The sequence below is a fragment of the Bombus bifarius genome, unplaced genomic scaffold, assembly GCF_011952205.1.
Source record: "Bombus bifarius isolate JDL3187 unplaced genomic scaffold, Bbif_JDL3187 scf7180000009200, whole genome shotgun sequence".
NCBI classification, from domain to species: Eukaryota; Metazoa; Arthropoda; class Insecta; order Hymenoptera; family Apidae; genus Bombus; species Bombus bifarius.
The window spans coordinates 4065722-4523148 of NW_022884965.1; the positions used below are offsets into that span (position 1 = coordinate 4065722).

At 35.9% G+C, this 457427-nt stretch overlaps 24 protein-coding genes, 3 long non-coding RNA genes and 1 other non-coding gene across 43 annotated transcripts; 15 read left to right on the top strand and 13 right to left on the bottom strand.

The window, feature by feature from the left end:
* Positions 1-10282: 10282 nt before the first annotated feature.
* Positions 10283-28289, bottom strand: LOC117214196 (ras-related protein Rab-3). Of its 3 annotated transcripts, none has more exons than XM_033460080.1 (4): positions 28061-28289; positions 17822-18043; positions 14837-15127; positions 10283-12488 (listed from the first exon to the last, which is right to left on the bottom strand). In XM_033460080.1, exons 2-4 carry the CDS (start codon positions 18041-18043, stop codon positions 12333-12335), a joined length of 669 nt encoding a protein of 222 aa, XP_033315971.1. In that variant the 5' UTR covers positions 28061-28289; the 3' UTR covers positions 10283-12332. The 3 variants fall into 3 exon arrangements, with proteins under 3 accessions (XP_033315971.1, XP_033315969.1, XP_033315970.1); XM_033460078.1 differs by lacking the exon at positions 28061-28289 and adding an exon at positions 19697-19937; XM_033460079.1 differs by lacking the exon at positions 28061-28289 and adding an exon at positions 19472-19662.
* A 451-nt stretch (positions 28290-28740) lies between these two features.
* Positions 28741-29465, top strand: LOC117214428. The gene is made up of 2 exons (XM_033460537.1): positions 28741-28928; positions 29005-29465. The coding sequence occupies exons 1-2, from the start codon at positions 28741-28743 to the stop codon at positions 29291-29293; spliced, it is 477 nt and encodes a 158-aa protein (XP_033316428.1). The 3' UTR covers positions 29294-29465.
* Positions 29466-29557: 92 nt separating this feature from the next.
* On the bottom strand, positions 29558-43200 carry LOC117214425 (facilitated trehalose transporter Tret1-like). Its single transcript, XM_033460534.1, has 5 exons — positions 43065-43200; positions 32302-32522; positions 31526-31939; positions 30688-31253; positions 29558-30419 (listed from the first exon to the last, which is right to left on the bottom strand). The coding sequence occupies exons 1-5, from the start codon at positions 43094-43096 to the stop codon at positions 30096-30098; spliced, it is 1557 nt and encodes a 518-aa protein (XP_033316425.1). The 5' UTR covers positions 43097-43200; the 3' UTR covers positions 29558-30095.
* Positions 41024-47643, top strand: LOC117214429. Its single transcript, XR_004488865.1, has 6 exons — positions 41024-41352; positions 41910-42205; positions 42299-42552; positions 42698-45380; positions 45917-46131; positions 47007-47643. It is a non-coding gene; the product is annotated as an uncharacterized LOC117214429 (long non-coding RNA).
* On the bottom strand, positions 47223-55940 carry LOC117214422 (sterol regulatory element-binding protein cleavage-activating protein). 3 transcript variants are annotated; one of them, XM_033460532.1, is made up of 13 exons: positions 55239-55940; positions 54481-54663; positions 54170-54403; positions 53922-54102; positions 53691-53836; positions 52526-53618; positions 52155-52428; positions 51015-52081; positions 50773-50932; positions 50531-50714; positions 50317-50456; positions 50031-50242; positions 47223-49890 (listed from the first exon to the last, which is right to left on the bottom strand). In XM_033460532.1, exons 2-13 carry the CDS (start codon positions 54594-54596, stop codon positions 49711-49713), a joined length of 3987 nt encoding a protein of 1328 aa, XP_033316423.1. In that variant the 5' UTR covers positions 54597-54663; positions 55239-55940; the 3' UTR covers positions 47223-49710. The 3 variants fall into 3 exon arrangements, with proteins under 3 accessions (XP_033316423.1, XP_033316421.1, XP_033316422.1); XM_033460530.1 differs by having other exon boundaries at positions 55229-55940; XM_033460531.1 differs by having other exon boundaries at positions 54978-55940.
* An 867-nt stretch (positions 55941-56807) lies between these two features.
* On the top strand, positions 56808-59986 carry LOC117214430. The gene is made up of 3 exons (XR_004488866.1): positions 56808-57046; positions 57197-57351; positions 59500-59986. It is a non-coding gene; the product is annotated as an uncharacterized LOC117214430 (long non-coding RNA).
* A 24699-nt stretch (positions 59987-84685) lies between these two features.
* On the top strand, positions 84686-247394 carry LOC117214423 (probable G-protein coupled receptor 158). The gene is made up of 14 exons (XM_033460533.1): positions 84686-86623; positions 127480-127663; positions 164296-164419; positions 164585-164728; positions 180646-180846; positions 212265-212333; positions 214046-214155; positions 221199-221413; positions 228572-228710; positions 232008-232113; positions 234390-234551; positions 241075-241315; positions 241758-242441; positions 247383-247394. Exons 1-13 carry the CDS (start codon positions 85240-85242, stop codon positions 242078-242080), a joined length of 3402 nt encoding a protein of 1133 aa, XP_033316424.1. The 5' UTR covers positions 84686-85239; the 3' UTR covers positions 242081-242441; positions 247383-247394.
* LOC117214427 lies at positions 132009-133787 on the bottom strand. The gene is made up of 2 exons (XM_033460536.1): positions 133618-133787; positions 132009-132446 (listed from the first exon to the last, which is right to left on the bottom strand). The coding sequence occupies exons 1-2, from the start codon at positions 133752-133754 to the stop codon at positions 132044-132046; spliced, it is 540 nt and encodes a 179-aa protein (XP_033316427.1). The 5' UTR covers positions 133755-133787; the 3' UTR covers positions 132009-132043.
* Positions 139845-141406, bottom strand: LOC117214426 (101 kDa malaria antigen-like). The gene is made up of 2 exons (XM_033460535.1): positions 141215-141406; positions 139845-140208 (listed from the first exon to the last, which is right to left on the bottom strand). The coding sequence occupies exon 2, from the start codon at positions 140201-140203 to the stop codon at positions 139895-139897; it is 309 nt and encodes a 102-aa protein (XP_033316426.1). The 5' UTR covers positions 140204-140208; positions 141215-141406; the 3' UTR covers positions 139845-139894.
* Positions 247395-274482: 27088 nt separating the features above from the next.
* Positions 274483-277172, bottom strand: LOC117214289. Its single transcript, XM_033460269.1, has 3 exons — positions 277083-277172; positions 276091-276225; positions 274483-274859 (listed from the first exon to the last, which is right to left on the bottom strand). Exons 1-3 carry the CDS (start codon positions 277086-277088, stop codon positions 274692-274694), a joined length of 309 nt encoding a protein of 102 aa, XP_033316160.1. The 5' UTR covers positions 277089-277172; the 3' UTR covers positions 274483-274691.
* Positions 277173-280741: 3569 nt separating this feature from the next.
* On the bottom strand, positions 280742-288279 carry LOC117214285. The gene is made up of 3 exons (XM_033460266.1): positions 288058-288279; positions 285093-285245; positions 280742-281228 (listed from the first exon to the last, which is right to left on the bottom strand). Exons 1-3 carry the CDS (start codon positions 288070-288072, stop codon positions 280893-280895), a joined length of 504 nt encoding a protein of 167 aa, XP_033316157.1. The 5' UTR covers positions 288073-288279; the 3' UTR covers positions 280742-280892.
* Positions 288280-295942: 7663 nt separating this feature from the next.
* On the bottom strand, positions 295943-297168 carry LOC117214351 (putative uncharacterized protein DDB_G0294196). Its single transcript, XM_033460404.1, has 2 exons — positions 296344-297168; positions 295943-296065 (listed from the first exon to the last, which is right to left on the bottom strand). The coding sequence occupies exons 1-2, from the start codon at positions 297151-297153 to the stop codon at positions 296060-296062; spliced, it is 816 nt and encodes a 271-aa protein (XP_033316295.1). The 5' UTR covers positions 297154-297168; the 3' UTR covers positions 295943-296059.
* Positions 297169-300477: 3309 nt separating this feature from the next.
* Positions 300478-303540, bottom strand: LOC117214321. Its single transcript, XM_033460321.1, has 2 exons — positions 303228-303540; positions 300478-302908 (listed from the first exon to the last, which is right to left on the bottom strand). Exons 1-2 carry the CDS (start codon positions 303392-303394, stop codon positions 300898-300900), a joined length of 2178 nt encoding a protein of 725 aa, XP_033316212.1. The 5' UTR covers positions 303395-303540; the 3' UTR covers positions 300478-300897.
* Positions 303541-304569: 1029 nt separating this feature from the next.
* On the top strand, positions 304570-309847 carry LOC117214352. Its single transcript, XM_033460406.1, has 5 exons — positions 304570-304724; positions 305390-305587; positions 307497-307705; positions 308610-308750; positions 309621-309847. Exons 1-5 carry the CDS (start codon positions 304607-304609, stop codon positions 309636-309638), a joined length of 684 nt encoding a protein of 227 aa, XP_033316297.1. The 5' UTR covers positions 304570-304606; the 3' UTR covers positions 309639-309847.
* A 9801-nt stretch (positions 309848-319648) lies between these two features.
* LOC117214308 (protein maelstrom) lies at positions 319649-323555 on the top strand. Its single transcript, XM_033460300.1, has 10 exons — positions 319649-320088; positions 320464-320665; positions 320756-321139; positions 321220-321383; positions 321462-321710; positions 321825-321953; positions 322056-322098; positions 322169-322237; positions 323306-323362; positions 323449-323555. The coding sequence occupies exons 1-10, from the start codon at positions 319819-319821 to the stop codon at positions 323463-323465; spliced, it is 1584 nt and encodes a 527-aa protein (XP_033316191.1). The 5' UTR covers positions 319649-319818; the 3' UTR covers positions 323466-323555.
* On the top strand, positions 322814-323005 carry LOC117214515. Its single transcript, XR_004488894.1, has one exon. It is a non-coding gene; the product is annotated as a U2 spliceosomal RNA (small nuclear RNA).
* Positions 323556-328596: 5041 nt separating the features above from the next.
* Positions 328597-334623, top strand: LOC117214411 (protein phosphatase 1D). Of its 3 annotated transcripts, none has more exons than XM_033460506.1 (7): positions 328597-329072; positions 329442-329792; positions 329874-330094; positions 330166-330312; positions 330443-331827; positions 331955-332328; positions 333996-334623. In XM_033460506.1, exons 1-6 carry the CDS (start codon positions 328769-328771, stop codon positions 332325-332327), a joined length of 2781 nt encoding a protein of 926 aa, XP_033316397.1. In that variant the 5' UTR covers positions 328597-328768; the 3' UTR covers position 332328; positions 333996-334623. The 3 variants fall into 3 exon arrangements, with proteins under 3 accessions (XP_033316397.1, XP_033316398.1, XP_033316396.1); XM_033460507.1 differs by having other exon boundaries at positions 334542-334619; XM_033460505.1 differs by lacking the exon at positions 333996-334623 and having other exon boundaries at positions 331955-333040.
* A 6332-nt stretch (positions 334624-340955) lies between these two features.
* LOC117214412 (beta-1,4-glucuronyltransferase 1) lies at positions 340956-399224 on the bottom strand. The gene is made up of 6 exons (XM_033460509.1): positions 398667-399224; positions 353146-353692; positions 348888-349265; positions 345464-345799; positions 343355-343597; positions 340956-342720 (listed from the first exon to the last, which is right to left on the bottom strand). The coding sequence occupies exons 2-6, from the start codon at positions 353509-353511 to the stop codon at positions 342523-342525; spliced, it is 1521 nt and encodes a 506-aa protein (XP_033316400.1). The 5' UTR covers positions 353512-353692; positions 398667-399224; the 3' UTR covers positions 340956-342522.
* Positions 399225-401327: 2103 nt separating this feature from the next.
* On the top strand, positions 401328-405986 carry LOC117214244 (carbohydrate sulfotransferase 4-like). 3 transcript variants are annotated; one of them, XM_033460156.1, is made up of 9 exons: positions 401329-401558; positions 402264-402391; positions 403076-403123; positions 403491-403624; positions 403694-403929; positions 404002-404200; positions 404274-404453; positions 404558-404892; positions 404968-405986. In XM_033460156.1, the coding sequence occupies exons 2-8, from the start codon at positions 402272-402274 to the stop codon at positions 404877-404879; spliced, it is 1239 nt and encodes a 412-aa protein (XP_033316047.1). In that variant the 5' UTR covers positions 401329-401558; positions 402264-402271; the 3' UTR covers positions 404880-404892; positions 404968-405986. The 3 variants fall into 3 exon arrangements, with proteins under 3 accessions (XP_033316048.1, XP_033316047.1, XP_033316046.1); XM_033460155.1 differs by having other exon boundaries at positions 401330-401558; positions 404558-405986; XM_033460157.1 differs by lacking the exon at positions 403076-403123 and having other exon boundaries at positions 401328-401558; positions 404558-405986.
* Positions 405987-406314: 328 nt separating this feature from the next.
* On the bottom strand, positions 406315-409148 carry LOC117214246. The gene is made up of 9 exons (XR_004488823.1): positions 409053-409148; positions 408647-408738; positions 408229-408287; positions 407866-408013; positions 407609-407669; positions 407375-407423; positions 407139-407195; positions 406722-406961; positions 406315-406638 (listed from the first exon to the last, which is right to left on the bottom strand). It is a non-coding gene; the product is annotated as an uncharacterized LOC117214246 (long non-coding RNA).
* A 449-nt stretch (positions 409149-409597) lies between these two features.
* On the top strand, positions 409598-413397 carry LOC117214180 (DNA repair protein complementing XP-C cells homolog). Of its 2 annotated transcripts, XM_033460041.1 has the most exons (6): positions 409598-411546; positions 411618-411823; positions 411893-412157; positions 412241-412409; positions 412536-412930; positions 412961-413397. In XM_033460041.1, exons 1-5 carry the CDS (start codon positions 409855-409857, stop codon positions 412886-412888), a joined length of 2685 nt encoding a protein of 894 aa, XP_033315932.1. In that variant the 5' UTR covers positions 409598-409854; the 3' UTR covers positions 412889-412930; positions 412961-413397. The 2 variants fall into 2 exon arrangements, with proteins under 2 accessions (XP_033315932.1, XP_033315931.1); XM_033460040.1 differs by having other exon boundaries at positions 412536-413397.
* A 149-nt stretch (positions 413398-413546) lies between these two features.
* LOC117214181 (Golgi resident protein GCP60-like) lies at positions 413547-416183 on the top strand. The gene is made up of 4 exons (XM_033460042.1): positions 413547-414334; positions 414428-415091; positions 415162-415292; positions 415373-416183. Exons 1-4 carry the CDS (start codon positions 414300-414302, stop codon positions 415836-415838), a joined length of 1296 nt encoding a protein of 431 aa, XP_033315933.1. The 5' UTR covers positions 413547-414299; the 3' UTR covers positions 415839-416183.
* On the bottom strand, positions 416161-426607 carry LOC117214179 (THO complex subunit 2). Of its 3 annotated transcripts, none has more exons than XM_033460037.1 (28): positions 426424-426607; positions 426240-426283; positions 425562-425653; positions 425352-425465; positions 425139-425254; positions 424918-425048; positions 424461-424840; positions 424219-424397; positions 423520-424112; positions 423205-423439; positions 420441-420558; positions 420197-420359; positions 419928-420109; positions 419512-419793; positions 419318-419430; positions 419040-419235; positions 418829-418957; positions 418637-418765; positions 418317-418574; positions 418097-418248; positions 417890-418019; positions 417709-417814; positions 417483-417517; positions 417301-417411; positions 417175-417235; positions 417037-417098; positions 416428-416492; positions 416161-416309 (listed from the first exon to the last, which is right to left on the bottom strand). In XM_033460037.1, exons 1-28 carry the CDS (start codon positions 426486-426488, stop codon positions 416279-416281), a joined length of 4272 nt encoding a protein of 1423 aa, XP_033315928.1. In that variant the 5' UTR covers positions 426489-426607; the 3' UTR covers positions 416161-416278. The 3 variants fall into 3 exon arrangements, with proteins under 3 accessions (XP_033315928.1, XP_033315929.1, XP_033315927.1); XM_033460038.1 differs by having other exon boundaries at positions 418329-418574; positions 419509-419793; XM_033460036.1 differs by having other exon boundaries at positions 419509-419793.
* A 1111-nt stretch (positions 426608-427718) lies between these two features.
* Positions 427719-428730, top strand: LOC117214175 (60S ribosomal protein L31). The gene is made up of 3 exons (XM_033460033.1): positions 427719-427826; positions 428206-428432; positions 428546-428730. The coding sequence occupies exons 2-3, from the start codon at positions 428212-428214 to the stop codon at positions 428694-428696; spliced, it is 372 nt and encodes a 123-aa protein (XP_033315924.1). The 5' UTR covers positions 427719-427826; positions 428206-428211; the 3' UTR covers positions 428697-428730.
* A 419-nt stretch (positions 428731-429149) lies between these two features.
* LOC117214174 (protein phosphatase 1 regulatory subunit 14B) lies at positions 429150-434338 on the top strand. 2 transcript variants are annotated; one of them, XM_033460032.1, is made up of 5 exons: positions 429150-429252; positions 430366-430581; positions 430662-430751; positions 430837-430878; positions 431936-434338. In XM_033460032.1, the coding sequence occupies exons 2-5, from the start codon at positions 430375-430377 to the stop codon at positions 431954-431956; spliced, it is 360 nt and encodes a 119-aa protein (XP_033315923.1). In that variant the 5' UTR covers positions 429150-429252; positions 430366-430374; the 3' UTR covers positions 431957-434338. The 2 variants fall into 2 exon arrangements, with proteins under 2 accessions (XP_033315923.1, XP_033315922.1); XM_033460031.1 differs by having other exon boundaries at positions 431114-434181.
* Positions 434339-434620: 282 nt separating this feature from the next.
* LOC117214171 (brahma-associated protein of 60 kDa) lies at positions 434621-438572 on the bottom strand. 4 transcript variants are annotated; one of them, XM_033460028.1, is made up of 7 exons: positions 438461-438572; positions 437732-437863; positions 437484-437659; positions 436797-437127; positions 436514-436711; positions 436056-436314; positions 434621-435759 (listed from the first exon to the last, which is right to left on the bottom strand). In XM_033460028.1, exons 2-7 carry the CDS (start codon positions 437843-437845, stop codon positions 435353-435355), a joined length of 1485 nt encoding a protein of 494 aa, XP_033315919.1. In that variant the 5' UTR covers positions 437846-437863; positions 438461-438572; the 3' UTR covers positions 434621-435352. The 4 variants fall into 4 exon arrangements, with proteins under 4 accessions (XP_033315919.1, XP_033315915.1, XP_033315916.1 ...); XM_033460024.1 differs by having other exon boundaries at positions 436797-437142; XM_033460025.1 differs by having other exon boundaries at positions 436797-437142; positions 437732-437866; positions 438461-438559.
* A 1840-nt stretch (positions 438573-440412) lies between these two features.
* On the top strand, positions 440413-441433 carry LOC117214173. The gene is made up of 2 exons (XM_033460030.1): positions 440413-441145; positions 441209-441433. Exons 1-2 carry the CDS (start codon positions 440873-440875, stop codon positions 441401-441403), a joined length of 468 nt encoding a protein of 155 aa, XP_033315921.1. The 5' UTR covers positions 440413-440872; the 3' UTR covers positions 441404-441433.
* Positions 441434-441484: 51 nt separating this feature from the next.
* On the top strand, positions 441485-443508 carry LOC117214172 (muscle-specific protein 20). The gene is made up of 4 exons (XM_033460029.1): positions 441485-441678; positions 442333-442544; positions 442808-442928; positions 443178-443508. The coding sequence occupies exons 1-4, from the start codon at positions 441649-441651 to the stop codon at positions 443367-443369; spliced, it is 555 nt and encodes a 184-aa protein (XP_033315920.1). The 5' UTR covers positions 441485-441648; the 3' UTR covers positions 443370-443508.
* Positions 443509-457427: the final 13919 nt, after the last annotated feature.

Below are 457427 nucleotides of genomic sequence, written 5' to 3' on the forward strand. Positions count from 1 at the left end.
TATTCATCAGCTTAGTGTCCGATTATAAGTAGACCGCGGATTTTTACCAATTTAGTGGAAATTTAAAATTTCAAAAATGCACAAAATGCACGCAATATTGAAAAACGTACGAAATATCCAAAGTATTGTATCATTATAATAATAATCAGCGGATGAAATAAATTTTTACATAGGTTGAGGTTAGGTTGGGATTAGGGTGAGGTTAGGTTGGCTCATCAGTGTATGAAATAAAGTTCTACACAGTTTCCATTTGTTTAATGCTATAATTACCAACAAATCCAAAGCTTGTGCAAAAGAAAGGAAAATGAAACACGTGCAGGAAGATACGTATCGATTGAAATCTAAAAACTTATTATGAAAAATCGCAAATTGGCCATTTTGTCCGCTCTGTTGCTTCCAGTGGCAATTAAGTTGGTGAAAACAGCAATTTGAATAAAAACTCCGCAGTTCACTCATCGTCAATTTTGAATCTTTTTCACTGATCATTAGACCACGAATTTTTATGCATTTACACAAAATCGAAAAAGGCAAAATTTCGCCGAAATATCAAATATCCAAAGGTTTCCGTGAAACTCGAAAGGTAAAATATAATTTTCTACCGAGTCTGTGCTTTTTCCCCCACGTCACATTGTCAAAGATTCGAATTTGCATGACACTCCGCAGTCCACCCATCACCGACGTATACGCAAAAGTACAGGCCTTCTGTCTCTTAACCTTCTTTTGGCTCGCAATTATTTTGAGGCGAGGAACGTGTGGCGCGATCGATAAAACCGCCGGGACACGTGTATGACGATCCAGTACGAATAATGCATGAACTGTTTCGCGAGATTGCAACGTAACCGGAATCGAAAGGTGCCATGGTTACCTTTGAACGTTGTTACCGATACGATTTCCAGGTAACACAAGCACGGTCTGCATTTAACGACGCAACCTTTCTATTAGGTAGATCTTCAGGAATAACGAGGTTCGTGTTGCTCCGTGATTTACACTTTGGAATTAAAGCAAATCCGATGGATCGATACAACGTTTCCTCCGGATGTGTGTCACAGCTTCGAAGTGTTTCGACGCGTGTACACGCGCGGTGTGCGCTGTATTTAGCTTTTTCCGAAACTCGAGCGGATGGAACGATTCGGTGCTCGATAAGCAGAGTACCAGTCGGAGGTTTCAGATGACTGAAAATATTTACAGTTTATGAAGGAACTAATTGCGTGGGAGAAATAAATAACGTAGCGCAGTCCAGTTCTGGTTCTTGTTAGATGCCAGCTACGAGCTTGAATGGTCATATTCGGTTGTCCGGAAAGTTTCTTTCGTTTCATGAGGTGATAATAGATGAACAACAATTTCTGTTTTATATTGTTTTATTGAATTAGGTATGATCCATTTCGTTATATTTCTATTGTTATGTTCGTGCATAGTTCAATAAACTGATATAAAACGAGAAACACTGTGCGTCTATTATTTTCTTATAAAACGAAAGAAACATTTCGGACAACCTAGTAGTTTGTGGGAAATATTCGAACAGCGATCGAAAATGGAATCACTGAGGAATGTTTATAATTTATGAAAGAGAACTAAACGAATAGTAGATAATGTAGCACGTATGCTGCTATATTGGTTCTTATTAGAGTTGGGCTGTCCATTTAAACGGCCACAATCTGGACGAACACGTTTGTGGGTGATATTTAAATAACGAACGTTTGGAACCACTGAAGGTAAATGTTCATAATTAATGAAACAGCTAGGTGAAGAGTAAACGATTGAAAATGTTCATAATCAATGAAACAACTGACTAAACGTGGTTGGTCTAGTTTTGGATTTTGTTGGATTCCGCTGTATTGTAGCGTTGAGCTGTTCCGTTTAATTGACCATAGTCTGGAATGATGGTGTTTGTGGGAAATATGCAAATTGTTTCTGAAAAATCATTTATGAAAGAGAACTAAATGAAGAATAACTGACATGGTATAGTTTAATTGTGGTTTTTATTGCGTTTGACTGCGTTACAATAGAATATTGTCCACCTAAATGGCCATAGTCAGGAATGATGGTGTTTGTGGGACATATGCAAATAGTTTCTAAAAAAAATCATTTATGGAAGAGAACTAGATAAAGAATAAATGACATGGTGTAATCTAGTTGTGATTTTCATCGCATTTAGCTGCATTATAGTAGAATATTGCCCACCTAAATGGTCACAATTTGGACCAAGCATATTCATGGAGAAGGTCCAATATAATATAGCAGCGATCAAAAAGTTTCTGATTGCTATATATTCTGTATATATTTAGAATTCATGGAAGAAAAGGAAATTGACGAAAAAGGCGTGCTACAGCCTAATTATGGCCTTTACCAGTACTGTTTTAGTACAGCGCTGCTCGCTTAAAAGGCCACAAATAATCCCAAACTTCCGGACGACGATGTAGCTTGTGCTACCTCTGTTCTAAAAAAAAAAAAAAAAAAAAAAAAGAAAGAACTAACAAGAAGAAAGTTGAAACTTTTTTCCATAAATAATTTGAAACTGTGTACCATTATCTTGTGCCATTATTTATAAATTTCTGGCAGATACGGAGGAGACCTTTTCGATGCACGGAGCTACATTTCCACGAAGTCGAGAAGTATCATGTGGAAAAAGGCTAACAAATATTGACACGCACCAGGGAATTCTTTTTCTAGCTGCGATTCCTCATTCTGCTCTTTATACGGAGAAAAGACATCCAAGCCAGATGTCAGTTTGCTTGGCCGTGTTTCCAGCTATGCAGACTACCTCCTCGTCCCAGACGATCCGAATCGATCGAATTATCCTCCTCGAACATACCGAACTTCCCATACAATTTCTCGTAACTCGCAGAAGAATAAATACACGTTGTATCAGAAAAATAGCCGAATATCTGCTTCGTTGAATGTTGTTTCAAGCAGTATTTTTAGCTAGTGATAGAAATATTGAATAGATATAGCGGTAGTTTATGTGCTTACACGTCGCATAAATTATTACAGTCGGTGTAAACGAGAGATTTCTTCTTCCAGCATTTTTTCGCTTTTCGCAAATCGTATCTTATATTATCTGTCGATTCCTATTAAATAATCGCATAAATATTATGATTCTGATATTTTTCGCATAATTATTCCTATCATTTGGTATACATTGTTATCGTATTACAGGCGATCAATTACAAGAAACAAACGTTAGAAACTTGATAAATGATATTTGGTCAAATTCGGGTCATCTACGATATTTTTGCCTTCTCCTTACCCAAAACTCACATAAAAGATTTGATCGATATTCAGATCCTAATGTACCTCATAAATTTTATTCACATTCCATACGTCAAATTCTTCTTCTTCTTCTTCTTTTTCTTCTTTGCCGCAGCGTCCTATGGCTATCGAATCCTTTCTCAACTTTAAGTTCACATAAAATATTCAGGAGTATTTTACTTTGAATGTTACTGTTATAGATTTTATCAAAAACCATTCTTCGCTGTAGTCGACAAGAACGAACAATAATACAAACTTAATGGGCGACGTTCGCTGAAATTTATATCTTCCGCAACTTCCTTAGCCTATTCTCAGTCTACAACTCGTATAGAAGATTCATGATTCTCACTTCAGTGATATTATTCAATTTTATTGAAGCCCATATAGCACGTGTATTACATTGAATTCGTCTTTGCTGTAGCTGATGAAGCTCCATAGTAATTGAATAATTCAATTAAGAACTTGAAGAGCAATGCTCACCCAAATTCATATCTTCCACGACTCCTTCCTCCTATTTGCAGCCTGGTACTTGCATAGCTAAAAGATTCACGTCACTTCTAATATTCCTGCTGACAAGAATAAAGAACAATACAAACTTGATGAGTCGTGTTCACCCAAATTCATATCTTCCACGACTCCTTCGTCCTATTTGCAGCCTGGAACTCGCATAGGATTCGCATAGGACACCACGCCATTAGGTGGTAATGACAAAATCCGCAACCTCTTAGTTGCCAACCTAATACGTCAAATTTGTCCTCGTAGCTGACAAGAATGAAGAACAATACACACTTGATGAGTCGTGTTCACCCAAATTCATATCTTCCACGACTCCTTCACCCTATTTGCAACCTGGCACTCGCATACCTAAAAGATTCAGGTTACTTCTAATATTCCCCTCACATAGGTTACTGACATTTTCGAATTTTGTCGATGCCCATGTACACGAGTATTGCATCAAATTTGTGCTTCTTATAGTTGACAAGAATGAAGAACAATACACACTTGATGAGTCGTGTTCAGCCAAATTCATATCTTCCATAAGTTGGTCCTACTTCTATTGTAGAACTCGCTTGAAAGATTCGAACGAGTATCTAACTTGTAACATCCTTCGCATAAATTTGATCGACGCTTCTAAGCTTTATTCGAGCGCATGTGCACGTGTATCATATTAAACATCTTACGCGACATAATTGATGGTAACCGTATTAGCCACGGAGCTCTAATGAAGAAGAGGACTATAAAGCTGTCAGCGCGCTCTATAAGCTTCAGGCAAACGAATTCCAATCGTCAAAGCGACTCGAAGAAGAAATAATCAGGCAAACGGTGCTTAAATAAAAATATTAAACGAGCACAAGTGTCGGGCGTCTTTTAATAGTTCGCCTAACCCAGTTTCTTGCTGAAACCAACGGTGCCATATTTTCGCGTCCCATCTCGTTGAGACTCGTCATTTCCAACCGGTTCATTAACGTTCCGACCCTCCAAATACAAAAATCCTCGAATCTGTTGGTTTCTCGTTTAACGAAGCCAGACCAATGCCCATTTTAAATTCATTTCTTGTTCAGTTGTACTGTACAGTGTTGGCGAGTGTTAGGACACTCGATGGTTCTGTGTCAGAGACGAGCATGACGATTGGTGCAGAGTTTCGAAGAATTTCTGCAATTGTAAAGATTTGGTTATTTGTTTTGTAAGAAGAATTGCGAAATTTGTACCATGTCGCTGCGAAATATCGTTCATTATTTCTCGCGAAGGCATCTGAATACTTGTGAGCAGGGGCGCTGGCAAATGTCACACCTCCTTGCGCCAAAAATATGAACCCTTCGTTATGGAACAATCAGGAATTAATTGAGCCGTGCAACTTAACGAGTTCCAACCTGGAGAATCGAGATATCGATCGATAAAGTTCGTTTGTACGTTTCTGATCTTGCAATGGTAATTGCTCGCGTCTTCAAAATTCAGTTTTAATGACTTCAGGCTGGCGACTTAATAATGACAATACGGTAACAGCCGAGGTTTGATATTTTTGATTAGGCGTATAATTACATCCGCGATGTAAATAACTTTCCTCGAAAAATCGAACTGGAAACAAAGTTTTAACTCGCTGCGATTAGAAGGATTCTAACGAACAGTTCGAAAGTTCCTCAAAGTGGGGATTCATCGATTTATCATCGCTTGGCTATCAGATGTCGTTGCACGCAAATGCATTATTAATTGAGAAATCCAAGAACTGGAAAATTCGTACGTTAAAATGTCCAACGATTGAAAAACCGCGGAACTGGATGGAAAATTGAAATATTCTAAAACTGGAAAATCTGGGAATCGGAAAATTCGAACGTTGAAAAATACAGGAATCGAATAATGTGTCGGAATAATGCGAAAAATGACAAATACGAGAATGGGAAAATTGGAGGGTCGAGAAGTCCGATAGTTGAGAAAATCCAAAATTGGCGAGATTCAAAAATGCATAGATCTAGATATTGAAGGTTCGAGAAATTAAAAAATCCACATACTGTTCTTATTTCCTGATATTTTGCCATTATTAGCTTGCCCATTTCACCGATATTCACATAATAAAAAAATATTCTAACCACTATCGATCCACTGTCAAACGAACGGGGATGAACGTATCTTCCAACGTAATACGTATATGACGTGGAAAATTTCAGCTCGACTGTACTCACTGCAGAGATTGTAGGCGCTTGTTCTTCAAAGTCAGCAAAACGGTCTAAAAGCCTGGCAGGGAGCACTCAACAGGAAACGATGTCGGCCTTGTTATTAGAAGAAGATCATGACAGTGAGCGTGTTGAAAGCCTTTTAGCGATCACTTTGTGTCGGCGGTTTTGAATTTGCGGCCCTGCAATCCGATCAGGAGCTTCTTAGGGGGTCAGACATTTTAGTAGGATACTAGATAGGCTCTTGAATGTATGGAGTAACGTTGAGATATATGGCTACCGATCAGAATCGTGCCTGACCATAAATCCATAGAGCTGACTTTCTGAGAATTAGCCCACATTATCTGATTCTCGGTCGTTTTGCTGTGCGTGCATTAAAGGTAAGTGTGAGGAAGTAGACAGTGCGAATGAGACAGAATAGGCAGAGTGTAATAAGATACTGGTAGAGTCAGGTCATTTCACACTCCTAATCACATATTACACTAATGTCCGAATATATGAGCAACGATCGGCAGCGTGTTTAGCCATATACTCAGAAAAGCGATATATAGCCATATATTCGGAGAATTCTGACAAATAGGCCAAATTATCTGACTCTTGCTCACTCAGCCGTGCGAGCATGAAGGGTCAGAGTGAGACGCAGGCAGAGCGAGTAAAGTGGAACAAACTAGAGTGTAATAAGAGACTATAGGGTCAGGGCATTTCTTATTCCTAATCACGTATTACGTATTTCTTTAGTTTAGTTGAAAATTGTTGGTCAAATATAGTCATGCTTAGTATCATTTTGATCGTACGAATCTCAGTAATCCGACTACGGCCATCTCGTAATAATATAATAATAAATGAAGAAACGTTATATTCTTTGTTTTCCGGTAATTCGATACCGGATTGAATTACATCGATGCGAACCATAGATAACACCGAGGCTTGCAGTTCCAGGAATTGGTAGGGATAACTGGTGGCCATATAAGCGGACAGAGTCATGATCAAAGCAATTGATGAAATTCTTCGATAATATTGAATTTCAAGAACAAGGAGGTTGGAGACATGGAGAGGAAGAAAACAGGTGGAGAAAGAGAGACACGTGATTCCGTCGATCATAACACCACCACGTTAACAGCACAATTTTATTTTTCTCCGATCTGATCGATACAATCGTACAATTCTTCGATCGATAGATTTTTTTCTCCTGTTTTTTCTCAATTTTTTTTCTCTTTTTACCCCTTTTTTTCTTTGTATAGTTTTCTTTAATTCTCGATTACACGATGGCGCAGGCTGCATTTTCTCCGCGACTTTTTCTTGAGTCGTATCTTGAGTTGACACGAATAAGTAACGCTTACAGTACAGTTCATTACAGATTCAATAATATATATATATTTATATATATTTATATATATAATATATAATAGGTATTTTTTTTTATATATATATTTCTTTATGTACAGAGGGCAGCTTGCCTAGTAGGTTTGTAAACGCCGAGCAACGACTGAAGTAATCGATTGGACGCTATTTTCTTTTTTTTTTATTATTATTATTTTCTTTATGCTTTTTTTTATTTTATTATGATAATTGACGCCAAATATCGATGCGCTTGTTTGCGTTGCTCCTCTATCGATTCGTGGTCAATTATATTTTATGTAAGGCTTAAAAAATCCTAAAACAATTATTATTTGGAATGTACATGTACAGTGACGACGACAATTTTATTCATTGGCACAGACAACGTTGTTTTATAATATTCTGCCTGATTTTTTTTTTTTTTTATTTAGTTTCTTAGGGAAGTTTCAAATCTTTTTTGGAGAGAAATAGCCAGATTTTAATAAAATATTCAACGTTTATAGATTCTTGTGAAAACAATATTAATTGAACTAGAATTTAGCGAATTCGATGAATTTGTCCATAATACAATATGTTGGTCCAATTTCGATATTCGATTTTCATGTATTGATTTTTCACTAATTGGAATTTGGAACAAGTCATCGGTATGCTTTTATCATTTATTCTCATCGTGCAACTGCTTAATGATAATAAATTATTATATTAATTATTATTTATGCTTTAGATTCCAAAGTTCGGATATACAGATTTAAACTTCCCGCCGTAAGTATCAAGGCACTTACTAATACCTAGTATACTTACATATCGAATTTTATTTTCCATTTAGTTCATTATAAATTTCTTATTTGATCGTGATGCAAAATTAAGAACGCTAAAAATATTTGTTAAAATTTCTCAATAAACCTGACCAAGTAAGTGCCCTAATACTTACACAGAATTTTATAGGAAAATCTGGTCTGTGCCAATATCTTTGTTCTTCAAAGTAAATCAATCTTCGTTCGACGAAGAAAATTAACGAATGCCCCGTTATGAATTCATTGAGAAACATTTACTCTGATGTATCGACGTTTGCTCAAGTAATACAAATACGACACTGTATAGATAGTTGTTCCTCGAAGTAAATCGGGTCGTTTTTAATCCCTCCAATCTGACCTGTCTCACGCTCGAATACTATGCCGATAAAAAATACTCGAAACCGTTTTAAGGACAGTATCGAATCTCTTATATCACTTTCAAAAATCGTTTCGAAAATTGGGGCATCGACGGACACGTACCTCCAATCAAAATGGCCGACATGCTTCACCAAATGGAGCCTCTGCTCCGGATTGATCCGCACTTTTCCTCCGTTTATTGTCACGCAATCTTAGGAAGCAACAGAATTTTACATTTTCTAATTCTTTGTTTGAACATAAATTAACGCGTTCTTGGAGATATTTTTGGACAATTATCTCATAGTTTCGTAATCTTTTAATTATTAGGGGATCTTGAATTGTTAGGTTAAACTTTCCAATGATTAATGAACTTTAAAGTGTTACATAATTTTTTAATTGTTGATAAATCTTCAAATATTTAATAAATCTCCAATTATTAACAATCTTTCAACATAAATAATTTTTTAGAGCTCTATAAACATTCAATTATTAAGTAATACCCAATTATTCAATAGTCTTTCACTTATCCAATAATTGTCCGATTTTTTAAGAATTTCCCAATTATCGAACAATTGCCCTAATGTTGATAAATTTCCAATTGTGCACTAATTTTTAAGTTACTAATTTCCCAATTATTCAATCATTCTCTAATTATTAACAAATTTTCAGTCACTACACAGCCCTCCAATTGTTGCTCGAATTCTGCTATTTCTCGGAAACTCTTCACCTCAATGTCTTTATCCAAACTGCACGATCTTGTTAGAGAACGAACGTTTTCTCACAACGTGAGAAATTCTCGAATTTTCCTACTTCTTGCACCGACACACACGAATTTATGAAAATTTCCCACCTCAATGGGCAAACTTGTAGCTTCGAGAAAAACGAAAGCCTCCCAATGGAAGACGAGACTTTTACGAATTTTTCTCGAAGAAATTCTTTCAAAAGAAAAACAAAGAAAAAGAAGAAAAATATTCACGATGCACAAGTGTGTCGAGCGTCCACGTCACCGTACTTCAGCCGTCGCAACAATTCTATTAACATCGTCTCAGGTGCCCGAGCTTCGATCGAGCCTTCGAGGATCAAAGTTTTGAAAGTTGTGCATCAGATCGACGTCGTCGAGAATAATAGGTTCGAGGGAGAACAGCCTCCAGAAAAAATCGAGTTCCTCTATAAGAAGAAAGGAAACGCCATTGAGAATACAACACATACAGATATATTTCAACTCTTATTTTTTTTTTTTTTTTTTTGCAAATTCTATTCACCAGAGCTGCAACTTTTTGTTCGACGATTTGCGCCATGGCGAATTCAGAAGTGTTTATTAACACATTCGCTGCTATTTATTAACCCTTTTACGATCCGAATGTTTCATGGACTGTGTAAAAATGAATTGAGAAATATTCTTCGATTGTTGTTGGTAAGAATATATTTTTTCCTGATTTTCGATAATTGGGAAAAGATGCGAAAATTGAGAATTTTATGAAATATAATTATTAAATGAAAAGAACATTAGTATCGAAATTGATAACAAAAATGAGTACAATTGCATTAATTAAACAAAAATGATTTTAGTATAAAATTTTCAAGAATTAAAATCAATATCCTGTTCGCTATCTTGTATTTTTGTAATTATAATATAATAGTCTTCTAAAATCGAAGATATCTGAATTGACGCACCGTATGCGTCAATAGCAACGAATGTGTTAAGCCCCATTCACGCCTGAAAAAAATAATTTTAACCATAAATCGGTTAAATTATGTTATCCTATCCCAAACGCAACAAAATTCAATCTGACTCACATTCAATAGATATGTCATAACTTCATTTTCAACATTTTACATTTTTCAAGTGTGAAAGGGACTTAAGGCGCTTCTTCGTTGAAAATTCTTGGTTATCGAGGCAGCTGCGCATGAAATCGTCAAAGATCATCGTTATCTAATAATTCATGCTCCGTCGAAACGAATTACAGTGATCTTCAGAGAAACAAACTGATCCGTGAAAAGAAGATTGGAAAAATGGCGGGTGAGATCAGTTTGTCCCTGAGAAATATCTCTAAGAAACATGGCTGCTTGTTCGAACGACCCGCCATTGGAATGTCTCATTTGCAGTGAAACCGAGTCTTAGGATGAATTGTTTCGATCAATTTGGGTTCGATGCACTCACGTTCCGTTTCACTTCAAATGGCTCGCTCTTTCGTTATTGTCCTACTCACGTCGATGAATCGAGCAGAATTTTCTGTCTAATCAAAACAATTTTTGAAACCAAAGGAAGTAATATTTCTCCTTTTTCAATTTACGAGTATCAATTTTGTATAAATTTTTCATTCAGCGAATTCGTATTCCAATGAGAAAGATGGAAATGAACAGCGTGACAAGAACGTATCCCCACCTTGAGCCGCTGGGAATGGCGCTAAATTTAAATCTGTTAGGGGTACAAAATCGTAGAGATACGAAATATAAATTTCCTCGTCATATAGGTCAGATATATCGCGGTTCCGCTCTTTGCTCGAGCTTTTGACGATGTCTGACCCTTTCTTACAATTTCCCCGTCGAACCCAAGAAAAATACTGCAACGTCTGCTCGTAATCGGACTCGGATTAGCTCGATGGCACCTCCGCGTAATCAGGCTACAACCATCATACATATTTATATATGTATACAGGGCGAATCGCGTGACTAATCGCTCCTACAGTCGTCGGTGAATCGATCATCAAGCTTCTGATCGAATATCTAAGAAGAAACGAGGGAAAATGTTGGATCTTTTAGTGTAGGAGGTGTGGGGTCTATAATACGTGGGAAGGATAGCAGCGTCTCTTACGGTAAGAAGTGGAACTATCCTTAACACAGTGGGGGTCAAATCTTCTTTCTACTTTGTTCTGGGATAAAAAGTACCATTAAAAGTGATTCGTTACTAATAAACAATTTATGAATCAGAAACGAAACATTAAAATATACAAAATATTGTTGAAACTATTAAATATCATAAAGCTATAATTCTCAAGTAATTAGATTCCCAAATTGAGCTAATGGCAAAAGATAGGTTAGAAACTAAAACATAGATATTGAAATTATTGTGAAGGGCAACTTTGCACGTTGAAAATTTCAAGTTTGGGTGATCCTCAAATATCGAAATTCCCAAATTTGATTAATGACAGAAAGATGAGTGAAGAGCTTAAAAGGAAGGAATTCAAAGTTATTATCCAGTACGATATTCAAAATTAAACAAATCTACGAAAATTAATTTCCAATAGTTTTAATTGTCAAATTGTTGTAATAACAAAGGATAAATTAGAGACAAGACCAAAGCGACTGATCCAAATTATCCCAAAGAACAGTATGCCCAAATCGGTGCAATGATAAAAGATAGGTTAGGTCTCAACGACTCGGCGTTTATCTAATTCGAAATTTGCCAAATTTCTGCTTCGGATTCTCAACGATCGTTTTATCAACACGGGACGCAATCTTCGTCAAATGGAGTAGCACGGTTCGCCCTGTGCATATACATTATTTATGTGCACATATATAAATATATCGATCGAGAAAGGAGGAAAGAAAAAGAGCAGAACGAAGAACGGCCGGAAACATAGGTCAAAGGAACGATGAACAAAGTGAACTAGAGCCAGCGTTTATCACTCGACCTTCCTCCTCCTCTCTTTCTCTCTCTCTCACTTGCTCTTTTCCCGCATAGCTACACACTCGCACGCATAGCTACACACTCGCCATACACACAAGACCACGTGCACAAACGTTCACACATACATATACAGACATACACTCGTTTTTCTTCTAATATTTCTTCATCTTTTCCCTTCTTCATCTTCATCTTCATCTTCATCTTCATCTTCATCTCCTTCTTCTTGTTTTTCTTCTTACTCATTCCTATCCTTCTTATTATGCTTGCAAAGCAATTAGATGGGCGTCCATGTTCTTAGCAATTACAATTGTCGTCCGTTGGATTGGTCGGCTGATCGGTGAGTCGTTGACCCTTCGCCTGACCCATTCCACCCGCCAGCAAGGTCGGATCGTTGTCCAAGGACTCGCTCATCTTGTCGCATATTATGTCCACCAGCTGCTCGAATACCGTCTGTAAAATGGAATTTGCTTGGGTTTAATTGCCTTAATATTTGAGGAACATAGGAGGGAAAAAGATTCCGAGTAATTGAGCTGCACTAATTGACGTGATCGTGTGATTAATGATCCACTAGCGGAGATTGGTTCACACCCTCTTTTCAAACAAGGACACATTTGTAGGTCTAACTTCTCGTAGAGTCGCATAGTTAATCTGGATACAGTCTAATTTTACGTCCTAATATCAATTTTCCTTACGTTGTTTCTAAAAGAGCCTAACCTAACCTGATCTAACCTAACCTAATATTGGCTTACTCTGAACCTCACGTACACAGACTTGGCCTGTTCGAATCTCAATTTTGTTTAACACTTGTACCGTCAGTCAGTTGGTCGTCGTCAGGTTTACACGACTTTTCAATGATTCAGTGAAAGTGAATGGTCAGAAGAAGGTTATAATCCCAATTTCTGTAACTCTATGGATGTAACAATCGACAAGTAAATAAACAAATTCGTATAACGCATGGACGTACAAAATAGATTAGGATAACAAGATAAAAATTCAATCATGACGATGGATTCGAGGGAATTTTCTCAAGAGGTGAAAAGTAGGTTACAGCAATCAGCGAGTGACAGTAAGATCTACGTCGAAATATGCGGCCATCGAAGTGTTAAGTTACTTCTAAAAAATTTAATGTAGCCTCTGTGTAGTGTAATGTAGATATTGACTTGATCTAAGTCTAAAATAGATATATAGCTCGTCTTCTTCTACTTTTGCTATAGAAATAATTCGTGGTCAATCGACAATTGAAAACAGCTCAACAATGTCTCTACTCTGTGGCCCTAACTCTTCTCGCAGACTTTACACGTTTACTCAAACAGTAGACATCTGATAAGTTTCATATTTTGGCTCAATATTCCTTATAGGATCACTCATATTTACAATATAACATGCGATTTTCTGGATACTTCAATTTGCTCAATATCTATAAACTTTCAAAATCGGTTCCTTCATACGTATTGAATGTTTGACGTTGTTTGATATTGTCTCATGTCGCCTGACATTTTCTAACGTCCTTTTCTCACATTGTTTAATGTTACTCGACCTCGTATAATATCTTTTATCGTTGTTTGACATTGTTTGACGTTGTTTGACGTTGTTTGACGTTGTTTGAACAGCACTTTCAGTAACGAAAACACTAGAAATCATCGTTAATCCTCTACAAATTGCTTGCCTTGCTATCGCTTTATGGTACCAAGGTGTTTTCCAATAGAAAAGCTGAAATCTCATGTACGTCACGCGGTCTAAAGGTGGACGCGGATAACCGTGGGCAGAAAAATCGATCGAATGGACGTCGATATGCCAGTGCCAATAGGTTTGACCCGTCGTGTTGGGATGATTAATGGGTGTAGATGAGCGGTAATTGAGGATGCCTGGTCGAAGGTAATGGCATACTGTTTACACACACCATCGCGGATGGAAATAAATGTAGAAACGTGACGCGATAACCTTCTCAACCGCGTGATAGTTATGTATTGGGTAGGATAATGGGCTGGTTAAACAGTCGAAGAAAAATGAAAATTGACGTGGTGTTTAACTATTGGTAGTTATACTTTGTACAACTTCCACGAAGAAAGTATAATAGATCTCTGGAACCAATTTTAAAGAAGCTAATTTTTTGAGCTTAACCCAAATCCTAATGCAATTTTGGCTTCTATTAAAATTTGGCTTTAGCTCATAAACTAATAAAAAACATTCCTGATTCTTGTGCCTCCAAATGGTAATCAATTTGAAGCCGTGTTCTAATGAAACGAGCAATGGTCATTTTGAATTCTATTAAAATTTTGCTTTAGCTCATAAACGAATAAAAAGCATTCCTGATTCTTGTGTATCCAAGTGATAACGAAGCTAAAGCTGAGTTCTAATGAATCAAGGTTCGCTGAATAAAGAGTCGTCTAAGATTCTGATGTCTCCAAAGGGCAATTAAGCTAAAGCCAAGTTTCATTAGGATAAAAAATTGATCTATTGGAACTTGGCTTTAGTTTGACACTAACCTTACCAGGCCAAATGAACGGTTTCAAAATTTAATTAAAAATCCTACGCTCCTTGTTATTTCATTCGTTCGTCTAACTTTATGTAAATTTGTATATTGACAAAAACTGAGAAATTCGTTAGTCAGACAATGTTTTTTATTAATTTATATGCCAATATGAAATTCTAACTTAGTCTTTGCTAATATTATGATATTATAATCTTAAAAGTATTTTCATCAAAATATTTATTAAAATATGAATTTTTATAAGAATCCACAATGTGATTATAAATTAATTATAAACAAATGAAGATGGTCCAGATTCTGTACTCACCTTGATGTTGATGTTTTCTTTAGCCGATGTCTCAAAAAATTGGACGCCTAATTGGTCCGCCAATTGCTTGCCCCTTTCAGTAGTTATCACCCTTTCGTCTTCCATGTCGCACTTGTTGCCAACCAGGATAACCTGAGCGTTGTCACACGAATAAGTTTTGATCTGTGTGACCCAGTCCTGCACCGAATTGAACGACTCCTCGTTTGTGATGTCGTACATTAGGATGAAGCCCATCGCGCCTCTGTAGTAGGCCGTCGTTATCGTCCTGTATCTTTCCTGACCCGCGGTATCCTGCAATAAAACAGATCCACGGATTAAAATTAGCCTTTTGTGACTTTCAAGGTTATTAAATAGTAACTAAAAATATGCCGATTGATGGGACTAATAAGTCTTTTTGCGTGAATTAGAAAATCCATTGAAACAAATAAATAAATAAAATCAATTCAATTATAATTAATTAAAATGAATAGTAATATTTTTTAAAGTACAATAATTCTGACAGGAATAATAAAATTATGAGAAGCTTTTCTGTGAATTTTAAAATTCAGTGATAATTAATCGATGAGTTTTCTCCGAGCATTTTAATATACAGGGTGGTTGGTAACTGGTGGTACAAGCGGAAAGGGGGTGATTCTACGCGAAAAAAGAAGTCGAAAATATAGAATAAAAATTTTTCGTTCGAGGCTTTGTTTTCGAGAAAATCGACTTTGAATTTTGGCTCGGTACGCGTGCGGTACGTTATAACGGATCTCACTGTAGATCGTTGTCTCGATTCGACTTCTTTTTTCGCGTAGAATCACCCCCTTTCCGCTTGTACCATCAGTTACCAACCACCCTGTATTTAATTTGAGAAATAAATAAAATAAATTCCCTTAATATTCAAGGAAATGAACGGTATTATTCTCTGCAATAATTAACATGGATAATAGAAGCAACAAATTTCCAGAATTTTCAAAAGTTAAAAAACAATTATCAGTGTACTGAAATAATTGGCACACCATTTGTGAAATTGGTAAATTTCTCTCTAAAAGAAAATTAAAAGAAGTTATTAAAAGAACAATAGTAATATCTTGAACCATCTTATTGATGAAAAATATTGTTTAAATGATTATTGTTTGAAAACGATGAAATAAATTACGATTACTACGAGTGTCTTGAACAGGGAAGCGATAACGTTCGATTCGGTTGATAAATGAAGCCACGTGCGATACGCTGTGCTTGTGGATGAACGTTACAATTTATTGACAAAATATTTTCAACGTATTCTTTCTGCTTCTCTTTTTAATTCCTTGTTTTCAATTTATTCCAGTTATTTTCTTTTTCCTATCTGTCGATCGAATTTACATTTGCCCTTCGGCTTTATTTCACGTGTATAACTGTAAATCGATCTATCGCTCAAAAATATACTTCTTTCTCTACCAGTATTTCTGTCCTTTGAAGCTTTTTAATATTTCAAAACAAATCGAAGAAAGAACATGCCGCCTATAGCTGTTCTCTATTAATTTCTCTTTGTAAATTCGATCGACAGATAGGAAAAAAAAACAACTGGAATAAATTGAAAACAACGAATTATAAAGAGAAGCAGAAAGAGTACGTTGAAAATATTTTGCAATAAATGAAAAATATGGACAATTAGTTGGGAACACCGAGCCAGAGGAAACAGTGAAATATTTGTGTTCCAATAAATTGAAACATATGGAAAAAGCAATATTATACCGAATATTCATATCGTACATTATTTATGTAATCTATTATTATTATTATTATTGCGTTATTATTACTTTTGTTCGTATTATTGGTCGGCAACTAAGTGGGTGCGGATTTTGTCATTAGGTGGTATTGACAAAATCCGCAATCACTTAGTTGCCAACCTAAAAGATGTACGTCATCGGACTGAAACAAAATTCGAGTGAATTTTCAGTTCTTTGATCTCCCACATTTCAGAAACGAATTGTCAGCTTGAAAATTCGTTGTGATTCGTGTCTTGTGATAAGACACGATTCCTGTTATCAGAAAATTCAATTACAAAATCGTGGGACCGGAAATGGCTGGAAGAAGCCGCCATTTTTGTTCACCTGAAATTTGTTTATTGGAAAAAGTACGTCTTCTTGCTGAGAAACTTTCATCTAACTCGTATAAAGTTCTTGCCATTGTGTACTGACCTTTATGAAATATCAGTTATTCTACGATGTACGTGATAATACGTTCAAGTCACGGTCCAACTTTCGGTGCTTTCAGTTTAAGGTTAAGTGTTACTAGGGTTAGGTTGGGGTTAGGTTGTTAGGGTTATCGTCTTAAAGTTTTATGTTTCGCGAGTTTTGACACACACACACACTCAACAGAGGCTTCACACATGTATCGTATCTCCTCGAAGCAATCTAATCCTACGTAATCTGTACCAGGTATCATCTAGCAAACAAATTATGACGAAGTTTGGCATAATTTAATAGATACCGTTTAAATGAATATTCGTGGGTCGTCAGACCAATTCACCTGATGACGTTGAAGATACTACACTTGGAGTCGTGAATGAAAATAAAGAAAAAAAAAATAGCAGCTAAAAAATACAAAATGGATAAAATGATATAATTAAGATACATAAATAAATATAACAAGTATCAATCTTCTCATAGACAGGCAGGTTTCAGGCATTTTACACTTTGTCTAAAATGACATTTTTGCAACATGTTGCTCGTTTAAGTTTAACAAATTTGATGGAAATTTTTGTTCAAAAATATAACGTTGAATCAAAGTGAACAAAAGAATTATTAAAATATTATTCAGTTTCGTTGATAAGGTTCTTTCTCTTCAAAAAGTATCGACCCTACTCTGTCACCTAATATATTGTCTATGATAAAACTCGTTTCATCTCTTTCAACATTTTTCAATTTTTAAAATATTCTCGCCATAAATTGTAAGAAGAAAGAAATAACATAACAGAGATAGTGGAAAAGCAAGGGGAAAAACGTACGGGGTAATACTGACCCAGATCTGTAGCTTGACCCTTTTGTCGTGTCTGAAGACCGTTTTCACCTTAAAATCGATGCCCACGGTCGATACGAAGGCCGAGGTGAAGGAATCGTCCGCGTAGCGGAACAAAAAGGACGTTTTGCCGACGGACGAGTTGCCGATGATCAGCAACTTGAACATGTAGTCGAAGTTCTGGTCCGCGGCCTCCTTCTGAAACTTTGGATCCTGGCCGGCCATCTAAAAACAGTTCCACATTACGTAAATAATTTTTATTTCGCCTCTTTTCGTAGTTACGTCTCGCCTAGTTCACATTAGACACAATCTTGTTCATTTGCTGCAACAACTCGAAGTTCATCGTTCTCGAGTTATTGGCATTTCATTTAATTAACAAGCTATTGGTAGAGAAAACAGTGTTCTGTTAAGTGCGTTGAGCGAAGTTGGGAAATTGGTCGCGCGAGGGCAACAGCGTCGCTGTTGCATCATCACGAAACTGTAAGAACATTTCAACTCGTAACCTTTTTTAGGTTATGTCACTGTTGCAGCAAATGAACGATTCGTAATCTCACGCTGCATAACCACAATCTCATTCAGCCGTAACATAGACTCGTATTGTCATATTTGGTCGATAGGTTTGTGAGTATACAACTAAAATTTACAGACAAATGGAATGCACTTCGAGGCTTAACTCGATGAATTGTTCGTGGTATCATACATTATCGAGCATATGCGATTGTTATCCAACAAGATCTATCGGGTGTCTTTTTTTGAGTCTACATTTGATGTACGTGCAGTAGCGTGCACCAGTGTGCAGCAGCCTGTTACCGTTTTGCTAATGTGATTGTCCATTCGACTCGTATGTTTTCAGCCACGTTTTTGTACTTCGCTAATGACAGCGTCAATTTATGTTAAATATGACAACGTAATTTACATACGCTCCTTTCGTATCATAATCTTATGTGCAATATTTGCATGTATTACGTCCATATGCAAATTAATATTTCGATAATATCTTGCGATTATTTTTCTCAAACTTCGCTTGACTTTTGGGACACTCTGTATGTTCATTCGTATCGTATAACTTATTACGTCGCTATTTAAAAATTTATTAGAAAAATTGCCTGTGAATATGTTGTATCGTATGTTACGCCAACTATGTTGCAAACAGATCGAAAACAAAATATGACGAAACTTTGTTAGTACACTTAGCGTTATTTATAAACGCGTGGCATATGTTTATCGAGTTTGGAAGAAATTTAACACGCAAATATGCTCAGATACTATATGTATTTTAAAAGTTTATTATTATAACAGGTAATGGTACAATTTGTTGCAATTTCTGCTACTTGTGTTATACCTGTGACTACGTTCAAATGTATTTTTGCAACATTTCCAAGCAAACAATTTGTCGCGAAATTCATAAGAAAAAGAAGCATGTATCAAGACACAACCTGACTCTGGTTTTAATAATTTTAATAATTTCCAACAACAAACAGCAAAGGCAACAATTTTTCATCGAGCAATTTTCCAGATAATATCAAATACCAAATAATAGATGCAAAATAACAGATTCTTATTTTAACATTTTTCGATATATTTTGTATAACACGTGGTATACTCAGGAAACAATTTTCTAATAAATTTGCAACATTGTCTCGAAGTTCCTACCCTCCTAAAGGCCCACATTTCTAGAAAAAACCGACAAGAAGAGGCTAATTCAATTTTCTAGCGTATCTCTGTTAGCATTCTGCGACTCTGTCTAACGCTTTCACCGGCTGTTCACTGTCGATTAAGCCACTATGAATTTTCCACGACGCGTTCGCCACCTTCGATCGAGCAACACTGCAACATAGCAATTAGCGTTATCGCGACGAAACAAACGCATGTCGGTACCGGAAGTTTGCTGTGCGGGGTAATATCGACGATGGACATCAGTCGAGTCATCCTCGTCCTCAGTTCCAACACCGAGTCCTTGACAGGTGGCCTGCTATTTTTCGTCGATTTCTCTGTTTGACTCTTCGACCCTTCGTCTGCCATTTTCCAGCAACCAATTTTTCCAGAATTTAATTTTTCCCGGTAGTACGTTCGATAGCCTGGATCCGATTACTTTGAAATTCCAAAATTATGGAAAACGTGGAAATTTTGTCCAATTTCCCTTGACAGAAAATATACGAACTGCCACTTTTTTCGATAATGTTCGATAATTTTTCTCAGAATAACGAGAAAACACAGGTGCAACTATTTTTCATAATTTTGCCAACCTCTGATTCGAAAATAAATGGCAAATATTCTGTCGGAATTAAAACGAGCCACACAATGGCACCTGGACACAATTTTTTACCAAATCGACAACCCGTGAATATTTTTAAGACGATTCCACTAAACGAAAACTTCCTACGGACTTGGAAGCGTTACACTGTTTTTCGTCATTTTTATTCGACACTTTCTACGACGATCTGGCACAAAGGCACAATAGGCGTGACAAGAGCAACGAGGTTCCAATTAGTTGGGAAATGGCTAACTGATAGACGAATGGCCAACGTGGCTATGTTTGTCGTTTCTTTCGTTTTTGCCCGTTTCTTGTCATTGTTCTTTCCACGATATCGCGGTTTCCTGATACGTGTGAACACGCCCACGCAGGGCTGGAAGAAGAATGTCACACGTGCGGTGCCATTGTCTGCTTCGTCTATTGCGTTTGCCTATCAATTAATGTCAATTGTAAATTATTCTTTGCTCGATGCTATCAACGTTATAACGTCTCTACAATTGCAGAATGCAAATGTCTGATGTACAGGATGATTTACAAAATTGCATCGGCCTAGCATCGTTTGACGCAGGCATCTCCACTTCGATCTACGTCCAACGCGTTCACATTCTAATCTACCTAGTTTTTGCTATATCGTTATTTATCGTCGTTATCTTGTCACTTGCGAGTTATTTTTCCAAACGTTGTTTCGCAATCTTATTGACGCGATTGAAAGACCGCGAAGGGTACAACACGTCTGAATCATCCTGTAGAAATCAAGCTGCTGGTGTGAAACATAGCAAAAATTTGTTCTTACATTTGGAAACAGTTCTTTCTGATTCTATATGCGATTACGTGTTGCACGTGTAAAAAAGAATACAAATATCGTTTAATTACTGAAATAGTTTCAATTGTGAATTATTATTAATAATATGGAACATAGTTTTGTCAATATGTTCGTATGAAATATGTTCCAATTTGTTCGCAAGCAGTGGAGGTCGGTTCTTTTTGTACACCGTGTACATTACTGAATGCAATTGGCGGCACATCTGTAGCCATGACCGACCACATGATCGATAATCCCACAATGGGGACAGTCAAACCCGATAACCTCCAACTACAGGTCCGTACAAAAAGCACGTGGGCTCGGCCGAGCCATCACTCATCGATCACCAAATATTTCAATTATTCGAAGCAGTAAGGGCGACCTGATACGATAGGTCGAAGAAGAAGCTTCATTGTAATTTTAGTCGTACGATTTTCTTGTATCAGTTAACTAACAATAATGTAGGCTTATAATTTATATATAATCATATTATATTGATATTAGTATTAGTTATATACATATTTTTTAATACTAAAAACATATATTATTTTTAATAAATTTATAATATAGTAATATATCATGTTCGATAAATAACATATATTTAATATTAAAAAATGTATATATTTTATAATACATAATAGTATTATATTGTGCTTTATATATATATATTTAGTATTAAAAATATATGCATATCATAATATATAACTTTTATTATAATACATTACATTATGACACATATATGTATGTGTGTATATATTTAATATTATATTTGCATGCGTATGTATATTTAATATATTTAATATTAAATATATATATACGTATAACTAATAGTCGTATAACTATGATTATATTTATATTATTACATTGAATATAACTAATACTCATATAATTGTGAAATATATATATATATATATTATAATATATAATGGTATTATATAGTGTAATGTATTACAATCAGGTTTATAATAGTAGTTAGCTATTAACAGCTAAACAATATATATTTAAAAAATAATATATTCTTTTAATATTAAAAAAGAACATATATATTTTACAATATATAATAGTATTATATTGTATTTCATATATGTATATTTAATATTAGATATATTATTATCAAATATTATATTATTTAATATTATTATATTAAATAAATATATATATATGCATATAACTAATACTCATATAACTATAATTATAGTAATAATATATTCATTGAATATATTATTAAATTATTATTAAATTATTTCATTGAATATAAGTAACACTCACATAATTGCAAAATATATAACGATATTATATTATGTATAATAGTATAACAATCAGATTTATAATAACAGTTAGCTAACTCCTTAAGAATTTATTAGCAACATCAGTAAATTAACAATAACGATAACTTCTCCTAAAAATCAAATGCCAAATACGAATATTCCTCGACCGTGAATTGGATCGAGTTGTTCCGTAGAAGTGGCAGCGAATCGGTGGTTGGCAATCGTCAGTTGCTTCCTAAGTCGATAGGAAGACAACGAGTTCCGCGTCCGTGACTTTTTCCGGGTGCCAGGTGCGGCTATACATATCGTCGACCCACGTGCATTGCATCCAGCAAATGTATCCAAACAAAAGCCCTTAAATATCTGTTTCTACAAGTTCGTGATCCGACTTAATGCTTCCTAGACAGACATTGGCTCTTACTATGCTGCATATATAATAGGAATGACACGTACCATTCCATAATTCCAAATGGTGTCATTGCTATTCGTATGGAATTTCCAGTTCTACGATATGAACTACAAATACCACATAAATCGAGCCTTCCAACTGCCCTGACTCTGCTACAGCAACATCGATAACGTAAAAACTGTCATTTGCTTCCATTGTCACCAACAATGAAGAGAAAGAAAGATCTGCCAACGTTTACGATTCTCTTCTTCCGCAGGAAGAAATCTGCCATTTTAAAAAACAAAAGACCACCGAACCTCCTACGATTCGATCAAAAATTGATCTACCAAAACGATTTGCAAACGCTTATGATCCTGTTCTTCGCTGAAAAGAGACCTTCGGTTAAAAAAAAAAAACGAAAAAATATTTTGGAGTTGTTGGTTGACCAACTTGATCAAATGAATCGATCAAAAAAAAAAAAAAAAAGAAGAAAAAAGAAAAGAACGTAAAGTGATCCAGTTTTGAAAATGCAAGGAACGAACGTCGCAACGAGAAAAGGCGAATTCTTCTGAAAAAGAAAAAGTTCGACCTTCGATCGAGTCAGCGATTACAAGGTCTGAGAGCGAAATGTAGCGCTGAACGAAGGATCAGCTGCGATTTCGTGTGCAGTTATTCCGTAAAATAAATTTAAAAAGAGGAGAGTCTATAAATAAACTGGACGCGGAGGCAGAGAAACAGAGAGACAGACAGAGAGAGAGAGATTTTTACTTCGGGGTGGGAGGCTCTTATCGATTTTCTTGGCCGAGCCACACAGCCATAGCTACCAGATTTCCCTCGGATTTCAAGTCCTATCGTTTCCGCCTCGCTTCATTCTACGATGCTCGTCCAACTAAAAACTACTACCATCCCTTCGATAAAAGAGCATGCAGACGCTCGCCAGACTTCTAGCAAATAACGCAAGAAGAATTGCTCGATAACCAACCTCTTATCTTCCCCTCTAACCATATCGCACTGACGATGAAACTCGAAGAAATCTACTAACGTCATAGTGGAAGCTAGCTATGGATGTGGCACCACTCGAAATCGTCTTTTGTATTTTTTAAATAAATTACAAAAATTAATCAATTGAAAGAATAAAGAAAATAACGGAAGTAAATTAAAAAATTAATATACTGAAAGAACAAATAAAATAAAAGAAGCAAATTAAGCGAAGCAAAAGTTAAGTGAAATGAAGAAACGTGATCTCTTCAATCTATTTCGATCTACTGAAACATTTATTCACAGCTACGTGATCTCTTCAATTTCCCCATTTTTGTAAATGGGATATTATGTGCGTCATAAACGTGCGCGATGACAATCATAAATCAAAGAAAAAAGTAAAATAATTTCTCACGAAAGACCCATTTCTTCGCATCTCTTCGGACCACCGTTAAGCGTCAAACTGAAGAGTCAAAGTTCATGCGCTTGGAGGATTGAAACAAGCGACCCGGGACAGTTTTCAAGGCGTAGGAAATCACGAACATCCGACAACTTTCATAAGATTAACGATACAGACTCGAATATCTTCGTAAGGTCAATTATGACCCATTGATTTTGGGTCTATCTCGTCACACGACTCAGGACTCTCTCGAGATTCTCACGCGAGGCTACCTCGGACGTCACGTTCTCTGTTCGCATTCCGCAGGCAGCCGCTTCCACAGATTGCACAATTCTGGAATAGCGAAATGATATCGCAATATCTTTTCACGTGCGAAGGACATTGCAATTGGTGTAACAGTTGCAACTCTGCGCATTTAAGAGCCAAGGAAGATTGTTGTTAACGAAATATGGTCAGCTAGTCTGTACAGGATTTTCTTCCCTTTCTTCGTCCCTCAGGTGGACGAAAGATCGACGTGTACCTGGTGTTCTTCTTCTACTTGATCAACCGTTTGAGTCCCAAGGGTGTTTGAAAGAACAGGGTCGAAAAATCGCAAACAACGTGGCAACGCTTGTCTTCGTCGATTGCGAAGAGAACTAAGATAGCGCTCGTCATATTTGTAATTTGTACGAAGTACATCGATCTTATTATACAGGGTGGTTGGTAACTGGTGGTACAAGCGGAAAGGGGGTGATTCTACGCGAAAAAATAAGTCGAAAATATAGAATAAACATTTTTTTTTTTACATTTTTCCATCGAGACAACGATCTACAGTGAGATCCGTTATAACGTACCGCACGCGTACCGACCCAAAGTTCAAAGTTGATTTTCTCGAAAACAAAGCCTCGAACGAAAAATTGTTATTCTATATTTTCGACTTCTTTTTTCGCGTAGAATCACCCCCTTTCCGCTTGTACCACCAGTTACCAACCACCCTGTATATGCACACTATTAGTTTACAAATATTCCAAGTTTTCTTCAATAAAAATTATTGAGAAGATAGGAATGAAATATTGGGTTACCATTACCATCTAATGACAAAATCCGCAATCACTTAGTTGCCAACCCAATGCAAAATACCGTGAGTCGTCCGTAGCGTTCAAATGTAGTGGCACTTTTCCACGCCGAATCTGAACAGCGCGATCGCGCTGCTTGCCACTCAAACAACTAAACACTGACACGAGGAACTTACAATTCCTGGCCATTCGTGACAAGGCGAGTCTCGTCATAGGTGGAATATCACAAAATGCTGAAGATTCAACGAAGAAGACGCAACGTTAGAAACGAACAGCGAGCGTTTTCGGGGACCAAAATGAGAAGATTCCGATCGAAGGTGATAGCGAATGCCGCGAGTCTACACGCGAAAATGTCGCTTACTTTATGGTAAGAAGAAATAAGCTCGAGGATGGACGCGAAGAAGATTGGAGGAGCAAAGTGGCAAGCTTTCGACGCAAGATGATAATGCAGCAAGTTCGACAGACTATTCAGCAATATGGAAACTCTGGAGAAAAATTTCAGCCACCTACGCGTGTTGCTCCAAGTGGGTGGCGAAGAAAGTAGGACAAGGTTCGCGATAATCGTATCGCGACATGTTAACACCGAGGTGGTGCGCACGAATGCATGCAGAGCGACGCGATAACGCGTTGCACGAGCTTTGCTAACGTAATATCGCGAGGAAGAGAAACGAGCGTCGCGTGAATCTATGAAACTAGCTTTCTTCGGCGGCACGATACAGTTTTAACTTGATAGAATCGTGTATAGTTAACGTCAGGTTGAGTTCGGTGACCTGCTGTACCATGACCTTGAAATCTTGCGCAATTCTTGGGCATAAGTAACGCGGAAAAATAATCTACCGATTGAAATTTCTACAAAATAAAATTCGTCTTTTCGTACGCGATCTATTTGCCGAACGATTTCGACGACGCGAAAATTCGTCGTCCGATCGATAAGCCAGTGCGTGCCGATCTAAATAGAAAAATAACGAAAAAATAAGTCGAAAATATAGAATGAAGTTTGTTCGTAAGACGCACCATTTTCGATTAAATCGCATTTGAAAATATGTCGGCTATGTGCCAACTTGCATTTTTAGGTTAGGGATATTTTAAGGTTAGGGAAGATATTCTGCGATCGGTTGACGGATACGAAGTAAGATGGGAGAAATTATTCGCGATCTATCGTTAAACAGACCTGAAAGAGGGCGGAAGAGATTGTTCGTGAAGGAACCGATGAATAAAAAATTCATTGGGAAGTTGAAGTACCAAGAAATCAGTTCACAGTATCGATGAATCGGTGAAGCGAGTTTCAATGGTGAAATCTTTCAAGCACTCGGCCCCTTTCCGCAGTTAATGCTCTTCAGCGACTGACACACGGGTCTTTGTGCTCCAAGAGCCTCTCAACCCTTGACTAGATTCAATTCCTCCGACTGAAGATACTAAAACATTCAAATGCAACGACTTGTGTACTATTTTGTTAGCCTCTTTCCTGTGCGAAAAATCTCCTAACGTTTCTTTATCGGTTGAGCAGATCGTCCAGTGGTTTCGTCGAAAAATAGTTTATTCAAAGAATCGGAGATCCGAGAAGATGATGGGCGGAGCTTGGAAGAATCTTCTGCCTCTTGAGAAATATTTCGCGATAAAAATTAGGCTAGGCAGAAGAGTTGCTTCGAACTTAATTTACAGATGAAACTGTGCTCAAAGGGTTTGCAACCAGTGGAATAAATTTGAGAAGCTAAGATGGAAGATTCCTGGAACGAAATTTGAAAATACAGTAGTCGCGAAGGCAACGAAATTTTGTAAATAAACGATGTTGAAACAGCGACAAATGAACTTAATTTACAGATTTTCCATGCAATTTTTTTTAAATAGCAACGAAAAATTAGAAGCTCGAGCTTTCGAGTAACTAAATTCTGAGGTCTGAAAAATCGGATCGATTAAACTCGCCTCAAATCTAACCAAAGACACAGACCATCCAAGAAAAGAAATCAATTACAAACACGATATCCATACGGTTTCAAACAGACGGAATATGCCTTTGAATTTTTCCAATTTCCTAACCCTGTCCCTCTACGGATCACAATCAGAGTCCTGCATTTAATCGTAAGAGATTCAACCGGCGAGTCAGGTTATGAAATATGTCTTAAAATGGCGGAAATATTAGGAGAACGAATAGATCGAGCACTATTACATAGCGCCGTGGAATGATGGCAACGGTGGTGGCGAGTGGCTAGCAACAGAGCAAATATTTTTGGAAGATCGATTCCCAACCCCTGGCCACCCACGCCGCCCGTTACACAGTTTCGATTTCAGCGGCTGGCAGAATGAACGTAGTCGGAAGATGGAGCCTCCGTATACGTACTCGTGACGCTCGAATCTGGATCCCGAAAACGCGTGCGGATCGATACGTTGGATTCTTCGATATCGGCGATGCCCGGCCGATAACGTTGCCAACTCGGTCGCCTGTCTACCCCTGATCGTTAATAATTCCTGGTTATGTTGCATGCGATGGCATGGCATAGCTGCTTTTTAATGTCGACGTGATCACACAGCTGACATGTCTGTCGTCCCTTTGAAGGCTAAAGAGAGGGAGGTAACAGGAGAGCAAGAGAGAGGGAAGAAGGTCACACAGATTGGATCGTCACTGATGATTAGTGGAACTTGCCATAGAACCAACCATCGTATTTAGCAACCTTCCAACTAGGTCCATAATCTCAACATCGCAGGAGCAACGGATAGCTCCTGAGATGAGCCTCAGACCAGGGCCAGCAAAATTGGAGGAGTTTCTGGATTTAACAATTTAAGTTAACCGAGAAAAGAAGCGAGGCAGAGACGACGAGAAAGCAGGAATAGGCTGTCAGCGAGGATCATGCAAGCGCAGAGCGCGTGAAAAGTCGACTCGACGACCACAGTTTCTAGCGTGAGAGAGGAAACCGCGAGAGTGGGAGAGAGACAGAGGGAGACAGAGAGAAATCAATAAACGGTCTATCGACGAACTGTGGCTGGTCGGGCAGAAATGTATCGAGCTTAAAGTCTAGTTAGCGAGATTCTTCTCGAGGACATGGACACTGACGATTCTCTGTCGTTTCCCGTCCAACGAGTCGTTTCTCCGATCATGTACCTCCTGAAAATGTTGATCCTGTCACTGTTGATCGCTGAATAGTAGGGTTGCACGCCACGCGTTCCACTCGAATCCTGCACCTCGCTTCGATGATGAAATGACTCCGAAACGCGAGTCCGGAGGTTCCCGACACACGACTTAACACACGGTAGCACAACGGGGGGTTGTTTCGCGACGATTTTAAAGAGACTGGACTGGCCTCGGTAAAGCCTCGCGCCACTGTAGCCCGCTATAGTTAAAATATCGACCATTTCGTGGACCCCCGCCCGTCCTCGGACCAATCCCGAGAAAGGCCGCGCCTGCGCCACAGGCAACCCGACTGACATCTCGAAACCGGAGACAGAACCCCGTTTCACGGGGGAGGGACACTTGTTGATTTCCTGGTTCGTCGGCGCCTACGACAATGCGCATGAATCTCACTAATTCTTTTGTAGATGTTTCCTTTATCGATCGTAAGTAACTTACCTACTGTAACTTGCCTATTCCATTTCTGCGAACTCTTTCTATCGGTTCCTGTAATACGGACAACGAATTGCTCGTCGACAGGCGCTGTGAGATAATTTCAGCAATTTGCAAGTGTGCCAGTATTATTGCAGAGAAATTAGCAACATAGCAACCACGATTGTTTGTTTGATAGAAATTTGACTTACTTCTCTCGTTGATTATTCGTGTAAATTCTGATGAATGTTATTTTCTTCGTTATTTGCAAAATCGTTTTGAACATGTCTCACAAATCCTGGAACTCGGGTAGCAGTCAGGCGAAAGAGAAAATCGTGTTGGAGCCGGAAGTAAGCTGCGAAGATCAAGTAGTAAAACGATCACATTCCGGACGTGAGCTGGACGAAGCGAAGCTCAGGCAAATCTCAACGTAAAATTCATTTGTGTTGTTCGACGAAAACATAAAAAAAAAAAATGGAAAATGTTTGAAAAATGTTTATTCGTAGCTTGAGGAAATGCCGAAGCGTGGATGGGACTTCGAAAAGACCAAAAATTAGCCACGTTCGCAGACTAAAGACTCAGAATTTAAAAGTGCCACAGATCTCCGAGAAAATTGTTGATATCGTCAACATTCTGCAACACGAAAATTTTCTGGATGTGGTCGATCGGTTCTTCAAACCGAAATCCAACAAACAACCACGTACCAAAAAGCCACAATCCAAAAAATCCAAAGTGAGCAAGAATCTTGACTGCAAAACTAAAGTGCTCGTGTCCACTGATAATAACACTGTGTAATTTGTCAAAAATAAATAATTTTAATCTGCGAACTGGGTCGTTTCTTAATTAAGGTCTTAATGACTAAACTCGTAATGACAATTTTGCAAATAACATTTCTTTTCAACAAATAAAATAAAATGAACTTTCACTTCTCCGATTAATAGATCAATAGATTAAAATTGTGATTTAAAGTGAAAATATTTTTGCAATACGTGCCATTTTATTGCACATCTAGCTTGAAATTAGGCATGAACACAATCTTGTGAACCACATACATCACGATATTAAAAATATTTCTCAACGCTTTATTTACAATAAAACTGTCTTCGATCGATAAAATTCGATAAAGTGTGCATCGTCTGGCGTTGCCTCGCTAGCTGTCGCTGCAGCCCTCGTAGAGTGCAGGAACATAAAGCCAACTATAATTCGACTATTCTCTCATTTGTAATTCTACGCACCAAGGCAGTAAGAAATATTAAAGAATTAGATTTTTAAACTGTCCAGTTTCCAGACTGTCCAATTTTTGAAAAATCCGTCGACTAATTCATTGACCTAACTTAGTCAGCTAACAGTGTATATAAAATTTGATTACTTATAACTCGATAAATAAGCTTCAAGTGACGTTTCAACGCGTTAACTTTCTTCATTGCTTTCATGTTTACAGTCACTCACAATATCGTCCACTCTTTTTGAACACAGTGTCAAATAAACAAGGAACTCGCTATAAAATCTTTACACTTCGAGTCCCTGTTAGCATTGCACCATTCAGGCGTTCAGCTTCAGGGAGACAATACTAATCACCACTTTTGTTTCCACAAAATCAAAGCTTGCTTTCGGTGTCGTCGTAGATTATTGCGGGGTTCGAGGCAGCCCATTTCTCCTTGAAAGCTAGTTCCTCCTTCTTAGGCCTGGTCTTCAAACTTTGGATACCAGCATAGTGTTCCTCGATCTCTTTCAGAGATCTGCCTTCTGTTTCTGGAAGGATGAAGTAAAGGAGTGCTCCGCCAGCGAAGTTAATTAAAGTGTAGAAGAGGAAGGTTCCTGGAAGAGACATCCCGTTGACCATGTACAGGTACACTTTGTTGGCGATGGAATTGAAGATGTAGCCTATGGATCCAGCCATTCCTGTTGCGCTACTTCGTACCTGGGTCAAAATCGGAACATTGTCAGAAGATTAGTTTCTCACAACTTCCTGACTCGTTAGTTAGATAATTTTGTTTACCTTAGGTTTGCGTTAATAAAATAGACATACTTTCACGAGGGAATCCTTAGGTTAAGTTAGGACGATGTTCAGGAAACGATGGGCCGATTTCCATGCAGGAGATTTTGGTTCGAGTTGTGTTTGGATTACGTTTATGCAAAATTGTGCTCACGATTGACTGAAATTTGCATTTGAGAGATGGCAAACCTACCTTTACGGGAAAGACTTCACCAGCCAGGACCCATGGAAGCAGCCTGATTCCAGCGTGAGATAGAAAGGCAGCTCCAATCAGCAAAGTCATTGGAATCCAAGAAATACTCTCCGTATTGATCATATCAGCCTGAGTCAAATAGCCATAGACAGCCACCAAACAGAAACACATGCCGGTACCACCGACTGAAAGGAATGTCAGCAACCGCTTGCCGGTGAAATGAATGGCACACACAGAGAGCAGTGTCCCTACCAATTCTGCTAGGCCAAGAAATACAGCAGCCGTGTATTTGTCTAGAGGCGCGTCTAAACTGTCAAAGATCAATACAGCGTACGTCTGAAGAGTACTGGTTCCTCCAAAAGCGCCAATGCAGAAGGCACTACTGACCAAGAGGAAAGGCACGTAGAAGGTTCTCTTGCCGAAGGATTTCCATATCTTTTCTTTGGATTCTGCTGGCTTCTGTACATCTTGGCAGATGATTCGAAGCTCCGACTGTACGTGGATTGGACTGACCCAACCGCGAAGCCAACAGAGAGCTCGCTCGGCTTCCCTTTGGCGGCCTTTTGCTGAAAAATCGTTTCACGACACTTAAATCGGTGACTAATTTAGGCTGCTAATTCATACAACAGCAACAGCGTAGTTGTAATGTAACTTGGCGACTCTGACCCTAACTATAGGCAAGTTATGAACTGAACCGCGGAGACTATGAGTCTAACTTGAACTGAACTACAAGGTCCATGAGATTAAACGCTAGAAACACCAGTCAAAGTCGTCATACTACATATTTTGCGGACCAAACGTAAAATCATTTGCATCGTAAGGAAGAAAGAGGATTTACCAACAAGCCAATAAGGACTCTCAGGCACCAGGCAGAGGGCAACTAAGCAAATAAGTGGATAGATGAGATTGATCATGGTGACAATCCTCCAGTTGCCTAATTTGCCACCCAACATTTGCGTGAAAATGCCCAGGATCACAGCCATGGTGGAAGTGGCGGATAGCATGCCACGCAAATGGGGCTGCGTCACTTCTGCCACATAGGTCATCACAGGTGCTTCTAGGAGACCACCAGTTAGACCAGTCATGGCCAGTGCTATAAACAACATCTCAGCTGTCGTCGCATAGTAAAAGATGATCCACGCTGCTATAAATGGAATGGTGGTCAGCATCATGGTCCTCTTTCGTCCTAGGAACTGCGATACTGGCCCACTAGCGAAGCAACCGATTGGGACCAGGAACAGATTCAGGCTACCTGTATTGGTATAAGGAGAATGTTTCATGAATTCTAGGCTTTTATGACCTTCTACGAGTTTATGTAGTCGATAGACATGAGAAGCTGGCCAGATATAAGACAGAAGTGAAAGGAATTTCACTGTGGAAGCCTAATTACGAGCCAGACGTCTAAATTGATGCTTTTAGTCACACTCTAAAGTCAGATTTCCTTTCAAATCAGTTTTAAATCTGGTCTCCCAGTCAGTTGGACTTTGATGCTCTGAGATCAGCCTAGTTTTGACATTTCAAGCCGGATATTAATTCGAGTCCTGCTGACTTTGGTGCACCATATTCAGCTGCCAAGTCGATCTAAGTTTCAAGGCAAGCAAACAACATGCTCACTTATCCACGTCAACTCCTCCATAGTGACCGGGATCTCAGAGTTCTTCTTTTGTAGTTCTGGGATTAGGACCGTGGAAAATCCCAATGTTGAACCAAAGGTGAGCATGAGCAGGTTCTTCGCGCTCACGGCACAGAACTGTGGAAATGCCTGGCGTAGCCTCGACGTTGTCAGACCCTCAGAGATGCCATTTAGCTCAGCAGGTGACGTTTTCTCGTCATTGCTAAAACGCAAAACAGAATGACGAAACTAGTAAAAGTGCTTCAATGAAAGGGCATGCCAAACCCAAGGGACCTTGTCTGTCAGCTAAAGAAAAAATAGCGTATTTGATATTTGGCACCAAACGTTCTTCAATAAATTTCGTCAAAAATGATCCCACCTAGCGTTGTCGAACAAAATTCTGTGTTCTATTTTTGGAACGAAAGATACTTCGATAAATTTTTGCAAGTTATCCAGATTCTATGTGTACATCTAACGATGCAGACAGGTGGATCAACGACAGATGGGGTCCAAATGAGCGTAGTTGGATCAACACCGAGTTGCAGGTCTAATTCCATTAAACGTGATTTTCTTTCTTCAACGAAACTGGGTTAACAACGATTGCGCAATGGTTATCCAATCGCCCAATTAAGTTCCACCCGGTCGGGTTCCATACATTAAATGGGTAATTTAAAACCCGTAATCCAAAACCTGCCCTTGCTGACTCCGACAAATTTTCCAACGCGTCGTAATTATTGGGTTGGCAACTAAGTGATTGCGGATTATGTCATTAGCACCTAATGACAAGACCCGCAATCACTTAGTTGCCAACCCAATAGAATCGCAATTGAGGAAGTGTGGTATCTGTGGAATAAAATTATTGCAAAATTCTTGAAATATTCTTCCGAATGTATAAACCTTGACGAAATTGTAGCCGGAAAAATTATGCTACAGAAAGATGGTACAATTTCAAAAATTGATAAAATATGATGAAATTGAATAAAGTAAAAAATTGAAAAATATGATAAAAAATTGTACAATTTCGTATGAGAAATTATTATCTGAAAATTCTACAATTTTTAATAATAATAATATACTGTTTTACTTGTATTTGTATTAATAGATTATTTTACTATTTTCATAGGCTTTTTCTTATTTTTCTAAAAATACAATTTCCAGATTTGTCTGTAATTTACAGTAACGTTTTTGCTAAAAAGGGAAAAATTCACGTTGCAAGAAGATTCACGCTCGTCGTTCACCTGTGCCTAGCATCATCAGTGGCTGGCTTTTTCGTCATTGACATAGTTCTCTTTTTGCGTGAAAGGAACCGGAGGCTCTCGACTATTGCGGTTGCATAAGCGATGCTACAAGTGCGTTCTCTCAGTGTTTTGTGAAATTTCAAATGACCGGTTTGCCAGGTCAATTAAAGAAATAAATACACCGACTTGCTCACATTTATCATCTTGCTGTAAATGTCGACAATTGTACAATTCTATTTGTTTTGAATTAAAAAATTACAAATGTTACATTTACCGGTGCTGAAACGTAGAAACATCGACCAGATGAAATCTGAACTTAACTTTTATCGTAGAACGTGTCAACATAAACGATACTTGAAGAAAAATAATCGATCATCTTTGTTATCGAGAATTTGGCAAACAATTTCTGGCACTCTGAATTATCCTCTATCAATCAATAAATTCACTATTTTTTATATTTTTGGAAATTTTGTCACTAATGTGGATAAGTTGAAACATGACATAAAAAAATGACATAAAATGAGACGAAGATTATTTTATCAGTATAACACGGAGAATACATATTTGGTGAAAATATCTCATATTTTACGAGCGAATAATAAATCTCTATAATAAATATTTTTTATATTCACTGTGATTATAAATAAATTGTTTATTGTACTTTTAATATGAAATGTAATTACCCTCTGCAAATTATGGGATTAAAATTTGGATTGTTTCTAAAATTTAGTAATTAAAAAAAATATATATATATAAAATAGACAAAATTGTTGCCAAAATAATCTGATAAATTGATACAAAAAGGAGAGGAAGTATGAGGCAGACCTGTTTCGTCTACTACAAAACTTAGAAAAGGAGATTCACAGCAGACGAAGTGAAAATCATAACTTGCATTGAAACGAGTTCTGTGTTGATTAGATCGCCTGAGGGATCCGGTTATGCAGTCATACAGGTGGCTGCACGTGAAAGGAAAAGTGGCATGTAGAAAAGTATAGTACACTTCCATCAGTATTATTAAATATCGTGACTAGACTGCGAATGCCTGTTATTTTTATATTTCATTTACACGTCAAAAGGAAGCTTTGTTCTAACATCGATATTGTTAACTACTAGTATACCAAGTGTATTAAATATATTAGTAGTTAACAATATCAGTGCTAAAACAAAGCTTCCTTTTGACATGTGAAAGATGTACTTAATATACTACTAATATAATAAGTATATTAAATATATTTATATACTAGTAGTATATTAAGTATATTAGTAGTTAAGCATATTAATTATATTAAATATACTATAAATATTAGTAAGCAATATGACGTATATGTATTTAATTGTAATATCATTATTATATTATTATTATCAATTATAATTTAATATTGTGTATCAATTTAATATTACAAGTATACATAATAAGTATATTAAATATACTTAGTGTACTTAACTACTAGTATACTTAATATACTTAACTACTAGTATAGTTAGTATACTTAACTATTAATATACTTAACACACTTAACTAGTAATATAGTAACGCTAACATTGTTAGCTACTAACGCACTAATGTTAATATTTCTGATCGTAATCATCAGAGTTCAATTTTGTTAATTCTGACGCAATTCCAATTCGATGACTCGAGTAAGCAAGTGTTCGCACACTTTTCAGCAATAGCGTATTGAATGTTCGTTGGGTCAGATTTGACCCGAGCGCCGAACACAGCGCACGAATGGAATCGAAGGAGGCGTCTGTAGCGTATCAAAAGATTAGCGAAAATAACTCGTTACGAGCTTATTATGTTCTTACGCCTATGCGATATATATTTCTGGCGCGATAAGCATAATTCCATGATAATATTTACGATCCTTATTATCCTTGTCCTACACGCTCATTTTATTCTAATCGCGTTTTATATGGTTTTATCAATGCGATCTCGGGTCTACGATGAGATTTTAGGAATCTGAGAATTAGGAATTTGAGGAATTTGAGAATTAGGAATTGCTGCGTCATTTCGATTCACATCGTCGAGTGAAATTGTGAAAATAATGCTCCCTCGATTAGTTACAACGTGATTACACGATGTTTCCATGTATCTTTTACGATAGCTACGCGACGATGTTTAATTAGCTGGATGATTGTTTAGGATATCTTGGTTTCCTCTCTTCAAAGAAACGCTGTTGTCTTTGGATTGTTCTTTGTGGAAATGCTCGGTCAACGCAACATTGGCTCTTAAGAACGACGTTTTAACAAGCAGCGTGTAAACTGATGCTTTCACATCGTCATAAAGCTTATCGACATTCCTATGGCATTCGAGGAGCACGCGTTTCTCTTATCATGGATTAAGAACACAATTTCTGATATAGCTAAAGTAATAATAATCTTGGCTAAGATTTCTAAAGATTCGCCCCGCCACCGATTGTAGCACGATACTATCTACTGAGATTTATTTTATTTGTAGATGCCACGTTAAAATGAAGTTTCATATATTACGTGTATCGCGTGTGTACGAACGATTTGAAAACCAGCAATAAATCATATTAAAGACAGCTACTAATAACGTGAGAACGAGACTTTTATAATTATAAACGATAACGCCTTTTAATTTTTTCTTCTTATCTGAATCGCAATTTTATTCTTCGTTCAGGTTATGACTCGTGGTGCGACACTAGCGCCACACGTGCCGATTACTAGTCCGCGATATGCATATTTATCTATATAAATAATTGCTACTGTATCCTTTGAATTACTTATCGCTTTTCCCTTATTTATTGTCTATTTTTCAAACATACCTGCGACTATTGAATCCACTTATAAATATAATAAAAATGATATTTTACAAATTTGCAGTTTACGCGAAAGTTTCGTCTCAGCGTTGAGATATAATCTTGCTGCGGTAATCGAATGTATATGTTTTGTTTGCTTAGATAAATAGAGGATTGTAGTGATATCTTGATCCTGTTCGTACTTCCTAAGAAGCACCTAATCCAGGAATTAGTTTTATCTCGAGAAATATCGATCGATTTAAAAGTAATCGCCTTTATATTTCGCCGTTACCCAACGACGTATCGTAAAACTACAAAAATCCTGATTATTTTCAAAGAATCGTAAGACTGCTGGCTTTTTAGTCCAACTGAACAATCTCTTTCGTAACGAAAAATAATATGAAAGATAATAAACGACAATAAGGAAGCTAATTTAAAAAAAGTATAAAAGTAGATGTGCAATATACTGTTATAATATTCAGTCTGCCATATTCTACAGGCATTTTCTTATCTCTTTTACAATTTGCAACTTGTTTTAGAATTGGCATTAAGTATGCTTTGTAGCCATTTATCGCAACAGATTGCTACGTTCATTATGATTATATTTATGTTGATTGCAATTATGTATATCTACTATACATTTGTAAGCTCCTTACTCCTACGTTCCACTTTGTTTAAACGAAACTTAAATCAAGCAATCTTCGTCATGAAGAATCATCGACCAGAACTGAGATAACAAAGCAATCTGAAATTTGTAAGAAAGTAAATTTACATTATCCATTTTGACCATTTACAGTTATCGTAATCGGTATTTGTACGTGACGCCATGTTGATACGACCTTCATGGTGTCCAGTTACCGTCATAACGCGTCATCGTTGAGGAAAGAGCCTTGAACGAATCGAGTTTCGTGAAAAATTCATGGACCTTGATTTAAAGAATCTCAGGAGAAAAATGAAGAAAAATCTGACTTAAAAGCGGATTCAACATTTCGATTCGAACTGGTCGATTCTCGAAGTTGTACTTCAAGAAAATTATTTTTCAGTTTAATTGAATTTTGTTAGCTCCCGAGCCGATAATTTTGAGAAACTTCAAAAACTGATCGATTTGAGAGAAATTTTTTAATCTTGATATTCGACAATAGCAATATTTCTATATTTGAGAATTTGCCAATTTACAGCAAATCTGTGGACCTGACCGATTTTTCGCGTTTTCATCTGCATTAAATCTTTTCTTAATTTTGAACAAAAATTCCAGATGGAGGATTTTAAGGATTTTAAAAATTGACCAATTTGAAATTGCCAATTATCAATTTTCTAAAATACGTCTTTCTATTCTTCTACGGAAGTGATTCACGCGTATTAGAGCAGCAGTTATCGTCGCTTATCTTCACTTTATCAGTTCGTTAATCCAACTTTCCACAAAATTCGGCTGCGTACGAGTTCGTTTGATGCCACGCGCGTGCTCCGCGTTTTTCATTCTACCGCGATTTCTTCGAACTATTACGAACGGATTATTCGGCTTAGGGAAAACGACAGGTAAATTTATCTTCCGATTTCCCTTCCCCGTTTCTCCGCCGATGATAATTTTTAATGGCATCGATGAAGTCTCATCTGCATCTTACAGTTTATTTTTACCCCAATCAACGTGCGCACGCGAAGAAGGAAATGATCGCGTAATTGCTCGACCAAGGACGCACCTGAAGAAGTTCCAGTCACTTTTTCTCGCTTTTTATGAAACGATATTTCGCTTTAAGATTCATGCACGTTTAAATAATTTCCAGTCTAAAATAATGCATCTAAGTCCTCAGACGTACGAACGAAATTTTGTCGTTTGATAACATTGCATAAATCGTATTTCAGGTCTACGAGTATTAAAAAAATCGCAGGTACAATGTCCAGGTAGAAATAAAGTTACATTCGTTGTTTGTAGAATAACTATATATGGGAGATCACACGTGTATGCAAATTTTTCACAAATTTCATCTTTTAGTTGATCGTTTGTCCAACACAGAGGAAAGGACATTATTCTATTTGCATTCTGTTAGCAATGCTCCACGGTTTACCTCATAATCACAGAAAAATAACCACATAATCGTGCTACAATGTTCATTGAGGAAGGGAACCTAACCTAACCTCAACCTAACCCCCATCTAACCCTAACCTATTCGTATAGTTTGCTTAGCGATGCATATTCTAATAGCCTGCAGATGAAGGATGCTTTTATGCAATTTTGTACGACTCAAAGCATTAATCATGCATCGATAATCAATTAAACGACACGCCAAATGACGATAGTCTTTATACGATTTCAAATTCTAGAGAAGTACGTGCCATTTGGATTGCCATTTTGCTGGCTAGTCACTCGTGGCCTCAACTCGGACTTCTCAAAAATATCGCTCGAGTCCTTCTAATCCTTCGATGTCGGCAGAATCCTTTTGATCCTCTTAATCCATCGAATCTTTCCCAAGTCTGCCTCGAACAAAGAGAACAGAAACCAATGAAACTATTGGGTTGGCAACTAAGTGATTGCGGGTTTTGTCATTACAACCTAATGACAATATCCGCAATCACTTAGTTGCCAACCCAATAATAAGCCAATTGGCCGGTTGCGTCTCATTTAAAAAAATGCTTCCCCATGAAAGACAGCAATCGTCACCTGTCATTTTTGATTCCACGTCCGAACAACGGTCGGTTGCGTCAAAGACGAGTAAAACAGATGTTAAGCAATCATTTCGCAACGACGATCGACGATACCAAGGCGAGGATCGCGTTCCGAGGAGCTCATTTGCTACGGATGGTCGTACAACGTTTCGATTATTGTCGCGAGATTTTCTTGTTTGGTGCGAAACGTAGGACAAACAGCAGCACGCGCGCTGTTAGGAAACGCTGCGACAGTTAGCTCGTTCGATAGTTTCCAGGAATATTAATTCTCTTCAAGCGGGGAAACACCGCTCGATCTTTCTGTTGGCTTTGAAAATTAAGCGTTCGTCGCGTCATATCTGAGCCAGTAGCACGTTGCAACGTTAGAAAATATTTCACGTTGCGGCAACGTACGAGAAAAGCTTCGTCAGTACGCGCGACTCTTTGCCCCGATCCTTCACAAAGTGTGTTTCGTTGTCGAAACCAGAACAACGTCGAAGTGTTACAATTTTTAGTGGAATTAACATTTTATCATTTACTGATTAATAATAGGCTGTTGGCGGAATAAGAAAATTATCGAAATACAAAAATAGCTTTAATTTTGAAAGTTCGAAATCAGGTGGGACACAGGTTAGTTAGGTTGGCAACTAAGTGATTGCGGATTTTGTCATTAGGTGGCATTGACAAAATCCGCAATCACTTAGTTGCCAAGTTTTCTCGTTGCTTTCGTGTCTTGCGTTTCCTGGCTACACCGATGCGAGTCCCGTATGTCGTGACACACCTTGTATATAGCACAGAGAAGATTCACTGAGATCAACGAAGAGACCATCGTGGTTCTAGCAACAGTATCCCAGGCTAATTAGCCTTTTGACGGATTGGCTATCTCATTTGAACGATGAGAGCTCAATAATAATCCTGATCGATCACCGATAAAGTGTTAAACGAATATGAATGAACTTATGTTTCGTACGATACGCAGCAGTTGATGCCAGAAGAAGATAACAAGTAATTGTTCTGGTCTTAACCTGCGATTAATTGGGCTAAATTATCTAAGAAGCTAGCAAGCTTTAATCATCTGAAATTCAGTAGATTTAGTTGGAAGATTTTCATTTAGAAGGGAAAAGTAGCTTTATTTCTTATTTCCTGTATTTTCTATCTTCTTCTTCTTTTACAATATTTTTCAATCGCTTATTTCATGATATAACTGCTAATTCTTGTTTTCTACTATAATTGACGATGCATGTTCTCTGTAAAATAATTACAAGCCTGATACGAATCTACAACTTGCTATTATAATATATAACTTAATGACCATACATTGATTTTTGTACAATTGATAATTATGCAACGTAAGAGTCGTTCTGCGGGTTGATATTTTTTTGCAAAATAAAAATCACACGATCACGACTGTGTGTTTAATTAATTTTTCCTCACCATGGAGGGTTGACCAAATATCCAATTGAATGGCACGGACATAACAGAAACAAAGCAATTTAAATACCTAGGACTCCACTTAGACACACAATTTACATGGAAACAACATACTAAATCAATTACAGAGAAAATACGGATAAAAAGAAGACAGATGTACTGATAATAAAACCAATTTGGACGCAGGGAATACCACTATGGGGGACAGCAGTAATCAGCCACATAAATAAACTAGAGGCGCTACAATCGAAGATACACAAAGGAGGATATACACAAAGACTTAAAAATACCAACAGTCGAAGAAGAAATCGCCAGGTACGCAGAAAAATACAAGGAAAGAACGGCAACACATCCAAACCAGCCGGCTGCCGAAGCGAGTAAAACTCCCATAAAGAGAAGACCAAAAAGAAAACACCTCACTGACCTCACTAAAGAAATAAAATAGTCAAACTCGAAGATGGTATCCCGTTGCCATCCACGTGTTATTTAACAATAAAATTGGAAAAATTTACTAAACGTCCAGCTGGATAAATTGTAAAATACAAATTAAATAATAATAAAAAAAAAAAAAAAAGAATAGAGGGTTGTAACTATGAATAGGTTTCTCTTGAGCAACTTGGCTCAATTCACGTATCGACATGATATTCGTGTGTTATTATAAATCGGCCAAAGTATCCACACATAAGCACTCGTTGATTTACGCGATATCGTAATCCGATACAACAGCGCACTCGAATGGAACGCTTTGTTATTATTAATGTTGGAAGCTTGTTTCATGTTCGATGACTATTTATCGAGTATTGCTCATCTTGATTACACGTAACTGTACGAAAGAATGTATAACAGTCAGAAGCATAAACTAAAGCGACACGAGAAGAATTACACGATGCTCGATGCGTGATAGAATCCGTTTAAAGTGAAAGTAACTGTTTGTTATGCGATGCAAAGAATTTCTCCAATGTTACACGTATCACATGGCTAACAAGTATCGAATTTTCTTCGTCTTTTTGAAACACTTTTCGCGTATTTCGAAATTTCAGTGCGTTTGCAAGTTCTAGCTTGCCAAAGATTGCACGTTTTATAGGTTAAGGTTGGCAACTAAGTGATTGCGGATTTCCTCAATACCACCTAATGACAAGGTATTGACAAAATCCGCAATCACTTAGTTGCCAACCCAATTGCTTTAACTAAAAAGGTCGAATCTTCGAACGCATTTCGACATATTTCTTACAGACTTCTGAAATTTTGTGTAACTGAAGATTTTAATAATAAAAGTTTAAGAAATTTGCGATTTAGCACAAAGTCTGACATCTTTTCTCCAACGTTTAGAAATGTGAAAAACCTTCGAAATCTTTTGAATATTTAACTTTCAATTGTTCAGACGTTTGGAAGTTCAAGTATTCGAAGCGCGAAGTTTCGAGATCTTAGAAATTTGACAAAATTAAAACAAAATTAAAAATTCTTCCTCCACAGCATTCAAAGTCCTCGTTCCTGATAATTTGCGATTTCCAAATCTATTGGCAAACTGAAAATACTTTACAGGACACTAAAGTGCAGCATTCACGTGACCAAAGCTATGGAATACTATCGCGTTACGTAACAACCTGCAATAATGTTACCGGTGCTATGAGAAAAAAAAGAGCTGGAAGAATTGCCTTTTGTTCCTACAATGAGAATTTTCGTCTGGTTATCCGTGATTTTTTTTTGAGAGAAAAAAAGAGGAACGAATAATTATTCGTAAAAAAAAGCAGCAGTGTTTTCCATAGAAAACAGTAGTTTTTCCATTAAAAAAAAAAAAAAACAGCAGTATACAATCAAGATAGGATCATCGAATAAAAGTAAGTGTGTTTATCAAACGTTGAGCGCAGTATAAAATAATAATAATTCAATTTTCTCTCTAATTTGGAATTTTTTTAATATTATTCTCTTAGCAAGTTGCTAGCTTTTTGCTTTCACAACGACAGCGAAGAATAAGATAAAAAAACATGCTAAAATGATATGAATTGCTTGTTGAAACTCGCACTTCCTAGCGAGAGGAATATTATTAACATATAGCAATAATATATCGATATTAACAATATCGAAAAGCCCAGCATTAAATTCAAACAAATATCAGAGAACGAAAGAAGCGATTGTTAAATGAAAATCCTCATAGAAATTGTCCAATTTGGAACTTTAGAAAAAGGTATTTAACAACGGTATTATTTAAATAGTGATATTATATAATAAACGTTACATACTATCGTGAGTAGCATTGAAATTATTATTAAATATTTTGAAGAAAATATCGGTAAACTGAAATTCTTATCGGAAAAATTTATTCGTTTCAGGACCTGTAAGCAGCGATTTGAAAGAACATTTGTCGAATAATATCATCAGGAAATTCAGCATTTTTCTTTAAAAATTAAATACAAGGCGCCTGAATTATTCGTCCTTCGAATGGCAAGGCGTTTTTCTGATAAAGTTATCAGCCAATGTATAATATATTGGATTATGAATATAAGAGCGGTCGATAGTTTGTTTGAATTTTACTTACGTATTTACAAGATACCGTATAAATAACCGTTAAACAGAATTATCTAAGCGAGGAAGGCAATTATTTCTGAAGATTAACGAGTTCGTTAGATAAATTTATTCTCCTCGTTGCGAATCGCACAGACGTTCAATGTTAGTAGAAAACTTGAAGAATTTACAGACCTGGTGGTATCGTTGTTTCCTGGCTGCGCCATTCTAAATCGATAGTGTACACCGTAAATTACTGTTCTTGAGCTGTTTTCAAAATTCTTTCACAAGCGCATTCTTTGTTTCGCGCGTTCTGCACCAGCTACTATGCCGCCAAGCTTCTTCTTTCTGCTTGCAAATAACGTTCGAAGAATTCGGGTAATCTCATGAGATCCTGTCAGGATTTTCTTCCTCTCAGATCTTGTCAAGATTGTCCTCACAAAAAATAATTCAACTTGCTCTTCCTCTGGGGGAAAAAAAAAATCGAAGACGATTTCACGAATGACCAGCTTCGATAAAGAGAATTTATGTTTCACTCGTCTTCTTAATCCTCGCCGATTCGCATTCTTCTCATGCCTTCGTCTTTCACATCTTTTACAATCACGAGAATCGTGCTGTCGTGTAAAATAAGACGTTAGAAAATCTTGCAAGAGCTTCTGTTTGCTATTTTGTTTTGCTATTCTTCTTATTCCAACATCGCGCGGATCTCTTCTAATCGCAAAGAGTCCAAGAGTTCTACTTTCGTTGACAGACGACAGAGAGATATTTGAAAAGTTGCTTTCCTCCGATATTTTCTGTAACGATGATTTTTACTGTGTCAGCTGGTTGGCTTTGATCAGAACCGTAGAATTTACGAGTACGAGCCGAATATCCCAGGTACTTTCACTTCTCTCCTTCACCTTGTGACTTCCCTTGCTCGGAAATCCTAGCGTTGCAACTGAAATCCGCGTCTATGCGCCAGCCTTGCGTTCAAATGTTTCCCAAAGCCTCGTCGATCGTTCGCTCGCGTGCCTCGCTCGTGACTAAAATTCCGACGTTGACAAGTTGCAGTCGAGAAAAGCCACTGGAGGCAGGTCAAACGACCAGATCGCCTTGCCAAGCGTCGATCGCGTCCAACGTCGAAGAAAACGGCGATAATAAGGTCTTATGGACAGTGCGGAATGCAAACACGAGGCCTGGTTATCTTCTTTCTCGTATTTACGTGGAAACGCGATTTCCCGAGCTGCAGCCAGTCGTCTGGTCTCTTCGGCCAGGCCCGAGTCTCACGGGGCAACAACGAGCGTTTGCACGACCACTTCCGCTTGCAAGCCGAGAGCACAGCCAGCTAGTCCTTCGCCCGACTCTTGTCTGACACACTAAACTGTTAATGAAAGCGAACAGCTCGAATGCACCTTCCGATTCCTCCTCCACCAAACACGTTCGCTTTCATCAACGAGCACATGTGACGGGTCAGCCTCAGTCAGGCGAATATCAGTCTGTCGCACCTCCAGCTTGCCGCATAGTCTTCGCGCTAATGAGGAGGCCGGTGTTTTCTAATCCTCTTTGCAAATTGATCAGATCAACGCGGGGAGAGACGAGTAGCAGTGGAAGGCAGCAACGTTGAATTTAGAGTTTGGGACAAAGTGGATGACTCGGAGGCTCCTGGTGGCTCTACTGATAAGCTGGTAGCGATAGTTGGTCAGCTGGAGTAGACGTCTTGACTTGAAATATTAGAGTAGCAAGAGTAGGTTTTGGGTTTTGTTCGATTATACGCATTCTCTTCAATATTGCACTGAGTAGCGATATTTGATGTCATGTTTCGCTCAAATTGGATGCTGTGAAGTATTGGGAGTAGCATTGTTAGTGTTAGGAATAAAGTATATTAGTACGTGGCTTGGGGAGTGAATTCATATCACACTGAATATTTATGTGTTAAGATGACTCAAACTGAGCCATGCAAAGTGTTAGAAATTGTTCTTTCTACTAGAAATTCTTGGTATTCTAAAGATCACTGATACAGCTTGTGGAAATCAGTGGGCCACAATATCAAACTGTATGTTTGTCTGGTGTTGTATGTAGTTCAATCTATTGGAAATCACATCTTGTATCCTCTTTGTTGATATCCTGAAATTCACTCAAGTGGCTTGAGACTTTGTTGCATTGAATATTTAGAATGCAAGCTTGAACTGGTTCACAGGAAATTTGTTTGGTAAAAGGGTTCTTACTGCTATCTTAAAGATCATTGAAAAATATTGGAAAAATTCAAATACTATAATGTCATACAGGTAGGTATCTTCATTGAACTAGATTTTCTTCTATCAGGAAAAGTGTCCTCTTTAGTATCTTAGAATTTATTGAGTTACTTTAGAAACTTGAGTCTTACTTTGGAAGTTGAATGTTGATACAAAAGGCATGATACATGCTTTGCAACAACTATTTATCTTTGAGTACTTCATTGTCTTGATAATCAATTAACACAATCTGACCATCATTGGATTACTTGAGCAATCTACATGTATAAGTAATGACAATGTAAGTACACAGTATAATAAGCAAATGCTTATTAATTAATTAGTGTATTAAAACAATCGTTCTGCTAAGTTCAAACTTAATATATTGAGAATTCTTCATGCTAACTGAGACAGCTCTCAATATGCTAATTATCCTTAACACCTGTTGTTTATTGCCACTGACACTATGGAAAACTTTTTATCTTTATTTTCAGCCAGTTAATCTTATAAATGCCTGGATTAAATTACAGATAGCAATATTTCAAAATAAATTACATTAATCTAATATCGTATTCCCAAACTTATTAACATACAAAAGTTATCCAACCGTTTTGAATTTACTTATATGAAGATTCAGAGATTTAGATCTAGATCTAGATCCATTGCAATTTTATATTGATATTGAATTCTTTGAAATTTTCTTTATGTAATAAGTTTCACAGTAGTCTATGAAATTTATTGATCTTTAGAATAAAAGAAAAATATATTAGCAAAATTCACTATAATTTATATTCCTGTGTCATTAATTAATCATCAAACTTGCTACCTTTGTTACAGAGAATTTAAGTACACTATGTATCACAGAAAGAGGAATATATCTTTCAAGCATGATTTAGATAAAATCGACTGCGCTAATTGGGCATGCCGTCTATTACAAATGAGCTACTTATGTGCTCTTGCCAGTCCAATATGATCAATTACTCTCGTCTACGCTATGTTTATCAATTGTAACAGGCAATTAGCTTCCAACTGTTCGTGCATGGCCAACTTGTGTAAGTCTTTGTTGTAAGAACGATAATTCCAATTGTTTTTTCCTCCAGAAAATTATACTCTTATAATCTTGAAATATTTGAAAGACGACTATTCAAATTTCAAAAATGTCTCAAATTTCTCATCTTGTTACATCGAATAATGTTGAATGGTATAACGAATGAAAAAATTTCAATTCACTTGAAATAACTTATTGGAAGATAAGGTTGTCTTGTTTGACAAATAAATTACTTTCAGGTAATTTATTTGCCAAATATTTGGTCATTTCAAATAAGGAAAGAAATAAAATAAAAGCCTTATTTTAATAATTATCCGAATAGAAGCTCATAACTTTGTATGACGCGCGAATTTAAGAGCCTGTTAATGATACGAGAATCTGTCATTTATTTCCTATTGAATATTCATTGCCCCTAATACCGATAAAACCAGTTTGCTACTTGAGATTTCGGTTGGCAACTAAGTGATTGCGGATTTTATCATTACCACCTAATGATAAAATCCGCAATCACTTAGTTGCCAAACCAATATTTCTATGTCTTATTATCAAGAATATTAATTACAAAATATGGTGTTGTGCATAATATGTCATTGAACGATATTACGCACGTAGTCTGATCATGGAATTATACTACACTTGTACTATCACCTATTGATCTGCCAAGAAACTTAATTACACACTACAATAGTATAATTCTTATCTGGAGGAAAGCTCCATCATACGTGGAATTTTTGGTATTATAATGACTCCCAATTGCACGTTCATTTCAATTTTCTAGACGTATCCTCCTCATAAATGATAGTAAAAATTTCCCTTCTCAAAAAAAAAAAGAAAAAGGAAAAATCTCCATAAACTGCATTAATAATTTATCTGTTTTAGTGAGGAGAAAAAGAAAGGATAGAGGAAATTGATCAACAGACTGTGAATTTTGAAGCGTTTATGAGAAACTTGCAGTTTCTAATGAAATATTCAATGTAACGTATTTGTTATAATATTCAGATAGGATGAGGAAAAACTGAATCTGTATAATCATTCATAGTTTATTGATCAATCATGCGACGAGTTCATTTAGGATACTAGAGGTAACTCGAGGTGTAGTAAATGTGAGAATTTATTAAGAACTGTATATCTGGTGTACGACATATTTGCACATGTTAAATTAATTAAATAAATATAAAAATCACGCGAAATCCTAAATGAAACGTTAGCCAGCCAACTGTGTCATTAAAAGCATCTTCTTCATTTTTTTTTTCAATTATTTTATCCTTGCTTTTTTTTTTATTCCTTTCGCGTAACGACTTCTATGAATATGAACGTGTCATGATCTCTGATATGATTTATAACTTTGGTTAAGAAAAATATATATCTCTATTTTTAATAGACGCATGACCCAACGCTAATTGCCTCGAACTTGTATCAGAAAAATAAAACGAAATTTGTTGACACGTACCGCCACACAATTCAGTCTAAAGACATATAGATCGCTATCTTTAACATTCATTTCATAACACACATGCCAAACTTCGAAACCTAACCAAAGAGTCCCCTGACAATTAACTGGAAATGTTCGAATAAAAGTGTGGAAGTTGTTGTATATGTTTTAAAAATATGATCGCATCTTTCTGATAAATTATTCAGAGTTTCATTATACAAGTGGAAGTCCAAGTAACAACTACGTATCGCTAGACTTCAAAGTTCTATGCTTCTATTAAAATTTAAAGTAATTAGAATTAACTATAAATAGATTAAGAAAGATATTACATATAAAACATCTAAAGCATATTATTTGTTATAATATGTAGTAAGTGGAATGAATCTCTGTTTGAGTTCCATTTCTTTAATTCTTGGCCGTAACAATAAAAGTTTGCATACAATCTGCAGTCTGTATATCACATAATTTGCGAGCAATAAAAACATCATATTTTTAAATCTAAAATAAACTTCTGCAATTTTCCTTCAAACGTATATGCAGCTAATGGCCGGGAACCCTTTTTGTAACATTAAAAGATCTCTTCAACAATAATTTTCTATATTTCAAACTTTACACTTGGACTTGATTCGAACGCTTTTGTACAACTTCCTCTCAGAAGAATAAAACATTGGCGACACTCTGCATCGTTATGTGTCCCAAAATATACATATTCTTCCCTTTGAACCTTAGCGAATCGCGAAGCGGAGAAGACAATTTACATATTAAATCTTCTATGGTGATACATATGTATATTATATATGTATGCAAAATAGGACCCATTTTCGTTCGTTCGAAAGTAAATGATTCTTATTATAAAAATAGATCGCTAAAACTAAATGAGACTACATGATTTAATACATAGGATGTTAAATATTCAATTCTTCCAGCCTAAGAGCTCGGTTCTTGAAAATAAAATTCAACAATTCCGAAAGACTCTTGGCAGGAGAAATTAAATTACATATTTTTCTGTCAATGCTCTAAATGAATCAACATTCAATGTACGATTCTAGATAATTGTAAATTTGCAAGCCTCCATTGACGTCATGTCGACGGGGCCAAGCGTCAGAAGATTGTGATCTGTTTTATTCATTTCCACAGCCCCTTACGAAGATACGTTTATATTTAATTAGATTAAATAAAGACTGAATAAAGGCACTCTTAGACCGTGTAACAAAATTGCATAGAGACAGAATGAAATTTCGTCGTACGCTAGACATTTGTTATGCAATACATTGATTCTTAAAACTCATGGAGTTGAAAGATCCTCTATAATAAACCGATAAGTGTACTGCTTATGAACTAACTAATCGTTATTTCTAGACTGCAGATATTTATGCAAATTCATACTTTTATGAATATAATTAATAATTAATAGAACCTATATAATAGAAAAATCTACATAGTAAATTTGGATATTTTATACATCTTCGCCAAGCATTATTGCCCTCAAATTTCTCATAAGAGTATAAATATCCGCAGTCTAGATGCTTGCATAATACAGAAGTGAAATTCCAGCACATATCTGTATTTAACAACTCCGATTTAACAATCAAAAATATCAGTTCCGCATATGGATCTACTCCCAAGTTGTTTAAATAGGAAGGAAAATAACAAACGACGCTTATGAAAATGCTCATAAATCGCGCTGTGAAAGAAATTAGATGCCTCGAAATATAGCACAGCCATATTTTTTATTTGTTATTTAGGCAACGAACGGAGATATCAAAAGTTATTCGATTCTCTGTTTAGTTATCTAAAAATATGATCTCTATCGTGTATCATTGCCTTTAGCGATATATTCAAATGTACATGAACCATCTCGAGAATCGTTGAAGATTTTTCGTAGCGGTTCATAGAAAGGGTTAAGTATACTTATATACTCTACACGTTTCTCTTTACCTGTCACGATAGGGTACAAATGTATTAAGGCGACGATCATGACGGGTGTAGTCTGGTGTAAAAAATTCATATTAAAAGTGTGTGTCTAATTTTCAAATGTAAAATGTACGTCGTGTAAAAATCTATATCTCCATAGATGGTATAACGCTGTTCAAATATTAAAATTAAATAAGAAACGAAACAGAGCTATGTACAATGGTGCATATACAGATCTTAATCTAGTTTATCAGAGACCAATGGGAACCTGACTATTCGCAATTGTCGACCAAAATCGCACACTACGCTATCTCTTAACGCTAACATTTGTTTTACGAAAATACAACTATCTGTGTGACCCAGTCTCACTTCGCGCACAGGCTCTCCCGTCCTCACGTCCCAAACTACTAGTGATCCCTGAAATCGTACAAATTGCAAACATATCTCATATTTTCATGAACCTTACCCACACGATATTTACGTGGCAAAAGGGTTGCTACGAAAGCTGCTAAACTAATAAAAATTTCATCTCATTAGAATAGAATATATGCACATACCTGACTGCTGGTTATGAGTAAATGATGTGTTAACATGACTAACTGTAAACTGTACGCTGATCTGTGTGCTGGAAGAGCATGTAGTAAGTGTCCCTGAAATCGTTCCCATACGCATAACCTCTCATCAGTGCCAATGCTTATCACGTACGACACGGAACACGTAATAGCGGCTATAGCACCATCGTGAGCTTGTATACTGTACATACACGTTCCTATGAACAAAAAATAAAAACATGATTTTGTTATAAAAAGTTATGATTTGTTATCTAGGATATAATATAAATACCAGTTAAGAGATCCCAGACACACAAAAGGCCATCTTGAGACCCACTGCCGGACGTCATAGGGCTCACCCTATCAATGAATAGACAGGATATGGGGCCACAATGACCATGGAGGGTATACAATGGCAACTGGTCCTCCAGCCTGAAATTGAATTTGAAATTAAGTAAGCGTAATTAGCGGACGTTTCAGAGAAATCATGAAACAAAGATACATACCTATATACTTTAAGAGTGTGGTCCTGACTACCAGTTAAAACTCGACCACCCTCGCTGTCAAGCACCGTTATTGCCTGCTGGTGTGCTTTATGAGAGCTAATTTTCATGCAACGAAGGTCTTCTTCGGATTGCATGATGTTATTTATATCCATAGGTGAGCCAGCACTTCCTGTTCTGACGTGAGCTAAAAAAAAGTAACAGTGCAAAGAGCAGCATATTTAAATAGTAACAAATGAACTTACTTCTTCTATAGGAGGTGAAGCCCCAGTCAATTTGTTGACCTTCACTGTAACTTTCTAATTGTAAAAAGTCAATGGAACCGTTTAATTTAGCGGCCACCACTCTACTGCCGATGAATTTTACGACGGATATTCCGAGCCCTGATCCGTCATCGAACAAACACTAAAGTATTTCATTAATTTTTACTTTGTTATTTTCTAAAATATTAATATTGCTATTGATATTGATTTTTTGTAATATTCACCTTAAATTTACCTGTAGTACCTTCCCAAAATTCTAAACTGCCGTTTGCACAACCCACGACTATAAGGTTCTCCTGATAGTCCATACACCAAATAGGAGACACTGCATGCGAGATTTGCATAGTTTTATCTATATTCACAAAAGTCACATTGTCCACTACACCGGGCGAGTTTAACTGTACACTAGGAATGCACAATTGTTCTAAACTCCCTGAATTCTGCAGCTCGTCTATAGACCTATTATGTTCCTCAAAAAGATGTTTATATTGGTCACCAAAATCGAATCCTTGCTCGCGATATTGCTGTGCTCGGAATTGTTTCATCGATGTAAACTTGATATTTATCGCTGATTTTAAGTCTGGAAGATCGTAAGCGTTGTCCAAACTTTTACGACCACTTTTCTTCTTCTCCAAGTTGAATTCATTGATTTGATAATCATAATCCAGTGTGTTTCCCATTGAATGCCTTTTTCTATTATCATTTTGTCCTCTGTGCATATTATATAATCCAGGAGAGGATTTTCTGCAGTTGACAGTCGACGCTGGCCAGTAGTACGATCCAAACGGATTAGTGTTCTCCATCTCCCCTCTCGAAGGTGGCGAACCACTTTCGTAATCCGACATTAACTCATCCACGTCCGGTGTTGTATGGTTCAAGTTTTTATTAGGACTACTAAAGAACTGTTTTCTATCTATGTGAATTAACTGTTCACCCGATGTTGCATCCCACACTTTGATGTGTCCAGCTAAACAGGTACTGGCTATGGTGTTGCCGTCTGTAGCGATGCATTCTACTTCTTGAGCGTGACCTTCAAGAACTAGGGGTAATGCCTCCAAAACCAATTGTGTTGCTGAATCGTGTGCCTTTTCTGTCTGATACCAACTTGCTCGCCATTCGGCGTAATTTCTCGAGCAAATACATCTATAGAGGACAACCATGGTATACGCGACGACAATAATACTAATGAGACATAGCACTGTCGCTAAAAATATTTCCATCGGACTGGAGGGAATGAAAGGAGCATCCGCGTTAAATCCTCGACTTTCTGACCTTGTTGGTAATTCCATATCTGTAATAAATTTTTAACTGAATGACTGTGTCGCTAATTGTATTGATGATTCTTTTATGTTATATATACTTACCTGAGAAATCTAACGGGTCGAAGGCGACAGTCGCAAAACTCTGCCATTGAAAATGCTGCACATCATTTGGATTACTAATTTGTTTCACTAATTGCGGACTGACAGCATGAGACAGTTTCATAGTAGGTAATACAATTATACGTCCACCGGCGGCAGAGATGTTGTACATTGAAAGGATCGAAGACCAGTGATAAAGTGATAAACGACTCCAAGGTGGGAATTCCACTGGTCTTAATTTATTCAATTCATCGGTAATATTATTTGTTAAATCATCCTAACGTACAAAAAAACGCGGTAAATTAAAATTTATGTTCTGGAAATTCCATACGTTTAGCGTTTAAAATAAAATAAACAGATGGTCTCTAAATTACCTGTTTGTTCAAATGATCTGGAGCAATGGTTTCAGAAGCAATTGACACTGATTTCATGGTATTTAATTCGACGTAATTGCTTGAAGACTGAGACCTATCTACTGTGTATCCATCAATATCTGATTCTGATTTTAATGTTTCACTTAGATGTATAACATGTTCAACAATGCCAGAATTGTAAATGATCATGCTGATCCAGACAACCATCCATACCATAAAGGCACGCTGAAATATTCGAGTTCTTGCCCAGAAATGTACTAGACGTAAACGTTTTGGAATTTTGCCAAATGTATGAGTGTTTTGTGTATTTGGAGCTATGACATTCGTCGGGCCACTAGATAAACCATTTAATCTCGGATGAGATTTTGATCGGAAAATATTTGGTTTTCTATTCGTTATGGTCGTCGTAAATTGCTTACGCGTAGTTGGTATGTTGGGCAAGTGAAACTTCGACGTTTCATTAGACAACTCAGTCCGTCGAATATCGATAGCGAGGATTGTTGAAAAGAACATCATTTGCAGGAAGAAATCATTGACTAATCCCACAATGGCAAATATACAAAATTCTTGTATGGCTGGCACAAAAGTAAACAATCCAATTGTCAGGATTGTCACTTCTGTAAGCAAATTTTTGGTAATGGACCAACCTTCTTTGGAGAGGGCTTGAGCAACGCGTATTTTCACATCCAAATGTGCTGGAGTACTCACTACACTTTTGGTTAATACCAACACATTTTCTAGCCCAACGATAATCACCAAATATGGGAACACTTCTTTTCCACTTAAACTCAATGTTAAGCCAAAAAAAAAGCAAATACCCACAGTCATAGACAAAGAACCTATCACTGTTACTGTTGCACTAAAAGCTATTCCAATCTTTGATTTCACTAACTCTATTTTACGCACAGAGAAATAAACATAGAAAAACAAAGCAAAAAATGTCATCATTAGGGGGAAAAAGTCACTATAGTTAAATTCACCAGGATAAAGAATATGTAATGTTTCATCCATTGGAATGTAAGTAGCATTATCATTTTGTATCTGATGAAGATGATAGTAACTTTTCAATCTATGTTGTAATCCTTTTATAAACCTGAAAATACAAACAACCAAGTAATATGAAAAGTAATTGTCAACTAATTATACTTGTCAATTAATTACTTACTCAGGGTCATAGTCCTTTAAGTAAATAGTTACTGCATATTGTAAAATCCGTTGTCTAAGTCGAATTGGATATCTTTTAATTCCAGTTTCTTTTAAATTCATTCCAAACATTACTTCGGCTAAACTAATTTTACCTTTTTGTAGATTCTGTAAAACATAATTTTATAATTACAGCAAATCTTTGTTGATATTTTATTATTTCTGGACTTTATTCAATCTACTGTTGTCATACCTGGTACGAATATATAGTATTTATAAGATTTGTATCTTGTGCATACAGTTCAATACTTCGTTGCCATAGATTTGCAGGTGAAAGAACCAAACAATTGTATTCTGGCAAAACTTCTGACTTTTTGCCATTTCTTTTTTTAACTGCCTCAATATGTAAGCAGACTTGACCTAGTGTCTTTAGTCTAGAAGAAATAATAACAATAAAGACATAACACAACTCAAAGAGTCAATTAAAAGCAAACAACTTACGTTTTTGGATGCTGATAATTCTGTATGATTTCTAAAAGATTAAAAACTTCATACAGTGGACCTCTGAAAGCATCCATCAGTGTTAACTCCTCTGTCCATGGTATAACTCCAACCCTTAATACCACTTGTTGCACATAAAACACAGAGTTCTCTGTATTATTTTCAGGTACAATAGTATGGTTAATTATTGTCCTTGGCACATTGCCAGGCATTGGTACATTAACCAAAGGAGAGCTATAGAAAAAAAAATGGCAATTATTTTTTAATTCCTGTTATTTGTTGTAGGATACAAATGAAGCAGTATTACTAACCAGCATAGTAATACAATCGAGATTGCCAATGAAATGATTGCAATGGGATGAGATGAACAAAACAGGCCATGGGCATAATACAGCCCTGCCACCCTATCTGGTAAACTACGAAACATTTCACTTTAAGGCTGCCTCACTAACATGTCTCACATCATGTAGATATACATATTATTAGCATATGACCTGAGAACATTTGAAAAAAAGATATGATAGGTACAGTAGTGCATAATATGCATGCGCAAGAAAAGACATTCATAATAATACTTGCTAAAAAGAAATTCACAATAAATTAAATACAGTAGAGATCATAGATTTATTGGAGCACAAGAAAGGACATTCATAATACTTGTTAAAAGGAAATTCGCAATAATTTAAATACAATGTATCATGGACTTATTGAAGCACAAGAAAGGATATTCATAATAATATAGAGATATAATAATAATCGCAATAATTTGAATATATCTAATCAAATATACGTGTATGTAAACATTTACAGGGAATGATTTCAGAAAAGAAAAAGAAAACGTCCAACGTATTTTTCTTCACGTTATCAACGACATTACGCAATTGACGTATTATTCAATTCACATTTTTAGAGGAACGAAAGGTTCAATGATGCACAGCGTGCAAGGTTGCGACGAGCAAATACGTTTTCGTCCAACCAAATCCATGACGCAATAAGCGGCACGAATAAAACGATGATTGGACACGACGAGAAAACAAGTCGACGTTACACATCACTTACGTATGCGTACCACACTAATTATATCATTTCTCTCAGATCGGTCTCTTCATTTCAATTTACATTGTCGGACGAATAATCGACACAGTAACAAGTGAAAACGAGACTCTTTTTCCACACAAAATAAATCCACTATAAAATGTACATTATCACTCTTCTAGCACCATGCCAAAGAAGATTCTTCAAGTTGCACTCCACGCGAACAATTTATACGCATGAAAAAAAACACTACTACTGCGATGAAAAATATTCTTTATCATACTTTATTTTCAGTAAAATCGGACAGATAATCCAGTAGGAAGTGTAGTTTTATGAAGATACAGATACGAGCTCGAACGATTTTGAGGTTAGGTTCGCTCGTCGTGGTTGCGCGTATATGTGTAGATGATAGTCGGAATTGATCTTGTAACGCGAAACGCGACGTAAAATGCGCAAGAATCAGTCACACGTGCTTTGAATCGTGCGTCACTTCTCGAATAAAGGAGAGCAGAAGCGAGTACGAGCACGACGATGCTCGAGAAACGACTTCGTAAACGAGATGAGTGTAACCAGAGAACCCGAACACGGCCGGCGTAAATTTCCTGAGTGCACTGGCCGGTTTCAATTTAACCCGCAACGACACTGCACAGAGTGGTAATTTATTTTTAAACGGTCCGGTCGAGCCTCCGACTGGCGACCAATCGCAGGTGCATTAATGTTATGCAGCCCAGCTGAGCCCCTCTCGCGCCTTTTGCCACGCACGTGACAAAAAATTTGATAAATCTGTGGAATGAGACCGTCGACAAACTGAACCAATTCTCTTGGCTTCACGTTCGCTTTTCTCCACCCTCTTCAACCCATCAAGGACTAACGTTGCGTCAAGGCAGCGTTTCATTTGCAATTTATCTAATCAATTTTCATTATCGAATTCTATTTTTCTTTTTTAATACTGTGTCCTAGGACCTATTTAATATTTTTTCATCACTATTTTTTCCATCATTATTTTTTCCATCACTATCTTATCTTTTCCACCTTGATCTCACAATTTTATAAAGTTTAAAAAAATTGAAGTATTTATAACATTATGAAAAAGTTTTGTGAACACATAATTTTGAAATGACATCGTTAATAAGCAATTCTCGCATTTCAAATATTATTATTAATATTAATAGATTGGGTAGATTAACATTTTACACTGTACTTGCTTATTATTACATACAACAGAAAATGCACTAATTCTCCGGTTTGGCATAACGTGAAAAAGAATGAATAAATTTCTGATTTTATTACTATTTTTGCATTGAATGATTTATGTGGTAGCTGTGTATATATTCAATATATAATATTATTAAAACGGTGATATTTGAATCTAAAGAACAGTAAAATGATTTATTTAATTAAACGATAATTGTGTAGATTATTAGTATATTAAAAATAACTTACAAAACATACTTGTCTATTCTTTAAACTTCCAAATATAGATTGGGCTAGATATATTTCTATACTTTATTATAAATTCTATTCATATTATTATACATTCTGTTATATAAATTTTATAGCCAAAAGTACGTAAATTAAATTGTATTGTGTTTATAATGTTTTATTATACAAATTTTCATATAAAAGAAATAAAGAGTAATGTATAAAAAGAGAATAGTATGATATATAGTACCTATTTCGAATTTAAATTCTATTTAGAGAAGAGAACGCAAGTGGCGCTAGTAGTTTCCGCGTTTTCCGCGTCGGTCAGTTTGAATTCGCGTTTTGTTGCATGAAATTGTGAAAATTATATAGGAAAGTGACTTCAATTACCATAAATCTTTCTCAAAGAGTGATTAAACGGTATACTATTGTATAAAATGTTATAATTTCGCGAACGATATCGATAATTTATTTCGTTTCAATGTTTGTTACTTCGTATGAGAACATTACTGACGCTTTGCACCTTCAATTTATTTTCCACATCTGACGCTGTAAATTCGCCTGTTCTAGGTTTAATTCAACTACTGGAGCAATGTAACAGGAATAAATTTAAGTGGAGTGAAGTAGGAAAGAAGTAGGAAGAGTGAAGTAGGAAAGAAGTAGGAAGAGTAAAGCAGCCGTTAATTTAACAAAATGGAAAGCATTGTCGTAGGACCAAGTAATTGGTGAGTCTAATTGAATTTTTTTTATGTGTGAGTACAAATGTATGCGTGCGCAGTAATGGAGATATTATAACGTTGCAATATTTCTAAAATAATGAAGCTATATAAATATGTATAATATCCCAATATTTAAACAAAATGTTTATTTCTCTATGTATTTTTTGATACGTATTTAATACCTTAATTATAAAAAGAAAGATTATTGCGCCAATAGAAACCTTTCCGCCAATTACAAAAGGTCATTCAGCCATATTTGCTTCTTTATTATGTTTATTCTATCTTGTCTCGGCAATATTTTATAGTTAATTGCGATTATGAAATTCGGTACGCAACATTAGCTTTTGATGCAAATTAATTTCTTTTAGATAGAATAAAAAATAAAGTGATGGAAAAATAAGATTTTAATCAGTGCAAAAGAATTAATCATTTGCCAGGATTGTGCAAGAAGAATGTTGTACTTGAATCTTTGATCTTGAATCTGAGTCCAAATGCTAGTTTAAACTTGTATATTTTTTTGGAAAGTTATAAAGATATTGAAAGATATAAATTCTTATCGTTACAGTAAAATTCAATTTTTCCCATGGACTAAAGGTACCTTTATTATTTAAATTTGATCATTAATTATGTTTATTATTTTATTTTGATCTTGCAATTCCCAAATGACAATACAGTTGAAAACGATTTTTTAACATAGAAGATACACGTAATTCTTTAATTCTTTAAATAAATGGTTTTCGCAATTTTTAGATTAATAAAAAAAGACAAAATTTTAATTACGTTTAATACATTATTAAAAAGGGAAAAGATAACAAATAATTAAGAAACGCCATCACATTCAGCACGGAATAGTCGCATTTTAAAGTGATTTGCACTTTGAACGAGAATACGCTGGATCAAGCTGTACAGAATATTCTGGACACTCGACGCTTTAACTTGACGCTCAGTCCAAGTAAAGGAATCGATCCTCACCGCAGATTTTTTAAAAATAAAAATTCCCCCATAGTCATGCAAACTATATTACGTTCGTAAAATAATCCAAATATTTGATTTTGCTTTTCGTCTTCAGTAGAAAAATGATTGAAAGGAAAGTATCTATCTTTCAACAGTAAGTGCCAGATCCAGCTTTCACGTAAAGAGCCGAATTTTTTAGAAAATTGCCCATTATTATTGGTCTTGTCTCTTTCTTTCAAAAGATAAAATTGTCCCTCTTCCTCGATAATTCGAAATTTTTCAAAATTTGTTAGGATTCTAGTATAAATAAAAATTCTAATTTTTACAAAATTCGATTAATTCAATTTTAATTTTATTATTTATTTGATTTCACGGTATTAAAATTTCTAAACGAGTATTATATTTTGAACGCTTCCTTTTCCTAATAAAAAATCTCCCAAAGGCTCTAACTGAATTCCAAAAATTCTCACTGACCTTGAAACTAATTAAAGCCTCAAGATAGATTTCTAGTTTTATCCGACAATTTTTTTTTACCAATTTTGAACCAATCGGGTCAAAAGTTACGTGACCAACACGTGCTGCACAGTTTTGAGCCAGACTGCTCAGCCTACGGGAGCTTTGAGCTTTTTGGACAGCCTTCCGACTGTGATCATCTAATTTCGTAGCCGCTTAGTTATTTTTGCGAGCTCATCCACCCAATATCGTCGCTTAAAACAGAAATACAACAGCCCGCGTGTATTCTATGCTATTTTAGAAGATTTATGTATAATTTTGTATAATTTTTATGTAAATGTTTAGATATTTAGAACTATTTTGTCAACATTTTTAAAACAATTTATAATAGGATATTTTGTCTCTTAATAGTTCAGGTTTTACATGATTCCTAGATAGAGAAGTCTCAACATTTTTATAGTGCACTTAACTCTAGAAGTTTGGAAGATTCTTTCAGATCTAGACCAAGTCTAGACTCTTTCAGTTCTAAGGCTTTTACTATTTTCTCAATTTTAGATTCTCCAAATATATCTTCAGTGAAATTTTTCATTTCAACATTTCAGAATCATTTCTACGCTACATTATTTAATATTTAATATCTCAGGAAGAAAAGTTTAAGAGACTTGCCTTTCTTCTTTTTCTTTTTACCTCTTAGTTATTAAGATTTTATAGAGGGAAATAAGTTTTTAACTACTGATTCAATTCTAGATTTCTCAAAGATGCTCTGAATGAAACTTCCCACTGAAGGAGCCTCCAATGATCTTCCACTCTTGAGTTCTTTGTTCTCTGCTTGAGAAGATTTATTATTATCACCTAGACAGTGTCTAGACACAGAACAAGTGTGTCATAGAATCTTCTTCAAAGAGATCTTCAAAATTGTTTTACTTTTACATTCTAAAAAGCTCTTCACTGCACCTGTTTTATGAAATTTGTGATTATGGATTTTCCTTTGTCCCCTACTTAAGAAGGATCACTATTATCATCAAAATACTTTGCAGTATCCTACAGTTATGCTTATGACACAGTTCCTGATGCTGGTAGATTCAGCTAACAAACAATTTTGGATATTTGCTGTCATTAACAATAATGGAAAATTTCTGATTGCGAGAGTCTTCATGGGCATAAGTTTGAAGTGTCAAGGTTATCTGCTACTCTTCATGGCTGACAGATATGAATTTCGTGTCACGCGTGTACCTCATGATTTAGCTGTTCTAAATTTTTGGACACTGACTTCTGTGTCCCCTCTTTGGAATAAATTTCTCTTCCTAGTTGAATGCTGGAATATTCCATTTTAGCAAATCTTACTTCAGAATCTCTCTTATAATAAGAATAAAAAAGCCACAGTGTGTTACAACTTGTTTCTCCCTACCACAGTATTCTCTCTATCAAAATAATGTAATTTACTAATTACGTAATCGTGATAAAATCGTACACATGTTCATTTCAATGTGGCAATAAAGTAGTTAAAGTTCTATACTTCTCAGGCTTGCCTTTTAACCCATACTATATCACATTGTTGAACTTGCATACAAAATCATCATAATTGGCTTCGATATGCATGACTGACCTTCTTCAACAAATCTTTGTTAACAAATCTTTTACATTATCTCTCCACTATCTATTTCATTAAATAAAATCCATAGTTCACTTGTACTTCATTCAAAGCCAACATGATTTCTCATTACTGATATCCCATGCATTCCTGGGAAGTAAAAATTTCCCTATTAATCTATCTTCACAAAATGTTTACTTCTCAGTTGTCTATCTTCGGAAAAGTGGAAACATGTTTGCGAATTGATTACATTTGAGGCCTTCGCAGTAAAAATAGATCATGGCATATCTTTCCTGAACGTGAATTTATTATTTTAATTTATTCCAACAAGTTGCATGAATCGTAACAAAAATGCTGAAATGCGTATTTTCTAAATGGGATCAGTTATCGTATAGAATATATATTTATAGATATAACGTTGTTATAACAATATACAGGGTGGTTGGTAACTGATGGTACAAGTGGAAAGGGGGTGATTCTACGCGAAAAAAGAAGTCGAAAATATAGAATAAAAATTTTTTTTTTTTTTAATTTTTCCATCGAGACAACGATCTACAGTGAGATCCGTTATAACGTACCGCACGCGTACCGAGCGAAAATTCAAAGTCGATTTTCTCGAAAACAAAGCCTCGGACGAAAAATTGTTATTCTATATTTTCGACTTCTTTTTTCGCATAGAATCACCCCTTTCCGCTTGTACCACCAATTACCAACCACCCTGTATATATATATATACAACATATTATTCAACATATACGTTAGCTAAGGAATTATTTGTTTCACCAAATGTTAGAATTGAATTTTCCTTTAAATACCATTTTACATTTTAATGCTTCAAATTATATATTTTATTACATAGTACTGCTTCAACTATTATTATATTTAAGTTACAATATTATAAATTTAATAATCGTTCTCGTGTCCCATAAGACACCAAGATTCGATGCTTTGTAGAAACCGTGCAATCTGTATGAGGAAGCCCATTTACTGAACTTGTTCGAGGTGCAGTCTGATCTTCGAGCAACATTTCTGCTTTTCAACACTCATATTGACGTACATCCACGTAATATTTACCGTGAATATTTATGAGAAGCCGCTGGATGGAATTACCGATGCAAAGCAGCGCCTTTTTTTATCTGCTTTCCTCATGTTATAAATTGCCATGAACTACGGGTGAACAGTTTTATGTATGTTCGATTATTCGATTATACAGTGCATAATGTTGCACGAAAATTTGCCTTTTCCACACGCGCGCCGGTTCTTTGGATCTGACTGTTTTTTTTTTTTTTTTTTTTTTTTGTACTCGATATACAATGTATTCATTTCTTACAAACGAGCTTTTTCCATGTTAAATCACGTCAGAATATTTCTGTGTTCCTACTTCCTGATACCCGCTATGTTTATTCATTTCATTCTTTTTCTAGACTAACATTTTGTATTGCTTATGTCGAAGATCTTCTGCTGAAAGGCTGATGATTTAGATACTGCATCCTGACTCGACAGTTTTCTTGAAAAATGTTCGATTTTTTAAAAACTCAAGATTTTCTTAGATTGGTAAAATCTTAAAATTTTCTAACAATATATATATTTCTGAGAAATTTCGAGATATTTTTTATGGCAAATAAAGTTATAAAATATCATATCACATATAATCAAAATTTGCAAATATTCCAACATGCTTGTTTCTAATAAATTCTGAGAATGTCTATTCAAATATTAATTAATGTATAATCTCTGTTTCGAAATTTTACGATCGTTTATTTTTTTTTTTTTTTGAAATTGCATAATTACGGAATTTAGAATTTCTTTTCGAAAGACGAATGTGATAGTGTGTTTGAAATTGAGAGTGACGTGGAATAGAATGTACACGATCCCAGAATCATTGTATAAAGCAGGCGACGAAATTCTCGATTCTGAATTTTAATATCCGTTGAGGTCATACTTGTTAATTATTATTTATGTAATTCCTTTTTGTTGATACACGTTCCGGGTGAGTGGTTGGAGACGAGGCGAATTATGGAAATACGATGAAATAATGCTTCACTTACGTACGAATTGTCGTCGATGTAATTATCGAATAATATTATATAAAGATTAAGAATATATTCTATACCATGTATCGACGATAATTTTTACCACGCAATCGCGTTTTTGTTCAATGTTTAATGCCTCGTCATCTCTCCAATTGCACGATTTTATTATTAGGCCATTCGAAATATTAAACTAAAAGATAGAAATAAAAATTTCTCCTCTACAGAAGAATTATTCCAAATCTTCTATTAACGATAGTAAAATGTAAGAAGAAGAGATACTAATTTATTCTAGCGAAAGGTATTAAAATTAAAGTTTCCTTTTCGTAATAGGATTATTCCAAAACCCACTAGTTACTAGCAATCATTTATTAATTGAAACGCTTGTCGGTTGCTGATGCTAATAAAACGATAATAAGAAAATTTATCTACAGCACATCTTTTCTACAGCAGATTTACTTCCTCTGTTTCTTCTTTATTTATCTGACCCATATATTTTAACACTAATGACACGAGAAACGAAAAAGAAAAACGTTAGAATACTTTATCGAAAGCGGAAATAAACATCTCTTCTCGAAAGTAGAACTATTCCATATTCACTAACGACCAACCTACAAGAAATAAAGAAATAAAAAATTATCGTATTTCGAACAAATATCAGTAATTCAAAATCCGGCTGCTTCGTATCAGTTCTTATAATTCTCAAGGCAATCTCAAGCTACGTAATCCATCATTAGAAAATTTCCTTGACACCTAACCTTTGCTGCACAACAGTATGGAATTATTGGACACTGGGTATAGCTGGGTCTGCTATCCATTCAACGCAAGACGAAAGCATGTTTTCATCGCTGGCGAGCGTTTGAAGTCGGATTAACTCCGCATTGTTAGCCGGTATCCATCTCGACCATTCCATTATCCCGCTGATTGACGTACCTAATTGCATCAATTGCGTAACAAATGGAAATTGGGCTGCTGTGAAATGGTCAATGCCGCGTGCTGGAGGCGAGCGTCTACGCCAATACACGCGGCGCGAAAACGCGCCTCAAAAACACTTCCTTCGCTTATTTTTGCTGTTTTAGGAGAAAGTAAGAAATTGGTTATGCAGGTTAGATTTGCGTTACGAGCGAAGGACCACCGGCTGCACTCTGGCGGTCGATTTGACAAATTACGGTAAATAACCTGTTATGGTGACGTTGACCCATGAGCGACAGATTGCGAGCTGCCATCACTGATACACGTCATATTATTATGTATATGAATGGATGCCATAGGAGGTGATCGAGAGACGATTTCGATGCAACGACGAATGATGAGTTAATTGGGAATTAGGATTTTTAGTGTCAGGCTGACGTTTTTGGTGCGGAAATTTTCTTTTAATAGGATTGCACGATGAGTCCACGGGAGACAGGGGGAACATCGATTTTAACAAAAATTCCTGAGAATGTGGAGTTTAATATTTCGTCGTATTCTCGTACGTATGCTCTTTATCGCTGCATACGTCGCGTTAATTGAAATATAAATTTTCCACCTGTACGACGTATTTCTTATTATGTACGGTTAAATGTGTTGTACTGTTACGAAGTATAGGTAAATTTACGCAGAATAAACCGAATAATAAAATGTTCCACTGTGTGTAACGTCTACGAGAAGATACAAAGTTGTGAAATTATGTATTGAGTAATAAATATTCGCTTTCTGGGAAATATGATAAATATTTCTAACAAATATAATAACTTCATACACGTATGTATGAGGTTAGGAAACTAATTCTTAATATGGTGTAAATAAATGTGGAAATTATAGTTCTAGACGGAAATTGAAATTTTCTCTGATGAATCAAACTTCTAGCTTTCTAGATATTTTAAATAAATACAAGTTATCCTAAAATTTCGAAAATTCTCATTTCTTTGAATGAAGTGTTAACTGTAGGTTTCTAGGTACGAAGGTAGTTTGAAAAAATAAATACGATAATAATAATAAATAATTATAAGTAATAAATAAAATAAATAAATAGCCTGCAATAAGAAAGACTCGAAAGAGAAAAAGATCATGAAAACAATAAATAAAATTCTTAATGTTTTTTCAGTATTTATTTACACAGAAAAGACCGAAAGTATTTAGACTACTCGAAGGATGTTTCGCAATCTATTAAGCGCGTCAAAATAACAAAGTAAATATTTTATTACGACACTAAAGAAACCGAGTTCGATGATATAAATTGATATGAAAAAATTGCAAACGTAAATGTGTATTATTGCTTCATAAGTAATCTAATCGGCCATTATCAACAATAATTCGTCATCAGCATAAAATAATTAACAAAACTGGTAAATTCGTAATTATGAATCTATCTAATTAGAATATATAATTTCCAAGAATTCTCTACATTATAGCACCGTATTGCAATCATGCAACTTCGATTGGTATTGATTGATGATAAAATGAACTTTTTCACCGCTTTTACCCAATGATCCGATTTGTTGATTTTAGATTTCACAAAAGTGCAGGTTTTTGGTATAACTTCGGTTCAATCCGCTATCTAATCTCTTAAAATGTTATTTGATCGTCGATAATAGTTAATTCAGGCGAAATGAGTTTATACACAGTGGAAAATAGCACGAACATCGATTCCTTCGATCGATAAGCCCAACTTGATTCACTGCCATAGTTTCTCCATACCAAACGTTACCATAAAAGAAAGAATTTAACGCGGCAATTAAATAAAAGAAATGTTCCTATCATATTAAAATTCCTCTCATACGAACAAGATTTTCCCTTACAATTTTTACCAATTTCGAACTTAGTACGCTGATTTTTCTCAAGAAACGCGCAACTAAGAGATTGCGGATTTTGTCAATAGATGGTAACGATAAGATTCGCGATCACTTGGTTGCCAACCCAATACTTACGCAAGGATTCGAACATCGAGATTCAGATAATTTCCGAGAGCGCCGGTTAACTATCAATTTTTCTTTCAAACGTTTAAAACAAGCTTTACGACGTTCAAAAAGTTTAACGATCGTTTAACACGTTTGAGTAACACGTTGAGAAATCGCTATGTAAATAGTTTTTTTCTACAAATATTTCCTTTGCCTGACGGGAATATTAAATTATTCAGGTTAAATACATTGCTATAATCGCAGGACTGTAATAGAAACGATCTCTGTCTAATTATAAATTGTCAAAACTATTCTTTTTTTTAATATGTATATAATGCAGTATATCTGACCATGACGTGCTTTTGCTATTGTTACGCGCAAGCAGAGACGAGCATTCGTCTTTCGCATAAGCACAGATGACGTACGTACGTACATCCGTACCTGTTCTGTGGCATAAGTTCGCAATTTTATTTCGCATCGTCGATAAACTCGCGACTGATAACGTCAGATTCTTTCGTCATGAGAACTTGGAGTTGAAATTGGTTTTCGCAGGTGGCGCCAGTTATCGACGCTTTGGTATTACCACTGACTAGTCGTCTGCGGTATTATCTATTATACTAGTTCGTGATTGGTTTCCGATAAATCATTGTCGACGTTGTTATTAAATCACAGACGAGGCACAAGATAGACGCGACATGCGAAACTTTTGCGCATCCCGTGTCTTGCGGATTACAGGGTCCCCTTACCATTTTCGTTTCGCGTGCTACGTTATCGATTCGGTATGTTACTGGTACCGACGAGATGGACACGGCTTTGAATTAAAAATACGAAACTGAGGCTCGAAGATAACTACGCGGCTGAAAATTGAGATTTAAAAGCGAGGCTTGAAACTAAATCTTGAAATAAAGATTGAGTCGCTTGTAACCCCCGTCGTCTTTCTTCGTCCAAGAACGAGACTTAAAATTCAGTCAAACTATTGGGTCGGCAACTAAGTGATTGCGGCTTCTGTCATTATCACCTAATGACAAAAGCCGCAATCACTTAGTTGCCAACATTACTAAAAGACTACGACAAGAACTTTGCATGATCTAGATTGGACTGCATCGTGCGTGGTTCTCAACTTGTTTTTCCGAAGATAGTTAATCGATTAACAAGAATATAATATAAAAGTTAATCTTTGTGAAAGAATGGCAATTATCAGGTCTCAGCACGAGACCTACCCATGAATTAGTCAACGTTACACAGAAATCTCGACATCGAAGCTATTAGCAAGAATTCCGTCGCTAATTGCTCATGGGCGACAAATGAGAGATAAATATATGATAGATAAATGATAAATGGAGATATATATTTCGCAAACTAAGCTGCCAAACATCTATCTGCCACACAGCGATTACATCGATCGTCGGTAATTCGGAACATTGTGCGGTAATCCGCAACGCTATTGGCAACATTTGTATAGTTTGAAAGGAAGGAAATGAAACGAAGCTACTGACACTCTATGCATAATTCCGTGTCCAGCAAAGGGAAATTCGAATCGTTCTACTAAACTCTAACATTCCATTTTTTGCCACTTTAATATGACTCGGCTGAGCTTTCTTTAAACACGAGATCGGAGAACAAGACCGGGATCAATTAGAGAACAAAATAAGATTCTATAAGATTCTATTCATTTTCTAATATTTACGCTAATATTTCGAGATACTGATATTTGAAAACCGATACAAATTACCTGGACCCACCACCACGACCAGGTGACCATGCCCGGATCCCATTATACAGGGTGTTTGGCTAGGTGTAAGGAAATTTAAGGGGTGATTGTCGAAGCCGAAATAAGTCAAAGATCAAGAATACAAAAATCGCGTTTTCGGCTTTGTTTCTTAGTTATCGATAATGAAAAATCGGCTGAATTGTGCCTGCACGCGAGCAATCCGCCTTACACGAGCGAAAGACGGTTAGCCTACGCAACGGGGCGTGCAGTGATTCTCAAATCGAACGACAAAATAAGATGCAAAAGAAATGGTAGATTGAACATTAAGCCCGTCTACTCATCGAAACCCATAAGAGGTTTAGATGGAGTAAAATACTGCATTCTTATTTATACTATACTGAGTACCAAAAGTACTTATTATTAGTCTGAATCATATTTCACTAATTTAATGTACCATAGATGCATCGATAAGAGTACCTAGTCAGGGTCGCAGCCAATTAGCTCATATTACTTGCCATATAATTAATAATTGTATCAGTTATACAGTTAATTGCTTGGCTGTATAGTGATACAATTAGTAATTGTATATCAAATAATACTGATTGCCCGGATCTCACCACGTGGAGGTGCTGCGAGTGGAGACCCACCCTAACCGCGACCCATCCACCCTCCATTTACGCAAAAAAGTCTGAAATGTATTTATCGTCAAATAAATGCTCCTTTTGCTGTGCGTTTCTACAATGTTCGAAACAAACAGCAAAAGGAGCTTCGAGATGAAAAACCGACGCGAGAACTAAACCTGACTAGGACCCGTGCATCTAAAAATCTAATCTACCCAACCATAAATCACAGCTACGTAAAAGTCTAAACATCTACTTAACCTGTCTACGTAATAATCTGAATGTAACAAAGGGAAAGGGAGGGGATAACGTCAGAAGTATGAGAGACCTTTTCGCAAGAGATTCGATAGCACAAAAAAGGAGCTTCACGAGAACTGGATTCTATAAAAGACTCCGAAAGAAATTCAATCTGCGAAAGATTAGTAAAATTCTATAAAATATGTATAATTATCGAAGACACTACGTGATATTCAATCTGAGACAAACTCGTTTGCTGGATTAGTACTTGGAAAGAGAAACTCAGACAGTCTTGAGATGAGAATGTTTTATAAAAAAGTGAAAAATAAAGTAATAATTGTCAATTAGAATAAATTGGTGTTGAGAAATTTTTGGAAAAAAAAAATAGCGAATTGTTTGTATCTTTTTAGTCGAAACTAGGAAATTTGAAAGCGAGTATTTTAAGTAATCGAGTTTCAAGTAATTGAATTTGGACTGAATTAAAAATTGAAAATCCGATTTGAATACAAAGATGAGAGAAAAATCGATTAATATAAAATCGTTTGCGTTTGCCTTTTCAATTTTAATGTCTGTTATTTCTATCTGTTTTCTTGTTATTTATATTATTATTATATTGTTATTTACTGCTATATTATTCTTATTTAGTACAGTTAACAAACCGAAAGATGTGCACATAAATCATTTTGTGCAAAATTGTTGTTACAAACTAACGGTGATCGCGAATGAACTTCTGTTTCACGCAAATGAAATTCGAATATTTATAAAATTCTACGTGTCAAAAAAGATCGACAATATCGCAGCCGAAAAGATCATAAAATTTATGATTCTAAGAACGAACGATCGCCAGCATTAATTCTAATAGCAATGTTCATGCTGACAAGGCAATATGTCTTGTAGCAGTATTTTCTGTATTAAACGTAGTAATAAGGGGCTCATTAATAAGGGGCACGTTAATAAGGGGCACGTTAATAAGGGGCACGTTAATAAGGGGCACGTTAATAAGGGCATTGATAAGGAGGATATTAAGGGAGATGCATTAATAAAGGAGACATTAAGGGATGCATTAATAAAGGGGACATTAAGGGATGCATTAATAAAGGGGACATTAAGGGGCGCGTTAATAAGGGGGACATTAAGGGGCGCGTTAATAAGGGGGACATTAAGGGGCGCGTTAATAAGGGGGACATTAAGGGGCGCGTTAATAAGGGGGACATTAAGGGATGCATCAACAAGGGGGACATTGAGTAGCGCGTTAATAAGGGGGACATTAAGGGGCGCTGAAAAAGAAACAAAGCAGTAGCCAGAAGGGCTAGTAAAATTCGATCGCCTTCCACTCTATATAAACCCGATCAATAAACCGTGAGTGGAAGGGAATATTCTTATTTCGCAACGCTAATTTACTATTAATATTTCTGAAGCAGAAAATTCTCAAAATCAAACGCGACGAGTGCTTCGTTTTATATCTGCAATATCAATTAATCTACCATCAAAAAAAAAAAAAAATTCTGAAAATTCGCGAAATTTGATACGCAACGCTAATAAATATAAATCTACGCACTCGTATTTAAGCAATACGCAACACTACTAATAGCGAGTGATCGTAGTGCAACCATTTAGAAGATTGCCGAACAACGATCACATTTGTACAGCTTTTGCAGCTGTACGTGTGATCCAGTGTCCGACAAATGCAGTCGGAGGGTTTGGGCATTTCGTAAACGCAACTCTATTTAAAAAACGCGATCTTTCGTTATCGCAACGCTAATTCTTAAAGTGAATTCAATGAAAATTACTATTTACTGTATGAAAAAGCTACTTTGAATATTCTGGTATTGCTATTTGCAATACTATAAAATTAATTAAAAATCAACATTTTTATAATCTAATTTTAAACAATAGAAAACAAGATAAATTCTGACACGTATAATTCTCTAAGAGATTCTAAAAATTTATAATAAAAATTGCAAAAGACAATCGCGATATGGTAATTCGCAACTCTAAGGCAAACGCGATTATCATTTTATCGCAACACTAATTCAAACCGTGATCATTTTCTCGCCACGCTAATTAAAAGCCGCGATGTTATTTCGCAACTCTAATTCAACCCGTAATTAATCTGTCGCCACACTAATAAGAAAAATCGCGATTTGCCCAATGGGACGATGGACCGATATACATCGGCCAAAAACTACTACTACTACTACTACTACAAACACTAAAAGCGAGCATAGTGACAAAGTAGTAACGATAATGACTTCCCATGCTCTGGATGACCCAGAGGATGTTGCCCATTGGTAGTTGCCCTCTTGAGTGGCAGTTTGCCGGGCCTCTTCGGCTTATAGCCTCTTCTTTCTTCGAGCGCAATGCCCGCTGAAACTTAAATCTAAGCTCGAGACTTCTAAATCGCAAAGAAAAAAAAAACTTATAAAGGTGAAATAAAAATATAAACCGCGGAAGCTGATTGAAGTGCGCATGGACTGGCCAACGATCACGGCCGTGATCGTTGCCCACTCGCATGTGCGTGCTCGAGCGATAAACGTTCGTTTCGACCCATTCGCGACCGCGACCGCGAAATTCGAAAAATCGATAGGCAAAACCAGAGACGAGAGCATGCTCTGCTCGTGCCAGTTTCACCGTCGATTTTTCAAATAAATTTCCAGAAACAGGTTGGTCACGCGAAAACGCGCCTACCCGACCAGAGACTGTGCCAACCTGCCCGGCCCTACCTACTTATAATTATAACAGACACACCAGAAAGTATACTACCTATCCTACCTAGCCCTATATTTAAAAAATGGCAAAACGGGCACACCAACACACACGCTCCACGGTTCTCACGCAAACGCTCGGGCGCAAAGGTCCTACACTAGAGAGGACGTCCCGGGACGCCTCCGACACCCGAGCTTAACACACACCATGCACACTCTAAGGTACGTACCGTTTTCCTGAAATCGACTGACGAAGGCTAGCGACCATTGCGTGAAACGTGATAAAGCACGCGCGAGGGAATTATATTTTGAAAATAAATATAAGCAAAGTTGGAATTATAATTGCAATTGATAGCAATATCAAGAGTCTGATTACACTTAATCGCGTGGGTGATATTATGAGAAATTGTGACGTAATTGAATCGATATGTGTCTCGACGTTTTTAATATTTGAAGTTGTAAGAAATGGGAAAAAGCGACGCAATTCCACGGCCTAACCACACACACACACTCATAATGTGGAAAATACGTCGTGCACGATATACTAACGCATCGTCAGTCGCTGACAAATTATTACATTACTTAATTCTAGATCATCGTGCCCAATGTCTTTCTCCCATTCAAGTAGCACCCGGGCACGTGAATGGGATCCTGACAATGGGCACGGAAAGGGTTAAACCTGAAAATCCTGATCTAAAAAGATGATTAGTTCGTGTAATTTTTATTTAACGGACTAACTTTCTTTGATTTTATGTTTTACTACTTCGTTTCTTATTAACTCTACTCTATTCATTTAATAGCAAGCAAGTAACCCTAATTTATTAATTTAATAAATCAGAAGAAAATTGTAATATCGCAAAAAAAGATTTTTAATTGAAAAAAGACTGAGACTCGTTTAATTAATAAATTAAATTAATTAAATTAATAAATTTGAACAAAGAGTGTTACTACTCACGGGTATAAAAAATACCCGCGGTCACTATGCTCGCAAACAATTCTACGTAATACAACCAGTCACCCGTGTCGATTCGGACCTTTCATCCTACGACATGATTAGGTGACCGGAGGAACAGAAACGCATGCGACTCACTGTTCGAAGCGAAGAAACAGAGGGCGTACCATGGCTGTTGCGCCACTCCAGCGAATATCATCATGGAGATTAACATTAGACAGGAACCGTGGGAGGTCCAGTGGTGAACTAAATAAAACACAGAATAAAACATGATGAGTGATTGGAGATTGTTTGAAAAGTTGGAGATAATGAGAAATGGAAGTTTATTAAATTTGCATCTTTGGTAATAATAAAGGTTGGAATTCTAATAAACTTTGATAAGTATAAGAAGTGAAACTTTAATATGAAAGTTAAAAATGTAAAAATGAAGAATCTAATGATTTGTGAAATGTGTTGGTCATTTGTTTCATAATTTGTTATTAAGACTTTAACGCTTATTTTATTGTAACGAAAGAATAAACTGAGAAGATTCTAAACTGGTAAATTATCGATCAAATTGTATCTCTTAAATGATGGCGATGACAGAAAAATATACAGAATAGACATAATGTAAAAGTACTTACATTTTTGGCTTTTCAGCCACTGTTAGGACACTCCCAAAGAAGATAAAGAAGTTGAAGCAGCGATATGTCTATAACAAAACATAAGATATCATTAATATTGTTAATACGTAATACAAACTTGGAACTTTAGCAATAATAAAGACTAAAATTTTAATAAACTCTAATAAGTAATGTAAATTGAAATTCTAATATAAATGTTTGAAATGAAAAAATTGAGAATTCAGTGATTTTTGATGCACATCAGAGACAATTATTGTATTTTACTGTTAAGACTTGAAGACTTTATTTCAATTAAAAAGGACATTTACAGCTTTCTAAATAATCGATCATTTTTATTTTATAATTAACAATATTTCAAACAAAATATAATAAATAGAACAAATTGAAATACATTATACAAAACTACTTACATTTTTGAGCTTCTGGAGAGGCTTTATCTATCCTCTTGACGGAGGCACTGACTCTAATACCGAAAACGAATATTCAAAAAAATAAAAAAAAAAAAAAAATAAAAGACTACGTTACCGCGACCGGTAAAATTATAATCGGCGAACAAGTACTCTAATATCGCATGACAAATTTCTTTGATAAAATTGTATTACTTTCGCGAGTAATTATTCGATCGAATTTAATCAAAACTATTAAAATAGTGAAAAGAAACTATCGCGTAGCAAACACTGACTCTACAACCGCATTGCGCGCGGTTACAAATATTCCTTGAAAAAAAAGCTGTTTAATGGCGGGTTGGGTGTGGGGGTGGGGTAGGGTGGGCGGTGGGACAGAAGGGAAACATCGTTTCGACAATTTTCTTTTTTTCCCTATCGAACGTTTATTTAGAAAATACTGCTATTTGTTTACGCTTAAAAGATTATTATTAAGAAATTGGTACGAGTATGAAAAATATTCGTTGAAAATTCGTTTGCCAGAATTATACTGTTCGTTATTAGAATACATACTGTGAATTTTCGTTATTAGAATACGAAATATACATTCCACTAATATGCTATAGTCGTGTGTTATAAATATTGGAAAATATTTGCAAGAATTCAAAAGTTCGCCACTTAAATATACTTAAAGAATACTGCACAAACGCGCGCGAAACCTTGTTTCGAGGTATTTGAATCCAACTGTTACTAAGTTGCAAGTTTATGACGTTATAACTCAATTTGAAACAATAAGATAATTCGTCAAAAATTGGCTTGAAATAAGAGAATGATTTCATACATCGGGATCTTTCAGAAGAATCAATGGACTCGCGCGACGCACTCCTGTGCACAAAATAACCGCAAGATTCAGTGGAAAAAAAGAATAGATTTTTATATCTCGTTCCAAGTCAGATAAGTATCATTGTACAGAATGGGCTCAGAATGGATTCGACATAGCCAAGACATATCCCACGGTGTTCCACGGTGTCCCACGGTGCAGTCCAGTCTAGATCATCCAAAATTCTCTTAGAGGCTTTTGGTGATCCAAACTGGACTGTTGCGTAGTTCTTGGCTTGGTATCGTTTTCCAAAGATTAATCAATCAACTGATTAATTTTTGGAAAGCGATGCCAATTACCAGGTCTCACCACGAGGAGGTGACTACGCACGAGACCCGCCCATGAGTTATTTAACATTATGCATCGGTCTCGACATTCAACCTATTGGCAAGAATGTCGAGTTCTGACTCTACTTGATCATGGGCCTGCGTAAAGAGATAGTTGTTTCGTAGCGTAACTGCGAAACACATATCTCGAACGCAGCGCTTACATGAATCTTTACAAAGGTAAAACAACATACATAACACACCATCTATCTCCCACACAACGATTACATCGATCAGTACAAATATCGTACAATAATTCGCATCCCTACTGGCATCATTCGGTATCAAACACACATTTATCTAACTTGGAATGAAAGGAAGAAAATGTAGCTACTGACACTGTATATACCATTTCGTGTCTCGCAGAAGACACATACGAGTCGCTGTACTAAACTAGTTATCGTTCTATTTTTTTGCGACACTGTAAGATATTGAAGATACTGAAAAGTTATAAACTCTAACGTATTCTCAATAAGTATCCCTTAAAAATGGGAAAACAAGAAAATGCCCGATGAATCAGATGATAAAGGAAAAAAAAAATCGCGCCGCGCCCGAAACGAACGAGATCGCGATCTCTCGAAAGAACTAACAAACCTACGCGACGTACCCCCGTACACGAGATAACCCTGAGGTTCGGCGGAAAGCCCAAGAATTGACCGTAACTCGATTCCTGTTTCGCCGTTCGAAACTTACACGAGTCGCGGTCGATGGCGCCGACCGATGATGCAAGTGATCCACGGGTAATTCAGCCGTGGATCCGGCACATAGGCCAGCAACTTAACACACTCCAACTGAACATGTGGAACCCGGGGATGGACCGCTGATCAGGATTACGAAGGCAAGAGGCCTCAACTGAACAGTGGGGTCCACTCACGGGGAGGGACCGCTGATCAGGATTACGAAGGCATTGACCTCAACTGAACAGTGGGGTCCACTCCCGCGGGCCCGAACAGAATTACGGAGGACGTGAAATTGCAGGTCCCTGACCGAGTACCAAAGTACCAATCGGACAGGACTGCAGATCCACGACTGAATCCCCAACAGATTCGCTAGCATCACCGGCGCGACGACAACTCCCGCGATCCGATGCGAACGTCGAGCAGTCGTCGAGCAGTCACCGAGACAGAGGTGTCCTTGGGGCGACTTACGAATCCAAAGAGTTGTCCAGTGCACGTTGACCCGCACGTACGTGGAATACGCGCGAGCGAGTACGTCACGCTACGGTTTGAAAGAACTGAGTGATCGCGAACCGATAAATCGCGAGTACAAGAAGTACTGTGTGGTAAGCGAGTGAAGGGAGACGAGATCTTTCTTTTTTTCGTTCTAAGGTGGATAAATGTCGTTGTACAGAATGAGCTCACAATGCACTTAACATAGGTATCTACCTTACGATTAATTAAGACTAAGACGCACGCATCCCGCGATGTCCCACGGTGTCCCACGATGTCCAACGGTGTCCAACGGTGTCCAACGTTGTCCAACGATGTCCAACGATGTCCAACGGTGTCCAACGGTGTCCAACGGTGTCCAACGGTGTCCAACGGTGTCCAACGTTGTCCAACGGTGTCCAACGTTGTCCAACGATGTCCAACGGTGTCCAACGGTGTCCAACGTTGTTGTCCAACGTCCAACGGTGTCCAACGTCCAACGTTGTCCAACGTCCAACGTTGTCCAACGGTGTCCAACGGTGTCCAACGGTGTCCAACGGTGTCCAACGTTGTCCAACGGTGTGTCCAACGTTGTCCAACGACGTCCAACGGCGTCCCACGGTGTCCAACGGTCCAACGGTCCAACGTCCAACGATGTCCAACGTGTCCAACGCCAACGTGTCCAGTCCAACGACGTTAGATGTACGTCCCAAGAATTTCTGTTGGAGGCTTTTGGAGACCCAAACTGGACCGACGGTATCCCTCGGCGTCCCACGTTGCAGTCCAGTGTAGATCATCCAAAATTCTTTTCGCGGCATTTGGTGACCCACACTGGACCGACGATGTCCCACGTTGCAGTCCAGTGTAGATCATCCAAAATTCTTTTCGCGGCATTTGGTGACCCACACTGGACCGACGATGTCCCACGTTGCAGTCCAGTGTAGATCATCCAAAATTCTTTTCGCGGCATTTGGTGACCCACACTGGACCGACGACGTCCCACGGTGTCCAACGATGTCCCACGATGCAGTCCAGTCTAGATCATCCAAAATTCTGTTGGAGGCTTTTGGAGACCCAAACTGGACCGACGGTATCCTACGGTGTCCCACGTTGCAGTCCAGTGTAGATCATCCAAAATTCTTTTCGCGGCATTTGGTGACCCACACTGGACCGACGATGTCCCACGTTGCAGTCCAGTGTAGATCATCCAAAATTCTTTTCGCGGCATTTGGTGACCCACACTGGACCGACGACGTCCCACGGTGTCCAACGATGTCCCACGGTGCAGTCCAGTCTAGATCATCCAAAATTCTCTTAGAGGCTTTTGGTGATCCAAACTGGACTGTTGCGTAGTTCTTGGCTTGGTATCGTTTTCCAAAGATTAATCAATCAACTGATTAATTTTTGGAAAGCGATGCCAATTACCAGGTCTCACCACGAGGAGGTGACTACGCACGAGACCCGCCCATGAGTTATTTAACATTATGCATCGGTCTCGACATTCAACCTATTGGCAAGAATGTCGAGTTCTGACTCTACTTGATCATGGGCCTGCGTAAAGAGATAGTTGTTTCGTAGCGTAACTGCGAAACACATATCTCGAACGCAGCGCTTACATGAATCTTTACAAAGGTAAAACAACATACATAACACACCATCTATCTCCCACACAACGATTACATCGATCAGTACAATAATTCGCAACCCTACTGGCCGCATTCGGTATCAAAGACACATTTGTCTAACTTGGAGCGAAAGAAACAATATGAGGCTACTACGGAAAAGGAGCCCCAACAATCAGACGATGAAAGAAAAATCACGGCGCGCCCGGAACGAACGAAATCACGATCTCTCGAAAGAACTAACAAACCTACGTAACGTACCCCCGTGCACCGGATAACCCTAAGGTTCAGCGGAAAGCCCAAGCATTGACCTTCGCCCGATTCCTGTCACGTCGTCTGAATCTTATCACGGTCGATGGCACCAACCGATGATACTAGCGATCAAGCAATTAGGCCTGCGATTTAACACACTCCAACTGAACAAATGAAGGCCCGGGGAGGGACCGCTGAACAGGATTACAAAGGCAAGGCCCCAACTGAACAGTGGGGTCCACCCCCGCGGGTTCGTCACTTGAACAGGATTACGGAGGACGTGAAATGCAGGTCTCTGCCCGAGTACCGAAGTACCAATCGGACAGTATTGCGAATCGCAGGCATCACCAGTGCGATGACAACTCCCGTGATTCGAGACAAACGACGAGCAGTCGTCGAGTAGTCATCAAGACAGAGGTGTGCTTGGGGCGACTTACGAATCCAAAGAGTTGGCCAGTGCACGTTGACCCGCACGTACCCGGAATACGCGCGAGCGAGTACGTCACGCTACGGTTTGAAAGAACTGAGCGACCGTGAACCGATAAATCGTGGGAACAATTTTTCCAATGTGGTAAGCGAGGGCATCACGAGAGACGAGATTTTTATTTTTCGTTCCAAGATAGATAAGTATCTTTGTACAGAATGAGCTTACAATGCACATAACATAGGTATCTATCTTAAGATTAATTAAGTCTAAAACGCTCGCATCCCACGGTGTCCCGCGATGTCCCACGATGTCCCACGGTGCCCCCGCGGGGGTGTCTTAGTCCGGTCTAGATCACCAAAACTATTTTGGATGATCAAGACCAGACTATATTGAAGTAGTTTTTAGCTTGATATCGTTTCTCAAATAATAATACTAATATTCAAAATAGTACTTGGTGTATTATTATTTGGGAAACGATACCAATTACCGGGACCCACCACGAGGAGGTAACTACGCTCGGGTCCCATTTATATAAACAGTTTTTAAGCATTGGAAGCAGAGATGTAAAATTATTTTATAATAAAGAAGTAGCATATAGTAGTGATAGTATAATAGCAGTATATAGAAGTAGTAGTGCATTGAAATTTATTAATTAGAATAGCTGTAGTACGTGGATACGCATAATCATACTTGAATATTGAACTTATCATCGAAGAAACGAAACCATGCGAGGTACCAATTGTAACGCGTATGGATGAATGATAAGATGTCGTTGCCTTCGGTTAAATTGCACTTGCTTCCTTGATTCCATGAATATGGTGTTGTGTCCTTGGTTTTGAGCAGACATGGAAAATTACATCTTAAAATTACACTCTGTGTTACCAGAGGTTTTATACGAAATAGTGAAATGAGAAATTAAATGCTGTATTTAAAATTAAAAAATAATGCTATATAGAAATAAAATAGCACTCCAGGGACTTGAAAGGTTTCGTTAATAAAATAAAACAAAATAAATCATTAATTCACTCACTACGAATTGATGGTATTGATTTAAATCAATGAATGTAGAGTTGCTTCCGATTAATGGTACAACTGCTATAAATTAAGAGCATAATTACTTTGAATTAATGGGAGAATATGATTATAAATTAATGGCTTAAATGCATAAAATGACAGTTTAAATATTGTAAATTAATGGCTTAGATGTTGTAAATTAATAGCTTAAATGTTATAAATTAATAGTTTAAATGTTAGAAATTAATGGCTTAAATGTATAAAATAACAGTTTGATTGTTATAAATTAATTGCTTAAATGTTATAAATTAATAGCTTAAATGTTATAAATTAATTGCTTAAATGTTATAAATTAATAGTTTAAATGTTATAAATTAATGGCTTAGATGCATAAAATAACAGTTTAAATATTGTAAATTAGTGGCTTAGATGTTGTAAATTAATAGCTTAAATGTTATAAATTAATTGCTTAAATGTTATAAATTAATGGCTTAAATGCATAAAATAACAGTTTAAATATTGTAAATTAGTGGCTTAGATGTTGTAAATTAATAGCTTAAATGTTATAAATTAATTGCTTAAATGTTATAAATTAATAGTTCAAGTGTTATAAATTAATTGCTTAAATGTTATAAATTAATAGCGTAAGTGTTGTAAATTAATGGTTTAGACGTTAGAAATTACTGGTTGCAATGTTGTTATTTGATTTTTTTTTTATTTACCTTATATTTATGTTCTTCTTCGATGTTCACTCTCCGGAATTTCAGGCACAAAAGAGCTCGCGCGCGACTTCCGTGTTCCTTATATACCTTGACAAAGTGACGAGATGCCATTCAAACGGTAACGATCTTTTGACATTGCAATCGACGGTTTTCCTATTATAACAAAATCATATTGAACAATTTCTTAATTTTTATCGTAAATTGGCATTCTTTTACCATTCAATACGATATCCATTTTTATCATTTTAATAGTTTCTACAAACTAAGATTAAATTCGCACGTCTTTGATACTAGTTTTCGACTATCAGTTAGTTTGACCAAAAAGGGAAAAAAAGCCTAACGGCAGTCGATGACGTTACTGTGAAATAAGTTAAGGTATTCAATAATCAGACAAATAAAATTCATATTTTGCATTATATTATATTATCCATATTCGTTCATTTACTCGTGCTAATTACAAAATAAAATGTTCTTTTTTCTTGAATAACACCTACGTCACTGTCTGCGATATTTAAAATTCTTATTTAATGCTTACTTAAAAGTCAGGTACCTTTTTAATTCCTGTCAAGTTAAACGAGTAAATTTACTCGTTGTAATTGTAACATAAAATGGTTTATTTCTTCAATACCGCCTGCATCGCTGTACATGATACAGATATTAATTATGTAGCGAATAATATGAACTAATTGGCTGTAATCGCGGTTAGAAATTAATGTTTTAAATGTTATAGAGTAATAGTTATGAATCGATAATTTAATTCGTAAAAGTTCGTTTACGATCTTCACCGTCCGGCTGTTTACACAAAAAAAAAACTCGCGCCCGAGTTGTGCATTCCTTATATACCTGACGACATGCACGTAAACAAAGTGTCGGACAGTTTATGACAAAAACAATTCTACTATAATATCCAAATATTGAAATTGACCAGCGGTCAAATACTTTATATCCTTGTTATATATGATTTCTCGTTTATATAATAGCAGCTCACGTTCAGATAAAAGAATTCTATACAAGATAAACGAAACTAACGATACCATCAAATAACAACATCAGATTATTTCAATTTTTGTTCACTGCATTCCGCACTGTGCAACGTTACAACTTATACTTGTAGATTGAAATTCATATGTCACAACTATATTTATTTTATATAATTGCAAAAAATTGCCCGACAAAATTATACGAAGGAGGTTCGATAAAACGTATAATTTTTTAACGATTCTTTCTCACGAAACTGTCATAACGAAGCACTATTATTTTTATAACAGTCATATATATATTATAAATTACCATTGTTTCCAAATTCGAAGCTTCCAATTCTGTTCTTTAAATTCTTCCAGTTTATAGAGCACGTAATAACAATTCCAAATATCCGGCCAATAATATACATTCCCAAATGGACGTTGTAACTGCAGAAAATAACTTTGCGTTTGATCGATTTTAAGATCTTTTTTTACGTCGCCACTCGTATTATACGATACGTCCATGCGAGGATTGGTCATTTTCCAAAGAAACGGTCGATCGCTATCGCCATCAAGAACCATGCGCCAGCAACAAGTGTCTGAAGAAGCCTTTCATCGCCAGCAGCGATACCGGCGTGGTCAGATCGCATTAGAATTACTCGAATCGGCCCGTCGCTGCACCTGAACGTGTAAATTGATCGTTCTCATCAAATTTCCTTTTAGGATCAACCGCTACCGGCTCTCTCGTAATAGAATGGTTAAGTTCTTTTTATCACCTTTGATACCATTTTATCAGCTCTTGGACACTATTCACCCCTCCTATTACAGTGTTAGCATATTATATGCAGTTTTAGTCGCTTTTTACCATTTCCTCGAGATATATTATTGAACAAATTATTATATTTATTAAGTTATTATACATACTATTGAATTATTAGTATTATACATATTATCGAACATATTCTGCAATTATATCGTTATTATTATATTATTACATATAATTATAGGTTATTTCATCTTATTCCAGAACGTGTGAAATCTGGGCAGATTTTATTTTATATTTTTAAGTCGTTGCATTCTTTTTCTGTAGAATCGTATCCTTTCTGCTTGTATTATATGTTCATTTATATAATATATATATATATGTGAGGTGATGTTAGGTGTAATGCGTTAAATAATCACTCGATGTTTAGGCCAACAATATATTTATTAACAAGAGTCTTGTTTCGCGTCGCGTATCGCTCTCGGTTTCGCTAGACAATCTCACTACCCGGTTACAACTCGACTTTATCGCTTCTTAGTTCGAACCTAACTGTCGATCGCATTCGTTTCTTTTCTTTTTCTCGCCCCTCAATATCCCCGCTATCCACACGTTTGTTAGGCGTCCGCGACCGTTGCTATGCAGCCATCTTCTCGAACATTCGGTGGAAGGACCGGTGGGATATTGATGACTCATTAGGCACTTCGCTTCGGCCATGTATTGGCATTGTTGCCAAATGTCGCTACATATATCTTATTAATATATATATATATATATATTTAACAAGCATAACGTAAACACTTCATAAGCTTTGCACGTTAGAAATTTCGCAAGCGACAGACAGAAATCAAAATGCACAACACGTAAAAAAATATAAACAGAATGATAGATTGTTAGAAGAAAGAATTAGAGGCAGGAAAAAAATTGAAGTGCAGGAAATTTGAAAGGAGAAACTCGCGTCGTTATGAAATTTCTCTTTAATTCAACAACGAAATCTCTTGAACTACCAATTCGTGAACGTAATATTAAACAGGCAGAATTTAAAGCTTCTGAAACAGTCATTGGACAATTTATCTCACGAACCCTTTACACAGAAATCTGCTCAATTTTTCGATATAAAATACTTGCAAGCGATAGGCAGATTATTTCTCCTTCTCGTTTCCCTTGGTATTTCCTGCAGTTCGTGCAAAAGTAACAGCTGTTTATTCAAACAAGACGATGTAAGATCTGGCAAGACGGTGTCATATTTCCTAGAAATTTCCTCCGCCATGTTCCCCCGCGGCTTACATAGAACCGAATTCACGAAACTCTTCAGCGAGAACTGTATCTTATTCGAGTTGCCACGCCTTTGAGGGTTTCGTTGCCGGATCGTTGTCGAGTTATCGTTATCTCTCGTTAAATTTCTCGCTGAACTTTTCTCCGCGGAACGCCTCTTCCGAGCAAAGACAGGTCGTCGAGGATTTTCCTTTTATCTCGAAGAAATTTCAGCTCGCGTAAACTTTTCGTCAAGACAAATTGTCTTCTTCGTTCTGGCTCTGTTTCCAGAAAAAAGTATCCGCCAGGTAAATAGCTAATTTTATGTTAACGTAGCCTTAACACTGGAACCATCGATGATTAACACGAAGCTGTTTCTACCAAAACCAATCAAAATCACTGGTCTTTAAAAAATACGTAATAATAGAATATTTTTATATTTATTGATTTATTACTTTCTTACAGAAGCAATTCCACGTTATGTAGTACATTTGTCGTATTATCAATCCATTTGCCACCATAATCGCTAAACAGGGGTTGGCATATTTATAAAATCGTAGAACCACTGTGGTATTTTTAGTGTTAGCAGCTAGCGATCTTGCGATCGATTGGGAATTTTCCTGATAACCGATATCCTCGTATTGAATGATACGTAGTAAAAATTTGAAAAACGTGTTGCAGAAAATAATTTGATATAATAAGATAAAATAAACTAAAATAATTTAATATAACGTAATAAATTAATTGGGGTTCGATAAACAAATTGCAGGACCCTTTTACGCTTCCACAAGTACCGGTCATTTTGACTGCTATTTAAAAATAAAATTCATTATATTATTCTTTTATAAACTATATTTATAAAATATAACACGAAGTAGGAATTTTAAAATGAAATTGTAAAACCAGTGAATTTGACCGGTGTGGTAGCTCCAGTGTTAAAATTCTTCCAAATCGGGTTTCGTTTAAAGTCGTAACTCAATACCTTAATGTCTCAAGTGTAACTTAATACCATCGTTATCGCGCGACTTTTTAGTGTTACCAGGCAAATGGTAGTTCTGTTCGAAAAAATTCTGCCCTGCGACTGGCATTCTCGAAATCTGCACTTCTACCACATATTTTCTTCGCGTGTTTGCGATAGAAATACCTCTGTTCCAGCACATTGTATCTTATCTTTATTTTCGTCTCTGCGGATCGTTTCGTTTGGCGACTGAGTTGCCCAGTTATTTCTATCGGCTTGGCAACTAAGTGACTGCGGATTTTGTCCATACAAGTTAATGACAAAACCCGCAGTCACTTAGTTGCCAAGCCAATATATCCTACGAAATACCAGCAACTCTGGATTTTCTAAAACATCGGATCGTTGTTGTCCACGTGCTGCTTCCCTTGTTCCCGCTTTGCATCCACTTGGTTTGAACAAGTTTGTAGAAGTTTGGTATACCGGTCGATTAGAAATTGAAATTTCAGTTGCATTTAAATTGGATCGTTCGATAAATTCTAACGAAAAGATAGCCGCGGTGAAATGGTGATTTATTCAATGGGTGGGAAAGAAAAATAGCTGAGTATTCGTTTTATATTCAGAGGTGGCCATTTGTTTCCATAGTGTGCCATAACATTTTTCTCCGGCTTGGAAAACTTCGCGTTGCTACGCATTTTCCGCTGCATTAGGTATCGACGCGTTGCTCGTTCGCCAATACGTCTACACGTTACATAATAAATTGTCATATTGTGCAATAAATTGTCCGATACGTCGTAACGAATAAATGTTGTCGTTTAATCATTATCGTCTGGCTAACATTCTATCGCTTGAAAGTTCAATTGAGCATTACATTGCTCTTTCTTTTATATCCGACACAATATAACGAGATACTTACGTGCGGAGTGAGACACCCTTTATAGATTGAACAACGAAACAATATGGAAAATAATAATATACGTAATGAGGACGTAGAATAAAATACGACAGAGCTGTTTCCAACGTTGTGCAAGATCAATTGTTTATTAGAATAATATGTTCAGTATAACTGCAAAGATTGAAAAATAATAATTAATCTCAATTTGAGTCTCTTCCTCGCCTTTTTAACTCGTCTTAGCCAAAGTGTAATAAATAGTTATGATGGTTTTGACAAGAGCAATTTATTTGAAATAATTAAATTATTAAAAATATACAGGATGGTTGGTAACTGGTGGTACAAGCGGAAAGGGGGTGATTCTACGCGAAAAAAGAAGTCGAAAATATAGAATAACAATTTTTTTTTAATTTTTCCATCGAGACAACGATCTACAGTGAGATCCGTTAGAACGAGACGTGATAAAGTGCGCGCGTACCGAGCGCAAATTCAAAGTCGATTTTCTCGAAAGCAAAGCCTCGAACGAAAAATTTTTATTCTATATTTCCGACTTCTTTTTTCGCGTAGAATCATCCCCTTGCCGCTTGTACCACCAGTTACCGATGACTCTGTATAGAATCGAGTTGTTGATCAAATTGTCGTACGAATTTTAATTGCTTTAACAGCTGACATTTTCAAGAGAAATAAAAATTCAGAAACTTGAAGAACACGTAAATTTTCTTACGTCTCGAATGGTTAAGAACGTTAAGGGTTGATCATTTTCATCGTACCAGTAATTCTATCTATACTTGTATTATGCTTATTGCAATATGCTGTAAAAAAAGAAAAACGAAGAACGCTGTCGAGTTGCTCGTTAACGATTACCCTGTTTTACACGGATCCGTGCCACGTATCCGAAGAAAACACAGATGCAATTTGATTCTAACGAAATCATCCAGGTGAGGCATGCGCGTTGTAACCGCGTCGTAGCACGGGGGTTGGTTCGTTTCAACCCTCAGTCTGGCGCCGCGTGCGAGCGCGAGTGGATCTTGGCGCTCCCTCGCTCGAAAACGCTGTCATCCTCTCGGTTCGGCGTCGCTCGAAGCGATGACTCACGACACAACCGATATTTACTGTTCAAATTCCGATGACCCAACCTGAAACAGCCCCTCGAACGTTACTAAACTCTCTAAAACTCGATTTCGATTATTCCCTATAATTTGTCTTGGAAAAGAAGATGAACATTTTCAGCGAGAAACCGTGGTCCCTGTTCCAAGAAACTCGAAAGTCTCTTAGAACAGTGCCGAAATCGTGGCTGCACAGTGCAAATCGTCGATCATCGGATGGTCGATCGTGACTCGGTGAATCTATCGCGAGAAACATGCGACAGACAAACGTGGCAGTTAATTTCGGATCGGTAGAAGCCTAGTGGAACGTAGTGGTGCGAACACGTGACGGAAATGACGGTAGCCGCGTTGCAATCTCGGCTCCTGTCCGGATGACGTGACTGGGCCGGGATCTGTACAGCTCGTTGCCCTTGATGGCCGTGAATTCTCATCTAAGATGAGTATCCTATGCGGCTGGTACGCGCTCGTCCTGCTCACGTGCACGCTTTGGACTGGGCTGGCCGGCTACGCTGACCAAGAGGCTCAGATCGAGAGGCCCAAGGAACTGCTGCGGCACCAGCAGAACCATCGACCTTCCTTCATCGAACGAAAGCTGGTCGACAAACTGGAGATGCACGAAAGCGTGACGGAGCCTTCGATGGAGCTAGAAGATCAGGAGGACACGCTACCGGACGAGGATGACAATCAGCAGGAGCCTGAGAATCGGTTGGTCTCCTTTAGATCTAAATTGGAAACTAACATAGAAAGACCAGTCACCCAAATCAGACACAGTAGATCCAGAAGTCATTTCGCGAGACAGGTGAAGCTAGATGATACCGAGTCCTCGTACGTGTTTAGTGGATCCAGTAGAAGAGCTGAGCAGATAGACAATGAATCTCAAAGCGAGGATATTTCGATTTCAGACCGGTCTAGGAGCAAGAGTGAAAGCTCTAACACGATCTCAGGCCAGGATCTGAGATCGTCGGGCACGATCGACGAACGATCTACAGTAGAATTGGACAAGCTGCTCACCAGACTATCGGAAGCTGGGTCTGACAAGAGAAAGGAAGGGAGAGTGCGCCACAGAAACGATTCTTTATACAAGTGGAAGAAAACGTTCAGCAGAAACAAGTTTAAAGTCTTTAAAATCTCTAACAGAACTGCCGGCAATGGGACCGAAAGCTATGGGAACATCGTGCATGGAATATCGTTTGGTGACAGGAAAGACCTGGACGACGAGGACATCGTCCTATCGGGAGATGTTTACGACTATGGCATGATCGGAGACAGGAACAATTCGGAAAATGAAGATTACGAGGAATACGAGAAGATCGGAGACCAAGGGAAGTCGAGCAAGGAACCTGTCCACGTGGACATCGTCACGAGGTTCCTTCGTATCATCGAGAATCAGCATATTCTCGGTGAGAACTGCACCGCTGGGACAGATTTGAACCTGGGCGAGGGAATCGTGGACCAATATGCTCAGGAAAGGTTCAAATTGGAAGCTAATCTCGCGGTGAACAGGGCCAACATGCTGACCAGACTGTGGAAATACGCGCCAGACGTAATGCTCTCCTCGGAGTACCTGTTACACGCTAGCGTCTTGTCGATGGTCGAGTTTGACGAGGATATATTCGCCGCTGGGAATTGCTATGACAAGCTGCAGTACGGAGATCACTGGCTTTACTGTCCCTTTGCTCATCGACTTCAGGACCAAGATGGAATTCTGGTGAAAGACCTGGCGATCGAGTACAAGTATCTGAGCAACAGTAGCGAGTGGTTTTACATCGCCAGGAAGAACGCGGAGCGCGTGATCGCGAATAATGATCAGTTCAGTCGCGGTGAGTCACCTGAAATTCATTTGGTTCTTTCAGGCGGATCAGATTTTTCTCTTTCTTCGTGATATTTCTCGAGGTTCTATATTATTATCAGCAGTGCATGGTTTGAACCATTATCCGCAATTTTGTTGAGTAGATGAAGAGTAGAAGTCTAAGAATAGTCGACTGTCTTTCTTACTGTGCTTCTTACTGTGCTTGACCAACAATTTTTAAAGACACTTGGATAGAAAACAAAGAGTATCGAGTAAAATGACATTTTTATACTAACTTACTTAGACATTTTTTATACTAACTATAGTGAAATATTAATAGGTACGTGTAATTACATTTCATTGGACAAGAATTACCATAAATATATGGTAATGACATGGTTGTTCGTGGTGGGGCTTTAAAGAGAATTTGCTTGCCTGTTCGATGCTTCTGTGAGATCACATCACTGAGGCTTTGTCGATCAAAGATAAAAGGCAACTAAAAGTTCCTAAAATCTAGAATTTCTTGGAAGCTTCCCGTCTGCAATGGTCACTCTACGAAGAATGCCCATTCTGTGGCAGACACACAGCAGTCAATTTCCCTTGGTCCACGACACAGTATCGATAGAATGTTTAAATAAAACCGCTCATCCAGGTACCTGTTGTCTTCTCTTCCTAGTTTGAAAAGCCAAACAAGAAATCCCAGTTGTTGAAGTTTTACGTTCCATTGCAGTTCTCAGCATTCATTATACCATAGAACAAAAGCCTTTGTTGCTTGTTAATTGGACCAGTTTTTAGACGTTCGTATTTGATTTAGAATTTCATGTTTGCATATCTACAGGATATCGTACAGGAACTTTGTGAACTATAATTGCTGCTTATCTGACCGAGATTTTGCTATGATATAAATAATATCAGTAACACCAATTATTGGAAATGGTTCTCCGTAGTAACGCTCCCGATCAGTTGATTTATCGAAGAACAGAAGAATCTGAGATTTTCTACAAGTCTACTTTTCTTCGTTGTTGGATAGACGTGCTTCTAAATCACGATCCATTAATGTGACACTATAACACATCGCACAGGAAATATATGGTGTGAGCGTGATACAGCTGTGGTTCGTGACAGGAAAGACGGCAGAAGGTGGTGAAACAACACGAGACAATGGATGACAGACTTCTAGATGACCAATAACGGAAACACACGTGTTCTATCTTTAACATCGTGCTAGGGAAAGATAATTTATTACGCTATAAACCACCTAGACATCTGACCAAACGCGAACAGCAAACGAATCCAAATATTAGCTTGGCAACTAAGTGATTGCGGATTTTATCATCAGGTTGTAACGACAAAATCCGCAATCACTTAGTTGCCAACCCAATAGATAGGTCGGTAGTGCAGGATTGAAATTATGGTGTGACATAAGGTTCGTGTTATGGTATAGCACAGGATTCAAATTATGGCGTAGTGCAAAGTCCAAGTTATGATACAGGGTAGAGCTCAAATTACAGTCTAATATAGGGCTCAGATAAGAGATGAAATGTAGCGAAGCGTGGAGTTCAAACATCGTCAAACATTCTGAACATTTCTTTGCTATTGTAAATATTTTCAAATGGGTCAATTTCGTTAAAAAATGTAGCAACTTTATCGAGTGGCAGAACTGTGAATTAAACATTGGAATGGTTGTCGTAACGGTGACAGGGACATCTGACGGAACTTATCGCGCAGTTTTTTCGTTCTCTACAACTTAATTTCGCACCTAGGGAAACCATTGCCTGTCGCGGATATTGGAAACGTCGATTCGCCGGAACGAAGCAAAGAGTTCTGACCCAGATTTTAATGGAAGGCCGGTCCTCAGATTACTTCCGCTTCCCGTATGGACTACTTCATTGTCTGTCGAAATTGAATGATCGAACGGCAAAGAGGGAAAGAAATATACGCGATGGCGATTCCTTTTTGTTGGATGGTCTTTCCACTACGATTTCCGGCCCTCGTGGAAAATCTGATCGCCTCTTCGAGCGGGCACCAAGTTTCCTGGATTCCTTCTAACTTCGTTTTTACGGTTGTTACCCTCGGTTTGTCCACCTTAGATCACGAAGAACAATCTTTAACAATTTTTTCTTTCCACGACCTATGCAATCGAAGACACTGTAACATCTTTCGAAGTTTAGAGGTTAGGTTACGCGTAATCTCGGATTCTAGATAACTTCATTGTTACGATCGTTGGTGTCGGTACTTCTGCGTAAGATTGTACGGAATTCTTCACTTTTCCATTTTTATCATTTACGCAATCAAAAATTTTGCGTTGTTCTTTCAAATTTTGGCGACCACGTTAATTAACAGATTCTATGCCATACGTGTTTCAGGATGTTCACGAATTTTTTTAATTACCTCTGACTTACGATAAATCGATCCAATCATATTCGACAGCGAGGACTTCACTATGCTATAGTATGCTGTACGAATTTACTAACATTATTCGTGTTAAAACTATTATCAACAACCTTATTGATAATTAATAAATAATTAATAAAATGAAGTAGAGTCATATATATTAAATATGTATAACAATAATTATTAATATATATTTACCAAACTAAATTACATTTACTAAATTTAAAAAAAGAGATTGAGAACCTTCAAAGATGAAGATATAACCTATCCGATATAATGTGTCATTCCAGACACAGGAAAGATGAGAGGCGTTCACGACCGGTGTTGAAATCAAGGCGTGAAACTTGTTATAAACTCGTCGCAACGCTGTAGTCATTATATCGGCCCGACGAATTAACGGTTAAATGTTTAATTGCATCGTCTGCTGGCGTGCTAATTGCACGCGTATCGTTGCCGTATTAGCCGCAACTTTTCCACCTTCTCGGCTTAATAATCGGTTTTTCGCATCGCGTGTACATATAACGTCGTTGAAATTGCCGGATATACGGCTTGGGTCTCGTTCATTTATCCTAAGACATTAATCATAAACGAAACTATATATTAATAACTATATATTATTGAAACTATAATTTGTAATTATTGAAAAGCTTTACAGCAATATAGCGTTCGTTACACGTATAAGCAATGTTCATATTTAGACGAACATTTGAAAAAATAATATAATATAAAATTGAAATTGAAATATAACATGAAAATAATAGGAAAATGATAGAAGCAGCATATAGGGAAATAATAATATTTGTTTCGATCGACTGTTTGTATAATTTAGTTGGAGCATTCTTTTGTTATAGAAAATACTTAATAATATACAACATTGCGTTATTTATTGAGTATCGCGATCAATTTACCAACAATCCCCCGGAACATCAAGAAATGTAAATAAATTGCTGAAAATCAGTATATTTACATATAGCTAAATTAAAAATGCTCTGCTTGGAAAAACCATGCAGATGCTTTTCAGGTCAAGCATCACTCACTAAGGTTTAAGGACAGCTTCCTTTTCACATAGAATTCAAATTCATAAGACTATCGTTCATTTCATAAAACTCTCGGATTTCTGCGAGTGCTAGAATATTTAAACGTCAAAGCTGCTCTAGTATTAAGCTGGGGACCCGCTCGAGAACTAAGCCAGCCTATATTATGGCACACTAGCTTCAGAAATATTTACTTCCATGCATATATGCGGAACCGTTTTCACTGAAAGCGAAGCTATACTGGTGGAAATGGTAGCCTATAAATATATCGCAGCAAATATTTTCAAACCTACCACAGCATAGCAGAACATAACCTAACTTTCCGATAGATCCCCAGCTTTCGTGTCGTGTCACCAGACAATGAGCAAAAACTAGACTGAACTACACTAAAATCTAGCTTCTAGCTTGGACGATTCCCTAGAAATATATCGCGGTAAATATTTTCAAACCTACCACAGCATAGCAGAACATAACCTAACTTTCCGATAGATCCCCAGCTTTCGTGTCGTGTCACCAGACAATGAGCAAAAGCTAGACTGAACTACGCTAAGATCTAGCTTCTAGCTTGGAGGATTCCCTAAAAATATATTGCGGTAAATATTTTTAAACCTACCACAGCATAGCAGAACATAATCTAACTTTCCGATAGATCCCCAGCTTTCGTGTCGTGTCACCAGACAATGAGCAAAAGCTAGACTGAACTACACTAAGATCTAGCTTCTAGCTTGGAGGATTCCCTAAAAATATATCGCAGTAAATATTTTCAAACCTACCACAGCATAGCAGAACATAACCTAACTTTCCGATAGATCCCCAGCTTTCGTGTCGTGTCACCAGACAATGAGCAAAAGCTAGACTGAACTACACTAAGATCTAGCTTCTAGCTTGGACGATTCTCTAAAAATATATTGCGGTAAATATTTTTAAACCTACCACAGCATAGCAGAACATAATCTAACTTTCCGATAGATCCCCAGCTTTCGTGTCGTATCATCAGGCAATTAGCAAAAGCTGAGTTGAGCTATACTAGGATCTAGCTTTTAGCGGAGACGGTTGCCTAGAAAGATATGGCAGTAAATATTTTTAAGCTTACAGCAGCACGGTATAACATAGCCTACCTCCCCGGTAGATCTGCAGCTTTTGTCGTATAATCCTTTGGTCACAAGTATCTGACACGAACAACGGCGTCCATCTTGTGGTTAGTTTGCGGCCAACTAGCGGTCACTTCTTCTAAAATCGTTCCTGACTGCTGTGGACGTGTGCTGGCTTCTGGCTTTCAAGTAGTTCCGTGGACAGTGTCCTCCATCCACCTGGATCAATAGTTGGGAAATAATCTGTTATCCTAAGGACTTCCTGGGGTACACTCTACGGTGATGAAATTGGAAGTTGGAAAAACTTTCACATTTGGGGAGAACAATCCTGTCACGGGGAAGATTGCTGGGATAATACCTAACGATAAAGGAAATCGACTTTTGTAGAGGGGGAAGGCACACGGGGAAAAAAACGATATGAGGATATGAAAAAAGAAATTTGTAGTTATAAGGAGAACGATGCAAGGATTTGAGAGGAAAGGAATTTCACTGATAAAGGGGACAAACGTATATAATAGTAAAAACAGGAACGTTGTAGCGATAAGAGGAGCGATGTAAAGACTTCAGAAAGGAATTTTAACTCTCTGACAATAAAAAAAAAAAAAAAAATAAATGGCGATACATACAAACACGTGTAAAAAGAGTGAGAAAAAAAGGAGAGCCGAAAAAGAGTTTCAGCGATGAGAAGAATTTGCAACAAGGAATACTCAGCAATAAAGAGGTTAACGCACACATACACCCAAAAAGAGGAATTCAAGAAATGCTGGGAACCCTTGCAACACCCTATAGGTCGTGCACATTATAGAACATAACTTTCATCATGTGATCGTTAATAATAATCTAGATTTGCATTGTCGAAGAACAAAGTCGCCGACCAGTGTCTGACCAATAATCTCGATAATTTCCTTGAAATACTCACGACTTAGTATACTTAGTATACTTAGACTTTAATATATTATATCGCATTTGCTTGACTTTATCAATTTTTCAAATAGGAAAAAGTTAACTAGATTGTAATTTATAGTATTGATATGTTGGTAATACCTGACATCTCGACGATAACTGTTAACGACTAAACTCGAGTTAATTCTAGGGAAATTTTTATCCGAAGAGATTTTTGCACCTGTTTACACTAAAATCGATTTTACTCTCTCTTCAACGAAATTGCTTACGATTTACTGCTGGACGTATATTCAACGTTTCCGTGGCGTGCTAGCTGCAATTTCGAGATTCGTACTTAACATATTGTAACCGAACGGCCTCGTTTCCCGGAAAACTGGTAATGGCCGTGGAATGAAAAGCGAGTCGTTATACCAAGGAAATGGAATACATTTGTAACACAGGCTCGCACTCTGAATCGTATTTCCTCCATCTGTCAGAAATTCCTCGAGTAACCAAATTTCTGTCATTCTTTCAAAGAATTCTCCTCTTACAGCGGTTTTAGGTTACGTTTTATTAAGACAGATTGTCTTTCATAAATTTTTGAAGTTTCCAAACGTGCTGTTTTAAGGTATCTTTGACTTGAACCTAGTTTATATGGAGCTTGCCTTGCGAATTACTGCCATATTTAAACCTATATCAGTTTCGTAAGTTAAATTTGTTTTAGGTTATATTTTATTGCCACAGACTGTCTTTCATCTATCTAGCAAAAATTCAGGAATATATATGTAAGTTATAACATTTCTTTAAGCAGTTTTTCATTCAAAGTTTTAGTACAACAAATTATATTTTCCTTGATCCAAACTAAATCCAATTCGATTTAAGTTAAATTGCGTTTGAATCCATCATGATTTCACCTATTTTTCCCTATTTTCTTCGTCGTATCAGAGTATCTCTCCAACAATAATCGATAACAACATTAAAAGTTATGCTTAAATTCACTACCATTTGCCCAAATATTCCCTTTTCTCCTTCTTTTTACGAAAGGTTTCCAAACCCTTGAACGCCACTGTACCGAAGATTTTAACGTAACCTAACCTACCAACTCGAAGAAGTCATTATGGGAAACAATACACGGTGTTCAGGTTTCTGATGTGCCAAATATAATTTTAGCATCGCTGAAGTTTCCAATCTTTGGGGAAGACAACACCATAACAATACCATAAGAACGTTCTCGGTGTAAGGGTTAACTTCGACAAAGAACCGAATTTAACCTCAACGAATCATCGGACAAGTAAGACCACGCGATGTACGTGACAGGGAACGCGTTAAGCCGGATTCTTCCGAACAATTCCAGCAAGAACGTTATCCTTTTGCGTCGTCACGCAAAGCAAACGGAAACAGCCGGGTCAGGTAAACAGCGGTTTGCTCGTTTGCCGAGCGCCCTCTGCTTCCTGTTTTCTCTCTTGTCCCCATATGATGCAGTACTCGACTTATGGCCTCGAGGAGAACCAGACGTGCTTTCTGTTCTTTCTCTCTGTCGTCATTGTTGGACGTTTCGCCGTTGTACACGGGAGAACGAATTCGTGTTTGTTGCCTGGTGTTTGTCGAAACGACGACGTTTGCCGAACTCGAACTCGTTTCATCATGGAGTCTCGCTGCGGAGCTGCTGGCTGCAACTTCAGATTGATGTTGCGTGCAAGCAAGTTCCGTTCAACGAGAGGAAACGTTCTCCCAGAAGAAGCTTTCCCCATATGGAAATTCGATTTGATGTCAGGGGAACGGTTCCTTCCCAAGTTTCGGTCAACGGGATTAGATCTTTTTGCACGTCTTGCGGAATGGCAGGTACTGGAAATTCTGGAAGATTTTGCAGGAAATTTAAGGCCCTGACGAGGTTATTTATTGCAACGACCGAATAACAGTGCTTATGGAAACGAAAGCGAAACGTTTTGTGAACTTCTTGCAATATCGTGACAAAGAGTTTTTCGTCTTTCGCCAGAGTGGAGCGAACAGTAGGATCGGATTAAGTTTCACGGATCACGACTATAGTTGGACTTAGCAACGAAACGGCTAATTACCGTCGCTATCATCGACCCGCATCGTCGATACGGTATCGCGTATCACAGTCGGTACGAAACGACTGCCACTTGCGTTCCCACAGTCTCGTGTCAAATATCCAAATTTCTCCTTGTGCCGTTGAATCGTTTCCCGTGATACTCTGGTGCACCAAAGGATTCCGACCATTTTATCAGAAAATCTTGCCACGAATATATTAGGCGCGTTGTACGAAAGTTTTTGAGATTTCGTTGCCACCGTAACGGGACACGATCTTTGCGATTACGCTTGAAGTTTCCTAACCGAGAGCTCAGCTTGTTCAGAACTCTCAAACGTATCGTTCAAGCGACTCTGTCGAACGCATCGATTAAGCGTTTTCGAGGAAATATGATACGTCTCACGTTACGTCGCCCTTGAAATCGTTCAGATTCTACCCGAAACATTTGTCAATACGGTGGAAAAGAACAAGCGAGAAATTTCAGGCGACGAAGTTACAACAGTTCGGAGAACTGTCCATCTAAAAATGTTCTAAACACGTTCGGATAATTTCGCGAGTAGATCTGTGGCGGCACTCGATAGCGCAAATACCGCCACTCGACACGAACAACCAACGGACGACGGTAGCGCAGTGGTTAGCGCGTTAGGTTACGAACGTTCGGAACGCGGGATCGAATCCCGGCGACCGAAGTTCGATTTTTTCTTCCTCGATTCTAAAATAGGAAGAAAATATAGCTGTATCTATGACATCTACAGCCACCAATCACAATCATCACGGACAACGACACATATTCACCTCAGATCTTTGCTACTATCGCTTCGCAATACTCTGCAACGTGTTGTACCGTTATTACCTTCAGGAATAACAATATTCGCGGTTTCGCCTGGTGTTTGGGAGATACATTCGCGAGTCGCTGTAATTTCCTCGGTTTACTACGTGGTTGAATAAAACGAGGCTGTGCCACGGAATCGATTGGGGGTTAGCTTTTTCGATTGGACATATTAAACAGGCCGGTTTAATGCGGTTAAACTGCGATACAATGGTTCGTTTAAACTCTTCAGACCCTCGATCCACTCGAGCTGCTCCGCTTTCGACACTTCTGACGTTACGGTTCGTTCGAAGCCGATATTACGCGGTCTACCGCTTTCCCCTACTTGCCAACTAATTGCTAATACATTCATTGAAAGTGCCTGCTCTAGCTCATTTCTCTATATACTTTCTGCTCCTAAACTCTCGGCGGTGAATAGCGAGCAGCAAACAATCGGCGAAACATTTCACGAAAATTGCTTTTGCTGGAACGTGTAGCCTCTTGGAACGCGTATAACGGCATTCTATGGAACATGCGCTGCGAAACTAGCGGCTAGCCTGCCCTATTTCCATTGTTTTAATTCTCAGTCGGTACAGTCGGGTCGCGTGCACGAGTAATAAAAAACTTTCACACCAACGTACGCTTCGACAATTTCGGATTATCCGTTCGGCGAGAAGATTCTTTTACCGGTAACAAGAGTTCTTGCGTACTACGATGATCAAAGGGAAGTTGACGATTGCCATTCTATGAGTTTCCATAATCTTGTTACGTCGTATTCTTTAATATTGGGTTGGCAACTAAGTGATTGCGGATTTTGTCATTGCCACCTAATGACAAAATCCGCAATCACTTAGTTGCCAACCTAATATTTGGCGAGAAGGGAAACTGAATTTTTTTTTGATAAACCAACATGTTCGAGATTTTTATGCAAACCAATTCAGTTGACCAAGTCGGTGAACTGTAAAATAAAAAATAAGGACGACATTATTTTTGAAATTTATTAAAATGCAGACATTTTGAGAAGAAAGTGGTGGCTCCTGAGCAACTCGTATTACGTCATCACGTATCGGATATCACAGCGAATATGAAACAGCGTCTATCGAGTATTATGTTTTGTTCATCGTATTTTCCTGCAATATATTCGATGTTTGAATTATTAACGAATAATTAGTATTACACGTGATATTGTTTAATATATGTGATATTCAATTCAGCATTACAAATTGTAAGCTATAAATGCGTTAATCCGAACGCGTGTATCGCCCAGACGATGAAGCATCGGTTTGAATTTCATCCGATGAAACGAAAACAAACAAGTTCCCGTGTGTTTATCGTCCCGCGTTTATTCTGCACTTGGCGTGCTACTGCAGAAGAATTCTGCCGGATAAAAAAATAAGATCTGAGAAATGAAGCGAATGTCGATGGGACGCTAATGCCTTAATAAAAAAAAAAAAAAAAAAAAGAAAAAAGGAAAACATGATCCGAGAAAATTGAGTGGTAGACTATTTTCCTACCGATATCTGCCTATTAGATTGGTTATTTGTGCAACTTTCCAAGGCCAATAAAGCCAACATGGCGTAAAGAAAGGTTGGCGAAGCTTCGACCTTCTAAGCCATTGAATTTTCACCCCTTGAAAATATAATGCTGCCTTTTAGGCTACCACCGTCCTATGGAGCTTCTTGCGTGTTTGCATTTTTACGGGAACACGGGGAAAATAATGGAAATCATAAGGAGAAATAAATACTTTTGATATATTTCACGCGTGGATGTAAAAAGTTGGAAGGAATGTTGGCACACTCGATGAAAAACATAAATTTAGCATTTGCAGAAGATTATGTAAATCTGCAAGCCGGTTCTCGTTGGTTCGTGAAAATTCGCAGCTGGTAATTTTTCGTTAAAGAATGGGCTAAGAGGAGAGCTGGAAAATTCCATGGACGTTTTAAGAGATATTACTGAAAATAATCCACGACAAACGAGAAGTATAATCCATGAAAGTATAATAATCCATTCTACCGTTATTCGTCGCTTGGCTCGGACAGAAAAAAAATGAAGAAAGTTAACGAATGGCTTCTTCGCGCCAGTTAAACGACATACAGAAGCTTAGTCGGTTTGTTATTTCAAACAAAAAAAAAAAAAAAAAAAAATACAAAACTTAACGTTTTAACGACTTAAACGAAACGTTTTATAAAACTGTTATCATTAACCGCGGAAATTACTTCGATGTTTCCAGAAAGACTCATTTATCCGTTTTATTTCCCCTTCTGAATCATTTACAATTTACTCGACCGATTGGAAATCAAGTTCTTGTTCAATTTAAACAAAGCTTTTTCCGGATCCAAATTGTTTGACTCGCGTCTTTCGAACATAATTATGTAAGTAGGTTTTCAGAAATGATAGAAAAATGTTTCGCTCGAATATATAATATTAATCCGTAATTAATTCAATTTCAAGGTATAAATTCAACGTCGATATTTAGTAAACGCCATATTTAATCACATTTAGCCTGTTAGCTAGAAAAATTTACCGAACGTCCAGTTGGACAAATTGTAAAGCACAAATTAAATAAGAAAACAAAATTTAACCTGTCGCAGTTGATGACTTCTTAACGTCGCGCGGTTTCTTCGACGACTGACGAACGTATATCGAGAAACGGTAGGTGGAGGGGGAAGTAGGCGCGCGAGGCATCGTAGTACAGTGGGCAGCACTAGCTCCAGGCTTACGTACCACACGCTGCCTTAGATACTGGGAGAGGGAGGCCGTTAGGAAATCTTATTTGCAAAGTTTCGCACGTCATAGACCTCTGGAGGCTGAGGGAAGAATATACGTTGCCTAACCCTTACCGACGAGTCCTGTAGCAAGCCCTGGACCAAACATTCTCCTCGCCTTCCCTTCTTCCTTCTCTCTCGCTCCTACGTCGAACCCCAAATATCATTCAACATACGTCTTGCCTTCCTACACGAATTTCAGGTGCCTCGCGCAGTCGTCGAAAGACACGTGCTCACACGTCTTTTGAGATTCTATTTAAAACGCGCGTACACCTTCTTCCCAAGCGTTTCTATCGAGTTGGCAATTAAGCGATCGTGGATTTTGTCATTAACAGCTGGTCGCCAACCCAATACATCGTCAGAAGGCTGTTCCTTCGCTACCATTCAGGATTTCCAGATGATTTCCTTGATTGTATCTTGAGTGCCGCTATCACAGCCTACGGCAATATCATCTTATTTATATGTGTGACTTTTCGATCAATACGCGAGCTTATCTTTATGGTTGTATCGAATATGAGGGTTGGGGAGGCTTTTACTCGCTTCAGGGATTCCTGTAGAAACCCTGCTGCCATTTTCAGTTTAGGGAACAGGAAGAAGCGAGCAGAAGCCAAATCCGGGCAGTAGGCTGGGTCCCAGGGAACCCATCAACCAAGCGTGCAACAATGGCCGCGACCCAGGAGATGTCAGACGCAAAGCGAGGGTCACGAAGTCGCAAGTGAAAACAACGTTGATCGTATGTTTTTTTTTTTTTTTATCCAAGGCGATTGTCACGGTGAAATGAAATAGTTGCACGATCGCCTTCGCTCGAAAGATAAATCCAAGGGACCATGCGTCTATCAACTAATTTCACTATTCTAAACCAATTTAATTAGATTAAATTGGCTACTGGAATACGCGTACTTCTTTGTTGCAAATTTCTTCGATAACGACGAATGACGCACACGTATGCGTCCTCAGGTGTCGAATTCGAGATGCTCGTGACGCACGCGTTGCGTCATTATTTACGAACATGTTAAATATATCGCTCTATGTTTTTTGTATTTTTAAACGAATTTCTATGAAAAATTCGCGTGTATGCCAATGGTCGAAGAATATATATATAAAAAATAAAAATATAATGATCGTACAATAGATTTTTATTTTCTTGCTCGCGCGTTGACTATGAAGCACATTTTTATTAGTTACGTGCACTACACTTTGTTTACACGGTCCTGCTTCTATGCGAGGTTGCAGCATATGAAATAGTCGTATTTTATTTTGTAGTTCCCCGTATTTTATCCCGTTTTTTTTCTAACGTATCAGATTTCACCGAGCCCTAAAAAATATACGTTTACACGATATGCCCTGTTTAGCTGGGAACGTTGAAATATCTGGAAAAATACGAACGATGCGATAAAATATTTTGGACGAGAGTCGTGCGGTATCGAGACGCTACAACATTCTGTGCTTTCATCTATTTCATCTCGCGACGACTTTGAAGCGTCCTGCAAATGCGACAGTCAAATTTTTAAACTGATACCTCCAGCTTTTATTACGTATTCTTGTAGCTGACATTCGAACGTCTTCGAGACGCTACAAACTCGTGTCGTCTGCACCAGCCGCCATGGGGAAAAATTAAAGAAAGATAAAATCGTAAGTGTAAAAGAAAATCGTCCAATATCCTAACATCTAGCATCCAAGAAACCATGAAATATTTCATTTCTCAACGATTCACAAAACCCAGTTATAAAAATCTGTATATTTAAAAAAGGTACTATTAGGTTGGCAACCCACTTACTTTTCTCTGCCATTTTGTATGTATAGAAGAGACAACGTACATGTAAAAAGCGCGTATAAATACATACAGAACATGCATAAGTAACAAAGAAATAGAATTTGTATGTAGAGTAAATAATAACAAGAATAATAGGAATATCAGAAGTAGCACAATTTGGCCCGCTGTTATCGTCACTTCGTGTCTAATTTTTAGCGAAGATTTCGTGGGAAATGGCAGTAATAATAAAAGTTAGCGTAAACTGCATAGACAGGTACGGAGTTGGGCGGAAATTAGGGAAATAACCGATACAACAGAGCCCGGTAGTTAATTGAATTCTCCGCTTTAACAACGTTTCCAGTTCGCCAGGAACACGGCACATCGAAATCAGCTGACGTCGGCATGCGCGTTGCTATACTTAGCCGCCAATAATTATCGAAATTGATTTCCTTGACACGTTAATGAGTCGAAGAAAATGGTATCTAGGTACTTTGAAGGTTGTTCGAGATTTGCCGAAGAAAACGTGACTCATTAAATGTCAGGGCGCCTATTCATAGCCAAGCACTTGGGGCTTATCTTTACGAAAGCGACGAGGGGATCGCGATAGCGACAAACAACGTTCCACGAATTTTATCGATTTGACGAGATCTCGCCACGGGAACAGCTTAATTTAACACCTGTTTGCGTCGAGTTTTATTTCAGACACCCTTTTGTCCATCGAATTTTTCAAGCTTCCCTGCCGTTTCGTCAGATATTCGCTGTCCTGTTTCGACAGTTTGAATTTTCCCGCCGAATCGTCGATCTAAATTTGATCGACTTCGGCGCAATAGCAATTTACCACGTGTTTAACACTATTTTAGCGATATTCTCGATCGAGGGTTTTCTCGATCGATCTTTGGAATAATTGACATTTTACGTGTAGATTTTTTGAATTTCCGCGCCCAGTTGCCGAACCGTCTTTCGTAGATTTTCACGAATCGCGTTAATTTAGCACCCGTTCGCTTCCAATTCCGTTTGCAACATCTTGCACAAATAAATCTGATGTACCTTTGCTTCGTTTTGCGCAATATCCAGTATCTCGTATTTCGGTCGTTTAAATTTTCGCGCCAAGATGGCCGCCATCGTGCTAACAAAACTTCGTTTTCAAGAGGTTGAACCATCTTCCAGCTACACGACGAGTATTAGCATTAACTTTAGTCAATGTTAATTCCTGCGGAAAGATTTCCAGTTCGATAGGCAAAGGAATGTCAGGTATTCTCGTTTTCAGGTGAATCTTTCGGCACTCGAACGATTTCCTGTATGTCGGATTTTCTGGGAAAGTTCGCCAATTAAAAATTTGCTCGCATTAAACACGAGCAAGAGAGATTCTTCTGGCGAAAGTTTTCCACTCTGGCCCCTTGGAATTCCTCTTGAGCGTTTGAAACGCGGCTAGGGGCGATAAAAAAATAAAAAGGAAAAGAAAAGAAAAGAAAGGAAAAGAAGAAGAGATACCAAGGTGATCGTGGCGGTCGTAAAAGGGTATTTATCGTCGAACAAATTCCTTGCGCTAACTTTCGTCATTAATATTACTCGTCGATGTCTATCGTCCGCTCAACATCTTCTTTTCGCTTCTTATCTTATTCATTGCTGCATTTTCTTACGCCATTCTCGTCCAATCCCAGCAAACCGTTATAATTGATGGCCCATTTAATCATATTAATGATAATCTTCAGGTCTTCGAGGACAGGATCTTCTGCACGAGCCCTACCGTTTTCTTCGAGTGCTTTTCTTTTAGGTTAGGTTTCGCTTTCTTACGGATTTCTTACGAGTGTTTAAAGCGTTTAACGAACGAACATCTATTTGGGATATTTTCTGTTGATACTTTTCTAATCTTCAGACGTTTCGTATTAACCTTCTGCACCATGAAATAAATCGTTGAAATCGAAATTTTGCCATTGTTCCAAGCAATCGTGATCTATGGGATAGGTTAGGAAGGTCAGAGTAAGGTTAGGTTGGAAACAGCACTTAGAAGCGTAGAAATTTGCGCAGCGATAAAAATTCGAAAAACTTCTTTGGCAGTGACGAACAAATAGCTGGAACACAGTGGCGTGTCCTGTTCGCCCGTTTCCCCAGTCGGTTGGCCAATCTCCCTCTCGAGTCTGCTCACATTTTACCAGACAGAACCGTTCGACCTTCGATCCGGCCGCCCTTTCGAAAAGAAGAAAAACTTGCTGAAGTATCGATTCTGCCGGCCATTGAAAAAGCAGGCCCGCCTGGGCTGCAACGAGAGACCGAGTTAGGTTGCATCGATAACGCGCGTTTTTTCTAACAATAGAATCGTCGGACACACGCAACGCCAGAAAATCTGCGCGCGGACATTTCCATCGCGGACTTTTTAATTCTTCGTAACCGAAGAAATAAGTCACCCATCGACAAGTTCAACGTGCGTTGAATGCACGAATCTGCGATAAAACAAATTCATCCTTGTTTTCAGACGTACGAGAGAATAGAGCACTGTTCGTTAATACTTCAAGTTATTATGTTATACATAAAATAGTTATTCTGTTCTAATAAATTTTCGATTTGATAAAACAGTATTATATAGTATCGCTTTAACGGTGCCGGCGTTATTATAAAAACCTCGAATGTAACTCCGATTGACGATTACAAATAACGGCGATAATGTTTTGTCCGCAGTTTGTTTACCTTTGAAGCTAGCAAACCAAAACAACGCTGGTATTGAGGTGATTTTGGCGTGGGACGTGTAGAGTGCGAAAGAAATACCCGGCGGTGTTTACTCTTTACGTACAACTCCCGATTCCAACAGCTGTTCTCTTCGTCTGATTCGTTTGTTTCCGTCGCCCCTCCATATCCCCACTACGCACGCGTTCGTTAGGCGTCCACGTTGCCACATCTCCTTCCAAATATTTGGCCAAAGGATCGTAGAGATATCGATGGCACATTACGCTTCGGTGATATACTTTGTACCGACGAAACCGTTGAAAAGCTTTGTTGTCGAGTACAGTATCCGACTACAGCGTTGCCGCTACAGTGTCCCAAGGCACGGTAATACGAGTCTCTGCCGATTCACATGTTCCGTTGACTCGTGTGCCGCTACACGCGTAATAACCGCGATATACTTACGAACTTGTACGAGCTGCGAAGCGTAACAGCGTGTCGTACAGTGTGTCACGTAAACTTAAAGGTTGGCTGATGAAATAAAATAGCTGAGTCGTAACACTATTAATTTTGTTTTAATTTAACTTTATTACGAATTCGGCAATCACAATGTAACACACGCTGAATTAACATAAATCACAATTCACTCCAACCACGTTATGCGAGACTTAGCTACAACGATACGTTAAGTACGCGACTGTTACAAGGGCAGAGACCGGTATAGATATGTTGACTGTTCTAAGGATACAGAATAAGTGAGTCTTTCTGGCGATACCATGTCTGAGGAGGGCTAGGGGTGGGTGTGTCTAAGGACACGGGACTATCGGATTTGTCGATGACAATTTTGGTTAAGGAAGCGAGGGCAGTAGACACCGTCTCCGATTGGATAATAAGACGGTTGGTAGACCAGGAAGGGTTTTAGCCGCCTTCGCGAGAAAGTTGCCAACGGAACGTACCGGATGTGAAGGAAACCAACTTTCTAAGCTAACACGTGGTAAACAATAAACGTAAAGGGAAATCTAAGACAGGAAATACTCGCTTGGTGCGAAGGACCTTAACTATGAAAATGCCAAGACCCCTGGTGGGTACTTAAGACTATCGAGGGTACCGAGAATCTGCAGACATCCGGGTGCCATCCTGTCCGCGGTGTGTGGCCTGGTCTCTGATGTGAATTGACGTTACAAGTGCGTGCATCTACCGTTCGTACCTTATCGTTGGACGTTCACATAAGGCATAAGCGGATTGATGCTCGTCGGTGGTTACAAGCATATAATAAGAGCGTAGCTAAGGTTCAATTCGAACGTGCAGTTAGGTCAGTTGCAGCAATTTCTCGGAACGTTGGCGAGCGACTATTACCACACGAAACAAGCTGTTGCTGGAAAATAAGGTCGCGTCTGGCGTATGTTTGTAAATGTAAACGTAGGACTCTGTTTACCGAATTTATCGAATTTTTTCGGGGACGAACAGTTTACGTAATTGCAGTTCGTACACGAGCTCGTCAACTACTTTCCTCGTTATTATTTTTCGTTCGCACGATAGTTCGATTCAGTCGAAGCAGCGGAAGTTGGGTCACCGGGACCCTCGCTCGTCTCTCGTGTGGATTCTATAAAAAAATGATTAATTTTATAGAAAATTATGTTAATCTAGCGTTTCTAGGACAATTGTTATGAAACTTTCTCCTTCACGCGTGAACGAAATCCGTTAGCTTGGAAGGAGAATTAGCGCGAGTGCAGGTGAACGATAAAGAGGAAAATTAATTATTTGCTGTTACATTTCGCAGATGTTTCGTTTAAATTCGACACACGAGGGACGTATCGAGTCGCGGGAACGGGTTACGTGACATTTCGTTGGAATACACGCAGTTGCACCGTGATACGATATAAACGTTTTTTTGTATAATACTCTTTAATATTTTTCTCCAATGTAAATATTTTTGCAACTGGAATTTTTCCGACTCTCGTATCGTAGCGCGCACGATATTTTCATAAACGCTTTACGTAATCGCGAATATCAATTTTATGATCGCGATTAACGTTAATCGACAAAAAGCAGACTCGAACGAGCTACTAATTAACTCTGCACGTACCAATCCTTGGAAATCCAAGGGAAGAACCGCTATCAGCTGGAAATCCGAGAGGAAAAACTCCCCTTTTAATTTCACCCTACTGTTCGTTTTGCGTTGCGCTTGTCATCACGAAGAATAGAAAGAATTTCTCGGAGAATCTCTACTCGCTGATCTTTCGCGCCAATTTACATTTAGATCATTTTGAAGTTCACCTTACGCACGAAAATACTTGTTATTGTTCAACGCATATATATATATATATCTGAAATAAATTTAATTTCTATTATTAATAGAAAAATTCAGTTGCTTTCCAAGCTCTGGTATTTCCTAACATATAACAACAGACGTATCATAGTTGCGTTCTTATTGGATTGGGTTGGGTTGCCGTTAGGCTAAAAGAGACTGAGAGCTTTCACCGGGTGATCGTTACCTGGCAGTTGTTATCTGGAGAGTCGTGAGTGGAGAGTCGAGTAGTCGTGAGTTGACAGTCGAGTGGTGGGGAGTCGAGTTGTGAGCAGTCAAGTCGTGAGTTGAGGGTCGAGTTGGGAAGAGTCGGGTTGTGAGGAATCGAGAGTTGAGTTGCCGAGTTGTTATGAGTTGTAAACTATTAACTGTCACGTTCAATAACCATCGTTTCCTGTTTAATCCATTGTAGATAGATCTATCGGTCTAGACTAATATATAATATAATATAATATAATATAATATAACATATAATAAACTTATCATATAGGATAGAAATCATTAGAAAGCCTAATTTCTAACATTTCTAAATAAATCAAAAAATCCTATAACGCTTATACTTATTTCAATATATTTTTCAATTACAAATTCATCCACACGTTCCTCTATCAGTCAATCTCAACACATCAGAATTGGAATTCGAAGATGAATCAAAAAACGTTCTAGCTCGCGCAAACGCCGAATAAAGTTTCAAATATGATTTTCCGGGAAACGAATGGTCAAACGTTGTTCCACGTGGCGCGTGGAATTTCCCTTGCTTGTTAATAGTATCATGATTTTTGTAACATGCCGTATAAAATACGTTTCACGAACAGCGTGTGCGAGCTTTAACGAATCTCAGCCTTTTGGCCTGACCTAAATTGATAATCATGTCACCGGTCACAAAGATTATTGTCGTATAGTAAATTAGAATTAACAGGCGCGTTGTTCAAGTTGCTTCTTGCTGCTTCATGCAACGATAATGGGACCGTAAACACTGATAATGGTCCGGAAGTTACTGACTGTTTTATGGTTAACGAGCTTCTCAAACACTTGAACCAGGAAACTCGTTTCTCGACGCGAAGCTTCCGGTCTTCCTCGACTTTCTTCCAACGATGCTCTTTGTTCCCTGCCTTTCTTTACGCTCAACCACAACGTGTTTTCTTCCCTTGCTCTTTCTTTTCTTTTTTCTTTGTTTCGATCCAAAATTGTAAATTCCACTAGCGCCACAGCGCCTAAGAGAACGCTCGTACGTCTCCGATACAAGTTAACGAAGTTGAAAGTTACCAGGTTACTTTCGATTCGAGTTTCTTACCTCGAGTCTCGATTCTACTTTTAACATGTTCCCTGGTTTTTTTTAATTACTAGGAGAATTATTGAAATATGCGTAATTTTGTGTGCTACAGTAGATTATGTTCGGCTGGACAAATTGTAAAGTACAAATTAGATAATAAAAAAGAAAAAAACACTAGATTAGCCGCGTAGTAGTGACACACATATATAACTATGAGTATGTGGAAGTATGTGCGTGCACAGCGTCTCGTAAAACAAAAGAACGCGACTGTTCAGTTGGTAAAGAAGTGTAGTAAAGAAGATGGTGAGACAAAGAGAGTGCTGAGACGCGTGCAGATGTGTATCCACGAATATCTTGTACATCCCATATCAAATAAATCTGAAACTATTTTGATATCAATTCTAAGTGTAATCCAAGTATTCCTATACATTTATTTCGGCGATTAACATTCACAATTCTCAACAAGAATAATAAATTACTTTGAGTAATTAGCACTCGGGTTTGCACTTTCGATTTACGTGGCCTCGGGTTATAGTCGGTCGAATTACCTCGGCTGAATTTGGAAAATTTCCACCAAAATCCTCCGACGTTATACGATACGTACGGCCATCAGTTAAATCGCTATTTATTATTTTTCTAATTTTTATCGATGATTCTGAAACGCGTAGGAAAGCGTGTAAAAGTGAACAGAAGAATCTTTGGTCGTTACGTACGATTCTTCAACCAGTGGTTGAATAAACCGAGCTCCTCAGCAGACAGACACGCGTTGTACAGGGAAGTAATCGCACTTCCTGAAAGTCTCTCGAATAATATGCAGCCTCGAGGGGCGCGATGCAAATTTCGTGGATCACAGGCTTTTTCTCGGTTGCTCGGCGAGCTTCGAGTTTTCGCAGATGGAAACAAACGAAACGTGGAAATAAACCAAGTGCTTGGCAGCAAATGCAAACGGATCGTTCATTCGATGTGTTAACTCATCGTTCGCCACGATGTTTCATATTTCGATGAAATCTCTGCCTAGTTAGTTCCCATCATCTTCCTTATTTTCACATTTCCACGAAGATACGAATTTGCATAAACGTCGGCCCCCTGGTCGTTGCTGGAGCTCGTCATAGCTTTTGCCGAGCTAACTCGCTGAAACCTCGTCAAACCTGTAACAAAACAGCCGCGAATACCTTCAGAGAGAAAAATATTGGCCAAACAAAAGCGGATGGCCGGTATTTAATGTGAAACGAGCCCAGTCCCCGGGCGAAATAAAACGAAACGCATGTAAAAGGGGCACATTTATCGCGACGATCGGACGTTACTAAACAAATTTGCCTCGGCTGTTAAACGTTCGCTGCGTCAGTGTGTGACCATTTTGCGATCGCCAACTGTTTCTGCTCTGACCAGTCAATATTTCGTCGTTCAGCAACCAGTGCCTTTGGCATTTTCGATTCGAGTAATCCGAAGCCATCGAGGGCCTGCAAAACCATCGACCGATCCACGCTGATTATTCGCCTTGTCCTAAATTCGTTGCGAGTGCGGAGGATTTCCAGGACCGGCAAGATCGGCCGACGATTGCCACAGTAGATTTCAGGCTGTTTTCGGGGATTAAGAACCATTTAACGTAACCTTTGGTCCACTTCAGCTGGTCTGGTCAACGTTGGACGAAAGCAACTAACCTGCCAGAAGTGGATTTCTTCGTGGCTGATATTTTTTTTTTTTTTTTTTAATTTGTATTTTACAATTTGTCCAGCTGGACGTTTGGTAAATTTTTCTAACTTAATTGCTAAATAACACGTGGATGGCTACGGGATACCATCTTCGAGTTTGACTATTTCGTTTCTCTAGTGGGGTCAGTGGGGTGGGAGAAATACGAAGATGGAAGCGCGCAGTGGTTAATTACAAGCTGAAGGCTGTTTCTTGATTTTTCGCGAAATAAAAATCCACAAGGTGGTTTATAGAATTGTTGCAATAGGAAAGAAAGATACGACGTGGAATAATTGTCTTCTCGCGCAGTTTGGCAAAAATTCAATTGCCCCTTGTACTTTTGTTCCCAGCTCTGAAGAAATGTAAAGCGAACGTAGATTCGTTCTCACCTTTTCATTCCATATGATTTGAACATCAAATCCTTCAAATATAAATAAAAATTTCTCGCCCGGTCAATTTTTCTAAAAAATTGCCTGCTATCCAAAATAAACGGTCCGCATATTCCACGAACCACAAACTTCAGTATCCCTCGCATGGTAGTACGATTACTGCGTCGGTAATTAGGAAAACAAATGATACGTAAACACACATCGTCAACGAGTGGCTTGGGATCCACGACAAAAGAAGCTAATCCTTTGTTTTCCCGGCTTAACGAAACCCGGAATGCATCGATATCATCACGTGTCCATATCGAACGTTTCTCGTCTGATTTCCCACGTTTCCATCTCTTTACGTGGCTTTCCACCCTCTCTGCCTTTCGTGTTTTCCTCGTGTTCTGCCATTCCTGTGATAGTTTGCCGGAGGCTACGATTATTGGCTGCTATATTTGTACGCTGGAACATAAATTATTACCTCGGCGAGCGACTAGGGGCTCCCTCTGGTCACCGACAAACCACTTCGACTAGTATCCTCTCGTGCGAACCTTCTTTCGTTCAGTGAGAGACAGTGAGAGACAGAGAGAGAGAGGAGGAAAAAAGCGAAACTCGTCCCATGGCGGTTTTATCTCTGCTAGAAGGCTAATCGTACGGTCTGGTAAGGAAAAGGGAGACGGTGGTCCCTTCGCGAGTCCGAAAAACACCGATGAACCATGAGATTCTGAGCTTGACAGGGGCTGTATTCACGTCGATGGCCATTCTGCGCGCCTCGTTTCTCGTCCTTGGAGAGAACTCCTTTTTGCTGCGTGTATCGTATTTATCATCAGGGCGGTTCTTTATTTCGGAGCTTGTTCAGCGAATGTCACGATTTAGTTGATTTAGTTTAGTTGATTGGAGAGCCAGGCTCCAGTTGGGCTTCTTTGCCCATGCAATCATATTTGACAGATGAGTGTATATCGCGTGTATCGTATATACGGTGATACGTGTTCTGTGTTAGTACGCGTTAATACACTGTGCTGATATGTCCTTACGATGCATTAATACGTCGTATTACTAGAACAAATTAGCTTAATGGACTATCATCACAATGCATTACTATTACCTGTTATTAGAACAAATTAGTGTAATCGATCGTTACGATACGTTACCATAACGCGTTATTAGAAAAAATTAGTACAGTGGACTATTCTAGTGCATTGCTATAACGTGTTATTAGAACAAATTAGTACAATGGACTATTATAGTGCATTAGTGTAACATATTGTTAGAACAAATTAGTGCAATGAACTATTATAGTGCATTACTGTAACATGCTATTAGAATAAATTAGTACAGGGACTATTATATTGCATTACTATAACGTGTTGTTAGAACAAGTTAGTATAATGGATTATTATAATACATTACTATAAGGCGTTATCAGAACAAATTAGTACAATGGACTATTATAGTGCATTAGTGTAACATATTGTTAGAACAAATTAGTGCAATGGACTATTATAGTGCATTACTGTAACATGCTATTAGAACAAATTAGTACAGGGACTATTATATTGCATTACTATAACGTGTTGTTAGAACAAGTTAGTATAATGGATTATTATAATACATTACTATAACGTGTTATTAGAACAAATTAGTAGAATGGACTATTACAGTTATAACATGTTATTAGAATAAATTATTACAGTGGACCATTCTAGTGCATAACAAGTTATTAGAACAAATTAGTATAATGGATTGCTATAAGGTGTTATTAGAACAATCATAATATACCATTATTACATATGTGGCGGCACTCAACAGCAAATACCACCACTCGACACTAATTAGTGTCGGAGGAAGGCAGCGCAGTGGTTAGCGCCTTAGGTTGCGAACGTTCGGAACCCGGGTTCGAATCCCGGCGACCCGGAGTCCGATTTTTCTTCCACGATACAAAAAATGAGAAGAAAATCAGCATTATCCCAGCATCTACAACTATCACGGAGACAATACTTACACCTCACATATATTTATAAAATATGCTAAATATTAGTATGACAGATAATTAAAACACAATTAGTGTCGGACAGTTTTCGAAAAGTGTATTTCGATGGAACACAGTAATAAAAAAGTTCAATGTAATTAAAGAAAAGATTGCTCGGAAAATTGGCTTGCTCGCTAAATATTACGAGTGCTGTACTTCGCACATTTTTCGTGTCTTTTAAAGATTTTCATTTAAACTCGGATCTAGCTATCACGTTTACAACTGTTCCATTTCTTCCCCAATTAACACGTCGAACTTTCGTAAAATACGATGGCGAAAGGGAAACGAAGCCAGCAGAGACGACGGCACTTAAAACTATTCGAGCGACAGTGAAAACAGCGATTGGCGTAAAATAAACGGATTATCAAACGATCAGAACGTTACTGGATAAATTGGCGCGGCAATTACGAACTCGATTAATCCCCATTCACTATGATTGAAACGTTTTTAATTAAATCCTACGACCAATTATAACCTAGATATTTCATCGTCCCATTGTATTTTCCTTTCTTCAATTTCCACGCAAATCGTCGATCCCATCTCACTGCGTTTAATTCCGAGTTTCCGAATTAAAATGCCGCGGGATATCGATCGAACGTACTATAATTTTTAATCGGTCGGAGCAAACGTCGCAGAAAATCTCAAGATCTAAAGCGACACGCTCGCGGCGAAAAGTTTACGCCAGTTGATCGTTGACTCGGAAAATCCTATGGGTTCGAGTGTGGAAGCGACAGGTTCGATCGATTCCATAGGTCGTAAGAATTGATACCCGTAATTCTGCCATCTTAGAAGCACGCTCTGGTCGAAATCGCGATCGCTACATCCTCGTAAATCGATCGTCAAAACAACGATACAACGACGCGTTGGAAGAGGCGTGTCCCTGTTCGAACGACAACCTGCTGCTAAAACGAAACTACCAACAATTCGTACGAATTAACGTTCTCTGTTATCGATCGAGTTTATCCAACTCGTACGAACATCAGACCAGCCAAATATGGAAGATCATTCTGTTTTTCGAACGTCATGCCTGCACAGAATCAATCGGAACGAATAAACAATTTTTATGTTTATGTTTGCAGACCTATGTTTTTAACGTTACGAACAATTTCCAATATCGAATTGACGTTATTAAAGGAACGTAAATTAAATGAAAGAAAAAGAGGAAAAATATTAAAGGAACCTAAATAACATGGGATAGGTAGCCAAATATGGAACACCGACGCTGGCTACGATATTTACATAAAAGAACGAACAGAAAATATTTGCATTCCTCTTATCGATTAAATTACTTTGTACAATTACGTTTTGAAAAAGTTCAGTGGAAAAATAGCTATTTGCTATTTTTAGCTAATCACGTGCCCAGTCGTCAAAGTCTGTATACCAACGCGTCCGTCACGTGCTCATAGTCCTCCCGTCTATATTTCTCCATCAGACCATCGCGAAAAAAGTGCTTTGGCAAAATAAACACGCTGAAAGCGAGTGAGCGACGCGGCCAAATACAGTAACCGCGCGACAAACACAGTTGACCCTCGAACAGCGCGCACACGAACAATAGGAATTTTTTTCTCGCTGGATATCGCAGGAGTTTCCGCTAACAGACACGTACCGTGTACATAGACCGTGTAATATACCGTGACTTTGCAACCAACTAGACGTTTAACGAAAAGAAAGACGACGAATCGCCGTTGCTGAAACGCGATCTGCCAGACGATGGCCGTATTATCGGTGCTGGTCGTGAGATCGGTAGGGACGGCCGGTAAAATTACTAACAGTGATTCGTCACAGTGATTTATCGCAGTGATGACAGAATCACGATCACGATCTTCACTTAGCTTCGTCCGCTATCGCGATGCTGATGTTTTTTTCCTCGGTAAATATGCCTCACCGCGATCGTAATTCTTCATCTTCATCGAATTATTTATCAGACGACACTTTGATGTACATAGCTTGCTACGAAGGTATCTGCACGTGACGTGCATTTGAAATTACGTTATATTTCCCGAGTATAGCGCAAATTCATTTGATTTCATATTAAAAGTGAGAAATAATTCAATCTTCTCTTCTTTATCATATGTCGGTATTTTAAACAGCAAAATATTAAATCTTCGTATCGGTGTGCAGATCGTAATATTCGGTCGATATCGTTAGCATAAAGTATACGGATTGTGTGATGCGTACGAAGAATATTTATGCTTTGCACTAGTCAGAGAACACACAGATCACTGTAAAGAATCACCGTGGCACTGGGCGATATCTCTAGAGATCAGTCGTGTGCCTATATAGTCACTTGCTCACTGTATAAACGTAGCATATGTGTAAATATATATATTTTTGTTTCATTATATTGTATTATTACATTATATTATATAGTATTTATTATATTATACTATATTTACTCTTACTGTTGCTCTCTACTCATTTTAACTACAGTAACAACGTATATCTGTATATATGCAGAATTGTCGTAGTGGGATCCACTTCAAGGAAAACTTCACATCTTTTTTAAAGTTTAGTTTTCTTAGTCCTCGAAGCCGTTCACTATTGTTTAGTACTAAATCAATTTCAAGGGCCTCTGAGACTCATAGTTTTCTAAGAACATACTTAGCACAGATGATACAGTGGGCTACAGACAGGCCAGTTTTCTGTAACTGTATAAATACCCATAGACCCATGGTGATTTCTGTAGGTTTTCGTAGATGATGACTTACAGTCGCCTTTCGAGTGCAAAGAGTTAAAAACACCACTATCCATATCACATATATATATATACTAACCCATATTAATTCACTTTTCTCGAAACAATCTACAAGACCATATATTAGGTTGGCAAGTAAGTAATTGCGAATTTTATCGTTAGGTGGCATTGACAAAATCCGCTATCATCTAGTTGCCAACCTAATATAAACCACTGAAGCTCCATAAACCACGTGACACGTGCCTCGTGTGCCACGATTACGTCGACGTGGTAACTCGTAATCCGCTCGCCGGTTGATTAATTAGAAATAAAAGGTTCTCGTTTAAAACTTATCCGGTAGATTAAACGAGCTTTCCGGACCCTCTATACACGGACTAGAAACGAGCCGAAGTAATGGGCACCGGAGACGGATTCGTCGATTTCTCATCAAAGAAATCCTGCTGTCGTAGCTTCTCTGTTCACGGTCCAATAACAAACATCGAGCGAAGCAAAGAGCTAGCCGACTACGAAATAAGATTAAAGAAACTGGTCGCCGCTCCTGTTCACTGTTCCGAAAACGCGGGACAAGTGGACAGGGTAAAAGGTTAGTCGTATTGACAGAGGCCGACGCGGAATGGCGCCGAGTCTCGCTATTTCGAGGTGGCGAAATGGAACGGTAAAAACGAATACAATGAAAACACCGAAAGCCATTTGCCCGCGACGATGAACGATCAACGTGCCGGCAGATTTTTACGCCCTCTGTTTTCCTAGAACGATACACGAATTTTCAGTAACTGTTGTTTCTTCCTTGTGGCAGGTTTATGGTCGAATCGTATTCGACGTATTGTCAACTAAGTGATTGCGGATTTTGTCATTACGTGGCATTGACAAAATCCGCAATCACTTAGTTGCCAACCTAATGTGATTGGTTTCGTGGCGGAAATTGTGATTCCGAGTAGACTGAATTTCTATCTGCGATATGTTTTTATGGGAAAGTTGGAGACGCGGAAACGCAGAGAAATGTTATGAAATATTCCTACATTTGATAAACAGCACATTCGTCAGGTGGACAGGTTCTTTTTTTTTTTTTTTTGTTACGTTCGTAAGGAGACGACTTCGCGTGTAACGTAAAAAGCCAAAGGTTTCTTGGAAACACGATATATTTACATTCTCAGGGCCGGTGCAAGGCAGGTTGAGCGCGTTCGCCGGAACCCGGCCCCACGTTTTGAAGCGCCCCGTAGTCTACGAAAATTATCCAATTAAAAAACACCGATTTTGATTAAATTTTTACAGAATGATGATACCATTAACAGATAAAAGACATTTTTCTGGTAGCGATGATTCAGTTTAAAGGAGTGACAAAAATCATCAAAGTTCAGTGTAAATCCATAAAGTCCTCAAACCACTTTAGATAAAAAATCCAGGCGCTTTCAGGGAAATGTACTTTTTAGAGAAATTAAATTACATCAATAGCTTTTTTGAAAAAGTCACACACGATTACGGATTTTGTACTTTTATTGAATCTTTTGCCTCTTGGAAGCGAATTATAGATACTAAAAAATATTACTTGGATTTGTTTTAAAAACTGCCTATAAAAAGTATATAACATGTAACAGTATTTGTAAATAAATAATTTCTCGTTGTAAAATTTAAGTGCAGAATTCAGGCCCTGGAATATTTTTGAACCTGGCCCCCGCAAAAGGTCACGCCGGTCCTGTACATTTTCATACGACTATCGCGCCATCTGTCGTGTTCGTATTTATTTACGCTACATTTCATAATGCGCGTTATCCTGTCTTCTATATGTGTATCTGTGGAGGTATTGTCATCAAGAGTTATTACCACTTGGCATTCTATTCATAAGTACTTTGCGAGTTCGCGAACAAACAAAATGATAAACGACACGCTATTGTAAAATTGAAATGGCTGCTTCATAGACACGCTGAGCAACGCCGGGATAGGGATATTTCAATCTCGAGTAGCTCTACGTTTCGCTGCTGCAAAATTAGAAACGCGATTTTACCTCGAATTTTATTTGAAAGTAACGTTTAACGTTAATTAACGTAGCAAAGATTCAGCATTTTTGCTTCTTTGTATCGCCATCATTTATATTTCTTTCAGCAGGATGAACAGTTCTGTTTCATATGGTTCGTCGAATCGATACGATACAGTTGCCTCGATACTGTTTCTAACGCACAGAATTATAATCCAACATTCATCGTACGTTTTTTTGATTTTATATTTGTCGAACAAAAAGCAACGATGATCGTAAGTATTGGCTTGGCAACTAAGTGATTGCGGATTTTCTCAATACCACCTAATGACAGAATCCGCCATCACTTAGTTGCCAACCCGATGGATAATTCAAGGGAATAATTATTAGGTAATAAGCGGATACGTAACAGGCAAATGAAAGAAACACGTAGCCGCACGAAAGAGTAAGATAAGAAGCGAAGAACGTAAAACAGATAGAAATATGTGTATGTGCAGGTTAGAATGTAGCTTGAGAGTGAAATGGTATCACGCTAGATTGACCCCGTTATCCTGAAAAGAGACGATCATTTAGAAGTCATGAGGATCGGATAAAAGACCTTTACAAATCCCAGGAAAATTCAAATTCGAATCGCAGCTGATAGATGGAACATTCAGGTTGATCCTGCGAGTATTCCAGATCGACGAGTTCCCTATGAAACCGTGTGTGCCTCTATTTATCCGCACGAAAGCCCGGAACACTCATCTTCCATTCATAGCCAGCCACCTTTTTCCTCTCAGCCTATTCAGCCCCTGCACGTATGCAACCACACTCGATCGTACTGCGATCCGTATCGGTCCGAGCGGCCAACCAATTGTCGATTAGACAAGAGACTTTTCCCAGGGCGCGCAGGTCATCGATACGCCACTGTCGATACTGTTCTTTGTTACTGTGGCGGCATCTGAAATCGCGATTATCGGAATTAAAAATTGTGCAACTTGATAAGTTGGCGGAATCATGGAATTTCATATTTATCTATGCTATTTGATATTTATCTATGCTCGGAGATTTTGTCGAGGGAAATTTGAAACCAGCGATCAATTTACAGACTGTGGATTCGCTTGTGAATTTTTTCGGAAATTTAAGATCCCAAAATTTCATTTGGAGACAAATTTCTGTTCTAATATAAAACTCTGGTATAAAAAAATAATCTTCTGTCCGATTGTACTACAAAGGCATCCGCCACGCCCTCTACGACCTTTACGTATTAAGATCTAAAATCTCTCGAATCGATGTTTCCAACTGGATGAGCTGATGCAGTTACGAGCTGGTCGTAAGACGAATTACGAAAAGGATGGGGCTCTTGGGTCACCAAGAACGTCTACCTCTGTGGTTTCGTGTTTTCAGGTCGTTGGATCTGTAACTGGACGAGAAAGGAAATGTCAGGATTATTTATAAGTTGATATTTAAAGGCGAATCCTCTTTTCCTCGATGAATACGAGGCTGATGCCTATGATAGCAAGACGCTCGATTCGTATTCTAAACCGAGACTGTCGGAATTGTCCAAGTTATTTGGGTGCGAAATTGGCATTGCCAGAATTTGGCATAGTCGAGATGATACCGTGTCACATTACGATTGATAGAACGTCAAGTTTCCTGCAATTTGCCACTGGTATCTGAAATTTTCAAACCCCGGCACTCGAATCCTCTTGGACTAAATTTTTAGCACCTGGACTTCGATCGATTGTGCCTCGCTGTTACGGTATTTCGACATGAAGTTTCAGGCTTCGAGAGTATCGCAGAATTTCCACCAAATTCCAGTGTAATATTCAGAAACTTTCTCAAAGAATATTGAAAATTAACAATCATAAGTTTACGAACAACTCGAGGACACAGTCTGCTAGCTTCACTTAGTTTCCAGTAGCGCGATGTCAACCTAACCTAACTTCACGGTGGAGTCACTCGACTTTTAAAGGTTACAGCATTGCACAATCGGCCTCTCTTATCCACCAATGTCGTGTTACGTTAATTTATAACGGTGACAGTACATGGACGTTCTTCCATCACTCCCACCGGTACAGTTTCTATCGGATGAGCCTGGAACGATTAGAAAAGGAGGCCTCGGTCAGCACCTCGGGACCAGCGTTTATTCGATTATCCCCCAGCTGAAAAGTTAACCTGACTGGTGAACGACAGACTGGCCGTGGTAGAAAATATGTTTAGCCCCGTTTGCCGATACCTAGCGGTGTCTGGTCGCACGATCCAGGTCGGGCGAAAATCTAATCGCCACTCTTGTAGCAAAGGGCCGTTGAAATCTGACAAGAAACTTGGATGGCTGATGCGAAAGGTCAGTGTAGTCCAGCATAATAAGCACGGCCTTGTAGCTGATCGATGCAAGTGGAAATAGTATTGACCAATGGTCGGATCGATTCCTAGCTAGACCTGTCTTATGGAACCCAGTATTTTTATACTTCTTGTGCTTCTTCCATCTAGGGGCTGAATATCCAGGCCATTTCTTCGTTTAATTCACTACCAAGATTTCATTTAGCCTTTGATTAATTTCCCATGGAGTAAGAAGTCTCGTCAATGGGAACGTTCTTATTGGACTGGACCATTCGAAAACAATCTTTCAAATTACCTGCAAGGCAATATCTAGGCAGTTTGATTAATTTTCGTCCGATCGAGTAATTTCGTTCTTGTCGGTGGAAGCTTATTCGATCTTGGTTAAAACATCGTTTAAAAAATAATTTTACCATTTAGAAGCTTCAATGTAGAGTGTTTACGTTGTTCAATTAATTTTAATGGCACAAAAAGATTTCGTCAGTGGAAGCTTATTCGATCCTCGTTAGGTTAGGTAATTTGAAGCTAATTTAGTCTTTGACAAAGTTTGATTCGATTAAAAGATCTCATTGTTTCATTCGCCTGCTTCCATTGCTTATGAAAGTACAAATGCATTGATCAATATTCCGGCGAATTTCAAGTTGAGAATATGAAATATTCTTTTAAATTATCCAGCTTGAATTGGATCCGTGCTAGAAATACATGTCACCAATCCCAAGTCAGGTGCCTTGGAACACGATAAATGTTTCATCGTTCGCTCGACCGAGAATAAAGCTATTTCGACCGGGATCTTTGTTCCTCTTTCCAATTCTGATCAATAATCTAACGTGATCCTGCTCTGGAAATACATCAGACCACCTCTGTCAAGAATGTCTCTGCAAACATGGCCGTAGGTCCAACAGGGATATACTGGGAATTGTTCACTAGTTCATAGTGATTTTCAGGTTGAAAATGGCTTTGTAATTGAAAGCAGCTGTATTAATACAGACACCCAATTGTATAGTTTTAGTACAGGTACTAAGTCGAGCGTAAACTTCGCTTAGTTCTACTTTCAAATAACTCGAGATTCATCGACTTGACAAATGGAAGCAGATGGAAGAATTTTAATAGGTTGGCAGTGGCGAAGTGATTATATGGTCGAATTTAACCCAGACCCGGTCTAATTTTATTTCCAGCAAGGAAGAAGCAATGGAACAAAATTTTATAGGAAAATTGGAATTTATCCTGTTTCTGTATTTATTTTTATATTCGTTATATACTTTCTGTTTTCTTTATTTACTTTCTGAATTTCTGTATTCGACGAGTACGTATAATAAAATGTTATTCAACTGCTTGGCTACAATATAATAATATATACTATAAATATATACAATTGTTTTTATTAATTTGAACATTTCGCCAAAATTGATTTGACAAAGATTTTTCTCAAATGCCAATCGCAAAGTATTAAGTCCCTAGAATCCAGATAACCTGGCTAACTAACCTAAAAATTGACGTTTCAAACCGATCGAATATTTTCTCCAGCACTCAGCTCTTTTCATCCATAAATGGCCCTTTCAAGTTTGGAATCTGGAGCAGGACGATTATCCCCGGGCACGTTCTCTTTTTAATTAATTCGCATTAACCACGGCCCAGTCTGGTATTTGATAATGAAAGCCACCGTTTCGAAGGCTGGTCGTCGTAAAACGAGCTGCGTATCTCAATCACGTGATCACGAGGGCAAATCCTGTTTAAGCTGGATACAACACCGCCGCTAATATCGTTTCGTTATCGGCTGGAAGTGTCGTAGCCCGACGATATATCCAGATTTCTCCACGATTCAGCCAATATTCACACGACCTTCTATTCCTCTGTTCTCGTACTTTGCAATAAACCTGCTATCCTCTTTCTCTTTCTTTTCTCAGGAATAATCTAACTAGGATACAAAAACCTTATTGGAATCTGTCTGATCTGGACTGAATTCACCTATCGAACGACGAACGGTTATTTATCGTCTACTATGTTAGGAAGAAAGCAGAAGCCATCTTGCTCCCTTCGTCTACATACGCGTCTCTGTAAAGTTAGGTTAGGATCTGAAGGTTTTATCTCGTTTGAAGTTTCAGGTGGCAGGCTTGTATGGGGAATATAGGGAATATCTAGTTCCATTTTTTCATATAATATAGGTGAAATTATGGAGTTAATTAGATCTTATTAGACTTATTAGATCTTATTAGGTGTTTTATTCATAGGTCCATTGTTCCGACCCAAGCAATCTTAATTCTCCTGGTCGAAAACCTATCACCACAGCAATATTAATATTAATGAAACGAAAGGAAATAGGAACACACGAAATTGAACTAATTTCTAAGAATAAGCTTTGCTAGATTTCCATTGGAAAGGTTCGTTTGTAATCAAATACTCGTTTGGAAATTGTTTCTTAACTCTGTTTCATTTTCACGCTACCATCGCTTCGGACAAAAGGGCGAAAGCTGAATTCACTTAAGAAGTTTCCATTTGGCAACTTTAAAAACCGTTTTCCAATTAAAAGCCTGCGCGAATTCGGCCGGAAGTGAATCAGCATCACTCGGTGGAGCAAAGTCGAGCGCCGTCTCTGTAGCTTTTCTAAGAGCTGCAGCTGCAGCGATCCGCTCGAGGAACGAGTTCGAACGACGTAAAAAAACAACAACAGCGGCCCGATTGTCCGGCGCTGCGTAAAATCTTAGTGGTTGATAAATAACGAGGCAGGAAAAATACTGCTGGTGTTCCACTCTGTGTCTATTAACGGCGACTTAAATTATTGTGGCATTCCTGTTTTAAAAGACACGGAAAGAGCATCGTAAAAGCAAAGGTACGAAAGAAACGACAGAGGAAGGAACTGGCCCTTTGGGAAATCCTTTGATAACATCTGGGGAAACCCCAGATTATTCTGTGAAATTGCGGCGCGAGATGTGTCTGGTAGACTACTAATTTGTAGGGAATTTATGTAAAGTCTTAAAGTTTAGTATGTTCACTATGATGTGTTTAAAGACGACAATAATATACATATATTATATTGGTTTAATAAAATTAATATAATACCTGAACTTTATTAGTCAAATTGGTCAACTTTGTTTCTTGAGAATTTCTCTATTTCGTTTGTATCAGTCGACGATTAACGTCATATTCTGAACAAGCTTCCATAATTCTGACTTATTCCCATAAAGATACCTAAGAATATTAAGCATGACACCTAAATATGCCAAGTATATTTAGATATATTGCTTAAGTACATTACTGGATTAAAACTTCTAGAATTACGAAACTTTGTTACAAAACCTTCTACATAAATTCTTCATGTAATCTAATCAACAATTCACGGGCTAGGTTAGGTTATCCTAGTATAGGTTAGAATTCGTGCAATATTTACTCGAACCGGCTGTTACGTTACTTTGCGTAACTGGATGATAACTGTCAAAGTGCCGGAGTTAATTAGCACAGGTGAAAATATTAATTACCAACTAAGGCGTGAGGTTATACTGCGATCTATCTAGTGTTCGAGATTAAACCAGCTCAATCTTAAGAACAACGTTAACGTGGGTTTCTTAATTTTGCACCCTATGTCCGTGCCGTGGGGTTGGCATTGCTAGCAATTCGCATCTGCGAGATGTTTTCTCCAGTAACTTAATACCATGGTGCCCTCTGAGTATTCCTAAGGGAATTTTTGGGTCAACGTATATTTTCAGTGTTTATAGTTCCTTTCTCGTAGCGATGGTCCAAGGAATTTGCAATTTAATGATAACCACCCGAAGCCACGTTGGATATCGTGTTTTATGAATAAGTGGCTTGTATCAATGTGAACGGTCTGTACAAAAGTCTTTGAGTCATTGACAATATGAAATCGCATCTTACTTCAATTCGAAACTATTGACATTCTTTTTCGATTCTATCCGGCGTCTCGTCGAATAGTTTTTCAACAAGTTTCATTCCTCGATGAGATGCGAATTATTTAAAAAGTTTGTCTCGGAAAATGTCGATTCGGAGCAATAGAATCGTCCTTCGAGGAGTATTTCTACATCAAGGACGCGGAAGATCCAATTCTATTTCGCATGACCGTTATTTATTCCGCTTAATCCTAACCTCCATCATCGCGCTTTATACACCCACGACTGAGGCCTGTTTCACCTACTTCCTCTCGCCAGCTTCTGTCCTCTTTAAATCTTCCCCGCAAGCCGAATCCCAGATTCAGCTGCTGGTTTATTCGCTAGTGAGAGCTAGGAATAGTTCCAAATGAACATGGATGCTCGGAAATATGGTTTCACGGAGATTTAAGACGAAGACGAGATAAGGTCTTGAGAAAAGCATTTTCACACGGATAGAATTCAAAAGTGTGACATTTTGTTCAGTCGAATAATCAGCGCAGGAGTTAGGTTAGGAGTGAGGTTATGCGGTAGGAGGGACTTGCTGAGATATTTCACTTCACGATGTCTCATTGCGTCCTTATAACAGTGGGAAATCTTTCCATAAAATATTCAAAATGGTCACAAGTTGATTGCTTGATAAATTACAGTATATCAGCAGTCACTGTTATTAAGTATATCCAAATTGATCTATATTGTGTCATACCTGTTATCTATACTTGTATTATATATTGTCTATTATCTATAATAGAATCCAATTCTGAATAGTAATTAGCACAATGGTAGCCCTGGTAGCATGATGATGGTAACACTGTTTGTCTTTAAATGTAGCATGTGTATATATGTAGAGAGGATTAGTGTGCTTATGAAACAGAATTAGGTTATTTCTTGCTGGTATAACGGGCTGTCCTTGGTTAATTATCTCGAATTCGTTTTCTGTAGCTGATCTGTTAATTATCAGTTAAGTCAATAAAGCGGATAGTCTATTTCACTGACTATTGATTAAGCTTATACACGTTTGAGGATGCAAATGAATGGGTTTTTTCCTGAAATGTAATTGGGTCATTTCTAGGTTTGGGTTAATTTAATTGAAATTTTGGAAAGTCTCTTGCATTATAATTAATCCGATCCAAATTCATAAGTGGATATCCCGTATGTTTCTCTGTATTATTACACGTCGTGAACATTTTTGTAAAATCTGTAAATTTGAATTTCCCACGAATGCATAAAAAATGTGTTTCCCCGATCTACCAATTTCTACTACCAGGACTGGCAGCGTATTGTCACTCAATGAAAAAGAAACTCCGAACAAAGCACCGAGGGAATTGCGGTATATATTCAGCTCATCCATAGAAATGAGGCTGTATTCCAGCAACCAGATACATGTAAGTATCTGCAGTAAAGTACATCGGTAATTCTTAAAATCTGTGAATTTTCTAAATATTGCAATATTTGTAAATTTTGTAAATGTCATTAAATTTGTAAACTTTCTAAGTATTGTCAAATTTGTACATAAGGCTGCCCAGCCTAACCGATATCTATCGTCGATAATGGCACAAAACATTGTTAACTAACAAAGGACATGCCGAACAAAGCACGAAGAAAATCGCGTTATCTTCAGTCGATTCGTAGAAACAAAATCGTGTCCCACCAACCGGATGTAAGGTAGCTACAATAAAGCGCAGTGATCGTAGTTAGTCCATGGAGCGAGTATAGGTTAGAATCGCGCGATGTAAAGTTATCGTGGAATAAAGCGGGTTGAACGAATGGAGACAATGCTGTCAGGATTCCAGTGCAAATAACGTTTCTCGCATTCCCCAGGCCGGAAGTAGGGTGAGACCGATAAAGCCCGAGCAATTTCGTCCGGAACGGAAGCTTACGGCAAATAAGAGCGTTATCGATAGACAGAGGAGGAAACGAAAGCGGCTAAGGAAACAACGGCTTCGACGAAACGCTATTTCCGTCATCTGCTCGACCCTTCGCGGTAATTTCCTTCTCTGTTTGTGTTTTTCAACGGACCTTTTACTGGCTATTCTTTTCTCCCTCTCTCTCTCTCTCTCTCTCTCTCTCACTCTTTCTTTCTCTCACTACCTTATTTCACTTTAACTGCAGTTTGGTATACATGGTGAGTGTATACAAGTATAAAAGAAAGTTTAAAATCAACACAGTATGAATTTTTGTAACGGGTGTCCTATACTAATATCGTAGGATATTGGTAGCGAGCAGAAGGTATTTCATAAAGTAAACAGTACAAAAGACACCATAATTTTACTACACGATTATACTACGGGATAGATGACTGTTACCAACATGGTAAAAAATGTCAAGTCTAGTTAAAAGTAACCAAAATTCATATGCACCGATTTTTAGACTTCTTTCTATCCGTCATTGTCTTCTGTAGCGTACGTTACATTTATTCGTTGATCTTATTAAATATAGAAGCATCTTGTAGAATTATGGTATGCACCTTTATACTTCCTATTTTATAAACTTTCTCTTCTCACTGTACCTTGCCGTGTAAATTATAATTATCCGCTCGTTATTGAGGTTAGGTTGATTTTGAAGAGGAAATTTTAGGTGTTAGGAGTGAAAATTATAGTGTAGTATGGGGTTGGAGAATATTGTGAGGAGACAGTTCTCGGTTTTAGGAGGCGATGAAGCTTTTAGGCAAGGTTAAGTTAGGTTATTTAGAGTAATAGCGCGGGAAGTGGTTTCGTATCGCCGTGCATCGAAAGTACTCTAGGTGAAGTATTTAGGAATTAATAGTCGTCTCGCGGGAAGACAATGATAGTGATCGAGATTAAAAAAAAAAATTGAATTTTGAAGAAAAAAGATTGGGGGAAATAGAAATGAGAAATAAAGAAATTATAGAAATTTATACAAAAGTGAAATATTAATAAATCATAAAAATTTCCATTTTAACCATCAAAACTGAAATATTTAAATATGTGAAATTTGGGTACATAGCTGTTAGCCTTAATTCAATAAAAATTTCTTTTTCTGAATTTGTTAACGTTCTCTCTTTTCCAAATTCTTCTTTATTCTTCATACTTTTTTTAAATTCGTTGAGATTGAAATATATCAGTAAATCGGAAGATGATCCGTCAGTAGAATTCGCTTGCGACAGCTGTACAAAATATTAGTCGATATAACAGTGGGCCACACTATCTCGTGCAACAATAAAACAGTCACCAGATTAAAAAGTTTATGGAAAACAGGGGCAATAAATCAAACTTTATCTTGGCTTGCAACTTTTTTGATACAAATTTCCCATTTCCCGCGAAGGCATTCTAAATCTACGATTCCAAACGCTTAACCAATTTAACAATGTATAGCATTACATCGGGGAAAATATGAGATAAAAAAAATGCTGTAAAACCAGCAGCACAAATTGATTACTTTTTTCCTGCTTTTCTTTTTAGTTTATAATACCATAAAATATATCAATTGACAAACTCTTCCATTCTTTAAAGATAATATTTCATTATACGAGGCACATTCGATGTAAACCGAACATAACCTTAACTTTACCTGATTTAACTAAAACCTAACCTATACTTGGCGAAACCTTCACCCTTCATGATCGTATAATGTACATTTCATTTAAAGTTCGAATATTATGGAAAGCCTGGGGGATAGAAGATTTTAGTTAAGTATGAGTAAAGGTATTACGATTTCAAAATCGATTTCGCGTGATCGAAGTTCATCGGAGAGTCGAAGAGTGGGGTGGGCCAAGGGGAAATGTTAAACTTCATCCAGAATTCGTAATCTCGAACAAAATTCTTCTGTTGCCTCTTCTGTCGATGAACGAAGTCGAGATACGAGGGGAACCACCACCCCTTTTCCACCCTTCATGCTAGATTTCTTTTAAGAGCCCGAAGCTGTAGCCTGTCGAATCGACGATCAGAAATGTATGGAAGTTGAATTTCTCACCTAACGCGTCTCGTATATTTTGCACGGCTTCCGGATTCGAATATCGCTTCAAATCTTATGATCCAAATGTAAGAAACGGAAAAATCGTCGATACCGTTTCGTTCTTGGAGAATCTCCACGTTCCATGAAAAATGGGATCCCGGGTTTTAGAAGTGCTCACTTATAGAAATCAAAAAGAGAATTCACTTTCCTGCTTTTTATATGTTACAGTTTTTTACAGATTTGTATAAGTGCAAATGATAAATTTTGTTACTTACGTAGATCGTAGATCTCCAAAATTTCAGTCTTCGAGATCTTTTATTTATATATTTAGATTATATGTAGGAATTATTTGTGCAAACTTTCATATAATTATTTATGCAAATTATTGAAACAAATTTTCAGAGAAAATTTCCATTTTGTTAATTAAACTATTAATTACAGAAAGTCAGAAATTCAATGCTTGTATTGAAATGAACATTTAATATTTATATCGTATCATTATCGCCTTTAATATTTCATGTTTCGAATAATTAAAATGAAAATATTATAAAATTACGTAATATAATGTAATACCGAATAAATAAGAAATTTATATTATTATCGTTCTCCTTATGTTTGTATCATTATTAAAATATTCGCATTAAATGCGAATTTATATTTTCTATTTCCGTAAAATAACATTTTCCATAAAAGATCAATATTCTTGTAATTCTTATTAACATAACTTTTCCCTTATGTATATGTAATTATAGTAATATGCACGTTACATTATTTAATAAAATACAGTGCAAAAACTACCGCGCGGGACAGGTTGGACGTAACTTTTTATCGAAGATTCCCTATATACGCGAGTTAGTATCCATGAACAGAATGAAAAACGAAATCGACAGGCTGACCATTGTTTCCCAACGAGAGAAGATGCGAGAAAATCTGCTTCGAGTTGTTAATTAATTCTTCCGCTATTGATCATGCTCGATAATATCTCATCATTTTATATCACGCAGTCTCCTCAGGTTCACTCGATATTTTCTTCGTTGGCGAATGAAAATCGTGAACGTATAATCTCCCAATAGACACCAGAAACAAAGGGAAACGAAATCGTCAGACGTGCCAGTGAAATGTATTTAGCAAAATACAAATACGAATAACGATACGAAAATATCCGATATGTCCATTGAAAAAACCCCGCTTTGTGTTTTTCATTTGAAAAATCCTCTGTTTGTTGCAGATATATTTGAATAATATGTCGGATCAAAATATAAAATATACTGTGTTTTTGTAAAAATTTCCCTTGTCCATTGCACGATACGATCATTGAAACCGTGAACATTCAGTAAAATTGATATGTTGTTAGAGGTTAATATTTGATAGATCAGCATAGGTTATTCTCTTTTTCTCATTTCAATAAATTATATTAAATTTATTTACGTTAGATGTATCAAACAAGTTCCTTGTTCGATCATACGTAATTATTAGGCTGTGGATTTTTATGCAAATTAATCGAACAAATGGAATTTAAGTAGAAATTTATTTCATCCGTTGAATATTAAAATAAATACTGTACTTTGAATATGTCGTATATTTCTGCATATTTTCCAATTTTTAATCTCCTATAAATGCGTAAAAATCCGCAATCTAATTATAATCTGGCTTAATGTCGACATTAATATTAATATATAATTATACATACTATTGGATTACAGATGACTAAGAATTTCCACATCTGTGCAGCTGTTTTGTTTTGTTACATTCAAACGCTTATGGAACGAATAACGGATGATGTATACACTCAGTTCATGTATTATTTTCCTTATATTATGACCTAACGTTCAATCGGCGCTAGCGTTCCGCGTTCCACAATTTCAATCAGTTCGATTTGGGTAAACATCGGGGACGGTACGAGTGATGTCGGTCGTACCGTTCTACGTTAGTATTAAGTAATGTGTATAAAAGTTTCGCGATTTAGAAATTTCTCTATTCTTTTCTTCACAGTGTCGATCGAATTAATTAGTTTTAGAATACTTAACTTCTTTGTGCGGTTCTGGTGATAAATTTCGTTAGTGGTAAGTGATAAATTTCAATATATTTAATCTAGAAACGATCTAACCTAAGCTGGTCCATCGAAGTATTGCGAATTTTTATCATAGACATATCGTGTAAGCGTCAGTAGTAAATTTTAATGCTAAACGATGACAATAAAGTTAACCCTTAACCTGTAAATGTGAATATTTGTATATTTCGACCGGGTTAAGAGTTTCTCTCAACGTAACGCGTAGAAAACTTTTCTTTTGTCGCCTAGAAACAGTTATTCGACAAAAGTTTTACGATAACCTTAATTTAGAACGTTTGATAGCGTTATATGAATGTTTTTGGATCTCTTTTAACAAGCACCGCCTGTTGAAAAATGCATAGGTTATAAAAGACTCAGATTCACAGCTTTTTGGTTACCGTCAAAATGTATTATGGTTTAAGGATTAAAAATACGCAGTTTAGTATTCATGAATGTAACCTAGACTATTCTTAATTAAACCCGACTGTTATAATACCCGTTTAAGTATTATAGATTGCCAATATAAGCGTGATACACGCCATATGTCCGTTTTAAACGTCCACGCGTGATTATTTCTATAAATATGAGAAATACGAAACAATGTTTCGGATGAAAGTTGTTCGACGTATGTATGTGTGTTGTATGCAAGACAAAAGGGAACAACGCGATGTTTTCATATTTACGTTTCCTTTGTCTTTCATACGATATGTTTTACAAGACCAGAGGCAAACTATCTTTCAAACTATTCATTTATCGACTCGAGCGCCTCGATACCTTTTTGCAGAGAATTACAAACTGCGCCATAGAAGCATAGTTTCATTTAGAAAAGTTACATCACTATTGAAGTATCTTATTTATGGTCTATGTTCTATACATGTAATCTTAAATTAATAAAATAAAAATACACTTGCTGTCATGTAAAGTTTATTGAAATCCATTGTTATTTCGTTGTCCAGGTTTCCACACGTATACACTGAACGAAACGACGCATACGGAACGCGAGGAAGACGAAATTCTGACGGTGAAATACGAGGATGGTAGATGGTCGAAACCCTACTACGATTGCGGCGGTGGAAATATTTGGATGTTGACCTACACTGTTCCCTTTTTCGGATACGTCAACGACACCTACTTTTTCAAGTAAGTCGTTTACATTCTATGAATTTCGAAATTGCAGTGGTAAATGCTGCAAATGCCAAAACCGGCGATTTTCAATGTAGACAGGAAACGTGTATATGGTTTCTTTAGTTCTAGGCTTATTTCGTGTATCTATGGAATTTTATGGATGTTAGGAAAGGAAGATTTGTTCGATAAATTTCTTAATCGTGTAGACTTTTCTTTTAAATAATTTTTTTTAATAAATAATTTTATTTTATAATATTCCTTTTTTACAATTTTCCATGTACAATTTTCTGATCTAATTCCATGTATAATTGTATATTTCATTATCATCTCTTTCATTGTCCAATTAACCAATTGGTAGTATGTTAATCTACAAGTAGCAATTTCTTTTCTTTTTCTTTTTTCTTTTATTTAATTTGTACTTTACAATTTGTCCAGCTGGACATTCAGTAAATTTGTCTAGCTAAATAGCAATTTGAAACTATTTTTAGTCTGTCCCCTTGCATATTTCCATGTATAATTTTATAATCTTCGTGCATGTATAATATTCTGTTTTATTAATCTATTAACTAATTGGCAAGCAAAAATTTTCTTTAGTCCATCCATTTGCATATTTCCATGTATAATTTCATAATCTATTTTCGCATGTAATTCTATGCTTTGTTTTCATACGTAATTTCATAATTTATTTTCATGTACAATATTCCCTTTCGCTAATCTGTTAACCAAATTGGTAATTTACAAGTTACATTAATTTACAAGTAGCAATTTTAAACTTCTTTTATATATATATATATTTAAAATTTAATATAGGAGGTTAAATTATATACATATATTATAATTTAATCTCCACGTTTGATCTATTTTCTTGTACATAATGTACATGCAATATTGCGTGAAAGCAAATAGCATAGAACTAACAGAACTAGACGCACATGGTTGGAATAAACAAATAATAGAATATTTACTAAATACGGGATTCAAACAAAACACACAACTGTGTAGAGAAACCTCGATATCGAATAATATAGAAGCTTCACATATGTTATATCTTATATCTATAATATATGTTATGTACTATATCTCGACAAATTTCAGCTTTTTCATTCATCCACACTGTCCCTTTCACGTATATCACCGTGTGCCCTAGGCAATTAATTTCCAACATAATTAGCTACACGAATCATATTTGTTCAAATTGTAATAATATATGTTTCCATTTTAACATAAATATTATTCGATTAGATTTGAAAGTTTTGTAACGTTTCTTTTTTATTATGTTAATCTATGTGAATTTCTTTTCTATGTTTCGTCGACTATTTTACTTCATCATATTCCACATTCGTGAGAATTTTTAGAATAGTTAGAATTGAAAAAACTTTGTAGTTCAGCTGTTGTACTTTCTTCATTTGTAAATCCGTTTGGTATAATCTATGCATTGTAAAATTATTACGTTGAATAGGAAACTTCTTCAGGCGTTAAATCAGGTTTTACAGGAAGCTTCACGCCAATTTTCCCAAATATCAGTTCACACGAGAAAATCACAGGAATATTCAAATTATAAATTAACACACTCTAACGAGGTTCCATAGTTTCATTGTAAATTCTACATTCTGGTATACACGTTTTATAGTAAATTTCTTCTTTATTAACGCGATTCAGTGGCATTCGATAAGAGGTAAAATTCAAATTCAAATTTCAAAAAAGGGTATTCCGTATACATCGACTTGAATGCGTGCAAAGTTTCCATATCGTTTCAACACTATCAAATTTCAATACAAACAAATCCTCCAAGCAACTCGGCTCTTGCATTTACTATACAGTGTCAATTACAAAACACGTACTTGGCGAGGATCATCAAAATATTTAAACACTCGACAATTAATCCTTCATTAAATTAATAAAGCGTAATGTTTAGTGGGATCGTCTTCAGCATCAATTGGATATTCAATATATTGCGTTGGCAACTAAGTGATGGCGGATTTTGCCAATGCCACCTATTGACAAAATCAGTAATCACTTCGTTGCCAAACTAATACTACTATTCATGCTGTATACTAATTTTTCGCTTAACGTACGTTTGCAACAAACATGTTACAGCTTTTATACATATTTCCAGACTAGTTTCAAATTTTACTGTTACAACCGCGATACTCGTGTTTCGATGCCGCAAAATATGAGAAAAGTCACACGTAGTGCACGTAATACGTTCGTAGCAATTTTCTGCGCTATGCGTTGAAATATCTTCATCGGCCACTGCATACAACGAAAATACTTTTACTTCGGAACATGTGGCAAAGCTGAGAACAATTTCCTATCGTTTATGGGCCAATCTGTTTAAGCGTGAAAGGTTAGGCGTGAAAGTAATAGCGCATTATTTACCTGTGCTTATCTGTAGGATCAACTAGCTCGATGACATGGCAGGGTCGCGTGAACCAACCGAAATTCTAATCCGCCCAATTGTTTCTAATTTATTGGACGAACGCACGCGAACAACCGTGCGGATCCATGCGACAGCGATTTAATTCGATGTTTCGGCGCTGAAAATTGCAATCGGGTGAAGAAGCAACGACAAACAAGATTTATCCGTTTTAATAACCACGCGAACAGACAGCCATAGGTAATTGAATAGAAACTATGCGCCTCTCCTCTGTCTTCCATCTGAAACTCTTCAAATCGTTTGGATTTTACGTTTGCGCATTTTCATCTGTGCGTTCTGTTCGTTTCTATTTGGGTTGGCATCTAAGTGATTGCGGATTTTGTCATTAGATGGTAATGTAGGTCACATAGTTGCCAACCTAATATCTATCGGCTAATAGAACGATTTGCAAGACAGATTCACGATATTGTTCTCTGGAAATTATTTGATCGCGATGTTTGAGTTATAGGAGCCTAAAAGTAATTATTACAGTATCTCCGCGTGCTGATGCAGTGCCATGTAATAGGATGCAAATGAAGATATAGTATAGTAATATATGAAAACGTAGTACATTTGATACGGTTAAACGTAATGGCGGATTGAAATGCATTCGAATATTTCAAATATTTTAGTGGTTTCGACTACACTGGGATACTAGAATATAGCCAAGTATATTACGTATATTCGATATATACTACATGTTGTATCAAGTATAACAACATTGAATACGCGATAAAGCGTATTGAATGTATTTGATATATCTCTGTGTTCATTACACAGTATGTTAGATTGTATATCAAGTTGCATGGATATATTGGGTTGGCAACTAAGTGATTACGGATTTTGCCACTAGGTGGTATTGACAAAATCCGCAATCACATAGTTGTCAACCCAGTACAGTCAGAGTGTAATTATATTTCTATGTTTAAGTATATTATTTTATATTGGAACGTATCAAATTAGTATAATGCGTATAATTTACCTCAGCATATTGTAGGTTTAACGTACTTGAAGCATTTAATATTATTGTGACATTCTGAAAATTACATTTGCATGCGTTATACCACATAATATGGTAATGTAACAATAAAATGGTGTAACAAGAGGACAGTGTATATGTGTTGTGTAAAAAATGATTAAAAAACCGAAGTGTGTTGTCGATTATAGTCGATTGATGGGAACTGTGTAGCGAATCGCGATACCAGTGGTAGATTTGAAATTTTTGGTTAATTTGGTATTTCGAAAAATACCACACGCAATATCATTATTAAAAGCTATTAGTATCATACAATTGTATTATATTATTATATTCTGTAATGTTTTGTTTCCAAATTGTAATTAAAAGTGAGCGTGTTAAGAAGTTATAAATACTCTGTTTTGAGGAAGGTTTTTATCTTCGGTAAACACCGTCGCAGCAGCTCGGTTTGCAGTGAAGCGTAAACGTGACCGCTGACGATCTTTCTCGCGCACCGTGCACTGTTTTGACGCGGCGGCTCGTTCAGCGCGAGTGACGCGTCGGACAAGTTGGCCGTAACGAAAGCGTTAAAGAATAATTGTACTGATATGTTGAAACGTACTATTAATATAGAAATATATCGATTTAATCTGATCATTAAGAAAATAACGAAGTATTTAATACACTTTACTATATTCCAATGTATCAACACGATATTGGAATGGCAACTAAGTGATTGCGGATTTTGCCAATACCACCTAATGACAAAATCCGCAATCACTTAGTTGCCAACCTATTAGTGCTTCACAGTTATATTTTATTTCATTACCACGTATTGAAGAGTGATTGTATTAACATGCTGAACCAGGTTCTTGCTATAGAAGTGTATCAATTTGGTATAGTATAATCCAAAAAATTAAATTAAAAACTAGTCGTATATTTTGCAATATTAGTACTTTCTTGCTTATATTTGTGAGCAGCTCGTTAAAATAGTGGAAATCCTAACGCAGAAAAAAAAGTAAATTTAATAATAAGAAAGAAAAAGCAAACTAAACGCAGAAAAATATGAAACACGAGCATACTGATTGGGAAAGAGGATGAAAGGATGAGACTGTGTTACGATCGTAGACCCTATCGATTGCTGCAAATGCTCGAGTTCGTAGCACGAGCCCTGATTATGATTATGAACGGCTAAAGTCACGGCAAAATACAACCGGCTATCCGGAGATTTAGCGTTTCTGGGTTTACTGGGATTTCCATCGACGTCACGGCTTTTACTCGCCAACAATGTGTGCCGAATTTCATCGCGCATTTCCACATACGTATACAGTGTGTCTGTTCGCCTCTGGCTAACCCCACCATCAATCAATAGAAACACATGGAAGGAATATGCGCGTAGAAAAAGATGATATTCCTTCTCGTTCCACCTGTTCGTCAGATTAAAATTCTACCCTCTCTTTTAATCGATCGAAGTTTGTGGCTGAGAATGTCAGCGACGATTTTGAAATTTCCTTTGAGCAGATTTTTAAAGATTTAAAATTTTCAAAGATTTTTTATGTACAGAGTGTCCATGAAATCCCTAACCTCCAAATTAAAAAAATTATGAAGGTTTCGATTATATGTATATTTTTTTACGTAAATATTTTTGCTGTTCAAATTCATTCCTAGGGGGTTAAAATTGACCCTTACGGATTCGGCAATTTTTATAGCTTGTGACGCGCGATCTATACGAAACTGAACGAGAATGTTTAGACGAAAGTTACTTGCTTCAATTAGGACTACTATTTGATCACAATCGATCGAAATTTGGCGGCTGAGAATGTCAGTGACGATTTTGAGCGATTTCAAAATTTCCTTTGAGCGGATTTTTAAAGATTTAAAATTTTCAAAGATTTTTTATGTACAGAGTGTCCATGAAATCCCTAACCTCCAAATTAAAAAAATTATGAAGGTTTCGATTATATGTATATTTTTTTACGTAAATATTTTTGCTGTTCAAATTCATTCCTAGGGGGTTAAAATTGACCCTTACGGATTCGGCAATTTTTATAGCTTGTGACGCGCGATCTATACGAAACTGAACGAGAATGTTTAGACGAAAGTTACTTGCTTCAATTAGGACTACTATTTGATCACAATCGATCGAAATTTGGCGGCTGAGAATGTCAGTGACGATTTTGAGCGATTTCAAAATTTCCTTTGAGCGGATTTTTAAAGATTTAAAATTTTCAAAGATTTTTTATGTACAGAGTGTCCATGAAATCCCTAACCTCCAAATTAAAAAAATTATGAAGGTTTCGATTATATGTATATTTTTTTACGTAAATATTTTTGCTGTTCAAATTCATTCCTAGGGGGTTAAAATTGACCCTTACGGATTCGGCAATTTTTATAGCTTGCGACGCGCGATCTATACGAAACTGAACGAGAATGTTTCGACGAAAGTTACTTGCTTCAATTAGGACTATTATTTGATAAAAAATTTCTGAAACTTTTAGCCAGTTGTAAAATGTAAAATCGGAAAATACCCGGATTTTCACGGGTCAATCTGATCTCTTCAGAGGGAGTTTGGACAGGAAAAAAATGCCCGATACATGCCCACATATCCTCCACGTATCGCCAAAGTTTCCTAATTTTTCGAATTTGCGGGTTGAGGATGTGCCCCTGTCGCTGGTAATTCTGCTACAACAGGCAAAGAGGGAATTGTACGTGAAAAAGCAAATCGAATTATACATTGTAAAATTTCGACAAATATTGTACAAATTCTACAATACAATGAAACGAATTATATTTATTCGATATAAATAATAAATTAAAAACATAAGAATTATAAATGTAGAAGAATAAATAATTTAATAAGAAATTATAATATTGTAAGAATATTATCCACTAATATCCTGATTTGATAATAAAATATTTTATCTCCATACGATATCGATATCAATTTTATGAATATTCTTGCTAGGAAAATTGGTTGAACTTTCCATTGAGCTATAGCCGTTGCTAGATACATTTTAGAACATGGAATGAATTCGATGAACCATCCAGGTAGATGGAACGAACGTAGTCTTGCCAGTTATGAGAAACGGGCAATATTTTCATATTTCACCACACGTCGACCGGCTATTCGACGGCTTTACCAGCTTTCATCCCCCTTCTGAATATAAATAATCTTGCACTCGTGTCAAGATCTGCTCGAATTTTCTAGACTCGAGGGTCCAGGGATTTACGCTGATTGCACACATTTATCTCTACCATTTTCTCCATTCTACCACTTTTTTCTCTCTCTCTCTCTCTCTCTCTTCTTTTTTTATTTATTATCTCTCGTCGTATCATCTGGAAAGTTGTCAATGATAACAATTACGTGTATTCTGTAAATGTATACATATTTAAATAATAGTGTATTTGCACGCTTGATTTCCTACAGTGACCCTAATCAGCGCTACTAATTGGCAAATAATTAGTAAACAATTAGTGAGATAGGTTGACGAATTAGTTATATTGGGGTTGACAACTAAGTGATTGCGGAGTTTGTCATTAGGTGGTGAAGTGGTATATGTATTGTCCGTGATATTTGTATCGCTGGCTGTAGATGTCGCTGATGGGGTACTGCTATTTTTCTTCTAATTTTAGATGCGCGGAAGAAAAATCGGAACTACGGCGACCGGGATTCGAACTCGGGTCCCGAACGTTCGTAACCTAAGGCGCTAACCACTGCGCTGCCGTCGTCCGGTGCTAATTAGTGTCGAGTGGCGGTATTTGTTGTCGAGTGCCGTCACAGTGGTAATGACAAAATCTGCAATCACTTAGTTGCCAACACAATAGTTCTGTATACATTTCTTTTTTTCACAACATGTCTTGTTCGATATTTCGTGATCTTTTTTTATCACTCGCCGTCTCCTATCAGATTTTCTATCAGATGTCAATCCTCGATAGGATAATTGAAAAGTTCGTCTCGTTTTCACGACCAAATTGCCAGTTGAAGACACGCGTTTCCTATCATAAAATGCTAAAACGAAGAAGGGTCGTAAAACGAAAATTCCGACTGCTTTTTTTTTTTTTTAATAGGAAATTTCTTCATCGGTATTTTTAGAATATGCAATATCGGTAGCTTCGGCGTCCAAAATACCGCGTGTTATAACGAAGTTGTAACGCGTTACGCGAAGTTGCTGTTCTGTCTATTTCTGAATTGTTTGCAGCGTGCGCGCGTAAAAAGTACAGACAGCCAAGAAATTTCTTCGCAGGAAGAAGAGGCGCGAAAAACGTGGCTTACGAGCCTCGGCTCGTGTTTTACTTCCGGAGGATACTGTCACGATACAAATATGTTAAGGCAGGTCTTATTGGGTTGGCAACTAAGTGACTGCGGATTTTTACATTACCACCTAATGACAAAATCCGCAGTCACTTAGTTGCCAAGCCAATATGTAAACCTTGAAATTTATGACTATTTCAGATTTTTCAATAAATTGTTATCACTATATTTCTAACGAAGTTTACTGGACGTTGTAACATTTTTCAAACGAACTTGTGTTCCCGGTATTTTTGTTTTTAACAATACGTTCCGCTCTATAATTTGCACTGAATAAAATACTCGGAATTGCTATGACGTAGGTCAGCCCTGCTGCATCGATCAACCGCACTAAGCAATTGAACTTTTTATCCTCATATCCTGATTATTTCTATTAACCTGCAACGTTCTAAAATAAATATAAATTCCTCCATAGCACCATGTCAACTTTATACTTGTCGTTTACCAAGGGACTTCAATTTGGCTGACATAGCTGGCCAGGACCTACCTTAAGAAGACGTAAGTTTCCAATGAAATCCAATCTTATCTCGTCGATATTTGATCTAATCGAGTTGATCAGCTCGATAATTCGTGCGTAAAGACCCAACTGTCATGCTTCAGTAACTTTACCAACGGCACTTCCCGTTTCGATATTTTATGAGTGGATGATACACGACAGTTTATCTCTGGGAATAGCGCATTAGTCATTGTCAGTGGGGATTATCATCGAAACGCCAGCGCCGATAAAAAGGAAACTTAGTGACGGAACATTAATAAAATCGATTCGTTTCGAGAATTTCAAACCGAGTATTAACATCGCTTCTCCCCTCCCCTGCCCTCCTCCTAGTTTCTTTTTTTTTCGCTATAGAATACGAGTACATCGATCGTACGTAATTAATCATCCCGGGGCGAAAAACGAATCGTTATTCTAGAAATTCTGACACGCGAATCGTGTCGTTCGATTGAAATAACCGACGACGCCGATTCTAATGTTGATTTATGACGATTTTTATTAGCATATCAGCTGTCCAACAGTTGTTTTGTCATAGTTCACCGCATAGTTCAACATTTGATTTATCGTTTTGTGTTATACCATTAAGCGCACGAATGAATAATTCAAATCTTTTTTTTTTTTTTTTTTTTTTTTTTTGAGCTTTAAGAAGTTCGATCATAAAACGAAATGATTTGCCCGCTCCTCTCTGTGATTACTCTGTGGCTTGCACGTTGCCATTGGAAACGACATTTCGTTTAGCGAGGTTGCAACATAACCTCAAAAATATAATCGATTTATAAACGTCAATAATGGCAAGAGGCAATGTGCATGTCTGACATTGTGTTATTTATGAATTCGAACGATGAAGAAACGCTAAAGTAACGCATTCAGATCGATTTGTGTATAGAATATATAATTCATAACCTATATCGTATGCGAAATGTTTACTACAAGTTTATTAAAGGTATCCTTATTCGAAGGAGGAATAATTAGTGTATTAGCGTCAGTATTTTATTATAATTAAATTGCAATTTATAATTTGCGTGAAATACCAAAATTTTCTTAAAAATGGGAGGACGAAATTAGTACTAGTATTTTATTAAACCCATACGTACAATTCAAAATTCGTAATCTACACCAGATGTATGTCATTAGTGTATTAGTATCAGTGTTTTTTATTTAATGCGATTGAGAATTCATAATCTATGGGAAAAAGCAAATTTTTATTCAAATTAGGAAGATAAGTTTGCCTGTAAAACAGCTGATATGAAATTATAGAACAGCATTACGTGTTCAATCGCTACTAATATATTTTCCTTTCTTCTCAATCACACAGTCGTATTTCCTCACATTTTGTATCTGTTTTATTTTCAAACAACATTCCAATAAACCTTAGTTCAGTGAAAAATACAGATCCGTACTAAACTACACGTTTTTTTCGCTATTTTCATAGAAGATACATTATTTCTTGAACATCCTGTAGAAAAACAAATCAAAGTCGATGCGAATTTTGGAAATTCGCTGGGACGGGTAGTTCGCCAGTTTCCTGTGTTTTTTCGCGATCCATTCGTCAACCAAACCGTGAAAGTGGTCTCGTTTTCCGGAAGTCACGTTCCAAGCGGTCGCCCGACGCGAAATCCCCAGATAGAGGGCAGCACGATAGCTATAGAATCGAATTTACCTATGAAACTGAAACTGTGGAACGTGTAATTACGGAGAAACCGTGATGCAGAAAATTGGATCAATAATAATAATAACAATAGTAATGCAACGACGGCAATAACGACAATAATAGTAACAACAATTAGAGCCGGATTTATTAAATTCATTTTGTGCACCACTATTACGTGGTTATTTCTCATTTCATTGTTTGATTAATTTGTATCTCAGCTATTATGATCATCAGTGTCAATGCAAATTTCTATCGAAATTTTGGCTTATTGCATAAACGACTCACAGGGTTATTTGTTCCACTAGTCTTTTGACGATTTTTACAATCGTTTACATGGTAATTAATTAATTTCAAAAAAAAAGAGAAAAATAGTGCGTCGTTAATTATTTTATTTATCGTTTGATTTTTTATCTAGTAACTTTATCATTTCACTGAATTTGCAGCTGTCGATAAAAAGATTTGAAAAAAGCAACGAAACGGGTAACAGTGTACTGTTGTTTGAGAAACATTGATAATGTTACGAAAATGTTTGCGATGAAAAATTATGCGAGAGACATAGCTGTACTTTCTCTTTTTAATAGAAGAATAATCATAGTCATTCGTTTAGAAAATTACAAGAATTATAACAATCGGTTTCTTTGTTCTTCGAATGGAAATAATTTACAGATTCAACGTGTTTCTAACTCTGAAATGAATTTATTTGGCATATTTTTCTATACAAGTAAAAGCCATGAATTTTCTTTATTTTTACATGAAAATAATTAATTGGTCTGCTTTAATTGCTGTTAAGAAAAAACATGTCCGTTTGTTAGTTCGTGGAAAATTTATTTAAATGGTCGCATCGTTGGTGAAAAATAGTTATTTTCGTATTTCATGCGGCTTGATTTGAAGTCTAGTGGAAGACGTCGCATTGTGGTTAAAATTCCAGCGACGTTCGCGCTATCTGGCGTCGGGGAATCCATTTCCGGTCTTCAAAGGAGCAGGGAAAGATTAAAAGTCAATTGTGATTTCTTCTTCTCAGGGAATTCTTTTACGGACAGTGAAACGAAGCTGAAACGACGTTGAAAATTCATGAATCAGAAATTATACTTTTTATGAAGTCGTGTTTTCTTCAGATCCAGAAAAATGATGTAATTACTTCTTTTCACGGACCAATCCAATCTGCAATTTCCTTATCGTTTCGCAGCTTTGTCTTCTTCAAATTGGGAAATTAACTGGAAAATTGGAAGATTTCAACTTTTTTTTAATTTAGTTGAAAATATCAAAATGGTTGAGAATCTTTCAATTTTTAAGATTGCACAATTCCAAATTTCCGAAATTTTGCAATTTCAAGTATTTCAAACTCAAACGGTTCGTACCTTCTCACAACTTTTCGATTGCACGGAATTTAGAAATTACATAATTCGGGGAACTCGCCTCTCACAGATCTCGAGTCTTCGAAGCTACAAAATGTTAATCTTCCAACAGTTGGAAAATTCCCACCATATTTTGCAAATCCGAGAAACTAAAAATTCCAAAATTCCCCGGGAGCCTGATATGTCGAAAAATCCCCAGAAACGTAACGTTACAAAATTTCCCAGCAACCGTGTCTCGCAAGGTCTAGTAACTTGAAGCTCATTTCTCACGTTTTACCGAACAGTCATAAATCGCTGTGAGAAGAAATTGCCAAAGGAGCAAAAGGCCATGAATCAAGCGAAACGTCGAATAATTTCGGTAGGACAAATCTGCATTGTAGATCGGCTGTTTAATAATTCGAGGCAAGTGTTTGGTAATAAGGTTTGGCTGGTGTTGGGAATGGCGCTACATTCATGACGGTGCAAGGCTGTAGCCCCAGGGGATCCCCCGTGAGCCGTGGCCCGTGGAATGTGGCTAAACACGTCTTGGCTCACGGCCAATCTCGTTTCATCCCCTGCAGCTGTCGCTGCCACTTATCATTTCTTATCTTCGCCAGGTCAAAAGTCACTCGGTACAATGAGATCTTGAAGTTGAAACGCATTTTCACACGATTTAAGAATGATCTACCTTACTATTTAAAGGTCACACTATATTTGAAATTAGGCAGTCACGAAAACTACCGTAACACGATTTTTCTACCGATTCGAAGAATTACGAGGTTAGAAATTTTCGAATTTATGGAATTTCGAATGGATTAAATTAGAAAAGTAGTCGATAGGATTTGACTGTTTTAATTTAGTGTTATTCCAATCTATTTCTGCACTGTACAAATTTGTCTTTTTAAATCGCAAGGTTTTAACATCGACGATCTACAGTTGCGAAACTTTAGGTTTGCGAATGTTTAAGATTGTACGACTTGAAATGAATAATAATTCAAAAAGTTTGTTAATATATTTAAATTGAAACTATGTGTTATATATTTTATTGTAATTTATTTGGTTGATCGATTCGGTGGATATAAAGAAATTTATCTAAAATTTTTCTGTGGTATACGGAAGGGCTTCCTAAGCTTTCCTTTGTGATCATAGTACATCGGCGTTTTTCGCGGTGGGTCGATTATGGTCCTTTTGCTCCGGCGCCCCCGCCGTTCTCCGTTCTCGTTTTCTTCGACATTAGAAAATTCGTCATCAGGACATTCTTTATCGTTAGAATCCACTTCGTCGTTAGAATCCACTTCGTCAACTGAACATTCCTTGTCGTTAACACACTCTTCGTCATTATCACATTTCTTATCGTCAGCACATTCTTCGAACACTTCGTTCTTGTTATCCGCCATCGTAGCTGTAATAATTTGTATTGTAAATATTTCTTTGTCATGTACAGATATAATAAATTTGAAAAAAAAAAAAAAATGAAAGAAAAAGGAAAAGGCTGAATGTTTCAAAGTGAATTACATATTCACAGTTATATTTTTCTTGCTTGCAAGTGCAAAAATGCATGTGTATTTTCTTAATAAAAAATTCCTTTCTTCCCCCTTTCTCTTTGCATACATCGAATTCTATGGAATATGGTAGTATTGGTGTATCACGATCGAAAATTGATTAAAAATAGCATAGAAAATAGCAGAATTTTCTTTTTTATGTTTCGGTTTCAGTAAAGTCCCAGTTAAATTGAAGTTATACTCGTATCTCGTTAAGCAAATACTTATCAGAGTATCGTCGAACTAAATAAATTATGCGTGTATTTAGGTTAGGTTTGGGTTAGGTTGAGGTTAGTTTGGTTATACGTTAACAAGCCGTACATAGAAATAACAGGCTCAAAGGTTCGAATATACACGCAGAACTGTCCACTTAATAAATATTCCCAGTCTACGACTGGAATTAATTAAACCCATAGCGAAATTCTAACCTCCTGGAACTTTTCCTGATCTCGTAAATGCTGTTCCTTTTGCGACTCCTTCTCCTAACCTCATTAACGAACGGGCAATAAAATAAATGAAAATTGCATGTGAAAAATTGAGGAATTTTAATATGAAATTATTGCATCGAAAGCGTAGAATTGAATCACATTAATTTTAAAAAAAAAAAAAAAGTTTTCGATTTTATAATAATACAATGGTTTAGGAATGATGATAAAATTGTTTCACAATTTCGTACAATTTTAATTGTATGGAAGAAAAAGTTTCTTAAAATGTTAAGCAGCAGAATTCAATCGTGTAAACTGGTTAGAAAAAGAAAAGAAGAAAATAAAAGAAAAAGGAAGAGAAAGAAAGGAAATGAAGAGAATTCGCGAATGAAATATGAAGTATTTGCAAAACGTTGGCTTTTAATAGTTTAATTAAACTCACCGAAACTCGTAACTTTTCTACCACTCTTTGCGGTTCGCTTTCACAAGATTCCTACTTTGTGACGCTCTTCCGTTCGCAACGTCTTCTTCAGTACTAGCCGAAGAACGCGCGTTTTTCGCCGTATGTATCTTTTCATCTATCTTTATCTCTCTCGTCTCCTTTTCCTCGCGCTCTTAATCGGACTGACGTGGTCCAAACATTTTTCCCATGTAAACATTGTACTAACAACCAATATTAGGTACATCCAAACACTGTAATACATACATTTAGATACATTCAGATATAAATCGTAACATATGTACTTTCTGGAATGTTGATATGAAAGATATAAAAGATACGGGCAAGATATGAATATAAAAATAAACATAAACATAAAAATAAAAGATAGGGACAAATATATAGAAATATACAAAAACAGAAATACAAATACACGAAGGTATACATTCGACGGTCAAACTATTAGATGGAAAATGTTAAATTGTTTAATTTACGTTTCTTACAATATTAAATTATTTTTTGTCTAAAGTTTGCAGACTAATTGATCGGAATTGAGAATTTAAGTTTGCGACGGATTTCCTGCAATATTAGTAACATTTCATTAAACTTCAAACATCTTCCGTTTGCTAGCGTACATTTGGAAAATATACAGTGGATGAGTAAATATATAATGGGCGAGGAAATGTACAGTGCGAATGATCGTTCGTCTGAAATTTGAGAAAGAACGAAAATGAACATTTTGGTGGAAATGGAAAGTTGCGTTTGAGTTTTCCGAACCTTTGATAAATCGTAGTTCGTCAAATTATCGCCAATGCAAGAACGAATTTACAAAATATAACGCGAGCGATGAAAATGTAAGCTGAAGTCTGAAGGGGAATGAAATTGTGAATTTATTAAATCGCCACGCGAGTAGAAATTTAAAAAACACACAGTGTCTGATTAAATTATCGTGAGAGTCATTTTGGAATTATTTTTTGCTCAAAGTAGGAAGAAGCTCGTTACAACCGAATATCATTATCTGTGATCCACGATATTAAAATTCTACTTACTTACTTACTTACTTACTTACTTACTTACTTAACTCATGATCCAATATAAAAACGAATATTCCGTAGTATTCTCTGAATTAATTTAAATACAAATATTTTTGTTTGTGAATGTAATCGACGATTTAATCTTTTCCATGGGATTCACCGGTTCTTTTCTTGAAATCCACTTCTCGTTCTTCGTGTTTAAACTTTAAACTCTGAATCCAGTTTTCTTTCTGGGAAAGGCGAGCCACTTGCTCGATCAGACTGTTGTTCCGCGTGAATTAGGTTTCTCGAAAGTCGTTTCCTGGTATTGAATTGCAAAGTAATTCGACACGAACCAGGATCGCTGGAAATAAAGTGATTCTCAAATCTTTTTTGCTCGTCGAAAGATTCAGGTTTGCCCGTTTCATCGTGTCGACAGGTACGGTTTATTTCGAGCATCTCCGTCATAGCTTCTTCTTATCGCGTTTTGATAACACAATTTTTCTTTATCTTTACACGTACATTAGTTCCTACGCGGTAAAACATGGTAGAATCGTTAGGTTATCGATTATGGGATGACCGTGTTCGTGAAAACGGAAAGGACAAAATTCGTAAAAGTGTCAGAAAATTAACTCACCTCACAGTTTCGAAATTTCATGTTTTAATGTGATCGAAGAGATGAAATTTGAGAACGAGAGAAGAATATCATTTCTAATCATAATTTTTGCTTTGCTATGGTTTTTTTTTTGGTGGAGGTTGGAAGGGGAAATAATGGTCATCTTTGGAGGATCCGGCACGAGAATATTTATACAGATTCACTATTATTATTATTATTATTATTATTTTCTCGCTAGTATTTTGCATTATATATTATTTTATAAACAGTATATTTTATACAATAAAATATACAAATCATTATATTATTTTAATGCTGTAAATCTGTAAAAAATTCCCTCCTCCAATCAATGATCGATCTATTCTATCGAAATTTTATCAATTTTCCGACAATACTTACATCGTCACAAGATTTTTTGGAAGCTTCTAAGAATATCGTCCATCATATTGTAAGCGTATCTTTTTTTCGACAGCACAGATATCAACTGATTTCTGCCACAGACTGATCGATCGTTATGGGACGGGCCGGTTTATCAGCGAGCCAACGAGTACGTCGAATTCCTATGACATCACGACATGTCTTTCGACACGCGTTGACCTTAATGATGCTGAAAATCGGATTTTAAATATGCCGTTTTTACGTCTGATCCCATTCACTGATCGTCCTAATTTCCAACCTCGTTTCCTTATCGAAATGACGTATATCAAATTTTCTGAACTTTCCGCTCACCGATGCACGTACTTTCGACAAAATTAATTTACATCTATATTACGTGTTATTCGTATACCAGGTAGAATATTTCTGCAATTTTATATTTCTGTAAACGCAACCAAACGAATAAAAGCTAAATCAAAATTTGATTATGCAACGAGAGATATTTCAATATTTTTCGATAAATCTTGTCACTTCTGAATTATCCATAAATACATTTACGTTCTCATTTTAATAACAATTACTTGTAGGAAATGTTACGGCTGAAGATATTTCGATTGCTGATATTATTCACACACATTGGTCTCTCGTTCGACGAATATAAATAAATTCCGCGTGTATAAATGTGAAGTAGCAACCGGTATTAAACAATTTATACGCTATGAGTCTAAAATATTTCGTTTCCCACGGCCGATATCGGTTTCGGATTAACCTGTTAATTGAAACGACAAAGCTTCCGGTGAGTTCGTATTCATGCGATCGTTTCCATTGATTACACCGGAATCATTGATGAAAGAAAGACGAAAAGAAAAGGAATACGTACAGATCCGTGAAATAAAATGTAATAAAATATACAGCGTATGAGAATGGAAAAATCAATGTTTCAATAGTCTTCCAACTTTTTTCATCTATTATTGTTAAAAATCTGTAACATGCACTGTGTATTATTTTGCAACAGCCAATGAATATGATGTATGCAACGGAGTATAACGAACGTGGAGCGTTACTTTTTAATTAAATTTGCGAATCATTGCGATTAAATTTGTGCTTTGGAAATAAAATACGAACGAACGTTATAATTTAATCGGCAAAAAAGGTTGGACATATTTTTCGTAATGGAATGTCCGAGGAAACAATTGTTTTTGATAACTAAACGACGTGATAAACGATAGAAGTTGAATATTAGAAAAAATCGCGCAAGACGAGAAGAAATATCGCAGGGGAGAATTGTTTATTTCGAAAGAGCAAATATTATGCGAGGGACGTCTTTTTTAGTTGATGGGGAAAAAGTCTCCGTTTTCGATAATATTTATCATATCGTATTTACCTTCGTAACAAATAACTTTTTCATGTTCACATTACCAAACCTCGAATGGCAAAAATCACAAACTTTCAAATATCTCAAAATTACAGAATCACGTGGCACAAATAAATATTTTCATCTACTATCCGACAATCTTCTATTTTTTATCTACAATCGTAGCTTAAACTCAACTAAATGGCCATACAATTTAGATAAAGGACGAAAAGTGGTTAATTCATAAATAGTAATTGAAATAATTTAAATATAAATATTTCTATCAGCGAATCCGATCGTCGATTGGAATTCACGGAATTAAAATTTTATTCCTCAGAATATCTCAGAATAACGCAATGGGTGCATTTAACTCAGCTTCGAAGACCTTTTGCCAGATTACAGATCGTATCGAGCCATTTCCATCCGGACGATAACTCGTTTAACGACTTGAACCGTCTGTCTCTCTTCTTTCTTACTCTGAAAACAGGAAAGAAAAATCGTGTTTGTATCGTAATTAGATTTTCCAGCGATGCCTGATACGCCTATCATCCTATGAGGGACCATGTACCTACGTGCGTTTAGCTGCTATTTTTCTCCTCGATTTCGTGTTTCCGTCGTTGTTAGCTTCGCGTTACGGCTCGAATTTCACATCTTCGCTCGAATTACGTTTGGCGAGTAGAAATTGAGAGCAACTTTCAATTGCAGAACAAACTTGGTTGATTAAGAGCCAGTTGCGTAGGTTCCGTGAACTATATTTGGTGGAGAAAGGTCGGGTGTTCTGTGAACGATGGTGCAATAGAGATGGAGATAACGTTGGAGAAAGAAACCAGTTGAAAACGTACATTACAGATTTTTACACGAAGCTTTGTTCTTGAGAGAATCAGAAATTTACTTTAAATCTCTACGATACGCGCGTTGCGTAAAGTGGAACGTAATGGGAGAGACAGCGATTCCATAAGAAGAGACGAGTTGGAACTGTTGAGAATTGTGGATCTTAATCGCCGAAATAAACGTAAAGAAACACCAAGGTTACGCTTAGAATTCATATTAAAATAGTTTTAGATTTATTTAATAAAGGATGTCCAGGATCTTCGTCGATTACATTTGTACGCGTCTCAGCACTTTCTTTGTCTCTCCATCTTCCATACCACATTCCCAACGGAACGGTTACATTCATCTGTTTTTCGAGACGCCGCGCACACACATACTATTGAGATATGTATAATTTTATGCGCTAGACTGGGTTAGATGTGTAGTAGAAATACTTGTATGTGAGTATCAGTGCGTGGAACAGATAAACGTAAACTGTTCAGTCGGTTGACAGTCGCAATGGAAGAAAGTGGTGAGACGCGTGCAAGTGTGTATCGATGAATATCTTAGAAATCGCTCATCGAATAAATATATAATTATTCTAATATTAATTCCAAGTGTAAATTTAGTGTTCCTATACCCGTGTCCCTATAATTTCATTCTGTATTTTCAATGTATTTCCCCATAGCAATTACTGACCTGCTCGTGTAAGCAGCCTACCGAACACGTAACATTGTTTCAACGTTAATCCGCATTTAACAATTAACAACCGTAACACGATATACGAAACAATTTTAACAATTAATTATAAGTCCATATTACGATAATTAGCTCTTGCAAAGACGGCATTTTCGACGAGATATGAACTCGACGTTAGCTGGTGTTTGGGAACAAATTTGAATACCAAGCAAACACGGAATAAGGCGTTTGCAACAGAAAATAATTCTACGTGTAAATCGAATACATAAATATTTGGCACGGAAAATTTTTGGCAAGTGTAGCTCGTGTGGTACGTTGCTCGCCAAATTGAAACGTGTTTGTGCGTTTCTTCTGGTTGGAATTCAAGGTTTTTCGTTTAATTTTCACCCCTAATTTTATGCAGGACGCGATAAAAGCTTCGAGCCATCCGGTAATTTCAGCGTTTCCGCATGATGACTTGAGAGTCTGGATTCCTTCCTCTGGTTCATGCTTTCCCTCCGCTGATTATGCGCATAATATAGGGCGATATCTCAAACACGTTATTCCCATGTTTACGAAGCTGCAACACTAATAAATCCACGCGATTAGCTTCGCAGCTTTCTCCGAGGAGAATTATTCGCGTCGAATCCGCTTCTCCATATTTATTTACACTGTGGCTTTATGAGGTCCACAATCTGTGGATCCACAATCAAAATCTTATTTTGTCCGTTTCTGGATTTGGTGTCAGAATTTGAGAAGTCATATGGTTATACGTAGAAAATTACTTGTTGGATCAGATCTACTAAGAAGCGAAGGAATTCGAATGAGTAAATACAACGACCAGAGGTTCACAGAATGACATAACACAGTAATTTTACATATAAAAAGATAGCGAGCTCGAGTGACCATTTAAATGGAATACTTGCTTGTGCTCCAAAGAAAACTTTTAAAGCTTTGGTCATGTGACTTTTCTTGCTGCTCGATTTAATGCGATACCTTGCATGTAGGTTAATCAAATGGATCGTATTCAGTTGCACGCTGTAGGAAAGTGACGCAGAATAAGGGTTTTCGTGGACCAAATTAGTGGAATATACTAATTCTAGTCAGCCATGATAGTATAGAAGTCACGCGGAGGCAACGTAAGCAAAACAGCGCTTGCCAAAGTAGTATTGGTATTGACCGGCTAAAGTAATATTGGCCAGACACGTAGAAAAGGATCGTCGCTAGTTAGACAAGTGGAAGGAGTCCTTTAATGCACCGACAAGTGAAGTCGATTTCGTTATTGACCAAATCGGAACAAAAGTTTTAGTAGTCGGGCCTATAGAAGAAGACTGGCCAGACAGGAAGTTGCCTGCAGCCAGATAAGTAGAAGAAGGTTGTCGCTAGTTAGACAACTGAAAAAGATGGTCACAATTGAGTCAAGTCGAGTGGGACTTTTTGTGACAAGATAAGTCAGAAAGGGGCATTGAGACGAAGTAATTGTCAATATCGCAAGTTAAATGGAATCTCTGACCAAACATACGACCGAGGAGAACATATTTGGTTCAGTAAACAGAAATCGTACAATTCCCAACTAGTTTCTCGCTGTAAGATTATTAGCCAGGATGAGCTGAATGTGGGTTCGTGTCTAGCTAGGAAAGTGGAACAGAACAATCCCTAATTGGACAAATAATATGTGCAAGGACGTTCCCAATTGGGCAAAATCCGGACGAATAATTTCTTATCAAATTTGAAGGGTAGAAATTCAGATTGGACAAGTGAAACAAGATTGTGCCTCGTCAGGCGAGTGGAACAGGCAAGCGCTGTATCAGGAAAGTAGATTAGGGAGCAAACATGGTCAGGCAAGTGGAATATGGATAGCATGTGTTTAGGCAAGTGGAATAAGAGACATATTTAGTTAGACAAATGAAACAGTATTGTCTGTGCTGAATCAAGTAGTATAAGATGTTCAGTTTGCGTAAGTAGAATAGATCAATTAGAATGAAACAAGTGAAGCATTCTAGGCTTTGCTCAACCAAATCCTACAACATACATCTTCCGCTCAGGCAAGTGGATCAGGGTTCTCCGACTCGGTTAATAGTTCAATGAGATAATTAATAATGCACTAATATTTATAACAAAAGAAACCACGTTTCATTTTCATTAAGTTAAAGTTGAATGTAAATCATTAGAATATACAGCTGTCATGTTACAGTTTTAAATTCGTTATTTCCTATCAGCCAGATTATACTACATTGATCAATTTTCTAATTATCTACAACTATCTTCTAATTGTTTTATAATGCAAAATATTTACTGTAGCAGTCTCTTAAATTAACAATTATTCTTCATCAGTATATATGTATCTATTTCTATACTACTTTATTTCCTATTAGATAGATTCCTAATTTAATTTAAACAAATTTGTAATCATCCTACATAACTTTTAGTGTGTTAACTTCTGAAATTTTGCTTATTTTTAATTAGCATATACGCATTTATTTTTTTATAATGCCTGAACTATATAATGGGTCCAACCCAATATCAAGTGGATTGTATCATTTTAGTCGGACAAAGTGCACGTTGAAAGTCTGTCTCAGCACGTCGATTCTTCGAATTAAGAATTTTTCTCAACTAACGTTTACCATTAGCTGCGTAAACGGAGGAAATCGTCGATAAGAAGTTGTTTTCACAAAGAGGCGGAAAATTTCGCTTTGCTCGAGCTACTTTTTTTAACAGACTGATCCGTTGTTGCTCGTTCGATGGTAATCTCAGGAATCAGGTTGCCTCTTAACCAACCGACTTAAACTTGTTAATTAAGCAACCAGAGCGTTTACTTAGAAGCCAGAAAACGAAAGTACAGGCACTAATTACGCGTAGGAAGTTTTCTTCGTAGTCTCGCGAGAGGATTTTTTCCAAATTATCCAACGAGACTAGACTTTTAACTTTAACTTTTACTCGCGTTTTCTTTTTTGGTAATTCAAATCTCCCACGAAGATTTTACTTTTGGCGATTCTTTGGACAATGACGTTAATTTACGTCGACTTGAGATAGGATTTACCCAAAGTTTCGACAGACACGCGAGATAATTCGATTACCAAGATCCTCCAGGTTTCAGATTATTTCCATGAAAACTACCATTAAGGGCTAATGTTTCGTTAATACAATAATTCATCTTCTCGATTCTATCCTTGAGCCAATTTATGCTATCGAATTTTCTTTTTCGATGGCAGTTATTGCACGTACACTGGCCGTGTTTCCATAAAAATTTGAAACCACTCTGATCGAAATTTAACAAATAAATAACCCACGTAATCCAGTAAGAAATTTTTCAGTCAAGTAAGCCAGATTTGACCAGGTTGCAAAATAATCAGCCTAAGCTAAAATTTGACACAGTGGAAAAATTTGTTGCAGGAATATAATTAATTTTTAGAAGCTGTAAACAAGATTTGGCTAAGATACTAAATGAGCCGAATTGAAAATTTGCTACACGTTTGAAAGTTCAGTCTGAGCAACGGTTTCAGATAAATCCAACTAAATGTCAATTGATGATTATTTAGGCAAAAGATGTTTAACGTTCTGATTCAAATTTAGGTAAAATATGAAATAATGCAACATCGTATTATTATCGATGCACGTAACACTCTGGAAATGGCAGCTGATTTAAAATTCCGTTTCGGTCATGTTCCTCCATTTTAGTAGCGGTATAATACGACTTCTAATGTGAAATTTACATCGGTATCAAATTTTCATCACTTCCAAGCTACCGTTTCTTCCGGCTGGCGGAATCAAAGCGAATGTGCACGTCGAAACGACGCGACAATAAATCCTCTACATCCGCCATACCATTTCCACGATGCACCATATAGCCTTTGTTACCGTTAACCTACTTAGGATCAGGAACGTGAAGTAATTCGTAAAAATTGCGTGTAAAAGCAATACGATTGAAACATCGAAGCAAGATAATTTATAATTGAACGATATATGGAAATTCGATTTTTTCAAATTTCATAGAATTCCAACGTCCGAGTGATAGATACTGAGATATTTATAAACGCAGCCCACGCTCTTTTTACACTCTTTGAAATATCCAAATTGTCTTTTAAGGGGATGTCCTGAGTTAGAATGCAGTCTAAAACAGCGTGTTTTTGTGATTTTTTTTAGAAGGGAAAGAAAGAAACGAAGTTATTGAATTTTGAGCTATGGTTTTATATAGATTTAACGAATACAAAAAAATTTTTTTTGAAGTAAAAAAAAAATTATAGCAGATTTCTAAGCCTAAGTTTTCAATCGGCGGGAAAGATCCACCTCGTAATTCTTGACCGAAACAGAAGACCGAAAAAGGATTAAATTATTATATATTTTTCTTCTCGGTGAACTGAAAAAGTTCGTCAAAAAGTTTATTTAGTACATAGATAGTTTATAAGCACATAGATGGTGGCAAAAGACGATAATTCAGTATCGGAAAATTAATGGAAATGGAAGCTTATCCTCCTGTCTACCGGTCTCTTTCGTCAACCGATTTTCTCAACCGATTCTCAGGTTGCGATTGGCCTAAGTTGGCGTGCACGACGTTCGCAAGTGATAAAGTCATAAAGCACGCAGGTCTCGGAAACATGCCAATTTCTAAAAAATATTTCCTGCAACTTTTTAGTCATTTGGGTCGCAGCTGCGGAAGGCAGCTGTTGGCCACTTGACATTTTTCCAAGGAATTTGGCAGACTCGTTGCTTCTATGATCCTAATGCTCCACCGGGTGCCATTGAAATTACTGACACAGTTTTCATCGATATCGGTTCACCGACATCTGATGCGACCAACACCAGACTTGGCCGAGACCCGGCTTCGTCGATACTGGACTTGATCGACGTATATAATACGATGGTATTAACCGATATCAACAGTGATCGACATCGAGTTCAAGCAATAGTTCGCGGCAAACTCGAGCAAGGCAGAAGTTTGGCTCGGAATATCGTATCAGTCTGCGTTCTAACTTTGCTCGCGCGTCCCTGACGCGTGTCATTGTATTAGTCAGCGAAGAAGCCGTGTTCACAGGCGATGGCATTTTTATACTATGATTATCGCTTTCTTGTTAACCCGTTGCCGTACTTTTACGAGTTTCAGTCGTGATGAGAATTTCAGCCAAACCTGAATATCACGAGTCAGACTCGTGGTCTAATCTCACGTCTAACTTGAATATTCCGACAAGTTCCGACACTTTGTCTTCGTCGCTTTGGTACCTTTCCTGACAATTCGGGTGCAACGTTTGGGCTCGGATTCCTCCGAGTTGACACGTCGAATGCCACGCCAGTTTACAAGATTTGGCCACGGCGCCACGGTGAATTTTACATTATGCGGTGCATATAATGTTGAAATATTACCTCCAATCTTACTGTGTATGTAGAATCATCGTTAATGAAATTATCTCACTGAGGTCACCGGTGACCCCCGCGGCCAAGATGACTGCCGGTCACCGGTGACCCCCACGACGCCGCGGCCTAGTTTAGTGCCGGTCACCGGTGACCCCCGCGGCCAAATTGTCTGCCGGTCACCGGTGACCCCCACGACGCCACGGCCTAGTTTAGTGCCGGTCACCGGTGACCCCCACGGCCAACTTGAGTGCCGGTCACCGGTGACCCCCATGGCATTCAACCTGTTAAATGGTACGGCAAGGGATTGGCACGATCACACACGCGACAGACGTACGGACAAAGTTAGAACGCACACTGGTGCAATACTTGGGAGCAATCTCGTACTCTGGTGGAGTTTGCTGCGAACAATTGGTTACACTCTGCGTCGATCGTCGATGTTATCGATCGATACCATCGTCGGTTAAAGCTGCTGTCGTGAATCAGGTCTGGCGTCGGTGAATCGCTGTCGGTGAAAACGGCGTGGGTGATTTGAATGGGACCCATCGCTCCGCGGCAAATACATTATCAGTGGAACGTGCAATATGCTACGTCCAACTGTAAATTATTTGCCATCCAAGTCAGCAATAACTCGAGCAATCGCAGTACTCCAAACCATTAAGAATCGAAATTCCCTTTCATAATGGATCTCGTCGATCTGTCGTCGATAAAGAGGCCGGGTCGCAGCTTCCGCTGAAATTATGAGAGTTATGACGGAATCATCCTTGGCCAGGGAACTTTTTAATTAAACGTTCGCTCTGTGTATGTGTGTGTGTGTGTGTGTGTGAGAGAGAGAGAGAGAGAGAGAGGGAGAAAGAGAAAGGTAGAACTATCCTCGGCCAGCAGAGAAGTTACAAGAGAAAATTTGAGCTGGCCAATTGCTTGTACAACATGCGACCACTTACTCGTCGCGAAATATTTTGCCCTCGTTCCACCAGTTTTCTTGTGTATTCGCGAATACCACCGACATTTCGAAACTTCCGCAGCCTCCGTCTGCAACTTTTTAATCGCCGCTAGAAGCTCCAGTTCCTCGCGAACAGCATGTCCTCGCGATACCACGTTGTACTTTGTTGCTCGAATGTTCGTGGACGCTTGGTTACTTTTGACAGAAACGCGTCTCGACGTTACGAATGGGACCAGCCAGGATCGTTCATCGTTGTAACACGATCAAATTTGTTTTTAAAGGGTAATGGACATTAAGAGAAATTAGCATCTGTAAGTGTCAGACACTGTGGAATTGTTTCGTTGTTTTAAAAGCTCGACCGAGTGTCAAATATGTAGACACGACAGAGAAGATTTTTCCAAACGAACGAAGGGACTGTCGTGGTTCTAGCGACAGTGCGTAAAATTAGCTAGAAGTTCGTCGAATTGCTTATTTTAACATATCATCGATAAGATGTTAAATAAACGATTCGTTTCACACGTATTGTTATTGTAAATCGACCAAGATGTGTCCACCTGCTTATAGATAAGCGGCAATGTGTAACTCGTTTAGGATTTTATTCCCAGCGAATTTTTGTATCAGAGTTCTTGTGTCATTTATGACAGCAGTCCCTTCGACGGTCATCAACGTATCGAACGGAGAAATTTTTCGAAGCTCGCATTTTCCCTATGTATATTGCTGCAACTGGCTTGTTGGCTGGCTGTTTGCTTTTCAATTCCATCCAGGTTACTCTGAATGTTTATCGACAAGCATTTGTGTGCTTTGAAAAAGCTATGTACTGGATATTGTACAACGTTGTGAGTGGTTATGGTGACGAGCGTGTAGGTTGCTGTCCCAGGGGACGTCGAAATAAAAATATTGTATTGTTTTGACAGTGACTATATTATAAGAGTTTCGTGTTGCGAAATTTTCCTTAAGTGCAGCTTTACCGAAATGTCGTAGGATATTTTCTATTTTTAACGAATCTTTGGTGTTTCATGTAGATCGTCAATTTTAAGTCGCATGAATTTTTTAAACTGTTTATTTGCCATACAAAGCAACAAAGAAAAATACTTCTTCGTCTCTCGTAACAGCTGTTTTAAATTTCCCATTTTGTTTTCTTTTATTGTCACGAACGAACAGCTAATAAATTCTTCCGCTTCTTTAGAATCTACAAAATTCGATGAAACGGTTAAATTTATAGTACAAAGCGTCCATCTAGTGCGTAAAAATACTTCCCGAAATCTAGTTTACAAATAAACAACGTATAGCCGTAGACAAACAAATATTTTCAATTCTCTGCCTTTAAAAATCTATGAAATTTTCTGGAAAAATGACGAACCCCATCTAAGTTATCTTTATTAGTCATACGTTTTTCCCTGAGTCAAGTTTCCAATAGAAGGACGTGCGGTTCTATCGAAATTGATAATACAGAATTTTCTGCTTCTTCCAAGAGCTAAATTAACAAAATTCCCTAAAAAAAAAAAAAAAAAAAATGAAGATTTAAGCGAACTGTTGTGCCAGCCACTACACTTTTCCTTAAGTTTCTAATACAACGACTTAAACCTATTATAAATAATAGGAATTTTCTGCGTGTTGGAAAACGTAAGAAGATCGGTTGGAAAAATTGCAAAGGCCCGTCTATGTCAACTTCACTAGGCACAGGCTTTTTCTTAAGTCAAATTTCCAGCAAAAGGTCGTATAGTCAGAACGAGACGAGTAAAAGAGATTTCCCGTGTCTCTTAAAATCTACAAGACTCGCTGGAAACATTATGAAGCAAGCCGTACTTTAAGTCGACTGTACTGCACATAAGTGTCTCTTTAGGTCAAGTTTTCAATAAGGAGTGTGACGAACAAAGCCTAGAGGGGAGGAGTCCGAGGTGGAGGGTCTGCTGGTATCGATTTCACGGGCCGATTATGTAGCAGCAGTTGCCGATTTTCCCACGGCTTTGCCTGGAATCGTGTAAGCCAACTGAAGTAATCGTATCGCTACGATAAAAAGCTACGATAAAGGAATTGGCGTGAGCCTTTCGTGAGAATCGTCGGAAATCTGTCGCGAATGTTCAGCTCCCCCCACTCCCTCCGCGCTTCCCCCTCCCCGTTGCCGCCCAGACGAAATCCGTCGAGACTTTAGTTTCCGCTTTGCTACCTCGCGCCTCTCTCTCTCTCTCTCTCTCTCTCTCTCTCTCTCTCTTCGAGCTTGTAGAACACTTTTTATTCGCGTTCGTGCGCCACGCCAAATTCCAGCCGCCTGTTTATCTCGGCCGTGGAACGTCGTTGGAACCCAGTCACAGGAAATTAACATTCGTTATGATAAACCAGACATTTTACTCTTTTTGGCCAGATGCTGCACGAACGATAACGAATTTAAATGAAAAATATTTTTGTTACTCTTCGTTTGTTTTCGATACATTCCTTTCGCCGTTTCTCGATGGTTTGGACACGTTTTCCAGTTTTTAATAAATAAATCGTCGTCCGTTAGGATGAAACAGCTCTTTCGTTCTATTTTTGGTAGAATGTTGTTGAAAAAGTAATAATAATTTGGATAATGTTTCTGGAACAATTAATTGGGTGTAAATATTGGGTTGGCAACTAAGTGATTGCGGAATCCTAACCTCAAATAGTAATTTAAATTTAACTGGAAGATATTCTTTTGTTATTTTTCTTTCTTTTCTTCTTTTTTTTTTTTTTTTGATTACAGGCTTCGTTATTTTTTGATTTTTTATGCTTTTTCCTCTCGTAGTTACGTTTTAATAAAGAAATTAACATTCGTTGAGATAAGTCAACTCTTTTGTTCTGCCTTCGGTGAAGAGTTGCCGAAGAAAGGAACGAATTTAAAGGGACAATATTTTTTAATTATGAATTCTCTTTTCTTTTTAATTATACGTGCTTTGTCATCTTTGTTTGATGCTCCCTTTTTCATCGTTGTTAGTCTTTCATAAACAGATATACTGCATTAGCATGTCGATAATAACAGCAAAAGAATTGTTCTCTTTCCTGTTATAACAATAGAAAGGCACATCGAATTGAAATCTGAACATTTCTTTCCCTGTTCCTATTTTTATTCTCAGTCTCTACGTGTTTTTTTCAAACACATTTTTTTTGTCATTTTTACCTGTCCTCTTTCATTATCAGAATTTTTTTCATGACGATATTAAATGGTTGTGCGAATGACAATGATGAGAGAACTCTTCTCGGCGCCAGTGTCGTTGGAAAAGCGATAACATATTTTCCATGGAACAAAATTCAGGTACATGTACCTCCATATTCTCTGAACAATTTTCCCAACATTCCTCAAAATGTTACAAAATATATTGAGAAAAAAAAGAAAAACGATTGAACCGAGTTGCATAAACATGCGATTAAAGGAAAAGCAAAATTTTTCCTGTCCATCTTATCACGTCCATTCGATCGTTTGAAATTACCAATTGCCAACGAAAGACAAACATTTCTGCCGCATCTTACGTTGTCCTATCAATCGGCTGAAATTTTCAACCGCATTCAGCAACGTGGAAAATCCTGTTCAGAATTCGCTTCCGTTGAATTTCGTGGAAATTACAAGGGGATATTACAAGGCAGACACGCCTCCATTTCCCAGGTTTCCATGTGAAAACAATCGAATGCCTCATTAGGACGCACCATCCTCCCCGTTTAATTCCTTGTTCCCAGGCAATTCTGCCCGATTAATGCACCACTTCGACCATTCTCTATTAATGTACCGACCACACAGTCTCATCTACCTAACTCCATTTCCATCAAAAAACCATTATCTTTCGAAAAAAAAAAAAGAAAAAAGCAAACGTCGTGAAATTTTCCCGGGCACTTTTCATTCGACAAAGATTCGCGAAAAAAGAAGAGAAAAGAAGAGATGGAGGAAGTAACAGGAAATAAGAGGAAGGAAAGTTCGAACGTTTCAATCAGAGACTTTTAACGAACGGAAAGAAATGTAAACGCGATGTGCCATTTGCAGAGGGAAGTTTGTTTCATGCAAATGTCGTTGGGGAGTGGTGCAACGAAAAGAGAATTTCATTTCACCCTTCTTTAGCTGCTTGTTATCTCCAGCTCTGCGCTAATTTACACTCTGATCGCCATATAATTGGCCAGCTACTCTTAACTTCGCCCCCTTCCCAATCGGCCTGGATCGCAAGAAGTAGACGAGTCGAGATTTTCGAGTTAAACGGATAAAAGGAATCCTTCTCTTGCGGATAAAAAGGGGCGAGAAATCGGCTGAAGTGCGATTCAAGTGGTGGACGTGGAAGATGGTTTGAGCAAGTTTAATTAAATTTCGATGGTAGCTGGAACCAGCAAGTTCGTCGTAGCTCGCTGCGTCATCACACTCTTTGATATTGTATCATTTTCGTTTCATTCATAGCGGCGTGTTCGGTGTCAGAGACTGGTCAGAATTATTTTCGCTTCATTTTAACAAACTGCTTTCTACGATTTTGCAAATAAATAATAATAATAATAATAATATAAATCGTTATGAAGGAATTATTGGGTTGGCAACTAAGTGGTTGCGGATTTTGTCATTAGGTGGAATTGACAAAATCCGCAATCACTTAGTTGCCAACCCAATAAATGTATAATATTGATAATATAATTATACATCATAATATAATAATTATATACAGGCTGGTTGGTAACCGGGTGGTACAAGCGGAAAGGGGGTGATTCTACGCGAAAAAAGAAGTTGAAAATATAGAATAAACATTTTTTTTTTTTAATTTTTCCATCGAGACAACGATCTACAGTGAGATCCGTTATAACGAGACGCGATAAAGTGGACGCGTACCGAACCAAAGTTCAAAGTCGATTTTTTCAAAAACAAAGCCTCGAACGAAAAATTTTTATTCTATATTTTCGACTTCTTTTTTCGTCTAGAATCACCCCCTTTCCGCCTGTACCACCAGTTACCAACCACTCTGTACATATGTTTATAGAATAAAATAATTATATATTAATGATACTAGTAATAAAATAATTATGTATTAATGATACTAGTTTCTTCATGCACACACGCACACACATATATAATCTAAATACGTATGTTTGAAAATCATGTTCGAACGCGTGATGCGATCCTGTCATGTTGGTCGTTTTCGATTAGCAATATTTTAAGCGCGACAATGAGAACCGTCGTGGTCGTAAATCGGGTTGGTACCAGTCGAGGACACCGTTCGTCTCCCATTTCCATGACAATATAAATCAAAGGTCGGAAGATTTACGATCAGTACCGTTGCCACGTAAACACCGCTTTTCTTTCCCCCTTCTACTGTCACAGTCTTTGCTGCGACTTCCGGTCCACAGATGCGAGAAGCTGTAGCGACGTGGCTTATGAAAAATGCGACCGTTAACGCCGCATTAACCGTGTTACGTCGAACTCTTTAACGTCGAAAATTCTCTTAGAGATCGTGTTACTATTTAACAAAAAAAAAAAAAAAAAAAAAAAAATTTCGAAAGAAACATGAATATATATAATAAATTCGCAATAAGACTTATAAAAAAAAAAGATCATCTAAATCGAGAAAAATTAGTAATGCAAGTAGTACAACTGTTAAATTATCGTATTGAAGAGATACATTAAGGGTAGATAGTTTTTGAGGAAATTGGATGAAAATGAGGCTGAGAAGGAACGTAAACGGCGTCAAATTCCGTTGCTCGCATTTCACTTACACGTAAGTGCCAGCAAGGCCATTATCAGTGGAAGTTTAACGGTTCGTACACCGATTGGCGGTTTGCCTGGACGGCGCGAATTAACATACTCGATGCTCGGCTCCCTGTAACCCCTGGTTTACCGTGTTCACCGCAGTTGCACGATTTTCCTTCGATCCCTCGTTTCGCGGGAATTACGGCCATCGTCCCTGCTCATCTCTCCCATTTTCCACGCTGTAATTCCGACCGGTAACGGATACCAAACCAGCCAGCGAACTACCATTTATCAAAAATAAAATAATGAAAAAAATCTACGGGAAGACAGATGAAATAATTTTACCATGAAATTCGTTCAGTGGCCCAAGGAAATTTGAAACTGAAATTGGCAAGTGGGAAATGACGATCTTGTCAAATTGGTGGCAGCCGTCGGTTTTTAAAGATATTTTGTCATTGATAAGGTCTGGTAGTCTGAGCAAGCTCGAGGAAAATTTATCATTTATCAGCGGATAATTTAGTATGAATTCTTTAACGTTATTTAATTCATAGGTTGTTATTATTAAAGATTGCCCTCTTAGCGGAAAATTATTTATGAGAAGATATTTTGTTTTGGTACTCCTATCTGTGTGGCATATTTTATGGTAATACAAATCATTCCATTATACTGTAATATGTAAAGTAATATATGTTTAAAATGTAATATCAAATATATACAGTACAATACAACAGATAAAACAGACTATGCTATGATTAGCATTAAAAAAGTGTATCGAAATTTTGAAGCCTGTTACACAACTGAATAATGTGCAGAAATAGAAACTGATCGATTTGGCTATTGAACGAAATTGTATTCTTATTCATTGAAAGAAGAGTTTGAACTGGTAACTTCAAAGACATAAAGTTAATTCGAGCTGTAAGGCCACTAAGTTCCAGCTGATATCCACGCAACTGTCTAAGAAGTAGAATAGGTCAATTATTGAATAGACGAGTAGAATAACTCAGGTGGTTGTCGGTCAAGGGAAGTGGTAACGTTAGTGGTCAGACAGGTGACATGGGTCGGTTACCAGTAGATAAGGAATATAAGTAAGTCATTGGCTAGTCAGGTGGAAGAGGTCATTGGTTAGTCGGATTAGCGAAATAGGCTGGTTATTAATCAGGCAGGTGAACAGTATCTGTTACTTGTCGGTCAAGGAGAGTAAGTAAATTATTAGTTAGACAGGTGACGTGACCTCTCTTAGTAATCAAATTAGAAGAATAAATCAGTCATTGATTGAGACGAGGGAATATTTCAGTTACTAGCCACAATATCTGATTCTGGCTTGTGTTTGTCATTTTGTGGTCAAGGAGAATGTGTCAATCTTTAATCAGCCGATAGGAATCAATTCTTATGGTTAACCAGACAAGGAGAATAGGTTAGTTACTGGACAGATAAAGCAGATGGGTCAGTTACTAGTGAAGCCAGTGGAATAAGTCAGTTACGTATCGGCCGTAATAACGAAATTTCGTCGGAAAATAGTTATGAAGACGGTAGTTCAACAAGTTTCTAACAAATATTAATCCGAATAACGTCGTTTCTTCGCGAAAAAAGTGGAGTAGATCTATTATTAATCAGCCGAGCTCGATAAAACTGTACAACAAGCAGTACAAACAAACTTTTTATTTAATTTACTAATCAGAAACTAGGTTAGTAACCAAGCCTCATTTGAAAAATATTACGGAAGCAGTAGTATGGCATATATAAATTTTCTAATGAATATTAATATAAATATTAATATTAGAACGTATCATTTATTCAGGAATAAGTAGAGCAGATCTACTGTTAATCAGCCAAGCCCAATAACACAATACGACAGTAGAAGGAACGATCTTTTTGTTTAATTGAACAATAGAGAATTAATATAATAAGGAAGTTTTGTTCGAAAGAAATGATTAAAACGGAGGCACAACGTATAATAGCACTTCATAATAGCGTGAAACGTCCCATGTCCGCTTCTCTCGCCGTATAGCGAAGGCATCGCGTGGCTGGTTATTATTTTTCCGCAGTCTAGCAGAAGGTCCACGATTTCAAAACGGAAGCATAGTCATGCATCTTCACTGCTGGTATTCACGTTTTTATAATCCTTTGCCTTGCGGCGAATATTTTACTGTCAGACGCTTCGCGAACAATTCCCTTTTGTTATTTTCTTGGTCCAGTGGGAGCGTTCCTCGAACACGGTGAATTTAACTTCACTGAACGCAACTCGAGGAACGAAGGATTAGACGCTTTCGTTGAATGAAGCTAAAGAGCAATGGGATGCTTGATTAATTGTTAATTGCAGCCGGACGACCAAGTTGTCTCTCCTCGTGTTTAGCAAATACCCAGATTACGTACATTCGTTCCTTTTGCTGTTTAACCTTTCCTTCGTTTAATTAAAATTACAGTACGGATTTTTATACAATTCTTTATGGACCTAATTAAACAAATAGCGCTCAAGCAGAGGTTTCCTACGCTTGCTAAATATTCTAACGAGTATCGTGCCAGTGATTTATGAAAGAAAATTTATAGAATAAGAAATATAAAATAGCAATATAGTAAGGAAAATAAGATAACAATATGATAATTTGATAAATTTTGCAAGATGAATTTGTATTTAAATATGATGAATAAATATAATATGTAGCAATAGATGACAGCTATCGAGTGGTATAGTATCTGTATAGTAGAAAAGTTAGTAAAATCCATAGTTTGTCAATTTCGAATTTTCTTTTATCGCTTGGACATGTGACAGGTCTTCGTATAGTACGTGCATTCTATGCATTTTGGCAACCTTGAATTTTTTATAAATATTTACAATGCTTACATACATACTAATTATTATTCACATTCTTTAATCTAGTTTCGACAAAGAAAATATGTCTGAAATATGTAAGATTCTTCGTGATTTCAAATCACTTTCTGTCTAGTGAAGTCAGACTAGCGAGATCAGACAGATAGTGTTCAGACTAGTGAGATCAGGCAAGTAGTGTTCAGACTAGCGAGATCAGACTAGTGAGATCAGATAGGTAATGTTCAGACTAGCGAGATCAGACTAGTAAGATCAGGTAGGTAATATTCAGACTAGCGATATCAGACTAGTGAGATCAGATAGTGTTCAGACTAGTGAGATCAGGCAGATAGTGTTCAGACTTTTGATATATAGATATATTAAAATAAAATAAAATATGGTTAGTTTTTGGTTCAGTACATTCAGACATAAGTTAAATACAGTGAAAGTTATTTTAAATTAAATTTATATTAAGTGCAGTTAAGTATAATTAAATGAGGTTTTGAGTTAGGCCAGCTAAGTACGGTTAATTTCACGCAAATTTGGTGGTTTTGCAACGTTTGCAACTTGACTAAAACTAACCTTCAAACAAGAGAAAATGAAGCACGGCTAGGTCCAAGCTGCATTCCAGTTAGACGGACTGAACTAATTCCACCGCTATCATAGAACTGAGAGAACCGACACGCACGACCAACAAATAACTTTTCAACGTTACTGCGATAATAGAGCTAATAGCATACAACACCTAAAACATAACCTAAAACGAGCATATTCAAATTCTAGAAAACTGAAGATCAGATATTCCCTTTATTCGATGCCATTGCATTATTTCCAGTCGCATTATTCCGGGATAATTACCCGTTTGGAGTTGGAATTTTACGCGTAAGCTTAATTATCTCTTCTATTTCGATTTGTGAATCGACTGGACTAATTTCGATAATTGGCTCTGAAGTCGACGCATGTGTGCATAAACGAATCGAAATTTCACGATCAAGCAAGAAAATGCCTGACGCGTTGCAGGCTCGTGTCGCGTTCAGAATAAACGAACAAATCGAATTTGACTATCGTTCTGCAAGCAGACTGGAAAATTCTGCATTAGTTTTATCCTTCGAATCGAGGAAGTCAGAGTTTACAGAGAAAATGCACAGGTTCGTAATAATTGAATTAATTCGTAACTGGCCGTGAATACATGGAGTCTCGTTTCCACAGATTAGGTTAATTAGGGGAAATTGAGGTTAATTGGAAATCACGCTAAAAGAAGGTCTTTTCAGGATTCGCAAACTTCCACATTGAAAGACGATGGGATATTTTCCATGGAAAGGGATCGTTTTACCTGTTAAACGTTTGCAAAATAAAATTCATTTTCCGCATAAGGAAATTCTTCAGAAGAAACGCTACTGTGTTTTTCTTTGATTATTCGATATTTGCCAATTCCATTAATTAATTAAGTTTACATTGCACGGCCTGTAAGTAAATGACACGGTCGATACTCAATTAAGATCAAATTACGTGATGTGAAATTGAAAAATTGGTTTGGTTAATTAAAATTTATTCAAACAGCCAATAAGAGATCTCGAGAAGAACGTTTCAAACTGTGGAAAAATGTCAAATGTCCCCCTAACGATATCCAAAGCTTCTTCAAACGACAAGACAGTGATATACGCTTGGCAACTAACTCATTGCGTATTTTGTCATTAAGTGGTATTGACAAAACCCGCAATCACTTAGTTGCCAACCAGATTACAGACAATACCATCCTTTTTCACTCGTGTCTTATTTATTTGTCGAGAAATCACGTTCCAAAATCAAGACTGTCATCCACCTATTTATTATTCTACCTTCTGGTGTACTCGTCATCGCTAAGCGATTAATGAAGCCGCGATGAAAAATGAAAAATTAAATTTATACAGCAAAGTTTGCTCTGTCAGTGGCTACTGTCACCACGACTGATAACGCTCTTGACAAACTCGTGTCTGTTCTGTTACTACTGTAATGAATATTGCTGGTCCCGTTGCATACACTGGTTAGAACTCGCGTCTTGTCATTAGCGATACGGAGCACGTGCTTCACAGAGGCGAAGTAAATTGATCAACGCCCACGTTCCGTGGTCCATGTCGCGCTATAACAGGTATTTTATTTGAACAGGTGCATCGTGTCTGTCACAGCTACACGACACGAGAGCCAGTCAGGCTTTTTTAATGCGCGTGCATGAACGTTTGCAAAGTATACTGTTATGCGTTTCTGTGATCGTAAAAGTGCACATAAAAGGGGAGTTCAGAGTGAAGGAAATTAACAAGTGAAAAACAGCATTGAGAAATGGAAGAGGGAAATGGAAGAAGCGAGGGAAAGATGGAACAGCCTGAAGGAAAATAAAAGAAAACGAAAGGAAGGGAAATTTAGGAAAAGCGATGGAAAATTAGTAGGCAAGGGAAGGAAAATTGAAAATGAAGGGGAGGGAAATTTAAAGCTAACAGAAGGGAAATCGATCAATGGGAAATTTAAAGAAGAGGAAAGGGAAACAAAGGAAAATTGTGAGTTAGGAAAAACTAAGGAAAAGTAAGAGAGATAAAAGAAAATTAAGGGAAATCCGGTGGCAGGGAAACTGAAAGAAAATGAAAAAACACAGAAGATTTGAAGGAAAAGAGAAGAAAATAAAGGAAAATTCAAACGAAAAGAAAGGGAAATAATGGAAAATGAAAAGCTAACAATTCCTGAAACGTTGTAGATCTTTTTCCTTTTTCAAAATGAAATCTACATGAAAGTATTAAAATCCAAAGATCATAGTAAAATCAATAGATTCTATTACGAATCAGGCAATTTGTTCGTATAATTAGTTCATGTTATATATTCGACTCACGTTTACCAATTATACTGTTCAATCAGTCCAATTAATATATCCAAGCTTGTTTGAGTTATCATTTTTCTATACTCAATATATATTCATATATATAATCTTATTGAGTATAGAAAAACGATAACTCAAACAGATGACGTGAAAACATGTTAACTGAACCTTTCTATTTTCTTAACTCAATGCCGATATCCACTCTGAAAAATTAGCCTTACTTAAGTCTAGAATATCGTGTTTCAGGCAAGGGGATCCTCACTTTCAGAATAGACGTTAACTATGCTTTATTGTACAATAAAGCGATGCAACGATCAATAGCTTTACGCGTGGCATGCTTGGTCGTTTGACACTGCCGTCCATTATGCCGGTCACAAGCATGAATTTCGATAGGAATAACCTTGTCCTCTCTCCACTATGACTTTCAGTCAATTACCACTACCCTTTGGTTCAACCTGTCACAGCGAATAACCATTGCCACTTTGACTCTATCTACGTCCTGTCTACTTAGCAATTTATCTTCCTTCTTATTTTATATGAATACATTTTGTTAATTGTTCTTGAAAGATGGTTATGTGAAAAATATGTGTAGACAATCGTACGAATAATTTCATATTTTTTCTCTTTTTTCAGAGGGACAAGTGGAATAGACATTGATCTGCGCAGACTTGACATAGATCAGTGCCCTCTGCCACCAGGATCCACTCAATTGAACATCTTTGCAGCCAGTGACAAATGCAAGAAACGCACCACCGAGGTTAGTAGATTTATCAATAAAAATTGCTAGCTTGTATTATTGGTAAAATGTTAATATTTTAGTCGCCAAATTTTTGTTTCCTTTTTTTTTTCTTGTGTATCAGGTATTTAATATTTTATTTGGCATTGGACGAAGTTCACGTCTAATTGTAATTTTCAATTGCAGTGCATCGCCATCCCTGGACTTGGATTCCGTCGTGGAAGCTACCGATGCATCTGCAAACGTGGCTTTTATTACCCGGACACCAAGTCTATCAACCGGTACTACAATGGCACCGTGATCGAGGAAGAGTACGAGAAATTGATGATGGTAAGTTTTTCAAGCAAAAAGAAGTACTTGAAAATTATGTTATATTTTGTCCTTCATGCATTCAGTTGATAAGAATTGTTTATAAGATTCAGAAAGCACAGTTTGTGGATTCTACAACTATTCTAAACTGCTCTCACCCAAAAGTATCAAAAGGTTGCTTTACACTATATTTCAAATCATTATATTTTAGACTATCTTTAAAGTCCTGACAAATCCTCAACAATTCTTCTCTTGGACTATTCTTAAAAGTCTGAAAATATTCCCAACCATCCCCAGAAATTCCTTTCTTAAACTATTCCTAAAAGTTCAATAAAATGTTAATAAAAAAGCCTCGAATCGCTTAAAATTATCCTGGACAAGCTTGAGAAAAGAAGTATTCCAAATACCTTGACAAACTATGGCCATTCTTCAATCCGCTCTTAAAACCATAATGAATCTCCCTTAAAAACTGCTCTGCTTAAAACTATTTTTAGGAAAGTAAAAGAGGCGTTAAGAAATTCTCAGACTATTTTGAATCATCCAGAGAAACCGCCAAAAAAGAACTATTAATAATTTTCTCCAACTACTTTGAATTCTTCTGGACCTGCAAAGGAATCTCAGACAAATTACAAGACTGCTTCTTTACTGACAATTTATCAGTGTCTCGTGGCTCTGACTAAAAATCATGTACAAGGGTGAGCAGCCGGTTAATTCCAGGTCACAGAATATTCTTTCCTGCGAGGATCTTCAAAAGCAGCTCCGCTGTAAATCGGCTTGCCGGTTGCTCGAGGGTTCTTAGCCTGGTTAAACACCTCTGAATCCCTCCTTGTGTCTTGTTCCTCTGTTGATCAAAAACTTGGAAAAACTTCAGGATTGTGGTCTCTTGCTCAAAAGATGAAGAGAAGGAAAAATGGGAGGGAATGAGATAGCACGTTGCTTTTGGCATCCGGAGTTGCCTCTTTCTTCCAAGATCCAACTTCTCCACCTCTTCAGGTGTCTCTCAATGTTGAGTCAGGAATTTCGTGGATAGCTCTTGCACAGTTCTGAAGAGGCAGCGAAATCCACTACCAAGGAAAAAGAAACGCTTCAATACCCAATTAGAGCGTAGACACTGCCATTGTTCAAGTGGCTCCAGGTCGGTTTACGAGTAACATTTTTGAGTAAATGTTTGCAATAAAACATGCAGGCTAGCGAGAAGAAGAAATTGGTAGGGACGGTATTGTTGTAGAATAGACATTTTGTCAAATGGAATTACCAATTGGACATTTTGACAGTCATCGTGCTGAACCCACGTTGAGATTCTTCCAAGTACATAGAGAGTTATAGTTTGCTAATTATTATTGACTGCCTTCAGGAATCTCACAAATTACTCCTATAAATCTCTAATGGTAAATTATCAACTGGTAATTTTAATTGCTCTTAAATTTCTTCTAAATATTGGGTTTCACTCAGTTGCCAATCTAATATATAAGAATCTGTGCTCTTCGTCATCTTCTCTTCAGCCAATTTAGAAACTCTCAAATCACATATTAATGTACATCAGATATGAATAAAAATGTTTATTGGGCGTAGAGTTTTAAGGGCTTTAAATCAGGTCTCGCAGAGACTAGCGATTGCTAGTCAAGTTCCCCTAAGTCCACAAAAATGGACTCAACATTCTAGCAGTTCTAAGCTATCCGCAGTCTGGTTGCCGCGTTTCTCACTTGTCGCCATCAAATAGAACCCAAGGACTTTATATCGCCTACGACCAAGACCGGTGATTCCCTTTTGTCCCCAACGAAATACAGAACACGTTGCTGATTCGTCGATTCCTTTGAAGTATTCGACTAATCTCTGCTGAAACGAAAGTGCTGCACACGATCCACGGACCTGAAACAATTCCGGCACCTAGTTCCAACGTGGACGACCATACTATGTCGGTGTTAGGCGAACGTTACAGACCACTGAGTCGCCGAATTAGGCGACTGAAATGGGACAGTTGGTGATTGGTAGACAGACTGGGATCATGAGCTAACCTGCAGTTAATTTATTGCGGACGTAACTCAAAGGTAACATAGAATAATTTGGTCAGCTGGTTTCATCGTTGGCTTCTTTCAAGGTGGTTTCAATTAGGTTGGTTGTTAGACGTGTATGGGATTTATAGCTTGGTCTATGGATCTGAAGGGTTCCTCGATCGACTGATGGAGATGTAAGAAGGTGGTAAGTGGTAGAACATGAATTTTTATGTATTTAGTAGAAATTGAACAGTCAGACTATCACGATTGGCCATATCTCATAGAAATTTGGGTGATTTTAGATGCCCATGGATCAGACAAGACAATTCAGACGATGGTGGTTTCGTTTAATCACCAATTTTACATAATTGTGAACCTGCAAGCTCTCTCGTTGATGTTGCATCACTGGGACACCACGTGTCAGAAGACTGAAGTCTCTTTGATTCATTTGCACAGTCCTTTACTGAAACACACTTATATCTAATTAAATCAACCGAATGGAAATGGACTTTTAGACGTTGATTCGTACAAGGAATTTGCATACAGACAAAGAAAAATCTTACTGTATGTCAAACGCTTCGTTCACACTACGTTGATCCTTTTTAGCCAGGCAGTTGGCATAGAACTTCAAACATTGACATATTGTACTTTACCTATGTGGCGTTGATTTGTTGTTGATAGGTCGTTTGTAATTGTTGATAAATGACCAGGGATCGAGCGTTTCCATGAAAGGCTAATGCCTGAGAGTAATTAATGTGCTGAGAGGAAAAGGGCCAAATCTGTTGATTTTACGGTTAGTGTGAAAGGACAACCGCATTCGAGGCTGAAGGAGAAGTCGCTATTTTAATGAGCTCCATGCAAAGATGAACATAAATGCACATACTGTGAAGAGCAATATGAGAGAATAGTGGGATTTCTACTTGCTTTCGCTTAAGTACCATGAGAAATTATTGTGTAGGACTGCAGATGCTACGTTTATGGTTATGCACGTTTTAAACAATGAAGCTTGACGATCTTTTGGAAATGGCTAGGATTTAGGCTATCGGTTGGGAATTTTGCATATTTCGTGTTTCCAGTTCTTGCACGGTGAAATGTTTTTGGAATATCGTTGGCATTACACACAGTATGTTCATAATATTCTGAGAATAATTAAGTTTCTGAGTATTCGTTTCTTCATTTTTAGCTCAGATTGCGTTGTGTTCTTCTTAAATTTCTTGTGTTTCTGAAACAATGAAATTTTGTAATATTAATTCATCAAAAATTCTTCATGTTGTACACTATATATAGTATAATGAAATATTCTTGAAAAATTTACTACAAATCATTGTCTGATCAGATTTAAAGAATTGTTTAAAGAAACAGTATTTAAAAATTCACTCAAACTGTTACCACAAACGTTAATATTTCTCCACTATCAGCTACATATTTTTGAAAATTACTTTTTAACTAATTCTCTACAAGTTGACAAGCCTGATAACAAAATGCACCGTTTTGCAGTAATTTCAGGCTAATAATAGCGGCCTTGCCATGCATTAAAAGCCTCGACGACGCAATTTATTTTTACATCGCATCTTTCTCAACGACTTGCCACAAAGAAGAGGAAGAAGAAGAAGAAGAAGGAAAAAACACAAATTTCAAGGAGAAACCTCGCAACCATTTTTAGTGAAAGATCCATATCGTTGTTTAAATTATACGAAGGCAATCGGTCAGGATGGAGCCCTTGCAACACCGTGAAAGGAGAAATCACGCGAACTATGAAAATTACTTTATAGCAAACGCGATACAAAACTCGGCCTGGTTCTGTTCGTTCTCATATTTTCCATTAACCCGTCACGTAATCCAGAACTGCACGTCACAGACGACGTGAGCAGGGAGGGGAAAAAATGACCCAATTCTTCGTCTCAAACTTTACATTTTTTGAACGGCCATCTAATCGAGGGAACGTCAAACTCGCGTTAAACTTGAAACAATCGTTTCCTTTCTGTCAAAACCAAATAGCCGTGCCAATTTTACTCTATCCCGTATATAATCACACGTGTCTGCGTATTTTTCCGATATTTCTGTTAAAAAGGAAAATAAATAAACGCATGTCGCATGTACGACGGAAATGTAGCGAAAGAAATAAAACGAGAAACTTTCAATAATCCCTGGGGATCGATTGAAAGTGGAGATGGATAAGTTTTACTAGTTATTTAATAAATAAACATTTGTCAAATATTTTATGTCATAGAAATGGTATTTCCATAGGTTGAGCAATATTTTTCTCTAATATCATATAATATGTTCATATAATCACATTTTATATAAGAAAATTTAATATTTTATTTAATATTTCCATAACTTGGCAAAGTTATCCAACTATGGACAAATCTTGCTTTTAATTTAACAAACATTCATTTTCCAAGTATTTTACTTTGATATAATAGTTTCTTAAATATAATTTAATTAATATTTTACTTAATACAATATTTCTATAACTATAGCAATGTAACGATGAATAAGTTCCGGTGCTGGCCTAGTAAACGATTGTTTCTCAGATATTTTATTTAAATAATATTCGCGTGACTATAATTGAACAAGAAAAATGATTGTTTCAATTAACTGATAAAGAGTGGCAAGATAGTAGCGGAAAAAGGAAAAATTGAGAAGACTTTCGCCAGACGTGTAGAGCTTTCAAATTGTTGAGTCTATGATTAGACAAGGTGTCCCATAGAATTGCCACGTGCCTTTCCCGAATTAAAAAAAAAAATAAAAAGAAAAAAGACCGAGATAAAAATCTAAAAATAAAAGGAGCTTAAATGAGACTATTTTTTTCGCGAGTACAGCTATGTATAGGCTTTTTACAGATGCATTATTTTTTGGATCATAAATTTTGCGTATAAAGGTATTGCAGTGAGATGATGGGAAAGTGAGATATTTTGAGTCTCTAAATGCTTGATAATTTTTTTGAATCGAAAAGAGACTGATTACATAGCTTTTATTTGTTAGGTCATTATTTATTTAAACTACTGAAAATCTGTTCAAATTTCTTCTAAACCAGTTGCATGAACTTTGTTGAATAAACGTAAATAACATAAGTGGTCATACTAATCAGACACGCAAAAAGGAGTTCTATAATTTAAAAAATTACAAAAATTATATTGTAAATTAGTATAATATAAAGAAATCAAATGTATAATACGCACACCAAAAAAAAAAGAAGAAAATAAAACTACCTAGCAACGAGCTAACAATAACAACTGATATAGGGACACTGCAGGCTCCTGAATCATCGTAACGATCGTACGACTGCATTAAAAATTGGAGCAAGCCTTGCAACTTTACCCAAGAATCTCTCCATTCCGAAGAACAAGAAAGGAAAGAAACAAAAAAGGAAAAAACAAAACAAAAAGAAGAAGAAATTATCGTGTTGGAAAGCAATAGAAATTATTTCATTTATACAGCTCTACAGAGGCTAAATTAATCCCTGGAGAGTAGTAAAGGTAGGAAAAAAGTGAAGGGAAAAAATGCTTACGAAAGTATAATTTTTTCTCGTTGAATGAAAATGTGCGGAATTCCGTGGCAACGTGCCAGAGGAACAACTATCGTGCCCTCCATAGGGCCGTTTGCATGAAGCTGTGCTGTTAAGTACACGACACTAACGCTGGATATCGAGTTTCAGGTGATTCTTCGCTTGTTTTTCCGTGGCTCGTTTCTCAGAAACTTTTTCACGAAAACAACGGATACGAGTTTTGGAACGAAATCGTAGTTAGCAGCAGAATTCATTACCGAATCGCTATCCACGTTCAATCGTCCGTGACGAAAGTGAATTAAACTTGTGGATTGGAACCACGGATTATCGAGAACCCGTCATCTTAATCGACAGAAAATTATTCGAGCGCCCAAGAACCAGAATGCTTATCGTCCTCTTCGTCCGAGTGGTAAAACGAAAAACTTACTAGATTCCTTCGTAACTTCCGATAATATTCCCTAGACGCACGTATGCTGCCCTTTGGGCGCAGAAATTCCTTCGAGAACTTGAACGCGACGCAGCAGAATATTCCGTGGTTATTTGTGCTTGGTCGTGGTAAATAACTTGGCGTGACACGTGACTAGTTGGAAATCTATTCCAAGGATTCTGTGAACCTCATTACGCTTAACCCATTAAGAACCCATGACGCGTTAACGCAGCAGTTCATTTCTAATTTATTCCTGATTTATGTAGTTGCTAAATTCCAACGAATTTATATTGCACTAATGGAAAGCGATTACGAGAATTTATCCAATGTCTTTCCACAGTGAAAATTTCAAAGGTTAACATGTAAATCTCCATTACTAAAAAAAATTTAATCTTTTTCCCATAGAGAAACGCCTCAGGATGTCAGGGTCAGTTACGACCGACATTCGCCAAAGGTTAGATAGAAGAAAATGTAAAGATTATGGTCTTAATTTTTGGCGCTATAATAGTAAAACTACGACCGCGTATAAACATCTGATTAAAGGAAACTGGTAATTTTTGAATGGCTGACACGAGAAACAAAATTCCAAAGGTTAGGATTTATTGTGTTGGCAACTAAATGATTGCGGATTTTCTCATTAACCCGGAGGAACATTCCGATCTCTTTTCCATGAACAACACCTCAACATCTGTCACAAATCATTTGTGCAGCGATAGTTACGGCCAAGGTTCTCCATTTTGTGGCTGCTATTCGGTCAAACGCTATTTTTCACGAGCACCCTATACGGCCAGCGCATAGAAGCTTGGACAGTCTGTCGATTCGTTCGTTCCTTCGCGCGAAAATGGATATCGACAGCAGCCACGCTGTCATCCGCACTGTCATCCGGAGTTATGTGCCCGGTTTGACGAGCGCACCTGCGCCGGACGGCGAAACGATTTCCCATTGGCGTTTCAGCGAAACGTTATTAATTCGTCGACCCGTCGCATCGAATGGTTAGTGTGACGTATGAAATGAGATCTTTTCATCGACGACTCAGTCGGTAAGGCAGGTTCCTATCGTTCGGTCAATTGAACTCTAGGGATTTTCAAGATCGATCGATTTTGAATCGGCTGTATTCTTTTTTATAGATGCGCTTTCTTCGATTACCTTTCTAAGCACTGATATTTACTATGAGACCAGAATTCGGACATTGTACCATCGGTCAAGAGCATTTCCATCGTAAATGAGAAATTAACGATGACAAGAGAAATGATGGAATTTCACATTGAGATCCGGATCGTGTATAACCTAGATTTGTATTTAGGTTTCGTGATAAATTTAAAAAGAAACGAGGACCTACATGGTCTAGATCGCGCACAGTCTACATTTAGGTTAGTTTGGATTTTGTCAGATTAGACGGAAAGTTCGTTGCAAATACACAAAAAATGAAGAACAGTTTGTTCTGGTTTCTTCGGTACAATTTGAAACGAAGCTTCACACTCATTGCAAAACCTCTGGCAAAAATATAAAACCACATGTACTGATGATTCTATCCGTCACAAACATGTGTTAAACCAGGTCGCCATGTTCTCAAGAAAAAGCAATGTGTCATCGCACGCTAATAGCAACAGTTCCCATGTTTGGGAAAAGATGGTAAAAACAGAGCAGCTCTCTTGAGAGAAAAAGAAATTTCGAGAAGTATGCGATGCAAGACCATTCGATGCAGCCCCTCAATTACCGTCGTTGCGAGCTCTTCAGTTTCCTCTGCATAGACTTTTCCCTTTTTCCCCACCTTGTTTTGTTCCGGCGAAATAATACCTGAACAATAAACAGAACGATAAAACCAGTTGATTCGGCTTTGCTTTCGTCCATTTTCCTAGTTAGTGGACGTTGCCAGTGAAACGGGTCGCATAGACGTCACCAAAGGTATCGTTGAAAAGAATCATTGTCATTTGTTCGTTAATGTTCCCCACTATGTTTCTCGTCTTTATGATCCTCGTTTCTGTTTGTTTCTGGTGACTTTTTCTCGCTTTTGTTGTTCCCTCGTTTCGCTTGTTTCATCCAATTGGAAAGCTGCTATTTTCAGGCCTGACCTTTAGGCCAGAATGGGTAAATTGTGGGTAGATTGTGGGCTATTGTTGATTGACAATGGTTCCAGTGGAAGTTCGTTCTCTATTCTCTCACGCGGTTCTACCGTGAAAATTAAAACATGTATCCAAAATATATTCATCCGATTGAAGAATTTCATTCCACTTTACGTGATCTCAGCTTTCTTATAAAATTTGCTAACATCGAAGTATTCCAATGTTTACAGTAAGTTGCCAACTATTCGGAAATTGTGTTTGAATCGACCTTATAAAATTCTACTTTAGCTTCTATCCGTTCTTCAGCCGACAAGCATCAAGTTGTTTCATTCCTCGTTTCACTTAGAATTTCACTTATTTTATTTCACTTGGAATATTAAATCGTCCATATTAATCCTTTACTCCATACGTTAGATTCCCGGGCCAAATTCGCTCCTTGACCTGGAACCTTTAAACATAAATGGGATCTAATCCAAATCTGACTCAAGCCTTCCTTTATTCCCCACAACTTCGCTACAATCGAGATTGAAACTTCCAAAGAACCAGAATTCTGTACGGTATTAAGACTACACAGCTTTCTGGGGTCCACCCTATAATTGGGTTCTTATTCACTTCTTAACCGGAATTTATAATAACTCAAAGCCCATTCAGATTCTTCCTTGTTTCACGTGACTGCTCACTGTAGTTGTAAAATCTCTGAGAATCGGAACAACGAAGGGTGAAAGGTTCGCTTGCCCCTTTTAAAATTGTTACAGGACTAATGACACAGAAATCTGGCCTGAGCCTATTCTCATGAACCTTCTTCCCAACTTCCTATCCAATTCAGCTTATTCTCTGGAAATCGGAAGTTAATTCCTACATGCGAGAATATTCACGATTCCATTTACCATATCGACTGGTAATTCCTATTGGTCGGTGCAATTCACCAAAATCAATTGTCAATTCGTCGACGTCTCCTCGACAGTCAGGCTCTCACAGAAGTCTCTTCATCGCGCGATGCTTCGAGCTTCAGCGCTACGACTACGTACAGATCAGAGTTGGCCAAAATTTGTAACTCGTAATTGTTCCTAGAAATGTTGCAGATTTCGTGGATTCTTGTAAACTCGAATGATTTATTTGCAAAATACGTGGATAAAGATCTGAGATGTTGGACGATCCTAAAATTGTAATTAATCTTGCGAAAGTCGAGAAAATCACTGTGTCAGTTCTAGCCTTCATCCTCCACTGTTATCATTCGGTCGAGGATGAGCTTTGGTCAAAAATTCCAAACTATTTAATTTATATTTCATAAAAATGACTAACAATTGTTGCTCCGTAGGATACAAAGTACAATGTAAAAGGAGATACTGAAGAATTCAGTGAGACACTCAAGAATCCGGTGACCTAATCGAAAATCCTCAGTGACCCATTGATATCAATTAAGAGCTGATGGAAGCTGCGATGTCTAATTTCTGAGAGATTAATGGGACGATAGGACGAAGGTATCTGATCGTCGACGATCCATCGCTAAAACCTCCCCGTAGGTTAGATATCTAGCTAGTTAGAGTGGAGACCGCGGTGGCCAGGCCTCTCGTCATCGTCGACAAGCGAATTCCAATCAGAAAGCAATCAGCGGTAGCGCAGGGTATGCGTCGGTTTGCGTTAAACTTCAGTCAGAATGCCTGGGACGTAATCAGAAATGACACGCTGTCATAGTGAACAGACACACTAAGCTTGCAATATCGAACGATCACCGACCAGCCAGGGCCACCGTTCGATTCCCGTGTCACCTCTGTCTCCAATCCACCGTGTCTTTCTGACGTGCAATCTCATCGGCTGACGAGTACCTATGACAAGCGAACCATTGCTACGAGAATTTGCTATCCATCTAAGCGAGACTCGTGGATCAATCTTGTCAGATTGAAACTGTTCAAGACCCCATACGATGCACACAGTCTTACCAATATTTGTCTACCAGTGTAGCTGTAGATATTTTTCTCATCATCGAACGTGTTCTTGGTGGAAAAATAATGTAATGAGTATGCGTTTATCGATTGGATGATTTTAATGGACGTTTTTCACTGAATAATATAAAATAAAATGAACTATGGAAGGAGGTAAAGATCGGAAGGATTTGTTAAGACTGAAGATGGATAGTTGATGAAGAAGTGAAATTGATAGGACACAGATAACAGTGTTAATATTGTGATAAGTAATAGTTTTATAATTACAGAGAGGGTGAGCAAATAATTAAGCACAAACAATTTTGTTAATGTGATTAACTGACAGTTTTAAACTTGGAAACTGCTGCTATCTGAAAGATGAGAAACTTGTCATATTCTTCCTCTGTAGTCTTCTATTTGATAAAGTATACTTATTTTGGAATACCATCCAAGGAAAATATATTTCTTAGCTTGTTACTTGTTCCTAACTATTATTAGCATATTCTGATTCGTGGAGAATCACAGAAATCATTTTTGTAAAATTTCAATTATAATATTATTCCTTTATATTCTTCACTCATTGTAGTATAAAAATAATATTGTGTGTTAAAATCTACTTAAATCCCTGCATGGGGTGTAAAGATACTCGGTTCTATCATTTTTCTTTCCTGTTCCATGAAAGGTAACCACTGTTTGACCATAAACTGCTTGTTCCACTGACGTGGCCACCTGTCGACCGAAGGGGCGAGCTGTTCTACTGATTGATCCACTTGTCCGACCATACGCGACCCTATTCTACTAATCCCCGTCACTTGTCCGATTCTAATCGATTTTTTCCCCTTGTACCGGCCAGGAACATCACTGTGGATTATCAATTAATCGACCAAACGAACCAGAAAACCATTTAAACCGCGCTTCGTTGAATTCTAATCACTTTTGCCAACTTCCCAAAGCATTGTCGTCCTAATGTTATTTGAATTATCATTATTCATGGCATTGCGGAGTCAACGGTTCGGATTCTATACGTAAGTGTATTGTTAACGTAAATTATTTCGTCGTTTCGGCTTGTCACAGATGTTTACAACGCGTTGAGCGCGAAGGTCGCACGAGTGATTGACCCATTTCACTGGTGAATGCGAAAGTTGCCACCTCTCGTCGATTTCCATTAGGTGACTTACGCTGTCCGCTTCTGCTCCGCCTGTTTGCACCTCCCAATGCTTTTTAGCAGCTGCTTTTATTCTTTTCTTCGCGTTTCGACCAGCTCGAAATTTTCCTGACAATTTTTTATTCGAAATTTTTGTGAAATTTATTGTTATCCGTTATTGTTATTGCTGCTATGTATGGTTTTGCATCGACAGGATAGCGTTACAATTTTGGTTCGTGAATTTTAATAAAATTTCAGAGAACACAATATTATTTTTATTATTGTCACGTGACTCTGATTGCGTTTAGGCAAATTCGTATTTCCATGAACACGACTAAATAAAGAGAGTTTAATTGGGTCCGGATGAAGGGAACAATCGTCCAGATTAACATTTAGCTAAAATTTGTCTTCTTTCTGCCTGATGGACAAATTAAAATTAATAATATTTGTGAGAAATAAACTTTATATAAACTAATTATTTTTTGCACGAAAAAATTCCCAGATATTTTCCATACAATTCTATATATGACAGGCAAATTTTAGACCAAAATCTCTTGCACTTTTTCCAAAAGAAAATCCCAGATTTTCCAACTGTTCGAAATGCCACGTGGAACGATTTCTGCTCGATCGAACAGCCTCCAATTTAATAAACTTTCACAATTTCTCCGTAGAACAATAATTAATCACCGGTCCAATTCTATTTTCCGCCTGATAAACTAATTCTACCCTTTAATAGTTTCAGATAGAGAATTGGGTGTCTGACTGGCGTTTTATACATCTCACAGCTATTTTCCACTCTATTATCCCTCTTTGGAATTCTATCCGCTTAAAAAAACAAGCTCTTAATTAACTTGGCTACACGGTTTCGAAATGTTACACCAGTTCAATTAAGAGTAAATTTCGTTCCGTTCGCGGACGTGTTAATAATCTGGCTAACGAACTCGACACGATCCGAGGGATTAAAATTGCAACAAAGCTCGCGTTCAAGTGCTCGTAGTCTTATTACAGCGTTGAACGGAAACAGGCGGCGAACGCAGACAGACAAGTGAAAGTGTCATACACCAACGTGGATAGTAATATCTGTTTATTGAAAGAATAATTAAAAACATTGTCCAAGAAGAAAAATTAATTTCTTTCATGAAATACTTTCGCTTGAATATAAAGATCAGCGAAGAGAAATATAGCGAATTATAATAAATTGTTTCTTGCAGTGGAATAATTTTCGTATTTGATGCTCTGATAAATAATTTTACATTGTTCAAAGTATCTTCTTATTTCTTTTTTTTTTTTAATATTAGAAGTTTTTATAGAAACCTAATTTATTTTTTACTTTTTTTAAGAACATCCTGTCTTTAAATTTGCAAGAATATTTTTTCTTTTATTTATTTATTTTTTTGTAGTGGAATAATTTTCATATTTGATGCTCTGATAAATAATTTTACATTGTTCAAAGTATCTTCTTATTTCTTTTTTTTTTAATATTAGAAGTTTTTATAGAAACTTAATTTATTTTTTACTTTTTTTAAGAACATCCTGTCTTTAAATTTGCAAGAATATTTCTTCTTTCATTTTTCTCTTTTCTTTCGTATGCATACATTGTTATCTAAATATCGTACAATTAAATATGGAGAACTTCGTAACAATTTGCATTGTTTATCGTGTGTAATAATCAACAGTAAACATGGCAACAACTTCATGAAATTCTACTCTCTGTAATTCCAAACAACTTAGACAAGGTTTCGCCTGTATACTCGAACAATTATGCTAGGAAGCAGTTGGAATTCATGACAGACGTACGGTATGCCACTTCGTAGACTAATTTAATTATTAGCTTGGCAAATATGAGACGTGTCTCTGGAGTTTGAATTTGTCTGGCTAATGCCACACATGAAATTTCATTCTGCTAATAAATTATTATCATCTGCATTAACATGAGCTACGAGATATAAATGTGCAAGATATTCTTTTTCAAAATTTGTTTTATAGAAAAAGTACTCTTTTTTCGAACGTGCAATTTTTCGAAGTTGGAGTTGCTGAAATTTGGAATTGAAAATTTCTGCAATATGGCACTTGGAATTTTTGAAATTGCGAATCATAGAATTTCTGAAATATGAAACCTATACTTGCTGGAATTTGAAGCTTCAAACCCTTGGAATCTGTAATTTGGAATTTAGAATGATGGAAATTTGAAATTTACAGCTTAAAGTCGTCGCCTTTCGAATGGTCTTCTCTTCAGAAAAGCTAAGTTAACGAAAACTTTCAGTGAAAATTTGGAAGCTTCGAAAATTTAGAATTTTCATCGAAAATAAAATTTTAGAAAATTTTAGAGAATTTCTCTTTTCGCAATTCCTAGGAGCCGAAGGTTTTCATTCTGTGGAAATTCCAAATTCCAGAGGATTTTCATTTAAGAGGAAAATTCGAAATTTTCTTTGGCAGGGATATTTCCCTTAAAGAAAAATTTGAATCAAGAACCATTGATAGTTTCAAATTGCAAAATCATTGAAACGATTCGTGCCACTAAATCAGTAGATCAGTAAAAAATGTAAGTAGCAAATAAATTTCCTATGAAAACAAATATCGTAACACGTGAAATAGAATCTTGTCTTAGCATAAACATGTTATTCTGCAATGAGACGCGCCATAAGGTTCCATTCACGACGCATGGAAATGGCAACTGGGCGTAGTTAGCTTGACCCTAACATCCTAAACCATAATGGCATCGCCGTTGATTTGTGATATCGATAAATTCTCCTGAACTTAAGTCACGAACGTGAATACGATTTACCACGTTATGATTTGTAGCCATACGGATTTACGCGGAAGTAATCATGCATATTTGGTCGCTTATGGCTGAAGAAATTTGTTCCGATGGCGTGACACACATTTGTTTCCATGACACCGATTTTGACATTGGCCGCTAATGAACCGTCCGGTTGGTTGGCTCGTTGAATTACGGGCTATCGATGGGATTAAGAATGTGGCGAATAGCCGTCGAATGTTAATCGATTCGATTGCCGTATGGCCGCTTACAGCAGCATTTATGTGATTTACGACCTGTACGATTCCACTGAAACCTTCCTCCATGGAATACGAATCTCTCCTTTAGAAATACAGGTGTTGTTCGAGAAGTTTGGAAGAAACGTGTGTAGCAAAATGGCACTAAAATAACTTTTTGTTAAACAGTGCGTATTTCGAAGTTAGAAGAAATTAATTTATCGAGATACCATCAAATATTTCTCATGTGTGGAAAATGTTTTTATACAGTGTTTTATGGAAAGGTATTTTTTTAATATTCCTCTGATGGCGTTTAAGTGTTTCTTAATATCGAATATCCCCATATTTATCCATAAACCAGCAATAAATTTGTTAACAAGTTCGCTATTTTTGTATGTTCTTCTATATTTAACTTGTTCGCTTTAAACGATATCCAGATATTTAGAAAAATAACGTAACCGCAATGAGAGGAGCAGAAAATACAATAAGATGTACGGAAAAATAAGAGCCACGAAATCAGAAGAATTGTCAATTTTTCACTCTTGAAAGACAGCATAAATCACGCTCTTTCAAACCCATTTTGTTTCACGTCGATACGTCGCTCCGTTTTCGAGATATCCAGCTTTAAAGTTTACCATTGATGTGCCGCTAAAATCCCTGAAAGTAAGCTTCACCTTCCACTCCTTCCGGGAAGTGCGTACGCGCGACCTACTGTATAGTAAAAAAACCCGCTGGCTCAGCGCCCTTCAATGGCAACCAGTTGGAGGAGCTTTAGGTCAGTGATGCGGCTGAGTGAGACAGCGCTAGTGCGCAAAAGAGAGGTCAGTGACGCACGCGAGTGAGACAGACGTTGCAGTGCGTGCGAGTGAGACAGACGTTGGAGCGCGTGCGAGTGAGACAGACATTGGAGCGCGTGCGAGTGAGACAGACGTTGCAGTGCGTGCGAGTGAGACAGACATTGGGGCGCGTGCAAGTGAGACGGACGTTTGAGCGCGTGGACAGAGGTTGAAGCGCGTGGAAGAGAGATAACGCTAGCGCTCACCAAAGTGGAAATTCGAAACAAAAAATTGTAATAAAATACAAATTATAAAAAATATAATATATTTCTGACGTAAAATTCCGAATTGCTCATAATTTTGACCAATATGAAATTGTTATTTGAATAATAATAATTGTGCTTGGAATTGGAAAAATATATTTATCGTATAATATGACACCAATGGGCAAAATAGAAATGCAAAATAGAATTTTTAGTAAACTCTTAATAAAACGATGGTAGACATTTTTGGATTAAAATATTATTTTTCATATTTCTTGATACTGTACTTTTTGTATTTTTTAAATATTTTCTCCCAGTACTTTTCTCGTGTCCTTTTCCACAGCGGATTATTCGAACACTATATTCGTTGGCTTCCATGAAAACGTGTATTCTATGGTATTTTAAATGTAGAATTTTAAATTGCACACAGTATTTAATCCATTTTTAGCAATGTGAAAATGGAGGAGATCGTGTAATTAGAACCCTGATTATAATACAATGTAATTTCTCATGTTACATATATGAATATGTAGATAATACTAGTACGTGTAAAATATAAATCTATAATTTTTTATACTTTTGACATTTTTTAACATATCATTCAAAATCCATTTCTACCTAATTTTTCTAAAAATATTATATTCCACGTACAATATTTCTGACATATAATTCCAAATATAATAATTAATTCTTTTTTTTTTAATTTTCCATTTCTACCTTCTATTTCAAATATAATCATCCTTTTTTTTCTAGTTTTCTATCTTCTTTCAGTCTCTATTTTGCATTCCAAGTGTACCATGACAATCGATTTTTCTAATTTTCTATTTGGATGTCTTATTTCTAGGGTGAAGAGAATCAGTACGACGTGAATGGCGTGTTCGAGTGTCTCCCCTGTGCTGAGGGTTGCGAGTCCTGTGAGGATGATTCACCGTGTGTGGTATCCTTGAACTGGTTGATGAGAACTGCTATCCTCATCCTGGAATGCTGCGTCATCGCCTGTCTGCCCGCTGTCGCCCTTTTCACTTGGAAGTATGGCAAAGTGAAGGTAAGGAGCCTAAATGCTTTTCCACGATCCAAATCCTTTCTTACGCTTTGAATATTTTACAGAGGCACTTTTCTACAGTCAGCGAAGGCCGGATAATGAAATTCTATAATATCGTTGAAATTTTGATCACATATTGATTCCAAGTTCTTATCGATGCAATAAGTATTCAAAGGAAGACTGTATCTGAGAAACGATATGGTACTAAAAGCATATATTCTATTATCAGCACTTTCCATTATAAATAGGCTCTAAACTTTTATTTCAATAAGGACGTTAAAAGAGATTGAGGAAATTTTTCATGGAAACTAAAATTAAATTATTGTAATATTATAATGAAATTTCAATAGGAACATTTGTGCTTTTAAAATGGAAATTCATAACTGAAAGTTCTTCAGGCGGATAACTGTTAATGGAAAGTTCTAAATTTCAAACTTTAAATGCATTTTATAAAATGTTCGGTTAAAATACATTTCCATTGTTTGAAACAGGCGATTGGTAACAAAATTCTCTGCATAAAACATAATTTACACAAAAGGGTGCATGCTTTTAAAATGTATCCGAAAATTTAGGTAACAAGGAAGCTAATAAATGTAACGACAGACAGAAATCTTATCATTTGGAAAAACAGATGCATCTATTGCTAATGGAAAATGCACAGAAACATATAAAATTTTCCAAATTCAGTATTCTCTGCTATTCTGAATAAGTGAAGCAATCTTTCACCTATGTTGCATTTTTCAAATTAATTTTACACAGATATCACTAAATCCCAAGATTACTATAATACTTTCAACCTACAGCTAAAACAGTTAGTCTTCAGTTTCAGATTCTAGCGTATCTTCTTTTTTTGCTGCCAAGATTCGAACTGCTTCTAAATTCTCTCTGATTAACAACTTCTGAGCACCAACTATAGATTTAAAATAATCTAGAATCCCCTTTGATGTCAGCTCCACCTTCTTTCTGCAAGGTCTTTGAAATGGTCTGGGGAGAATCCCATTGGGAGGGCCTGTCCACCATCAAAAGGTCCTTTAATCCAAGCCAACTAACTGCCCTAAACGCAGTTGAGGCAACTTCTGTCGAAAGAATCAACTACCAAAGGCTAACCTACCTCCGCTTCGAAATTAATTAACTCAGGTCCAAGCTGCCTTTTCAACGCGATTATCTCAATGCGGCTGACTCGTGAATCGATCCTTTATCTGTTCTCAAATGCAGATTACATCTCTGCATTGCAAAGTTGCGGTGCAGTTCACCGTATAAGCCGGCATTGTTCCCTGGTTTGTCTACATTCCCTTATGGTTGTGTCGTGCACTTTAATATATACTTTTAATTTGATGTTTTGTATAAACAATATGTGAAACTGTTAAACGAAATCATTACCGCAAAATATAATTCACCCCTTAAGTAATTTTTACGCTTCTTTGTTTTGTAAGTAGTGAACATTAGTCCCCGAACTTGGAAAAATGCATGGTGGACAGCGTATAGGTTGCTTGGCTAAGTGTTAATCGAAGAAGGTTCGTGTCTTTTGACAGCTAAGCAAAGAGACGTTTCACTGTTTCATCCTTATCTATGGCCCAAGATTCTATTGCCCAAGATTCCAATATCCCAAGATTCTATGGCTCAAGATGGCCCAAGATGGCCCAAGATGGCCCAAGATGGCCCAAGATGGCCCAAGATGGCCCAAGATGGCCCAAGATGGCCCAAGATGGCCCAAGATTCTATAGCGCAAGATTCTATAGTCCAAGATTCTATGGCCCAAGATGGCCCAAAATTCTATGGCTCAAGATTCTATGGTCCAAGATTCTATGGATCAAGAATCTATGTCCCAAGATTCTATGGTCCAAGATTCTATGGTCCGAGATTCTGTGGTCCAAGATTCTATGGCCCAATATGGCTTGAGATTCTATGGCCCAAGATTCTATGGCCTAAGGTTCCTATGTCCCAAGATTCTATGTCCTAAGATTCTTATGTCCCAAGATTCTATGGCTCAAGATTCTTTGGTTCAAGATTCTGTGATCCAAAATTCCTCTATCCCAAGATTCTATGGCCCAAGATGGCTCAAGATTCTATGGCCTAAGATTCCTATGTGCCAAGATTCTATGGCCCAAGATGGCCCAAGATTCTATGGCCTAAGATGTGGCCCAAGATTCTATGGCCCAAGATGGCTCAAGATTCTATGGCCTAAGGTTCTATGACCTAAGATTCCTATGTCCCAATATTCTATGGCTTAAGATTCCTATGTCCCAAGATTCTATGGCTCAAGATTCTGTGGCCTAAGGTTCCATGATTTAAGATTCCTATGTACCAAGATTCTATGACTGCCTAAGATTGCTTGACACGTTCTCTTGTCTTCTTTCATTCTCATACTTGTGCTAACTAATTAGTATCCCGTGTATAATGTCCCGCGATAATTCTATAAATTTTACTCAAGTGTCATTTTTGAACCTTTTTTCGTCGATTTTTTCTACCTTTTGCTAACCGATTTAGGAAATTATTTGGCAAATAATTGGCAAGATCCTGACCTAGATCAGAAGAGCTTGGCACAAGGATTTCAGGTAGCACGATTTTGAGGAACAGTTAAGACGGATTTTTCCATATGGAGATGAAAAACAGATGGGGGCAATAATCGCGTTGAAATGTCCAACTTTGGCCGCTTTTCCATTCCTGTCTCGATAATCGAATCCTGGCTAACGAATCCTGTTCTGTTCAATTACCCAGCGTAATTAAAGGGAGAAAAAGGTGAATCTGTAGGACGAACTGTAAATCGCTGCTACGTTTTTCCAATGGCGTGTCCTTGCAACTATCGTGTACCCTCGATGATTGTTCGTTTGGCGTTCATATTTTCGGAAAATAACGCGTTACCAGACAAGGCAACGTGTTCCCGCTGCCGGAAATTAAAAGCCTGATCTAACCAACGAAAAATAGATCGCCTTTGTTTTTGGTTTGGCTAGGATTTTTCAGATGTGGGGACAGGGTTGGAAAAATATTTGTTTGTAAACATGCGTGTGATGGAACTGTTTGTTCGAAAGCCGTTTCGTGGCATTTGTTATAAAAAAAAAAAGAAGAAGAATAAAAATAGAGTGGAATAAGAGAAAAGTGGAAGAACAATTCCATGAACGTACACTCTGTACATTCTACAGATATTTCCAGCGAAATATCCCAACTCTTCAAGGTGTCTGGATTTTCTTAACGAATTCTATCGATAATTCCGTAAATTCTAAAAGCTTCAGATTCGTGTCAGGATGTTTATCCGTCAATTTGAACGAGAATAACAGCGTTGCTTTGCAATCACGTATCGAGGTTGAGCCATCGCAGGGCTAATAAATTCCCTTTAATTAACCGGAGACGGGCCGAAACCTAAACTACGAACTCACTTCCGGCAACTATCGCCTCCAGTTGTTACGGAAATTTATTACACGAATAGCCCAAAGACAGGATTGTTTCCGTCGGTTTCACCAGTTCCTACGTCAAGTCACTGCTGATAAGATTTGCTCGAAGAGATTATGGATCCTGCTAACATCCAACCGATTTTGTCTAACCGATAACGCTATTATCCCTACTATTACACTAAACCAACTATTTCTTTTTTTCTCTTTTCAGACCATTTCGTAGATCCTTGAAGACTAGTCTCAATACTTTTCATATTTTTTCCTTTTTTTTTTTTATAGCCAAAAGTATTGGGTTGGCAACTAAGTGATTGCGGATTTTGTCATTAAGTAGTATTGACAAAATCCGCAATCACTTAGTTGCCAACTCATAATACGATCTCTGCGATGAGATCAACTGGAACTCTAAATATTTTTTCATAAAGTCAATGGACGACGAATTGTTTGAGGTGGAGGTTTCTACAGACTTGCCGCGTATATTCCATAGATATTTTTCCATCTTTCAATTTCCCATGGATACATAAATATCCGTGGTTCTAGTAATCACGAGAAACTCAGCAGCATTTCATAAGGAAAACCTGTACGATGTACAGTATGTGGATGAAATTCATTGGCCGTGCGTTTGCTCATTGAAAATTTTCATTCCATTCGAGTTGGAGAGAAAAAGGACAATTCGTCGCTAATAAAAATACGACTGGATTCGAACGAAGGTTAATTCGTTCCTGCTGGCTGGAATTTACGAGTCGTTGCTCGTTTTAGATCCGTCACGCTGCTATGCAATATTCACCGGCCCTTTTTATTCTGTTATACGCGTCCGTTTGTGGCGGCAGTTGAGCCATTTGCCAGATTGCTTAATCAACATGAAACTCGACGCATCGCTGAAGAATTTTTCATTTCCGCGCACGCAGAACAAATAATTTCCTTCTTTCTCTTTTTTTTTTTTACACACCTCGTTTCTGGAACAGGAACGCGTCCATTGGACGATGCACGCGTATGTATTTTATACAATTTTCTACGTGTCCCTCGTAGTTTTCCATTCTGCAAATTTATCCTGTCTCCCGTTGCATGAAACAAGTATTTTTTATTCAGCTGTTTCGTGTTGCTCCGGTGCAAGTTTTTTAAGTTCAAAAATATATTTCGGATTTGGGAATTTAGGAAAAATTTCATAGCTTTTGGTTGGAGATTTTTATCAGTTACTCTGTCTTGAAATTATATCGTTTATTTCAGGGAACTATGTCAAAGCTCGTAAATGAAAAAGGATTATGTTGCTTGCCGATGAATTAAATTGGAGAAAATATTTTGCGTAGATAGTGTAGTGTCGTGGACAAATGGCCTAAGAAATATCGCGTGAACCATAAACAATATTGCGAGAAAGCCTAAGCGCCGTTAGGCCAAAAGGGCCTGGTAGTTTTTACCGGGTGGTCGTTACCTGGCAGTCGTTATCTGGAGAGTCGTGAGTGGAGAGTCGAGTTGAGTAGTCGTGAGTTGACAGCCGAGTGGTGGGGAGTCGAGTTGTGGTAGTCGTGAGTGGAGAGTCGAGTTGAGCAGTCGTGAGTTGACAGCCGAGTGGTGGGGAGTCGAGTTGTGGTAGTCGTGAGTGGAGAGTCGAGTTGAGCAGTCGTGAGTTGACAGCCGAGTGGTGGGGAGTCGAGTTGTGGTAGTCGTGAGTGGAGAGTCGAGTTGAGCAGTCGTGAGTTGACAGTCGAGTGGTGGGGAGTCGAGTTGTGGTAGTCGTGAGTGGAGAGTCGAGTTGAGCAGTCGTGAGTTGACAGCCAAGTGGTGGGGAGTCGAGTTGTGGTAGTCGTGAGTGGAGAGTCGAGTTGAGCAGTCGTGAGTTGACAGTCGAGTGGTGGGGAGTCGAGTTGTGGTAGTCGTGAGTGGAGAGTCGAGTTGAGCAGTCGTGAGTTGACAGTCGAGTGGTGGGGAGTCGAGTATTGACAGTCGTGAGTGGAGAGTCGAGTTGAAAGTCGAGTTGTGAGGAATCAAGTCATGAGTTGAGAGTAGAGTTGGGGAGAGTCGAGTTGTGAGGAGTCGAGAGTTGACTTGACGAGTTGTTATGAGTTGTAAACTATTAGTTGTCAGTTGCGAATTAACTATTTAGTTGTTCTTAGTTATAGCACATTACTGTATTTAGTTCACACTAAATAACCATCGTTTCCATCCATGTTTAATCCATTGTCAATAGATCTATCAATCAATAAACTTATCACTAGGATAGAAATCATTGGAAACCTTAATTTCTAATGTCTCTAAATAAATTAAAAAATTCTATAATAGTAACTCGAAGAAAATATATAAGAAATAATATCAAATATAAAGAGATAGTCGAAGAGTGACTTTGGAAGTTGTCTATTGAGAAAACGTTTTGTAAGCAGACAGTTACAAAGGTAGCAATTTTTTTCACAAGAAAAGCGTTCTTCTTATTATACAACTTTTCTTTCATACATTTTGCTCTGTCATTATAAACAAGGAAGTAATTAAAAGTGGCAGGATTAGGCGGAATATCGTGTGTGTTTTTGAACAAGAATTGGGCGTCTGATAAGAGATTATTGATAAATTTAATTCTAGCAAACCTGAGAAAGATATTTAATCAAATTTTTTCTAGCTACTATATAAATAACATTAAGCGTATTGATGTTTTGTGTGAAATTTGTATTGAAAAGAAATTAGATGATGACAGGAGAAAAAGTAAAAGAGAAATTCAATCGAACCTTTTACCATCTTCTTTCCTGCATTGTGTATTAAGATTGAAAAATGGTATTTTATTTTAAAATCTCATTTGGAACAAAAGCTTAACCGAAAGCGACTACAAACCTTATCTTCTGTACCATCTCTTTTCAAGCATATTAAAATTGAAATATGATAAATCTCTAAAAATTTCATTCAAAAATTGTTATAGTAAAATTTCATTTCGAAAAAAGATTGAAACAAATTGAAAGTATTATTTTTTAAACCCTTTGAAAATTTCAATGAAATTATCCATTTTTTCAAATTTGTTCGTTCAATAAAGATTACTTTTAAAAAATGATTAACATATTATCGAAATAATTCTGGTTCAAAGTTCCTCTTTTTTTTTAACTGACTCCCATTATATCGTACAATGTAAAATTCAAACAGTTGGCTCGTGCGTTTTTACGAGCATCGAAAACAATTCAATCTAAATACTATGTAACCTCCCATGAGTTTTCATAGCAAATATTATTATTGAAAAATAAATATACAGAGGAATATTTATCTAGAGAAAGGGACGTTTTATTACTGTTTTTTTTTTTTGTTAACAAAAATATTATACACGTTGGGGTATATATACAAATATCCTTTGGAATAAAAACATTTTATTATATAACAATTCACACACATTTATCATGTATTTTATTCAATGACAATGATAAAATTTTATTATGAGAAACACGTTATCGAACGATAAATATATATTTTATATATAATAATAAAATTATATATATAATATTATATACAATATATAATATTTAATATTACAGAGAGATATTTGTCTGGAGATGAAAACATTTTATTACAATTTGATAATTTTTAGTGTTTCTCTATTAAACAGAGACATTACACATATAGAAACACACGCGAGTATTATTTGCCATGGAAACATTTTATTACAACAATGCAATTGAAATATTCATTACGAGCCGTTGTTTGTACAGTCGCATTCATTTCTCGTCGACTCTGATTATTCTGTTTAAGCTTTTCAATAATTTTGTAACCACATCAACACGCCGTGTAATGTTTGCTCGAATCAGTAGCAACGTTTATTCGCAATAAATTTAATTACTTTTGCCAATCAATAATTAAACATGTAAATAAATTAATAATTAACAACGTAACAACCGGTGGAACAAGCAGTGGCCACTTTCCACTGTTTTCAACGATTTCGTAATTTCTCATTAACATTTACATACAGCTTGTAAATGTATAGGTGCACGTGCTTGTTTGCTATTCAGTCAAAATTTTCGCTCGATGGTTAAATGTCTAAAATAATTGAAAATAATTTGTTGTATTATTCGTTTGCGGAAAGCTTGTGGAGAAAAGTTGTGTTGTCCGTGTTCCGTGAAATTATCTTTGTCCGAGTAAACATTTGGTGAAAAACAGAGACATAAAATGTATAAATATTTCAAATATTTTTCATCTGTTAAATATTTATAAAGACATATATGCGTGTATACGAATAAGGGAAATTTGCATATCAAATTCGAGGTAATTCAGCGTGGAATTATTGCTGGAAATAAACATCGTTGCTGGCTACAAATAGAAGAAACAGATTTTTACATTTTCGAAGAAATTGTCGCAATGTCGAATTTATTATGAAATTAAATTTAAAATTGTCAACGTTTCTAGTGAAACCATGCGCATGTTAATGTGAATATTTTATGCTATAATTTTATATATTTTACCAGGAAAATTGAGGATAATATCAGAGAGAAAATTCCAGCGAAGAGAAATATTGTCTGTTTCACGATCTCAGCACACTCACGATGAGTCTTCTGTCAAAAGTTTAACCGAAGAACTTACGTTCATCCATCGAGAAGAATAAGATTTGAAATATTTCTAGAAAAAAGATTTCACGTAGACGAACTTTTGCAATATTCGATTTTATCTTCAATGAAATAAAATAAATTTCGTTTGAAACATAAGTTCGATAAAGTCAATAGACAAGGAATTGTTGCAGGTGCAGGTTTCTACTGACTCAGCGTGTATTTTTAAATCGGTTTATAAAATTGTCGATATTTTCAGTAAAATTCTCTTCGTAATAGTTTCGTTCTATTGGAAAAGAAAGAAAAAACAAGAAAATGGGTTAATAAAATTAGTTGAATTATCGAGACATATTTATAGCGAAAATTAATTACGATAAATCGTTAATTGGTTTCGTTGTTGTATATGATTACTGTCGCCACAGTGGCAGACGATACCGTTTGACAAATCGAAATATCGTTGCGAAATGATATTTCGAGAGCAGATTTCCTGTCGCATCTGCAACGTTGTTTACGAGTTGGCGGAATGCAACAAGTTGCAGAATTCCGGAGTTAAACTGACAACCATGTGCGTTCGTCCGTATAAATGCAATCCTCTCTTCGAACCAATTTCCCATATTAATCAAATTCGAAAATTCAACAGATGTACAGAGTTCATCTGCAGAAAGCGTTCAAACATTTGTGCACGTCTTTTGTTAACATCTCGCGTGTTTTGTTAAAGCTAAATTTAATTTAATGTTTTGAAATTTGGAAAAATTTGAATGCTTTTAGTCATTTTGTCTAGAAAGAAAAAAAATTGATTTCTATAATTTTGTGGATATTTATACATAGCAGAATCGTGACGTACAAGAACAAATTTTCTATGAGATAGTATAAATAGCATAATTAACTATAGACAGATAATAATTGTAACGTAATGCAGATGGTGTTTGTAATTTAATGGCTCATTTCAGATCCATCGATTTCTCCAGAAATTAATACATACAAATAACAGTATAAAAGCACTAATATTATTTGCATTAATACGTAGCATTATTATGCTTAGTATTGTAAAATTGTAATGACGTACTTTCTTAAAATCTACCAGTTTCTTAGATAATTATTAGGTTAGGTCATTAGATGGTAATGTCTCGTCAAGTGACAATTTGAGGTTAGGTTGGGCTTGGCAATTATGTGACTGCGGATTTTGTCATTACCATCTAGTGACAAAACCCGCAATCACTTAGTTGCCAACCTAATATTATAATTATCAGTTTGACGCCTTTCTGCCTAGTCAAGTGACAGTTTGAGGTTAGGTTGGACTTGGCAACTAAGTGATTGCAGATTTTGTCATTATCATCTAAAGACAATACCCGCAATCACTTAGTTGCCAACCCAATACTATAATTATGAGTTTAATGCCTTTCTGCCTAGTCAAGTGACAGTTTGAGGTTAGGTTGGGCTTGGCAATTATGTGACTGCGGATTTTGTCATTACCATCTAGTGACAAAACCCGCAATCACTTAGTTGCCAACCTAATATTATAATTATCAGTTTGACGCCTTTCTGCCTAGTCAAGTGACAGTTTGAGGTTAGGTTGGACTTGGCAACTAAGTGATTGCAGATTTTGTCATTATCATCTAAAGACAATACCCGCAATCACTTAGTTGCCAACCCAATACTATAATTATGAGTTTAATGCCTTTCTGCCTAGTCAAGTGACAGTTTGAGGTTAGGTTGGGCTTGGCAATTATGTGACTGCGGATTTTGTCATTACCATCTAGTGACAAAACCCGCAATCACTTAGTTGCCAACCTAATATTATAATTATCAGTTTGACGCCTTTCTGCCTAGTCAAGTGACAATTTGAGGTTAGGTTGGGCTTAGTTTCCAATCTAATAACAAAACGCAAAAGAAGAAGAAGAAGATAAGATAAAATCATTGATATCATTTGCATTAATGTAATAACAAAAAGAATTGCGTGAGTGAAGTTCTTAGTTCATATCGGAAATTGATTACTTGAACGAGGAAAATCGTATTCATCGATTAAAAATACAATTTCCTGGTGCTTCATAGAATCGTATAAAGGAATAAAGTACCCAGAGGGTCGAGTAATTGTGACAAATAGAAAAAGGCAGGGAGACGCGCGATAAATTTCGTTTCAAATCGACGTAAAAATTACTGCTCGGCAGGAATTATGTTTACGAGTTCGCACGGACGATTCTTCTATTTCCCATAAAAAAAACGAGATGTGCTGGAAATATTGTGCGAGAGAAGATGTAGTCTTATCGACGAAAAAGATGTCACTTCATGTTGGAACGAAAGGAAGAAAACAGATGTGGGAGAAAATTTAATGAAATTATTTGCATATAATAAACGCCAATTAAAAGTTCGTTTAATTGGCTAGCAAACACCAAACTTTTAATTAAACGAGAGATTTCTTCGTTATTTGAGCAATTATTGAAATACAAGTTAGAAAAAAAAAAGCTTGAGAAATTGAGAGAAACGTGAGCGAGGAATACCAGCAATAAAAAAGGAAAAATCATGGATAGTAGCAAGAAAAATTCCAGTAATAAAAAGGAAAATCGTAAGATCGTCGAAAATATTCCACTAATAAAAAACGATAGTCCAGGGCACTAAGAAAAAAAGAAAGTAGAAATAGAAAGAAGGAATAGGGTAGGTCCGCTAGCAGAATGAAAAAGCACAAGGCAAAGATGTCATACTGTATGCCAGTGCGATAAAAAGAAAAAATATGGTGGAAAAGAAGTCGTAGTAGTAAAAGAAAAAAGCCGTGAGACGTGAAGAGAAAATAGCCGAGCAATAAGAACAGTAGTTGAAGACTTAACCACAGCTAGGTTGGTACGCTTGACGCGTCCCGACTCTGAACTTTCATATCTTTTCAACCTTCTGTCAATTCTCTCGGACACGTACATAAGCTTCGACGCCTCTCCAATTTTACGACCTCCGATATACTGTCAAGGCTACTGTACCCAATGGAACCAGCCAACGTTGCCAACAGTTCAGTAAGAAGCCTGTTACCTGTATATGTTATTGTCTGGTAGCGGACAAAAGAAAGTTTAGAAAATAAGAAATGTACAGAGACACCATAATTTTACAAAGTGAATTTGTATTTAGTAGGTGTAAGAAATGAATATAATATATATCACAGAGTATCAGTAGATGCTAGTATTACAATAGTGTGGTGATACTCAGAGTATTAGTAGTAGCAGTAGGTGTAGTATAGTATTACAATATCACTGTAGTATAGCAGTGGTAACTAAAATAATAAAATAATAGTAAGACTTCATTTCTTTGGTTAAAATAGTAAGACACAAAATAGTAGTAAAACCCCATTTTTGAAAGTCTTATTATTTTAGCAAAAAAATGAAGCCTTACTGCTACTAAGCCTTACCATTATTTGGTTATTTTATTGTTACTTTTCTACTATACTGCTATTGTAATGTCGTACTAAAAAATGTCACTTTATTGTATATCTAATTTTTAGAAAAGTACAAAGCATTGAATAGAAGCGTGGGTATCACAGCATCTGTAGGTTGCTTTAGTTGATGCTGTAATGTAAGGCTCCTCTATCATGCTGCTACGTGTCATACCGTTCCGCTCTTCCGCTTAGTGAGTCGCGTACAGATCCTCGAACTGGTAATCGATTTTCCTCTGTTGGATCTATCGCGATTCATCCACGCGAGAATTCACCGCCCTCATGGGACTCGTTCGAGCAAACTTCCTATACAGGCGTTCTAGCTAACCCGATTGCGTTTTCGTTGCGTTGCGATGGGATAAACCAGCTTTAGCGAACATTGGCCAACGTAACGGATCCTGAGAAACGGTGGTTGCTCGTCTAGTCTGCAGGATTTTCTGCTGTTTGTCCGCCAACTACATCGTTGATACTTGTTAACTAGTGTTTTGGGATTTATTTCACGGGGATCCTATTCCGTGTGGATGCAGTGTTTAGATTGCACGAGGACGGATTAGAAGGTCTTCAGGTATACCAAAGTGGTTTAATGTGCACAATTTTTTCAGAATTTATCGAACCACCTGTTGACATTTATTAACAATTCCAAATATAATTTATGAGGAATTTTTTACTAGTGCAGAATGTTAGGAATTTTTGAGTAATAATTCGCTTCAGGAAACTGACTTTAGGAACTTTTATTTAGGAAGCAAAAATGTAGAGGACAGAGAACCTAGTGTATGGAAGCTAGGATTTGAGAATTCGATATTAAAAATTGGAATTTGAAGACTATGATTTGAAGATTATGGTCGGTGATCAACATCTTCAGAACGTATGAATATGTTAGAAGAGTTTAGAAACTTGAAATTGAGTTACTAAAATGTTTCAGATACTGGTCCATTTATACCGGCAGAAAAATATATCAAGTTGTCAAATGAAAATTGCTGTGCTGAACTTTGACCCTCTATCAAGTTTCTGACTTCTAGTGGCTGGTATCAAAAGACTAAGAACTCGGGTATAACAATCCCAGTTTACTCGCAATATTTCAAAGGTTTATACGACACTGGTCCCTTATTGCCACGGTATATTATGCTGAAAGTGGAAGAAGAGACTTTGAAGTGGAATACAACATAGAAACAAGTTGGTCGGTCGAACATGGCGAAAAGAAGAGCGGCAAGCAGAGTTATTTTTCGACAGCGTGAATGCTGTTTGTCGCAATGATACCTAGTGGCTTTCTCTCGTAGCAGCCTTTGTGCATCCGGTTGAATGTGCCCCTTACAGTACTACTGTAAGGAGAAATATAGGAGACTTAGGTCAGGATACAATAAAGGTCTGCCACGACTGATCCATCTTCCTGAGACCTGTTTATTGTAACGTGGAATAGCTACGTATCTCGGTGAAATAGTGTCCCATACCGACGTGAATATACCTGAACCGCTGACGCAGAAAATAGCTTTCTCGGCCCGGTGGAAGTTCAAAGTCACGTAAGCAAACACGTGGGTTACTTATTTTATCATATTGCCTGTTTCTAAAACTCACTTTCCCATCCAGTTGCCAGACTTTCCATTTTACATTGCCACTTATATAGCTAGATTTGTAGACCAGATTTAGGTCTCAATCCTGAGACTTGAGTACTCAGTACTTTGGTACTTGAATTCTCATTTCCAGATTCTAGTCACTGACTATCGTGGGCTTCTCGTGGATTTTCAGCGTAACCAAATTATCAGCAAGGTGCCAGTGTCCTAAACACTCGATAATGTTTACTGAGGATAAACTTGAGACATATGCTGAGACATATATTGACCAATAGCACTGTGTATCATCAGTGACTATACTTGCAGATTTTAGTCAGATGATTGTTTTACCTTGCAATTGATTAATTCATTGAACTTCAATAAGATGGAGGAGATCATGTGAGGAGCCAAACAGTCGTTGAGATGACAATTTGTTTCTCTTAAGTTATCAAACTGATTGTATTATACTATGGACCAAACGTAGAATGCACACAATCCTGAATCTTCAACAGCGACTGTACCATTCGAGGATTACCTGGCTCTCGAAGATCGCCAAGCAAGCGTCATAATCGTCAGAAGACTTTGGAGCGCGAACGCAATTCGGTTGGCCTCGCAGCTTTAATGAGTTTCTTTGATGTTGTAACTGGGCTGGTTGAAGAAGGCTGGCCGCATTAAACTAGTTTACGAGCAACGCGTGTAATATGCACGTTCACGTTTACGAGCATCGTGTAGCGCAATATGCGCGTCTTATATGATGCTTTAACGAGCGAGATGCGATACCACGCGTTATACCGCTGCGTCGGATAGATTAACCTTTTTGCAAACGCATCAGATTGCTGATGATCGCGGAAGGTTAATTTAACGACACGACCGGTTCTAAAGGGCTGCCAAGACAAGTTTATTTTCGTGGCACCTGATGCATTTCAATGCGCTTGGCTCGCTGTGACAAGCTCTCGTTTTACTATCATCTCTTTGATACATCCTGGATATAACACGTTCTGTGACGCGAATTTCCGTGGTAACTTGATATAAAATCTGTTAAGGTAGGTCTGCTAGCTTTCTTCCAACCACAGAATACATAAATCATAGACAAAAATCGATAGAAACCACTTTACACGCTGATTTGTGCTATTGTATCATCCGTCTGACTTACATGAGACTGTACTACTGAAATGGAAGATTGCTTACGGATACGAAGACTCAGACTGAATTTATCTCGTGATTTCCAAATGTCCACTTCATTTGCTATATTGGAAATCATATTTCGTAGTTTCATTAACACACACGCACATACATCTTTCCTTTTATTTTTCTTTCGTCAAACTAAAAGTAACCAATTAATTGGCGAGTTTAAAATCAATTAAAATGGACCTGCTAACCTACATAAATCCCATATACAACTCGGAAACCATCACTGGGAATTCTTATTTCTTGTGTTTTGTTTCCTGGCTGACTTATACGAGCGTCTACCACTGAAATCGAAAGTCTGTCGATGATATGAAGGTTCAGGCCAAAGTTTCGCTATAATTTCCGACTGATTACTTGATTCGCCATATCGACCATCATATTTCACGCTACAATTAGCATTCTTCTCGTCAGAAGACTAACGATCCTGTCGCTCAGGAAGCACCACGAATGGACAATTAAACGTGGAGTTTAATGGAACAGCATCGCTGAAACTGACCCTCGGTTGACGATCAAAGTGGTAATGAGACCGCACATGCGACGTGCCCGTGGCCCATTAGCGTTACAAGTCGCCATAGTTGCAACGGTTACTGTCCCGGAAATTATTACACGACGACCGAATCACGTAGACGATTGTGCGAATCCCCGGCCATCTGCGAATTGCGAACGCCTGCCAAACCAGCTGGAATTTGCTCTTGAAAATTCTGACTCACCGTGTCGCGTCAGCAAACCTGCACGCTGCTTCTGTGGCCAATGGATACAACGTTGTTGCATGTATTATTCATTGGCCACCTGGTACGTGGCTCGTTATTTAACAGCTTGGTACTGCGCCCATGTTAAAGTGAATAAAAGATGGTTAATTGATGACTGGGTCTGAGAATCCGCTGTCTTGAAATATAAACTGCGATGTTCCAGTTTGGTCTGGTATTGTAATGGTAGTAAAACGTTGGTTCAATTTTTATACTTTTCTTCTTGTTATTTCTTGCAGGCTGGTATTTGTACTGAAGAGATGATCAAAATGACCAATTTACTGTTTTTTGTAGCAATTTTGTAGAGTTACAATTTTTTATTATGGTAAATTCACTGTAAGATTTGTTCGTTGGGTTATTGTTTAGTTAACGACTGTTTCAGATGCGGAATTTTCTCGTTAATTGGGGCCACTTTTCAACGAAAACTCTTCCTTCCACAGAATTTGTAATTTCGCTATATGTAAGATTCTCCGATTCAGATAATAAATTAAGAAACAAATTTTAGATTTGAAGGTAGCAAATTTGACTTAGCCACTTTTCATCGCGATAATCAACTGTGATCTTATCATAATAAATTTGTGATGCTATTATGTTACACAGAAATGCAGAAGATCCTTGAGAAAATAAATTTTTCATCTAAAAATACATTAACTTCACACTTTAGTCTCCAGTTATCATATTAAACAATGAATTAATTTGAAACGCTTTTGCCACCTTTGTGCTAATTAAAATTTCATTTTTTAAGAGATATACACAATGCAGATATTGTCAATCGATAATGAAATTACAATAAAAATTCCTTCAGCAACTGTTGACATAGAAATTTCATGCAGAAAGGTAGAAGTGGTATGTTACTACATTGATCAGACCTACTTTCTAAGGGACATTGATACAACCACGTTCGTGGCTATTATTTCCGATTTCCAAACTAAGATAAGTAAATAAATGATAAATACGAACTTTAAAGAAGTGTATCGTAAACGAAAACTTCGTGGTATTTCTCAAAGGAAATAGGAGCATGATGAAAGAAATGGAATTACTTGGCGAACGGACCTATTTAATTTGTAAAAATTAAAATATATCTATATGTGAGAATTGGGCCAGTGTCTCGCTGATCATCAGGCTGCTACATTTTATTTAGCATTCAGGCTCGTATTGTACAGGCCGATTGAATGTTAACGAAGGTAATTTTTACAGCTCCGAGGAAGTTAAGTGAAAATCAACGTCGAGAGACCCGACGAATTTGTTCATTTGCAGTCAGCCAGTCCCCGTCTTTCTTCAAGCGTTTAATCTAATTACAGAATACGGAGTAAGATAAATGCAAATCCACCGTCGGCCTGCAAAAACGTAATCTCGCGAGCTCTCAGTGAACCCGTTTCTTCGTTACGCACGTATTTCTTCGCCGAGAGGTAAATTACGAAGGAAATTAGTCTGCCAGAGACATGGTTTCAAGTTGCTATTATTGGTTGCAATTGTTTCTACAGTTTAATCAAAGACCTGCCTGCATCGATATTAATCGATACTACTCGCAATTAAGTAAAATTATTCTTGCATTTTAGGAAGCCATTTTTCTTTTTTTTTTTTTTTTTACGCTCGTAAACACTGAGGGAAGTCACGTGCCTGTACAGATATTGACCCTAACTACTGCAAATTAATTAGGGATACTCGCAAGTTTGCATTGGTTGTCTGTACATTGACTCTGATATTACTATTTGTCATTTCTAATTTCACGAGTATTGAAAATTAATTAAAGACGTGCTGGATCATGTTGAATAGTATCGATTAATTGTGTTTCCATTAACTCTTTCACCATATCGGCTGGTACTGTCGATAGTCGAGAAGAATTGTTTTTACAGTTATGGAGAATTAATTTCAATTGGAAATAACCCGGCGAATACAGTGATCAATACTACTTGGAGACAATTCAAATATCGTGCTGCTTGTCTGTATATGTATCTATGATCGATATTACTACTTATAGTAATACCAATATATGTTACTTATGGTAATACTACCAAGTTATTTATATGCAATCCGAATGTGAATGTACGAGAATATATCGATCTGAATCACTGCGAATCGCTAAGAATAACGTTCCTACGTTTTAGCCACCAGATATTTGTTCAATCTTCGTTAAATAATGTTTTTTTTTTTAAGTTAAGAATCCCAGAGAAAAGTTGGTTATCTTCGACTATTTTTTTAATAGACCAGCTACTCAAGAATCCTGTCAGAAATGATTTCTAATTTTTTGATTCTCCGTTGACTTGTTCGACGAGTGCAACGGCTCGATTTATGAGGAAGGAAAATTTATTGCACGCTGCGAAGTTCACCAGATTCCTATTTATGAGGGAAAAGTTTTCGGCAGTTTGGGAAAATTGTCGTATAGCTCGGAGCTAGTGGTATAGGACGATATATGGTTAGACGATTCTGTGATCGAAAACACGAAATACAGCATACATACAGTCTGTTGGATAGAACAGTAATAGTTTCCGATTCAAAACCTACACGCGATTGAAATCTACCTGAAATACGTAGTTTCCAGTGACTAACAGTAGTATTGGTCGATCTATTTCCCAACAAATAATTTTTCAGCTTGACAGTAGTTTGCAACGATCAACGTTCTGATTAATTTCCAATAGAATGCACAATTTTCAATAATCTTCGATACGTATTGTCGATGAATGCGAAAAACCAATGGCTGATTAAAATTTGAAAAGTGAGGTAAATTATTTAGAAACTTTTTAACAAGTTTTCAATATTAAGTAGCGATATTGGTCGGATACATTGTCAGATACGTGTCTGATTACAATGTAAAAGTAGTTCTTAATGGCTGGCAGTAGTATAGATCAATGTATTGACAGACGCACAACACAAAAACTTGGATATTATTATCAGTATATTTTATCTCCTCTCCATGCAAATTTTAAAGTCTTCTGCACCCAAGAAACATAGAATTAAAATTTGAAAATCGTATTTCACTGTAAATGTTGCAAAACCCTGATGTTATTTGAGAATACAAAAATTTCCTGATGAACACAAGTTTCAGAATTTACCACTCTTTTTATTTTTACAGCAATTATTAGACTGTAAAATCTGTTCACGTTCATAATTGAATTAAAAGTCCAATAATATCGGCTGGTATACACATAAACAGATATGTGATCCAAGAAATGATCGTCGATGGCAGGAAATATAATGGACACGCGATAGATGCCTGACAAAAATTAGGTCATGCTCCTAATTAATTTTGAATTAATTCTTGGTCAATGTACGTATGAACAGACGGTTCAGTTATTGTCAGTAGTGTGGGTTAATAGGTTCAGGACAGGTGGCTGACTAAAACCGGGCGATACTCCTTACTGGCAGTCAAGTGTTAGGTCCTGGACAAACTTAAATAAGTTTATGATGCTTTTGGCTTTATCGTTTCTAGTTAAGATTTCTTCTTTTGTAAAAAATTATATTTCGTGAAAGTTTTAGAAATCTAAAAAATGGACAACTTTGTAATAGAACATATTAAAGTTTCGAAACTTCATGTTATTAGAAATACTAGGAAATATGTAAATTGGAGGGTTTCGTTTAAAACTATCCAAGTCGCTGAAGGATAGAAAAGTTTGGAAATTGCATAAAAGTTTCAAGTATCTCCAGTAATAAAAATTCAAATATTTTATTTCATTAGGAACGATCGAGAATTTTTGTTTTATGAAACTGCCCAAAACTATTCCAAAATATACATTGAAATCTGGAAATTCTATTTTACCAGACGTACATATTTCAAAGGATGCAAATAAGCCAAGATTAAGAAAAGTTCACGGAGGTGGTGAAAAATTTCCAAGAACTACACTTTAAGGAACAAGCTTCGTGTCTGGAAAAGTTTTAACCCGAAACCAGTTCATTTTTAATGAATTCGTGGAACATTTTTGCAATATGGCAGCAGCATTAGAGCGCGAAATCGTTAAAAATTAATGCAATTTAATCTACTCTCTCGGATCTACTGGCTGGAAAATTAAGAGAAGCGTCCTTTTAACGCAAGTTAGCAACAGGGGGCAACTCATTGGCCAAAGGCGAGCCATTGTCGACCGGCTGAACTCTGACTGTTCTCCTTCGACTTTGTCATCGCCAACAAACCTCCCGTCGTTTCTTCGTTTTATGGGGCTGGCAACTAAGTGATTGCGGGTTTTCCCATTGCCACCTAATGACAAAATCCGCAATCATTTAGTTACCAACACAACACTGCAGGAATTCTGAGATTTTAATTTTCCAATTTTTAAATTTTTACAATTTTTAAAATTTTTAAATTTTAAAATTTTTTAAATTTCAAATTTAAAAGTTTAAAAGGCGGTATTGACAAAATCCGCAATCACTTAGTTGCCAATACTTCTACTTCTTCTTCCACCACTTTCCATTTTGTAATTTCATTTCGTCTCAACCTTAAAAAATCCAAATTGTAATAATTACAAAAATAGCAAAATCCTGAGAACAGATGGAGAAGATAGATTTGCTCGGTGGAGAATACTCAGGACATGCAAGTATTCGCCTGGTCGTTAGTGGTAGAGAAAAAAGGTGGTGGGTCGATAAGAAAAGGGAAAAAAGCGGTGAAATATGCGCGGCCATGTCCATTTGCCTTTCTCTCTTTTTTCGTTTCTCGCGGCCAGCCATAACGAAACAACGTTTTGCTCGACACGGCCAGACCACTGGGGGAAATTAAGAGCCGAATGGAAACGAGTTACGCGAACTCGCGACTGGCTAGACAAAAAGGCAGCTGTTTCGTCGAATATATTAGGTTGGTGCAGGTGAAATATCGTTGAATTTCGTCGTTTGCTCATTAAATTTTATTGTATCGTCGGCCACGATATATCAACTACGTCGACAAAGAAAAGTTTGCTTGTAGCAATTTGCTAATAATTTATGAGAAATATTTTTATAACGTGTGACGTTTATCGACTGATTCAGGAGAATTTCTTTTATTTGCCTGTGTTTCTTGATAATGCATTTGTTCGAGTATAATGTGTTTCAGTATTTCGTGGAGAAATATTTTCATATTGAATTTCTTTGAGAAATATTTGAACATTTTTGCAGCAACAAATTTCGTGCAGACCAAAGTAGAATAAGTCTGTTACTTTTGTTCGAACGTTCTATAAAATTTCCGTCATCTTCGTGATGGAAAACGACGTTTGTAATATCCGGTTGATGGCTTTCAAATAAAACTTCAATCACGGTTGCTCTTTCTTCGAAATATCGTGCGTTTGATTAAAATAATATCCATCTTGTTTCGTGCAGTCCTTTAATGCTTTTATGTAATTTCGTTTTAAATTCATAAGGATCGATTTAATAGAATTTTAATTGAAGTCATAAACGATATTGGTTTTCGATTAAGTTTTCAATGTTTTTCCCATTTATTGGACGAATGAATGGCTTCATAGGAAAAATTTCCTATTCTTTAATAATAGACCTTTCATCGTTTTGCTGCCAGCTATTTTTCCTCCACTTTGTTGCCTCAAATTTACAAAAATCTTTCTAGTGAGGTGTTTTGCAATTTTATAGAAATTTATCAAGCCATTTTAAATCATTATTTTCTGAATTATGCTGCTACCAATGTTAAAAAGTGACACGAAAACTGATAACATCCACTTGTAATCGCAGATGATAATAAATCTTGAAAATGGATTTTGTTTGTTCGTTGGAAGCGACAGGAAATCCATTTATCCATTCTCTTTACTTTTCCTATTTGAACGAAACGACCGACAACAGTAGATTGGCTTACTTTCGCACGAAACGCTGGTTCCCCATTGTCGTCAATTATTTGCAGTAATAATTCTTAATTACGGTAATATATCTTTAAAAGTTATCTTCTTCGATGGCAATTCTGCCCTTTCTCCCTTTCTCATTTTTCAAATGATGCATTCGTATATATAATATTTTTTTTACTACCCTTATTCAAGTCTAAGCTCATGAGTATTCTGATTTTTCAAACTAGTCTCAACTTTCACGAATCGGTCTCAAATTTCAAGAACCGATCTCGACTTTCAGGAATTGGTCTCAAGTTTCACGAACCAGTCTCAAATTTCACGAACCGGTTTCAACTTTCACGAATTGGTCTCAAATTTCACGAACCGGTTTCAAGTTTCGCGAACCGATCTCAAGTTTCACGAACCGGTCTCAAATTTCACGAATCGGTTTCAAGTTTCACGAACCAATCTCAGCTTTCACGAACCGGTTTCAACTTTCACGAACTGGTTTCAGCTTTCACGAATCAATTTCGACTTTCACGAACCGATGTCAGCTTTCACGAGCCGGTTTCAACTTTCACGAAACGATTTCAAATTGCTCGAATTATTATAGTTCATCCGTGTAAACATTAACATAACTTCCTTCACAAATAATGGCTTCATACATTGAATATCTTTTACGACACTTATCCTCAAGATTACACGGATTTTGTGACTCATCGAACTTTTTGTAGCTTTTTTTTTTTTTTATCGTTTCCGCTTCTCAAAAAATTCCTTCGTATTACGTTCGAATTCCGACGTTCGTGCCGCTTGTCCGATTTCGCAATTTCGGCGAATAATTTCAATTTTCCGACGAATTTCTCAAATATTATTTTCGAATTCCAACGTTCGTTCCTGTTTCCAAATTTTTGGAATTTCCTCCGGCTATATTAATTCTTCAAAGAATTTTCTCAGATTATTTTCAAATTCTAATCCTAGTGCTAATGAAATTTCGTATGTATCGCAAGTACACTGTTTCCATTTTTATGGAGATTTATATTTTTGAGAATATCATTAAAAAAGTAAAATCTCGGTAAAAAAACAATTCTTTTGCATAACACATATTTCAATTTACATACACATCGATGCCATGAAAATAAAGAAAGTATGAAAATTGCCAAAATATCTGAAATTTAAAATAATTCAGAAATTTGCTGCAAGTGCTGGTACATTCGATAAAATGTCAATTCTATGAAAAGTACGTTTCCTTTGAATCTTTCTCCGACTTCGCCACGAATTTTACAAATAACCCAATAACATAATCTCGCGTGGCCTTTCTTCGTACAAAGAACAGAATTGAAAAGTGGCAAAGGAGAATGACCTTGACCCTAAAGAGTGTTTCATTCTCTCTCAACAGTTTGATCTACGATGCATCGTGTACGGTATAGCAACTAAATCGAAGAAATTGAATTCGACCATGAATCATCGTGAAACTATAAATCTTTCATGAAATCGAACCGTGTTCCTTCGTTCGAATCAATTAAAAGAAGCACACGAGCTTCGAGCAAGTAGCAATTTAACTGATATCGATCTCATCCTCGAAATAATTAAAAAGAAGTATACAGGTGTGCCAGATACATCCATCTATCTGAAAGCGAATTGATTCTTTGTTACATTGCGGCAGTAATGGAATTTTGTTGACAGAATGAAGAATGCTTGGCAACAATAGAGCAGTAACTCCATCTCAATTATAAGCGAATTTTTTAATTCACTTTGTATTATAAATGTACAATGGTTGGCGTGTTCACGATGATTTAACAAAACACTTGTTTTTATGAACGAATTTTTGTTTCACCAGCTTTGTGAATTTCATGAATTTCCCGAATTCTTTTCTAAATTTTTTGTTTCGTTTTATCGGTTTTACGAACCTTCTAAACTTGATGAATTTTCCACCTATGAAAATATTTCATTAATTGAACATTTTATATCTAATTTTTATGTATATTATAATTGATAAAGTCATAAGTTAATTTTGTCTTTCCACTGTGGTACTTAGAAGAAAATTTGAAACGTATCTGTAAATACTATAAAAATGTTTAAAGGACTACAATCGTTCTACAATTTCTTTGCGAATTTCTGGGAAAGACATCGTGTCGTCAACCTGAAGCTTTCGTGCTTTTTCAAAAATATGTTTCAGTGAAATTGTTCGTACCAGTATTGTGAAATCTTTTGCCAGTTAAAAAAATGTTTTACAGCGAATGAAACAAGTAGTAGTATCTTGGGGGACTATCTGGAGAATATACAGGGTGTCAATAAAATTTCCCAAGCAAATATTTACGCAGTGTTTCTTGCACGTTCTGTGTCTTTGTGTATGGAAAAAAGCTGGAAATTGTAGAATGAAATTTGAATGAATTGAAATGTATTTCCACAGCATTTGCACAATATATTTCCAATTTTTCTCTATATACCACAATAAAAAATGAACTTCTGCGATGACCTAATCATTGTAAATTATATTTATAATACAAGCAATATATTCGTATATCATTACATATTATTGCTATATATCACATAATTATCATCACGTTTCGTTTACGCGTTATCATATTTATAACATTCCACACATTTATAAAATCTTTTAATAAAATCGAACGATACATTTGTACGTACAAGAACATTTTTTTTTTCGCGTCTGGAATTGCACATTACAAATATTTTTCTCTGACATTTCGCGTATTAAATCTGCCGGAGCTACGAATTGATGGAACAGGCGGACGAGAAGAAAAATTGAGAAACGACGAAGCGAAGTTGATTGCAGCAACACCCTCGTGCACCACAGGACAGTAAACAGCGAGGAATAAAAATTAAAATGGCTGTAGGACGGAAACGATACGCGTTATCGCTAATGAAATAGAAAATCCAGCTCTCAGAAAGCAAGCAGCGCAGTTCAGTCTGTATTAACAGCCCTCCGCTCTTATTTCCCCGGAGGTTCGTTACAAAGGAGAACCTCCACGATGCTGCTATATCCTCCCAATAAACGCAGCTACTCCATGCTCCTTAGCGAACGAGATTCCTTTTCCTTTTTTACCTCGTCGCCAATGAGAGACATCCAACGTTTATCGATAAGTTGATCGAACTGTTCGAAGAATATTTTCAAAATAAACGACGGGTATTCGCGATTTATAAAATCATTCGATTTTATTTCTTCGAATTAAATTTCAATTCATTAATATTTCTTCGAATTAAATTTCAATTCATTAATATTTCTTCATATTGAAAATTATTGGCGAAGTGTGTGACACGACGACGAAGACTTGACGTTAGCGAGGTAGAGACTTACGTATCGGGGCAGGAGACTTACGTATAGGAGGAGGAGACTTACGTAAGGGGCGCTTCCACCAGTAACAAAATTTCAGAGCTGGAAATTTGTTCGTAACTTTAAATGCCAACTTTGATTCCGCAAAATATAGCAAAACAGTTTGGAACTGTCACTTGACGAGGCAGAAAGCCATCAAACTGATAATTGCAATATTGGGTTGGCAACTAAGTGATTGCGGGTTTTGTCATAAAGTGGTAATGGCACAATTCGCAATCACATAGTTGCCAAGCCCAACCTAACCTCAAACTGTCACTTGACTAGGCAGAAAGGCATCAAACTGATAATTATAATATTAGGTTGGCAACTAAGTGATTGCGGGCTTTGTCATAAAGTGGTAATGGCACAATCCGCAATCACATAGTTGCCAAGCCTAACCTAACCTCAAACTGTCACTTGACGAGGCAGAAAGGCATCAAACTGATAATTGCAATATTGGGTTGGCAACTAAGTGATTGCGGGCTTTGTCATAAAGTGGTAATGACACAATCCGCAATCACATAGTTGCCAAGCCTAACCTAACCTCAAACTGTCACTTGACGAGGCAGAAAGGCATCAAACTGATAATTATAATATTAGGTTGGCAACTAAGTGATTGCGGGCTTTGTCATAAAGTGGTAATGGCACAATCCGCAATCACATAGTTGCCAAGCCTAACCTAACCTCAAACTGTCACTTGACGAGGCAGAAAGGCATCAAACTGATAATTGCAATATTGGGTTGGCAACTAAGTGATTACGGGTTTTGTCATTAGGCGGTAATGGCAAAATCCGCAATCGCTTAGTTGCCAACCTAAAATATTGTGATAACAATGTTGTACCTTACAATTGATACTATACTATCTTTAATATTATTATCAATAAAGAACAAAGCGTAGGTTGATTATCTACATCGAAAGAACGGTGTCATTAATATTTTCAAATTTATTAATTTTTTCGCTTTTCAAAAAGCAATATTTTTCCATTATATGCGGGTACAATTATAACTCAGCTGACGAACAGCCTGTTCCATAATGCGATAATTATCCAGGGTTCTATTTATTTGTACAACGTAATGAAATGGAAATAATAAATGGCATGATATTAGTTCATTCTCTTTACGTCTCCTATATGAGCCAAGAGGAACAACTATGGAATGGCTTATTTCTATTCGAGATGTTATTTCTCCTGCTATTTGCCATGGATTGTTTCCAGTGATATCTCTGAAAACATCATTGTCGACAGCATTCCCTGATCTTTCCTCTTGCTTCATTTCCTAATGGTCCATGAATTTCGGAAAACGCGAATTTACGCTGCTCGATTTCTAAAAATTGTCAATTTCAACATACGAAAATTGTTGAGATTTGATTGTTACACACTAATGTATCGATGAATTGTTTAAATAGAACAGACAATGTCTTGGAATATTTCCTAAATGCTAAATTTATATTTTCATCGCATTCTTTTCAGATTTCAATTTAAATTTTCTTCGAAGATTTTCGCAAATTCAAATTTTCTTCTAAATACCACAGTAGAAAGACAAAATTAACTTATGACTTTATCCAACATAATATATTATAAATATACAGAATATATGATATTTATAAAATATTTTCGAAACATAAAGTTAATCAAATTGCACAAGGTGTCCAAACGTTCGGATAAAAGAACGAAGGAGAAACGTTTCTCTGGCTACATAGAAATAAATAAACGCTGAAAGGCTGGCAATAAAATATTCAATAAAAATAATCGCGATCAGAAATATCCAGGACGACCCTTTTAAGGGTCGCGACCCTTCCCAGCCAACTTTCTTCCAGCTTCGACGAACGAAGGTTTCTGTCATCGTTCCAGGGATCAGTAAAAGCCTTTCCATCGCGTGTATCATCTCCCAAGAGACCTCTACTCAGATTACAACCATGATTCTTTGAAATGAAACCCAAAGAAACTTGCACGAATGTACTTTCGTTACTTTTGCCAGTGGACCACGTACACGCTTTCTTCGAATGACAAATTCGCTATAAAAATGAAAAATTGCGGTGCTTGTTTCTTAGCGAGCGTGTTTGTCCGATGGAAGGAACATCGACGAGCGATTGTACGCGTGAAATAAAAATAACTCGGCAGGACGTCGGAACACAAAACGCGTAAAAGCTGCGACCATCTTCCATTTACCAATATTCGATTTCCGCGTCTCTATAATAGTCAGCAATCTTCAATCGTAGCGACTTTATAGTCAGCAATGTTCTATTTCTCTGGTTTTGTAATCGCCAGATTTTTGCTGCGACTTCATAGTCATCAATTTCCAATTGTCGCAGCTTCGTAGTCACCAATTTTCAATTTTCGCGCACCTACAGTCAGCAATTTTTAATTGCTACATCTTTACAGTTATTAATCCTGCATCTCTGTAGCTTTGTAGTCGCCAGTTTTTAATTGGTGGGATTTCACAGTTACAGTTATACAGTTAAATAGATTCACAGCTTCCAGTTTTCAATTTCCACGTTTCTTATAGTCGTTGACTATTAATCGCTGCGCCAATTTTTCACCACGATAGCTTTAGGATCATCAATATCCGCGCGTCTACAGTCGCTGATCCTTGCAATCTTATAGTCTCCAATCTTCAATTTCTATAACTTTGTAGCTATCAGCGTTTCATTAACTGCGACTTTATAGTCACCAATTTTCGATCGTCACGGCCTCGTAATCGTCGATGTTGGATTGGCGAACGAAATTTCGAATCCAGAAATGAAATTCTACTAATGAAATCATCATAAGCATCTGATATCGTCGATCAAAACGTATCAGTGACAAAATTTCGACCACTGTGTCTTTATAGTCACCATCTGCCGTCGAAGAACACGTTCGCCATTCGTCTGCAAACAGTCTGTCTCGCAGCCATAATCATAAACCTGGGAGATTCGAGTGCACATTGTCGCGATATTTTCCCATTTTAAGCACGAGCAGCGTGTTCAACGCTGGATTAAATTACATTTTTTATGTGGGCTCCCGCGGGACGATTCCGCACTGATTGTAAAAACGTCCCGATGGTTTATACTTTTCTCTGCTTTTACCGCAGTCGTCACATGCGTTACTGCAAAACTAACGTTGCATTTCTCAAGTTATAAATTTACATAAAAAAAAATTTTTTTTAAAATCACGAATAAAATAATACTACTCACTTTCACGGCTCTCGAAGAACAATCGTTCATGGAATACTTTACATACAATATAGAAAATGTTCATAGAAAATTGTACGGACCTGCCTACTTGTATAAAATTTAGAATATTCGTATATTTGTAATACGTAAAATACATGACGCGTATGTTTATAATATGTTTATAAGTGTGTCTTGTTGGACACTGGCGTGGAGGCAAAAGGGGTGCTGCTACCCCATAAGATACGATCGTTAGGGGAAATAGGTTAAATAAAGAGTGGAAACGGCAGAAGCGCATTTAAACGACATATAATGAGAAAATGGGTTTCGAGCGGGACGCGAACAGGGCGGAAACGCATTTAATCAGCGAGATAGTGGCGACGTAGAGGGTAAAAGGAGTTACTTTAATGAAATTTAAGATCGCAAGACGTGGCGAAATATTTTTGTGAAAAGTCACCGTGGATGGTGAAATGAGAAAAAGGAGCCGTCGGAAAAGCCACTCGAAGGAAATGTTCAAAGGGAAAGAAAGTGCTTGCCCCGAGTGAAAGAAGGGGGAGAAAGCATCGTGCAACGTGTCAAGAGAAGAATACCATAAAAGACGCCACACTAAAGGGAAACTAATGCATTTAAACGAGACATTTTGTGGATAAGATGCTTCCAAGGAATTATTTAACCCAGTATTATTCTCTAGGTTCGTTGGCTACAGCAATTTAGTGCTGTACCTTTGCATTTATCGTATGTATAAAATAATTGAAATAATTAGCACATTTAATCAGATATATCAGAAAAAAGAAAAAAACGAAGAGAGGATGCTGTACGTTCAGAATTAAACATTAGGAAGATTCATTTGCACTCGCATTATTCAATTCACTGTTTCAATCGACAATTATTCCGTCGTTTACAATTTTCCATATTTATCAATTCGTCGATCTCGCCAATTCACATTTGTTAAAATACACGCACACCATTGAAGCAAAATCATTCAGCAAAAATTAGAAGAAATTTCCTAACTGAGCGTTTAACTTAATTCTGTTATGTAAGTAATTTTTAATATCGTACAAAGCATTTGTAATATTGTGCGAATAAAGATGGAAGAGCAATGGCTTATGGGTTGAGCTTCGCAGTAATTGTTTGAACTTAGTTGTAAGGGAAATATTGGACAAGTGACTGATACGCCTGGGATATTTCACGGCTGCTCTACTCGCAACGTCTGACTACTGACAGACCTATGCTACTGAAACCTACCGGACTTCACATGTCGACGTGAAGGCGCAACTAATTTTTTTCCCTTATCTCTGTCAGTTGATTTCATCCGTGGCAAAGCACGTTATCAAGGTTATCGAACAAGCTACGATATTTCGAAACCACCAGGCTATTTTCATATGTTGGCAACTAAGTGATTGCGGGTTTTGTCATTAGGTGATATTGAAAAAACCCGCAATCATTTAGTTGCCAACCTAATAGAAACGGAGGAAGAAGTCTGACTCGATGGAGGCCGATGCGTAGCCAGGCTGGCCAATATTATTCCGTGCGAATTCCAAGCGAAACGTTGCAGGGATGCTGTTCAAACGAATGCACGTCCAGCTGCAAATGTTTTGCTCGATGGCAAATATTTAAACACGACTGTGCATATTGTACATGTTCGTGCAATCGACGCGAATTATAGGACCATTCGTCGAGTTTCTCGTAACCATAACCAGATATATAATAGCAGCTATCGTCGATCGATTATAATATTGCAGCGGATCGTTAAGAGAATTTTTTATAAATTATTCCCATAATTTCTACAATTTATTCTTGTAATCTAGCAATTAATATTTCTATATTATTAATGTAACAAATTGATATGTGTAAAGATGTAGAATATAAAAAGGTGATAAGTCTCTATCTTCTTTTATTTAATTTCAATTATTTTCGTCGATTCTTCGATTTCTGTGTCACTTGACCAGAGATCGTGGAAACCTAAAGTGACGAATATTGCGCTGAATCGTTGAGGAATAATGTTAGGTTGCTATATGTGAAGACTATAATATAAGAAAAATTTATTTTTATTTCATTAATTAATTTCTAATTAATAGAACGAACGAACAATCTCTGAGCAAAATCTCTTTAATCGCATCCACAAAAAGATGAATTTGCTATTTAAATATTAATCTAACATTTATAATTTCCGATATTCTCCAATTATTCTATTATCATTAAATATTTATAACGTCCAATATATACATAATTAGAAGTTACAATATTTAATAATTAATAATTAACAAAAATTACAATATTTAACAGGTGAAACAAATATCTGCTTATTTATTTCCATTTCTATTGCAACTAACTCACTTAGTTGCCAACCATATAATAGTCTACGAAGATACAAATCTACGTAAAAATGCACAATGTACACGTAAACATCTTCCACAGAAACCACCCCAATATTCACATAATTTGCTGTATCTGAAGATGTCGTACAGCGCTTCTTGCCCCCTCCCCTCCCCTCCACCTACGCTTGACTTGAGCAAAACTCATCGTGGGAAAATCGAGAAAAGAATAAAATGGCAGAAAGAATTAAAAAAACTGTCGGACAGAGTTAAAGTAAATGGGACGATATTAAGCTAAGAAGGAAGAGTCGCTTATCGACGCAACTCAAAGAGGTAAAGGGGTTGGAGCCACGAAATCTTGTCGGATTAAGAAACTAAAAGCATTCTGTGAAAGGCACCGGTTCCCATTGTGTCTGGCAAGTTCAGCACTGACTGCAGTTATTTCTCGTCCAATGCAATTCGCCAACTTCCGATTTCCTATTTTAATGGACTCAACCCCCGCAGTTTCGATAATGTGTCTGTTTCTTGCGTAAACTGTGTCACGGACGAAAGGGGTGAAAGAGGGTGGAAGGCAGCGAGTAGTTGATAGAAACTCTTGGACAATTAAAAATCCGTCGGCCCACCCCTTCTTCATCGAGCTTTGTCTCTAGTTGCCAGAGTAAATCGTTTCTTCGTCAGTGGTTCTCAAGTGGCTGTCGTCCAATTTCTTCAGATTGCCGAAATATTTTTTCTGCGCCATTTGTTGAACATTGAGAAATATTTTCTACTCGTATGTTCCTGTATATCGATGGGTTTGCATGGAATTATTTTAATTCCTACGTTAAGTATCATCGTGTCGATTGTAGTTTTGCGTTTAAATAATTTTATGCGGTTGGCAACTAAGTGATCGCGGATCTTGCCATTACCACCTAATGACAAAGTCCGCAATCACTTAGTTGCCAACCTAATATTATAATTATCAGTTTGATGCCTTTCTACCTCGTCAAGCGACAGTTTGAGGTTAGGTTGGGCTTGGCAACTAAGTGATCGCGGATTTTGCCATTACCACGTAATGACAAAGTCCGCAATCACTTAGTTGCCAACCTAATATTATAATTATCAGTTTGATGCCTTTCTACCTCGTCAAGTGACAGTTTGAGGTTAGGTTGGGCTTGGCAACTAAGTGATTGCGGACTTTGTCATTACGTGGTAATGGCAAAAGCCGCAATCACTTAGTTGCCAACCCAATAGATGCTTAATTTATGTTGTGAATGATGAACGTTCGAAGTTTAGGCGAACGAAACGCGTTGAATTAACTCCAACGTAGCTTGATTCGTATTTTCCTTTATAAATCATTACGTATGCTTTGATTTTCATGTCAGATATTTTCGGCCTTGGGATAATTTCAATTTGTCTCGGATCGGTGTGGTGGAATTTCGTAAATTAGTTTTAATATAATTTTTCCCTAAAATTTTAAGATGACAATTTTATCTTCTGAAATAATTTTACGTCTTTTAATACAAAATATAACGTGAATCATTCTACTGACCTATGACCTATGATGTGGGTATTGAAAGTTAAAACCGTGCACAGCAAAGCGAAACGGAAAATCTTCCAATTTCCGATAATGTTCAATAGTCTGCAATCGATGGAAAAAAGCGATATCATTGGAATTTTTACTGTTACCAATATTCTATTCTTCATTCGGGAATTCCTTGTTTGTTTTTTAATTGGCTGTGTATTTGACAAACGAATTAATTAACGATATGAAATTGGCCATTTTTCGGTAGATTAACCTTCTTGAACCAGTAACAAAACAATGTTTTTACTGTCAATAATTATTGATTAAGCAAATTATTTACAAATAATTATAAATCGACAAAAGTCAGCTTTTATATCGTTGAATACTCTCTATAAATACAATTAATTACGTAAATAATAAAATATATCGCTTATTTCGTGTATTTTATATATTGCTACGCTCTCATTCTAAAGAGAATCAACAGCTTTGATGATGGACAATAAAACAGACAATTATAATGAATATAAAAAATATAATAAATTATTATTTTAATGATATAGTCGTAAAAATGCTTGAAGCTGGTATTTTATTTTCTGGTGATTTTCTCTTGTTGCAGGTGGTAAGAGCTGCAAGCCCTGTTCTTCTACGCGTTATTGTACTAGGTGCATTTTTCATATACTGCACGGTAAGTAGCATACACTACCTACATTTTCACGAAATTTTATTTTAAACGTGGGTTATAAAAATAATAATTCTATTTCTTCTTCTTAAAAAAATACAGAAAAATTAATGTAAACACTTTATGTGTGCTACATACTGAAACAAAAAGGAACTATATAAGACACGTATGAAACTATTCTCATGTAACATGCAGTTTTCAATATAAAATAAGAGAGAAAACCGGTATGATGACATTTTTTTTCTAAAAAATGATCAGAGGAGAACCACGATAATGTCACTTCGTCCTAAAATATTATTCAGAAGAAAAAAGCTATAGTGCTATTTCCCCCTAAAAGCACATTCAGTATATCCAAAGAAACTTTCGATTAAAACATTTATCTAATCTAATTTAAACTTAACTTACGAATCAGAATTTAATCTGAACCTAATCTTGTTCAAATATAACATAGATTCGACTAAACTCTGTCCCAAAACAGATCTGAAGCGAGCCTAAACTACGTCTAACCAAAATCAGTGAGTCAAATCAAATTAACCTGTATCCTGAAGCAAATTGAAATCTAACCTCAAAATAGGAAATGAACCTAACCTAAAATTAAGATGAACCTAATCAAGATAGGAAATGAACCTAACATAAACCCATCACAAAGTCAGTGAATCAAGCTAAATTGAACTCTATCTCAAGAGAGACCTAAGCGAACCTAACCTAAACCTAGCCAAAATCAGTGAATCAGACCAAATTAAGCTCTATCCCGAAGCAAATTGCAACCTAACCTCAAAATAGAAGATGAAGAGCTAAAATAGTCGACAAACACTAAAGCTCACGGCGGTTATAAAGAATAATAACAAAGTTAATCGATGCCTTTAATACGAATTGCTGTGGTGGACCGTGTAATTTGAGAGCCGCTTAAACAGCCATTCAACGTGGGCTGTTCTTGTATAAAATGCAATTGATAAGTTCATTCGGAAGTCTTTATCCGGCAATCGAGCACACTTGCCTCTTGTTTGACCGTGAAACCGACGATCTGTCGACACGAAAATGGCGGAGCAAAGGCGATACTAGCGCCGCTCAAACGAAAATTAACCTAATCGTAGAGCGTGACGCGGCACGCGAGCTCGCGTTCTTCCATGAAAAACATTCTTTCGATATCAGCAATTATCCTCATGCGATGCACCCGTAAAACAAGAAAGAAATTTTCCTGTCGAGAGGAAAGAATGTGAAGAATCGAGAGAACTTCTCGTTCGTTTAATTTCTCGAAACATTAGATTATAAGACTAATTGCATCGTAGGGATTTTATATCGTCTGTTTAACGGTGCTTGTGTCGTAGGAATTTTCTTTCCCGCGTTTAATAACTGGATTTTTATACATTTATGAGAGGTTGCTATAAATTATCGTAATTTTAACTGTTGTTACATCCAAACTATTTTCAATTTTTGTCATTTTTATTCTTTTCACGGTTACTTTTATATTTTTCGTGATAAATATTGTGAAATCATAATGGCGCGCTGTAAAGGAAAAATCTAAGAAGTACGATTTTGTCAATACTATCTGCCTTTGTTAAATGGAATATTTTCGGTTCTAAGTCCCTTGTGATGCCAAGAAAAATTCAATTTATAAGAATTCATAAAAAAAGAAGAAACTCAAATTTCTCAGTAAATCTAACTTTTCTCCGCAGACGTTGAATTATGGTAAATGGAAATCAACTTCTTTGTTTCAGACGATAGTAATGTATCCACGTCCGAACGTCATAACCTGTACAGTGCGTGTGTGGCTGAGGGAGATTGGGTTCTCTCTCACCTATGGAGCTCTCATGTTAAAGACTTGGCGGTGAGTACAAATAGCGTTGTTGGAAATGTTTAATTCCATGTGCCATACTAAGATCCGACGAACGATGTTTGCTCTGCAAATGGGAATCCACTTCACTCAAATTACAGTTCCAATTTGCACACTGACACGCGTGCGGAAAATTACGCGGTTGTACGTTTTAATTTCCTTACAGAATTCCTAAACAACCAACAGTTCTGACGAGTTTCGAATACTATATTTCATATTATATAATTGTATAATTTTCTGAGGAATAGTTTTATTATTAATAGAATAGTTAGGAAAAGTTTTAGTAGCATTGTAATGTTTGCTTTATATTTGAGGTGAATCTCATTGGAAATGGAAATCCACGAATTTTGATTTTAAACTTCATATGAGCCAAAAGTTAAATCGATTTAAACCTAATCTGAATAAAACGATTATTTTAACTTAGTGAAAATGACATTCCGTAAGTCAGAATAATTTTCCTCTACTTCAAACGATTTTCCATGAGTCAATCATGTTTCTCCGCGACTCGAAATAATTTCCCATGACCCGTCAAAGCAATTTATACAGATTTCACACTCTTACTATTACATTACATTACATCGAAATAGTTTTCTTATTCACAATGAATTTTCCTGAACACCAAATTATTTTCCATGGTTCAGAGTGATTTGTACTGATTTAGAATAACTTTCCTTTGAATACTAATAGCTCTTATACTTAAATAGAAAAATCCTTCTCTGTGCTAAGAAATTTTCTTTAACTTTAAACGATTTCCCATAAACCTGAGTAATTTTCTATGGATCAAAATGAGTTTTTATGACTCACAATCATTTTCCATGACTCACCGATACTTGAGACACATGTTAAGCTGTCAATATCTTCTTCCAAAAGTTACACCACCTCCTTCCAATCCCACCAAACTTCGCATAGGTCATTCAGTTTTCCCATAACTAAAAGGAAACATCCTTTTCCTCAACCAGATTTTCCTTTTCCAATCTCTTCCATCACACGTCAGAAAAATTTCGTCTGTCGCAATTCTCCAATTTACAGTGTTCAGCCAATTTTTCTCGATCTCGAGAGAATCTAGTCGATGAAACAGTGGCACTTTTCGCACTTCATCCCCTAGTTGGAAAGAATCGGAAGAATCGTTTCCCACGGTTAGAAGTGCACCGCCCTGTCTCCATTCTCTTCCTTTCGTCCCCGACTTCTCGCGTTCGATAGATTTCCACCGATCAACCCTCTGACTCAGTTGCTCCGAAGGGTTGAAACGTGAAAAAAAAGAAGGTCAGTAGTTTCTAGCGGTGGCTTCGTCGACCAACGAGTAATGTATCGTTCCTTTCGTTTTCTTCTTCTTTTTTGCGAAGATTTTTCTCACGAGATCGCTGGTTTCAAGAGCAGCTGCAGGATTTCCGTCGGGCACGGAGATTCCGGGACAAAGATTGCCTCTACTTTCATGCCCCAGCCCATTTCGCTTGCGAAGAAGAGAAATAAAAGTACGCTCTCGTGGCTCGCCCCTGGAATTCGTAAGCCATTCGGACTGCACCTCGTTTTCGATGAACAAAGCTCGGCCAAGTGAGCACGATTCTGTCCTTTTACTGTATTCTTCGCCAGTCGAGTGATAAACCACTCTTTCATCGTGAAACATTGATCTATTTTAAAGGGTTGAGGGATGGATGACGATTTCCGCGGACGGCACGTTCCGATTTCTTTCTTTCGATAATGACAGAAGTTAGTGAGATGGAAAGCATAGAAACTTGAAAGAAGCTTGGAAAGTTAGCGAAAATAATCGTGATTGAAGGAGAGTCTTATTTAAGTTACGGAAAAATTTATTGAACTCATGGAAATGTTACTTGAGTCATAGTAAAATGTATTCCAGTCGTGGAAATGTTATTTGAGTCAGAGGAAAATTTATTGGAGTTATAGGAATTCTGTTTGAGTCGCGAAAAAATTTATTAAAGTCGTGGAAATGTTACTTGAGTCAGAGGAAAATTTATCGATGACATGGAAATGTTGCAAGAAAATCTATTGAGGCCTAATTGAAATTTAATTTGATTCGTGGGAAAATTTATTTAAATAGTTTGAGTCATAGAAAATTCACTAAAGTCACATGATATTTTTTCAAATCATGTAGGAACTATTAATATTCACTAACGCCGTATTAATGTAATCTAAACTGCCATTTGAAGCAAAACTGACCCTTGAACCGGCAAGTTGCTGTAATATCCTGTGGACGATGTACTTTTCTTCGTTGTCGAAGCTAACACAATTAACCAAGGCCCTGAAACTTGCTGTTAAACTTGCTACACTGGGTCCACTGTTAAACTTTCTCTTTCTTCGTCTACTAGTACGCTCGCCATTACACCCAGTCCTTGTTTCCGGCATTCTAATGTTATTTAGCCGAAGTTGCCGCTTAATCGACGCGACGTGCAACTTTGTCAGAAGCTGCAAGTTATAATTAACGGAAGTCGACTCAGCCAGCTAATGCACAGGCTTGACTTACACGAGAAATCGACACACATAATTAGAAATTCCGGCTGGAAACTCAAAATTGCCTCTCTGATCACGTCTCTGTTTCCTTTTGTCTTGCTTAACCGATTGTTCCACGAAATTTGAGAAGTTTCATGATATCATCTATTAATTAACTCCCGCCCACGTGGTATCATGTCATTTGAGAACTCGATCGCTACCTGAAACCGAGAGATGTATTTTTCTATATTGTTAGATTTCAAAGGGGAGAAACGTGAAAATAATAAGATTTCGGTTTCCCAATTTTTCATATTGCGGCGTTTCAAAGGGGAAAAGGTTTGGCAATAGGAAATTCGGTTTTATAATTTCTATTATCTAATTTCCAAATTGTGACATTCCAAAGAGGAAAGGATATGTTTCATTGTTTTATGCGCATCTGAGTGACCGTAAACCAAATGTTACAATCACAAAAATAGTAATCCTTTTTTTTGCAAATAAAAGTTAATTTTGTGCAAATACTCTGTATCTTCACTGATCGAAAAGCCAATAATCTGATATCCACAATTTTGAAGAATCTGTGTGTTCTAATATTTCAAAACTTAGGTATGTTATGTTTAATATTATAAAATTAAAATTTAATATGCAAACTAATATAATAAATATTCTAACACTCTGGAATTAAAATAGTAATAAAAGCTAAATATATGGGAAAAATTATTCATTATCGAACTAATTATCGTCATAAGAATTTCCCAGGATTTAAAACCCTAAATTCGAAGCTCTTCAAGCTTTTGCTCGCTTTTAAAGAATTTCATGACGCGCGTCAGCTTATAATTTTAAACGAAACTTTCGAGATACGCGGTCTAAATTTCCCCAAACTTATCACCACTCAGATCAAACCCGGTAAAGCTGCCTGCTGATTAAAAATAATCCAATTCCGATAAAAACTCTGCGCCTGCGATCCAAAAGTTCTCGCCTGTCTCTCCCGTTTGAATTTTCAATATTTTCCAAACTCGTAATTTACTTGCCACGGGACGAGCCGTTGTACTTTGTTTGTATCGGTGACGAAAAGTGGCAAACTCGCGCGGAATATTAACTTAACCGACGACACAGAAATAAAACTGAATAATTCGTGGCCCTCTGCCTTCAGACTGGATTAATCCTGAGCCCCTGGGTTCTTTGACGAAAGTTGAAAGTGAGGAAAGTTCGCCTGAATGACGCCAGGAAAATTATTTTCGTCCGTCTGATAATCAAAGCTCCATTAATCATCGTTGATACACCCTTAGGCATATCTTCCTTTGATACTCGAAAACTTGCGGTAATTACACTAAATAAACCGACCATCCAAACGCTAATGTGCAGAAGTACTGTATTGGCAACTAAGTGACTGCGGATTTTGTTAATAGGTGGCATTGACAAAACCCGCAGTCACTTAGTTGCCAACCCAATATGTGCACAGTTGCTTACCTTTGGCAGAAATATTTTGTTACTGAATTCTGAATTTCCAAGATTCATTTACAATATATGAGCGTACTCTATCGTCTCTCGATTAGTATTAATTAATTAATAGAAATTAGCAACGTTACAAGGAATAGGATAAGAGCCATTGCTGTAAATGTCGAATATTTCAATCTATTTGAATTTTTTTCAAAACGTAGTCGATAAACGCAGGAAATTCCTTTATAAAAAAAAACAGCTTGAGAAGCCTTTGTATTTGGAGAGTATTTCAATGTTCTCCAAATTTTTATTCAAAAGCAATTTTTTTACCAAACCTTGTAACACGGGTTTAGAATCCTTGGTACAAAATAAAATCTTCCTTCCGCATTTCTAAACCCAATTTGACCATATCCACGATCAAACAAGGATTAAACAAGTCTTCGTCATCTTAATAATTAATATTAACAATAATGAATTAATACGATGAAATGAGTTTAGAATAATGTTAACAATACTGTAAAGTAAATTGATAATGTTCAAATGTAGAATAGGAGAAGTTTCCATCGTCGACCAGGATTTAGCAGCTGCAATTTTCCACTTAGCCGCTTCAAGATTCACCGATTCACCTGTTACCTGTGTTTAGCACCAAGGACACATTGATTTTGCTCAAGACCTGGCCGATTCCCTAGAGCAATGGCGAAACTTTTCCCTCAGACTGGGTAGCTTGCTGTCAGAGGTTCTTATTCGCCTCGAGGATCGCTTCCAGTGGTCACGACAACTGGGTCAACCAAGGTGTACAAGTAATTAAACGGATTCCTTAGGCAAACGAAACGATCGTATAGCAGAACGTAGTGCATTGTAATCGTCTACGTTTCTACGTTCTACGTTCCGTTTCCTCGACCAAGATCGCGTTTCACTGCGAATGGAAACTCGGACTGTTGAATCTTAGACCGAGCCAGTGGATGTACTTAATCTACATCTTGTTGAATAGGTAGCGCTCTCGCGGGAAAACTCGACAGTTTGATCAAGGTTGAGACTGGTGTTTGAAGCAGTCTGAGAACGTCGTCGACTGCTTGTCGGAGGGATCGATGAGCGAGAGTTTTAAGGCTTTTGGGACTCGGATTGTCCCACGCAACATCGATACATTTAGCACTTTTGTGGTCAGCTACTGACGTTGCGAATTCTCAACTAAATGGAGATCGGTCAGGTTCAACTGATCGGTTGATATAACCTTGAACCTGGTATATCCAGTATTGGCATGGTTTGGTAATTTATTTGCACTTTTAGTATACACAAAGAGTTTGACGATCTGATGAAGACTGTGGTAGGATGTTGCTGCTACTCTCGCCAGAATCTTCGTATCGTCGTTACATACTAACTTTCCAGCCCCGGGTTTTCCATGGTTTATTATCTTCTGGTGGGCGCATATCCTTTGGTATTGCCAGCTGTTCACCTTCGCCTTGACTGATCGGGCACTTAAACTGTTGTTTAGCCTCTTAATGAGGTCAGCATCGTAAGGTCTACAGCCTGGACAGGTAGGCAATTCGGACCTTGCCGAAAAATGATGTGAAGGATGTGTTGTCCAAGTCATAAACTGACAGCCACTCCAAATCCAGAACAACTGACACAGTTTTCAGTGTAGCCCATCTCAAAGGATGATGCTAAACTGGCTGGTCTTGAACATTCTCACTGAACAGTGTTACACTTAGTACTGTTATGGTTAACATTGCTTGGAATTTGCTGTGGTTATACTGGTAATCATAGTAATTATGGTAACACCGTTTGATGCTTCCGACTATAAGCGGTATCCAAGTGGAGAAGGATTCCAACGCTTAGTTAACTGCAATAGACAAGAAAGCTTCTCCTGTTGGAGGTGGTCTGACCTAAGAATGGAAATTGGCGAGTTAGAAAAGAGACTTTCCTCGGGGTTTCAAAGGTCCCCTTCAGTTGGGAGAATCTTGAGATTGATTAAAATCTGCGAAAACGAATCTGGGACTTTAAATTGTATTAAATCATCAGCCTGTTTCATGGCGTAAATTCTGTAGTACGATACTCTTGCTAATAGATGTATCGTCGAATGAACCTCTGAGACGATTATCAAAGGTCAAGCCCACTTAGGTGGATTCTCCTTCGTTCCACCAGCGAAAACAGCTTTTTTCCAGTCTTTCTTGTGTCGCTGCCTTTATCGCCACAAGTGCACTCCTCGGAACAGATTTCATCCTTGAGGTCGCATCCTTTGAACACGCTCTATTGGTCAGGAAAACGGCCACGCTACTAAATCTCGAGCATCCTTGCATCCTGCCGATAGCGATGTTCTACTTGCTCCACTATTTTAAGGGCCAGAGTTTAAGGAGCATTTAAGAGACTTTCTGTTCAGCTTCGGAAAAAATTAGAAGATCTTGAACATTTAGTACAAGTGTCCTTTTCGTGAAAGCGTTTAGGAAGTTATTTAATAGCCTGAGAGTCATCTAGGCGGCACCTGGACATAGGATAGAGAATCATTGTGGTCCACAGTAATTCTTGGTCCATTTGCATAGTGATTTGAGGAGTTTGAGCATTTTATAAACTAGGACAGAGATGGCAAGAATTCTCCCAGCAATTTAGCTACTAATCTAAAAATGAAATAGGTGACGACTAATCAATAAGAATTCTTGGTCCACTCGATAAGTAATAATCAAAAGAATAAAAATAAAATACACCATTGTAAGTCTTCCATGTTTCTATAATTTTGACCACCATGGTAGGTAGCCCCAGCGTTAACCCAAAATATCAGGAGGGTGCCATGCAACGAGAGAGCTACCAATCTTCATAAAAGACCATAAAAATCCCAAAATAATGCATCGTTGCAAATCTTCAAAATACCTTGATATCTAAAAATCAAGAAATCCCTAGAATCTAAGAATTATAGAGTGAATATAAAAACATATACCATATAGTAACTATAAGAGCCATAATAGCAGAGACTAGTACACAAACCTTGTCATTGTCTATCGGCTGAAACCTGGCTATTGAAGATTTCACGTTTGCTCATTGAGAAAACTGTCCGAATCTGGCAATAAACAGCGTTCCCTTAATCCCTATTGAACATTGGCTTATTCCCAAAATCCTGGGTTAACAATAGACGATAACCAGATGTTGGCGGATTTTGTTTGCAGAATATCGGTGATATTCCGGGTGAAATCGGCGAAAGCGGTGAAGATAACGGATGGAAGTCTGCTGAAGCGACTGGGCGTCATCGTGATGACATTCAGCGTGTTCCTGAGCATCCGCACGCTGGTTGCACCGCCTGTAGTTATAGTGGCACGAACAGCGGACGACCTGAAGGCTTATCTCTGCCGGACTGACTGGTGGGATCACAGTTTCATCATACGTGAGTGCTTTAACTCTCGACCAATCGCCTAATGCATGGCTTCTCCTCTATCATCTCTCGTCTCACTGTGTAATAGGCACTACGTAGAACACTATCAGTTGCACTGTGTTTTGATAGAACGATTTGAATCAATGGCCTCTATCGAGTAGGAAAGTTTGAAGAGGACTGTTGATGAAGTGCGATTATGTGCACATGCACTTTGCGGCCATTTTGAAATTTGATATTATGAAATTATGGACTTCTGTTAAGGTTATTTTTGGTGTACAGATTGCAGCGATAGGTTAGGTAATACCGATATGACATTGTTAGTATGGAAGTATATTAAAAGATGGTATTTTAAATAATATAAAAGATAGTACATTGAAGAATGTATGTTTGTGCTTTGATAGTAAGTCAGAATATAATTGAAAGTACTTGACAGTATCTGAAATTAGTTTAAATTGTCCAGCACGATTCAGAAATAACAATTTCTTGGAAATCCAAACTGAAAGGTAGCAGCTAAAAATATTTGATAGCATCTGAATGGTCGTTGTAGTATTTCAGGATATTTGAGAATATTTGAAAGCATCAGGTATCTTAAACTACTACTGAGAATTATCTGAGACAATTTTCAAATAATTTTAAACAATTTTATAATTCTAATTACCAATAGTAATTTTATGATTTTGACCAATTGGCAAATTTGTAACGAGTTTGCTGGCAATGATGAAAGAATTGAAGATTGGAAAATTTTAATAAAGGATATAATTGAAAATTACTGAAAAAAATGTATTATATCTAAGACAAATTGCGTGGTCGGTGCAGATACCAATTTTCTACAAAACTTTTACTGCGAGACATAAATTTTAAGCCACTTAACGTCATCCTATGGTATCCTGCAACGTAAAACTTTGCGGGTTCCATCTCTCGATTGATTTATAAAGCGATTTTAATTGGTTTAAACACGACCATAGGGAGTTTTCATAGGAGATATTGCCTTGGTAAGGACAGTTATTAAGCTTCCGCAAGAGATATCAGCCCATTCGGCGGACGTCTAACTCATTGGTTCGTCGATAACCATTCGTCACCGTACTTTTCTTGCAGTCTCGTAGATATGGAAATTTTCTTCGAAGAAATCGCCCGTTAAATTCATTGAACAAAGGTTAGGATGCTATCTGGCAATTGTGCCAACGTTTTAACAAATAAAAACTGTCGGTATCGCCATCTAGTCCAACTAAAGTCCAGCGGAAAATATTTCCAGCACTACAATCGTTCAAATAAAATAATGTAACTGCTATGTTAATAGCTTTCTAGGGAATTTATGTATCTCACTATAAAGCGTGTTTGCTTCCTGAAATTATCACCAGGTAGTGAGAATGTGCAGAGGTTCGAATTTTAGACATTTTATTTATTGGGGAATTTGTATTGTAGAAGTTCGTGTAGAATTAAGAACTGGTACGGTGGAAATTATCGGAGGATTTAGATATTGGAAATTTTGATTATTGGAGAATTTGTATGTTGGAGATTTTAATTACTAAGGAAATGGGGATTGTGAAAGGTTCGTCGATTGAGAAATATAAATTTTCGAAGTTTCGATATATACATATATTCTTAGATAATATTTCATGAATAAATACGAGATAAATTCTTTACTGGAAAATGAAATGATAAAAAGGAGAAAAAATAAATCAACGTTTATTTGCTGTAGGCAAAGTTTCAGGATGGATCAGCGCTCAAATAAATTTCGTGGCAAATTCAAACATACCCCTTCGCAAATAAAATGTGAAACAGGTGTGGAAAAGTATAAGAAACGATGTTCGATATTATCGTGAAATGAAGAGTAATGGCTATGGTTACAGTTTTTTCACTCCGCTCCTGATTTTACACGGTTAAAGCAAACAATTCAACAAATTCCATGCTTTTTAATCAAATCTATAGCTCTTCATAATTTTCGGTAAAAATCTAAATCGTAAGGGTGGAATTTTTTATAATGAGATTGATATAATTTTAGTAATATAAGCTTAAGCATCAAAAAAAGTAAAAATAAAGAACAGTGTAACATTTGTGCAAAAGCAAATTTTTAAACGTTTTTAACATTTCCATGAAAAATCGATGGCAGAAAATTGGAAGGCTTTGTGGTAAAAATTTAAAAACATATTGTTTTTCAAAATATTACGAATCTTCGTATCAAATATTTTTTCATCCATTTATTTATAATTTTAATATGTAAATAATAAGTCGGAGAATTTATATTTAAAATGAATACAAAAAATCCTATTCTCAGAAGCAGGAATCTCATATTCACCAAGAATTACAATTTCTGTTAGGGAATTAAAATTTTCTCGTTCACAAATTTCCGAAAATTCCAATTTTCCGATAACCAAAATTTCTAGAACTCTAACTTGCCAACACGTGCCATTTGTATATGTTGAAAACCTCTAATATCCAGATTTGAAATACTCGAAATCTCAACGATACTAACTATTAACAAATTGTTAATCACTGTAGACAAAATCTCAAAAATTTCATCTTTTCTGTATACAAATTTCCTTCTCTTTCGAGTTGAAATCTACTCTCCTTCGCCGCCACTTTTGTGTCTCTTTTAATGAAACGTTTACATTGAAAAGACGAATATTATCGACCGAGTACAGCTCCGTTGATCTCAATGAGTCTCTGCAGTGTTCCGGTATCTCTGGAATTCGTTTCGATGCGCACCGTATCGCGAGATCTGAATTTCGAAATGTAAATCAAGAAGATCGTCGCATGAAAGCGGTTCTACCGATCGGATAACATTCACGCAAAGACGAATTTAGCCATTTGAAAAGGCAGAATAGAGTCGAAGTATCGGAGATAATGGCTGGTGATATAAAACAGCGGTCATTAGGAACTTAAAACCTCCTCTAGGTGACTAGATGTCGCGTGGAGAGCTGCTAGTTCCTTTTCTTTTGGCTTTATCACTTACCTTTCTAATAGTGTAACCAATTTTGTCACTATATTGTAATATCGAATGAAAATGTTGATATTTTGAAAAATTTGACGATTTAAATGACGAAAACTAAATCGTACGAATAAATAGCAAATAAAAGAAATGAATTAACAGATAATATTAATCACGATCATTTTATAATTACTATACTTTTAACTTTTATTACGACTGATGTGAATATCTATACCATTTTTTATCGTTTGAATTTTTTCATTTGTTTCACATTTATTTTCCTAACAATGAAAACAATTTTTCGACTATTATAATTGTATTACTTAATTTAAATTGATTGACAAACGATATTATTTTAAGTATTTTATAGTTATCGTATTAAATACGACGGCTACTTTATAACCTTCGAAAATTTTGACAACAATTTATTCCGATATCGAGGATTGAATTATTTTTAATGCTCTTTCATATATCATTGATTATCAGGCTATTATTTTGTTAATAAATTACGTCATTCCATATTAAAAATTGATAGCTGACGTTGTTATGAACGCACATAATAAAAAGGAATCAATTTTTGGTATTACGATCGTATATCACGCGTTTTGTTCAATTGAGATAAAAGAAAGGTGAGTTTCTACTTTGATAAATTGTCTTATTGTATTTTCAATTGTAGATGTCCAATGCAGGCCACGGTATTCCGGTAATTCCCGTGAGAATTTCTATCGACATTAAAACCCACTGGCTGACAGAAATCAATCATTCACTTCATAAAATCCCACCCGAAATTCCATGAACGTCCCATCAATTAACCGAATGATTAAGCGTCACCAGGTGTTGTCATCTGAGAACGTTGATCAATTTTATTCCGCTAACACAGTCAACATTTTCTACTAAACAAAATTTAATTTAACTCTCCACTCAGCATATTTATTTTCTCAAAATTAAAAAGCACCTTTTGGTTGTTTTACTTTTTTTATTTAATCGTATGATCTTTATGGATTGGATTAATTTTTTCAATTTCAACTATTTTTCTAATTATTATCCTTCATTTAATCGTTATTTTAATTGGGACAATTTAATTGCGTAAAATAGAGGTAAAACCAAAATGGGCAGAATCAAATGTGTGCCCTAACCTCCTTAACTAGTTTCAGAAAATTGAGGTTAGTTAAACTCGACAGATTAAAAAAATTAATTAATTACGAATAGCGTCTATTTGGACGGTAGAAAATGGGAAAATAATAAATTCGTGCAAAGTTTGAAAATCTAGGAAATGTTGAAGAAATGTAACGATCGAAGATTTATCATTCTTAACCTCAAAATGTTTAAGAGTTTCTTGAAAATGAATAATAGGTACTTGCGTTAAGAACGTATATGATTTTTCATTTCTAACCTTAAAATGTTAAACGTTAAGAATTGTCTGAAAATAACCGAAATTTATTTATACATCAAAAATAATGTACCGGAGAATTTTACAAAGCTCGGGTAACGAGAGAAAATTAAAGAAACGTAACATAATATACAACCAGAACTTACTGAATAGCGCGAAAATGATAGGTAATTTTCCTTTCTCATTCCCTCTTGTATACAAACGTATATTTTAACGTTTTCTCCGCGACAAAAATTCGTTGAAACTAAACTTTCCACTCTTGCGAGAGAAGCGAAATGACTCAGGTGTTTAAAATTCTGATGAATTTTTCACAAATTTCCCCTTTGATGCGCGGTAATGATTTGAAAACTCGGCTTAATTTGATGTCCTTAATTGCAACGCATGAAAAGTTCTATACATGTATATGTTTCCTAGAAATAACGCTGTCTGTTTCCGTGTTTAGTCAGGCTAGGAACTGTTGAGCTTTTTCGTCGTTCCAGACCAGTGCATATTCCACGAGCGCATTAGGGCGAGAGCTTTCTTGACGAGGAAAAACAACCTTTTCTAAAACGGTTTCTACCTCTGTTGTACTCCGTCTCCTCTTCATTCGTAACCCTCTTTATTCTTTTGTTTTTTTGGGTTAAACGTGCCTGGACTGTTAATGACGCTTAGCAGACGCTGCAACGCTCTAGGGAATTTTTCAGTGGGAAAGTTACTAGATATATGTACAAGCCTAGGATTCACTAAATTTAGAATACTCTGTTACAGGGTTTCGTCGCTGTACTAAAAATCTTCTTCTTCAAAACTTTGGTGAACTTGTCGAAAGACCAATCCCTCGTCAATTTCGATGATTTTCGAATTTCGCAAAAAGTTACCGCTACTGTCCACACCGAATCCTGCCCATATGTGTGTGCATGTGTGACTCAGTCGCAAGCAAAACCGACACGTTCGCTGCTTGCATCGACCGTCGATCTCTTTCCCTTCGGACCGTACTTTACGAATCCAAATAAACAGTACAATGAAAAAATGTAGGAAAATTGTAAAAATGGAAAAATTCCAACTTAATATTTAACAAAAATATTTAACAAAATATTTAAAAAAGTAAAATATTTAACAAAAGTAGACGTTACCTTTATCAAATAATTACCAAGAGTCGTTCGATAAATTAACTAAAGGGTAATATCGTTCAGTCTTATTTGAAGGGAAAATTATCTAAGAAAAAGGCACTGAACGAGGAACTTATTTCAGGGGAAATTTATCGAAAGAAAGGTCGCTAGAGGAGAGACTAGTTTATCTCTTTTATTGCAAAATTATGCATAAAGGAATATAAGATACGTACGACCTCGAATTAAAATATGATGAGGAGGTCAAATGAAAAATTGCAATGAGATCACCGTAAACGGACCGTTTTATGAAACGGTAAATACGATTTCAAATTGATTTGTACAAACGTCAAGGCGGTTCGTTCGAATTGCAATTTTTATGCGACAAGGCAATGTGTATCGTTTTGTTGGAATTTAATGGACCTGGGAAATCCAAACGAGGGGATATACTGTATGATCATAAATGGAATCGCAGTTATGGACGAGTTGGAACAGTCGCGACTGAATGGAAGATCCCTTTGAATTGGATAGTTTCGTTTAATGAAGTTTATTCAACGATACTTTTATATATATCATGCGACTGTAATTCGGAAAATATAACAAATAAAATAATGGATTAGAGAAACGAAAATATTGGGTTAACACCTAATGACAAAATCCGCTATCATTTAGTTGCCAAGCCAATATACAGTTGAAAAGCAACTCGTAGAATTGTTCTGTTATCATATTTCTGGCGAGCCATTTTAAACGTTAAACAAGAAATTGGGAAATTTCAAGCTCCGCAGAAATTTCCAAAGTAATTCGATAACAATTACCAAAGAATTTAAGGAACGAAGGTCTGTAGATACGATACGTAAGCTAAACGGCGATTAAATCATATTGCTAGGCAGATGTTGCTGATAAGCACATCAAAGATAAGGCGGTCTATCTTTGATGTGCTGTTCCTGCTAAAATTCTGCATCAAACTAGCAGGAAATTCCACGTTGGCAAATTGGCCGTAGAATGCAGCGGTTATACGCCAATTCCTTCATCCGACAGACGACACGATATTATGGCTATGCCACGAGAATCCTCGAGAGTACAATTTAATAAGAACCACTGTAATAGGACAATTTCTTCCACGGGAAGAAAATCACGGCAATTTTCTTCCTTCTTTTCCCTTCTCTATTGTGTCTTCTTATATTATTCCGACCGCAGTGTGAGTTTCAGGCTTCTGGGTAATTTCAAATTCGAGTAACACTGTCGTCGTCGTCGTGAGTTTCTTAACACTTAGCCAACCGAACAGGAAGGTCTCCCCTCTGCGAGGAACATCGCTGCGCGACCGAGCGCGGAGATCTTCCTTTTTGACTTTAGTAACGCATTTTCTTTTTTGTTGTTGTTATTATTAGTAATTGTTTACCTGGAACTGTCGCCAATTAATTGCGCCACTTTTTCTGCTTTTATGAAGTACAGTGTATAATGAAATACAGCAATTTGTTGGTGTTAAAATTCATTCGAAAGTTACACTATCGGTAAACTGTAAAAAAGCACACTGTAAAAAAATATTAAAATGCATTATGAATTTTTAATTTCACCTTCAAGTCGTGTCATTTATTTTTAGTAATCTTTCGTGTTTTTGATTTTACCTGCAACTTTTTATACTTTTAATTTGATGTTTTGTATAAACAATATGTGAAAATATAATTGACCACTTAAATAAACACGTAAACGCAACTTAGTCAGGTTCATGTCGCCGACAGTAAAAGAAGAAATGCTTTACTTTGTTCCAGTTGAGGTTATATTTCTTATATGGGGAATCAGGCTGTGCATCGTGGTGAGAAGAACACCGTCAGAGTTCAACGAGAGTCGATTCATCTCGATGGCAATTTACAACGAATTTATACTGTCAGTCTTCCTAAACGTATCTATGTAAGTACATGAACATTGATAATAATACAGAACACACGTTAGAGACTTCCATTCACCGTTCTTTTTCTTTTTTTTCACGTTTATTCGCGTGAACGTCTAAAAACACTAATTTTCTTGAAACTAAACAAACATTCCTTTTTACTTACTTTAGACTTCATAAATCCCCGTGAAAAATATTGCACGTTCAGGGCGTTTAAAAAACAAGAAGGAAAAAGAAATAAAATAGAATTTAACGATGCTCCTCTTTTGATGATATTATGAGAGAGGAAATCCTTTGTTTAAAAATTCTTTTCCATAGGTACAGCGTATTCCACCAATTTATCTGAAAAGTCAACAAAATACATTCAAAAGCTCGTGCTGTACCGTAGTTGAAAGCGACAGGTTAAAAGTGTACTCAGAGATCCGTGGTTAACGCTAAGTCTAACAAACGACTACAGGATTCTTTGCTGTGCTGAAAAAACCGTGCGATTGTGCGAGGCGAAACGGTGTCGTTGTGAGCAACTCAGGCCATGAGAATTATTTGCCTCCGTATATCCCCTTTGTACTTAACCTCAAAACAAGAACGCCAAAATGTTACTGTATAGGAATGAAATCTCTCCTGGTAATTCTGGGTATTATTTAAATAATATGCCTGACAAATTGTTAATTTCCACTAGTTGTTCTCCAATGATACAACAATATTAATATTATTTATTTTATAATCGTTAAATAGTTAATTATGTTATACCGTCGTTTTACAATTATTTGTGTGCAACATCGAAATAAACTAAAAGAAACTTATATACTCGCAAACGTTCATAATTAACAAAAGAATAATGTTTACCGAAATTGTTGAAAATGTCAAGGTGAGTTCGTGCTCGCCATCCATATGCAGATGCGTTAGTTATAAGAAATAGTAACTAGGAGATAATCCTAGTTACAATCGATAGATTTAATCGATGCGTTTTTTGTTTTTATCCCTAGTTTTATACCAATAAAAGGTTTCGTTTTTACTCAGAACGGTGTGATAGATTTATCCATTCAATAAAATAATAACTATCGTGATCCTACCTCTGAGTATAGAAATAACAACGGAGATATATGCGAAATACGATATTTGAGATTCTCTTGTCTATTATCTTACTCGGAAATTTCAATCAAAGTGGCAATCGTTTGTTTCGTTCTAATAGAAATCGTTCGTTTCGAATGAGACACCAAAATACATTTCTTAAATATGGAATACAGTGCAAGTATGTAAATACACCATACAGTACCATTACGTTTTCCAACTAATTTTTACACGCATATTTTCACGCATATTTTCACGAAATTTTAACGCAATCGTACCTTTATATTTACATATATGAAAAACCCGCCACGCGTAATCCAAATAATTTTCCATCAAACCGGTTGATGGCTGGCGGTGTGAATGGATAGGCAGAGGCACGCCATCGCGCAACATTGAATTTAACACGCCGAACGAATCCGTGAAACCCTGCAAATATTGGGCCGTCCGCGAATCGTTAATTTTAATAATGCATTCCACTGATACTCGGTCGTGTTCAACACGAACTAGAGCAGAACACCGGAAACTATTATGCTTCGTGCAACTGCACGTGTTCTGCATTAATAATGTTACCGGAGAAGCTTCTCACTGACGGTCTTCTTAAAATCGTATCGAATCAATCTGAATATTTCACTTATCGTAATGTCTTCTTCAATTTTCAACCGCTATTTGTTTTTCTCTATCTTACTATATGTTCAGTAATTTTTATCGGTAAATGGTGGCATTACTTATCTAGTAACTTTTCGTATCGAAAGAATCGCCATTTTCCTTTTTCTCTGCTCTCTACTCCAGTTTAGCTGAGAATTGAGCAAATCTGCGTACACATTGCGAATCTCGTCTTATTTTAAGGCATAGAATTTCCTTAGCACCGTTTTCACCGCGAATCACGGACGACCATCTTATATAACGATAGTAATAGGGTGATCGAAATCTAAAAGTAACTTCTGATAAAGATCCAAGCTCTGTTTATCAATCTACTAATTCTATCGTTATCTGCTTGTCGCTTAGGCCCCTAATTCTATTGAAAACATGATTAAGACGATCAATTAAGGTTGGCCTCGGACTTCTGAATAATCTACACTGGCATCTACACGCATACAGTATAGATCGGTTTCCTTATTTGGCTAGGTGCATGAATATAGAATATTAACAAGGGAATTCCAACTAATGAAGGTGATACCTTCAGTCAATTAATCATACTATCCTTCCTGTCCTCTCTAAATTGAGCTTAGATTATGAGGTTAAACTACAGAATCTAATCTGTGAGATCAAAGAGAAGTTCAAGTTGGTAAGTGAAAATGGCCACTTTAATATCCGCTCCATGGTGGCGCCATCTGAGAAGGTAGTGACTATTAATATTTAGAAAGCAATTTTTAGAGAGGTCTAGGCTGGTTTATTGCTTTTCAACGAGTTGCTTGCCGCAATATACGGAAGCTGGCTGCAACTCTTATTGTTATTATCTGACAGTTTACCGACCGCCATACGGGTTTTCTCTGGCGAAGAACCAGAGTTTACCTTTCTCCTTCCAAAAGTGTGCGCGATGTACCAATTTCTCCAACTACTTGCGGTTCGTTAAACTACACTTTCCACTCGCGGTTATATTACTTTGGCGAAGCTTTGCTCCGAGTTTACAGCTTCGCGTGTCTTGCCATAATTATGCGCATAATTAAGAACTAAACGAAAACACCTCAAATGGCAGAAGCGTCTATACTTCGTCGGCATTTTCGCAGGGAAAACGCTTTCAAGCAAGGGACAAAAGCTATTTTACAAAGCCAGAATAGTTAAGATAGGTCAAAAAAGACAAGCTAAATTAAGGTTAGGTCGCTAATGAGATTTTTTTATACGTCTGCTTGTTCGTTAAAACAGCTTGGAATATAACGACGAAATGGAATTGAGATTTTTAGGTTTGTTCGGATTACCGTGACTGTCTGGGGAGAATTCGATATGTTTAGTGGAATTTTTCAATTATTCAGTGGTTCCACGGTCGCTTGGATATTTCTGCTATTCGCACGATTATTTATAGTACAATTTATGGTACTAGATCTATTTAGAAGGTTGGCATTATCGATATGAAAAATTTCTAGATAAATAAAGGTACTGGAATTAACTGCGATACAACTGCAGTCCTACGAACATCTAAGCAACATAAATCAAGATTTAATAGGATTTTATAACTAAAGAAGAAAATGTCACTAGCACTTAATAAAAAGACACGATCGTTCTTTTAAAGGGCACAATCTCTCTGGTTGCAGGTTGTTCATGCAGTCGCCAGCCAATCCGGATTTACTCTACTTAATATTTTTCTGTCACACCCAGTTAACGGTGACGCCGCTGCTGTGCTTGATATTCGGCAGCAAGGTAAGACTAAATCGATTCTTGTATTTTCAACGCGTTCATGCGGTCCGCGCGCCTGACAAATGGCGCCGGCTGGATCGCGAATTCTAAAGGCTGCGACCAACCCATTGAAATTTATTTATCTCACGGCGTGCATATTGATCATTTGAAAGCAACGGCTGGCGCTTGTGGAACTTGTAAAATAGTTGTGTACGAACAGCCGTGGTCTAATTTATTTCCGGCCGTGTGGTCTGGATGAAAAATCGCGCCCCTTTTTGGCCCACCCCTTTTCCCGCGCTTAAATTGAAAGTTGTTCGACGTCGAAACTTGAATATAAAACACCTCATTTCTTTCCAATTCGATAACTCTGCCAGACCAATCCTATCAAATTCATCGTGTACCAAAATAATAATCTTAAATTATACACATACGTAGAATAATTTAAAAAATTTTTTACTTCATTTGTATCACAAGGGGATGAATAGAGATGTTTGTTCCTAGCGATGTTTAGTGACAATTGGAATTATAAAATAAGATTTGAAAGTTGGTGTAACTAGCCAATGATCCAAAAAGATTTTATGTTACTATGATGAGTATTACCAATGATATGATAGAAGAAAACTAGGGAATATTCATTTTATTTTGTTGGTAACAATTGAAATTCTAGAACTGCAAAGTTGCAGAACGTTGCAAGTGAATATATGTACATATGAAATGAAGTTTAAGAGGTTATGTATAAGTAAAAAGTATGCATATGAAACAAAGCGTGGTATAACCAGTTACAAACAAGAAATATCCACTCTCCGGTGGAATAAAGCAACGAGTGTCACTGTTCTTTCTACTTCCACTATTTCATATTCGTTTAGAATAATAAAGCTTCGTGCACAACATACGAGCAGGAAACTAAATGTCTGAATTAGTAAGAACAAAAATAACTGGATATACGTCAAATCATTTGTTTCCGTCCTAATTAAGAAAATGTTTTACTGGTTCATTAAAATACTAAAATCTGATTTTCTAACTAGAATACTTTAATGCTATTCCTTGTTTTTACATGCTAGATTATACGATAGAGTTGAGTATCCCAGAGAAAAATTTCACATCCATGGTACTTCTTGCTCGTTAGAGGTTATGTACCTCGTTCGTTTCTTATTAATCGTGTCAGCGGAACTAATTAGCCGAGTAACGAACGACAGTATTCCTTGTGCCGGGTACGACGATTGTAAACCTGAGCAAATACCTTAACACAGGATAAAAGCACGGTTTCTCATCGTTCCCTTTCTTCCCTCTTAACCTAATATTCTTGGCCGCCATTGATTCGACGGATGAATGCGTTAGAGACAAGACTATGGAGTTATGCAACATCGAGAGTACGTCCAGGCAAATTCAATATTCATGTCGTTTAGCGACATTCCCGTCCATAGTGTAGTCCTTCGGTGTTCGTACAACGTACCTGTCTGTACTTCCATTACAGTGAGCGCCATTTTATTTAACCAGCGAGCAGTAGATAAATAAAAATGAACGCTTTATTCAAGAATGTTTTTACATCTTGATTTACCATTCTTTGTTAATTTAAGTGCAGATTTCGAAAGGCAACTGTTCCGGTATTCTTTCGAATATTAATTCGACTTAACCTCACTACGTTATTACTGTTGCAAAAAGGAAGCTACTTCAGTGGCATAGATTAGAAACGCTGTATTAAACGGAAATCCACTAGAAACTAGTTAAAGAGAGAGATAACACTCAGTTTCGTAATCCTACTGCTTTTAATGGATGTCTCTAGAATGTCACTAGATAATTCAAAGTAAATTACTAGATTACACGCACATTTTACTCTGTGATTTTCTTTCAGCTGCGAAAGAGACTCGAGAAAGGAAATTACACTAATAGAAAGCAGATTAGAAATCGTGTTAATTTGAACGTTGATCGAAGCTAACCTCGCTAAGATTGTTAAGAATAAATGAGAACAACTGGTAAGAATAAATAAGAAATTTGTAAAAGCATTGTAAAGTAAATTAAGTCGAGTGAAATTGTATTATTTATTTGTAAACGTATATTAAAGCTTCGCTTTCGTTCGGAAAAGCTATACCAAATTCTAACGCATTATTCCCACCATAAAGAGACTCGTTTTCCCATAAAGATACGTGCTCCTCTATAGAGTGGTCGCATTAGACTCGTCATCCATCCAAGATCGCGCCACTATAGACGAAAATTTCACCATCCGGGTGGATAAAAATTTCTCAAAAAAGAAAAAGAAGGTCGAGGCGTGGAAACATTGAAACTTGCCTGTTTTAATGTAGGTCTACATGGTGTTCCGCAGCGGAGGCAAGGAAGACTCGAAACACTCCGGGGCCACAGGTAAATTTCTGGGGAAAAGCAGTCGCCCGACGGGTACTAGCAACCAGACAAACTCCATATCCCTTCAGCATGGAAACTTCACAGACGAAAGCGACGGGGCGACGGTAAGAGCACTTTGATCTATCCAATCCCACAACTTTCGTCCCTGGTTCTAGACCCTTTTCTGAGGATCAGAAGTGCCCAGATTTCGCTGCGAACCATATGGATAATATATTGCTCTAGGTGGAAACAATATAGTAGCGTTTTAAACTTTGTAATGTCGTGCACAAATTTTCCAAGTTTTGAGGTTACATCCAAAAATGTAAGTTGAGATATTTTTGAGGTTATGAAGACCTCGAGCTAAATAAAAATAAAATAAAATAGGGCATCTGTTTTAAACACTTAAGTTAAAAAGACAAAATGATCGGTTGTTGCATAATATTTAAAGCAATTGATCAACAGCTGAGACTGAATATTCTTTGTCGAAAAATGTTCACTCTCTTACACATGTCACGTGTCAAGTCGATTGAGCGTGAAATATGAGACTGTGAAATAGAAGAGGGAGACACGTGTGCTGTCCCACAATTTCGACGGATTGTGCACCGAGGGGAGCACCAGGGTCTGATTTAAATTCCCACGGCGACTCGAACCAGCGACGAAATATGTCTTTAATGGCACGTTCGCGTGATTCTGTGCATGTATGTTTCCTTAGATATCAGCTGCTCTTTTCTTTCCTCTAGTTCGTTCCACGTTACATAAATTCTCGCCGGAGTTTCGTGACTGGGTAACGGTAATTTTGTCACAATACTATACAGGGCAATGCAAAAATGTGGCTTATAATTTATTCAAAAGTAAATCGGCTAAATAAATGGTTATACGTTTTCTAAAAATTACTAGCCAATCGTGAAAATGTCTAAATGGAAAAATTAGTCGCTCTTTTGATACAATTATAACATACTGAAGTTTAGTATGATACAATTACATAATTACAATATGATTATAATATCTGGGACATATAATATGAAAATTATGATGGATTGTTTTCGGTGTGTTGGCAACACTGCACCGTGGCTGACACAGCCTGAGTCAATACGAAGCGATTATTAATCAATTAATCAAAATTCCATATTGAAACGCGTCAGCTTTCTACGTCGCTCGTTGATAACAAATATTTTCATAATTATAATATTCAACAGATCGTCCATAATCGAGATGAACGTACAATGTACAATTTGTTTGTCATTTACGATTCCGTGAGCTGTTAATTTTGTCCATAATCGAGTGAAATCACGTGGCCTCTAAATCCACCAAGCCACACCATTAACGTCGACCATTCCCGCCTACTGATCGAAGCACAGGATTTCGTAAAAGTGCTGATTCTAACCGAAAAGAGGGACAGGTAGGGGGAAAAAATGGCTACGTGACCTAACCTAACCTAAAAGAACTCGAAACTCGAACAAAACGTCGCGAAGGCATCAGATGCTGGAGTAACGAGAAAACTTGCTGACAAATGTGTCCTGTTGAAAGGGACGATAAATCTAAGGAACTGTAGACTGCCACGAATATAGGAAAAGTGGTCCATTTAAATGAGGAAAGTATTTCTGCTTGAATTACACTGACCACGTAACCTAACCACATTCGTCAATTTATGCAAAAATAAGAAAAAAAAATGGGAAGATTTTACGAATGAAATATTGGTTGTATTTTTGTGGCAGTTTTATTTTAGAGCTTTGGAAAAATCTAGGATTCTTTCGAGAGTTGTTGTTGGTGTTCTATCATTAAGCGTAGGCATACTGGGTTAAATTTTATAATTTTCTCTGAATAATGTGGAGGGAAAATACATAGGCCAACTCGGTTCCTTGGAGTGCAAAATGGCGTCCAACAAAAAACATGTCCCTTCCACCGCCAACATTCTAAAGAGTAGTCAACGGAAGTTGACGTCTAATTTCTCATGAATTCTCAACGATGATATCAACGGATAAGACAAAATGGCCCGCACTGAATTCAGTCCTTTAATAAGCTTATAGAGTATTAGGGTGGGTTTACCAGTATAACTTTCATAGTCTCCTTAACCATCTCTTGGAAACTTAATTAGACGGATCTGCTTGTTAAGCGGATTTCCTTTAAGATTGCCCTTTACGGGACTCATGAAATCAAACGATTGTTTTTAATGGTGATCGCTATCAAGGACTTGGATGAGTTTCCTATGAATTATGACAATCTTGTAAAACAAAGCGGAATTGGGATTAGGAAAAGATCTGTTGAGCACGTGTATCGTGGTCCTGACTCAAAACATAGAATAGCAACTTCACGGTTGAAGCCAAACATTTAAGAAAAGAAAAGTTACGTTAAGATTCCATTATGTTAGAAAATGTTGTGTTCGAGAAGTCTGTCGAAGTAAAGAATATCTCACTTATAGAATCTTTACATAACCCATTGTTATGTTATTTATACAGAGTTTTCATTGGCCCCGTTAAAATGATATAACCCAGAAGAAGACATATGTACATAACCTATATTTGGTTTAGTCAACCTTTTGCATATAAATTGCACATGAAAATATTTTTGCATTATTACTTTTAGATACATAATAAATAAAACATAACCATTTATATATCCACATACGTATAATTCCATATTTGTCCAAATATCCAAGATATCGAAATTTTCAAATTTCTAAATTTAAATTCATGTTATCTTCTCATATGGTTTATAGGAACTTAGATATCATTTATATCTGGCCTGTGTACTTATAATCTTCATATAAGCCATAGAAAGCCACGCATCACCTATAAGTGACCCGTGCAAAATTGGAAAAGAATTCGTATATATATATATCGAACATAACCTACATAAGAGTACCCAAGGCATGTCGAGTTTATAGTTTTACAGTTAAAGAGAACGTTACTGTGGAAGCGAGATCAGCCAAGTGGAAATCACGACTCGCTGATTTCAGAGAATCTCTGACCCACACCCTAGGTTACGTTGACCTAGACAGGAGGGATCGCGCGAAAAAGGCCGTTTGCAATGACAAATGTCATTCTTGGGAACTTTTTCCAAGATTGCTAGGCCTTTGGCAAAAAGCCGAGAAAATTACGTCGACCTGAAAGACACGGTCGGTGAAACGTGGCTGCTTTGACATTTGACTACTGATTATAGCCTGTCGTTTGACGCGATCGTTGAAGACTCGTTTCGCTGCTTTTATCACAGACGCGCTGGTTTGTCTCGTGTTTCTTGTTACGTTCACAACGCTGTATAAAGAAAGTAAGAAAAAATTTTCGATTGATTTTGTAAGTTTAGAAACGCTTCTCTTTTATTCTTCCTTGCTAAAAAAAGGACCCTAGTTCTTTTTTGTCTATCAGGAGGGTTCTCAATCTAGGGATTCCTAGATCTTCATCTTCAGAAAAACGTCTGCTCCGTATCTCTACTAAAATGTTGGTAATTCTGTATTTGTAAAAAATTCCTAGTTGCTTAATATGGCAAGAATGTTTTTAGTTCTTTATCCCTAGAAGACAGTTTCTGCATCTTCATTTTTAAAAACTACCTATAATTCCTTGCTAGGAAAAATCCCTATTTATAATATTCATCTTTGCAAGAGTATTTCTAGTTCTATGTATATTGTACAACATTGTTTAGAAGATATGAAAAGAATATATAGTTCGATTCACAAGGAGAATGTATACATTGCTGGCAAGCAGAAACGTAAAATGCATCGTGTAAACTTTACACCCTGTCTGTTTGCAACGGTAGAACGCTTTAGTGACTTCCTTTGGTCGAAGGGGTGCCGAGGTGAAAGCCTATTGAGCCTGCTACCACTTGATCCTCTATTAATTGCAGCTCCGCTTTCACAGGACCACTAATATGCCGTTATCGAACTCTAGAGCTCGAGGGGATACACTTCCCCTTTCAAACCTTAGTATACACGACACTAAGTCCCTGCTTTTAGCCAGCCTGCATGCTCATTACTGCCAATCTGATACAAGTCTGCCAACTTCTGGTGTATAGATTGGGATAATAAATGTCAAAACAATTCTCTTCTAAACTTCAAACAATTGTCCAAATATTATAATGTTGAAGTATGTAAATGATTGATTTGTAAAAATATTTAATTTCATATTATTATATATTATTTAAATACCTGTAATGAACTAGCGTGTTTTATTTAAAGTAATTAATATTTTCTGTGATTTCTTGCTGTTTCCTTGCCAGCAGCAGCAGTTCCTTCAGAAACCCTGGCAAGCTATTTCTTAATAAACTCTCCATTCAGAAGCTTGATTTCTATTCCCGAGCTCCGTTCCTTTCCTTTGACTTCTTTCAAATAATTTCTTAAGTCTTAAATAATCTTCAGTTCAACCCTCTATTAATTGGAGCACTTTTTTCATAGCCAAGAAGTAAGCAACACTATTAATGAAATACTTAAAAACAGAATAATTATACAGAATAATATATGAAAATGTTTTCTAAAGATATACTTTCAGTTGTCACTGCAGTTCACTATAGTACACTAAAGTCATATTTGTTTTATATTTGTTTATCGTGAGTTTTTCATTTTTAATCGTTAATTTTTATTATATTTTATGGAAACGAAGAAAAATATTTATTCCAATCAAAATACTCTAAGGTATTAATATCTTTATCTTATCTTTTGATACACAACAAATATTTTAAATTGTAATCATTGATTACCAATTTCTGTTATAAGAAATGAAGGAACAATCTAAAGTTAAATAAACATTAAATCCCATTTCCAAGACCTTATGATTCCCTAGAGCTAGAGAATTTATTTAAGTTGGTATACACCTACCTTGTATACTGAAATACCATACGTATATACTCACCATAAAGGTAAATACCGATTAATAGGCATAGAACTGTCGAGCACTATTGTGCGAAAAGCCGATTAATAGGCCACCATGTCACGTTAATTACGATATCGACATTGGAGAATCCGATTTAGCTGGTGCGGCTAAACTCGGGAATAATGTCCCTGTGGGCACTCTAAAAGAGAAACAAACAGTCTCCATAAAGTTAGAAATGACGAACGACGAGGCCATTACGGGATGACAAAAACAGAATGTCTAGTATTTCATTTTAATACGCCTGTACATGACAAATAGAGGATTTTAAGGGGCCATTTATTAAAAGATCAAATATCGATGATACACAGCGTGTTTCTGAAATCGTAGTACAACCGGGAAAAGGTAGTTCTTCGTGTAAACGAAAGTTAAAAGTAAAATACAGTAAAATTTGTTTATGTCCTATATCCACATTTAACATCTGATATCCACTATCCTATATCCGTCACGTATACTCCATAACTAATATCCTCAAACTATATGTTTCATCTTACTTTTGACATTTCACTTCTTCGTTCCATATTCCATATTCCTTCTCTCGTGTTTTATATCCCACATCCAGTACCTTTAAGAAATACTTTTTATCTTTACTTTCGCAGCACACAATTCACTTTACATATCATATTTCATATTTCCATATCCTTCATCCTTTAACACATTTTCTATATGCCGTTTCCCATATTTCACGCCACGTATTTATTAAACCACGTCGCACATCCTTGCATATATATGTATCCTTCTCTGCATTCCATATTTTGTACTTGTCCACGCCAAACTACCATTTTCCCCTAAACCCTATATTTTTCAAATTATATATTCACTACAAAAATCTAGTTTCAAGCAAAAACTACACTTTCCCCACGAAATGTAAAATGGAGCCCACAAACAAAGATCACAATCTCACAAAGTGAAATTTGTTTTCCTACAAAATACAATTCGTTTTCGCACGAGATCCACAAGGACCACTTCCCACAACCGAGATGCGTTGTCAGAATTTCAGCTGTAGTCTAACATGATTGAGGAAACGAATCTCACTTTGTGGGATATGGAATTTCTTTCGTGAGGGGTGTCTCTATTGCTTGTGGGTTTTGTGGGAAATTTGTGGGCAACGAATTACATTTTGTGCGATATCGATTTTCGGCTGTACGAACGCTAACTCTTTGTGGGTATTGTGGGGACCTTGTGGGTATTGTGTGGACCTTGTGGGCAACGAATTTCATTTTGTGGAATAGCGATTTCGTTTGTGGTAAGTGTCGCTTTCCTGTAAGAAATTTGTAGGCCGTATTTTAGGTTTTGTGGGAAAAATGTTTTTTATCGTACGTTGTATAAGATTTCTCTTACATCCAAATGGGGAGAGCGAAATTATCGAACTGGGATGTGGAAAGCGGGCTGCCAGATACTGGATATGGGATGCGGAATGTAAGAAATGAAATGGCCACATAGGACTGGGAATATTGGATGTGAGATATTAGTATTGGATTGTGTATATTACATATGGGTATGCATATGAGAAATGCAATAAGGAATGAAGTAATGATATGGGGTAGGGAATGTTGGATATCAGTATTGGTTTACGTATATCAGATATGAAATAAGGAATACAAGATTTAGAAAATGAAATAAGTAACGGTGGTATGGGATAGGTAAATGATAGGTGTGGAATGTTAATATTGGATTGTGGATATGAAAGAAGGAATATGAAATGTAGAGATGTGAGAATAAAAATATTATCTATAGTTCACAGGATGTAAGACACGGAATAAAAAGTCTTTATTGCTGTTAAATGTTTCAGGAGGAATTCCGTCGGTTCATGATTCAGTTAGAAGTTCTAAAGGAAAAAAACGTCCTACTTGGTAATCATCACTTGGTGAACAAACTCGCAGCCATGCAGGAAGCTGCGAATCGCGTTGAAACACAGGTGTCGACCATCCAGGTCATCTCCTGCGGCATGAGACTGAACGATCTTAACGGATCTACGACAATCGCCGAAACGGATGTTGGAGGATCCTTTAAAAGTGACGTCGATCAGAAAGGTAAGAAAATTAAGCTATCAGAAATTGCTACTAATCATCCACTAACACCTGTTACATTACACCATGAGCTGCTATCCACTATGAGCACTAAATAACTGTCATTCCCATCTGACATATCCATTACCAATTATAAATTAATTCCCGAACGAATCAGTGAACCTAGCCTAACGAAACTGTGCTGCGTATCAACCATTAACATTTCTTACATTATACTATAAGCGAAGGTGACTTTCATTTCCATTTGACATTTCTATTGTCAATTACCAATTCATTTCCAACCCCCTTAACCAATCTAACCTCACTGTCGACAAATTATCCACTACACACCGTCAAAAGTCCTCACGTTCTTTATTCACAAAGAAGAATCTGCACATGCATCTCAATCTCATACAAAAGCAACAAATAAACCACGTGACACATGTGCGAACGAACGTGTGCCCAGGTGGAGAGGTTAGGGAGGAAAAGAAGTGTCAGGCCTGCGTGGAGAAAAATGGGATTAGAAGCAAGGACCAGGGTTCTTCCAAGGAGGTTGTAGTCCTAGCTTCTGTGGAGACGAAGAAATCAACGGCGACCAACGATGTGGCGGTCTCTACTTCCGGTAAACCGGCTACAGAGGACATTGGAACGGAAACGAAGCACGAGGACAAAGAAAGTGAGGTTAGGGAGCGCGACAAGAGTAAGAGCAAATCCGGCCACGCGAGGACGCACGCTATAGTCATCAATCTGGACGATAAAAGCAGATTCTCTGAAGAAGTCACCGTGTAAAAATGCAACTAAATTTGGCTCTGTGAAAACTGAATTAAAGTTTCGAATCAAAGTCTTCTAGTTATTCTAGAATTCACTGTGAAACTAACTAATCGAGTGACTAGAGACATATGTTCGAGGAAGTGTAAAGCTAGGGAATTTGGTGCTGATTTCTTTTGTTATGACGTAATGGTGACATTTCTCTCATTGATGTTCGATTTCAACTTTCGTGTTCTTTTGTCTGTAATTAATTGTAGATCGAAAGTGAAATGAACGATCTGATTAAGTAACCAGTGTGGTGCCGGCGTGAGAAAAATTCCCTAGAATCGGTTCTCATTTTTTAATTTGAGCTGAAATTTTTAAATAAATTTTAGTTCTTCGAGTATTATTATTAAATGTTTCTAGATTAATTTAACTGTGTGATAGGTTTTACTTTTTCCTCTTTTCTTTTTCTCCCTCGATGCTTTAACCGTTCTTTCGAGAAACTTCGGGGCTAACTTTCTTACAGCGGTTCTGTTTGTAAGATTCAACCAAAGACATGCTAATCGGCCCTGGATTCCCCCGTTAGCCTTTATTAAATTTGTTTCTAACAGTGCAGTCTGCAAATGTTTCTTGAAAACTTCTCGTCCCCTTTCCTTTCTTCCTCTTAATTTTTTAATTAGACGCACAAGATAAGGAAATTTCAACTGCAAACGGACCCTTCTCTTCTATAACCCGTTTCTACGGTAATTGACAGAACAATTGTCACTAAACTTCAGCTCGACTCTGTTAAACTTATTTTCATCTTATTTATTCATTTATATTCATTTGTTTTCGTTAAATTCTCAAGGTTTATTTAAATTTTTTTAATTTCACTAAACCAGCAAATTTCACTTTCAATTAGTGGTGGATCTGTTTTTCAGTTCAATCGATTTTCATGAAATTTATCTAAAATCTCAAAAATGTTAAAATTTCCATTTCGAACATAAACACTGCCTGCTTTTTCAGATAAAATAAACAGTAACTTTCGGTTGGAATTTTATCTGTTCGACATAAGATATTAGATTAAACGTAGTTTCCTTATTCCGAGTAAATTATGTTCACTTTAAATTTCGCTAATTTGATTAGATAAAAGTTTCTCGCACAGTTGTTTTCGAGCGCGGCGATTTTGTACGATTAAATAAAGGTTTAACAAACCTTGCTGTGTAAATATAAGTTAACGAACAGCTAGGCACGAAACGTTTTTTCGTGAATGTTTTCATCGTTTTAGTGGTATAAGGAAACTTGTGATATCACGGTGACGAGTCTTATAAATCGAAAAGAAACAGAGAACTATATACGAAACTTTAATTAGTAAATCGAACTAGTTTAAACAAGTGGATAAACAAAAAATAAATGATAAAATCTCGGTTTTATCAAGAACTTCGAAGCTCTCAACGAGGGAAGAAAGAAGAAAATGGTTAAAGGAACGACAAAATTGTTTTAGGGGAATTCCCTAGATACGACTTTACTTTCCCGCCATTTCCAACGCGAAGCGCGGGAAACGTTCAGTTTTTAAAAGCTTGAAATCATAAATAGTGCTTCTTAGACGTTTACTGTACGAAAGTTCTCGGTTTTATCGGAGATTCTCGATGGAGAAACAATGAAATGAAGTTTTTACAAAGTCTGGAAAAGAACCGAAAGGAATAAGTACGAAGAAACTCGCGTGATTTCTGGAGAATGTACCTTCTTCTTCAAACAGCCATTGATAATCCAATACTGGATAGAAAAAGTTTCATTTCTAAGATTTGGGACACTTTGGGATCGAAGATTATTTGAGCTTTTTGAATGTCTCTCGTTTGAAATTATTTTATTCTTATTTCTGCAAATTTTGTTATCCATTTTTTGTTAGCAATTTTTTATTATTGTTATTATTTATATTATAAAAAATTGTTTATTAAGAATTATTCCTTCATTATTTTTATTTCTTAATTTTATTTACCCAGATTTCATTCTATTATTTTTATTTTATAATAATATGAAATATCGGAATATAGAAGATCAGGAATCACAAGGAAACTTAACCTTATCGAATAATTTTTTCTTATTCTATTTTTCCCATGAAGAAAATTTCCAAAATTTTGGTGAAACTCATTCTGAGTGAATGCACACGCATTTCTATCTAGGAACACGTTCGTCAACATTGATCGGTCGAACCTCGCGAGCCAGCTTTCTGTAAATATCGTCGTAGCCGCTTGTCTGAAGTCTTCTGCCATAATATTAAGTCGATTTGTAAATAAAATTACTAAGAAACAAAGGGAATTAATTAAGACAAGTACACGAAACCGTTCGAAGCGTACGAACGATGCATTACGATACCGATTAAAGGTTTGGAAGCATGAAGGTCTTTTTACGCAATTTTTCATTTTATTGTTATTATATAAATTACACGAAATAATGAAGAAAACTGCAAAACTAAAGTTTCAAGAATTACAAATTTACTTCACTAATTTACGTAAAATGGATCAGAAATTTTTTTTTCAAATTATTTCCATATTCAGAAATATAAAAGCTTTTATTTATAAAATAAATGTCTCATAATATCATTGACATAACCTCTTTCATTTTTAATATACCAAGATTAGCGAAAATTCTCCATAGTAGCCTGAGATAGACAACCTAACCTATTCACGTAAAGAATCGCACTGCTTCCAAACTTAGTGTCGGCTAGCTCTTGGAGCTAAAAAAAAAAACCGAAGAACGATCCGTCGTTCTATTTCTCGTTCTCTTTTTCTCATATCAGCCTGAACAACTTGTAAATACGTTTGTAAATATACGCGCCAAGACGAGTTTGCCATTAGATTAAAAAGACGATCAGTTCCATCGTTAGGAGGTCGCACGTTTTAACTGATCACCAACGTCGTTAGTAATCACGTGATGATGGACATTTTTCATCGCACGACGTTCCCTATGGGCGGGCTGAACCTCGAATCAGAGATGGTGAGGCAGGAGCAGATTTATTGATCCGAGTTCAACAGTTCATGAAAATCGTTTGTTTTCCAACTTCCACCCTTTTGAAGAAAATGACTGAAATCTTCAAAATTTGTCATCAGTCTGAGGAACTTTCTCCTTCTGTCTTCTTTTGCTGCGTTTTGTTATCAGCAAAAATTGAATTTGGCGCCATATAGTTATACTTGGCACATGAGAGGTTTCAAAGTCTTGATTTTTATATATAATAGATATAAGTATGTATATTGTTTTTATTTTTTAATCACCTATATTTATTTGTTTGTTTGTTTGTTTATTTATTTATTTATTCTTGGTGTCTTTCTAGTAAATTACTCTTCATAGATCTAGGAATTTTTTTTTATGAATTGATTATCAGCAAAAGTATAATTTGGTGTCATATAGTTATATCTGACTCGTGAGAGTTTTCATCTTGCTTTATGTTATTAATTTTGTTGCTTAATTCTACAGATTGAAATATAGAAAGTGGCAATTCTACGTGGATTATAGATCATTGAATTATAAATTATTAGACTGCACATATTTGTGTACTAAAGACATATCAAAATATACTAGCACAATGTTGAAAATCTTTCTTATCACTTTCATTTAAATTCCCTACGTTGCTAAACGCACTTAACCGATTTACGTTAACGTAATTAACGATAAAATTCGTTGAAAATTCGACATACATTTATCAGACGATGTGATGATTTAAATACATTACATTGCATATAATCTGGCTTCCCGATAACTTCAGCTTTCGATATTTCATTGATACATAATGAAATCGGGATTTCTCTTCAAAGCTACATTTCATATCGACATATATTAATTCTTTTCTCCAACTCTACTCATCGTTAGATCTAAAATTAAAAATTCTTTTCTTAATGTTATCTCTAAAATATCAAATAAGTAATGCTGCCTGTAAACGTAGAAACAAAAATTTAATCTATCGATCCATTAAAATTACCTAGATATTTTACCAAAAACATATTCACCAAAGAACGCTATCAAAATAAAAAAAAAATATTGATAAGAAACTTCAACACAAAACGTCTAATTACTTGATAGCGAAACCAATCAATTTCTAATAATACACGATCCTAATAGCTGGAAACGGTAATGCGGTTTACGAATTACACCTGACTTGATACCGTGCATTAATGAAACTCTGATCCTCTGCAGGATAACAGTAATTTAATTGATTCACTATCTTCGTGCACTATACATTAATTTGCTCTAACCATATCGATTAGAAGTCATTCTAATTCATTCGTCATTCAATCGACATTCATTCGAACAATAATTTATAATTCACAACTTAATATAGTACAAAGTCGTATTTTCAATCTATATATATTATTATATTACATTTCATTTTTATTTTATTCCTTTATATTATTTTTATAATTAAATATATTATAAATGCTATATTATTTTTATTTTTTTCTGTACATACTATATATTAAATTATTTCTTGAATTGGAACAACAATTAACTCGTTGCAAGCTGTTACTCGGATTTGTAAATTCTTTTGACCGTGGCGATTAATCGTCGCGGCAAGTAAACTACCTAGAGAATGATCTAGGGACTTTTGCGGGCCGCACGTAGTCGTCCCACACGAGAAGATGATTGATCGACGCCATGACAGTGGGTTATCGGGTAATCGTTGATCACATTCGTCTGGCCACTTCGACATGACCGTTCATTAATCCAAAGTTAACACGAGACTCTACTTACCACATAAACGTTTTAATTATGCATATCGGTCCATGATTTTGGTCCTTGGGGAGATAAAGAGCTCGAGTCGAGGTTATGTTACACCAATGTTATGCTTTCACTACAAAGCTCTCACTTCTAAAAGGAGTTTGAATTATTATTTAATTATCATGATCTAGTGGAACAATTAAGAAAAATCTGAAATTTTATGATGGTCACTCAGCCCATAACGAAAAATTAAAAAGAACAAGAAAATTGAAAATTAATTCAATTATGCAAAAAATTTTCATAGATAAAATGGTTATATTGTTAATAAAATTATTGGTGTATCAGAGAAGCTAGATGTTCATGATAATGGCAACAATGTGGACGTTGGAGTTAAGGTTAATGCATCGAAATAGAATAAATTTTTAAGATTAGAATCCTGGTAGATTCTTGATATTGATGGTGCAATTTCTAGACGGGAAGCGTATCGTTTAAAGAGATTGGGAATAAATATTTTAGACTTCCTGGCATTTTTTATTCTCGGGATAAATTTAACTCTGCAGAGGTCCTAAAAATTCTTATTGTCTTGTGATCTATATAAAAGATACAATCATTGAAAGCTTCTATTGTAAATGGTAACTTTAATGAAAAGGATAAAACTGTTGGATATATGAAAAATATTTAATACAAGTAATGCTTAGTATACCAAAATGGAATCATATTTTACACAGAGTAAGGAAAAAATAATAGGGAAAAAGAATAAAAATTAAATTAAAATGATCTTTTTGTTTATTTAAAAATATTTATAAAATGTTACATGCATCTTTTAGATCACTCGGGATCTCTGCAGACCTACCAACTGTAAGAATTTGTAATGTTCAAGAATTGGAAATTTATTATCGAAGGGACTTTAGTATTAGAAACGAAAGACTTTTATTTGGTACAGAATTCAGTCCGTTTCCTTGGCGATATTGGATTTAAATGGCAAGGGACTCTGATCGAAGGGTTGCTCGAATTCCTAAATCTAAATCCCCTTAACCTTCTGTTCGTAAAATCGCATAAAACTCCATATCTTGTTTCTGTTATTCTTAAACAAACTTTACGTCGTTTTAAAGACAATTGCCTTTTTCTTCTTAGAAAAATATTATTCAAACGATGCAGAAAATATTTTCATGGATATTTCACCATAATCGTAAAGATATAATTTCAAAATATGATTTTAGGTTATAAAAAAAAAAAACTACGAAAAAGGATAATATTAGTTAAACAAAAGAATTACGGTTTTTATTTTATAGTTTAATCCGATATGAAAATTTCTCGCGTTACAATCTTTTTTGCCAATTGTCGATGAACGTCAACCGTTATTAGACATTTTCTTGATTTACAGCCGGCCGCCATTTTTATCAGCCCATAAAGAGGCAAAATGGCGATGTTCCTTTTCTCCACATTCTTGTACCCTCCGATATCAACAAGCCTTTAAAACCTTCCATTACATTTACCTTGAATTGCTGTCATTTGACTGCAGGCGATCCACAAAAATTTAGGTTAAGTTACTTCATTTTCGCGCCTTTCAGCTTTACGTTAGAAGAATCAACAACAGAATTTGTTCTGTGTCTGTTACTTTATTGTAAAAGAAAGAAAACAAATCACGCAATATTACCAATCACTACGGGAAAATTCGCAACTTAGGCAAAGTGGGTAATTTTTCAATATTCGGTCATTGGAAACATGGGGTATCGAATATTGTGGCGGGAGGCAGGGTGAAATCCCGATAATCGAGTCTGACGCTCTACTGGGTGACCGATTTGGAAGGGGAAAGATGGCAATTTCCGGTGAAACAGTTTCGATGAAAGCTGTCTATAAGAAACTCTCATCGATACCGGCCGAAAACTCCAGCTATTCTTCTCCCAAAGGACGCGAAGGGATCATGTTACTTCTATAATAATGAGAAACACCGTAGATATAACGAGTATCAGCAATATCGCTTTCTTGATTAAATCAGCGCAGCATGGTATTAAAAACGAGTTGTTCGAAGGGAGAGAGAAAAAACGAACATAACCTCTGTACATAATTAATAAAGGATCGAGTCATGAAGGAAACCTGCGTTGTGTCGTGCTCTGCTTCTCTTTACCATAATTCTGTCGTATAATTTAAGTTTTCGGTACTGGTATTTTTTAAACATTTTGTTTTAGGACATGTACCGTTTCCATATCTTTTCACGTTTTTCACATTTTTATGAAAGGTTATGATTACGGTTAATAACGTACAGACGTAAAATAGACCTGTGGTAGATGTAGGTTAAGTTTGGATAAGATTTTGTTAACGATTTTTTTAGCAGAACAGACATAAACTAATGCAAATCTAAATTATGTTTGAGATAAGTTTGATTAATGTATTTTGAACAGAGTAGATGTAAGCTAAATCTTTGTTAAACCTAGATATTACATTTAGGTTAGGTTCAAATCAGATTTGGCTTAGATTTGGATCTAGCTTGATTAACAGCCTTTGAACAGGGTGTAGGTAGGAAAATGACATTTGTACTAAATCTACATAGGCTTGGATTTGATTTAAGGTTCTGTTGAATCCAGATTAGATACTAATACAATTTCAATAAACCTTCTGATTTAGCTCATATCTGAAACTAATCCAAGCCTAATCCTATAGCTTACATTAGTCATTAAATGAATGTAGGTTAACTGGTTCATCGTAGTTGTAACATAACCTACATCTAAAATGAACATCGACACGTCGATTTTAATTTACCTTCGTAATATCTAATTTCTTCGATGGAATCATATTGCAAGGAAAGAAATACCAGTCGAGTTCCGCTCTGCTTCTTGAATTTCAACATGAGGAACATTACAGAAGACAAATAAACGTATATCGTACGTCACATTTATTTTCCTTAAAAATTCACTAGCAACACTAGCACTTTTGTCTGCCGTATATTGGCACGACACACCGCGGGTAATTTGAATCGTCTATTGAAGGAGAGAAAGTAAAGGATTCGTCATGTTAATTCACTTTGCCAAATTCGATGCTCGTACGTTGCTGTAATTATGGAAAATTGTTAAAATCGGTGGCTCTAACGAATATTCAAGCTAACAAAGTTTCTCGTCACGAAATCACGCAAAAATTCTCAAAAATCTATAAATACTCCACGACTATTTAATTAAATTATATAATAATAGCTTATGATTGCAGATAACAAATATTATTTATCGCTTAAACTTTCCAATTATATCAAACAAAATGTATCAACGTGAAAATGATAAACAACAATTGGAGAAGTTTCTCAAAGCAAAATTCTAATATTCCTTAGAGTCACAAAAGACGCGAAAGAAAGCGAACGATAACCAACGATGGGAATTCAACGTGTTCCAGGTACGGAGTAACGTAAATTACAAATTATTAAACAACTTTTAAGCTACGTCGCAAATGTTTCAAATTGCTGCGAGTTTCCTACGTTCCTCGAAGCTATTTCGAAGCCAGAGAAATTCCAGCATTCTGCAACTGCTCTTTATTCTGCCCAGAATTAAGATTCTACTTAATCCCACTTAATTCTTTAGTCCTGCCTCGATTTTCTCTCGTAGCAAAAGTGAAACGAGAAAAAGAATAGGTTGGACTATTTGTTCATTCGTATACTGTTTTCGCAAGATTCTATGAGTTGTCGTGCTTTTTCCTTCGCAGTTGTGTCGAGCTTGTTCATCCCGATCCGACGATAGTTCGAGAAAGTTTCTCCAGCTCGAAAAACTTGGCAAACTTTTCTGGCCCCGACGGAGAAGACGCTCGAAACGCTCGAGGAACGAATTTAGTCGATAAAATCACACGTTCTATTCTCATCGTTGCACGGATCGTTTGCAAGCTTGAAAAGACAAGCTGATAAATAAGTCTATACACGCTGTGATTCATAAGTTTCTGGACATCTAGTTACTTTTCTTGGTGAAATGAAATTTAATTGAAATGTTATACGAGTATGCCGAGGATTTTTATGCAAATTTACATTTTTATCAACGCAAGTAAAGGAAATGGAATTAAATTAGAGATTACAAATTATAAAGTATACCATGCTTTGGATATTTTATATAGCTGTGCATATTATATGCACTCTGTGCACTTTTACATGTTCAAATTTTTCATAAATGCATAAAAATCTATCACAAGTATTCCAGCTTTTGCAAACTGTCGAACAATTTTAACTAAAGTAAACCTAGAAATTTCTTGACATGAAATTTTCTGAAAATTAAAGACAGCAGAATTTAAGAACGGAAATTCACTACAAAATGAGATGTTGCGTTATTACGAAGGAACTATAAGTGTCCAGTGACTTATGAAGGTAGTGTACATATATATAAATATAAATATATATATGTTGTTATTATTCGATTGATCATCGAGTAATTTCGAATGTATAAGTTCCATTCCTAGGGTAAAAACACTGGTTTTAAGGAGATCGATTTCATGTGACACTCCTCTTGTCTGTAACTGGACGTGCCTTGCCATGGGCAAGTGTTTCAGCAAATAAATAAATAAATGAATAAATGAAATATCGAAATACGCTTCAATTTCGTGTACGTTTCATTATTTAAAAAAAAATAGCTTGCATGCTTCTCTTTAGGTTAGATTTTCAAACTAGGGACTTTTAGTTGATCAAATTGATGCAAACTAATATCACGCATCTTTTGTGTCAGAAATATATCAACATTTTCTTTCTGGAATTATTAGTTCGTTAGCATTTTTAAAGAGAATTTCTGTTATGAATTTTATAATATTATTTTGATGCAATATCATTATTAAAATTTTGTAATATCCTTAATAATAATTCTATATCGTAGTTAATGGAATACTTGCATCCTTTAATATTTATTAACTGATATTCATCAATATTTATTAAATTTTCATTTTATTATTACTCTGCTACTAATATCGAATGTTTCGTCTAGTAAAGTGTTAAAATACTTCCTCTCTTTTCAAGCTTTTTCAAACCTTTTTCATCCTCTAAACGAATTAATGCTACATAACCTCAAAAATAATTCAGAAAACCAGACGCGAATATTTTCCCTCTCCTTCTTCGTTCCTAAGTGTTAATTTAAGTATTAAATATTAATTATTAATCTCATTCAGTTTCCCTTGAATGCTAAACAACGTTATTAAGCCTCAAATCTAATGGCAATAGCAACCAACATGCGAATTATCTGTATATCCTAATTAATATCGCGTTTAGCTTATCGACGCGCATCATGTCACCATTACAGGTCGCATTAAAATTGATTATGCAAACTGGGGATGTGTTTCCCCGGACGATTCAATAAACAGGAGGATCTACACGTTATTACTACGACAGGAGACTGGCTGCAGAGGATGTTTTACAGTCGTCCACTTTGATGATCATCGACATTCGACCGATTGATCGGTTAATCAGACAAATTTGTTGATAAGGTCAGCTAATTGCGGCAAGATTGACGCTTTCGTTAGTCAATATTAGTGTAATCGTCAAATTACAAATTTTCAATGGTGCATGAAGGATAATTATACTTACAGCGAGATGTGGAAATCTTTTATAAAGAAAAATTTTTAGGTTATGTTCGGAGAATTGTATCTCAACAAATTTTAATTAGCATTGTGTATTTCATTATACAGTCGCGAAAGTTCAAATGTTTGACGTATTTAAAAGCTAATTATACATGTTATGTAACAATTTCGTAACAATTACAAGATAGGTTTTCTAGGTTATGGTCGGAAAATTGTATCTTAAAAGATTTTAATCAATATTATGTACTTTATTTATACAGTCACCAAAATTCAAGTTAATATTATATTTGGAAGGTAAATTAAACAAGATGTGCAATAATTTTCGAAATATCTTTCTAGGTTAAAATTCAGAAAACATTTGAGAGAATTTGATGTTTCCACTTTTTCTACTCTTCAATCACAAGACATGGAAGTTATTTGCAACAAAACAATTATAAATTAATCGAAGAATATAATAATTCGTCTAATGTGTTTTACCAAAATTTACTAGATTCATCTTAATCAAAGTTACTATGTAGGCATAACTGCTTTGTCTGTAGACAAGCAATAAGACATCCAGAGCAGAGTATATGGTGAGTTTATACACATACAGAGATAGCAATTAGCGTTTCCAATATGGTGCTCCTCCATCTCGCCTCAATAACAATGCGTTGGATCGATCGGTGGTTGTACGAATTCGAACGCGCGACCAAATTAATGATAATTAATGCTCGAGGAATCTCAGTAGCGCGACGAGTTTCTCATTTAGCACTCACTACAGAAACAATATGTAAAAATTCTATTATACAATATTGTTACAGTATTTACTTTTCAAATCTGCAAACCTTACAATCTGCTAGTTTCGTAATCTTCGAATCACCAAATCTCTGAGAATCCAAATTTAGAAATCTCTGAATATAAATATAAATTTATAAATATAAATTACCACGTATCCAAGTCTCTCAATCTGCGAATCTTTAAACCTCCAAGTCTCTGAGTCTTGCAGTCAGCCAATTTTCAATTCTTTAAATCTTCAAGTTTCTATATTTCGAAACTTCCGAATTTCGAACCATTTAGCATTTACATCGCGTTTCAGATCATCTTATTTTCCCATAAGAAATCTCTATTTTCTTTCTCGCGCCACGAATTTCACTGTCGCGTCACTTGCACGCGAGGCTAAGTGGTAGCAGCCCGTTATGGTCAGACGTATCGGACAACTAATACGGTTAGGGAGGTACCGCGCTCGCTTAAAACTTTCCTTTGCTTTAAAAATTAAAACGAGCACGAGCTGCTCGGATCGATAAGAAGTTTAAGAACCTTTTCAAAATTCACAAACTTTTCAATTATGCAACCTTGTCCCAACCATTCTACGAGTTTAAGAAACCTACGTATACACGGTGTCCCGATAACCATGATGTAATCGACAAGATTGGTGATTCTACATGAAGAAATAAATCAAAATTGTGGAACGAAATATTTTCATACGGCGCTTCGTTTTCGATAAAATCGAATTTCAAAATTTACTTGCCATATGCAAACTTGGCTAATTAACGATTCGATACGAGAGTAAAACAATCAGTAAGAAGATGTTGTACGTGTGAAAATAAGTCAAAAACGTAGGATAACATTTTTCCGTTTAAGACCTTGTTTTGAAAAAAAAAAAACAAAATTGAGTTCAATGGTATTTTTGCAAATCTGATTTTCTCAAAAACGTAGCTTCACAAGAGAAAATTATATTCTACGCTTCCTATTTATTTTCTTACGTAGGTTCATTTCCTCGATTATACCGTAATAACAAAGACACCCTGTATATAAGATATACGTTGTCAGTGTCAGACGCAATCTTCTCGAGGAAGGTGGTAGTCTCGAAATTTTACGACACGCTGCAAATCTTAATGCTTCGTTCCAAAATACGAGCGAAGCTATGTGTTATTCGTACGATTATACAGCGAGCATCTTCGTCACGTTCCCACAAGCCTGAAAAGCGTGTCGTACACGAAGAAACCGCAGTTTACGACGCGGAAGAGGATAAAGATGCTTTTAAACCGGTTCTTAGTGTAAAATCAATACGCCAAGGGGGAATCGGTCACGCCTCCAACTGGTTCGAGGCACGTATCGACGCTTTTTGTCGGATCGCACCCCCCTAGACGATTGTGTTCATTCTAGCTAACCGAGCAATACCACCATTCGCCAAGAGTTTGTAAAGGGAAATTAATCTTCGTTCGTGGGAATTTCGTATTGAACCATGAGACATTCATAGAGGGGTGTGTTGGAATAATATACTTGAAGGAATTGGAAAGATAGTTAAGATCGCGAAATTCAGGTTCATAATCGTGAAGGTTACTTTCATCCTTAAATTTGGAATCTTTTAATAAATTTTTAAGGTTTGCAGTCTACCGGTTCTCGATTCCTCGAATCTTCTTTTCCTAGTCTTCAAGATCTTCCGAATTTTTAATTCTAAATTTTTTAAGTAATAAATAATTTTTTAAATTTAGAAAATTGCAAGTTTCCATACCGCTCAATTTTCCTATCTTCAGATTTTCATATCGTTGAATTTTGCAATCTGCTGATCTTCAAATTCCCAAACTTCCAAATTGTCGAACCAGACGTTCCCAAACCTAATAAAGCTTAGCCAAACCTCGGCCTATATCTTCCTTCCAATCAAATAGAACACTCTATCTCGTAAATCAATGAACCGCGACATTTTACCGAGAGCGTCGTACGAAAATCTATACTTAATGTGCCGGATAGACGTACATCCCCTTTAGTTGACTCCCTGCATTAAAAGGCACTTCAGCGATGGTCCTTTCTTCACGGTTAGAAACGGTGCATCCACGACTAATGTATGCTATTGTCGAGATTTGTTCACATTTATAAAGTGTTAAAGTTCCTAGAAAGTATTCACTTTCACTGGAGCGAATAGATGAATGGTCATAATGGCGATGTGTGACATCTTGATACTACGTATACTGTTGAACTAAAGCTGTAGTGTTTCTGTCGTAACCAGCTAGGATCTCATAGGGGATTCATAGGATCTGCTAGGCTCCTCCTAGGAGACTCATAGGATCTGTTACGGGCCTGCTGGGAGATTCATAGGATTTGTTAGAGACTTGCTAGGCAACTCATAGGGTCTAGTAACGGTCTGCTAAATGCTCGCGGCCTGCTGGGGACTTACTAGGGAGGCTGTTGGAAACTTGCTAGGCGCTTGGCGGGGACCTGCTAGGGACCTACTAAGAACCTGCTAGGGACCTACTAAGAACCTGCTAGGGACCTACTAAGAACCTGCTAGGGACCTACTAAGAACCTGCTAGGGACCTACTAAGAACCTGCTAGGGACCTACTAAGAACCTGCTAGAGACCTGCTAGGGACTTGCTAGGGGATTTATCAGTAAGGGAATGCTGGCCTGCGAGAAAGGGGGGTATTGCACAATATAATGAAGAGAAAATGGTTATTATATATATCACAATAGAGAAGGAGGTGAACTTGTCGCATACATTAATTTATACTTATTTTGCCGTAAGAAAGATGTACAAATTTTAGTAGTTGGTAGCGAATGATAGTGATTGATAATAATAGATGACAGTGGATGGTAGTGAATGATGATGAGTGATTACCGAATGTCGCGTTAAATGCGAAAGATCCGTGAAGAGCAAAGCCTGATACCTGTAAGAATTAATTGAAGAGTAGTTTTAACACGTTTGAAAGAGGTGCATCAGGATCACATTCGATCTCGTTCGGTGAAATAAATGATGATGCGTCACAGCCGGGCTACGAAAAGCGTTTTAGTGGACGCACGATCAGCGATAGACGTTCTTCTGAATCGGACGATTGCTCGTTAATCAATCTGTCATTCAGGCCCACGGATATTTCCCTCTCTTTATTCAATGAATAACGCCTACACAAACGTGTTTCGTGTCCAGACAAATTTTAATGCGTCGTGTATCGAAATATAAATCGAAAAAATAGAATTTCATCGAAGTTTTTATAACCTATAACGAAGATAGCGCTGAGTATCCGGTTGAAACCAGCCCGGTTTTGAAATAAGAGGTTGTACATAAAAGGAAGCGATTCTCTTAACGAAGAGAAAAGATTCGAAATGATTGAAGATCGGAGAGAATTTTGAAGCACGGTTAAATTAATCGATTTCGCGTGACGTATAAATTTTCCCAGAAATTTTAGCACCATTTTTATGTCTTTTAATGAAAAATTATGTTTCGTATATATAATTCAATGTACTTCTACTTTTATTTTTTCTGTTTTTTTTTTTTTTAATTAAACAGTACGTTATAGAATCCTATAAATGTTTCAAAATCATTGATGACCTTGAATATTCTTCGCTAATGGCTATCAGAAATAATTTAACTCTGTCTCCATCAAATTTTACCTAATTATTGTTATCGCATAAAAATAACAAACTATAATCTTCCAGACTGTAACAAAATTCAGAGTAAAATTCTAAATCCTCGACCAACGTGATGCACTACTCGACATTAGAAATTTTTCCAAAAAGACATAAAACTTTGATTTCAAAGTTCGTTCACGGTCCTCTTAAATCCTAAAATCTAAATACTTGAACAACCAGTCCGACATAACTCTGCAATATAAATGAACGCATAATTAATTAATAAATTGTTAACGATAAACAGGGACCAATGGATAGTTTTCCGGCGGATTAACCGAAACACCGAGTTAATCAAAGGACTGACAGACGGATAGTATCCCATCGAGAGAGTGTTATAATAATTTCAACCGCATCGTTGCAGGTTGAAACGGGCGAACGGATGAGCTGTCGGAATTGTGGAGCTGGATTTACATACGAAACTACGAATACAGAAACGTAGAGGGTTAAAGGGATCACGCTCTTGCGCGCGTAGCAGAACGTATGAATTTTTCATCGCGTTTCTTTCTATTGTCTTTGAACAACGTCAGCGGTCGCGGCTTGAATGGAATAGAAAACAATATATGTCGGTTTATTAACATCAGATCGCGTTGACAATTCTAAAAGTCACTCGATGTTTGGGTTACAGCACTTTGATCGAAACGTCAAAATAAAATTTCTCTAATTTCTCCAATTCTTTGTGACTACTAACTTGGTCTCTATTTGCTATTGATCATTCGATTTTATGGTGACGAACACGTTCGTCGTTTTATATTCACTCATACACAATTTATTATTTTTGAGATGTCGTGTTTTTGTTTCAAAGGAAGAATAATGATACTTTGTCAGATATATAAAATGTTAAATTTAGAAAGTTAAAAAAATATCGAGTTTAAAATATTTGTTATTAAGTCTGTATTTAAATTTCTTTAGGATAGATTACGAGATAAAATGGACTAATAGAAAACTATAACTGTTGGAAATACGTCCAAAAGATTTCGTAAAAGATACGAAAAGAAACGGCAAATTGTCGAGATATCGTTTTCAACAAATGAAACATCCTGTATATGCTCCTTAACTACGAGCTGAAGTATACTATACCGATGAGGTAAACTATAGTGTACGTGTACGACAAACCATAACGTTATAACTTAACAAACTGGCCTCACAGTACCTTGAAACAATACGAGACACCCTGTATATGCTGCAATCCTTCACCTACGAAAGCTGAGCTGAGCTCGTAATATAAAACTCCAACATTATACCGTAACAAATAGACTTCACCTTAAAACACAGTATCTCAACTGTGAGATAAATTTTATGCTTTACCCAAGTTCTCACGCGGTTTTGGAAAACATGTGAAAGCAATATAAAATGAAAAATAAAATAGAATCAAATAAAATAAAATTCGCGTCTTCTGTCCTCCGTCTTTTTGTCATTTATGAAATTATAATAAAAACGCTGATACGATCGAACTACAAAATCTGAAACATCCTGTATATAACTAACTCACGTTAGAACCTACTACCAATCGTCCAAGTAAATCGTCCAAAAGTCATACTTTTTCCCCTATTCGACTACCAGAAAAAAGAAAAAATCCCCAGCTTTTACGAGCACGTCGAGGTCGAATTAAATGAATTCCCGGTCGTTAGAGGACCGCTCGGTCGGTCTTGTCGGCGCGTTGCCAACTTGTCCACGCGAAATTCCCCCGGGTTTCAGTTTGAAAGTCGCGTTAAAACGATTCCGTTCGACTCGATCGTATACTTGTTCGCGAACCGTGTCCATTAATTTGTCCGGCTGGTCGCAGCAACAAATTACCGGAAACCGGCCTCGATCGATCGACGTGTGCCGAACGTGTCGAAGCAAACAGAGCGATTTGTTTTTCTTGCGCGGCGTAATTGAAAGCCATCTAACGGCGAACGCCTGGAACCACCGGACACGTAAGTTTCACGGGGATGGTTCGTTTACTCGAGAGCCTCGATTTACGGACGGTGAAATAGTTCTGTATTGGTGATTTGTCTTGCTGGAACGTGACTCGATTGCAGTTTCAGTATTCGTTAAGAAAAGTGAGCTCAAGTGCCATTACGGTTGCCTTGTTCCAACATAATTTGAATCGAACTGTGTGTAACCAAGCTAATCGAGAGCTCGTGAATTTTTATTTTTCCTGATGAACCTTTTAAACGTTGGAATTGATTGTACGATATGGTAAAGACTTCAACGAGTGCCCCGAGAATTTTCTCGGATTTTTCGAAAGCCAACGACAGCAAATAAATGCTCGTGCAGCATCTAATATGGCGGCTTTAATGGCGGTTAAATTGGGAAAAAAACTTCGTGGTGGATAGTGATTTTGAATAGAGATTATCGAACAAATAGCGTGTAAAATTCATCGATATCGATATAGAGAAGAGAAAAGTGACTAGAAGCGCCGTTACGACATTCTTCCAGTCCGATTTGAATTTAAATCTCGCGCGGTTTTCATTGGAGGTTATGCCAAATTGAAAGAAATTTCGTGATAGAGGATGAGCCCGAACAGACGTCACAAAGCAAATATGACTGAAAATTTATCAAATTGGATATTTGAAGGGTTAATTGGTATTTAAAAATTAAAAGGTGGATATTTATATTTATATTAAGGTTGGATGAATTTTATCACGCGCGTATATTTCGTGCTGAATTCTTCCTAAGTTGCATCTACTGCAATATGTAACTTTCTCAATGAATTTCGTTGTCGTAGAGAGATAAAAATTTGTTTTCGTTTAATCTTTTCGCTATGAGATAAAAGATTCGACCTTCCAGGCAATAATTCACTGTCTGTTTGGCAACAGTTAAAAAGGCAATTTACACCTAAAATTTAATGATTTGGTGGTTCGTGTAAAGAGCGGCCGTTAATTACTCTCGCTAATTGGAAATGTAACGAAAGGATGACACACTGGCTGAAATCCTGTTTCAATTTCCCGATTCATTATTTACCCACTCATTAATCGTTACTTATCGGTGACAGGGCAACGTAATTATTGTTTATACAACTACGGACAACCGCAACGCCTATTCATCTATCTGGACAGTAACTTTAATTCTAGATGAAATAAATTCGATTACCTGACACGAAGTGTTTGAGAATTGCTTATTATCCTAACATTAATCACCGTTAATCGTATGTGTTCGCCATTTTAGCCTGTCGTTCGATTATTTGTGCGTTCACATACGGAAACACAGCCGCTGGCTCTGTGGTAGTTTGCAGATAAGCGATCGGTTTATTCGGTACTTGAAGCACTCTCGTGGTTAATTTAGTGGAACTTCGTTTGGCAGCATTTTCACGCGAAACGCCGATTAAATTATCAGCGTTATGAACCTTTAGTACCTGCATCCCTATTGAAATGCACCTGCCTGATGGCTTTTCGCGCGCGTACGGAGATGAAACGGGACGAAAGGAAGTAGAATCGGGTCGTTAACGAATCTGCTAAGTTTATGGATGTCTGGCGGTAATTTAGACCACGTATTCACTTTCTGATCATTCAGCTTCCAAACTGCCAAATTTCTTAGTTTCCCAATGTGATGGAGGATGATAGTGGGTAGAATGAGAATTTTGCTCTGGCGATTCTAATGCAAATTTGCATTAAACTCGAGGATAAACAAACGCTTGAGAAACCACGGGAAAGCTTACTAGGCAACTTCCAGACAAACTGCACTCTCCTGTTTGCTTCCTAATTAGCCGTTCTTCGTTCAATTATCTCTTTTAATTAGCCAAATCCGCGTGAGAAGCTAGAAGAATACAGGGAGAAAAAACAAAAGGCGAAAAACAAAAAGAAGAAGAAGAAGAAGGGAAGGTTTACTAGGTGGAAGTAGGCGAGGTTGTTCAAAGGCGACGTTGCAAGTAGAAAAGACCGTGACCAGTCAGACACGACCGACACTTATATCCAGGGACATTTCTTCCCCGCGATTTTATCCAGGCGTTTAGTAGTGGACGATTTGTGTTTATGGGAGCCGTGGGAACCGGCCAAGAAGGAAGGAAATGGCGCGCATGGTTCACTGATCCTTCTACAACTGCGATCCCCGAATTATGGCAACGGGAAATGGGGCATGAAATAATTCCAACCGCGTTTTTCCCGCGAAATTTCCTCCTGTGAAGTACTCGTGTACTTTGTCCGTTTCTTAAAGCACACTGAATTATTCCGCGATTATTATCTTAGAAAACACTTGGTACTTGATATTCTATACCTCTGGGGTTTGGAAGTAGTTTGTAATAGTTTAGAGAATAGTTTGGAGAATAGTTTGGAGAATAGTTTGGAAATAGTTCAATCTCGGTTATCGAGACACAATTTATTCAGGAATTTTTTCTTTTCTTCTTTTTGAAGGGAAATGTACCGTGTAGTGAAGATAAATGATTCTATGATTTGGATTATACGATTTAGAGGGGCGCGATATTTTCGATAAATTAATTTCACTGGTATGAGACCACCTCAAACCATCCAATACAACGTCAAACATTCCGATTCGATTAAATCTAATACCAGTGATTATAACTTCTGTCGAAGACATCAAATCTCGCCCTAAACAATCCTCTTGAAGTACACACCAAGACTGACACACGCTCGAACTACAAGAAACACGTTCAAACTACACGACACACGCTCAAACTACACGACACACGCTCAAACTACACGACACACGCTCAAACTACACGATACAGCGTCAAACATTTTACCTTAGTCAAAGCGACCGTTTTGATGGATAAAATCAAAACCGACATTCCTCTTCCTGTCTCTCTCGTTCAAGGCTTTTTCGACAAATCAAAACTGTCACGCTTTCAAGGCACACGATACATCGTCAAACCTTCCAGATCAGTAAAAGCTGACGCGAGTGGTCGATAAAAGCAAACCCGATTGCTTGCTGCCGCATCGCCCCTTCAACGTCCTTTGCAACCCTCTATCGAAAATTTCGTGGCCGATACACCCCTAAATCGACAACACCCCATTCACCACGAAAATTCACACCGGGAAATCCTTACGTAACCAACGAAACCGATACGTGAGATCTCGACGATTTACAGCCGTTCGCTCGAATTCTCGGATAACGAGCGGTCCACGTGACCACAGTACGAATTCCTCTGAACTGTGAAGTATTCAGTACGGAGGGGTTGCGGCGAAGTGGATAAAGCGGTGGCGAAGCGGAAATCCTTCTGGGACCGATCGTACAGATACGATGTAGCGTGAAATGTTTATTGGCCAGCCAGGTGGACCGAGTGTCGCGTCGGTCAGCATTTGCTTTGTCTGCCCGATATCTGCTCGATAATAAAGACCAGCCCCGGGACCAATTGAATTGTTTAACGTGATCGGTTGTATGGCGGCGTTTTCACCCGTCGCCTGTCCCCCAGGGAATCGCCTTGTTAAGGAGCCACCATGAATATTCTAATCGCTGCTGCTTTGTATTTTAGCTTGTTGCGGTCGACAAGCCTAATTGGTTTCGAGCGGTTCCTCTGTGTTTGCAATTTCCGGATTCTGGTTGACAGTGTTTAGTGTTCGGCTCGGCTGCCATATTGCGTGGTCTATGTTGACGTGTGTTACATTTTCATAGATTCGGCTGGCTTGCATTATGTTAGAACGAGATCAGATAGGTTCACACATATTGGAAGAAAATTAAGATGTGTCATACGAGACTAGATTTTAGTAGATCGCAGTAAGTCGTATTATGTTGAAGCAAAGTCAGATCGGTTATAGCGTTGTTGACTTTTGTAGATTGTCGCAGTGAGTTGAACTGTATTGTAATAAGTTGGAATAAATTGAGACGTGTTAGACTGCCTGGGCATATGTTGCACTATGTTTGAACGCGTTTAATTACCGGCTGTTATGTTGGAATAAATTTGTTTACTGGTGGTATTGCAATATTAATCTATATTTGTTAAGGTAAATTAAGCGGCTGATGTGTTCTGTGATTGGGTTACTATGCTCAAATATAAGTATAATGAAACAATCTTTGAGATGTATTCGAGTGTGTTGAAATATGTTGGACTGTGTTTGAATAAACTGAAGTACATTGGATTATACTGACTATGTTAAAGTATGTTGAAGTATTCCGAAACATGTTAAATTCTTAAATTAAACTCAAATCTCGGATGCTGCTTAACAATCTAAACAATATGTTTAACATAATACTACGTTTATTTGTCGTCATCATATTGAAAATATTTTACGTCTGATTATATATATATATTGATTTATATTTCCATTTTTCCATTTCAAATAGAAATGTTGAACTACCTTTTAGTCGTTTTGTATCTGTCTATTTATTTTTTCTGTGACAACATATTATAGCTAATCGCGTTTGATGACAAATTTGGTTTGAAATTAGTCTTCGATCAGAATTGGCTTAAATTTAGATTAAGATATTACGGTTGCACTCTGTGAGAACAGCTTTCGAGGAGTCGATCGATGAAATATTCCAGCGCAAATCTAAGAACACGATCATAAGCGATCGTTTCATCTAACTTCGATGCACGTAGCTTGCAGTTCAAGCGCAAAATTAGCATCGGCTGTAAGCTATTGGTCCGTGACATGACTGTTCGACTCCGTTACTTTCCTCGTCGTCTTGCATAGATCTCCGATGAGATCCTGCCACTTTGATGCTCCGTCAACGCTCTTAAATCCCCGAAGCTCATTCAAACTCCCTTCACATACTCGAAAAAAGTCCAATATGAGACGAGAATTTCACTTAAAATTTCAGTAAAATTGTTACCGGAAGAAGAAGCTTCGCTACAATTTCTCATAACTTTTCGTGAATCAGCACGTTAGAAAAGAGAAAATAAATGAAACGCAAAGCAATTTGCTTTGGAACATATCGAACATTGCGATAGTTTCAGTCCGGATATTCGCATAAATTATAATCGACGATTACCATGTCAGGACAATTCCGAATTTCTGGTCAACCATATTCTTAGTTGGCTCGGCATACACGAAATTCGCGAGGGTGGAAACAATTTGCAGAATTTCCGGAATCTCGGTGAACTCGCGTCGCCTCGTCGATTTTACTCGACAAAAGAAACATCTCCTTCATATTAATCTCCCTACTCCACTGAACAGTCCATTCACCAAGCACATTCAGAAACGACTAAAATATTAAAATCATAAAATTAATTTATTATAAAGTGCCAGCTAATTATCCGATTTGTCTTTAAATCTCCACAAATCCATCATCAACGAATGTATTTATATGAATTATTACATTTCGCATTTTAGTTGATAAACTTTCAACATTTGTTGCGTTTAAAATAATCCTAAATTTAAATAAATAGCATTCCTTTCGTAAGAGAATTCCTCGCGATATTAATGTTCAACTTCCACGAGAATTTCTACATCCGATCTTTAACGTGTCTGACCACGTTACACATCTGTCTTATTCCAATAGTTCCACTGATTCTACTAAAGCACTGTTAGACATCAAATTCGTTATGATTTTTAATTTGATCAATTTTTATGATTGAAAGAAATTAATTGCAAAACATTGTCGTGGGTTTGATATATGATGTTAATAATTTACAAATACTTGGAAATCTTGGTGAGAAGTGGGTCAATCGTTCAATTAAAAATATCGATCGTCAATCGAATATCGTTAATTCGAATATTAATATGGGTGTGCGATGGGTATTCACTTGGACTTTTGAATTTAACAAGATTTGTAACATTTTTATTTTTTAATTATTAATTATGTTAAACAACTGTCGACGTATATCGTTTTAAATTTGCCGCACTTTTTCCAGAATGGAAAAGAGAGGAAAATTAATGGTTCCGTTAGGTGAGTCGTATTTCCCGACCAATGAGATAAATGGAGCGTAAATTTTGCCAGGAAAACACTTAATTATCGAGCTCCTTAATCCATCGAACTGCACAACAGGCGGACACGTAGCTTAATTGTTGGAAACCAGACTTAATACCAGGATTACGTGGCTCGAAGGTAACACGTGAATCTGGAAATCGGTCTGGATATTATAAGCCGTACGATTCCGTCTTGGATAGTCTTCGGTAACGCTTTCCGGTGGTGTAGAGTTCCATGACCTTGCCACTTCCGGATTATCCATGGATTTGTGAGGCGTACCGTATTGAACTTGCCATGTTTCCTCCAGAATAAACCTGTGAAAGTCAAAAGGTTTCACTGTGGCAGACTAAAACTTAAACTTGATAATTTTAACATGTGAACAAATTGTCGTTTCATATAGAAGATGATTATAAAGCGTCGATTCATTTCTGATAACTATCTTTCTCAAAAGTGGATCGAAATGTTTTAATCACCCTGTATATTATCCTAACAGTATCGACGCTATTAGTTTTACAGTAGTGGTACCTAACCTCAAAAATGAACTTTTATACCTAGTCCAATTGAACTAATTGAAACTTACTTCGATTTCAATCCTAACCTCTCTAAAACAACAATTCCAAAAAACAAAAGACAATTTCAATGCGAGTCACCAGGAAAGATTCTTTCCTTTTCTTAACCTTTTCCTTAACCTCTTTTCTATCCCCCTAACCTTTTTCTTAACCTATTCCTGACTTTCTTAACCAGTTGTCACAATGAACAAACAAAATCAAATAAAGAAACAATAAAGGGGCAGGTTAAGGGTGCAAAGCGTAGTTACGAGATATCATTTACACGACTCCACCAATTCCATTTTCTTGATACGATCGAAAACAAGGATATTATCAAGCAGTGCACTCGACGAATCGGTAAGCCACTTTGCTCCGCGCTCAAAACTTTCCTCCACTCTTGTCAACCGTCCTAAATTCGTTGAGTAGAGGTTAGGATAGTTGGTAGCTTGGGCCCGGAAACGCAATATGAGGACGAATAATCCAGAGATTGGTGTTCATAAGACGCAACAGCCGGATCTAATCGGATTTCTCCTCATTTCCATGCAGCAGACGATATTGTTCGCGATTCTATGTGCACCAGACGGCAGATATTGCGCATGCATTCGTGCAGGTTGCAGCCACGCGTGAATACGTCCCCGTCGAAGACGATTCGGGATCGTGTTCGATCCATTTCAGCTGTCTTCCGCTACGGCTCTCGAAACGACGACGCGTGTTTATTTTATGTCTCGAAGAGAAGAGAAGAGAAGAGTCCTCTGTAACTGTTTATCTTTTAGGGCCATTGATAATTTTTTTTGGGAATTACTTCTTATCATTTAGGATTATTAATAACCTCACGTTTTAGAATTACTTGTAATTTTTTTTCTTTTAAGGTTATTGATCATTTCTGTTTCTAGAATTGTTTATAATAATTCCTTATTTTAACATAATTTCTCCCTTTCTTAAGTTCGAAAGATAATGTAGCAACCAATTATTGCAATCTAGATACAGGTCTTTCGATTCTAAAGGTTTGGGTTAGGTTCGTACAAAAGGATCTTACTATCGAATATAGGTTAAAGCAATTTTTGAATCGCTGCACTCTTTAAACGGCAGTTTAAAGTGGAACAGACAATTCTTTCTGTAATAGAAAAGGATTGTCACTATATTACTTATCTTATCATTTTTGTCAGAAAAGTATCACTTACTGCGCGTAGTGCCTTTGTTTCGGCAGCAGAATCAGCGATTTTAAGGTTAGGATTAGTAGTGTTAATCCAGATAGTGGGTATCAGGTGTCGTGAGCTGTTGAGCTGTGTAAATTGATACGTGTTGCATTAATCCGAGATTTCAAACACCATAGGATTTGTGAGACTTTACAGTGTATGTTATCGAGAGTATGGAATCTATCCTAAACCACTTGTTGTTCGTAGAAACCTAACCTATATGAGCTAAATTCAAAGCCGTAGAACTTTCGTGAATTCCTTCAGCTTTTGGCATTACGTTCAAAATCATGCATACTCAGCCTTGATCCTCGAGCCTAGGTTTTGGACAATCACTCATTCGAATATTAGTATGATACGAAACTTAACCTAACCCCATCAAGATGTGTTCTACCTTTAAATAATCTTTGCTGCACTTGGAATTTGGCTCCGATGTGGAGTGACTATTTTATGACAAAAATGATGAGTGTATCCATTGTCAATCAATTGTACTATAGTTTCGCGGAATCGTAGGTATCTATGAGGTGGAGAGACTTGCTGGAAGAACGAGCGAAGTTATTTGGCCGACTTCTCATGGGAGTCGACCTGTGAACGCCGATCGAAACTGATGAGACTTTCGTAGGCACCGGTGCGAGTTGTTGAAGCGAGTTTCCAACTAGTTTTCGATCATGTTCGAGTGATTGACGGTTGTGCTTAATGTTTCACTCGATGGAAGTATGTAATCTACGAGATAAAGAATTGGCTGTAAGTTTGGCGTAAGCTTATGCGTGATGCTGGATAATGGATAGGCTATTGGCTAGTGATACATAATGGCGGAGAAAGAAAAGTTTAAGAGATAGATGGTACGAAGAGGTATCATAATTTTACAAAATCGAATTATACTTGAAAAGAGTAATAAACGAATGTAACATTTACTTGAGAACAGGCTACCAATATAGCTGGTCCAATGTAGTTCAGGCACTCGTGCAGCATCGATTTTTAATTTTTCTTTGTCCATCACTGTAGTTATTATAAAGACCAAGTGTCCTTGTAATATTAGATAATTTTATGAGCTGATTAGTGATTTTCTTATTAGCTGATTTTATGAGCTGTTAGAGACAATGAGAGAAAGTGGGCTGTTTCGCGATTGCGATCTGATCCCTGAGATCAGAATTACGATCTAGAGTTTAGGACCTAAAATTTGGGATCTAAGGTTCAAGACCAAGTATCCAAAATGTGGCAATTAAATCTTGAACATTTTAGAAACCACTCTGGATATAACAAGCGGAGAGAATAAAAGACCAATTACGTCAATCTTTACACTTGGCATTTGTCATAAACTAATGAATCCTGAGAGGCTCTGGACCTACAAAGTTCAACAACTGTACGAAAGTTCTACAGGTCCTACGATCGATAGATGGCTCAGATAAATGATGCTATTCCTAACACAGAGATTCTTCAATTACAATTTTCACATATTGAGTTGGCAACTGAGTGATTGCGGATTTTGTTAATACCACCTAATGATAAAATCCGCAATCACTTAGTTGCCAACCCAATAGTTTCATCTCAAATAAAGTATCTCTGTATATGAAGGAAGAAGTAACTGGTTCGATCTAATTTTCCCAGTCTCTTGCAATTTATAGTCGACACGTGTGCAAATTTTACAAAGTGATGTAAAAGATCATCCATATGAACCGTGGGTCTTAACGATCGCTATAAATATCACGAGCCACAAACCGGCCTCCAGGTGGCCAGATCTGTGTTGTAACTATTTTCAGAACGACTGTAAAATATCGTGGGTCGTAAATTTGAAACGACAGGTTGGCCAACGTTTTGTTCCTCTCCCACGGTGGACTAGAGATCAAATTTTTCCCCTGACCAAATGTCGATTCCATGTTCGCGAGATTTGTGAATCTGAATGAATAGACGCAATCGATGCACGCAACACAGCACACAGAAAAATCGCGGATCTCTCCTTTTTCTATCTTCCTTCTCTTCCCTCTCTTTTATTTTATTTTTTAATCGCTTGAATTTTCCACTTTTATTTCCGCATGATTTAAGGAATGATCAAAGATAAAGCTTATCTCTTGCTTCGTGACCGAATAGATCAGCGAGAACGATTTTTCAGCCATTTCCTGAAGGGATACCATTCTCTTATTTTTCTTCTCTTTTTTCCCCTTTTATTTTTCGGAAAATAAGAGGAATGGTGTTACGGCGAGATTGATGTCCGAGTTTGTTACGCCAGAGTTTTAATATTCCGCGCTTCGTTATTGCCCGCTGACGGTTGAATTTCAAACAAGCCACGAGGAAACTTAATGTATTCCTTTGTTTTTCCGTTTTCATAAGCGGCCGCAAGTTTCTACGTAAGTTTCGATTAATATTCGTCGCTACTCGCAGTGCTAGATTTTCTAGATTTTGATAAATACCGATGCTTCGTGATGGTGGCAAGGCATATTTATTTCGAAGTTTATTAATGGTTTTGCAACTAAGGAATGCGGATTTTGTCATTAGTTGGTATTGACAAAACCCACACTCACTTAGTTGCCAGATCATATGACCCGCACCGACTTAGTTGCCATCTCGATCGGCCGCACCGACATAGTTGCCAGCTCGAGCGGCCTCACTGACATAGTTGTCAGCTCGATCGGCCGCACCGACATAGTTGCCAGCTCGAGCGGCCTCACTGACATAGTTGTCAGCTCGATCGGCCGCACCGACATAGTTGCCAGCTCGAGCGGCCTCACTGACATAGTTGTCAGCTCGATCGGCCGCACCGACATAGTTGCCAGCTCGATCGGCCGCACCGTCATTGTTGCTATCGTGAGCGGCCGCACCGACTTATTTGCCAGCCCAAAAAATTCGTATTTTCATTAATTTTGTCAAATGGATGATAAATTGGTTTCTAAACAGATATTACTCTCGTCTAGCAAATGCTCGACGAGTATACTCGACGTATTGCGAATCTTTACGTATCCTCGTACGTCTTTATGTATTTTATGTAAATTTTAAAGAAGCAGAAGGCTGGCAAAGGGCAGCAGAGTCGTAAAGGAAATGGAAAACGCAGAAACGTGACATTACGAAATTGAAAAACTTTCACAATTGGAAAATTGAAAGAGTGGGAATTTCGAAACTGGTGGCAATTCTCGAAACTTTGTTTCGATTTTGGAAAAGAAGCTGCAGGTTTCAAGCAGCGAACGTACGACGATTTCGAAGCTGAAAATTCTTCCGATTTGCTAATTTGAGAATTTCTCAGTCGTTGAATGTTTGAGATTCTGAGAAGTTTATTCCGCAAGGCCGAAATATTCAGGCGGAAATTTCGCGATTTGGAAGCGTAATAGAAATTTGAAAATTGTTGAATCTCAAAATTAACAAATTTTTCTTTCCGCGGGCTTCGAAAATTGAAGAATCTAAAATTCGAGAATTCCATTTCCGTGAAACTTTTGGGGTCTCGTGAAATTGAAAACTTGTCAACCCCAAACTCCCAGTGTCGGAATTTTGAAAATTAAAAACTCCAAGATACGAAAAGATATAAAATCAATGGTTTGAAAAATTGGAACATTCAGAAACTTTAAAAAAACAAAAAAAGAATATTCTAAGTTAAAATTAAATATTATAAAATTATAAAATTCCTCATAGATGTTACTTTCAACCATCAATGTGTTAATCAAATGTTTTATCGAACCTGATTTACCTACATTGTAACGAAACGTAATGATCATTCCAAGGAACAAACCACGATTAACGTGCACCGCAAATTAATAGCTTGTCGTCACGAAACATTCGCGTCGACGATCTTCTCGTCTTTTTCTCTTCTTTTCTTTCCTTCCACCGGAAGAATAGCCTTTTCGTTTTGTCCATCCGACACGTAATACCTCGGACCCGGTTCCGGTTCGTACAATTAGGTTGGCAACTAAGTGATTGCGGATTTTGTCAATACCACTTAATGACAAAATCCGCAATCACTTAGTTGCCAACCCCAACCTAACCTCAACCTGATCCCAACCTAACCTCAATACTATTTAAACCAATTAGTGCGAAAAAATTATTCTGCAAAACTTTCTCATATTTGATTGCTTCGCGTAATAAAAGATATTTTCCGAGAATTTCTTCATTCAAACTTTAGACAAATTGATATTTTCTTATCCCGTTATTTAATCGGAACTTAATTTAATTTATTCCCCAAGTAAATCTTCCACTCGTCCGAGTTTATTTTCCAATTACCTAGCACTCTTTACCAGGAATGTTCATTAATTAACGTGAAACTTAATTCCATTTTCCTCACAAGGGAAATCTGAGAAATCTGATCCAAGAAATTCCACTCCAACCTCGCTCGAGCCAACAATATTTTGCTTCTGTATGTGTAACGCAACACTGATGTTACGAATCGTTGGTTTTAAAGCTCGAGTATAGTACCCGGACTGAAAAATATTCGGCCAGAATGACAGATTTTAGTGGTTTTTGAGCTCGTCGAGGCGGAAAATCTGGGTCTTCTCTCACGGAAATGAGACGCAACAAATTTCGTTCAACCTGTTGATGTGTCACATCCTCGTTAATTTTGACCACGTGCTTTTTCTACATTTGCTACTCTTAACCTACTCTGTGGTTTACTCTGTGCACATTTGAATCGCGAGTATCGAATTATTATCGAATAACTTTTATTTTCCGACCGTGATCGTGTACAGTTTCCACAGTTGAAACGTTCGTTGGCCAAACCCTCGTTCTCGAGGCCAAATTTTCAAAATCGTTCGTTTCCGTGAAAAATCGTCCTCTTTAGCTTTCCGTGAAAAATGACACGGCTCAAAAATTTTACAATCCCGATACCTTCTTATCTTGGATTAATTTTTATTTTTTAGTTGTTCCTTTCTTACTTTCTTTTTTCATTTCAATGAAAATCAGTAACTGCAACTCCATTTGCTTCGAGATAAGTGCGCTGCTACTAGCACAGTGCTACTTAGCAGCCTATCGAGCGCTCAACTTTGTAGTTCTCCTGTCGTTGGAGTCTTATATGCTTTTAGATCAGACGTTTGAGTGCCTGGGATGGCGAATCGGCCCCTATATTCTTCCCTTAACTGGAAATAATCGCGTCTCTTAAAGGCACTCAAGCTTCCTCAAGTATTGCCCTTAAGTGGCTCCCTCTATTTGGACCATAAAAAACTTCCCGACTATCTGCGTACTGCAATTCTCAGTAAAAAAAAAAAAAGCACTCCATTATGGAACTTCCAACTTGTTACTTGTAAATTCTCCTTTATAAGGTGAAACGATCATTTTCTCTACCTTGCGAAGAGTTACCTTATAAAACTTTCTATATTACGTTCCTTTCCGTCTCTTTCTTTATTTCCGCATTTGCCACGTTATTTCACGCATAGGTAACCATTTCGCAAACTTTTTATATTAACCTTTTATATAATATTTTATGATTTCGATGTTATAACGCAGCCGTTTCACGTCCAGTAAAGTAAAGTACCGTTCGCTGAGTAAATAAATATTGATAACTGTTAATCAGGCATTTATTATATCCTAACCTTAAATCTGTGCGCAGTCGATATTTTAACGCGCAAAGTATTTATTTTGCGCGGCCGATAATTCAGTATCTTTCAGGGGAACCACAGCCAGTCGTTAGCGATCTACGAATTGCTTTTATCGCTTTTCTTCCAGTTTTGTCACTCTGTCGAGGTGATGAATTAAAATTCCTCTAATGATTGAAGGGCTGAGGTTAAAAAGGTAGCGATTTAAGGGAAAAGCTTGGAATTTTATGTTTCCAGAGTATCTATTAGGTTGGCAACTAAGTGATTGAGGGATTTTGTCAATACCACCTAACGACAAAATCCGCAATCACTTAATTGCCAACCCAATAGAACAACATAGAACTGAACAATCGTCTCGTTAAATTTCACGTATTTACAAAATTTCTATTGTTTCACCAATTTTCCGATTCAGTGGGTAACTTGCAAGGCTGGATGACAGAAAATTCGCCTAATCCGTGAATCATTCGCTAGGAAGCCAGATATTTTTCCAAATGTCGTTACCTCCTTTTCAATTCCGTGACTCGAGCATTTCATGCAGTCGATGGTTCAGAAATTTCCGAATAAACGACCAAATAATCATCTAGGATATGTAGTGACGAAACAACGAAGGAATTTATTCCGGAATCGGCAATTCCATTTACGCGGCTTTTCGTGTTCGTCGATCGGACGAAAAATTCGTGGAATTTCGATACATTCGAAAACGATTAACCAGGCCGAAATTTACATCTTGATGTCTGGGGCTCGCTAATTGAACAACAGGCCGGATTTGTGTTGTGCCGAAGCCTCGAGGCTGCCAAATCATCGAGCTGCCGTTTGCGATCGCGCCGGCAACAGAGAGCCGTGGAAATTAATTTCTAATTAACATTGATTGAACGTGTGACACGCAGGCGGCGTGTGTTCGTACATTCAGACAGAGTATGAAACGGCCAACGATTGGACTGGAAAACTTTTCAAGCATCGAACAATATATTTCGCACCGTACGCATATTATGGAAAATGTAGGAAAATTAGTATAGGAATGGGAAATTGCTTTTCTACGATTGATGACGTACAATTTAGGAAACGTACGGAGCTTAGAGTTTTCCGGGCTTTCGGAGTAACTGAGATTTTCCAATCTGTGTATCTTCAAAATCGCCAGATTTTGTATTCTTTTAATTTTGAAAAGCTTCGGCCTAGGAAACATCGCGATTTTCCGAGTCTTTAAATTTGAAAATTCTCCCGCGAGCTGGAAAATCGTCGACTCTCCGGGTCTCGAAATGTCGCATTTTCAAACCACCGATTTCCTCTCAGACTTCTAAAAAACTTATTCGTACGCGATGTGAAACTTTCGAATTACGAAATTTTAGAAAATTCGAAACTTCTAAAGTCGTCGAATCTCAAGTTTCGCATTCTCGAATTTTCTTTCTAATTCAGAAATTACAGAGTGCAGAAAATTTGCCACTGTTCGAAGTTTCGATTCACTGAATTTTCAAATTCGAAATCGAAAATTTCCTACCATTAAACCACTGAACCGTTAACAGGGAAATTCGTTCGAGGAAATCGTGGACTTTGCTCGAAGGTATTCCTGATCCTCCAGAATGAGATTAAAATCCTGTTTTTCACGAACAGCTTTTTATTTCCATCCAGCATCCCTCTGTGAACCACGAATATGCCACACTTAGAGAGAACGAGTAGAAAGAAGATCGTGAAGGCAATTAAAATACCTTCCAACACTGTGTTCTCGTTTTAATAAACGACGCCCCACGAATTGCAACTAATCTGCCTGGGCGCTTTCCTGACAAATGGCTACTGTAACCTTGTGAACAACCGTATTACAAATTCGTCTGGCCACGTGGGATGGGAAAAACCCAATATTGTAGTTAGCCAGATGTATCTTCTCTCGAAAGCTATAGGTGGATTTTCTAAAGCTCTAATTTTCCATCTTTCTTGTTACGTGGATTTTTAAGGATGGAGCTGATTCAGACACAGGATTTATCTTTTATTGAATTTCCCAAGTATGAAGTTTAAATTATCACAATCTTCTGCAATAGTAATTACACCTGTTATCGATGGTTTGTTTTATTTCTTTTCAAATTGTTCAGCTTCGAACAGGTAATCCCCTTTAAAACTGTGATAAGCTTGAATTTTATTTAAATAGCGGGATTTAGTTGTTGTAAACGAACATTAAATTCATTAGTAATAACGAACACATTAATTATTGTTGATTGACTATTAGAATATTTTGATACTGCTAAGTAATTAACGTAAATAATGTTTATATTGTTACATTCAGGGATTTGCACAATTTATAATTTAGAGATATTCGACAAATTCATAATTACCAGATTCATAAACTTCGTTTTGTGGTATATTATTAATATACATGTATTTGGTATGTTTTCTCGATTTGTGGAAAATTTGAATGTTTTTCTTGTTTCTTGAATTACTCTGATAATTATGATGAATAACCCTCTAATACGTTTTTTCACTACCTTAACATTTTTGTTTTCCATTATTTTTTCTTTTCATGCATATGAGAGCTTTTTTATTTTGACTTTTATTTTTATTTTAAGACGTACACGCGCATCGTGCAATGGGAAAAGTATTTTTTTGACGTTGAAAAAAAACCAGATGGGTGCGTTGGGATTAGAACACGAGCCGTTTGGATGGTAATCGGAGACATTACTCGCATCCCCGTATTTCCTCATGTTTCTGCGTGTTCTATTCCAAGTTTATACCACGTATCGATTTATGATTCAACGTTGAACGTCTCAAATTTCTTTTAACGTAAAAAAAAAAAAAAAAAAAATAGAAATACATATCCAATTTTATTTTGTAAATTATTATTACAATTTCTTGACAGAAATGAGTAATTTTCTTTTACAGTCGATTAGTTTTCATCTTAATTCCTCTTCTACAGCTAATACTATTCTTCCTGGAACGTTTTTATCAACGATGGAAGGTTTAGATGAAACACAGTTACAAAACGCGCTGCAACTACGACTAAACTCGTAACTGCCGTTGTCAAAATTTGATCAGTCGCGTATTTGCGACAAAATGGTCCGGAACATTTCCAAGAACTCGTTGAAAACGGTTTCCATGCCGGGGATGGTTTGTTTGACGCACCACTTCGCCGTCGTCGGGCAAATCAGGATTATGGCGATGACAGTGATCATGAGGGGCGCGAGGAACGCCCAGATAAGCTACAGATAAAGGACTTTTATAATTCCCAATGAAATACAGTATCGTCAAAAATGATCAAATTTTATGAACACTCTTTACAGAAGCATTCGAACCAAGGACCATAATAGTTATAGTCGAGATGAGTAAAGTTGCTGTGTAAGAAGTAGTAGGTTGGTTTAATTGATTTTTTTTTTTACGAATAACTATTATAGTTTTTTTTCTAATAAATAAATAATCATCGTTCGTGGCAAAATTCTTTTTTGGTCGCCAATAACCATTATCTAGAAGGGGTGGAGGGAGGAAGAATGAAAATAAAAGTGGAAAGAAAATAAACAAAAATGAAATGTTTCATAAATAATAAAAAAAAATGTATCATATGCAATGCTTATGGACAATGAAGAACATTGTGATGGTCACTAATGGTAATTCGTAACTAGAGTATTTAAAAATTAATATTTTTCAATTTTTTCTTTAGCAATGACTTTCGTCACCAAGATTTTAGACATAACCGTTATTTTTGATCCCTGACTCGAAAACACTTGTAGAATATATCGTGTGTTTTATAGGAAACATTTTGAGATTTTATTGCCACTAAAACGAAACTCTTTTGAATAATCGATATTCGATAATAAAAGTGAGATTTGGGAAAACTTGGGATCAAATCTTGCGAGACTACATGGTTAATTGAATATTTTCACATTTATGTAAAACACGCTGTCGTTCGGCAGGATTACCACCTAATGGCAAAGCCCGCAATCACTTAGTTGCCAAGCCAATACTTGAAAGAAAATCTCGTGCAATCAAATTCTGATGCAGAATAAAAAATTGTTCTGAATTACTGTTCGAGTAAACGATGACGTTGACATATTTAACGAACGAATGTAAATGTTAAACCGAGTATGTTGTAAATGCGACGATGCGTGAAAGAGCAAACGACGAATGGAAAAATACCACGGATTAATTAACGGTACGAAACAGATTTTCATTTGTTCTGCTTTAATCAGCCGTGTAATTGGAACATTCGTTCGTTGAATAAATGAAAATAAACGAGAAAGTAAGTGAAAATAAAAATGAGCAGAAATTTGGCAGATATTAGGTTGGCAACTAAGTGATTGCGGACTTTGTCATTACCACCTAATGACACAATCCGCAATCACTTAGTTGCCAAGCCAATATATCCCAGGAAAATCGCGAGTAAATATTTGTAAATTGTAAAAGATGTATGAAATTGTGAAAAAGGATAGAACTTACGTAAGAAATCCAAGACACTATCAGCCAACCCAGCAACACTGTACCAGCTGTATTCAAATATGGCGCGTACTCCGGTCGTACAACATATTTTAAGCCGGGGAATTTCGCGCTCAAATCTGTCAGGATAACTTCGAGCTGCGTGAAAAATTGATAGATAATAAATCTGGAAATTTTCCTACGCTCGAATTATTCGCGTTAACGAGGTTACCCGTACGCATTGTTATAATACGATTAGTATGATTTATGAGTATGTTAGCCAGCGAGTACAAATTTTCCGAAGTACGTAAAATACAAACAGATTTACAGTGTCGATCGAAAATTGAAAAATTGTAAAAAGAAATTGCACGAAGGAGAAGACAGAGATCGTCTAATGAAAAGCAAAATCAAAAATTGATGGTTCTATTCGATTCTTAAGAAGCAGGATCGAAAAATATTGTAAAATACCATCAAACACGCGTCTAAATAATTATATTTAATAATATCTATAAATAAATAATTGCAAACACAAATAATTCCTATAATCAGATATTTTGTTGGTGATATTTTGTCATTTTTCACCTTTGCGATAATTAGATAATTATTATTTGCCCATTCGTGTTAATATTCGATCGCGAAACAACTTGCTTTCTCTTGGCTAATAGCACGAATGTAACGTATAATACGAGTATTTATAATGCTGCAGTTGAATATATTAATTTAATTTTTTACACTCAGTAGTCAATGTATATGTGTATATATTATTTATATAATAAATAAACATTTCCTGAAGCAACGTGTTTCATATTTAATAGTTTCTTTTTCACTTTTTATGTATTCGAAAACAACTTACGTAAAACTCCAATGTATTTAAATGCATACAGACGTACAATCGACTAGTCAGATATATTTTTCTAACATTTAATAAAATAAAATATAATAAAATAATTGTCTACAGACAAATGTTAGGAACTGTCACACGGTTTCCACGATATTCGTCATTAATATTTACTTACGTTCATATTTGTGTATCTCTATTACGAGATTACGAACGCTGAAAATTTACCATAATTCATAAACGAATATTTTCATGCTTTTTTCATCTCGCGTTACATTGCTCACTGTCCGTCGACTCAACTAACCTACGTGAATTTCATCATAATTGACAATCGTTCGATCTCTTTGAATATCGTAAACTTCAATTGAAACGATAATAATAATAAATCTCGAAATATCGAAAGAACTTTTAATGAAATTTTTATTAAATAGAAATAAAATGAAATTGTTTAGAAATTTCTTGGAAAATAATTTTGCCGAATTAACTAGGGGAAAAAATGTCCTTTATGATGTCGAGATTGAAAATTCACGTGATAAAGGAGCATGTTCTTCGATTTCAATATCCTTAGAGGATTTTAACGAAATTCTATGAAAATCTTGTTGCAATGTAGTAAATAATTTTTTAGAGTAACTATTTCCTTTACTCTAAGAATGTTACAATGGAAAAATACTCTGCTGCAATTTCGTTCATTTTCCAAGATCAAAGGGAAAGTTTCTTCGCCCTAAGTTAATATTCTGAGGTACGTTATTTCATGTTCATAACATACTGCTCCTAATTTACTTTGAACACAGCATGGTTCCCATATTTTAAAGCCATCTTCTTCTCTTTGTTGCCAGGCGAAATGAATTTCTCTGCGCGACCTGAACTCGCAGGATGACCTAATGAAAAAGAGAACGCATTTGACAGGAAATGAAAAAAAGGGGGAGGGGACAAAAAAAAAAAGTAAAATATGGGAAAAGAAACTGACAGAGTCCACGATGAAAATATCTTTTATGCAAAAATGTTCGCGCCTTTTTTCCTCGGCTTCCAGTTTCATTTTAAATCTTCTGGAAAACCGGGGACGAGCATCGGAAAAATAAAACTGTTGAAAATTTTCACATTGTTAAGACGTTTCAAAAAATATCTTCGAAATTTTATTTCAAAATTATATATTTTTTTTCTTTTTTCTTTAATTTCAACTCAAATAACAGACAGATAGCGTTTTGTGATGTTACAGAAAGAATTTTTTCGCATGCTTTTTGCTTGGCACATTTTCTTCCAACCTAATTATCTGTGGCTCGTTTGATAGAAAATAAAAGTAGCGAAGATATAGGTGAAAAAATTCTCATTCGCGATGGAAAGCCATTAGTCGAGCGTGCAATAAATCTAATTATCCTGACATCAGAATGATGTATTATAATTCGCGAAACTGTGGACCGATCATAAATTAAGCCACTAATTATCGCGAAATCTGAATTCATCCAAAATTCCCTGATTTTCCATGAATATTGAAAATAACGACAAAATATTTGACGCGAAAGTTCTACCAATTTTTCTATAATCAAAATAATAAAATACTAATATTCTTTCTGTCTTTCTTGTTTTTCTTTTTCTTTTTTTGCATTTCTAATATTATTCATTAAAGGCTGAGAAGAATTTTTATAGAAGAATTAGATGAGAAACAGGATTTTCCAAACTGCAACGGTGAATTCTTAGAATTAGAATTTTTTTGCAATTCTAATTAAAGTTCTTGGAAATTAGCATTGTTTAATTCCATTCTTCTTACATGTAGAATACATGTTAACGAGATCCCTTGGAAATTAGACGAAAAGAGAAGAAAATGAAGAAAAATGATCAAATTAATGCGATAATTTTTCAAATTTACAATGACGATACACTAAAAAATATACTTTATTGAAAATTTAATTTAATAAATATTGCTCTAATATCTGTTTTTCATAACTGAATATTTAGTTTTTTATATAAGTTTCCATGTTTATAAATAAATTGCAAACATATATTGAAGTATTATATCCATACAATATTTCTTACACCAAATAATGTTTTTTTATATTTATTTATCTGACATTATTATACATGCATTTTTTGCTGTAAATAAGATTTTTATATACTTCTATTTCTACTTAACAAATAAATATTATTACAAGAAATGTTAATACTTTTATGCAGTTATTGACATACAACCAACCAATCTTTTAATGTTTGAAATCTACTATAATGAACTTAAATTCAAATGTAAATGTAATGTTGAAATGCGTGAAATGTAATATATATGAAGTGTAGTGTTGTTGTCCGCAATACTTGTAGATGCTGAGCTGTAGATGTATGTCGGCTGATGGGGTACTGCTATTTTCCTTCTAATTTAGATGCGTGGAAGAAAAATTGGACTATGGGTGACCGGGATTCGAACCCGGGTCCCGAATGTTCGTAACCTAAGGCGCTAACCACTGCGCTGCCGTCGTCCGGTAGAAATTAGTATCGAGTGGCGGTATTTGTTGTCGAGTGCCGCCACATATATGAATCTTCGATTATAAATATTTATTTGTATTGCAACCAGAATTTTTTCGTATACGTAATCAAATCTTCTGCAAAATAGAAATGAGAAAAGGAAGGGGAAATAGTCGATGTAATATGGAAGTTTCTACTAAAGTGAGTATTTTGCTTCGAATGAAATTTTGCAGTTTTGTTATGAAGATATTTCGCGACTTGGGAAAAACACGAAAAAAAAACGATATTTTGCATTAAATAGTATTTTTGTCACACCGTTACCGTGATCTTTCTCGAATTAGGAAAAGGACGAAGAGAAAACAAAATTCCTAATAAAAGGAATATTTTGCACAAAATACAATTTTCTTGTATTTTTAACCGGATCTTCCAGAAACTATGAAGTGGAAGGAAAACAAAAGTAAAGGGAAGGAGAAAAAAAATGATCGAAGATGTCGAAAAGCAAGTGTAACAATATCCAATTGTGATCGATTATCGCGTGAAACGTATCATCCAACGGTGTAAAGTCGAGTAGACGATGACGTGTTTTTAATTGGAATTTCGTGAGAAAAATGAATTATCGACGGATGACGAGATTTTAAAGACATTTATACGATTACTTCAATTACAGAGAGAATCCGTGATATCAAAGGGACGCTCAATTTTAAAGGCGTAACGTTTGATTCCCTTTGAGAAATTTGTGAGAAAATTGTCCGCGCTTAATTCCCATTGAACGATTTATCACGATTTGTGCAATTTACTTTGGATTTGATTTAGGCATGCGTGAAAATCGGAAAACGGAGGAAAATTTAATTTCACAGGTTTAACGAGAATCGGAAACCAGAGTGTCAAAAGTACTTTAAAAAGCAACCATTGGACAATGTGATTTTATAATCTGGAAACCAGACTCGAACAAAATAAATGAACAAGTTTATCGGTGGCAGGAAAAATGTTGGGAATTTGGATTTTCCCAGAATTCAGTCTTATGAATAAAATCTTATAAAACGTTATCGATACGAAGATTGATCTGCTGTCAGATCAGTATCTAGTCTTATAATTTGCAATTAATACCCTAACCTAACCTAAAATTCTAACTTAACCTAAAAAACACTGCTATAACCTGAAAACAAAATGTTTTCCAACAGTGAAAGATCGAAGTTTGTTAGAATATCGGTCGAATTTTATTAAAACATTAATAAAAAAATTTCTTTTGAAGAAGATAAGAGATCAAGTTCTATGAAAGATATAAATAAAACTATGTTCTATCTGATATTGATAAAAATTTCTTACAAAAAGGTAAAAACCAAATTCACTTGCAAACCGAATAACAACACAATTCTTTTAATTCGTCGAAAAGACATGTATATATTTCAAAACAGACTGACGATTTTCATTAAACACCATGGTCGTTATTCACTTCAGAGATTTATTCTCCCATGGACTCTTCAAGCGTTTCGTTTGCTTCCTTGTCGCTGGTCTATCCAATTTCTTCGGAAGCAGATTTTTAAGTTTCACGATCATCATCAGCCTCTTCGATTTCTCGGTCCTCGTCAACCTTCTCGACTTCCACCTCGTTGGGACTGTGAACTTCTATCTCTTGCTCGTCCTGCTCCTCGTCATCCTGACCGACGCTAGCCACTTCTGACATTTGTACGGCCCTGTAGTTATCACCCTCGCGAGGGAACGTTTCTTCCATCAAGCCTGACACCACGTTTCTGTTGTAAAGCACTTCCGGTTGACGTATACCTATCTCTAATTCTAAGACAGGTGCGCGTCCACGATCCATGCGCATCTTATGGTAAGCGTTGGATGTCAGCTTTTTACTCTTCCTCAGCCCAAACTGCGGACAGCCAGGCATTTAACATTAACTGGCCACGAGCTCTCCGGCCCTGCCACTTATTTTCCATTTATCGACGTATTTTAAATATTTCGTTTGATCCACACAGCGGTACAGTAACCACGAGCCTTTGTCCGATAGTCGGACAAAAGGATGTTTCGAACAAAGGTTTTCAGCTGTCGAACGACTACGAATTGAAACATTATGAATATCAAAGAAACTTTTATTTCGATGGAAAAATTAAAGTCACTGTATTTTTTTTTTCAATTATACGATACGACATTTTTTATATGCCAGATAGGTTATGTTTTTTAATTCTTCATAAAAAAAGTGTTAAGGTACTTGGATCAAAGTATGATTAGTTTGAAAGATATTTGAACTTTAATATCGCGAAACTTATCGCATAAAAAATAAGAGAAGATAGTGCGGTGCTGTTTCGGTTTAACGTTTTCCCCCTCCTTCAAGCGATAGGTTTCACGACATTAAAGTTCAAATATCGTTTAAATTAATCATTCTTCGGCTCGAGTATTTTCATACTTTTTCCTAGAGGATTAAGAAATGCATCGGATGGTGTGTTAAAAGATGTGGTGTTCTGTTTAGAAAAATACGTATGACCTTGACTTTTCGTGCAAGTGAAACCTTCTTTGAATTTCTTAACGTTGTAGTCGATAGGAAACTGATTAACTTTTGCTCGAGATATCTTTCTATCCGACTATCGGAAATGCCTGAAAAATCGTAGGAACTGAATTTTGAACTACCCTGTATAATGACTTAAGAAAGTATTTCAGCACTTACTATAGGGAACTTTTACGTATACAGTGGGGAACAAGAGAAAGTTTAAAATTGGTAACTATGAATTTTAGTAACTTTTGTATCAAATATTGTTTACAGTTGTTTGGTCATCTACTCCGTGTTGTACACAAATTGTGTAAAATTATAATGTCGTTTTATATTTCTTATTCTATTCTACAAAATTCTTTTTGTTCGCCACTGTATATTATTGGGTTGGCAAATATACGTGTTGTGTAAAACATTTTGGAATTTCGTTAACACTATAACCAAATACATAAATGATTCTTGATTTCGAATTGATTATTACTAATTATTGTTAATTTCGAAAATATTTGGTTATTCTGTCACAGAATAAAGAGAATATGAGGATCCACAGTAGGAAGGTTTCTTCCGTTCTTTGCAAGATAATGACAAAAGGCACTAAAGACTAGGGAATTTGCAAAAGTAATATAACTTAGAAACCTACAAATTCACCAGATATCTTCATTCTACACGATAAAACGAATTGAAACAGGAGAAACAATGGAAAAGAAGTAAGAGAATTTACAAGTTTACCAACCAATATTTGCACCTTGTGTAATAGAATAAAAAGAGAAACAGATGAGAGGATCTGAATATTTCGAGAACAGAATATTTCATTGCACGCATCGAAACAAAAGGAAAAGCGATAAAAGAGTCTATAAATCTAAAAAGCAATATTTTCATCTCTTAGAAAGCAATGAAAATAGACGAAGAACGAGAGATAAGAAATAAAAGAATTTATAAACTTGTGCAAGAATATTTCCAACTTTTATAAAAGAACTAATCGAAACAAGGAAAAAAAAGAGGGCAAGAAATAGAACAATGCACGAGTTTGTTTCTTACGATTCGTTTGATCATGATTTGTCAGTTTGGTGACAATGTAGAAAATCTGTATGTACCTAGTTGAATCTGGCAAAAAAATATATGATGATTCGTCGGTATAAGAAATTATTAACGGCTGAAAATTCCGGGAGGAGAGCATGAAATGGATGATCTAATTTCCGCGAATAATCCGCACGACGAGGTCCTACGACGACGGTGGTATTACGAAATCGTGTAATAACCTAATATTTTAGCTGGTTTCACACAGTCCTGCAGACAGTTTTCCATTTTCTCTAACGTTGGCAAACTGCACACGACAAACCCTCGTCGACGAATATTCAACGCGACAAACTAATTAATCCGAACGACATTAACGATCCTCTTATCTTACTTTAACGTGATTCTCTTCTGTTTTCCACCACATTCGACCATCACATTCCAAGTTTTAAATCATCTGAAATCTGTTCAATGTAATTAACGATAGACTTAAGTGTTATGTCTATGAAATCTAGGAATTATTACTATACTTTAGTCTAGGGATTTTTTTATACATCAAATCAGATTAAAAAGGAAATCTTTAAGTCCAATCCAATGAGACTAAACCTTTTAAGAACCTTTTCTCTGTGGCAATACTAAATTGAGAGTTTCTATAGATCTTGTAAAAAATTAAATTAATTAATTTAGTTAGAAATCTAGTACGTATCTTAAAAAACGATCAAGAACACTGGCGTTAAATTCACTAGAATATCACAACATAATTCCCTAGATCATTCCACTAATTCTATTATAGATGGACTAAATCCTAACAAGCTTCCTAACAAGTTTCCCAACAAGTTCTCCAAATATTGAAACACAGGATTAGTAAAATAGAAACGAATTTCTCTTCAGTTTTATGTGCTGCTTACTTCTAAAGTTTGATAATATACTTCACAAACAATCGTGTCCCTCGCTTCCTTTATCCAGGCAGATAGATAGATCTGCGCATAGAAACGTGAGCTAACAAATTTTAATAAAGTTCCTTTCGTTAAATTAAAATACAAAATTCCCGTGTACATTGGAAACAAAAAGGTCACTATCCTAACTTCCATCTAAATACAAATTTACTTTGCTCTAAAAAATTTATTTCAAATCAAAAATCTTTTTCCCGATAATTTTCTCTTTTTAAGTATTTAAAATAATTGTTATTTCGATCTCTGGATTATAGTCTAGTGAAATTGAATGCAAAATTGGGTCGACCTGTCGAATAGCTACCTCCTCACACATTTCGATGCTCTTGAAATATGTTGTCAAGGTCGTCATTCTGAACAATCTTTTCCTACACATATATCGGGTGTTCGGTTTTCAAGTTACAAACACAAGTAATGTTCGTTACCTTCGCATGAATTTTAACAGCACTCTTTCTAATACCTCTGTGGTGAGGTATTAAAGGAAAAATAATAAAAATTGAATTGCAAATGGAAAGTAGTAGGTGAGGTTAGGTTATTTAAGTGATTGCAGCCCTCGTGAACGGGAACAGTCGCATGGGGGCGGAATTAATGTGCGATTTAAATCCAGTGATGTTAAAAAATAGGGGAAAATACTGACACACACACGCGCGCGCGCAATAGTTCTAACATCTAACGTACAAAATCGTATAAAAAGTAACAAAAACAATATTAGTATAAAATACAGAAATAATACGAATGTGTCTTTTCGTGGATATATTAGGCAACTCGTTTTTCAGGGAAACGTTTGGTGCAACAATGCCAATACTCGAAATGCCAATTTTCTCGTTTACCATTTTCTATCATATGCGATCATAGCCGGGAAATAAAAAAGAAAACCCCAAATCAAAATGAATACTCGCGATTCAAATGCACACAGCGTAAACCATACGATATGTTTAAGAGTACCAAATCGAGTCCCACGAGGACGTCGCGCATCAATAGGTAAACAAAAATTTGTTGTTTTCCTGAAAAACGTGTCACATTTCCGGCTTCGGCGACCTGCTAAAAAAATGCAATTCTTTCGTGTATAACTCGATAACTATATAAACACTTTATACATGTATAGGAAAGAGCTGTTCAAAATTATGGCCTTGAGCACATATTTCAAGGACACCGAAATCAACGAAAAGTTAGCTGTATACGGCAGGTTCATCCAACGTTGTTACAGTTCCTAATGGTCCAATAATATCAGCCATTGATAAAACGGGTGTCTAAAAGAATTCTATTACCTCGTTTTCATACTCACAATGATTATCTTGCCCGATTGGTGAAGCATAAAAACGGTGAAAGGATTGATCAGGGTGATGGCCAGTTCCACCAATCGTAACACGGCAACGAGGCAGACTAGAACGCCGGTTAATGCCACTAGCCCCACGAACTGGAGCAGACACGTTACCGCCTGAAATATCGGACACCATTTAGCAGAGGCAATGACGGCGAAAAATCTTCCAGAGAAACAGGAAACGCTGGGTCTTTCGAGTTAACGTTTGACGTTTCCGGCATCATTTTTTTTTTTTTTTTGCTACTAACAAAATTGAAATTGATGACCAAGAAGACAGTAAGCCGATATTAATCGTTAGCTGCTATTGTTGCATTAGAGTATCCCTTTTATCTTATTCAATGTTTTATATTTGACGAAACGGCAATTATAAACGATGATCTTTGTCGTGTAAAGCGTACGATATTGAAAGAAAATAAAATATACGTTCTATGTACACCGGCAATCATAATTATCGGGACAGCTTCGTAGTAGCAATGAAATATTTTTCATTATTCTTACTGTTACGCCGGGCGACTCTCTACCTGGACCAGGTCATACACCGCGGGCCAGACGGACACCAGATGCCCGCTCATCCTTACGGCGTACCCTCAATAGCCTTAAGGACCCGTCATAAATCCGAGTAATTCGCTAGCTAAGGTCCTTCAGATCCAACAAATGTCTTTTTCTAAATCACTTTCTAAAGACGATTGTTTACTACGGCTTGACAAGGGAAAGTTGGGTTTTCCCGCGTACGATGCTTCCTAATAACAACTTTCTATCGAGGGCAGCTAAGACCCTTCCTAGTCCACCAACCTTCGTTTAACCAATTAACAACGAAGCCTATTTCCCTCACTCTCTTAGCCAAAATCGTCACCAACAAATCCGATGGCCCCGTGCGCTAGACACGCCCATCACTAGCTTTCCTACGACACAGCACCTTACCTTACTGCTCCTACGACCTCACGAGAGTCAAGTCAAACTTCTTCTGCAACATCTGGAAGGTCAAGTCAACTACACAGTCTAAATCTAACGCCTAACGGTTAAGTCTAAACACAACGCTAGAGGAGCGTAAGTCACGTAAACTATCTAAGTCGGTTGTATCTAAGTATTGTCGAACATCCATCTCCTCTACCAAGTCTACTATAGTGCTACGTCCACTAATACACTAAATTCAATTATAAGAGACCTGTTCTAGCGTGCATATCTATCTTATCTTCGTGCGATAAGTTGTTATCTATTTATATCTACTCAACAGTGTAATCTAAGTGTTGGAAATATATAACTTATAATTCTGTGAATCACAGTGTTATACTAACTGAATCAGCCCTATTATCTCAACGGAAATCAGGGGATCGATCAATTCGTGGTGGCGATTGCTATAACCGTAACGGGAATTTACGACTCCCGTTGACGTCTCTCCTCGCGATTGCGTCTCCCCGAAACTACACTTACTTTCTAATTGCTTTACTATAGGCCTTATATCTTATTATTAATTATTATTATTATATCTTATTATTATATAGGCCTTGTAGCTTATGAGCTGAACTATTATGCGAAATAACATTTTTAAAATCTAAACAAACTGGAGCAGAAGGAAGAAGAGGAATCACTTTCGCTTTTAAAACTTCGATTATCAAGTAAAATCGGTATCAAGCATTTAAAGTTTTCGTCGTTATTGGACGTCGTTATTAGATCGTTAAAAGTTTCGAAGATATCCCATAATCTATATTACGTGCCTGAACCAAAGAGAAACTTAGAAAAAAAAAAGAAGAAAAATGAATCAGTTGGTTTTCGTTTTGAAACTTTCGTTTCAAGTAAAACCGATATTAAAAGTTTTCACTGACATTAAACATCGCTATTAAACATTCAAAGTTTCCCAGATATCGCATAATTGAACGTGCTTTCGAGAAAGCTAATCACATTCATCCCGGAAAATCTTAAGGAAATAACCGGCCAAATTCCTTTTGAAGTCCGTCAATTTTCCTCCACAGTTTCAAATTGTATTAAGTATCGTTGTTAGAGCACAAATATTTGTACAAATTCATATTTCACTGAATGCAATGGAAGAAATGAAACCAACGCAGAAATTGTTTACCATACTTGGAATATTTTATAGATTTTTGCAATTTGAAATTTCCTTAAAATGTATAAAAATCCACAGTCCAAATAAATGTTCCACTTGCGAGGTCTTTTATATTTTCGTATGCTATTTTAAAAATTGTTGAAACTCCTGAAACTTCTCAAAATAACATAAATAATATAGAAATAAATCTGCTGAGAAATGTACGAAGATCTGCAAAAATATTTCTTAATAGTGGTGACATTAAATACCGCTATCGATCATTCGTAACATTTCCCACTTTTCGCGCGAATATAATAAGCGTTGCGTAACTTTTGAGTGCGGGTGTAACTCGTGGCTAGAATTAAAAAATTGTAAAAAGAAACTGCACGAAAGAGAAACTAAAATAAAAATACTGATGTTCTATTAAATTCTTAAAAAGCATCGAAAAATATTGTAAAAGACCAAGAAATACGCGTTGAAATAATTACATTTTATACTATCTATAAATAATTAAAAACACAAATAATTCCTTGAATCTCTACCAAGTTTCAAATCGAACAGATCCTGTTCAGTTTCTATCGAAAAACGTCAGAAATTTGTCATATAAATAATTTTTCACATTTCTAATAATTAGATAACTATTATTTAAATAATGATCAGATTAAAGCAAGAATTTTCGAACAAATATATTCACGAAAATTGATTCAAGATAAGACACCGTATATATGTCGAAGCTTTGCTCGAATCGTCATAACCTCTAAGTGAAAACCTGTCTCCTTGGTCGTACATATTCCAATCCTCATTCGATACGAAAAATCAACACCGGTGTGTGTGTCTATCTGGTAACAGACGATAAAGGGAAAAACGAAGACAGAAGAATTGTCTCACGCAGAGGATCGTCATTTCCGGTGGTACGTGTTTGGCTGGCTGGGAACGCGAGAAGCGAGCGAACTGCTGATTCCTGTCGATTTCATGGATAGAACGTCAATATCCAGTTCATTCCGTAGGTTTGAGCGACGACGAAGCTACATTCTCATCGTCGTCGCTTCCGGTTCGAGCCGCTGCACCAAAGAAAACGATGCGTATCTGAAACTGGAACGAGACTTGCGGGACACGAGACAAGGAATGAGGTGAAACTGTAGAGATTTCAGCGAGATACGTGCATTCGATGGTGGTTCCATCTGGTGATGAAAATGATGGAGAAATAAGTCGTCAAGTTTAGATGTGAATCGTTATATTTATTGTTTATCGTATGTTATTTATTACTTAGAATTTTATTTATCTACTTGCTTGCTCATTGATTGCGCGGAATAAAAATATATTGCAAATTACTATGGTTGAACGTGGAAATTAAACAACAATAGATCCTCTAAATTATTATTATAATATTAGTGTCACGTCCCAAACTACCAATAGCGCGAGTGAGCGTTTCAATTTGAGACTCAGATAAAATCTAAGAATTTGTATAGAAACCAAAATCGAGCCTCACAACCCCCACGGAATAACCCGTCACATGACGACCCCTCCAAGGTCGTAAGGTAATTATAAATAAGCGTAGCGATATAGAAGATAGAGAGATAATTCCTTAGTTCAGAGTAGTTAATTCCTCAGTTGTGTGTGATTAGTTCCTCAGTTCTTGGTGATTAATTCCTTGGTTCTTGGCGATCAGTTCCCCAATTCTTGGCAAGTAATTTCCTTGTTCATAGCGATTAGTTCTCAATTCCTTTAGCTCTCAATTTCTCAGTTCCTTTGTCTTTCAATTCTTTAGTTGCTTAGTTTTTCAGCTCTTAGTTTTTTGCTCTCAGTTCTTAAGTTCTTTAGTCCTTTAGTTCCTTAGCTTTTAGTTCTTTGTTTCATTAGTTCCCAGTTCTTGTCAGTTTTGTTAATCGACGTGTTTGTATCTGTCAATTTGTAAATTATTGAAAATCAATCAAATTAAAATCTTGTAATTAATAAGAGTGAAAACGCATCGCGAACGATCGCAACTTCGAGTATTCGAAATCTCAACGACAATTCTGTCAATATCCAATTAGAATTAGAATAAACATTTGTTGTAGAGAATATTTGTCTAATAATATAATAGGATTAAGCGAACATTTACTTTCACCAACTTTAATCCTCTCCCGTGCCAGTATTCCTGCGCGTAGCAGGTTAGCCGAAACGTGCAGTTTAATTGCCAAACGCATTAAACATCAGACAGTGCTACCATGTAATCTAAATTCAAAAATTAACGGCAACACAACCAAAACAAACCAAACAAAAACGTAACATTAGACAATCGTACATTCTCTTTGAACAGCATAGAAAAAAGTATTGAAGATGGCAAATTCTTAGATAGAGGAAAAGATTTTTTTTTTATTTGTTTATTTAAATTTTACAATTTGTCCAGTAGGACATTTGGTAAAGTATTATAGCGGTATACTAATATATCATGTGGGTGGCTACCCCCAGCGGGGTACCATCATCGTGTTTGTTAGGTTATGTCCTTTGTGAGATCTGGGAGGAAAAGATGGCCAACCAATTGTGATGGTTTAAGGTTAGGTTAGGAAAGTGGGAGAATTCTGAGACATAAAATCCGACATATGAAATATCGAGTATACGTGGCTGAGAAACTTCACAACATAGCGATTCAATGACTCAATACGTATCGTGGTGGTAATAAACGATTATGCCGGAATAACTTTTAATAAATTTCTATTGACATTTACTCGAACAAACGTTCGCTTAACGAATTACCTGAAAAAAAAAGAAACAAACAATGAGATGATTCAGTGATAATAAAATCTGGAAGAAAATTGAAATCTACATTTCACTTTCTTCTGCAAGGTTTTAAAATAGAAAAATATTTGTTCGTTCTTATCCGTTGACGGAACAGGAGAAACGAAAATCCTGGCTGATGTTTCGCTTCTATCCGCAGACTTGGTATCTTCTCGAAACAGGCAATCGAGGTTTTCGAGCCGAACGTAAGTATTTGTGCAGCTAGTCGACAGCAGGAGAAGGAAAACGACAATGACGACGACGACGACGACAGGTTGTTATTGGAACCGCGGGAATAAGATATCTTCCATCGAATAAGAAGAAAGAACACTGCCTGTACGTGCTCTGTACCGAATAGTAGAAAAGTTAACCTCTCTGTAACACCATGTGACTCGAACGTGTTCCCACTATCGATGAAAAGCTTTCGAATCGTCAGCATATTTCTCTAGGTTTTACGTTTCTTTGTGGTCATATGAAAGATTTCTCTCCTAATGATCTTACAACTTAAGATTCTAACCTTACGTCTTTCTATTGCAACCACGTTTCGTACTTTCTTCTATGCGTTTGAATAGGAAATGATATTGCGTACGGAAAAATCAACGCTTAGAAATTAAACGAATATATTACACTGTATATGCTTGTAGGAATATACGTTGGATCGTTGGATTTTCATTAGAAATGAAACATTCATAGGTACAAGTAAGGAAGAGTATAATTTCGTAAATTCAGATTTCCTGTAATTATATACTTTTCAATAAATGTTATCAAATTTTAATATCACAAGTTCCAAGACGCTATTGAAAAGAAAAGATTGAACTTCAACTATACGTTTTGCGGTATCTTACTGTCAGATTGTATTATACTGTTAGATCGTCATTGATATTTCAAATTCTACATTAAATTTAGAATTTTATTTAATTTGATTTTAAAAATTAAATTCCAAATTAGATTTACGTAATAAATACCAATCATCGAATCGTCGCATTGGTTTAAAATTCGCCTAAAAGGTTTCCCCAAAATCCATCTAACCCCTCCAAAAATAAAAATTTCCAAATCACGAGAGGTGTCTGTAATTAAAATCCGAAAATTAGAAAAACTGATAAAAATCTTCTTAAAGTACACTCGGTTCTCTCGAAAAGAAAAATGTTAAAATTGCCAAAAGTTTCTGTAATCGGAGGACAAAATGTAAAAGTAGAGGCTTCGATTGTATCGAAACGCAAAGAGATACGATGGATTAGTGAATTTCGCGTTATTCTTTAGCATAGAAACCTCGAGAGCGGGACAAAAGACTGCGTTCGCGTGCGTCGCTCGCAGAAAAATATAGACGCGGCACATCGTAACCTTCGTGGCCCGAATGAACGTTTAAAAATTCCACGGTTGACTATCAGACGTCGTGACCAAGCGTAAAACGATATCTTCTTCTCTGAGAATCGGCACGTTGCTCTCAGCCACTGGGAATCGAATTATGGGCATGCAAAATTCCAAGAGGTTAGTGTCTTCTGATTCACAATTTTCATCTGCCACGTACTCGCCAACCCACTCGCCGAAATCTTCTGTATATTTTATAACGAGACTACTTTTTCCATTAAAATAAATTTCACAGAGACTAAAATATTTTATAAAACACAAGACTACTTTCTGATTAAACTGAATTTTTTACAAATTTTATAAAATACAATTTCGTATACCGTTTGGTTTTTCAATAAAAAAAAAACCGTAAAAATTAGCAAATTTTATAAAATACGAGACTATTTTCTCGTTGAACTAAATTTCCTAACAATATCGTAAGATGCGATTTCAATAAACGTGACAGATTTTTCGCAATGTTAGCATGTTTTACGTAAGAAGAGCGATTGTTACGTAAGAGTTACTTTAAAAGGCAAAACAAGAAGGTGTTCGTGAAATACTAAATATGACCTATAGTCGAAATAACCAGAGTGCACGAACTATTCGAATTAGTACTACGATTAGTCACCCACGAGAGTATACGCATAACCTATAAAAATTTAGTTGTCGACCTTTGACCTGAAATGTGACTTATAATGGAAATTGCTTCGTGTAATCATTTTGATTGCTTTTGATTTCCCTCTTCAGTCTTGATACTCGGTCATTTTCTACGTTCTCATAATTATAGCTATAATTTTCATTGAAATGATTGAAGCATAGATATTTTTATCTACTCAAGAAATTTTGATTAGGTACGTCGTTTTTTTTTAGTACACAAAATCTTGAGTAAATAAAATAAAAAAATATTTATTGCATATAGCGAAACTTGAAATTTTGATAAAACCGTGTCCATCGAAGTAAAAAGATGTTTATTAGCTTTAAATTAATCTTGAAATTTTGATAGGATCGTGTAATAATTCAAAAGATCTTAATTAATAAATTTTCTCTACAAATTTCTCTTGAAATTTTGATAGGATCGTGTAGTAATTCAAAAGATCTTAATTAATAAATATTCTCTACAATTATCTCGAATCGATATTTCTTTTGATAATTCAGTATCAGCTCCCTATGCATGGAATTTTAATAAATCAAATACGTTGATTATTTCATCCTTAGAAAATTATGCATGACATTACTAATTATTCGTTCTTTACATTTCCATGGTAGATACAGCGCTTCCATGAAATGTAGTAATGAACAAAATTATTAAATTCGTGTGACTCGGCGAAACAGTAACATTTATGAAAATCATGCATGAAATGGAGAGGATCGTACGTAGGTAAAATAACTTGCAGCGAGATTCCTTCACTTATTTAGCAATATAGCTTCGTCCGAAAAAAAAAATATTATCCTACTCTTTCTACTTGTGTCTTCGTGTGCGTACGTGTAACATATGAAGTGTTATTTATACAAAACCTCAATTTACGTAAGATCTCAATTCGTCGATTAACATTAACACTTTGACTACCGCGTGGGTCATATATGACCGGCCAACGGTTTTCTCCTGTGACGCCACAGTGGTCATTGATGATCGTAGCGCTCGAACTTCTTACCATTTTAAAAATTATATGAAAATTGACAGTTAGGACAGTTTTGAATATAACCGATAAATAGAAGATACTTTGAAAAAGAAGTGCCTCATTGAACAATTAAACATTTTTATTAAAACATCACTAAAAAAAAAAAAAGAGAGAACAAATCTTGCATCTAACGGTGCATTGTGTTTGCATCCATATCTTTGAAGGGTAATCTACGAATATTATTACAAACACACCTTAGAAAATAACTGTAAATGCTGCTTTATAATCGTATAATTGAAGTTAGAAATATGCACATACCTTACTATTATATATAGTGTAGGATCTTACTACAATTAGTTTATTTACAATAAATGGATTAAACAGATGTTGGTTAAACAGGAAACGATGGTTGTTTAACGTGAACTAATCACAATAACGTACTATAATTAACACTTTACCGACCGATAGCATATTCGGTTTTTCATGGCCGACGCTTACCGATCGATGGCCTATTAATCATCTTTTTGTCGCCGACGTTTACCGACCGATAGCCTATTAATCGGCTTTTTGTCGCCGACAATCTTTCTCATTATATGAACAGTAATTCGTTATTTAATACTACGGTACCTTGCTCAGTTGCGTCAGTCGCGTTGCTCTGTAAGCTCCCACAGTTTTATACCAATTTGAAAAACTTGCCGTTCGCGATGAACGAAAAGAATGGTATTGGAGAGTCTAAACGGAAACAGAGCCGGCGCCAGGGAGAATCTGCGCCTGAGATGCCAATCTGATATACTGTTGACTCGCTAGCAGTCGGTAAAGTGTTAAGATAACTAGATGGTTAATTTGCAACTCTCGTCACTACGGTTCCAAAGCTCTCTCTCTCACGCGGACCACACTCTCTCGACAACGCTAGTAACATTATCTCTCTGACTTCTCGATTTACACTCTCTGGCTTCTCAACTGACACTGACTGTTAATTCGTCTTTGTCCCTTAGCATCCCTTTGCCTTCTGTCTTATCCCCACCACGCACGTGTTCCGTAACCGCTCGTGGCCAGGGTCACGCACACCTTTTCCACGAAACTATCCGATCGAAGGACCGACGATACATCGTTGGGCCTGTCGACACTTCGACTTTCTCGCGACATTGTTTACAGTTCGCCCGATATCTCTTAGGCCTTTCGTCCATGATATTACCACAGAATGAGCAAGTACTGTTTACTAATATCTTCTACACGTTTCAACAATATATTCTGCACGTTCTGCTTACGACGGAATAACGAATGCGAATGGTTTGTTGACATAAACGAAGCCTTGTTATAATATGTCGCTATCGAGTGTTACCAAGGCGCCACCTAACCCCAATAAGATAAATGGTCCATTGGGTAAGAATTTATTATTATTTTGCCATTATATGCTTTGAATAATAAAAATACTGCCGTGGCGTCCTCAGTGAAACATGTGATTTTCGCGTGGCAGTCAAAGTGTTAATGTACAATTTGTACAAAAGAGAAACGATTTAAAGTTGCATTTAAGATAATTTTAAGGACATTTAAGATAGTTTCGCAGAACAAAAAATAGGAAAAATTTGATTGGTCGTTCGATACGTGGCTAGCCGGAGGCGAATACGTTCCATCAAAACCAAAGTTAAAAATATGGCATCGATTATCCATTATCTGGCGGAATTTATATTGGTAAAGAGCAGATAATGACTCACACCTAGAACACCGCGAATAGTAATGCGTCGGATAATACATATGTATATTAATGGAAATGCATTCGTTCAACTTAATTACTCTTCATCCTCCTCTGCGTTCTATCGATACCCTGAACGATGCTAATCGAGATAATGTACAGAGCATTTCCAAAAAAAAAAAAAAAAGAAGTATGTTACTAGATATGAAGACAGTGGAGATAATTCATGTACAAAAATCATTTAAGAAACTATCGGGTTGGCAACTAAGTAATTGCGGATTTTGTCATTAGATGGTATTGACAAAATCAGCAATCACTTAGTTGCCAACACAATATATGAGCCACTTGTTTTCTGATTAAAGTAATTAAGCATGGTTGATATATTGATAAACATAAGATTGGAAAAAGTAAATATAAATGTAAGGGAAGCAGTTGTACAGAATTTGTAAGGAGTCAGGTATAAAACTTACTTGCCAAATTGATTGATTTCACAAAATGAAAAGCAGAGGAGACTGATGAAATTATATAGAAATTAGGTAAATTGGATAAATCGATCGATCAATAAACTCGCACACAACACTGTTTTGACTCAAAACTTCAAAAATTTCAGAATGTCATCTACTTTAGTCTATGAAAGGCTTGCATAACTTAAATCATGTAACTTGTTTGTCAAGTGACGAATAAATAAATGTTACATTAAAAATACATTAGTAACTTTAACAGCCTTAAATGTAAATAAAATATTGATTGTGGGATTTTAACTAAGAAAAACAATATAAATATCCTCCACAATTTTTTAACACGCTGTAGATGATGTCATTGGCTCCATTAGCGACCAGTGGCATTCAGGGCACTTTAGCATTCCCTTAGAAGATTCCATAGTCCATTTGCTTGAACGTAACGTGATAAATTGTCGAAGATTCGTTGATGAATCTGACGACGACGATCGATTCTTCGTGTTATAAGTGATTCGAAATATTCTCGAGTTTGGTAAATGAATCTTGCTCGTGGCTGTCATCCTAGCTAATTCTAATTATTATGATTGCCCAGTGAGTGGAAAATCGATCTGTGGCTCGGTTTACGAAGAATTTCATAAGTTAGCTCGTATGAAGGCTGCTGATGATATGATGTCGTTCCTGAATTGGTAGCATGAATTTACAGTAGTTACAAACAGTATTTATACGCTGTTATTTCCATTGGAGACCATTTACATGCTAATTACTTAGGACCAGATATATTAAAGTTCGTCTCATTTAATGGTACTTTTATGTGACTAAATGTGATTAAATTTGGTGAGGTAAATTTTAGGCAACCGGTAGATCTGGTAGTTATTTGGAAAGAGAAATCAAGACGTGTGTATGTTTCTTCAAATTTTATTCATATTTTTCACAATCGTATATTTTCTCTCATTTTTGATCTTCTTAACTACTCTAGGTCCAGCTCTGGTGGTAACCCCTTCTGCTAGGTGCACACATCACATCTGAAAAAAGGCAAAATTTGACTTAATTGATCACCTCATCCAGAGAAATCGAAAATCCTATCACAAAAATACTGATCAAGCCCTGAATACTTATACAAATTTACGTTTTTATAAACACAGCTGAAGAAATGAACGGGAACCAAAACAAAAGCTTTCTCACTCAGTGGATACCAATAGCACCACATAATATTAAAATAGTTCAATACCGTTAGAGTAATATTGTTTGTACCAACATTGGTAAAACATTGCTAAGAGTATCGCCAAATACTTCAACTTACATGATGATGCATACGATGGGTCATGGGAACCATATGGCGGCCCATACTTCTCTCCTTATAGATCCTCATAGCAGGCTCCATGAAGACAGCCGAGGCCAAAGTAGGAACTTGCTGTTTAGTGCAGCTGCACTGCATAATACTCTGTTGACATTGTTGACACTGAGGTACCTTGACATAAGCGGCCACAGGTTCAGGTTCAGTAATCATCACAACAGGCTTGGGGGGAACCACCATCATTTGTTCCTCGTACGCAGGCCTAACAGGCTCCTTCTCTATTTTAGGGGCCACGATCTTCTCTGGTTTAGGTTCAGGCTTCACAATCTTCTCTTTGATAATAGTTTCAACCACTGGTTTCACAGGTTTCTCTTCTTTTGGTGGTTGAATGATGTTGACGTTGGTTTGAGAAGGTGGACAAGGTTGAGGCTGTTGGATGAATTTCAAGGAAGTTTGAGCAGGAGGTTGAATCACGTTGAGGGTTTGAACTGGCTGAGGAGCAGGTTGGATACTGAAAGTTTGAACTGATTGAGGAACAGCTTGGATATTAAGTGTTTGCATTCGTTGGGGTACTTGTTGAATGTTCAACGTTTGAACAGGCTGAGGAGCAGCTTGGATGCTATAAGTTTGTGCTTGAGGTACCATGCTACCTGAATCCAGACAGATGACTGATTTCTTGGATCTAGCCTGGTCGTCTTCTTCTGTCTTGTCGATCTTCAGATTATGGCCTTCGTCCAGTGATTTCTCGTTGATGTTCGTTGGAACTGCCTGGGTCAGACCCAAGAAGAAGAGGAAGAAGACAACTTTGGAATTCATTTTTTTAGTTGGATTGTTCTTCGAAGTCGAACTGTGAGGATCCTGATGAGGAGCTCGGTTTTTATAGGGATTTGGTGAAATACAGTGACCTGGTTTTATTTAGGAAGCACGCGTATATACGCAATGGTGCTGAGTGAGCGTAATTTGAAGGTATTGAGCCACTTTGTTGACGCGATAGTGGATTATTGGTTTGTCGGCGTGTTACCATGCGTGAAACGGTTCCGCGAAACTTTCCAAGATAGAGAATTTCTTGTATTAAGTTGCTTTACAAGCATTTTATAAAGTATGCGGCAATATGCAAATTATACGATATTTTTGGAAATACAAGACACAAAAAAAAGATAATTTCTCCAATTTCTTTAGTTTCTTTAACTCTCTAAATTTCTTTAGAGCTTTTCACTTCCTCAATTTCTTAAATTTATTCAATTACTTTACATTTTGCAATCTTTTTAAATATCTACAGTTTTGTGCAATTTCTCTATTTTTGTAAATTGCATTTTTTTCTAAATTCATAGCTTTAAAATAGCGTTAGTGACCAGCAATGTGTAATAAATGACTCGTGTAAGTGTAAGTAACGGGGTGTCGGTTAATTTTATTCGAAGCAACGCCTATTTGTTCGAGGTTAGACCTTCGGGAACAAAAAAATCGAAGTTTTGCTGGAAAGGAGCATTAACTCGGTATCTTTTACGGAATTCTACTTGCAGAAAAAAATTTTTCAAATTTTGAACATAAAAATAACAGTACGTGCGTCAGATCTTGGTACCATTTTAAATTAACGGAACAGTATGTTTGACGATGATAAAATTCATAAATTTATTGTTATGACCGTAGAAGCTTTAAACGATCGACTGTCATTTTGAACGTTAAACGATTGATTGACGTATTTTTACGATTTAAATCAAACGCAAATTAATTAAAAAAAACACAAGTTAATTATTTTATTCATTTTTTATTATATTATTCGCAGACAAAATGGACGATTCTTCGCTAGGCTTTCTCGGTTACTTTATTTCTGTCTGGTTTTGTTAATGCATATAATAGATCAAAGGGTTAATATTCATCGTTGTTGCGTAGCCGTGTGTTTGAGAATAATACGGAAACATCGGATGCAGTGACATTACGTTTTACTGCAAGAACATGTAACTCGATAAATAAACTCGATTAAGAAACACGATTAATAAACTCGATTTCGTCATCGTCATGGTTACGATGATTATTGTTATTATTGCATAATGTTTCCAAAATAAGAATGCATGTTGCATACAGGTTGAACAATATTATTCAGCTGATATTCGTTTCGTAATTGAGAAACAGTAGTGAGACATTTCGTCAAGATCACGCGTTCGTATTTATGATTTAAACAAATAAAATAAAAGGAAGAATATCGGGAGTATATATTATTTCTTTCCATAGCATATTTACATTTCCCAATTTCATTTATTTCTATTTATTTCCAATGTTATTATTTCATTTATTTACTGATTTTCTTTCTCACATTTCGATATGTTCATCGTACCATAAAATCATCAACAGTTTATTACTGTATTTATTTGTTTATTTATTTCCAATTAAATTTATTTGCAAACGTACCAAAATTCCACCTTGTCATAATTTACATCGTCATAATCCAAAATCGCTCGATAAACTGTTCTATTCTTAAGTCCTCATTTCTATTGGCAACTAAGTGATTGCGGATTTTGTCACTAGATGGCATTGACAAAATCCGCAATCACTTAGTTGCCAACCCAATATACTACAAAAAAAGAAGAAAAAGGAATGAAATTTGCTAGCTTGAAAGAACCCATTCTCTGCCAGTTTATTTTTCACAATACACCGATCCTTCTACGGGAAAAGGGGAAAAACTCATTTCACTGACCATTTTCCTCCGACGTCCAAAGTTGAATCAAACCAAGGTTACACGAAACCCTAACCTGCTTTGTAATTCTCCTCAGGAGTCTCTCTTTTTCCTCTTCAATGATCGAATTGTTTCTTCCCCGTCGGTTTGAAGAGAGAATACGTTTTAATCTCAAAGCAGTGCCTTCTCTCTTCTTCCAAGAATCACTGTGCTTCTTCCTCCTCTTTGATTAGAACACACCATTGTAGGAGAGCTTCATGGAAACTTATATATATATAGTAGAGTGCACGGCGTAACGAGATCGTAAAAATAAAAATCGAGTAAAAGTAATAGTACTTTACTTGCCTGCTTCTGTTTTACGTTGCATTGGTAGATTCCTGTTACTTGTTGTTGTTTTACTACCTTTGGTGCCTTCTTGCAATTTCTTTTCTAATGTGTTCCTTAGCACATTTTTCATTGAATTGTTCCTTTGGATGCCTTTTTATTATCGGGATTCACTTTTTGCTGTTTTCGCACTCCTTTTCCTATTTTATTTCCTAACTACTTTATTTAAAATGATGCTTCAGAATATCGTCTAACTGGAATTTTCTCAACTGTAGCAGCCTAATTTTTAGGTTAGGTTTTCAAAGAAATGCGTCCTTTTATTATATAATATTCTATAAGAAGAGAGATCTCTTTTGATTTCATTACAAAACGTAATTCTTTTACTTAAAATGATATTTTAGAACATATGTTTTTTTAATTATTTTTAATTATTGTCATTCTAATTTGGAGGTTAGTTCTACAGAAAATGAATCGTTTCTTATCGCGGTGATAAGTAATCTTTTTAAGATTAAAGTGGCTGTTCACATCTGATATAGAAAAATTTATTTTCTTGCACTGTTTAAAACGAGTATTGTAACGATCGAATGCCCCAGTCGAATATTTACTGTATCGAGAATTTTTCGCGCATCAGAAAACGCGTACATTAAAATTTCATGAATACGAATATCCCGGAAGATTTTTATTCAAATATCCGGCGAGTTTCACGATGTGGTAGATAAAAAACGATGAAGATATTCTGCAATTTTGTTTACCAAATATTGGCGATACATTTCACTAATTTCCATTTTTAGTCCAACCTTTCAAGCTATTATTCCAAACAATACGTAACACAAAAATAAATAAGAGGATAAATGTTGCAAGAGAAAAACACCTTCTATGAGAACTTATTCCATCAAAAGCGACTCTTCAAATTCTCATCTAACAATCAAATTATTCACTAGCTTCTGTAAAAATAATTCCCTAAAATCTAAACTACATAATGAAGATACGAAGAAGTATACAGGATGTTTCACATATGGTATAATTTAATGGGTAAAATATTCTTATCACAATACAAATTTCATAGAAATATTTTGTACAAAAGTTAGATAGTTTCTAATATTTTTATTCTGCTCGTAAAGCCAGCAATTTGGCATATTTTATTTCGCGTAACAAATAAAATCTCCAGATCAATAACGAATAATGTTTTTATAAACATGGAAACAATTATTCGTCATTTTTAATTAAGTAACTTCGTTTTTTATTCGCAGCTTTTACTCGAACATGACTCGAGTAAAATTGTTTTCAAATAACTTTCAAATAAAGCGCACGAATAAAACGAACTTGCCCAAGAATTATAACTAATTTCTTGAATAAAATTTTATCTAGATGATTGTCAAATAATTAATCGCTTTTTATTAAATATTTATATATGGAAAAATTCCTCAAATAAAATTTCATTCGAACCATAGAATTCTTCGAATAAAATTTTATTCGAATTCTGAAAAAATTCTTCGAACAAATTTATTTTTATTCCAGTCTTCTTTAATAATGTTCCATTCTAACTGATTATCGTTTCCAAACTATCAAACACCACTCATAGTCTCTATCGTGCTTTCTTCAGACACATCGTCATCTCCTATCGTCTCCATTTGCATCAATCTAGTCTTCGGGGAATCTTCGCCCAAGGACCTGTTCCCCGAGAATCCATTCTTGTCCCTAGAATTATTATCTTCGCTCGTGATGTCTCCTTTCCTCTTAATCTCTTGCTGCTGCATCGCCTCGCGAGATTCCACTTGTTCATTACCCTGATAACTGTCATCCATCTGCTCCACCATCTCAGCTCCCATCTGCTCGCCATTTTCATCGATCTCGTAAGACTCCTGATCTTCATGTTTCTCCAATTGCTTCTCCCATCTGCTACTATTAACAATCTCAACACCATCTCCAACAACCTTCTGCGTCGTCCTGAACACGTTCAACTCCCCTGGAATATCGTAGGAACTGTGTTTTACTTCTGGAGCATAGATCTGTCTGCTATCATCTGATGTCTGAGTCCTTTGAGATTGGACAAATTGGGACCGTACTACTTTTGGTTCTCTTTCATAAGGAATTCTAGGATTTCCCATTGCAGATTGTTGGTTGGACTGAATTTTAGGATATTGGGTATGTTCAGCTTTGGAATATTGGTTGGTTTGAGCTTTGGAATATTGGTTGGTTTGAGCTTTGAAATATTGGTTAGATTCAGGTTTGAAATATTGCATAGGTTCAGGTTTGGTATATTGGACAAGTTCAGGTTTGGAATATTGGACAGGTTCAGGTTTGGTATATTGGACAGGTTCAGGTTTGGTATATTGGACAGGTTCAGGTTTGGTATATTGGACAGGTTCAGGTTTGGTATATTGGACAGGTTCAGGTTTGGTATATTGGACAGGTTCAGGTTTGGTATATTGGACAGGTTCAGGTTTGGTATATTGGACAGGTTCAGGTTTGGTATATTGGATAGGTTCAGGTTTTGAATATCGGATAGGTTCAGGCGTGATATATGGGCTAGGTTGAACCTTAGAATACTGGTTAAATTCAGTTTTAGGATACTGGATAGTTTCAGTTTTGAAATGCTGGTTAGGTTGAACTTTGAAATATTGATTAACTTGAGTTTTAGAGCTAGATTGACTCATAGGATTGCCGTGTATAAAGGAATCACTAAAATACCTATCAGACCTAGAGCTCATTCCAAAATCCTTCTTCGATCTAAAATTTCCCAAATCTTCATTATCAGATGACAGGCTGGATGGTCTTCTGATATGATTGAAATAAGGTTCGTTATTGGAACCAGGCAAATATTTACCCATTCCAAAATCCTTCTTCGTCCCAAAATTCCTGAAATATTCTTCATTACTGATTGACAGACCTGAAGGTCTTCTGAAATTATTAGATGAAGGCTCGTTATTGAAGCTCGTCTCAAAGTCCTTCCTCATTCCAAAATTTGAAGGTTTCTTTGGATGACCAAAATCAGACTGACTACTAGACAAGCCATAATCCCCAAAATACTTGTCAGGTCCTGTGCTCACGCTAAACTCCTTCCCCGCTCCAAGGTTCCTCAAATCTTCTTCATCATTAGCTAAGGCACTTGATTGTCTTTTGAAATTATTCATAGAAGACTCACTATTGGTCAGGCCATAATCCGCATACAATTTGCTCGAAGGTACCAAGTCAGATTGGTCTTTGATGAGGTCATAGAAATTAGGCTTTCTGTATGGTGTTCTATTTGGAGTTCTTGAAACTGGGAAATGAGATTGATACGAGGATGCTGGATTATTTATACTGTGAATAGAGGTGGTTTGCGAAGGAGCCACGTCAAAATCGAAATCTCGTCCGATGGTAAAGGGATTCTCGCGTTTGCAGGTGGCTGTTGATTTAGTGACAGGTGGGGTCCCTCTGCTTCTGATGGCTCTATCATACGAGGCTCTATCGTATGGGTCATTGAATGGAGAATTGTAGGGTTGCTGGAAGATTGGGTTACGTCTAAATGGTTCGCTGCTCTGCCAAGGACTGCTTTCTGGCTCGAGTCCATGATACTCTCTTCTGGACGTGTCCCTAGAAATTTAGGGTCAATTCTAACGTTTCAGCGTCAATTAAAATAAATTGGGAGTTGTAAGGTAAAAAATATTCTTATGGTGAAAGGTCTAAATTCTTTCAAATTTTCGTCAATCTCTTGGAATTCAAAATTTAAAGGATTCTTTAATTTAATAATTTAATTTTTTCATTATTCTAGGTAATTTTCATGGTAGAGTCTATCGCTCATTCATTTTTCGGTAAAATGGAAATGGAATTTCCTAAAATTTTCAAGAATTTCAAACAGTTTGATATTTATAAGCTGATGAAATTAAGAAACGCGAAGAATTCGAATTCTCACCATGAAACCAGGGTGTCTGGTCGTTCTCGACGACACGAGGGGCAGGAAGCATGCCTCAGATTTCTCGTTTGCTCTTCTTCGTCCCACCTTCGTAACTGTGGCGATCCAGAGATCGCATTCAAGAACAGACAAAGTAGAAGAAGTCGTCTAAAAGATCGTTCGAACATGCTTATATGGTTATTAAAGATCAGACCTCGTCGAGACGCTTTTATAAGCTACAAACGCGACGAGGACATATACTTCCTCTTTGTTGCGTCAGAATCTCGTGTTTCCTTTACGTGGCCGGAAATGAAGATGCATTAATGATTTACTGGCTCGGGTTAGCCTTGATCTCCTTTTCCCTGAGTAAGATCAACATTATGATGATGCAATAGCATAAACGTTGAAATACTATTATTATTAAATATTATTATCGTTATTATTATTATTACTATATGTTGTACAAAAAATAAATATTCGTTTTAAAGCTATCGTCTTCCTGCCATAATTAGGATATTTTTTAAACACATTTCGCTCATCGTACGTCAGTTTCTGGACAATTTCTTGTAAATCGTTTAACTTTCTTTCTACGAATTTATTAAAAATACCATAAATTTAACATATTTAACGTTGATAAGAAAAATTATTCCGACGGTCTATTACACAATAAATGACAAATATTCTTGCCATTTTCTGAATAAGAATTATAAATATTATGGATTCCCTTAACGTTCGACCGATTTCATTGCAAATTGTAAATTTGAGTAAATATGGAAGAAAGTGGGGGAACTGAAATTCAGTCTGATATATGAGACGTCATCAAAGTGAAATAATAATAAATAATCCGATTATTTATTGTTATGTTACGCGCAATGTTTCCCTGTTGTTGACAAAAGTGATTGGAGTGAAATACGAGCTGCCCCTAGTTCTCGTTCCACGAATATTTGCATATGTATTTCCAACTAATTTCACACGCGTCGTACAAGCTGTACCTTTTCTTCTTACTAAACCGTCTTCCTGTTCCTCTCAATTTTCACTTTGACCAGGTTAGAAAATTCTTCTTTGATTAGAAAACAGTCCGTAACAATGTAATGAGAATAATTTCAAAAATAAATTTACTTTATAATAATTGACAATAATAACTGAAAGTAGATGAAACTCGTCCATACATTCCTCTTTCTATTTTATTTCACTTAGAATATAATCTATAGGGGGAAACGATGCAAAAATAGGAAAATTTTGAAATTGGAATTGTCGGAATTTCTTGGAAAATTATTCTAAAAAAAAAAACTCTCGAAATAACGAATCATTACGTTCCCAAATTTTAAGTTCTGGTTTCTCAATCATCGAACTAGTGTTAAGTATCTAGTTACTTTTTCAAGGATCCTTCACAATCGCAGATGGCGCTACGAATGTTCATCCACCGAATGTTTCTTCGCAGACAGGACACAGACGATGACATAATATCGAAGAAATCACTACAATCAGTCAAGCAGATCATCAACTTTCTGAAAGAACGTAAGGAATTGTGAATTTACAAAGCAAATTTACTGCTAATTAAATTGTAATTATTCGAACGATACATCTTTATTCTTTATTTCCAATACTGTTAATTCTACCGTATAAAAGCTAAATACCGTAACTTCTACTATAAAAATTAAATGCCATAAATTCTACCGTTAAAGCTAAATGCCATAAATTCTATCACAAAGGCTACATAACATTTTCTTGCTGTTATTAACGCACAGAATTTTTTATTAAAATAATGAACACTGTTTTGATACCATAATTGATTAAAAATTATATATACAGGTTGGTTGGTAACTGGTGGTACAAGCGGAAAGGGGGTGATTCTACGCGAAAGAAGAAGTCGAAAATATAGAATAACAATTTTTTTTTTTAATTTTTTCATCAAGACAACGATCTACAGTGGGATCCGTTATAACGTACCGCACGCGTACCGAGCGAAAGTTCAAAGTAGATTTTCTCGAGAACAAAGCCTCGAACGAAAAATTGTTATTCTATATTTTCGACTTATTTTTTCGCCTAGAATCACCCCCTTTCCGCTTGTACCACCAGTTACCAACCACCCTGTATATTTATTTTCGTTTTCTTCTGTAACGCAGTCTGACGTGATTAGGTTAATTAAAGACTCACAAAACTGCTTTCTGTCTGATTTCAAGATGCTAGAGAGGAAGGGCTATTTCGACGTGCTGGTCGTCGCGATCTTAGAAGACGAATTCTGAACTCGTTGAAGAAAGGCGAGAAACCTCATTTAGGGAACAACGACGCGGCTCTGGAATGCGCAGCCGCGTTGCAACTTTTTTTAAGCCATTTGAAGAAACCTGTGATGCCTCAGCACGTTCAACAACTTCTTCTTGGTAGACAAAAGAGTCCTACGTCTTCTTTTAATTGAAAGGATTACCAGGGGAATTGCGAGTCAAATTAATTTTGCCATTTTTTCTTTCCCTTTTTTTTCGTTTATTGTTTTTTAAATTGTTTTAAAGACGTTTATTGTCTTTTAAATAAATTTTAGGAGATTCTGAACATTGAAAGATTCCTTCAGTGATTTGGGAAGTTTCGTCTAATTTCGTGAGGTTTCAGTTTCTTTAGAAAAAATCTCTAAAGTGATTGTGATTTTTCGCCTAATTATTAAAGTGAATTAAACAATTGAAGAATTCCGTATAACAGTTCATACAATTATTCACTAACATACAAGATAGAATTTTTGAAAAAGCACTTTGGTATTTTAATTACTGAATGGATTAAAAAAATTGAAAATTCTTTGAATAATAGTAAATGCAACTATACGTTAATTAGTAAAATTTCATAGAATTAACATTTTTATCCTATAGAGAAGAATACTGAATAATTAAAATCTGTTTTTATTCTTCATCAACGAAAATTCTTTAGAGATCTAATCGAAGTAGGATTTACGTTTTATTCTCATAAGCATACAATTTTTTTTCTTATATTTGAATTTTCCTTGTGTTTCCTTCCTTCTTTAATTAAAAACCACCCTGGCTTCTAACTGTTACGATCTCTATATTTAAGCATCGTAAAAAAGGAGGTTAACTGGTGGGGAATCCTATTACGAAGATCACGAAATCTCAAGCGGCGATTTTTCTCTGAATTCAAAAATTTATTTACTTTATATTTGGACAAACATTTTTATTAAATCCATTGAAAAATAATTAAGAATCTGTTGGAATCTAAAGAAAAATATAAGATCTATAGAAATCTGAAAAAAGATACGAAATCTACCTATCTGTTTGTCCAATAGAAATTAAAATCCCTAGAAATCTAGAGAAGATCGTGTTATCTACGGAAACACAAAGAAAAAATATAAAATCTAATCATGTCTATGTCGGATAAAAACTAAAATCTCTAATAACTCAATGAATGTTATAATATTTAGTATATCTTCATATCCAATAAAAATTAAAATCCCTAGAAAAAAGGTTTACCAATTTATATATCATATGTTTATGTTCCCTCTCACTTCCACATGAAATTACTCTTACTTAAACAAATCCATGAAACGCGGCATATCTGTTTGCGATCTAGCCAAACGATACGAATCATCGATTAAATTAACGAGTCCAGCCATCATGGTGTTAAGTAATAATTCCTCGCGTTACCTAACCGCAGATATTTGGAAACAATATGCACTCGTGTTCCCCTCCTGACATGGTTTCGAATGACCACGTTTCGACACGATATTCTACGCTATAAAAGATCCTGATACGTGATACGTGCTGGTAATTAAAACCGACTGACGCTCGTTATAGAAACAAACGAGAATTACCAAACTGCCTATCCGCGAAATTTTATTGTTATATCACGTTTCATTTCCTCTTCTCTCTTCTGTGTAATTTGTAGCAGTACTTTTATTTACATATAATTGAAATAATGATTTTTGTTTTATTTTTTAGTTTGAGAATTTTACTTTCTTGAAATGTACGATTATCGTATTTTATAGAGAAAGATATTTGTAACTTATAAAATCCATATCTTGGTAATACAAAGATCTAAGTGAATAACTTCAAGCGTACCACCTAACTAATATATAACTAGAATATAACTAGAACGAGCGTTACCAACGTTAGGTACAAATATTTAATTTTTATTTTTCTTAACTTGGTCATTCGCAGATAAAATTTGTCTATTTAAGAAAATAAATAAATAAAAATTCATAATTCCTTTTCTTCGCATATAAAGGTATTTATCTGCATACGAGCATCGAAATAAAAAGAACCAATGACTGAATAATAATTTTTCGTAAAACAGCTGACAATCCCGGAGTGACTGCGCACATGATCGCCAAGGATGCACTAGGATTGATACGACAAGACGTCGGTGGTCGTCACGGAGAGCTTCTAGCCGGCCTTCTTGATTTACTCAGACACTTGACACTCTCTGGCCCTCCATCCGAAAGATCAGAGCTTCGTGGATCACCGCTTCCAATCGCACTTCTTCCAGTCTTTTTTACTTTGACGGTAAATCATTCTCGACACGATCGAATGAATAGAAATCAAAATTGTTATACTACGTAAAGATCAGATTCTATTTTACGATTTCCCTAAATTTGTTAAATTATCGAAACTATGATTTACAAGGTTAGATTCGTTTCCATTGTTTGACTACATTGTTAAGGCTAGACTATGGATGTTCATGCAAATTCATATTTTTTTTTAATTTAATTATTAACACTAGAACTACTGCACTAAAACACTAGGGAATTCCATGTTATGCAGTACATTTTTGGTACTGTTTACCCAACTGGGACCATGATCCCTAAATGAGCGTTGGCACATTTATAAAATTGTAAACTCAGTCGTTTTCACTGGTGTGATAGGTTCCAGTGTTGAGAGCAGACTGTGCATGTTTATGCAAATTCACATTTTTTTAAAATTTAATTATCAACACTAGAACTACTGCACTAAAACACTAGGGAATTCCATATTATGCAGTACATTTTTGGTACTGTTTACCCAACTGGGACCATGATCCCTAAATGAGCGTTGGCACATTTATAAAATTGTAAACCCAGTCGTTTTCACTGGTGTGGTAGGTTCCAGTGTTGAGAGCAGACTGTGCATGTTTATGCACATTCATATTTTTACAGAGCATCTTATGTTACGTACATGACGTTAACTGGCCCAATCGAAACCGGTGTCAGCTTCCTCTTTGTGAATATATATATAGATATACACGTATATAACGCTGCTTTGTTACAGCGTATTCGCAACTTTTTCGAGGCTGTGCAATTCTTGAGATCCCTTCGAGCGGAATGGATCGTTGATTCGGTTTAACCCAAAGAACAGAAACAGCCACGAAACGAATCACGATGCAGATCGACAAGGATTTTAACGCGACTGATCGATCGTTTTGCTGTTACAGCCGGCCGATCTGGTGAAATGGAAGCAAGTGGCCGCCAGATTCAACGAATTAATTACCGAGGCCCCCGAGCAACTGCAGCTGAATGAAAATCGATCGTGCGAAATGGAATCCGCCAGGCTATCCGTCGAGAACACGGACAACGTAAGAAACAGAAACTTTCTTAAGGTTTAGAAAAGATTAATAACGATCTTGCAAGCAATCTCAAACGTGATTCTTCTTCATCTAACGGGAGAATTTATTTTTGATGAGAAATCAAATAGATATATATGAGAGAGGAGAAATTTTCGTGAAGAGATCAGCTTTTCTTTCTTATTTGATGGAAAGAAAATTGTGGTTAAGAATGTGGTAGAGATAAAAGGTTCTTTCAGTAGATTGAAAAGATGGTAATATATTTGAGAGAAACCAAATATAATATTGTGGAGGATTCGAAGCTAACTTAAATTTAAAACGAGTTTTACTGAAACATAGTCTAAGAATAAACTAAATTCAGACCTAACCTAAACCGAGTCGATGCTAAACTTAATTTTAATCTAAGTTAGACGTGAAACATATTCAATGCAAATCTAACCTAAATTTAAATGAAATTCAATTCAAACCTGTCTCTAAGCTAAATCAGTTCAATCCAAAACTAATCTAAATCCAGAATAAATTCAATTTAAAGTTAACCTAAATTATCAAACTAAGTTCGATCGAAATCTAGCGAAAAGTAACTTAAATTATCAAACTTAATCTGAATTAAATTCAATTCGAATTCTACCTTAAATCTGAATTCAGTAGAAACCTAACCTAAACTTAATACTATTATGCTATGTCTATAGTTGAGCGCTTCTTATAACCTAGAAATGGTTAATATAAAGCAGATAAAGGAAAAAGAAGAAGGATAAATAAAAAGTGCCATTATTCCAATATCGTTTCTTTCCTGTATAATAATTTTTTGCGTGAAAGAATTCGCTGAAGCACAGCCACGATTTTAATAACAAATTTACACAAATGTCTCTTTTACCGTTTTAGGTTAGGTTGGGGAGATAACTAGGATTCTTGCTGTGCCGTTGCATGGCCCGCCGGCAAGTAGACTTCATCCAGTAATTTCCAATTCGAATCGAAGCAGCATACAAATGTAATTCTTTCGTATAAATGTAAGAGAATTGTGTAAATTACTCGTACTTCCGTTCAACCGATGACAATCACAGAAACCTACATTTTCACCTAAATTATTTCTTCTTTTTTTTTTTCTTTTTTTTTTCGAAAAAAAGCAACTATTATAATTTCATTTTTTTTTTTACCATTTATGGTTTACAGTGAAAAAATCTCTGGTTCATGTGTAATGGGATAAAAATTGAAATACATATACGTTACTTTAAAAATATTGTAACGATTTGGAGGAGTCTTATGTATTTAGATTAGACATTGTTACTTTGTACTTGTTTGTTTAGAAATATACAGAAATATACACACATTGTGCATAGTAGAAGTTTAATTGTAACGTCAGTCTACGTAAAGAAATGCCTTGCCTTGTAATGCTTTTTATAGTTACGCTGCGATTAACAATAACAATTATCAAACTATTGTACGTACTTTCTATCAAACAATATTCACTTTTTATTCCGAAACTAAGAGGAAAAATTAAAATAAGTATTCAATGAGTCATGGTCTGTCTCGTGTTTGAAGAACCATTCAATTTCTAGAATTCAAATGAAATATTCAAATAAATATTCAATGGGTCTTGATCTGAAGAAATCAAAAGAAAGAAAAGATCATACACGCGATTAAAATGATCATTAGCAATGCTTAGGACGTTCTAACGTGTATCTGAACGTCAGCGTGATCGTTAAGGCATTCGAATAATCGTACCTAACCTCTAAACTTAGCAGAAGGATTTCACGAAGCAGTTGACGCGTCTCATACACGCCAGAAGCCCATTGTCTAACCCGCTATTGCTCCTCGATATTCCATTAAGGCGTTCGACAAAGCGTCACGCGAGCTAAACTGAGAAAATGGCCCTCGGAAGCGGGCCATTTACAGGCAACCATATGAGCGTCCTAGAAAGGGATGTGCAAGCCTGAAAACGCGCGATACGCTTTCTATCAGGACGTTTAGTATTCCTCTTAACGACGTTGCTCGAGACGAAAATGCAGATCAGAAATTGGGATCTCGATGGAAGAGCCTGTGCAACGTACGAGGTCTGATGAACGACAGGAAATTTGACACGACCGTAACGACGATCATGTCGAATGAACTTAAATTGTATTCTGATGGCAGGAAGAACATGCAGAAGATGGCGTCGAGAAATTGCGCTCGATGGCATTTTCAGATAAGACGTTCGTTGAGTTGCACGAATTCTGTTGATGGTATTGGGTTCCAGGATGAAGCGAAGGAGGTAAATTAACCTATTGTGCTCTATGGAGGTATACACATTACACAGGGTCGAATTCAAGTTTTCGAGCTCTGGGACTATTGACACAGCGGAGACCTTGGTAGAATTAAGTGGGAAGGAGTTAAAATGAAATTTTACGTAAATGTGAAATAAAACCTATTTTCTGATAAGTTATACTTAAAATTTGTTAAAAGACATTATACACTTTCAAAAGAGAGTTGTTCATTTTTCAATTTTTCCTAAATTAAACGAGTAAATTAATCATTATAGTCGTAATATAAAATGTATTTTTATCGAATAGCGACGCCCGTGGAAAGGCAAGACTTGAAGCTGTAGCTTCCCTGAAGCGACACCTGACATATGCAGAATGTGCCAGTAACCGTGATACAGTCGGCAAGGAAGTAATTCTGTATGAAAAGATAAACTGGAACAGTTTAACAGTCGATAACAAGAATCTTTTTTATGAGTTTCTAATTGCTTTTTTTGGTTTATGGAAGGAAAAGAAATTGATGTTGTTCTTTTTTATCTTCGATATACGAGTTAATGGTGAAACGAAGATCGGAAATAAGACTCTTAAAAATAATTTTGAATCGCGATATACGCCTTATATAGAATTATACGACTTATCTACTTTACGCTACTTTATCTACTAAAATACCACTCTTAAATTATGCATGCACTTAATTAAATCTTACTTATAACTTATATCTTACTTATATATTAACCGTTGATACAAATAGTAAGCACTTATTTAGAAATACCCTACCTAACCATAAATCTAACTTAAAAGTATCCTACCTACAAATTTAAAAAATCTCTACCTTATCGAAAATCTTATTTCATCTGCATCGTAAAATGTTTTCATGAGCCCTATTTATACAAATATCTAGTTGTAGTGAAGCGATTGGAGGATGGGGAAGGGGCAAGGACTGCTGTACAAAATCTTGGACACTTATCATGCATCTAGAGTCGTTACGGTCGAAAATACTCAAAATAATAGTCAACGCCCCATGGTATATCAGAAACAAGGATATACACAAAGACCTAAAAATACCAAGGGTCAAAGAAGAAATCAACAGATACGCACAAAAATACAAAGAAAGAATGACAACACATCCAAACCAGCTGGCTGTTGAAACGAGCAAAACCCACATAAAAAGAAGACTAAAAAGAAAACACCCCACTGATTTCACTAAAGAAATAAAATAAACAAACTCGAAGATGGTATCCATCCACATGTTATTTAGCAATAAAATTAGAAAAATTTACCAAATGTCCAGCTGGACAAATTGTAAAGTACAAATTAAATAATAAAAAAAAAAAACTCTAAATAAAGAACACTGAAAAAGAAATGACTCTACCAGCCAAACGGGCCATCAAAGGGTATCCACTCGATATAAACCCGAGCAAACCGTGAGTGGAACGTGAATTCTATGTATTTCGCAACTCAAATTTATTACACGTAACTTACGAGTGCTTTATTACATTTTCAATGTTAATCAATCTACTATTGACAAAAAAAAAGAAAAAAAGATAGAAGATTCCCGCGTGAATTATTTATTTGCGCAACACTAATAGCTATTAACCTATGCACTCAGGTGTTTAAATATTCGCAACGCTAAAAACGAGACATCCAGTGCAGCCATCTGTAAGACTGCTGGCGTAACTGCATCGGATCATGCAGGATCGTGTTTCCACAGTCCAGTGGAAGAAGATTGGGCATGATACAGGCGCAACACTACTTCGAAGAACGCGGTCATTTGTCAACGCAACTCAAATTAAAAGATTAATCAAAATAATCGCGATGGGAGTCCGCAACACTAATTCTTAAAACAAAAATAAAGTTAATTTCCATACGTGAATGCTACATACTAATTGCAATGCTATAAAATTAATGAGAAGTTAGCGTTTCTAAATTTAGCTTTAAACGACAGGTAACAAGATAAACTCTAACGTATATTACTCTGTAAACAGTTCTAACAACTCAAAATCAAAATTACTAAAGACAATCGCGATGTGATAACCCGCAACACTAAAACAAACACGATTATCGTCATCTCGCAACTCTAATTCAAACCGTAATCAGTCTCTCGTGACGCTAATAGAAAGCCGCGAAACTTTCCCGCAACTCTGACTCAATTGTAATCAATCTCTCGCAACACTAATGAGAAAAGTCACAATTTGCCCAATATGGTGATGGACCGACATGTATATCGGTCAAGAAAGAAAATACTACAACTACAACTACAGATGGTAAAAGCGAGCATAGTGACAAAGTAGTAACATTAATAACTTCCCATGCTCTGGATGACCCAGAGGATGGGAAGCCATTGGTAGTTGCCCTCTTGAGTGGCAGTTTGCCGGGCCTCTTCGGCTTATAGCCTCTTCTTTCTTCGAGCGCAATGCCCGCTGAAACTTAAATCTAAGCTCGAGACTTCTAAATCGCAAACAAAAAAAAACTTATAAAGCTGAAATAAAAATATAAACCGCGGAAGCTGATTGAAGTGCGCATGGACTGGCCAACGATCACGGCCGTGATCGTTGCCCACTCGTATGTGCGTGCTCGAGCGATAAACGTTCGTTTCGAGCTCATTCGCGACCGCGACCGCGAAATTCGAAAAATCGATAGGCAAAACCAGAGACGAGAGCATGCTCTGCTCGTGCCAGTTTCACCGTCGATTTTTCAAATAAATTTCCAGAAACAGGTTGGTCACGCGAAAACGCGCCTACCCGACCAGAGACTGTGCCAACCTGCCCGGCCCTACCTACTTATAGTTATAACAGACACACCAGAAAGTATACTACCTATCCTACCTAGCGCTATATTTAAAAAATGGCAAAACAGGCACACCAACACACACGCTCCACGGTTCTCAGGCAAACGCTCGGGCGCAAAGGTCCTACACTAGAGAGGACGTCCCGGGACGCCTCCGACACCCGAGCTTAACACACCATGCACACTCTAAGGTACGTACCGTTTTCCTGAAATCGACTGACGAAGGCTAGAGACCATTGCGTGCAAACACAATAAAAATGAAAGAATAAAAAACAAAGAGTGTGTCTATTTCTCAAAAAAATATTAAATGATACGAAATCTGGTATGATTTATTAGAATTTGATGACAAAATTAATAATATTGCTATCTACAGTTCCATATTTAACAGGGAGTCTGTTTCTACAATTTGTGATTGAAATAATATTTGTGTAGATTTATTTTGTTATTATTTAAATTTATAGTGTACGAAATAATTGAAACGACGCAATTCCACAGCCTAACAACACACACACAATGTGGAAAGTACGTCGTGCACGATACACTAACGCGTCGTCAGTCGCTCAAACATTATCATTTTATAAATGGTCATCGTACCCATTGCCTTTCTCCCACCCAAGTAGCACCTGGACACGTGAGCGAGATCCTGGCAATGATACGGAAAAGATCAAACCTGAAAATCCTAACTAAAAAAATTATTAGTACGTCTGTTTTGTATTTAACAGGCTAATCTTTCTGCATTCTGCATCTTCGAATTTTATCTCAAGTTACTATCACTGTATTTTCTATTTTGGCTAATTTAATGAATTACAACAATTCTAATACTGAAATTATTTATAGAAAACACAAACAAGACCAATACAACTTAATGATTCACTCAAATAACTGACTTTATATTTTAATTAATTATTAAAATTCTAATTTTCTAATATATTTCTAATAATTCTAATTCGTATTAAAACAAAATATTAACAATAAGAAGTTTGTTTAATAACTGACTCTAAATTACATGTTAATGCAAGCCTCAGGCAGTCCCTTTGTCAAAGCATATTTTCGAAAGCACAAAAGCAATGTTCAGAATTTGTAGCTTTGATTCCGAAATCTGCCAGTCGCAAAGTTTCTTCTTGCACAAGAAATTGAATACATCTTTGTACGGTACGAATTGAACATTAATATCTTTATATTTTTCTAATTAATACTTAAATTCAAATATGAAAGACAAACAATTAAATTCTTTAGAATATTATGTTCAGAGAACACAAGATGAAATGAAAAAAATTTATTATTGTCACTATCATTATGCAATAATTGGAATTTTTCATGCAACGAAATCGGAGGGTATTCGATTTCTCTGCAAGGAAATATTTAACCAAGTCATTTCAATACATATTATTTATTCAAATATTCACATTTCATTTATATATGTATATTTGGCTTTTGCAAATATTTAAATTAATGCTTGATATAATACTGTTTGTATCAATTAATATCATTATATTAATGTTATGTAATAATATAATATTTCAATCGTCAATGACATTATTATTAATATAAAAAAAGCGACGTGCAAGAAGATATATCCTGAACTAATATATAAAACACAGATAAGAAAATGTTACTACTCGCGGGTATAATAAATACCCGTGGTCACTATGCTCGTCAAAAATTCTACGTAATACAACCATTTACCCGTGTCGATTCGGACCTTTCATCCTACGACATGATTGAGTGACTAGAGGAACATAAATACATGCAACTTACAATTACATGCAAAGAATGTTGTCCTTTATATCGTTGTGAACCAAGGAAAGTCATCGTGAAACCACCATTAAATCAAAAAAACGAAATCTGGAAGAAATTTGTAACAAAGTTTTAACAAATATCTGTATTATAATTTCTTCTTAAAGACAGCGTTAATTATTTAAAAAATTTGAAATAATGAATTTCATGAAATTCTAATAACACTATTCCATTCAAGAATGAGTTTAAATTCGTCAAATTTTTGATGAAGTTGTATTTTTTAATTAGTAATAATAAACGCAAGGAATAAAATTAAATTTAAAATACAAAGGTAGATACTTACATTCTCAACTTTTGAAGCACTACTAGGTCCTTTTGATGGAACAAGAAGAGGGAGGAGTGAAAAACCTTTAACAAAAAATGAATTATTATAATTAGTTCTGGAACACACAATGATGATTGTTCAAAAAATTTAAGATAATGAGATGTGGCACTCTATGAAAACTTGAAATTTTAATAATAAAAAATACTCTAATATTAAAATTAAAAATCTGACCTTATCCTTTAATAAATATGTAAATACAGCAAAATACGAAGAATAAAATTAATTGGGATAAAATATGCAAAGATTCTTACATGCTTAGTTGCAAAGCACCACTCCATCCTTCCCAATGAACAGGAAAAAGTGAAAAACCTATAACAAAACGCGTGAAAAATTATAGTCTGTTCTGAAATATATACTGCTTATTGTTTAAAAAGTTCAAAATGATGAAAGATAGAACTCTATACAAGTTCTAAGTTCTGATAATAAGAATTGAAATTCTTATAAAGACTGATTACAATTAAAACCTAAATATTGTAAAACTAAAATAAAAATTTAAAATCTAATAATGATAAGAATCTAATGATTGCTAAACCATGTTAAACAATTCTATTGTATATTTTAATATTGAAACTTTAATATTCTATTTCAACAGAAACTAATAATAAATCAATTAAAATACGAATAATAAAATAAATTAAAGTATAGTATACAAAAATACTTACGTTCTTGGACTCCAAGAGAGGCTTTATCCTCTTACGAGACCAGCCACTTTACCATCGAAAACGAACGTTTGAAAAAAAGGATTCATAAAAAAAAAGAAAAATAAGAAACTACATATTACCGCGCCCGTTCAAATAACAATCGGCGAACACTGACTCTAATTTCTTGTATGATTATTATGATGAAATTTAATGAGAGCTATGTGCTCTAAAGAATATTGAAAATAATATAAGGCAACAAACACTGACTCTAACGACCGCATTGCGCGCGATCACAAAAATTCTCTGAAAGAAAAACTTTATTAACGGGTAGGGGTTAAAGAAAAGAAGCAATATATTTTTTTCATATCTCTTTTTCTTCCAACAACTCCGAGAGTTTGTTCATGAAAATATTACTACTATATTAACAACACCAAATATTTAATTAATACATTAAAAATATTATTAATATTGTTAAATAATTGTTAAATGTTTACGATTTCATAATATAATTGATTTGTAAAAATCATACAGTGAATGTTCGCCATTATAGTTTCGAACATAGTTTATACCGATAAAATATGGCGCGCTCTTTTTTACGGTTAAACAAAGCTGCGTAATACGAAAAAGACGCGATGCGCAAAATATGTCCATCTTAGTATTCGTAATGAACCACGAAATTAATTTAGAATTTCGTTCTATTACGTATCAATTATGTTAAGATTATGAATTGTTCGTTAAAAATGTATACTGATCGAATACTAAATAAACGTTACCAATTGTTCAATAATATTAGAAAGCAAACATGTAAATGACTTTGTCTCTATTAAAATGAATCAAATGTTACCAAATCTCCACGAGAACTTGTTGAATTCATCGCCGATCACCTTCCATCCTTTTTCATTCCGCGCCATGTTTGTTAATTTCGTGGCGTCCTTCTAATGTTTCCTAAGTTTCCTCGTAATCTGCTGGTAATCTCAACAACGAAAGACCAAAACAATAGAATAAATGTATTAAAAGAACAAATTGTATAAAAGTGAAACAATGGTCAAGGTCAAATTGTTTTTTGAAAGTTCATTATACAAGCTACCGGCAAATGTGACAACCAAAAACATGGTAACGCAACAAAGATAATCAAATAATAGGTTACAGAAGATTGTAATAAATTATTGAGTAGAAACGTACATTAATTAAAAAATAGCGTCGGTTTCAGCACTAAAAAAATGTCTATAACAGTACTACCAGGAAATTCCACTTTGCTATTACATTGCAGAAGACAACACCCATCACGAAGTAATAATAACAAAAACAAACGTCTGGCTGCTTCGAGTTTCGACTCTAAACTGACCCCCGCGCCACAGCTTACGCAGCGAATTTCGGTTTAAGAAAAGTGAGAAGAGAGATCGCCGACAAGTCGAGCGCGCACTGAATATGGTAGTCGCCAAATTCCTAGAAAAGATACCTAATATGCTTTCGAGAGTTAGCATATTCTGTTCCAACTAAAGAGGTCCATACGTTAGACTGAAATGCAAAGAAAATAAACATGCAGCTAATATAATTTCAACAAAGAAAATTTATCGGTACTGAAGTATTCTCACAAATTTTAAATTCATTTATCTTCGATTTATGTTTCAGTACTCAGTTAATAAATCAGTATATTCTTTTTTTGCTATTTACATACAATGTCGTAAAAGCGTATAACATAAAATATTACGATACAGTTCACAGATATCAGAAATAAAAAATTAGATGATTTGTAATTTATCGAGAATAAAATATTTATTAATTAATTATGTACTGTTGCCTGAGCATTACGAGATAAACCGAAGAAAGGCGCATTTTTAATTTGCAAGAATATTGGACATATTGATATATTGGCAGGAGCAACAATAGACGCTAAAGGGAAATTTCGTATAAATTCGTTTAGAGGAGGAAAAAAATGCAGTATCGATTATTAATTAATGTTAGAATTTAATCTTGGGATTAAGATTAATAATCTGTGGAAAACACAATGTTTGTGTTTGAAATAATATAATGTGATATTTATTAAACAATTGTTACACGAATTGTAAATGTGCGTTCTAGAATGTAGACAGTTGGCTAGTTATTCACAGACTAACTGGCTTAGTGACCCATGGCCCTTGAAAAGGTTTAGAGCTCCACTCTCTATGCAGTAATGAGTGTGACCTGTGTGGGTGTCTGTGTGGCGTCACATGCGGCACAGAACCTACTAATAGCTTCTCGACTTGCCCATCTAGAATGTTCCATCCATATCCTCACGTTTCTTCCGGCGTTTTTTGAAAAAGCATGCACTTGGTGCCGTGGTGCATCTCACGAACGCACGCTAGTGGGGATGGCGCTGGGCAACGAACGGAAGAATCCGTACGATCAATCACCTTATCTGCATGCGATTGATATCGTTGTATTCCAACAATTAAACATTAATCTTCAACATATTAAACTGCTTGAGACATATTATTGAACAAATGGGGTATCGGGTAAAACATCAAGTTTTTTAAAAAAATTACCACTTTAGTATTTTTAACAATAATTTATAAGGTGTCCGAATATTTTTGTGGGATGAAAATTCACTTTGTTCTGACATTTCTTCTAATACTTAAATAACGGTTTGTTTGAAGTCAAAAGTTCTTTAGTTTCTGACATCTAAACATACTATACCTCAATAGATTACAAAATATTTTTGTTTTTTATGTGTATTTATTTCAGACATAGAACATAGAAGTCAAAGTTATACTAGTGCCCGAATATTTTCGAGATCGACTGTATGTATACATATACAGTTATATACAGTTATAAGTATATGTAACTCTAACTTCGTTTTTATTACATTATTCACTCATGTAGTTAATTTTCATCAACTATTATTATTTATATGTAATATTTATTTACTGATAGTAATTATTTCTATATATATATTTATACGTTATGAATTGTCGATAGCATAATTCTAATTAATACTATTGTCAATATATTATTGTATAATAACTTAAAAATGAAAGAACTGCTTCATATTCTCACAATAATAAATTAAAATTATCTTTGAAAAAGATTATTATCTAAATCTCAATATATAAGGATTATATATTATAATTTCACTATTAATTCTCAATAAATCTGTATATATTATAATTTCATAACTAATATGTATATTATACAATATATTAATAATATTAATATTTTTCATATTCTTTGCCTCCAACCTGTCAATATATGTCCTATCCAATATTCATATAATATAAAAATTCCATAATTTATAATTAATAATCAAACAACGTGTGATGGTAATTCGTATTTCGAATTATTTTAATTCCTCAGTATTGAAGATGGCACTGCCAACAAATGTCAGCTCTATGCGATGTAAAATCAAACAAAGGAACAGTTCTTCCCGGTTCTCCGTCGAATGTGGATTGTTGAGCATTATATACAATATGTCAAAAAATGCATTTTATTTCTTTGCTCTTGACTGGGCAAAAGAGCAACAGAAGCGTGGCATATCTGTCCCAAGAAATATGAAAGAACTTTCATCGCTTTGTAGCGAAGACTGGAAGGTGATATATTTCATATTTCGGCTATTTATTTAACAATTTATTTCAATAATTTAACTGACCACGTACCATTCTTTGAATAAAAAACATTCCAATTTAATAAATAATTCTAATTTAAAAATATATATCATTATTTAAAATACTTACATAATATGAACATTTAGAAGAATTTGAATGTAAATGTTTGTGTTAACATACAAAGGTCATTTTAACAGTAGAATAACTGACTGAGAAATTTCTCAAACTAATTTTTTTATGTCCCTATATATAAAGTGATATGCAAGAGAATATGTGATATTAATGATTTTTAATAGTTATTTGTTGATAAAATTTTTTAGTGGAAATTACAGTATTTTGTATAATTCTATGTTATCATAGAAGCTTCCTCCACATGAAAAGGGAATTTATAAGTCTAGAGCAAAAGACAACAAGATTAAAGCTCAAATGACAGTAGGTAACAGAACTACAATTGGTGAAAGTGTAGCTGAGTTAGAGTTAGAGCAAAAGAGACAGGAGGAATTTCATCAAAACATGCTTCAATACATAGAATCTATAGTTGGTGTAGGTGTAAGACATGATAGTAAGTATTCCAAATTAAATCTTCTTTTCTAATAAGAACTTTTAAGATATTGATTAATTATTTAACATTTAATATTGTCATTTGTTACAGACTTGAAAAATTTAAAATTCATATTTATACATGTCAATTGGTTTTATAGAAGAGACATAGGAATTAACAAGTATGACTTTTGTCCTGCAGAATTTGCAATTGCAGAATTTAGTATACTACATGGTATTCAAAACGTATACCATGAAATATTAAAGGTAGAAATACCTTTAGGATGGAAAAGAGATGCACTAGAAACTAGTCAGGAAACACACCAAATCCCTATAGAATTAGATGATGGGGAATATGACTTTGCACTTATGTATGATAAGTTCTCCAAATTTATGGAACGTAATAAGACTGGGAGAAGGTATCCTCCATTGTTCACTCTGAAAAACTCATATCCTATTGTGGAATCACTGCTACAGAGATTGAATGAAGCAAGTGGTAACTATAGATATTTATAACAGCTTACAGAAGATAATACAAAATTTTGGCAACATTTTTAATTAGTAATTGTATTTTAGGTCAATCTGTTGACGACTATCTAATCTATTCAATAGAAGCACTGTTTGGAGAACTACGAAATGCTGCTGTAAAGAGCGTAGACGAACGTGGCATTCCTCTTGTTCTTGCCGAAACGGAATTTGCAAAAGACTACTTATCCACTATGCGTGGCTTCGAGTGTGAAGTATGCATACAAAAAATACTTCTAATCATTAATACTATATAATACCCTTAATAACAGCTTATTTTGATTTCCATATAGTTCCATAAAATTGTAGATGTAGCTCAGTACTGCAGTAAATCCATAATAACAAGATGGGGTATGACGATATGTGATTATTGCTGTGAATACCTGAATGTTAAAATGATCGAAGGTGTGCATTGCCCATACAAGAATTCCTTCGACATTAATAGACAAGATACTGCTAGCGGAAGAACTGATAACATTGATCTGAAGATGAAGACTTTAAAAATACTGGAAAACAGGGTAACAATTGCTGATATGAATGGAGTGAGTAATAAATTATTGATTTTTAGTATATAAAATTATGTGAGAAAAAGAGAGAGAGAGAGGGTGATATTGTTTCATATTCTGACAAGTATAAAATTTTTTCAATATAATTAGGTATCCAAAGAGTATAGGGATAAGGTATCTACACGATCTTACGAAGAAGAGAAAAATAGACGAATGGAGAATAAAGTGGTCATAGTTGATCATGCTAAAGCTAATACATCCAAATCCAACACTGCAGCTGTAAGTACAAGTGTTTCAAACCGTCACGGCTAAACTTCCAAGCAGTTAATTAGAATGTACAAAGTATACAATTTGAAAATAATTTATTTCTCGAACTTTTAGCTAAATTTGCCAATGCGACCATTGCGTGCACCTAAAACAATGGGTAAGTATATTTTTGTGTCCTACTTACATCGATTTTGTACGATATAACTAAATATTTTATAATATTTTAGCTAAAGCTCTTAGTGGAACACAGGAAGGCTTCGAGCTTCTTAACGATGTTACCAATTTTCCACCAATTGGTGAGACATTAATTTCTAGAAATTATTTTTTTCTTTTTAAATATATTTTATGAATTTCCAATTACCTATATTTCAAAGAAGAGTTAAAAAGCTATAATGTATACAACAAACAAAAAAATTATAACGAGTATAAAGAAAGTGTCAATGAAAATGTATACTTTGTACACGGTAGCCTTGAGACATCACTTACCCTTAATGGTGAGGTTACAGTTTGGCTAGGGTTAGGTTAGGGTGTCCAACTATTCTACTTTGTGTATAGAGTGTAAGAAAAATATCAGATTATTTCCGTATTACCAGTTTATTCGGTGAAAATTAATTAGATAAAAATACCACATAATTGACTTTCCCTTAAAATTTCCAAAAATTTATGATATGCAATATCTTTATTTACATAATCTCTCTTAAATCAACGACAGAATCAGTTTTATGAACCGTGACGTATGCTTATCTTACACCCTATACATAAATAAAAGTAGTTGAAAACCCCACCGCTAGGTGGTTTCTTTAGAGTACCATTTCTCGCTAGGAAATTTAGGAGATACAGATGTTATATTCGGAAAGAAAATCAGAATTGGTATCGCTTCTCGGCCTTATGGCTAAGATCAAAGTGTAGTATCTGTTCTTATCAGCTTAATATCTGATACACTTCCCATTGGGAAGTCAGAATATTAAACTGATTTTTGGAATCTGACGGAGGGTTGGTGCTTGCTCCACCTCTGTCGTGAGTCAGCCTAGCATTGCAGTGCCGCTAGGATTGGCTTGATAATTTATTTAAAAACATAAAGCGACTTTTGAATTTATTGCTTTGAACGTTATTTTGAACATTATTTTTCTGAGTAAGATATAAGGTAATACTTGTTTAATTGTAGTGCCTTTCTATCTACAAAATGTGAAAGTTAATTATAGTAACTTAAGAAAAATAGTGCACAAATAATTTCAGTAAAATATATTATAATAAAACATATTAATATTTTGTGTAAAAATATTTTTCTTTACTTTTAACGGGTTGTATGGTACAATTTATGTGAAGTATTTCTAATTTTTTAATTTTTATTTGTTTCAATATAGGAGGACGAGGTACAGTTAAAAAAGATACTACAAGGTTCAAGCTGCCTTTGGGCAGAGGTAAAATTTTATATATTAAATTGAATCTTAATATACAATTATGTTTGAAGATTTTATAATAAGTTTTACTTTACATTTGTATGCAGGACGTGGAAATTGTTAGGACAAATAGCTTTTGGTACGAAAGAGATTGGACTTTTTCTGTGACAACAAATTCGTATGGAATCTTTGAAATACACTCTTACAAATAAGACTTACATAACTTGTGTGTAATTTGTTTTATGAAAAAAGAACAATATTTTGTTACAAACTTAGACATAAAAAAAGATGAAAGATAAAGACACGATCTGTTACCAAAGTTCATAAAGAAAATATACGATTAATTTTTAATGAAAGTGAATTTTATTATCTAAACCTTGAATCTCAAAATAATTTGTAATTTTGTTATTACAAGATTTAGAATGCTAAACTGCTTTATAAAAGTTTTTGTGATTTTAATTCTCGTTCTGTTTTCATGCCGTTGTGTTTTGGATATATCTTAGACTATGTATAAATTTTATTCAAGAAAGGTTAAAGTTATCCAAGAATGCGAGGGTTTCCATAAATGATAGTATATTTCGTGGAATTAGTCTTACTTCTTACAAGTGGCTGATTCGTACATTCTTTGCGTGCATGGCTGACTCATACATTTCGAATTGGCGACGGCGTGCCGCCGAGTTAGATAACTATCTATGTATATATGTTATTTCGAAACATAATATGTATAAACAAAAATTATTTATTAAAAATAAAATGGATGGAATTCATTTAACAGACCTTAATTTTTAAGTCATCAATATGGTAATACTCTATGAACATATAGCTCCTTACTAATGGAATTCTTTATTATACGTTATATTTTTATACTTACACTTGAGTAAAACTTTATTATTAAGAAAAATTCATAAAAGAATGGCCTGAAATTATTTATTCATTATCAATTTCATTGGCTAATGGGTCGATATTGTTAGATCGCGAAATATAGATATTCTCCCTTCTATAATTCCGTTTCCTCGTCTGATGCCTCCATAATGTTCCTGTGCCTCTGTTGATAGCAGAGCAAATAAGTAGGATTTCATAATACAAAGATATATGCTTAATTTTCCGTTCTTTTCCCAAGTATATACATATACCCACTTTTCTTGAATATACCTTTACCAATATTTTGATTTTCCGTCAAGTTGCCATCAAGTCTAGCAAGAATCTATAAGACAAAATGACGATCGAAGAGAGATTCTTTTATCCTTTTCTATAGTGCTTTTGATAAAAATACAAAACGTTCAAAATTATGTAAGAGAAATAATTATATATAATTTGTACCAAAATGTTGTTTTTATATGCTTATTAAATTTGTATTAAAATAAACAAAACTGGAGGGGAAATATTGTATATAAAAAAATCAAATTATCAAAATAATTGTAATTACGTATTATTAATATTACATTACGGGAATTTATTACAAGGTTTAGACATATATTTATTTGTATAGATTTTGTTTATATACAAATTTGGTTATATTTACATCGTCTTAAATTTTATTTACAAAATGAGAAATTCTTACAAACACCAACATATAAAACAAAATAAAAATTAAGGAATCAATTTATCCGTAATAATAATTTCACTCATACTTTATTAATAATATAATACAATTACCATCAATGACAAAACATTATGTTATAACACAGACGACTTGTATGTACTTATAACTACATATATTTATTAAATGTAACATCACATTTCAAGTAGGATATTCAGTTTACTTTGATCTGACATACATACTGATATACATAATATGTAAACATAAAGGTTAGAATTAGCATTTAAGAGAAACAAATTTCAATTGCAAAAAGGATACACATTACACATGAGAGAATCAACGCATAAAGCGAAGTGAATGATACTTTTGAAATAAAAGACCGGTATACTGTATCACGAAACAAACGTCATCAAGCAATTTTCTCTGACACAATCGATGCATTCGGCTTGGCTTAGTAACACAACACGTCAGTACTTTGAAGATGTCGTTAGGTCTGCCTGGACAGGACTGAACCTGCACCGACTTGTTCCTAATTCCTGAGAAGGTTCCTGAATCATCCAACCCGTCGCGTTGGAAACAGATTTAAAATTCGCATCCCGTTGTTCCGCGAAAGAATAACTCCACTCATACTAATAGTAAATAAAATAATTTCGTTAGTAATTAATCATACATTGTCTTATACTTACTACATAAAATATGAAATATATCTTAAATTTGTATTTTGCTAACACTTCTCAATAATTGTTCAATTATTTAATTAATTCAGGAAGGATTAATTAAAGATTTACATTCACTCTATTACTTATCTTGAATTATATTAATTATATTCATGAAAATGGTTCATTATCATTATTGTAATTATATACCGAATATTATAAAGATATATATATAATATTATTATAATATTATATATATTATATTATATATATTATATTATTATAGATAGATTGTGTGTGTGTGAGCGCGCGCGCTTGTGTGTATGTGTATATAAGACAGCGCAATTTTCTGTTTGCAAAGTGTTCTGCATTGAATTAAAATATGCGTCGGTATAATAGAACCATTTGAAAATTTTCATATAGCAAAATTTTGTTCAACAATTGTTATATATACTGTTTTTGCAAACAGATATTAAATAGACTTCAGTGCTTTGCGAAAAGCAGCTTTATTTATTTAGTTACGCGTTTATTTTTGTATCATTTTCTGTTATCTGATCTTTCGGTAATTCTGCCAATTGTCGGTAGATGGTAGCGCGACAACTGTTCTGACAGTTCCAAACTTCATTTACTTTTAAAACTATTACATTTATTAATTTAACAGTACAATCAGTAATCAAGCTTCAACAATAAGGATATTGCAATAGTTATATCTTTGGAAAATTAACAGTCCTAATCACATAACAAATCTAATATTAATAATAAATTCGAAAGAAATAGCTTAATTGCTGATTGCCGTGTTTCCGCATAACTGTTTCCAAGCAGAAAAGAACAGCCATCTTTTCGAAGAGATGATGCAATCGATGACACATATCGACCGTATCTCCGATCGCTTAGCGAATCATAGAAATTGTTAACCGTGGATTTTGGCGAACGAAATCAGAAAACAAAATATGAACGAAAACGGTTCTACTTTAGCGATAAAGTCAAAAACAGTTCTCATCAAACTATAGCCTATCGGATGTTAAGCGAAAGCCGCCAGCTGGGAGTGCTATTTTGAACGAAGTACAACGTTGCCAGTTCGTGAGGCGAACAAGTTCAAACACGTGCCCCGTGTTTTGCTCTTGGAAAGAGATAACTGCACAGCCTGGCAAAACAGAATGTTTGCTTTCCACTTGGTTCGCATTCATTTCCCGTTTACGTCCGCAAAACCACCTAAAAAAACGAAACAATAATTCTACGCTCCTTAACAGCAAATTATATTCTCGACATATCTATATCTTACAAACTTGTGTCACATGTTTACAACATTAAAACATGCAAATATATATTCAAACGAAGAGGGAAACTTAAATCTGGAAACGACCAAAGATATTATGTATTATAGTATTCCATATTTTATTTATCCTTACCCCAATTTGGTTCTCTTTTACAAAAAATTATCATACTTTGATAATTAAGGTGATTGTATGTTGTAATGTGCATTTATGTAAAATAATGTTTTAATTTTGGGAAGAATTTTGCAAAAGACATGTTCGAGACTTCGAGAGTCACCAGCTGGACAAGAAAGTTCAGGTTCGTCGGAGAACACATGGCAACGCAGCAACTGCGTGAGCCGAGATGCGCGGCATGAATAGCACCGCGACGTTGATGGGCCGGCCCTATGTCAGGGGAATGGTGGGGGAAGGGAAGGGGTAAAAGTTTCCACGACAGTGGGGATGGGCGGAAACGGTGAAACGAAAGGGGGATGCGATACCGCTCTGCGTGTGGTGGTCGTCGGTGAGGGTAATATAACCGAGGTAATGTTACCAAGTTGCTGTTTACGGAGAGTTTTTGGAAATTTCAAAGGGGCACATCTAGTTTCCCGGTTAAATTCGAAGCGCGGCAAATCGAATCGTCCAATCGTGATTATGGAACCGCTATACGTTAACTTATACGTCGGGGAACATATGCTACATGAGAATCGAACTAACGGGAATAGTTATCTTGGAAATACGTATACATGATGCGTTTTGCAAATTATCGAACGCATTGATAATGTATACATATATCGTATACGCTTCCGCGTGGAACTTTCTGCGCGCCAATCGATTTGAAACCCTGCCACTGCAATTTTTCTGCCTCAGAACGGAAATTCAATATTTTACAAAAATGTTTAACGTAACGAGTGATTTCAGTATTTTCATCAAACTTAAGAAATTTGTTAACAACTGAATCGAAGGACGTAGGACTAAATTAGAAATATAAAATGTTCAGATGCAACCAATATTACGTTGTAATTACAATGTATACTAATATCTCGAAAATGCTTCTATGTAAGTGGCTGATACTTATCTGGTTCAAACTCGAACAATTTACTGAGTCGAAAGCAACTTATAATGAAAGATGTAGTAGGGTTAAGTTCAAAACCTAAAATGTTCAAAAACTATCAATACTATGTATTTACATTATAATTATAGACTACACTAATAATTTAAAGAACTAATTTTGTATAGGTAGTTGATAGTTATAACTCAGACTTAAGAAATTTGTCGTCACGAAAGTAACATGTAATAAAAGACATAGCAGAGTTAAGTTGGAAATCTAAAATGTTCAGAAATTACTAGTACTATATACATTGTAATTATGAAATAATAATGGTAATAACTTTAAGAATTAGGCTTATATAGGTGGTTAATATTTATAGTTGAAACTTAAGAAATTTATCAAGTCGAAAGTAACTCTTAAGGAAGGGCGTAGTAGGGCTCGGTAGAAAACCTAAAATGTTCGGAAGTTACTACTACATTATAACTACAAACTATACTGTACCAATTTGAAGGATTACTTCTACCTCTTAAGGTATAATAAATAATTTTTCTATAGTTCTAAGATAGACTAATCAAGGTGTGTTTATAGGTTAAGGAAGGTTCCCAGTTAAATAAATTGCGTTGCTCAAAAGCACTCGGTTTGAAGATTCTCGAGAAACGTCGGAGTATAGTGGTAGGCACATTGGTGACGGTGAAATCGTGGAGGGGACGACCCCTCCTGCCCTACTCCGGTGCGCGCAACGTCATTGTGCCGTGTGGGGCCATGATCGTTGGAGTGTGTGTGCGTCCCTCGAGCTACGCGCAGACCTACCCAGTAAATACGAGGCTTCCGTTCCCTGTGCGTGTCGAGTGTTGAAACAGTGCGTAGTTAAAAGAAGTGATAGACTTTCGTCTTCTTGACATCCCGTGGTCACCGGCGTGTTCCATCATGCCGTTGAGTATTGGGGTTAACCTAAGAGTGACCGGACATTGTAATCAGGGCGGTCGTAAGTACATGGAGGACATGTTCAGCGTGGCCTTTCAATCGACACCGGATGACAAAGATCTGGAGTATGCCTTCTTCGGAATATTCGACGGCCACGGAGGCGGCGAAGCTGCCACATTTGCTAAAGAACACCTGATGAACGTTATCGTCAAGCAGAAGAATTTTTGGAGCGATCGGGACGAGGATGTGCTGCGAGCCATCAAAGACGGATACGTGAACACGCACTATGCGATGTGGCGGGAGCTTGGTAGGAATCTTATTTCCGCCATTTGTTCCGTTATTTCTACTACTTCACTCGTTTCCCGCCAAATCTCATTACTTTTCACGCGTATTTACAAAGAAACTTAATGTATCTACTATTTTTTGAAGAATTTCTCTCATTGTCCCGCGTATTTCCCCCACCACCTATGCTCGATTAGGTTAGAATTTAGGTTATGTAATCCGAGCTAACCTGAAAGTTCAAACTCTGAGAAAAAGTAGTTGAAAGAAAATATTCGATATCTTTTGTTTTTCTATGGGCTATTTGTTCGTTATAAAGCAAAGAATCGTAGAATGTGGTTTTCGACAGGAATTCTCAATGAAAATATATGTTGACGAGGATGTATTTTTGTGATAGACAAGTGGCCGAGAACCGCATCCGGATTACCATCTACGGCCGGGACCACGGCTAGTATAGCCTTTATTCGTAAAGGTAAAATTTACCTGGGTCATGTAGGAGATTCTGGCATAATATTGGGATACCAAGCAGATGGTGATCCTCAATGGCGTGCAGAAGCTTTGACCAAAGACCATAAGCCGGAAAGTGGGCCAGAAATGATGAGGATACGTCAGTCTGGTGGTAAAGTTGTTAGCAAGTCTGGGGTTCCAAGAGTTGTTTGGAACAGACCTCGTATTGGGCACAAAGGACCTGTTCGAAGGTCAACTCATATAGATGAAATTCCATTTCTTGCTGTTGCTAGATCCTTAGGTATATTGCTATTAAAATATTAGGGAAGAACCTATAAGAATGTATGGATCATTAGATGATTAACAACTTTGTATTTTATAGGTGATCTTTGGAGTTATAACTCAGAGTTGAACACATTTGTTGTGTCTCCAGAACCAGATGTTAAAGTAGTTGCGATTGATGTGGAATCACATCGTTGCCTTATTTTTGGAACAGATGGTTTGTGGAATATGTTGACACCCCAAGCTGCAGTGGCTATTGTCCAAGCTGCAGATAGACATAATGAGAAACATCTGATTGCTTCTCAACAAACATGTAATGGGGTATGTTTAAAAGGAACTTGAATAAGATATTAAACGTACAGAGACATATTTGTAATTCCTATTTTAAACAGCAAGCTGATAATGTTCAACTGTGGATAAATCCTTCGAAAAGTCTAGTAGATAGAGCTTTGGAAAAATGGTCATTAAAGAGGCTACGTGCAGATAATACAAGCGTGGTTACATTAATGTTAGATCCACCAGGTCCATCTCGTAGTGAGGTATGTATGGTTAAACATTATCCATCCACTCTTTAATAATATCATTAAAAAAAGGAAAAAATGATTTGGAAGATACAAAGAAAGATGTTGATTATATTGTTAAACAAATTTGTTTTTTTGGTTCTTCAAGATCATATTGAGCCAGAAAGAGTGTGTTGTAACACATCGTACTATGCACACACCTACAGCTACGCTTGCAGAAGCCCCAACAAGACATACCTGTAATCAAGTCTCTCCAAGTACACCAAGGCCTTCCCCTATAATAAATCATTATGTTGATCTTAACCGGTCTGTACCAGCTTTTTCAGATGAGATTGAGGGGAATCGAAAGGAATCATATGTGGATAATATATGTACACCTCCAGATAAAATTGAAGAAAATCAATATCAAAAAGATGAAAAACATGCAGATATCTCAGAAAATTTGGTCAATGGAAATGTTCAACCTGTAGAATTATCATCCAATGAAATATTAAAGAACAGTATAGAAGTAAATAGTCTCGAATTTGAGGCAGAAGTAGAAAAAACCAAGACCAACGAGGGACAGCCAACAAAGATAACTGAAGATAATACACTAAATGAGCAGAAAAATTCGAGATCATCTCGGCAATCACCTGAGATAGAAATGAAAAACGATCCTGATGTTTCAAATGTGATACACCAAAGTGCATTTTCCAGTGAATGTAATGGTACACATTCTTCCACAGTCGTTACTAATACCACAGAGAGCAATGAAGTAGTTCTAGCGAGTACTAGCTCTAATGAGAATGAAGTAAAAGCTAACATATTAAATGGATCTCGTCACAGACAAACAACATTATTCTCAACCTCAAGAAGAGACGTTCGAAGCACGAGAAGGCTCAGCCTAACCACACATCCGCGAAATACTTTGGGGGATGCTAGTTCGTTGGAAACAAAAACATATGTAAATTCTAGACTTAAATCGCGTAGTACGAAAGTGTCAGTATCGGGAAACACGGTGGAGGAAGGTGTGAGAAATTCGACGAGCAAAACGAGCGGTAGTGCTGTTGCTACTAAACGAAGACACAGTGCAATATCACAGAGTGTAGTTAACACGATTGAGGAGTCATGTATGTTACAAGAACCATGCGTTAAAAGGAGGACGCGATCGGAGGATCGTCCGAACCCGGTCGATGAGAACGATCCAGCGAATCAAGCCACAAAGGACGCGAGTAGTAGTATGAGCTGGCCTAGCACGGATTCCAATATTGCTCGTTCTACGGCTGTTGCTACCACTGTACCTGTACACGAAAGGCTACTGTCGCTAAATAGCTTCCAAAGAAATTTGGAGAAAAAAGCTACGCCAGTGAAAGCTATCAGAAGGCCGTCTTTCAAAGGTCTGTTGAAACAATTGTGGGCTGCTAGTCTCAGCGCAAGAGAGTGGGATCAGGGAAGAAGTAATCGATCGAATAATTGTAACGAGCGGAGGATAAAGCGAGCCGTGTCTATTATAGGTCCTTCAGATAATACGACTGTTCCGCAACGTTGGCTCAGGTTAGTTTCCTTATCGTTTGATCTTTTTTTATCGTGTCTACTAACTTGTATTGAAACTAAGCTTGCATTTGCGCGAAGTGATTTTGCAATTCCTTACCTGATATATTTGTATTTGTTTTTATTCCAGGTCAGATACTATCGCAGCGACACCTGTAAAAACACTACGTTCACGTAATGTAGACATAACTGGTCACACGATATCTCCACAATTAGTACATCAGTACGGAATAGTAAAGCAAAGTCGACTCTCTTTACCGTGTAAATTGAAGCATTCTAGTAATAATGGATTTCTACAGTCAAATAGAGTAAGGTCTTCCTCCTTGTCGTCCAGTATAAAGCAAACTAGCAGTAATACTGCGAACGGAGCTTGCTCTACGATTAATCCTACGAACACCGGATGTAACTCTAGTTCCGGAATGGCTAAGAGAGTCAAATCACCCTATAACCCAAGTGCTAGGTCATTAAGCACGCGATCTCGCATTAAACGTCTTGGAAAATGAGGTAGGGTAACGTACATTAATTACACTGCTTGTTACATTAAACAGGGTATCATTTGTTACCCTCACCAAATTTTTCTTCACTTTGCGTCTTGCTTTTCATCTTCATGGAAAGGTATATCTAACTGAGAGAGATTAACTATTCTCGTTTATACTGTTGCATTTTATCTTGAAACTTGAAGATGCTATAGGCAAGCTCTTGTCTCAATTTTCCAAATGTCTCGATGGAATTGGGTTTGCATTTTATGGACCAATTGTTAAAAAAAGCAAAGAAAAATAAGAATCATCAACGATTTCCATCGTTTCCTATTTTAGAATAGTTCTAACTTCTTCTTAAAACAATTTGCTAGTAATAAGTATATGAGGATACTAAGTAGGATAACAATTTTCTTATCGATACATAGTAAAGTTTTACTACTTCCACGGCACACTACGGGTCAAGAGTTGATCGTATTTTTCATATTTGCATAGTTTCACACGTTGAAAGATATTTAGCAATAATGTAGAATCGATCGAATAGTATAACGTATTTCTTCATGTTCCATTTAGAAAAATGCATACATTAATATGATTATTCAAAACAAGACATGGCACGTCCATACGGATAATTGAGTAACTCTGTTTTTATACGAACGAAGATCATTTAATGTGAAATATTTTGTAGATACATACAGATATATTAGTATTACACAAATACAAAAGCTTTTGAATCAAGATTTAACAATTTTCTTTAGTGTTCATTTTTGTCTCCCAATCTTACTTAGCTGCCAACTGGGCGACTTTTTTCAATGTTATTATTTCAGTAGCCGTACTCTATCTGTCTCTCTTTCTCTATCTCTATCTATATCTATATCTATCTATCTCCCTCTCCCCCCCTCTCTTTCTCTCTCTCTTTGTGCTTTGAACCATCTTAAATTCGTTTTTAAAGCAACGAATGCTTCTGAGTGTGTAGTAAGCAATAAGAACGTTACTAATAGGATCTAATCTATAAATGCTAATAATAACCCAAAGACATCGTACATACCTACATACAATGAATAGTGATTAGAGAGAAAGAGGAAGCATAACCGAAATGAAAACACAACATACATACACGCATTGAACATAAACACATATTTCTCTTGTTTACATCTTAGACAACCCGTTCGAATAATCGAACGTTCCGTTAAATAATCGATGTTCCAATAATCGAATTTTTCGTTAATCGATCGTTCCATTAATCGGGGTTTCGATAACTGAGATTTTAACGTCATGTCAATCATAAATTGCATGTGTATTTCTTTCCAATTGTATATACTATTCCTGCAGATTGTAATTTATACATTGGAATATCTCCACTGTTATCCACGTATGTAATTTCCCGAATGTAGCAATACTTCCTTTTTTTCATGCCGTGGTAATAGTTTCTGAATAGTTTTTGATTTTCAGAAATCAGTGTTATCGGTTTTCAAGTTTGAGTAAAATATTCCTCTTTCTCAAGTAATAGATCACCATGCTACTTCATTTGAACAGATTTTGCCATCAGAAAGCTAACTAGGTACATTTTTATCACTTTTCACTTTCTTAAGAAAGCATAGCACCTTGTAGGATTAAAATGAATACTATAATCTAAACATTTGCTTTATCTAGTAATTATTTCATAATATATTAAGACTTTTATTATTGTTTAAGATTACAAAACCAGTTGGAACCCAGTATTACCAACAATTGGAACAAGAAATTACTATTTTAACATAAGTAAAGTTAGACCTTTTACAATGTAATGTATAACGAATATTAAAATATTAGAGAAATTGTACAATACATTATAGATGATTTTGTAAAGAACAATTTGTAAAAAGTTGAATTTGTTGTATGAATAACTTAAGACCTGCTGGTTACTAGGTCGAAAAGCATAGTTTTAAAACAGGTTCTGTTAAAAAAATTTTTTTTAAATAATTTCCAACTTTTTGAAACCAATAAGACGGCGTATCTCATTAATTGTCAGCTTAATATTAAATGATTCCTTTCTTAATTCTATGCTTTCTAATGTTTGACTAGCTTGTTAAATTGTTAATTATAGAGTTTGAGGAAGCTTGAAACAGAAAAAGATAAAGAACACGAACATGTGTATAAAATATGTGAGTATGAGAGTAAAAGAAGTAAAGGATAACTGTAACTACAAGTGTGTATGTGATTTGTAGAAATTATTTTGAATGATTCCTTTAAATGTTCCAGTGTTTTACGTGGGAGCGACTTTCAAAGAGGACTAACAAGTCATTAAAGAGAAAATGTGATTTGCTTACAGTAAGATTACAAAGAAAATGAAAATATCTAGTACGTAGGTACGTAAAACAGCGATCCGCTTTGGCCAAGCATGGAGGTGACTGTTCAAGATTCGTTCGGTCGACATTAAGGGAAAACCGGCGTGTATAATCATGAAATTTTTATATTTAACTTTATACAATGGCAGCACAAAATCTAAGAAAGTCTTTCGATATAATAAGGAAAAACGAAAAAAGGGACTCGTAAGTAGTTCGATTCTATTGTATTCACTATTGTAAGTATTTAGTCATTCACTTAATTACGACGATAATTTTGAATAGCGTCTACCTTGGTACGAAGCGGTACGAAAAATGACTGTCTGTTATACGATACAAAATTTAGATTATATTTATAGCAGCTACAAAAAAGAGAAAACGAACGAGTGAGTGAAAGAATTGAAAAATTTATTTGTTGTATGGATATATAATAATTCTTCAACAAATTTTAACTTTTTCTCAATTTTGCAACAATCAGAAGGTGGTTCATATATATTTTTATGGGCGAAACACGGCAGACTGTGGGTACTGAGAAAGAACGGTTCGCAGAGTCGCGTTTTGCTCGCAAAAATTTACAAGAGTCGCCTTTCGAAGTTCGCAAAATTAGAGATGTGTTGAACAGTGAATCGTTAAAACGATGATTGAGATGCAGATGTTTCGTATAATTATGCGCTTAAATCGTTAAATAGAAATGTATTCTATTGGAGGCTTTTTTTTCATTTATTACGAATGCGGTGATTATTTTTAAGTTTATTTAAAATTTGCGAATAGCGTGAAACTTACTTCAGGATAATTTTGAAAGTTTGGTTGCATGTGTGCTGAAGTAATAATATGGTCAGAGAGATTGAGATGGTAAATTCTCATCCACATGTTACAATTTTGTTCCATATACATATGTATATCCTCTAGAGTAATGTTTGTTGAAGATTAGAGGGTGTTTTATGTTAAAATAAGATTATTCATAACATGGTTTTTAGTTGACTTCTATCTTTTGGAATATTTTTTATAGAAATAGTACAGTGATCATACTTGATGAAAATTTACCATTTCTCCGGGATTATTTGACCAAGTGAAAAAAGAAAATGAAGACATTCAGAAGCGTAAGCTTGTACGAATTTATTAATATTTTTATATCTTTCTGTTTTATTATAGACAGTGCAGAGAGAGACATAATTATTTCAAAAAACAGAGAGGAAAATAGTATGACAAAGGAAAGAAAATAATGACACGTGCCTACAATAGTTACCATTGAAATTTGTATATATATATGTATAAAGTGTATTCATACATATATCATGAGCCAAGAAGAAAGTAATTTTTTCATTGTTACCCAGTGAAAATATAAACACCAAATGATAAGAAAGAAATATATTACAAGGTAGATAAAATCTGAGATACATAAAATAAGAACATTTCACTATCGCTTCTTGGTGCATGCGATCAAGTAGCACTATCTATACATATAGATATACTGTATATGTATGTAAATATATATAAGTATATAGGCGCATATATATACATACATATTGTAAAATAAAAACGCATATATTTGTAAATCATCTACATGTAGATATAATTAAAAAAAAAAGATTTAGATGATTGTGCTCATAAGAGACATAAAGAAAATCTTCGCTAGCGTTTATTTATATACATGAGAAATTATAATAGTAACGAAGGAAATGAAATGTAGGAGTGGACGAGGAATAAAGGATCCGTCTAGTTCTGCGTTTGTAGATTTAACATTCGTTACATAGGACGTGAATTAAAAACAAATAAATAGAAAAACTAAGTATTTTCTCTGAGAGTCAAAATAAACGGGAAAAGGAAGAAATAAGATTTAACAGAGGAACACAGAATTGTATAGAGAGTGGAAATTTATAGCGGTTTATCTCAGGTTAAGCATAGGTTGAAGGAGGTATACTCGAACAAATGTGTGATCACGTTTCAAATCTGTATATTTTAATTAAATAAACTGAAATATACAAATGTTTTTAGCAAATATTTTCTTCGCGAATACCAGCATAAGCCTTCGTTGTACTTTGCCTAGAAACTTGAATATAACTCTTGAATTATGGAAAAAATATTTATCTACTTATTTATGTTGTCATAAAAATGTTTAAAAAGTTTACAATTCTTAATAAAGTACAGAATCAAATTAATTCTGTTCTTTCTATTGTTTTAGACTATACTTCTTAGAAGACTGAAATTATGCTTCAATAAAATCAAATAAAATAAAATTCAGCAAACTTATTTGGTACTGAGATGCAAATTGGATATTTCAAAAATAATTTAAACGATTGTTTATATTTCTATGCTGTTATTTGAAAAAATACAATTTTACATATATACAGAGACACAAATAAGTCAGATTTTTCTTTTTCTGATTTCATAATATTATTTATAGGCATTTTCACGAATATGCTTAGCTCATATACACATACATTTAAAGGTATAATGTTAATTTATATATCATACATAACAATGTACATGCTAGATATTCATTTAACTTATATATCAATAATAAATACTTTCCCTTTGTTTTGAAACCATCACTCGCACAAAGATATCCAAATACAGTATTGGTGATGGATTACAATTTAAATAGAAATATAAGAAGCGACAGAATATGATTCCTTAGAAGAATTATCATTCGTACTTGTATATAATCTAACACAAAGTGCATATTTTTTCTTTTTCTTTCTTTTTGTCTTTTTGTAATTAAACTCACAGATAGAATATCCAAAGCTTATAAAAGTTATCTGCAATTTTACAAGATAATACTGAAACTTGTAAACCTAAAATGTATGCTAGAAAGTATGCATTACTATTTTTTTAACATTATATTTATATCTTTTTTAATTATTTTAATATATCTTTCAGAATTCTATGCAAGGAAAACATTCACTTAATAATTAGTGTAAATTTTGAGAATTATATCAAATTCTGATTATTCAAACTTTCATTTTAAGAACACTGAATTACTTAATGCATCTATGCCAAAATGTAAAAACAATTTTTTGATAATAAAATGTATTGACAATGAAAGCAGATTTTATATATTTTTACAAATATGGTAAAAGATAGTGTGATTGCACAATTCTGCTAATTTAATTTTCATGACACGCGGAAATTGTTACAAGTTTTCATCAAATTGAAGATATTTGAATTGCCATAAAGGATCATAGTCTAAAATTATTTAAGAGCAATACATTGTTTTACGAACAACACTGTAACAACACAGAAAATTTGTATCATTAGTATTTGTAATACATATATGTAATTTTATTTATTTTTTCCATAGTTTTATAATGTTTTTGCAGCTTGGTACTCATTTATATAAAAGTGCCTAATTAAAAAAGATTAATTCAGTATACAATCAATGAAGTTTAAAAAAATTGATACAATAACAGACTGAACATCCAATAGAAGGAGAAATATTAATCCTTTTCTTGTTATTACAAAAGGTGTATTGAATTCATCAATGTGTTAGTCATAATAATAAAATGTATCACAAAGTGTTACAAATCATTTGAAAATATTTCATTAAAAAAAAAGAAAAAATGAATTATATACAAAGGAGAACATTTTGTAGAATATTTAATTATATCTTAATGAATCTCTAAAGAATTAATAATCGGAAAATGTTAAAATATTCGATATAACGATGTCGTACAGTAAAATTTACTACGCTATTAGAAGAATTAGTAACAATAATTAATTATGCATTATCGATTATCAATTATATGTTAAAAATGTAATTCATTTTTCTTTTTGTAGCCATGAATATTTCAAAGATTTATTACACCATGAAACTCATTTATTATTACAATTAACTATCTAGAGTAATTGAATCGGCATTTTAACGTGCTTCAGTTCAAACACACTCTCATGCACCATATGTATACGCATACCCATTAAATGACAAAGACGATAAGGCACAGAATACACGTTATTACTTATGAGCAATCATTATACGTGATTGCAAAGCCCCGATAAATGGAAAAAAAGGCAAGAGGATGAAAGGAACTTGTTTCATAGAATTCTGAGTTTTCAAGAAAATAAAGTAATCACCCTCTTTTCGTATGTGAAAATACCATGTCACCTACAATTTTATTTCTTCCCAAATTATTTATATGAATAGAACATTATAAGAATCGTCTACTAAATTTTCAATAATAAGAAAAAATAATTAAAAAAAAAAATTGTTTAATATTTTCATATATGGATCATGGCAAATGATATTTTATGATTCGTTCAATTGTCATAAGTTATCCTTGCTAGATTCTGATTACGTAATTTCTTGCTAAAGAAATAAAATAATCCATGAGAAGGCTTAGAAATTTAAAAAGAGGACTCAAGTACCGCATGTAGAAATGATATTTTCTTCACTGTTATTAGAAATTAAATAATTTGCTAGAGAATTGAATTTGTTTTTTTACAACCAGTGAAACATAATTACTAAAATAGTAGTCAGTTTGTGCCCTAGGGTTATCACAAAAACACGAGTCAGACTCTCGTTTTCCCTAAAAATTCATCTCAAATATCATTTGAGAAATCTTTCACTAAACTCATTTGCTACATGAGTCTTATTATCATGAAAGATCATATGTACACGTGTATAGCCTTTTTCAGATTATACGGGGCGGTGATAAAAAAAATATTGCAAATATATGTATGTAATGTTATATGTGTGTGTGCACTGCATACGATTACACGCCATTAAGAGTACTCACATTAAAAAAGTTATTTATTCTTTAAAGAACGAGTTACTCTTATGGAAAAGATTCTAAATTTTATTTACAATTCATTACCTAAAAATACATACTTAGTTTTTTCATTAATGAAAATATCCTTAATGATATAGAATATGCACATTTTTCATCGTTATCTCACTCATTTACCGTCATTGTTTGACAATCTTTTCTTTTTTTTTTTTTGACACGGTATCCATTACGATGGAAATTAATTGCACAATCCGATTAAAATAAAAGTTAAAAATTAAAATTCATCCCTAATCATTATTTTTCCCACCTTTCACAAGAATGTTCTTTTCATATTATACATATAACATTTAAATGGCTAAATAAAAGTATTACATTAAACAATGGCATTCTCTTTTGTTGGCTTTACATGATAAATAAAATAGAAAATGGGAATACTACTTTGTTGATATAAGTAACTAAGCCGTCTCAGATACATACAAAGTTTTGATTATCGAAAATAGCAGACATAAATATGTACCATTATGCTATCTTCTTCGATAAAATATTATGATTTATCATCTATAAGGCTTGAAAAATAATGTTACTGAAAATTCACAAATATCTCGATACGTCGAACATTTCATGACAATATATCTTTTTAGAATTCCGAATTCCCATTTAGTGACTAATTAATCGTGTAAAAGTAGTACCGGTTACGTCATACTTATGTACTTATACTTAAACATATAGAGATATTTACATTGTCCTTTCATACACCATTCGACACATTTATAAAGAAAAGTTTTTCAAGTTGATCTCGTATAATGATACACCAAATAGCAATTGCATAAAAATTCTTGCCTTCCTTCTTCAACATATTCCGCACACGTAATCCTCGCCAGTAATTATCGAGTAAAAGTATTAGCACAAATAATGTACAGTTACGAAATAGATCTTGCACGATTTCGTGGGAAATGATACCAAATGATTAGTTAGCTGAGTGAAATTCATCACGAGACTTATTATTACTCTCTTCAATTTCCATTGTATACAAAGTGTCTCATAATCAATGGTAAAATCGATAACAATTCCCTATTCTATAACTAAAAATATATCGAAAATCTGGAATAACATTCTTTAATCGGGGATTTCATTTTTGATAAAAATGGGATTAAAACTTAGTGAGCTATACGTCTAATTAAATTTTGATTGTGTTGAAAGTTGTATTTATCAAGGCCGAAAAAATAATTCCTTGCTTATTAAAAATATTTTACGTTTTTATGAATATTTCTTATTATTTCTTATATATAATGATACAAAATTTAGGTGCGCTTTTACGTGCCAAAAAAAAAAAAAAAAAAATGTTTGAGAGCTTAATTATCGATTTTGTTATTAATTATGAGAAATCTTGTATAACGCAATGCTCGTTTTAATGGTAAAAGCGAATGCAATGTTCGTTTTAATGGCAAAAGCGAATGCAACGTTCCATTCATGATTGCTGTAATTGTTATCTAGCATTGGAAGCACCAATTCATTTTTATCAGACATAGAAGAAAGATATACAAAGAAAGGTTAATATATTAGCCTTAATTGATTATACTATAATAAAAGAATCATTAAATAACTAATGACTTGACGTTCTTTAATTAAAGATCTTTAGGATAAATGTTCTAGTAAACTGTTATCAAATGTTTCTTCAGTCTTGGGAGAGTAAAATATTCGCGAATAGTCCCTGTTTGATTTTTTTTTTTACCACGGTATTCGTTCAAGAACGAAACTATATCGTTAATTAAATATAAGGGTAGTTCATACGTGTTGTTCAAGTGCGTAATGGATCATCCTTTTTCATATCTTTTTCGTTCCACTACCTAGTAGTTATATTTGGTTTCGTATGTTTCTATTTTTTAAACAAGATACTTGACTTTAAAAACAATGAAAAACTGCTTCGAATATGTTCGTGTAAATGCATAAAATTAAAACTTAAGTCGACAAAACGTCGGCTTCAGTCGGTTTTGCAGTAAATTGTATAAAACTCTGCACGCTGGTATAACAAATAATTTTCTCATAATTTCCTTTTTTTTTAAGAATAAATTTTCTAGGCAGTTATAGAAACCAAATTTTTGAGTCTAATGCAATTTTCATCTAAATTCGAGCTACAGAGTTTTTGTTTGGTTATTAACATCCACTGCTCCAAATAATAATATTAACAGCAATTAAAAAGGTAAAAATACTTTCTCTCATTATGCGAACACTGTGTTCCTTAGTCGACTTGAGCAGTGTACCTTTTTCTTTTTGGCATGTTTTTATGACCACAGTCGTTCGCGTTAGAAACGGCTTCCGTTTCCTCTTTGGGGAAATCGTGGAATGAGAAAAAAAATGCACGCGTTCACCGACAAACCACACAACACTCTTGTAAATGTACAAGTATATACGAGGCACCGTTTTAAAACGCTAAATATGTACAATTGTTCGCCCTAACGCGTTCTCAAGTGAAAATATGCGCAACAAGATCCTTTCATAACGAAGACGAACTACGTAATATGATCATCGTGAGAAAGCAAAATTTTTTATACCACTCTTTGAGTCTCTCTGAACAAATCGATTTTTCATTAATATTCCCTCTTTTCTGTAATTAATGCTGCCATCACACTTTTGTACTGCAAAGAAGATGAAGAAGTCAGCGATGAGAAACGAGGAGGAACTGCAGGAACTAACGATCATAGGAGAAATTTGAAACCATAAGTTGTGTCCTCGTCGAAGCAATAACAAGAACCTTTTTATCGATGTTCCATGCATTTTGAAGAAATCGTTTGGAACATTCAGCAACAAGGGGAGAAACAAGGTTCGTCGTTGTTGCTTCAACGAGGAGAGAACATTAGCGAGGTTGCGTCCTCGGAACCTAACCTGCGTAACTATTACTTTCGGCACCGTTCAATTGGCATTATTTTCAATCGTGGACATCTGTTAGTCGCACTGAACGTTCTTTAACTTAGTTTCGACACCGGAAACGGCCAGAAATGGCTGACGAGCGTGGTCCTTATGGTCACGGGCGATTAAAACGAGTCTTTGAGCGCTATGACCGCCGTTGATCTTCTGCCGAGCTTCGGACATTCTTGGTGTCAAGAATGATCTCAGGTGCTGCCGCTTAATTGGAAAACACCTGTGGAGCACTCGCTGTGCTCGTTTCTCCACGGGCTACACGGCACAGCCTTTTCTCGTTCCATATAGAATTTTTAACTCTGGAACGATGATCTTTCTTATCAAGGCGTTCGTTTTCGCTGTCAGCATCTCCCGGTGAACATCCTTCTTGAAGATCTTAATGCCTGGACGATGGACCAGAAATGCGTTGTCCAAGATGAGGAAATCGTAGTCAAGGACGCACAACGCGTAACCCTAAAACGAAAGTCAAACTGGGTTAATGATTCAGAGAAATCGCATTGGAGAGGTTGTTTTATGAATATTACATGAATCGACGGTTTTTCGGTCATCTTTTATTTTCCCATGCATCACTGTCGATATCTTATTTTAGCAAATCTTGTATGTATTTTTCTTTTCTTTCCCTCTTTTCCTTTTCTTGCCGTTTTTAAGTTTATGAACTTGGCGTATATGACGTGAAATCCCTTTAGAATTGATCAATAAATCTTTCTTACAAATGGCGCCATTTTCGTTTCATAGTCTATGAAACGCATTGGCGGTAATTTCTTTGAAAAAATTCATACTTGTTAGTGCATCAAATGTTGAAATATTTTTTTTATAAACGGTTTACACTTTCACGAATTTAGGGACGAATAGACTCTCTACGTAGATTAACTCTGAGAGTGTCAGATCACTTTCTACATGAAATTATTTCTCACTGATATTGATATATGAACGAATCACTCGATACATGAAAATAAATACACGAATTTTTTGCGAAATATTTATTGCCTGCGATTCTACCGAATATTTTGAAAGTTTCGAGTAAAAATAAAAGTAGGTCGTGACTATATCGACACAAGTTGTTTTATAAGCCGGAAATCATTTGTACCTGTGTCATTTTGTCGCTTTTTCCTTCCCAGCTAAGCCTCTCATCGTACAGAGGATCATTATTGCTGCCGATAAAAATCGGCTCCCAATGAACGAAACTGCCTGTCCTCTTACCGACGTGAAACACGTGAAGATCCTCCGTTTCCGCAGCTTCTTGCCATTCTTTACTTCGAGGAACGTTATGACAGCCGGAGCACAACTTTTTGTGGAAGGGAATTGCCGTGCCGGCCTTCAGCATCTGAGCCTGAAATGAGAATTATTTGTTAAATTATTTCGTTATTTTTTATACGAAAGGAGAACATTTTTTATTTTTTCAAAATTTCTGAAAACATATTTTTAAGTATATAAAGTAGATATAAATATATATCTACTACTATATATATATACATATGCATATATATGTTGTTCAAGAATACGTAGGAAGTCCACATATATAGAAATATACTTATACCGTTTACTTCAGAAACACGTGGCTATCGCATAATTTATAATTTATTGAAATTTTAGCAAGGAGAAAAGGACTCTTAAGTTGAAAATTGTTTATTATAATTTTCATAATTTTACTAACAAGAAATTGACAATAGATAAATATAATTTACGGTAATATTGAGTATTGAAAATTTGGAAACGAAAAAGTGATTTTTCACATTTGAAACTTTTATCGCAATTCATATAAATTTTTCTCTTTTACAAAGATTAACTTAATTAATCTTTATTATTAATTTAAATGATTTTTAAATATGCTAATATAACTAAATACTAATGTTTAAGAACTTTTGATTTAACTCAGTCGTATACTATTATTTATATAACATCATTTAGTGTGTTATTTTCATTATGTTTAGTTGCACAAGGTAGTTTTCGTTACAATATAATCATAAAATTCTGCCATAAAAATAATTCATCGAAAGGATAACGGTTTTACAACATTTTTTACAAAAGTATCCGGGTTCAACGTCTTCTTACGCGACTATAATTTCACCGTTTCTAATTACAGTTTTACCACCGTTTGAAGAGGCGCAGTTCTCTGCTTATGCTTTGAAAAAAAAGGGGGCAGGAGGCAGCGTGTATCACGGTTAATGAAATAAGGCTTGTTCGACGTTTGAAAAAATGGAATGAAATTGAATAGTGCATAGAAGTGGTGGAATTGAATTGAATGTTTCATAGAAGTGCGGCCAGCGACCAGCTGCACTTCACAGCAACGCTGCTAATTGTACGTATCAAGGTCCACGGTCAAAGGAAGCGCCACTGATTAAACGACCCTCGCGTTCATGCCATTTAACGCATTGTCGGATATTATGCAGCCGTCATTGCTCTCTTCCCTATCCGTTTAATTAGCTCCAAGTTCAGTTTTCAACTAAAATGTCAAATGCGAATGAACCAAGTTCAGCAAAATGTATTTCTCTGATTAAAAAACGTGAAGATCGCTTCTTACCGGTAATTAAATACGTTTTATCGTGCAATTTCACTGCATCCAGCTTAAAAAGAATGATATAAAAATTGTATAACGATGGTGCAGACATTTCGCATTTTTTGCCAATTAAAATGCTAATTAGATTAGGTTAGATTTAGATTATATCTGGAGCGAAATTAAGTTAGGTTAAGTTAGTTTAGGGTAAATGTAATTGAGGTTAACTTGTAACGATGAGTAATTAATAGCTTTAATCGTAAATAAGATTTTAGAATAAAGAATATTAATTATTTAAGTTATTTAATCTTCAGCTTTTTGGATACTTTGCATACTATTGATATACCGTGCGTGGACTGAAATAAAATCCTGTAGTGAACGGTTGCATAGCGGCATTTGGTTGTATGCGAATGTCACAACGTAAAAGGTTAACACAAAATAAAAGTTTTAGATCGAAAGTACAATCCGACATGGTAGTTAAATAGAACAGTGACAATCTAGTAACTTTCTTCTCCAATATTTCAACATCTGATTAAATGATAAATATGCTTATTTCAAGGCATGCATTGTAATATACATGTATATACTAATACTGAAATACCAGCATTAAAAATATAAAATGTTCTTATATATATATAATAAGAATACTTTCATTTCATTTCTAACATTAAAAATTTGCAAGGTTTTCCAATTCTAACTTACCAAATGTGTTTTATTATTAGGCGGTTGACTCTTCTCGTCCACCTCGAAGATGGACAATACAAAAACTTTGGGGTTAGGTTTGTAGAGGGCGGGCTGATCCCTCTTTCTGATCATCTCGAGGAATTTCGCGGGCAAGTCTGGATTCGGGTAAAGCTCGATATCGCTTGCTAACACGTAGAACGTCGGCGCCGATTCACGGGCTATGTTACGTCCGACGTTCACAGGGTACAGCAGCTTCTTCTCGTTTTTATACATCTTTGAAAGCGTGACATTCACCCACGGTGGTCCCAGCGTGCAGTTATACGAGTCAGACATAACTTTCTCGGTCGGGGGTACCTATTTCAGAAAGCAGATTGTGCCACACATTATAATAACAGCTTACAGACTGGACGGTATATGTATAAGGTTATACTTGATAATTTTATAGCTATTTTATTTTTTAGTTATTTTGTAGTTACCTAAATTTTTACTAGAAAATAATTTCCAGTGACCAATATTTTTGAAAATTCGTAATAACGATAATGGTGGTTATTTCTTCAGTGAATATAATAAAACAGATATCTAGTACGTTAGTAAATTCCCTAGAATATATTTTTCTCGAACGTTCATTTTCAAGACTCTAGGCGAAGATAGTAGAAAAGATGAGATGCGTATCGAATAGGCAGAATTGGAAAGACGATGCAATACTTTCTGTCGAGACAGAATAAAAAGTGGAACAAGATGAAAGGTCGGGAAAGTGGTAATTAAACCGTGGAACCAATCAGCGGCCGATAGGGAATGCCTGTTTATTTCTTTCCGCAGTGCATGCATAATACGACAGTAAGAGAGTCGTCCTGGAAACAAAGTAGAGCCTTCACACGTGTAATTGGTACACGTATTTCGAGGTACTAGGAGTCGCAATCGTGATTTCGCGTTCTAATTAATTACGTGCACGTGTATCGACGTTACGTCGTGATACAGAAGGAATTAATAACAGAGTTTCGCCACAGAAAAGTACAGCCGCAGGAAGTGCTTCTCTTGCCAATCTATTTTCTCATGCCGCCTGTCTCCAAGTCATTTCACTTTTGCAAAATATTATCCACTTACCTTACTTAATTCGTTCAATTCTATTTCTGTAACTTATTACCAAAGATTTGACGTGTTATTAACGGTAGTGAAAGGACAGAACGATTTTGAAAATTTTTTTTAAACATGTTACAGTAAAATGTTTGATTGCAAAGAGGTAGAAATAGACCTGAGCTCTTGTTGTTAGTCCCATCTTCTTAAGACTAAGACTGTCGAAAAGTGAGTTATATAACTATCTTTTTATATTCTTTTTGGATCCTTAGGAAAAAGTAGGCCAATTTTTTAGATTATTATTTTCTGTAATTTTTAAAATATTTCTGGGATGTTGTTCTATCGATAAGTTTTTAGAGTTTTGATTTTTAATTTAGTCTTCATTACATTACACGATCAATTTTTAAGTCAAATGTTCAACAAAAATGTTTATTTATTCGAAAATTTTTATTATTTAGAAAAAATAAAAGTTTGCTGTGAAAAAGTTTACAACCGAAACTTGACGAAATACAAACGACACTGCGATCCCTATCTGAAGACTTGAATACTGGACCTGGTATCACAAGTAACATCGTCATAACATACGTCTAAATACAATGAACAACATGAAAATAAAAAGCAAAATAGCGGAAGATGCGTGAATGTCACGCAGTGGAAACTCGACCGAACTGAATACACCGGCAAGCGTCAACAAGTGACCCGATAGCATCGAAATTCTGCACGATCAGCACAGTCTCGTGTTTTCAAAACGTGAGTGGTTTCCATATCAAACGTGCCGAGAAAATCTCGTGGATTCCTTTAAAAACCAGCCTCATCTCCAGAATCTTCACAGTTTCACGGAGAAATACATCAAAAATTCAACAAAATGTATTTTAACACGTATTTCGTGCTTTCACTACTTGGCTTGACGATATGTCAAGCAGTTCCAGCGGAGAAGAAAGAAGAAATCAAAGAAGAATTAAACAAGAAGGAGCTAGAGATAGAACAGACTGGAGAAGACACCGAGAGATCCAAAAAATCGGTATTCTTAATGGACCAAGCATTGGGAGAAGCTCAGAGTTTCGGTATTCAAACTCCTTCACAACATATTCAGAGTCTGAATATCAAACAAGCTCCAGGAGTTTCTGAGACTGTCAGCATCCAGAATCCACAATCTGTTCAAACTCTCAATATTCAAACTTCACAACCTGCTCAAACATTCAGCATCAAAGATCAATCTAGTCCAACCTTGAGTATCAATCAGGATTCAGGAGTTTCTGAGACTATTAGTATCCAGGATTCACAATCTGCTCAAACTGTCAGCATTCAAACTCCACAATCTGTTCAAACACTTAACATTCAAGGTTCGCAACCTGTTCAAACGTTGAACATCAAGCCAGGTTCTCCGGGAGTTCAAACACTAAGCATCAAAGGTCCACAAGCTCTTCAAGCCTTCAGCATCAAACCAGGTTCTCAAGTCCAAACCTTCACCATCCAAGGGTCACAACCTCTTCAAACATTCAGCATCCAGGCTCCAAACTCTGTTCAAACTCTCAGTATCCAGCCAGGTTCGCAAGGAGTTCAGACTTTGAACGTGATTCAGCCTCAACGCGATCAAACTTCTGCAAACGTGATAATGGGTCCTCAGCACACCAAGACTGTCCAGGTGATCCACCCTGGCCAAGGTGGTTCTCAAACCAACGTAAACATCGTCCAACCTTCACCAAAAGAGATTGACGTACCTGTTGTTGAGAAGATTACTCGTACGGAGAAAATTGTGGAGCCTATACCGCAAAGAGTGGTTGTTTCTGAAATGGAAGAGGAGATCGTGGCTCCTGTGGTGCCTATTTTTAGGGAACAGATGGTTTTTGATCCAGAGTGTTCTTGTTTAGTAATAGAACCAGAAACCTTGCCAACCTTTTTTAAGTACTTTCATTTTAAGTATGGGAAACCAAAATTCTACTCAGCTGTGAAACCTAAGATGTTGATCAAGCAACCTATGAAGGTTTTGGAGGTTAGGGAACGCGCCTTGATAGGTGTATAGAAAGCAGCAGTCGATGTAAGAGAATATTTATTTATTTATTTATTTATTTATTTATGTAAATTGAAATCTCTAAGGATTGTGTGAAGTAGAATAATTTATTTGCTCTTTCTAAGATCTTTAAGAGCAGTTGAGAGAAACCCATTGTAATTGGAGAAATAAAATTGAAATAGCACCTAAATTCGATTATACTTATTACTTTTCCAATATCTCAAACCGTACACTTCCATAATAACGATCTACCGAGGATAGATACGATAAAGTAATTTAAAGTAGATGCAACACTAATCGGTCCAACAAATAGGACATAAATAAGGTACAGAGAGGAAGGAAGTCATTAATACTCACCATTTTTGGCACGTGTTTGCTGCTGAAGAATACATGAAAGGTGACCAGCTGGGAGACCAGAGAGCTGCCACAGTTTCTCGAGTACTTGATGGCGTCGAGGGTCGCCGCGAAGTCTGTGCCAGGGGCGTGCATTGCAATCGATATCGGCGCTCTCCATCGCTCCAGCAACGGCTCCAGATTGTCCAGGAACGTGTAATCCGCGTGCGTGGTGTACGTCACGCTTTCCCAACATCTCACCGTTATGCTCATCGGCACGTAATTATAGAGGACCCAGTAATCACCTCGCTGCGCCCTCCTCGGTTCCAAGGATTTTTCGTTGCACTGCACCGCTTCGTTTAGGCTCATCGCTGATTGAACGACCGGCAAACCGCTCTTTGCCTGTAACAGGAATGCCAAATTGGTTAATTGGCGGAACCGAGGCGAGGCCTTCTGACCCTGGCAAAGAATATCGGTCTTCAAATCTGACTCAAGCGAGAGGTAAGACATCGCTTGAAACTTATTCCAAACCAAAGTCAATTAGAAAATCTAATCTAACTTAAAACGTGATTCCAATTGAAAGGAAAATGTTTGTCAATTATAGGGATCCCTAGACAAACTCCTAGGGAATAATGGTTCCTTTACACCGAGATATAGGAAACAAATACGATTTCAAATACAATGTAACTGTATATAAGCAGGTCACACGATGCAATTTCACTCTTGAACCTATTCTCGATAAAACATAATACCACAACGGTTGCCTCGCTTACTTCCTCACAATCTTCTATACTGAATTTTGCGCGTGACATTACCGGCATTCCCCTTTATTACTAAATTATTGTTAGATACAGTTTCTTGCAGCAGTATCCATCAGAAAGGTCGTAGAAGGAGATGGTAAAAGCTTTCGCTCCAATTTTGCAGAGTGACGGGATGGGGAAAGGCGAAAGGGGGCGGGCGGAGATACACGTTGAAGTTTTCCCTTTTGAAATATTGAACTGCAAAGCGGTAGGAGGTGGCTTCCGAGCCCGGTTTTACGCGACTTAATTCCTCTACGCTCCCCTAGGAAACTGTGAGAAACTTGATTCGCGAAAAAAGGGAACCTAACCTAACCTAACCTTAAACGACTAACCTTAGACCTACGTATATCGAACAATTGGTGAATTATACAGACTTCCGAAGACTTCTGGATGACGAAACTTATCCGGCGTAATTTCAAGTGTCTCGAAATTGGACACGAATATTACTTATTTTAAATTTCGTCTCTTTTTATATTTTTACCGATGGAAATTTTCCAGTCATTGCCGTTCCCATTATCAACGAGCTAAGCGAACTAAAGTTCTTCTCGAAACGTTCGAAGGTAAATAGTGTAACTTGATACTTCAGATATTCATGGTAGATTAAACAATTTCAACGCGGTTACTAGAATGATGTTGAACTGTTATGCATGTGAATGGGTAATCAGGTAACGTACAGTTGATGTTAAAAATGGTTACACTGGTCGCAGCTAGTATCTGAAATCTCAGTTCACGAACGTTATCGTGACTACCGTGCATGTAATACGACAATGTAAGAGCGACCACTTCTGAACCTGACGTAGTTTCTTGAAAGGGTCGACAGATCTTATCCAATGATCAGGATTTTGAACGAGGTCGAGTCGCTTCTCATCCAGCGGCGAGAACAGTTGAATTTTGGATGAAAGTCGATCGTTTCGGGCAGAATACACTTTTTTGCGCGATAAGATCTGGCGAGATAAGGCCGGGACAGAAAATATCCACGGCGATGGACACTCTGTAATCCAAGAACCCTCTACTTGGCTCATATTCCTGTCATATACAGCTTGCATCGACCCTGTCGAAACGTAATTTCTTCGATGTCACGAAATCAAAGGATTCACGATTAATTTTGAACTTTACTAATTTTATGAAAATCCAAAATATTTAATAAGTAATTATAATTAAAAATAATATTACATACTATAATTTCTTTAGTATTATCATCGTCAGTAGCTTCTTGCGAAAGATATATTTTCCATATCCAATTATCGAATTTTCTAAAAAACGATTCCATATTTTCCATTTACTATTAAAGTCGTTTTTCCACGATCAATTCCATATTTTCCATATATAATTGCATATAGAATTTTCCACCAACGATTTCATACTTCCCATTTCCCGTGTGAATGGATTTTCTTCCATCAATTGCACATTCGATTTTCCATATCTGATTACAATTGATTTTCCAGGCTCGGTTCCACATCTTCGACATCCAATCGGAATCAATTTTCCGCGTGTAATTAGATTCAATTTTCCGGAATCAATTGCACATTTTCTACATTCAATCAGAATCAATTATCTGGGTTCAACTTCAAATTCAATTTCCACCTTTTCCATATCCAATGTGCAATCCATTTTCCGCCATCAGTCTCGCATTTCCCACGTGCAATTGGAATCAATTTTCCAAGGCCAATTGCACACTTTCTACGCTCAATTAGTATCACTTTCCTGGCATCAATTTCACATTTTCCACGTGCAACTGAAATCAATTTTCCACGACCAATACCACGCTCAATTAAAACCAACTGCACAATCAACCGTAATGGCATCTATTTTCCTTCGATAATTACCTCGGAAGTGGTGTTCACACGACAATGTTAAACTTCACCCAGAAACACAAGACGTAGAACGATGTCGTAGAACGGATTAGTCATCCGAGATCCGAGCGAGTGGTTTGATGGAAAGTCCGATAGGACGAGATTTCTCTCGTCGTTTTTTGCTCAATTATCGCTGCAACGCGCGCGATTCACGTTACTTGCATGGCATCGAACGTGATTATCGATCGAAGCCGGGGTAATCTGTTGAAGATTGTGATGCTAGCAAATGGTACGCGGAGAGCTGTTGATCGAAACAACGATCGATCCGTGAAATTGGTTATGGTTGACGGTATAAATAGCCAACCTGTGAATAATTCATTGATACTTAATGTTTATAATCTATGGTCTAAGACCGTAATCGATTTCAGTCGATTTCGTTTGATCTGGTTTGATCAAGACCTACCTACTACCATTGACTATTCAGTATCAGTTTTTCGAGCGACGTGTTTCCTTCTGGAATCAGAATTAGTCGTTTTATGGTATAGAATCGAAGTGCAATTTACCTCGCTAAATAGTCATCAACAGTGCTACAAGTCACAACATTACATCGTCATAACGTCGTCTCTATAGTGAAAAATAGAAATACCAACAGATATTGGTTAATTATTTCCCGGCCTTTGTTCATGCTAGCTACCTAGATGAACAGAACATTGAGCTTTTTTCACAACTAGCAGCTGACGCGTACCGGGTTTTCCACAAGTACACTTTGTTTTTTTATGAATTTGTACTACGCTGTGATGCACAAGTTCTTTTTTCTTGGCCAAAGAAAACTTGTTTCTTGCAACTTGTTGGCAATATTTTCTACCACCTCTCTTCGATTATGCTATACGTGTACGTGTAAGCAGTTTGATATAGGAATATATGGAAAAACGAATATGGTTTTGTTTGTGGAAAATCGAGTATACCGCTAACAACGAGTTTGTTGAAATTTTGAGGCACAGGATACATTAGCCTTCTAAATTCTCAATTATATTGTATCATCGTTATATTTATTTAGCTCGTCCAGACGATCTCAAAAAATCCACTTTTAGCTGCTCTGTGTTCTATTTGGTTCGTGGCATTATCTTAAATATGGGCGATACTACCAAGAACCGCTAGAAAGATGGCTGAATAGCTTGCGTTAGATTATTCTTTTCAAAATAATGCACACATTGTTCCATGGTAATTTTACTTAGAAGCTGAATTATTTGAGTCTCAATGCGCGTATTGTTTGCACATCGTAACGTTCCTCTTTGAACAACTTATGGCGCGTTCGCACTAAGCGAGCGAATGTTCCCCCACTTTTCCATCGTACCGTATTGTATTGGGTTTTCCCTTACTCGTCTGAAAGCAAGGCGTTATTGCGAGCTATTTTTCTGTTTCTCGTTTGCCATGAGTCCAGTCTTTGACCTTTCCATCCTTCTGTCTCTTTCCATGCCTCAGCCTCTCGACACGGCTCGAATAGCTTCGAGTCCAACTTTTACAAACTTAGTCCCCTTCAAAGCGTCAGCTAAGTGTTTAAAGCGTGTATTCCCCTTTAAGGCGTAAAGTGTGTACGAATACAGCGTTGCATCTGACCGTATGTACGCGCTTGAACTTTACTTTTGCTCGCTACAGCGTAGCCAAAAACTCTGAAGGAATTCCACTCACCGTCTGATTATGCCTGTGCTCTGGCCCGTCGCCGTTCTTGTTATCAGCCTTGGCCTCGTTGGTCGTTGGCCTCGTGGTGAGCAACCTCGCCCTGGCTAGACTGGTCGTGTTACCGCGTGCGCTCTTGTTCGAGGCATCCTTGATGGCAGGCACAGCTGACGACGTGGCGCCCTTTTGAGTACCATTTACGAGGTCCACGGCGCCAAAGGTCTCGGATTGCAACGGCGCCGCCCAATTTGTCGGCGGTTCCTCGATCCAGGGCCCGGAGGAGCCGAAGTGGGCGCACACGTAGAGCAACACGCAGATGTTGAGCACCACCGACACCCGAAGTGCCCAATTTCTACGTAGTATGCTCAACATGCTCATCGCCAGCCTCCTCCAGGACCACGAACCGGTTACCGTCCTATGGAGATCGTAACCAAGCGCGGATGGATGCGTTTGCTGTTCTCTTCCACCACCTCCCCACCCCTATGGGGCCCCTGATGCTCCGCGATCAGGATCTGAGCATTGTTGGCCACAGCTTCGACCTCCTCCCTCTGGTTAGCCTCTGAAACACGAATTAGACTTCGTTTAGGGCCGATTTCCACGTCATTCGATTTTTCTTTTATACAGGGTGGTTGGTAACTGGTGGTTACCAAGCGGAAAGGGGGCGATTCTACGCGAAAAAAGAAGTCGAAAATATAGAATAAACATTTTTCGTTCGAAGCTTTGTTTTTGAGAAAATCGACTTTGAATTTGGGCTCGGTACGCGTCTGGTACGTTATAACGGATCTCACTGTAGATGGTTGTCTTTCCGTTTGTACCACCAGTTACCAACCACCCTGTATGTCGCACTTTCATCAGCGATCTGAACGCAGCGTATTCTACGGGTTGAAGGTGTTTTAAGAAATTGCTACTCTGAGATCTCGTGACGAGCACTCTTCTAGTGACAAGTACTCTTTAGCCTTGCTTCGAGCTTGCTGGACAGTCTCGTTCAAATTGGCAACAAATTCTCTGGATTCTAATGGCAACTACTCGGTGATCTCCGTGATTCTATCTTGATGCAGTTGATTGTGGCTTGATCACGCCTTCATATAGCGATTTTTACGTCACAAAATATATACAAATATTTACCTACTTTGCAAATACATTGTATGAGCTTACAGATACGAAGCTAGCGTAGATAGTAAACTCATTGTAGCATGTTTATCATTTATATTCGTTTATTATATTGGTGGAATTACAATTTCCATTCAAGATTTAACGGGTTATCGGTTTGCTCGTGGCAGTGTCAAACGATCTGACTAAAATTAACTCGTCTTTATTGATTTACCAACTCCGTGACCAAAGCAGTCCCTGATTAACAAACGACCCCGTCTATAACAGGTTTAATAATTTCTACCGGGCCTACGTGGATTTCACTGGCCATTGCACAAACCCGGATCGTGATCCCAGGGCGATGCATTCTGAAACAGAATCTCTCTGCCCGGAGAATCGTTAACGACTTGTTAGTAACTCAGTTACCTAATTCCATCCATCGGTGATAATGACACTCTGCGGTTGGCATCGATTCTTTTTGCCACTTTTACTACGCATCGATGACTGCCAACGAGCAATGCCGATGCTTTCATTGTAAGATCCCGGGCCATTAAATGCTCGACACGGTTCATTATCAGAGATAGGAAAAATAGCCGTAAAATTAACGTTTCGTTTTACGAGCGTCAAATTAGTATCGGTATCGAGTTATTGCGATTCGCAAAGTAAGTGAGTTTTAGTGCAGCTGCCAGCTTCTCAGAGGCCGTATTCAACGACCTCGTTGATCGTAAATTAGAGAAAAGTGCGTCGAATAGGAATCACGAAAGCGTAGAATCGCACGTAACGCAGAAAATGCACAAAAATATATGAAATGTCTGAAGTATAACGATCGTTATGATATCTTGCGGATGAAGCAAATTCCTACTGGTTAGTTACTGTACCCGGTGCGTGCATCTGATATATCCTGTGTCTCAGAGATCATAGATAAGCGGCGACGGAAACAATCGAAATTAATCCACGTAAAACAGCTGGTTTCATAGAAATTGGAAAAAAAGAAATGTGATTATTGGGTTGGCAACTAAGTGATCGCGGATTTTCTCGATACTACCTAATGGCAAAACCCGCATTCGCTTAGTTGCCATATAGGAACAGCAATTCGACAGCTGCCTGATACATTAACAGCAGACCGATGCAAAGTTCAGGAGTACTGTAACTCCTGAAACTCTAACGGCAACACATGCACAACGCGTCCGCCGTTTAGTCCCCTTTGCTTTCGGCTGGCATTATCCGAGAGCGTGCTCTTTGTCGTTCCTACCCTTGTATCGCTGCCAGGCAACTGTACAAAGGCCTGTTCCAGTCGTCGAACGATTCTTGGGCACAGTTATTAGCAACGAACGACGACAGGGTGGAAATTGGCGCGGCACTTTGTATCGCGACTTAATACAATATATGTACAGCAGACAGCAGTTTCTGAAGTTGAATTGCACGTCGGTGGAAGAAGTTAGGCAACGTCGTACTGGGAGCCACGCGAAACGACGTATTGCTTCCGACGATTATTGCCCGAGAATGGATCCAACGGAGGGGAACCCGATTTACGCTAAGCTTCGTGATTGCCTTTGCAATTTTTTACGCCACAATGTGCAGGTATGTGGTTTTTGTTAGACGAGGACGTGACGGAAGATCTGTCCGCAGAGATTCTTTGGTATATTTACGCGTGCCGATAGGTTAGGGTAGGTATTGGGTATTTAGGTTAGGTTAGTTTCTTGATTCGTGTCATTAGAATGCGAACATTTACAAACATTTAGATTTTGACGAATACGATTAAACGGGTGAAATTTAGTTATGCGTATAGTCGAAACTTGAAGTCTTTTGGGTGAAAGTCTATTTACCATTTATACGAGTAAAAGTTTCTTTTAATTCTTATTTATCTCGAGACACACTATATACCGAATATTTACAAAACTATAGACGATAAATCGTGGCTTATTAAAAAGGGTATTTTATGTCTAATAAACATATATCCAAAGTCATTCCATTTTTGAGTAACTAATGTTTAAAAATTTAGCAGTTGGGCGCCTGGCGTCAGGCAATCTGCCATGCGTCGTTCCTATTGACGCGCTCGTACGAAACTTTTAAACAGCAAATTATGTGGCACCCTTTCTAACCTAAAATAATTTATGAAATTATTCCTTTATCTAAATGCAAACGAACTCGTAATAAATTACTCGCAGTCAATGCTCTGATACCGTTAATGCAAATGTATTTAAACGTAAGAAGCGAGGAAGTCGAACCCTTCGAGCTCGATGTTACAGTTTATCGTGGCAAATTCTACGTCGACTCGATCGCCACGTATAACATTACTAGAAATAATGTGTGCGTAATAACACGGTAGAAACTCGATTATCTGATGGCAGACTGAAGACTGGATTAATCGAAATTCCGACGGGACTCGCAACCTCTAAGAAAAACTTGAATATAATTGCCAACTGTGTTGCATTAAAAAGTACATAATTAATGGCTGGGAATACAATTTCTCGATCTTTAAGCATGATATTTAAACTGATTATGTAAAACATTCTATAAATTGAGGGGAAAAGAAAGGGAAAAAGTATTCGCGTGTTGGAAGACGTTTCCGAGACCGATTTTAGAGCTTGGTATGCACTTCATTAGGATAATGAATCAACCGGTAATGGGACAGTCCTAGTTTCGTCATTCTTTTTTCCATAACTTTCCAATCTTCTTGACTCTCTAGAAAATAATACACGATTTGAAAAAAGTGTTTTTAAAAGTTTTTTTTTTTTAGAATTTTATGTGATAAGCGATTGCTCGAATATGCTTTTTAATGTTTTAGGTTATGAAGCAACCTGTAACTCGAGAAATTGTCTGTTTGTTGTTACAAGTTCCTTTATTACTTTGTTGCGACGATAGATAATTGTTCGAGCATTGTTTTTCAATTGTTTAGGTTAGGTTCGATATAGATTTTGATTGAACTTTAGAATAAGGCTAAATTTAGGTTAGGATTTCAGGCTCCGGCAATGTGCTTGGATTACGTTCACAGCTACGTTCTGATTAGATTTTGGTCAGGCTTGGGTTACGTTCTAATTATGCTTAGGTTATGACAGCGCTAAATTTTCAATAGATTTAAATTACGTCTCCACTATATTTTAATTACTCTTTGAATTAGATATCCGTTCCGTTGGACAGAGTTACGAGGTATTATATTTAGATCCAAATTTAACTTAACCTGTATTCTGATTTTATAATTTAATGTTTAGGCTATAATCAAGATTTAAATTTCGTTGGATTTCATCTACGTTGCTTTTAATCTCAATTCAAATTCACATTAACCACTTACTTTGGTCTATTTGGATCTACTGGTTCGACTTAATTATTAATCCAATCATTTTTGAGAGGTTATGGCAATATGTAATTCTATTTTAAATTAAATCGAACGTACGTCGTCTTTAATCTCAATTTAAATTCATATTTGTATAATACATTTTTTATCTACGAAACGATCTAGCGTTGTATAAGAAGTTGATTAGCTTTCGAAAGTAGCGAGAATGGGACACCGTTTCGCGAGTTTCGACGAACGATTACGCCAGCCTGTATAGTTAATCGCTCGACGCGAACAGAAGACACGAGACGAACGAACGGTCGACGAACTTGTCGTATTGCAAAGTCATCGCGGTGTAACGCAGCCGAGGGGCAAGAAAATCGATGCAACTGTTAATACGAATGATTCATCAGCACTCAATTACCGTGCAAACGCACGAGATGTTACGTAGTCGTGACTCGTACACGTCGAGGGCACAACATTGAAACCATTTGTCGTCACATCGTGGCAATAGCTTTCAGTAGCCGTTATATCTCCCTTTACGCCATGGAAAAACATGCTGTCAGGTTGAATCACGATGGTGAGACACCATGCTTATCTATGTCTTTTATTCATCTTGTATCATAGTAGGTTCGTTCACATAGAACGATTTAATTTGTGGGTTCAACTAGAAATCACGTTTCCTATACATATACGCAAGGTTAAGTTTATAGGTTAAATTTTAGGTTAGGTTAGAATTGGTTTAAATTTCCATTAGATTTCGGCGTATCTTTTTACACTCTCGCGTTAGATTCGAATTACGTTTGGGTAAAAGTTTCTCCACTTGAATCAGATTTGTCTGTCCTTAAGACCAGTTCCGCGTTTGGCTATTCACATTTAGATAAGTTTGGGTTAAATTTCCTGTACAGTTTGTTTTACCTAAACATCTCTGTTCGAAGATATAAGTTCGACTTGAATTAAACCATTCATCTCTTTCCTTTTCTCTGTTACACAGTTAAATGTAGAATAAGTTTGGGATAATCATTCATCCGTTATCATACAGAATGAAATCCGAGTTAGATAAGTAATCCAATTTTACCGAAACTTGGGATCAATTAGATTTTCCAAGCTACAAACAACAATTCCTTTATAAATAGTCATTGTTCGTTCCATTTGAGGTTATGGTACGGGTAGGGGGGAATGGGAAGAAAATTGGAAAGGATTTAGAGATTATTATCAGGCCATAACGATAAGAAATATATTTAATGGAATTTAGATGAAAATAAATTATTATTCTCAATGCTATTTCGTGTTATTCTGGTGATGATCTGACAAGGTATCGGCCTGAAAATGTATTTTTCGAACGTTCCAAGAATCGTAAATCGTAACTCGTTTCCCACAAACCATTACGATTGGTTCCGGCGATAAAGCCCGGCGGGTTGTTTAAAAACAATTTCGCTTGTCGCGCGCAGCCAACGTGATGCACAACATTAATATGCACTTCCGCAGAGGATGCGCCGCTCTAAGTACACGATGTGTACTAGCGTGTATTTATGTTGATAAGAATGAGAGGATGATGAGAGGAGGGGAGAGAGAATCGCGTCTGCGTTCTAAACTGATGGCGTAGAAAGCGAATAAAGTAGAAAGAAATTGTTTCTACGCTCTACTGGCTATGTTGGCAAGATCTTGGAAACCTGATGCGTAAGAGACGAACGAATACAGCGAGGTTATAAAATAAGTAGACTGTAAGTACGAATAAGACGAACAGTATTGGTCGTTTAAAATTGTATGTTTTATATATTGTAGAACGAATAAATTGCAAATGCCGAAACAAACACCGGTAAACAGTGTTGGTCGTTAAAAATTTGTATATTTTATTTATTCTTGTATTTAAAACAGGAAACACGAGGACCGTGTAAGAATACGGTGAATAACATACGTAACATCGTAACGTTTCGTACATTTCGTCGCTTTGTTTTATCTTCTCCTGCGATTAATTTAATTAGGAAAGTTAATTTTAAACATTGTTTATCTACAGGGTAACTGGTGGTTAATAAAAAAATTTTTTTTTTTTAATTTTTCTATCGAGACAACGATCTACAGCGAGATCCGTTATAACGAGACGCGATAAAGTGGACGCGTACCGAGCCCAAATTCAAAGTCGATTTTCTCGAAAACAAAGCCTCGAACGAAAAATTGTTATTCTATATTTTCGACTTCTTTTTTCGCCTAGAATCACCCCCTTTCCGCTTGTACCACCAGTTGCCAACCACACTGTATAATAGAACGATATAAATATAAATAAACCGTGAATGTTTATTGCAAATTCGCAAATATCGGACGAAACATTTTTTTAAACAGAATCGGAGTTTACAGAAATTTGACGAAAATATTCGACGAAATATTTTTCCGAATAGCGAAGCTGGTTTTTCTTTTTCAAAGCGGCTGTATGCCTCGGTCAGCTTGGAATATTGGAATTATTTTTTTTTTTCGCTGATTGGTACACCGTCGAGTATATGAAAGCGAAGTTGGCAAAGAATTTTTGCAACTACAAAAATTCAAAGAGATTTTTACGCCTTTTCGTGGAATTCGATCGATTCTCTTCCTTCTCGTCAAAATTAATTAATTTGGAATATTGGAATTATTTTTCTCTTTCACCGATTGCTCGTAAATGTACGACAAAAGATTCCCAAAGATATTTTGGAATTTCGAAAATTGAAAAACACTTGCACATGTTCGCGTGGAATTTCATAAATTTTCCTTCCCTTCGTCAAAATGAATTAATTTGCAACGTTGGAATTATTTTTCTCTTTCACCGATTGCTCGTAAATGTACGACAAAAGATTCCCAAAGATATTTTGGAATTTTGAAAATTGAAAAACACTTGCACATGTTCGCGTGGAATTTCATAAATTTTCCTTCCCTTCGTCAAAATGAATTAATTCGCAACGTTGGAATTATTTTTCTCACCGATCGGTAGCTTCGAGCGTTTAATAGAAAATTTCCAAAAATTTGTCCTAAGACTTCAAAAACCGACATAAATATTACATATTTATACTCTTATCGTCGTTTATTCGGAAATTGTCTGATTAATTTTGTGAAAATGATATTTACACGCAAACATGGCAAAACTTGTAAACCCGTGGATGAAAAGGCTGTTTTTCGGGTTGAAAGGCCGCGGCTATCCCGCTTCCGGTGAAATTTCGCGCATCGCCCCTAATGGTTTCCTATGCAGGCGCACACGATAACCACATTATCTGCCACGATCAAACTCCCCGCGAGTGTTGCGAGCTTTCAGCGGCAATGAATCCCTCCCCCGTCTCTTCCCCTGCAAATAAAATTTTCTCTCTCTTTCTTCCATGTACATTCCGCGTATAAGTGAATCAAGTCAGAGCTGTTGTAAAATTAACGAAGTAAAGATGAAACAAATATCGTAGTTATCGGTCTACTGCTGCCGGTGGTAATTACAGCGACGAAGCTACTTAAAATAACATTTTTATAAATATTACGATAACAGAAACAGTTAGGTGGAAATTACCTTTTTATAGGATACATTAATAGGGATATTTTTTATAAAAATATTTGAAGCCAAGTTTCAGGAAAATTTCACGTTACAATGTACACGCAAATGTTTCAGCTAATTTCTATAGAAATTATTTATTTCGTGTCTTTTGATCGTACAATGTATCGTCATTGTTTGGCAAAATAAAAATGAGACACCCTGTATATAGAGAGGGGAGAAATTTTAGATACAAAGAAACTTGCAAAGTTTCTATCGAAACGGTTTCCGAGATACTACCAGTAGAGATATTTCTATCGCGTAATATGAAATTTTTCGTCTATCAAAAAACGAGCAGCTTTCTCGCTAAGGCGTCTATCTCCACTGTACCGTGACGCGCGTCCATCGTGCGTCAGAAGGTACGTGTATCTACTTTACTATCGAACGAAAACCGATAACATTGTTTCGTAGTACGCGAAACGACGTTTTGCCTCTGAACATAGCAGCGATAGGACACGTAAACGACAACGAGGTAACCGAGAACTTCTGGATTCGTGTTCCTTCGTATCAATTTCGGTCACCTACGCCTACTTCCGGAAGCAGCCGGATGGACGGCCGGACGTCGTGGGCGTTTCGAATCGCGATCAAGATCGATACGTGGAAAGCAGAATTCATTAACGAAATTAGAACGAGATGCATACCGGGTGGATCGCTGATAGAATTGCGATTTTGAAATTGCCTCTAATTGGAATTTCATACGATTTCGATGAAAATCTGCTTTGCGCCGAATGGTAGCCGGCTTACGTTCGTTTAGATAGCTTTCCTGGATTAGTTGTCAAATATATTGGAATTATCGAGCGCTGCGTCGAACGAGCAGCCCTCTCCGATTAACGTGCAACGATGGAAATAATTTTTTAACTAATTGGTAGCTTGAAGCGTACGATAGAAGGTTTCTAATGACCTTTTTGAAATTTTGAAAGTTTAGAAAGATCTTTATCTAAATTCCACAAAAATGACGAATCTGCTTTTTCTTCGTCAAGCGAGTGGTTTTCCTGTATCGCTGTAAAACGATGTAATTGTATCTTCAACGAATTGCTAGTTTCGAGCGTATGATAAAAGACACCGATTTTTGAAACCTCGAAACTCGAGGAAGATTTTGATGACATTTGGAGGTTATATTCTAATCAGGTTTTAGGTTATTCAGGGTTAGGTTGGAGTTAGGTGTTTTTGAACGACAAGTGTAAAGCTGGTAAGTAATAAAATTGTCCTTTTAAAATCATGCTTAATCGTAATTCTGCTTTAATTACTCTAAATATTTACTTTAATTGTATTCTATGTTATTGTAAAATATTGGAATTATTTTTTGTCTAATCGACAGCGTGAAGCGCGTGACGGAAGATTTCAAGGATTTTGTCGAAACTCCGAACGTTGAAGAATATTAGCATTCGGACCGCGTCTGATTAAAAATTACAATTATTTAAACGACTCTAATTATAGAATAAAATAAAACTCTCTCTCAATGCCACACGCGAACTACAGAAACGAAACAGGAACTCTCTCTTCATCGCCATATTTCTCGATGTATAACCTCACAAACTCTGTCTAATCCTACGTTTATCCCCAACCTAACCTAACATTATCGCCGTTCGAATCACATTATCCACCAGAAGAGAATTATCTACTAGTCGTTCGACCTCTCCGAAGAAAGTTTCATTAAATTTTCTCTAGGTTGGTACTTTTGTTCTGGTATTTCCACTCTTCCATCTGCCTCTGTGTTTCGCTATGCAAAGAATATTAGTATTACTCTGGATGCCTGGTAATAGACTTGTTATCATATTGAAAGCTATCTCGTGCATCGACCAGCAATTCAATTAGAAATATAATAGCGGAACGGTTTTTTTCCCGCGGAATTAGGAATTCCCTAGTGCCGTTTGATCTCCGCAAGAAATCGATACCGGAAGCTTCTGGTTTACTCGACGCCTGGTTCTTTTTCCTATCCGGACTATCGGCTTTTCAGACCAATTGGAACGATCGAGTTATTTTCGTCCTAATGAAGTGTGAAATATCATTGCCACGTTGTCTACAGATATTAATGTATTATTCGTAGATTATTTATACGAAGATTATTTTTTTAGATATTATTATCATTGACACTAACCTTAGCAGACCTTAATTTAAAATTCTACGTTCATTGCTATTTCTTTTGTTCCTCTGACTTTAGGTAAATTCTTATGTTACCTGATCGATCAGTTTCTCAATTTTTGTTAATATAACGATTTACATAAAATTTTTTACTTTAGTTTTTAATTATAGATGAAATTTTGAAACCGGTCATCTGACCGAGTAAGGTTAGTGTTACATGATAACATTGTAATATCGTGAAATATTAACCACGAATTTAATTCGAGGTTATCTTCTTAGTCTAAAACAATTTGTAGGTTATTTGTGGACAATATCGACATCGACGCGTGCGTGTAAAATTCTAAAATGAAAATATTTCCAATCTCAAAGAAGTGGAAAAGTAGAATACAGGTCTATTATTACTTTGAAATTGATTTCAACGTACTAAAATAATTTTACGCCAGTAATACGATTATTTTTCCATTTAACGCTACAAGTCATTATAACAACGTAGCATACCAACCTATCGTTTGTAGCGTGAATCAGAGATGATCGATTCTACAAGGTAACATTAGGTACGTATCAACGTGTCCACGAGCAGACACGCGTCTTTGACTTCGAATTTAGGCCATCGAATTGCCACTTCTAGTGTCTATCGGCAGCTAGGGAATTGGACCAGCTGTGATCGTTAGTGACTATTGAACATTTCCTTTCGAACAGTGGCTATTTCGTTAACGAGCCGTTGGTACCAGTGCTGATTTAGGCCTGCTACGAAGCCCATCGCGAAAAACGAATGTCGTTCTCACCCGGAAGCAACGATAGCTCTAAGAAGCCAAACTACGAAGGTCTGGAAAGTGATTAGTTGGGTCGATTCTTAGCTCAGAAATAAATATCTAGCTCCTTCTGACATCTTTTCTTAGTTATTTCTTGGTTGCAATTCTTATGTGGCTGGGGATTTATTCGAAAATATATAGGGTGTCGCTTGATTCTCTCATTCTCAATATTTATGCCTATTTTTAAGACACAAAATCATGACAAGCGTATCTACTGTTAGTAAAACTGGACTTACGTATCGTTATGTTCTCTTTTGCGGAAACAGCAAAGAAACGTGAACGTTTCGTACTGAAATATTGCCTTTCCGAATCACGATGTCCCGGGTAATAACCAAACAACCTACGACCCAATTCAAATATTTTTCATCGACCGGAAACATGGCAACGTGGCGACATCAAAATAAACAAACGTTAAAATAAAGATCTAGTATGGTCTAGTGAAAACACGCGACGCGCAAGGTGCGTTATTAGTTCGAGATCTACTAAAGTCGTTCGCCTATTAGATCTACATGCTATTCGTCTAATTTATCTACTAAAAAAGCTTTAAGAAAGTAATTCTACGGTACAATGGGTTGTTCCATCTAGCACGCAATTCTAAACCATTCGTGCCACTCGAACGCAATTAACTTTGATAGAGGAGTATCATCATACGCTTCCCTTAGTGCTTGGGCATCCATTGTGAGATAAAGGCGCGTTTCTAAACTGATATTAAGGAAATTGCGATAGTCAACGCGTACGATATAAAGCAAGGTCAGTTGATAGGACCGAATGAATACAGGTCATCCCACCCATCTCTAAATTAGAAGTGGTGCTAGGGGCGCGTAACAGGCTGCACTCTTGCGAGAGTTCAAACGTCTCATCGGTTCGCTTTCTTAATAATAGCACCGCCCCGAATTAGGCAAGTTTTATCGATAAAGGAAAGAGGGCGACGACGTCCGCCTGGACGGTGACAGCCTTGTCACCGTTGTTACCGAAACACGAATATCGAATTCGTTATTCGTTATTTTATGGCTCTTAACCAATTCTATCAAATGCAGGGCGAAGATTGGCCCAGTTCCAAATCTTCCCAAATTTTTTCCAAACCAACTACTACGTATACTGACGTAAAATTTTGCTGAGATATTTACCACAAGTTCACCTATCAAACCTCGAGAAAAACTGAAGACTATACCTAGTCGCGGAAGACAGTTACAGCGTTATACAGTTACGGAGGACCTACGAGATAGGTCCAGGTCTAAATCTTCTCGAATTTTTTCCAAAGAAACTGCTGCGTATTCCGGCCTAAAATTTTGCAGAGATATCAACCACTATTGGAGGGAGGTACACTAATTTTTTAGCGAAGAAATCTGGAGGAGACTGTCTTTTAACGACATTCGTACGTTTCGACGATCGTCTTGAACGAACAAAAGATCTCGATCGATTTGTATTCTACGTCGGTGTGTTTGTCATGCAGATTCGAATAAAATATCCAGGTTATTTTCTAACTCGAATAACGAACAACAGATAAAGCTTAAGAAGACGATAGAATGAATTATAACGACGATTTCTGATCGCAAAAAAAACGAAACGCAAAAATCTTCCAAGTTATTTCTTATAGTCAGTTTAGTGTGATGGGAATTTTTCTAATTCCTCGCTACGATCTTTACTCGTGAAATAATAAAAAAGCACGCAAGGTAGTTTGAAAGTTGTCTAGGGCCATTTTCCTATCTACGTTTTTTCCATTCGATCGTCGTGGGATCGATGCACGCTTTGGTGTCGCGTACCATGAAAAAGCACGTGTACATGTCGGTCGTGTAACGATGAAATGAATTATGGAGCAGGGATACGGCTACTATACGAGTGTCCGTGTAAGACCACGTGATAACTGAGAGGAACGATTCAATTTGTATTATTTGTCGCTTAGATTTCTGACAATAACTAACGATAAGAGCCGTGATTTCTTGACTTCGTAAGATACAAAGGATGTTAAAAATGGATTGTCATTGGCATTTCAAAATTAATGGCAGCTAAAGGAAATGAAAGATCAACAAATCCTTCTGATACCGAGCATATTGGATGTCAGAAATGTTTAAACGAAAATTCAATTCTAAATGCGATATATCTGTATCTGCTGACACGCATTGAATAAAATTAACTGAAATTAACAATACAATTTAATTTATAAAGTTTCAGAGTAAAATCGAAACGAAAGATTTGTTCGATTGCTCCAGCGTTATTCAGACTTTTACGCTCGCTTGTCCTCTGAGCAAAAATCGAACACACCGAGTCGAGGACGAGGCTAGTGTTAAACGACTGACTCACCGCCTCATTATCGAGGCAACGGCCAAGAAATTACAGAGTTGCTCGCATCCTGACCGTTTCGCCTGGAAAGAGGCAACGAGTCAAGAAATCGAATCTTTTCTCCCGTACGATCGACAGACCGACGATGCTTTAACCGTCCGGGTCCACTCTGACCCAGTCGTTCCGTAACGTCTGTTTCAAAGTGCTGAACGTTCGATGGAAATCGGATACGTCATTTATTTTGAAAATTCGAATTCCAACTTCTTTCTCATTTCAATTCGACAAGATTCAAAGAAGCGGACAGAACTTCGCTGGAGATCCGTTCTGACCCGGTGCGCGAAGAAGGAAGAAATTTGCCAAAGTTAAAAATCAAAGTCATAACAATAAAAAAAAAAAAAAGGAAAGAAAACGATTCTTGTACCGTCAAGGTTGCATTTAACGCGATAATTTTTATACTTTACGCAAAGCAGCTTAGGCTACCTTTTCGAGCGTCTAATTAATTCTAATTTGAAGTACGAACAGAGTTGAGTTCAGTTGGAGTGGAGGAGCAGGAGGTAAGAGACCGAAAGAAGGTTAAACTCGGGCTTTTATTACGATGGGAAGTGGTAATTGCTATGAATAGAATGTTGGCTGACAGTGTAATGAAACGATGATAGAATACAATGGCAGAGCGATGAGGAAACCAGGTGAAACTTGGGAAACACATTGGAACTTGCGAGCCACGTGGCATTTTGGCACGTTAATCGATTTTCTATGCCATAACATCGTACATACAGGGTGGTTGGTAACTGGTGGTACAAGCGGAAAGGGGGTGATTCTAGGCGAAAAAAGAGGTCGAAAATATAGAATAACAATTTTTCGTTCGAGGCTTTGTTTTCGAGAAAATCGACTTTGAATTTGGGCTCGGTACGCGTCCACTTTATCGCGTCTCGTTATAACGGATCTCACTGTAGATCGTTGTCTCGATGGAAAAATTAAAAAAGAGAAAATAAATTTTTTATTCTATATTTTCGACTTCTTTTTTCGCGTAGAATCACCCCTTTTCCGCTTGTACCACCAGTTACCAACCACCCTGTATATCGCACTATAGCGTAACCGGTATCATGAGAATTTCATTTTTCTATGAACACGACTAGAGAAATAGATTCTGTAATAATTTCTAATTATATTCGTGAAATATAATATATAACGATATATACAGGGTGTGTCGACGGTACAACCTGGAGGGGGTATGGAATATGAAATACATTTTTTTCGCTCGAACCTCTGCTTTCGAGAAAATCGACTTTGAGTCGAAGGCACTAAGAAAAATGTATTATTTTATCAAATTCGTTAAAAGTCGCGACCAACTTACCGACCGATCAGTATCGTAATATATCGATAACGGTTTCGTATTATTCGAGCGTGTAACGTAAAGGCACATTCGTAACATTTCCCTTGCAGCATCCATTGCTTTCTTTTTTTTTTTTTTTCTTTCTTTCTTTATTATTGTTTTATTTAACTTACTGTTTTAGTTCAGATTTTTATCGGATGCCGCGTGAAGCCCGTTAGAAAGAAGCGAATTCGCGTCTCCAGTCCGCAAAACGTTAAGAAAATCTTCTTCGAATATAAGCTAGATTAATAACACTGAATGAAAAGATCGATCGAACACATCCTTCGACTAATTCGTTCCACACTGGTTCTAAGACGAAGAAGATAGTAATATCTCTATCAATTTTATATTCGATTTCTAGCAAAACATTATACCGATAGTGTATCGTTTGCTATTTATCTTTTGCTATTTATCTTTTGCTTGCCATTTATTTTTTGTCCCCCTCTTACGTCTCGTTTTATACTTTAGGGGAGGAGTTTCTACGAATATTATTTTTCGTTTCTCGGAAGCATTCTATTTCTGTTTTATTAATTCTTTACTATTTCCTCTTACGATAAGATAAAGAATGTTCCAGTAATTCTTTCTCACCGAGTCTTCGATCCAACGATTCCCTTCAAGTTAGAGTTACTGGCTTGGCAACTAAGTGATTGCGGATTTTGTCATTAGGTGTAGTTGACAAAATCCGCAATCACTTAGTTGCCAACTCGATAGAATAGATTTCAATTAACCTTGAGTTAAGGTGGAATTACACTTTGAAAGAACTCTGTTACTTTGCGCAAACTCTTTTCCTTAACGAATCAGTTTACATCGCGTAATTAGCCAGTTGTTCATAAATTATACCGTGCATTTGTTCCTTAATTAAATACAATGCTGTGATGTTCAAGTTAACAGAAAAGCTTAAATTTAATTATCCAAGGATAAACGAAACAATTCGACCTTCTTCGTCCTAATTACATTTCTTCTTTTAAACTAATAATTTAAATATCCTGTCAGAGTTTGAATTAATTGCGAATTACAAGACAACCATCTCTATGATATTCAGTAGAAAATAAATTGCACGCAGCAATTACACCGTGATGTACGTGCACGTGGGCAAATGCACGCGACTAGCGCACGCGATGGAAATTACAACGAAAAACATTTCTTTCTGTGAAATGTAATAATTGGCATCGATCGCGGATAATTACGAGCATAATAAATACCATGTTCAATATTTAGAATTGGTGGCCGGCTGTCGGAAATTGCGATTAATTAACGTCCATAAACATGGATGCGACTGGTTGTTTTTAGTTTGGAAATTTCTGTTAATTACACCGTGCAATTTGCCTTCGGCTGTTTAGTCACGGAATAAGCGCGAACAAGGCAACCACGGCTTGAAATTCACGATATAAAGTGTAACTGTAAAAACTGGACGATATCTTTCTTTATCGTTTCTCCGTGTTCCGTAACATCGTAACGTTCCGTATATTTCGTCGCTTTATTTTATCTTCTCCTGCGATTAATTTAATTAGGAAAGTTAATTTTAAACATTGTTTATCTACAGGGTGGTTGGTAACCGGTGATTAATAACAATTTTTTTTCTTTTTTAATTTTTCCATCGAGACAACGATCTACAGTGAGATCCGTTATAACGAGACGCGATAAAGTGGACGCGTACCGAGCCCAAATTCAAAGTCGATTTTCTCGGAAACAAAGCCTCGAACGAAAAATTGTTATTCTATATTTTCGACTTCTTTTTTCGCCTAGAATCATCCCCTTGCCGCTTGTACCACCAGTTACCAACCACTCTGTATAACTATAGACGTTTTAAGATTGAAAAAGTTGGTTGTTCCAGTCTCAAATTTAATCTGGTTCAAACGTGGGGTAGATTCGAGTTGAATTTCAGGCAAGTTTGGGTTAGTCGCATCGGGTTTTGAAACTAAATCGAGCTTCGATCAGCATTCGCTGACAGTTTATTGTTCCGTGAAGTATCTTTATTTTTTCACGTAGATTTACGTGCACTTTGAATCAGCTTGCATTGAAAAACCAAGTTTGAAGTGGTCTAACCCCAAACTTTGCTAAACTAATAGCATCAGCCACGGTCGCTTTCAATTATTTATCTATATTTTCTTTTTACACCATGAGAGTATCGACATGACAGCAAACAGATTTGGAATGCACTTTGACACGAAACATTCTTCGCTGCACGATTTCATAAAAACAAAGAGGTGTAGAACAAGACACGGATAAACGATGCATCGTTCTCAAGGATACATTTTCATTATCGAATTATTACCGCGCGACGAAGGACTCACGTTTGTCCGAGGAATAAAAAGGCCGATCGTTAACACGCGTTTCGGGTCGTCGATGACTTGGAGCATTGTGTAATACAGTATTATGTACATCAGGATTGCGCATAAACACTGTTTCATTACATAGTTGACGAGATCGTTCCTTTCGAATTTGCAAACCGGTCCTTCAAGTATGTTTTTACCACTCGGTATGTTTATACTCGGCGATCAAATTTTTTACTTTCAAACGCTGATTAGTCAGTACCGGTGCTCGAGAGTCTAACAAAAAGTAAAACTGCGCTAAAGTAGAAATAGCCAGGAAAGCCAAAATTGATGCAAATATAAAGGGAAACATTTGTTCGTTGGAGAATAAAATAAAATTGCTTTTTCTCAAAAAAAAAAAAAAAAAAAAAAAAGAAAAAGAAGAAGAAGAAAGAGAAGAAGAAACCTCGAAAGGACCATTCGTCGTTATTCTTCGTTTTTGTCGACTCTTTTATGCTTCTACGATAACCTCTCGTTACTCTTATCCCTAAATCGACGGGGTGCGCGCATAGCCCACAAACTTTCAAGTTGAATTCTTTCGAAAACAAAGCGTCGTAGGAACAAATTTTATTCTATATTTTCCACTTGTTTTTTCACCTAGAATCAAACTGTCGTCGATCGTACCATGGTTATACTGACACGCCATATTCCTCTATGGGGAATCATGGAATCATCGAGAGTCGGGGAAATAGTTCGGAGCACGTGGTCGAGCCGTTCATATTACATGATTGCAGCTCGGGGGACGCGAGACAGCAGTCGAATCGAGTTCATGGACGTAAAGCAGAGCAGAGAATGGCCCGATTGAAAGGTAGGATGGATCTACAGAGCATACGTGACATAGATGCGCATACTTGAAATGATCGACGTTAATGGGCAAACAACGTGAGTTACGCACTTAGTGCGGCGGTCATGGGGCAATTTAAACAGAGTCTGGCCGAGTAATTTGTCAGCTACCTGCGTGTCCCGGCTCTGTACTGGTCCCCATAACGTTAGAGAGGGTCGTAAGTGGACCATGGTCGTTCTACGTGTCTTTGAACATTTGGACGGCGTAATCGAATGACAAAACATACAGTACGATGATTTAAAGAATATAATTGCATTTGCGTGGTCAAGCAACGAATAGTTTGTATTCGAGAGAAAATTGGTGAGATCCTATTACACACCAACTCCAATTATACAAACTATCTTGTGCACTGACCAGTTTCTTGGACAAATATTATACTTGTTTCCAGTCAACGAATAAATACAAGCTATTTGTCTGTCAAGAAACAACTATTTGTTTCTTGACCACGACAAATAGTTCATTCTTCCGTGACTACAATAAAGAATTTACAATTGCTCCTGGGACAGACAAATTGTTTGTTTCTTGTATCGCACGAATTCTAATTATACAAACTATTTTGTTCGCTGACCAGTTTCTTGGACAAGTATTATACTTGGTCCCAGTCAACGAGCAAATAGTTGGCACTTGTTGCTCGACAGACAAATTGTTCATATTTGTACTACCACACGAACTGCGATTATACAAAATATTTTGTCCCCTGACCAGTTTTATATTTGATCTCAGTCAGATATTGTGATATATTCGTTAGCATTAAACGATCTGCTCCTCTGTGTGTTCATGTTACAGACAAATATTTTACAGACTAGGACCAAGTATAATATCTGACTGAGCAACTGATCAGGGGACAATTTTGTCCATTTCCAATAAACCATTTGGTTTACATATTTAAATATTAATATTTAAAAGAAAGTAATTACAACGATCAATATAAAATTCTATAGGATCTTATCGTCCCATAAAATTATTTCAGCATTTTTATTAAAAGTTTCATTTAATTTCATATACAGGGTGGTTGGTAACTGGTGGTACAAGCGGAAAGGGGGCGATTCTAGGCGAAAAAAGAAGTCGAAAATATAGAATAACAATTTTTCGTTCGAGGCTTTGTTTTCGAGAAAATCGACTTTGAATTTTCGTTCGGTACGCGCGCATTTTATCGCGTCTCGTTATAACGGATCTCACTGTAGATCGTTGTCTCGATGGAAAAATTAAAAAAAAGAAAATAAATTTTTTATTCTATATTTTCGACTTCTTTTTTCGCGTAGAATCACCTCTTTTCCGCTTGTACCACCAGTTACCAACCACCCTGTATATATGAGACAGTATATATCTTTTTAATCAATTTTAATAAATTTTTAATTAAAAAACAATTGTTTATGCTACAGTTAATTATACTACAGCCGTTTAATTCTTATCATTGGACAGATGGACCTAAAATTAAATTCATTAAGCCACGTTTTTGTTACACAGCTGAACGCCTAATAATTACAGTTGCAGCAGCTCGACAATTTTTCTACCTATTATTTTTTCTTCGCATAATAGCAGCTTACGTTCACATAGTTCATCTGCCATTGAATAAAATTTCGTTGCAATAAATCAAGGTCAAATAAATACACCACTACCATGATTATCCCTTTGTCCTACATGTTTCCTGCATTTACGGCATTCAAGGTCAAACGTATGTACTCTCAACTTTTTACAGGACGTGAGTAATTATTAACTCACTATGTTACGTACCATGAATTATCACTGATGACATTTCACATGTGAAATATATACGAACGCTATATTTGGCTGCTTGCCTGAGTCTCTCCCGGACTGCACCATTTTAAAGGTCAACCCGATTGCTGTTCTCCCCACTGTCCTCTTTATCAAAAGGTCCTATCCACCACCCTGAAACCTGAAGGCTGAAGAGTTCTGGTTTTCTGAGTTTTTATCGCCATCACTCTATGCAATCGAATTTTCTTCCAACAAGTGGAAATTTATTTTAGAAAACATCACGAGATCCCAGAGCCTCGTCACGGCGAACGTAGGATGAGGACAGACCAATGGAACTTTGACGGAACGTTGAAATAGATGAAAAGTTCATGGAGCATTGCAAGGATAAAAAAAAAGGCAGAAAAAGTACAGGCTTTTACCATATTCCAAGAAGAAAACACTTAATTCTATTATAGGAAGAATTACGATACTCGTGTCCCACTGCTTCTTAACAGTCGAAGCCTTCAAGATAGAGATAATGAGTCATAAGCCTGCTAACAATATCCTGATGACACGTAAATAGCATAATCGTTGGCTTCATTAGCGTAAGCAGCAAGATGAAGACAGTAAACGTTTGACAAGTTAATTTGTACACATCGTACATTACGATCAATCATGATCATTCGACCACATACGAACGTAAAATTCTTACAAGGGTTGTAAACGTCCGAGCAAACGTGATTTCTCCGAACAGTCGTGTCAATGCCACGTGTTACGAGAAAAATGTGGTTTAACAACCGAGTCATCGGTTTTTATTGGAGAGAAAAACGATGGAATCGATGTGGACGATTGTTGATGGGAGAACACGTGACGGAAAACGCATACAAACAGCTGGCTTCTCTCTGTTGAAACGTCCATTTAAACGAGAGGTTCATTGCACAATGAATCAGCTGTAATTTATTACAGGAATGGAGAATGCTCGTTACCGCGTGTCTGGAAAATACAACATGGATGGAAAGGAAAGTTGTTTCACGCTTCCACCTAATTACCTTAATTCAACTATTTAATTATCCTCTTCTCTCGTTATACCAAATCAGATACAAAGTATCGCGTAAATGACTTAAACGAAGTTTAAAAGGATTACTCGCTTTCTACAAGAAATCTCATAGCAGATGGTTAAACGAATCTGTTAAACAGCATTTGTATGGTTTCATTAAAAAGCTGACCTCTGTTCGGAGCCGCGATACTTGGCAAGTCGCAAGCGGAAAATAGTCCTTCGAGCGACTGACTATCCATTTGCCAAACATTCACTCGACCAGTCTGCCGGGGTCCTTGCTGAACCCTATGAGCGTGTTCATAAATTACGACCAGGCTAAACAGCTGCGGGTTAGCCATTGCTAAAAAAAGTGTGTAATCGCCAACAATCGATCGTAATTATCACGATCGTGTAAGTATCGTTATTTACGAGACCTTACACAACCTAATAGGTCCTAATGGTACTAGAGAAAATTAGCCTAATCCAGCAGTAGACCTAAAGACGTCGTGTTTGTACGTGTCGTATTGTTAGTTTCGCAAGCTTTCATTCTGACCCTTTTTTCACCTGGGCAGCATCGCCGATGTGTTCGAAGAGAGGTGGTGCGTTCAGAGGGCAAGAGGTAGCAGGTGAGCGACCGGTCAAAAAGCCACTTTAACGTTGGGACACGTAACAAAGGGCGACACAGAGAGGGAGAGCCTCGACGTAATCGATAAAGTCAGAAAGGAAAATAAAAAGTGACGTTGCAAACGGCCGAACGACCATAGCGATATTCGTTGGATGAGCGTCGTATTAAACATTTATTTCCTGATAATCTGGGTCGATTTGTCGGCCAACTTGTGTCGCCTATAGTGCAGCCAAATACGAACATTTCGTGACATCTGACTCCAAATACATTTCGGTATCTCAATTTCTATTATTCAACATTTGTTCCACAGTTTCACCGTTTATTTCGCTCCTTTATCCTTTTGTCGTCCTATTTATCCGGTTCTGCTCCACTCTGACCAAGTCTACGAAGTTTTTCGGGCTATCTCAGATATCCGGACACGATCTGAGCACGCAATACGCTCCTTGGTGTCTGTAGGGTTCGAATAAGAGGAAGCTGGGCTAGAACCCAGGTCCTGAGGTAGCATCCAGGTTCAGGATCCGGAGGAAATGAAGAAGAAGAAGCAGGTTCTGAGGTACCTGGATTCTGAGGTACCTGGATTCTAGGGTACCTGGGTTCCGATGTACCTGGGTTCCGATGTACCTGGGTTCCGATGTACCTGGGTTCCGATGTACCTGAGTTCCGAGATACCTGGGTTCCAGGGTACCTGGGTTGTGAGGTACCTGGGTTCTACCCAGGCTTCTTTATCCTTCGATTTCCCGTGTGCTCCGGGCCTTCTTCGTGCTCCTTTCTGATCTCACTGCATTTGCTCGTTCGTCCCTAGCTTCTGTTCGATCCGATGAAACAATATCAGCCATAGTCGTTTACCAAACGCGAATCTTTCACGATGCTCTCGGACAAATTGCGGAGAGACAAGAAAATAAAGAAAAAGCTTGCTTTCCGAGCGTAGTCGACACGAATTCCCTTTAAAAGCGCACGTGGTGCGTCGCTAATTGGATTACGCTCGATAAGCGTAGGACTCGCTGTGACACGGGCTTCGAACATGTTAAGAAAATCAGATTTTGCAATCGGTTACGTACGTATCCTCTGCTATCGACTACCAGCGATCTCGAACGCTCGCGAAAGCCACAGAAAAATTTCTTTCTTCGAATCTTCCCTTTCCACTGTGCATTCTACCGAGAATTACCTAGCCCACCATTTATTCCACCTGTTGCAGCACATATAAATCCATATAAATATGATAAATTCCCCTTTGGATGTTTTATAAATTACGTCCTGTCGCTTGACCAAGTGAATTCTAAAGCGGACAATTTATCAAATTTTTGTTCGAAAAGAATATTAGAAATCATATACGGAGAATACCGATGAATACTTGTTCCTTCCTTTGTGGAAGGAACAAGCTGTGAACTGCGTCTCGCCAATACAATTTTTCAATTAGCTATCGATATGATTCGCGAGTAAAAATTTACGGGAACGATAACTTTATCTTTTCTTATTTTATGAATTTGTCATCGATCCACTTTACTGGCTGATAGGAAATATTTTATAAATAAATCGCAGGCATAGTATCCTAATGCCCGATCACGCTGTCGAACCTGAATTACCTGAATTATGTTTCGGCTAACGATACGCTGGAAACTGCTAAAACAAATAAAGATCGGTATTACTTTGAAAAAAGACCAGATTGAAGATTGAAAAATAGACGGATCGACTACTTGCAGAGGAAATATTAATATTACAAATCGCCAAGAAAATGTTACTTCACGGTATTGCGTTACTATCTATTGGGTTGACAACTAAGTGATTGCGGATTTGTCAATACCACATAATGACAAAATCCGCAACCACTTAGTTGCCAAGCCATCCTATTTTATTTTCCATGTCTTGTGTGTTTTTGCGTATCGTGAGCTTTTCTGCGTCCTTAATTTTCCCACAGACGCATTAGTGTGATCACCGTTGCTTATCCATCTAGACAAGATCGTACTAGCAAATGTAATAATTAAAATTTCGCGTCACGACCACGCCTCGCCTTCTCGCGTGTTAACGAGCGAATGATTGGTATTGCAGGAGTTTCGTTACGTTTGTGTGAAAAGGCATTCTAAACGAGGCTTCCATGGCATTCAACGAAAGCACGGCTTAATCTTCGTGCGAATCTAATTGCGCCAGTCGATTGCAAACTCGTTCATTATCCTCACCTCGCGTCGTACGTCACGGTTCGATGACTAATACGCGTTATCGCCTAGCCTGGTTTATAAACGAATCGCGAGGCGTGCAATAATACATGTCGTAAAAATGACGAACATAAAATAGACGAGTGACGTATGACGCGTACGCTAGCTTGCGATTAATGATCAAACGTATCCCGATTTAGACTGCACGCCTCTCGCGTTTTGCTTTTAATAAGACAATTTTGCGTAAGTATTTTTAATGACCACGTGTCTTTTAAATCTTTTGCAGAATGTCTCGTAGAACTTTTGTTTCGATTATGTGAGTCATGCGACTGTAATTTTACCAGGCCTGGTCAGACGACCGGTTTCAAAGTTTCATCTAATATTGCACGTTCGTTGCTATTTATTTAATTTAATTTACAGAAAGTTATTTAAGTAAAGTTAAGTAAAGTAGGATTTTTAATTAGATTTTGAAATCGTTTGACCGGGTACTGGTGAGGTTCGCGTTAATTAATCTTCCGATCAACTTGCAGAATCGCTCCTTCCTCATTGATCTCGATGATTTTTTGATATATTATACAAATCGATAATTTGAGCAATTTTCCTCTCTGCATGAAACCTTAATTTCCGCTTAATTTCCGAGATATTCGCAAGGAACTATAGGTGCTGCTTGCGCACGAGGCCTTTAAGATGGCGACCGACTCTCGTTTATAAACAGGAGACAAATAATATACGGTATATAATAATAAATAATGTAATAATATAAATAGTAAGATACATAATATATAATATAAACAGAACCAATATCACAGGCGCACAATTATGGACAGAAGTGAACCCTAGACGTACCTGCAGCTTTTTGCGAATATCTCGAAAACTAAGCGCGATCGATGGTTGTAAGTATAATGAAAACTTGTTCAAAATTTCCAGCTCTACGACATATTCAAAAATTATCAGAATCGGAGAAGACGGATCTATAAGTTTTATAAGTTCACCGGGTTTCCTCCAGACTAGATAATATAGCATTTTCTTGATAGATGAATACTATAGATCAATTACAGTGTTCATAAAAAAAAATGATCATAAAAACAAGCAAATCAGTCTTTTCGTAAGTACCAATTTCATACTTCGATCGCAGTATTCACCAAATAACGCAAAAATCATAAAATCGACAAGAACGATCTTCTTTATAGCACCCAATATATATTCCAATTGCGGTAACCATGGCAAGTCACAAAAATCATAAAATCAAGCAGAATAGTCTTCCCTTTAGTATCCATTTTATACTACAATCACAGGGCTCAGCAAAAAATCCCAGAGGTCGTAAGATAACCGAAAACGAGCTTCTCGTGTTTCCTCCCTATATATATGTACATAGTTGCCAATTTAAATCGCGATTGGCACAGTAGACCAAACAGTCGTTCTTTCAACTCCTGTGTTGCCATCGATCCCGATTTTTTCAGGGTAAAAAACAAAAACGGTCGAACGTGGCCGTGCGTGAAAGTTTTTCGATGTATCGGGTGCACGAAATCCGAGAGCGACCCAGGTGCACGCACCAGTGCACCAGAGTACCCGATATCCCGTGGGCAATTTCCATTTGGTCTGGCGATTTTCACAACGACCGAGTCCCTTTAATACGCGATCGAAGCCTCACCGGCAATTTATTAAATTATTCGAGATTATATAAATCAGGCTAATGCCTATTGGCACATCTTCCGAGGCTTACGTAAGAAGCACGCTCAGCTGGAATCTGTCAGGTGTCCGCCTTCGTAACTATCGAGATTCCTAAGCGATCCAGCCTGCCACTGGATCGATCATTAAATTAATTTGATTCTTTTTTTTTTTCTAGGAAATTTTTCATAGCGTTTAAAATACCGATCTATCGATAACGATTCTTTCGTTATGTAAGGTGATCGTTTCCCTTACCGACTGTACCTGTGGCGGCACATGAGTTAGAGGTCAATTCAAATCATGTTGTTGTTTTGCCTCGGAGTATCAAGATCGTTAGGATACACGTAATGTAAGAATAAATAAACTCTGAGCAAAACAATGTCGCCGTTACGTGCAACTGTCGAACAAAGACGAATTTGAATTTTTCGACTCTGCCTCGATCGGTATAAATAAACGGGCGCGATCGCGAGGAAATTAGTTACAGTCAGTCGTCGATCAGTTATCAACCAGTTATCAACGAATTATCAGCGATCTAATTGAGGAGTCATTAGCGATCCGATTTTACGACTTATACACTTTCTTAGCGAATCGGTTAGTACGAGCGTTATCTGTATACTAATTTATCATTTTAAATATATTCGACGGTTTCAACAACGAGCAATCTCGTCCATTAAACCTCACCGGCCAACCATCCTCTAAACATAACCTCTACTCGTAGTAGTTTTCGTAATAGTACTCGTAAATAGTTCTTTCTTTTGCGATTCTTTCGTATCATTTAAAAATCATCGAAATGTTGAAAATCCTCGACATGTGAAATATAAAAAATCGACAAACTGAAAATGCAAAAAGCTCGGATGATAAAAAATTCTTCAGTAGTTATTACCAACTACTAACAAACTTTTCCTACGCTGGTTTTTCGTATCATCAAAAAATCATCGAAATATATGCAACGCACGTCGAAAATTCGTACCAGAGGATTAAAAAACGCTTCGTATTAAAGTTTCGGCGCATGCTACGGTTCAAAGGCAGACAATTTCGACCTTAACGACGTGCTGGACGATGTACAACGAACGGACGTGCAGGTAGATTCAGCGGGTCCAGGTAGTGTAATTTTTTTTTAATTATTTTTTTTTATACTTCCGTTTTCATTTTCTTTTTTCCCCTCTGCCGACCATAAATTATTCAATGCTGGGCTACGGGCGGACATTCGAGCTTTATTAATCCGCCATGCTGCTTTTTTGCTAATAAATCCTCCCCCGTTTTCCCTCCCGCCGGTATTTTTTCTTTTTTCTTTCGCTTAATTAACGCTCCGAGGAACGTGTTTCATTTGAACCCTCTCTTTCTACTTTCATCGTTGAAAACTCGCGATAAAATTGTTTCCTTCGGATGGACAGTCGTGACGAAAAAAGCTTCACGTACCCCTTCCACGATTAAATAGAAACGTTCTCCAATGACCGAAGAAAATACCACTTTAATAATCAATTTTAACGAATACCATGCGACATAGCGTAATGCAATATTTCATCCAGAATATAAATTAACAAAAAGTACGGTATAACGTGTTTCTGATATTTTTCATATTTTTTAATATTAATTTTTAATATTTTTGTATATGCTATACATAATATCTTATATTTAATTAACTCGAACAAGGAGAACGTCACCCATATTTGGGTTAGGTGGGCCCTCACGGAACCATAGCCGTCACATAGATATGGGTGACACGGCGACCAACGTGTTAAAATTAATAGCAACTTTTGAAATACTAACTGCAACAAAATATAATTATCCACATTATGTGAACCAGTCTGAAGCTTTTCTCTTTCGAAAATCCATCCGATCTATAAATATTCTACCGATCTATAAATATCGAATCGAGTCTAGTTACTGCCCACGGCAGACTAAAATAGCGAAACAAAGCAAAGCCGATGAAAATTTTTTAAATACACCGACAAACAGTCCCGAAATAGGATCAGCGCCAGCTGATTCGAAGAACGCCATATTGTCAGCCTGTTAGGTACTTCCCAAGCACCCCACTACTGTGTCGGGTAGCAACAACTCTGGTCTCGGTACTTTTAGAGAACAGGTACGCAACTGGGTACCACAGATTTTTCTCGCGTCCGGTTCTTACGACTGCTCGTCAGGCTAAACATCACTTTGTCCATGGCAACGCATTAAACGTTGTAGCAGGAAACGGGTCCGCGCGATTATTTATAGTACGTTGGCATGCGCTGGTTACCCGTTATTTCATCAGCCAGCAACGCGACGTAATGAATAATACGATTTTCAAGGGCCGCCTCTCGCTCTGCTTGACGTTATCGAGGACGCTTTATCGATGTCCGATCGCCACACCCTCTACGCCTCCTTCCATCCTGCAATTGTCCCTAGCTTCCGCCGGTAAATGCCGCATGGAGCTATACTTCTTTATTCGTCGATCCAAATTACCATTACTATCGTTTCTTGTTACTGGACTCTGGTGTTTTCTGTGTTTGCCGCATGGCAAATTTCCCACAGCTTCGTACGTCGAGCTTCGTTCGCCTCACAGGTCCAAGCGTCTGGGCCCTTTCTTTTTCGACGTTTCTCTAGACTTTGCCGCGCGATCTATGGTTCCCTACGCCTAACCTGTAAAGTTGGCAACTAAGTGATCGCGGATTTTGCCATTAGGTGCTATTGACAAAATATTTTGTCAATGCAACCAATGCAACAAGCGAATCGCATCTCCATCGAAAAATGCCATATTTACAAATTTGTATTCGCACCTATAGACGAAACTCGTTACATCGTGTTGGAAACTATACCCTTTTTTCATATTTTCACTTCGACTTCAAACAAGATTCGTCTCTTCGTTGATTTACTCGATCGCCACTTTGTATACGACGGTTGAATACGTAGAGCAACGATTGTCCTATCTAACGGTGGAGGTAGTTCGCGATGGGAAAAGTTGATGAGAAATGGTGGATCGCTGGAGGGTGTAGTTGAAAAAACGTATAGGCGATCGTAAACTCGTCCCATGTGGACTATCGCTGGTGGTAACGGACTGAGGAACCGTGAACTTGCCCATTAGAATTTGTAAGGCTTCCCCACCGCGGTGAAAACGTGGTCTGCCTCGGCTTGGCCTGTACGAGACTTCTGCTCAAGGTTGTCGCGGGAGTTTAACCGGTTCTGAAACTATACACTCGCGCCTATTCCTTTTGCCTCGTTCCACGTATTACAACGCGAGTCATTAATGTCTGTCTGCTCGTTCTTCGTCCGTCCCATCTGTTCCCCTCTTTCTTACTTTCGAAGAAAGTGTCATGGCAAGTGACTTCTGAACGCCATCTACCAATTTAATCTTAGTGAATTAACAGACCGATCGAGAAACGATCGATAACAAATTTTCTCTTCGGGGCATCTACTTTTTCGTTTCTCCACAGTTTACGTCTTCGCTCTTCTCTCTGCCCTCGCTGTCTTTGCTCGCTCGCTCCTACATTTTCGCCTGCTTTGAATAGGCCAATACGAACTCGACACCAAATTTCCTATTTAGTTGATCTACGTTTCTCTGTATTCTTCGTATTCTATCGCGTATCTTGCTTCAGCTGTGCGCATTTGCCGAGTGCAGCTTCCTGCTTTTCGATGGAACAATTTAGTAATAATTGTAACGATCGAGCGAACTAATTTTCTTAACTAAAGCTAGCAAGAAATTCGACCATCTGACGATTCGTTGCTTTGCTGTTTCCATCGAAGTGGCGACGGAGAGTGGCTATCTCAGGCAACTAAGCGATTGCCTGCCACCTAATGACAAAATCCGCAATCGGTGGAAGGGATAAAATTGGCGAAAGATATAGCGATCTGACGTGACTCGTTTTATTATCCTTCTCAGGATGACGTTTCTGGGTTTTCCTTGATTAATTATTTTTTCCTCGTTCGAGGTCTCGCAAACACGCGACGTGAATAAACTTGTTATTCCTGAAAAGATCCCGCGTCCTCGTTTCGTTAATCTAGCTTCTGTTTACCCCTGTCAAACATTAATTATCCATTTTTAGTCTGCTCGACGAATTTGTCGTAAGAACCGAGGAATCGAGTAAATTCGATCAGAAATATCAGCATCCGCTTCGCAGTGGTTTTCTACTATTGGGCTGGCAACTAAGTGATTGCGGATTTTGTCATTACCACCTAATAAAAAAAGCCGCAGTCACTTAGTTGCCGACCCATATAGCTTTTTTACCCTGTAAGAATTATTCTAACACTTTACCGGCCGATAACCGATTGACCGATTTTTATCGTCGACGCTTACCGACTGATAATCTATTATTTGGTTTTTTGTCGCCGACGCTTACCAACCGATAGCCTATTAATCGGCTGTTTCTTGTCGACAATCTTTCTCATTAAGCGAGCAGTGATTTGTTATTTAGTACCCTGGTCAGTTGCGTCAGTCGCGTTGCTCCGTAAGCTCCCACAGTTTTATACCAATTTGAAAAACTTACCGTTCACGATGAACGAAAAGAATGGTATTGGAGAGTCTAAACGGAAACAGAGCCAGCGCTAGGGAGAATCTGCGCCTGAGCTACCGGTCGGACGTGCGTATGCTGTTGAACCGCTAACGGTCGGTAAAGTGTTAATTGCCTGTTCGATAAATTTTTTAGAACAGCTATAGAATCGAATAATTTTAGCAAAAGGTCTGCAATTCGATACGGTTAACTTTATGATTCATTTTAACGTGGCTTTCTCAATATCTCGTTTGATTATCATTTATTTCGCGTATAATGGAAGTTTCTAATTTCGAAGGACACACGAAAGTAAACGAGGAATTTTTTTTTTTTTTTTCGTCAAAAAAGCTAGTCGATCGACTACATTATGTTGAAGGAGATCGAGTCACACATTTTCTACTCTCTGCCTTTCTTGTTTTCTCTCGTTAAATGAAGTCACGCTAATTACGCAATGATTAATAACGCGTGTGTCACTTACACGTTAGAAACTTCGCGTGTCACGTGAACTATGATGAAACCGAATCGTTGACACAAGTAAGCCGGATTCGGTCCAATTGACGTCTGAAATTGTTTAACAAACAGGTATAACACGTCACTAGCGTGATCATCACGATCCATCAATTTACATTAACCGATAAACGTTTGCTCTCTGCAAATTTTCCGCTTCGATTTCCACGGAAACGAGACACATGTTATTTAACTAAACAACCAAAGGCGAACGATTGCGTCAATTTACTTAATATCGCACGTTTGTTCAAGCATGAAAAAAAACGCGTGATTTTGATAGAAAAGAGAAATTATAACGCTGGAAAAAATTCACATTTTCGATGTGTGTATTACCTTATTTTATTACATCGTGTAAATGTCTTCGTAAATATCTCCACTCTTAGAGTGAATTTTTGAAAATATCTCAGTTTACGCTAGTTTTTCGAAGATACTTTGCCCTTAACAATTTTTCAGCCACACGCTCTTGAAAAATTATCAGAAAATTTTTCAGAAATTAACAAACTCAAATCAAATGAACAAACACCTTCTTATCTTTTCGTAAAAACTTGTTCTTATCAAAAAGTTCCCATATAAGAAAAAAATTTTTTACGAAAAGGTACGAAGGTATCTGTTAGATTCTGGAAAATTTTCTGATAATTTTTCAAGAGTGTGTAGCTCGATATAGATATATATACTGCTTTGATTCTGATTGTCTTTGATTCTCTCCTTTCGAATTGGAAAAGAATTTCAAAACAGCAGAAAAATTATTTCAACGTGAAATTTTTGACGCATTTTCAACTGCTGATATCTCACTTGTATATTGATTTTGTCAATACCACCTAACCACAATATTAGCAATCACTTAATTGGCAACCCAATATTATTTGAGAAACTTTTCGTCGGTAAGCGAGAATTTTTAACGAGACAGAGATAAAGATAAATTTCTTGCAAAATTTGTACAGCCGTTCTGAATTTTAATGTTGGAATACATTAATCGTGTTCCTCTATATTCGAACGTTAGAATTCAGTATCACTGTACAAATGTTAGAATATTTCATTAAAAATTTTCGCATGTTAATTACTGACCAAATGTTTGCCAAATTATCCAAAGTCAATTAATATATGGTAATTGTTGAAAATGACAAGGTGAGTTCGTGCTCGCCATCCATATGCAGATGCGTTAGTTATAAGAAATAGTAACTAGAAGATGGTCCTAGTTACAATCGATAGATTTAATCGATAGGCTCAAGATGCTTTCTTATTTTTATCCCTAGTTTTAGTAAGCACGTGCAATAAAGGTTCTTTTGGCTCGCAACGGTGTGATAGATTTATCCATTCAATAAAATAATCAATAATAATTGTGATCCTACCTCTGAGTATAGAAATAACAACAGTAATATTAGAAATCATAGGAATTGTGCAACTTTTTCAAGCAAATACTTTTCTCTTTGTATCATTGGGAATTTTTCAATCTAACATAACCTGTATGAAATTGCTAACAACTACATGCGCGTACAGCTCTGGTTCGTATAGCTTTCTGCAAGTTTCCGAGCTGCGTGCCCGACGTTTATATTTCACATTTGTTAACCGTACGTTGCTAGGCGAGGAGAACGTGGCTGCAGCCTCTGATCGTTTCGAGATAATTATATTCGAGATAATATCCAGAGCGATATACACAACGTGCAGACACTGTACAAACTCGTTCCTACCATTCTTACTACATATGTGCGTATGTACTTTGCAATTCGATACAACGATGTATTCGTATTATATCATTCAATTAAAAAATATTTCCAATCAGACAAGCGACTTCTACTAATTTTTTTTATTTATTATTATTATTTATTATTATTTATTTATTTATTTACTACTTCTTGTTCGTGTTAACTATATTTGTAGGAATTATATTTATCGTTTGTTAATTTATTAATTATTACTTAATTTATTTATTTCTATCTTTTTATTACGTTTCTTTATTATTATTATTTATTTGCTTATTACCATTGTACATTATTTGTTACATTTATCATTCACTTATCTGTTGCTATTTATCGAAATACTATTTATTGTCTCTGAAAACGGAGGATCGTAGAAAATTGCTATTACGTTTCGTAAAATTATTATTCATAAATAACATGTGCGGTAGCGCGATACCTGTACTTTTCCAATAGATCCAAGTGTTTTAGTATTATGTACACAGTTCAACCATTTGTACTATCTTAGATCGAAGAAAAAAGAGGATACGTGCAGGAAATTGAAGGTTGTTTAAGTTGATTTACGTTGTCGATAAGTAGAGTTAAAAATCTTGTTGATCGTATCACGTCAGTTTCCGTATCATTAATTATCTCCTACCTTCTCCTGTGCTTCCTCCGTGCTAATCGTTAAAATTCTTTTTCCCCCTCTTCTTCTTCTTTTTCTTTTTTCTTTCTTTTTTTTTCTATTTGGAACTGTACCAGCAATTTCTGCCTCATTATACGGAATAATTAATACAGACGTTCCTTCGTGCGATAAACAGGACGTTAAAATATCTATTGCAATCCTAGAGATTCCTTTGTGGATGACTATACTCGTTACTTAGTTACCCACTGCAAATAGATTCGACTCATTAAATCGGTGGGGCCATTAATTGGATTTGATTGCTTCATAGGACATTAATCTTTCAATGTATGACTGTTTTTCAGACGAGAGAACGTTTTCCACCGATTCTTTCAAATATTTTCTTTGCTCGAGAAATATCTTTATCAAAGATATATCTTTCTCTTTCTAGATGTATATCGGTTGGCAACTAAGTGATTGCGGATTTTGTCATTACCACCTTTATTCATTATTACCATTTTGTCATTACCACCTAATGGTAATAATGAACAAAGGTGGTAATGACAAAATCCGCAATCACTTAGTTGCCGACCCAATAGCATGGCATTGTGTATATTTTCAAACTGAGAATTTTCACTTCCACGTGTGATTTTGAATATTTTAATGTTCATGCAGAGCAAGAATACCATCGTATTACATATATTATAAGTATTCCATATTTATTATTTCTTCAAAAAAAAAAAAAAAAGAAAAGAAAAATCTACATAACCTTCTTCAATGTTGAATTTTTTAATGTTCATGCAGAGCAAGATTATTATACATATTATAAGTATTCCATATTTATTATTTCTTCACAAAAAAAAAAGAAGAAAAATCTACATAACCTTCTTCAATGTTGAATCTTTTAATGTTCATGCAGAGCAAAAATACAATCGTATTACACATATTATAAGTATTCCATATTTATTATTTCTTCACAAAAGAAAAGAAAAGAAAAATCTACATAACCTTCTTCAATGTTGGACGAATATATGATTCAAATTTTTAATTGAAATATCTTCTAATTTCTTTGTGAAAATACCATAAGAATTGAATTAATATCTTCGTGAAATCTATACTTCTCTAAAATTCAAGCATTGATATAATGTTTTATATTTGTCGAAGATATGCTGCAAAGAATATAAGAGGGATTCGCGTTATGGAAATTCGTGGAAATAGCCATTGAAGTATCTATACAATAAATGTTCAAAGGCACTGAAACGAGAAGGGAAAAAATAGAAATAGACTTTTAATGTTGCGAAATCGTTTGCTCTGATATATCTTTCAATTGGAAAGTCAAATACGGATTCTAATTGGAAACTCAAACATTGCGTTTAATAATTGGATTGGAAAGTCGAGCTGCGCACTACTACCTTCTGCAAACAATAGGACACGTATTATACTTCTTGCATCTTCTACGAGCTTTTAGTCGTAGTGTGTATTTGTGAACGAAGATTTCAACTATTCACAGGTAAACTCTATTATTTGTCGAAGCATCGACGATGCTTCGCGAAGAGAAATTTTCATACAAAATTTTGTATAAAATCATCGCTTATATTTATGACTGTTGTTCGTATCAATTTCAATATCGATGAATTTACTAATTTTTTTAATGGAATTATACAGAGCGATTCATATAACTCGAATAGGTCAAATTTACATTGTAATTGAAATTAGAAATATTAACCATTTCCCAACCACTGTATTTTTTTTATATAAAATATTAAAGGAATTCGAACAATATATTATAAAAACAATTACATTTAAATTAACGATGTAAAATTAACGTACCATACGACATGTCCAATTTTGTCACAACAGTTTTCGAAATTATGAAGGAGAAAATTCTCAGCTTTAAAACGTCCGAAAAATTGCAAACATCCTGTATAATAGTATGCAAATACATTGACTGATAAAGCAAGTTTAAAATTCATGTTTATGTATAATAGCTATTATACTGCATTAATAGTACCTTGTTGTAATGGACATCTTTTAGAATATTGATAACACTTAGGATAACAGTTAAGATAAGTTTAGAATATTGTTAACACTTAAGTTAAGATTACCTACCTAATTTAATTGTTTCTGTCAAATATAATTCTGTTTTCTCAAATTTTTGTGTCTTTTATACTACTTATCCTCAGAGTCTCATTTATATCTTTTTAGAGGACCTAGACGCAACATAATTACGAGGCGTAATTAAGTTTTAAGATAAGACTACCTAACCTTAAAATGTTCTTTTATCCTTCGCTGTATCCGCTGATTCAGAACCACAAATAGTCACCAAATAACCACCGTGAAGATATCAAATCTAAAAAATATCATAAACCTCACGAAATTTCCGAAAAATATCCCTATATCGAGTCACCAAGTAGCAAGAAAGTCCCAAGAACGTGCGCTACAGTTTCTCTGCGAAGGATTCTTACCCTATCGGCCTGTTAGCCGAGTTCAGAACCACAAATATGTGATCTAGTAACCATTGTGAAAGTTTACAGTCTAAAAAGAATTCCAGTCCTACAAAATCGTCAAAAGGTATTTCAATATCGGATCACCAAGTAGCAAGAAAGGCCCAAGAAGGTGCGTTGTAGTTTCTCTGCGAGAGATTCTTACTATTGCAGGCTGTTAGCCGAGTGTAGCGGGAAAGTGTGCTGTGGAATCCCAGGGAACCGTGAAAATGGGGAAAGTCTAAGAGGTCTGGCCACTTTCTTCGTCTTTAAGGCGGCCGTGCATTCTTTTCCAGTAGTCGAAAGTAAAACTGGCCGGGCCTGTGGGTGTCAGTAGGTCGGATGAAAGTGTTACATAATCGTTACATCAGGCCAGCCTATCGTGCGAATGTATACACATGTGTTATCTTCGAATCAGGATCACACAGATGGCATTATCTCGTTATATCCAAGAAACGAGAATAGCAGAGAGAGAAAGAGAGTAGCAGAGGAAAAAGATAGGGAAAGGCGAAGAAGAGTCGTGAAAGTAATCACGCACTTATGTACATACTTGGGAAGCTTGTTGATACGCTTCCTAGGAAAGGAAGCTGTTACTGGGCCAAAGGAAAATAAAAAAAAATAACTAATTGAATTGTTCTAGAAAGATATTTAATTCATTTTTCTTTTTTTTTTTTTTTTGTTACGAAACTAGACATTTTTTTGGAGCCAATAATTTCTCTATGAAGAAGTTCTTCTTAGAACTAATTTTCATTCTCCATGAAGGTGGAAGATTGTTTGGAAAATTAGTTTGGGAAACATATGAACTTGTGACACATCAGTTTCATAAAATTGGAAAAGTATTTTTAAAACTATTCAATTTTCAACCCAAGTACCTTGATGCCTTTTTTTATAGAGAATAAAAAGACGCGGCCAGTAGTGTGTAACAAAATATATAGTACCATTTGGAGCCATTAAGGTCCCTATAAAACCTTTGAAACTCCTGCACGTCCCTGACGGACGTACAGTGGCTGGCGAACGTATTCGTACAATTTGCTACAGAAAACTTTTATGCGTATAATTGTACATGTTAGATGAAATATTTTGAAATTTCATTAGCGTTATAAGGAAACTCGATTGCCATTATTATATTCAGTTTGAACCCAATCTAAAAATATATACACACGAGTACTACCTCATTTGATAGTTTTGCAGTTCCAGTTCTCGTAAACAAAATGTGTTGTAAAAAAGAAAAATTCCTAGTTTTCTTTTTTTAATTTTTTTTTTTTAATTTTTCCATCGAGACAACGATCTACAGTGAGATCCGTTATAACGTACCGCACGCGTACCGAACGAAAATTCAAAGTCGATTTTCTCGAAAACGAAGTCTCGAACGAAAAATTTTTATTCTATATTTTCGACTTCTTTTTTCGCGTAGAATCACCCCCTTTCCACTTGTACCACCCTGTATATATACTTGTGAGTAATACTGAATTATCTAGGAACATTTAATGGGTATTCAGCGACTAACTGACATTGAACATATTTGGTAAATCTACTGTTAAAGTAGCATGATCTCTTAAGGATTTAACGATGCTCTGGAATAGGGAATCGGTGCGGTAAACCAGTGTCGAACAGATAAAAACGGCGTCCCTGAGCGTCATCATCATTATCGTCCGCTCAACTTTGCGTCGACGTAAGACAGAAGGCCGAGCTTTCACCTTAGTCCCCGTTTCTAGTTTCCCCTTCCGACGTGTTGGACGTCAAGGTCGTTTCGAGGATGTTAGTCGACCTCTGCGTCATTCCGGATGGAATATGCATGCCTGCCCGCTACCAGCCAACGGATAGCGTATATACTCGGCTCCGGTAAATATTTAATAATCTGCCAGCACGCTCCAAGAGACGCGCAGAGTTCTTTGTACTTATGTAGGTAACTCGTTAGCCGTGAGAAAAAAGAAGTATCGCGTATCTGTCGTGCTGGATGAATCAGACGATGAAGTACGTTGTGTGCGGTAATCGAGAACGTTTTATAAGGGTAGTGAATAATCTTCTAGATATTTATTCATAGGCGTATCTACATATTTTGTAGGATATCACGAGATACGCGTTATAATGGGGCAGGATGGTATTCTACGCATAAAAATACGTCAGAAATCTAGAATAATGTTTTTTCGTTTGACGTCTCGTTTCCGCGAAAATCGAGTTGGAAAACTTGTCGGGTATGTACGCGTTTGGTCAACTTTGAATTGGATAGGATAATTTGATGGGGGGTTATTCTACGTACAAAAATAAGCAGGAAATGTGGAATAATGATTTTTCGTTCGAAGCTTCGTTTTCGAAAAAATCGAGTTTGAAAGTTAGTCGGATATGTGTGCGCTTAAGTAATTCCGAATTGAATAGAGACAATACGATAAACGGTTATTCCATGCGTAAAAATAAGTCGAATAGAGCTTTTTCATTTGAAATTTCCATTTCCAAAAAGCTCACTTTTTCATTCTCAATTACGTTCTCTAGACTCCAAGATCCTGCATTATCTTCCTGAATACAAAACTTTTTTAATTTATTTTACTTTTGTATGAAACCTCTCTCGTCAGTTTACTTCATCCTCGAGTGCTGAATTAGTTGAAGATTCGATAATTTGCTCGTGGCCACGAGTATAGGGATTCACAGACGAAGGAACTTTGAAGGATTCCCTAAGGATCCTATCAAGCTTCCTCTGCTACTTCGTTGTTTCTTTAAGTACTGATTAGCGAAGATGCTCCACTTGATTTCTTTTCTAAGTGTTCTGATGTATTCATGACCCATGGCTACTTGATAGTTAACGCGCCCCAAGGTGGTCGTATTAGGAAACGAAATATAACAACATGGTAATTAATGATGTGAGAACCACAGAGACCATGCGGTTGATTTTATCAAAGTTCCCTTCCTTCCTGCTCGTTTCTTTGAATATTGATCAACTTGGTCGCAGTTGCACGTCACAGCGTATTTCCTTTGGGGATTTATTTTATTCAAAAAGCTCTTAAATTCAATTTTCATCTTTACCCGGTCTTTACATTTTTCTTATTTTTACGCTGAGATAAAATTTTTCGATAAAGTTTACTTCCATTTCGAAGAGTTAAAAATTTTGAAGCATTGAATTTCATATCTTTTAGTAATAGCTGACATATCGATTTTTAAGAGATATCAGTTTCGAATTTTAAAAATATTCGCAAACGAGCGTTAATTTTGTTTCAAAAATTATTTCGAACAAGAATCTATTCGCGGTGAAAATAATAATTATTATAGGCCAATTCCAATTTGAATTTGGCATTAGATATTACTTAAATTACGCTTATTCTGAATATCTGATGTAAATAAATATATTCGCAGTGAAAATAGTACAAGTATTAAATCAGTGTCGTGGTCGTAAGTTAGGTTGGGTTTGACATTAGAGTATTAGAGTTTCAGGCTAGGTTAAGTTTGGATCAAATTTGGGTTAAGTTTCGGTGGATCTTCGGCTAGGTTAGGTTAAATTCCTCCTTCGCTATAATATTGCTCTAATGCTGCTCGAGAAGGTAATTTCTTCGAAAAAAAAAATTATGTCCAAATTAAAATTGAAATAAACTACGATCAAACTTAAATTTTTTCAAATTCAAAGCTGGTATTTTTTAATTCAAATGGTCGAATATTATAAAAAGAAACGTAAAAATATGTAAAACTCAAAATATGTAAAAATATGTAAAATTCAAAAATTTGTAAAACTAAGTTTAATAATGGACTAATAATTCGCTAGGCTGAGTATCTATCCTTATATACATGAAAGAAGCGTCTTTAGATCAAATCTTCTACGGTGAAAGACGTGCGATATCAAATTAGCAATTTTTTTATCTATAATTACTGTAGCAAGACTAGACAAATATCTCATATAGGTTATACAGTTACATTTGACTTCAATTAAGAGTAAATAGTTCAGTTTACACTGGATTTGGATTCGATTCGAATTAGATCTAAACTTAATTTAGATTAAGCTTAAATTCAAAGTAAATTAAGTCTAAATTTACTTTGGTTTTGATTTAAATTTAGTTTGATTAAATTTGATTCAAACTAAATCTAAATTTGAATTAGATTCATCTTATATATTCAAAGTTAGGTTAGGTTTAACGAAGAAGATATTACTCCTGATTAAGATCTAATTTTCGACACTGTCATTTATCGAACACTTATGTATAACCCAATTTATCTAATTTCAATTATACGTTAAACATTTCCTTACAAAATTAAAAATTCATTTTTATAGTATAATATATGACTATGGAAGTGACCTACGTCATATATTTTTCGTTTCGAGATATTTAAAGTTTCGCGTTTGATGCATGAGCTGAATTCTATTTAGCGAAGCAACAACCAACTCAATTAAACGCTTCAATTTCCACTACATAGCGAAAATGATTTCAGGTTACTGTAATGAAAATAGATGCAACGCAAAATAACTGATAAACTCATTATTTTTAGATTCTCGACTTAGGTCACTTTCATAATCACCGGCGCATGCATATTAAATACAGTATAGTACACTATACCATACTATATTAAGCATAGTAAGTAAGTACTAGGAACTAAAACAGTCTGCAATAAAAGTTAATTTTATATCCAATTCGTGTCGACGTTCATATTTTAAAACAATATTTTTCCATCTTTTTACCTTTCCAATCACCTGTTCCGATAAAACCAATGAATAACTGGACACACTATAATAGTCTACTCTACTTTTAAAAGCTAAAATTACTTCCAATAAGTTAAGTTTACATTCAGTCTGTACTAATATAAGATTCAACTTCGAAGTAATTTATTTTCAGACTTTCTTCAATTTTATCTTTCCATACATCTCAGTTAGGAAACCGGAATCTCTATATAAAGATCAAGATTAAAGATTATTTTTCTGACACTTTCCAATAAAATCGGTCAGGTTCTCTGGTTTTAGGGGAGCTATGAAAAGTAGACTGGAAACGATCTACTTTTACGGCAATTGGTCGACGCTAACCCCAATTTCACGTATCACGGACAACGATGGTGTCAAATTACAAACACCGTATGGCACACACGTGTCGTAGCCCCGGTTAACCACTGTGCTTCAATATTTTAACTCTTTTTGACTGAAAAACAATCTCCCTATGAGGACGCCATTTTACGTAAAACATGCACTGCGTACACGGCCGTATATTTACGGGTTCTTGCATATACTTTATTTGCTTTTGGCGCTGGCCAACGAACAGTTGCTGGCAACCTGGACTTGGTGAGTAATCCGACTCCCCAAAGAAGGTAAAGTATTTCACTAAATTCCCGGGTAATATTTTTACCAGGAAATGTTTGACAAAGGAAAATTTAAACTCTGATAAAATGAAATTTTATGCAAGTATGGTCAACACTTACATTGGGACGTAAAATTTGGAAATTAGAAAATTAGAAACTTAAATGGTTTAACGTTAGAAATACTGTAAAGCTAAAAACATAAAATTAGAGAAATGACCAAGTTCGGAATTTTAAATTAGAAAAATTGCCACCTGAAATTTGAGAAACTCGATAGTTTTGAATTTAAAAATTCCAAGTTAAAAGATTTTAGATTAAGAGCTTACAAATTGAAATATCTAGAATTAAAACCTTGTAAATTTTACTATTTAAGATCGATAGATCCCAAATGAAAAAACGTTTAATCGACAAAATTTGAATTACAGAATTGCAAATCTAAAAATTTTCGATCAAAGGATGTCAGATCCAAAGATTAAAAATTAAAGTATTCCAAATTAAAACTTTCAAAGCGATGCAATTAAAATTGTTAAAAACCCTAGAAATTTGAAGAACTACAGATACCGGAAGTTCAAGTATCGATCTAACCTCTAACGAATAGAATATACGTACAGCGCAACCTTATTCCCCTGAATTACGTAAATCAATTTTTCAGCGTCAGAAAAGAGTCTGTTAAAGCAAAATTATTTCGTTTCATTGCATTGTGCAGCTCGCCGGTGTTTGTTTGGTAAAAGGAGCCGACGATAATCTTATCCCGGTTGCATTTCTGGTTACTGTATCAGGAATCTGCGATTCTCCTGCTAGGAATTTTGCGTGCTTTGAGGAAATAAATGAAGATAAGCCAGAAACGCAGAAATATATGCGGCAACTCGGTAATCCACTCGATAGGGTCAGTTCGCTTCTATAAGAGAGAAAGACACGGATAATGTCCAACGCCGCGAATATCAATAACTGAGCGGCATTTAGTATTGCGTATGCCATATTGATTGTGAGTCATTTTAGCTGGCTAGGGAAAAAACCAAGGAGAGTCAATGGACAAAACGCGGCTAACAGAACTTCAACGAACCGGTTAAAAATAATTCTCGTTCTAAACATTTCCATTCCACTGCTTATTATTTATTATTCGTAGTCCTCTCGCTGTGCGAGTTACGGATGACTTCCGGTTACTTCTTACAATAATCACTTAAATCTTATTTCCTTTCCATTGTAGATATAAATCCCGAGGAACCATTGTTGAAAGATGTTTTTCTGAAACTTCTCTTTCTTGACCCTGAAACTTGCTTCCCGATTTGTTTAACTTTCTGTGTCAATAGCTGTGTCAGCTAAATTAAATTACAAATATTGCCGTTCCATTATAAATGTAAACTCCACACGATGATCAATAAATGATCATTTTTTGTAAAGTGAATTCCTTTCTCTGTAATTTATTTACCCTCTAAGGTTTTACCTTACGTGTCAGTAATCAATATTTATCCATGCTATTTTTGACAAAGAAAAATACCAAGCGTATCGTTGGATCTCTTCTCATAACATCTCATATTGGGAAATAGAACTCGATGCTTGGTGAAAAATGATTAAAAAACAAATTGCAAATGAAAATACGCCAATACAACAATGGCCCTTGATGGATTAAAATATGAGAAAATAAAATTACATGGTCTTTGAATGTTAAATAAACACAATTCACTAGAATGTTATTTACAATAAACAAATTAAATAAGTTCTATTTGCAATCGACGAAAAACAAATTAATTGAACTGTAAGTACCGAGGAAGAAGTACATCGGTAAAAAAGCGTATTTTTATTTGACGATGCATGGAAAAAGTGGAATTATAATCGTCGTCAGAAATAATGCATACAGTGCGTGGATGAATCAACGGACGAGTGCGCTCTCTATCGATTATAATACTCCCATTTCCCCCCGAACTTATTCAACAAAGCGAGCCAGACGGCACGCAAGCTTCGCATTTGAGTATTTTTCTACACAGTTCATTCACTAATGCTTCTCACGGGGTCGACTTATGCGCGTTGCCTGTCGAGGACAATTACCTTCCTTAAATCACGAACATTCTCAGCGTATTTCGAGTAAAAGTTGCTATAATTCCGGTTATTAAACTTCCCCGCCTACCAGAAAAATTAAGCAACGCGAATAAACCGGAGGATAAAGGGACACTGCAAAAACATGACGTAACCTAACCTGCGTTACACACCGTTCTCGATGCAACGAAAAAATATAGTGATTTTTCGTCGGTAATTTATCGTCAGGATCCTCTTGCACAAGAATTTATCAACTATTAATATGAGTAATTTAATATTTTGTAAAGTAACATCAGTAATTTTATAATTCTACGTTAAATCAGATAATCAGTTGATTTATAATTTGTACGATTTGTTTGTAAAATTTTGTTACTATTGAATTTGTTACTATTATAGAAGATAGTGGTAAGATAGTTGTAACTCGTGTCTTGTACAATTTCATTAATAATTGTTTAAGTGTACAATAACTGCTCGCTGTTAACAGTTTGATTGTATAAGAAGGTCCTAAGTGGTACAGTGACGTTTAGTTATTAAATAAGAGATAACTATTCTAGTTAGGTATACCACATATAGGTATTTCTCCCTAGATAACATCTTGTGGTTTTTTAAAAATCACTAAAGTCAATATTGCGCAAGTTGTTTTGTAGACTCGAATTTCAGAATTATTTGCAGTTGAAGTTACAGAGTTACATGTTTAAAATTAGCAAGTTCTACTTTCAGTTTCATGGATTGCGGTAGTAATGCTTTAAATCAATATAGTTAGCAAGTTACCAGCCTGTTTGCGTATGAAACAATTTTTAATTGGCGATAAAAAAATATTATCGAACTTATTTGGATTTTGTAAACTTCAATATTACTATTACAATATCATTAATATTAATATTAAAATTGAGTTGTTGTAATAATACAGAGACGATTCCATTTCGTATTATTCTTAGTTATTTTCCTTTCACTTGGTGAAAAGGGGGGCTAGTACAGAGTGATAGTTACTAAAATTATAAAATTATTATACAATCATATAAATTATAAAACTATAAATCCGCATATTGTAAAATTACATAAAATGACATAATCTTATAATGCAACTTGATATTAGATTTTACCGTATAGAGCTTTATTTCACTACATCATTGTAATCTAAAAAAAATTGTGCTTCGCATTATTTTTTGCTAATAATAAATAATTAAAGTGAATTTATTCTACTAATTTTGCATATTTAGCATATAATAAAAAACTTTGTTACTACTACCATATATATAAAAGGATTTTGAATTTGAAATAGATACAAATCACTAGAAAGAGAATTTTTTAATAAACCTTTCAATTACTTAATGTCATAAATGTGATATTTAACTTAGTCCCTTATCTATACCATGTGCAAGTATATTCCCAATTCTTGTCACGTACGGTATTACGTCCGCGAATTTCGCATGCATAAGATGCTATTCTTATTTAACTTTGCGCAACGATAAAAAAAGAATGATAGTCTAAATATTTATTAGAGACTCGAAATAGCGTCATCGACGATAACCTCGCTATAAAACCTTAACCTTAGTAAGTGTTTATGTTTAAACAACATGTACATAAAACAAACCGGTTTCAATTCATTTTAATTGTAGAACGCCATAATGTAAGCAGGATATTAAATTCCCTATGTTTTCAAATTGTAGATATATATTCCATATTTTTATTTTAGCTATTTTTAAAACACACTAGCTCTTTATTGTTTATATTTAGTATTATTCTAGCATCGATAGACTTGAAGTATGCTTGACAATTTTTCTTCCCGAAAACCAAGCAAATACATGTAGAACCGTCCCCTTACCGATTGTACCATGTTACTAGAATACCCCATATATTTTGTCAGTATGGTGATTGCGTATAGGGTTAAACGGAATCCATCAAAAACTTTTCATTTCCACTTCTATTTACTGCCTGGCACGATTGCACGGAATTTCATAGTACATTTTCCGTCATATCGTTTCTCCTGCACCGCATTGCGAGTCCCGATTCACCGGCAGTTTTCGTTTTTGCCGTTTGGACTGCGGCCAAAAAGTGGAGACACGCAATTAAATTTCGGACGAATAATCCCTGGCAAGAAAATTCCAGAGAACCGAATAAGGAGACGAGAAGAGGGATATCCTGTCGCCTTATGATTTTACTTCGCCACTTCTACCATTTTTTTATCATACGTACATATCTTCGTCAGAAAAATTACGTTACTAAGGAAAATTGAAATTTAACCTCAATCTCACAATTCTCGCGTGTTAAATTAAAGTTGATCCCACGCTATCGATACTTATCGATTTACGAGCTCGATATACGTATGAATTTATCAAGGTTATCTCATCTACGAAATATATTTTTTTCCCTCCTTCTTTAGAAATAGTAAATTCAATAAAGATAATATTATATCGATTTATGAGCTGATATGTAAATTTGTTAAGTTTACCCTCTTTTCTCTCTTTTTTTAAACTTAGTTTATATTACATCAGATTATTATAATGTTTATAACATTAAAGTTATTATGCGTATTATAAAATGTGATATATATAGTAAATTTTCTAGATAATTAATAATGCCAACTTATTAAATTAAAATTTTGTAGATATTTTTGAACGAAATTAGCTGGAATTTTCAAACCGTTATTAGAACCGATTTTACGCGTGTCAAATCTTCCGATGAATCGCGTGGTGACCGTTATACCTTGAAAATCGAACATACATACGAGTGAAGTATGAGTTTAACGACCGAGTATTCGCTTCTCTCATTCGAAAAATGTAACAACTTCTCAAATCCTATTTTTTTAAAAAGGTAAAAATATTTCAAACCCCTTTTATTGACGTATTTGAGGCTATAAAAAAATCTACAACGCCAGATATTAGAATATTTAAAGCATAAGAAATTAATATTTATTTGATTAAAACAACAGAAAATCTATAATGTTAAGAATCCGGATTTTTATTAACAGAATTGCGAATGTAAATTTCCTAATCGTAAATACAAATTTTTACAAAAAGTGTTAATTACTCGTCATAATATTCATTATAATAAATTCCTATTCGACATACGGAACCTACATTTTACTATTAATACCAGAATGTAACAATTAATTATTATTATTATCAGATAATTATCAATGATTTTCATAAAAATTTTCAATAATCGAAAGTAATGAAAAGAAAGTTTCTGACATCAAAAGTAGTTAACGGCAACCAAAAACTATTTTCGCAGTTCATAATGATTATCGGTAACCAGCAAAATTTTCATCTTTCATATTGTATAATAATTATTCATAACCAAAATGATATAAATTCAAATATGAATTCTTATACCATAATTATGTAAACTACAGATGTTCATACAAATTTCAAATTTTATAAACACAAGTACAAAAATACAATATGACTTAAGGAGATATTATGCCCATAAATGCATAAAAATCCACAGTCTAACCATACATCTTAAATTTTTGCTATAACGATTATAGTTTTGATTCATATTTGCTGATCTATCAAATATGGGGCCAACCCCTACACCAACAAGTATTAGATACATTCTGACCCATCCTAATTTACCCGGTACAAACAGCGCCACGACCGATCCTCATCAAAACACTGGGTGCCTTGCTCCGAAAAAAGTGGTCAAACCAGTTGCACCGCTAAAATTCCATCTGAATTCAGATCCAAAGTGAAGCGAAGGAACTCACCGTAGGTCTCTTCAGCGTGACATCTCCGTGGCCGAGTGCTTGGTAAAAATGTCGCGCACGATTTTTCGACCCTGTCGTCGACGCAGCGGAGCCTAGCACAGTAGAGTGCCACCAAGAATTATCCCAATCACGTCCAGTCACAAAAAGCGGGGAACAACGTGCATACTGATGATGCACGGTGCTCGCGTTCCACGTCTCTTTCACCGGCGGACGATCAGTGCCCGCTAGCCGAAACTCGCGTGGATTCACGTTTATTCCACGCACGACGATCACGAGGTCTATGCAATTCGAGAATATACCCCACGACGTTGCAGAGTGCGTATGTTCGGGCTGCTCCGTAAGGGAGAAATACGCCAGCATATAGAGACGAACAGATACGACGCGTGTGAAGACGCAACCAAGACCTTAACGATGCGAGGACTCCGAAAAATCCGAGTCTAAAAGCGTGACATCGGATCAAAAGAGAAAGGGAGACGAGAGAAACATGCGATTCAAAAGCGTTACACCCCTCACAGCGACCGCACTGCTCGAGCAACAGCATCCGACTGCCTTGCTGGGCCCATCAACACCATGGCCAACCCCCAGGCAGCTGTGGCGACGTCTGGCGTACTTCCGTGAATTTCACTGATAGTCGACAAACTCCTCATCTTCCTCCAGTTTCTTGACGAAATTACAGTCTTCCGATTTGGTTGATATTTTGAAAATAAATTCTTTGGAGATAAAAGAAGTGTTTAAGAGAAGGATCCTCGGGGATCCAAATACTGAGATAACTTTTCAGTTTTCCAAACTGAAACCAAATTTCCTCTTGTTTCGTCGTAAATCACTTTTTCCTTATATATATGGTTTTGCACATCATTTTTTATTTGGAATTTATTATATTTCTCTAAACCTATTTCTTTAAATCTATTTCTCTAAACTGGAATGTTGTTTGATGATCGATTTTTTAGCAAAAAAAAACATTGTTTTTGTTTAAAGGAAATCTATTTTGGAGCATAAACTTTTCCGAAAGAACAGCCATTTACCTTTTATACGATTTGTTGTGCACGGTGAAACTTTGTTTATATGAATTTTTCGAGATACATATAATTCGCTTATTTTCCTCGCTATGATTTTTCAGATATGTCGATTCAATCTGTAAGAGATAATTCAATTGGGCTCAATCAATCATTCAATCAACTTAATACGTGTAAAATTTCATTCGAACAAATGAAGTTTATATAAACGGAGTTCCACTGTAATTGGAAATTTCTTTAGAGATTTGGTTACAGATGTTTGCTGATAAAGTTAAATGGATTATGTATATTTAGCGCTGAATAAAATTAGGACTGAACTCCATTTTGGGGAACTCGGAATTTGTGACCTTTTTTATTACATATGATAAATTTTGACGAGTGGAGTCAAAGAATACTAGTTTTAAAACACAGAGATATTTTAATAGTTATGAATATCATAAATTTACACAAGTTGGACGCCATATTGATTTTGATCGGTAAGGTCATCATCGTAATACCGACCTCTCCCGCACAGCAGATTTTTATCTTATCCACTATCAGTATAAAATCTCATTCACTTATCTAAATTATTTTTTAATGCAATTTTCAACTTGACATTAATAGCAAATTAACTGTGTGTAATCACCTACCATAAAATACATATCACGTCTATCTTTATTCCGTCTGCGCTCTCACGACTCAATTGGTACTTGAAGGAATATCGATTCATTCTAATATTGAAGTATGTACATAATACTATTCTAACAAAGATTTTTTAAACCTACAAGTATTTATTCGTTCCGAAGTTCGGAAATAGCTTGCAGAAATCGCAGGTACATACAATATAGACGGACCATTATATATTATGAGATTTGTACGCATTTATGGGAAATTGAAAAATATAAAAATACACAGAAAGTTCATAATATGCAAAGATATATAAAACGCCCAAAGTATAGTACTTTTTACAATATTTAGTGGATAAAACAATCTCCTACCTAAATTCCATTTATTTAATTATATTCATAAAAATAATTATTTGCATAAAAATTTACAGTTATGAAATAAAACTTGTGTATTGAATTTCATTCGGATTTAAAAATACACGAATTCACAAAGTTTTCGAATACTTGTAGATGTCTGTTATGGATATAATTACATATGTGTATTATAGGAAAGTTTAAAATGTCATTAAAACTATTATAAGATCCAGCTATCATGATTATATTAGTAAAATTTGAAATCAATCTAAAAATATACGGAGAAATTACAAGATATTCAGAAAATTGTGCTTTAATAAATTTCAGTATTTATTAGGACTATTTATCTTAAATGTATTTATCTTACCATGTGCGTAAGGTGGCTGCTCGTACTGTTATATATTAATTTTTTACTAATTGAATAATGCAGTAGATAATCTTGTAATTTCTATATACACTCTCAGACTAGCTTCAAATTTGTACAATATAATCACAACAGTTTTATCTCATTAGTGTTAATGGTTTCAAATTTCAAAATATTTTATATAGCGTTTTACGTTAAATAACATAATATTTTATATTTTTATGTAACACGTACAATATGGACATAAAAGTATTGTGTAGTAAATGTTCAAATATTTTCATAAACCAGTGTAAGTATATATTTATATATTGAACTCGACGCTATCGCTATCTGCCTCTACTAGATCCTACATACACGTGAACCCGTGGATCATGTGGTTACCTTATGCTAGCCGCAATACGGGCCTTTTTGCGTCAGTGGACCACGATGAACGTTACACGTTGGTCGTGTGCTTCCCGTCGCTACTTTAAGATGTTAAGAAAAACGTGAGGTCTTTCGACAGTCACATAACTCACAGCTGGAAGTGTCCAAATGCAACGAACTGTTTGATCCCGAGGTGAGATCTCGCTGTTGTTAGAACCATTTTGACCGTGCAGCAAATCATTAACATGTCTGGCGTTTTATTTCGGTGCTGATATTTGTTTGGAATTTATTCTACATCAGCTGTTTATATCACAACATCGTTCGACGGAGTAGTCATTCTCTGCCATAGAATATTAATAAAAATATTACCACGGATTTGGAACTTTTGTTAATGAAATACGACTTGATAACAAATCATCCGAATCATTTACGCGACGTTAATTAGCCTTTTAATGCGATTTAATGATCTTTAACCATGTAGGTGAAATTTCTACTTAACATAATTCTCGTATAGATATTAGCTCCACTTTGTTTTGCTTCTTATTGTTGCTATTAGTTTTAAGATAAGATATAATTGTTTATGAAAATATTTAAACAGTTGTAGAAGTCTCTTATGAATATCTTATTTGTGTTATAGAAGCCATTTTAAAATTTCATTAACACTGTAATAAGATTCAACTATCATAATTGTACTGGAAATAAAAGATAAAAGTATAACTTATACATGTACATTTGTGCTTAGAATTTAAGTGTGTATGACATATGAAATACTAGTGTTTATATCTATAAATATAAGATAACAGCTTGTGATATCATTAATGAGCAGAAGTTGTAATCAAGAAACATTAAATGTTCCATTCGTACTACAGTGCTACAAAGATATTTGTGATTTCCATAGGACCAAGGATGTCAAAACGACTGAGCTTCTATGGTCTAATAGGCCTGGCGTCCATTTGCATCTTCCTCTTAGCATTTAATCAACGCTACAGCAGCTACCTTGAGCATCGACTGCAGCCGGTGATATCGGTCAGTAAAAAATCGGAGGTGGGGATTGCTCTAAATTGAGTCACGCCAAACACGCTCTTTCTGACGGTAAAGTCTAACTTTTGCACCTAACTTTTTTCCACTCGTACACTAACAATGAGCTGTCAAACCATTGCAAACAGTTACCAGCTCTCTTTCTCCCTGTTTCCACCATTTCCTTCCCTCTTTTTTTGGTTCAAGCAGTATTAGATAAGATACACACTGAAAATATTCTGCTTAATAAATCATTAGGGTAATGTGATATTAATCTTGTACAAAAAATTAATAAAAACACTGTAAATATTTTAATATTCTACAGTCATTATATATTAATGCACAATTTCTTTTATACCAAAGTAATACAAGTTTGGAATGATTACTTATGGAAAAATGGCTATAAGGAAAATATGTGTATATATGAGTAATGAAGCTTTCTATTCTTTTATGATTTTTTTATGTCTTGCATGTTTCGCACAAATTGACATCCTTCTTTGCACTTTTAATTTTCTTTTTACAATGTACATGGAACTCTGTTCACGCTACTAGCATATTTTGGATACTAATGCACTACCTATATAATGAAAGAGGGAGAAAGATATTGTCCTGGTTACATCAGCAGCATTATCGTGTTCACAATATACTATGCACTTTCAGTATGCTAAACTATCAATATTTTCTTCAATATAGGATGTGGAAATAAGGCCACGCATCATCAAAATTCAAGATCCAGTAACGGTAAGCAGAATGCACGTAGATTTACATAAACTGTCAGTTTTGTTCAGTAGAATATGTATTACAAGCTGATTTCCATTGTATAAAATAAAAGGACATTTAAAGCAAAATGTCAAAAATGATAAATAGAATTTAAAGTAATTGTTATTTTTTTCTTTTCTTTCTTTTATGTTTGATATGTTCAGGTAAGTGAATATTTATCTTGAGATTAATCCTTTCAGTCACAATAAGAGATTAACAATTAACACATTTAATATGGTAACGGGGACAGAAATTACAAAAAATACCCTATTATTTTTGTTTGCATTGTGTGGATGTAAAGTGTATAAACGGAAAAAAACTTTAATTATAAATTATGTGTGCTTTATAGGCATATTTTAGAGGGTCCATTGAAAATGTTACACTTTCTGAAATACAAGAAGTTGTTGATCAACAAAGAAAAGCAATTGAAAGAGAGATGGAAGGGTACAAATATCCCAATGGAAAATATGGAGTTAATGTTAGGTACATTGATTTTCATATCTAGAGTTAATATACGAAACTTTCCCTGTGATTATATAATAATTCTTGTAGTAAGCTAGAAGACTTAGTATTAGAAAAAGGAGGGAGACCCATGAGAAGTGTGATTTTAACAAGCTGGAGAAGTGGTAGTACGTTTTTTGGAGATGTGATCAACGCACATCCGGCCAATTTTTACCACTATGAACCTCTTCTTGATTTTGGAATTGTACAAATTAGGGGGCCACCACTTGCTGACGAAGCTCTTAGCAACCTGGAAGCATTATTAAGATGTGACTTTAGTAATCTTGGTAGGTATTTAAGTTAATACATAATACAGATAAGTATTTTCTCAGTATAATTATCTAAAAAAATATTCTTAGATCGATACTTGGATTATGGTAAAACGCATCCTTGGGTCTTCAATCATAATACTCATCTATGGAAACAGTGTCAGATTCACAAAAAAATTTGTTGGGACCCACGATTCGTTTCGAAATTTTGTAAATTATTCCCCTTTCAATCGATGAAAATTGTCCGTTTAAGATTGCGCGCTGCAGAAAAACTCCTGGAGCAAGAAGAGTAAGAACGCAGCTCAATTTCTTTTCAATTAATAGTATAAATGCGACAAACCTCAAAACAATAATTTGTTCAGTTTAGGAATACGTTTAGTTCTATTGATTCGCGATCCAAGAGGAATTTTACAATCGAGAAAGCATCGAGAATGGTGCCCGACCGAACCAGATTGTTCTAACCCTGCATTAGTATGTGCAGACATGGTTTCAGACTTCAGTGCAGCTGTTCGACTAATAAAAAAATATCCACGTACCTTTAGGTATACTTCTCTTTTGCAATGAATATTATCTACGTTAATTAACTACATTCACAATGACAAATATTCTACAAATATTCCAAAATAACATTTTTTTTATTTAACAGGGTGGTGCGTTACGAAGACTTATCTGTAGACCCCTATAGACACGTGAAGGAACTGTACAATTTCTACGGCTTGGACTTTCACGTGAACGTGAAGAAGTTTTTAGATACTCATACAAAGAACGACGTGGGTGGTGTCTCGAGCACTTTTCGAAATTCGAAAGTGGCACCCTTTCATTGGCGAACAGACCTTGATTTCGAGGAAGTCGACGAGATACAAAGAGTGTGTGCGGCTGCAATGCGTTTGTGGGGATACGTTATGGCATCAAACTCCAGCCACCAAAAGGATTTCGATCCTCTCACCGACTACCAACTACAATTATGACATGTGGCATAGTGTACGATAAATGTCTAGTATCTGTACGTAACTATTACTGTGTAGAGTGGTTATAATTCTTAGCTTATTTGCACAGATTACCGAAATTATCACAAGTGCCCTCATTCACATTGAAAACGTGGTGCTGATAGCTTGTCTAGACAAGCGCTTATGAACTCTTATGATCAATTGCCTTTACTGATCTGTTTTAGATTAGTAAAAACAAAAAGAAAGAACAATGAAAAAATAGCAAATTATTGGACCTCATAAGACCAATGGTGAAACTTGTTCCTTAAAAAATTTAAGAGATGCATAAGTGCTCTTCAGAAAGAACAGTCTCAATCTAGAATCTTAGACCAGTGTATTAGGTGCGAGGATTAGAGGTTCCTAAAACCCTGGTACACAACAAGGAAACATCCATATCAACGCAAATATTAAACGAACCTAAATAATAATCTTTTCTAGAATTCAAACTTTAAACGTCGCGATCTTGATATTAATGTAACCGTAACACATTAGGATTTTCCACTGAGATATTAAAGAAAGAAAAAAATATCAAAATATCAAGCATTTGCATAAAACGTTACTTTTTATTGGGTCTTCGATAAAAGTCTTACTTTAATACATTATTTTACTGCGCAATTTTAGTTCTTTCGAGAATGCATATACGCAATTGTTTTACTTGCAATACCGGTTATGTAAATGGGCCAAATTTTAATACTCTCGATTCATAATTGTTATTGCTTCTGTCTTACACTCTGATATTGTTATTGTTTCTTAAAAAAGTGTGTAAGATCGAAATTTCGAAAACAAGATAAATCTGTAAATAATCAGCACTAGTTAAATATTGGTGTGTCCATTGTTTTATTATGCCTGAAATATTTTTCTTTGAGAATAGTTTCCACGTAACCGGCCTTGAAGCCAAAAATAGATGGTAGTGTTATATTTGCATTAGTTAATTACCTATAATTTCGTAAAAAATTGTGAAATCACAAACTTTTATTCGAATCGCTATCAGATTATATTTACTATCTTATCAATTGTATATTTTTTACTCAATGTATTATATAGCTATTAACATGAATTTTTAATAAATGTGTACATTATACTTGTTTATCTTTGAATATGTAAATTCTGCAATAATTATGTTTGCAAAGTAAGCAATTTACAAAAGCAATTGCCCATTAGCGTTAGTTAAGTACAAGTGCTCAACATAAAATATATGAACAAATGATTACTTTGTAATTATAGGCGCACTTAAACTCACGTTTAAATTAACAAATACTCATTATGTAAATTCCCTCGAATTATATATTGGATCATTCAATATTTCTTCAGTTTTAATCATCTTACTTTCTACCATAATTATCTTACTAGCATTTAATTGAATTTACAGCAGCAGTGGCTTTTTGTGAATTTGTGTTTAACAATAAAATAATTCATCTAGTCCGAACTATATTTGTTTTACTTTACAATATCATTCACATATGACATATATCATACATCTTTTATTAATGAAACAGGAAATCTTAATCAGCCTACCCAACTTTATTTCAAGACGTTTTATATAACACGTACAATGTATGCATAAAAGGTTTTTGTGGTAAGCGTACAAATATTTTTATAAGGTAATGTACATATACATACAGCTATCTCCACTGTGATAATCGCCAATATAGTGATATCAGCCTTCTGGTCAGTGTAACAACTGATGTACCAACAACACTATGTTATCCCAGTGTAATCGACAACCTTGTCTTTTAATGGCCTGTATTCCATAATAGAGAGTTAATCACTATCCTTGGCACACATGCCTACGCATAGCTGTCTAATATAAGAGTATCAATTTACATGTTTATTGATATGAAGGAAAACTAATAATAAACTATGGTGAAAGTAAGTAGTGGAAAATATATCTATCCTTCTATCTTTCTTACTGTATTGTATAAATTGTAGAGAAATATATACATATAAGAACAAAAGTTTTTAGTTAGAAAATCGTATATATTCATAAAAGGTATATATACATGTGACTTAATTAGTTTAAGAACAAATCCATATTGGTATTCAATTCCCGTTTTCCAAGTTTATCTAAAACAAAAATTAATAATACATTAGGTTTTATATCATTAAATAATTTAAAATATATATATAGTTCAAATTCAGTGGAAAAAACTAATTATCACTAAAGCTCATAGCGTATATTAAAAGCATCACTATAGTAACTGAATTTGAATTTTTTTTGTTTAATTATTTAACATACTGTACCTTTTTATTATTTGTCTTCTGGTATTAAACTTTGTAATTAATATATGTGCAAAACACCTATGGACAAAAAATAAGTTTTTTAAAATCAACATATTTATATTAAAATTGCATAAATTAAAGTTGCAATTCAGTGAGGGCAAGATGTAGTCATTTTATAATAAATCATATTAGCGTATACTATTAAATCATCATCTTAATTCCTAATAAAATTATGTTCTTTTTATACGGTTACTCACCTGTTTGAAAAAGTAATGATACACATCATGCTCAAGTAAATTATAAAATCTGGTAAAAAAACAGATGTTAGACTTTTTAAATTAAAAAATATATATTTTACAACTTAATTGCAATAATAAATTGTAATCAGCAAAAAAAGTAACATCAAATTTACTCAGACATATGCTTGTCAAATATCATCATAAAGAAACTATTGCAATTTGGAAATATTTATTAATAAAAAAATTATTTACCTTCCTATCTTTAAAAAAAAGGTTCCATGGTTTAATTATTGTTTTCATGAATACATCTTTCCTGCAAAGTAATAATTCGAATTAATCATAATTAAAATACATTACTAGCAAAACTTCATAATATTAAATTCTAATTTCAGTGAAAGAATATCTCCATATTTACATGTAAGACAGGGATAACTTTTAAATTACTCATCATAGAACATTTTTGTAATACTTTTATGCCTATGTTGTAAAATAAACTGCTTTTAAATTACCTTCCTAATATCTTTCTTTTCTTTTTCAAAGTTTAAATTTTTTCCTATTTCATGTTATATATCTTCTTTATCCCATAGTTATTTATATACTATACATATTATATTATTATAGGTGTGATACATATTCAACCATTTTCATTGTTTGCATCTGAAATAAGTAAACAGATATTGTTATATATTTCTTATTAAAGATTACGAGTAAAAATCATATTCGATATAATAAATATTCAGATTCATAATATCTACATTATATTTCTGCTTGACCGGGGCGGTCTATATAAATCATCATATTTCATTCAAATAAATCATAAAAAAAAAGATTTAATTTAAAATTATATTTTACTCTATTTAAGAAAAACTTACCAAGATTATCAATGGAATTTATTCCAATGTATTGCAACTCTATTTCTTGCATTTTTTCCCTAGAAAGAAAAACAAACTCAACTTACATACTTCTCAATTAAATAAATTGAATACATATTTTTATAAATCTCTTCAGGAAACTGAATCGCTCATATAATACTCAGACTGGGGCAGTATCATGTCATCATATAAAATACTAATTTTTAATGAAATTCGCGTTTGAAAAATTAATCTGGGATGATCTAACGTGAGAATAAAAATATGAAATTCAGAAAATTACTGAAAAATAACTAGAGAAGAATGAAGTGAAAATTGAAAATCACAGCAGACATCAAGCTAATGCAATAAAATTAAAAATAGATATTCTATTTTTGAAATAAATACTTTGTTAAACTTGTTTTAAAGAAATAATACTCACCAGAAAACTTGCAAACAAGCCGAAACTAAAGTTGATCAGCAAGAGGACATCCAAAGCACGTTTCTGACTAATTTTAACGTTTTAAACTAACTCTAGAAGAAAAAATAAATCGAATTCCAAATGATTCATTAAATTAAATCAGGAAAATCAATCAAATACAGGTTAAAATATTCAGAGTCGTATTTCTAGGTTGTAATCAAGAAATACTCATACGAACGAGACTATTTACGTATCATCACATAAAATATAAAATCAAAATTCTGAGGAAGCAATAGCAAATTAAAGAAAATATAATGGTAAATGATATGCTGAAATATCTGTTGCTTGAAAAATGTCGTATTTGTATGATATTTTGTAACGATGCACGTGATGACTGTGGATTATATAAAATATAAAATACTCTTACCTCACCATTATCGACGAAATCTAAAATGAAGGAGAAGCGTTCCTTCGACAGAGTTTAAATAGAATTTATGGTCTAGGTTCACTTATTTTGAAGAGTGACCTATCGATATATCAAAAATGCCCTCTGATGGAAATATAGTAAACCGTTACAGATATTTTTTGAATCTTATATACACATACAAAATAGATAGGAAATTTTTGAATTAATAAAAATATGTTTAATATTGTTCTTTTTTAATAACCAGATTTTCGATTTATGTGATTGACTAACTATTCTCAGATTTTGTATATTTATTTAAGTCGAGGAAATCTAACAAAATACAATAGTTTTTTCAATTCTTTTACCGAAATCTACTGAATACCTTTTTGAAAAGAAATTAATAAATTTTAATTTATTCATTACTAGTAAATAATGATAATGAATTTGCAAAAAGGGATAGGGTCTCAAGGATAGAAAATGTATTTCATATAATACTAGATACGGACACAAGTTTTTCTCAAACTTTGTTGGGCTTGTGTGCATATACGTATATGCGCATATGAGTTAGGTACATACGCATTTATCTGTAATCTTTTATGTACTCAGATAACATTTCAATAAATAAAAATAATTTCACAATATAAAAGCATGATATCACTGTTGGTATTGAAAATTCTATTTATAATTGTGATTTCAGTAAATATAATAAACAAGACATGATTTCGTACATTTTGGAACGAAGAAACTGTTGCAATGTGATACAAGACGTTGGCAAGAAATTAATTCGTAACAAGGAAAATTTTTGCTTTAAAGCGTTTTTGAAATGAATGGTTTATCAGAAGACGACAGTTCTGATAGCAGTAATGAGTTTCTGGTTGATCCACGGAAAATTAATTTGAATTCTAGTTTCTTCGCGAAAAAGAAGCTTGATGCTGCGAAGGTTAAGGATCGGATTGACACTGAAGATGAGAGCACCGATGACGAGGATCTCGAGGATGTCAGTCAAACAGACAATATCGAACTTTTCACTCAGGTCTTGAAAAACTTAGAATATTCGCAAAAATTTAAACAGAACGATGAGAACATTGAAAAGAAAGAATCACATTCAGACCATTCCATATTACAAGAAAAAGAGGAAAAAGGACAAAAAGTAAAAAAAGAGGTAAAAGATACTACATCGTCTAATGAAATAAATGAACTTTTGCTCCAAGGTGAGTGTAGTATAGGTTCACTCTTCGAAAAAGGCTCCGAAGATGCAATAATAAAGAACGAGGAAGACACTGAGCCTCCTAATGAATACACTATTCCAAAAGATGGTGTCAAGATTGTTTTACCAGGTACTTGTTTAATGATTAACAGAAAGAAGAAGGGGAAGCCAGATTTGAAAGCAATCTTGAAGAAACGATTAAGAGATGCTCAGGTATTAGTAGAGAAAGTAGGATTGCTTTGTTGGTTGGCTTATGGCTTTCGTTTAAATGACCAGATAAATCAGCCTGAAATAATGGCTGGTGTATTATCATTGATTTCTACTTCAAATTATCCAAAAGATAGAATTGATCTCATATATCTAGAAAAGTTTACAAAGTGGTTTATACATGTATTTACATTTGAGCCTGTTGTAAGTAATGGTAATAAACAAATAGATAAAGAAACTTTATTGAAAATATTGAAAGACAAGAAAGTTTCTAACTATAAAGAATTGATATTATTATACGTTGCTACATTGAGAGCATTGGGGTTAAATTGTAGATTGGTTATCTCTCTTTGTCCTCCTCATCGGATATATAGTAATAACCCACTTTTTAAATTAGATAAAGAGCCGGAAACTGCGGGGAAAGATAAATCTAATGTAACTAAAAAGAGAAGTTCAAAGAAAAAGGAAGAAAAAGAGGTAGCTTCTGATAAAACAAATGTGATTCAAAATAGTTCTGAGGCCAAAAAAAATGCTAATGCAGAAGCCAAAAAAAGAGCAGCTAAAATTTTACATTCGAAATTGCAGACTTATAAGGGCAAAAACAAATCTGATACTAGTAAAGACTCTAACAGTGAAAGCAAAGCAACTAAAAAATCAAATACTAAAAGTACTGAAAAAAAAGATGAATCTAGATCTGCAGAACAGGAAAAGAGTATGTCTAGTTTAAGACAATTAAGATCTCGGAAAGTTAATATCAATTCTGAAGATAATAAAACAAGAAAGTCTACAGACTTGTCTTCAAAGGTTGATGGCACAAAATCAAAATATTATATAGAAAAAGATTCAACAGATTCTGAAGCAGAATTTCAGCCAAAACCAAAACGTTCAATGAGGAAGAGTAATGATAAAGAAGAGGCATCACAAAGTTCTAAGAACACTATTAAAAAAAACAGAAAATTAGTATCCTCTGATAGTGAAGATCAAACAAACAAAACAAAGGAAAGGCAAGATATTTGGGCTGAAATATATTTAGAATCAGAAGAAAGTTGGATTTGTACAAGTGTATTGGATGAAAAAATCCATTGCATATCTGAAATATATGTAAGTAATTTATGAACCAATTCATATTATATCTACTGAAGTATGGTAATAACAATTGCACTCTGTTATAGAAAAAAGCAACAAAGCCTGTATTGTATGTAGTAGCTTGGAATTCTGAAGGTTTAATAAAAGACGTGACTAGACGCTACTGTGCACAATGGCTTACAGTCACACGTAAGCAACGAGTTGATGAAAAATGGTGGCTTGAAACCTTGTCTTATTGGAAAGAAAAAAATACTGCTATTTCTAGAGCTGAAGATGAAATGCTATTACAAAGGTATTTTATATATTTAAATATTTTTACTTATCACAATACTTCTTTATCTGACAGTTTCATTTATTCTAGGGAGTTGGAGCAGCCTTTGCCTAGAACGCTTAGCGAGATCAAAGGTCATCCATTGTATGTTATTCAAAGACATTTACTCAAATTTGAAGCATTGTATCCTCCGGATTGTGTGCCCTTAGGACATACTTCTACTGGTGAAGCCATTTACTCTCGCCACTGTGTACATACTATTCGTTCAAGAGAAACTTGGCTAAAAGAAGCCAGAGTCGTGAAACCAAATCAAGAGGCCTATAAAATAGTCAAAGCTCGTCCAAAATACGATAAAGTATCTATAACTATTTCAATCTCTTCATTCGTAAATATTTATTCTGTAATAATCAAATTTGTAAAATAATTTAATTACAATAGCTTTCGGGAATGAAAATTAAGGACTCACCACTGGAATTATTTGGTGAATGGCAAACTATGGAATATGAACCACCAGTAGCCAAGGATGGTATTGTTCCACGAAATGAGTATGGAAATGTTGATTTATTTAAACAACGTATGCTTCCAAAAGGCACCGTTCATATAAATCGTAAGTTCTTAAGGAATTAATTGATACATATTACGTACCATATGTATAAAAATGTACCAGCAAATGTATGATTGAAATGATTGATAAACATGGAAAACTAAGACTAATATGTGTATCATGATGTAGTTCCAGGATTGAATCGAATAGCACGGAAGCTTAACATTGATTGTGCACCAGCTGTAGTAGGCTTTAATTTTGGAAGTATGGGTGCAGTTCCTGCACTCGAAGGTTACGTCGTTTGTTCTGAATACGAAGATATTTTACGAGAAGCTTGGGAAGCTGAACAAGTTGAAGCAATTAAACGAACTAAAGAAAAGCAAGAGAAACGAGTTTACGGAAATTGGAAGAGGCTGATTCAAGGTTTGCTTATAAGAGAGCGACTAGCAACGAGATACGAGTTTACGGAAGAAACAAAATCGGCAACTAATAAACGGGCGAAACATAAGAAAACAGAAGTAAAGAAGACTAAAATATTTTAATCCGTAAAACGAAATTATAAATCATTTTGTAAAAAACCTTAATAATGTATACATCACAGGAATGATGCAACTTATTATTTCGTTACTACTTATAATTTCAAGTAAGAACATAATCTTTTCTGAATACGAAGATGTTTTACGAGAAGCTTGGGAAGTTGAACAAGTTGAGGCAATTAAGCGAACTAAAGAAATCAAGAGAAACGAGTTTATGGAAATTGGAAGAGACTGATTCAAGGTTTGCCCATAAGAAAGCGATTACCAATGAGATACGAGTTTATGGAAAAAACAAAATCAGCAACTAATATTAATAATAATAAATTAATGATAATAAACTAATAATAAGGCAGCTATTACTATTATATTTATTTCAGTATTATAAACAATCGTGCGAGATAGATTTTTGTAAATGAAACTTGTACAAAATTTTAATATATATGTCTTTCAAATGTACTTTCGTTTGATATTTTTCAGATTGTATTTTGCTATAATATATGCAGCTAGTGTTTCTATATTTTTTTAAGATATTGTTAACCCCTTGGCATACAATGACGTCTGAGAGACGTCATCCATTTCATGTGCCATTATAGACTTTGACATCGAGACGTCAAGAACTTTTTCCGACGAACGCCGAAAATCAGGCGTTTTATTTAATATTGATTTAATTTAATAAAAAATGTCTAGTTTCTTTACATGTTTTGAAATGTATCATACTTTATAGAATTATTAATTTATTATTTTATAATGTTACTTAATTACTGTCCATTAACATTATATATCAACCTTGCATGTAACCTTTCTAAGCTTGCATGTAACAGTTCAGTTAAGCCAGATTAAATAGTATTCTTCGGACGCATCAAATTCCATTTTATTTGTACGCTAAGGATCATTTTGCGGGTTGTTTTACTGGTTGAATATACATAAATATCCATTTAATTTAGTGTATTAATGATAATTATGATTAGATTGCAGATTTGTATGCATCTGTAAGAAATTTACATCTATAGGAAATCTGTAAGAAATATTTGAAAGTACAAAATTGCGCAGAATGCACATAGTATGAACGTTTCCAACGAGGTTCTACTTTTATAATTATATTCTCAAAAATACGAATTTGCATAAAAATCCGCTGTATAATTATGATACTTAATTTATATAGGATATTCCTATAGAATGTACATAAATGTAAGCAATTTTTGAAGAACTATATGCGTAATAAATTAATATATATTTATATAAATGTTGTATTTATCGCTTTAGAACCGTTATTATTTGAATATTATCGACAGATCGATATATAACATATGGGATATAAACTTTGTATACATATACAACAGTGTTTACTAAATAATAAATAAATTGAGTCTTTTATAGAGAAGCTTTTATAATAATTATTTCAGATTTTTAATGTAATATGGACCCAGAATATTATTCTACTTTGTACAAATGGTAAGTTTTATAAAATTTGAAAATTACTACGAAGAAATTTTAAGGTTAAATAAATAATAACTCGTATTTTATTATTTGGTTTTATGTTTCAAGGTTTGAAAAATGTGGGATAATATCAAACATAAGAACGCATCTTCGTCAAAATTTAATAAATGCATTAAAAAACAAAGATGTTGTTTTAAAAAATGATGAGCCCAAATCTGCGAAACAGTACGTTTATGATTTACTAGTAGCAGAATATTTATTTAATCACAATTACGCATATACACTATCTGTATTTGCTAGTGAAGCACCTCTGTTAATTAACTTTTCTACTAAGACAGTTCAAAAAACCGATGGCAGCAAGGAGGAGAGTAATGAAAAATTGCAAAGTGATTATATATTGCATGTTTTGGAAACATTAGGTATCAATCCGCATGATCCTAAAGGACAGTATGTTATATCGCAGTACATAGAAAATGATATGCCTTTGCTTTTATGCATATTAAAGTGTATAACTATGTTTTCCTATAACATACACAATGATGTGCCTATAAGAGAAAATATATCTCTTTGTAATGAGTCCACGCAAACTGAATTTTCTTGGCAAGCTCACAATTTATATGTAGAAAAATTAGTTGCACTGAAAAGGAAAATATCCATGCACAAACAAATAGTCGACAATAAGCTGCGCAAGAGAGAAATGATGTTAAAAGAACAGGCAATGTTCATTGAGCAACAACTTGCAACATTAAATATAAAATTGCATCAAGTTCAGGTAATACAAATTTTTATTCTATAATTAGTTCAACTGAAATAAAATAACAAAATATAAATCTTTTTTATAGAATATTATGCATAATATGAGTTTGAAAGAAAAACAACTAAAAGAAAGAAGGCAAAATAATGAACGACAAGTTTTGCAAAAAGAAATGGAATTAACATCAAAGGAAAGATTGTTGTTACAAGAAGCAGATAGGTATAATATATGATTTATAACATTAATATTCATAAAATTAACAATTTCTTTTTTGTTATTACACATTCTGATTTACATAGATTGCAAAGGGAGCAAGATGACCATAAAAAATTAGAAGAACAATTAAAAAAAACATGTGATCAGAAAGGTGTGCAAACTGAAGATCTGGTAGAATCATCTAATCATTATTTACGAAACATTGAAATACAAACAGATATTGTAAACGATATAAAACAAGAGGATAAAATTGAGGTTCTTACTAGAGAAAAGGAAGAATTAAATGCTCTTATCCAAGATCAACAATTAAGAATAGAACAGATAACACAACGGGCTCTTCAGTTGTCTCAACAAGTAGAAGGAATACGTTCATTAAGACCCATTAACATAGAAGTTCCAACCCAAACTGTTAATACAAATACAGTTATTAGCGAAAGTAGTTCAACGGAAGATATTCTCCAGGATGCGAAGATGAGACTTAAACGTCTAGAGGAAGAAAGTTTGAAAGCGGATCAGTATTATTATAATTTCATCAACAACTCTCCATGATATTATAATTACAGTAATCTAATAGAAGTAAAATGAAAAAAACTGAAAAAAAGATATATGAATGTAATTTGTATAATAAAATATTTATGCTGATTTTTTTTTATACAGAAAGAAACGTAATATTTCTTCTCGATTATTAAGGAAGAATCGGGAACAATAATGAATGAAACAAGTGCCGCATCAATGAATTTTTATTGCGGTGATCGATAAGTCCTATTATAAATTATATAAAATTCGAATCGTATGTACAAATTTAAGACTGAATAGAACATGTACCAAAGTGCTTTTGTTACCTACTTTATTTTATAAAATTGGACGTTAATATAATATACAATTTATTCGCTATCTTTTTTCTTTATTATTTGAATTCTACCTTAATTACATGCAACACCAAACGTAGTATATAAAATGTTAAGTCAAATTTTTTCCATTGTTGTACATCATCTTCGTTTGGGATCCGAACTTCTCCTAGTACTCAAAATTAAGGATCATATTTCTCTATTTTTTTAAATAATTGAAAATGAAAATTTTCTTATGTTATTAACTGCGACATTTTCTCTGCCTATTAATATGTATTGTCAAAGGATATTGTTTGTCCCGGCTTTCGCGGCCCTCCCGTTCATGAGTACGTTCCTTTGTGTAGGGTGACTTTTCCTGAAAATACATTCTCATATGAATCTTCTGAATGCCATGCTATCCTGCAATTGGCGTTTGGGTATTTGATAGTATCACCTAGTTTTTCTGGTCTTTGCTATTGTCTCCCATTTCGTCTTTTCAATGTACTCGAAGCGGACGTCTTTATCAACTAAGGGGTCAAGGAATAGTGTTAGAAAAATGATTAAAAAGTTAATTTATGGGCAGAAATGTTTAGGACAAAATGTAAGACTGATGTAACGGGATTTACGAAAAAAAAGTGTGGCACGTTCTTTACGAAATGTGTTATCTTCTACGTTTCTATCAATAGGATTGTTACACGCAAGTCTCTTTCAAGTTCTTTATGTTTTCTGTACATATGGGAAAGACAAGTAATGACCTACTTATGACCATTTCAACAATACGCAAATACCTTAGAAAATCTATTCAATCGAATATAATACGAATGAAGTATTCGAAATTATTCGAATGTATCTTAATAAAGATACAATTTCTTATATCTTCGATACATGAATAGTGAAAAATTTCAATTAGAATTACTAACCTTGTTATAATGATGTTTTTCCCTATGCTCCGGGATATCACCATTTTGATGTGTTCCTTTTGCTGAAAACCATCCTCATTATTTATATAAAGAGATTGATGTTAGAACAGATTTTATATTATTTGAAAAAATGTTTACCTTTCTCATCATCTTTTCTTCTTTTCTGTTCGGTCGTGACTGCTGATTCGTCTGTCCTATCCTGCAAGATACGAAAAAACTAGAATATGTTATTAATGTGTCATTTATTAAAAATTTGAGGCATACCCTTTTTCGTGCAAATTTCTTTTCTCTGCGCAATTCTTTCTGTTCGTCCCTTATTTTGCCTTTACTCGAGCGCTCTTTTTTGTCAAGACTTCCCTCAGCACGTCTACCCTCCTGTTAACATTAAAAATCAAATTACACAAATATATAGGAAAAATATTATTGTAAAATTTAATAATTCTCACCTTTTGTACATTCTCAACTTTTCTTCTTTTGGCATCTGAAATTAAAGATTATCGGTTTTGTAATTTGGAATAAATTGGAATATATATATATATGTAATACACGTATTTTTTGCCTAAGTACTTTCTTTTATTGTGTCAGCAGTTGACACAACTTTATATTCTCTAAAAGATATTATAAGAAACTGTGATTATGTAATGGCAATATTTAGAACTTTTTAATGCAAACCTCTATCTGATCCATCTTGTGTGGGTCCAGAACTAGCACTACTATTTGATACACTAGAAAGGTCACGGTCTAAATTATCTACACCACTGCCGTAATAGTGTTCCTCCTGTAATTAAATTAATGACATGACAATGCACTTATTATACTATATAGAATAATTTTTCAACCAATTTATAGTTACTTTATAGTATTTTCGGTCTTTTTTATCTATTGTGTCCTCTTCCTTAATCTCGTCCTTTTTTAAATGTTTATCTTTTCCTTCAGAACTTTCCTTGCTTTCTTCTTTTTTTCTAATTTTTTCCGAGCTGTCACTATATTTAATAAAAGCTCGGTAAAATCTTCTGATTATTTTCGAAGTAAAAATTGAAATATGTGTCGCTCGACTTACTGATGCAATTGATTCGATGCACTTCGTTTTTCTCGTTGATCCTTACTCTCTTTCTCTATCCTAGAGTCGCCGTTTGTAATTTCTTTACTCGATATTCCATCGCCAGCTTTATCCGAATTATCACTATTTGAAGTATCTTGTGCTTTCCCAGTCTATTAGATAAATATAAAAATTGATTTTTAAGTAAGGAAAATAAAAATGAAATAAAAATAAGGCAGACCTTATCCCCTACGTGATGAAAATCTGCTTCGCGAATCATGTTTGGAGTTTTGGCTTTTAATTGGCCACTGTACGACGTTGCTAGTACGTGCAAATCTTGGCGTTGTCCACGTTCCTCCTCTCTCACTTTTTCTACTTTACGTTCAAGAATTTGAGATAATTTTGCCAGAACAGGGAAATGTGGTAATATTTTTATTAATATTATCAAGGAATTTCTTATTTGTACGTAGTCCTTAGAATCCAAACAAACTACAATCGCCTGTATAAATGATGCATATTAATCTACAGTTAAAAAAGAGTTTTATCACATAAAACCATTACCTTTGTAATTTTGTAATGCCATTTGTGACACACGTGTCTGTAATTTTCAAATCCTACCATATCATTGGCTTCAGAGAATTGATTGCTAACTCGAAATTTTGTTACAAATCCCGGATAATTGCTACATTCCTAAAAGAAAGATAAACATATAAAATCATCTGGATTTATTGAGTATGTTATAAAATAATATACCTTATCGAATATGGCTTTCTCAGAGTGCCACCTCATTACCGTTTCCAGCATGGCGCATAAAAATCTTCCATAACGATTCGCTTCGTTTTCGGTACATGAGGTAACTGAATATGTTATATCACAGAAAAGCTATAAGATTAAATATTACGTGATAAATAATGCAATATGTAATACATAAAGTGAGTAAATTTCTAATAAAGTATACACTTACTCTGTCATAGCAAAGAAGGGTTGAAAAATTCGCAGTCTTTAAAGAATGTATAGTATGAACGAATTTGGCGCAATACATGGCATCCACGGTTGTAAATGTACATCGAGGAAACAGACACAGTTGTAGAAATTGCGTTATCGTTTCATTTTTCGCTGATTTTGCGCTTCGAGATAAAAACCATGTATCTTTCTCTTGTCTAATAAAGTGATATTAATAAAACAATATTATTAAAAAGTTTTTCCACAGAGCATATAAATATTAAATTGAACAAATTTTACCTTAGATATGCAAATACTTTTTCAACGTGCTCTTCCTGTTTTCTCCTTTCATCTTGTAGTTTCTCAATTAGAGTTGTATATCTTTCTTGCTCTTTCTTTCCCTTGCTAACATTCTGAAAAAAAGAAAAAGGTATATTAATTTAAAAGCGAACTATAAAAATCGCTGTTAGAATGAAAAGGTATTAACACACCACATCTTTGGAATCGGCGCTTTGTGCCGCGAGTTGCTTTAATTTGTTAATTTCTCTCTGGTAACTCTCCACAGGAACATACAAATCGTACATAGATAAGGACCAAAATGTCACCAGGAACTGTGGCGAGATATCCTCCCATACTTTCAATGGATGTAAAGGTCTGACTGACTGAGCAACAGGTGCCATAACTGCTTGTGCAGCTTCTGCGTACTTTGCTTGCTTCATAGCAGTTGACATCTTTTTGTAATTTGGATCAGCTTTACGTAGGGCATCATACTTAATCTGAGAACAACATGTAAAATTAGATCTGTTCAATAACAATACTTCCTAAATTGGTAATTATATCTTTATCGATTAATGTAATCACTATTTTCTCATATACAATTGTAATATTTATTATGCAAGAAGAAACTTACATTAATGGCATGTGCAAACATTGGTCTTGCAAGAAAAAATGCGACATCAGAATGTATATGATTGTCCTGGAGCATAGAATGTATGGAGGGAAGTCTTTCTACATATTCATCTACTGTCATAGTGGATCCCAAGAAAGTACCAAATTGAACTAATGTATCTTGACACTGATCATATAGTTTTCCTATGATTTTAAGTACACAATTTGCAAATAAATTTTTTTGTAAATATTAAGAGAATAAAATATTAAAAATATTATTATAATGCTTACCCACGAGTTTAAGATGAGATTTATCTGTTTCCCTATACACAACACAGTGTTTTTGCTGTGCCATTAAAAGACATAGTGCTACAGCAAGATCATGTTCAGCTAGAGCTTCTTTTAAACGTTGCGATGATTTCTTTGTATTGCGTACTTGACTGAAGTAGCCAGCCTGGAACATTTTGTATAATTGTAAAACATCTTTATAATAGATATTTATGTATAGTGTAATTAAATATATTAATGAAATTACTTCATTTTTTAATAAGTCTCCACCTGCCATGGCATCTAACTGATCCGAAGTCATCTCCTCAGCGGCTTCGATACCCGCCATCTTTTGTACTATTTCTTTCAATATTAATAAATCTAGGCTGAAAATAAAAGTGAGCAATAAGATAACTATTATTTATCTCAAGTTTATTATTCCCATTGCGCAATATTACGCGGTTTTCGTAGGCATTATTATGCAAGATACTTTACGAATACTACTATCGATACTTTACGAATAAAAATGATTGCTAACGAATACTTTTAAATAACTTTAAAAATAAAAATTGGAATATGATAAATGAAAACATAAGAAATGAGATTATTGCGTAAGAGAATATATGCGTAATTTTAACAGTTATGAGATTTTTATATAATGTTATAATATAAATGAACTTATATATCTAAAAATTATCAAATAATTTTTCTCTTTTTCCTTCATTTTTAAATCTATAGCGATAAGACTTAAATCCTGTCTCCGTATTTTCTACAAAATACAAATCTACTAATAATGCTATTTTTTAATGTATGACAGATTTATAATCTGTGTTAATTCTTTCTTTTTTTAATATATCTAGTGTTGTATTTTGCAATAAACATCTCTACTGTTCCTTTGAAAACTATTATAAGGAATCCTCATTTCATACTTTTTATTGCAGAGATTCATACATTTGCTTAGCCTTTATCACCTTTTGTTCTATATCTGTTCCGTTCAAATTATATTATCCAAAGCCTTTTGTCCATTAATTAAAATTTTAATATTTCTCTCTTTTTTTACAAACTTTTTAATACCTAGGAAGAAAAAGTACAATTCGAAATATTTTAATATGTTTGCAACATGCTTTATCAATATTAAAATCTCTTAAATAAATACCAAAGCAAGTTTTACTACAACAAATATTCAGTATTTACCTTGTCCTTCTAGGCTTTCATAGCATTAGTGGCAATATTTCTCACTAATTGTATTCTTTAAATCTGAACTCAGTAGCTTTTTCAGCTCTTGTTCTACTTAGATATCTTTGATCAAACATTTCTATCAAATACTATTATTCCATGTTGTTGACATCTTAAGATAATTGATATTTTTACGATGTATAGCTCTCTTTTTATCAGTAATAGAATTTTAAATTATTGTATTTAATATATTATAAATGCGAGTTTCTCTATGATCTTTATATTTGCTTGCAAATTATAATGTTCGATGCTAAGGTGTTTCATTTTCCTATCCATTTATCTTTTACTTACACAGGTTGATTCAGTATTCAGTATCTATGTTTCCCTTTCCCACAACTGTTTTTAGTCATTTTTTCAGTTTCCTTTATCAATAAAATGTATATGAACGTATATGCCAAAAACCATTTATATCTTATTATACCAAAATAGAAAATTCGCATTTCGTAAAAATATTGCAATAATGGATTGTTAATACAGAAGTGCAGAATAAAATCCATAAAATTTATTCCACTGTTCTTCAATTATTTGTATTTTTATTGAATTTTAAGTAGCTCAATATATAAAAAACGAAAATATATTACAACCAAAGATACGTTTTAAAAAAATGAAGAGAGAATCTTATATTGCCACACGTTTGGAATCATCATTGGTAAAGTTCCATTGCAATGAAAAGTTTGTAAATTTTATTTACTCAGTGATACTAGATGTTTCCATTTAGGAACTATTATGGCAGAATGATAGTGTATGTATGTTCACTGCAATTAAAAAGTCTTCATAGTATATTTGTTACAATTCGATTGAATTTTTTTCATGTTTTGTGAGCAATAATTATTCTGAAATTACAAACAGTGCATCAAAATTCGTATCTAAATCTTTTTGGTTTCTTTCGAATATCTCTATTGCCATATTACACGTGGTACTAAATCACACACAGTTTAAAGAAACTCTCTATTTAAGAAATACACTGTTTGTCTGGATAAATCTTAAGCAGAATTGAAATACAATTGATAATTTCTATGTATTCAAGTGTATGAGCCATAAGAGCATAACATATATTTAGTAAAAGCTTTCTGTTGTTAACGGAAAAAAGCTCATAATTTATTAATGTAGTATCGTGGATGAGAGGCCTAAGAGATATCAGGCAAACCATAAACAATGTCGCGAGAAAACCTAAGTGCCGACAGGCTCATCAATGTATCGCCGGTCCGTCAATCGAATAGTTACGGGGGCATGACCCTGGTCACGAGCGGTTACAGAACACGTGCGTAGTGGGGCTTAGAGAAAAGACAAAGGGATGCTAAGGGAGAAAGACGAATTAACAGTCAGTGTTAGTTGAGAAGTCAGAGAATGTGAATCGAAAAGTCAGAGAGTGCGAATTGCGTTGTCGAGATAGTGTTGCTAGCATTGTCGAAAGAGTGTAGTCCGCGTGAGAGAGAGCGTTGAAACCGTGCTGACGAGAGTTGCAAATTAACTATTTAGTTGTCTTAATTATAGTACGTTATTGTATTTAGTTCACGTTAAACAAGTATTGTTTCCTGTTTAACCAATATCTGTTTAATCCATTTTAAATAAACTAATTGTAGTAAGATCCTACACTAGGAAAAATCAAAAAGGGATTAAGAATATCACATTAATGATAATTATTCTTAATTAGCTTAAAAATTTCTGAACTTCTCGCATTATACTCAATATTCAATTAAGTAATTATTACATCATAAAAATGAACGAGAACTTGTACAAAATCTAGACAGTTACAAGCTAACTGAAAAGAAATTAGTTTCTTATATACAACGTACCTTTTTTGTGCTTTAAGTTGATTAGCTACATACTGCAGCAAACCAGTAAGTTCAATATTATACTTCTTAAATATGGCTCCACAAAACGAAGCAAGGGATTGGAGCCAAAGAGATATGCTGGTGCCATCATGTTTAAACCTATCTCTGTCAGCACCAGCTAAAGCTTCCACAAGACAGTAACCAAGTACATCATAAGAAATGTTAGTCAAATATTTTAGGGAATCTACAACAGGTCCTGTAACACACGAAATAGTAAAAATTATTTAAAATGAAAATCTCCAAGTTTACGAATGTATCATAAAATTATTTACATACCTATAAGATTATCATACAATTGGATTTGTATAAGAATATAATCGAACAATACACCGGGCGAAGAATGTGTAAGTTTGCCTATTGACCTCCCTACGGGCTTTATGGTTTCCTTACTCACTCTTTTCATGATAGACTTAATTTTCTTTTGCGCATCTGCTCGTTTTCTTAAAAGAGCAGCATGTTGCAAAGGTGTATCGTTTTTCCATCGAGCGTACAAACAATATCGATTTTGATATGGATAGTATTTTAAGATATTCCACAATTCTTCGGCAACGCAACAGTTACAGTCCATAAACGATAACGATGGCAGTAACGCCACATCGAGAATAGTCAACACGTCGTAATACAAATTGTTATTTTTATCAATTGGTTGCTTATTGGAATCTAACGGACACTGTTTTATGGCCGCATGACACAATCGCATGATTTTGTACATTAGAACAGGATCATGATGTAGATTGGGACCAAGGACTATAAGCATTGGTAATAATTGATCGTGGATCTCCTCGAGACTCTCGATTAGTTTCGGAGCAAGAGAGCTCTTTAATTGTGGAACTCTCCTACCTTGTAATTTTGGCGATATTATACAATTTCTGAAATATAATGTAGCAGGTACAGTAACAGAATTTAACTATAAAAACATACTCTAAATTTGTTTAATTGAATTCTCTGTAACGAAAGTATTAGAATGGAATTTACTTGCGATAAACGGGTTCGATAAGAGATTGAATCATTTTGCACAGCGCTAATGCAATTGGACGTTGATCGGTGAAACTGTGTTCGGGTAATCGATTGAATAAATTTTGTGCTACTTCCCAAGCTCCTGTCTCTAAAAGTGCTTCGCATAACCCGAACTTCTGATTACTTGTGTATTTATCCTTTTAAAAAATAATGGCGTTAATAAGATCTTTAATAAAATATAATTATACCTGTTTAGATACCTGTGGAGTTTCTTTCTCCTCTGGTACGTCCTCTTTGTCTTTCGTAGAGATTACGCTTAATTTGCGAACATAATCTTTCGCCTGTTTCATTGCCTGTTCGTGTTCTTTAATAATAGTTTTATCATCTGGCACCAACCAAGGCAATATATCATCTAATTTAATAACACCATGTTGTAACATGAGTGCAGTGACTTTTTGCAATGAAAATGGAGTAGCATTGACGGTTGAACAATATTTAAATCCTAAAACTTCGCAGAGTACCTGTTGGTCACTCATATATGACCGAATTAAAGGGATAAAAAGCGCATCATCTTGAGGTCGATTCTCAAAAGTTTCTAATAAAATATCGAGTACCCTATTAGGGTCAAGATTAAAATATCCTAAAAGAACGATATACATATAGTTCCATCCATTTAAAATATACAATTCAGAATATATCGGAACAAAATTTTTTTACCGATAAGAGACTTAACAATTTCCAATATTGATGCTACTTCACTTTCTGGACGTTCCTGATTCAATTCCACTATAAGTTTAGAATATCCTTCGCTTTCCTCCCGAAATAAATTAAATTTCCGTTGTTTATAACTGTAAATAAATATTTTATATAGATTTCGCTTCATTAGCTTAATTTTTATATTGAATATTTTACTTAAACAAATAGGAAAAAATACATACTACAATTTTGTTTTCACTTTAATAAATTTGATTTGGAAATTCTTGTTTTTTAAAGTTCCTACATCTTGCAATGTATCAATTTCTAAACGTTCCTTCAATATTCTATCTGTGAGAAACTATATAGAAAGCAAATGACAAATTAATTATGTCATTAGAAATATCTTAATATGTAGCCAGTAGTTCAGTCACTTTTGTTATCCTATAAAATGATACCTTTTCTGATTCTTTTACAAGATAATAAAAATTATTCCTTTCTTCATTATGTGCTTCCGCATCTATCAGTGTAAATATATCCACTATTGCAGATGGTATTGCTCCATCAATATTCTGCAAATAAATATGTTTTAAATAAAAGAGAACTAAAATAGACTAATAGTTGTAAAAATGAATTATTGTAATATTGTCATTGACCATTGATCTTACCGTTAGTTCACCTAATGTCTGAACAACATTGTCCTTTTTTATGTTCCCACGGATTCCATTTGAAATTAATTCGTATAATCCTCTTCTCCATTCTAAAATTAAAGATAACACCGCATAAATATGTTAAAAATATAGAACTATCAAATAATAATTATATATTGTAAAATGTATCTCAAAAATGCAATTCCTCATAATTTATAATTTACAGTTACATATATCAAAATTAAAAATAATGCAAAATTAACAAAGAACTTGAGAATCAACTTTTTATTAATTTGATTGAAATACAAAATGGTTCAAAATTATATTTTATTCACATATATAAACTCTTTTACTTTTTACAATATTCAATGCGTAAAACAATTTTCCACTGAGGTTTTTCATTAAGATATGTATTTGCATAAAAATCCACACTCTAATTATTTACATTCATAGATAAAAGAATATAAGGAAACGTTGGCGCTTAAATACATTTCATAAATTTTTACTTTTTGGAATATATTTCTCAGATAACAAACAGGGAGAAATATTTTCTATGTGAACATCGTTTATTTCATAAACAGATGGAAACGTTGATGATATGATAAGCGTAACATTGATAGATTTCAGCGCGCGTAAAATTGTCACTTTGTGTGGAAACATGGCTCAAGCTGTTAAGAGAAATTCTTATAATCTCACCTGCAGTGTTGCCTTCCTTAAATTTGTGCTTGATTAACTTGAGGCTGCAAACAGTTGTTAATTGACAATTAACTCTTCAGAAGAGCGAGAAACAGGAGAGATAAGTTGCAACCATCAATTGCACAGAAGTATGCAATATCAATTCAATATTAATCGAACGCACTTTCGGACGTTAACCACTTACAAATCATTTTTTCCATGTTTATCCCATGCTTTCCATATATCTGTATTCCACACTTTACCAGCCATTTTAATTCCATGAAAAGCTTTTTTATAATTAAAAACAATTGTATCAACATCACAGGTTAATAGACTCCATTTTGCACCATTGCAAGCGTCCTCGAAGCTATCGTGGCGCGATCTTTCTTACGCCATATATTATATCTAGACTGGTATCCTTATTGTTAAAATCTTCCTTCTACGTTTCCAGATCCAGTTTCTGTTAAGTACAAAGAGATTGTTGTGTTCTTATTTCCAGCTTCTTATATTGGGTTTTTATTCCTTATACTATATTATATAGATATATTATATATATTCTACAAATGCATATAATATGTAAAAATATCCATAATATGCAATAGATGAAACAAATTTCCATTTATATTTCTATTTCTTTATTTATGCCCACAAAAATATAAAAATGCATTAAAATCCACAGTTTATTAATAAAGTATCAATTGTAAAGAAATAAATATGCCATTAATTATATACATTTATTAGTTTATAAAGTTATCTTTGCTATTCTTTCAAACTTAATTTTAATAAAAAGTTTTTATAAATGTTTCACTTAATAAAAAGCAAAATTAATAATAGGTCACTTTATCTACTTTTCATTTATGAAAAGATTGTATCATTGAAATAAAGTATATATATATATATATATATATATATATATATTTTAGAATTATATATATGTATATAAGGAAGAAATATAGTTATAAAATATTAATTTATTTATTGGTTAAATTTATATTTTATGTAATTCAGGAAACCATACTCTGCCCAACGAGTAGAGTCGCCCAGTACTCATAATAAAAATCTGAGGAGCACTAAATTCTAATATCTGATTTATAATACATTAGAACATAGTAAGCTACGTTTTCGAATATTAATAAAGTATTAGTTAAAGATATAGTATTGATTAAAGAGACATTTAGCGAAAAAGTGTAATCGAATTTCACTGAAAATGTTTTATGAACTACTGAAACTACTAAATCAGTATATTATCCTATTTACTTTTGATTTATGAAAAATATGTTGTTTATCTTATGACAGTATATATATAGGATATAAATATAATTATAGAATATTGATTTTCTCTGAAGATTAAATTTATACTTTACGTAATACAAGAAACGAACATACGCGCTTTAAATGGCTTCATGGGAAAAATGTAAAAACAGTACTAAATACGAATAATTTTTATTTATATATCAAATACATAATATCATAAGTTACTAGCAAATTCATTTGCCTTACAAATACATTTTATAGGTTAGGTTTTATCAAAATATTACCGTTAGAAATTGATGGGTTTAGGAACGCGAAGAACTTCAGTTCTTTTACGTTCAGCCATAGAACAGAAAGGTATTGTCATTTTTACTTCAAATAAAATCAGAGAACATCCGGCTGTTTATTATTAATAGTAAATAAGTTTCGGTATAATTATATCGATTAATTACTGCACAATAACACGAGTTTAATATTATCGTCGATAATATAACATGCTTTATAATTAGAATATACGAGTGTAACGCTGTTTTGTTTACTACTCTTCCTGTATATAAAATAATTTAGACAACTGTAAAACTTAATATTTTATTATATATATTAGTGCTGTAAGAATGTATGTTTTGTGTTTAGTTTCTTTTTAATTAAAAATTATTTTATATATTCCTCTTTTCTTACTATGATAAATTTGGTTATGTCACGTTGTAACTGTAAATTTGACAATTTTTATTTTCAGTACAAAATGGCCAAATCTAAGGAGAAGAAAAGCAAAAGTGCTATTAACGAGGTTGTCACTCGTGAATATACAGTGAATCTCCACAAACGTCTCCACGGAGTTGGATTTAAAAAACGTGCTCCACGAGCTATCAAAGAAATTCGCAAATTTGCTGAAAAACAAATGGGAACTCCAGATGTGAGGATTGATACACGACTCAACAAACAACTGTGGTCTAAGGGAATCAGGTAAATTTTATATATTTCTGAGTTTGATTTAATTTATAACTATTTATGATTGAACTGTCACTGTCTGAATTTTTTGGTATTTTATATTATTAATTTGCATTGTATATTTCTAGAAATGTACCATTCAGAGTTCGTGTACGATTGAGCAGAAGAAGGAATGATGATGAAGATTCTGCAAACAAATTGTACACCCTTGTTACGTACATACCAGTTGCTTCTTTCAAAGGTTTACAGACAGAAAATGTTGATGCAAGCCAAGATTGATTTGTTTCTGATTAATAAATAAGTTTTCATCAATCTTTGACTTTATAATTATTTCAATATTCCCTTGTTTATTTCACACTCAATAGTTTTTATTATTTTTTAACGTTCAACTTCTTTAATATACTTAGGATATTAATATTAGAAATGATACTACTCACTTACCCAATCTAGCACATTTTACAAAGTCTATATTTAACATCAGAATCAGAGATATTAAAGATAAATTAATTTTAAAATCCTACGTTAAATTAGAACAATTTAAAATTTTAAATGGTTCAAATATAAAAATTTTCTGCGATCTGATATTGTCGATTATCGATACATATCGACAACAATGTCACTATATATGCTTCCCACGCTGTAATGTTCCTAGCCAATTCTTACTGTAATTTGCTACAAGATAGTGATATTTCGAGCATCCTATGGTAATCATAGTTAGTGTAAGTTTTATCATAGTCGAGGAACTTCAGGAAAGTTTATTATTCGTATGGATTCTGGCATTACGATACTGTATTACGGCTCGAATAGTGTACGTTCTGAAATAGGAGCAGTGAGTGTAAGTAATATCAAGTGATCATACGAAGGCGCGCTAACAATATTTCTTTCTCTCTCGTTTCTCTATTAATTTTATTGAGTCCTAGGTAGATAATTGACTTGATCTTTGTTTATACTTATGCTGACATGAGTCGGTGATCATTTATTAAAATGCAAAGTACGAATCCACTAATGTCGCTTTATTTACAAGAGTGTCGGCACCTTTTTTTTTTCTTTCATTTTAATTCGCCGGCTCACAGTTTTATCAAAGTATTCTTAGTAGTTTTATTTCGATGCTCTCGAGCTGTTTGTGTAATCAAAGCGTCGCGTCTCATCGAGGCTGCATTTGCATTCAATAACTTCAGATAATAAGCCTATTGTTTATTGTAGCATGCAAAACGCAGCCAACATGTGCGTAAACGCATATAGTTAAAGAGAAATAAATTTTTGTATGCTTATGATTTACGACTTGGTTTGGGCGCTATAATTATTCGCTCCGATTAATTCGATTCGGTTTGTCAATGATCGATCACGCGGCTACTTTTTATCAAATAAATCGCGCACATAATTAAGTCTGTGGGAACGGATGTGACTCCGTGAAGAAAGAATTTCGTTCCCACATTTCTTTTTTACTTTTACCGTACATTATTATCGTATGATCCTTCCTCTAACCGGTACACCTTAGTTATAAGTTATAATTTTTCTATAAAAGAAAGAAAAAAATTGTATTAAGAAATAAAAAAACAAAATTTCTATTTAGCTTTTATTCATTTTTTTTATAAATTTTTTTCCGCATAATAATATAAATATAGATTGAAACTTATTATATACTAATATTTTATGCAATTATTTTTTGTATAAGCATATTCTATGCTATATACAATATTAAAAATTTGTGTATTTTCTATATACTATTTCTTTTTCTTGTTTTTTATCCTTTCCTCTATTATTCTAACTGTTTTATTAACATGTCCCATTAAACACATATATCATACATAATACAATGTTTAAATAAATTCTTTAAGAATACTATACTAACAAATGTATCTTGCATTTTTTATTTTCTTTCTTCATACAATTTTTTATTGCACAATTTTTTATATATTTTTTAATTTTTCTTTTTCTAATTATTCAGTAGTTTATAATGGAAGGAGGTGGAGTACTTACAGCAGAACGCAGTCCTGCACGTGCGAATCTGCATGTAGCTTTCAGTGAAAAGGGTGAGGTAAAGGAACGCAGGGAAAAATTCTTAACAGCCAAGTATGGCTCTCATCAGATGTCTCTTATCCGTAAAAGACTTGCAGTTGAAATGTGGCTCTTTGATGAGCTAGAAAAACTATATGAATCAGTTGTAAGTTTAAAATTAATCTCTTTGTAACTAGAAGTTATTACATAGATATAAATTATTTATCAATTTTCGTTCATTGACAGAATGAAAATGGTAAAAATCGGGAAGTTGAAATAGATATAGATGAACTTCTTGATATGGACAGTGATGATCATAGACGAAGATTTTTGCAGGTATGTATTTGTACATTAGATTATATGGTTGTTATCAAAGCTGATATACATTAATTATTGCTATTGTTTTATTTTGTTGTTATAGGAGTTACTGGTTGATACAAAGAAACCACCACATGATGTAAATGTAAGTGCAGCTCCTAAGTTTGTCTTGATAAATTTGCAATTATTTGTTGTAACAATATTCTTTCTCCTAAAATTTAATACTTTGTGACTAATATATACCTGAAAATAATATCTAGTATTTTTAATGAATTAATAAGCTCGATTATAGTGTACCTATGGTTCTAGAGGAATAATTTGATTGATAAACTGGGGCCTTGTCACTAACGGAAGTTCATCTCTTTATTTATATGTTTCAGAAATTCATTAACGATTTACTTGAAAAAGCTAAAACACTTTGAAGAACTTCCATGTTCTTCTTAACACTTACGTGTTTGCAAGGACTTTTTTGAAGCATGAACAAATTTGCTCAGATTTTGGGACGAGTCAAAGACATATTCAAGCCTTAAATGAGTCGCGCGCATACGTGACTTAAATGCCAATTTATCATTATACTTGGATCGAACATAATGGGGAAAAGAAAATGAAAAAAAATCTAATCCATCAAATGACTCTGCACATTTTTATTCTAGCGTATATTATTTCATATTGAAATCGTAAGCATTAGTATCTGACTTATCTCAGTACAACGGCTAACTTTGTTAGTTATTTATGTGCGCATCGCATATCAAGTAATAAATCTCACAGTACACGGAACTGCCTTGCTGTACGATCCATCCAGTGTGATGTATAGTAGAAAACGTTTGTTCTTCTACACTCTAGTTTTGTATGCATTCTATACTCCATTGTTCGTAGTAATATTTATGTTATTAGGGGATAATTAACTAACAAAGATACTTCCAAAACACTGTAACTATATGAAATAATTTCTATGCATATCCTAAGTTCATTGAATTGTCACAACTGAGGATATGATTGGGTTTGAAACGATTAATATTTTTTATGTTGTAGCAAATTAATACAAACTTTTTTTTATTTATTGTAGAAGATACTTTAAGGGGGCAGATATGCAAAATTTCGCATCGAATGCTTGTATGAATTTAAAGGGGAAAAAAAGAAAGAAACGAAAAAAAAAATGATGGAATTTGTTTGATAATATAATAAAAGCGTGTATGTTTCAGATGATATTATCACTGGCATAGTAATAATTAAAACGTGGAAATGACACCTATCGTTGCTCCAGTACCGAATCAGTATTGAAAATTATCGTGAAGCAGAAATTAACTCTGCCGTAAGTTTGTCATTTTCCTCCTCTTTTCTTTTGGATAATTGTTGATTGAAATTTTTCAAAGTTCTTGTTAAGTCGTTAATAAAAAAAAGGAAAAAAATGAAGGGAAAACCATAAAAACATTCCTACATTTAGAAAGATATTAAATTCTTTATATTGTAACGACGATGTAGAGATGATTTTTTTAAATTACTTTGTTACTTATATAATCATGTTGTTAATTTTCAAGATTTTAAATTTCTATTTATAGATGTGTTATACTCGTTTAAATGATCGGTCGATCATCTTTAATGAATCTTTAATAGATCAATTCGCGTATTTGTCTCGAAAAAGAAAGAACAAATGGAACGAATGTACAAGTCCTCTGTTCTGACGGCCTCGTTTGGATAAAATAATTGTAAATGCGTAGAATTATTCGTGTATATCTATATGTAGTACAAATTAGCGTTTGTGTTATGAAAAAAGAAAAAAAAATAATTCACCGTCGCAACAGAGTGCAATCATAGGTGACATTTATACGATTTACCGACAGTCATTTAACATACGAGCTATTGTGTAAAATGTATCCACAGTTACTGTAAAAGAGGAAGGGAGTGAATTTAACGCAAACTTCCGGATAACCCAAAGGATCTCTTGCACCGATGTATCTCGCATTAATTACTTAAAACCAAAAATGAAAAAAAAAAGACTGCACAAGTGGAATTTACCTTCCTCTTAGACACCATATATTATAATATAGATGCGTACAGAAATCACAGTAAGTGGCAAAACAGGATGGATAAGATGGATATATTATTGAAGATCGAATACACAGTATCGGATGTTGAACGGGGAACCAAAAAGTTTTCTGTTTATGCTGGACAAAAACATAAAAAGCAATACCTATATGATGTGATTACTTAAAAATATATATTCGTGTGAAAGAAAAAGGAAAGAAATGGCTAGAAGAACTTTGTGGCTACCTCGTACGCCATATTTCTAGTGCTATTAATCCCCATTCAAAGAACAGAAAAAAAGAAGAAAACGTGGAGAAACAAGAATGATTTTATCCAAGCAAAGACTTAGTAAATCACTATCATTTTACGAGATATATTTGAGTGTACAGAGATTCACAACTGCCATTTGTTTTTTGGCAAAAATGTGATCTTTGTAGACTTGATCTGAGGGCATAGAGAAATGTGTTTAGAATATCTTTCTACTCACCCATCCTTCAAACAAAAAAAATATACTTCCATTTAGGTGAATAACGTGTAATTAAAGGAGAAAAAAAGGTCTTGTCACTCAATTATATATATTTAAAACTTTATACGACAAAATATATGTGAATGTGTAATTAAGATTAGGGAAGTAAAAAACAAAAGTACTATACAATAAACCTTGATCTCATAATAAAACGGTGCAATCGTGACGTGTTCGTTCACTTTTGATCAAGTGGAGTCATATGACTATATGACACACATTTTAGCGATTGATTTTTATGTCGAACGAAGACGTCAGAATCCAATCAGAGTTTATTGTACTAGAAACGATACAATCAATTGGTGCACTTGTGATTTAGTGTTGTACAACGGTATGCGACCTTCGATAGAATTATGTTCATCGAATCGGCACGTAAAACGGAGAAGAGGAAAAAATACAAGAAGATTATGAAGTTTTTAAATTTTATCACCAGAAAACAATGTCGCTGTAGAAACCGGCTCCTTTGTTCTTTCGTCCTGCGTTATAAAATAAAAACGTGGATCAAGTGCTTTGCGTGTAATGCTCGTTGGCATGTGAAGAATGTTTCGTAATATATATGTATCGTTCCGGCTTCGTGTCTTTAAAAAAAGAAAGGCGTAGGGAACTCGTGTGTAATTGGTATGATGCGATTTCAACGTTATTTTCTCGGTGAGTCGTTTTTTGCAAGAAATGCGTGGAATACATTAATGTCTCGAAGAAAAAGAAGAAAACACGATGAAAGACGAAAATTTATATCCGTAAAATGGCACTGGAATTTCTCATCCTCGTGTGAATGTCTTGGAATGTTAATATTGTAATACTGAATCAAATTAATCCATAATACTCTTAAGTAAGAGGGGAAAGCACTTTTACACTGACGAAATAAAATTGAAACTTCCGCGATGAAAAAAAAAAAAATAGCTAAAGAATAAGAAATTTAGGACTCTTGTTCCTTACGTTTTAAATTGGCGATATTGCCGTTTCCACGAGGAAACCATATTTTGCATCAACATGTACTGATTATGTAAGAGATTGTATTTACTTGCACAAACAAAATAAGAATTGGATAACAGAAAAATTTATGGCTCGCTTCTTTCCTTTTCTTTCACCCAATGAACTAATTACAGTATTCAATATTAATAAATTGGAAATTTATTACTTCACAATTATAAGCGCAGGTTACACTAAAAAGACTAATTCTTTTTTGTAGTGAGGTGCGAAAGAATAGTTAATATCTTTTTAACCTTTCATTAAAAATTAAAAAAAATCAAGAAAAGAAATGAAATCTTAACTGCAGTAATTACATTATTGTACTGAAAATATTTATTCATCAATATGGAATTCAGTTTAAAATGGTTTCAGCGAGTTATATCAAAGGTTTATTCGTTATATTATACAGAAGTTTCTCGCATTTATAGTGTGTGGTAGCTGATTGCGATACACATCCTCATAGAAAAGACTTCTGAAAAACTAGCTTGAATAAAGATATACGAGATCGATATACGTATTCGTACTAAATAAATTTGTTATCCATGAGATTCCTCTATGATTACTATACATCATTTCTTATTCGTAAAAATATGTCACTCGTACTATAATGTCACAGCGACACTGCATTGTGAATGAAGCGTAAGACACGTTAATCGATCGATTTTGCAATTGGAAGAGAAAAATTTATATAAATACTTTACATACAGTATGCGAAGTAATTATGTTAAAAGGACAATCTATGGAGGATGGGAATAAATTCACATATCTGTTTTCAAATCCTTCAACATCTCATCGCTTAATTGGAATAAATTACTAACAAAGATTTTAAGCAATGATCATTATGAGATAAGATATATGTTAATCAATCTTTTACTTTGTCTGCTATAATTACTTTATTCATTGTTCTAAAATATTCAGCTTTTGATTAAGATAAAATTGAAATAATTAACTGAAGTGATATTATCAGTTTCATATTTTGTAATACGAATTTAATAAATAAGAAATTTTGTCTAAACAAATACTTTATTAATAACTTATTTAATAATTTCTTTTGTTCGATATAATTACTTCGTACACTGTAGCGAAGCCTCTTCGATTATACTTATGAATTTCTTATACCGAGCGCCTGTTCCAATTCTGCGCGTTTCTGTTGAACCTTCGTGTAGAAATATCTACACACTGCTTCCTGCGCCCACGGTTGATAATAGAATTCTGCTCTGCGTTCTTCTTCTGGGTTGCCAACAACGTCTATCATGGTCTTCAAATCCCTCGTTTGCGAGATAATCCATTTGTTGATGAACTGCTGAGGATCTTTAGCGAAACTCAAGAAGAACTCTCGGTTCGTTTTTAACTGGTTGATCGTTTCGACCGTTTCATGGATTTTATTGTCGAGGCTCTGGATTTCTTGTTGACTTGCAGTCGATAACAGGAAGTTGTTCATCTGTGTTTTTAATGTATCGTCAACTTCCACGTCTATGTCGTAACACGCAGTCTGTTTCGTTTCTGTACCTAATTTAGAACGTGATAGAACAAATGGTTATTTTTTGTTTTTGCAAATCTTGGAATATGGTGTGCACTTCTTAATTATTATTGGAGGATCCTTTTGCAAACTCATATTTTTGAGAATATAATTACAAAATACAGGCTCGGCAGAAAATTGTTTTGCCTACCAAGTATTATAGAAAGCACCATACTTTGGATATATTATACATTTTCTCACACTATGTGCATTCTGTGCAATTTCACACTTTCAAGTTTCCTATAGATGCATACAAATCCGCACTCTAATTATTATTGATAGGTACCTTCGACGCTAATAACGTGATTGATCACGATCGGGTCTGGAGGATGGAGCAGCGGATTTAAACGCTGTGGTATTTCCGCGAATTTCATCCTTGAGCAGGCAAATATTTGTTCGAGATATTTATCACAGTTTATGAATTCCCTCTCATGACTGTCTTGAAGCTTGTGTGTCTTTATGTACTGCCAAAGAGCAGAGATGATAACAGGTCGCGTTTGGGTATGTACACCTAGAAGTCGGGCTAATCTAGGATCTAGCTTAAACTGCAACCAAAAAATTTCTGTTAAATTCTAACTTAGCTTACATTTATTTTATTCATTAATAAGAATGTATAAGAACCAGAGGATGTCAAACTGGGAAAATTTAATTAACTTAAATTAAAGTAGTCAGAGCAATTAGAATGTTAAGCATTTTTAATTTTACAAATTTTAGTACATCCCTTTTATTTAAAAGAAATGTTACCTGTAAGGGTTGATAGTCGAGAAGCAAGAGAATAGTGCATCGAACATTTTTATCTCCAGGTCTTTTCACTTGGAAACCATCAGTTTCTTGTGTTGTCAATGTACGGTGCCATTCAACCAAGTGATTGTCAGGCCCATATAGATCTTTATCCAATTCTATAACTAGACTTTTAAAAAAAGAAGAGAATTTCCTTTTTACCTAAAAATCGTTGTAATATAAATGAATTATCCTTTGTTTTCAGATGATCTATTGTTTTCTTTTCTAAGAATAAACTGATTTTTACTTTATTAGGATCATTTTTCGTATCGTCTAACAGTCGTCCCTCGACTCTAAGTTCCCAGGATGCAACTGAACCTTCTTCACCCTCGCCAGCCTCTTTCGCCGGGTAGAACGTATTTGAAATAAATATTCGCAATTTTCTTTTCTGTTTCATTGGGCGTTTCAGTGCTTCTTGTATATCAAGTCGCTTTCTCATTATGGTCGCGTCTAATTTCCTCTCAAATGCAAGTAAGTCCATATAAGCCTGAGATTCAGGCACTAAATCGCGCACTTTTTGTGGCAATATCTTGTCTGCTAGCTTTTTCTTCTTCTTGGACGTGGAATGTGAAAAATCACTGTTCCAAAAATACCTATATGAGTTTGTGTAAAAATCATAGATTCAAAAATCAATAAACCAATTTTTAAGCTTATGAAATGCAGTGAAGTTCCTGGTGAATTCAGTGAATGGTTTCTTTTTAACATTTTGACGATGACAAATAAATTAATAATTTAATAATCAAGTAACCAAATTGATAAAAAATTAATTGACATATTGCTTTTTGAAATGTGCAAAATCATAGATACTAAAAGCTAGTTTATTCCAACAAAAACAATTAGTTAATACATTGTATAATGCAATGAGTTAATGAGCAAAGTAATACAAAATATGGATGCAAAATTAAATAAAAGCATGCAGTGTTAGTGTACTTACGGTTTCTGTTGTGACATAGGAATACGTTGATCTGCGCTCCTTTTTCCAACAGGTGGAGTCGGCATAGGCCCTTGACGCATGTTCGAATATGGTTGATTGGCTCTTATTATACTGGCTGGTCCGGGACCTGCATTAGCCATTTGTGGAGGAGGAGTAAATCCGGATCTCTGCTGCATCTATATAAAAATTAACTTAGAAGTTCCTTACTGTTCCAGTTAATTCAGTTATCTTAATTCTTACATACTTACAGGAAAATTTGGGCTAGAATACTGCCGTAAATTAGGAGGTACAGATGATGCAGCATACCTTTGTGGTGGAGGGCCATTATTTCCTGTATTTGGTACAGGAAACCTTTGTGCCATGTTTCTTTGGTGATAATCCTACTGATTGAAATCAACAAACGTTTCACTCATACAAATATTGTTGTACGGTTTACAATAAACAAAAGAATTTAAATGAAACTTTATCAAACTTTATTCTACAGCAAAGTCACACAAATTGCTATCAAAATATACAATATTTTATTACATAAGAAAGTTTATTTATGTCCCTTGTACATAAAATTACTTATTTTTATACACAGAAATAAAAAGACAATGCTTTTTCAATAAACACTCCGGCTTTTCTGTCAAACTAGTGCAACTAGAAAACAAAAACATAACCTGAAAAAGCGTACCTAATTACAACTCTACTTAAGTCGCAATTAATCGTGTTATTTTTCTAAGTATCGTAACATTGTTAACAAAATGGTAAATTTCATAAAACAATCGGTAAAAAGATAAAGAAGATGAATATCGAAAAGCTGAATTAGAACTTTTCCGTCAGAATTGAGTGCATTTTTGCATCACAACACAGTTGCACTTGGAACGTTTCAAACTGCAATGTTCTATGGCTTGATGTGAATCAAAGTATGAAAAGAGAAAAAAGAACGACGAACAAGTGAAACGAATTTGGCAAATAATTGAAAAACAACCTACGCCTTCAAAATTTCTTTCCGCTTTCCTCCAGGTTTAATAAGTTCTCGAAAAGCGGCAGATTATGGGGGAATAATTTTTCTGATTCATGAGAGGGCGCCACCATCTGTACAGTCTGCAGGGATTTTTTAAACTTAATTTTTAATTTGCTAAGGACCTGTTTTTGTATTATAACGTAACTTAGTTTAAAATATTGTAGAATTACGCTAAAAGCATTTTTTTAAATTTTTCATGACTTTGTTTATTTCCTCTAATTGTTTACTAAAGACTTTCTAATTTCCAATACAGAATTACAGAATAATGAAACTATAATATGAACTTTAAAGCATTTCAAGTATTATTAACAACTTACTTTACAAAATTCTGTCAAAAAAGTACTTAATTATTGCATTATTCATTGTTTTCATGTAAGCTAAAGTAGTTAGATGAGAATATATTTCTACGTGATAAAATATCGATTATTAGTTTTGTTCTTTTGTATGAATTTTTAGAATAAAATAATAGTAAATTTCTTTAAAATGTAATTTAATAAATTTCCTATATATAAAATTTCCAAATCCTTTAACTGTGTAATAACATTCTGAATTTCTTGTAACATTGAATAAGTCAATTAAAAGATAGTAATAATAGAATACCTTGAATACCACCTGCGCACGCGGATTCTCATGAAAACAATAATTAATCATGAGACGCGTGGGGATTTAATCCCGGATGATTCCGCGTTTAAATCGTAAAACGCGCTCAAATTAAAGTGGGATTAGGTGTCGACAATTATGGCACGGCCACTCAAGTTACAAAATGGTCGTTAGGAACGATAATGATTTTCGATTTGATCACGTGTTCGAAATAACCGAAATTATCAGATTTCGACGAAAATTTTGCTCGTTGACAACGAAGAGGGGAAATGGAAATACGCAAGATGCCGCGATTATATTTAAATCTGAGTCAGTAGCCAGCGATTTCGCCAGTGAAGAATCTTCCATATCGTTGGAATAAGAGTTACGTTGATTACGCAATTCTCCGTTATCGCGAATAAAAATCCCCATAGGAAACAGCTTTAGGAATATATTTAAGCTTAGACTAGAAATGGCAATGTCTCGTGATTTTTTTTTCTTGAAAACTACAGATACTGGCTACATTAAATTTTGTGCATTCATTCACACGTATTTCAAGATATATATATATTTCTTTTATTGAGATAATAATTTCAAATTTCAAATGATGATTTAAAAAATACATAAAATATAAAAACATTCTGTAATTATGTTAGTTTGAGATAAATGACGTAGTTTGTTTCTATTTACATACTTACACTATGTTTGTTATTTTTTTTTTAAAAAGAATGGATTTCTTTTTAGGTTTGAATTTTAAATAATTCTTTTATAAGAGCGCCATCTTAAATAAGAATTTTTAAATTGCCCGTCTTTTGGCGGGCTTTCATCCTCAATCTGTTGGCTCTTCACGTGAATTCAAAAAGTGGATCAACGTAATAATAACTCGACCCATATGACGGCTGGTTATTTAAAGAAAAAACCTCTGATACTCTTTGCGCAATCGAATTTCCTTTTTCCCGTTTTTTCTCGAATATTTGGAGCGTAGAATGCAGCGAAGGAGTGCGTTTGAGTAACAATATGGCGACTTATAGACGAAAGTCGAGGAACAGAATATGGAACGAAGTAAAGATCGTATTTTTCGTTAAAATGACAAGTTTATAAATCAGTTAATAGGAAATTTGAAATAATTGCGGCTTTTATTATCGAAATGAAAGATGATAAAGTCTTAAATCTTTTACTTTCCAGCGCAACATTAACGAAAATAAAGCTCGGCTTCAACTTTAATTTAATTCTATATTGAAATTTTCATTTGCGGTATGTAACAGTTTTTTAATTTAATTTGGAATTGAAATTCTGTATAGTATCTTTATTAGAAATTAATTTAAGTTTAGATTTATTTACAAAATTTGCATCTATTGGCAACTATAATCTACCTACTATGTTTCATATGTAGTTACTTATTTATTATAGTATCAAGTAGCTAAGTTTAATAAGAGTAGCTATTAAAATCGTGGAAAGGAAGCAACACAGTGAATAAGTAATACGACCAAGAAAGCGGAAGGAGAACTGTCTAGAATTAGTCAGCCTCTCAATCCATCACCACCCACCGCAGTCCACAGTGCGCTTCCACCGAAATGGAGCAAATAAAATACATCAGCAATAAGAGAAACATTATTACGATCTAGTGGAGAATTTTACAAGCAACAAAATTTCAGCACTTTCGACAAATTAGTTATATTATGTTTGGTTAATTATTATAACACTTTCTGATATCGTACAGTATGCATAATTTCAGAATTTATGACACACCAATCTTGAAAGTTAGACTACTAAAAAGCTACAATTTATTTCAGTTCACCCAATGCTCAATTTCAAAGTTATTTATAATTTATTCCAATTCAGAAGCAGGTACACAAGCATACAGTTCACCTATCTCCAAATTCCTAAAGCTCTTTCCCAAGTTGCTAAACCACCTTTAATCGCCTACGTGATACAAATGCCTGAATTTGCGTCGTGCAAATCTCGAAATCTACTCTACGGAAATTCCAAAATTCGCGACGAATCAGCAAATATGAAACCACGAAAAGGACTACAATTTATAGAAACTCCGATTCACGACCAAGTACACAAACGAGTAGGTAATCCCATCTGCACTTGCACAAGTTGCAAAACCATCCTAATCTTCTGCCTCTTGCAGCTTCCAGCGCGTGATCACTTGCTGCGACCTCACCTACTCCACTGTAATACAACGACTATATACAAGTTACTGGATCAAATTTACCTAACTCGAACGCATGATTTTTCCAATGCTGTCGCACGTGGAACAACTATCGCGTGTATCGTGGAGTCGCAGCTTGGCAGTGGCGATTTTGGAAATTCTACGTCCGAGTGAATAAGCCGCTAATATTAGATCGTCGAAAACTGCGGAAAGCACGTACTCCTACACTGGTAAACATAGATACATGGACACGTACGTGGCGTCGTCATTTTCGAAACACACGAGGTCTGCAGCCGAGGTGTTGGACAGTTTCCTCCAAAGCGTGGGCCGTGTTCCCGCCATCTCCGTCCACTATAAGAGGGATCGGCTCTAGGACCAAGCATTTCAGTCCTCTTCGACAAGCACCGCAAAGCACGAGGATGGCTCTCGAACGACAAGTGCGCGCCAAGGTATGAGCTCGAGGATTTTCGTGCATCGTACGTTCGTTTCGTGAAGAATCCGGAAACATTTTGCCTTGTGCGAGATCGTTGCAACTTTATTTCGCTCAGTCGCATCCTGCCAACTCTGCTGTGAATCCATCCATCGTGAATATTCCGCTCGTCCCTGCTACCCTTTCCAACAATCCTTGCGTGTCTTGTAAATCTTCCGACTCGTACGAGACAAATTCTTTAATTCGTGCGATGCAAATGTGTAAAATCGTTTCACGCAAGCCTATGAATTTGTCTCGTGCGAGCTTCTGCGTTTCAAAGGGTTGCGCTGAGCTTTGGAGCTTTGTGAATCTCGTAATCGATATCGGTGACCACAGATGGGAAGATTCATGGGTTTCGATGTTTAAAATTGCTCGTTCTTTGCATTTGACAAGTGTTCTCCAGAAAATTCTTTTTCCGCGAAATTTCGAAGGATTTCACGTGGATGGTTCGTCAGTGATCTGTATAAGTTTCGAGAAAGATATTCTCGCGGTATTTATCGGAACATTTCGGGAATTATACAGCCGATGTATTTTAGGGGAAATTCCCAGTTCGAAGATGATTTATTTTTTAACTCTGTACTTGTTTAACGATAGTTCGCGAAAACAGTGATTTCACCCGATTGTCTCGTTGCAGATCGCTGCAAAGCGTAACCCAGAGCAGGAAAAAGAGGCCCAAGAATGGATCGAGTCGATTTTGGGCAAGAAATTCCCACCAGGTGAAGCCTTCGAAGATGTCCTCAAGGATGGACAGGTGTTGTGCCATCTGATGAACAAGATCTCCCCTGGATCCGTCGCCAAGATCAATAGCAGCGGTGGTCAATTCAAAATGATGGAAAATATCAACTCGTAAGTCTATTTTGCAAATCACCTAAAAGTGAACCTAGAATAAGTTTGAATCTTTGAAGATGCAAGAACACATACGCAGGAAAATTGATAAAATATCCAAAGTATGATGCTGTTTGCGATATTTAATAGACAAAACATTTTGCCTCTGCTGTAAGTTCCTCTTTCTTTTGAATGATATTGACAAAAGTACTAATTTGTATAAATATCTGCAGTTTGAACTGTATCAATAAAACGAGATGAAACTATCAGCTTCTTACTATCAGGTTCCAGAAAGCTTTGAAAGAGTACGGCGTGAACGACGTTGACGTGTTCCAAACGGTCGACTTGTGGGAGAAGAAAGACATCGCACAGGTGGTGACGACCCTCTTTGCTCTTGGCCGTACGGTAAGTTTAATGAAAAAACCGGATCAGTGGTATTGAATAGGCGCGTAGCCTAATTATGCAATCGAATGAATTATTTAGTTTAATTCCATGCCACCTACAATCTCTAATTTCCAATCGTCCCAGTGTCTAACTTCTGTAACGAAATACAATATTTTAGCTTGACCTCGATAATCGGTTTCCACGTTACTTTCATCCTTTGATTATTCCACGAAAAGTTTCGCTAAATTGCAAATAAAATCTTCCCCACAGACGTACAAGCATCCAGAATGGAAAGGACCATACCTGGGACCTAAACCTGCTGAGGAATGCAAACGCGAGTTCACGGAGGAACAATTGCGCGCCGGTGAGACGATGATCGGTCTGCAGGCCGGTTCCAACAAAGGTGCCACCCAATCTGGCCAAAGTATCGGTGCCACCCGCAAGATCCTCTTAGGAAAGTGAATCAACGCGATATCAACAGGTTTAGATTAAAGAAAATTTATACTTTGTATGTACCATGTATATAAATATATATATTATGTATTTATTTTGTATTTTGTAATTAAATAATATATATAATATATATTTGTTATTTAACAAAGAACTGGTTGTATCTATCCTCGCCCTTATTAGGTCATTGCCGCGTGTCGTTTCGTCATTCGAAATTTTCCAAGGTTTCTAGAGTATTCTCGAGGCTGGTGTAAAAATACTACAAACGTGACGGTGGCCGTTGCGGATCGACGTTAACAGCGTTTTTAAAGCGGCTGCCAGTGTTTTATAGAAACATCAACGTCCAGATCCTCGTCTTTTTCGTCTCTGAATACCGCCAATTCCCGAATTATCGCGATTATTTTCGAAACTTCAACTTCACTGGGACCTCGTTCCTCCGAGTCTCTACGTTCGTCCTTGTCTTTGTCGTCACTGACTCGTTTCAATTTCATTTCGATCGATGATTCGATTCGATCGATGTTGCGTTGATCGCGCGAAATAAAAGATAAAAAAAGGGGGGAAAAAGGACGAAGGATAAAAATTTTCAGACAACGGGGACCTCGTTCCTCCGAGTGTCTACGTTCGTCCTTGTCTTTGTCGTCACTGACTCGTTTCAATTTCATTTCGATCGATGATTCGATTCGATCGATGTTGCGTTGATCGCGCGAAATAAAAGATAAAAAAAGGGGGGAAAAAAGGACGAAGGATAAAAATTTTCAGACAACGGGGACCTCGTTCCTGCGAGTGTCTACGTTCGTCCTTGTCTTTGTCGTCACTGACTCGTTTCAATTTCATTTCGATCGATGATTCGATTCGATCGATGTTGCGTTGATCGCGCGAAATAAAAGATAAAAAAAGGGGGGAAAAAAGGACGAAGGATAAAAATTTTCAGACAACGGGGACCTCGTTCCTGCGAGTGTCTACGTTCGTCCTTGTTTTTGTCGTCACTGGCGAGTTTCAATTTCATTTCGATCGATGATTCGATTCGATCGATGTTGCGTCGATCGCGCGAAATAAAAGATAAAAAAAGGGGAAAAAGTAGGACGAAGGATAGAAATTTTCAGACGACAGAAATCACAGAGACCTCGTGCTCCAGCATTTCCAGATTCGTTTCTGTTGTCACTGGTGCGTTTAATCGATGATTAAATTCGATCAACGTTAAGTTGAATGAGAAACAACGTCGGAAAAAAGAAACAAAGGGAAGATAGAAGGAATTTTGAAGAATAGTGGAGAAACGAGAGAATTCTGGCAAATCGCGTGACCACATTCTCACAGTATAATTAGAACGCTGGAAATAAAAATACACCGATGCTCGAAGGTTACGATGATTTACAGAAAGTCTAGACTCTTGTGTTCCTAATAGAAAGAGAAGCAAATAAACGAACGACTGCATTCTATTGGGGTTAAGTCAGAACATTCATATAGGAGTTTGTTAATGGGCAGAAACAATGAGATTTATTAAAAACGTCGTATTATCTGTTGAAGTGTAGATGCATCTTGTAGTTGGCGAATTTGTAAGAAATTTCTCTGTTGTCATTTCGATTCTGAATGGCTGGCGCGTGTGTACACCGAATGTTTGACCAGAAACAATGTTTAACAGTGTTTGAACTGGTTTCATACATCCGTTGTTCTGGCAAATGCAGCCACAATCCTTGTTTTACAGATGCAATTAGACTCAGGCTATCGTATTCGATAAAAACTTTGCTTCTACTCGATAGAAGCTAAACTCGTTACGAGCAACTGAATTTTTGAAGAATTTATGTAGTTTGTATTAGGTTGGCAACTAAGTGATTGCGGATTTTGTCATTACCACCTAATGAGAAGATCCGCAATCACTTAGTTGCCAACACATGATATTGGAAATTAGACATTTCGAGGTTAGGGGATAACTGAAAGCTTCAGATATCGATTTCGAGTATCGAGAAATTCTCCTATTCGGAAGATTTCGAAATATTCGAAATGTCTTTAATTTAAAAATCGCGAAAGTTTCCGAGTAGAAATTTAAAAGTTCGAGATCTCGTAAAAATGTCTAGTTTGAAATTTGCAAATACAATTTTCGACCCTAAATACCTAGAAACTTTCGTTTCGAAACTGAAAGGTTGGAAGAATCGGTGGATCGCAGATCTAAAATTTACGACGATATTCGTTCGGGCAAATCTTCGCTACCAAGACAAACTATTTCCAACTTAATCCCAAAACACCCACGTATTACGAGAATAATAATAATAATAATGAAAAAGATTTTCTGACGATAAACAACAGGTGGAAGTAAATTGAAATCACAGCGAGACGTGTTGGCTTTCGACTTCGAGACGACACGAAAATAGTGATATTGTAATTAGCATTGTGTATAGCGGTTGTAGACACATCTGCCGCGAGATTCGAGAGTTTGCCACGGCCTTCGACGTAACAGGCCGGTCTAAAATTATTTTCGTTTATTCCAGATGCGCGAATCTACGCCGCACAATTCTGGAAATGCGGCGAAGGAACGTCTTCCATCATCGTTTCTAATATCCTTTGACAGTCTCGACCATTTTGCGTTCAGCGACAGCTTTAACGATTCAATCACGAATAATTAAACGTATCGGTTATGAAATGAGCACTCGAGATTGGCGACATCTATGTATCCGCTGCACCAGACTCCGTGGGTATAGCGGTGTTATTTACAGAAGGAAAAATTATTGTACACTGCCAACTATAAACGTTTGAAAATCTGTTGCATAATTCGTTTCTCAGGTAAAAATCGTGGTGTGTTTTTAATTTTCTAAACGATAGACGAAGAATGATTTGGTGTCTTCCGTAGTTCTACGTATTAATTTTACAGGACTTCTCGAGCGATAGAAATTAATTAGAACTTAATTTTTAGCTTAGGATGCGAAATTTGAAATTTGAAAAAGCCCGCGCGCGCTATTCCACTTGTATTATAAAAATGTATAGAGCATTCCTCGCAAGCGGAACTTAATTATTCTTCACTATGGTTTAGGTTAGGATTACGAATTTTAGTGTAGACGGATTGTAGAAAATTTGACGCAGCAGATATTTCGTTTGAAAGAATTTTTTAGATTCGGCGTCGTATAGAATTCTATAGAGGATTCCTTGCAAAGAGAATTTAATTCTCTTTGGCTGTAGCTTAGGTTAGGTTTTGAAATCTCGTTGTAGGAAATTCCAGGAATTTTAAAACCACCATTTCGGCGCTCTTAAAAATTGTATAGAGCATTCTTCTTGGAAGGAGAATTTCATTTCTTTTGGTCAGTTTTTGGTTGGAATTATAAAGTTTCAGAATAAAGGATTCCAGAAGATTCAAAATTAAAAGCTCTTGATTTAAAATTCAGAATCTAATTTTAGATCGATTGAAGGGGGATGACTGTTGGAATTGAATTGGAATTTTGGAGGCGGGAAAATGTAATATTCTGGTGAATTATGCAGACAAATTGACGTGGATAAGTATAATAAATCTTGTGGATAAAGATAGGAATCGTATCATGGTTAGGTGCGAATGTAATCACATGTATTTATAACAGACACCTTTAAAGGACTTTCATTTGGTCCATTTGTTGCATTTCTAAATTTAAATTGTAAAATCATAAAGAGGAAATAAAAGAAAAAAAAATAAAAATGATGTACAACATTTTAAATAAGATATAAAACAAGTTGACGTGGTCTTATTTTATCTTAGCATGCCCCTCTACTTGTTTATCATATTATTATTGTTACTATTGCTACAGTTATATACAAGAAGCGTATTTTTCCACAAGTAAACAACTTTATTTGCTATAATCTTGATTGTCGTCACAGATTCTAGCATCATAGAAAATTTGGAAACTGTTTTCTCCTGTAAATTAATTTTTTCATTAAAAATTAATTTTGTGTAAAAATCTAATCTTTATAATTACATACAAAAAGAAAAAGACGACGAATATTGCTTTTTGTGCAAAACATCAGGCGAATATCAATAGTATAAAATTAAATTAGTAATTTAATTGGAGTGTATATTTAATTGCAATGGTAATATTATTTTTACCATCGTATGGTCTATGAAAGTGTTTACATTCGTTTCAAGAAGATGGCACTACGTAGCGGATAGCGGAGTTGCAAAAATATCGTAGTTCAGGCGTAATTGCAAGTAGATGACTCTACATCAACTATATGTGTATTTCATATTCTGATATTGAAATTACAACAATAAAAAGCATTCCCAGATAAAAAGTACAAAGACGAATGACTTGAAACGACGTGTTTGCAAAAATTGTATCTTTTAATTGTTCTGTATTTAAAAATTTTTATTTTTTGATTAACAAGATACTGAAATTAATAATTGCTGAAATGTTTTTCCAAATAAACTGTACAACAAAGAATTAACCATTGAACAACACATTTTAAAAAATTTTACCTGTTCAATTAAAAAAAGCGCTACTGGCGGCAGTACAGTAGTATTTATTGCACCATCCGTACATTTCAATGTTTTTGAGTGTAACACATAGACATAGATGCTAGTAATTTTCAATTATTAATTTTATTAATTGATAATCCAGATTTGAAAAAGAAATCTAAATTAAATTAACCTGGCATTCTGATTCAGTTGGCCTCCATATTGAAAGAAAAGAAACGGAAGGGACCTACAAATGGCGCGATTTTACTTTCAAATATCAAGACACCGTCTTAAATCTTTCATCTTTGAAACTCATCTCATTTCCTGGAACGATATACAAACACGAGAACGTTTCAAGCGTTCCTGAACGTTTCAAGTGGTATGCACGAAGTTGACAGGAGAGGGTAAACAGGTTTGATTGAAAAATGGCCAACTAACCTCGAAATGAGACTGTCGCGACTTGTAACTTTTTCTTGGTGGTGAACGTGAAATAAAATGAAACGAAGTTGAGCAGGGTAGGAAACTTGGACTCAGGAATAGACATGATCGAGGTAGTCGTTCTCATTTCTTACATACTTGGCGTGAGAAGCAACTGTGCCTTTTGATATGGCGCCAGCCATAGTCGTAGCATCCGGCACCAGGATTTAATTTAAAACCCTTTCCTACCGGTATTCTTCAAGATGCAGAGAGTTAATTTGAGTGATTTCGTATTAAATTTCTACAACTCGTCTCTTACTAAATTTCCCAATTTACAAATCTTGGCACCGATTGGTTACGCGATGCGCGATTTAAATATTGTAGTGATCTAAGGAGATTGTAAACAATGTACCAACAATATATTTAGCTACTACGTTTAAATAAAATGATGCGAGGGTGAGACAATTTTGGATACTGTCGAAAAAAATTGGGGGAAATTTTAATTAGTTGGATGTCGGTTCGTTTAATTCTACCAGGGGAGGAAAATTTCTCCTCGATCGCAACAGAGTTATTGCGAAAAATCTAGATCGTCAAACTTGAAAATTTGAACTTTTGGATTCGTGGTTTTGGAAATTCGAAATTTCCTGGACCTTAATTTGAAAATTTGAAAGTTTGATAATTTGAAATTTGGATTAAAATTTGAGAACTGGAATTTTTCGATTTAGAGTTTGAAAATTTGAGTAAAATATTTATGTTTAAAAATAACAAATTATTGCTTATCGAGATGTTTAACTCTCGCGTTATTAATTCAAAGTTACTTTAAAATAATGGTTGCTGTAGTCGAGGTTTTTGACGTGCAAGATAGTAGTTAACGAGGATCACCTCGCTCGTTTTTCATGCCAACTATGGTACATTATTCCTGAATTCATGTTACACCGCGTATGCAATTCCTGGCATTTGCAGGACGTTCAGAAACTGCATATGACATTCGAATCTCTCGGATGACATATTCATATTTCAACAGGCGAAATGGCGGGCCAACTTCTCGGTTTCTTTGTTTCTCGAAATTTCTTTGAATCGAAACTACGTTCTAGTTTCGACAAATCATTATATAAACTTGCTGAATATTAGTAAACAAATGGCTACAGTACTCTTCAAAATTGAAAAATCGCAAAAGTCCATGGTTAAAAATGCATCTTCCAAGGAGCCAAATATTCTTTATTCTAATATCATAGAGACTGTTTGTGTAACAGAAACCTAACCTCAATCTAATCTGTCACTGTTATTAATTAAGATTTGCTCCAGAAACGTTACAATAGTCTTAAAAGTCCTGAAACTCTAACTGCAAATATTAAAAAATCATTTCCAAGGAACAACCCTATATTTCCAGCAAAGTTAAGTCCACGCAACCGAGGTCGCGGTGTTATTTCGTCACGCGACCGCGGCTTGCGTAACGCGTTCGCGAGAGTGTCCAGAGCGATTCGCGTGCGACCGAGTCATTATGTCACTCTAATGTAACAAGTGAGCGGACTTGGAATTGGCAGCCAGAGGGGGGAATTATTAAATCGGCTATGCAGAGGAGTCGAGGTGGTATATTTCAGCTTAGGTTACCTTGAAAAATATTTGTCAGCGTGAGCCCGTGCGTTCGCGCGCTCGTTGTTACGGCTACATGAAAAACTGGGCCGGCTGCCTAACTTCTAGTCTGCCTTTCTATTATCGGATCCCTATCAGATATCATCATTATTGAGGAAACTTTATTGGCCACCGAAATATCCGCGGCCGCGAAATAAATTGTCGCACGTGCGACAAGGGCCGACTAATCTGTTTTGTCACGTTTAACGAATGCGTTAATGAGCGATTAACGAGCGGTGAGTCGGTTGAGGAATCGACCCTAGACGTTAAGAGATTAACACAGAGATTTGTGTTGTGTCTTTGATTAGGATAGATTACTGAACATGAATGGAGGTTAGGAATAAAAGTATGTTAAGATAGATTTTAAACGCTGCTTTGTAAAAATTCTCAACATACTTTTATTTACTATTTACTATTGTTTACCTTTTTTTATTATTATTTTTTTTGCGTTGAGTCAGGAATTATGACGAGGTTAGGTTAGGTTCGGATTACAAAAGTTTCGCATAAAGTCTCATTGAAGATGTCATATCGAGTCTGGGTTGGGAGAAAAAATAGGTTAAGTTAGATTTTAAATGCTGCTTTCTGGAGAATTTCATTAAATAGGAATCATGCTGTGGTTAAGTTAGGTTAGGATTAAAAAGGTTCGGGAAGAATTCTTATCGGAAATATCACACTGCAGTAGATTTGGGCTAACGAAAAGGGTGAGGGAATATCTTTCTTTATGTCCTAACGATCAATAATTAATATTTCCAAAATAGAGTATCATTTAATAGAACATGGCTACATCAATTCGAATTAACGATTCATATGTGAAACCGAGCGATTAATTCGGCGAACGTTACATCGCAAAAGCTGATGAACAATGGCAGGTAATTAAGCTAGATGTTCGACGTGTGGCGGCCGCAACAAAGTGTGCGAAATTGCATCAAAATTAGGATGCTGACTGTGTCATTGGAAAATGGAATTGAAGATTATCCAAGTAATATTGGCAGAGTAGTTTCTAGTGAATAATGAATCTCTATATTTAACTACGTACGAGTAAGCGCGTAAACATAAGGAATAGAGCTTTCTTTGATGACAATTATCTCGACAAATAATGCGTCATTTTTTTCCTTTCAAGGAAGTACCGAGACGTATAAAATGATCGATATTATGGAAATTACAGTAACAGTTCAGTGGCACATTGCAGCCAAATTTCTTACATAAATTCTCCAGCGCGATAAATTCGATCAGCCAAAATTCGATGGCGAATGGGTCGCATATTTCACTGTGATTGATAGGCAACGGGCTACCGGAAACTGCGTCGTAAATCTTCCAATAATTAACTCCCGTGAGCTGTACCAGATTTCTTGTCGCCCTGCAAAGTGTTTCCACGATTCGATCCTTTTTTTTTTTTTTATATCGTAACTATTACATCGAATTTCTGGATTCCTAGATTTTTGACGAATTAAATAATAATAATTTTGATTTCGTTAATTGACACTGAGACAATTTTTTAAAGGTATTCTGACAAGATTTGAGATTTCCATTTTTTGGAATATGCTGGATTAAAGTATTTTGATATGACATTGTTGCAGCGAACAAACAGGAAGAAAGCGAAATCTTAAGGATTTAAGAAAATTGTTTACGTGGAATGCACGAGAATACTGTGGCCAACTATCTTGTTCTAGCCAAGATAGAGTTCGTGAATCACCAGTTTGCGAAATGTATAATTCGTCACTAATCATTGTGTCTCGATTCTACTTTTAACAACCGCGAAGTAACACTTCGCCTTCGCAGACTCTTGGGTGTTTGAAACTGTGCATCTACTTTAAACTTATCTCGAGTTACTATTATTATAGTTATTCGAACCTAATCTATATCCACCTCTGTTCAAACTTACGCAAATCTACCTTAAATCTAATTCAAACTTTGCCAAATTTTGGGTATATGTGCACCAAAATTTATACAAATTCGAAAGAATTCAAACCTAGTTCAAACTCGATCAAACCACATTCAAACGTGACCATGGTGGAAGTTTTCATTTTAAATGAAATGCAAACTTAGCGAAACCTAATCCAAATTTTATTCAAACCTGATCAAACCAAATTCAAACGTAGTCACAGTAACTACCTGTTTTAAACGTGTAACCTAAATCTGCAACGTTGCAAGAATCGAAATAATATTTGCATTCATTTAAAATGGGAGTAATCGTTAAATACATTTAATTATTAATCCGCTGTTAGAGTAGCATATCTTATAATGAAAATTCCTTGTGATCAATCTCTTTCAATGAGAGCCATTGTGTTTGTGCCAAACTGCAACATTTTGTAAGTAGGTCGTTCACTTAAGTAAAGCCATGACATTAATCAGGGTATTACGCTTGTAAAACTGTAAACCACGAGACAAACTTCTTACAAATTTCTGTCAAATAAAAAAAAATCCTATTAAAATTGCCAAATTAAAAAAGAAAGAAAAATGATCATAATTCTGTCCCGAACTAAACATTGACAAATGAACAATAGGTATCGTGATTCAAACTCCAACAAAACATTGCATTAGTGGTACGTCACATGACATTTTTAGTATCCCAAAAAAAGAAAGAAAAGAAAAAATGAATAGAAACAAAGAAATACAGACACAGAAATAAAAATGTTCAGCGTGATCAATGGAATATTTCTGTTTATCCAACAAGTTCAACCGAAATTCCACTTATACCGATCTATTTGAGCTTAACGTGGCTCTAAAACGAATATAATCCTCAATTTATTTCGGACAAAGTATATCCAAACGACGAAAACTTTAAAACGACTGCCGGAGTTAAGTTATAATAAACTTGAACTTCGTTTAGGAACAACATTATGGCCGGACTAAATTTAGACTGGACCAAGGATTATTGGAAAAAATACCCTAAGTACTCGAGATTTACATCGAGAACCTGCTGTCAGACTTTATTTACCTCTAATTCCGATCCAACCCTGACCTAACCACGACCGGACCAAGGACTATTGCAAAAGATAGTCTAGATTAAACGCAGGCTTAACTTAGACCCGACACGAGGCTAACTTAGACTGGAATCCAATCATGGTGAAGTCCGAATTCGGATCATAGATCGGTAATTTGCTTCACTGTGGATATAAGTTAAGATGTACTAAGTTGGAACTTAGTACGCGAAAGACAGCTGGGATACTTAAACCCGGCACGATGCTAACTTAAATTGGAGTCCAATCTTAGTGGACTCATAACTCGAATAAGTTAGGGAATTTGGTTCATCATGGATATAAGTTAAGGAGTATTAAGTTTGAAATTTTAAATCGGGCTCTAGTTATCAAAATTATGTCACGATAAACTTAAATTACCAAACTTAATGCAAACTACGAATAAAGTAATCCAAAACGAATATTAACCTCCATTCAGATTGATGCAAACCTAACCTTAACAAGTTGGACTCAATTTCGGTGTAATATCGAATACAGTGCGAGAGACATTTCAAACTTAACATAACTTACCCTTAACTCAACACATTCGGAAAAGAATCATAATTCATATCCCTAAATGACTAAAGTCTCATTAAACTCAAATGTAGATCCAAAAATCAAATTATCAAATGCGAAGAAACTTTGTAATGAAAAATTAATCCTTCCCACCATTGTTTCTCAATCCTACCAACATAATAGGCTACCTTAGAGAATTCATAGCCAAACCAGGCATCCCAAAAATCAGTCGAAGTCTCTTGTGCAATGAAGACCACTAGCAATTATTTTTTCTCTGCAGTTAGTTCCCCTACCCAGTCAGTTTTACCCCTTCGTCTTCTTCCTTCGATTCCGTTCTCCTCTGTTCAGGCTGAGTCATCGTGCGTGCAAGTGTCTCGAGGGCGTCTGCTAAGTCACATGCTAAATTTGGTTACCTTACCAACGGGATTGTATTACGCGCGTGGGCTTATTCTAATATTTCGGATGGCCGCGATGGCAACTAGGCCGTCCTCTTTCTATACTTATATCTGCTTTCCTGAGCTTCGTGTTCTGAACCAGTTGTGATAACGAGGAAGTAAGTCTTACAAATTCGCCATCCAAAGAACCGACGTTCTTATTTCTCAAGAAATCCCCATGAACTTCGCATCGTCGGGGCATTAACGATTTGAAAAGAATCCAAGATTTAGGGAAAGTGTGCCGATTATTCTTTTTATTTATATCGCTTCGTGTTTGTAAACACGCGGTATTTTTACATGGTTTCTACTTTATCTTCCGCGAGACAAATGGGCCTGCGAGGTCTGGTCGCGATTTCGCGTGGAAAAATGAATCTTTGGTTAGAGAAACGCGTAGAAGTCGAAGGGCAGTTGTGTAAATGTTTCAGTGTTTTCTTAGGTTTAGAGGTTGGTACGATAATGGTGTATTTTGTGGTAGGTTTCTTACTGGCTTATCAAAGAATTAAGGTTAGGTTTGAGGGAAAGCTGATGTCCAAATTGATATACCAAGCTTAGTTTAAACACAGTCGAACCAAGTTAAATGTAGCCAAAGATCAGCATTTTTCTAGGTTTATATAACGATGGGGTAATGTAGAAAATTTTGTTTCGTAATATTCCTTGGATTACGAAAGAAAATAAGGTTAGATTGGAAGAGAAATGGCGCGGGTTTCTATGAACTAGGGAACTGAATGGATGATATTCGAGGGATGGGCTCCAAGTCAGCTCTTCCGTGATCATGTAACACCCGCAGTGGGACGGAAATAATTTCAGCCTGTGGAGAGGAGCGAAGGAGAGAGACGGTCAAGTGGAACAAGTCAAGAATTTCTGCATTATGTGCACTGGCTCAATTTAATAGCTGCTAATAGGGCCCTTTCTGATGTTGTGCAAAATCTCTCCTGTTATCAGCCGAGTTTCATCGCCTGAAGAGATTTGCTTCGAGCAGCGATAACAGCTTGGCTTTGACTTTACCCATTACTCAAAGTACTATGAAAATTTATTGCACAAGTTTTTAGGTTGTATCTTTTCGGCGCAAAAAAATTCAGGATAATTAGAAATTAGCATATCACGCTATGTTATTCGTTTAAAGCGAAAACAATGGAGAATTTTATTATTAATTAATTATTTCGAATTCCTTCCTATGACAGAATTAAAACAACAAAATAATAAAAATAGGAATACCGAAAAGAGATTCATTCGTAGAAATTATTAGGAATCGAGTATTTTAATACATCATGCTGTATGATTATCTACTTGATTTTTTTAAGCTTTTTATTGAACATCTCATGAATTTTCTCTGCAGTCGCGTTGCATAATGGATACACGACGAGATCGTTGCACCTCTCGGTTAAATATATATAAAGCGAGCACTTTTCGTGTAGCGATGAATTTTTAAGCACTTCCTCTTTGCTGTGGTTTCCGCTATTTTTGACGCGATTGAACGGACATCCATTCTCAGGCGCATAATCGAATTTCGTTGTCAATCAGCGAGACAACGCTCCGCGGTGACGTGTCACGTGTCTCCGGACAACGTTCTAATTATATACGTGTACTTATACATTTTTTATTGTCCACGCGTTAAAATAGCAACGGAGAACGTTAGGGTTGAATGTTTCATAAGGGATCACCCGTGATATATCTAAATAGTCGTGTGATTTTCTTCCTATAGAATAAAAAATTAAAAAAAAAAAAACACTTAAAAAGATAAAATCCAATTGAAAGAAACGAAAGAGAAGCGAGATCATAAACTGGCCTAAGTAAAAATTGAGACTCAACTTTCTATCTAAAATAAAATACTACGGTTTATTTCCAATTCGAAAATCGTGACGGCGAATTTTCCATCACGTATTTTTACTTAATTACTTATATTTATTTAACGACTATCTAAACTCGAGCAAAATCGTAAATCCGATTCGAGCGAAGAATAAATCTGTAACTCTTCATCCTTCTGGTAATATCAAAAATATCTCGAGTCGTTTACGAAAAAAAAAAAATATTTTTCCTGTCACTTTTTCGACTTCAACAAATATTATTCTTGTCGTCAACTATCGAGTAACAGAACATCATCGGAACATCGATCGAACATCAGAAAAATCTATGAAAATTCGACGTTTACGTTTATCATCCGCGATGTTCACATCGAAAGGATCAAATTTATAATTTTGGTGTCTCATAACGATGAAACGAGGAACAAGGTCGAAACTATAGGAGGAAGGCTAGTTGGACTTTTATCTCGGCGCGAAAATGGGCTAGTGGTAGCTAAGGATCGAATTGCGTTTTTCTTTCATTTGGTTAGGGGCGGTCTTTCCGAAAAGCTGGTCGGTAACGAGCAGCGAGCGAAACCGAGTGAGAGCCACGCACACATCCACTGTGGCAACACACTCATCCACTATTAATAGTATCTTGCTCAAATTTCTATTTTTAGAAAGACTTATATGCGTGCACGTGGCTTTATGTAAAAAGCTCGCCGAGTATATGATCGCACCGCGGTTACGCCCACGCAAGCTCAGCATTCAGGAAGCCATTGTGCTGGACTCTTTTCGTCCAACTGTCTCAGCCCTTGGAATTTCTCCTCTTCAAAATTTATATAATTATGCACTCTTAATGTACGCACTTATCTGTCTGGAAGCTTTCTTTTAAAATTTATCGTTTGAGCTGGTTGGTTCATACTTTGATGTTGCTCCTTGAAAGTTCTCCTCTTCAGGATTAATTTAAATTGTCATCTCTATGTGGAATTTATATTATTATTATTGGATTGGTAACTAAGTGATTGCGGATTTTGTCAATACAACCCAATGACAACTGAATAGACTGTGGATTTTTAAGTAAATTCGTATCTTTACGAACAGGTGTAGAGTAATGGAACCAAAGTAGAATTTTGTATTCGTATCATTTAAATAATACCAGAGCTACTTCGCTTTTGATATTTTGAGCATGCTTCTCGATATTTCCGCACAGTATATGAACTTTGTATACTTTTGCATATTGAAATTTTTTATAAATGTGTAGTTATCAAGTTATCTCTTGAAACGTCATTTTTCTTCGTTTCCAAGTGGCTAGTTAGTCCTTCCATGTTGTCCTATGCTGACTGTGTGTTGGATTTTCTTCCTTCAATTGGAATTTCTTGGCCTTAAGATTTTTCTGAATTATAGTCTCTTAATATATGTAGTTACTTCCCTGAAAGATTTCTTCGTTTTCATTCTAGAATAAAAATTATAATTAACGATATGATGATAGAGGAGAAAGTTTACTTTTGGAGGAAAAAGTTGGGGGAAAGATTTTGTTAAAAATTGAACTAGTGCCAATTCGACTGGTGTTAATTTAAAAATTATGGTATCGCGTTGCTGTAATTCGCGAATGCCATTAGGGCCCGGGAATTAGTCCAAAACGTATGAGTAATAAATTTATTTTGGTATTTCTCTCGCTGGTTCATCGCTCAGAAAACATATTTTCCTGTGTAGCACAATGTAAACGAATACCAAAATACGTGGCGCATTGTCATCGACATGATTCAGACCGCTATTGACAAATTTTTAGCTCCTTATTCAAACACTCCTAAATTTTCATCCAAAATTATACCCATCAAACTTTCAATCAGGTTAAAAGAGTATATCAATTTTAAGAGATAGCGATCAACAGTTAGGCTAAGTTTGACGAAGTTTGATACGGTTTG

Excerpts from the sequence above, each read along its gene's own strand:
- LOC117214196 (XM_033460078.1), bottom strand. The coding sequence starts at position 19,840 with ATGGCAGACGAAGGGTCGAAGAGTCAAACAGAGAAATCGACGAAAAAT. Across the intron at positions 15,128-17,821 it reads GGGTCAAGCTACAGATCTGG|GATACCGCGGGTCAGGAAAG; the intron begins GTCAGTATTACC and ends GTTTTATTGCAG. Across the intron at positions 12,489-14,836 it reads AAGAAAACATCAACATCAAG|ACGGTATTCGAGCAGCTGGT; the intron begins GTGAGTACAGAA and ends TCCATTTTACAG.
- LOC117214428 (XM_033460537.1), top strand. The coding sequence starts at position 28,741 with ATGAATGTTATTTTCTTCGTTATTTGCAAAATCGTTTTGAACATGTCT. Across the intron at positions 28,929-29,004 it reads AAGCTCAGGCAAATCTCAAC|CTTGAGGAAATGCCGAAGCG; the intron begins GTAAAATTCATT and ends GTTTATTCGTAG.
- LOC117214425 (XM_033460534.1), bottom strand. The coding sequence starts at position 43,096 with ATGGCGCAGCCAGGAAACAACGATACCACCAG. Across the intron at positions 31,940-32,301 it reads GGAGGAGTTGACGTGGATAA|GTAGCCTGAATCTGTTCCTG; the intron begins GTGAGCATGTTG and ends ATACCAATACAG. Across the intron at positions 30,420-30,687 it reads GTGAAGTCTTTCCCGTAAAG|GTACGAAGTAGCGCAACAGG; the intron begins GTAGGTTTGCCA and ends ATTTTGACCCAG.
- LOC117214422 (XM_033460532.1), bottom strand. The coding sequence starts at position 54,596 with ATGTTTCGTAGTTTACCAGATAGGGTGGCAGGGCTGTATTATGCCCAT. Across the intron at positions 52,429-52,525 it reads CAGATCATTTGAACAAACAG|GATGATTTAACAAATAATAT; the intron begins GTAATTTAGAGA and ends TTTGTACGTTAG. Across the intron at positions 49,891-50,030 it reads TACTCATAACCAGCAGTCAG|GGATCACTAGTAGTTTGGGA; the intron begins GTATGTGCATAT and ends GTACGATTTCAG.
- LOC117214423 (XM_033460533.1), top strand. The coding sequence starts at position 85,240 with ATGAGTATCCTATGCGGCTGGTACGCGCTCGTCCTGCTCACGTGCACG. Across the intron at positions 127,664-164,295 it reads AACGACACCTACTTTTTCAA|AGGGACAAGTGGAATAGACA; the intron begins GTAAGTCGTTTA and ends CTCTTTTTTCAG. Across the intron at positions 214,156-221,198 it reads CTCATGTTAAAGACTTGGCG|AATATCGGTGATATTCCGGG; the intron begins GTGAGTACAAAT and ends TTTTGTTTGCAG.
- LOC117214427 (XM_033460536.1), bottom strand. The coding sequence starts at position 133,754 with ATGTATAATTCGATTTGCTTTTTCACGTACAATTCCCTCTTTGCCTGT. Across the intron at positions 132,447-133,617 it reads GATACGTGGAGGATATGTGG|GTGGAACGAGAAGGAATATC; the intron begins GCATGTATCGGG and ends TCTGACGAACAG.
- LOC117214426 (XM_033460535.1), bottom strand. The coding sequence starts at position 140,203 with ATGGCGGATAACAAGAACGAAGTGTTCGAAGAATGTGCTGACGATAAG.
- LOC117214289 (XM_033460269.1), bottom strand. Across the intron at positions 274,860-276,090 it reads TAGTGTCTTGGATTTCTTAC|CTTATCTGGGCGTTCCTCGC; the intron begins GTAAGTTCTATC and ends CTTTATCTGTAG.
- LOC117214285 (XM_033460266.1), bottom strand. Across the intron at positions 281,229-285,092 it reads AATCGGGCAAGATAATCATT|TTTGGGCTGAGGAAGAGTAA; the intron begins GTGAGTATGAAA and ends GGCTGTCCGCAG.
- LOC117214351 (XM_033460404.1), bottom strand. The coding sequence starts at position 297,153 with ATGAATTCCAAAGTTGTCTTCTTCCTCTTCTTCTTGGGTCTGACCCAG.
- LOC117214321 (XM_033460321.1), bottom strand. The coding sequence starts at position 303,394 with ATGTTCGAACGATCTTTTAGACGACTTCTTCTACTTTGTCTGTTCTTG. Across the intron at positions 302,909-303,227 it reads CCAGACACCCTGGTTTCATG|GGACACGTCCAGAAGAGAGT; the intron begins GTGAGAATTCGA and ends CTAAATTTCTAG.
- LOC117214352 (XM_033460406.1), top strand. The coding sequence starts at position 304,607 with ATGGCGCTACGAATGTTCATCCACCGAATGTTTCTTCGCAGACAGGAC. Across the intron at positions 304,725-305,389 it reads CATCAACTTTCTGAAAGAAC|ATGCTAGAGAGGAAGGGCTA; the intron begins GTAAGGAATTGT and ends TCTGATTTCAAG. Across the intron at positions 305,588-307,496 it reads CGTTCAACAACTTCTTCTTG|CTGACAATCCCGGAGTGACT; the intron begins GTAGACAAAAGA and ends TTCGTAAAACAG.
- LOC117214308 (XM_033460300.1), top strand. The coding sequence starts at position 319,819 with ATGGTAATTCGTATTTCGAATTATTTTAATTCCTCAGTATTGAAGATG. Across the intron at positions 320,089-320,463 it reads TTTGTAGCGAAGACTGGAAG|AAGCTTCCTCCACATGAAAA; the intron begins GTGATATATTTC and ends ATGTTATCATAG. Across the intron at positions 322,238-323,305 it reads TACCAATTTTCCACCAATTG|GAGGACGAGGTACAGTTAAA; the intron begins GTGAGACATTAA and ends GTTTCAATATAG.
- LOC117214411 (XM_033460506.1), top strand. The coding sequence starts at position 328,769 with ATGCCGTTGAGTATTGGGGTTAACCTAAGAGTGACCGGACATTGTAAT. Across the intron at positions 330,313-330,442 it reads CAGGTCCATCTCGTAGTGAG|ATCATATTGAGCCAGAAAGA; the intron begins GTATGTATGGTT and ends TGGTTCTTCAAG. Across the intron at positions 331,828-331,954 it reads GTTCCGCAACGTTGGCTCAG|GTCAGATACTATCGCAGCGA; the intron begins GTTAGTTTCCTT and ends TTTTTATTCCAG.
- LOC117214412 (XM_033460509.1), bottom strand. The coding sequence starts at position 353,511 with ATGAGCATGTTGAGCATACTACGTAGAAATTGGGCACTTCGGGTGTCG. Across the intron at positions 349,266-353,145 it reads AGCACAGGCATAATCAGACG|GCAAAGAGCGGTTTGCCGGT; the intron begins GTGAGTGGAATT and ends TTCCTGTTACAG. Across the intron at positions 342,721-343,354 it reads AAAGCGACAAAATGACACAG|GGTTACGCGTTGTGCGTCCT; the intron begins GTACAAATGATT and ends CTTTCGTTTTAG.
- LOC117214244 (XM_033460156.1), top strand. The coding sequence starts at position 402,272 with ATGTCAAAACGACTGAGCTTCTATGGTCTAATAGGCCTGGCGTCCATT. Across the intron at positions 402,392-403,075 it reads GACTGCAGCCGGTGATATCG|GATGTGGAAATAAGGCCACG; the intron begins GTCAGTAAAAAA and ends TCTTCAATATAG. Across the intron at positions 404,454-404,557 it reads AAATATCCACGTACCTTTAG|GGTGGTGCGTTACGAAGACT; the intron begins GTATACTTCTCT and ends TTTATTTAACAG.
- LOC117214180 (XM_033460040.1), top strand. The coding sequence starts at position 409,855 with ATGAATGGTTTATCAGAAGACGACAGTTCTGATAGCAGTAATGAGTTT. Across the intron at positions 411,547-411,617 it reads ATTGCATATCTGAAATATAT|AAAAAAGCAACAAAGCCTGT; the intron begins GTAAGTAATTTA and ends ACTCTGTTATAG. Across the intron at positions 412,410-412,535 it reads AGGCACCGTTCATATAAATC|TTCCAGGATTGAATCGAATA; the intron begins GTAAGTTCTTAA and ends ATCATGATGTAG.
- LOC117214181 (XM_033460042.1), top strand. The coding sequence starts at position 414,300 with ATGGACCCAGAATATTATTCTACTTTGTACAAATG. Across the intron at positions 414,335-414,427 it reads TATTCTACTTTGTACAAATG|GTTTGAAAAATGTGGGATAA; the intron begins GTAAGTTTTATA and ends TTATGTTTCAAG. Across the intron at positions 415,293-415,372 it reads TTGTTACAAGAAGCAGATAG|ATTGCAAAGGGAGCAAGATG; the intron begins GTATAATATATG and ends TGATTTACATAG.
- LOC117214179 (XM_033460036.1), bottom strand. The coding sequence starts at position 426,488 with ATGGCTGGTAAAGTGTGGAATACAGATATATGGAAAGCATGGGATAAA. Across the intron at positions 417,815-417,889 it reads AAGACCGAAAATACTATAAA|GAGGAACACTATTACGGCAG; the intron begins GTAACTATAAAT and ends ATTTAATTACAG. Across the intron at positions 417,236-417,300 it reads AGAAATTTGCACGAAAAAGG|GATAGGACAGACGAATCAGC; the intron begins GTATGCCTCAAA and ends CGTATCTTGCAG.
- LOC117214175 (XM_033460033.1), top strand. The coding sequence starts at position 428,212 with ATGGCCAAATCTAAGGAGAAGAAAAGCAAAAGTGCTATTAACGAGGTT. Across the intron at positions 428,433-428,545 it reads CTGTGGTCTAAGGGAATCAG|AAATGTACCATTCAGAGTTC; the intron begins GTAAATTTTATA and ends GTATATTTCTAG.
- LOC117214174 (XM_033460031.1), top strand. The coding sequence starts at position 430,375 with ATGGAAGGAGGTGGAGTACTTACAGCAGAACGCAGTCCTGCACGTGCG. Across the intron at positions 430,752-430,836 it reads ATAGACGAAGATTTTTGCAG|GAGTTACTGGTTGATACAAA; the intron begins GTATGTATTTGT and ends TTGTTGTTATAG. Across the intron at positions 430,879-431,113 it reads AACCACCACATGATGTAAAT|AAATTCATTAACGATTTACT; the intron begins GTAAGTGCAGCT and ends TATATGTTTCAG.
- LOC117214171 (XM_033460024.1), bottom strand. The coding sequence starts at position 437,845 with ATGGCACAAAGGTTTCCTGTACCAAATACAGGAAATAATGGCCCTCCA. Across the intron at positions 437,660-437,731 it reads ATTCTAGCCCAAATTTTCCT|ATGCAGCAGAGATCCGGATT; the intron begins GTAAGTATGTAA and ends ATTTTTATATAG. Across the intron at positions 435,760-436,055 it reads TCACGTTATTAGCGTCGAAG|GTACAGAAACGAAACAGACT; the intron begins GTACCTATCAAT and ends GTTCTAAATTAG.
- LOC117214173 (XM_033460030.1), top strand. The coding sequence starts at position 440,873 with ATGCTCAATTTCAAAGTTATTTATAATTTATTCCAATTCAGAAGCAGG. Across the intron at positions 441,146-441,208 it reads ACGACCAAGTACACAAACGA|CTTCCAGCGCGTGATCACTT; the intron begins GTAGGTAATCCC and ends TGCCTCTTGCAG.
- LOC117214172 (XM_033460029.1), top strand. The coding sequence starts at position 441,649 with ATGGCTCTCGAACGACAAGTGCGCGCCAAG. Across the intron at positions 441,679-442,332 it reads AACGACAAGTGCGCGCCAAG|ATCGCTGCAAAGCGTAACCC; the intron begins GTATGAGCTCGA and ends GTCTCGTTGCAG. Across the intron at positions 442,929-443,177 it reads TCTTTGCTCTTGGCCGTACG|ACGTACAAGCATCCAGAATG; the intron begins GTAAGTTTAATG and ends TCTTCCCCACAG.